The 576,716-nt window shown below is 45.8% G+C and overlaps 2 protein-coding genes across 2 annotated transcripts; one reads left to right on the forward strand and one right to left on the reverse strand.

Moving 5' to 3' along the window:
- Positions 1-218,733: 218,733 nt before the first annotated feature.
- COL5A2 (collagen type V alpha 2 chain) lies at positions 218,734-437,693 on the forward strand. Its single transcript, XM_054972743.1, has 54 exons — positions 218,734-219,123; positions 326,612-326,839; positions 336,805-336,818; positions 339,901-339,933; positions 341,598-341,630; positions 344,107-344,160; positions 348,816-348,923; positions 352,320-352,397; positions 354,447-354,491; positions 356,147-356,200; positions 356,460-356,513; positions 358,368-358,421; positions 360,632-360,685; positions 360,787-360,840; positions 363,328-363,372; positions 374,178-374,231; positions 374,586-374,630; positions 383,150-383,203; positions 391,863-391,961; positions 392,916-392,960; positions 393,185-393,283; positions 393,635-393,688; positions 396,851-396,958; positions 398,344-398,397; positions 399,296-399,394; positions 399,771-399,824; positions 403,008-403,106; positions 403,213-403,266; positions 403,372-403,425; positions 404,733-404,786; positions 406,127-406,180; positions 406,752-406,796; positions 410,598-410,696; positions 410,840-410,947; positions 411,043-411,096; positions 412,522-412,575; positions 412,665-412,718; positions 414,835-414,888; positions 415,585-415,692; positions 415,788-415,841; positions 416,718-416,771; positions 418,140-418,301; positions 419,431-419,538; positions 419,785-419,892; positions 420,253-420,306; positions 421,636-421,743; positions 422,748-422,801; positions 424,961-425,068; positions 426,083-426,136; positions 428,342-428,449; positions 429,796-430,087; positions 431,416-431,603; positions 432,724-432,963; positions 433,864-437,693. The coding sequence occupies exons 1-54, from the start codon at positions 219,021-219,023 to the stop codon at positions 434,008-434,010; spliced, it is 4,506 nt and encodes a 1,501-aa protein (XP_054828718.1). The 5' UTR covers positions 218,734-219,020; the 3' UTR covers positions 434,011-437,693.
- Positions 437,694-446,094: 8,401 nt separating this feature from the next.
- Positions 446,095-550,075, reverse strand: COL3A1 (collagen type III alpha 1 chain). Its single transcript, XM_054970369.1, has 51 exons — positions 549,873-550,075; positions 511,876-512,081; positions 510,023-510,079; positions 508,031-508,150; positions 503,707-503,772; positions 496,419-496,481; positions 493,965-494,018; positions 491,562-491,615; positions 490,878-490,931; positions 489,387-489,440; positions 488,372-488,425; positions 487,550-487,594; positions 486,270-486,323; positions 485,522-485,566; positions 483,763-483,816; positions 482,159-482,257; positions 481,960-482,004; positions 481,748-481,846; positions 480,977-481,030; positions 480,787-480,894; positions 479,729-479,782; positions 479,508-479,606; positions 478,343-478,396; positions 477,100-477,198; positions 476,739-476,792; positions 476,573-476,626; positions 475,930-475,983; positions 475,123-475,176; positions 471,719-471,763; positions 471,538-471,636; positions 471,321-471,428; positions 470,537-470,590; positions 467,986-468,039; positions 467,831-467,884; positions 467,442-467,495; positions 465,491-465,598; positions 464,977-465,030; positions 464,375-464,428; positions 463,120-463,281; positions 462,065-462,172; positions 458,397-458,504; positions 456,969-457,022; positions 456,692-456,799; positions 455,159-455,212; positions 454,959-455,066; positions 454,211-454,264; positions 452,913-453,020; positions 451,233-451,518; positions 449,748-449,935; positions 449,328-449,570; positions 446,095-447,248 (listed from the first exon to the last, which is right to left on the reverse strand). Exons 1-51 carry the CDS (start codon positions 549,949-549,951, stop codon positions 447,102-447,104), a joined length of 4,398 nt encoding a protein of 1,465 aa, XP_054826344.1. The 5' UTR covers positions 549,952-550,075; the 3' UTR covers positions 446,095-447,101.
- Between the last annotated feature and the right edge of the window lie 26,641 nt (positions 550,076-576,716).

The following is a 576,716-nucleotide window of genomic DNA, read 5'->3' on the forward strand; positions in this document are numbered from 1 at the left end:
CCTGTGGCTTTGGAGCTGTGAGAAAAAGACACCATCGCGAGATCTGCTGTGGGAAGACGGGAGACAGGAAGTGCGTAACAACAATAGAGCGGCTGGAGAGAAGCGGCCCTGGCTGGAGGGCAGGAAGAAGGGAATCGCCATCTTTGAGAGGGGAAGGGCCGCGGCCTCAGCGGAAAAGGAAGTAGGCCATATTGGATTATAAAATCATAGAGAGACCATAGAGAAAAGACGCCCGACATTTTGGACCCTTTAAAATTAATTTATGCAAGAAGACCGGGACATTTGAAATAAAAAAGGTACTAAATTTAACGCCACGGAGTTAAGGAAGAGAGCGGACTCGTGGGAGCGAGCTAAAGCAAGCCCCACGATGTCGAAGAAAGAGTGGCAATCGGCAATAGAAAACCTGGATAAAAAACTTTTGGAGGTGATTAAAGAATTTAAAGACATGAAATTGGAGCTGATTAAAGAGGTTAAACAGACAGTAAAATCGGAGCTGTTAGAAGTAAAATCGGAGCTGTCAGAAGTGAAGAAAGGTATGGAAACAATACAAAGTGAATTACAAGGGACGCAGCAGAGAGTTAAAACAGTAGAAGGAGCGATGGAGAACCTAGCAGATACGCAACAAACAGAGATGAGGCTGATGAGGGGAAGGATGGCGGTTGCGGAAAGTAGACATATGGAGAAGCAGCTGAGATTTCGCGGCCTGCCGGAAGTGGAAGGAAAGACAGCGCAAGAACAGATGACGGAGGTGTTAGCTGAATACCTGGGGAAGGAGGAGGAGGATGTTGTGGCTATCCTAGATGTGGCATACCGTGTGAATTCGAGAATTGCAACCCAGAGGAAACTACCAAGAGACGTGATTGTACAATTTACAACAAGAAACATGAAAGAGAAGATTGTGACTAAACAGTTTCAAGATCCATTGGAGATCGATGGCAAGACAATTATCATAATGAAGGAACTACCCAGATCAGTGTTACTAGATCGGAAAAAATATAAAGCGCTAATCCAGATGCTGAAGGACATGAAAATCAGGTACAGATGGGAGCTCCCAGAGGGTTTGTCCTTCGAATTTGGAGGCGCCAAAAAGCGTATCAGATCTGAGTGGGAGATGGAGCGATTTATAAGGGACAATGAAAAAGACTTACCAACAAGATTATGAATATGGAGTGTAAAGTATTATCTTGGAATGTAAATGGACTAAATTCACCGAATAAGAGAAAAAATATTTTTCACTGGCTACTAAAACAAAAATGTGATATTGTTTGTTTGCAAGAGACTCATATTCGAAAACAGGATGTAAAATATCTAAAACTGGGAAAATTGGGCAAAGACTTTGTAGCGGCCTCAAGTAAAAAAAAAAGAGGAGTGGTGTTGTATGTAAAAGAGGAGCTACAACCAAAATTCATAATGAAAGATGTGGAAGCCAGATTTGTAGCAGTGGAATGTACTTGGAATTTAAAGAGAGTGTTGGTAGTCGGAATCTATGCACCCAATGGTGCAAAAGAGAGCTTCTTTGAGGATTTGAGGAAGCATTTAGATGATCTTTCATATGACCAGATAATTCTTGCTGGAGACTTCAATGGAGTGACAGATTTGGAACTGGATAAAAAGACTACAATGGCGCAAAAGAAAAGAGGACTATTACCAAAGCTCTTTTTTGAGTTGATTCAACAAGAGACTCTTGAAGATGTATGGAGGAGAGAATATCCTAAAAGTAGGCAGTTTACTTTTTATTCTGTAAGGCACTCCACGTTATCAAGAATTGACATGATCTGGGCCTCAAAAGATTTGGCATTATGGACTAAAGATGTAGAAATAATGCCGATGGTAGGCTCAGATCACAACCCAATTATGTGGAAGCTGGGGAAAAGGAGGAAAAGGAAAGCATGGAGAATAAATGAGGATTTGTTACAGGAAAAAGAGAATATGGAAATATTGAGAAGAGAGACAAAGTTTTTCATTCAATACAACGTGAATAAAGAAGTACCAACTGATAAAGTTTGGGATGCTTATAAGGCGGTTATAAGGGGCATACTAATGGACTTAAATGGTAGAGCAAGAAAGAAGAAAGAAGAGAAGAGACAAGAGATTGAGGAGAAAATAAAAACTAAGGAAATACAGTTAAAAAAGAGACCAGGGAAAAAGAAATTATACCAGGAAATTAAAATACTGCAAGAACAGCTAACAGCAATGAGTAATAAAGAATTGGAGTGGAATCTCAAAAGGCTGAATCAGAAAGTGTTTGAGGGTGCAAATAAACCTGGGAAGTACCTGGCATGGCAACTGAAGAAGAGAAGGGAAAAGAAAACAATAAATAAAATTTGTGAAGATGACAAAACGTATTTGGAACAGAATACCATTAGTAGAGCCTTTTATAAATTCTACGCTAAACTGTATAATAAGAAAGAAGTAAATAAAGATTCAATAGCGTCATATTTGGAGAAAATGACACTTCCAGAAATCTCGGACGCTTGGAGAAATAAACTGAACAGTGAAGTAACGGATGAGGAAATAAGTAAGGCAATACAATCTGCAAATCTAGGAAAGGCGCCAGGGCCAGACGGACTTACAGCTAAATTTTATAAGACTATGGCCAATGAGCTGGCACCATTCCTAAAGGAGGTGATCAATGGAGTTTTAAGGGATCAAAGGATTCCAGACACTTAGTCTGAAGCGAACATATCATTGATCCCAAAAGAGGGCCAAGACTTGACTAGTGTGAAAAATTACAGACCTATATCGTTACTCAACAATGACTATAAAATTTTTGCGAAGATACTGGCGGAGAGACTGAAGGGGTGGCTTTCGGAAGTTATAGAGGAGGAGCAAGCAGGCTTTCTGCCAGACAGACAAATAAGAGACAATTTAAGGACAGTGATTGATGCTATTGAATATTATGATAAGCGTTGTGATAAAGAGGTTGGTTTCTTCTTTGTTGACGCTGAAAAGGCATTTGACAACTTAAACTGGGACTTTATGTTTGCCACTATGGAAAAGCTACAATTAGGAGAAAGATTCATCAGAGCAATTAAGGAAATTTATAGAGACCAGACTGCAGCAATTGTGGTGAATGATGAATTGACCAAGAAATTGACTATAAGCAAAGGAACAAGACAAGGTTGCCCGTTGTCTCCACTGTTGTTCATTTTAGTATTGGAGATTCTGATGATACAAATACGACAGGATGAGGAAATTCGAGGAATAAAAATAAAGGACTATTCATACAAGGTCAGAGCATTTGCGGATGACATAATGTTAATTGTAGAGGACCCACTGGAGAACATGCCAAAAGTGATAGATAAGATCAAGGAGTTTGGAGACTTGGCAGGTTTCTACATTAACAAAAAGAAGTCAAAGATACTATGCAAAAACATGACTAAGCAGAAACAACAATTGTTAATGGAAACAACGGATTGTGAAGTAACAAGTAAGGTGAAATATTTGGGAATTGAACTGACTGCAAAGAATATAGATTTGTTCAAGAATAACTATGAAAAATTGTGGATTCAGATTGAGAGAGACTTGATTAAATGGAATAGGCTCAATCTGTCATGGTTGGGTAGGATTGCAGCGGTTAAAATGAATGTGTTACCAAGAGTGATGTTTTTGCTACAGACAATACCAATCATCAGAGACTCTAAACAATTTGAAAAATGGCAGAGGAAAATATCAGATTTTGTATGGGCAGGCAAGAAGCCTCGAGTGAAAATGAAAGTTTTACAAGATGCAAAGGAAAGAGGCGGAATGCAACTGCCCAACCTGAGACTTTATCACGATGCAATCTGCCTAGTTTGGTTGAAAGAGTGGATGACATTAAAGAACAAGAAACTATTAGCCCTAGAGGGGTATAAAAAAATATTTGGATGGCATGCATACCTATGGCATGACAAAGTAAAGGTCAACTCGATGTTCCTGCACCATTTTGTACGGAGAAGTCTATACACAATCTGGAAGAAGTACAGAATTTACCTACAAGAAGGAACTCCTTGGTGGGTGGTTCCATATGAGGTGATAGACCCGAGAGCTGTTGATAACGAAAGACAATGTTTGACTTATAAAGAAATAACTAAAATAGAAGCATCTAAACTTAGAATAAAGACGCAAGAGGAACTATCACCGAACTACGATTGGTTCCAGTATAGACAGATCAGAGATTTGTATAACTCGGACTCTGTAAAGGGAGGTATACGAATAGAGAATTCGGAACTAGAGCAGACCCTTCTTAAAGAGGATAAGAAAAGAATATCCAAGGTATACCAAGTACTGTTGAAATGGTATACTGAGGATGAGACAGTTAAAACACAAATGGTGAAATGGGCTATAAATTTTAACAAAGAGATAACAATGGAGGCATGGGAATACTTGTGGAAGACTACAATGAAGACAACGACATGTACAAATATTAAAGAGAATATCTACAAAATGATCTATCGTTGGTACATGACACCAAAGAAGATTGCGCTAGGGAATTTGAATACTTCTAATAAATGCTGGAAATGTAGGAAGCATGAGGGCTCCCTCTATCATATGTGGTGGTCGTGTGAGGTAGCTAGGCAGTACTGGGGGGAAATAATAAGTGAAATGAGTGAAATTTTACAATTTCAAATAAATAAGAACCCAGAACTCCTGCTACTAAACTTGGGAATGGAGGGAATTCCAGCCCATCATAGGACGTTGATATTTTATATGACAGCAGCAGCTAGACTTTTGTATGCGCAAAAATGGAAAGTACAAGAAGTGCCAACTATTGAAGACTGGACCTACAAATTGCTGTACATGGCAGAAATGGACAAGATGACAAGAAAACTGAGAAATCTGGACTCAGGGCAGTTTGACACAGACTGGGAGAAGCTGAAACAATATCTGGAGAAGAAATGGGAGGTGGGAGGAAAACTGTGGCAGTTTGAGAACTACTGAAGTATAATAAAATGTAGAGGGGGGTGACTTTACCGGGGGGGGAAGAGATAAATGTGAATTTATAAGCAGTTAGATTAATAGATTGATATATATATAGATATATATTGGTTAATAAATAGAATATTGATAGAAAATAATTAAGGATAAGGATTAAATATACGGATTGAGTAACCAACAATATTTTCTTTCTTTGATAAGATTTGTATAATGCACCAAACTGAATGTATAGACGAGTCAAATTGATTGACTATGTGACAAGAGTTATATAGAATTACCATAAAAAGATAGAATGAGTAACACATAGAGAATAAGTCAAATTGTTTGATTTAAATGTGTAAGATTTTTATGGTTTGTGATATATAGATTGATGACATATAGAAATATTTAAAATCGGAAAATGGGATAAATTGTTTATCCAAGATGGAAACAAAGACTTACAGTTTGGGTATATAATAAGAAAAGTAGTTAAGATGTACTGCTTAGTATAATGGAGAATATGTATTTGTTTTAGACAGAGAAATTTAATAGAAGTAAGGGAAAAGGGACAAAGGGTTGGAAAACTGTTGGAAGTCAACAAAAGGGGGGGAAGGGAGGGGGTTAGAAATGAAAAATTTGGGGAAAATTGAATGTAAATGTAAAAATAACGGATTCTAACCCAATAAAAAATTTTTTCAAAAAAAAGAAATTTGGCAGGAAGGACATTTCATGAAGCTTCAGTGACATCGGGCGTGTCTCTTCACTGTTGTGCCCTAGAGGGAACATACATGCTTCTGCCCACTCAGAGCCAAGCTACAAGTGAGGCCTGACACAGGTTGGACACTTGTCAGCTTCCCTCAAGTTTGGATGGGAAACGTAGGCATCCTGGTCTTACAGCTTGGCTCTCCATTACAGCTGCAAGACCAGGACGCCTACATTTCCCATCCAAACTTGAGGGAAGCTAACAAGTGTCCACCCTGTGTCAGGCGTCACTTGTAGCTTGGCTCTCAGAGAGTCAGCTCATAGAAAAGCAGGGAGGAGACTTGAACCCTTAGGACTGGAAGCAGCCAAAAATACAACTGTCATATTCCAGGCACAAAAGGGATGGTGATTTTCAGAACCTGTAGCCAGGAAATAAGGATAATCCCTGGCCAAAGAAAAAAGAAAGAAGGGCTATGGAATGGTAGGGCTAATATTTTTCTCCTTCCTTCCAAAATGATCCACCATAGAAATGTCCTTCCACAGGTTCAGTCAATCCTGAAAAACCAGCCAGTAAGAGATGGCAGTGTGCCAACGAAAGCTGCCCAGAAGAACGTGGGGGTGGTCCCGGGACCGTCTGTTGTAAGTTCAAAGCAAAAACGGGGAGAACTGATGGCATTTTGGAGGGAGCAATCTCAGATGTCTCCTTTTTCTTAAAGAGGAGCCAAAAGAGCCACCAGAAATCACAAGCGCATGTCCCAGGAAGGCTTTAGCTTTTTAAAGGACAAGCTACACTAACCTAATTTCCCCCATAGCCAAAAGAAACACATCGGACCAAACATGTAGCTGACACTAAGATTTCTTCATTACAATCTAAATTGCCCAAAAGATCAAACGCTCCCCCCTATAATGCAGGATCCCGAAGAGGCTGCCCCCATCCGCTCTGCAAGGGTTTGGGCAACGGACCCTGGCTCCAAGCCCAACAACCCTGAATGCCACGGCTTGCTTTTCCTCGTCTGCACCACACTTGGGCAGAGACACCCCCTCCTCTGTCACACCATGCAGAGCGAAGGATTAAGCGTTGAGGAGCAGCCCCAAGCAAGTCCCACCCCCCACCCTCTGCGACCACACTGCCGTCGCACCACACACCCATTCTTGCTATCCCACCCACCCCACCCCACTTGGCTGTTCCATGGCTTTGTAACGCAACCACCATACTGGAAATAGAAAGAAAACTCAGAATATCTATGAGTTTGCAAGAACGCTCTAGTCGGTCATGTGCTTTGACTACAGAGCATCTACTTCCTGGCTCGTTCCATTTTAGACAGCCTCTGACATTTCAGCAGATGTTGCCGATATGCTCTCATGCATACATCCCGACCCTTGAAGTCCTGAAAGTTGCCCCCAGCATGAGAGTCTGTATTTTGCCCCTTCCTATCTGGAAATGGGGGGAAGCACAACGCTCTAATCTGCCTGCTCTTTCTTCTAGAGACCCAAGGAAACAACGACGAGTGGCGGAGAAAAGAAAGCAAAAAACCCAAACAGAGCACCCAGATCGCCTCAGCCACCGAGTCCCCCATTTCGACCCCCATCGTTACCTCGACCCCCATCTCCCGGACACCTTTTCCTGAAATCGTCCCCCATTAGCCCAAGACTCCAATCCCCAGTTCCCGCAGCTCCCCCAAGATCTGACGATATCCTCATTCCATCCCCCCGACGCTGCTCGGCACCGATAGATCATCGCAGTTCGTGCTCACTAACACCACCACCTACCAAGATCAGACGGACTTGCTGAAGGGGATGGCTTCGTTGAAATCCTTCTTGTTCCAGCGGAGTAAGTCCTACTCCTACTGCAGTGCTTGTTTATTGTGGTGGTGGTGGTTGGTATTGGTATTGTTATTATTTATTAATTTCCATTAGGGATAAGGGAAAACAAGTTTCAAAAATATCATCCCTTCTGCTTGAAACATCACTCTACTTACCTACATTTTCCAGGATTCATCATTTAACTGTGGTTACTAGTAATTACAATATTGCCATCATATAATTACAAAATTCGGGTCCTTATATTTATATCTCATCCAGTTGTAGAAGGGGGTCCATGGTGCAGCAAAGTCTTCTTCCTCTTGTCCTTTCATTAGTAAAGTCGATTTGTCTAGTTCCGCATTTTCCATAATTTTCATGGTCAGCTCTTCCTGCTGGGGTATTGCTGGTCTTCCCCAATAAAACGCTAGTAGAGTTCTTGCTGCTGTCACTGCCTGTATAATAAAATATTTCTGCTTGTTTAAGCCTCTTTCTCAGCAAATTTGCTCCACCTCTGCTAGCAGGACCTGTTTTTGATGGTTTGGCAGTGGACCACTTAGTCGAGAGGTTTCTCGAGGCTTTCCCCCCTGCTGCATGTGCCCTTGGTACGAGGCCTGCCTCACCCCAGCCTTGCCTACCCGTGCCAAGTCCCGCTTGGAAATTTCCTGGCAATTTGAGGGCAGCACCAGGAGAAGGCGGAGTTTGGGGAGGGGAGGGAGCTCAGCAGGGATGCTTCTTTCGTCAGAGAAAGAGAAGTCCTGGAGCACCCACTCTCTGTAGCCGTTCTAGGACTTGCATTTTTCATACCGTGCAATCCACCCTCCGAAGCACCTTCTCCTCCTGGCCCAGGTTCTCTGTCATCCGGAGATCAAAGACTGACGTGAGGATACAGCCAGTGCAACGTTCTTGCACCAGTTCCTCTTCCGGAGTTGCAAAGCAGTGCCTGCAACGGCACGATCGATCAGGCCAGGAAGAGTGAATGAATGGGAATTCCTCCTCGAAGCCCGGACCACGGATGATCGCTAAAGCGAGAGCTGTCCTCCTTTCGAGATTTGTAAGATCTGTTCTAGGGCCCTCTGAATGGATGAGCCTCATCTCATGCTGTCTCTCAATGTTCCCCGTCCACTTGCAGTATACTCCTCACTTGTTGTCTTTGTCAGACACCGAAAGGTCCCTGAGAGGAGGTCTTTTCTCTGAAGAAAAGGCAGATCTATCCACGGAGGGCTCCTCTAAATGTGACTTTGGCCCAGGCTGATTCACACATTGCAGAGTCCTTGTGGCCACCCCAAGGATGTGGGAATGCTCCGGGAATTCCAAAGAGCACGGGGGTTCGATTGGATCAGAACTGTGGTGAACCTGGAGAAGGGGCTGCAGCCTTCCACCCATTCGTGGTTTCCTGACATGAAAAAACCCAGAGGTGCCACTGTTTGCATCCTTGGGAAACTTGTCTGTCCCAGTGTCTTTGGGGACCAACAGAAGGGAAACCATTCTGGATGCGGGGTTGCGGGATCCCTGTACTAGCATGTTAAGGAGAGGAGCCCTGACATGATAAAAGCGGGACATTCTCCCCGAAACCAAGAAAGGATAATGGTGGAAGGAGTCTCCCATCCTGCAGTGGAGGAGAGAGATGCAGAAGGTAGAGACTTGTGGGCAGTGTTGGAAAATTGGCAGAGATTATGCAGAATTGTGCATTGGAAATAGTGAGACAGACTCCAGTGTAGCTCTGTAAAATTACTAAGCGGATAAAAATTAGGGTTACTTTGGAAGAAAATAATAAAATGCCAATAGACTACATCTTGCTAGATAAGACTGAATAGACATGGTACATGAGAGAGTGAAAGAGAAAGAGTGAAAAAAGAGCAGTAAAATTTCAGTATAGAGCATCACTTAATTGCCCCCGCCCGCCAATTAACAAGTTGCCCAATAGGAAATCCTAATTCTACCTCATTATTCATAGAGACTTCCCATTCTATGGCAGGAATCTTTACTTGAAGCCCTAATGGTTACACGCTAAGTAAGTTTCCTAATTAAGTAACACAAACAGTTTAACTCTTTCGTGACTGGAACGGAAACACTTGCTGCAATCCCAACAGGCAGAAGGGAAGCACTGAGATTGTCAAGAACGGGACGTGGTCACTCAGAGCCAAGCTACAAGTGATGAATGACACTTGCCTGGCAAGCGAACAGACTCACGGGTACTCCTCCCTGTTCGATTGCGCTCCGCTTGCCCTCCACTTGATCACGTACTGGAGGGCAAGTGGAGCGCAAGAGAACAGGCAAGAATACACGTGAGTCTGTTCGCTTGCCAGGCAAGTGCCATTCATCACTTGTAGCTTGACCCTCAAGATCAAGGCTGGCCATGGATAACTTCTCTCATCCAACTTTGGCCAAGGATGAGATTTTCCCTTCTGCCTGAAAGAACGTTTCCTTTCCCCGCTTTCGCCTCCCTGCTGCATAGGAAAATAACAAGCAGTGCAGAGTAGAGCCAGTGACTAGAACCAGGGATAGACAGCTTTAAAAGGGGATTGAAAGATTTAATAGTGGATCAGTCTATCAGTGGCTACTGGGCATGGCGGCCACATTCAGATGCCGCAAACCTCTAAATACCAGTGCCAAGAGGCAACTTTGGGTGAAAGTAGACAACCTCCAGATGGGGCCTGAAGAAATTATGTCCCAGAAGAGACATAATTTTTCCTGGACAAAATGGCTGCCTTGGAGGGTGGGTGCATGGCATTTATCCCACTGAGCTCCCTCCTTGCTACAAAATGTGACAACAGGGAAAGGTTTTCAAAAAGCAGTGGAACCTGCCGCCTAAGACAGCAAACTTATTACAGCAGCTGGGGCACTCCTGGCCCAGAATTACAGCCTTTTGCCAAAGAGAGAGACTGGGATGGGTAAGACCAACGGTATCACGTTACTAGACGAGTTCTCAAGATTCCATCACATGTCAACAAAAATTTTTGGAAAGACGGGTCCTTCTTGTTCAGGGTTGGTCCCCTTTCATTGACTATTGGATCAGGAAATTTCCTGAAGACATTGTCAAGGAAGGAGAGTGAACAGGGACATAGATTAAAAAGGAATCTCCTGAGCCATGGGGATCAGTTCTCAGGCCTTGAGGTAATGGCGGTTTTTTGTGTGTGCCTAAGAGGTACGGATGGTTTTCTTGCTGCTCTAGTACTATGGAGGCCTGCCTAAACAGCCCAAATGCATTATAAGGTTCACCCATCCCTTAGGATTTCCATGCCTTTTCCTTCCTAGGCCCTCAAGAGACTTCTTTGTACTTGTTGAACACGTGCACTTAATGGGGGATTTTTTCTTAGGAAAGGGAGGGACTACTTCTCTTCTCACGTAGAGCTCCAGGGACGTTCAAAGCTCAGACTCATTTCCATTTTGGAGGGGCAACAGGAACCAGTCTTGAGTAAGAGGGGATCTGGAGGGGAATCTCTGCTAGATCTGGTAGCACTAAGAAAGGAGGTTTCGGCAAGTCGGAAACAAAGTTTATTGCCTTAGAACACACGAACGTAACCCTGAAGTCTGCCCCTTTCGAGCGCTTCTCAACCACAGAAGCTCAAGAGCACCAAGCCAGCTTCCCTAAAGGCACAGCTCTCTCCAAAGCTCCGTGTGCATCTCCTTGGGATTAGTGAGCAGGGGGCTGCTGCCAGTAAGGGGGAGACTTCCGACTGGGATAGCATGGGACAGGCCGGCCTGCTCTGGAGAAGGACTAAGGAGGGGGCAGGCCAATTGTTTCCGGGAAGACGTTCAGTTCAGGTGCATAAGGGAACCTGGACTGGTTTCCCATAGGAGGGCGACCTTGACCTCGGTCAAAACGCTTACCGCTTTTTGCCCAGAACTTCCCATTTGGGATGCCTTTCTTTAATAAAGAAAGATACGAGCTGATCATCGCTCCTCCTTTTGCTTTGTCTATTTTTCAGGGCCATCGTTGAAATGAAACCTTGAAAAAGTTTGCTGGGGTTCTTTGTACTTTTCACACTCGGTGCCTGATCTGGCAGGTTAGATACTTTGGTGTAAACACTCTTCCCTTCTTATTCCTGCAGAGCACAAGAAATCCAAGAAGAAGAGCTCTTTTGTCGCTGCAGAAAATCAGCATTGTGGAGCCGTTCAGGAGACAAGAATGACTTCCTTGGACCAATGGAGAAGGCAGGCAGGAAAGAGAGAACACACATTTACTCCCTGGAAGACCAACGGGATGAGCAGCAGGACTGTGGAGGGTGGAGTCTCCACAGCTTCAGCAGTGACTGGGGGGGGGGTCAAGCAGGAGCGTTTCCATTTCCTCCCCATTTGGAGATCGAACTTTGGGACCTTGGATACTCTGGCCTGGCGCCTTTTCACTGTGCCACCATTTCCCCTGCAGTTTCCTCTTCAAAGCTCCGTAAGCCAGGTGAAGGAAACGGGTGGTGAGGGTGGCCTAATGTGACAATAGTTCTGGGTTCAGGAATCAGAGGGAAGCTGGGGGAGGAAGTACTTAGGGGGGAGACGAGGAGAAACAAAGGGTTTCCAGCATGAGTTGTGAACATCCAGGTGGCGGCTGGAGAATTCCAGGAATGAAAACTGACCTTCCACTGCCACAGATCACATCCAGACAGAAAATGGCTGCTCTGGAGGATGGACTTAACCGCAGATTAACCTGCTCACCTCTAGCCCTGAAACGCCACCCCTTCGGGCTTCACCCCAAATCCTCAGGCATTTCCTAACCTGAAACAGACCACCCTATTGCCAGCTCTCGGTTGGAACTACCTGGAGATTTGGGGGTGGGGCTGGGGCCTGAGGAGGTCAGGGTTTAAGGAGGTTCTTCATTGCAGCAGGTTATAATGCCATCTAGTCCACCCACAAAAAGAGCCATTTTCTTCAGGGGAGCTGACCTCTGTGGCCTGGAGGTCACATATAGAATTCCGGGGGATCTCCAGCTGCCACCTGGGGGTTCAGAACAGGAATAGAGCGAGATCTCTTCCACGGTTCAGATACCAGCTAATGGTGGCAGTGATTCGGAGGGTTACTTAAAGGTGTCAACAGATCCTAGTTCAGTGATCAAAGGGTAGCTGGGACAGGAAGTAGTTAGTGGGCAAACCAGGAGGAACCAAGGATTTCCAGCTTGAATTGTGAAGGTCGAAGGGGTGGCTGGAGAATTCCAGGAACTAAAATGGACCTTCCACGGCCACAGATCACATCCAGAGAGAAAATGGCTGCTCTGGAGGATGGACTTAACCGCAGATTAACCTGCTCATCTCTAGCCCTCAAACGCCACCCCTTCGGGCTTCACCCCAAATCCTCAGGCATTTCCTAACCTGAAACACACCACCCTATTGCCAGCTCTCGGTTGGATCTACCTGGAGATTTGGGGTGGGGCTGGGGCCTGAGGAGGTCAGGGTTTGAGGAGGTTCTTCATTGCAGCAGGTTATAATGCCATCTAGTCTACCCACGAAAAGAGCCATTTTCTTCAGGGGAGCTGACCTCTGTGGCCTGGAGATCACATATAGAGATTTGGGGCTTCATTGCAGCAGCCATTACAAATCTCCAGGGGCCCGCTGCCATACACCCTCTGCAACTCCAACCCCCCGCCCCCCCCCTCGGGCCGTGGTTTCCCGTCTCCAACAGCTGCTGCCTTCCCAGCACCTCAAGCCACCTGGGTCAGCCGCTGCTGTCTCCCCTCTGCAAAAGCTGCCACCTTTCATGTACCTCAAGCTGCCCCGGGGCGCCTGCTGCCATCTGCCATCTCCAACTCCCACTGTGCCTCCAGCCGTTTCCCCTCTCCCAACCCTTCCTCTTTCCCTGCAGCTCAAGTGGACCGGAAGGTCTCGCTGCCATCCCCCTCCCCAACCCCCTGCCTGCACTTCGAGCCGCTCCGCACAGACCACAGCCGTCACCACTCTCTACCCGCCACTGCCATCCCTGCACATCAAGCCACCCGGTGTGCTCCGCCGATCTTTACCAGAGATATAGATAAGTTAGAGATGTAATCTATAGTTGAGAAATGTGTTTTATTTTATTAGAGAAAGTACTTAAAGAAGATAATTAAGAGTATAAGAATTAAGTAAGTAAGTTAGTTAGAGCTATAGGAAGTAGAAGTAGACAGCGGGTTGGAAGATAATAAGGGGGGATGGGAAAGGGTGGGGGAATAAGAAAATGAGGGGATTAATTGAAAATTTGTAATATTATGCTTTATTACTCACCCAATAAAATTTTTTTCCAAAAAAAAAAGTTCCCTGGTTTCCAGTGTGGGTCAGTCCATGGTCATCCAGTTCGGTCTCGCCTCTGCCCCCAGAGTATTCATGAAATGTATGGCAATTAGCAGACACGTCAGAGAGAAAGGCTGCCCAATTTTCCCCTATTGCAATGACTGGCTTTACTAGCACAGTTTGGGGAGGAACATCTTCACCACATGTCTGTAGTACTCCACCTGCTGGTCTCCAAGTAAATCTAGAGAAATCACAGCCAAAATGGGCAGTTCTGGACTCCCCAGCACAGCAAAATCGGCAGTTCTAGACCCCGCAATTCACCACGTTTCTCCCACTCAAGACAGGGGCCGTTTCCACACGGCTTACCTCTGCCCGTAACAACCCTGTAGATTGTGAGAAAAACGCAGAAGATTGCGTTTTCTCGCGCGAGATTTGCACGACGTCTTGTCGAGACACCTTCTTTACCTTCACAAGGTCTTGGGCTGCAGATTCAAACAAGCAAGCTGCATACAAAGACTGTTCGGTTTTACGGCATTCCTGACTCTCATGCCCTTTATGGCAAACAAAGACCCCCCAATTTGAAACTGGTTTGTCAGGACCTTCCATCCTCAGATTCACAGCCCGTACAAGCGGCTATCCACCCCCAGATCCCTTCTCCAGCCTCTACACTGGTGGACCAAGCAGTAAAATCTCATGATGGACACCCGATTTGGCTCCACCCACCCACCGTACAAGTGTCGCTGAACGCAGATGATTCTCTGACAGGATGGAGGGCTGATATGGATGAAGTCCAAGTTTAAGAGAACTTGACCCCAGGGGAAGCTTTTCTCCACATCAGTGTATTTGAATGAAGGGCAATCAGGTATGCCTGGCAGGTGTATCCCCCCCTAGTCTGCGGCAAGCGTGTTCAAATCTGCTCTGCGAGTATAGTGTCCATGCACTGTTTCAACAGATAAGAAGCACAGTCTCTCTGTTTCTTTGCTCCTCCTTCTTTGAGAGTGGGCAATCCAGCAGTGGGTGACCCTAAAAGCTATTCACATAGCAGGTCAGGAGAATTTTCTAGCAGATAGCTTCAGCCACTCCAAGGGGTGCAATTATAAATAGGCCATCCAGTCCAAATTTCTCCATTTTAGAGAGAGTCCTCTCTCTCTCTAAGTGGATTAGGTTCTCCAACTGGGTTTCTGAATCAGGAATCAACCATGCGACATTCTCCTTACTTACTGTCTTCCACTACTTGTTTGCGTTGATACAAGATCGGCTTAAAAGAACCAAAAGGGCCCCATTCGGCCCACTTTGGGGCCCAAATTGGCCCACCACAGAAAGCAAGAGTGCACCCCAGGAGGTGCGCTCCCCTGCCTCGCCCCTCCCACTGGCCAGGCAAGCAGCAGCACGGGGAGGAGGGTGGGAGTGGGGGGATGCTGCGGGGGACTGGCAACCCTATTGGGAAGTCTGCTTCCTGAGAATCCCAGTTTGTAGTTTCTTTTGAACATGCTGAAAATGCTCGCTATTCTGGCTGGCAAAGTATAGGCGTGTTGAGGGTCGGCTAAATGCATTTGGTCACCCGAAGCTCCCTCCCCTTACTGTCTCCAGCTGACTCTAAGGTGGTGCACGAAAGAAGTTCTCTTTAGCCCATCTTGCACCCAGGTAGCAGAAACACGGGTGCGGGTTGGCTTGGGCAGGCCTTGTCTGATGTGGGCATGCCTCGTGAAAATTCATCAGAGAATGAAGTGGCAAGTGAACAAAGTCGCTGTGAGGTAGAGGCTGCAACTGCCAATTGAACTGAAAATGAAGGTGCAGCTCCAATGGTCAGGATTTTCAGCAGCTGCAGCCGGCGAGTGGGCCGGGCACGCACACACACATGCACACTGTCAGGGCTTGTCGCTGCCGCCGCTGGGCGGGGCCCCAGCTGGGCCGGCCCTGACGTCAGAGGAGCGCCAGGGATGCTGCAGGACCCTGCTCTGTGGAAGGAGGGGCGGTATACCTCACCCAGACTCCCTCTCAGTCCACTCGCTGGCCTGCTCAACCTGGCCTGCTCACCCCCTGCGTCCTCCATCATCTCCTTCTCCCAGAACTCTCTTCCAAGCCTCCACTCTCACACTGCTCTGCGCCGACTCCACACCATTTCTCCTCACTCACACCCACCACCTCAGAGCTCTTCCCAGCCACCTTATATAGGGTTTCCTTTCCCCGCCCCGCCCTCCTTCTAGGCTTGTTCCCTCTCCTGACTGGGCCCAGCTGTGCCTCCCCTCAGGTGTTTCCCTCCTACCACTCATCCCTTCTTGGCTTCCTTGCCTTACTGGCAGGGTGGGGTTGAGTGTGAGCCATCCCCAGCTGAGGGCTCCTTGGCCTTGCTCGCGAGGATTGCCCTGGCCAGCTTCTGGGCTGCCTGCTCATTGCTGCTGGGCGGGGCTGCCCATCTCCTCCCCCAGAATGCCTGTGGCAGCTCCACCTGGAGGGGCTTGGCTCCTAGCCACTCCTGAGCCAGGCTGCTGGCCTCTAGCCGGGGTGTGGCTCTGGGCTGTAGTGGCTGCTTCTCCTCCTTGGAAGGTAAGGGCTCTGTTTGGGCTGTTGCTGGGTCCCTATCCCCCCTGCCTTGGCCCTTTTCCTCTAGCCTGCTTAGCCCCCTCTCTTCCCCCTGGAGGGTGGGACTAGCTGGCCTCTCCCTGCTCCCCCCAGCCTTCTGAGGCTTTGGCCTTTTGCCCCTTCCCCCTGGAGTAGGCAGGTTCTGGACCTGGTTGCCAGTCAGAACAGTTGGACTGCTGTCTCCCGGCTGCCCCCCACCGCTGCCTACCAGCAAGTCTGGGGGCTGGGCTGCTGACCCTGGACGCGCACACACACACACACACACACACACCAGCCTGTGTGATGACGTCACATGTGACATCATCACAGGGCACACACCCCACTGGCCCGATTGCTGCGGTGGGCGGCTGGGATGGGGCGTGGGTGGCCTCCCAGCTCTCCCGCTCGGTTGCTCTGTGCTGCCCCAGACGCCTGCCCGCAGCTGCTGTGCCCGGCCGGGGGGGGGGGGTGTCCTGGCAGCGGCAGCAGCATGGGTTGGGAGGGCTGGGAGGCTGCAGCTCTGTGGTGCATGCTGCCGCCCCCAGCGCCTCCTCCGGCACCCCCTTCGGTGCCCTGCGCCCTGAGACGACTGCCTGCCTGGCCTCAATGGGCGCGCTAGCCCTGCCTATGGTGAGCAATCAAGCTAATTGAGAGATTCATCCACTTGGATCTCCCTGCTCCTCAGGGGATGGGAGGGGAGGGGAGGAAGAGGGAGCGCCCATGAGCCCTCTCATGCCCATCTTCTCCTGGTTATCCTTCTGTCTTTTCTGAAACCTCAGTGTTATGTATTGGTCAAGCTTCGATCACAAACAAGGCTCCTGGAGGCTGCATTGTCATTGGCTGTTTAGTGCCGGCAGCAGCCAATCATAATAATAAAGACCAATCACTATGCTGTAAATAAGTTACAATGTATATAGTTGATGCAAACAAGGGCTTCTAGTTAGGTGATTCTTATTGGGTGTTAACAAAGCTGGGGGCGTGGTTTGGGGGGGGTTGAAGTTGTGTGTAAATATTTGCGCCTCGCCCCCTGTGTTTCAGTGATGTTCCTGCTGAATAAAGAGCTTGTTGAACTCACGTTAGAGTCGGAACCCACTACTTAGCACTCAGGCATGTTGATTTCAAACACAAAACACTTCTACGCCAATGATGACGGGGCACACCCATTGTGGAAATGGCTTGTGATATTCTTAACACTCAGTGAAATGGAAGCCTGCCCCAGGCATGATTGGGCCCCACCCCTCTTCTTTGGTCTTCTTTGGTTTGTTTGCACCAAAGAGGGTGTGTGGTCCCTTTGGTCCATAAGCCTGGTGCCTCTGAGCATGTGCAGAGTCTCCCCTTTTATATACAGACACACAAACACACATACAGGAAGTTTCCCGAAAGAGTAATTTATGGTTCAAATTCCTTTATGCATTTGCAGAGGGCTTCTCCCAAACTCACACACAAGGTAAACTTTTTTTCCATTCTGTAAACTGCCCCAGGGCAGTTCACAATGTCTCTGAGAATATGCAGACTGACATTATCCTAACTATTCTTCCCCCTGGGAAAAACTGGATTCTTATTTATACTCACAAAAATCTTCTGGGATTTGGAGGCCTAAATTCCAATTCCTTCTTATCCCAGAAGCTTCCTTGGCCAGTCATTTAACACCTACTTCAGAGGGTTGTTGTACAGACAGACTGGGAACGGGTGCAAGGACGGCCTTCTAGGTTGCTTTGAGGTCTGGGAGAAAAGCATGGGCGGAGTGGATAGAGAGGTAAATGGCTTGAACCAAAATATCGACAAGAGCATTATCTCCATATCTCTTTAGAGTTCAGATTAAAGTCTAGCCAACCAAAAGATTGGGCGGGGGCATTTTTCTGCCCTGTATTTATTCAGTATCAGGTTCCAGGTTGTAGAGTGAAAGCGGCTGCTTTTTTCACTTCTGGTTGCTTTTGTCAATCTGAGCCTTGCATTCCCCTCGGAGTCTCCCTAAACAAGACATTTTACATGGGGACGCTCAAGGGTAGGGAGAGGCAATGTTAGCCAGGAAGAGTAGTTTAAAAAGACAGAGCTGGCAGAGATTGCTCCTCAATAGGTTTGTTAATTTCATGTTCCCCTCTCTGAAAGAGAGGTGAAATTGATAGAGCCTTCCCAGAGATGAAGATGAAATGTACAAGCCCTCTGAGGAGCTATCTCCGCTGGCTCTGTCTTTTTAAACTATACTTCCTGGCTAACACTGCTTTTCTCTAAACGTGAACATCTCTGTTACAATCTTAACTTTCTTTGGGGTAGATTTTGCCCTCTGGGTAGTTTGCTGCCACCAGGAATCTATTATTCCAAAATATTTTATTTAAGTTTTCCCTTTGGTAACGTGTTTAAGTGTCAGGCTCCTTCGTGGTTTTATGTGGCCCTAAGGATAGGAATGGGATGTAGCAAGGACAGCTACACTGGGATATAACAAAACAAAATAAACTTTTATTTAGTCAAGAAGCGTATCGGTTTGATAAAAGTAGTTCTTGGTTCTTAAAGTTACTTCATTTAAACTCATTCACACAGATCTCTTCTAAGACTTCACACACAGTTAGCCTCTTTCTTCAACTCAATATTTCTCTCACAGAAATGCTTAAAACTCCTCAGGCAGCACACAGCTGGCCTCTCTTTCCCTGACTGAGTGTCCTTTCACAAACATGCTCAGTTCAGGTTCCACACAGGTCATATTTCTCTCATAAACACTTCAACATGCTCAGGCAGCACACAGCTGGCCTCTCTTTCCCTGACTGAGTGTCCTTTCACAAACATGCTCAGTTCAGGTTCCACACAGGTCATATTTCTCTCATAAACACTTCCACGTGCTCAGGCAGCACACAGCTGGCCTCTCTTTCCCTGACTGAGTGTCCTTTCACAAACATGCTCAGTTCAGGTTCCACACAGGTCAAATTTCTCTCATAAACACTTCAACATGCTCAGGCAGCACACAGCTGGCCTCTCTTTCCCTGACTGAGTGTCCTTTCACAAACATGCTCAGTTCAGGTTCCACACAGGTCAAATTTCTCTCATAAACACTTCCACATGCTCAGGCAGCACACAGCTGGCCTCTCTTTCCCTGACTGAGTGTCCTTTCACAAACATGCTCAGTTCAGGTTCCACACAGGTCAAATTTCTCTCATAAACACTTCCACATGCTCAGGCAGCACACAGCTGGCCTCTCTTTCCCTGACTGAGTGTCCTTTCACAAACATGCTCAGTTCAGGTTCCACACAGGTCAAATTTCTCTCATAAACACTTCCACATGCTCAGGCAGCACACAGCTAGCCTCTCTTTCCCTGACTGAGTGTCCTTTCACAAACATGCTCAGTTCAGGTTCCACACAGGTCAAATTTCTCTCATAAACACTTCCACATGCTCAGGCAGCACACAGCTGGCCTCTCTTTCACTGACTGAGTGTCCTTTCACAAACACGCTCAGTTCAGGTTCCACACAGGTCATATTTCTCTCATAAACACTTCAGTATACTCAGGCAGCACACAGCTAGCCTCTCTTTCCCTGACTGAGTGTCCTTTCACAAACATGCTCAGTTCAGGTTCCACACAGGTCAAATTTCTCTCATAAACACTTCCACATGCTCAGGCAGGACAGCTGGCCTCTCTTTCCCTGACTGAGTGTCCTTTCACAAACATGCTCAGTTCAGGTTCCACACAGGTCAAATTTCTCTCATAAACACTTCCACATGCTCAGGCAGCACACAGCTAGCCTCTCTTTCCCTGACTGAGTGTCCTTTCACAAACATGCTCAGTTCACGTTCCACACAGGTCAAATTTCTCTCATAAACACTTCCACATGCTCAGGCAGCACACAGCTGGCCTCTCTTTCCCTGACTGAGTGTCCTTTCACAAACATGCTCAGTTCAGGTTCCACACAGGTCAAATTTTTCTCATAAACACTTCAGCATACTCAGGCAGCACACAGCTGGCCTCTCTTTCCCTGACTGAGTGTCCTTTCACAAACATGCTCAGTTCAGGTTCCACACAGGTCAAATTTATCTCATAAACACTTCCACATGCTCAGGCAGCACACAGCTGCCCTCCCTTTCCCTGACTGAGTGTCCTTTCACAAACATGCTCAGTTCAGGTTCCACACAGGTCAAATTTCTCTCATAAACACTTCCACATGCTCAGGCAGCACACAGCTGGCCTCTCTTTCCCTGACTGAGTGTCCTTTCACAAACATGCTCAGTTCAGGTTCCACAGAGGTCAAATTTCTCTCATAAACACTTCAACATGCTCAGGCAGCACACAGCTGGCCTCTCTTTCCCTGACTGAGTGTCCTTTCACAAACATGCTCAGTTCAGGTTCCACACAGGTCAAATTTCTCTCATAAACACTTCAACATGCTCAGGCAGCACACAGCTGGCCTCTCTTTCCCTGACTGAGTGTCCTTTCACAAACATGCTCAGTTCAGGTTCCACACAGGTCAAATTTCTCTCATAAACACTTCCACATGCTCAGGCAGCACACAGCTGGCCTCTCTTTCCCTGACTGAGTGTCCTTTCACAAACATGCTCAGTTCAGGTTCCACACAGGTCAAATTTCTCTCATAAACACTTCCACATGCTCAGGCAGCACACAGCTGGCCTCTCTTTCCCTGACTGAGTGTCCTTTCACAAACATGCTCAGTTCAGGTTCCACACAGGTCAAATTTCTCTCATAAACACTTCCACATGCTCAGGCAGCACACAGCTGCCCTCCCTTTCCCTGACTGAGTGTCCTTTCACAAACATGCTCAGTTCAGGTTCCACACAGGTCAAATTTCTCTCATAAACACTTCCACATGCTCAGGCAGCACACAGCTGGCCTCTCTTTCCCTGACTGAGTGTCCTTTCACAAACATGCTCAGTTCAGGTTCCACACAGGTCAAATTTCTCTCATAAACACTTCAACATGCTCAGGCAGCACACAGCTGGCCTCTCTTTCCCTGACTGAGTGTCCTTTCACAAACATGCTCAGTTCAGGTTCCACACAGGTCAAATTTCTCTCATAAACACTTCCACATGCTCAGGCAGCTCACAGCTGGCCTCTCTTTCCCTGACTGAGTGTCCTTTCACAAACATGCTCAGTTCAGGTTCCACACAGGTCAAATTTCTCTCATAAACACTTCCACATGCTCAGGCAGCACACAGCTGGCCTCTCTTTCCCTGACTGAGTGTCCTTTCACAAACATGCTCAGTTCAGGTTCCACACAGGTCATATTTCTCTCATCAACACTTCCACATGCTGAGGCAGCACACAGCTAGCCTCTCTTTCCCTGACTGAGTGTCCTTTCACAAACATGCTGAGTTCAGGTTCCACACAGGTCATGTTTCTCTCATAAACACTTCCACATGCTCAGGCAGCACACAGCTGGCCTCTCTTTCCCTGACTGAGGCCGATTCCAGACGGGCACAAGTAAAGCGAGTGCTTTCGCTTTTCCAGCGACCTCACTCGTAAAAACCCGTAATGTCCCGTCCCTGCTTACCTCCGGTTCATGGCGCTGTGTTGCGCTCCAGAAGTGGATGGTGTGAACGCCGTATTGCGGGTTTGCACACTTCTGGACACTTCGTCGCCGTGGAGAGGCCCTCCCCTTTTCCTCCTTCCTTTGTCGGCCGGCCGGCAACAATATTCCCTTAATTTTTTTTTTAAAACCGGGCGCCATTTGCACAGTCGCACGTTTGCACAAATGCACAAATGCACAAAAGTTGACGCTGCGTATTCGCATACCTGCGCATTTGCGCATTTGCGCAAAACACGTAATTTTTTTTTTAAAAAAACTGAAATGCGAACCAATGAAGGCCCCCGACGTCAACTGTGACGGGGAGGAAACAACCAATCCCGGGTACCTCAGTTGGCCGTGCGAACATCCGGAAGCGGGATGGCACGGCACGCTGCGAGACAAAGTGGATGGAGACGAAAGTGAACGTGTGGCCGGTAAGCGATTATTTCCGCAGAAAAACCGCAATTTCTGGCCATCTGGAATCGGCCTGAGTGTCCTTTCACAAACATGCTCAGTTCAGGTTCTACACAGGTCATATTTCTCTCATAAACACTTCAGTATACTCAGGCAGCACACAGCTGGCCTCCCTTTCCCTGACTGAGTGTCCTTTCACAAACATGCTCAGTTCAGGTTCCACACAGGTCATATTTCTCTCATAAACACTTCCACATGCTCAGGCAGCACACAGCTGGCCTCTCTTTCCCTGACTGAGTGTCCTTTCACAAACATGCTCAGTTCAGGTTCCACACATGTCAAATTTCTCTCATAAACACTTCCACATGCTCAGGTAGCACACAGCTGGCCTCTCTTTCACTGACTGAGTGTCCTTTCACAAACACGCTCAGTTCAGGTTCCACACAGGTCATATTTCTCTCATAAACACTTCAGTATACTCAGGCAGCACACAGCTAGCCTCTCTTTCCCTGACTGAGTGTCCTTTCACAAACATGCTCAGTTCAGGATCCACACAGGTCAAATTTCTCTCATAAACACTTCCACATGCTCAGGCAGCACACAGCTGGCCTCTCTTTCCCTGACTGAGTGTCCTTTCACAAACATGCTCAGTTCAGGTTCCACACAGGTCAAATTTCTCTCATAAACACTTCCACATGCTCAGGCAGCACACAGCTAGCCTCTCTTTCCCTGACTGAGTGTCCTTTCACAAACATGCTCAGTTCACGTTCCACACAGGTCAAATTTCTCTCATAAACACTTCCACATGCTCAGGCAGCACACAGCTGGCCTCTCTTTCCCTGACTGAGTGTCCTTTCACAAACATGCTCAGTTCAGGTTCCACACAGGTCAAATTTTTCTCATAAACACTTCAGCATACTCAGGCAGCACACAGCTGGCCTCTCTTTCCCTGACTGAGTGTCCTTTCACAAACATGCTCAGTTCAGGTTCCACACAGGTCAAATTTCTCTCATAAACACTTCCACATGCTCAGGCAGCACACAGCTAGCCTCTCTTTCCCTGACTGAGTGTCCTTTCACAAACATGCTCAGTTCACGTTCCACACAGGTCAAATTTCTCTCATAAACACTTCCACATGCTCAGGCAGCACACAGCTGGCCTCTCTTTCCCTGACTGAGTGTCCTTTCACAAACATGCTCAGTTCAGGTTCCACACAGGTCAAATTTTTCTCATAAACACTTCAGCATACTCAGGCAGCACACAGCTGGCCTCTCTTTCCCTGACTGAGTGTCCTTTCACAAACATGCTCAGTTCAGGTTCCACACAGGTCAAATTTATCTCATAAACACTTCCACATGCTCAGGCAGCACACAGCTGCCCTCCCTTTCCCTGACTGAGTGTCCTTTCACAAACATGCTCAGTTCAGGTTCCACACAGGTCAAATTTCTCTCATAAACACTTCCACATGCTCAGGCAGCACACAGCTGGCCTCTCTTTCCCTGACTGAGTGTCCTTTCACAAACATGCTCAGTTCAGGTTCCACACAGGTCAAATTTCTCTCATAAACACTTCAACATGCTCAGGCAGCACACAGCTGGCCTCTCTTTCCCTGACTGAGTGTCCTTTCACAAACATGCTCAGTTCAGGTTCCACACAGGTCAAATTTTTCTCATAAACACTTCAGCATACTCAGGCAGCACACAGCTGGCCTCTCTTTCCCTGACTGAGTGTCCTTTCACAAACATGCTCAGTTCAGGTTCCACACAGGTCAAATTTATCTCATAAACACTTCCACATGCTCAGGCAGCACACAGCTAGCCTCTCTTTCCCTGACTGAGTGTCCTTTCACAAACATGCTGAGTTCAGGTTCCACACAGGTCATGTTTCTCTCATAAACACTTCCACATGCTCAGGCAGCACACAGCTGGCCTCTCTTTCCCTGACTGAGGCCGATTCCAGACGGGCACAAGTAAAGCGAGTGCTTTCGCTTTTCCAGCGACCTCACTCGTAAAAACCCGTAATGTCCCGTCCCTGCTTACCTCCGGTTCATGGCGCTGTGTTGCGCTCCAGAAGTGGATGGTGTGAACGCCGTATTGCGGGTTTGCACACTTCTGGACACTTCGTCGCCGTGGAGAGGCCCTCCCCTTTTCCTCCTTCCTTTGTCGGCCGGCCGGCAACAATATTCCCTTAATTTTTTTTTTAAAACCGGGCGCCATTTGCACAGTCGCACGTTTGCACAAATGCACAAATGCACAAAAGTTGACGCTGCGTATTCGCATACCTGCGCATTTGCGCATTTGCGCATTTGCGCAAAACACGTAATTTTTTTTTTAAAAAAACTGAAATGCGAACCAATGAAGGCCCCCGACGTCAACTGTGACGGGGAGGAAACAACCAATCCCGGGTACCTCAGTTGGCCGTGCGAACATCCGGAAGCGGGATGGCACGGCACGCTGCGAGACAAAGTGGATGGAGACGAAAGTGAACGTGTGGCCGGTAAGCGATTATTTCCGCAGAAAAACCGCAATTTCTGGCCATCTGGAATCGGCCTGAGTGTCCTTTCACAAACATGCTCAGTTCAGGTTCTACACAGGTCATATTTCTCTCATAAACACTTCAGTATACTCAGGCAGCACACAGCTGGCCTCCCTTTCCCTGACTGAGTGTCCTTTCACAAACATGCTCAGTTCAGGTTCCACACAGGTCATATTTCTCTCATAAACACTTCCACATGCTCAGGCAGCACACAGCTGGCCTCTCTTTCCCTGACTGAGTGTCCTTTCACAAACATGCTCAGTTCAGGTTCCACACATGTCAAATTTCTCTCATAAACACTTCCACATGCTCAGGTAGCACACAGCTGGCCTCTCTTTCACTGACTGAGTGTCCTTTCACAAACACGCTCAGTTCAGGTTCCACACAGGTCATATTTCTCTCATAAACACTTCAGTATACTCAGGCAGCACACAGCTAGCCTCTCTTTCCCTGACTGAGTGTCCTTTCACAAACATGCTCAGTTCAGGATCCACACAGGTCAAATTTCTCTCATAAACACTTCCACATGCTCAGGCAGCACACAGCTGGCCTCTCTTTCCCTGACTGAGTGTCCTTTCACAAACATGCTCAGTTCAGGTTCCACACAGGTCAAATTTCTCTCATAAACACTTCCACATGCTCAGGCAGCACACAGCTAGCCTCTCTTTCCCTGACTGAGTGTCCTTTCACAAACATGCTCAGTTCACGTTCCACACAGGTCAAATTTCTCTCATAAACACTTCCACATGCTCAGGCAGCACACAGCTGGCCTCTCTTTCCCTGACTGAGTGTCCTTTCACAAACATGCTCAGTTCAGGTTCCACACAGGTCAAATTTTTCTCATAAACACTTCAGCATACTCAGGCAGCACACAGCTGGCCTCTCTTTCCCTGACTGAGTGTCCTTTCACAAACATGCTCAGTTCAGGTTCCACACAGGTCAAATTTCTCTCATAAACACTTCCACATGCTCAGGCAGCACACAGCTAGCCTCTCTTTCCCTGACTGAGTGTCCTTTCACAAACATGCTCAGTTCACGTTCCACACAGGTCAAATTTCTCTCATAAACACTTCCACATGCTCAGGCAGCACACAGCTGGCCTCTCTTTCCCTGACTGAGTGTCCTTTCACAAACATGCTCAGTTCAGGTTCCACACAGGTCAAATTTTTCTCATAAACACTTCAGCATACTCAGGCAGCACACAGCTGGCCTCTCTTTCCCTGACTGAGTGTCCTTTCACAAACATGCTCAGTTCAGGTTCCACACAGGTCAAATTTATCTCATAAACACTTCCACATGCTCAGGCAGCACACAGCTGCCCTCCCTTTCCCTGACTGAGTGTCCTTTCACAAACATGCTCAGTTCAGGTTCCACACAGGTCAAATTTCTCTCATAAACACTTCCACATGCTCAGGCAGCACACAGCTGGCCTCTCTTTCCCTGACTGAGTGTCCTTTCACAAACATGCTCAGTTCAGGTTCCACACAGGTCAAATTTCTCTCATAAACACTTCAACATGCTCAGGCAGCACACAGCTGGCCTCTCTTTCCCTGACTGAGTGTCCTTTCACAAACATGCTCAGTTCAGGTTCCACACAGGTCAAATTTTTCTCATAAACACTTCAGCATACTCAGGCAGCACACAGCTGGCCTCTCTTTCCCTGACTGAGTGTCCTTTCACAAACATGCTCAGTTCAGGTTCCACACAGGTCAAATTTATCTCATAAACACTTCCACATGCTCAGGCAGCACACAGCTGCCCTCCCTTTCCCTGACTGAGTGTCCTTTCACAAACATGCTCAGTTCAGGTTCCACACAGGTCAAATTTCTCTCATAAACACTTCCACATGCTCAGGCAGCACACAGCTGGCCTCTCTTTCCCTGACTGAGTGTCCTTTCACAAACATGCTCAGTTCAGGTTCCACACAGGTCAAATTTCTCTCATAAACACTTCAACATGCTCAGGCAGCACACAGCTGGCCTCTCTTTCCCTGACTGAGTGTCCTTTCACAAACATGCTCAGTTCAGGTTCCACACAGGTCAAATTTCTCTCATAAACACTTCAACATGCTCAGGCAGCACACAGCTGGCCTCTCTTTCCCTGACTGAGTGTCCTTTCACAAACATGCTCAGTTCAGGTTCCACACAGGTCAAATTTCTCTCATAAACACTTCCACATGCTCAGGCAGCACACAGCTGGCCTCTCTTTCCCTGACTGAGTGTCCTTTCACAAACATGCTCAGTTCAGGTTCCACACAGGTCAAATTTCTCTCATAAACACTTCCACATGCTCAGGCAGCACACAGCTGGCCTCTCTTTCCCTGACTGAGTGCCTTTCACAAACATGCTCAGTTCAGGTTACACAAAGGTCATATTTCTCTCATAAACACTTCCACATGCTCAGGCAGCACACAGCTGGCCTCTCTTTCCCTGACTGAGTGTCCTTTCACAAACATGCTCAGTTCAGGTTCCACACAGGTCAAATTTCTCTCATAAACACTTCCACATGCTCAGGCAGCACACAGCTGCCCTCCCTTTCCCTGACTGAGTGTCCTTTCACAAACATGCTCAGTTCAGGTTCCACACAGGTCAAATTTCTCTCATAAACACTTCCACATGCTCAGGCAGCACACAGCTGGCCTCTCTTTCCCTGACTGAGTGTCCTTTCACAAACATGCTCAGTTCAGGTTCCACACAGGTCAAATTTCTCTCATAAACACTTCAACATGCTCAGGCAGCACACAGCTGGCCTCTCTTTCCCTGACTGAGTGTCCTTTCACAAACATGCTCAGTTCAGGTTCCACACAGGTCAAATTTCTCTCATAAACACTTCAACATGCTCAGGCAGCACACAGCTGGCCTCTCTTTCCCTGACTGAGTGTCCTTTCACAAACATGCTCAGTTCAGGTTCCACACAGGTCAAATTTCTCTCATAAACACTTCCACATGCTCAGGCAGCACACAGCTGGCCTCTCTTTCCCTGACTGAGTGTCCTTTCACAAACATGCTCAGTTCAGGTTCCACACAGGTCAAATTTCTCTCATAAACACTTCCACATGCTCAGGCAGCACACAGCTGGCCTCTCTTTCCCTGACTGAGTGTCCTTTCACATGCTCAGTTCAGGTTCCACACAGGTCATATTTCTCTCATCAACACTTCCACATGCTGAGGCAGCACACAGCTAGCCTCTCTTTCCCTGACTGAGTGTCCTTTCACAAACATGCTGAGTTCAGGTTCCACACAGGTCATGTTTCTCTCATAAACACTTCCACATGCTCAGGCAGCACACAGCTGGCCTCTCTTTCCCTGACTGAGTGTCCTTTCACAAACATGCTCAGTTCAGGTTCTACACAGGTCATATTTCTCTCATAAACACTTCAGTATACTCAGGCAGCACACAGCTGGCCTCCCTTTCCCTGACTGAGTGTCCTTTCACAAACATGCTCAGTTCAGGTTCCACACAGGTCATATTTCTCTCATAAACACTTCCACATGCTCAGGCAGCACACAGCTGGCCTCTCTTTCCCTGACTGAGTGTCCTTTCACAAACATGCTCAGTTCAGGTTCCACACAGGTCAAATTTCTCTCATAAACACTTCCACATGCTCAGGCAGCACACAGCTGGCCTCTCTTTCACTGACTGAGTGTCCTTTCACAAACACGCTCAGTTCAGGTTCCACACAGGTCATATTTCTCTCATAAACACTTCAGTATACTCAGGCAGCACACAGCTAGCCTCTCTTTCCCTGACTGAGTGTCCTTTCACAAACATGCTCAGTTCAGGATCCACACAGGTCAAATTTCTCTCATAAACACTTCCACATGCTCAGGCAGCACACAGCTGGCCTCTCTTTCCCTGACTGAGTGTCCTTTCACAAACATGCTCAGTTCAGGTTCCACACAGGTCAAATTTCTCTCATAAACACTTCCACATGCTCAGGCAGCACACAGCTAGCCTCTCTTTCCCTGACTGAGTGTCCTTTCACAAACATGCTCAGTTCACGTTCCACACAGGTCAAATTTCTCTCATAAACACTTCCACATGCTCAGGCAGCACACAGCTGGCCTCTCTTTCCCTGACTGAGTGTCCTTTCACAAACATGCTCAGTTCAGGTTCCACACAGGTCAAATTTTTCTCATAAACACTTCAGCATACTCAGGCAGCACACAGCTGGCCTCTGTTTCCCTGACTGAGTGTCGTTTCACAAACATGCTCAGTTCAGGTTCCACACAGGTCAAATTTCTCTCATAAACACTTCCACATGCTCAGGCAGCACACAGCTGCCCTCCCTTTCCCTGACTGAGTGTCCTTTCACAAACATGCTCAGTTCAGGTTCCACACAGGTCAAATTTCTCTCATAAACACTTCCACATGCTCAGGCAGCACACAGCTGGCCTCTCTTTCCCTGACTGAGTGTCCTTTCACAAACATGCTCAGTTCAGGTTCCACACAGGTCAAATTTCTCTCATAAACACTTCAACATGCTCAGGCAGCACACAGCTGGCCTCTCTTTCCCTGACTGAGTGTCCTTTCACAAACATGCTCAGTTCAGGTTCCACACAGGTCAAATTTCTCTCATAAACACTTCAACATGTTCAGGCAGCACACAGCTGGCCTCTCTTTCCCTGACTGAGTGTCCTTTCACAAACATGCTCAGTTCAGGTTCCACACAGGTCAAATTTCTCTCATAAACACTTCCACATGCTCAGGCAGCACACAGCTGGCCTCTCTTTCCCTGACTGAGTGTCCTTTCACAAACATGCTCAGTTCAGGTTCCACACAGGTCAAATTTCTCTCATAAACACTTCCACATGCTCAGGCAGCACACAGGTGGCCTCTCTTTCCCTGACTGAGTGTCCTTTCACAAACATGCTCAGTTCAGGTTCCACACAGGTCATATTTCTCTCATCAACACTTCCACATGCTGAGGCAGCACACAGCTAGCCTCTCTTTCCCTGACTGAGTGTCCTTTCACAAACATGCTCAGTTCAGGTTCCACACAGGTCATGTTTCTCTCATAAACACTTCCACATGCTCAGGCAGCACACAGCTGGCCTCTCTTTCCCTGACTGAGTGTCCTTTCACAAACATGCTCAGTTCAGGTTCTACACAGGTCATATTTCTCTCATAAACACTTCAGTATACTCAGGCAGCACACAGCTGGCCTCCCTTTCCCTGACTGAGTGTCCTTTCACAAACATGCTCAGTTCAGGTTCCACACAGGTCAAATTTCTCTCATAAACACTTCCACATGCTCAGGCAGCACACAGCTGGCCTCTCTTTCCCTGACTGAGTGTCCTTTCACAAACATGCTGAGTTCAGGTTCCACACAGGTCAAATTTCTCTCATAAACACTTCCACATGCTCAGGCAGCACACAGCTGGCCTCTCTTTCCCTGACTGAGTGTCCTTTCACAAACATGCTGAGTTCAGGTTCCACACAGGTCAAATTTCTCTCATAAACACTTCCACATGCTCAGGCAGCACACAGCTGGCCCCTCTTTCCCTGACTGAGTGTCCTTTCACAAACATGCTCAGTTCAGGTTCCACACAGGTCAAATTTCTCTCATAAACACTTCCACATGCTCAGGCAGCACACAGCTGGCCTCTCTTTCCCTGACTGAGTGTCCTTTCACAAACATGCTGAGTTCAGGTTCCACACAGGTCAAATTTCTCTCATAAACACTTCCACATGCTCAGGCAGCACACAGCTGCCCTCCCTTTCCCTGACTGAGTGTCCTTTCACAAACATGCTCAGTTCAGGTTCCACACAGGTCAAATTTCTCTCATAAACACTTCCACATGCTCAGGCAGCACACAGCTGGCCTCTCTTTCCCTGACTGAGTGTCCTTTCACAAACATGCTCAGTTCAGGTCCCACACAGGTCATATTTCTCTCATATACACTTCCACATGCTCAGGCAGCACACAGCTGGCCTCTCTTTCCCTGACTGAGTGTCCTTTCACAAACATGCTCAGTTCAGGTTCCACACAGGTCAAATTTCTCTCATAAACACTTCCACATGCTCAGGCAGCACCCAGCTAGCCTGCCTTCTCCTGACTCCCCCTTTTCTCTCCTCACTCTCAGTCTCAAACTGCATTCACTCCGCCCACTCTCAGTCATCAACCAATCATATCCCTCTCTTTCACCCCCACTCTTCACCTATCACACACCAAGCATTTAAAGATACATGCACACATTTACTTGAAATCATTACAATCTCCCAGGGCCGGATCGACAGAGGGGGCAGGGGGGTAGTCTGCCCCCGGCACCGCCAAAGAGGAGCGCTAGGCGCAGCTGCCAGCCCCGGGAGCGCGCCTGGGGAAAGGCAAACAGCGTGGGTGGCCTCCCAACCACCCGCACTGCCTTTTGCCCGCCTCGGGAGGCTGGGAGGCCACCTGTGCCATTCATCTTCCCCCCCCCCCCCGCCCCCGCGGCAAGCCAGCTGTCCCGGCGCGCTGCAGAACTGGGGGCGGTGGCGGCAGCACGAGTGGCTGGGAGGCTGCCCGCGTCGTTCGCCTTTCCCCAGGACAAGGGGTGTGCAGCAAGCCGGCTGCCTCTTGTCCTGCGGGGCAGGTGAACGGTGCAGGCAGCCTTTGGCATTTTGTGATGCAGAAGACTCGTATTTTCGCCACTTCCTTATGTAAAGCATTGAGAAAGCTGAAGTTGGTTCCCAGTTCCTTATTCGCAGTTCCTTGTTCCTTATTCGCAAAGCCAAAGAAAAATATTGTGGGGAAACTGAAAAGCTCTGCACCCCAAAATGAAGTTTGCAGGGGCACATATTATACAACTCCATCTTCAGAAGACTCAGCACTCTAAGTGGACCTATACTGGGTCATCCTACAAAACCCAGATCTTGAGTAAACAGCTTCAAAATAGGATGCCCCCAGAACAATTCAAAAAGAAGAAAGGGGCGGCAGCTGCAGCAGAAAAAAAACTTTGGATCAGATCACACACCCCTGAACTGCAGAGACTGTCCCCTACAAGAGGACATGTGCTGGTGCTGATCCAGTCTCTGGTTCTGGAGTAAGGCCTCCTATGTGGCCTGCCTGCAAGAACCTTGTATTAGACATTGCTGCGCATAAGGAAGTGGGGAAAATATAAGCCCTCTGCACCCCGAAACAGCCCTGAACTTCTGAGACTGTCCCCTACAAGAGGACACGTGCTGGTTCTGATCCAGTCTCTAGTTCTGGACATAAGGCCTCGTATTAAACATTGCTATGAATATGGAACTGGGGAAAATATGAGCTCTCTGCACCCCAGAACAATCTTTGGATCACTCCAAATTACACATGTGGTCCAGAGACCATCCCCTACAAGAGAACACGTGCTGGTGCTGATCCAGTCTCTGGTTCTGGAGTAAGGCCTCCTACGTGGCCTGCCTGCAAAAACCTGGTATTAGACATTGCTGCGCATAAGGAAGTGGGGAAAATATAAGCCCTCTGCACCCCGAAACAATTGCTGTGAGTAAGGAAGTGGGGAAGTATAAGCCCTCTGAACCCCCAAACAGCCCTGAACTTCCAAGACTGTCCCATACAAGAGGACACGTGCTGGTTCTGATCCAGTCTCTAGTTCTGGACATAAGGCCTTGTATTAAACATTGCTATGAATATGGAACTGGGGAAAATATGAGCTCTCTGCACCCCAGAACAATCTTTGGATCACTCCAAATTACACATGTGGTCCAGAGACCATCCCCTACAAGAGAACATGTGCTGGTTCTGATCCAGTCTCTGGTACTGGAGCTAAGGCCTCCTATTTGGCTTGCATCCAAGAACCTTGTATTAGACATTGCTGTGAATACCGAAGTGGGGAAAATATAAGCCCTCTGCATCCCAAAACAATCTTTGGATCACCCTAACTCTCGCACCCCTAAACTCCAGAGACTGTCCCCTACAAAAGGACATGTGCTGGTTTTACAGTATATCTGACTGGGAATAATAGGAAAGTGCATAAAAATTAACACTCTAGTCCAGGCTTCAATTCTGAGCAGACCCAAGACCAGGGCTGCTTTGAGAGAGGAAGTGTTCCGAATACAAGCTTCTTGGAGGCAGCCGAAAAGGGAGGTCACAGCACCAGAACCACTTTGGGGGGCAGAGGGCTTATATTCCCCCCACTTTCTTATTCAAAGCAATGTCTAATAGAAGGTTCTTGCCGGCAGGCAACATAGTAGGCCTTCGCTCCAGAACTAGAGACTGGATCAGAACCAGCACATGTCCCTTTGTAGGAGACAGTCTTGGGAGCTCAGGTCTGTGTGATTTGCAGTGATCCGAAGATTGTTTTGTATTTCAGAGGGCTTATACTTCCCCACTTCCTTAATCACAGCAATGTCAAGTACAAGGTTCTGAGAGAAAGGTGAAATAGTAGGCCTCAACTCTGGAACCAGAGATTGGATCAGAACCAGCACATGTCCCTTTGTAGGGGACAGTCTCTGGAGTTCAGGGTTGTGTGATTTGGGGTGATCCAAAGATTGTTTTATGGTTCAGAGGCCTCTTATATTTCCCAGTTCCTTATTCACAGCAATGTCGAATACAAGGTTCTTGGAGGCAGGCCAAATTCGAGGCCTTAGGTCCAGAACCAGAGACTGGATCAGAACCAGCACATGTCCAGGGCTGATACTGGCCTTCCTTATAGGGTTGCTGTACAGACTACAATAGTCAAAGTGCTCTGGAACACGGGATGCTGCAGAACTCCCATGTTTTTAGTTAGGTGTTTTTTTTAAAAAGTTAGCTGTATTCATCTGTAGCAGCAAGATCGCAACAGGAGCCCGGTGACATCTGACAGACTAACAATGTGTTGCCGTTTAAAAAGCTTTGGTGATCACATTGCAGCAGGAGTCTCTGAATCCATGAGACCTATGCGTTTATTTATCCCCCAAATCGGAAGTCGTTTAGGCTGCGTGCAACACACCCCAGATTCCCACCAAAGGGATGTTCTGAGGGCAGCTGAAGAGAGAGGGTTGTAGGTTACGTGGTCCAGAGTAAAGGCCTTTCCCTCCTCCATCATGCAGAGCCCAAGAAATCAGAGAAGAGGAGCCTCTCCTCCAACTGCACCCTCTTCAGGCGTCACCCCAAATCCCCGGGAATTTCCCAACCTGAAACTGGCAACCGTATTGCCGGCTCTTGGTTAGGAAATACCCGGAAATTTGGGGATGGGGGTGGAGTCTGGGGAAGTCAAAGTTTAGAGAGGAGCTGAAACTCCGCATGTTCTAATGCCGTCACCCACCAAAGCACCCATTTTCTCCCCGGGAGCTGATCTCTGTGGCCTGGGGATCAGGTGTGATTCCAGGAGATCTCCAGCCATCACCTGGAGGTTCACAACTCAAGCTGGAAACCCCATTATGTTCCCTTTGGCAGGGACTCTCTGCACATTTGGCGACCCTCACCATCCCTGCCACTGCCCACCTGGTATCTGGAGCTGGGAGGGGGAGACCACCGGGGAAAGGATGGCACAGTGGAAAGGCACCAGCTCAGAGGATCCAAGGCCCCAGTGTTCAGTCTCCACACGGGAAGGAAAAAGAGAGGGCCCTGTGTCAGAGTGTCAGTTTCCTTGTCAGTACCACAGCCATATTACTTATGCTATAATCTGTAGTTGTTTAGCTTTCCTCCCTCCAGGCCCAGGTGTCGCCCAGGGCGGCCGCACATTTCCATGGGAGCGAAGAGTCCTTATCAGCCCGTTCCGGCCAACGACCTTGATGTCCGCGTCTTCTCATGCCTTCGCAGACAGGACTAAGGGGGGAGGCTGGGAATGGGTGTCTGAAGTGTTGCTACTTTCACTTTATGTGTCATTCTCAACAAAGCTTTCGTTCAGCCAAGGGTCTTTGGGCCTTTGGAATATGGACACCTGTATCCTGAGCATAGTCTTTCAATAAACCTTTTGGAACCAAGAATCTTTGTGCTTCTGGCAGAAGGGGGGAGACGAACTCTAGGTAACTGGGAATCCATAGTCTGACATCCTGCTTGACCTCCGGTCACACTTGAGATTTTTCCCTGTGTCATGTTTGTCTTTGCTTTTTGCTGCTTCTCTGTCTTTGGTACCTGAGGTGTGGGTTCTAGTCTACCCTCTGCCTCTTCATCTGCTACCCTTCGGCCTGTTGCTGCCTCGCAGAAGCGGAGTGTTGCCTTTTGGCCAACGTGCCCCCATTAGAAATTGAAATTGTGCCTCCCGTCTCCCAGATAGCTGTCTTTCCTTAGTGAGCTCTTGAGTAAAGGTACAGTTGGACGTTCTCTTGTGGCTGTCCCAGGCCCTGCACTCTCCTTGCCTTCCAACGATTCCGCTCTAGAGAGAGACATCTAGCGGAGCGCTCCGGTGCTCCTCCCTCCCCAGTCCTGCTTCCCAACCATCGTGGATGGCAATGGATGAAGTCCTCCTCCCTCAGCTCTGCCTGTAGTCTGCTGCTCCACATGTCAGCAGGAACTCCTTGGCATCAGGAGGCTGTCTCTGCATTGGCAGCTGCAATTGGCTGTGTTTGTCCCGTGATTTTTTGCAGATTGCTGTCCATGACTTATTCTGTAGTGATTTCCTCTCTGCAAAACAGCCATAAGCTGCAACTTGTGGGTCCAGCACTCATCAGAGAGAAGACAGGAAAGGATGCAGAATGCGGATGGAGAGTGGAGCTGAGCACCAGCCTTTCACAGCCATATTGCAACTCTACGGTCCAGAGATCATCATGGTGGCTTCCGCGTAGTCCCACATGGGTTCTGTGCATGCCCAGCTCAGCCCCAGATGTCCCCCAGCTCAAAAAGGCTCAAGACACTTGGCTCTTCCCCATCAGACATGGCTAGAAAAGCATACGTGAGCAGCACCCTGCCTCGGTTCTTCGATCATTGCTGAAGAAGGATGTCTCCAGAGCTCCTCCTTCTGCTTTAAGACATGGTGGGGTCTCCCTGTACCTCTGGCTTCCTCAGGCCCAGAGATCTCCAGTATCCCATTGGGTCATGACTCCTCAAAGGAAGGGTGCCAGTGTGCCCCTGGTTCCATGCCCCCAGGCCCCGATACCTCTGCTAATCTCTTGTTGGGCTTCTGGAGGATAAAATCCCACTCCTGCCACACGCCAATTTAGGGCATTGTCAGGCACATGATAGATTAACATGCCAACATTTTATTGAATGCTGAAAAATAACAGAAAAGTGCTTTATAAATTTGAAAAGACCGAGGGTGCAGTCCACAGGGTCTACAATGCTGAAGCTCCGAGGAGGGATGGAAAGGGAGGCAGAGGAGCCTCTGCTTTGATTCACATCCTTTCCCTGGGCAGCATTCCCCTGCCTGCCCAGATTCAAATGCACCAGCCCAGCCCACAAGCCTCCGGCCCCAGAGATCAGCCTCTTCTGCCCAGCTGGTGGAACTACGGAACCTCCAGGCACTGATGTCACCATCCCGGGGTTCCAGCATCCATGGCGATGGAGAACTGTGAAAGATGCTTCCAGCGGCCGTTAGGAACTGAACAGGAGTCAGCCACAGGCTCTTAACCGAGTCAGGGTTGATAAGACAGGCACGAAAATGCCTGTCTATAGGAGAGCAAAAACTCGACAGCAGAGTAAATGGCGGGTAAGAACAAATGTGGTTCTAAGAGTGGATGGAGGAGCGTAGCGGGAAGTCTGGCGTTTCGGCAAGAGGGGCAGATTTGGATTGGGTAGGGACAGCGACTTAGGGCAGGAACACGTGAAAGACGCCCTTTCACAGAGCTGCACTTTTTGGTCCAGTCTCCGCTTTCAGGAGTGGCCGCTGTTTTCCACAGGGGTGAAGACAATAATGGCAGTCTAACTGCCACGCAAGTCCAGATGTTTGGGAGTTGAATTAAATTGTTGGGTTGAATTAAATTGGGGGTTGAGTTAAATTGTCTTTAATTGTTCAACCAAGCAATTCATCAATTTCATGGCGATTACTCTTCATTTAACCAAAAGGTTGGTGTAAACACACTCAATTCTGAGCTGTCAGGAGAAGCAGGTGGCCTCTTACACGGAAAGAAGCAAAAGCTCCCAGTCCTCCTTAGATGGACAGCCCAAATCTCCTCTCCTTTGCTCATTTCTCCATTGTGCGAAAACATCACATTGTGCTAAATTCAACCAGTATGCCTCTGTGAGTGCTCTTCTTGCAAGAGGGAAAGGCATAGGAAAGAGGGTGGTCAAGTTTTTCTCCACTTCCCCTGGTAGCAGCCCCTTTACTGTGGAGTTTACTGATATATCCAAAAGATTTACCCTTTGCCTTTTAATCTAGGGGTCTCCAAGGCAACTTAGAAAGATACCAGCTGCAACTGTTCTAGCACAGCTGGCTCATGGGGCTGCCCCAAACCAATGCAGAGTGGGGGTGGGGGTGGCAGGCAAAAGCCACAGCAGTCATCTTGTCCATAGCCACCACTGGTTGCCAGCAAGAGGAGCCCCAGGACCACAGCAGGACCTCGTGGGCTTATGGCAAACTTGAGCCGCCTCATGTCATCAGCTCAGGGTTATCTCAAAGAGGGCACCTGCCTTCTTTCCTTAAGCTGAAAAGGCAATGGGGGGGGGGGAGAGTTGATATCAGAGAAAAGGCATTAAGGAGAAAGAGTAACCCCCAACCCTGTTACCCAGCACTGTGGTCTTAAGCCCCAGACTATGCCCTTAACATTTGAAATGTTTGTGGGTGTCCAAGATGAGATACAGTTTGACCCTAAAAAGGTGAATGAGCATACAGCTGAAGGCCCACCTGAAGGCAGAGGTTGGCCTCCCACCTGAGTTTCATGCCCCCAGCCCATGCAATACTTGCTACTCTCTAGTTTGCTTTCCAGAGGCCTCTCAACACAGCAAAGTGAAGAAATCTTCTTGCATGTGATTTCTTAATAGACATACAATTTATTAAATGGCAAAACAAAGCTGAGAGCTTTACCAAATTGAAAACACAAAAGGTTATCAACGTTAATGGTTTTTCTAAGCTCAACTTCTCGAAAGGTTTAAATCAGATAAAAAATTATAGGTCTTTGACAGAGTTTGAAAAAGAGATTTGTACAAATAAAGAACCTGTTATTTCCAAAAAGTATAAACTTTTGTTGAAATTTGAAATGGAAGAAGAATCTGTGAAAGATTGTATGTTAAAATGGGCTAAAAATTTTGGGTATAATATACCAATGGACCAGTGGGAAAATATGTGGGTAAAGGGGCTCAAATTTACTTTGAGTTACACATTTAAAGACCTTTTCTATAAAATGATGTATCGGTGGTATATGTCTCCTGATAGATTAGCAAAAATGAGTAAAGGGACGTCAAACAAATGTTGTTAAACGTGAGCAACATGAAGGAACATTTTATCATCCTTGGTGGACTTGCCCTAAAGCAAAAAAAATTGGTCACAAATTCATATGAGTATGCCAAAAATGTTGAAGATCAATATACAATTTAAACCAGAAGCCTTTTTGTTGGGAGTAATGAACAAACAGTTGGAAAATGTACATGGTGTCTTATTTCTATATATGACTATGGCAGCTAGGCTTTTATATTTTCAAAAATAGAAAAGTACAGTATTATCTTCAATCGAGGACTGGATTGTGAAGTGGAGATAGCTAAACTTACAGCTTTGATCAGAGATAGAACATTATCTACTTTTATGGTTAACTGGAAACCCATTATTGACTTTCTGTGTGAGACGAGGAAAAATGAATTGAAGATCTGTGGTTTTGATGTTTAAGAAGATAAATTTGGGGAAAATAAATAGAAGGGGGCGGTATTGAAAAGATAATTTTTTGAGAAATTAAAACTAAAATTAAAATGTTTGTTTAAAATATGATAGGTGTAGCATAGAAAAATGGAAAACGATACTTGTATTGTTTTTCTTTGCTATTTTCAATTTTCTTTGTATTCTTTTTTCTTTACTCTTTTCTTCTGTTTCTCTGCCCTTTTTACTGGGCTTTTAATCTTCTTAATAAAATAATTAAAAGGGGAAAAAAGAAAACACTAAAGGCCCTGTCCACTGGGTCTCTAAAGCTGAAATTCCCAGAATAAGAGCCAAGCCACAAGTGACGAATGACACTTGCCTGGCAAGTGAACAGACTCACGTGGATTCCTCCCTGTTCCCTTGCCCTCCACTTGCGCTCCACTTGATCACTGCGTGGAGCACTAAGTGGAGCTTTGACTCACATCCAGTCAGGACGCAGGATTCCCCTCCCTGCCCAGTTGAAAGCCCACTGGCTCCGTCCACAAGCTGCTGGTCCCGGAGATCAGCCTCCTCTGCCCAGCTGTCGAAGTGTGGAACCACTAGCCACTGATGTCACTATAGTGGGGTTCCAGCCTCCATGGCGACGGAGAATTGTCAATGATGCTTCGAACCGCAGTTGGACTTTGAGCAGGCAGAATCTTTTCTCCATCTGAGGCTATAAACCCACTCAAGGGGACAGACAAAAACATGTTTGTCTGTAACCAAGAAAGAACTTGCCAGGAGAGTAAATGGCGGGTAAGAAAGGCCGAGGTTCTGGAGGAGGAGGGTGGCGAGATGGAGGATTGGTGAAAAGAAGGGGATTTTAGCAAGAGGGTTGCGGGGGGGGGGGCACCAGCTGAGGGAAGGACAGTGGAGAACGTGGAAACTCAACTGCTCCTCTTGCTTAAGCACATAAGGTGCGCTGCTGGATGACATCAAGATCTGCCTTATTCAGCAAGTACTATGTATCTTCCACGAACTGGCCAGCCATCCCCCAGGAGTCCACGTTCTCTTCTTGTCCTCCAAACAGTTGGGTCTCCTGCTCAGGGGCTGGTAATATTAGCCTCAGCAGGGCATTTTCTGATCGACCCTCCAAACGTTCAGGGGCTTCTCTTCAGCTGTGTCCATGTGGATGAGTTGGGTGGCAAGTGAGACGCAGGAGAGTGAAGAGGAATGGAAGAGGTTAGCAATCTCCTTGAAGAAGAAAACTGCAGACAGACGCTCCCCAAAAAGTTTGCAGAAAGATGACTGGGTGGGTGATGGGATCCAGAGAGTTCGCGGAGAGTCTGGTGACATAAATTTGGTGTGCACCATAACCTTCTAAGTCCCACCTTCTTTGTGTTTGACATCAAAACAGGGTGTTTTGGGGACGGCTGTTCGCTGTGTGGCTGCTCCATCCCTTTTCGCCTTGAGATGGTTGGCCAGATGGGTGGAGTATGTGATTCCTCATGGTCGCACAGAAGAGAATGGTAAGGCACTGTTGTCTTATGGGAGGAAGGGTCATCTCTTTAGGAGAGGAGCCCTGGGGATATAGTGTGAGCAGTTCCAAGAAGCAGGGAATAATCTCTCACATGATATCGCTGGATCAGTCCACTGCCAGTTGAGACATCCATTTAATTCCACCCGTCAAGTCATCCCGATTCCCTTGGCTATCATCAGAGAGCTCTGCTCCTTGTAGGGCTGGTATGGAGGCTCTTCCTCTTGCCCATCAGAGAAGAGTCCTCTTGACTTGGGTGGGAGAAATAAAGGGACTGGGAAGGGGGAGCTCAGTGGGTCCCACCTTTCAGACCACTAAAAGCCCCCCTTTGCTTGCTACAGTCCTCTTAAAGTAGCAAGTTACTTGAAGTTCAGCATAATCAAAGTCTTGATCAAAATTTTCCACAGATCTGCGAAGAAGGCCCCCTCAGGCATACCACGTTCCAGAGCCAGTGAGTATGACTCATAGTAGAAGAAATTGTTCTAAGCAGGACTAGTGATCACAGGAGTCATGGTCCTTCAACTAGTAGCATTGCAGGTATAGTCTGATAACATGCCGTAAGAGCGCATAAGAGCTTTCCAGAGCAAAGTAAATGAAGCCAGTTGCTTGCCCCAAGAATCTCATTTAGGTAATAGAAGAAGAGAGGAAAAGAAAAGGGTAATTAATGGATGTGCCAAACCAAGATGGATTCAGAGCAGGGTCTCTTGTCAGTTTAAAACCTCAGTTCTGATTCTTTAACACTGGAAGTAAAGACTACAGAAGACAATTCCACTGGTTCCAATGACACTTGAGAAAACTCATACACCTTGTGGGCGGGGGGGGGGGCGGGGTGGTGGCGGCTAAGATTGCCTGGTCCCTCCGCATTGCAGGCAAGATCAGGATCAGGCCCCGAAGGCAGTCCTAAACGGCCACCTTCAGCTCGAAATGGGCCCTGGCTTCCACCGGTCTGACCCATGGATGCCATAATGTCTACTTTGTCTCTCAGCTATCAGACCTGAACGATTCCCAAGCCCACAATTCCACTGGCTAACTTGGAGGCCTGCTTACATAGATCCTGCATATCTGGGGTACATTTCTGAGCTCTCCCTGTCACAAAAGGGACTTGGATAACTTTAGAGAAATGATAGATAAGATCCCATTGCTAAATGGGTCTCCCATATGAAAGGAGCCCAAGATGGGAAGGCATGATTGAGAAAGGAGTTGGTGAAGGCATAATGGCAAACAGGCGTAGTGGGAACTACAGAATAGTCAGCCTGACGCTGCTACAGGGAAGGTGGTGCAACAGATTCTAAAGCCCTCAATCTGCAAGTATTGTAAAAAGAAAGCACTTAATAGAGGCCAGCATGGCTTTTTCAGCCATAACCCCTGGCGGACAAACCGTACTGCTTTAGGGCCAAGCTACAAGTGACAAATGACACTTGAATGGCAAGTGGATTGAGTGGAGGGCAAGTGAACAGAGAGAAATACACTTGCCGTTCAAGTGTCATTCATCACTTGTAGCTTGGCCCTCAGGGTTTGGGTGACTGTCCAAGATGGTGAGAACGTCACTGAGTGAACATATCTTTTTTAAAAAATGAATTTATTTTTCAAACATTTTAAGACACTTTTCAAACATTTATCTTGATTTCAACAAGACAGTTGACTTGGTCCCATGTATATTTGAGCAAGCAAATGGGTTTGGTGTGGGCTAGACAATAGCATCATTGGGTGGATTCACAGTTGCTTAGAAAGTTGGACTCAAGGAGCAATCATTAGTCTAGAGGGAGGGAGGTCTTTGATAAATAAGTCATATGTTGGCCACAGAAACCTAATTAAAGGATTCCGTGTTTGGGCCGTTAGCAGAGTTAGCAGTGGAAGCATGATGATAGGTGGTTGTGAGCTGGTTCTGCTGGCTGGTGTGGGTGCAGGAATGAAAATAACAAAGCATACACTTGCTTGTACTTAGAAAGGAAATAAGAGTTCTTTATTGTAGGAACTCCATACTCTGGTAGGAAAGGAGGAGAGATAAAGCCTATCTACCTGTCTAGTCTAAGGATGCACATGAATGATAGGGCAAGTCCTGCATCCATGGTTGCAAGATGGAGGGAGGAAGGAGAGAGATGGAGCCTGGAACAAAGCCAGGAAGAGAAGAGTGTGAGAAGGAGGATGTGGAGGAGGAAGTGCTGAGTAAAGCAATCCAAATATCAAAGGGATAGAGCAGAAAACAGGATGCCCTGGCCTCTTCGTCTTTCTAACTCTTCCCACAGTCTTGAGCAGGGTGCCACTGGGCTCTCTCCCAGTTTGCTGCATGCTTCTCAGATATTTGGATGAAGGGATGGAGATGACACAAGGCTGGGATAGGAAAAAACCCTCAGATCCTTTACAAGTCTGTATACCAATGACATTGGCCAATGGATGTACTCTCACTTACCTCCCTACAGGTGAAGAGGACAGAATTTCAAAATGACTCACCTCGGCCCAAGCAGTCCCAGTGGGACAGTATTTCATCCAAGGTATGAGGGAGATGGGATGTCACATGGGAATATTAGGGGATGTTTTTGGATCCCGGCATAGCCGATTAACCGAATCATCCGGGCTAAATGGTATAAATGGTCCTCACTTTCTTCTCATGACAACCCCAGGAGGCTGGTTAGGCAGAGAGAGAAAGACTGGACCAAAGTCTCAGAGGGAGCTTCACAGCGTGGGGATTTTAACCAAGGTCCCCTAGATCCTGAGCCAACACCCTCAACATCACACAAGTCAAGCTCAACACCCTACCCTGCCATTTCCCCACAGCGAAAGGCATTCAGAGCTTCACTGCTTCTAGACATGGAGGTTTCATTTATGCAGCATGAATAGCAGTCATTCCAACACTTTCCCTTCATCCAGTCCCCTGGAAAGCCCAGCCAAGTTAGCAGCCATCACTACATCCTAGGGCATTGAGGTAAGAAAGATGCCAAGCCACCTTTCTTGCCTCAAGATGTAAACATGGGAAAGTTAGAAAAGATGGCATTTCAGTGGGGACGCTCTGGAGAGAGAGATTACTCCAACCTTCTTAAGCTATGGGTTTCACAGGCAACAACTACCAGAGTTCCTGGGAAACACCTGGCTGGTTACATGAAATAATCTGCGGTTTCAGCATTGATAATTCCAGTTTTTCTCTCCAGTGGACCGCTTGTTTGGTTCCATAAAGAAGCTAGCCAGCCTCAACTGTTGCTCAAGGGAAACTTTTAGAGGACGGTGAAAGCAGGGCTCAGCTCCTGGAGAGACTAGAGAATGGCCTTCAGAAATCTGATTTGGGAAAGAATTTTCTCTGTCTGAGAGCCAAGCTACAAGTGACGCCTTTCACAGGTTGGACACTTGTCAGCTTCCCTCAAGTTTGGATGGGAAATGTAGGCGTGCTGGTTTTACAGCTTGGCTCTCCATTACAGCTGCAAGACCAGGATGCCTGCATTTCCCATCCAAACTTGAAGGAAGCTGACAAGTGTCCAACCTGTGTCACTTGTAGCTTGGCTCTGAGATGCCGGAGACCTGCTGCCAGGCAGGGTAGACAATGGTCGAAGCTGACTCCATTTGTTCCTAACTGGAGGTGGTGTTAGAAGTGTCATGTTTTGAACATGTTTTTTCATAAATAGGATCCACAGGAATGCCGATTTGGGACGAGGATGTCGTCGATGGACAGATTAAGGAATACGAGCGGACCGGTCATGGACAGAAAGGCCACTGAGTGCGAGCAGAAAGGGCGTCCTGTCCAGAAGGTACGAAACATCCCAGTGTGGTAGAGCCTGCTTCTTCCAGGAGACCGATGAATCTTTTCCTCGAAGACATGATACAGCAACCTAATTTTCATACAGTGGGTTATCAGCCATTCGAAACGAACCTCAGTCCAGCAGGATATGCACTGCTTGCGCCCCTTAGCCTTTGTGTGCCTGAGTTAACATTAGTTCGAGATACCTACATTTCCCATCCAAACTTGAAGGAAGCTGACAAGTGTCCAACCTGTGTCAGGCGTCACTTGTAGCTTGTCAAAGACATCTTTTTCAGTGGCATTTAGGAGCTGGAGAATTCCTGAATTGCCTAGAATTTCTCCTTTTGATTCTGGGCAAAGGGCAACAAATGAAGCATTTGGCACAAGAGTGGGGGGTGGGGGGGAGACAAAGGAGATTCGCTTTGAGCCTCCATGAGAAAAACAAACCACTAACAAAGTCAATACAATTACAAAGATTTATTTCGGTGGCACCTCTCCCCCCCCGCCTCCCCCCACCCCCTGCTTGGGTTCTCTAGTCTTTCTAGTTTGGAGTTATAATCATCTAATATCATTGAGCTGTGTTATTCTTTTAAAGAAGAGGCATGGCCAAAGAGATGTTGGTCTAGTGCTAAATAGGACTTGATTAAAGAAATAGACGTGAGTTGAAAAGGTCAACCGTTGAATGCAAGAGATTGTTTGGCCTGCTTAGGCCGTAGGGTCCCTCCGACTGCTTTGCTAGGATCCCAGATGAGGAGCAGACCAAAAAGTGGTGTCAGATAACCACAGGTTCTCAATTGCCTGGTCAGCCACTGTCGCTCAGACATGCTTTAAAAGAAACTTTTGTTGAAGTGGATTCCTTTGATAAAATAAGTACAAATAGCAAACAAACTGGGAACTTGGGCAGTAAAATCAAAGAACAAAAGACGGTACCAAGGAAGATGAGCACATGGTGACCTTGTGAGACAACCTTCTTCCTCATGCTATTTCCCCAACTCTTTGGTTCGGTGGTATTTGGGAGGAATTTTTGTGTAAAGGTGTAGGATAAAAACGGTTCACGTTAACTAAAGGGATCAAGAGATAAACCTTATAAAATACCCCTTTGGGGTTAAGGGTGTTTTAAAGAGACCTGACCGGTATACTCGTGTTCAGGACTTTCCCTTGAGGCTTATCTAGGCTTCAGGCTTCAGTGGGGTTAATAACAATTCCCCTCCCCAGGAAACCCCAGTGGTTCCCAACCTTATTTTAACCTGCGGGCACCTTGAGAATTCCAAGAGGGAGCAGCGAGCGAGACCCCAGATGGGCCGCAGAAGGAAGCAGAGCCAAATACAGTGTCTCCCTCCTCCCTTTGGAAAAGACATTCAGAAGGGGAGTGGAAAGAACCAGAAGAGAGCCTGGGATGAGGAAAGGAGAAAGAAGGGGGGAGGAATGAGAAGAAAGGGAAGTGCTGAGGGGCACCAGGGTGCCCATGGGCATCTCATTGGGCAGTTCTCCACTAAACACTCTGGAGTCTGCAAAGGAATTGTTTTCCAGATATCGAACAGTCAAGTTCTCAATCCTTTCCCCAAATTAGACCTCTTTGGTTGCTCTTGGACTTGTCTAAAGAGTTCAACTGGTATAAAACAGGAGATCTGAACACTCCAGTTACTGACCCAAGCTTCAATCTTTCACACACAGGAGCGTCAGAAATGGGAGATGCTGTCATCTCAGAAGAGAAAAATCCAGGACCAGCAAATATGGAAGCGACTCAAACTCTGCGATTCACTGGTAACACTGATAATATTCCTTTTTGACAAGGAGATAGAGGATGCAGAAAGAACAACGTACAAAAGCCGCAAAGGCTGACATTGTCTCTCCGTAGCTGCCCAAAAGGTGATGGTGCTTGCTTACGCACAGGGCTTTTTTTCCGGGAAAAGAGGTGGTGGAACTCAGTGGGTTGCCCTTGGAGAAAATGGTCACATGGCTGGTGGCCCCGCCCCCTGATCTCCAGACAGAGGGGAGTTGAGATTGTCCTCCGGGCCACTTGGCACGGAGAGCAATCTCAACTCCCCTCTGTCTGGAGATCAGGGGGCGGGGCCACCAGCCATGTGACCACTTGCAAGAGGTGCCGGAACTCCATTCCACCGCGTTCCCACTGAAAAAAAGCCCTGCTTAAGGATATCATAGAAATTCCTTTTCAGCTCTCCAAAAGGAACTTCAGGAGCTGCCACATATAAAGCGGTCAGTATTCATGCACAATGGAAACGAGGTGTTCTGCCACCCTCTCAAGGACTTAACCTTTCAAGAGACTGGGATCTCGCAGAGTGGTAATGCAAGTAGCACACTCTGACCTTATTTTACTCAGGATAAGATAGAGAGTGTGATTGTTCAGAGAAAAGGGACGCCAGTAAAAAGGGACAATCCTTGCTTGGTAGGGGCTGTTGGAGTGGATGAGGGCAACAGTGGAGAAAGAGGATAGACAGGTGATCAGAAAAAGATTTAGGGAGTGATCTGGAACAGTGGCGTAAGATTTAGAAGCATTTTAAGAACCAGCTTTTCTTTTCTTTGGATGTTGGTTTCTCTGTAGAGTGGGAAAAGATATGGCCCCATTTTCAATCATGTATTACCAAAGAGGGAGAGGGACCAGTGCTCAATGAATATGGCAAAAAGTAAAGGGTCAGTCGATCCTTACCAGGCTTCAATGGGTTTAACAGTCTTGGCCCCTGCCAGAGAAGTCTAGGTTTGAAGATAGAGTTTGCAGTACTCTCACCCTGGTGTCAAAGCCAGTATTGTGAAAGTGGGCAAAATAGGTCTGCACCCCTTGGCACACAGCATATGTGCAAAACTGTTGACTGTTCTGCTGCTGTCCCTGGAGTTGCAAAAGCGGGGCATGCAGAAGTGGGCATCATCCAAACATGGCAGTCCTTTGGGCGAAAGGGATACTACTACGAAGAGAGAGTTCTAAGTATCCTGTCCAGAGTTCCAGTCTCATAGAAGGGCCAAACGAACGTTCTCTCCTCGAAGAGGCGAGCTGGCCTTTTTCCAGCCCAAACTGATCTTCTCACAAACAGACTGGAAATTTGGCACGCTGCACCTGATTTGGCTTGGGAGCGCAGCAGGAGGAGAAGCTGGGCTTCAGCCTTCCCATGAAGCCCCACCGCGTTTTGAATATGCCCCCTCATGATCGTTCCAGTTGAGGAAAATGGCACGGGGGGGGGGGGCAAAGCTCCTCTCCCTTGCACCAAGCTTCCAATCTGAATTGGGGCCTGGCATGCTTGGGATTGTTAGTTCCTTGACACCTGTCTGTGAAAAGGACAATGCTGGGTTATGCACGGGACCTTCATTTCATACTATTGGACTTACACAAACTGGCCTCTATGTGTCGGCCTATATGCTTCTGTTCAGAGCATTCTCTTGGGTTCGCACATGCTATGGACATGAAGGAATTTAAAAATTATTCCCTTTTCCAGGAAACTGAATGAACTGCAGTTCAATATGAGAGATTAGGGATTTCTAATCAATTTTCAGAGGTTTCTTCACCAGCCTTTAGAAGCCATGGCTGTCCTCCTGTACTTCCAGGAGTATAGACAGTATGTCACCTTTGAGCTCTGGACAGGGCACTGACTTTACAGTGGCATTTTGCCCAAATGCTGAGCATTCCTGGCACGTGGCTGGAGTCCCAGCAGTTGGCTCTGAAATATTCAGATCCATGGGTCAAATGCCGTTTGTATCTTCTTCCCCCAAGTCGTGAGGAAACAGAGCTGCAAAGCTTCCAGTGACCATTCCACTCATGTAACTTTCTTCCCCAGGTCCAGCAGCACCAACGCACATGGCACCAGTACCGAAATTCAGGGGAAACCGTCCAGCGGAGGCCACCGGAAAGTCCAACACTCGAGAGGAGGGATTCAGGGCGACGTGAAGGAGAAACCCCACCACGGGCAGAAGAAGACTTGGAGGTAATTCTTCCCAAGGTGGTGTTGTTGGTCAAATCTTTCCCAACGACGACTGTTCTTCTCGTTCAAAAGACAAGAGAACATTGGTCTCTGCAGCTGCAGCCTGTGAAAATATACCTGCATACATTGACCAAGTGGGGCTTTGGGAGTAACCGTGTAGGGATTAATCCCTTTGTATCCCCTTTTCTTTTCCCTATTACATTCTGTCTGGTTTGTGTAAAGAATGCCCCTGCCTTCTCTTTGGTTCATAGTTATAAGAACATAACAATGCCATGATACTAGGACTATGATTCAGCTTCATTTTCTTTGTGTCTCGGTGTGTGTCTGTGTAAGAGACATAAAGAGTTAACTGGTGCAAATGGTGATGGTTAAAAGAGATTAAGTGGGACTAAGGGAATTTGGGTCTGTGTACACTGATGGGCATTGTACAGACAACCAAAGCCAGGAGCAAGGAGGATGTCAAGGAGACATGAGGGTAGTTGACACCAGACATCACTTGGTTGCTAATCTGGGCCCTTCTTCCTGTGACTCTGATCTCAAGTTGGCTGATGGGATTTTGTAATACCCAGTATACTCCAACTCGAGTTTCTCTGTGGACTCTTTACCTTGCAGACCCCACCAAAAGGGGAAGGGCCCCCCAAAAGGGGAGGGTCTTGATACCAGGCAAGTCTGGGATATATAATTCAGTGGGATTTCTCCAACAAAAAAATCTCAACAAACTTGATAGGATTCATTATTGAAAGCCAAGGGATTTAAACTGGTATGAAAACCAAATCAGTTAGTAGATTGCACAGGCCCTTGGACACTGTGGAGGGGTAGCAAGGGTCGGCTGTGACTAGAGCTTATCTGCCAACTACTGAGCTTTCTTGCAAAGTAGCTGCAGATCCAGAGGCAAGAACTGAGTTGGAACAAAGCAGATGGAAATGGCCGGACGCCTTCTAACATGCAGTCTCCCCCCAGCCAGCTTGATACTGCAGATATGTCCTTGGTCATTGTGCAAGTTGGAGGAGAGCAGGTGACTTCTACAGCTTTCTCTAAAAACGCTGAGTGTTCCTGGGATGTAGCCGTAGTTCCAGAGGCAGGCCCTCCTTGCAGAAGAAGAGAGATCCTGTTATCTATCCTCCATTTCTCCCCTTTGCGTCATGCTGAGTAAACACAAATTCAACTAGTTTTCCAACCTTCATCCACAGATTCAGCAGCTCTTTGAAAATCTGTCCCTGAGTGAACCGCCTATAGAAAGAGAGGTGAGCCAGCAGACCGGCACTGAAATCTCAGGGACACAGAATAGCCCTTCAGAACAAGCTGCCTACAAGACGGAGCTCTGTGATCTGGAGGTAATTCATCTTTATTTCCTTTCCAGAAACGGAGGAACCAGCAGAGATCACACCTGAGTTTATTTTTGAACAGCATCCAAAGACACGATTGGTCTTTGGATTACACATTTACTCCTGTGACTCTCATTCTCCTCCAGTAGCTTGTCAAGAATTCAAGAAAATTCTCAGCAACTGACATTTGGTGGGAAGTGCATTGCATGGGGCTTCAGTGATCTGGGAAATATAAATCAGTGTGATTTCTCCAACAAAGAAAGCTCAACAAACTTGGTAGGATTCATTAGGGAAAGCCAAGGGACCTAAACTGGTATGAAAACCAAATCAGTTAGTAGATTGCACAGGCCCTTGGACATTGTGGAGAGGTAGCAAGGGTCGGCTGTGACTAGAGCTTATCTGCCAACTACTGAGCATTCTTGCAAAGTAGCTGCAGTTCCAGAGGCAAGAACTGAGTTGGAACAAGGCAGATGGACATGGTTGGATGCCTTCTAACATACAGTCTCCCCCCAGCCAGCTTGATACTGCAGATATGTCCTTGATCATTGTGCAAGGTGGAGAGAGCAGGTGATAATTACAGCTTTCTCCAAAAATGCTGAGTGTTCCTGGGATGTAGCCCTAGTTCCAGAGGAAGGCCCTAGTTGTCGAAGAAGAGAGATCCTGTTATCTATCCTCCATTTCTCCCCTTTGCTACATGCTGAGTAGACACAGATTCAACCAGTTTTCCAACCTTCATCCACTGATTCTGCTGTTCCTTGAAAAACTCTTCCAGAACGAACCGGCTATGGAAGGAGAGGCAGGCCGGCTGACCAGTGCTGAAATCACACGGCTAGAGAAGATCCTTGAAGAACAAACTAACCATCTGTCAGACCTCTTGGATCCAGGGGTAATCCTTCTTTATTTCCTTTCCAGAAACAGAGGAACCAGAAGAGATCACAGCTGAGTTTATTTTTGAACAGCATCCAAAGACACTATTGGTCTTTGGATTACACCTTTACTCCTGTGACTCTAATCCGCCTCCAGTAGCTTGTCAAGAATTCAAGAAAATTCTCAGCAACTGACATTTGGTGGGAAGTGCATTGCATGGGGCTTCAGTGATCTGGGAAATATAAATCAGTGTGATTTCTCCAACAAAGAAAGCTCAACAAACTTGGTAGGATTCATTAGGGAAAGCCAAGGGACCTAAACTGGTATGAAAACCAAATCAGTTAGTAGATTGCACAGGCCCTTGGACATTGTGGAGGGGTAGCAAGGGTCGGCTGTGACTAGAGCTTTTTGCCAACTACTGAGCATTCTTGCAAAGTAGCTGCAGTTCCAGAGGCAGGAACTGAGTTGGAACAAAGCAGATGGAAATGGCCGGACACCTTCTAACATGCAGTCTCCCCACAGCCAGCTTTGATACTGCAGATATGTCCTTGGTCATTGTGCAAGGTGGAGAGAGCAGGTGACTTCTACAGCTTTCTCAAAAACGCTGAGTGTTTCTGGGATGTAGCCGTAGTTCCATAGGCAGGGCCTCCTTGCAGAAGCAGAGAGATCCTGTTCTCTATCCTCCATTTCTTCCCTTTGCTGCATGCTGAGAAATCACAGATTCATCCAGTTTCCCCAACTTTATCTACAGGTGCCACTGTACCTTCAAGACATGGTCTTGATCAAACTGCCGAAGAAAGGAAAGCAGGGCCAGGAGAAAACCCCTTTTAAAATCTCAGGGACAAAGAAAAGCCCTTCGGAACAAGCTCCTGACCAGATAGACTCCTGTGATCTGGAGGTAACTCATCATTATTTCCTTTCCATTGGCGGAGGAACCAGCAGAGATCATAGCTAAATTTATTTTTCAACAGCATCCAAAGACACTATTGGTCTTTGGATTACGCATTTCGTCCTGTGACTCTAATCTTCCTTCAGTAGCTTGTCAAGAGTTCAAGAAAATTCTCAGCAGCTGAAATTTGGCAGGAAGGACATTGCATGAGGCTTCAGTGACCTCGGGCGTGTCTCTTCACTGTTGTGCCCTAGAGGGAACATACATGCTTCTGCCCACACAGAGCCAAGCTACAAGTGACGCCTGACACAGGTTGGACACTTGTCAGCTTCCCTCAAGTTTGGATGGGAAATGTAGGCGTCCTGGTCTTACAGCTTGGCTCTCCATTACAGCTGCAAGACCAGGACGCCTACATTTCCCATCCAAACTTGAGGGAAGCTGACAAGTGTCCAACCTGTGTCACACACCCATTCTTGCTATCCCACCCACCCCACTTGGCTGTTCCATGGCTTTGTAACGCAACCACCATACTGAAAATAGAAAAAAAACCCTCAGAATATCTATGAGTTTGCAAGAACGCTCTAGTCAGTCATGTGCTTTGACTACAGAGCATCTACTTCCTGGCTGTTTCCATTTTAGACCGCCTCTGACATTTCAGCAGACGTTACCCACACGCTCCTGTAAGAGGGGTTCTTTGGTCTGAGTAGACTGATGGGCATTGTACAGACAATCAAAGCCAGGAGCAACGAGGATGTGACTGAGACATGAGGGTAGCTGACACCAGGCATCACTCACTTGTTGACCTGAGCCCTACTTCCTGTGACTTCACTCTCAGATTGGCTGACGGGATCTTGTAATACCCATATACTCCAGTTTCTCTGTGGACTCGTTCCCTTGCAGGCCCCATCAGAATGGGAAGGTCCCCCCCCCCCGAAAGGGGAGGGTCTCAATGCCAGGGAACTCTGGGAAATATAATTCAGTGGGATTGTTCCAACAAAGAAAGCTTGACAAATTTGATAGGATTCATGAGGGAAAGCCAAGGGACCTAAACTGGTATGAAAACCAAGTCAGTTATTAGTTCGCACAGGCCCTTGGAAATTGTGGAGGGCTGGCAATGGTCGGCTGTACTGAGCATCTACTGAGCACCAACTACTGAGCATCTTTGCGATGTAACTGCAGATCCAGAGGCAGGAACTTAGTTAGAACAAAGCAGACGGAAATGGCCGGATCCCTTCTAACAAACAAGGTGGAGAGAGCAGGTGACTACTACAGCTTTCTCCAAAAGCAGCTGTAGTTCCAGAGCCAGGCCCTCTGGAGGGAAAGCCAAGGGACCTAAACTAGTATGAAAACCAAATCAGTTATTAGTTCGCACAGGCCCTTGGAAATTGTGGAGGGCTGGCAATGGTCGGTGTTATGACCTGTACTTTCTCTGGGGTAGATTTTGCCTTTAATCTTCCCCTTACACCCTCTGGGTAGTTTGCTGCCACCAGGAATCTATTATTCCAAAATATTTTATTCAAATTTCCCCTTTGGTAACGTGTTTAAGCGTCGGGCTCCTTCGTGGTTCTCTGTGGCCCTGAGGATATGAATGGGATGTAGCAAGGACAGCTACACTGGGATATAACAAAACAAAATAAATGTTTATTTTTCAAGAAGCGTATTGGTTTCATAAAAGTAGTTCTTAGTTCTTAAAGTTACTTCCTATAGACTCATTCACACAGATCTCTTCTAAGGCTTCACAAACAGTTAGCCTGTTTCTTCAACTCAATATTTCTCTCACAGAAATGTTTAAAACTCCTCAGGCAGCACACAGCTGGCCTCTCTTTCCCTGACTGAGTGTCCTTTCACAAACAGGCTCAGTTCAGGTTCCACACAGGTCAAATTTCTCTCATAAACACTTCAACATACTCAGGCAGCACACAGCCGGCCTCTCTTTTCCTGACTGAGTGTCCTTTCACAAACATGCTCAGTTCAGGTTCCTCACAGGTCATATTTCTCTCATAAAACACTTCAATATGCTCAGGCAGCACACAGCTGGCCTCTCTTTCCCTGACTGAGTGTCCTTTCACAAACATGCTCAGTTCAGGTTCCACACAGGTCATATTTCTCTCATAAATACTTCAACGCACTCAGGCAGCACACAGCTGGCTTCTCTTTCCCTGACTGAGTGTCCTTTCACATACATGCTCAGTTCAGGTTCCACACAGGTCAAATTTCTCTCATAAACACTTCAACATACTCAGGCAGCACACAGCCGGCCTCTCTTTTCCTGACTGAGTGTCCTTTCACAAACATGCTCAGTTCAGGTTCCTCACAGGTCATATTTCTCTCATAAAACACTTCAATATGCTCAGGCAGCACACAGCTGGCCTCTCTTTCCCTGACTGAGTGTCCTTTCACAAACATGCTCAGTTCAGGTTCCACACAGGTCATATTTCTCTCATAAAACACTTCAGCGTACTCAGGCAGCACACAGCTGGCCTCTCTTTCCCTGACTGAGTGTCCTTTCACATACATGCTCAGTTCAGGTTCCACACAGGTCAAATTTCTCTCATAAACACTTCAACATACTCAGGCAGCACACAGCCGGCCTCTCTTTTCCTGACTGAGTGTCCTTTCACAAACATGCTCAGTTCAGGTTCCACACAGGTCAAATTTCTCTCATAAACACTTCAACATACTCAGGCAGCACACAGCCGGCCTCTCTTTTCCTGACTGAGTGTCCTTTCACAAACATGCTCAGTTCAGGTTCCTCACAGGTCATATTTCTCTCATAAAACACTTCAATATGCTCAGGCAGCACACAGCTGGCCTCTCTTTCCCTGACTGAGTGTCCTTTCACAAACATGCTCAGTTCAGGTTCCACACAGGTCATATTTCTCTCATAAACACTTCCACATGCTCAGGCAGCACACAGCTGGCCTCTCTTTCCCTGACTGAGTGTCCTTTCACAAACATGCTCAGTTCAGGTTCCACACAGGTCATATTTCTCTCATAAAACACTTCAACATGCTCAGGCAGCACACAGCTGGCCTCTCTTTCCCTGACTGAGTGTCCTTTCACAAACATGCTCAGTTCAGGTTCCTCACAGGTCATATTTCTCTCATAAAACACTTCAATATGCTCAGGCAGCACACAGCTGGCCTCTCTTTCCCTGACTGAGTGTCCTTTCACAAACATGCTCAGTTCAGGTTCCACACAGGTCATATTTCTCTCATAAAACACTTCAACATGCTCAGGCAGCACACAGCTGGCCTCTCTTTCCCTGACTGAGTGTCCTTTCACAAACATGCTCAGTTCAGGTTCCACACAGGTCATATTTCTCTCATAAAACACTTCAGCGTACTCAGGCAGCACACAGCTAGCCTGCTCTCTTCGGACTGAAAAACGTCTCTCCTCACTCTCAGTCTCAAACTGCATTTACTCCGCCCACTCTCAGTCATCAACCAATCACATCACTCACTCTTCCCTCTCTCTCACCCCCACTCTTCACCTAGCTCAGACCAAGCATTTAAAGACACAGGCACCCATTTACTTGGAATCATCACAAATCCCCCCCCCTTCTCCTTAAGCGGAACACGTCTCTTTTCCACAAGAGTTGTGTGCAGCTTCCTCCGGCTTAGGAAATGTTTCATTGTCTCTGCAATTCCAGTAAAGTCCACTTCTCACTCTTCTGTGGTTTTTGGTTTAAAGTCTTGGGTTTCTTTAAGTTGCGTCCCTCCTTTGCTGGGCTGAGGTCATCTCGCTCTCTGGGATGCTCCACTGCTGGGCTGAGGTCATCTCGGCTTTGGCCTTCTCTACTAGGTCGTTGTTTGCTTCATCTGGTTGTTTCTCTATCAATATTCTGTTCTTTCCTAAACAGTCTATTTCTTTCTTGCGAACAGGGTTTGAGCTCAGTTCTTTACATGCTCTCTTCATGTTTGATGCACTGGGTGACTCACTTAAAAGGCTAGCATCCTTCAAGAAGTTTCCTAACTCTTTATACTGTTTTTTGCACATGCTGAGCTTTTCTAGTACTTTCCATTTGTCTTCAATCAGTTCAGCAACTTTACTATCAAGTTTCTTCTCTCCTCCAACATAAAGTCTGTTTCTAATTGACTGATAGCTTCTGTACGTTAGTAGAGAGACAATTAAAAAGGCAACAACAGCAAAATAAATCACCATTTCTAAATGCTGGATCTTTTTGTTGCTGTTTTCTAGGGCTTTTTGCAGCCTTTGGTTTTCTGTATCCAGACCTTGGTAACTGACTTCTAAAAGTTCAAAAGATGTTTTCCTAAGCTTTAGACTTTCCTGAAGCTGTACATTCTCACTTTCCAGTTGTTTTCTAATTGTAACTGAGCCATCTTGATGTTTATACTCTTCAAAGATTGAACCGTTCTGAGTTCTAAATTCTCTTCATCAGTTGTGCATTCTATGTAGTGTTGAAGGCTTTCACAGCCGGAGAACGATGGTTGTTTGTGGGTTTTCCGGGCTGTATTGCCGTGGTCTTGGTATTGTGTTTCCTGACGTTTCGCCAGCAGCTGTGGCTGGCATCTTCAGAGGTGTAGCACCAAAAGACAGAGATCTCTCAGTGTCACCTAGTAGAGAAGGCCAAAGCCGAGATGACCTCAGCCCAGCAGTGTCACAGTTGTGTATTCTGTTTCTCTAAGGCCTCTAGCTGAAATCTGGGGTTTGTCTGGCTAGTTAGAGTCTTTTTTGGCGTTCTATTTTCCATATCCAGATAAGAGTTTTCTTGCTCTGACGTATCTATTTTTTCACAAATTAGCTTTAGGTTAGTAACCCTTTTCTGTAACAACTCATTTTCCCATGCAAAAATCTCTCTTTCTGCATTCATCTCATTCTGCCTGGCCTCCTATGTCCATTAACTCAGGATTCTTCATAATTTCTTTTTTAAACTCCTCAGAGTTTTTATTTATGCCTCCTGCTTTTTCTTGGGACATTTCAGCAGTAATACTATTGACAAGAGTTTGTCTCTTTCTCTTTCCCTCCTGCAATGTATCAATTGTGTCTGTTGCTAGGATACCTAGGGGCTTGTCTTCTGCTCCCCTGGCTTCAGCTTGTAGCAAATCATTGGAGTCAGTGCATATTTGAATTCTTGCTTTTGCTCCCATTACATCTCTTCCTAATACTACCGGTATTTTCTGTCCTTTAATAACTGCTACAAGAAAATATTCTTTTTTCCCTCTCCATTTAATTTTTAGCTGTGCTAGTGGCACTCTTTTAGAATTTCCCCACACACCTTGCAAGGATATTTGCTTATCTGGAATCAGGTTTTTCTTATCAACAAAATCCTCCCTGACCAGTGTTACTGAGGCTCCTGTGCCTAGAATGGCTAAAGTATCTGTCCCATTTATTTGTACCACCTCTCTCAGTTCAGTACCCTGAGCAACCTTATCTGTCTTTACCTCACACAAGTAGACTGTTTCTTCAGTGTTTACGGGTAAGGCAGTGTTCTTACTGGGTGATTCATTTGGGTTTGTTGAGCTTTTGGAATTTCTAGCATCTTCATCACTCTGATCATCTGAGTCAGTTCTACTGACCCTCCTTACATGCTCAAGTGTTGTTTGCTTGGGTTGGTTCTTTCGACATTTGTAAGCTAAATGCCCTTTCAGACCACATATAAAAGATTCCAGTTTCCATCTTGGTTTCTCTCTATATTTTTATCCTGACTTTTTATAATCTCAGCTCTCTCATATGTTCCTTTCCTTTCTCTCTCTCGTCCTTTACTGGATTTAAACTCTGGTTTATAAGAATAGTCTTTCTTTTCACGGCAATCCCATCCTCCTCTATTAAGTGTTAATCTATCTGCCCACTCTGATGCTTGATTGATATTCTCTGGAAGTTTATCTTTAACCAGAAGTCTGATCTCCGAAGGAAGTTGAAATAAAAACTGATCCAAAATCATTAGATCCCTTATTCCACTCACTCATCCCTCTCTCACCCCCACTCTTCACCTAGCTCAAATCAAGCATTTAAAGATACGAGCACCCATTTACTTGAAATCATTACAATCGGCTATGACTAGAGCTTATCTGCCAACTACTGAGCATTCTTGCAAAGTAGCTGCAGATCCAGAGGCAGGAACTTAGTTAGAACAAAGCAGACGGAAATGGCCGGACGCCTTCTAACATACAGTCTCCCCCCAGCCAGCTTGATACTGCAGATATGTCCTTGGTCATTGTGCAAGGTGGAGAGAGCAGGTGACTTCTACAGCTTTCTCAAAAACGCTGATTGTTCCTGGGATGTAGTTGTAGTTCCAGAGGCAGGCCCTCCTTGCAGAAGTAGAGAGATATTTTGGTCTATCCTCCATTTCTCCCCTTTGCTACATGCTGAATAGACACAGATTCAACCACTTTTCCAACCTTCATCCACTGATTCTGCTGTTCCTTGAAATACTCTTCCAGAACGAACCGGCTATGGAAGGAGAGGGGGGCCGGCTGACCAGTGCTGAAATCACACGGCTAGAGAAGATCCTTGAAGAACAAACTAACCATCTGTCAGACCTCTTGGATCCAGGGGTAATCCTTCTTTATTTCCTTTCCAGAAACAGAGGAACCAGAAGAGATCACAGCTGAGTTTATTTTTGAACAGCATCCAAAGACACGATTGGTCTTTGGATTACACCTTTACTCCTGTGACTCTAATCCTCCTCCAGTAGCTTGACAAGAATTCAAGAAAATTCTCAGCAACTGACATTTGGTGGGAAGTGCATTGTATGGGGCTTCAGTGATCTGGGAAATATAAATCAGTGTGATTTCTCCAACAAAGAAAGCTCAACAAACTTGGTAGGATTCATTAGGGAAAGCCAAGGGACCTAAACTGGTATGAAAACCAAATCAGTTAGTAGATTGCACAGGCCCTTGGACATTGTGGAGGGGTAGCAAGGGTCGGCTGTGACTAGAGCTTATCTGCCAACTACTGAGCATTCTTGCAAAGTAGCTGCAGTTCCAGAGGCAGGAACTGAGTTGGAACAACGCAGATGGAAATGGCCAGATGCCTTCTAACATACAGTCTCCCCCCAGCCAGCTTGATACTGCAGATATGTCCTTGGTCATTGTGCAAGGTGGAGAGAGCAGGTGACTTCTACAGCTTTCTCCAAAAACGCTGTTTGTTCCTGGGATGTAGCCGTAGCTCCAGAGGCAGGGCTTCCTTGCAGAAGCAGGGAGATCCTGTTCTCTAGCCTCCATTTCTTCCCTTTGCTGCATGCTGAGAAATCACAGATTCATCCAGTTTCCCCACCTTTATCTACAGGTGCCGCTGTACCTTCAAGACATGGTCTTGATCAAACTACCGAAGAAAGGAAAGCAGGGCCAGCAGAAAACCCCTTTTAAAATCTCAGGGACAAAGAAAAGCCCTTCAGAACAAGCTGCTGACCAGATAGACTCCTGTGATCTGGAGGTAACTCATCATTATTTCCTTTCCATTAGCAGAGGAACCAGCAGAAATTTATTTTTCAACAGCATCCAAAGACACTATTGGTCTTTGGATTACACATTTCGTCCTGTGACTCCAATCCTCCTTCAGTAGCTTGTCAAGAGTTCAAGAAAATTCTCAGTAACTAAAATTTGGCAGGAAGGACATTGCATGAGGCTTCAGTGACCTCGGGCGTGTCATTTCACTGTTGTGCCCTAGAGGGGACATACATGCTTCTGCCCACTCAGAGCCAAGCTACAAGTGACGCCTGACACAGGTTGGATACTTGTCAGCTTCCCTCAAGTTTGGATGGGAAATGTAGGCGTCCTGGTCTTACAGCTTGGCTCTCCATTACAGCTGCAAGACCAGGACGCCTACATTTCCCATCCAAGCTTGAGGGAAGCTGACAAGTGTCCAACCTGTGTCAGGCGTCACTTGTAGCTTGGCTCTCAGAGAATCAGCTTATAGAAAAGCAAGGAGGAGACTTGAACCCTTAGGACTGGAGGCAGCCAAAAATACAACTGTCATATTCCAGGCACAAAAGGGATGGTGATTTTTCAGAACCTGTAGCCAGGAAATAAGGATAATCCCTGGCCAAAGAAAAAAGAAAGAAGGGATATGGAATGGTAGGGCTAACATTTTTCTCCTTCCTTCCAAAATGATCCACCATGGAAATGTCCTTCCACAGGTTCAGTCAATCCTGAAAAACCAGCCAGTAAGAGATGGCAGTGTGCCAACGAAAGCTGCCCAGAAGAACATGGGGGCGGTCCCGGGACCGTCTGTTGTAAGTTCAAAGCAAAAAGGGGGAGAACTGATGGCGTTTTGGAGGGAACAATCTCAGATGTCTCCTTTTTCTTAAAGAGGAGCCAAAAGAGCCACCAGAAATCACAAGCGCATGTCCCAGGAAGGCTTTAGCTTTTTAAAAGATAAGCTACACTAACCTAATTTCCCCCATAGCCAAAAGAAACACATCAGACCAAACATGTAGCTGACACTAAGATTTCTTTATTACAATCCACATTGCCCAAAAGATCAAACGCTCCCCCCCCATAACGCAGGATCCCGAAGAGGCTGCCCCCATCCGCTCTGCAAGGGTTTGGGCAACAGACCCTGGCTCCAAGCCCAACAACCCTGAATGCCACGGCTTGCTTTTCCTCGTCTGCACCACACTTGGGCAGAGACACGCCCTCCTCTGTCACACCATGCAGAGCGAAGGATTAAGCGTTGAGGAGCAGCCCCAAGCAAGTCCCACCCCCCACCCTCTGCAACCACACTGCCATCGCATCACACACCCATTCTTGCTATCCCACCCACCCCACCCCACTTGGCTGTTCCATGGCTTTGTAACGCAACCACCATACTGGAAATAGAAAGAAAACTCAGAATATCTATGAGTTTGCAAAAACGCTCTAGTCGGTCATGTGCTTTGACTACAGAGCATCTGCTTCCTGGCTCTTTCCATTTTAGGCCTCCTCTGACATTTCAGCAGATGTTGCCGATATGCTCTCATGCATACATCCCGACCCTTGAAGTCCTGAAAGTTGCCCCCAGCATGAGAGTCTGTATTTTGCCCCTTCCTATCTGGAAATGGGGGGAAGCACAACGCTCTAATCTGCCTTCTCTTTCTTCTAGAGACGCAAGGAAACAAAGACGAGTGGCGGAGAAAGGAAAGCAAAAAACCCAAACAGAGCACCCAGATCGCCTCAGCCACCGAGTCCCCCATTTCGACCCCCATCGTTACCTCGACCCCCATCTCCCGGACACCTTTTCCTGAAATCGTCCCCCATTAGCCCAAGACTCCAATCCCCAGTTCCCGCAGCTCCCCCGAGATCTGACGATATCCTCATTCCATCCCCCCGACGCTACTCGGCACCGATACGTCATCGCAGTTCGTGCTCACTAACACCACCACCTACCAAGATCAGACGGACTTGCTGAAGGGGATGGCTTCGTTGAAATCCTTCTTGTTCCAGCGGAGTAAGTCCTGCTCCTACTGCAGTGCTTGTTTATTGTGGTTGTTGGTGGTGGTATTGTTATTGTTATTATTTATTAATTTCCATTAGGGATAAGGGAAAACAAGTTTCAAAAATATCATCCATTCTGCTTGAAACATCACTCTAGTTACCTACATTTTCCAGGATTCATCATTTAACTGTGGTTACTAGTAATTACAATATTGCCATCATATAATTACAAAATTCGGGTCCTTATATTTATTTCTCATCCAGTTGTAGAAGGGGGTCCATGGTGCAGCAGAGTCTTCTTCCTCTTGTCCTTTCATTAGTAAAGTCGATTTGTCTAGTTCCGCATTTTCCATAATTTTCATGGTCAGCTCTTCCTGCTGGGGTATTGCTGGTCTTCCCCAATAAAACGCTAGTAGAGTTCTTGCTGCTGTCACTGCCTGTGTAAGAAAATATTTCTGCTTGTTTAAGCCTCTTTCTCAGCAAATTTGCTCCACCTCTGCTAGCAGGACCTGTTTTTGATGGTTTGGCAGTGGACCACTTCGTCGAGGGGTTTCTTGAGGCTTTCCCCCCTGCTGCACGTGCCCTTGGTACGAGGCCTGCCTCACCCCAGCCTTGCCTACCCGTGCCAAGTCCAGCTTGGAAATTTCCTGGCAATTTGAGGGCAGCACCAGGAGAAGGCGGAGTTTGGGGAGGGAGCTCAGCAGGGATGCTTCTTTCGTCAGAGAAAGAGAAGTCCTGGAGCACCCACTCTCTGTAGCCGTTCTAGGACTTGCATTTTTCATACCGTGCACTGCACCCTCCGAAGCGCCTTCTCCTCCTGGCCCAGGTTCTCTGTCATCCGGAGATCAAAGACTGACGTGAGGATACAGCCAGTGCAACGTTCTTGCACCAATTCCTTTTCCAGAGTTGCAAAGCAGTGCCTGCAATGGCACAATCGATCAGGCCAGGAAGAGTGAATGAATGAGAATTCCTCCTCGAAGCCCGGACCACGGATGATAGCTAAAGCTACAGCTGTCCTCCTTTCGAGATTTGTAAGATCTGTTCTAGGGCCCTCTGAATGGATGAGCCTCATCTCATGCTGTCTCTCAATGTTCCCCGTCAGCTTGCAGTATACTCCTCACTTGTTGTCTTTGTCAGACACCGAAAGGTCCCTGAGAGGAGGTCTTTTCTCTGAAGAAAAGGCAGATCTATCCACGGAGGGCTCCTCTAAATGTGACTTTGGCCCAGGCTGATTCACACATTGCAGAGTCCTTGTGGCTACCCCAAGGATGTGGGAATGCTCCGGGAATTCCAAAGAGCACGGGGGTTCGATTGGATCAGAACTGTGGTGAACCTGGAGAAGGGGCTGCAGCCTTCCACCCATTCGTGGTTTCCTGACATGAAAAAACCCAGAGGTGCCACTGTTTGCGTCCTTGGGAAACTTGTCTGTCCCAGTGTCTTTGGGGACCAAAGGAAGGGAAACCATTCTGGATGCGGGGTTGCGGGATCCCTGTACTAGCATGTTAAGGAGAGGAGCCCTGACATGATAAAAGCGGGACATTCTCCCCGAAACCAAGAAAGGATAATGGTGGAAGGAGTCTCCCATCCTGCAGTGGAGGAGAGAGATGCAGAAGGTAGAGACTTGTGGGCAGTGTTGGAAAATTGGCAGAGATTATGCAGAATTGCGCATTGGAAGTAGTGAGACAGACTCCAGTGTAGCTCTGTAAAATTACTAAGCGGATAAAAATTAGGGTTACTTTGGAAGAAAATAATAAAATGCCAATAGACTACATCTTACTAGATAAGACTGAATAGACATGGTACATGAGAGAGTGAAAGAGAAAGAGTGAAAAAGAGCAGTAAAATTTCAGTATAGAGCATCACTTAATTGCCCCCGCCCGCCAATTAACAAGTTGCCCAATAGGAAATCCTAATTCTACCTCATTATTCATAGAGACTTCCCATTCTATGGCAGGAATCTTTACTTGAAGCCCTAATGGTTACACGCTAAGTAAGTTTCCTAATTAAGTAACACAAACAGTTTAACTCTTTCGTGACTGGAACGGAAACACTTGCTGCAATCCCAACAGGCAGAAGGGAAGCACTGAGATTGTCAAGAACGGGACGTGGTCACTCAGAGCCAAGCTACAAGTGATGAATGACACTTGCCTGGCAAGCGAACAGACTCACGGGTACTCCTCCCTGTTCGCTTGCGCTCCGCTTGCCCTCCACTTGATCACGTACTGGAGGGCAAGTGGAGCGCAAGAGAACAGGCAAGAATACACGTGAGTCTGTTCGCTTGCCAGGCAAGTGCCATTCATCACTTGTAGCTTGACCCTCAAGATCAAGGCTGGCCATGGATAACTTCTCTCATCCAACTTTGGCCAAGGATGAGATTTTCCCTTCTGCCTGAAAGAAGGTTTCCTTTCCCCGCTTTCGCCTCCCTGCTGCATAGGAAAACAACAAGCAGTGCAGAGTAGAGCCAGTGACTAGAACCAGGGATAGACAGCTTTAAAAGGGGATTGAAAGATTTAATAGTGGATCAGTCTATCAGTGGCTACTGGGCATGGCGGCCACATTCAGATGCCGCAAACCTCTAAATACCAGTGCCAAGAGGCAACTTTGGGTGAAAGGAGACAACCTCCAGATGGGGCCTGAAGATGTCCCAGAAGAGACATAATTTTTCCTGGACAAAATGGCTGCCTTGGAGGGTGGGTGCATGGCATTTATCCCACTGAGCTCCCTCCTTGCTACAAAATGTGACAACAGGGAACGGCTTTCAAAAAGCAGTGGAACCTGCCGCCTAAGACAGCAAACTTATTACAGCAGCTGGGGCGCTCCTGGCCCAGAATTACAGTCTTTTGCCAAAGAGAGAGACTGGGATGGGTAAGACCAACGGTATCACGTTACTAGATGAGTTCTCAAGATTCCATCACATGTCAACAAAAATTTTTGGAAAGACGGGTCCTTCTTGTTCAGGCTTGGTCCCCTTTCATTGACTATTGGATCAGGAAATTTCCTGAAGACATTGTCAAGGAAGGAGAGTGAACAGGGACATAGATTAAAAAGGAATCTCCTGAGCCATGGGGATCAGTTCTCAGGCCTTGAGGTAATGGCGGTTCTTTGTGTGTGCCTAAGAGGTACGGATGGTTTTCTTGCTGCTCTAGTACTATGGAGGCCTGCCTAAATAGCCCAAATGCATTATAATGTTCACCCATCCCTTAGCATTTCCATGCCTTTTCCTTCCTAGGCCCTCAAGAGACTTCTTTGTACTTGTTGAACACGTGCACTTAATGGGGGATTTTTCCTTAGGAAAGGGAGGGACTACTTCTCTTCTCACGTAGAGCTCCAGGGAAGTTCAAAGCTCAGACTCATTTCCATTTTGGAGGGGCAACAGGAACCAGTCTTGAGTAAGAGGGGATCTGGAGGGGAATCTCTGCTAGATCTGGTAGCACTAAGACAGGAGGTTTCGTCAAGTCTGGAACCAAGTTTATTGCCTTAGAACACACAAAGGTAACCCTGAAGCCTGCCCCTTTCGAGCGCTTCTCAACCACAGAAGCTCAAGAGCACCAAGCCAGCTTCCCTAAAGGCACAGCTCTCTCCAAAGCCCCGTGTGCATCTCCTTGGGATTAGTGAGCAGGGGGGCTGCTGCCAGTAAGGGGGAGACTTCCGACTGGGATAGCATGGGACAGGCCGGCCTGCTCTGGAGAAGGACTAAGGAGGGGGCAGGCCAATTGTTTCCAGGAAGACGTTCCGTTCAGGTGCATAAGGGAACCTGGACTGGTTTCCCATAGGAGGGCAACCTGGACCTCGGTCAAAGCGCTTACCGCTTTTTGCCCAGAACTTCCCATTTGGGATGCCTTTCTTTAATAAAGAAAGATATAAGCTGATCATCACTCCTCCTTTAGCTTTGTCTATTTTTCAGGGCCATCGTTGAAATGAAACCTTGAAAAAGTTTGCTGGGGCTCTTTGTACTTTTCACACTCGGTGCCTGATCTGGCAGGTTAGATACTCTGGTGTAAACACTCTTCCCTTCTTATTCCTGCAGAGCACAAGAAATCCAAGAAGAAGAGCTCTTTTGTCGCTGCAGAAAATCAGCATTGTGCAGCCATTCAGCAGACAAGAATGACTTCCTTGGACCAATGGAGAAGGCAGGCAGGAAAGAGAGAACACACATTTACTCCCTGGAAGACCAACGGGATGAGCAGCAGGACTGTGGAGGGTGGAGTCTCCACAGCTTCAGCAGTGACTGGGGGGGGGGGGGTCAAGCAGGAGCGTTTCCGTTTCCTCCCCATTTGGAGATCGAACTTTGGGACCTTGGATACTCTGACCTGGCGCCTTTTCACTGTGCCACCAATTCCCCTGCAGTTTCCTCTGCAAAGCTCCGTAAGCCAGGTGAAGGAAACGGGTGGTGAGGGTGGCCTAATGTGACAATAGTTCTGGGTTCAGGAATCAGAGGGAAGCTGGGGGAGGAAGTACTTAGGGGGGAGACGAGGAGAAACAAAGGGTTTCCAGCATGAGTTGTGAACGTCCAAGTGGCGGCTGGAGAATTCCAGGAATGAAAACTGACCTTCCACTGCCACAGATCACATCCAGACAGAAAATGGCTGCTCTGGAGGATGGACTTAACCACAGATTAACCTGCTCACCTCTAGCCCTGAAACGCCACCCCTTCGGGCTTCACCCCAAATCCTCAGGCATTTCCTAACATGAAACAGACCACCCTATTGCCAGCTCTCGGTTGGAACTACCTGGAGATTTGGGGGTGGGGGTGGGGCTGGGGCCTGAGGAGGTCAGGGTTTGAGGAGGTTCTTCATTGCAGCAGGTTATAATGCCATCTAGTCCACCCACAAAAAGAGCCATTTTCTTCAGGGGAGCTGACCTCTGTGGCCTGGAGGTCACATATAGAATTCCGGGGGATCTCCACCTGCCACCTGGGGGTTCAGAACTGAAGTGGAGCGAGATCTCCTCCACGGTTCAGATACCAGCTAATGGTGGCAGTGATTCGGAGGGTTACTTAAAGGTGTCAACAGATCCTAGTTCAGTGATCAAAGGGTAGCTGGGACAGGAAGTAGTTAGTGGGCAAACCAGGAGGAACCAAGGATTTCCGGCTTGAATTGTGAAGGTCGAGGGGGTGGCTGGAGAATTCCAGGGACAAAAATGGACCTTCCACGGCCACAGATCACATCCAGAGAGAAAATGGCTGCTCTGGAGGATGGACTTAACCGCAGATTAACCTGCTCATCTCTAGCCCTCAAACGCCACCCCTTCGGGCTTCACCCCAAATCCTCAGGCATTTCCTAACCTGAAACAGACCACCCTATTGCCAGCTCTCGGTTGGAACTACCTGGAGATTTGGGGTGGGGCTGGGGCCTGAGGAGGTCAGGGGCCGTTTCCAGACGGCCCCCCGCCTCGCGAAACGTCGCGCGTCGTTGCGCAGAAAACGCGAAATATCGCGTTTTCTCGCGCGAGTTTTGCGCGACATCGCGCAAAACTCGCGCGAGAAAACGCGATATTTCGCGTTTTCTGCGCGACGACGCGCGACGTTTCGCGAGGCGGGGGGCCGTCTGGAAACGGCCAGGGTTTGAGGAGGTTCTTCATTGCAGCAGGTTATAATGCCATCTAGTCTACCCACGAAAAGAGTCATTTTCTTCAGGGGAGCTGACCTCTGTGGCCTGGAGATCACATATAGAGATTTGGGGCTTCATTGCAGCAGCCATTACAAATCTCCAGGGGCCCGCTGCCATACACCCTCTGCAACTCCAACCACCCGCCCCCCCCTCAGGCCGTGGTTTCCCGTCTCCAACAGCTGCTGCCTTCCCAGCACCTCAAGCCACCTGGGTCAGCCGCTGCCGTCTCCCCTCTGCAAAAGCTGCCCCCTTTCATGTACCTCAAGCTGCCCCGGGCGCCTGCTGCCATCTGCCCTCTCCAACTCCCATTGTGCCTCCAGCCGTTTCCCCTCTCCCAACCTTTCCTCTTTCCCTGCAGCTCAAGTGGACCGGAAGGTCTCGCTGCCATCCCCCCTCCCCAACCCCCTGCCTGCACTTCGAGCCGCTCCGCACAGACCACAGCCGTCACCACTCTCTACCCGCCACTGCCATCCCTGCACATCAAGCCACCCGGTGTGCTCCGCCGATCTTTACCAGAGATATAGATAAGTTAGAGATGTAATCTATAGTTGAGAAATGTGTTTTATTTTATTAGAGAAAGTACTTAAAGAAGATAATTAAGAGTATAAGAATTAATTAAGTAAGTTAGTTAGAGCTATAGGAAGTAGAAGTAGACAGCGGGTTGGAAGATAATAAGGGGGGAGGGGAAAGGGTGGGGGAATAAGAAAATGAGGGGATTAATTGAAAATTTGTAATATTATGCTTTGTTACTCACCCAATAAAAATTTTTTCCAAAAAAAAAGTTCCCTGGTTTCCAGTGTGGGTCAGTCCATGGTCATCCAGTTCGGTCTCGCCTCTGCCCCCAGAGTATTCATGAAATGTATGGCAATTAGCAGACACGTCAGAGAGAAAGGCTGCCCAATTTTCCCCTATTGCAATGACTGGCTTTACTAGCACAGTTTGGGGAGGAACATCTTCACCCCATGTCTGTAGTACTCCACCTGCTGGTCTCCAAGTAAATCTAGAGAAATCACAGCCAAAATGGGCCGTTCTGGACTCCCCAGCACAGCAAAATCGGCAGTTCTGGACTCCCCAGTTCACCAAGTTTCTCCCACTCAAGACAGGGGCCATTTCCACACGGCTTACCTCTGCCTGTAACAACCCAATAGACTGTGCAAAAAACGCAGAAGATTGCGTTTTCTCGCGCGAGATTTGCACGGCGTCTTGTCGAGACACCTTCTTTACCTTCACAAGGTCTTGGGCTGCAGATTCAAACAAGCAAACTGCATACAAAGAGTGTTAGGTTTTACGGCATTCCTGACTCTCATGCCCTTTATGGCAAACAAAGACCCCCCAATTTGAAACTGGTTTGTCAGGACCTTCCATCCTCAGATTCACAGCCCGTACAAGCGGCTTTCCACCCCCAGATCCCTTCTCCAGTCTCTACACTGGTGGACCAAGCAGTAAAATCTCATGATGGACACCCGATTTGGCTCCACCCACCCACCCACCCACCTTACAAGTGTCGCTGAACGCAGATGATTCTCTGACAGGATGGAGGGCTAATATGGATGAAGTCCAAGTTTAAGAGAACTTGACCCCAGGGGAAGCTTTTCTCCACATCAGTGTATTTGAATGAAGGGCAATCAGGTATGCCTGGCAGGTGTATCCCCCCCTAGTCTGCGGCAAGCGTGTTCAAATCTGCTCTGCGAGTATAGTGTCCATGCACTGTTTCAACAGATAAGAAGCACAGTCTCTCTGTTTCTTTGCTCCTCCTTCTTTGAGAGTGGGCAATCCAGCAGTGGGTGACCCTAAAAGCTATTCACATAGCAGGTCAGGAGAATTTTCTAGCAGATAGCTTCAGCCACTCCAAGGGGTGCAATTATAAATAGGCCATCCAGTCCAAATGTCTCCATTTTAGAGAGAGTCCTCTCTCTCTCTAAGTGGATTAGGTTCTCCAACTGGGTTTCTGAATCAGGAACCAACCATGCGACATTCTCCTTACTTACTGTCTTCCACTACTTGTTTGCGTTGATACAAGATCGGCTTAAAAGAACCAAAAGGGCCCGATTCGGCCCACTTTGGGGCCCAAATTGGCCCACCACAGAATGCAAGAGTGCACCCCAGGAGGTGCGCTCCCCTGCCTCGCCCCTCCCACTGGCCAGGCAAGCGGGAGCAAGGGGAGGAGGGTGGGAGTGGGGGGATGCTGCGGGGGACTGGCAAACCTATTGGGAAGTCTGCTTCCTGAGAATCCCAGTTTGTAGTTTCTTTTGAACATGCTGAAAATGCTCGCTATTCTGGCTGGCAAAGTATAGGCGTGTTGAGGGTCGGCTAAATGCATTTGGTCACCCGAAGCTCCCTCCCTTTACTGTCTCCAGCTGACTCTAAGGTGGTGCACGAAAGAAGTTCTCTTTAGCCCATCTTGCACCCAGGTAGCAGAAGCACGGGCACGGGTTGGCTTGGGCAGGCCTCGTCTGATGTGGGCATGCCTTGTGAAAATTCATCAGAGAATGAAGTGGCAAGTGAACAAAGTCGCTGTGATGTAGAGGCTGCAACTGCCAATTGAACTGAAAATGAAGGTGCAGCTCCAATGGTCAGGAATTTCAGCAGCTGCAGCCGGCGAATGGGCCGGGCACGCACACACACATGCACACTGTCAGGGCTTGTCGCTGCCGCCGCTGGGCGGGGCCCCAGCTGGGCCGGCCCTGACGTCAGAGGAGCGCCAGGGATGCTGCAGGACCCTGCTCTGTGGAAGGACCCTGCTCTGTGGAAGGAGGGGCGGTATACATCACCCAGACTCCCACTCAGTCCACTCGCTGGCCTGCTCAGCCTGGCCTGCTCACCCCCTGCGTCCTCCATCATCTCCTCTTCCCAGAACTCTCCTCCAAGCCTCCACTCTCGCACTGCTCTGCTCTGACTCCACAGCATCGCTCCTTACTCACACCCACCACCTCAGAGCTCTTCCTAGCCACCCTTTGTAGGGTTTCCTTTCCCCGCCCCGCCCTCCTTCCAGGCTTGTTCCCTCTCCTGACTGGGCCCAGCTGTGCCTTCCCTCAGGTGTTTCCCTCCTACCACTCATCCCTTCTTGGCTTCCTTGCCTTACTGGCAGGGTGGGGTTGAATGCGAGCCATCCCCAGCTGAGGCCTCCTTGGACTTGATCCCGAGGAATTGCCCTGGCCAGCTTCTGGGCTGCCTGCTCATTGCTGCTGGGCGGGGGCTGCCCATCTCCTCCCCCAGAATGCCTGTGGCAGCTCCACCTGGAGGGGCTTGGCTCCTAGCCACTCCTGAGCCAGGCTGCTGTCCTCTAGCCGGGGTGTGAATCTGGGCTGTAGTGGCTGCTTCTCCTCCTTGGCTGGTAAGGGCTCTGTTTGGGCTGTTGCTGGGTCCCTATTCCCCCTGCCTGGGCCCTTTTCCTCTGGCCTGCTTAGCCCCCTCTCTTCCCCCTGGAGGGTGGGACTAGCTGGTCTCTGCCTGCTCCCCCCACCCTTCTGAGGCTTTGGCCTTTCGCCCCTTCCCCCTGGAGTAGGCAGGTTCTGGACCTGGTTGCCAGTCAGAACGGTGGGACTGCTGTCTCCCGGCTGCCCCCCACCGCTGCCTGCCAGCAAGTCTGGGGGCTGGGCTGCTGACCCTGGACGCGCGCACACACACACACACACACACCAGCCTGCGTGATGATGTCACATGTGACATCATCACAGGGCGCACCCTCCCACTGGCCCAATTGCTGCGGTGGGCGGCTGGGATGGGGCGCGGGTGGCCTCCCAGCTCTCCCACTCAGTTGCTCTGTGCTGCCCCAGATGCCTGCCCGCAGCTGCTGTGCCCGGCCCGGGGGGGGGGGTGTCCTGGCAGCGGCAGCAGCATGGGTTGGGAGGGCTGGGAGGCTGCAGCTCTGTGGTGCATGCTGCCGCCCCCAGCACCTCCTCTGGCTCCCCCTTCGGTGCCCTGCACCCTGAGACGACTGCCTGCCTGGCCTCAATGGGCGCGCTAGCCCTGCCTATGGTGAGCAATCAAGCTAATTGGGAGATTCATCCACTTGGATCTGCCTGCTCCTCAGGGGAGGGGAGGGGAGGGGAGGAAGAGAGAGCGCCCATGAGCCCTCTCATGCCCATCTTCTCCTGGTTATCCTTCTGTCTTTTCTGAAACCTCAGTGTTATGTATTGGTCAAGCTTCGATCACAAACAAGGCTCCTGGAGGCTGCATTGTCATTGGCTGTTTAGTGCCGGCAGCAGCCAATCATAATAATAAAGACCAATCACTATGCTGTAAATAAGTTACAATGTATATAGTTGATGCAAACAAGGGCTTCTAGTTAGGTGATTCTTATTGGATGTTAACAAAGCTGGGGGCGTGGTTGGGGGGGGGGTTGAAGTTGTGTGTAAATATTTGCGCCTCGCCCCCTGTGTTTCAGTGATGTTCCTGCTGAATAAAGAGCTTGTTGAACTCACTTTAGAGTCGGAACCCACTACTTAGCACTCAGGCATGTTGATTTCAAACATAAAACACTTCTATGCCAATGATGGCGGGGCACACCCATTGTGGAAATGGCTTGTGACATTCTTAACACTAAGTGAAATGGAAGCCTGTCCCAGGCATGATTGGGCCCCGCCCCTCTTCTTTGGTCTTCTTTGGTTTGTTTGCACCAAAGAGGGTGTGTGGTCCCTTTGGTCCATAAGCCTGGTGCCTCTGAGCATGTGCAGAGTCTCCCCTTTTATATACAGACACACAAACACACATACAGGAAGTTTCCCGAAAGAGTAATTTATGGTTCAAATTCCTCTATGCATTTGCAGAGGGCTTCTCCCAAACTCACACACAAGGTAAACTTTTTTTCCATTCTGTAAACTGCCCCAGGGCAGTTCACAATGTCTCTGAGAATATGCAGACTGACATTATCCTAACTATTCTTCCCCCTGGGAAAAACTGGATTCTTATTTATACTCACAAAAATCTTCTGGGATTTGGAGGCCTAAATTCCAATTCCTTCTTATCCCAGAAGCTTCCTTGGCCAGTCATTTAACACCTACTTCAGAGGGTTGTTGTACAGACAGACTGGGAACGGGTGCAAGGACGGCCTTCTAGGTTGCTTTGAGGTCTGGGAGAAAAGGGTGGGCGGAGTGGATAGAGAGGTAAATGGCTTGAACCAAAATATCGACAAGAGCATTATCTCCATATCTCTTTAGAGTTCAGATTAAAGTCTAGCCAACCAAAAGATTGGGCGGGGGCATTTTTCTGGCCCTGTATTTATTCAGTATCAGGTTCCAGGTTGTAGAGTGAAAGCGGCTGCTTTTTTCACTTCTGGTTGCTTTTGTCAATCTGAGCCTTGCATTCCCCTCGGAGTCTCCCTAAACAAGACATTTTACATGGGGACGCTCAAGGGTAGGGAAAGGCAATGTTAGCCAGGAAGAGTAGTTTAAAAAGACAGAGCTGGCAGAGATTGCTCCTCAATAGGTTTGTTAATTTCATGTTCCCCTCTCTGAAAGAGAGGTGAAATTGATAGAGCCTTTCCAGAGATGAAGATGAAATCTACAAGCCCTCTGAGGAGCTATCCCCGCTGGCTCTGTCTTTTTAAACTATACTTCCTGGCTAACACTGCTTTTCTCTAAACGTGAACATCTCTGTTACAATCTTAACTTTCTTTGTGGTAGATTTTGCCCTCTGGGTAGTTTGCTGCCACCAGGAATCTATTATTCCAAAATATTTTATTTAAGTTTTCCCTTTGGTAACGTGTTTGTTAGGCTCCTTCGTGGTTCTATGTGGCCCTGAGGATAGGAATGGGATATAGCAATGACAGCTACACTGGGATATAACAAAACAAAATAAACTTTTATTTAGTCAAGAAGCGTATCGGTTTCATAAAAGTAGTTCTTGGTTCTTAAAGTTACTTCATTTAAACTCATTCACACAGATCTCTTCTAAGGCTTCACACACAGTTAGCCTCTTTCTTCAACTCAATATTTCTCTCACAGAAATGCTTAAAACTCCTCAGGCAGCACACAGCCGGCCTCTCTTTTCCTGACTGAGTGTCCTTTCACAAACATGCTCAGTTCAGGTTCCACACAGGTCATATTTCTCTCATAAAACACTTCAACATATTCAGGCAGCACACAGCTGGCCTCTCTTTCCCTGACTGAGTGTCCTTTCACAAACATGCTCAGTTCAGGTTCCACACAGATCATATTTCTCTCATAAACACTTCCACATGCTCAGGCAGCACACAGCTGGCTCCTCTTTCCCTGACTGAGTGTCCTTTCACAAACATGCTCAGTTCAGGTTCCACACAGGCCATATTTCTCTCATAAAACACTTCCACATGCTCAGGCAGCACACAGCTGGCCTCTCTTTCCCTGACTGAGTGTCCTTTCACATACATGCTCAGTTCAGGTTCCACACAGGTCATATTTCTCTCATAAACACTTCCGCATGCTCAGGCAGCACACAGCTGGCTCCTCTTTCCCTGACTGAGTGTCCTTTCACAAACATGCTCAGTTCAGGTTCCACACAGGCCATATTTCTCTCATAAAACACTTCCACATGCTCAGGCAGCACACAGCTGGCCTCTCTTTCCCTGACCGAGTGTCCTTTCACATACATGCTCAGTTCAGGTTCCACACAGGTCATATTTCTCTCATAAACACTTCCGCATGCTCAGGCAGCACACAGCTGGCCTCTCTTTCCCTGACTGAGTGTCCTTTCACAAACATGCTCAGTTCAGGTTCCACACAGGTCATATTTATCTCATAAACACTTCCACATGCTCAGGCAGCACACAGCTGGCCCCTCTTTTCCTGACCGAGTGTCCTTTCACATACATGCTCAGTTCAGGTTCCACACAGGTCATATTTCTCTCATAAACACTTCCACATGCTCAGGCAGCACACAGCTGGCCTCTCCTTCCCTGACTAAGTGCCCTTTCACAAACATGCTCAGTTCAGGTTCCACACAGGTCATATTTCTCTCATAAACACTTCAACATGCTCAGGCAGCACACAGCTGGCCTCTCTTTCCCTGACTGAGTGTCCTTTCACAAACATGCTCAGCTCAGGCAGCTGGCCCCTCTTTTCCTGACTGAGTGTCCTTTCACAAACATGCTCAGTTCAGGTTCCACACAGGTCATATTTCTCTCATAAACACTTCCACATGCTCAGGCAGCACACAGCTAGCCTGCTTTCTCCTGACTGAGTGTCCTTTCACAAACATGCTCAGTTCAGGTTCCACACAGGTCAAATTTCTCTCATAAACACTTCCACATGCTCAGGCAGCACACAGCTGGCCTCTCTTTTCCTGACCGAGTGTCCTTTCACATACATGCTCAGTTCAAGTTCCACACAGTTCAAATTTCTCTCATAAACACTTCAACATGCTCAGGCAGCACACAGCTGGCCTCTCTTTTCCTGACCGAGTGTCCTTTCACATACATGCTCAGTTCAGGTTCCACACAGGTCATATTTCTCTCATAAACACTTCCACATGCTCAGGCAGCACACAGCTGGCCTCTCTTTTCCTGACCGAGTGTCCTTTCACAAACATGCTCAGTTCAGGTTCCACACAGGTCAAATTTCTCTCATAAACACTTCCACATGCTCAGGCAGCACACAGCTGGCTCCTCTAAACGTGAACATCTCTGTTACAATCTTAACTTTCTTTGGGGTAGATTTTGCCTTTAATCTTTCCCTTAACACCCTCTGGGTAGATTTCTACCACCAGGAATATTATATTCCAAGATATTTTATTTAAGTTTTCCCTTTGGTAACGTGTTTAAGTGTCAGGCTCCTTCGTGGTTCTAAGTGGCCCTGAGGATAGGAATGGGATATAGCAATGACAGCTACTCTGGGATATAACAAAACAAAATAAACTTTTATTTAGTCAAGAAGCGTATCGGTTTCATAAAAGTAGTTCTTGGTTCTTAAAGTTACTTCATTTAAACTCATTCACACAGATCTCTTCTAAGGCTTCACACTTCATGCTCAGGCAGCACCCAGCTAGCCTCTCTTTCCCTGACTGAGTGTCCTTTCACAAACATGCTGAGTTCAGGTTCCACACAGGTCATATTTCTCTCATAAACACTTCCACATGCTCAGGCCGCACACAGCTAGCCTCTCTTTCCCTGACTGAGTGTCCTTTCACAAACATGCTGAGTTCAGGTTCCACACAGGTCATATTTCTCTCATAAACACTTCAGCATACTCAGGCAGCACACAGCTAGCCTCTCTTTCCCTGACTGAGTGTCCTTTCACAAACATGCTGAGTTCAAGTTCCACACAGGTCATATTTCTCTCATAAACACTTCCACATGCTCAGGCAGCACACAGCTGGCCTCTCTTTCCCTGACTGAGTGTCCTTTCACAAACATGCTCAGTTCAGGTTCCACACAGGTCATGTTTCTCTCATAAACACTTCCACATGCTCAGGCAGCACACAGCTGGCCTCTCTTTCCCTGACTGAGTGTCCTTTCACAAACATGCTCAGTTCAGGTTCCACACAGGTCATATTTCTCTCATCAACACTTCCACATGCTCAGGCAGCACACAGCTGGCCTCTCCTTCCCTGACTGAGTGCCCTTTCACAAACATGCTCAGTTCAAGTTCCACACAGGTCATATTTCTCTCATAAACACTTCCACATGCTCACGCAGCGCACAGCTGGCCTCTCTTTCCCTGACTGAGTGTCCTTTCACATACATGCTCAGTTCAGATTCCACACAGGTCATATTTATCTCATAAACACTTCCACATGCTCAGGCAGCACACAGCTGGCCTCTCTTTCCCTGACTGAGTGTCCTTTCACAAACATGCTCAGTTCAGGTTCCTCACAAGTCATATTTCTCTCATAAACACTTCCACATGCTCAGGCAGCACACAGCTGGCCTCTCTTTTCCTGACTGAGTGCCCTTTCACAAACAGGCTCAGTTCAGGTTCCACACAGGTCATATTTCTCTCATGAACACTTCCACATGCTCACGCAGCGCACAGCTGGCCTCTCTTTCCCTGACTGAGTGTCCTTTCACAAACATGCTCAGTTCAGGTTCCACACAGGTCATATTTCTCTCATAAACACTTCCACATGCTCAGGCAGCACACAGCTAGCCTGCTTTCTCCTGACTGAGTGTCCTTTCACAAACATGCTCAGTTCAGGTTCCACACAGGTCAAATTTCTCTCATAAACACTTCCACATGCTCAGGCAGCACACAGCTGGCTCCTCTAAACGTGAACATCTCTGTTACAATCTTAACTTTCTTTGGGGTAGATTTTGCCTTTAATCTTTCCCTTAACACCCTCTGGGTAGATTTCTACCACCAGGAATATTATATTCCAAGATATTTTATTTAAGTTTTCCCTTTGGTAACGTGTTTAAGTGTCAGGCTCCTTCGTGGTTCTATGTGGCCCTGAGGATAGGAATGGGATATAGCAATGACAGCTACTCTGGGATATAACAAAACAAAATAAACTTTTATTTAGTCAAGAAGCGTATCGGTTTCATAAAAGTAGTTCTTGGTTCTTAAAGTTACTTCATTTAAACTCATTCACACAGATCTCTTCTAAGGCTTCACACTTCATGCTCAGGCAGCACCCAGCTAGCCTCTCTTTCCCTGACTGAGTGTCCTTTCACAAACATGCTGAGTTCAGGTTCCACACAGGTCATATTTCTCTCATAAACACTTCCACATGCTCAGGCCGCACACATCTAGCCTCTCTTTCCCTGACTGAGTGTCCTTTCACAAACATGCTGAGTTCAGGTTCCACACAGGTCATATTTCTCTCATAAACACTTCAGCATACTCAGGCAGCACACAGCTAGCCTCTCTTTCCCTGACTGAGTGTCCTTTCACAAACATGCTGAGTTCAAGTTCCACACAGGTCATATTTCTCTCATAAACACTTCCACATGCTCAGGCAGCACACAGCTGGCCTCTCTTTCCCTGACTGAGTGTCCTTTCACAAACATGCTCAGTTCAGGTTCCACACAGGTCATGTTTCTCTCATAAACACTTCCACATGCTCAGGCAGCACACAGCTGGCCTCTCTTTCCCTGACTGAGTGTCCTTTCACAAACATGCTCAGTTCAGGTTCCACACAGGTCATATTTCTCTCATCAACACTTCCACATGCTCAGGCAGCACACAGCTGGCCTCTCCTTCCCTGACTGAGTGCCCTTTCACAAACATGCTCAGTTCAAGTTCCACACAGGTCATATTTCTCTCATAAACACTTCAACATGCTCAGACAGCACACAGCTGGCCTCTCTTTCCGTGACTGAGTGTCCTTTCACAAACATGCTCAGTTCAGGTTCCACACAGGTCATATTTCTCTCATAAACACTTCCACATGCTCACGCAGCGCACAGCTGGCCTCTCTTTCCCTGACTGAGTGTCCTTTCACATACATGCTCAGTTCAGATTCCACACAGGTCATATTTATCTCATAAACACTTCCACATGCTCACGCAGCGCACAGCTGGCCTCTCTTTCCCTGACTGAGTGTCCTTTCACAAACATGCTCAGTTCAGGTTCCACACAGGTCATATTTCTCTCATAAACACTTCCACATGCTCAGGCAGCACACAGCTAGCCTGCTTTCTCCTGACTGAGTGTCCTTTCACAAACATGCTCAGTTCAGGTTCCACACAGGTCAAATTTCTCTCATAAACACTTCCACATGCTCAGGCAGCACACAGCTGGCCTCTCTTTTCCTGACCGAGTGTCCTTTCACATACATGCTCAGTTCAAGTTCCACACAGTTCAAATTTCTCTCATAAACACTTCAACATGCTCAGGCAGCACACAGCTGGCCTCTCTTTTCCTGACCGAGTGTCCTTTCACATACATGCTCAGTTCAGGTTCCACACAGGTCATATTTCTCTCATAAACACTTCCACATGCTCAGGCAGCACACAGCTGGCCTCTCTTTTCCTGACCGAGTGTCCTTTCACAAACATGCTCAGTTCAGGTTCCACACAGGTCAAATTTCTCTCATAAACACTTCCACATGCTCAGGCAGCACACAGCTGGCTCCTCTAAACGTGAACATCTCTGTTACAATCTTAACTTTCTTTGGGGTAGATTTTGCCTTTAATCTTTCCCTTAACACCCTCTGGGTAGATTTCTACCACCAGGAATATTATATTCCAAGATATTTTATTTAAGTTTTCCCTTTGGTAACGTGTTTAAGTGTCAGGCTCCTTCGTGGTTCTATGTGGCCCTGAGGATAGGAATGGGATATAGCAATGACAGCTACTCTGGGATATAACAAAACAAAATAAACTTTTATTTAGTCAAGAAGCGTATCGGTTTCATAAAAGTAGTTCTTGGTTCTTAAAGTTACTTCATTTAAACTCATTCACACAGATCTCTTCTAAGGCTTCACACTTCATGCTCAGGCAGCACCCAGCTAGCCTCTCTTTCCCTGACTGAGTGTCCTTTCACAAACATGCTGAGTTCAGGTTCCACACAGGTCATATTTCTCTCATAAACACTTCCACATGCTCAGGCCGCACACAGCTAGCCTCTCTTTCCCTGACTGAGTGTCCTTTCACAAACATGCTCAGTTCAGGTTCCACACAGGTCATATTTCTCTCATAAACACTTCCACATGCTCAGGCAGCACACAGCTAGCCTGCTTTCTCCTGACTGAGTGTCCTTTCACAAACATGCTCAGTTCAGGTTCCACACAGGTCAAATTTCTCTCATAAACACTTCCACATGCTCAGGCAGCACACAGCTGGCCTCTCTTTTCCTGACCGAGTGTCCTTTCACATACATGCTCAGTTCAAGTTCCACACAGTTCAAATTTCTCTCATAAACACTTCAACATGCTCAGGCAGCACACAGCTGGCCTCTCTTTTCCTGACCGAGTGTCCTTTCACATACATGCTCAGTTCAGGTTCCACACAGGTCATATTTCTCTCATAAACACTTCCACATGCTCAGGCAGCACACAGCTGGCCTCTCTTTTCCTGACCGAGTGTCCTTTCACAAACATGCTCAGTTCAGGTTCCACACAGGTCAAATTTCTCTCATAAACACTTCCACATGCTCAGGCAGCACACAGCTGGCTCCTCTAAACGTGAACATCTCTGTTACAATCTTAACTTTCTTTGGGGTAGATTTTGCCTTTAATCTTTCCCTTAACACCCTCTGGGTAGATTTCTACCACCAGGAATATTATATTCCAAGATATTTTATTTAAGTTTTCCCTTTGGTAACGTGTTTAAGTGTCAGGCTCCTTCGTGGTTCTATGTGGCCCTGAGGATAGGAATGGGATATAGCAATGACAGCTACTCTGGGATATAACAAAACAAAATAAACTTTTATTTAGTCAAGAAGCGTATCGGTTTCATAAAAGTAGTTCTTGGTTCTTAAAGTTACTTCATTTAAACTCATTCACACAGATCTCTTCTAAGGCTTCACACTTCATGCTCAGGCAGCACCCAGCTAGCCTCTCTTTCCCTGACTGAGTGTCCTTTCACAAACATGCTGAGTTCAGGTTCCACACAGGTCATATTTCTCTCATAAACACTTCCACATGCTCAGGCCGCACACAGCTAGCCTCTCTTTCCCTGACTGAGTGTCCTTTCACAAACATGCTGAGTTCAGGTTCCACACAGGTCATATTTCTCTCATAAACACTTCAGCATACTCAGGCAGCACACAGCTAGCCTCTCTTTCCCTGACTGAGTGTCCTTTCACAAACATGCTGAGTTCAAGTTCCACACAGGTCATATTTCTCTCATAAACACTTCCACATGCTCAGGCAGCACACAGCTGGCCTCTCTTTCCCTGACTGAGTGTCCTTTCACAAACATGCTCAGTTCAGGTTCCACACAGGTCATGTTTCTCTCATAAACACTTCCACATGCTCAGGCAGCACACAGCTGGCCTCTCTTTCCCTGACTGAGTGTCCTTTCACAAACATGCTCAGTTCAGGTTCCACACAGGTCATATTTCTCTCATCAACACTTCCACATGCTCAGGCAGCACACAGCTGGCCTCTCCTTCCCTGACTGAGTGCCCTTTCACAAACATGCTCAGTTCAAGTTCCACACAGGTCATATTTCTCTCATAAACACTTCCACATGCTCACGCAGCGCACAGCTGGCCTCTCTTTCCCTGACTGAGTGTCCTTTCACATACATGCTCAGTTCAGATTCCACACAGGTCATATTTATCTCATAAACACTTCCACATGCTCAGGCAGCACACAGCTGGCCTCTCTTTCCCTGACTGAGTGTCCTTTCACAAACATGCTCAGTTCAGCTTCCTCACAAGTCATATTTCTCTCATAAACACTTCCACATGCTCAGGCAGCACACAGCTGGCCTCTCTTTTCCTGACTGAGTGCCCTTTCACAAACAGGCTCAGTTCAGGTTCCACACAGGTCATATTTCTCTCATGAACACTTCCACATGCTCACGCAGCGCACAGCTGGCCTCTCTTTCCCTGACTGAGTGTCCTTTCACAAACATGCTCAGTTCAGGTTCCACACAGGTCATATTTCTCTCATAAACACTTCCACATGCTCAGGCAGCACACAGCTAGCCTGCTTTCTCCTGACTGAGTGTCCTTTCACAAACATGCTCAGTTCAGGTTCCACACAGGTCAAATTTCTCTCATAAACACTTCCACATGCTCAGGCAGCACACAGCTGGCTCCTCTAAACGTGAACATCTCTGTTACAATCTTAACTTTCTTTGGGGTAGATTTTGCCTTTAATCTTTCCCTTAACACCCTCTGGGTAGATTTCTACCACCAGGAATATTATATTCCAAGATATTTTATTTAAGTTTTCCCTTTGGTAACGTGTTTAAGTGTCAGGCTCCTTCGTGGTTCTATGTGGCCCTGAGGATAGGAATGGGATATAGCAATGACAGCTACTCTGGGATATAACAAAACAAAATAAACTTTTATTTAGTCAAGAAGCGTATCGGTTTCATAAAAGTAGTTCTTGGTTCTTAAAGTTACTTCATTTAAACTCATTCACACAGATCTCTTCTAAGGCTTCACACTTCATGCTCAGGCAGCACCCAGCTAGCCTCTCTTTCCCTGACTGAGTGTCCTTTCACAAACATGCTGAGTTCAGGTTCCACACAGGTCATATTTCTCTCATAAACACTTCCACATGCTCAGGCCGCACACAGCTAGCCTCTCTTTCCCTGACTGAGTGTCCTTTCACAAACATGCTGAGTTCAGGTTCCACACAGGTCATATTTCTCTCATAAACACTTCAGCATACTCAGGCAGCACACAGCTAGCCTCTCTTTCCCTGACTGAGTGTCCTTTCACAAACATGCTGAGTTCAAGTTCCACACAGGTCATATTTCTCTCATAAACACTTCCACATGCTCAGGCAGCACACAGCTGGCCTCTCTTTCCCTGACTGAGTGTCCTTTCACAAACATGCTCAGTTCAGGTTCCACACAGGTCATGTTTCTCTCATAAACACTTCCACATGCTCAGGCAGCACACAGCTGGCCTCTCTTTCCCTGACTGAGTGTCCTTTCACAAACATGCTCAGTTCAGGTTCCACACAGGTCATATTTCTCTCATCAACACTTCCACATGCTCAGGCAGCACACAGCTGGCCTCTCCTTCCCTGACTGAGTGCCCTTTCACAAACATGCTCAGTTCAAGTTCCACACAGGTCATATTTCTCTCATAAACACTTCAACATGCTCAGACAGCACACAGCTGGCCTCTCTTTCCGTGACTGAGTGTCCTTTCACAAACATGCTCAGTTCAGGTTCCACACAGGTCATATTTCTCTCATAAACACTTCCACATGCTCACGCAGCGCACAGCTGGCCTCTCTTTCCCTGACTGAGTGTCCTTTCACATACATGCTCAGTTCAGATTCCACACAGGTCATATTTATCTCATAAACACTTCCACATGCTCACGCAGCGCACAGCTGGCCTCTCTTTCCCTGACTGAGTGTCCTTTCACAAACATGCTCAGTTCAGGTTCCACACAGGTCATATTTCTCTCATAAACACTTCCACATGCTCAGGCAGCACACAGCTAGCCTGCTTTCTCCTGACTGAGTGTCCTTTCACAAACATGCTCAGTTCAGGTTCCACACAGGTCAAATTTCTCTCATAAACACTTCCACATGCTCAGGCAGCACACAGCTGGCCTCTCTTTTCCTGACCGAGTGTCCTTTCACATACATGCTCAGTTCAAGTTCCACACAGTTCAAATTTCTCTCATAAACACTTCAACATGCTCAGGCAGCACACAGCTGGCCTCTCTTTTCCTGACCGAGTGTCCTTTCACATACATGCTCAGTTCAGGTTCCACACAGGTCATATTTCTCTCATAAACACTTCCACATGCTCAGGCAGCACACAGCTGGCCTCTCTTTTCCTGACCGAGTGTCCTTTCACAAACATGCTCAGTTCAGGTTCCACACAGGTCAAATTTCTCTCATAAACACTTCCACATGCTCAGGCAGCACACAGCTGGCTCCTCTAAACGTGAACATCTCTGTTACAATCTTAACTTTCTTTGGGGTAGATTTTGCCTTTAATCTTTCCCTTAACACCCTCTGGGTAGATTTCTACCACCAGGAATATTATATTCCAAGATATTTTATTTAAGTTTTCCCTTTGGTAACGTGTTTAAGTGTCAGGCTCCTTCGTGGTTCTATGTGGCCCTGAGGATAGGAATGGGATATAGCAATGACAGCTACTCTGGGATATAACAAAACAAAATAAACTTTTATTTAGTCAAGAAGCGTATCGGTTTCATAAAAGTAGTTCTTGGTTCTTAAAGTTACTTCATTTAAACTCATTCACACAGATCTCTTCTAAGGCTTCACACTTCATGCTCAGGCAGCACCCAGCTAGCCTCTCTTTCCCTGACTGAGTGTCCTTTCACAAACATGCTGAGTTCAGGTTCCACACAGGTCATATTTCTCTCATAAACACTTCCACATGCTCAGGCCGCACACAGCTAGCCTCTCTTTCCCTGACTGAGTGTCCTTTCACAAACATGCTGAGTTCAGGTTCCACACAGGTCATATTTCTCTCATAAACACTTCAGCATACTCAGGCAGCACACAGCTAGCCTCTCTTTCCCTGACTGAGTGTCCTTTCACAAACATGCTGAGTTCAAGTTCCACACAGGTCATATTTCTCTCATAAACACTTCCACATGCTCAGGCAGCACACAGCTGGCCTCTCTTTCCCTGACTGAGTGTCCTTTCACAAACATGCTCAGTTCAGGTTCCACACAGGTCATGTTTCTCTCATAAACACTTCCACATGCTCAGGCAGCACACAGCTGGCCTCTCTTTCCCTGACTGAGTGTCCTTTCACAAACATGCTCAGTTCAGGTTCCACACAGGTCATATTTCTCTCATCAACACTTCCACATGCTCAGGCAGCACACAGCTGGCCTCTCCTTCCCTGACTGAGTGCCCTTTCACAAACATGCTCAGTTCAAGTTCCACACAGGTCATATTTCTCTCATAAACACTTCAACATGCTCAGACAGCACACAGCTGGCCTCTCTTTCCGTGACTGAGTGTCCTTTCACAAACATGCTCAGTTCAGGTTCCACACAGGTCATATTTCTCTCATAAACACTTCCACATGCTCAGGCAGCACACAGCTGGCCTCTCTTTCCCTGACTGAGTGTCCTTTCACAAACATGCTCAGTTCAGGTTCCACACAGGTCATATTTCTCTCATCAACACTTCCACATGCTCAGGCAGCACACAGCTGGCCTCTCCTTCCCTGACTGAGTGCCCTTTCACAAACATGCTCAGTTCAAGTTCCACACAGGTCATATTTCTCTCATAAACACTTCAACATGCTCAGACAGCACACAGCTGGCCTCTCTTTCCGTGACTGAGTGTCCTTTCACAAACATGCTCAGTTCAGGTTCCACACAGGTCATATTTCTCTCATCAACACTTCCACATGCTCAGGCAGCACACAGCTGGCCTCTCCTTCCCTGACTGAGTGCCCTTTCACAAACATGCTCAGTTCAAGTTCCACACAGGTCATATTTCTCTCATAAACACTTCAACATGCTCAGACAGCGCACAGCTGGCCTCTCTTTCCCTGACTGAGTGTCCTTTCACATACATGGTCAGTTCAGATTCCACACAGGTCATATTTCTCTCATAAACACTTCAGCATACTCAGGCAGCACACAGCTGGCCTCTCTTTCCCTGACTGAGTGTCCTTTCACAAACATGCTCAGTTCAGGTTCCACACAGGTCATATTTCTCTCATAAACACTTCCACATGCTCAAGCAGCGCACAGCTGGCCTCTCTTTCCCTGACTGAGTGTCCTTTCACAAACATGCTCAGTTCAGGTTCCACACAGGTCATATTTCTCTCATCAACACTTCCACATGCTCAGGCAGCACACAGCTGGCCTCTCTTTCCCTGACTGAGTGTCCTTTCACAAACATGCTCAGTTCAGGTTCCTCACAGGTCATATTTCTCTCATAAACACTTCCACATGCTCAGGCAGCACACAGCTGGCCTCTCTTTTCCTGACTGAGTGCCCTTTCACAAACAGGCTCAGTTCAGGTTCCACACAGGTCATATTTCTCTCATGAACACTTCCACATGCTCACGCAGCGCACAGCTGGCCTCTCTTTCCCTGACTGAGTGTCCTTTCACATACATGCTCAGTTCAGGTTCCACACAGGGCCGTTTCCAGACGGCCCCCCGCCTCGCGAAACGTCGCGCGTCGTCGCGCGTCGTTGCGCAGAAAACGCGAAATATCGCGTTTTCTCGCGCGAGTTTTGCGCGACGTCGCGCAAAACTCGCGCGACAAAACGTGATATTTCGCGTTTTCTGCGCAACGACGCGCGACGACGCGCGACGTTTCGCGAGGCGGGGGGCCGTCTGGAAACGGCCCAGGTCATATTTCTCTCATAAACACTTCCACATGCTCAGGCAGCACACAGCTAGCGTCTCTTTCCCTGAATGAGTGTCCTTTCACAAACATGCTCAGTTCACGTTCCACACAGGTCAAATTTCTCTCATCAACACTTCCACGTGCTCAGGCAGCACACAGCTGGCCTCTCTTTTCCTGACCGAGTGTCCTTTCACATACATGCTCAGTTCAAGTTCCACACAGTTCAAATTTCTCTCATAAACACTTCAACATGCTCAGGCAGCACACAGCTGGCCTCTCTTTTCCTGACCGAGTGTCCTTTCACATACATGCTCAGTTCAGGTTCCACACAGGTCATATTTCTCTCATAAACACTTCCACATGCTCAGGCAGCACACAGCTGGCCTCTCTTTTCCTGACCGAGTGTCCTTTCACAAACATGCTCAGTTCAGGTTCCACACAGGTCAAATTTCTCTCATAAACACTTCCACATGCTCAGGCAGCACACGGCTGGCTCCTCTAAACGTGAACATCTCTGTTACAATCTTAACTTTCTTTGGGGTAGATTTTGCCTTTAATCTTTCCCTTAACACCCTCTGGGTAGATTTCTACCACCAGGAATATTATATTCCAAGATATTTTATTTAAGTTTTCCCTTTGGTAACGTGTTTAAGTGTCAGGCTCCTTCGTGGTTCTATGTGGCCCTGAGGATAGGAATGGGATATAGCAATGACAGCTACTCTGGGATATAACAAAACAAAATAAACTTTTATTTAGTCAAGAAGCGTATCGGTTTCATAAAAGTAGTTCTTGGTTCTTAAAGTTACTTCATTTAAACTCATTCACACAGATCTCTTCTAAGGCTTCACACTTCATGCTCAGGCAGCACCCAGCTAGCCTCTCTTTCCCTGACTGAGTGTCCTTTCACAAACATGCTGAGTTCAGGTTCCACACAGGTCATATTTCTCTCATAAACACTTCCACATGCTCAGGCCGCACACAGCTAGCCTCTCTTTCCCTGACTGAGTGTCCTTTCACAAACATGCTGAGTTCAGGTTCCACACAGGTCATATTTCTCTCATAAACACTTCAGCATACTCAGGCAGCACACAGCTAGCCTCTCTTTCCCTGACTGAGTGTCCTTTCACAAACATGCTGAGTTCAAGTTCCACACAGGTCATATTTCTCTCATAAACACTTCCACATGCTCAGGCAGCACACAGCTGGCCTCTCTTTCCCTGACTGAGTGTCCTTTCACAAACATGCTCAGTTCAGGTTCCACACAGGTCATGTTTCTCTCATAAACACTTCCACATGCTCAGGCAGCACACAGCTGGCCTCTCTTTCCCTGACTGAGTGTCCTTTCACAAACATGCTCAGTTCAGGTTCCACACAGGTCATATTTCTCTCATCAACACTTCCACATGCTCAGGCAGCACACAGCTGGCCTCTCCTTCCCTGACTGAGTGCCCTTTCACAAACATGCTCAGTTCAAGTTCCACACAGGTCATATTTCTCTCATAAACACTTCAACATGCTCAGACAGCACACAGCTGGCCTCTCTTTCCGTGACTGAGTGTCCTTTCACAAACATGCTCAGTTCAGGTTCCACACAGGTCATATTTCTCTCATCAACACTTCCACATGCTCAGGCAGCACACAGCTGGCCTCTCCTTCCCTGACTGAGTGCCCTTTCACAAACATGCTCAGTTCAAGTTCCACACAGGTCATATTTCTCTCATAAACACTTCAACATGCTCAGACAGCGCACAGCTGGCCTCTCTTTCCCTGACTGAGTGTCCTTTCACATACATGCTCAGTTCAGATTCCACACAGGTCATATTTATCTCATAAACACTTCCACATGCTCAGGCAGCACACAGCTGGCCTCTCTTTCCCTGACTGAGTGTCCTTTCACAAACATGCTCAGTTCAGGTTCCACACAGGTCATATTTCTCTCATAAACACTTCCACATGCTCAGGCAGCACACAGCTAGCCTCTCTTTCCCTGACTGAGTGTCCTTTCACAAACATGCTCAGTTCACGTTCCACACAGGTCAAATTTCTCTCATCAACACTTCCACGTGCTCAGGCAGCACACAGCTGGCCTCTCTTTCCGTGACTGAGTGTCCTTTCACAAACATGCTCAGTTCAGGTTCCACACAGGTCAAATTTCTCTCATCAACACTTCCACGTGCTCAGGCAGCACACAGCTGGCCTCCCTTTCCCTGACTGAGTGTCCTTTCACAAACATGCTCAGTTCACGTTCCACACAGGTCAAATTTCTCTCATCAACACTTCCACATGCTCAGGCAGCACACAGCTAGCCTCTCTTTCCGTGACTGAGTGTCCTTTCACAAACATGCTCAGTTCACGTTCCACACAGGTCAAATTTCTCTCATCAACACTTCCACATGCTCAGGCAGCACACAGCTGGCCTCCCTTTCCCTGACTGAGTGTCCTTTCACAAACATGCTCAGTTCAAGTTCCACACAGGTCATATTTCTCTCATAAACACTTCCACATGCTCATGCAGCACACAGCTGGCCTCTCTTTCCGTGACTGAGTGTCCTTTCACAAACATGCTCAGTTCAGGTTCCACACAGGTCATATTTCTCTCATGAACACTTCCACATGCTCAGGCAGCACACAGCTGGCCTCTCCTTCCCTGACTGAGTGTCCTTTCACAAACAAGCTCAGTTCAGGTTCCACACAGGTCATATTTCTCTCATAAACACTTCCACATGCTCAGGCAGCACACAGCTGGCCCCTCTTTCCCTGACTGAGTGTCCTTTCACAAACATGCTCAGTTCAGGTTCCACACAGGTCATATTTCTCTCATAAACACTTCCACATGCTCAGGCAGCACACAGCTGGCCTCTCTTTCCCTGACTGAGTGTCCTTTCACAAACATGCTCAGTTCAGGTTCCACACAGGTCAAATTTCTCTCATAAACACTTCCACATGCTCAGGCAGCACACAGCTGGCCTCTCTTTCCCTGACTGAGTGTCCTTTCACAAACATGCTCAGTTCAGGTTACACAAAGGTCATATTTCTCTCATAAACACTTCCACATGCTCAGGCAGCACACAGCTGGCCTCTCTTTTCCTGACTGAGTGCCCTTTCACAAACAGGCTCAGTTCAGGTTCCACACAGGTCATATTTCTCTCATGAACACTTCCACATGCTCACGCAGCGCACAGCTGGCCTCTCTTTCCCTGACTGAGTGTCCTTTCACAAACATGCTCAGTTCAGGTTCCACACAGGTCAAATTTCTCTCATAAACACTTCCACATGCTCAGGCAGCACACAGCTGGCCTCTCTTTCCCTGACTGAGTGTCCTTTCACAAACATGCTCAGTTCAGGTTACACAAAGGTCATATTTCTCTCATCAACACTTCCACATGCTCAGGCAGCACACAGCTGGCCTCCCTTTCCCTGACTGAGTGTCCTTTCACAAACATGCTCAGTTCAAGTTCCACACAGGTCATATTTCTCTCATAAACACTTCCACATGCTCAGGCAGCACACAGCTGGCCTCTCTTTCCGTGACTGAGTGTCCTTTCACAAACATGCTCAGTTCAGGTTCCACACAGGTCATATTTCTCTCATGAACACTTCCACATGCTCAGGCAGCACACAGCTGGCCTCTCCTTCCCTGACTGAGTGTCCTTTCACAAACAAGCTCAGTTCAGGTTCCACACAGGTCATATTTCTCTCATAAACACTTCCACATGCTCAGGCAGCACACAGCTGGCCCCTCTTTCCCTGACTGAGTGTCCTTTCACAAACATGCTCAGTTCAGGTTCCACACAGGTCATATTTCTCTCATAAACACTTCCACATGCTCAGGCAGCACACAGCTGGCCTCTCTTTCCCTGACTGAGTGTCCTTTCACAAACATGCTCAGTTCAGGTTCCACACAGGTCAAATTTCTCTCATAAACACTTCCACATGCTCAGGCAGCACACAGCTGGCCTCTCTTTCCCTGACTGAGTGTCCTTTCACAAACAAGCTCAGTTCAGGTTCCACACAGGTCATATTTCTCTCATAAACACTTCCACATGCTCAGGCAGCACACAGCTGGCCCCTCTTTCCCTGACTGAGTGTCCTTTCACAAACAGGCTCAGTTCAGGTTCCACACAGGTCATATTTCTCTCATGAACACTTCCACATGCTCACGCAGCGCACAGCTGGCCTCTCTTTCCCTGACTGAGTGTCCTTTCACAAACATGCTCAGTTCAGGTTCCACACAGGTCAAATTTCTCTCATAAACACTTCCACATGCTCAGGCAGCACACAGCTGGCCTCTCTTTCCCTGACTGAGTGTCCTTTCACAAACATGCTCAGTTCAGGTTACACAAAGGTCATATTTCTCTCATAAACACTTCCACATGCTCAGGCAGCACCCAGCTAGCCTGCCTTCTCCTGACTCCCCCTTTTCTCTCCTCACTCTCAGTCTCAAACTGCATTTACTCCGCCCACTCTCAGTCATCAACCAATCATATCCCTCTCTTTCACCCCCACTCTTCACCTATCGCACACCAAGCATTTAAAGATACATGCACACATTTACTTGAAATCATTACAATCTCCCAGGGCCGGATCGACAGAGGGGGCAGGGGGATAGTCTGCCCCCGGCACCGCCAAAGAGGAGCGCTAGGCGCAGCTGCCAGCCCCGGGAGCGCGCCTGGGGAAAGGCAAACAGCGTGGGTGGCCTCCCAACCACCCGCACTGCCTTTTGCCTGCCTGGGGAGGCTGGGAGGCCACCTGTGCCATTCACCTTCCCCCCCCCCCGCCCCCACGGCAAGCCAGCTGTCCCAGCGCGCTGCAGAACTGGGGGCGGTGGCGGCAGCACGAGTGGCTGGGAGGCTGCCCGCGCCGTTCGCCTTTCCCCAGGACAAGGGGTGTGCAGCAAGCCGGCTGCCTCTTGTCCTGCGGGGCAGGTGAACGGTGCAGGCAGCCTTTGGCATTTTGTGGTGCAGAGGACTTGTATTTTCACCACTTCCTTATGTAAAGCATTGAGAAAGCTGAAGTTGGTTCCCAGTTCCTTATTCGCAGTTCCTTGTTCCTTATTCGCAAAGCCAAAGAAAAATATTGTGGGGAAACTGAAAAGCTCTGCACCCCAAAATGAAGTTTGCAGGGGCACATATTATACAATTCCATCTTCAGAAGACTCAGCACTCTAAGTGGACCTATACTGGGTCATCCTACAAAACTCAGATCTTGAGTAAACAGCTTCAAAATAGGATGCCCCCAGAACAATTAAAAAAGAAGAAAGGGGCGGCAGCTGCAGCAGAAAAAAAACTTTGGATCAAATCACACACCCCTGAACTCCAGAGACTGTCCCCTACAAGAGGACATGTGCTGGTGCTGATCCAGTCTCTGGTTCTGGAGTAAGGCCTCCTACGTGGCCTGCCTGCAAAAACCTGGTATTAGACATTGCTGCGCATAAGGAAGTGGGGAAAATATAAGCCCTCTGCACCCCGAAACAATTGCTGTGAGTAAGGAAGTGGGGAAGTATAAGCCCTCTGACCCCCCAAACAGCCCTGAACTTCCGAGACTGTCCCCTACAAGAGGACACGTGCTGGTTCTGATCCAGTCTCTAGTTCTGGACATAAGGCCTCGTATTAAACATTCCTATGAATATGGAACTGGGGAAAATATGAGCTCTCTGCACCCCAGAACAATCTTTGGATCACTCCAAATTACACATGTGGTCCAGAGACCATCCCCTACAAGAGAACATGTGCTGGTTCTGATCCAGTCTCTGGTACTGGAGCTAAGGCCTCCTATTTGGCTTGCATCCAAGAACCTTGTATTAGACATTGCTCTGAATACCGAAGTGGGGAAAATATAAGCCCTCTGCATCCGAAAACAATCTTTGGATCACCCTAACTCTCACACCCCTAAACTCCAGAGACTGTCGCCTACAAAAGGACATGTGCTGGTTTTACAGTATATCTGACTGGGAATTATAGGAAAGTGCATAAAAATTAACACTCTAGTCCAGGCTTCAATTCTGAGCAGACCCAAGACAAGGGCTGCTTTGAGAGAGGAAGTGTTCCGAATACACGCTTCTTGGAGGCAGCCGAAAAGGGAGGTCACGGCACCAGAACCGCTTTGGGGGGCAGAGGGCTTATATTCCCCCCACACACACACTTTCTTACTCAAAGCAATGTCTAATACAAGGTTCTTGCCGGCAGGCAACATAGTAGGCCTTCGCTCCAGAACTAGAGACTGGATCAGAACCAGCACCTGTCCTCTGGTAGGGGACAGTCTCGGGAGCTCAGGTCTGTGTGATTTGCAGTGATCCGAAGATTGTTTTGTATTTCAGAGGGCTTATACTTCCCCACTTCCTTAATCACAGCCATGTCAAGTACAAGGTTCTGAGAGAAAGGTGAAATAGTAGGCCTCAACTCTGGAACCAGAGATTGGATCAGAACCAGCACATGTCCCTTTGTAGGGGACAGTCTCTGGAGTTCAGGGTTGTGTGATTTGGGGTGATCCAAAGATTGTTTTATGGTTCAGAGGCCTCTTATATTTCCCAGTTCCTTATTCACAGCAATGTCGAATACAAGGTTCTTGGAGGCAGGCCAAATTCGAGGCCTTAGGTCCAGAACCAGAGACTGGATCAGAACCAGCACATGTCCAGGGCTGATACTGGCCTTCCATATAGGGTTGCTGTACAGATTACAATAGGCAAAGTGCTCTGGAACACGGGATGCTGCAGAACTCCCATGTTTTTAGTTAGGTGTTTTTTTTTAAAAGTTAGCTGTATTCATCTGTAGCAGCAAGATCGCAACAGGAGCCCGGTGACATCTGACAGACTAACGTGTTGCCGTTTAAAAAGCTTTGGTGATCTCATTGCAGCAGGAGTCTCTGAATCCATGAGACCTATGCGTTTATTTATCCCCCAAATCTGAAGTCGTTTAGGCTGCGTGCAACACACCCCAGATTCCCACCAAAGGGATGTTCTGAGGGCAGCTGAAGAGAGAGGGTTGTAGGTTACGTGGTCCAGAGTAAAGGCCTTTCCCTCCTCCATCATGCAGAGCCCGAGAAATCAGAGAAGAGGAGCCTCTCCTCCAACTGCACCCTCTTCAGGCGTCACTCCAAATCCCCGGGAATTTCCCAACCTGAAACTGGCAACCGTATTGCCGGCTCTTGGTTAGGAAATACCCGGAAATTTGGGGATGGGGATGGAGTCTGGGGAAGTCAGAGTTTAGGGAGGAGCTGAAACTCAGCATGTTCTAATGCCGTCACCCACCAAAGCACCCATTTTCCCCCGGGGAGCTGATCTCTGTGGCCTGGGGATCAGGTGTCATTCCAGGAGATCACCAGCCATCACCTGGAGGTTCACAACTCAAGCTGGAAACCCCATTATGTTCCCTTTTGCAGGGACTCTCTGCACCTTTGGCAACCCTCACCATCCCTGCCACTGCCCACCTGGTATCTGGAGCTGGGAGGGGGAGACCACCGGGGAAAGGATGGCACAGTGGAAAGGCACCAGCTCAGAGGATCCAAGGCCCCAGTGTTCAATCTCCACATGGGAAGGAAAAAGAGAGGGTCCTGTGTCAGAGTGTCAGTTTCCTTGTCAGTACCACAGCCATATTACTTATGCTATAATCTGTAGTTGTTTAGCTTTCCTCCCTCCAGGCCCAGGTGTTGCCCAGGGCGGCCGCACATTTCCATGGGAGCGAAGAGTCCTTATCAGCCCGTTCCGGCCAACGACCTTGATGTCCGCGTCTTCTCATGCCTTCGCAGACAGGACTAAGGGGGGAGGCTGGGGATGGGTGTCTGAAGTGTTGCTACTTTCACTTTGTGTGTCATTCTCAACAAAGCTTTCGGTCAGCCAAGGGTCTTTGGGCCTTTGGAATATGGACACCTGTATCCTGAGCACAGTCTTTCAATAAACCTTTTGGAACCAAGAATCTTTGTGCTTCTGGCAGAAGGGGGGAGACGAACTCTAGATAACTGGGAATCCATAGTCTGACATCCTGCTTGACCTTCGGTCACACTTGAGATTTTTCCCTGTGTCATGTTTGTCTTTGCTTTTTGCTGCTTCTCTGTCTTTGGTACCTGAGGTGTGGATTCTAGTCTACCCTCTGCCTCTTCATCTGCTACCCTTCGGCCTGTTGCTGCCTCGCAGAAGCGGAGTGTTGCCTTTTGGCCAACATGCCCCCATTAGAAATTGAAATTGTGCCTCCCGTCTCCCAGATAGCTGTCTTTCCTTAGTGAGCTCTTGAGTAAAGGTACAGTTGGACGTTCTCCTGTGGCTGTCCCAGGCCCTGCACTCTCCTTGCCTTCCAACAATTCCGCTCTAGAGAGAGACATCTAGCGGAGCGCTCTGGTGCTCCTCCCTCCCCAGTCCTGCTGCCCAACCATCGTGGATGGCAATGGATGAAGTCCTCCTCCCTCAGCCCTGCCTGTAGTCTGCTGCTCCACAGGTCAGCAGGAACTCCTTGGCATCAGGAGGCTGTCTCTGCATTGGCAGCTGCAATTGGCTGTGTTTGTCCCGTGATTTTTTGCAGATTGCTGTCCATGACTTATTCTGTAGTGATTTCCTCTCTGCAAAACAGCCATAAGCTGCAACTTGTGGGTCCAGCACTCATCAGAGAGAAGACAGGAAAGGATGCAGAATGCGGATGGAGAGTGGAGCTGAGCACCAGCCTTTCACAGCCATATTGCAACTCTAAGGTCTGGAGATCATCATGGTGGCTTCCGCGTAGTCCCACATGGGTTCTGTGCATGCCCAGCTCAGCCCCAGATGTTCCCCAGCTCAAAAAGGCTCAAGACACTTGGCTCCTTCCCATCAGACATGGCTATAAAAGCATGCGTGAGCAGCACCCTGCCTCGGTTCTTCGATCATTGCTGAAGAAGGATGTCTCCAGAGCTCCTCCTCCTGCTTTAAGACATGGTGGGGTCTCCCTGTACCTCTGGCTTCCTCAGGCCCAGAGATCTCCAGTATCCCATTGGGTCATGACTCCTCAAAGGAAGGGTGCCAGTGTGCCCCTGGTTCCAGGCCCCCAGGCCCCGATACCTCTGCTAATCTCTTGTTGGGCTTCTGGAGGATAAAATCCCACTCCTGCCACATGCCAATTTAGGGCATTGTCAGGCATATGATAGATTAACATGCCAACATTTTATTGAATGCTGAAAAATAACAGGAAAGTGCTTTATAAATTTGAAAAGACCAAGGGTGCAGTCCACAGGGTCTACAATGCTGAAGCTCCGAGGAGGGATGGAAAGGGAGGTAGAGGAGCCTCTGCTTTGATTCACATCCTTTCCCTGGGCAGCATTTCCCTGCCTGCCCAGATTCAAATGCACCAGCCCAGCCCACTAGCCTCCGGCCCCAGAGATCAGCCTCTTCTGCCCAGCTGGTGGAACTACGGAACCTCCAGGCACTGATGTCACCATCCCGGGGTTCCGGCATCCATGGCGATGGAGAACTGTGAAAGATGCTTCCAGCGGCCGTTTGGAACTGAACAGGAGTCAGCCACAGGCTCTTAACCGAGTCAGAGTTGATAAGACAGGCACGAAAATGCCTGTCTATAGGAGAGCAAAAACTCGACAGCAGAGTAAATGGCGGGTAAGAACAAATGTGGTTCTAAGAGTGGGTGGAGGAGCATGGTGGGAAGTCTGGCGTTTCGGCAAGAGGGGCAGATTGGGATTGGGTAGGGACAGCGTCTTAGGGCAGGAACACGTGAAAGACGCCCTTTCACAGAGCTGCACTTTTTGGTCCAGTCTCCGCTTTCAGGAGTGGCCGCTGTTTTCCACAGGGGTGAAGACAATAATGGCAGTCTAACTGCCACGCAAGTCCAGATGTTTGGGAGTTGAATTAAATTGGGGGTTGAGTTAAATTGTCTTTAATTGTTCAATCAAGCAATTCATCAATTTCATGGCGATTACTCTTCATTTAACCAAAAGGTTGGTGTAAACACACTCAATTCTGAGCTGTCAGGAGAAGCAGGTGGCCTCTTACACTGAAAGAAGCAAAAGCTCCCAGTCCTCCTTAGATGGACAGCCCAAATCTCCTCTCCTTTGCTCATTTCTCCATTGTGCGAAAACATCACATTGTGCTAAATTCAACCAGAATTTAGCACAAGAGGGAAAGGCATAGGAAAGAGGGTGGTCAAGTTTTTCTCCACTTCCCCTGGTAGCAGCCCCTTTACTGTGGAGTTTACTTCTATATCCAAAAGATTTACCCTTTGCCTTTTAATCTAGGGGTCTCCAAGGCAACTTAGAAAGATACCAGATGCAACTGTTCTAGCATAGCTGGCTCATGGGGCTGCCCCAAACCAATGCAGAGTAGGGAGTGGGTGGGGGGTGGCAGGCAAAAGCCACAGCAGTCGTCTTGTCCATAGCCACCACTGGTTGCCAGCAAGAGGAGCCCCAGGACCACAGCAGGACCTCGTGGGCTTATGACAAACTTGAGCTGCCTCATGTCATCAGCTCAGGGTTATCTCAAAGAGGGCACCTGCCTTCTTTCCTTAAGCTGAAAAGGCAATGGGGGGGGGGGGAGAGTTGATATCAGAGAAAAGGCATTAAGAAGAAAGAGTAACCCCCAACCCTGTTACCCAGCACTGTGGTCTTAATCCCCAGACTATGCCCTTAAAATTTGACATGTTTGTGGGTCTCCAAGATGAGATACAGTTTGACCCTAAAAAGGTGAATGAGCATACAGCTGAAGGCCCACCTGAAGGCAGAGGTTGGTCTCCCACCTGAGTTTCATGCCCCCAGCCCATGCAATACTTGCTACTCTCTAGTTTGCTTTCCAGAGGCCTCTCAACACAGCAAAGTGAAGACATCTTCTTGCATGTGATTTCTTAATAGACATACAATTTATTAAATGGCAAAACAAAGCTGAGAGCTTTACCAAATTGAAAACACAAAAGGTTATCAATGTTAATGGTTTTTCTAAGCTCAACTTCTCGAAAGGTTTAAATCAGATAAAAAATTGTAGGTCTTTGACAGAGTTTGAAAAAGAGATTTGTACAAATAAAGAACCTGTTATTTCCAAAAAGTATAAACTTTTGTTGAAATTTGAAATGGAAGAAAAATCTGTGAAAGATTATATGGTAAAATGGGCTAAAAATTTTGGGTATAATATACCAATGGACCAGTGGGGAAATATGTGGGTAAAGGGGCTCAAATTTACTTTGAGTTACACATTTAAAGACCTTTTCTATAAAATGATGTATCGGGGGTATATGTCTCCTGATAGATTACCAAAAATGAGTAAAGGGATGTCAAACAAATGTTGGAAACGTGAGCAACATGAAGGAACATTTTATCATCCTTGGTGGACTTGCCCTAAAGCAAAAAAAATTGGTCACAAATTCATATGAGTATGCCAAAAATGTTGAAGATCAATATACAATTTAAACCCGAAGCCTTTTTGTTGGGAGTAATGAACAAACAGTTGGAAAATGTACATAGTGTCTTATTTCTATATATGACTACGGCAGCTAGGCTTTTATATTTTCAAAAATAGAAAAGTACAGTGTTGTCTTCAATCGAGGACTGGATTGTGAAATGACAGAGTTAGCAGAGAAAGCTAAACTTACAGCTTTGATCAGAGATAGAACATTATCTACTTTTATGGTTAACTGGAAACCCATTATTGACTTTCTGTGTGAGACGAGGAAAAATGAATTGAAGATCTGTGGTTTTGATGTTTAAGAAGATAAATTTGGGGAAAATAAATAGAAGGGGGCGGTATTGAAAAGATAATTTTTTGAGAAATTAAAACTAAAATTATGTTTGTTTAAAATATGATAGGTGTAGCATAGAAAAATGGAAAATGATACTTGTATTGTTTTTCTTTGCCATTTTCAGTTTTCTTTGTATTCTTTTTTCTTTACTCTTTTCTTCTGTTTCTCTTCCCTTTTAACTGGGCTTTTAATCTTCTTAATAAAATAATTAAAAGGGGAAAAAAGAAAACACCAAAGGCCCTGTCCACTGGGTCTCTAAAGCTGAAATTCCCAGAATAAGAGGCAAGCCACAAGTGACGAATGACACTTGCCTGGCAAGTGAACAGACTCACGTGGATTCCTCCCTGTTCCCTTGCCCTCCGCTTGCGCTCCACTTGATCACTACGTGGAGCGCTAAGTGGAGCTTTGACTCACATCCAGTCAGGACGCAGGATTCCCCTCCCTGCCCAGTTGAAAGCCCACTGGCTCCGTCCAAAAGCTGCTGGTCCCAGAGATCAGCCTCCTCTGCCCAGCTGTCCAAGTATGGAACCACTAGCCACTGATGTCACTATAGTGGGGTTCCAGCCTCCATGGCGACGGAGACTTGTAAATGATGCTTTGAACCGCAGTTGGACTTTGAGCAGGCAGAATCTTTTCTCCATCTGAGGCTATAAACCCACTCAAGGGGACAGACAAAAACATGTTTGTCTGTAACCAAGAAAGAACTTGCCAGGAGAGTAAATGGCGGGTAAGAAAGGCAGTGGTTTTGGAGGAGGAGGGTGGGGAGACGGAGGATTGGTGAGAAGTAGGGGATTTTAGCAAGAGGGTTGCGGGGGTGGGGGGGCACCAGCTGAGGGAAGGACAGTGGAGAACGTGGAAACTCAACTGCTCCTCTTGCTTAAGCGCATAAGGTGCGCTGCTGGATGACATCAAGATCTGCCTTATTCAGCAAGTACTATGTATCTTCCACGAACTGGCCAGCCATCCCCCAGGAGTCCACGTTCTCTTCTTGTCCTCCAAGCAGTTGGGTCTTCTGCTCAGGGGCTGGTAATATTAGCCTCAGCAGGGCATTTTCTGATCGACCCTCCAAACGTTCAGGGGCTTCTCTTCAGCTGTGTCCGTGTGGATGAGTTGGGTGGCAAGTGAGACGCAGGAGAGTGACGAGGAATGGAAGAGGTTAGCAATCTCCTTCCTGACTTGAAGAAGAAAACTGCAGACAGACGCTCCCCAAAAAGTTTGCAGAAAGATGACGGGGTGGGTGATGGGATCCAGAGAGTTCGCGGAGAGTCTGGTGACATAAATTTGGTGTGCACCATAACCTTCTAAGTCCCACCTTCTTTGTGTTTGACATCAAAACAGGGAGTTTTGGGGACGGCTGTTCGCTGTGTGGCTGCTCCATCCCTTTTCGCCTTGAGATGGTTGGCCAGATGGGTGGAGTATGTGATTCCTCGTGGTCGCACAGAAGAGAATGGTAAGGCACTGTTGTCTTATGGGAGGAAGGCTCATCTCTTTAGGAGAGGAGCCCTGGGGATATAGTGTGAGCAGTTCCAAGAAGCAGGGAATAATCTCTCACATGATATCGCTGGATCAGTCCACTGCCAGTTGAGACATCCATTTAATTCCACCCGTCAAGTCATCCCGATTCCCTTGGCTATCATCAGAGAGCTCTGCTCCTTGTAGGGCTGGTATGGAGGCTCTTCCTCTTGCCCATCAGAGAAGAGTCCTCTTGACTTGGGTGGGAGAAATAAAGGGACTGGGAAGGGGGAGCTCAGTGGGTCCCACCTTTCAGACCACTAAAAGCCCCCCTTTGCTTGCTACAGTCCTCTTAAAGTAGCAAGTTACTTGAAGTTCAGCATAATCAAAGTCTTGATCAAAATTTTCCACAGATCTGCGAAGAAGGCCCCCTCAGGCATACCACGTTCCAGAGCCAGTGAGTATGACTCATAGTAGAAGAAATTGTTCTAAGCAGGACTAGTGATCACAGGAGTCATGGTCCTTCAACTAGTAGCATTGCAGGTATAGTCTGATAGCATGCCGTAAGAGCGCATAAGAGCTTTCCAGAGCAAAGTAAATGAAGCCAGTGGCTTGCCCCAAGAATCTCCTTTAGGTAATAGAAGAAGAGAGGAAAAGAAAAGGGTAATTAATGGATGTGCCAAACCAAGATGGATTCAGAGCAGGGTCTCTTGTCAGTTTAAAACCTCAGTTCTGATTCTTTAACACTGGAAGTAAAGACTACAGAAGACAATTCCACTGGTTCCAATGACACTTGAGAAAACTCATACACCTTGTGGGCGGGGTGGGGTGGGGTGGTGGTGGCTAAGATTGCCTGGTCCCTCCACATTGCAGGCAAGATCAGGATCAGGCCCCGAAGGCAGTCCTAAATGGCCACCTTCAGCTCGAAATGGGCCCTGGCTTCCACCGGTCTGACCCATGGATGCCATAATGTCTACTTTGTCTCTCAGCTGTCAGACCTGAACGATTCCGAAGCCCACAATTCCACTGGCTAACTTAGAGGCCTGCTTACATAGATCCTGCATCTCTGGGGTACATTTCTGAGCTCTCCCTGTCACAAAAGGGACTTGGATAACTTTAGAGAAATGATAGATAAGATCCCATTGCTAAATGGGTCTCCCATATGAAAGGAGCCCAAGATGGGAAGGCATGATTGAGAAAGGAGTTGGTGAAGGCATAATGGCAAACAGGCATAATGGGAAACTACAGAATAGTCAGCCTGACGCTGCTACAGGGAAGGTGGTGCAACAGATTCTAAAGCCCTCAATCTGCAAGTATTGTGAAAAGAAAGCACTTAATAGAGGCCAGCATGGCTTTTTCAACCATAACCCCTAGCGGACAAACCGTACTGCTTTAGGGCCAAGCTACAAGTGACAAATGACACTTGAATGGCAAGTGGATTGAGTGGAGGGCAAGTGAACAGGGAGAAATACACTTGCCGTTCAAGTGTCATTCATCACTTGTAGCTTGGCCCTCAGGGTTTGGGTGACTGTCCAAGATGGTGAGAACGTCACTGAGTGAACATATCTTTTTTAAAAAATGAATTTATTTTTCAAACATTTTAAGACACTTTTCAAACATTTATCTTGATTTCAACAAGACAGTTGACTTGGTCCCATGTATATTTGAGCAAGCAAATGGGTTTGGTGTGGGCTAGACAATAGCATCATTGGGTGGATTCACAGTTGCTTAGAAAGTTGGACTCAAGGAGCAATCATTGGTCTAGAGGGAGGGAGGTCTTTGATAAATAAATCATATGTTGGCCACAGAAACCTAATTAAAGGATTCCATGTTTGGGCCGTTAGCAGAGTTAGCAGTGGAAGCATGATGATAGGTGGTTGTGAGCTGGTTCTGCTGGCTGGTGTGGGTGCAGGAATGAAAATAACAAAGCATACACTTGCTTATGCTTAGAAAGGAAAAAAGAGTTCTTTATTGTAGGAACTCCATACTCTGGTAGGAAAGGAGGAGAGATAAAGCCTATCTACCTGTCTAGTCTAAGGATGCACATGAATGATAGGGCAAGTCCTGCATCCATGGTTGCAAGATGGAGGGAGGGAGGAGAGAGATGGAGCCTGGAACAAAGCCAGGAAGAGAAGAGTGTGAGAAGGAGGATGTGGAGGAGGAAGTGCTGAGTATAGCAATCCAGAAATCAAAGGGATAGAGCAGAAAACAGGATGCCCTGGCCTCTTCGTCTTTCTAACTCTTCCCACAGTCTTGAGCAGGGTGCCACTGGGCTCTCTCCCAGTTTGCTGCATGCTTCTCAGATATTTGGATGAAGGGATGGAAATGACGCAAGGCTGGGATAGGAAAAAACCCTCAGATCCTTTACAAGTCTGTATACCAATGACATTGGCCAATGGATGTACTCTCACTTACCTCCCTACAGGTGAAGAGGACAGAATTTCAAAATGACTCACCTCGGCCCAAGCAGTCCCAGTGGGACAGTATTTCATCCAAGGTATGAGGGAGATGGGATGTCACATGGGAATATTAGGGGATGTTTTTGGATCCCGGCATAGCCGATTAACCGAATCATCCGGGCTAAATGGTATAAATGGTCCTCACTTTCTTCTCATGACAACCCCAGGAAGCTGGTTAGGCAGAGAGAGAAAGACTGGACCAAAGTCTCAGAGGGAGCTTCACAGCGTGGGGATTTTAACCAAGGTCCCCTAGATCCTGAGCCAACACCCTCAACATCACACAAGTCAAGCTCAACACCCTACCCTGCCATTTCCCCACAGCGAAAGGCATTCAGAGCTTCACTGCTTCTAGACATGGAGGTTTCATTTATGCAGCATGAATAGCAGTCATTCCAACACTTTCCCTTCATCCAGTCCCCTGGAAAGCCCAGCGAAGTTAGCAGCCATCACTACATCCTAGGGCATTGAGGTAAGAAAGATGCCAAGCCACCTTTCTTGCCTCAAGATGTAAACATGGGAAAGTTAGAAAAGATGGCATTTCAGTGGGGACGCTCTGGAGAGAGAGATTACTCCAACCTTCTTAAGCTATGGGTTTCACTGGCAACAAGTACCAGAGTTCCTGGGAAACACCTGGCTGGTTACATGAAATAATCTGCGGTTTCAGCATTGATAATTCCAGTTTTTCTCTCCAGTGGACCGCTTGTTTGGTTCCATAAAGAAGCTAGCCAGCCTCAACTGTTGCTTCAAGGGAAACTTTTAGAGGACGGTGAAAGCAGGGCTCAGCTCCTGGAGAGACTAGAGAATGGCCTTCAGAAATCTGATTTGGGAAAGAATTTTCTCTGTCTGAGAGCCAAGCTACAAGTGACGCCTTTCACAGGTTGGACACTTGTCTGCTTCCCTCAAGTTTTGATGGGAAATGTAGGCGTGCTGGTTTTACAGCTTGGCTCTCCATTACAGCTGCAAGACCAGGATGCCTACATTTCCCATCCAAACTTGAAGGAAGCTGACAAGTGTCCAACCTGTGTCAGGCGTCACTTGTAGCTTGGCTCTGAGATGCCGGAGACCTGCTGCCAGGCAGGGTAGACAATGGTCGAAGCTGACTCCATTTGTTCCTAACTGGAGGTGGTGTTAGAAGTGTCATGTTTTGAATGGCCAACATGTTTTTTCATAAATAGGATCCACAGGAATGCCGATTTGGGACGAGGATGTCGTCGATGGACAGATTAAGGAATACGAGCGGACCGGTCATGGACAGAAAGGCCACTGAGTGCGAGCAGAAAGGGCGTCCTGTCCAGAAGGTACGAAACATCCCAGTGTGGTAGAGCCTGCTTCTTCCAGGAGACCGATGAATCTTTTCCTCGAAGACATGATACAGCAACCTAATTTTCATACAGTGGGTTATCAGCCATTCGAAACGAACCTCAGTCCAGCAGGATATGCACTGCTTGCGCCCCTTAGCCTTTGTGTGCCTGAGTTAACATTAGTTCGAGATACCTACATTTCCCATCCAAACTTGAAGGAAGCTGACAAGTGTCCAACCTGTGTCAGGCATCACTTGTAGCTTGTCAAAGACATCTTTTTCAGTGGCATTTAGGAGCTGGAGAATTCCTGAATTGCCTAGAATTTCTCCTTTTGATTCTGGGCAAAGGGCAACAAATGAAGCATTTGGCACAAGAGTGGGGGGTGGGGGGGAGACAAAGGAGATTCGCTTTGAGCCTCCATGAGAAAAACAAACCACTAACAAAGTCAATACAATTACAAAGATTTATTTCGGTGGCACCTCTCCCCCCCCCCGCCTCCCCCCACCCCCTGCTTGGGTTCTCTAGTCTTTCTAGTTTGGAGTTATAATCATCTAATATCATTGAGCTGTGTTATTCTTTTAAAGAAGAGGCATGGCCAAAGAGATGTTGGTCTAGTGCTAAATAGGACTTGATTAAAGAAATAGACGTGAGTTGAAAAGGTCAACCGTTGAATGCAAGAGATTGTTTGGCCTGCTTAGGCCGTTGGGTCCCTCCGACTGCTTTGCTAGGATCCCAGATGAGGAGCAGACCAAAAAGTGGTGTCAGATAACCACAGGTTCTCAATTGCCTGGTCAGCCACTGTCGCTCAGACATGCTTTAAAAGAAACTTTTGTTGAAGTGGATTCCTTTGATAAAATAAGTACAAATAGCAAACAAACTGGGAACTTGGGCAGTAAAATCAAAGAACAAAAGACGGTACCAAGGAAGATGAGCACATGGTGACCTTGTGAGACAACCTTCTTCCTCATGCTATTTCCCCAACTCTTTGGTTCGGTGGTATTTGGGAGGAATTTTTGTCTAAAGGTGTAGGATAGAAACGGTTCACGTTAACTAAAGGGATCAAGAGATAAACCTTATAAAATACCCCTTTGGGGTTAAGGGTGTTTTAAAGAGACCTGACCGGTATACTCGTGTTCAGGACTTTCCCTTGAGGCTTATCTAGGCTTCAGGCTTCAGTGGGGTTAATAACAATTCCCCTCCCCAGGAAACCCTAGCGGTTCCCGACCTTATTTTAACCTGCGGGCACCTTGAGAATTCCGAGAGGGAGCCGCAAGCGAGACCCCAGATGGGCCGCAGAAGGAAGCAGAGCCAAATACAGTGTCTCCCTCCTCTGTTTGAAAAGACATCCAGAAGGGGAGTGGAAAGAACCAGAAGAGAGCCTGGGATGAGGAAAGGAGAAAGAAGGGGGGAGGAATGAGAAGAAAGGGAAGTGCTGAGGGGCACCAGGGTGCCCATGGGCATCTCATTGGGCAGTTCTCCACTAAGCACTCTGGAGTCTGCAAAGGAATTGTTTTCCAGATATCGAACCGCCAAGTTCTCAATCCTTCCCCCAAATTAGACCTCTTTGGTTGCTCTTGGACTTGTCTAAAGAGTTCAACTGGTATAAAACAGGAGATCTGAGCACTCCAGTTACTGACCCAAGCTTGAATCTTTCACACACAGGAGCGTCAGAAATGGGAGATGCTGTCATCTCAGAAGAGAAAAATCCTGGACCAGCAAATATGGAAGCGACTCAAACTCTGCGATTCACTGGTAACACCGATAATATTCCTTTTTGACAAGGAGATAGAGGATGCAGAAAGAACAACGTACAAAAGCCGCAAAGGCTGACATTGTCTCTCCGTAGCTGCCCAAAAGGTGATGGTGCTTGCTTACGCACAGGGCTTTTTTTTCCGGGAAAAGAGGTGGTGGAACTCAGTGGGTTGCCCTCGGAGAAAAGGGTCACATGGCTGGTGGCCCCGCCCCCTGATCTCCAGACAGAGGGGAGTTGAGATTGTCCTCCGGGCCACTTGGCGCGGAGAGCAATCTCAACTCCCCTCTGTCTGGAGATCAAGGGGCGGGGCCACCAGCCATGTGACCATTTGCAAGAGGTTCCGGAACTCCGTTCCACCGCGTTCCCGCTGAAAAAAAGCCCTGCTTAAGGATATCATAGAAATTCCTTTTCAGCGCTCCAAAAGGAACTTCAGGAGCTGCCACATGTAAAGCGGTCAGTATTCATGCACAATGGAAACGAGGTGTTCTGCCACCCTCTCAAGGACTTAACCTTTCGAGAGACTGGGATCTCGCAGAGTGGTAATGCAAGTAGCGCACTCTGACCTTATTTTACTCAGGATAAGATAGAGAGTGTGATTGTTCAGAGAAAAGGGACGCCAGTAAAAAGGGACAATCCTTGCTTGGTAGGGGCTGTTGGAGTGGATGGGGGCAACAGTGGAGAAAGAGGATAGGCCGGTGATCAGAAAAAGATTTAGGGAGTGATCTGGAACAGTGGCGTAAGATTTAGAAGCATTTTAAGAACCAGCTTTTCTTTTCTTTGGATGTTTGTTTCTCTGTAGAGTGGGAAAAGATATGGCCCCATTTTCAATCATGTATTACCAAAGAGGGAGAGGGACCAGTGCTCAATGAATATGGCAAAAAGTAAAGGGTCAGTCGATCCTTACCAGGCTTCAATGGGTTTAACAGTCTTGGCCCCTGCCAGAGAAGTCTAGGTTTGAAGATAGAGTTTGCAGTACTCTCACCCTGGTGTCAAAGCCAGTATTGTGAAAGTGGGCAAAATAGGTCTGCACCCCTTGGCACTCAGCATATGTGCAAAACTGTTGACTGTTCTGCTGCTGTCCCTGGAGTTGCAAAAGCGGGGCATGCAGAAGTGGGCATCATCCAAACATGGCAGTCCTTTGGGCGAAAGGGATACTACTACGAAGAGAGAGTTCTAAGTATCCTGTCCAGAGTTCCAGTCTCATAGAAGGGCCAAACGAACGTTCTCTCCTCGAAGAGGCGAGCTGGCCTTTTTCCAGCCCAAACTGATCTTCTCACAAACAGACTGGAAATTTGGCACGCTGCACCTGATTTGGCTCGGGAGCGCAGCAGGAGGAGAAGCTGGGCTTCAGCCTTCCCATGAAGCCCCACCGCGTTTTGAATATGCCCCCTCATGATCGTTCCAGTTGAGGAAAATGGCACGGAGGGGGGGCAAAGCTCCTCTCCCTTGCACCAAGCTTCCAATCTGAATTGGGGCCTGGCATGCTTGGGATTGTTAGTTCCTTGACACCTGTCTGTGAAAAGGACAATGCTGGGTTATGCACGGGACCTTCATTTCATACTATTGGACTTACACAAACTGGCCTCTATGTGTCGGCCTCTATGCTTCTGTTCAGAGCATTCTCTTGGGTTCGCACATGCTATGGACATGAAGGAATTTAAAAATTATTCCCTTTTCCAGGAAACTGAATGAACTGCAGTTCAATATGAGAGATTAGGGATTTCTAATCAATTTTCAGAGGTTTCTTCACCAGCCTTTAGAAGCCATGGCTGTCCTCCTGTACTTCCAGGAGTATAGACAGTATGTCACCTTTGAGCTCTGGACAGGGCACTGACTTTACAGTGGCATTTTGCCCAAATGCTGAGCATTCCTGGCACGTGGCTGGAGTCCCAGCAGTTGGCTCTGAAATATTCAGATCCATGGGTCAAATGCCGTTTGTATCTTCTTCCCCCAAGTCGTGAGGAAACAGAGCTGCAAAGCTTCCAGCGACCATTCCACTCATGTAACTTTCTTCCCCAGGTCCAGCAGCACCAACGCACATGGCACCAGTACCGAAATTCAGGGGAAACCGTCCAGCGGAGGCCACCGGAAAGTCCAACACTCGAGAGGAGGGATTCAGGGCGACGTGAAGGAGAAACCCCACCACGGGCAGAAGAAGACTTGGAGGTAATTCTTCCCAAGGTGGTGTTGTTGGTCAAATCTTTCCCAACGACGACTGTTCTTCTCGTTCAAAAGACAAGAGAACATTGGTCTCTGCAGCTGCAGCCAGTGAAAATATACCTGCATACATTGACCAAGTGGGGCTTTGGGAGTAACCGTGTAGGGATTAATCCCTTTGTATCCCCTTTTCTTTTCCCTATTACATTCTGTCTGGTTTGTGTAAAGAATGCCCCTGCCTTCTCTTTGGTTCATAGTTATAAGAACATAACAATGCCATGATACTAGGACTATGATTCAGCTTCATTTTCTTTGTGTCTCGGTGTGTGTCTGTGTAAGAGACATAAAGAGTTAACTGGTGCAAATGGTGATGGTTAAAAGAGAGTAAGTGGGACTAAGGGAATTTGGGTCTGTGTACACTGATGGGCATTGTACAGACAACCAAAGCCAGGAGCAAGGAGGATGTCAAGGAGACATGAGGGTAGTTGACACCAGACATCACTTGGTTGCTAATCTGGGCCCTTCTTCCTGTGACTCTGATCTCAAGTTGGATGATGGGATTTTGTAATACCCAGTATACTCCAACTCGAGTTTCTCTGTGGACTCTTTACTTTGCAGACCCCATCAAAAGGGGAAGGGCCCCCCAAAAGGGGAGGGTCTTGATACCAGGCAAGTCTGGGATATATAATTCAGTGGGATTTCTCCAACAAAAAAAGCTCAACAAACTTGATAGGATTCATTTGGTATGAAAACCAAATCAGTTAGTAGATTGCACAGGCCCTTGGACATTGTGGAGGGGTAGCAAGGGTCGGCTGTGACTAGAGCTTATCTGCCAACTACTGAGCTTTCTTGCAAAGTAGCTGCAGATCCAGAGGCAAGAACTGAGTTGGAACAAAGCAGATGGAAATGGCCGGACACCTTCTAACATGCAGTCTCCCCCCAGCCAGCTTGATACTGCAGATATGTCCTTGGTCATTGTGCAAGTTGGAGGAGAGCAGGTGACTTCTACAGCTTTCTCTAAAAACGCTGAGTGTTCCTGGGATGTAGCCGTAGTTCCAGAGGCAGGGCCTTCTTGTAGAATAAGAGAGATCCTGTTATCTATCCTCCATTTCTCCCCTTTGCGTCATGCTGAGTAAACACAAATTAAACCAGTTTTCCAACCTTCATCCACAGATTCAGCAGCTCTTTGAAAAACTGTCCCTGAGTGAACCGCCTATAGAAAGAGAGGTGAGCCAGCAGACCGGCATTGAAATCTCAGGGACACAGAATAGCCCTTCAGAACAAGCTGCCTACAAGACGGAGCTCTGTGATCTGGAGGTAATTCATCTTTATTTCCTTTCCAGAAACGGAGGAACCAGCAGAGATCACACCTGAGTTTATTTTTGAACAGCATCCAAAGACACGATTGGTCTTTGGATTACACATTTACTCCTGTGACTCTCATCCTCCTCCAGTAGTTTGTCAAGAATTCAAGAAAATTCTCAGCAACTGACATTTGGTGGGAAGTGCATTGTATGGGGCTTCAGTGATCTGGGAAATATAATTCAGTGGGATTTCTCCCACAAAGAAAGCTCAACAAACTTGATAGGATTCATTAGGGAAAGCCAAGGGACCTAAACTGGTATGAAAACCAAATCAGTTAGTAGATTGCACAGGCCCTTGGACATTGTGGAGGGGTAGCAAGGCTCGGCTATGACTAGAGCTTATCTGCCAACTACTGAGCTTTCTTGCAAAGTAGCTGCAGATCAAGAGGCAAGAACTGAGTTGGAACAAAGCAGATGGAAATGGTCGGATGCCTTCTAACATACAGTCTCCCCCCAGCCAGCTTGATACTGCAGATATGTCCTTGGTCATTGTGCAAGGTGGAGAGAGCAGGTGATTATTACAGCTTTCTCCAAAAATGCTGAGTGTTCCTGGGATGTAGCCCTAGTTCCAGAGGAAGGCCCTAGTTGTCGAAGAAGAGAAATCCTGTTATCTATCCTCCATTTCTCCCCTTTGCTACATGCTGAGTAGACACAGATTCAACCAGTTTTCCAACCTTCATCCACTGATTCTGCTGTTCCTTGAAAAACTCTTCCAGAACGAACCGGCTATGGAAGGAGAGGTGGGCCGGCTGACCAGTGCTGAAATCGCACGGCTTGAGAAGATCCTTGAAGAACAAACTAACGATCTGTCAGACCTCTTGGATCCAGGGGTAATCCTTCTTTATTTCCTTTCCAGAAACAGAGGAACCAGAAGAGATCACAGCTGAGTTTATTTTTGAACAGCATCCAAAGACACTATTGGTCTTTGGATTACACCTTTACTCCTGTGACTCTAATCCTCCTCCAGTAGCTTGTCAAGAATTCAAGAAAATTCTCAGCAACTGACATTTGGTGGGAAGTGCATTGCATGGGGCTTCAGTGATCTGGGAAATATAAATCAGTGTGATTTCTCCAAACAAAGAAAGCTCAACAAACTTGATAGGATTCATTAGGGAAAGCCAAGGGACCTAAACTGGTATGAAAACCAAATCAGTTAGTAGATTGCACAGGCCCTTGGACATTGTGGAGGGGTAGCAAGGGTCGGCTGTGACTAGAGCTTTTTGCCAACTACTGAGCATTCTTGCAAAGTAGCTGCAGATCCAGAGGCTTTGATCCAACTGAGTTGGAAGAAAACAGATGGAAATGGCCGGACACCTTCTAACATGCAGTCTCCCCACAGCCAGCTTGATACTGCAGATATGTCCTTGGTCATTGTGCAAGGTGGAGAGAGCAGGTGACTTCTACAGCTTTCTCAAAAACGCTGAGTGTTTCTGGGATGTAGCCGTAGTTCCATAGGCAGGGCCTCCTTGCAGAAGCAGAGAGATCCTGTTCTCTATCCTCCATTTCTTCCCTTTGCTGCATGCTGAGAAATCACAGATTCATCCAGTTTCCCCAACTTTATCTACAGGTGCCGCTGTACCTTCAAGACATGGTCTTGATCAAACTGCCGAAGAAAGGAAAGCAGGGCCAGGAGAAAACCCCTTATAAAATCTCAGGGACAAAGAAAAGCCCTTCGGAACAAGCTCCTGACCAGATAGACTCCTGTAATCTGGAGGTAACTCATCATTATTTCCTTTCCATTAGCGGAGGAACCAGCAGAGATCATAGCTAAATTTATTTTTCAACAGCATCCAAAGACACTATTGGTCTTTGGATTACGCATTTCGTCCTGTGACTCTAATCCTCCTTCAGTAGCTTGTCAAGAGTTCAAGAAAATTCTCAGCAGCTGAAATTTGGCAGGAAGGACATTGCATGAGGCTTCAGTGACCTCGGGCGTGTCTCTTCACTGTTGTGCCCTAGAGGGGAGATACATGCTTCTGCCCACTCAGAGCCAAGCTACAAGTGAGGCCTGACACAGGTTGGACACTTGTCAGCTTCCCTCAAGTTTGGATGGGAAACATAGGCATCCTGGTCTTACAGCTTGGCTCTCCATTACAGCTGTAAGACCAGGACGCCTACATTTCCCATCCAAACTTGAGGGAAGCTGACAAGTGTCCAACCTGTGTCACACACCCATTCTTGCTATCCCACCCACCCCACTTGGCTGTTCCATGGCTTTGTAACGCAACCACCATACTGAAAATAGAAAAAAAACTCAGAATATCTATGAGTTTGCAAGAACGCTCTAGTCAGTCATGTGCTTTGACTACAGAGCACCTTCCTCCTGGCTCTTTCCATTTTAGACCGCCTCTGAAATTTCAGCAGACGTTACCCACACGCTCCTGTAAGAGGGGTTCTTCGGTCTGAGTAGACTGATGGGCATTGTACAGACAATCAAAGCCAGGAGCAACGAGGATGTGACTGAGACATGAGGGTAGCTGACACCAGGCGTCACTCACTTGTTGACCTGAGCCCTACTTCCTGTGACTTCACTCTCAGATTGGCTGACGGGATCTTGTAATACCCATATACTCCAGTTTCTCTGTGGACTCTTTCCCTTGCAGGCTCCATCAGAAGGGGAAGGTCCCCCCCCCCGAAAGGGGAGGGTCTCAATGCCAGGGAACTCTGGGAAATATAATTCAGTGGGATTGTTCCAACAAAGAAAGCTTAACAAATTTGATAGGATTCATGAGGGAAAGCCAAGGGACCTAAACTGGTATGAAAACCAAGTCAGTTATTAGTTCGCACAGGCCCTTGGAAATTGTGGAGGGCTGGCAATGGTCGGCTGTACTGAGCATCTACTGAGCACCAACTACTGAGCATCTTTGCGATGTAACTGCAGATCCAGAGGCAGGAACTTAGTTAGAACAAAGCAGACGGAAATGGCCGGATCCCTTCTAACAAACAAGGTGGAGAGAGCAGGTGACTACTACAGCTTTCTCCAAAAGCAGCTGTAGTTCCAGAGCCAGGCCCTCTGGAGGGAAAGCCAAGGGACCTAAACTAGTATGAAAACCAAATCAGTTATTAGTTCGCACAGGCCCTTGGAAATTGTGGAGGGCTGGCAATGGTCGGTGTTATGACCTGTACTTTCTCTAGGGTAGATTTTGCCTTTAATCTTCCCCTTACACCCTCTGGGTAGTTTGCTGCCACCAGGAATCTATTATTCCAAAATATTTTATTCAAATTTCCCCTTTGGTAACGTGTTTAAGCGTCGGGCTCCTTCGTGGTTCTCTGTGGCCCTGAGGATATGAATGGGATGTAGCAAGGACAGCTACACTGGGATATAACAAAACAAAATAAATGTTTATTTTTCAAGAAGCGTATTGGTTTCATAAAAGTAGTTCTTAGTTCTTAAAGTTACTTCCTATAGACTCATTCACACAGATCTCTTCTAAGGCTTCACAAACAGTTAGCCTCTTTCTTCAACTCAATATTTCTCTCACAGAAATGTTTAAAACTCCTCAGGCAGCACACAGCTGGCCTCTCCTTCCCTGACTGAGTGTCCTTTCACAAACATGCTCAGTTCAGGTTCCACACAGGTCAAATTTCTCTCATAAAACACTTCAACATACTCAGGCAGCACACAGCTGGCCCCTCTTTCCCTGACTGAGTGTCCTTTCACAAACATGCTCAGTTCAGGTTCCACACAGGTCATATTTCTCTCATAAACACTTCCACATGCTCAGGCAGCACACAGCTGGCCTCTCTTTCCCTGACTGAGTGTCCTTTCACAAACATGCTCAGTTCAGGTTCCACACAGGTCATATTTCTCTCATAAAACACTCCAACATACTCAGGCAGCACACAGCTGGCCTCTCTTTCCCTGACTGAGTGTCCTTTCACAAACATGCTCAGTTCAGGTTCCACACAGGTCATATTTCTCTCATAAACACTTCCACATGCTCAGGCAGCACACAGCTGGCCTCTCTTTTCCTGACTGAGTGTCCTTTCACAAACATGCTCACTTCATGTTCCACACAGGTCATATTTCTCTCATAAACACTTCCACATGCTCAGGCAGCACACAGCCGGCCTCTCTTTTCCTGACTGAGTGTCCTTTCACAAACATGCTCAGTTCAGGTTCCACACAGGTCATATTTCTCTCATAAACACTTCCACATGCTCAGGCAGCACACAGCTGGCCTCTCTTTCCCTGACTGAGTGTCCTTTCACATACATGCTCAGTTCAGGTTCCACACAGGTCATATATCTCTCATAAAACACTTCAACATGCTCAGGCAGCACACAGCTGGCCCCTCTTTCCCTGACTGAGTGTCCTTTCACAAACATGCTCAGTTCAGGTTCCTCACAGGTCATATTTCTCTCATAAAACACTTCCACATGCTCAGGCAGCACACAGCTGGCCCCTCTTTCCCTGACTGAGTGTCCTTTCACAAACATGCTCAGTTCAGGTTCCACACAGGTCATATTTCTCTCATAAAACACTTCAACATGCTCAGGCAGCACACAGCTGGCCTCTCCTTCCCTGACTGAGTGTCCTTTCACAAACATGCTCAGTTCAGGTTCCTCACAGGTCATATTTCTCTCATAAAACACTTCAACATGCTCAGGCAGCACACAGCTGGCCTCTCCTTCCCTGACTGAGTGTCCTTTCACAAACAGGCTCAGTTTAGGTTCCACACAGGTCATATTTCTCTCATAAAACACTTCAACATGCTCAGGCAGCACACAGCTGGCCCCTCTTTCCCTGACTGAGTGTCCTTTCACAAACATGCTCAGTTCAGGTTCCTCACAGGTCATATTTCTCTCATAAAACACTTCAACATGCTCAGGCAGCACACAGCTGGCCCCTCTTTCCCTGACTGAGTGTCCTTTCACAAACATGCTCAGTTCAGGTTCCACACAGGTCATATTTCTCTCATAAAACACTTCAACATACTCAGGCAGCACACAGCTGGCCTCTCCTTCCCTGACTGAGTGTCCTTTCACAAACATGCTCAGTTCAGGTTCCTCACAGGTCATATTTCTCTCATAAAACACTTCAACATGCTCAGGCAGCACACAGCTGGCCCCTATTTCCCTGACTGAGTGTCCTTTCACAAACATGCTCAGTTCAGGTTCCTCACAGGTCATATTTCTCTCATAAAACACTTCAACATGCTCAGGCAGCACACAGCTGGCCCCTCTTTCCCTGACTGAGTGTCCTTTCACAAACATGCTCAGTTCAGGTTCCTCACAGGTCATATTTCTCTCATAAAACACTTCAACATGCTCAGGCAGCACACAGCTGGCCCCTCTTTCCCTGACTGAGTGTCCTTTCACAAACATGCTCAGTTCAGGTTCCTCACAGGTCATATATCTCTCATAAAACACTTCAACATGCTCAGGCAGCACACAGCTGGCCCCTCTTTCACTGACTGAGTGTCCTTTCACAAACATGCTCAGTTCAGGTTCCTCACAGGTCATATTTCTCTCATAAAACACTTCAACATGCTCAGGCAGCACACAGCTGGCCCCTCTTTCCCTGACTGAGTGTCCTTTCACAAACATGCTCAGTTCAGGTTCCTCACAGGTCATATTTCTCTCATAAAACACTTCAACATGCTCAGGCAGCACACAGCTGGCCTCTCCTTCCCTGACTGAGTGTCCTTTCACAAACATGCTCAGTTCAGGTTCCTCACAGGTCATATTTCTCTCATAAAACACTTCAACATGCTCAGGCAGCACACAGCTGGCCTCTCCTTCCCTGACTGAGTGTCCTTTCACAAACAGGCTCAGTTCAGGTTCCACACAGGTCATATTTCTCTCATAAAACACTTCAACATGCTCAGGCAGCACACAGCTGGCCCCTCTTTCCCTGACTGAGTGTCCTTTCACAAACATGCTCAGTTCAGGTTCCTCACAGGTCATATTTCTCTCATAAAACACTTCAACATGCTCAGGCAGCACACAGCTGGCCCCTCTTTCCCTGACTGAGTGTCCTTTCACAAACATGCTCAGTTCAGGTTCCACACAGGTCATATTTCTCTCATAAAACACTTCAACATACTCAGGCAGCACACAGCTGGCCTCTCCTTCCCTGACTGAGTGTCCTTTCACAAACATGCTCAGTTCAGGTTCCTCACAGGTCATATTTCTCTCATAAAACACTTCAACATGCTCAGGCAGCACACAGCTGGCCCCTCTTTCCCTGACTGAGTGTCCTTTCACAAACATGCTCAGTTCAGGTTCCTCACAGGTCATATTTCTCTCATAAAACACTTCAACATGCTCAGGCAGCACACAGCTGGCCCCTCTTTCCCTGACTGAGTGTCCTTTCACAAACATGCTCAGTTCAGGTTCCTCACAGGTCATATTTCTCTCATAAAACACTTCAACATGCTCAGGCAGCACACAGCTGGCCCCTCTTTCCCTGACTGAGTGTCCTTTCACAAACATGCTCAGTTCAGGTTCCTCACAGGTCATATATCTCTCATAAAACACTTCAACATGCTCAGGCAGCACACAGCTGGCCCCTCTTTCACTGACTGAGTGTCCTTTCACAAACATGCTCAGTTCAGGTTCCTCACAGGTCATATTTCTCTCATAAAACACTTCAACATGCTCAGGCAGCACACAGCTGGCCCCTCTTTCCCTGACTGAGTGTCCTTTCACAAACATGCTCAGTTCAGGTTCCTCACAGGTCATATTTCTCTCATAAAACACTTCAACATGCTCAGGCAGCACACAGCTGGCCTCTCCTTCCCTGACTGAGTGTCCTTTCACAAACATGCTCAGTTCAGGTTCCTCACAGGTCATATTTCTCTCATAAAACACTTCAACATGCTCAGGCAGCACACAGCTGGCCTCTCCTTCCCTGACTGAGTGTCCTTTCACAAACAGGCTCAGTTCAGGTTCCACACAGGTCATATTTCTCTCATAAAACACTTCAACATGCTCAGGCAGCACACAGCTGGCCTCTCTTTCCCTGACTGAGTGTCCTTTCACAAACATGCTCAGTTCAGGTTCCTCACAGGTCATATTTCTCTCATAAAACACTTCCACATGCTCAGGCAGCACACAGCTGGCCCCTCTTTCCCTGACTGAGTGTCCTTTCACAAACATGCTCAGTTCAGGTTCCACACAGGTCATATTTCTCTCATAAAACACTTCAACATGCTCAGGCAGCACACAGCTGGCCTCTCCTTCCCTGACTGAGTGTCCTTTCACAAACATGCTCAGTTCAGGTTCCTCACAGGTCATATTTCTCTCATAAAACACTTCAACATGCTCAGGCAGCACACAGCTGGCCCCTCTTTCCCTGACTGAGTGTCCTTTCACAAACATGCTCAGTTCAGGTTCCTCACAGGTCATATTTCTCTCATAAAACACTTCAACATGCTCAGGCAGCACACAGCTGGCCCCTCTTTCCCTGACTGAGTGTCCTTTCACAAACATGCTCAGTTCAGGTTCCACACAGGTCATATTTCTCTCATAAAACACTTCAACATACTCAGGCAGCACACAGCTGGCCTCTCCTTCCCTGACTGAGTGTCCTTTCACAAACATGCTCAGTTCAGGTTCCTCACAGGTCATATTTCTCTCATAAAACACTTCAACATGCTCAGGCAGCACACAGCTGGCCCCTATTTCCCTGACTGAGTGTCCTTTCACAAACATGCTCAGTTCAGGTTCCTCACAGGTCATATTTCTCTCATAAAACACTTCAACATGCTCAGGCAGCACACAGCTGGCCCCTCTTTCCCTGACTGAGTGTCCTTTCACAAACATGCTCAGTTCAGGTTCCTCACAGGTCATATTTCTCTCATAAAACACTTCAACATGCTCAGGCAGCACACAGCTGGCCCCTCTTTCCCTGACTGAGTGTCCTTTCACAAACATGCTCAGTTCAGGTTCCTCACAGGTCATATATCTCTCATAAAACACTTCAACATGCTCAGGCAGCACACAGCTGGCCCCTCTTTCACTGACTGAGTGTCCTTTCACAAACATGCTCAGTTCAGGTTCCTCACAGGTCATATTTCTCTCATAAAACACTTCAACATGCTCAGGCAGCACACAGCTGGCCCCTCTTTCCCTGACTGAGTGTCCTTTCACAAACATGCTCAGTTCAGGTTCCTCACAGGTCATATTTCTCTCATAAAACACTTCAACATGCTCAGGCAGCACACAGCTGGCCTCTCCTTCCCTGACTGAGTGTCCTTTCACAAACATGCTCAGTTCAGGTTCCTCACAGGTCATATTTCTCTCATAAAACACTTCAACATGCTCAGGCAGCACACAGCTGGCCTCTCCTTCCCTGACTGAGTGTCCTTTCACAAACAGGCTCAGTTCAGGTTCCACACAGGTCATATTTCTCTCATAAAACACTTCAACATGCTCAGGCAGCACACAGCTGGCCCCTCTTTCCCTGACTGAGTGTCCTTTCACAAACATGCTCAGTTCAGGTTCCTCACAGGTCATATTTCTCTCATAAAACACTTCAACATGCTCAGGCAGCACACAGCTGGCCCCTCTTTCCCTGACTGAGTGTCCTTTCACAAACATGCTCAGTTCAGGTTCCACACAGGTCATATTTCTCTCATAAAACACTTCAACATACTCAGGCAGCACACAGCTGGCCTCTCCTTCCCTGACTGAGTGTCCTTTCACAAACATGCTCAGTTCAGGTTCCTCACAGGTCATATTTCTCTCATAAAACACTTCAACATGCTCAGGCAGCACACAGCTGGCCCCTCTTTCCCTGACTGAGTGTCCTTTCACAAACATGCTCAGTTCAGGTTCCTCACAGGTCATATTTCTCTCATAAAACACTTCAACATGCTCAGGCAGCACACAGCTGGCCCCTCTTTCCCTGACTGAGTGTCCTTTCACAAACATGCTCAGTTCAGGTTCCTCACAGGTCATATTTCTCTCATAAAACACTTCAACATGCTCAGGCAGCACACAGCTGGCCCCTCTTTCCCTGACTGAGTGTCCTTTCACAAACATGCTCAGTTCAGGTTCCTCACAGGTCATATATCTCTCATAAAACACTTCAACATGCTCAGGCAGCACACAGCTGGCCCCTCTTTCACTGACTGAGTGTCCTTTCACAAACATGCTCAGTTCAGGTTCCTCACAGGTCATATTTCTCTCATAAAACACTTCAACATGCTCAGGCAGCACACAGCTGGCCCCTCTTTCCCTGACTGAGTGTCCTTTCACAAACATGCTCAGTTCAGGTTCCTCACAGGTCATATTTCTCTCATAAAACACTTCAACATGCTCAGGCAGCACACAGCTGGCCTCTCCTTCCCTGACTGAGTGTCCTTTCACAAACATGCTCAGTTCAGGTTCCTCACAGGTCATATTTCTCTCATAAAACACTTCAACATGCTCAGGCAGCACACAGCTGGCCTCTCCTTCCCTGACTGAGTGTCCTTTCACAAACAGGCTCAGTTCAGGTTCCACACAGGTCATATTTCTCTCATAAAACACTTCAACATGCTCAGGCAGCACACAGCTGGCCCCTCTTTCCCTGACTGAGTGTCCTTTCACAAACATGCTCAGTTCAGGTTCCTCACAGGTCATATTTCTCTCATAAAACACTTCAACATGCTCAGGCAGCACACAGCTGGCCCCTCTTTCCCTGACTGAGTGTCCTTTCACAAACATGCTCAGTTCAGGTTCCACACAGGTCATATTTCTCTCATAAAACACTTCAACATACTCAGGCAGCACACAGCTGGCCTCTCCTTCCCTGACTGAGTGTCCTTTCACAAACATGCTCAGTTCAGGTTCCTCACAGGTCATATTTCTCTCATAAAACACTTCAACATGCTCAGGCAGCACACAGCTGGCCCCTCTTTCCCTGACTGAGTGTCCTTTCACAAACATGCTCAGTTCAGGTTCCTCACAGGTCATATTTCTCTCATAAAACACTTCAACATGCTCAGGCAGCACACAGCTGGCCCCTCTTTCCCTGACTGAGTGTCCTTTCACAAACATGCTCAGTTCAGGTTCCTCACAGGTCATATTTCTCTCATAAAACACTTCAACATGCTCAGGCAGCACACAGCTGGCCCCTCTTTCCCTGACTGAGGCCGATTCCAGACGACTAACCTTAAATCGCTCCATGCCGCCCTCTTCCGGATCGCGACGGGGAAAATGCGAAATATCGCGTTTCCTCGCGCGAGTTTTGTGCGTCGTCGCGCAAAACTCGCGCGAGGAAACGCGATATTTCGCATTTTCCCCGTCGCGATCCGGAAGAGGGCGGCATGGAGCGATTTAAGGTTAGTCGTCTGGAATCGGCCTGAGTGTCCTTTCACAAACATGCTCAGTTCAGGTTCCACACAGGTCATATTTCTCTCATAAAACACTTCAACATACTCAGGCAGCACACAGCTGGCCTCTCCTTCCCTGACTGAGTGTCCTTTCACAAACATGCTCAGTTCAGGTTCCTCACAGGTCATATTTCTCTCATAAAACACTTCAACATGCTCAGGCAGCACACAGCTGGCCCCTCTTTCCCTGACTGAGTGTCCTTTCACAAACATGCTCAGTTCAGGTTCCACACAGGTCATATTTCTCTCATAAAACACTTCAACATGCTCAGGCAGCACACAGCTGGCCTCTCCTTCCCTGACTGAGTGTCCTTTCACAAACATGCTCAGTTCAGGTTCCTCACAGGTCATATTTCTCTCATAAAACACTTCAACATGCTCAGGCAGCACACAGCTGGCCTCTCTTTCCCTGACTGAGTGTCCTTTCACAAACATGCTCAGTTCAGGTTCCACACAGGTCATATTTCTCTCATAAAACACTTCAACATGCTCAGGCAGCACACAGCTGGCCTCTCCTTCCCTGACTGAGTGTCCTTTCACAAACATGCTCAGTTCAGGTTCCTCACAGGTCATATTTCTCTCATAAAACACTTCAACATGCTCAGGCAGCACACAGCTGGCCTCTCTTTCCCTGACTGAGTGTCCTTTCACAAACATGCTCAGTTCAGGTTCCACACAGGTCATATTTCTCTCATAAAACACTTCAACATACTCAGGCAGCACACAGCTGGCCCCTCTTTCCCTGACTGAGTGTCCTTTCACAAACATGCTCAGTTCAGGTTCCTCACAGGTCATATTTCTCTCATAAAACACTTCAACATGCTCAGGCAGCACACAGCCAGCCTGCCTTCTTCGGACTGAAACCTTGGCCGATTCCAGACGGCCCCCTGCCTTGCGAAACGTCGCGCGTCGTTGCGCAGAAAACGCGAAATATCGCGTTTTCTCGCGCGAGTTTTGCGCGACGTCGCGCAAAACTCGCGCGAGAAAACACGATATTTCGCGTTTTCTGCGCAACGACGCGCGACGACGCGCGACGTTTCGCAAGGCAGGGGGCCGTCTGGAATCGGCCCTTTTCTCCCTGCACTGTCAGTCTAAACTGCATTTACTCCGCCCACTCTCAGTCATCAACCAATCACATCACTCACTCTTCCCTCTCTCTCACCCCCACTCTTCACCTAGTTCAGACCAAGCATTTAAAGACACAGGCACCCATTTACTTGGAATCATTACAAATCCCCCCCCCTTCTCCTTAAGCGGAACACGTCTCTTTTCCACAAGAGTTGTGTGCAGCTTCCTCTGGCTTAGGGAATGTTTCATTGTTTCTGCAATTCCAGTAAAGTCCATTTCTCACTCTTCTGTGGTTTTTTGTTTTAAAGTACTGGGTTTCTTTAAGTTGCATCCCTCCTTTGCTGGGCTGAGGTCATCTTCCTCTCTGGGATGTTCCACTGCTGGGCTGAGGTCATCTCGGTTTTGGCCTTCTCTACTAGGTCGTTGTTTGCTTCATCTGGTTGTTTCTCTATCAATATTCTGTTCTTTCCTAAACAGTCTATTTCTTTCTTGCAAAGAGGGTTTGATCTTCGTTCTTTAAATGCTCTCTTCATGTTTGATGCACTGGATGACTCACTTAAAAGGCTAGCATCCTTCAAGAAGTTTCCTAACTCTTTATACTGTTTTTTGCACATGCTGAGCTTTTCTAGTACTTTCCATTTGTCTTCAATCAGTTCAGCAACTTTACTATCAAGTTTCTTCTCTCCTCCAACATAAAGTCTGTTTCTAATTGACTGATAGCTTCTGTACGTTAGTAGAAAGACAATTAAAAAGGCAACAACAGCAAAATAAATCACCATTTCTAAATGCTGGATCTTTTTGTTGCTGTTTTCTAGGGCTTTTTGCAGCCTTTGGTTTTCTGTATCCAGACCTTGGTAACTGACTTCTAAAAGTTCAAAAGATGTTTTCCTAAGCTTTAGACTTTCCTGAAGCTGTACGTTCTCACTTTCCAGTTGTTTTCTAATTGTAACTGAGCCATGTTGAGGTTTATACTCTTCAAAGATTGAACCGTTCTGAGTTCTAAATTCTCTTCATCCGTTGTGTATTCTATGTATTGTTGAAGGCTTTCACAGCTGGAGAACGATGGTTGTTTGTGGGTTTTCCGGGCTGTATTGCCGTGGTCTTGGTATTGTAGTTCCTGACGTTTCGCCAGCAGCTGTGGCTGGCATCTTCAGAGGTGTAGCACCAAAAAACAGAGATCTCTCAGTGTCACCTAGTAGAGAAGGCCAAAGCCGAGATGACCTCAGCCCAGCAGTGTCACAGTTGTGTATTCTGTTTCTCTAAGGCCTCTAGCTGAAATCTGGGGTTTGTCTGGCTAGTTAGAGTCTTTTTTGGCGTTCTATTTTCCATATCCAGATAAGAGTTTTCTTGCTCTGACGTATCTATTTTTTCACAAATTAGCTTTAGGTTAGTAACCCTTTTCTGTAACAACTCATTTTCCCATGCAAAAATCTCTCTTTCTGCATTCATCTCATTCTGCCTGGCCTCCTGTCTTATGTCTATTAACTCAGGATTCTTCATAATTTCTTTTTTAAACTCCTCAGAGTTTTTATTTATGTCTCCTGCTTTTTCTTGGGACATTTCAGCAGTAATACTGTTGACAAGAGTTTGTCTCTTTCTCTTTCCCTCCCGCAATGTATCAATTGTGTCTGTTGCTAGGATACCTAGGGGCTTGTCTTCTGCTCCCCTGGCTTCAGCTTGTAGCCAATCATTGGAGTCAGTGCATATTTGAATTCTTGCTTTTGCTCCCATTACATCTCTTCCTAATACTACCGGTATTTTCTGTTCTTTAATAACTGCTACAGAAAAATATTCTTCTTTTCCTCTCCGTTTAATTTTTAGCTGTGCTAGTGGCACTCTTTTAGAATTTCCCCACACACCTTGCAAGGATATTTGCTTATCTGGAATCAGGTTTTTCTTATCAACAAAATCCTCCCTGACCAGTGTTACTGAGGCTCCTGTGTCTAGAATGGCTAAAGTATCTGTCCCATTTACTTGTACCACCTCTCTCAGTTCAGTACCCTGAGCAACCTTATCTGTCTTTACCCCACACAAGTAGACTGCTTCTTCAGTGTTTATGGGTAAGGCAGAGTTCTTACTGGGAGTTTCATTTGTGTTTGTTGAGCTTTTGGAGTTTCTAGCATCTTCATCACTCTGATCATCTGAGTCAGTTCTACTGACCCTCCTTACATGCTCAAGTGTTGTTTGCTTGGGTTGGTTCTTTCGACATTTGTAAGCTAAATGCCCTTTCAGACCACATACAAAACATCTTCTATCATTCCAATATCTAACTTGGTTTCTTTCTATATTTTTATCCCGACTTTTTATAATCTCAGCTCTCTCATATGTTCCTTTCCTTTCTCTCTCTCGTCCTTTACTGGATTTAAACTCTGGTTTATAAGAATAGTCTTTCTTTTCACGGCAATCCCATCCTCCTCTATTAAGTGTTAATCTATCTGCCCACTCTGATGCTTGGTTGATATTCTCTGGAAGTTTATCTTTAACCAGAAGTCTGATCTCTGAAGGAAGTTGAAATAAAAACTGATCCAAAATCATTAGATCCCTTATTCCACTCACTCATCCCTCTCTCACCCCCACTCTTCACCTAGCTCAAATCAAGCATTTAAAGATACGAGCACCCATTTACTTGAAATCATTACAGTCGGCTATGACTAGAGCTTATCTGCCAACTACTGAGCATTCTTGCAAAGTAGCTGCAGATCCAGAGGCAGGAACTTAGTTAGAACAAAGCAGACGGAAATGGCCGGACGCCTTCTAACATACAGTCTCCCCCCAGCCAGCTTGATACTGCAGATATGTCCTTGGTCATTGTGCAAGTTGGAGGAGAGCAGGTGATTTCTACAGCTTTCTCCAAAAACGCTGATTGTTCCTGGGATGTAGTTGTAGTTCCAGAGGCAGGCCCTCCTCGCAGAAGTAGAGAGATATTTTGGCCTATCCTCCATTTCTCCCCTTTGCTACATGCTGAATAGACACAGATTCAACCAGTTTTCCAACCTTCATCCAATGATTCTGTTGTTCCTTGAAAAACTCTTCCAGAACGAACCGGCTATGGAAGGAGAGGTGGGCCGGCTGACCAGTGCTGAAATCACACGGCTAGAGAAGATCCTTGAAGAACAAACTAACGACCTGTCAGACCTCTTGGATCCAGGGGTAATCCTTCTTTATTTCCTTTCCAGAAACAGAGGAACCAGAAGAGATCACAGCTGAGTTTATTTTTGAACAGCATCCAAAGACACTATTGGTTTTTGGATTACACCTTTACTCCTGTGACTCTAATCCTCCTCCAGTAGCTTCTCAAGAATTCAAGAAGCGCGGGCGCCCGACTTACCGGGAGCCTGGTTTGCTGCCGGGAGGCGCGGAGGCAGGGCAGGCGCGGCGGCCGGGATGCTGGCTGACTCGGTCTCAGCCGGGCAGCCAGCATCCAATCAGTTTGAATTCCGGCCGGCCAATCAGCCGGCCGGGGGGCGGGGCCGGGCCAGCCGGCGGACCTCGGGGAGGCAGTCTCCCCTCTGGTCCGCCTGCTGGGTATTTATTTAGGGCCCGGCCCGGCCCCAGTTCACTCGGCTCGGGCGGCGAAGGAGAGAGGAGCAGCGAGGAGAGACGAGCGGCAGCGAGACGGCGGAGAGAGGAAGCGAGCAGCGGGGGACCGGCAGCACGGAGGCTGAGGCTGGGGAGGTTTAGCTGAGCCTCCCCTTTCGACGCCCGGCTCAACTGCCGCCCGGCTCTCGGGCTCCTTGGCTCTCCGCTGCATCAGCATCTGGCCTGCAGCCTCGCAGGCCGGGCTCCCTGCCCCTCCTGTGAGCACAGGGCAGGTGGGAGCGCCGTGGTTGGGGCTCGGGGCAGAGCTGAGCCCAGGCCCCACCGCGGTGAAGACAGCCAACGAGGAAGGGAAGGCCGCGGGCTGCGACGCGCACAGCCATTCGACAGCCTCTTGTTGCTCCCTGCCCCTCTGTTAGCCAGGGCAAAGGAGCGGCGGAACCTCCCCCAACGGAAGGCACTGCAGGCCGGGGCATGGCTCCATCCAGACAGGCTGGAGGGCCGGGGAAGAAGGCCCGGGGAGGGGGGAAGTCCCCACCACAGCCCCCCAGGGCCAGCTCCAGGGGGGCCGCCGGTAGCAAGGGCAAGAAGGGCCCCGGGGGCGGGAAACCCAAGAAGACGGCCGGGGGCCAGGGGAGGAAGCCCGACACCGGGAGAGGCCGGCAGCAGGTACCTTCAAAGGGTTCCTCCCCCTCCACAGAGCTCCCCCACACCGCGGCATCCAGAGGGGGTAGGGGGCAGGCGAGGGAAGCCCGCCCCAGGCTTCCCCCCAAGAGGAAAGGCACAGAGCAAGGAGGGAGGGCAGCTGAGGATAGCACAGCCTCTTCCCTCCAGAGTATCAGCCGCACATTGGAGTTGCTCTCAGCCAGGGTGGAGAGCCTGGGGAACTCCGGGCCTGGGGGAGCCGCGCCTCCCCCAGGGCCTGTCGAGGTCCTCTCTAGCAGGCGCAGGAAGAAAAGGAGTAGTGGCTCTGCCAGAAGGCACCAAGGGGAGGGGTCATCAAGCTCCAGCTCCAGGAGCTCCAGCCGCAGGCGGCGCCCCTCCGCCAAGAGAAGGAAGGCCCCCAGAAAGTCGAGCCGACGCCACCGGCACCAGGAGGAGTCAGACAGCGATGGATCCACAGGTGAGTCCTCATCTGATTCTGAGTGCGGCGGGGCGGGCTACTGGGAGGCAGGGGCCGCCATCCCCGGGATCCCAGGCTGGGCCTCGCGGCGTAGGGTCTCATCTGGCGGTGGGGACTCCCGGGAGGTGTGGAGGGCAGATGACAACGAGACATCCCCCCTCCCCTCTAGGTCCTTCACGGACGATGAGGACCCCCCGGGGATCCACTTATCTCGTAAGGCCCGGGAGAGAATCCTGAACGGGTTCTACGTGGATGTTTTCTCCCTCCTCAGGCCGGAGGCGGAGGATGGGAGAAGTGCCCCGTCTAGCAAACGGGACAAAAAGACCCCAAAGAGGGAGGCGGCCGAGCGCACCTTTAATAATTGGATGGAGGGGTTCACTGTATACATGGGGGTGGTGCAGTTAGCGTACCCGCTACGAGGGTGGCACCTGTCCAATCACCTGGGCAATGTCCTGCGGGCCCGGGCCCTGGCCGGGGAGGCGGCTGCCATGGACTATGATGAGGCCTTTCGTAAGAGGGCTTCCCACAACCCCAGGGCAAGGTGGGACCTCATCAGCCAGAAGCTCTGGCTCTGGCTGGTGGGTCCCCAAATGAAGGGGCGGGCTGAGCCTGCCCGGGTGGGACGCTGGTTCGGCCGGCGGGACAGGCCTCGCGGCCTCTGCTGGGAATTCAACCAGGGCAAGTGCCAGCGGTCCAAGTGCCGTTACGAGCACTGCTGCGAGTCATGCGGGGCCCCGCACCCCCGCCAGGCATGCCCCCGAGGATCGCAGACCACGGCTCCCTTTCGGGGGGAGCCAATGGCGGTGCCCACAGGGACGGGGGATCGGGTTCCACCGCTGCTCACCAATCCAGCAACAGCACTAAATAGCCCGGCCTGCGGCGTGTTGGGGTTGGCCCCCACGCCTATCCGCTTGCATGCCCTCCGTCCCCTCCTAGCGCAATACCCCAACAGGCTAGCAGCAGCCTTTCTGCTGGAAGGCTTCTCCAAAGGCTTTCGGATCCCTTTCACAGGCCCCCGTGTGGCCACCTCCTCGGGCAACCTCAAGTCCGCAAGGGAGCTGCCAGAGGTGGTCGCTGCAAAAATCGCCAAGGAGGTGGGGGCTGGCCGGGTCTCCGGCCCTTTCTCCGCGCCCCCGCTTCCCAACCTCAGGGTTTCCCCACTGGGGGTGGTCCCCAAGAAGGCCCCAGGGGAGTTCAGACTTATACATCACCTGTCATACCCACGGGGTTCTTCAGTCAACGACTGCATCCCCCAGGAGCTTTGCTCAGTTAGATACGCCTCCTTTGATCAGGCGGTCCGCTTGGTCCAATCCTGCGGACGGGGGGCCCTCCTGGCCAAGTGTGATGTCCAATCCGCTTTCAGGCTACTTCCAGTTCACCCTCAGGACTTCTGCCTCCTGGGCTTCAAGTTCAGGGATCAATGGTACGTAGACAGGGCCATGCCCTTGGGATGCTCCGTCGCCTGTGCCGCCTTTGAGGCGTTCAGCACCTTCTTGGAGTGGGCCGCCAAGGATCGCATGGGCTCCCCCCACATTACTCATTACCTCGATGACTTCCTGATCATGGCGCCCCCTGGTGGTCACACTTGTGCCATCCGGCTCAGGATCTTCCAGGACTTGGCCGGCGAATTGGGGGTCCCACTCGCCCCGGAAAAAACGGAGGGCCCCGCCTCCCGTCTCACTTACCTGGGGATTGAACTAGACTCCGAGGCAGGCCTTTCTCGCCTCCCCCCGGACAAGTTAGCCCGGCTGCGGGCCATCATTGAGGCCACGCTCGCCCGGGAGAAGTGCACTTTAAGGGACCTCCAGTCCATCCTCGGCCATCTTAACTTTGCCTGCAGGGTGGTCTCCCCGGGTCGGGCCTTCTGCGCTCGCCTGGCCAGGGCGTGCAGGGGGGCATCGGCACCGCACCATCATATACGGCTCACAAAGGGGATAAAGGAGGATCTCAGGGTCTGGGGGGAGTTCCTCTCCTATTACAACGGGGTTTCGCTGTGGCAAGTTGCCCTCTCTCCAGGCTCCGACTTGCAGGTGCAGTCGGATGCAGCGGGCAGCCTGGGGTTTGGGGTTTTCTTCAAAGGAAGGTGGTGCGCCCAGCGATGGCCCTCATCCTGGGCCAGCTCCGGGATCCTCAGGGACCTCACCTTCCTAGAGCTGTTTCCCATATTGGTCGCTGTCACTATCTGGCGGGAGGAGTTCAGGGACAAGCGGGTCCTCTTCTGGTGCGACAACCAGGCGTCAGTACAGGTGATTAACAAGCAGTCCTCTCGCTCTGAGCGGGTCATGCGGCTCATCCGGCGTTTTGTCCTATGCTGTCTTTCTGCTAACATCTCATTTTCAGCCCGGCACGTTGCAGGTTTGGATAACAGCATGGCAGACGCGTTGTCTCGCTTCCAGATGGAGAGGTTCTTCTCGCTGGCACCGCAGGCGGCACGCACTCCCGACCCGTTCCCGGTGAACCTGTGGCAGATTGGCGAGACACCGTGACACAGGGAATCTTCAGCTCCGTGGCTCCCTCCACTCTGCGGGCCTATGCCAAGGCGGTGGCGCGCTTCCTCACCTTCGCTGAAGCGGCAGGGGAGCGGGGCCCCTGGCCGCCATCCAGGATCACGATCCTCCACTACTTGGCCCACCTGCGAGGATCTGGCTTCGCTCCAGGAACCATGCGGCGCGAGTTGTCAGCCATCTCTTTCGTCTGCCAGGCTGAGGGTTTCCCTGACCCATGTGGTGGTTTCCAGGCTCGCAGGGCCATTGAGGGGTGGGGGAGGATCTCCCCACGGGTACCTGACCAGCGCAGGCCCATCACCCTGCCCATCCTGCGGGCGATCCTGCGGGTGCTTCCAGACATTTGCTGGTCATCATATGAGGAGCGGCTCGTGCGCGTCGCCTTCACCCTGGCCTTCTTCGGGGCCTTCAGGGTCAGCGAGCTGGTGGCTGGGTCCCGCCGGGATGCTTCGGGCAGGGCCCTGGGCGTGGGGGATGTGGTTCTTTCCAGGCGCAGGGTCACCATTGTGGTCCGGCAATCCAAAACTGACCAGCGGGGCCGGGGGGCCTCCGTCACCTTGCGGGCCGCGCGTGAGCGGGCCATCTGTCCAGTTACGGCTGTCCAGTCCTTCCTGGCAGTCCGGCCTCCCCTCCCAGGCCCCTTCCTGGCGCACAGGGGGGGCTCCCCTCTCACACGCTACCAGTTCGCGGCCCTCCTGCGGTCCTGCCTTCAGGCGGCAGGGTTCCCGCCGGCGGATTTCGCATCCCACTCCTTCCGCATCGGCGCGGCCACGGTGGCGGCGGGCCTCGGGCTCCCCGCATCTGCCATCCAGCAGCTCGGCCGCTGGCGGTCCAGGGCCTTTCGCACCTACATTCGCCCTGCCCGGGCTCTCGCTCATTGAGTTTTTTGTTTATGCTTCATGTTTCAGGGCGGCGGAGGATTGTGTGGATTTGCGGCCACAGTATCGTGTATTGGGCTGGGAAGTACGCCACGTCTTCAGGATGGGGAAGACACCTTGGGCTGGACGACCGCATCGAAATTCGCTGGATCGGCTCCCGGGGCATGCTGTGGGAGGCGCTGGCTCCCACTTTGATTCGGAAGGCCCGCCAGGAGGGCCCACCCGACGCCTTGATTATCCAGCTGGGAGAAAACGACCTGGGCAGGCGGGAGGCTCCGGAGCTGAAACGGGCGATGTGCAGCGACCTGGGCTATCTAAGGGGGTTGTTCCCTCGGACTTTCTTCCTGTGGTCGGACTTGCTCCAGAGGCGCTGCTGGCGTTTTGCGCGCCACCCCGAGAAGGTTGACGGAATCCGGCAAAGGGTGGCCCGCGCCATGGGACATTACATCTCCGCTGCCGGGGGCCTGCTCATCCGGCACTCGGATATATCATTCCGCATGGAGGCATTGTTCCGACCAGATGGGGTGCACCTGTCCAGCTGGGGGCACGACATTTGGCTGCAGGACCTCAGGGATGGCCTGCTGGAGTGGTTGCGGCGGTAGGAGCTTTGGCGGGAGCCCCCCCCCCCGGGGGGGGCTCTGGTGGCGGTTGGTCATTGGATCGGATCTCTTTTGGGGGAATCAGGGCCTCCGCCCTGGTTCCTGTAAGGGGATTCCCATAAGGAATCTTGGGGGTGAGTCACGGAGGTGCATGCCCAGCTCGGGGGCTGCCAGGCGGACTCACCACCAGGCGACAGGGGAATCATGCAGGGGTGTACACCCAGATGATCTCCCCCTTAATGCCGCTCCTTGGGTGCCCCCCCTCAGCTGGGGTCTGAGGGGGGAGGGTTCATCGGCTGGCAGGCGGGCCAGCCGATGCTTGGGGATCCGATCCATATGACTGCCTTCGCTCCTTACCTGTTGTTCGCAATAAAGTTGTGGCCTATTTTCACCCAGCCATTGTGTGGTCTCAGTTTGTCGCCAGCGCCTGCCATCCTCCGCGCCATCAGCCTAGGCTGCAAGCGCGGGCGCCCGACTTACCGGGAGCCTGGTTTGCTGCCGGGAGGCGCGGAGGCAGGGCAGGCGCGGCGGCCGGGATGCTGGCTGACTCGGTCTCAGCCGGGCAGCCAGCATCCAATCAGTTTGAATTCCGGCCGGCCAATCAGCCGGCCGGGGGGCGGGGCCGGGCCAGCCGGCGGACCTCGGGGAGGCAGTCTCCCCTCTGGTCCGCCTGCTGGGTATTTATTTAGGGCCCGGCCCGGCCCCAGTTCACTCGGCTCGGGCGGCGAATCCCACCCACCGCTCCCTTTCTTTCATTGCTTGTATGGTTTCTTCTTTGTCACAACTTTTGGCGGTTGGTCATTGGATCGGATCTCTTTTGGGGGAATCAGGGCCTCCGCCCTGGTTCCTGTAAGGGGATTCCCATAAGGAATCTTGGGGGTGAGTCACGGAGGTGCATGCCCAGCTCGGGGGCTGCCAGGCGGACTCACCACCAGGCGACAGGGGAATCATGCAGGGGTGTACACCCAGATGATCTCCCCCTTAATGCCGCTCCTTGGGTGCCCCCCCTCAGCTGGGGTCTGAGGGGGGAGGGTTCATCGGCTGGCAGGCGGGCCAGCCGATGCTTGGGGATCCGATCCATATGACTGCCTTCGCTCCTTACCTGTTGTTCGCAATAAAGTTGTGGCCTATTTTCACCCAGCCATTGTGTGGTCTCAGTTTGTCGCCAGCGCCTGCCATCCTCCGCGCCATCAGCCTAGGCTGCAAAATTCTCAGCAACTGACATTTGGTGGGAAGTGCATTGCATGGGGCTTCAGTGATCTGGGAAATATAAATCAGTGTGATTTCTCCAAACAAAGAAAGCTCAACAAACTTGATAGGATTCATTAGGGAAAGCCAAGGGACCTAAACTGGTATGAAAACCAAATCAGTTAGTAGATTGCACAGGCCCTTGGACATTGTGGAGGGGTAGCAAGGGTCGGCTGTGACTAGAGCTTATCTGCCAACTACTGAGCATTCTTGCAAAGTAGCTGCAGTTCCAGAGGCAGGAACTGAGTTGGAACAACGCAGATGGAAATGGCCAGACGCCTTCTAACATACAGTCTCCCCCCAGCCAGCTTGATACTGCAGATATGTCCTTGGTCATTGTGCAAGGTGGAGAGAGCAGGTGACTTCTACAGCTTTCTCTAAAAACGCTGAGTGTTTCTGGGATGTAGCCGTAGTTCCATAGGCAGGGCCTCCTTGCAGAAGCAGGGAGATCCTGTTCTCTAGCCTCCATTTCTTCCCTTTGCTGCATGCTGAGAAATCACAGATTCATCCAGTTTCCCCACCTTTATCTACAGGTGCCGCTGTACCTTCAAGACATGATCTTGATTAAACTGCCGAAGAAAGGAAAGCAGGGCCAGGAGAAAACCCCTGTTAAACTCTCAGGGACAAAGAAAAGCCCTTCAGAACAAGCTCCTGACCAGATAGACTCCTGTGATCTGGAGGTAACTCATCATTATTTCCTTTCCATTAGCAGAGGAACCAGCAGAAATTTATTTTTCAACAGCATCCAAAGACACTGTTGGTCTTTGGATTACACATTTCGTCCTGTGACTCTAATCCTCCTTCAGTAGCTTGTCAAGAGTTCAAGAAAATTCTCAGTAACTAAAATTTGGCAGGAAGGACATTGCATGAGGCTTCAGTGACCTCGGGCGTGTCTCTTCACTGTTGTGCCCTAGAGGGGACATACATGCTTCTGCCCACTCAGAGTCAAGCTACAAGTGACGCCTGACACAGGTTGGATACTTGTCAGCTTCCCTCAAGTTTGGATGGGAAATGTAGGCGTCCTGGTCTTACAGCTTGGCTCTCCATTACAGCTGCAAGACCAGGACGCCTACATTTCCCATCCAAGCTTGAGGGAAGCTGACAAGTGTCCAACCTGTGTCAGGCGTCACTTGTAGCTTGGCTCTCAGAGAATCAGCTTATAGAAAAGCAAGGAGGAGACTTGAACCCTTAGGACTGGAGGCAGCCAAAAATACAACTGTCATATTCCAGGCACAAAAGGGATGGTGATTTTTCAGAACCTGTCGCCAGGAAATAAGGATAATCCCTGGCCAAAGAAAAAAGAAAGAAGGGATATGGAATGGTAGGGCTAACATTTTTCTCCTTCCTTCCAAAATGATCCACCATGGAAATGTCCTTCCACAGGTTCAGTCAATCCTGAAAAACCAGCCAGTAACGGATGGCAGTGTGCCAACGAAAGCTGCCCAGAAGAACGTGGGGGCGGTCCCTGGACCATCTGTTGTAAGTTCAAAGCAAAAAGGGGGAGAACTGATGGCGTTTTGGAGGGAACAATCTCAGATGTCTCCTTTTTCTTAAAGAGGAGCCAAAAGAGCCACCAGAAATCACAAGCGCATGTCCCAGGAAGGCTTTAGCTTTTTAAAAGATAAGCTACACTAACCTAATTTCCCCCATAGCCAAAAGAAACACATCGGACCAAACATGTAGCTGACACTAAGATTTCTTCGTTACAATCTAAATTGCCCAAAAGATCAAACGCTCCCCCCCATAACGCAGGATCCCGAAGAGGCTGCCCCCATCCGCTCTGCAAGGGTTTGGGCAACGGACCCTGGTTCCAAGCCCAACAACCCTGAATGCCACGGCTTGCTTTTCCTCGTCGGCACCACACATGGGCAGAGACACTCCCTCCTCTGTCACACCATGCAGAGCGAAGGATTAAGCGTTGAGGAGCAGCCCCAAGCAAGTCCCACCCCCCACCCTCTCCGACCACACTGCCGTCGCATCACACACCCATTCTTGCTATCCCACCCACCCCACCCCACTTGGCTGTTCCATGGCTTTGTAACGCAACCACCATACTGGAAATAAAAAGAAAACTCAGAATATCTATGAGTTTGCAAGAACGCTCTAGTCGGTCATGTGCTTTGACTACAGAGCATCTACTTCCTGGCTCGTTCCATTTTAGACAGCCTCTGACATTTCAGCAGATGTTGCCGACATGCTCTCATGCATCTATCCCGACCCTTGAAGTCCTGAAAGTTGCCCCCAGCATGAGAGTCTGTATTTTGCCCCTTCCTATCTGGAAATGGGGGGAAGCACAACGCTCTAATCTGCCTTCTCTTTCTTCTAGAGACCCAAGGAAACAAAGACGAGTGGCGGAGAAAAGAAAGCAAAAAACCCAAACAGAGCACCCAGATCGCCTCAGCCACCGAGTCCCCCATTTCGACCCCCATCGTTACCTCGACCCCCATCTCCCGGACACCTTTTCCTGAAATCGTCCCCCATTAGCCCAAGACTCCAATCCCCAGTTCCCGCAGCTCCCCCGAGATCTGACGATATCCTCATTCCATCCCCCTGACGCTACTCGGCACCGATACATCATCGCAGTTCGTGCTCACTAACACCACCACCTACCAAGATCAGACGGACTTGCTGAAGGGGATGGCTTCGTTGATATCCTTCTTGTTCCAGCGGAGTAAGTCCTACTCCTACTGCAGTGCTTGTTTATTGTTGTTGTTGGTGGTGGTATTGTTATTGTAATTATTTATTAATTTCCATTAGGGATAAGGGAAAACGAGTTTCAAAAATATCATCCATTCTGCTACCTACATTTTCCAGGATTCATCATTTAACTGTGCTTACTAGTAATTACAATATTGCCATCATATCATTACAAAATTCGGGTCCTTATATTTATTTCTCATCCAGTTGTAGAAGGGGGTCCATGGTGCAGCAGAGTCTTCTTCCTCTTGTCCTTTCATTAGTAAAGTCGATTTGTCTAGTTCCGCATTTTCCATAATTTTCATGGTCAGCTCTTCCTGCTGGGGTATTGCTGGTCTTCCCCAATAAAACGCTAGTAGAGTTCTTGCTGCTGTCACTGCCTGTGTAATAAAATATTTCTGCTTGTTGAAGCCTCTTTCTCAGCAAATTTGCTCCACCTCTGCCAGCAGGACCTGTTTTTGATTGTTTGGCAGTGGACCACTTCGTCGAGAGGTTTCTCGAGGCTTTTGCCCCTGCTGCACGTGCCCTTGGTACGAGGCCTGCCTCACCCCAGCCCTGCCTACTCGTGCCAAGTCCAGCTTGGAAATTTCCTGGCAATTTGAGGGCAGCACCAGGAGACGGCGGAGTTTGGGGAGGGGAGGGAGCTCAGCAGGGATGCTTTTTTCGTCAGAGAAAGAGAAGTCCTGGAGCACCCACTCTCTGTAGCCGTTCTAGGACTTGCATTTTTCATACCGTGCACTCCACCCTCCGAAGCGCCTTCTCCTCCTGGCCCAGGTTCTCTCTCATCTGGAGATCAAAGACAGACGTGAGGATACAGCCAGTGCAACGTTCTTGCACCAGTTCCTTTTCCAGAGTTGCAAAGCAGTGCCTGCAACGGCACAATCGATCAGGCCAGGAAGAGTGAATGGATGAGAATTCCTCCTCCAAGCCCAGACCACGGATGATCGCTAAAGCGAGAGCTGTCCTCCTTTCGAGATTTGTAAGATCTGTTCTAGGGCCCTCTGAATGGATGAGCCTCATCTCATGCTGTCTCTCAATGTTCCCCGTCAGCTTGCAGTATACTCCTCACTTGTTGTCTTTGTCAGACACCGAAAGGTCCCTGAGAGGAGGTCTTTTCTCTGAAGAAAAGGCAGATCTATCCACGGAGGGCTCCTCTAAATGTGACTTTGGCCCAGGCTGATTCACACATTGCAGAGTCCTTGCCACCCCAAGGATGTGGGAATGCTCCGGGAATTCCAAAGAGCACGGGGGTTCGATTGGATCAGAACTGTGGCGAACCTGGAGAAGGGGCTGCAGCCTTCCACCCATTAGTGGTTTCCTGACATGAAAAAACCCAGAGGTGCCACTGTCTGCGTCCTTGGGAAACTTGTCTGTCCCAGTGTCTTTGGGGACCAACAGAAGGGAAACCATTCTGGATGCGGAGTTGCGGAATCCCTGTACTAGCATGTTAAGGAGAGGAGCCCTGACATGATAAAAGCGGGACATTCTCCCCGAAACCAAGAAAGGATAATGGTGGAAGGAGTCTCCCATCCTGCAGTGGAGGAGAGAGATGCAGAAGGTAGAGACTTGTGGGCAGTGTTGGAAAATTGGCAGAGATTATGCAGAATTGCGCATTGGAAGTAGTGAGACAGACTCCAGTGTAGCTCTGTAAAATTACTAAGCGGATAAAAATTAGGGTTCATCTTCGTTCTTCTGTGCCTCCACACATGGGGATTGCGCAGGCGCAGGCCAGCCGCCGGAGAATTTTCTAGAGCTTCCAAGGCTCCGAAGGGGCCGTTTGTCGCGCGCCTCAGCGACCGTCTTCCCGCCCAAACGGTCACGTGATCCTACAGCGACCAACGGCCCCTTCCCTCAGTTCTCTTCTTGCCGCCGCTTGGAGAGAACGTGAGCTTCGTTGCTCTGTGCTTTTTTGTGCTTCGTGCTTTATTCTGACTGATTGCTTGGCTTTTGACTTCGGACTTCGTGACCTCGACTATTCTTCGGATCTCGTTTTGGACTTTGTTGTGGACTCGGTAATTTGACTCGGACTGTTTTTGACCTTCCTTTCGCGTGCCCCTGAAGATGGCCTCAAAGGCTCTCTTCAAGCATTGCCTCCAATGCCACACGAAAATGGCCAAGACCGATGGCCATGAACTGTGCCTGTTCTGTTTGGGGGAGACCCATAATGTGACGGCCTGTAAAATTTGCCAGGGTTTCACCAGCAAGGCCCGGCAGGAGCGCAAGGCCCGACTGAACTCCTCCCTGTGGCAGAAGGTCATGTCCGGAGGCGCTCCGTTGCCCTCCTCCAAGGCCGGCCCAAGCCCCTCTGCCGAACGGCATTCCAGAGCTGGCTCAGTGGCCTCCGCGAGGTCGGGGTCGAAACCGCGTCCCCCGAGTACCTCGGCGTCGAGAGCGGCCTCTCCAGCGCAGGGACCGGTGCGGCCGCCCCGTAGCGCGTCATCTACCAGGTCGGATCCGAGACCTACGTCGGAACCGAGGGTCCTGGTACCGAGTCCCCGGTCGGAACCGACGTCCAGATCGGTTCCGATGAAGCCTAAGAGGTCGAAGCCGAGGTCCCCTTCGAAGGCGAGGAGCGCGTCGGTTCCGAGGTCTTCTTCGGAACCACCGAAGAAGAAGAAAAAGACCAAGCACCATCGGTCGCCGCGTCCCGCTCCTCAGGAGGAGGTCATCGTGCTTCCTCACACGCCTTCCCCTCATCTGGGCTCCCCGGAGCCAGAAGACATCTCCGTTCCGGTGCCGGATCCGATGGCCTTCGAGACGGTGCCCGCAGAATTCTCGTCGGGGCCGGAGCCGAGCCCGCACCGTCGGAGCCGACCATCGCTTCCCCTTCGGTCGCCGAGGCTGGAACCGAGCCCGTCTCCTCGTCGGAGCCGTCCGTCGCCTGCCCGTCCGTCTCCACCTCCGGCCGGTCGTGAGCGGCATGGTTCCGGGGACAGTGTCCGATCAGTCCGGTCCACTGCGTCCCGGCATCGGCAGGCTTCCTACCTCCCCTCGCCATACCGTTGCCAATGGGAGGGGGCACCTGCGGGCTTCTCCGTGTCGGAACCGAGGCCTTCGACGTCGAGGTCGGCGTGGGCTCCCCCTCCGCTCCAGGTTCCGGAATCCCAGCTCGGTTCCGATGAGGAGGATGGGGAGAGCTTTGGCGGCTACCAGTCGGAGTCCTGGTCCGAACCATCGCCGGCTGAGGAGCTAGTGCCATCTGCGGACTCGCCATTCGAGGACCTCCGCATCTACGCCGACCAGATGGCAAGGATGGCCAAGGCTCTCGAGATGGACATCTCTTCGGCAGTCCCCCAGACCAAGGACAAGCTCCTCAAACGCATTTACGGGGACAACCCGGCGTACGTTGGCTTCCCCATGCTCGAGGGTATTGAGGAAATCGTGGAGAAGGTATGGCAGGTGCCCTGTGATCAGCCTCCAACATCCAAGAGGATTGAGCAGCTCTACAAAATCAAGCAGGGTACCTGGCCGGCGCTGGTGAAACACCCTCCACCTTCCTCCTTGGTCACAGAGGAGTTCAACCCCAGGCGATCGGGTCACTCCTCGGTGCCTGCCGATAAGGAGGGCAAGAAGCTGGATGCCATGGGCAGGCGCCAGTACATTGTTTCTTCCCTGGGTCTGAGGATTGCCAACTATCAGACCATCATGGCAGGGTACCAGCTGTACCTCTGGGAGAAGTTGGCATCCTATACACGAGACCTCCCTCCTGAGCAGAAGGCTGTGGTGTCCCTGCTGCAGACAGAGGCTGTGAGGCTGTCTAAGCAGCAGATGAACGCTGGGAGCCACGCTGCTGACACTGCTGCTAGAGGTATGGCGTCGGCGGTGGTCCTCAGGCGCCACTCCTGGTTGCGGTCTACGGCCCTGTCCCAAGAGGTACGTTCCAGGGTGGAGAGCATGCCATTTGAGGGGGACTCGCTGTTTTCCAAATCGACTGACGAGACCCTGAAGAAAAAGAAGGAGGACCGGCAGACGGCGCGGTCTTTGGGTCTGGCTCCAGCGGACAAGCCCTCCTCCAGGTCACGGTACGCTCCCAGGTCTGGCCCTTACCACTACCAGGGCAGATACCAACAGCAGCGGCCGGGCTACCATCAGTATCCTGCCTACCAACAGCGGCCTTACCCTCCCGCACAACAGCAGAGGAGGCGTCGGCCCTTCAAGCCTCGTCAGGCACAGCAACCGGCCCAGCAGAAAGACCAGCAGGGCGCCGGGAGGCAGTACTGACGGGTCGCGCCAGCCGTATCCCCGAACTTTTCGGACAGACTTAGTCCACTCCTCTCTGAGTGGGAGTCAATAACATCTGACTCATGGGTCTTAACTATTGTTGAACTGGGATACGGGCTGGAGTTCGTTGAGCTGCCTAGATGCAGTTCACCCCTGACAGCTGTCAATAACACTATGGCCGAGCTGGATGCGGAGATCGTGTCGCTCTTGGCCAAGGGTGCTGTGGAAGAATTGCCCTATGAGGACTGTGTAAAGGGTTTCTTCTCTAGGTTCTTCCTGGTCCCTAAGAGGGATGGGGGTTTACGTCCCATTTTAGATCTGAGGGGCCTTAATGCCTTCCTCAAGGTGACCAAGTTCAAAATGGTTACGTTGGCGGCGGTGATCGCCTTACTGAAGCAAGGGGATTGGTTTGCGGTTCTTGACTTAAAAGACGCATACTTTCACGTGGGCATACGGAAGGAGCACAGGAAGTACCTGAGTTTTGTTTACCGGCATAGGGTTTTCCGGTATAAGGTGCTCCCCTTTGGCCTGTCCACTGCCCCACGAGTGTTCACTAAATGTGTGGCCCCTGTGGTTTCCTTCCTACGGGAAGAAGGCTGTACCATCTTTCCGTACCTCGATGACTGGCTCATCGTGGCCGAATCGGAGTCTAGGCTGGTGCAGGACATTGGCTTGGTACTTAGCACTTGCCAACGCCTGGGGCTCCTGGTGAACTTGGAGAAATCCAAGCTGGTGCCCAGCTGCAAGGTGTCCTACATTGGTGCGCTTTTAGACTCTGTGGAGGGTAAGGCCCTGCTCCCCTTGGAGAGGGCTCGGTCCCTAAGGGGTCTAGTGTCCATGTTTAAAAGGAACCGGTTCCAGTCTGTGCGCACTATCCAGTGCTTACTAGGGCATATGGCAGCGGCCACCTCAGTGGTGCCTTTCGCTAGGCTGCGTATGCGCCCTCTCCAGAACTGGTTTGTGCGGAGGTATGATGCTCTACTGCACCCTCCGTCCCTCAAATTCTCTATCCCGAGGGTCATCCTCTCCTCCTTGGACTGGTGGCTGTCTGATGACAACTTGTTTAGAGGGACCCCTTTCGGGTATCAACACCATGACATCACGGTTACCACTGATGCCTCTCTGTTGGGATGGGGGGCTTACTGTGGTGATGTGTCGGTGCAAGATGTCTGGTCTGACAGAGAAAAGACCCTCCATATCAATGTGCTTGAACTAAGGGCCATTCGTTTCGCACTTGTGTCTCTTACAGCACTGCTGAGAAATCGTCATGTCTTGGTGCAGACGGACAACACGACTGCCATGTACTACGTGAATCAGCAGGGGGGCACAGTGTCCATGGCCCTGTGCCGGGAAGCCACACTCACTTGGCAGTGGGCTATCAAGAACGGCGTGTCGCTCCGTGCTATACACGTGGCTGGGTCGGACAATGCCCGGGCAGATGCCCTCAGCAGGGCCCCGTTACTAGACCACGAGTGGGAACTGAACGGAGAGTGCGTTGGGCCGATCTTCCGGATGTGGGGTCATCCAGTGATAGACGTGTTCGCCACTGCGGCGACCACCAAGGCCCACACGTTCTGTTCCAGGGCAGGGAGCGACCCCCTCTCTATTGGGGATGCCTTCCAGTTTACGTGGACGCAGGGCTTGCACTACATGTTTCCTCCGTTCCCCTTGATTCCCAGGGTCCTGTGCAAGATAGAGGAGGACAGGACGGACTGCATCCTGGTGGCCCCCTTCTGGCCACGGCAGGTTTGGTTCCCGAAGCTCCTGCGGATGTCCCAACGGACATATGTCAGTCTGCCCCCTCGGCAAGACCTTCTCCTAAGCGGGAGCCTGGTCCACCACGATCCCAGGAAGCTGCACCTAACGGCTTGGCGGATCGTTCCTCCCCGATAGGCTTTACTGACGAGGTACAGAGGGTCCTCCTGAATGCTCGTCGGCCATCCACTAGGCGCGCTTATGCGGCCAAGTGGCGCAGGTTTGAGCTCTGGGCGCTTGCCAGAGGAGTGGTGCCTGACAACAGTCCCTTGGGGGTTGTGTTCGAGTATTTGTGCCACTTGCGTGGCCTGGGCTTGAAGGTTTCCTCCCTCAAGGTCCACCTGGCAGCGATATCAGCTGCTCACACCCGAGTTGAGGGTGCTACGGTGTTTTCTCACCCACAATCCCGCCAGTTCCTTAAGGGCATGTACAATCTTTACCCACCTGTGTCAGCGCCAGTGCCTCAGTGGTCGCTGTCCTTGGTGCTCTCACGTCTCATGTTGCCTCCATTTGAACCTATGGCTACCTGCCCCTTGGATATGCTATCCTACAAGGTAGCATTCTTGGTGGCCGTCACATCGGCCAGAAGGGTCAGTGAGCTGTCTGCGCTGCGGTCTGACCCTCCCTTTCTTGTGTTTCATCCCAACAAGGTGGTCCTGCGTCCCTGCCTCGGGTTCCTGCCCAAGGTGGTGTCCGCCTTCCACCTCTCGCAGGATATCTCACTGCCTGCATTCTTTCCTCAACCTTCCTCTAAGGGGGAAAAGGCCCTCCATTCCCTAGACTTGAAGAGGGCCCTAGCCTTTTACCTTGATAGGACAAAGGAATTCCGCACCTGTCCTCACCTGTTTGTATGTTTTGGGGCCAAGGACAAGGGTAACAGGGCTTCCTCGCAGACCCTGTCTAGGTGGATTGTGACGGCCATTGGCAAGGCCTATTCCCTGGCAGGGGTGGCTTGCCCGCTCCATGTCAGAGCCCACTCCACGCGGTCCCAAGCATCCTCTTCGGCACTCCTCAGGGGGGTGCCCCTGGTTAACATTTGTAAAGCAGCCACATGGTCCTCTGCAGACACCTTTGTCAGGCATTACGCCGTTGATGTCAATGCGGAGCAGGATGTATCTGTGGCCAAGGCTGTCTTACACTCCCTTTTTTCCTGAGGGAGTTTTGGAATGACTTTCTTGGCGTACCTGCTGGGTACCCTTGAGTGACAGTGTGTATATATATGTACCTGGGGGTGTGTATATATGTAAATATTGAATATTTATGTGTCCTTACACAGTTTTTTACATAGATGTATATATGCATATCTATTTATTGTTGTTCTTGTTGGTTCAATAAAATTGTGTTGGACTTCACCCCCGCCTTCCTTATTGTGTGAAGCTTGGTACACTCCCATGTGTGGAGGCACAGAAGAACGAAGATGAAAACAGGGTTAACATACCTGTAACTTATGTTCATCGAGTTCTTCTGTGCTGACACACAACCCTCCCTCCTACCCCGCTGTGAACTCCAATGCACAATACTGTGATGGCTGTAACGGATATTGGTGTTTTTAAGGTGTTATGGCTGAAGTGTGTTGGTCAAGCGGCGGCAAAGGAGAACTGAGGGAAGGGGCCGTTGGTCGCTGTAGGATCACGTGACCGTTTGGGCGGGAAGACGGTCGCTGAGGCGCGCGACAAACGGCCCCTTCGGAGCCTTGGAAGCTCTAGAAAATTCTCCGGCGGCTGGCCTGCGCCTGCGCAGTCCCCATGTGTGTCAGCACAGAAGAACTCGATGAACATAAGTTACAGGTATATTAACCCTGTTTTACTTTAGAAGAAAATAATAAAATGCCAATAGACTACATCTTACTAGATAAGACTGAATAGACATGGTACATGAGAGAGTGAAAGAGAAAGAGTGAAAAAAGAGCAGTAAAATTTCAGTATAGAGCATCATTTAATTGCCCCCGCCCGCCAATTAACAAGTTGCCCAATAGGAAATCCTAATTCTACCTCATTATTCACAGAGACTTCCCATTCTATGGCAGGAATCTTTACTTGAAGCCCTAATGGTTACATGCTAAGTAAGTTTCCTAATTAAGTAACACAAACAGTTTAACTCTTTCGTGACTGGAACGGAAACACTTGCTGCAATCCCAACAGGCAGAAGGGAAGCACTGAGATTGTCAAGAACGGGACGTGGTCACTTAGAGCCAAGCTACAAGTGATGAATGACACTTGCCTGGCAAGCGAACAGACTCACGGGTACTCCTCCCTGTTCGCTTGCGCTCCGCTTGCCCTCCACTTGATCACATACTGGAGGGCAAGTGGAGCGCAAGAGAACAGGCAAGAATACACGTGAGTCTGTTCGCTTGCCAGGCAAGTGCCATTCATCACTTGTAGCTTGACCCTCAAGATCAAGGCTGGCCATGGATAACTTCTCTCATCCAACTTTGGCCAAGGATGAGATTTTCCCTTCTGCCTGAAAGAACGTTTCCTTTCCCCGCTTTCGCCTCCCTGCTGCATAGGAAAACAACAAGCAGTGCAGAGTAGAGCCAGTGACTAGAACCAGGGATAGACAGCTTTAAAAGGGGATTGAAAGATTTAATAGTGGATCAGTCTATCAGTGGCTACTGGGCATGGCGGCCGCATTCAGATGCCGCAAACCTCTAAATACCAGTGCCAAGAGGCAACTTTGGGTGAAAGGAGACAACCTCCAGATGGGGCCTGAAGATGTCCCAGAAGAGACATAATTTTTCCTGGACAAAATGGCTGCCTTGGAGGGTGGGTGCATGGCATTTATCCCACTGAGCTCCCTCCTTGCTACAAAATGTGACAACAGGGAAAGGTTTTCAAAAAGCAGTGGAACCTGCCGCCTAAGACAGCAAACTTATTACAGCAGCTGGGGCGCTCCTGGCCCAGAATTACAGTCTTTTGCCAAAGAGAGAGACTGGGATGGGTAAGACCAACGGTATCACGTTACTAGATGAGTTCTCAAGATTCCATCACATGTCAACAAAAATTTTTGGAAAGACGGGTCCTTCTTGTTCAGGCTTGGTCCCCTTTCATTGACTATTGGATCAGGAAATTTCCTGAAGACATTGTCAAGGAAGGAGAGTGAACAGGGACATAGATTAAAAAGGAATCTCCTGAGCCATGGAGATCAGTTCTAAGGCCTTGAGGTAATGGCGGTTCTTTGTGTGTGCCTAAGAGGTACGGATGGTTTTCTTGCTGCTCTAGTACTATGGAGGCCTGCCTAAATAGCCCAAATGCATTATAAGGTTCACCCATCCCTTAGGATTTCCATGCCTTTTCCTTCCTAGGCCCTCAAGAGACTTCTTTGTACTTGTTGAACACGTGCACTTAATGGGGGATTTTTCCTTAGGAAAGGGAGGGACTACTTCTCTTCTCACGTAGAGCTCCAGGGAAGTTCAAAGCTCAGACTCATTTCCATTTTGGAGGGGCAACAGGAACCAGTCTTGAGTAAGAGGGGATCTGGAGGGGAATCTCTGCTAGATCTGGTAGCACTAAGAAAGGAGGTTTTGGCAAGTCTGGAACCAAGTTTATTGCCTTAGAACACACGAACGTAACCCTGAAGCCTGCCCCTTTCGAGCGCTTCTCAGCCACGGAAGCTCAAGAGCACCAAGCCAGCTTCCCTAAAGGCGCAGCTCTCTCCAAAGCCCCGTGTGCATCTCCTTGGGATTAGTGAGCAGGGGGCTGCTGCCAGTAAGGGGGAGACTTCCGACTGGGATAGCATGGGACAGGCCGGCCTGCTCTGGAGAAGGACTAAGGAGGGGGCAGGCCAATTGTTTCCGGGAAGACGTTCCGTTCAGGTGCATAAGGGAAGCTGGACTGGTTTCCCATAGGAGGGCGACCTGGACCTCGGTCAAAGCGCTTACCGCTTTTTGCCCAAAACTTCCCATTTGGGATGCCTTTCTTTAATAAAGAAAGTTACGAGCTGATCATCGCTCCTCCTTTTGCTTTGTCTATTTTTCAGGGCCATCGTTGAAATGAAACCTTGAAAAAGTTTGCTGGGGCTCTTTGTACTTTTCACACTCGGTGCCTGATCTGGCAGGTTAGATACTCTGGTGTAAACACTCTTCCCTTCTTATTCCTGCAGAGCACAAGAAATCCAAGAAGAAGAGCTCTTTTGTCGCTGCAGAAAATCAGCATTGTGCAGCCATTCAGCAGACAAGAATGACTTCCTTGGACCAATGGAGAAGGCAGGCAGGAAAGAGAGAACACACATTTACTCCCTGGAAGACCAACGGGATGAGCAGCAGGACTGTGGAGGGTGGAGTCTCCACAGCTTCAGCAGTGACTGGGGGGGGGGGTCAAGCAGGAGCGTTTCCATTTCCTCCCCATTTGGAGATCGAACTTTGGGACCTTGGATACTCTGGCCTGGCGCCTTTTCACTGTGCCACCATTTCCCCTGCAGTTTCCTCTTCAAAGCTCCGTAAGCCAGGTGAAGGAAACGGGTGGTGAGGGTGGCCTAATGTGACAATAGTTCTGGGTTCAGGAATCAGAGGGAAGCTGGGGGAGGAAGTACTTAGGGGGGAGACGAGGAGAAACAAAGGGTTTCCAGCATGAGTTGTGAACGTCCAGGTGGCGGCTGGAGAATTCCAGGAATGAAAACTGACCTTCCACTGCCACAGATCACATCCAGACAGAAAATGGCTGCTCTGGAGGATGGACTTAACCGCAGATTAACCTGCTCACCTCTAGCCCTGAAACGCCACCCCTTCGGGCTTCACCCCAAATCCTCAGGCATTTCCTAACCTGAAACAGACCACCCTATTGCCAGCTCTCGGTTGGAACTACCTGGAGATTTGGGGGTGGGGCTGGGGCCTGAGGAGGTCAGGGTTTAAGGAGGTTCTTCATTGCAGCAGGTTATAATGCCATCTAGTCCACCCACAAAAAGAGCCATTTTCTTCAGGGGAGCTGACCTCTGTGGCCTGGAGGTCACATATAGAATTCCGGGGGATCTCCACCTACCACCTGGAGATTCAGAACTGAAGTGGAGCGAGATCTCTTCCACGGTTCAGATACCAGCTAATGGTGGCAGTGATTCGGAGGGTTACTTAAAGGTGTCAACAGATCCTAGTTCAGTGATCAAAGGGTAGCTGGGACAGGAAGTAGTTAGCGGGCAAACCAGGAGGAACCAAGGATTTCCAGCTTGAATTGTGAAGGTCGAAGGGGTGGCTGGAGAATTCCAGGAACTAAAATGGACCTTCCACGGCCACAGATCACATCCAGAGAGAAAATGGCTGCTCTGGAGGATGGACTTAACCGCAGATTAACCTGCTCATCTCTAGCCCTCAAACGCCACCCCTTCGGGCTTCACCCCAAATCCTCAGGCATTTCCTAACCTGAAACAGACCACCCTATTGCCAGCTCTCGGTTGGATCTACCTGGAGATTTGGGGTGGGGCTGGGGCCTGAGGAGGTCAGGGTTTGAGGAGGTTCTTCATTGCAGCAGGTTATAATGCCATCTAGTCTACCCACGAAAAGAGTCATTTTCTTCAGGGGAGCTGACCTCTGTGGCCTGGAGATCACATATAGAGATTTGGGGCTTCATTGCAGCAGCCATTACAAATCTCCAGGGGCCCGCTGCCATACACCCTCTGCAACTCCAACCACCCGCCCCCCCCCCTCGGGCCGTGGTTTCCCGTCTCCAACAGCTGCTGCCTTCCCAGCACCTCAAGCCACCTGGGTCAGCCGCTGCCGTCTCCCCTCTGCAAAAGCTGCCACCTTTCATGTACCTCAAGCTGCCCCGGGGCGCCTGCTGCCATCTGCCCTCTCCAACTCCCACTGCGCCTCCAGCCGTTTCCCCTCTCCCAACCCTTCCTCTTTCCCTGCAGCTCAAGTGGACCGGAAGGTCTCGCTGCCATCCCCCTCCCCAACCCCCTGCCTGCACTTCAAGCCGCTCCGCACAGACCACAGCAGTCTCCACTCTCTACCCGCCACTGCCATCCCTGCACATCAAGCCACCCGGTGTGCTCCGCCGATCTTTACCAGAGATATAGATAAGTTAGAGATGTAATCTATAGTTGAGAAATGTGTTTTATTTTATTAGAGAAAGTACTTAAAGAAGATAATTAAGAGTATAAGAATTAATTAAGTAAGTTAGTTAGAGCTATAGGAAGTAGAAGTAGACAGCGGGTTGGAAGATAATAAGGGGGGATGGGAAAGGGTGGGGGAATAAGAAAATGAGGGGATTAATTGAAAATTTGTAATATTATGCTTTATTACTCACCCAATAAAATTTTTTTCCAAAAAAAAAAGTTCCCTGGTTTCCAGTGTGGGTCAGTCCATGGTCATCCAGTTCGGTCTCGCCTCTGCCCCCAGAGTGTTCATGAAATGTATGGCAATTAGCAGACACGTCAGAGAGAAAGGCTGCCCAATTTTCCCCTATTGCAATGACTGGCTTTACTAGCACAGTTTGGGGAGGAACATCTTCACCCCATGTCTGTAGTACTCCACCTGCTGGTCTCCAAGTAAATCTAGAGAAATCACAGCCAAAATGGGCCGTTCTGGACTCCCCAGCACAGCAAAATCGGCAGTTCTGGACTCCCCAGTTCACCAAGTTTCTCCCACTCAAGACAGGGGCCATTTCCACACGGCTTACCTCTGCCTGTAACAACCCAATAGACTGTGCAAAAAACGCAGAAGATTGCGTTTTCTCGCGCGAGATTTGCACGGCGTCTTGTCGAGACACCTTCTTTACCTTCACAAGGTCTTGGGCTGCAGATTCAAACAAGCAAACTGCATACAAAGAGTGTTAGGTTTTACGGCATTCCTGACTCTCATGCCCTTTATGGCAAACAAAGACCCCCCAATTTGAAACTGGTTTGTCAGGACCTTCCATCCTCAGATTCACAGCCCGTACAAGCGGCTTTCCACCCCCAGATCCCTTCTCCAGTCTCTACACTGGTGGACCAAGCAGTAAAATCTCATGATGGACACCCGATTTGGCTCCACCCACCCACCCACCCACCTTACAAGTGTCGCTGAACGCAGATGATTCTCTGACAGGATGGAGGGCTAATATGGATGAAGTCCAAGTTTAAGAGAACTTGACCCCAGGGGAAGCTTTTCTCCACATCAGTGTATTTGAATGAAGGGCAATCAGGTATGCCTGGCAGGTGTATCCCCCCCTAGTCTGCGGCAAGCGTGTTCAAATCTGCTCTGCGAGTATAGTGTCCATGCACTGTTTCAACAGATAAGAAGCACAGTCTCTCTGTTTCTTTGCTCCTCCTTCTTTGAGAGTGGGCAATCCAACAGTGGGTGACCCTAAAAGCTATTCACATAGCAGGTCAGGAGAATTTTCTAGCAGATAGCTTCAGCCACTCCAAGGGGTGCAATTATAAATAGGCCATCCAGTCCAAATGTCTCCATTTTAGAGAGAGTCCTCTCTCTCTCTAAGTGGATTAGGTTCTCCAACTGGGTTTCTGAATCAGGAACCAACCATGCGACATTCTCCTTACTTACTGTCTTCCACTACTTGTTTGCGTTGATACAAGATCGGCTTAAAAGAACCAAAAGGGCCCGATTCGGCCCACTTTGGGGCCCAAATTGGCCCACCACAGAAAGCAAGAGTGCACCCCAGGAGGTGCGCTCCCCTGCCTCGCCCCTCCCACTGGCCAGGCAAGCAGCAGCACAGGGAGGAGGGTGGGAGTGGGGGGTTTCTCCCCCCCCCATGCTGCGGGGGACTGGCAAACCTATTGGGAAGTCTGCTTCCTGAGAATCCCAGTTTGTAGTTTCTTTTGAACATGCTGAAAATGCTCGCTATTCTGGCTGGCAAAGTATAGGCGTGTTGAAGGTCGGCTAAATGCATTTGGTCACCCGAAGCTCCCTCCCTTTACTGTCTCCAGCTGACTCTAAGGTGGTGCACGAAAGAAGTTCTCTTTAGCCCATCTTGCACCCAGGTAGCAGAAGCACGGGCACGGGTTGGCTTGGGCAGGCCTCGTCTGATGTGGGCATGCCTCGTGAAAATTCATCAGAGACCGAAGTGGCAAGTGAACAAAGTCGCTGTGACGTAGAGGCTGCAACTGCCAATTGAACCGAAAACGAAGGTGCAGCTCCAATGGTCAGGAGCGGCGCCAGGATTTTCAGCAGCTGCAGCCGGCCAGTGGGCTGGGCACATGCACACAAGCACACCGTCAGGGCTTGTCGCTTCCGCCGCTGGGCGGGGCCCCAGCTGGGCCGGCCCTGACGTCAAGAGCGCCAGGGATGCTGCAGGACCCTGCTCTGTGGAAGGAGGGGCGGTATACATCACCCAGACTCCCTCTCAGTCCACTCGCTGGCCTGCTCAACCTGGCCTGCTCACCCCCTGCGTCCTCCATCATCTCCTCTTCCCAGAACTCTCCTCCAAGCCTCCACTCTCACACTGCTCTGCTCTCACTCCACGCCATCACTCCTTACTCACACCCACCACCTCAGAGCTCTTCCTAGCCACCCTTTATAGGGTTTCCTTTCCCCGCCCCGCCCTCCTTCTAGGCTTGTTCCCTCTCCTGACTGGGCCCAGCTGTGCCTTCCCTCAGGTGTTTCCCTCCTACCACTCATCCCTTCTTGGCTTCCTTGCCTTACTGGCAGGGTGGGGTTGAGTGTGAGCCATCCCCAGCTGAGGCCTCCTTGGACTTGATCCCAAGGAATTGCCCTGGCCAGCTTCTGGGCTGCCTGCTCATTGCTGCTGGGCGGGGCTGCCCATCTCCTCCCCCAGAATGCCTGTGGCAGCTCCACCTGGAGGGGCTTGGCTCCTAGCAACTCCTGAGCCAGGCTGCTGGCCTCTAGCCGGGGTGTGAATCTGGGCTGTAGTGGCTGCTTCTCCTCCTTGGCTGGTAAGGGCTCTGTTTGGGCTGTTGCTGGGTCCCTATTCCCCCTGCCTGGGCCCTTTTCCTCTGGCCTGCTTAGCCCCCTCTCTTCCCCCTGGAGGGTGGGACTAGCTGGTCTCTGCCTGCTCCCCCCACCCTTCTGAGGCTTTGGCCTTTCGCCCCTTCCCCCTGGAGTAGGCAGGTTCTGGACCTGGTTGCCAGTCAGAACGGTGGGACTGCTGTCTCCCGGCTGCCCCCCACCGCTGCCTGCCAGCAAGTCTGGGGGCTGGGCTGCTGACCCTGACACACACACACACACACACCAGCCTGCGTGATGATGTCACATGTGACATCATCACAGGGCGCACCCTCCCACTGGCCCAATTGCTGCGGTGGGCGGCTGGGATGGGGCGCGGGTGGCCTCCCAGCTCTCCCACTCAGTTGCTCTGTGCTGCCCCAGATGCCTGCCCGCAGCTGCTGTGCCCGGCCGGGGGGAGGGGTGTTCTGGCAGCAGCAGCAGCATGGGTTGGGAGGGCTGGGAGGCTGCAGCTCTGTGGTGATTTACAGCAATCACTATGCTGTAAATAAGTTACAATGTATATAGTTGATGCAAACAAGGGCTTCTAGTTAGGTGATTCTTATTGGATGTTAACAAAGCTGGGGGCGTGGTTGGGGGGGGGTTGAAGTTGTGTGTAAATATTTGCGCCTCGCCCCCTGTGTTTCAGTGATGTTCCTGCTGAATAAAGAGCTTGTTGAACTCACGTTAGAGTTGGAACCCACTACTTAGCACTCAGGCATGTTGATTTCAAACACAAAACACTTCTACGCCAATGATGACGGGGCACACCCATTGTGGAAATGGCTTGTGGCACTCTTAACACTCAGTGAAATGGAAGCCTGTCCCAGGCATGATTGGGCCCCACCCCTCTTCTTTGGTCTTCTTTGGTTTGTTTGCACCAAAGAGGGTGTGTGGTCCCTTTGGTCCATAAGCCTGGTGCCTCTGAGCATGTGCAGAGTCTCCCCTTTTATATACAGACACACAAACACACATACAGGAAGTTTCCCGAAAGAGTAATTTATGGTTCAAATTCCTCTATGCATTTGCAGAGGGCTTCTCCCAAACTCACACACAAGGTAAACTTTTTTTCCATTCTGTAAACTGCCCCAGGGCAGTTCACAATGTCTCTGAGAATATGCAGACTGACATTGTCCTAACTATTCTTCCCCCTGGGAAAAACTGGATTCTTATTTATACTCACAAAAATCTTCTGGGATTTGGAGACCTAAATTCCAATTCCTTCCTATCCCAGAAGTTTCCTTGTCCAGTCAATTAACCCCTACTTCAGAGGGTTGTTGTACAGACAGATTGGGAACGGGTGCAAGGATGGTCTTCTAGGTTGCTTTGAGGTCTGGGAGAAAAGGGTGGGGGGAGTGGATAGAGAGGTAAATGGCTTGAACCAATATACCAAAGATGAAATGTACAAGCCCTCTGAGGAGCGATCTCCACTGGCTCTGTCTTTTTAAACTATCCTTCCTGGCTAACACTGCTTTTCTCTAAACGTGAACATCTCTGTTATGATCTTTATTTTCTTTGGAGTAGACTTTGCCTTTATTCTTCCCCTTACACCCTCTGGGTAGTTTGCTGCCAACAGGATTCTATTATTCCAAAATATTTTATTTAAATTTTCCCTTTGGTAATGTGTTTAAGTGTCAGGCCCCTTCATGGTTCTATGTGGCCCTGAGGATAGGAATGGGATATAGCAAGGACAGCTACACTGGGATATAACAAAACAAAATAAACAAAATAAAGTCTTTTGGTGCTACACCTCTGAAGATGCCAGCCACAGCTGCTGGCGAAACGTCAGGAACTACAATGCCAAGACCACGGCAATACAGCCCGGAAAACCCACAACAACCATCGTTCTCCGGCCGTGAAAGCCTTCGACAATACATCGCTTCACACACAGTTAGCCTCTTTCTTCAACTCCATATTTCTCTCACAGAAATGTTTAAAACCCCTCAGGCAGTGCACAGCTAGCCTCTCTTTCCCTGACTGAGTGTCCTTTCACAAACGTGCTCAGTTCAGGTTCCACACAGGTCATATTTCTCTCATAAACACTTCCACATGCTCAGGCAGCACACAGCTGGCCTCTCTTTCCCTGACTGAGTGTCCTTTCACAAACATGCCCAGTTCAGGTTCCACACAGGTCATATTTCTCTCATAAACACTTCCACATGCTCAGGCAGCACACAGCTGGCCTCTCTTTCCCTGACTGAGTGTCCTTTCACAAACATGCTCAGTTCAGGTTCCACACAGGTCATATTTCTCTCATAAACACTTCCACATGCTCAGGCAGCACACAGCTGGCCTCTCTTTCCCTGACTGAGTGTCGTTTCACAAACATGCCCAGGTCAGGTTCCACACAGGTCATATTTCTCTCATAAACACTTCCACATGCTCAGGCAGCACACAGCTGGCCTCTCTTTCCCTGACTGAGTGTCCTTTCACAAACATGCTCAGTTCAGGTTCCACACAGGTCATATTTCTCTCATAAACACTTCCACATGCTCAGGCAGCACACAGCTGGCCTCTCTTTCCCTGACTGAGTGCCCTTTCACAAACATGCTCAGTTCAGGTTCCACACAGGTCATATTTCTCTCATAAACACTTCCACATGCTCAGGCAGCACACAGCTGGCCTCTCTTTTCCTGACTGAGTGTCCTTTCACAAACATGCTCAGTTCAGGTTCCACACAGGTCATATTTCTCTCATCAACACTTCCACATGCTCAGGCAGCACACAGCTGGCTCCTCTTTCCCTGACTGAGTGTCCTTTCACAAACATGCTCAGTTCAGGTTCCACACAGGTCATATTTCTCTCATAAACACTTCCACATGCTCAGGCAGCACACAGCTGGCCTCTCTTTCCCTGACTGAGTGTCCTTTCACAAACATGCTCAGTTCAGGTTCCACACAGGTCATATTTCTCTCATAAACACTTCCACATGCTCAGGCAGCACACAGCTGGCCTCTCTTTCCCTGACTGAGTGTCGTTTCACAAACATGCCCAGGTCAGGTTCCACACAGGTCATATTTCTCTCATAAACACTTCCACATGCTCAGGCAGCACACAGCTGGCCTCTCTTTCCCTGACTGAGTGTCCTTTCACAAACATGCTCAGTTCAGGTTCCACACAGGTCATATTTCTCTCATAAACACTTCCACATGCTCAGGCAGCACACAGCTGGCCTCTCTTTCCCTGACTGAGTGCCCTTTCACAAACATGCTCAGTTCAGGTTCCACACAGGTCATATTTCTCTCATAAACACTTCCACATGCTCAGGCAGCACACAGCTGGCCTCTCTTTTCCTGACTGAGTGTCCTTTCACAAACATGCTCAGTTCAGGTTCCACACAGGTCATATTTCTCTCATAAACCCTTCAGTATACTCAGGCAGCGCACAGCTAGCCTGCTTCCTTCTGACTGAGAAACTTCTTTCCTCACTCTCAGAGCGGGACCACAAGTGACGCCTGACACAGGTTGGACACTTGCCAGCTTCCCTCATGTTTTGATGGGAAATATAGGAATCCTGGTCTCACAGGCCGAATGTTGGACAAGTGACAGTTGAAAAGCCCATTGGATAGCAGTCAGAGAGTCAAGCTGCAAGACCAGGACGTCTACATTTCCCATCAAAACTTGAGGGAAGCTGACAAGTGTCCAACCTGTGTCAGGCGTCACTTGTGGTCCCGCTCTCAGTCTCAAACTGCATTCGCTCCGCCCACTCTCAGTCATCAACCAATCATATCCCTCTCTTTCACCCCCACTCTTCACCTATCGCACACCAAGCATTTAAAGATACATGCACACATTTACTTGAAATCATTACAATCTCCCAGGGCCGGATCGACAGAGGGGGCAGGGGGATAGTCTGCCCCCGGCACCGCCAAAGAGGAGCGCTAGGCGCAGCTGCCAGCCCCGGGAGCGCGCCTGGGGAAAGGCAAACAGCGTGGGTGGCCTCCCAGCCACCCGCACTGCCTTTTGCCTGCCTCGGGAGGCTGGGAGGCCGCCTGCGCCATTCACCCATCTGCTTTCCCTATCACACTGTTCCCTACTCTGCCTTAAGGGGGTGGGGGTCTCAGGGACGGTCCCCCCTTCCTTTCCTTTCTGCTGCCTCCCAGGCCCTCCACATTTAGGGCCCAGGCAACCGGGTTCCACCCAGCAGTAGGAGCCTCTCCTTCTCCAACCAAGAAGGCGACTCACTTCCCCTCAGGATGGGCTGGGTATCTCTATTCAGGCTGCTTCACCCCTTATTTTTCCTGCACTTTCTTGGCCCGGGGCAGCTGGGAGTTGTAGTCCAGGAAGAAGGGCGTCCCAGACCAAGACTCCTTCAGGCCCCTCCTCCCTGGCCCCACAGCACATCAGACCTCATGGGGAACATTTTTCTCCCCCTCTAAGACAGATTAACTGCAAGCAGCATTCATTTCACCCTTGGAAACCATTTCATTACAGACCCAAACATGGAATGGAGGCTGCTCCTCCCATATAGCTCATGAGGCCACCATGCTTATGTGTGCAAATCTGCCTGAGCCTATATTGGAACAGTCATGTTTTGCAGCCAAGGTCATTACAGCCCAAGTGAATGACTAGTATGTGAGGTGGAGGACTGCTCCTCCCCTTGAGTGCACTGGGCCACCTTGCCTATGCATGCTGCTCCCTTTATGGCTGTCCCTTTAGGACCGAGTCAAGTAACAACCCAATGGCTAAACTGTGAAACGGGAAAGCAAGAACCAAGATGATACAACTCAGGAGTCTGAACATGGGAGTCAGGAGACTGCTGCCTGACTCCGCCCCCCCCTCGAGCCCCCACAGCCAAGCACTAGGGGCCACTGGACTTACCTACCTTGTCAATCATCCACTGTCACCTCAACCTGACTGGATTACAGCAGCCCAGGCCTGATCCACTACCGGTCATCAGTTGTGGTAATCTAGTAGAAAGATCAGATCACATCTTAGACTTCAGTGCCCTGCGTGACAGCATTGCAGATTTCAGCAGATGCAACAACACAGCATGTCATTGGGTGGCCTGAGTGACATAACCTAAAAAACAGCTCTTTAGGCCCACCAAGGCTGCGAAATTGAGCAGGGAAAAAGGAGGAGGGGTTTAACGAGTCACCACTTGTGGACTACGAAGCTGAAGTTGGTTCCCAGTTCCCTATTTGCAGTTCCTTGTTCCTTATTCGCAAAGCCAAAGAAAAATATTGTGGGGAAACTGAAAAGCTCTGCACCCCAAAATGAAGTTTGCAGGGGCACATATTATACACCTCCATCTTCAGAAGACTCAGCACTCTAAGTTGATCTATACTGGGTCATCCTACAAAACCCAGATCTTGAGTAAACAAAATAGGATGCTCCCAGAACAATTCAAAAAGAATAATGGGGCGGTAGCTGCAGCAGAAAAAAACTTTGGATCACCCCAAATCACACACCCCTGAACTCCAGAGACTACAAGAGGACATGTTCTGGTGCTGATCCAGTCTCTGGTTCTGGACCTAAGGCATCCTATGTGGCCTGCCTGGAAAAATCTTGCATTCGACATTGCTGTGAATAAGGAATTGGGGAAGTATAAGCCCTCTGAAACCCAAAACAATCTCTGGATCACCCCAAATCATACACCCCTGAACTCCTGAGACTGTCCCCTACAAGAGGACATGTGCGGGTTCTGATCCAGTCTCAACTTCTGGAGCTGAGGCCTCGAATGTGGCCTGCCTCGAAGAACCTTGTATTAGACATTGCTGTGAAAAAGGAACTGGGAAATATAAGAGGCCTCTGCACCCTAGAACAAACTCTGGATCAACCCAAATCACACACCCCTGAACTCCAGAAACTGTCCCCTACAAAGGGACATGTGCTGGTTCTGATCCAGTCTCTGGTTCCAGAGTTGAGGCCTACTATTTCACCTTTCTCTCAGAACCTTGTACTTTACATTGCTGTGAATAAGGAAGTGGGGAAAAGTTAAGCTCTCTGCACCCCAAAATCATCTTTGGATCACCCCAAATCACACAACCCTGAACTCCAGAGACTGTCCCCTACAAAAGGACATGTGCTGGTTCTGATCCAGTCTCTGGTTCTGGACCTAAGGCCTTGAATGTGGCCTGCCTGGAAAAACCTTGTATTCAACATTGCTGTGAATAAGGAAGAGAATAAGCCCTCTGAAACCCAAAACAATCTTTGGATCACTCCAAATCACACAGACCTGAACTCCAGAGACTGTCCCTTGCAAAAGGATATGTGCTGGTTCTGATTCAGTCTCTAGTTCTGGACCTAAGGCCTCGAATTTGGCCTGCCTCCAAGAACATATTAGACATTGCTGTGAATAAGGAACTGGGAAATATAAGAGGCCTCTGCGACCACAAATAATCTTTGGATCACCCCAAATCACACACCCCTGAACTCCAGAGACTGTCCCCTACAAGAGGACATGTGCTGGTGCTGAGAGTTGAGGCCTACTATTTCACCTTTCTCTCAGAACCTTGTACTTTATACTGCTGTGAATAAGGAAGAGGGAAGTATAAGCCCTCTGAAACCCAAAACAATCTTTGGATCACCCCAAATCACACAGATCTGAACTCCAGAGACTGTCCCCTACAAGAGGACATGTGCTGATCCAGTCTCTGGTTCTGGACCTAAGGCCTCGAACGTGGCCTGCCTCCAAGAACCTTGTATTAGACATGGCTTTGAATAAGGATGTGGTAAAAATATAAGCCCCCTGCACCGCCAAATAATCTTTGGATCACCCCAAAGCACATACCCCTGAACTCCAGAAACTGTCCCCTACAAAAGGACATATGCTGGTTCTGATCCAGTCTCTGGTACCAGTAGGGTTGCCAACCCCCCTTGATCTCCCAGTGGGAGAATGGGGCCTGGCTTTTACTTTGCAGGAGCTTGTGTGCATGTGCAAAGCCCGTGCGTGCTCCTGCAAGCGTGATGACGTCACTCTGGGAGTGACGTCATCACGTGGGCCCCGTTTGGGCGCAGATTGGGTCCGTTGTGGGCCCAATCTGCGCCCATTTTGGCACGGATCGGGTCTATTTTGATGCAGATTGGGCCCATTTTGAACCCCTGTGGAGTGTGGGAGTGTTCCTGCGCTCTGCAGGGGCCCACAACGGGCCCAATCCGCGCCAAAACGGACCCGATCTGTGTGCCCCTGCGGAGCGCAGAAACGCTCCTGCGCTCCACAGGGGCCCCAATCCAAGCCAAAACAGGCCTGATCCTGGGGCTGCTGTGCGCAGGGGCGCACAGCTCCGCACGGGGGAGCGCATGGAAGGTGTGCTCCCCCCCGCTGGCCAGGTAAGTGAGGGTGGGGGTGGGGTGGGAGATCCCCTGCCCCCACCGGGGGTCTGGCAGCCCTAGGTACCAGAGTTGAGGCCTACTATTTCACCTTTCTCTCAGAACCTCATACTTTACATTGCTGTGAATAAGGAAGTGGGGAAGTATAAGCCCTCTGAAACCCAAAACAATCTCTGGCTAAACAGCTCCTGTTTTGTAAAACCTCCCAGTGTTTTGTGATGAGACGCAGCCATTTTGTGGTTGGTCCCTTCACTGTGGCAGCCATCTTGTTATTGTGCCTACTACCTGTTCTCAGAATTGCCAAAGTGTCCACAGTACGGTTGCTTGGGCTGGCCTAGCAACCAGTGGGCGATGAGAGACCATAGCGGGGAGTCTGTTTTACCACAGAGTTTTGGCCAATTCCTACAGAGGTATGACATCAGTTCTGAGTTTTCCAAGAAGTGATATCACACTAGTAGCAGTTTTTATAACTTTTTATTTTATTAGGGTTGTCAATCCCAGTCCATGGGTTGGGGGGGGGGGCTTGTTCTAAAGAGAAAACAAGAGGTGGACAAATTGTAGTGCAGTCCTAAGCATTGGATACAGAAGGGTGTGATAATTCTGATTAAATTGCACTGTTTTGGACAGATATGTGTACGCACTTGTTCCCAGATCACATGACTTGAGTTTGGAACATCCGATGCTGTTTGGCATTGTGGTTAGAGTTTGAACTAGGCCTGGCGAGACAAATCTCACCAGATCATCCCTTCTGGAACAAATCTCCCTGGGCAGTAGGGCTGCCGCACGCCTACTCTGGGTGGCCATTCTCCTACTGAAGACCTCCCCTCCCTCGCTTCCACGCCTGGCAGGAGAACAGCGGGGAGCGGCAATGACATTGTGCTAACATCCCGTCCAGGCAAAGCCTCAGATGCAATGTCAGCGGATGCTCTAGAAACTGTGTGGGATTAGCACAGAGGTTCTCAAGTGTCTGCTGACATGCTGACGTAACGTCCAGGTTTTTGCCCTGATGGGATGTGGTCTGACATCCCTGTTAGGTAACTCTGGGGCCAGTCACTCTCTGTCTCCCTAACCTACCCTACAGGGTTGTTGCAAGATGAGGGGAGGAAGAATCGTGTTTCTCAGCTTCTTGGGAGAATTGTGAGATAAAAATGTGTGAGGGCGATCAAGTCACTGGTGGACTCACCTGGCCCATGTAAGGCCCATAGGACTCTGCGCTCAGAATGCCGCCGTGTCTCATGATCCACTCAGACGCATACCACTCCTCGCCGCCATCACAAGCACGGTTTCCAAGGCCCCAGGAGCAATCGAGAAGGTTGAGAAGGGCTCGAAAGGGGCAGACTTCAGGGTTACATTGGTATGTTCTAAGACAATACATTTTGTTCTGGATTCAAATTTGTCAAATCCTCGTTTCTTACTGCTACCAGATTTAGCAGAGGTCTCTCTCCAGATCCCTGCCTTCTTTTGCAGGATTGGCTACCATTTCCCTTCCAAAATGGGAAGGGCCACGCCTGAGCCTTGAACTTTCCTGTAGTTTAAGGCAGGAAGAGAAGTAATCCCTCCCCTTCACAGGGAGAAATCCTCCATTAAGCATGTAACGAAATGGTTACCAAGGGTGAGATGAGTGCTGGTTGCAGTTAATTTGTCTTAAAGAGAGAAAAAAATGTTCCCCATGAGGTTTAATGGGCTGTAGGGCCAGGGAGGGGCCTGCAGGAGTCTTGGTGTGGGACACCCTTCTTCCTGGACTACAACTCCCAGCTGCCCCGGGCCAAGAAAGGGCGGGAAAAATAAGGGGCAAAGCAGCCTGAATAGCGATACCCAGCCAATCCTGAGGGGAAGTGAGTCGCCTTCTTGGTTGGAGAAGGAGCGGCTCCTACTGCTGGGTAAAACCAGGGCCGTTTCCAGATGGCTTACCTTCACCCGGTACGCCGCACCTCGTTGTGGGGAAAATGCGAAATATCGCGCAAAACTCGCGAGAGGAAATGCAATATTTCGCATTTTCCCTGCAACAAGGCGCGACGTACCGGGTGAAGGTAAGCCATCTGGAAATGGCCCAGGTTGCCTGGGCCCTAAATGTGGAGGGCCTGGGAGGCAGCAGAAAGGAAAGGAAGGGGGGACCTTCCCTGAGACCCCCACCACCCCCTTAAGGCAGAGTAGGGAACAGTGGAAAGCAGACGGCGGTTCTCTTCAGTTTGATTTCCTGCCCTATGAGTTCTGAAAAGGGGGGGGTCTACCCCTATGTGTGGTGCCTTTACCTGCTTTGTATATAGTGCTCTGTATATAGTTATTAAATTACACTTTTTGAATATAAAGAACCTTGTGGTGCTCTGACTACATAACCTCCCCCACTTGGCACGCTACAAGTAGAGAGAGAGCCCAGGAGAAACGGATCAGGCCAGACCTTGGTGGGTTGCCAATTCTCCAGGGCCCACCCAAAGGTTGGGGAATTCACTTCCCAGTAGGGAAATTCAGCCAGAGGGGTCTCACTGCCCCTCAGTCAGGCGGTGTACAAATCAGTGAGTGGTGGCAGCGACGAAGAGGGTGAGCCATGCCCACCAGGGATGGTGGGAGGCGGATAGCGGGGCTAGCAGGCCATTGATGGCGGCTCAGTTGCCCGGACTGAGAACCAGCACCTGTTCCGCCATAGGGTCATTCACTTGGGTGGTATGACCTTGGCTCACAGGGCATGGCCCTTTCTTTACAGGCTCATACAGGCTTGCAGCGCCCAGGCAAGTAGTGGTCTGTTGGTTTGAGGGGAAGTGCAGACCGCCGCCTCATGTCCTGGTCGTTCGCCGTGTGGCGTTGACCTTCTCTCACAGGGCATGGCCCTTTCCTTGCAGCGCCCAGGCAAGTAGTGACTTGATGGTTTGAGGGGAGGTGCAGTCCTCTGCCTCACGTTAGTCATTCACCGTGTGGTAATGACCTCAGTTTGCTGGGCATGACCTTGGCTGCAGGGCATGGCCCTTTCGTTACAGGCTTACACAGACTTGCAATGCATAGGCAAGCAGTGGCCTGGTGTGTTGGTGATTGGTCCATAATGCTTCTGTGTCAGTGCAGCAGGAAGCTTGGGACTCGTTAGCCCTCGAGAAGGCTAGACGAAAGGCTAACGGAGCCACAGAGAAAGCTTATGGGGATGGTATGGGCCCTTATTTGCCACACCTCCACATACTAGGCTGAATTTGCCAACCTCTGCCGAGGTAATGGGGGTTCACCTGGCCACTAAGGGCAAAGACATCTTCCTCAGCATGCAATAAAAATGTTTATGGAGGATTTGCGGCAAGGGCTCCGGATAGCCTTAGGCTACCGGTGGGGTCGCTAGGGCCTAAGCAGAAGCTTGGCCCTGGCGTTGGCAGGTTTGAGTTTGAGATAGGATGTGGGCCAGTGAGCACCCTTGGCGCTTCCCCTTTTGATGGGAAGAGGGGCCTGCCTGAAGGGCTGGTACTGCTTTGACGGCTGCCAGCTGCAGGGGCAGGATGCCTTCAGGAACCCCCGCGTGCAAGTCCTTCCCTCACTGCTGTACGGCTGAGGTGTTCAGGAGCTTGAAAGGGAGGTGACCAAATTGCCTGGCCAGCCAGGTCCGCACCATCCATGGATGGGTCACACCCGGAGCTTTGGGGCTCGGCCAGACCGGTCAAGGCGGCGGTCCAGGGTGGACCCCGTGTCTTGACCTGTACCACTTTAGGCCCTTGCTGCTGTTCTGGCTTGTTCTAGTTGTATGAAGTTAATAAAGTGGCCCTTATATCCAAACTTGGTGTCTGGCTCTTCATTCCGACTAGGGTGGCAAAAGTGTCTATTCTGACCAAATCAGGCAAACTGTGTGGAGCCTGAGACCTGTATCTGTGTATTTCGTTGAGACAGTTAACCATCCAGGAAATTCTGGCCAAATCAGGCAATCATTGTGGAGCCTGAGATGTGTATCTCATAGAATTTATTTAGTTTAAGTCAGGCACGCTGTGTGGAAGCCTGAAAGAGTCTCATTCTATCTAGGTCAGGCAAACTATGTAACAAAGCCTGTGAATCTATATCTGTGTGAATGAGAGGCATGTTTATTCTGTTAGGGAGGATCTGTGTGGAAAATAAATCTTTGTTTTGAATCTGTGCATATATAACTGTTTTTGAAACCGCTAGACTTTTGAACTTGTTTTTTAAAAGTTTGTACCACTTTTTCTTCATTCCAGATTCTGCATAGGAGCCTTTGAATGAAAAAATGACACCTCTTAACAGTTGCTTTAAAAATGCCTGCTACTATAAAAAATAGAGTAAGTGGATAAAAAAGCATAGAAATTAAATAATTTGGAGAGATTAAAAGGGAAGCTTGATGGTATAAGGGGCGTTAACTGGTTATGTAGTGGCTTTCTGTATTTATGGATTGATGGATATATGCCTTGTGCACGAATCTGCTATTGAAATCTTTGTTCTTGTTGTAATCCCTTTCCCCATTATAAAAATCTAATAAAAAAATAATATACTAAAAATGCCTGCTGAGGAAGTTTACTGTCTAAATTTGGGAAATATGAGAGTAGGACTAGGAAGGACCCCTTTTAATAATTTTTAGTCATTTTTTGTATTAAACGGCCCTCATAATCTGAGGCCCTAAAGTATAGTTTACTTTAGCTTTTGCACAACTCCCAACTCCAAGCCCTTGACCTATGCTACAGAGAGGCCAGTGACACACCGGAGCACGGATAAGTGCATGCGTCCCTTGCTAGATGAGAAAACGCTCATGCCAATGAATGCCAGTTTTTCCAGAACTGGACTTTTAAATTCATGAAATGTGAAAAGGACATTAAAAATAGCTAATACCTGAGCAAGATTTGGAGATTTGTCAGTCCAGATTACAAAAATATCTCTTTATTGATGCATTAAAATTGGTATTCTGCAACTGATTTTTTTTTAAAAAAATCTTTACTCTGTACCTCAGCAGCTTCGTGAAGTTACTATTAATCAAAAATATATTTGGCTTATTTGTTAGTAAAATTAAAGTCAGCTATAGGCAATTTTTTTTAAGGGGAAGACTTTGTTCTAGAATCTGAAATAGTTCACGTGCCCAACACTGAACTGCTCTAGCTTTCATGCTTACAGTGCAAGGCATTGGGACATACATGTTATTTCTCCTTTTTGAAGCATATCCGCATTGACATATGCAGTAACTTATTTGCTTCTCAACTACTGACTGCATTCACCAAGGGATTCAGAAACTTGCACACAGGTGCTTCGAGAAATCCTTCTGCCGTCTGTCAAAACTGGCAGACTTAATTCATCCCACTGCCAGTTATGTTTCCCTTGTGTTGTTCTGATCCATAGTATGCCGATGAGCTCATAATACAGGCTTGGAACAGCCTCTGTCATAGGACTGTATACTTTCTCAGCAGAAACTATCCATCGTGTGGGAGTTAATAGAGCTTCTTTTCTTGACATCTTTTCAGCTCTGCTTGCCATTTCTCACACTTCGTATCCTAGAGTGTCCCGGGCAATCGGTATATAATTTTGGAAATGACCATTTATTGTATTGAGAAATCAACTGTTAGAGAGCTTGGATACTGCTATTCAAAAGTAATTGACATGGCAATCTTTGATCAGTCAGTTCCGGGACAATCTTTTCTGCCTGTGTAAGATGCACATACCAGTGTGGCTGGCCATAGCCTAGTCGGCGTAACATGCCATACAAAGATTGCCAGTAGAAAGGGGTATAACAAAGGGCTAGCCCCCACCCCTACCCCCACCCCCGCCCTATTGCTTGGGCCTTTATGGTGATTCAAGAGGCAGAGTCAAACAACAAATGTGAATGGTGAACATGATGGTATTTCCTGGCACTTTCTGTGACAATTTAGTATGTAGCCAGGAATGTCCAGATCATGACATTTTCTGTGCTGTGTGAAAGGTTGATGCTGCACATAGCAGTAGATGTGCAGAAAACAGGGATAGTGCAAGCCAGATTGTGGCGTGCCATACACCCAAGAATCAAGTGCGCTAGCTCATGCACCTACAAGCACCTCCCACAATCCATTTGTGAGCAAAAAAAGAACCCTGCTTCTGCTATTGCCTGCCAAAGACTCCATGAATTTACAGGACAAATGTCCAGTCTACAAACTGGCACTGCTGCAGTACAATCTGTACGATGCAATGATTATAGCGTCTGGCTAAAAGATCTGAGTTCAGAGCCCTACTCTGCTATGAAATTTATCGGGCAACCTTGGGCAAGGCACTCCCTCTCCATCTAGCCTACTTCACAGGGTTGTTGTGAGGAAAAAATGGAAAAAATAGAACCATGTACTCTGAGCTCATTGGATGGGATAAAAATGTGCAAAGTTTTTGTGTCTTGACTTGTTATTCCTTTGCTAAGTTGTGCTCCAGATTGGGTAGCTGGTGTGGTGGAGAGACTGTCAGACCGGGGAGACCAGAGTTCAGATTGTTGTAATAGGCAATTTAGCATGCCTGGATATTGGGGGGTAACAAATGTCTCTCCCCCCTCTCTGTTATTTTCTTGATTAGCACGATGCCTCTCTATATCCAAGGCGGGAGTACCTCCTTGACTCCTTCCATTCCTGTGTCCATTGTGGAAAATTAGTCTTTGTGACTGGGTCTGTGAACATATAACAATTTTTGAAAACACCAAGTTTAAGAAACTGTTCTGAAACTGTGACGTTCCCTCTTCCTCTTTCCCTCTTCTTTGTCTTTAAACAATTGAAATGGCACCAGAGGCAGTATTTTTAAAATTCAAGTGACTGATTTATTTTAGAGGAGGAAAGTCAGGTAAAACCAGGGGATGAAAATGCCTGAGCTAATTCAACATAGAAATATCTGAGGTAAAATCAGAACAGTTCTTACGTTGCTGTTTTGAGCCTTTGGTTCCCTTCTCCCCCCCACCCCCCAAGCACTTGAAATAATTTATTTTAAGTATTCTCTTTCTCTTCTTGGGTTAGGAAGGCTAGTACTCACTTTCTAGTACCCCAGTCTACTTCATTTCACACACCAGTACTTTCCTAACTGAATCTGAAGGTCTCCACACATTTCCAACAACACTCGACCAGAGATCTCTACACTCTCCAGAGCTACCTCCGTGTTTTACTGGGTAGGGAAAGTTTCCTCTCCTTACAGGATCTGTCTCCTTTCTTTGGCCTGAGTGGGAGCCTGCACCTACTTCCCAAACTTCCTTGCCAGCTTTTCCCCAGCTCTCCTCTTGGTGTTAAAGCACTTTCAGATAGGACTCTGTCTCCTTGCTGTTCACACTCTATTCCTCTCAGCTGGGGCTGAAAACAGACCCTCTTCTTTCCAGCTCCTGCTACCCAATCAAGTTATAGCCTATCATTCAAAGCTGTCTGTGTCTGTGAGGGCTTAACCCTTAACCGTCATTCAGCTGTTTGCAGAGCTTTTTTTCTTGGAAAAGAGGTGGTGGAACTCAGTGGGTTGCCAGCACAGGGGGCAACTCTTGGCAGGAGGTGGTGCCCCTGGTACCACATGTGTGTGCGCAAAGTGCGCACACACTCCCAGGGCCAATGATGTCACTTTGGGTCAGCTGGAACAAGGGGAGAGTTTTTAAACGTTTAAATCGTCCTTGACGAAAATGGTCACATGGCCGGTGGCCCCGCCCCCTGATCTCCAGACAGAGGGGAGTTTAGGTTGCCCTCTGTGCTGCTTGACAGCACAGAGGGCAATCTAAACTCCCCTGTGTCTGGAGATCAGGGGGCGGGGCCACTGGCCATGTGACCATTTTCAAGAGGTTCTGGAACTCCGTTCCACCGTGTTCCAGCTGAAAAAAAGCCCTGGCTGTTTGTACAGCATTTCCAGACTTTTAAAAAGTGCAGTCTGTCACAGAAACCAATATGCGTATCAGTAGTCTGCAACCATCATGCTTACGTACTTATAAATAAATTCTACTTTTGATTAAGCACAAAAAGGATTCCTTTTTTACTACTATCTATAAATAAGCCTTCCTATAAACCTAGTTTAACTTAAAAGATTTAAGGCAAAAGTCTTTGATGGCAGTGAAATCATTTTGGGAACACTGAGGGAATCAGGGAGGCATAAATATAGGTGGTGTTAGCAGTGGGACTTAAACCTGGAAGGGAAGGTGTTCTCAAGGTATAAGCCTAGGTAAAGTAGGGAATACCTGAATCTGTACTCGCGCATGGAAATAAAAGGAGTGTTGGAAAAGAGCCCTCCTGATAAGTTAAAAGTAACATAAGGTGAAGCTGTAATAGAAGTCTAAAGGCCAAGTTTAAAAACAGACAAAAATTGTTAAAAAGGTCTTGAGCAAAATCAATCAATCAATTAACAAAACAGTATACAACATCATTCAACAAGCGTATACAATTTTACAAAGAGTAAAATAGATTAAAACTCATCATAAGAATGTTTTAAGGAAAATCACTATTGTCAAAAATTTGGTAACAAAATGAGTTATGAATGGACCAACATCTACCAGCAAGGTTCAACAGAAAGCTGACATTTGTTCAGAACAGACGTGATCTGAAAATCTGGAAATAAAACCCATTGATCACAATGTACACTGAGATGATCTGTGATCTTAGTGGCACCTGAAAAACAACAGCAGGGTTGCAGGTCCACAACCACTCCTCATCAAATCCCTCATGGGAGAGCCCCTGTACCCCAAATGGCGCTTCAGTAGAGTCTCTTTGCTTTTCTCTCTGAGCCAAGCTACAAGTGACACCTTACACGGGTTGGACACTTGTCAGCTTCCCTCAAGTTTTGATGGGAAATGTAGGTGTCCTGGTTTTACAGCTTGGCTCTCCATTACAGCTGCAAGACCAGGATGCCTACATTTCCCATCAAAACTTGAGGGAAGCTGACCAGTGTCCAACCTGTGTCAGGCGTCACTTGTAGCTTGGCTCTCTGTTTCTTCTGGCATCTAAACCCTGCTTGCATCTTATGTAGATATTCACCTGCTCCTTCTCACCAGCCGGGGCAGGGAAGCTTACCTCTTCCAAACTGATGGCCACAGGAACAAAACCATTTCCTGACACTCAAGGCCCATTGAAGGGATATTATCTACAGTTAGATTAAGACACATTTCCCTTTCTTTTGACGTGTAGGATAGATTCCAGGCCAAGCCCACAACACTATACTTCTTTCTCCATGCTTTCTGACTGAAAGTCAGCCTATATTATTTTTGGAACCTCCTGACATTTGGTAAGCTGTGAAACCCTTTCTTTTTTAGTCTGTTCTCAGACTAAGCAAGTTTGTTTCAGTGAGCTGGAGTTAATGATATGTGCTAACTTTCAAAAGGTAGCCAAACTTTGTTCATATGGTTTCTGTCAGTGATTTTAGCTCATTACGATCATTTTCAGGCATTTCTTCAGATGAAGGATACCTAGCCAGTGAGTCAGAACCTCTCCATATTTAGCCTTTTCGGTTCCTTTCAACCATCAGGGCCTGACTGTATTTTATTCAGACCGCACAAATGTTAAAAATTTTAATCAAGGGAGCACAGACTGAAAAGTGACTCATCCTCGGTAGTCTGGGATTTGGTTTTGCTGATGTCATTTTAGTCTCTCCAGATCCGATATCCCAAACTGTTGTAATAAATCAAAGACGATAACTTTGGCTTTGTTAAGCTAAATTGATCTTTTAGAATGGAATGGGAGCATTTCAGTGAGTGAGCTGCTGAACTTTGCCTCGCAGCCCCTTCACCCTTTCCAGGATAAATTCCTCGCTCTTTTCTAGTTGCTTTCCTTCCTTCCCTACAAAGGAGAGTTTGCTGCACTTTGTTCTCCTACTTCTAAAGCAAATACTGAGGAGAAAATGCCATAATTCTGAATAGACTTGATCCTGGATTTATTGTGGATTCCACTTTGCTTATGATTTATTTTCATATGAGCCAGAGTTCGCCAGGGCTTAGGTCTGAAATGTCAGCACAGAACAACCTTGGAACAAATGAGAGACACTTTCCCTCACGGTTAAATCGTCACATCTGCCCACACATCTGGGACGAAGGAAGAAGAGCTTCCAGGGCATGGAATGTAATTTCCTGATGGGCTGGGATTCAATACCTCTCATGTTAGAAATGAAGCACTACTTTTTAGTTTGATATAAATCTCATTTTTCAACTAGCCGTTCAAAAAGTTATCTAAGCAGCCAGTATTCTCTGGGCTTTGTATCAGATACGGATTTTTTTTTAAAAAAAATCTTTGAATATTTCTTTTCTTTTTTTTTAGAATATTGGGTAACTGGAACAAAGTGGCTCGGCTGATGTGGAAAGGATGAGGCGCTGCAGAATGGAGGGGGGTCTCTCAGCATGGCCCCCCTCTTTCCTACTTCCATTTTACAGGCCAGCAGGAGAAAAATGGGGGTGGTTGCTGGCAGCGTGCCAACATGTGACATCACTAATAACACAAAACTGTAAGTGACCTTCACATTTGAGTGATGCTCTAAGACTCTTCCAAAATTCTGCAGTTTAAACCAGAAGTGACACCATTGAGTCAAGGGGACACCTGCCCCCCATTTTCCTCCACCTCCGAATTTCTCTATTGCAGAGGCAGAAGGAAAAATACATTTGCCAGTCTGTGGTAGATGTTGCTTTGCAGGAAACCTGGCCCCCACTAAAAGGCATAAAACCAAGGGGGTGTTTTTACAAAGGAAGTGCATAGTCTGGTAAATATTCTCTATGTTGGCCACAGTGGGTCGTATGGACAAGTGAGTGTACCAGATTCAGGGACTTTAAAGGTGTCATTTATTCACAGACCAAAGTAACTCCAGAGAGAGACTTCTGATCAGTGGTGACTGGTAGTGAGAGTGCTGTAGTTTACCCCTGCTGTGGCAAGCCACGCCTTCCAGAATAGCCAGCTCGTCCAAGAGGTGGATCTTAGCAGGTCATGGGTTAGGAAGAGAATGCAAGTTCTGTCACTCAGGAGGCAGAGTTTGGCATGCCAGGGTATGGAGTCTGTAGAAAGTGCTTTGCTTGTCTAGGCTATACATGTGCTTGCAAGCCCCTTGCAACCAAACAGTGCCACCCGCATGTGATTTGCATATATTAGCTTGTGCCAGAAGGCAGTAAATAACTTAGCCAAAGCCTAAGAAAATACCACACACACACACACATTCTCTGCTTTCTTTTCTGTGCAAACAGAAAGGGCTCATACAACAAAATATAGTGTATAACCCTCCCCCCCCCTCGATGAATATCTATTGTTTAGAGAAACAGCACTGGATCTATTGGTTCCAACACATCTTGTTTGTAATTAGGGCTGCCAACTCCAGGTCGGGAAATTTCTGGAAATTTAGGGGTAGAGCTTGGGGAGGGAACTCGGCAGGGATGTAATGCCATACAGTCTGCACTTCGAAACTGCCCTTTTCTCCAGGGCAACTGTTCTCTGTAGCCTAGAGATCAATTGCAATTCTAGGAGAACTCCATCCCCCACCTGGAAGTTGGCAAGCCCTACTTGCAAGCTTCCTAGAACCCTTTATCAGCCAAGTTCTGGTCCAGACGGAGACAAGCAACTTGTTGGAAACTGATCCTGAAAATACATTTGCTGCTGCAAAAGGACATGTCATCGAAGGCAGGCCAGAATTGCCCGCCTAGATCAGGATGATAATAATAACAACATAATAATATTCGATTTATTGGGTAATATGGGTGGTTGTCCTGACCTGAATAGCCCAGGTGAGCCGGATCTCGTCAGATCAACACCAAAGTCTATTCATTGGCACTCCCACTCCATTTCAGTACACACGTGGTCAGGGCTTTTTTTCAGCTGGAACGCGGTGGAACGGAGTTCCGGAACCTCTTGAAAATGGTTACATGGCTGGTGGCCCCGCCCCCTGATCTCCAGACAGAGGGGAGTTTAGATTGCCCTCTGCGACACCAAGCGGCACGGAGGGCAATCTAAACTCCCCTCTGTCTGGAGATCAGGGGGCGGGGCCACCGGCCATGTGACTGTTTTCTCCTAGGGCAACCCACTGGGTTCCACCACCTCTTTTCTGAGAAAAAAAGCCCTGTACATGGTAATGAATTGGGGTGGCGCTCCCACCCCATTTCACCCCAATTCAGTATCTACATGGACTTCGTTTCAGACTTATCAATTATTTACTTCCCCCCTCCCCCCTCACACACAATTCATTAACCACCCATATTGGTGGTGGTGCAGAGTACCCTCAAGTCATAGCTGACTTATGGTGACTCCAGCCGGGGTTTTCATGGCAAGAGACTAACAGAGGTGGGTTGCCATTGCCTGACTCTGCAACCCTGATCTTTGCTGGAAGTCTCCCATCCAGTTACTAACTCAGGCTCTGCTTAGCTTCTGAGATCTGAAAGATTAGGCTCACCTGGGCTGTCCAGGTCAGGGCAACCACCCATATTTCCCAAATCAATATCTCTTCAAAACACTCAGGTCAGGGCAACCACTCATATTATCCAAAACAATATCTCTTCAAGTAACCCTCAAAACACTCATGGTGCTTTAGTGGAGGGAGAAGTAATGCCTCATGAAATGTTCCCTTCAGTATAATCATAATTGCCTAGGAGGGATTCATGGGGACCAGACCTGGGCCGTTTCCACACTACTCACCTTCATCTGGAACGCTGCGGAATGTCGCAAAAAAAACTGCGGAAGATAGCGTCTTCTCACACGAGTTTTGCGCGACATACCGTTTCTTGGCTGACCAGGAGTAATCACAAAGACATCATTCAGTACCCAATAGCAAAGGTATGCATAGGAAATGTTTTGGGAAATGATGTATCTTTTTTTAACTTCAGAGATGTTGCAAGATAGGACTTTGTAGAATGATATATTTAAAGTGAAATTAAAAACATACAATTCACTGAAAGAAAGATACTATCATTCATCTACCTGTATTTGGTTTCTAGATTTTCTTACCCTCTGCCTTGCAATTTCAGGCCATCTTTTTGACTCCAGCTCAGCAATTTCACATCTTGTAGACAGCTCAGAGGGCAGCTGTGTTCCTGTTCATAGAGTCTGAACCTTCTGCCAAAGACAATATTCATCTGCTCCTCTGTAATTTACTACCCCTCCAAAAGGCTTCCTGTAGTTATACCATGGGTGTGTTAAGCTCTGCTCATTCTTTGGTGTTTCTCTTACAAGATATCCATGCGCTGAAAATTTCTTTGGTTTTTCTGATACATCCTTGTTTATTCATGCCACAACGGACAAATATTAATCTACCATACTCAAAAAGTAAGACATTCATTTCCTCTTCTAGTGCTTTGTGGAGTTCACACAGCTAGACTTTTCCCTAACACCTTTTTAAAAATGGTTTCACTACCAGTGGTTCTTGTATAAATTGTGTGCCTCACAACTCAATTTCATGCCTGATTTTCCTATTTGGAAGTATGATGCTTGCTTTTCACAATCTCATCTCTTCAAACACTTTTTTTTAAAAAATGGAGATACAAACAAAAAGTTTTAGTAGTATGTATCAGTTGTTATTCATGGAATATCAATTAGCTGAACTATATAATTAGCAAAATCATATGGTTAGATATTTCCTATAGGTGAGAGAGAAGGTTATTTCTTTTTTAAATTATCCTTGCCTAAAAAAATTGTTGATGTACAAAGTAGCATGTAAGCAGTTCTACCTTGGAGACACTCTAAGATCTTACACAAGAATGCTCAAGCGACTTACTTTCTGTCTGGTCTTATATTCAAGTGTACTCTGTCTCCCTAGCAGTGCATGTGTATCCACAATGGGAGAACAAGTGTAAGATCTTTCACTTGAGCAGGGCTTTTTTTCAGTGGGAACGCAGTGGAACAGAATTCCGGCACCTCTTGTGTCCAGTGGCCCCGCCCCCGATCTCCAGACAAAGATCAGTTCCCCTGGAGGAAATGGCCGTTTTGTAAGAGGGCCCACGTGTTTCCCCCTCATTTCCCTCTTGAGAGTTCCACCACCTCTTTTCTCAGAAAAAAAGCCCTGCACTTGAGCATCTCCATGTAAGAGTTTAAAACACATAGAGCTGGTGAAAATCACTCCTCAGAGAATTAATTTCATCTTCACCTCCCCAAAGGCCCTGTCAATTTCACCTCCCCTTCAAGGAGGCAAAGATGAAATTAACAAACCCTCTAGGGAGGGATCTCTGCTGGTTCTGGGTCTTTTAAAATTACCCTTCCCAGCTAACATTGCATCTCCCTATACTTGAGCATCCCCGTGTAAGATGTCTTGTGTAGAGAGACTCTTGGTTTCTCTTGGGAACCAGTGTTCAATTTCTGAATTCAGCCTACATGTTCTCTATGGCTCCGACTGCTCTTTCAAAGCCCCTTGTTATGACCTTTACTTTCTTTGGGGTAGATTTTGCCTTTAATCTTTCCCTTAACACCCTTTGGGTAGATTGCTGCCACCAGGAATATCTTATTCCAAAATATTTTATGCAAATTTCCCCTTTGGTAACGTGTTTAAGCGTCAGGCTCCTTCGTGGTTTTATGTGGCCCTGAGGATAAGAATCGGATATAGCAAGGACAGCTACACTGGGATATAACAAAACAAAATAAATGTTTATTTTTCAAGAAGCGTATTGGTTTCATAAAAGTAGTTCTTAGTTCTTAAAGTTACTTCCTATAGACTCATTCACACTGATCTCTTGTAAGGCTTCACACACAGTTAGCCTCCTTCACTAGACTCAATAGTTCTCTCACAAATACTTCAAATATAGGCAGCACACAGCTGGCCTCTCTTTCCATGACTGAGTGTCCTTTCACAAACAGGCTCAGTTCAGGTTCCACACAGGTCAAATTTCTCTCATAAAACACTTCCACATGCTCAGGCAGCACACAGCTGGCCTCTCTTTCCCTGACTGAGTGTCCTTTCACAAACATGCTCTGTTCAGGTTCCACACAGGTCAAATTTCTCTCATAAACACTTCCACATGCTCAGGCAGCACACAGCTGGCCTCTCTTTCCCTGACTGAGTGTCCTTTCACAAACATGCTCAGTTCAGGTTCCACACAGGTCATATTTCTCTCATAAACACTTCCACATGCTCAGGCAGCACACAGCTGGCCTCTCCTTCCCTGACTGAGTGTCCTTTCACAAACATGCTCAGTTCAGGTTCCACACAGGTCATATTTCTCTCATAAACACTTCCACATGCTCAGGCAGCGCACAGCTGGCCTGTCTTTCCCTGACTGAGTGTCCTTTCACAAACATGCTCAGTTCAGGTTCCTCACAGGTCATATTTCTCTCATAAACACTTCCACATGCTCAGGCAGTACACAGCTGGCCTCTCCTTCCCTGACTGAGTGTCCTTTCACAAACATGCTCAGTTCAGGTTCCACACAGGTCATATTTCTCTCATAAACACTTCCACATGCTCAGGCAGCACACAGCTGGCCTCTCTTTCCCTGACTGAGTGTCCTTTCACAAACATGCTCAGTTCAGGTTCCACACAGGTCATATTTCTCTCATAAACACTTCCACATGCTCAGGCAGCGCACAGCTGGCCTGTCTTTCCCTGACTGAGTGTCCTTTCACAAACATGCTCAGTTCAGGTTCCTCACAGGTCATATTTCTCTCATAAAACACTTCAGCGTACTCAGGCAGCACACAGCTAGCCTCTCTTTCCCTGACTGAGTGTCCTTTCACAAACATGCTCAGTTCAGGTTCCACACAGGTCATATTTCTCTCATAAACACTTCCACATGCTCAGGCAGCGCACAGCTGGCCTGTCTTTCCCTGACTGAGTGTCCTTTCACAAACAACCTCAGTTCAGGTTCCTCACAGGTCATATTTCTCTCATAAAACACTTCAACATGCTCAGGCAGCACACAGCTGGCCTCTCCTTCCCTGACTGAGTGTCCTTTCACAAACATGCTCAGTTCAGGTTCCACACAGGTCATATTTCTCTCATAAACACTTCCACATGCTCAGGCAGCGCACAGCTGGCCTGTCTTTCCCTGACTGAGTGTCCTTTCACAAACATGCTCAGTTCAGGTTCCTCACAGGTCATATTTCTCTCATAAAACACTTCAGCGTACTCAGGCAGCACACAGCTAGCCTCTCTTTCCCTGACTGAGTGTCCTTTCACAAACATGCTCAGTTCAGGTTCCACACAGGTCAAATTTCTCTCATAAAACACTTCAACATACTCAGGCAGCACACAGCTGGCCTCTCTTTCCCTGACTGAGTGTCCTTTCACAAACATGCTCAGTTCAGGTTCCACACAGGTCATATTTCTCTCATAAACACTTCCACATGCTCAGGCAGCACACAGCTGGCCTCTCCTTCCCTGACTGAGTGTCCTTTCACAAACATGCTCAGTTCAGGTTCCACACAGGTCATATTTCTCTCATAAACACTTCAGCGTACTCAGGCAGCACACAGCTAGCCTCTCTTTCCCTGACTGAGTGTCCTTTCACAAATATGCTCAGTTCAGGTTCCACACAGGTCATATTTCTCTCATAAAACACTTCAATATGCTCAGGCAGCACACAGCTGTCCTCTCCTTCCCTGACTGAGTGTCCTTTCACAAACATGCTCAGTTCACGTTCCACACAGGTCAAATTTCTCTCATAAACACTTCCACATGCTCAGGCAGCACACAGCTGGCCTCTCCTTCCCTGACTGAGTGTCCTTTCACAAACATGCTCAGTTCAGGTTCCACACAGGTCATATTTCTCTCATAAACACTTCTACATGCTCAGGCAGCACACAGCTGGCCTCTCTTTCCCTGACTGAGTGTCCTTTCACAAACATGCTGAGTTCAGGTTCCACACAGGTCATATTTCTCTCATAAACACTTCCACATGCTCAGGCAGCACACAGCTGGCCTCCCTTTCCCTGACTGAGTGTCCTTTCACAAACATGCTCAGTTCAGGTTCCACACAGGTCATATTTCTCTCATAAACACTTCCACATGCTCAGGCAGCACACAGCTGGCCTCTCCTTCCCTGACTGAGTGTCCTTTCACAAACATGCTCAGTTCAGGTTCCACACAGGTCATGTTTCTCTCATAAACACTTCTACATGCTCAGGCAGCACACAGCTGGCCTCCCTTTCCCTGACTGAGTGTCCTTTCACAAACATGCTGAGTTCAGGTTCCTCACAGGTCTCATAAACACTTCCACATGCTCAGGCAGCACACAGCTGGCCTCTCCTTCCCTGACTGAGTGTCCTTTCACAAACATGCTCAGTTCAGGTTCCACACAGGTCATGTTTCTCTCATAAACACTTCTACATGCTCAGGCAGCACACAGCTGGCCTCCCTTTCCCTGACTGAGTGTCCTTTCACAAACATGCTGAGTTCAGGTTCCACACAGGTCATATTTCTCTCATAAACACTTCTACATGCTCAGGCAGCACACAGCTGGCCTCCCTTTCCCTGACTGAGTGTCCTTTCACAAACATGCTCAGTTCAGGTTCCACACAGGTCATATTTCTCTCATAAACACTTCCACATGCTCAGGCAGCACACAGCTGGCCTCTCTTTCCCTGACTGAGTGTCCTTTCACAAACATGCTCAGTTCAGGTTCCTCACAGGTCATATTTCTCTCATAAACACTTCCACATGCTCAGGCAGCACACAGCTGGCCTCTCTTTCCCTGACTGAGTGTCCTTTCACAAACATGCTGAGTTCAGGTTCCACACAGGTCATATTTCTCTCATAAACACTTCCACATGCTCAGGCAGCGCACAGCTGGCCTGTCTTTCCCTGACTGAGTGTCCTTTCACAAACATGCTCAGTTCAGGTTCCTCACAGGTCATATTTCTCTCATAAAACACTTCAGCGTACTCAGGCAGCACACAGCTAGCCTCTCTTTCCCTGACTGAGTGTCCTTTCACAAATATGCTCAGTTCAGGTTCCACACAGGTCATATTTCTCTCATAAAACACTTCAATATGCTCAGGCAGCACACAGCTGTCCTCTCCTTCCCTGACTGAGTGTCCTTTCACAAACATGCTCAGTTCACGTTCCACACAGGTCAAATTTCTCTCATAAACACTTCCACATGCTCAGGCAGCACACAGCTGGCCTCTCCTTCCCTGACTGAGTGTCCTTTCACAAACATGCTCAGTTCAGGTTCCACACAGGTCATATTTCTCTCATAAACACTTCTACATGCTCAGGCAGCACACAGCTGGCCTCTCTTTCCCTGACTGAGTGTCCTTTCACAAACATGCTGAGTTCAGGTTCCACACAGGTCATATTTCTCTCATAAACACTTCCACATGCTCAGGCAGCACACAGCTGGCCTCCCTTTCCCTGACTGAGTGTCCTTTCACAAACATGCTCAGTTCAGGTTCCACACAGGTCATATTTCTCTCATAAACACTTCCACATGCTCAGGCAGCACACAGCTGGCCTCTCCTTCCCTGACTGAGTGTCCTTTCACAAACATGCTCAGTTCAGGTTCCACACAGGTCATGTTTCTCTCATAAACACTTCTACATGCTCAGGCAGCACACAGCTGGCCTCCCTTTCCCTGACTGAGTGTCCTTTCACAAACATGCTGAGTTCAGGTTCCTCACAGGTCATATTTCTCTCATAAACACTTCCACATGCTCAGGCAGCACACAGCTGGCCTCTCCTTCCCTGACTGAGTGTCCTTTCACAAACATGCTCAGTTCAGGTTCCACACAGGTCATGTTTCTCTCATAAACACTTCTACATGCTCAGGCAGCACACAGCTGGCCTCCCTTTCCCTGACTGAGTGTCCTTTCACAAACATGCTGAGTTCAGGTTCCACACAGGTCATATTTCTCTCATAAACACTTCTACATGCTCAGGCAGCACACAGCTGGCCTCCCTTTCCCTGACTGAGTGTCCTTTCACAAACATGCTCAGTTCAGGTTCCACACAGGTCATATTTCTCTCATAAACACTTCCACATGCTCAGGCAGCACACAGCTGGCCTCTCTTTCCCTGACTGAGTGTCCTTTCACAAACATGCTCAGTTCAGGTTCCTCACAGGTCATATTTCTCTCATAAACACTTCCACATGCTCAGGCAGCACACAGCTGGCCTCTCTTTCCCTGACTGAGTGTCCTTTCACATACATGCTCAGTTCAGGTTCCACACAGGTCAAATTTCTCTCATAAACACTTCAACATACTCAGGCAGCACACAGCTGGCCTCCCTTTCCCTGACTGAGTGTCCTTTCACAAACATGCTCAGTTCAGGTTCCACACAGGTCATATTTCTCTCATAAACACTTCCACATGCTCAGGCAGCACACAGCTGGCCTCTCTTTCCCTGACTGAGTGTCCTTTCACAAACATGCTCAGTTCAGGTTCCTCACAGGTCATATTTCTCTCATAAACACTTCCACATGCTCAGGCAGCACACAGCTGGCCTCTCTTTCCCTGACTGAGTGTCCTTTCACATACATGCTCAGTTCAGGTTCCACACAGGTCAAATTTCTCTCATAAACACTTCAACATACTCAGGCAGCACACAGCTGGCCTCCCTTTCCCTGACTGAGTGTCCTTTCACAAACATGCTCAGTTCAGGTTCCACACAGGTCATATTTCTCTCATAAAACACTTCAGCGTACTCAGGCAGCACACAGCCAGCCTGCTTTCTGCTGACTGAAAAACTTCTCTCCTCACTCTCAGTCTCAAACTGCATTTACTCCGCCCACTCTGTCATCAACCAATCACATCACTCACTCTTCCCTCTCTCACCCCCACTCTTCACCTATCGCACACCAAGCATTTAAAGATACATGCACACATTTACTTGAAATCATTACATCCCATAACCTATTTTCTCTGTGCATCATATACCTTCCTAAACATAGTTATTATGGTGCATCTGATATATCACGCATTTGATAAATTGGGTTGTAGTTCGCAAAAACTTATGCTAGAGTAATTTTTTGCTAGTTTTTAAGGAACCACAAGACTCCTAGTATTTGTTGCGACAGACAAGGTTCCCTTTTTGCCTTTCCCCCCATCAAATCCAACATGTCTCATTCGATCTGCAACTTTGACAATTTGTGTTCTGCCTCCCTGTTTTATTCCACCCGCTTTCTGCATGATCAAAATGATAGTGTCATAAGTGAGTAATGAAATGGTGCCATTAATGGCATCTCTGGCCATTTTTTTCTCCTCTCTTAAAGAGTTCTTGTTTAGAGTTTTGTGGCAGAAAGAAAATCCAACCTGTAAAACAGTCAAGAGATGCAGCAGCAAGAACGTTTCGGCTGTCAAAGTTATGCAGCTGTTGAAGACACGAAGCTTTTCCTGGGAGGGAAAATAACAGGCAAGCCACAATAGTGGCATCTGAGAAACAGTACTTTGGTTTAAAGACCTATGAGGCAGACACATTTCCATAATTCCACACTCTTCCTTCCCCCAGTAAAATGTGCATAAGAGACCAGGAAATGGGTTTATTTCACACTTCTCTTCCAATATCTGTAGTACACATTCTTAGCAACTGATGTGCCTAATTATCAAAACAGTTAGAAATGCAGTGTTTTCTCTTGATGGGCTGTAGGCAACTGTCGAGGTTCCAGTAATGTGGAGAAATAGAAATTAGTCTCTTAAATGGCTGAAGTCCCTTTGTAGGAAAAGACCTCTAAAATCAGTGCTTGTGTATATATTTATGTCCTCCTGACTGCTCAGCTGCTGTTGGATTTATTTTATATTTATGATTCCAAGAGAAGATGCAGAGCGCGAAATCCAAGATTTGGGAATGTATAAAACAGGTATTTGGTGCTAATAATGAGAGATATATCTTTGGAGTTTATTGGCAGTGGGAAGAATAAGACTTGATTTGCTACCTTCTGGGTTAATTTTCTTTTACTAAATCCTTTTCTAAAGCATTTTTGTAAAAGAAAATCATGTTGATTTATGTTATTTAGTGCAAGGGAACAGATTAGTCTCAGTAAGAGTAAGCAAGACTGTTTTGTACCTTTATTTATGTAGAATTATTTTAAATTTGGCTTCTCTCCCTCCCTCCTTTCTTCCCCAACCCGCCTCTGCTGCTGTTTCTTTCTCACACTTGCAGTTAGGCTGGGGCTGCCAACGGCAACGTGCCAGTGTATTTGTTGTGAAGTGTCTATGATCCTGGAAGATTTCACAAGATCTTGATTGACATTCTCTGGTTTTGGAGGGTTTTATCCCTCCCCCTCTAATATTTACATTTTGGGATTTTTCCCCTCTGCACACCTAGGTGTGCAGAAAAATTCCTTTTATCTATACATGGCCTTACTGTGTGGATTTTTAAATCTGCACTCTGGGATCATTGTTTGGAATTAGATATAAAGATAGATATCAAATCATTACCTGTGTGGTCCAGCCAAGTAGCTGAGGAGGAGCAAGCTGAAATGAATCCATCCTACACAGAAGTAATGGGCAAAGAAGAAAGATGGGGCTGTTGATGATGTTGCCTGCCATTTATGGAGTGAGCCTTTCTCTAGGTGGCCATGTGAAGAATCACTGCTAATGGGTAAGGAGCTTGGTATAGTTGTTAAAAGTGCTTCTTTCCACTGCCCTTCAAGTTGTCTCCCTAGATCCCTCCCCTTCTCTGAATGCCATTGTATATTGTAATAATAATAATAGTGCTTATATACTGCTCTACTAGACAGATTAGTGCCTCACTAAGTTAGTGTTATTATTATCCCCACAATACAGTTGGGGAGCTGATACTGAGAGGAGTGGCTTACCCAAGGCCCCCTGCAGAACTTAGGGCAGTAGCGGGATTCAAACCTGTAGAGTGCTGATTCACAGACGAACCACCAGCATGTTTTTCAGCCAAGGAAGATCAGAAACACTGGCTTAACATATAAAGCGGGACTCACAAGACTAGTGTGAGGACACTGCCTATCACTGCATATCAGTTGGAAGCTTATGATAATAGGGGGTATAAGATGACATGCCACCTCATTCATTTGTTCATTCAATCATTAAAAAAAAATCCCCACCTTTGTGGTTCAAGGCAGCTTACAATAACAGATCAAAAACATTTGCAGTTAAAATAAAAATAACTCCCAAATACTACATTCTCCTTCCCCTTATAAGATGCCTACCATTCAGACCCCTCAAAAGCCCTGGCAAACAGGCCCTGCAGTGGCTCCTGAAGACCTCCAAGGTATGGGTTCCCCCCACCTCCTCATTCTGCAGAGCAGGGCCACAGTGGAAAAGACCAAGCTGATAGAGGATCCCAAAGCCTTCAAGTTCCCTTTCATAAAATGAGATTTGTGTACTTTTAAAGTTACCTTCGCAGACGATGGACTAAACATTTTGCCACAGGTGTCTAACAGCTGGAGGTAACAACCATCATGCGTCATATCTGATCTGTTTTAAGATTTGACGTGTTTCTTTGCGGAAAAGAGTGACTCAGAAATGTAGGTGGATCCGAAATAAGATTTAACCTTGGCTGCACTTTTTTTTAAGCAAAGGGTACTTTGTTGGGATCCACAAAGTTCCAAAAATTCTCATCATTCCAATGAGTTTTTAATTGTGGATCATTATTTAGATGTGCTAGCTCCATTTCCATTTTTTCAGCTGGATCTTGAGATAGTTTCCCGAAATGCATTGCCCCTGCTGTGGACCGAATATCAAAAAATGTTACCCCTGGTTCAATTTCAATGAATTGCTTGAAATGGACATTGAATTGTTCTTCCAGGGTAGTGAGACAGTCTTCAAATACTCTGTAGTCAAATTTGCCAACTCCGAGTCATTCATTCATTCATTCATTTATTAGATTTTTAGACCACCTCTTCAAGTAGTTTACAACATTTAAAATACAATAAATACTATATATCAGGGCTTTTTTTCAGCGGGAACATGGTGGAATGGAGTTCTGGCACCGCTTGAAAATGGTCACATGGCCGGTGGCCCCACCCCCTGATCTCCAGACAGAGGGGAGTTTAGATTGCCCTCCGTGCGTGCACGGAGCATGATCTAAACTCCCCTCTGTCTGGAGATTAGGGGACAGGGCCACCAGCCATGTGACCATTTTCGCCGAGGGCGATTTAAACTTTTAAAAACTCCCCCCTTGTTCCAGCTGACCCAAAGTGACATCATTGTGCGGTACTGAGTTCCGCCACTGAGTTCCACCACCTTTTTCCTCAGAAGAAATCCCCTGCTATATATTGAAAACTCAAGAACATCTCGCCACAATTAAGGGTGTCCCACAAGAATACTACCAATAGGAAAACAAGCAGGTGGGAAAAATTCCATGATACATCACAACTGGTTAAAGTCCTGCTGAAAGAGTTCTGCTTGGCATGCCCTACAGAACCTAGAAAGTGAACAAGTGAATTCTTCTCCAACTGTGACATCCATATATTCAGTTTGCATTTGGTGTTCACAGAAGTGATCATCTCAAACATGAGTTTGTCCTTTCCCTGAGGCTGTTTAGGTTTTTTTAGGTTAACATAAAGAGAACAAGTCAACAGGTAAAGATCTCAACAAAACCATTCCACACATAAATGATGTGTAATATATAGAAAATTAGTTACAGTAAACTTTACAATAAGACATAAAACAACTTTCAAAATACTTTACAAAAAGTATAATAGATCACAGCGGGGTACTATATGTACAAAGTATCCCTATACGTATGTTTCTGCAATGTGGGGAGAGTAGTAATTAGTATCCAAAAACTCTATCAAAGGCAAATAATTTACAGGAGAATAAATATGAGCTCCTGTTTTGTTGTTTCCCCGAAGTGCAGGTGTTTAGGCTGTTTAGTTCTTGGGTTAAGTCTGCAGAAAAACCAAGCCCTGTAACCAAACCTGGGCCGTTTCCAGACAGCCCCCCGCCTCGCGAAACGTCGCGCGTCGTCGCGCGTCGTCGCGCAGAAAACGCGAAATATCGCGTTTTCTCGCGCGAGTTTTGCGCGACGTCACGCAAAACTCGCGCGAGAAAACGCGATATTTCGCGTTTTCTGCGCAACGACGCGCGACGATGCGCGACGTTTCGCGAGGCGGGGGGCCGTCTGGAAACGGCCCTGATCATACAGCTAATCAACATGTTGATCTTTGGATTCTAAAAACGGCTTGATTTCTTCAGCCAGGCTTGAAAATCTCTCAAGAACCATCCCGTGACTCAGTCTTCTCTCTTCTGTGTGCAATAGGAGGCACACTCTCCAGAAGTGACTTTAGAAGTCTGTGTTGCAAAGACGCAATCCAGACAGAGAGTGTGATTTTTGTAACCACATCCATGGTATGTTTAAAACAGAGTACTTTCGCACACAAAGTTTCCCGATGAATAATGCAATGGGAAGAAATGAATTTTGGGGAAGATTCGTCTTTTATTGCAGAGGGCAGTGCTGCTTTGCTGGTGCTCCATCAGTGGTGACGGATGATAGATTGTTAAGAGGCCATTTTATTTCTGTTGCATTGTTTTTGAAAGTTTGAAATATATCCTCACCTCTTGTATGTCTTTTCAGAGGTGGTATTTTGAGGAGCACTTCTTGGACAAAAAAATCACTGCGCACCCTCCTCACAATGACTGCCGGCTGAGAAGTGTCTGTTATGTCTGTGGATTCATCCAGTTGGAATGAAAGCCACAGACATTTCTGCAAATCAGTTAGGAACTGACATTCCAGGTCGCTAGAAACTCAGTTCTTGTGGTCGCTGTGTTCCCAGAGAGCTGCAACTTCTCGTTTGCAGACTTTATTCAATGGGAAAAATGTCAAGAAGTCATTAACCAACCGCCAAAAATACCTCTTTGCAGAGCTCTCCATCTTTGAAATTTTCTTCTCTTTCGGCAAGCAAGTTTACAGCTGTAAAAGATGCAGTGGTCATGTTGCCGTCTTGCACCCCAGGCCTCAAGAACAGCTACTGTTACAAGGCCAATTTGGATTTCAGTTTAGAGACTTTCTTTTTCCAAATCTCAGAACCAAATGGGTAGTTCTTTGAAATGGGTAGTGCTGTGTTGTGCTGTAAGTATTTTATGCTATCACACTTTCAACAGTGTTCTAACAAGACTAACTGATCCATCCCAGAGGCCCATAAAATTATTTCTCCAGAAAAGCAGGATTCAAGCCATGTACTCCGATAACAACAACAACAACATTCGATTTATATACTGCCCTTCAGGATGACTTAACACCCACTCAGAGCCGTTTACAAAGTATGTTGTTATTATCCCCACAACAATCACCCTGCGAGGTGGGAGGGGCTGAGAGAGCTCTGAGGGAGCTGTGACTGACCCAAGGTCACCCAGCTGGCTTCAAGCGGAGTAGGGAATCAAACTCGGCTCTCCAGATTAGAGTCCTGCACTCTTAACCACTATACCAAACTGGCTCTCCTGAAACAATTTATCTCTCATTTCTGTTTAAACAGCACCATGTCTGTGAAAAGCTTTTTATTCCCCTGTTCACCGTATCTGTAGTTGCTATGCCTCACAACTGTACAGTGCACTGCTATGAAAAGTTACTCCAGTGTAACCTCATTCAAGTCAATAAGCTTAGACACTAGTGTGTTTTTAGTTTTTGATTGGTGGACTTCTTTTAATTTTGCAAGTTGGTGTTTGTTATGACGTTATGTATCTACATCTAGATTTGTTACACTCTTGCTGTATTTTATATATGCTAAATTCTGTTTTTTATCTCATTCCTTTTTTTTTTAAAGAAATTTTTATTGGTGAGTACATAAATTTTACATCAATTTCCCATATTACCTGAATTATAGCAGCCCCCACCCTTTCCCCCCTCCTTATAGACTTCCAACAGCTTTCCAACCCTTAACCCATCTTATCGTTTAAATTATTTTTAACTATATTCTTCTAAATCTTGTATATATTATATCCCTTATTCTAAGCATGTTCAAATTCTTCTATATCTCAGATTCTCTAATATATCCATTCTATACCTAACTGTTTAACCTGTCTATTTTTAATACAATCTTCTTAATAATAATATTAGCTTAGATTAATTAATAACTAAATTTCCCCATTAATGGTAAAGTTACTTCTCTCTCCCCTTTATAAAATCACAAATTAATAGTTGTTTTTTATCTCATTCCTCGCTGGTAACTGACTAAAAAAGAATGATTGATTGAGCTTAGACAATGCTTTTTTTGGCTTTTTAAAAAAGGTACTGGTACTCATCTAATCGGTTGCACTGATTTCTACCAATTCCCCCCTCAGGACTTTGCAGAGCCACCCCAGGTGTCTACTCAGTACCGGTAATTATCATCACCAAAAAACCCCCTTGGGCTTAGAGTGGAGTAACAACACAGGATTGCACTATTAGCTAACCTGCAGATGGGTTACATGTCATATATAAAAGTTTTTAGCAATTCAGTCCTAAACAGTGCCTTTCTAAACTCATTGATTTCAGTGGACTCAGACGGGTACAAATCTGTTTAGTATTGCACTGTAGATGTTTTAAAGCTGCCGGATGTGTGGCCTGACTCCACTGAAAAGCTTTGTGTAGGAGGTAACATGAAAGTTTTGTGGAATGTGATCTCTAATGGCTCGCTCACATATGTGAATCTCTACTCTTCACTGGATACAGCAGCGTTAAGTCAATACGGACCATCTAAGAAAGTCTAAGAAATGCCTTTCTGATACTGTCAAACAGTGGCTTTCCAAACCCTGTTGGAGAACTTGGTGATATTTATTTAATTTTAATTTTCTTCATCCTGAGAACATGAAAAGAGCCCTGTGGGATGAGAGCAGTGGTCAGTACATTAATCATCTTGTTTGCCCTTTTCTGTACTTCTTCCACCTCTGCAATATCCTTTTAGAGATACAGTGACCAGAGCTGTACACAGTGTTCTAAATGAGGCTGCACCATAGCGCTATACAAGGGCATTACAATATGGGTTGTTTCATTTTTCAATCCCTTTCCTAATAGAGTTTGCCTTTTTCACCACTGCTGCACACTGAGGGCCAAGCTACAAGTGACGAATGACACTTGAACAGCAAGTGGATCGAGTGGAGCGCCACTGAACAGGGAGAAATACACTTGTTCAAGTGTCATTCGTCACTTGTAGCTTGGCCCTGAGCTAACATTCTCATTGCGCTGCCCATTACAATTCCAAAACCTCTTTCTGCCTGTCTCAGCCAGGCCAGACCCCATCAGCATATATTTAGTTAGGATTTTTTGTTCCAGTGAACATCACCAGCACTAGACTTCATTTGCCACGTTCTTGCCCACCACTCACCGAGTTTAGAGAGTCCTCCTGTGGTTTTTCAAAATCTACCTTAGCTTTCACCATGCTGAATATTTTGGTGTTATCTGCAAACTTAGTTACTACAATGCACCGTCCCGATTCCAAATAATTTATGAACGAATGAAATATCAATCTTAATACCAATCTTTGTGGGACCCCACTGCACATTTCTCTCATCGTGAGAACCGTCCATTTGTTCCTACTCTCTGCTTCTGTCATTAAACCATTTTTTAATCCATAAGAGGACCTGCCTTCTTATCTCATGACTGCTACGCTAGAAGTCTTCGGTGAGGTACCTTGTCAAATGTCTTTTGGAAGTCTAATAGTGCAATCCTAAGCAGAGTTACTCCAGTCTAAGCCCATTGATTTCAGAAGGCTTAGAACTGCACTGTAAACAGGGCTTTTTTTCAGCTGGAACGTGGTGGAACAGAGTTCCGGAACCACTTGAAAATGGTCACATGGCTGGTGGCCCCGGCCCCTGGAGATCAGGGGGCGGGGCCATCAGCCATGTGACCATTTTCTCTGAGGGCAACCCACTGAGTTCCACCACCTCTTTTCCCAGAAAAAAAGCCCTGACTGTAAGTATATGGTGTCTACTGAATCTCCCGTATGCTTGTTGACCTACTCAAAGAATTCTAAGAGGTTGGTGAGGCGGGACTTCCCATTGCAGAAGTGTTGGTGGATAAAGTTGCAGAGTTTAATATTAGTACAGTGGCAATAAGTAGACAGACTCCTGTGTTGTTTGGCTCGCTAGAAAAATACTTTTACTACATGTCGGGGGAAAGTGTACATTGGTTAGAAAATAAAGAATAGCTAACTAACTCCTACATCTCTGCATCTTGGTGATCAGACTAGAAGAGAAGAGAGACTGAACAAAGAACCATAAAACCTTAGTATGTGTTGCTAGTTAACTGCCCCCCAATTAACTGGTGACTCAATAGTGAATCCTAGATCTCTTCATTAAGACTAAAGACTCTTCTTTCTATGGGGGGGTGACTTTTACTGGAAGCCTAAGTGGTCCTATTTAACTAGCTATCTGACTAAACAAACAGGACAACAATTTAACTTTTCTTTAGCAGACTTTGTTTCTGGATGTGCTTAATAATTTTCTCTAATTTTGACTAATTTACCCAGAAGAACAGATGTTAGGCAACTGGCCTGTAATTCTCTGATTCCCCTCTGGAACCCTTATTAAAAATTGGTGTGACATGCGTTGCTTTCCACTCATCCAGCTCAGGTGCTGATTTTAACGATAGTTATACATGCTGGGTATATTTGAGTTCCTTAAGAACCCACGGGTGTATGTCGTCTAGACTTGGAGACTTTTTAGGTTTCAGTTTGCTTAGTAGCTCTAGAACTTCATCTCTTGGCAACTCATCATTTATACCAGGCAGATGACAATCAAAATTAATGCAATAATAAATTCTGCACCAAAAACAAAGCATTCAAAACTGGAACAAAATATCATAAAAGAGCTCTTATGTGCTGTTGGATTTTACTGGTTGTTTTACTGATTTCAGGTTATGATTTTATCTTTTCTTTTGTGAACAGGTCCCTGAAGAGACAGTATAAACAAACGAATGAATAAACAAGCTCCCAAAGATGATTTTAAAAATATGCTCAGTTCTTCTAAAGGCTTTTTCAGGGATTTGGGGCCACCAGAAAAAAGGGCCCAGATTCACCTTGCAAGTGAATGAACTCAGTGTAGAAACTTCTGCTCGACATAAGTAGGCAGGAAAGCAATAGGACATGCAAGTCTCAGCCAGTGGAAGTCTTTACGGCTAACCCCAAGTACCTTGCATTGGGCTCGGAAGCTAACTAGTGGCGCAGCCATGACACAAGTGGTTATAAATATTCATGTCTCCTAGTATTTTTCTAGGAACATCACATGTATCTTATCCGGATTCAGTTTCAACCACATCCACTTGATGACAGCCTCCAGATACTGATTCAGGGCGGAGATGATTTTTTTGCAACTGTTCGCACACAAAAATGTGGATTTAGGTGTCATCGCCATATTAATGACAGGACACTGCAAACAAAAGTAAGTTCTCACCCAGAGGTGATACAGATTCAGATACTAAACAAAATTGATGAGAACTCTGATCCCCGGTGAAAGGGTCAAGCCCCCAACACCTACTTGATGATCTAAGAGTGCAGTCCTATGCAAAATTACTCCATTTTAGAACCACTGAAATCAATTGCCTTAGACTGGAGTGACTTTGTAGAATTTCACTCTAAATGGCCTAACAGAATGCTATTGCCACACACTGTCAAAAGATGCTAAGATGTTTAAGGGCACTTCTAATTTCAAACAGATCTTTAAAACCATTTTGGCTTATTACGCTGAGTGGTTTTTTTCCATTTTCCTCCTATGACCATCAAAGGATAAGCCAGGTCCCATTTTTAATTAGGGGTTGATATATATGCTTCCTTCTAAGTTTGCCTGTCACCCAAAGACATCTTCTCATGGGACAGGATTGAAGAGGCTTGGCACGTCTTCATGCGTCCTGACTTTGGGGCTACATGCAGGGGCTCCCTCCTTCCTGCTTGGACTGAGAAGGTTTCATCCATCAGGAGGGGTCGATGCGGTTGAGATAGAGGGAGGCCGTGTGCATCAGAGAGGGGAGAGGGAGGGTGAGACAGACATGCTCTAAGCAGGTCTACTTAGAAGGAAGTCGGGATGATGTAATTTTACTTTCTTCCATCCCCATCGATTTGTATTCTCTCTTGGAAAAAGAGTTTAAAATCTTTTGAGAGCATTTCATACGGTTTAGAATAGACATCCCCCCCTACACACACAAGTTTCAAAAGCATGCACTTCAGAACATAGAAAGAGGTTTAACACAACATACTGGTTACATTACAGAATGGATTTGAAAATAACTGGCCATCATAAAGACTATTGAGCATTCACGGCAGGCTAATTTCCTTCCCATTCCTCCCAAATAAAGTTGCTCAGAAGACTTTTCAAATAAGTTATTTTTTTGCAGTTACTTTAGAGAATTGAAAAGAGTCCAGTAGCACCTTTAAGACTAACCAATTTTATTGTAGCATAAGCTTTTGAGAATCAAGTTCTCTTCATCTGATGAAGAGAACTTGATTCTCGAAAGCTTATGCTACAATAAAATTGTTTAGTCTTAAAGGTGCTACTGGACTCTTTTTGATTTTGCTACTACAGACTAACACGGCTAACTCCTCTGGATTTAGAGAATTGGTTACTATTCCTAATATATCCTACAGTTTTATTAACATCCATCAAGGTAACAACACAGCGTGCAAATTTTTGAGTTCTGCAGAACTCTTTATCAGGCTGAAGAAATGGGATGGGGAGAGAAAATATCTCTATAATCTTAAGTCCTCTTATGTCAGCATCCTTATAGAATGCTTTCCTTAACTTCATTGGACACAAGGTATTTCACTTGAAAACAACCACCAACGGTTGATCAACGCCTCCCTTTGGACTTCTTGGAACAGGGCCTCAATTAATGCAAATCCTTCGAAAAGGAATTTTTGTGCAGTATTCATAGAGAAATATGGTTGGCATCTGCTGGGGACCCATGCATCAGTGTGTGTGGTCTCCCACCCCCCTGCATAACTTCCGAAATCTGTAGAGATCGGACTATACCATGCCGTCTTCCCTCCCCATAGAGCCCTTATGAGCCACTTCTCATCCTTGCTTGAGAAACAGGTGGCCGGGGGGGGGGGGGAGAGAGAGAGAGAGAAAGGTGAAAACTTGGGGCCAGATACAAGAGACTTTGGTGGGTGGGTGAAAGCAGGGAAAGGAGACTGCGTGTGGACTGTCAGGAGGAGACAGGATGTTGAGGGATGAAGGCAAAAATAAAGTACCCTGCCCCCAATTCCTTTGTGATTTATTGCTTGTTTTATCCTAATTCATGTTTGTATGCCAGAGTGACCTTTAAAATGTCCTAAATATAAGTACTTCTTCTCCTCTAGAGGCCACCCTTAATGAGGTGGATAATGAATTCTCAACACAGGTTGGGATCTTTGCACCTTTGGGGGTGTGTACAAAATAAACTGTAATGGGAGAATGGATGTTCTCCACTGTCCTATTACAGTTTATTTTGCCCCCCAAAAAAGTTTTAATGGGGGAGCACGGGCCCGCATTATATTTTTGTGTGTATATCTAAACCACGGGAGGGAAGGCAGCACAGTATAGCCCAATCTCGCCAGATCTCAGAAGCTAAGCAGGGGCAGTATTTGGATGGGAGACCGCCATGGAAGATTCTGCAGAAGAAGGCACTAGCAAAGCACCTCTGCTTCTTACTTGCATTGAAAACACCTTGCTGGAGTCTTCATAAGTTGATTGTGACTTGCCGGCACATACACACGCATCCAACCTGCATGGCGATGTGTCCTATAACTTAAATCTCTCCTGTCCAGCCTCTTGTTTCCCAACTTCCCACCTCTTCTTTGAAGGGGACGTGCATTCCAGAATGCCGCAAATAGAAAATGAGGTTCAAACGAGATCCCCCTCCTGTCGTTAAACTCCCTTGACATAACCAAACAGCTATCTCGCCCCTAGTTTGAATCTCTTCTTTATTTGGAGGGGGGGCTCAAATGGGTTCTCGCCTCTCCTAGACAGACCTCCAGTTTCAATCTTTTTCCTTTTTCATGAAAGGTAATTTCATATTCCATTGCCAAGCCTCAAACTTGTTCTCTGCTCTCTACATAACCAATCCCTTCCCAAATCCACTTTTAACCGTCTTCTTTCTTTAGGGGAGGGCGTCGTCTTGCCCCCATTTTCTCCCACCCCCTTTATTTCAGCCTTCCTTCTTCTTGCCAACACACTGCTTCCCATACGCATCCCCTTCAAGTGCCTGCCCTCTCCTCGGCCAGCCGCCCTCACCACGAGGCAGAGGCGGCTTCTTTTGCTGCTGGTTGTGGCGGCATCGGCAGTGCTGTGGCCAGCCATGGCACCGTTGAGGGAGTGGGATCCTCTATGCTCCTCACCGTGTAGAAGGGGTCTTCGTCATCCAGAATGGTTGCTTAGTATCTTCAGTGGACTGGTAATGTCTTTATTTCATAAGGGTCCACTGAGAACAGCTGTAAATATGTGTCTGATGCTTTACCAGTTTATACTGAGTAATTTGTACTCTCTACACGAGACATCTTACACGAGAATGCTCAACTGTAGGGAGACAATGTTAGCTGGGAAGCTTAGTTTAAAAAGACAGAACCAAAGGCTCTGTCAATTTCACTTTTCTACACAAAGCAGGTGAAGATCACTCCTCAGGGGTTTGTTAATTGCATCTTTGCCTCCCCCAAGGTTGTGTGAATTTCACCTTCCTTTTGGGGAGGCAAAAATGAAATTAACAAACCCTCTGAGGAGTGATCTCTGCCGGCTCTGTGTAGAGAGGTGAAACTGACAGAGCTTTTGGCTCTGTTTTTTTAAACTATGCTTCCCAGCTAACATCGCATCTCCCTACGCTTAAGCATCCTCGTATAAAATGCCTTGTGCAGAGAGACTCTGAGTTTCACCATGTACGTAACTTCTGTCTTTGTGGAAGCTTACCTCTTTAAAGGCCTTTGAGAGTTGGAGAGCTCTGTACACTGAAAAGCAGATTTGGTACGCAGTGAAGCATTCATCTAACATCTTCACTTGTTCCCCAGAAGCTGGTATTCTGAGATATACTGCCTCTGATCAGGTAGGTTTCACTTTGTTATCATGGCTAATACCCTTCCATGGTCCTCTTTCTCCATGGATTTTTGAAATTTCCCTTTGAAGCCATCACAACATCTTCCACTAGAGAATTCCAGAAGTTACTTCTTCACACAATATATAATAACTTACTATTGAATATATTTGTTGGCCACTCTCTCTCCCTAAGGTGCCAGAGGCAGCTCACAATGCCATTAAAGTATTACATCATCAGATATCAATGCTAAAAAAATTCTTTTAAAAAATAAATATTGGTAAAGGCAACAGATGAAGTAGCAGGAAAGATCATTAAAATGGTAGTAAAAAATAAAGGCAGCTGGAGGCAAGTTGAAAAGGTCAGGAAAAACGTTCTGGCAAATTAAAAATAATCCCTACTCCTTAATGTTTCACAGGCTAGGTAACAGGAAGACTGCTACGTGGTCACCACCAGCCCCCTACCTTACTAGAAAGTGGAGAGATCAACACAGGAACAGCAGCGCTGATACTTACAAATGGACAGATTTGTGCGGGTTCCCACTTTATTTTGTCTGGTCTGAATTTACTGCTCGTTGATTTCATGGTGAAAACCTGAGTTATAGAGAAAGAGGGAGAACAATGTATATATATATATTCCTAATTTTATAAATGTCCACCAGCCTGTCTTTTATCATCTCCCCCCCCCAGCCCCACACTCTAAAATAAAAATCTCCACAAACTTGCAGTGCAATCCTAAACATAGAGTTTCTCTACACGAGACGACTCAGTGCATGTTCATCAAGTGTACGGAGATGCAATGTTAGCTGGGAAGTGTAGTTTTAAAAGACAGAGCGGATCCTCAGAGGGTTTGTCAATTTCATCTGCACCTCCCCAAAGGCTCTGTCAATTTCACATCTCCAGTCTAAAACTGTGTGGGATCACAACCAGAGGGCAGCGCTTAATGGAAATGGGCTGGAGCCACCTTCCAGAACCAGGTTTGGACCTGGAGAGGTTATACTTTCCTTCTGGCATTTCACAGCCCCTTCACCACAGCTCCAGTGTATAGCAAAGGCTTTGTTCTGCTGCCAGCTTTGCCTTTTAAAGCTACCTTTTCCAGCTACCATTGCATCTCCTGATACGTGTTCTTCAGATGTCTCATATAGAGAGACTCAGAGTTACAGCCTTCACTGAAGTCCCTTGATTTAAAAAAGTGTACAGGTAAGTCTTATTAGGATTGAACTGTCCTTTTCTTCCTTTCTTTGTCCTTTCTTTAAATTAGTTACTGAACCATAAGAGGCCTTTACCACATGCCTTCTAAGGAATCTTTTGTGAATGACTTTGTCAAAGCTTTTTCCTTGAAATCCAAGGAAGACAAAAAGCATTAGGAGATCTGCTGGGAACTTTGAGACGTCGTCATAAAAGATGTATGTGAAATTTGTGTAGTTTGATGCCTGCACTCATTTTCAAGGGAGGAAAGCTTTAAAGCAGAATGTATTTTTCTTCATTTATACCCCATCTTTCTCCCCAATAGCAGCGTACATCATTCTCCTCTCCCCCATTTTCTCTCACAACAACGCTGCGAGGTAGATTAGGCTGAGAGTAGGTGATTGGCCCAAGATCTCCCAGTAATAATAATAACATTAATAATAACATTCGATTTATATACCGCCCTTCAGGACAACTTAATGCCCACTCAGAGCGGTTTACAAAGTGTTATTATTACCCCACAACAATCACCCTGTGAGGTGGGTGGGGCTAAGAGAGCTCAAGAGAACTGTGACTCGCCCAAGGTCACCCAGCTGGCTTTGTGGAGGAGTGGGGAATCAAACCCAGCTCTCCAGATTAGAGTCCCGTCCTCTTAACCACTACACCAATCTATATATAGAGAAGTGGGGGGGGGGGGAGTGAAATAAAAGCTGAGGTAAATTTTGATTGTAGAACAGAAAACTTCAAAAGTATTAGGCACAATAATCTCCTTATACCTTAGTTTCAGATATTTACAGTTCCTAAAAGTAAGAGGTTTGTAGTTTCAGACTTATATTGCATTAACAAGGATTCCTCATAGATTTCACTTTACTGCTTAGGTGCTCTTACCGGTACAGCCCTCTTTTCCCTTTACACCAAACTCAGGGTCCTCCTAAGAATCAACCCCCCCTTTTTAGACACTGAGCAAAAACTATTCACTAAAAGATATAACCGTATTCACTTGGCTGAAGGAGAGTCTCCTTTCACTATCCATTTCTTTTGCCAACAACACGTTTCCAGTTCTATCTTGTCTGTGTATATTAGTGGTGGCATTCACACTGAAATACTTCAAGTAAAAGTATTCTTTCAATCTAAAGCTGTCCCGGTTAGGGCAAACTTTTCTTTTTTTCCTCACACAGAATTATTAGTGTAACCCTCTTGTCAGACTCTAAACTTCAACTCCTTCAACAATTCTGTCAGCACCAATTGTTACCTTCTCACCGGCCAATCACAGAGAGGAGGGAGCAACCTGTCACTCATTCTCCCTTCAGGCAGTTTTTTTTAACCTTCCACTTTCTGGGCGCTGCACTTAGTAAACCTTTCTTTTGAGAACCCATTCTGTCCCAGTTTCCTTTACACCAAGTTTGGTGGCTCATTTTGGTCTAAGGATTGGAACCAAAATTCTTACAGAACACAGCCCAGTAAGGGAAGAACAAAGGCTTTGCAGAAGTCAGACACAGAAAACCTGCAGATCCCACTCTGTCACAATTGCCATCACTCTGGCAAAAGAAAACAAATGGAACTCTGCAAGATACCAGAAGAATAGGAACTTTGTCAGTATAACCAGGCTCCTGGGGACTGTGAATTAACTTCATGTGAAAAATCAGCAGTTTCCCCAAAAATATTACTTTGTTTGACCTCATGGTCCTTGCCCGAGAAAGGAATGTTTGCAATACCTTCAAAAGGCACGCTTGAGAATTACAATTGAGAACTTTGCTGGGATACCACAAGAAGGAAGTTGGATTCACAGAACAGAGCGTCTGAAAAATCTGTTCTCCATTTGTGTCCCTATATTTGAGCACAAGAGCTCTGACTGCCCTCCCTGAACCACATGATAAAGTGAAATATTACTTGGGACATTGTTTGTTGTCTTGGATTTCGAGTCACTTCTCATTTGATCGTTGTTAGATATTTCCTCTTAAGTTGCATCTTTCTGAACTAGTGATCCCATAATTCAAGGCAGTGGCGGGGCAGTTCTCTATGCCCTATTTCCCTCCCACTGAAGTGAACGGGGAATCCTACAAGTTCAAACTTCTTTTGTGTGAGCATTGCAGAACTCACTATATCCTGGCCTGGATCTAAAACTGTTGTGTAGAAAGAGTCATACTCATACCTACTTAGGAAATAGATATGCAGCTCGTTCTGTAACTTTGTTATGTTGATGTGTTTGATAGAATCATTCACGGCTTTTCCACTCAGTAGATTTAGGCTGGAGTGACATAGCAGACCTGAAGGCACAGTTTTCTAGATTCTACATTACACACATGCCTTTTTTCATCTCTAGCAGGTTAGGCAGCTTGCCCCCTACCTTTCGACCCATGACCTAACAATAGTGATCAATGCAACGGTCACCTCCAGGTTGGACTACTGTAACTTGCTCTACACTGGGCTTCCCTTGGGTCTGACCCAGAAATTGCAGTGGGTCCAGAATGTTGCTGCACATGTCCTAACTGGGATTCCATATAGGGCATACATTACTCCCATCTTGCAACAGCTACACTGGATCCCTGTGGAATTCTGGATCAGATTCAAGGTGCTGGTTCTGACCTATGAAGCCCTTAGCGGACTGGGATCAGCATACCTGCGGGCCCGCCTCTCACCGTATATACCCCAGAGAGCACTTAGTTCTGTGGATAAACATCTGCTGGAGGTCCCCGGCCCCAGGGAGGCTCGACTGGCCTCGACCAGAGCCGGGGCCTTCTCAGTCCTGGCTCCCACCTGGTGGAGCCGTCTGTCTGCAGATATGCAAGCCTGCCGAGACCTTCTGTCTTTTTGGTGGGCCTGCCATGACGGAGATATTCCACCAGGCATATGGTTGAGGCCATTTTTTATGCTGAGCCTCCCCTCCAGGGCCGATTTCAGACGACTAACCGGAAGGCGCTTCATGCCGCCATGTTCCAGATCGCGACGGGAAAAACGCGATATTTCGCGTTTTCCCCGTCACAATCCGGAACATGGCGGCATGAAGCACCTTCCGGTTAGTCGTCTGGAATCGGCCCAGGTTCCTGTTGGAATGTTGTCCCTCCCCTTTCCCTTCTCTCCCCCCTGTGTAGGTGGGGGTGGGGAGGGGGACTGTTGTTTGGTGAAAACCATCATCTTGGGGATTGAAATCTGTATTTTATGATGGAATGTTCTTAGCTGGATTTTAACTTGCATTTCATTTTTGATAGAAAAAAATTGAATACAACAACAACAATAATAATAATATTTGATTTATATACCACCCTTCAGGACAACTTAATGCCCACTCAGAGTGGTTTACAAAGTATGTTATTATTCCCACAACAAAAAACTGTGTGGTGGGTGGGGCTGAGAGAGCTCCTAGAAGCTGTGACTAGCCCAAGGTCACCCAGCTGGCTTCAAGTGGAGGAGTGGGGAATCAAACTCGGCTCTTCAGATTAGAGTCCCATGCTCTTAACCTCTACACCAAGCAACAATAATATGTATCCTCCAGTCTTTCCCATCTTCCGTCTTTCCCTGCAGCTTTACGGTTAAATACTAAATATGAAACAGTAATTATGTGAAGCAAATTAGTATCATGTTCTGATGCTATTCTTTTATTGTACAGTAATCATTTCATTTACAGACCTGATTTTATTCAGTGTAAATGGACAGAGATTAATTGTAATGTATTGGTTGTGCTACTCTTGCATATAATTGAATTTAAGTTCTCATTATGGTCTTTCATGTACTGCATAGAAAAGAGAAAAACATTCAATCAGTTGTACATTTAATTGCTGACCCAGTGGTTTTTGAACAACCAGAGATTAATTCAGACATCGACTGAAACCATGCTATTTCCACCCATATTTTGATTAGTCCTATGGAGTGCAAAAGTAAGATTTAGTAAGCTCCTCTCGTGCCATTGATTTAACAAGGAAGATCCAGTCAAGGAATTGGACAACCTCGTCCCTTAATTGAAAGGAGATCTGTATGAGCAACAGAGTGTTGCTGGTGTAATTCTCTGGACTTAGTGCCGATATCTGATACTTGGCCTGCGTATGCCATTCCAATATTAGTTTAGGAATTACATGGAGCTACTAATAAATAGGAATCAGAAGGTGGACGAGACACACATGAGAATATCACCTGGTGATCCCATGCCTTTAAAAGTGCAGTGGGTGCAAAGCAACCATATGCACCCTTACCTGCTGTCTACTCTAGAACACCAGCAAATGATTATTAGCATGCATGCTGCTAAGTTTACATAACAAAAGTGCATCACAAACTATGTTGCTTTAGAAAACTCAGTGTTTCCTGAATAATTCCCCCCCCCCCATAGTATAGAATCACAGCATAAAGCTGTTTGGTTTATTTGGATTCCAGGTCAGAAATAATTTGGAATAGTGTCTAGAAAGTAACAAAGGATTTCAAGGTTCCCACCCACTTGCTCTAAGAGAAGCACTGGCTTTTTTGTTAACACGATCATTAGAACAGATTGAGAGATTATGCTTGTCACATCCCTGAGATAGTCCTATACAGGGCTTTTTTTCAGCTGGAATGCAGTGGAACAGATTTCCGGAACCTCTTGAAAATGGTCACATGGCCGGTGGCCCCGCCCCCTGATCTCCAGACAGAGGGGAGCTGAGATTGCCCTCCGCGCCGCTCCAGCGGCGCGGAGGGCAATCTCAGCTCCCCTCTGTCTGGAGATCAGGGGGCGGGGCCACCAGCCATGTGACCATTTTCTCCGAAGGCAACCCACTGACTTCCACCACCTCTTTTCCCAGAAAAAAAGTCCTGGTTCTATACATGTGGAAACATAAAGGAGTCATTACCTGTGTGTTCAGTACCTTATTAGAAGGAAAACATGGAGTTTTCTTTCCAACTCTATTGAGCTCATTAATGTGAAAACATCTATACAGTTTTTTTGAAAGGGGTAGACAGGGCAAATGTGCACTGAATTAGGACGGAACGATGTGCAACCTCGTTCACAAGCACCAGCATCTCTATCCTGCATCTATTTTTCTGTTGTCTCCTGCCCATCCATTCCCCATTGACTAATAATCAAAAATTCTTCTCTGCATAGAAGACGTCACTTGGTCAATGCTTGCGTTTCAGGAACAGGCAATGTATGAGCCAGTGTGATATAGTGGTCAGTGTGTCTGACTAGGATCTGGGAGATACAGGTTTCAATCCTCTGTTGGCCATGGAAGCTTGCTGGGAGATCCAGGACCACTCACACTTGCTCAACCTAACTTATTTCACAGAGTTCTTGTGAGGAGAAAACGGAGAACGGGAGAATATTGTAAACAACTTTGGTTCCCCATTGTGGATACAAGTGGGCTATAAGTGAAGTAAATAAAAAAAAAAATTCTTCCCCTTGACTGTGCACTCATAAATTTAGCCAGTGCACTCCTCTAATCTCTCTCCCCGCATCCCGGTTCCCTTACCCTCTTCAGATAATCGTGAGCCCGCCTGGCTCAACCTTGCCCTGTTGCCTAGCTCTTCCCCTTCTCTCCCATTCCACCCCTCCAGGTCAGCTCCCCTTTGTCACCCTATACTGTGCTTCTCGATCCCAATCCCAATCCTCCATTAGGGTTGACAACCTCCAGGTGCAGCCTGGAGATCTCCCAGAAGTGCATCTGATCTCCAGATGACAGAGCTCCAAATGGGTCCTTTGAAGTGTAGACTGTGTGGCATTGTACTCCACAGAGCTCCCTCCCATTCCCAAACTCCACCCTCCCCAGGCTCCACTCACAAATCTCCGGGAATTTTCCAGCCTGCAGTTGGCAAACCCACTCACTACCTTGTGCTTCTAACCATCCAATAGCTTTCTCTTCCCTTGCACACCTCGTTAACTTTACCCTTTCCCACCCCCTCTCTCTTCACCCTCGGGACACACACTTGTGAGTGGAATGTGTTCTGTTTAGACTAGCTTTGGGGGGACACATCTGGATACTGCAGCTGCTTACAATAGAATTTGTTATGACTGAATTCCAGTTTTTCAATTGGGCCTACATTTTCTATTGCTATCAAAGCTAATGCCCTGAGGCCTGAATAGCCCAGGAAAGCCTGAACTCATCAGATCTCAGAAGCTAAGCAGGGTCGGCCTTGGTTAGTAATTGGATGGGAGACCTCCAATGAAGATGAGGGTTGCAGAGGCAGGCAATGGCAAACCACCTCTCTTAGTCTCTTGCCATGAATACCTTACCAGGGGTACATCAGCTATGACTTGAGGGCACTTGCCACATCAAAGGCAATAAAATTGATCTTACTACTCACATGTCTCTCTCTCATTTTCCAGTTATCAAGACACACAAAGATCCCAAAAGTAAGGAGGGAAAAATCACTTCCAAGCAGCACATACATATGTAACCCGTTCCTTGGCTGATGTGAAAGACAGGCCTGTGTGAGGAAGAGGCACGAGAGACCATGTTGCAAATATGCGATGATTAATGGAGCACACCAGAGAATTTTAGAAGAAAATCATCCTGTATTTTATAGATTACAGGAAACCTTTCAACTGTGTGAATCATGAAAAGCTATGGCTTGTGTTGAAAGAAATTTGTGTATCACAAAATCTAATTGGGTTGATGCACAACCTGTACTGTGGACAAGGAGCTACTGTGAGAACAGAATATGGAGAAACAGAATGGTTTCCAATTCACAAAGGTGTCAGATAAGGATTTATATTATCTCCTTATATGTTCAGCCTGTATTCAGAACATATCATATGGAAAACTGGATTAGAGTTAGAAGAAGGTGGAGTGAAAACTGGTGGAACAGTTTGAGATATGCAGATGACACCATGTTAGTGGCAGAAGTAGGGAAGATTTGAAACTGCTTAAAGGAGAAAGTGCCAAAGCAGGATTACAGCTGAACATCAAGAAGACAAAAGTAATGACAATTGAACTATATAATTTTGAAGATAACAGTGAAAAAATTGAAATTGTTAAAAGATTTTATATTCCTTGGCTCCATCATCAACCAAAAGGGAGACTGCAACCAAGAAATCAGAAGAAGATTGAGACTTGGAACGGCAGCCGTGAAGGAACAAGAAAATATCCTTAAGAATAATGAAGTGCCACTGGGAAGCAAGATAATCGACACTATGGTATTCCTCATTATAATGTATGGATGTGAAAGTTGGACAATGAAGAAATCTGACAGGAAGAAAATTGATTCATTTGAAATGTGTTGCTGGAGGAGAGTTTTACAGAGACTACGGATGGCCAGAAAGACAAATAAGTGGGTTCTAGATCAAATCAAACTTGAATTCTCCCGAGAAGCTAAAATGAAAAACTGAGACTGTCATACTTTGGTTACCTCATGAGAAGACAAGTCTTGCTGGAAAGGACAATAACGCCAGGAAAGGTGGAAGGCAATAGGAAAACAAGAAGACCCCAAATGAGATGGCGTGACTCTATAAAGGAAGCCACAACCTTCAGTTTGAAAGATCTGAGCAAGTGTGTTAACAATAGGACGTTTTGGAGGTCATTAATTCATAGGGTCACCAGTGACTTGCTGGTATAAAACACACATACAAATATGAATAGCATGACAGCCGAAGAGCTTTTGGAGCAGGTACAAATCCCATAAGATTAAGCCACTTGGCCCTTACATACCACCTAATATGAAATAGCCTTAGATATGAGTCAGCCTGGAAAATAATCCAAAATTAGCCTTAAAAGATTTTCCCCTTCTAATTTCAGAATACCTCAGGCAAACAGTGAAAACCTAAGCAGAGTTACTCCAGTCTAAGCCCAATTAAATCAATGAGCTTAGACTGGAGTAACTCTGGAGTAACTCTGCTCAGGATTTCACTGAAAAAGTACTATACCTACCTTCTTGTGATCTGAGAAGAGGATGACTTTTTAAAAAAAAACGTTTCTTTGTGGGAACTGAACTGTGTGCCTCTTTTTGAATTGTGTATGTTTATGGAATTTCTTTTGGGGGGGGGGGAACCAGGCACGCTCAGAAGCTGAAAGTGGGGGTGTAACTTGGTTGTTTAAAGATTTCTTTCTGTGTTTCATTATAGCATACTCCTATCTATTGGCATCAGAATGCTGACTTGAAATTGTGCTTTATTTTTTAAAAAGCGATAGTTTTATGTAACTATGAAATAATAAATTAAATGTATGTGGAAACAGTAATGCTGGGAAGAATGCCAAAGAACGTATAAAGTCAATGCACTGTAGCCTAATTAAGAAGAGCTGGAATGAGAGTACGAAGAATGGGCTCAGCTATTTCAGCGCTCAGAAGTGGTGGAACGATCTCCTTTATCAGAGCCAAGATAAGTCAATGCATACCACAAGTCAACGGACAATTTGCCACCAACTTTAGCAGGGTGATGATTGTACCCATGCCCAAAGCCAGGGTTGGCTTGGATTTATTTGAGCCAACAAAACTGGTACCTTAATTTGCTTCTGCAGATGATATCTTTCAATAAAAACCATTAGTGTTTTTTCACACTTTGAATCTTCACGGTTATCTTTTCAAACCAACTTACTGACCAAAAATAGGATATACCCACTGAATTCCTTCCTGTCACAAAAGGATTCATGGATATGTTCTGGTGCACACGCTGGTACTTTTCACACTGGGACTTTAAATCATTTCAGAACCATTTCTGCCTCCCATGTTTATGTGACTTTCACACCTGAAAGGTAGTCGTGGGATCCAGAACTGAACATTGTCTGCGGTATCCTCAATTTTACCTCCTGCACACTTGCCATGAGGTTTTTTTGAAGCCACAGGCAAGTCGTTGCTGGTGTGAACTATGTCAGTGTGAATGCTTATTCTCCCATTCCACTTCTCTTCTCCCCCTTCTCCAGAAGCTGATTGGTCCATGTGGAACAACTCCATCTTACAGGCCTGCCGAAAGGACATAAGGTCTTGGCAGGCCTGGGTGTCCTCCGACAGAGAGTTCCACCAGGTTGGGGCCAGGACTGAAAAAGCCCTGGTTCTGGTTGAGGACAGCCAGAACTTGGGAACAGCAAGTTGCTTCCCGCATTACTGAACAGTAGACCAGAGTGACCACTGGTAAGTTTCCCCATTGTAAGAATTCCACCCCTCCTTCCTATAGAAAATAAGCGTCACTGTTTAAATATTGTCTGTTTATTATTGAAAATCACACACTGTTAGCAATTTTTTTAATACTAGATGTTTAAATTGAAATTTAGAAAAAAACCTTTTAAACTGTTGAGAAACTATTTACATATGTACGCAGCATATCCAGTCACATATCACTGTCCATCACGTCTGGACAGCACCGAATCAAGATCACTCCCTAATTGCTTGTTCTCCTCTTCCAGTTTGTGAACAGTCTTTATTGGCTTCTTTGCCATGGACTGCAAGCTGTCAATCCTGGCATTAGTCTTCTTCACTGTAGCGATTATAGAGGGTTGGTATAGAGGGTTGCCTGCCATGTTCAGCAATTCACTTATTTGCACTACAGCACTTAACACTTGCAGGTGCTCAGGGAAGTCCCCACCGCTCGATGTATGCTTGACAATAGGTCCACCGATTGTCCACGGCCAGATGACGTGGCTGGAGCATCAGCTGATGGTTGTTGCAACTGGATGGGGTCAGCACGAGATGGTCCAGCAACAGACACCAGTCCACCTAGTGGAAAATTTGTGTGGGACACAGAGGTGGTTAGACCGCAAAAAAGCGAGGCGATGCAACTTGTAAAACACTCATATTAAATTATTTTATCTTCTTATAACCATGTGCAGGGCTTTTTTTCTGGGAAAAGAGGTGGTGGAACTCAGTGGGTTGCCCTTGGAGAAAATGGTCACATGGCTGGTGGCCCCGCCCCCTGATCTCCAGACAGAGGGGACTTGAGATTGCCCTCCGCGCTGAGGGCAATCTCAACTCCCCTCTGTCTGGAGATCAGGGGGCGGGGCCACCAGCCTTGTGACCATTTTCAAGAGGTTCTGGAATTCCGTTCCACCGTGTTCCAGCTGAAAAAAAGCCCTGACCATGTGGAATATTTTTTCCTTAACTGTCAACTAAGGGATGTGATTTAAGCAGGGTGAACAGGTCTGTCTGAAGCAGCATAACCCTTTTGGGTGGGAAGTGTTGGAGATGCTGGACTGCAGCCCTTTACCACAGGTTAGACCTGCCTCCCTTGAGACGCCTCCTGAACCTGCACAGGATCCACATCTGCAGCATGGGCGGTGTGTCCCTCCCTCTCCCTGCCAGTGGCTTCCTCCTCCAATGGTTCCTGGACAGGGAGTGCAGAGACCTCCACGGGATCCAGAATCTCCACCTCTTCTTCTTCTTCTTCTTCTTCTTCTTCTTCTTCTTCTTCTTCTTCTTCTTCTTCTTCTTCTTCTTCTTCTTCTTCTTCTTCACTGTGCTCAAAGATGGCTTCTTCCCCCTCCTCTCTCCTATATGATGCGGCTGTATATGTAGGGAGAGATCATGCATTCCAGTAGTTGTCCTTCCTTCCGCGTTTATCATTTTATCACATCGACACACACTTCTGCACTGGGATGAGTGGGGGGGGGGAGCTTGGGTGTCCAGGCTGCACTTGGGACAGAGGGACGGGGAATGAACAAGGCGTACTTCAGGAGTGGACTGTAGAATTACCTTCGTGGTGGCGGTCCTCCCACCACAGTCTTCCAGTGGCCTCCCATAGCCACATCATTGAGTGGTGATGCAGCGTTTGGCCACTTCATCAAGGCATGCCTTGCCATGTTTCCAGGGAGTCCATGAAGTCGCATTTTAACCTTTTGAATTTGGTACGGCATTGGTTTGCTGTACGGGTGTATCCGACTTCAGAGAGCTCTCTGGCGATCACTCTGTAGGCACCCCTGTTAGAGATATGGGTGCTAGCCATCAGTTCCCTGGCAAATCCGCACTCAAGAAGTATCTGGAGCAGCAGACACACCTCCTCGTACTTCCAGAAGGTGCCTCCTGGGTGGCATTTTGTCCCAGGATCAATGTTGGCGCAACGCTTCAGTGTTGCTTTTTATACTGCAAATTAACCTTCAGTCAAGCTATTGATGCCCCATTGGCCTTGTTGAGTCCTGGTGTATGGGTTCACCTGGCAATTCCAGGACCCGCCCCAGAAGCAGTCTTTGAGCAGCTGTGTCTGGAAGGAACATAAATATTGTATCAATAACTTTCCCTCCCCTCACAAAATGCTGATCACCTAAGCCCAGAAATTCTGCTGCTTATTGTATTCCCCCCCACCCTGTTTTTTTGCACATTTTGGAAAGCAATGTTTTGCAATGAAAACACACACCAAGCAATCCATGTGGAAATTGTAAGCATGCCAATTGTTGTTGCAATGTTAAAGCGTTACTGTCCATAACCTCCCTCAGTCCAAATATGCGTGCAATTGAAAATAGCAAGCAATCTCTCAATTCAGATGCTGCATGCTTGACTTTTGAACGTTATAAAGAAGAGCATAACCTGCCATTTAATATCTCTCTTATTGCACAGTAACTAGTTGGCAGATGGTGATGTGGGTGCCATCCACTGCCTCAGTGCAGTGAGGGAATCCCAGTCTCTGGAAGCCATCCATGATCTGTATGGAGAATGAAAGACATGAGTTAGGCAGATCTGTTATCATAATCAAACTTTAATTAGCATCTAGATGATTAAAATTCGTTCACAGCATGGCAGTGCTGCAACGTTACTTCTTCATTTTCAGAATTAAAAAAGGAAAAGTGGATAGGATGGCACAGCAGTCATGGCGAGGTGGGGTGAGGTGTCATAGGGAAACGTAACACAGAGTCGGAAAGTGGGTTTTTTTACAAGTACCAAATCTCGATGTGCAGGAAAAAACCTCACCTTTACCTCTTCAGATCCCAAACACATGGTTTTACAGAGGAGCTCTACCTCGATGGTGAAGCACAATCCAGCACAGTTCCTGCCACTGTGGAGAGGCCCACTCCCAATTGGTTCATACAACCACAGTAGCTGGAGCAGTTAGCTAGGTACCACAGCACATTGCCACTCTTTTTTCGACGGTGATCGGGTGATGCAGTTTTGTGTCATTCTCGGTCAGCCAGTGGCCGATGGACAACACCAACTCCGTAAAGGTGCCCCTGGTCATTCAAATGTTCTCCATCCAGTGCTGATTGTCCCACCAGTTGCTGCTTCTTGGGTAGACCCAGTAGCGGCAGGGGACACCAGCAAGCGCCATCCACCATGAACTCAGATCAGAGAGACCTCTTCCTTCCCAAGGAAATGGGCTGAATGGCCCGCAGTGACAGGGAAGAGCAACGAAAACACCTTCTGCAGGACAAGTTATGCCTGAAGTTGTTACAGGCATCGATGGATGTCCTTATAAAGATAAGGATCACTTTAATTAATGCCAACATGAGTGATATGACACCTGCCATGATTTCAAAGAGGAAGCAGAATGCAGTCATGATCAGGCACCGAAAACTCCTAAGCAACTCCGAAAAAAAGCAAAGGAGACAGGAGAAGCTGTGCAGTGCCTATATATTTCATTGGCATCATTCCTGCCAAGTTTACAGTTTTGGTGGGATTATTTCAGTCCAATGAAGGAATGATTGGCATGGGGGGAGTGGAATCCTGTTGGGCATACAAGGTAGCAACGTTACAACGCATGCGCAAAGTTAAAAACAAAAGGGTGACATGCACCTTGAAGCCCCGAAAGCCCAAAACTGAACTGAGGCTTCAACTCGGGTCTTATGAAACCTAAGATCGCCCCTGCGATCGGGGCAAATCCTCATAAACAGTGGTTTATACCATAAATGAGAAAAGTACCTCTGTTCATGTTTGGTTACAATATCATAGTTGTGTTGGGTAAAAGCTGTGTTTGGTAAAAAATGAGACCCCACTGGCACTTCTAGAGATTTGTTGTTCAATTTACTACCATGTTCTATAATTCGAGTTCTGAAGGAATACCTCGCCTCGCCAACATACAAAAGATCGCATGACAAATCACATAAATAACACAGGTGGAGCTGCAGTTGGAGAAATGTCTTGGTTCAAATATTCTACCCATTACTAGATGCCTGTAGGTTTTAAGCTGTATAACGTGAGAGCAATTCATACAACTCCCACACTTAAAATGCTCATTAGGTTGTACAGTATGTTCCTAAACCCTAAGATCAGTACCAGGGGATCCGCAACTGACTGGGTTCTAAGAAAGCCAACTACTGTTACCTGGAATGGTCTCCTTGTGAGTAAATAGAGTGGGGGAATGAGCAAGCAAGGAAGATAGCTATCCGAGAGGCCAGTAAGTATGGGATCTTTCTCACCACTAATTTACGGAGTCCTTTCCCAAGGATACACACACACAAAGCCGGTGTTCTTAATTAAAGGGTAATTTTATTCATGAGACAAATGCATACACACACACACGATTGCACGCAAACACACAAGAGGCCTAGGAAAAGCAGTGGTGAAGGTGGAATAGATTTTAGGGATTGCAAGGTGATAATTACCTACCCGAGAGCAGGAAAGTCTGTGGAGGGAGAGCTTCAAACACCAGCATTCTCAGCCAGGAGAGCAAGAGGCTTGGAGCAACCTCAGGGGAGCAGCACTTCAGATCCAATAAGTGTGCACCAAGAGAGAGAGAGAGAGAGGTTTAGAGAAGAGACCCTAAGGGAGCAGCCTGGCAGTATGCACAATTTGATTAGGGCCAGGGCACTACCTTTATAGGGTAAAACGTGGCCTGAGGTGGGGTGGCCCACCTAGCTGTTAGAACAAAGACTCCTATGGTTCATTCCTGGGAATAACAAAAGGTTTGATTACCTTGATTGGTAGCTGCCGGGGTGTGTGAAAGAGAATGCAAAATTTGTTCTGGCATTGCACAAATTTGTTAATGAAGTTCACCAGAGCTAAGCTGATAAATTTATTGTCGAAGGCTTTCACGGCCGGAGAACGATGGTTGTTGGGGGTTTTCCGGGCTGTATTGCCGTGGTCTTGGCATTGTAGTTCCTGACGTTTCGCCAGCAGCTGTGTCTGGCATCTTCAGAGGTGTAGCACCAAAAGACAGAGATCTCTCAGTGTCACAGTGTGGAAAAGATGTAGGTCATTTGTATCTACTCAGGAGGGGTGGGGTTGAGCTGAGTCATTCTGTAAGAGTTTCCCAGGGTGTGGAATGCTAATGGCGGGAGGCTTCACTGTATCCTGAGGAGGTTCTTTTGCATATGGATTGGTGCTTGATGTGCTAATCTTCTCTGCAGGGCTATTGTCGGGTGTGGAGTGTTTTGTTGGCCTGGTGTTTTTCAGAACTGGAGCCCATGCTCTGTTCATTCTTAAGGTTTCTTCTTTCCTGTTGAAGTTTTGCTTATGCTTGTGAATTTCAATGGCTTCCCTGTGCAGTCTGACAAAGTAGTTGGAAGTGTTGTCCAGTATTTTGGTGTCCTGGAATAAGATACTGTGCCCTGTTTGAGTTAGGCTATGTTCAGCCACTGCTGATTTTTCAGGCTGTCCAAGTCTGCAGTGTCTTTCATGTTCTTTTATTCTTGTCTGGATGCTACGCTTTGTGGTCCCGATGTAAACTTGTCCACAGCTGCAGGGTATACGGTATACTCCTGCAGAGGTGAGGGGGTCTCTGCTGTCTTTTGCTGATCGTAGCATCTGTTGTATTTTTCGGGTGGGTCTGAATACTGCTTGAAGGTTATGCTTTTCCATAAGCTTTCCCATCTGATCAGTAATTCCTTTGATATATGGCAAAAACACTTTTCCTGTAGGTGACTGTTTTTCCTTGGTTGTTTGATTCATCCTGGGTTTGATTGCTCTTCGGATTTCATTTCTGGAGTAGCCATTTGCCTGAAGTGCGTGGTTTAGATGATTAATTTCCTCATTGAGAAAGCGCGGCTCACATATCCGTCTTGCACGATCCACTAATGTTTTCATTATGCCTCTTTTCTGTCGGGGGTGGTGATTGGAGTTTTTGTGTAAGTACCGATCAGTGTGAGTTGGTTTCCTGTAGACCTTGTGACCTAACTGAAAGTTTGCTTTGCGGATGACCAAGGTATCCAGGAATGAGAGTTTTCCCTCACTTTCTACGCTGCAGGGACACAAGAACCATTCCATCTTTTCTCACAACTAAAAGAATCTTCAAAACCACACAGGCGAACCGCATTTATGACCGTCTAGAACAGGCCCTCTTACGTGAGAGAATCCACACTACCCGCAGAGAACTTGCTGCCACAGACAAGGAGCTATTTTGCTTGCATATCAACACCAGCCATAAAATGAGAAGTCAGGATTGGGACAAGGTCGATAATCTCACCTACAGGAAGATGGAACAAGTGTTTACCAACCACACATCCAGACAGAAGCAGAAGTTTAACAAACTACAGGAAAAAAGACAGACAAGCCCAATGCTCGACAATGCATGCATTGTCATCAATCTGACAGACCGTCAACTCTCACCAGAAGAAACCTCCATCTTGGCAAAGGGAGGAAACTTTGCAGTCACCCCCACCAGAATTCCTGTGGAAGACATCATTGCAAATGTAGAAGCTGCCATCCGTCATCTACCTGAAGAGGAAGCTGAGGAAATAAGAGGAGAGACAGCCAGGATTCTACGAAAGGCAAAGCTTCCCACCAGCAATATAACACCCAAGGAGAGAAATGCCATCAAGACCCTCAATGCAGATCCAGACATCATCATTCTACCAGCTGATAAAGGCAATGCTACAGTGATCATGAAAACGGAGGAATACAAAAAGAAGATTAAGGAACTCCTGGACCCCTCCACCTACAAAAAACTAAAACGAGATCCCACTTGCAAAATCACCAGGCTAACAAATGCGCTGATCAAGAATTCCTCACTACATCCCGACACGCACAGAAAACTATGCAAGACTGAAGCACAGCCACCTAGACTATATGGACTCCCCAAAATACATAAAGATTCAGTCCCACTCCGACCCATTGTGAGTGCCATTGGTTCACCGACATATGAATTAGCTAGACATCTGGCAGATCTCCTGCAGGACCACATCGGGAAAACCTCGTCTTACATCAAAGATTCAGCAGATTTCATCAACAAAATCAGTTCTCTGAAACTCAATCCACAAGACATACTTGTCAGTTTTGATGTTGTATCCCTGTTTACCAAGGTTCCAGTAAAAGACACTATTGCACTGATTAATCAGATTTTCCCAGAGGATGTAACAGCCTTATTCCATCATTGTCTGACAACCAGTTACTTCCAATGGGACAACGAATTCTATGAACAGATGGATGGGGTGGCCATGGGAGCCCACTCAGCCCAGTTGTAGCAAACTTCTACATGGAACATTTTGAAAAAACAGCTCTAGAATCAGCACCCCACAAACCCAGTGTATGGTTCCGGTTTGTGGATGATACATTCATCATTTGGAGCCATGGGGAGGAAGAATTGAGGGAGTTTTTGAATCATCTCAACAACATCCACCTGAACATACAATTCACAATGGAGAAAGAAAGTGAGGGAAAACTCTCATTCCTGGATACCTTGGTCATCCGCAAAGCAAACTTTCAGTTAGGTCACAAGGTCTACAGGAAACCAACTCACACTGATCGGTACTTACACAAAAACTCCAATCACCACCCCCGACAGAAAAGAGGCATAATGAAAACATTAGTGGATCGTGCAAGACGGATATGTGAGCCGCGCTTTCTCAGTGAGGAAATTAATCATCTAAACCACGCACTTCAGGCAAATGGCTACTCCAGAAATGAAATCCGAAGAGCAATCAAACCCAGGATGAATCAAACAACCAAGGAAAAACAGTCACCTACAGGAAAAGTGTTTTTGCCATATATCAAAGGAATTACTGATCAGATGGGAAAGCTTATGGAAAAGCATAACCTTCAAGCAGTATTCAGACCCACCCGAAAAATACAACAGATGCTACGATCAGCAAAAGACAGCAGAGACCCCCTCACCTCTGCAGGAGTATACCGTATACCCTGCAGCTGTGGACAAGTTTACATCGGGACCACAAAGCGTAGCATCCAGACAAGAATAAAAGAACATGAAAGACACTGCAGACTTGGACAGCCTGAAAAATCAGCAGTGGCTGAACATAGCCTAACTCAAACAGGGCACAGTATCTTATTCCAGGACACCAAAATACTGGACAACACTTCCAACTACTTTGTCAGACTGCACAGGGAAGCCATTGAAATTCACAAGCACAAGCAAAACTTCAACAGGAAAGAAGAAACCTTAAGAATGAACAGAGCATGGGCTCCAGTTCTGAAAAACACCAGGCCAACAAAACACTCCACACCCGACAATAGCCCTGCAGAGAAGATTAGCACATCAAGCACCAATCCATATGCAAAAGAACCTCCTCAGGATACAGTGAAGCCTCCCTCCATTAGCATTCCACACCCTGGGAAACTCTTACAGAATGACTCAGCTCAACCCCACCCCTCCTGAGTAGATACAAATGACCTACATCTTTTCCACACTGTGACACTGAGAGATCTCTGTCTTTTGGTGCTACACCTCTGAAGATGCCAGACACAGCTGCTGGCGAAACGTCAGGAACTACAATGCCAAGACCACGGCAATACAGCCCGGAAAACCCCCAACAACCACTGATAAATTTAGTTGGGGAATTCATTCCCAGGAATGAATACTTATGAATTTGCCATTTGATTAGCTCCTCAATCAGGGACAGGAGATCTCATCATGGAAGGGGGGGGGAAGAATGTTACATGGGAAGACACAAGACCTTTGTTGCTCTGGAATCCTTTAGGGACTGTGGCAAAACTAATCACCGCAAATCTCTCTGCATTTACATGCCTGGATCTCCCAGGCAGATTCAGCAACTGTTAGCTGGACTCCCTCTGGATGCAATTCAAACTGCCATTTTAAATCCAGAGGCCTTGTGATTTTATATGTATCACAGGTAGTCATATTAAACAGCTATAAAAGATGGTAGGATATAGATTTTTTTTCTTTCAAAGGTCTATTATTTTTAATCGACAATCCTCATCTCTCTTTAGCATCTGCCCTAGTTTTAGCTACCATGGTTACATGTAAAGAATAACCACAAGATAAAAGCTGAGATATAAATGTATTACATTCAGCCTGATATGTATCTGAAGATGAGGTATTATGTTTAATATGTAAAAAAGAACTATAGTTCAAATTCTTACATAGCTGAGCAGAATGATTACTAGGATATTGTAATAAAGAATTCCTGTCTGTTAATTTTTTAATGAACCCTTAACTTCAAATGTCCCTCATCTACATATCCCACAGTATCCAGATATGTCAATTCTATCTCACTCATACAGTGAGAAAAAATTTTGGTAAAATAAAAGGTATCTCTTCCAGGACCTATGAAGAACCAGGACCTACACAGAGGGAAACATAAACCTACACCTACAATAAAAAATGAATGAAAAATTTATTTATAGAAAATATACACAATTATGCATCAGATATGCATCAAAATGTAACTGAATCTAATCACTATTCACAAGAAACCATAAATAGAAAAAACAAACAAGACTTGGGCCGAATCCACACTTCCTTTTTGTTTCCACACCTTTTTCGCAAGCGGTGCGCTGTTCACGCAGATACTCACATGCTTTCCCATTCCGCATGTTCCCCGCCATCACCACGCCACAATTGTGCCTTCCTTCCAAACCACATGATAGTGGCGGAAGTCCGTTTTCTCCCCGTTTTTTTTTTTTTGCACAGTGCAGAAAGTTCGGTATACCGGTAAACCAACTGTAGTGAGCAGTGGTTTGTGCAGGAAAAGAAATGGTCACCGGAGCATGCTTATGTCACACGGGGACCGTTTCCCTACTGTGTCCCGCCAGTTTTAAGAGTGCAAGGAGCCAAGCCGAACAATCCTGTATTTCCCACAACGATCGTCTCCAGTAGATGGCAGGTGTGGAAAACAAATATATTCCTGAAAGCTTAGGACGCAGGTGGGAGATTCTACCATGTGCGAAAGACAGAATGCATCATCTCGTGGTGTCGCATGGCTGTGCTGCGAAGCATGCCAACCACAATCTGAGCCATCATCACAAATATCACACTCTGAGCATCCATGTTGTTAACTACTAAAAGCAGAAAACCACTCTGAGCAGCAGAATTTCTGGACAATGCCTTTAATGTGACGATCTAATTTCAAATTTGCCCGCCATACCAACCAGCCAATTGTTAGAAAATGGTCTGTGATGAGCAAAAAATTAGCCAATCAAAGATGAGGGGGAGGGTACATTGCCATTTCTTAGAAGTCGGAATATCGGTATACTGGAAAATTGACCTTTTTTTTTTTATTAAAGGGAAGTGACGTGTGCTGTCAATTCTGACGGCGCGGGATGGAACCGCCCACCGTAACGCTTTACTCAGTGACGTGTGGAGAAATTATTGCGCCATGAAGACGCACTGGAAGGGTGAATGTGATGATGCACAGCATGGTAGCAGAATGAACCCGATTGCCACGAATGTGCAAGATAAGCGGATGGTGAGTGAGTGTGGATTCGGCGTTGATAAACAATAAAAAATTCCACATCACGAAGCATATGAGAAAATATTTGAGACCTGGTATACAGCATAGAGGACAATCACACATCCAAAACATATTATGGTTGCTAGCAAAGAATGTTTCAAGATTTCTTCAGATAATTATTATTGTTCTTGTCTCCAGATACATTAAATAAGCTTCTTTTTTTCTCCTACGTGAAGCCACCCATGAATTCAGAAAGCTAAAGATAACCACTTTTCTGTCTCAGATCCATGCCCTGCAAGGTAACAGCTGTCACAGCTGTTGTGTTGGGTTACGCTATCAACCAGCATCAATGCAGAATGCCGCCTCGAGCACTCACTGCTCCCTGTAGACACGGCTGCTGAGATGTATGTGCGAATTTGTAGGAGCCGGGGTCACCCTGTGGGCTTAAGAAATTGGGCAAGGCATGTTGGTTTGTTCATATGGTATTGAGTTTGTGTATTGGGGGGGGGAGCCTAGCGAGAATCTTGGGGGGGGCGCTGTGCTGGCTCTTGGCATACCTGACTTCAGGTTCTGAGGTTAATAATAAAAATTGGTCAATCATTGATGCAGCCTGTGGCTGACAGAGCCCTGAGCCCTGATCACTTTGTCTAAGCATTAAGCGCTGTATACGGTTTGAAGTTACCAATCATGCCAATTTGATTTATCAAATACAAAGACGATTTTATTATGCATTCGCTATCGCCTGTCTTTGAGCCTGCATGCTGATGAATGTCCTTGCCAACGTGCCAAGATAAACACGTCTTAGGTTTGTATTTTTGACTGCATACACATTAAAATTCCAGAATCTACCTTGGGGCTTCGATAAAATTCTGTATGACCAACATTCCAATTTTGACTATCGTCGCAAACAATGTCCCATTCAGTATGAAGGAGTGGTGAGATAGGCTTGTCCTGATGTGTTATACAACACTCTTTCTCTAATTGCGCAAGTGGACTTGAGTTGAGAATTAATTGCAGTCATGTCTTCTTCCTTTCCAAGGGGGCTTACATTTCATTTTTGAAATAGAAAAGGTCATTCAGTGCTGCAGTCCTCAGCAAAGTCAGGTCTTGCATAACTCTTTCCCCCTTTCATCCTACTCTTAGAAAGAACGGGAAACCATGAGATTTGGCAAACTTATGTCTCTTTGTCTCCTAGAAGTGTGGTGCTCAGCGTGTCCCAAGCCAATGTGTTTTTCTCTGCTAACAGATGGCCTTTGCCCCCTGCCGCCCATGAAATTCTTCTACAGCCCTGTTTTCTCATTGGCTCCTCTTCATTCTTCCCTCACACCATGTTCCTCTGCTTTTTCAGCCTGTCCTAGTCTGCTTCCTTCAGTCCCTGTGACTCTTGGCCAATGGGTTGCCAACTCCAACCTGGGAAATTCCTGTAGATTTGGGGGCGGAGCTTGGGGAAGGCCGGGTTTGAGGAGAGGAGACGCATCAGGGAGTTATAATGCCATGCAGCCCAATCTCTGAAGTAGCTATTTTCTCCAGAGGAACGGAAACAACCTCTAGTAGAACAGGGAAAAGGATAGTTAAGGGCAGAAGCTGGGCTTTTTTTTCAGCAGGAACGTGGTGGAATGGAGTTCCGGAACCTCTTGAAAATGGTCACATGGCTGGTGGCCCCTCCCCCTGATCTCCAGACAGAGGGGAGTTTAGATTGCCCTCCATGCCGCTCAGCCATATGACCATTTTCTCCAAGGGCAACCCACTGAGTTCCACCACCTCTTTTCCCAGAAAAAAAGCCCTGGGTAGAAGTATCATCAAGCAAGGGCGAGGGGAATATAGAAACACTATCACTGATCATGGACAACATTGACCACAGTCACAACACAGTGTTTTTTATTTATCACTTTATTAAGACAATTATATTCTACCCTTTTCGAAGGACTCAAGGCCGCTAACAATATGCCAGCTGGCAGAAAAGGGAGAGTTAAATTGCATATTATAAAATGGCACTTCAAAAACAAGTTTATAACCTGTTTCCAGTCTTATTGGTATCCTCAGCCAAAAAGCACAGAATAATCCCTTTAACTAAAAGCCCTCTGAAATCATGCTTTTACATGCCTACCTTAAAACAGGCAGAGTCCACAAGACCAGCTTTGGCACATCGCTTCGTAGGATTGTTCTAATGAGTGAACAGAGAGGATGGAGGAGGGTGTGTATGGCTCAGTAACAGATGCCCAGAGGAATACAACTGGCGCATAAAGGGAAATGTGGTCCTTCAGGTGAGCTGGAAGCTGGAGTACTCAATTGGGGAAGAGTCTTCTACTGTATTGTGTGGAAGAGAGTGCGGTGGCATTTAAAGCAGGAAAAGTATCATTTAATTTCAGTGTCAGGGCCCATGAAACAATGCAAAGGGAAATCCCCAAGTGATCCTGAAAGCATTTTAAAACATACTTGTGATTTTTGGCCGAAGTGGCTTGAAATTAGTCTCCCAAACTGCTCTGGGCAAGATTAAACTCACCTGCAGCTCATTCAACACGGTGCATCCTTTCCTCTTTGAGTACTAGACGACCAGCTTGGTCTAGGCATATAACACTCTTTTTGATTAGAATTGGTCTTCAAATATCTACATCTGAAGGAAAAGTACCTCGGAAGGAAACACTCAGAGTTTCTGCTTAATCTTCTTCCTATTTTATATTTTTCTGCCTGCTTTGTTTGAATAGTTAAACATTAGTCTGAGATACATTTCTTGCAGTTTCCTAGAAACTTAACAATCACTTATATATTTGCATCAGACGAAGAGAACTGTGGTTCTCGAAAGTTTATGCTACAGTAAAATTGGTTAGTCTTAAAGGTGCTTCTGGACTCTTTTACTATTTTGCTACTACAGACTAACACGGCTAGCTCCTGGATTTCAGATTTTGGTATGACTGTTCAGTAATTTCTTCTGTTGTTGTGGATCTTTCTCTGGACACCTTTAAAGAATGTAGGTAAAACTGGCCAGAGCTTTGCTGAGGTTTCGAGGCTTGTACAGCGTAGAAAGGAAGGTGATCATGCCTGCTGGCCACAGCCCTGTGTATCCGCCCTGAGCCTGCCAATGCAGGGAGGGCAGAATATAAATTTAAACAAATAATAAAATAAATAAATAAAATAATATTCAGCTAAACATCTGCACAAGACTCCACATGCATACCGGTATGCACACGTTGGCTCTGTATGCATGACTGGAACCCTATTTGAATGTGTGGATGCTATAAGCTGTTGGCCTATGTGGGAAGCAGAATTCTCCTGCTGCGATTTTTCCTTTAAACTGCTAACAGGTCAGTATAATCCTTTTACCATCCCTTTCGAAGCACACATTTTAACCTCCACCCTGGAGCATAAAGGATATTGGCCAAAGTGTTATAAATTGAGACCATTGAACATCTCCGGTGGGTAGATTGCCTCTAATAAGATAAAAAACACAGTGCCTCTCTAAGGAATAACCTTGATTTGACATAAGTTTTTGTGAGTTCAGCTTTTCCCTTTCGATATCTGTCTTTCATAGCCTATAACTATATTGTATGTAACCGGTCTGTTCCTTTAATTTGGAACTGGTCTGCCCTAGTCCATGCTAGGACTTTAAAAAGTAGTGGCTGTTACAGTGACTTCACACCATCTTCAGTCCAGATAGACAACACTCTATGGGGAGGAACAGACCTGCTGTGTCAAATCCTTTAAATTCATTTATCCAGGGCTTTTTTTCTGGGGAAAGAGGTGGTGGAACTCAGTGGGTTGCCCTCAGAGAAAATGGTCACATGGCTGGTGGCCCCGCCCCCTGATCTCCAGACAGAGGGGAGTTTAGATTGCCCTCCACGCCGCTCGGCGGCGTGGAGGGCAATCTAAGCTCCCCTCTGTCTGGAGATCAGGGGGCGGGGCCACCAGACATGTGACCATTTTCAAGAGGTTCCGGAACTCCGTTCCACCACGTTCCCCCTGAAAAAAAGCCCTGCATTTATCTATCCTCAGTGATGATTGACTGTACAAGAAAATAAAAATTCAGTGGTCTGCTGCCTTATCCACCAATCACAGTTTCCCTACAATTCTTGTTCACATCTGTGTTGCTTTATGGGCTCAAAAGACCCAAAGTCTTCCTCATGTCTCCTCTCAGGGGAGGTTGCCTGTCATCCCATTAACTGAACTATTCCGTCCAGTATTTCCCCTGAGATAAAAAGGGTGTTTTTTTTTGAGAGCTCCTTATTAAGGTAGACAGAAGAACCTATTTTAGGTGCAGGTCATCTAATTTCGTGTATTGTAGTGTTTACAGTTGTGCTTGGCTATCTTATTCATACGTAGAATGATAGAATCATAGAACCGTAGAGTTGGAAGGGACCTCTAGGGTCATCTAGTCCAAACCCCTACACAACGCAGAAATTTACAAATACCTCCCCACCCCACAGTGAACCTTGCTCCATGCCCAGAAGATAGCAAAACACTGTCAGGATCCCTTGCCATACTGAGAGAGAGCACAGGTCTAGCCATTGTCCAGGACGGGAGAGATATGAAGTGGTGATGGTTCCTTGGAGGGGGAGTGTGACACGCTCCTGAAGAAGGTGGCACGAAATCTGTGTTCGTAGCCGGCCCCAGATTGAGCGTGGCGGTCCTTCTTTCCCCTTTACATTGAGAACGGTATCACCTACCTGGAAGAACCTGGGATTGAAATAACAGCATGAGAAGAATGAACAAACTAACTAAAGGAAGTATTTGAAGGACTAGAGCTGGACTGAGTTTCTACCAAACCTAAGTCCATTTGTATACTGCGCCGTCTTTGGATTATTGTATGTTTAGGAATTGTAGTTATGAATGGATTTGTAACACTGTTTGAAGAAGTAAGAGGCACGTGCACTTTGTAAATCAAATATTTATTATTATAAGAGAGATTTTGCACATTGAGTGTTGTTGCTTCCTGCAGGGAATTTTCCCTTCTTCTTTCCAACAGGTTCACAGAATAAGCATATCCCTTCCTGCAAAAAGTCTCTCAGCTGTTGGGGGAGTGGACTGCTAGTGGCAGAATTCCAACACCTTGGCTGTTTATAAAATGCATGATAACTAGGCATCTGATAACTAGGCATGATAACTAGGCATATATTTTGTATATTTGTATATTTTGATCAGGCATCTGATGAAGAGAACTTGATTCTCAAAAGCTTATGCTACAATAAAATTGGTTAGTCTTAAAGGTGCTACTGGACTCTTTTTGATTTTGCTGCTACAGACTAACACGGCTAACTCCTCTGGATCTATGATAACTAGGGTATCCCACTTGAGACTGCAATACAGATTTTCCCCCCTCTGCCCTGTTGAGGGCTGGTTACTGACCCTTTTCAGGGCACCCCCCCCCACACCTTTTGTCCTCCTGTTGAAAAAGAGTTTCCTTTGCCTTTTCAGTCTTAGTTGATTCACAATTTACTAAGATTGTTCAATGTTTTCACTTTCACAATTGCAGTTCTGTGTTCTTATATGCCTGTATGTGTTACCTTGGCAGAATGTGGTCTTCAGTTTAAATTTCACACTTCATGGGATACCCAAATTTGTTTTCTTCTTTCTTAGACAGAGCATATGTGCACCATTCTCATGCGTTCAGTGCTCTGTTCTTCCTAGCGCATGTGATGCTGTAACTCTGAGAATAAGTGCCATCTCAGGGGCCGCCCCTGTGTTGTGTGGGCCTTGCTATGAGAGTGTGTCTCTAGGTGGCTCCTGGTATTCTGCAAAATGATTTTGTCATATTATCACTGCTTTCACCGAGAGTACTAGCAGCCCCAGCGCCAGGGTTACTAGCGCCTGAGGCCATACTTGTGTGCGCATGCAGTGCGCGTGTGTCCCCGGACTACGCAATGACATCATCACGTGATGACATCATCGTGCAGTGATGCTGGGGCCATTGGCCGGCGGGTGGCTGGGGTGGCGTGCAGAGGCCACCCACACTTCGCACGCCGCCCCGGCCGTCTGTCGTCCCTGGCCTGTAGTTGCTGCGCCCACCCAGGGGCGTGTGGCGGCGGCGGCGCAGCAGGGCTGGCCAGCGGCGGCGCAGCATGCACCTCCGCCCCCAGCACCCCCTCCAGCAGCCCCACAGCACCCACGGCCCCCGCCTCAACAGTGGCGCCGGCCCTGAGTACTAGATATACTTTACCTTGCTTTGTTTCATTGCAATGTATTGCGATTATGTTTTCCTCAACTAACTGGTACCAACTCCAAGCTACTCTGATTGGAGGCATGGGCTATTTGGCCTTCTGACACACTGTGATGGTCCATGGCCTGCCCTTATGTTTGCTCCTTTGCTGCCAGGGACCCCCATCATTGGGGAATGCCCTAGGGTTTTTTTAATTTATTTATTTAATCAGGGCAGATCACATTATTTAAAACCACAATAAATAACATATTTCCATAAAACTAATTAAAACATTTAAAATTCAGTCAACATTGTAGACAATTAACTAGAACAGATGGCAACAGACAGCAATTTTACCAATGTGGGAGCAGGATGGTGGACAACCTAACTGGGAGGGTTCAGATCGTTACTTCCCTACCAGGCTGGAGGAGGCCTGGCCTAGCCTCAACCATATGCCTGGCAGAACATCTCTCTCTTACAGGCCTGGCGAAAAGGTAACAAATCCGGCCAGGCCCTGGTCTCAATACACAGAGAGTTCCACCAGGTCGGAGCCAGGACTGAGAGCCAAGCTACAAGTGACGAATTACACTTGCCTGGCAAGTGAACAGACTCACGTGTCTTCCTCCCTGTTCACTTGCACTTGTGGAGAGCAAGTGACTGGCAAGTGAACAGGGAGGAATACACGTGAGTCTGTTCACTTGCCAGGCAAGTGTAATTCGTCACTCGTAGCTTGACTCTGAGAAGGCCCTGGCTCTGGTTGAGGCTAGGCAGGCCTCCCTGGGGCCAGGGAGCACCAACAGCTGTTTCTCTCCTGAGCAGAGCGTCCACCAGGGAATGTATAAGGAGAGGCGGTCCCACAGATACGCTGGCCTCAGTCCGCATATGGCTTTGTAGGTTAATACCAGAACCTTGAATCTGATCCGGTACTCCACTGGCAACCAATGCAGCTGGCGTAATACAGGTCCATTGATGGTGCATACTGTCTGTCCTCTCTTTGGCCCCATCACACCTGCTTTATTATTCTGGTATGGATATGCTTTGTTTTCACTCCCACTGATGACCTGGGCAGTTTTGGTCCTTTTCCCGCACTATAGCAGTAGTCTCAAGGCTTTTTTCTGAGTGACAACTGCTGCTCCTTGACTATCATATCTTGCTTCTCTAAGTAGGCAAGAGTCTCTACTGAGGGTACAGAAGGCCTTGGAGCCTGCTTCTTATGATAGTGATTATGTTTGGGATTCAGACACTCTAAACATTCCTCCTCCTTATTTGTGCTCCAAAGACATTCAAAGTAAGGTGTGTAACCCCTTGTTAACTTTTTGCACCTCCCTAGTGTTTCATTTTTAGTGTACAGCCACCTGTGAAATGAGGACATTGTAGGTTCTAACCCATGCCCCCTCCATTCGTACCATTTCACAATGTTGATGTGTCCAGTGCCCTGGCCAGGATCCCCTATCGGGTGTTGGAGCATCATGGCTCACAACATTATCGGTTCTATTAGTCATTCAGGCTCCAGGAGATAGTAGGCAGTCTCCTCACACAACTTTTCCTTTGTGTTGGTTGAGGCCAGGGCTCATTTCGTAAAAAAAGAGCGAGAGGAACTCATTAGCATAACTGATTTGCATATGCCACACCCCCTGACATCACCTATCCTGGCTGTTTTGGACTCAATCCTGGCCATTCAGGGCTGAAATTGGTCCCAAAATGGCAAAAAGGAGCCCAAAATGGCCCAAAAGGGGCCCAAAATGATCAGGATTGGGCCGCTGCTGAGCGGGAGAGTGATCCACCACCCGCCAGAGGCCCGATCTGAGCCGTTTTGGCCCCAATCCAGGCCAAAACGGGCCCAAAATGGCTGAGAGTCAGGTGGGCGGGGCCACCTGTCATGTGACCTCTTTGGGGGAACTGCGTTCCTGCGCGTTCCCCCTCAAAATGAGCCCTGGTTGTGGCTATCACACTCTCTCGGGTGCATGACTGTTCGACCTCCTTTACCTTGCACAGCTCTCCCCACTAGAGTGCTTTTTTCCCTTCATAGAATCATAGAGTTGGAAGGGGCCATACAGACCATCCAGTCCAACCCCCTGCCTAGTGCAGGATCAGCCTAAAGCATCTCTGACAAGTATTCATCCAGCTGCACCCATGCTTGTACTTTGGCAGGGATCCTTTCAGAGAGCTCCCTAAGCCTCTAGAAGCACCCCTCGGTGAATGCCAATAAGGTGCTAAGCTTCTGTTGGTAAGGTGGACCTCCATAGTCTCCTGCTCTGAGAGTTTCACACCCACCTCCTTCAGTAGGTGAGCTTGCTACTCTACCAGTGTGGGACAGCACAGGGGTCTTCTGTGCAGGCACACATCCCTCCCTTCTGCCCCTCTGTGAACTCTCTGGAATCTTAGTTTCTGGGGAGTCTCTGGCAGCAGCATGAAGAGAACGGAGGGAGCAGCTTACCTCCTCCTAGTCAGGTAATAGTTTTGGCAGGCAAGCACCAAAGGGAGGAGGGGCACTCCTGGTCTTCTGGAAAGCTCTGGAAATTTTCTCCATGGCTGGCTTGAGCGTGCGCAGTCCCAATGTGTGCCTGCACAGAAGACCACTCAATAGGGTTACCAGTCTCCCTGTGGGAATGGAGGATCCCCCACTCCCAGCCTCCGCCCCCCACTACCACTCAACCGGTCAGCAGGGGGGACAGCATGAGGAATGGGCCCAGGAGCTCCAGAGAGCACTCCCGAGCTCCAGAGCTGTTCCTTGTCTTGCCAGGAATAATGTCATTCCTGATGCAACTAGGAAGGGAAGGCCTGTGCACAGGGCTGATTTGATTAAAATTGACCCACCCACCCCCAAGGGGCTGATTTGATTAAAATTGACCCGCCCCCCCCAAGGGGCTGATTTGATTAAAATTGGCCCCAAACGGGATGATTTCATCAAATCAGCCCTGTGCGGGGGGCTTCCCTTCCTTATAACAGGAATTACATTATTCCTGGCGTGACAAGGAAGAGCTCCAGAATGTGCACATACTTTGCTCGCGTGTGAAGTAAGTCCCCGCTGCATGCCTTCCATGACCCCCCCATCCCCGTAGTTGGGCTCCAGGGGACCTGGCAACCTTACCACTCAATGAACAACAGTTATAGGTAAGTGCAATCCTGTTTAATTTCTTGGGAACCGGATTCCGACTACTAGCACAACAAAAGGTATTTGCTTGGGTAGAGTTTAAACGGGGGCACAAAATGGGCATCTAAAGCTTATTAGCTCGATGCCCGTGCTTCATGAGGGTATTAAACGACTTTAAATCCAGTTATAATATTTATTTAAATAAAGCAAAGCATGTTGATGCCTAAAATTGATGAAGTGAATTTTGAAGTGTAACATTTATTGAAGAGATTTTTAAAAGGAAAAGATTGTAGTGCAATAAATAAAGTGAAAAATATGTACAACCTTATTTTTCTACTGAAGGACCTCTTTGTAGACCTCATTGGTGGTTTCCCCCCACTTTGGAGTCCCCACTTTGAGGAGAAGCTTGTGTGCTGGGAAGCCAGGAGAGTTTAGCTTGTTGAGGAACTCCACAGGGTAGTGGACCGCATCATCCATTTGCATCACTGAGTCCCCAGATCTGTACTCCATTTCTGCCCCTTCGAGGGAGTTAAGTTGTGTTTCATTAATGATGGCAGCCTTATCTTTCTTGGGGGTCAGAGTGGCACACTTGGACAGCCCGTCCATGGACTTCTTCATGATAGTGACGATATCAGGGTATATCATGGCTGTTGGGTCTGCTAGGGTCGTCACTGCTGTGCCCAGGCCTGCAAGGATGGTCACCTTTCCCTTGGATTCAGGACTTGCTAGTACTTGCCCACCGCTGCTAGGTGCACCATAGGAGTACGATGTGCACAGGGCCTTTTTTCTGGGAAAAGAGGTGCTGGAACTCAGTGGGTTGCCCTTGGAGAAAATGGTCACACGGCTGGTGGCCCCGCCCCCTGATCTCCAGACAGAGCGGCGCAGAGGGCAATCTAAACTCCCCTCTGTCTGGAGATCAGGGGACGGGGCCACCAGCCATGTGACCATTTTCAAGAGGTTCCAGAACTCCATTCCACCGCGTTCCAGCTGAAAAAAAGCCCTGGATGTGCATATTTCTTTCCTGCACCTCTAAGTTGCTTCCTCCTTTTAGCATCGGTATATCTTGCACAACATCTGCCAGGAGGCTTCCCCTGTAGGCAGCTTGGCGGAATGTTGGACAAGTGACAGTTGAAAAGTCCATTGGACAGCAGTCGGAGAGCCAAGCTGCAAGACCAGGACGCCTACATTTCCCATCAAAACTTGAGGGAAGCTGACAAGTGTCCAACCTGTGTCAGCCGTCACTTGTAGCTTGGCCCTCAGTGAAGCACTTTCAGCCCCTAATGCAAACAAGTGGGGAAGAACCAAACTGGAGACCTGTTGTAATGCCTGAAAAGAGCTGGCATGGCTTTACACAACAGCTTATTTTCTTTTTTAGTTATTCATTATAATTAAGAAATAATATATTATAATTAATAATTAATTATAATTAATTAATGAGTCCACTTGTTTTGCTGAGTCTCAAGGACGATTAGAATGCAGTGAGCAGGGTGCAATATAGAGCTTTAACAGTGCAGACAATAAGCAGTGTGACAAGATTTTGGTGAAACCTACAACAAATAGTAATTAGATTGGACTATAAAATTAGAGGGCAATGTTCTTTTTTTAAAAGCATAATATACAGAATGAAAACTACCTTAAATTCCAAGCATATTAACTATATTAACAATAACCTTGCTCACTTTATACAAATACTCTCCTGAATAGGTCTGCCTTATATTCCCTGGAAGGATAGGAGTGTTGGAACCTTCGTGTCTTTATAAAAATGCCTTCCTGAACAGCTCCGGTATACACATTCTGCAGAATGATAGGATAATAATAATAACATGTGATTTATATACAGCACTTCAGGACAACTTACCCATTCAGAGCAGTTTACAATGTGTGTTATTATCCTCATGACAATCACCCTGTGAGGTGGGTGGGGCTGAGAGAGCTCCAAGAAGCTGTGACTGACTGCAGGTCACCCAGCTAACTTCAAGCAGAAGAGTGGAGAAACAACCCCACTTCTCCAGATTAGAGTCCTGCCGCTCTTAACCACTACACCAAACTGGGATCTGGGAGCCTTCCTGACGTTGTCAGGCATACCATTCCACCAAGAGAGAGGTATAATACAGAACACTTATCTGTTGATCTTACTCATTTCCCAGAGTGGCATGTTCCGAAGGTTTTGCTCTGGTGATTGGAGCTCCGTCAGAGGAGCATATCAGGAAAGGCAGTTCTGTCGATATGCAGTTCGTAGGCCATGAAAGGTTTTGTATGTGATAACCACTTCCTCGAATTGTACCTGGAAATTAATTGGTAGTTACTGTAGAGATTGAAGAATAAGTGTAATGTGCATTCTGTCCCTAGCTTCTGATAGTAATGGAGCCACAATGTTCTATACCAGCTGCCGTTTTCAAGTAGTCTTCAAGAGCAGACCCACATAGATCACATTTACAGTAGTCTAGCGATGATTTTATTGTGGTGTGGTTCCAGGTGGCCAGATCAGCTGAGTCAAGGTTGGGAGCTATTTTCTGGGCTAAGTGAAGATAGACCAAAGCATTTTTGGGAGCTGCGTTGACTTTCACTTACAGCAGTAATGCTGGGCCCAGTATAACCCCAGACTGTTAACTGAGACAGTGAGAACCAGTTGAACTCCATTCAATGTGAGCAGCGCAAGACCCTCCGAGACCTCAGCCTTCCCAGCCAGCATCATGTTCATCTTACCAGGAGTCCAGTAGCACTTATAAGCCGGGCTTTTTTTCAGCAGGAACGCGGTGGAACGGAGTTCCAGAACCTCTTGAAAATGGTCACATGGCTGGTGGCCCCGCCCCCTGATCTCCAGACAGAGGGGAGTTGAGATTGCCCTCCGCACCGCCAAGCAATCTCAACTCCCCTCTGTCTGGAGATCAGGGGGCAGGGCCACCAGCCATGTGACCATTTTCTCTGAGGGCAACCCACTGAGTTCCACCACCTCTTTTCCCAGAAAAAAAGCCCTGCTTATAAGACTAACAAAAGTTGTGGTAGGGTATGAGCTTTCGTCACTCACAGCTCAGTTCTTCAAATATCTGAAGAAGTGAGCTGTGACTCATGAAAGCTCCTACCCTACCACACATTTTGTTAGTCTTATAAGTGCTACTGGACTCCTGCTCTTTTCTGCTGCTACAGACAGACTAACACGGCTACCCATCTGTAGGCTCTGGTATGTCTTAGGAATAATCTTGAATCTGATTAAGGAGTGAATGAAGAGAGTTTATTTAGGAACTACAACTTTGACAGAAAGCTGAGGGAAACATAATAGATACTAACTGCTTCACTAAACAGGGAGGAGGGACTTCTGGGAGGAAACAGGAAGTAGCCTAAGAATACCAATCTGGAGACATGCAAGGATAGAAGAGATAAGAAAAGAAGGATTTTATCCTGCTATCTATCTAACTGTCAGACCTGCAGTCCCCTGCAGGTATTCTATGTCTTCTGCCTTCTCTGTACACAAGACATTGTATTTCCAACACCATCTTGATCCACCTTACCAGGATTCAGTTTCAGATTGTCTGTCTTTAGCCATTTAACCGCTGCAGCCAGGCACCGGCTCAGGACTTGTACAGCTGTGCCAGGCAACCTGGACAAAGAAATAGAGAGCGGAGATCAGCATATTGATGGTGCTCAACTCCAACATGAACTTTTTTGGGGGCAGTTCATTGTTCGTCCAGAGATCTTCTGCATTTGCAGAACATTGCACAGAAGGCAAAAGTCTACCGTTCGTTAATCTCTTATGCCCTTCATAAGAGAGCCAGTTTGGTGTAGTGGTTAAGAGCATGGGACTCTCCCCACTCCTCCACTTGAAGCCAGCGGGGTGACCTTGGGCTAGTCACAGCTCTCTGGAGCTCTCTCAGCCCCACCCACCTCACAGGGTGTTTTGTAATAACAACAATAATAATGACATGCTTTGTAAACCGCTCTGAATGGGCATTAAGTTGCCCTGAAAGGCGGTATATAAATTGAATGTTGTTGTTATTGTAATTATTCATGTAAAGACTGAACAACATGGCGGTTAGAACTGAGCCTTGTGTTATCACGCTGGACAACTCCCAACTGGTCTCCAACTACAACAATCTCCGTCTGATCTGCGAAGTGATGCTTGATGCCTACTTCTGTCTTCCAGTGTCTCAGCAGGATGGCCTGGTCCACCGTATCTGAGGACAGTCTGTCTAAGCAACAAGGGCCTGGAATTTCAGCCACGATACTCTTACCACCATGAACGGGGAATGTTGGCTGCAATAGTCATCTAGAAGGCACTCTTAGAGAATGCAGCAGCCCAAGGGGAAGAGGAATAGTTAAACAGCGTATAAGGACACATCCTCCCAGAATCCAAGAGGGGGGCAGGTTCCTTTTCCGTGGCCCGTTACTCTTAAAGAACGCTTTTAGCATCCCCTCCCCTCTGTGGCTTCTAAGAGGGAGTAGAAACATCTCCTCTCAGCCAACTGTGTTTTGCTCCCAGTCATTTTGTTTTTACATAGGAGACCTTTTCCTGAACAAGAGCCGCAAGAAAAAGGAGGGGCCCTTCCTCCCACCCCCCACCCACCCCTTCTGCAAAACTGTGCATATAAAAGTGAAGCATGTCTTGATTCGGTTGTTTACCATCAATCACGCTATTCCTTGCCAGGGACTGGACGATTATGAGCCTGAAGGAGTTGAAAAGGGGCAGGAAAAGAAGTGGAGGCAGCATTCTTCCTATTTAAAGCTGCATCACTTGGGGGAGGGAAAAAAAAGGCATTGCCGACTGTGCAGCAGGCCCAGCACTGTGGAAAAAGAGAACTTGCAGACTTTTTGTCCCAAGCCAGTGAGAGGCGAAAGGCAAAGAGCGGGAGGCTTCATGGTGTTCGAATAACTTTTTCACCCTTTGGGGGGGGCCACTTTTTCCTGGTCTAAGAGGAGGGTATGTGCGTCTAATATTTAGACATGATGGCAACCTGGACCCGAAGGAGAACGTTTGTCACTCTTCTGGCTTTCCTGGGACATTTGGGAACGATACGAGCCCAAGAAGAGGAAGAGTTTGAAGGAGGTGAGTTTTTCTTTATAGTGCCGGAGCTTCCTTTGCATGCTTGGACTAAAGGGGATAGGGGAGCCCTGGAGATGCGCAGGCTGTGGTTTGTTTGTTTTAATGTGGGAGGAGGGGAGAAGGCTGAAGGGGGCTTTGGAAATGGATCAGCGGACAAAAAGAGAGAGAGAGGTGGATTAACGGACGGGAGATTTTTGCCTTCTGGGTGCAAATGCAGAAGACCTGCGGAGGAACAATGAACTGCCAGAAAGAAAGAAAGAAAGAAAGAAAGAAAGAAAGAAAGAAAGAAAGAAAGAAAGAAAGAAAGAAAGAAAGAAAGAAAGAAACTCCTCTGTGGAGCCTTTAGGAATAAATCCTGTTGTTTGGCATTGTCTCCGGGTGTGAGAGAGTGGAAAGTTTGCAACAAAAGAAAGTGCTTGAGATGAAAAACTGAAATGCAATCTCGGGGGCTGGAGGCTAGCCTGAACTTTCTGAGCTGAGAAAGAGAGAGAGAGAAGTAAACACAAGAGTTTGGAAGGGTGGAGTCCTTATGCACTGCCTGGACGACATTTGTTTGATTCTCTTTTAGGGGGATTACATTAGAACTTCCTTTGCTTTTGCCCGCTTCTCTCTCTGTCCTCCCCTCTCCTTCCCCGTTACCAAGTGACTTGGCTTGATGGAATCCAGACTTCTCTGGCATTCCGTTTTCCCACCCTTCTGCCTGTTATCTGGGCGGTGTGGCATTTTATTCCTCGATGTTTGAGGACAGGAAGTCAGAAGTCTTGGTGCTGTCTTCGTGGCATGTCAGTGGCTCCCATTACCCCTCATGTCGACTGCCCATTAACATCCATTCAAATGTCATATGCATAACGGGCAAGGGGTGGGGAAGGGGCTTCGGCGAGTTGGCTGTAACACCCACCCAAAGCCAGATGTCTTAATTTGTTCTGGCAGGCTGGAAGGCAAATGGAGCAGTCAGAGCCTTCCTTATGCAGATTGGTGTTTAATTAAAACATTGTAGAGATTTACCACAAGTAAGGACTGGATCTTGCCTGCAAGTTACTGGATTGGGCTTTAAACATGGTTTGTGCACGTATTTTTTCCTACAACTTGCAAAAAATGTTAGATATACAGTCTGCTCAATGTGTTAAAGGAGAACAAGCATCCCCTCCCCCGATTCTGTACTTTATGCAAAAAGATCCATAGAGGGTGCACTTTTATGTAATCTTCTTGAATGTGCTTTTTGCACCAGGCATGTTTCAGATAGCACAGTTTGGAAATGGGAAGACGAAACCCAACAGTGGAAACACAATATCAGTTTATGGAAAGAAGGAAATGGGATTTGGAGCACAAGAGTTCACTGTAAAGTAAATAAAAAAGCATGCTGCCGGTGAGATGTCTGAAGGGTTAGGTTAGTACATGTCAATTGTCTGTTTGTTTCTATTATGGAAACCCCGGGGTGAGCCAGTAACGTTGCAACATTTCTTCTAGCGTAACTTACGTGCAGAGAGCTTTCTAACTGAACACATGAGGGTGATTCGACAGGCCAGAATGTGAATTCTTTTGTTGGCGTAGTTGTAGTTTGTGCGCACGGTTGTTCTCTCCTCTGTGAGCATTTTTTCTGAGGGTTTTTTAATACATTACCTTTCTACATCATGGGTTCTGCTCAACTATTTAAAATATCAGCAAAAGTTCTTCTGGCTGTGGCATCTGAAGCGAGCATGTGTGCGACTTGTGAGTCCTGGTAAAGCAAAGCTGTAGCCTCGCTTTCCGTAGGAACACCAGCTTGTTTCTTCGGATGATTATCTAAGGATGTGATCAGCTGCTCCAAAAGTATTTGTTTCATGGTTTGTCATAATGTCTTTATTTAATGTGGGATTCTGCCCAGGCCTGCCAAAAGCATGGGGGCGTTGGAGAGCCAGCTGCTGGGAGCTAAATGTTTCTTTCCTGGTCACTCCTAACAGGAACCTTTGCTGCGTGTGTGGCAGGCCCAGAGGCAGCCAGTGTGATAATCTGAGAGGATACTTGAGGAGGGCTGTCACAGGAAGTTAGAATCTTTTAAGCTTCTTTCCTGGCACACAGAAGGCCAGCCAGCTTCCTCAGTTTCCACAAGACTGCCTCCTTTACTTTGCACACCTTTACTTTGCACACCCATTTATTTAGAAATAAATGGGTATGCTCAGGGCTTTTTTTTAGCGGGAACGCGGTGGAACGGAGTTCCGGCACCTCTTCAAAATGGTCACATGGCCGGTGGCCCCGCCCCCTGATCTCCAGACAGAGGGGAGTTTAGATTGCCCTCTGCACCACTGGTGCAGAGGGCAATCTAAACTCCCCTCTGTCTGGAGATCAGGGGGCGGGGCCACCGGCCATGTGACCATTTTCACCGCAGGTGATTTAAGCTTTAAAAAACTCCCTTGTTCCAGCTGACGCAAAGTGACGTCATGTTGCAGTCCTGAGTTCCACCACTGAGTTCCATCACCTCTTTTCCCAGAAAAAACGCCCTGGGTATATTATGGTTGGTTTAAATGGGTCATGTGGTTCCTATATACCCCTCCTTCCTCCCCAATGGGGATCCAAAGCAAGTTATATTATTCTCCTCTTCACAACAACCTTGTAAGGTAGGTTAGGCTGAGTGTGTGTGATGGGCCTAAAGGCATCCAGCAAGCTGCCATGGTAGAGTCGGAATTTGAACTTCACTAACCACCACACTGCATAGGCTTTTAAGATTGCGGGATCCGATTCAGGCCCAACACTTTTGTGAAGGGGTCCCCAAAACAAGTCTCTGCAACCTTCGGAAAATACCTTTATTTTGTGACCATAGAAAACATGCCAACTTTGGAAACAAGAATTTATTTATTTATTTTGATATGTTACTTTTGTAGCCATCGTGGGTTCTTAACAGATTGCCATTATAAACTGTAAAACCGTTTAAAATATCATCAAAAACCAGAGAAAAATAATTCAGAAGGACATGTTTAAGGAGGCTGAAATATCAAGTTCCACAATGGAAACTACACAGCTACTTAATCGTACTCCTAGGGAGCACACAGAGCTTATAGGCCTTAACATGTTCCCCTCTTGTTTGTCTTTAGATTGCTTAAGTTTCACTGCAGGATTGCCGTTATGGACAAGGTGCTGTTCCTCGCAGTCATTGTTTCTGGACTCAGTATCCCAAGGCATTTTGACCAGGGGCCTCTCAGAGTTGATACAGAAATGACACAAATGGCGTAGCTTCCCTCTCCCATTTTGTAGCGTCTAGCCGAACCTTGCAATATCTCGATGATCAGCTCCTTTGCATCTTCTCCACATCATGGGCTGCCTTTGGCAGGAATTGGGAAAACATGGAACAATGCAGTGCAAAAATCTGGGTCTGTTGCAAGAAATATCATGGGGAGGGGAACCAGAGTTGCAGGTGTTTTTCACATATTGTGGTTACCAACATCCAGGCGAGAGCTGGAGATTTCTCAGAATTACAACTGATTTTCAGGTTGCAGAGATTGGTTCCCCTTGAGAAAACAGCTGCTTTGGAGGGTGGACTCTATGGCATTATGCCTTGCTGAGGTCCCTCCTCTCCCCAGACCCGGCCTGTCCCAGGCTCCACCCTCAAATCTCAGCCCAGAGCAGGCAACCCTCCCACAGTCCATCTAGGGACTAGTTTGGTATTGTAGTGGTTATATAACATACCTACCAGTAGGTGGTGCTGTTGGACATCTGAATGTTTGGGTTGGTTCTGTATTGATTCTAGTTGTTCTGAGGAAATTGATTGTTTAATTATAGTAACTTTTTAAAAAGATCTGTACTGGAGACCACTTGGAAATCTTTTATTTGTAACACAACTGCGTTCCACACTAGAAACTACACAGGGTGTTACAGGCTTGTAACACAAGGATGTAACAATATTATCCATATCAACATCATTTATAGTCCGCCTTTCTCACTGAGAGTCAAGAGGGATTACAAAATATGAAAGACAATTCAGTGACTGGCAGTGACTGCCAGTAAATAATGCAATAGGACTAGGATTACAGAACTGGAAAAGAACGCATCAGAAAGCTCTCTGACAACACAAACTGTTAGAGGCATGACATTGTATGGGGAAGTTTACACTTTACTAGATATTACCTTAAATATCCTTGTAGTGGGTTGTATTAGGCTTAACACCAGTACTTTAAATAATTAGCTAGAAAGCAATTACATTCATACTAAACATGTTTAAGTATAAATGTTGAATAATAAAAAAATATTGAATAACTGAATAATTATTGAATATTGAATTATCAGATGGTAATTATTAATAATGATTAATTAATTATTGAATAATAATATTCTTAAATGATTGGAAGTTGATCTAATGAGAACTGGTTTGGGATCTTTGTGGGCGCTGCTCTAGCCCTATGCTATTACTCCTGAAAGCATATTAACATTGCCCATACTATATGTGCCAACACTAGAAACGACTATGGTATAGTGAATATTACAGTTTTGTGATATATGATTGCCCAGGCTGTTTTCTTTGGCAAGTAAAACTGGCAGCTACTAAACACAGGCCTGGATGACTTACAGTGAAATCCTAAACAGAGTTAATGCAGTCTATGCCTGTTGATTTCAATGGGCTTAGAATGGAGTAACTCTGCTTAGGATTTCATTGTAAATCCACCATTCAGTTCTGGACATTGGACAGATGAATTATCATCCATCTTTTGTTGCAGAGCTGAATGCAGCTGGAACATTTCATGCCCCGAAGCTGAGTTAACTATTATGTGATATAATAGTCAAAAAGCCAGTGCGATGTAGCTCTTAAGCGTTTTGGACTAGGACCTGGGAACAGTCAGGTTCAAAATCCCTGCTTGCCATGAAAATTAAGTGGGTGACTGGGGGCCGGCCATTCTTTCTCAGCCTAATCTACCTCCACCCCAAGCTCCTTGGAGAAAAATTGGATTAAAAAAAATCTCTAAATTAAAAATAAAATGTACCCTGGAGCTTGGACCCCAGATAAATTGGAATTCTTCCTATGGCATAGCCAGGTACGGACTCCCTACTACAGAGAGAATACAGAAATGACACTGAAAAAATTGGCAGACTGTTGCACTAGATGATGACTTCCACTAATGACTTCCAGATTCGACAAAGAGAAGAGAGAGTTGGAAACAGATGCAGTTCCTGCTTTCTCAAACAATAACTCCTCTGTGGAATCTTTTTCCCATGGAAAAATCATGATATAACTAGGAATGTATTTTAAAATGTGTAAGAAACGAGTGTTGAATGACATGTTGGGTAAATGGCTGGTTAGTAGTAGTAGTAGTAGTAGTAGTAGTAGTAGTAGTAGTAGTAGTAGTAGTAGTAGTAGTTGAATCAAACCCACAATGAATTCTATTATAGGGCTGCATATCTGAGTCCTACTATACCCTGCTCAGAAGAAGAAGGCTTACAACATCTCTCTACACAAAACATCTTACATGGGGATGCTCAAGTGACTTACTTTCTGTAAGTCTCTCTACATGTTACTAAGTACCTAGGGACACTTAAGGGAATCTCATTTCATGTGTCCCCCATCCAACTTTCCATGCACTCACTTCAATTTGCTCTGCATGAACACATTCACGTCATTGATATCAGTTGCTGCTGATATCAACTGCTAAAAGTAACCCAGTTTCCCCCACATCCATTCATTAAAATGCAGCTTGACAAAATGCAAATTGGCAATTCAAAGGAGCCTACAGTACTTGTTCTCACAGCAAAAACAGAGAGGAATTGGCACTTTGCCCTCCAGAATCACTTGCAGATGCAGTCGCACAAAGGGAGCTCTCATAAAATCGGCATTCACATGCACTGAGCAAGAGCAGCCTGCACGCAAATTGAGGACTAGACATACAGTCCTGCACTTGAGTGTCCCTAGGTACTTAGTAACGTGTAGAGAGACTCTGTGTGGTCTTATATTCAAGTGTACTCTGTTTCTTTAGCAGTGCATGTGTATCCACAATGGGAGAACAAGTATAAGATCTTTCACTTGCGCATCCCTGTGTGTAAGTCTATCTACATGAGACATCTTACACAGGGATGCTCAAGTGTAGGGAGATGCCATGATAGCTGGGAAGCGTAGTTTAAAAAGATGGAAGGTTGTTCCTCAGAGGGTTTCTTAATTTCATCTTTGCCTCTCTGAAGGCTCTGTCAATTTCACCTCTCTACAGGAGGGTCGTTTAAAAAGACATAGCCAGCAGAGATCGCTCCTCAGAGGGTTTAATTTCATCTTCTCATCTCTCTTGTAGAGAGATGAAGTTGAGCCTTTGGCTCTGTCTTTTTAAACTACACTTCCTTGTTGACATTGCCTCTAGCTACACTTGACGGACAAGTGCTGAGGTGTCTCGTGTAGATAGACACACGGAGAGTGGGATGAGTGGTTCAGGCTTCCTTTCCTTCCTTGTCCTCCCAAGATAGAGGTTTCCTGTCTCTATTAATGGTAGCCGTGGTGGAGCCCAAATTGGATCTGGTCTAGAGAGCTGGAGAGGGGGGGGGGATTTACCTGTTCCCTGCTAATTTCTCGGTATATAGCACTTCTTTGCATGCATGCATGTGTGCACACACACACACACACCTACAGCTGTTCTGATAAGGGAAACATATATTGGTACCTGTGTTATGTGCCATCAAGTCACTGCCAACCTATGGCGACCTTATGAATGACAGAACTCATTCAATGAAAATGTCCCATCAGTAACAGACTTGCTCAGATCTTGCAAACTGGAGGCCGTGGCTTCCTTTACTGAGTCAAGCCATCTCATTTTGAGTCTTCCTCTTTTCCTACTGCTTTCCACTTTTCCTAATATTGGTACTTATATGTTTTTTTTTTAATCTGGGCAAATAGAAATTTTGTGAAAACAATCAGGCCATCCTGCTATTATTCTTACATATTAAAGTGATGGAAGATCTCAGCCCTCTATGTGATCTTAGAACTCCACCCATCTGAGTGAGTAAAAAGACAGGTGGGTAGATATTTAGACTGATGAAATGCAGAATTAGATTATTCTTTCATTGCCTGCGGCATCAGGAGGATTTTCACCATTGGGAGGCCTCCTAGGCACACCAGACCAAAGCTAGGGTATGGCATTAAGTTGTCCTAAAGGACAGTATATAAATCAAATATTATTGCTATTGAGAGCCCGTTTGGTGTAGCGGTTAAGAGTGGCAGGACTCTAATCTGGAGAACTCGGTTTGATTCCCCATTTCTCTGTTTGAAGCCAGCTGGGTGACCTTAGGTCAGTCACAGCTCTCTCAGAGCTTTCTTTATTATTTTCACCTCTGTAACTAGTCACTAATCTCTGTTTAACGTTCTCTAGTACTTTAATGCAACAGATTTCTTTAAAAAGCAACAGCATACTCCCTTTCTTAAAGAGAAATATACTCTCACATTACTAAATATTGTTGCCAGTGTATTTTTATTTATTTATTTGAGTGGGTGGGTGTAAACTGCAGTCAAGTCATAGCAGACTTATGGTGGTCCCACAGGGTTTTCAAGACGAGAGACTTCAAAATGGTTTGCTATTGCCTGCCTCTGCGTGGACTTCCTTGGTGGTCTCGCAACCAAGTACTAACAAGGGTTGACCCCACTTACTTCCAAGATCTGATAAGATCAGATTAGCCATTCTTGTTTACTTACTTTTCTCATAGTCCACTTACATTTCTCATAGCCCAAACCTCAAGGAGGATTACAAAATCTAAAACAATAACGTCAGAGAGCATAAGACATCCAAAAAAGAAAACAAATACAAACAAAAAAAAGACATGGCCTACCATAAACAAGGCAGAACACAGATTTACAAAAAAATCAAACTGGTCTTCTGATTCCGCACACAGTTTGAACAGCCATCCAGCATTCCACCATTAGGCATAAAAGCTTAGCATGAGTCAGGCCTGCCAGGTATTTATGAGAACAACAACCATGGAGATAAGCCATATGGATGTCCTAGCCTACATCTGGAGAACTTGGGTTATTTCCTCCTCACAGAACAACAATCTTCATTCAGGTTACTTTGGAGTCGTGGTTAAGAGCAGCAGGACTGTAATCTAGAGAACTGAGTTTGATTCCCCACTCCTCTGCTTGAAGCCAGCTGGGTGACCTTGACTCAGTCACAGTTCTTCCAGAGCTCTCTCCGCCCCACCCACCTCACAGGGTGATTGTTCTGAGGATAATAATAACATACTTTTTAAACTGCTCCCAGTGGGTGTTCAGTTGACCTGAAGGGTGGTATACAGCACTTTTTTTCAGCTGGAATGTGGTGGAAGCTCTTGAAAATGGTCACATGGCTGGTGGCCCCGCCCCCTGATCTCCAGACCGAGGGGAGTTTAGATTGCCCTCCGCACCACCGAGTGGCGCGGAGGGCAATCTCAACTCCCCTCGGTCTGGAGATCAGGAGGCAGGGCCACCAGCCATGTGACCATTTTCGCTGAGAACAACCCACTGAGTTCCACCACCTCTTTTCCCAGAAAAAAAGCCCTGGTGGTATATAAATCAAATGTTGTCATTTTTGTTGTTATTCAGGTTACTTCGTGAGCCATCTCTCAGAATGTGCCCTGTCCTAGAGCTCACTGGGCAACCAACAGAGAGTAAAAGATTCTGTGTATGTTAGAAAATGTTGTGAAATCTCCTTCCAAAACAACAAGAGCAACCACAACATTATGAGGATCCAAACAGATAAAACGGGGGACCATGTAAAGATCGCACGAAAGTTTCTGCATGCTGAATTAATGCATTTTACCACCAAAGGTTTGCTCATGGGAATGAAATCTGCTTAAAACAAACATAAGCCATTGCAATTAATGTCTTGCAATACTTTTCAAGAGGACTGAAGAAGTATAAATGTCAATTGTAGGTCAAGTAAAACTTTACTCAGTATCCTTAAAAGATAAGGGAGCATTATGGAAAAAATGCAAACTTGCTGTGTTCAGAGGACTGTAAGCTATAATCAGATGCCAGAAAGGATGAAGGAGGGACATGCCAGATGTGGCTGTAGGACAGACTGTAGAAAATAAGCCCAGTAAAAGAAATCCAGATGGTTAAATTAAGCAGAAGTTGCCCTGTGTCATTGAGGAAGGCAACGTTCCGGCATCCCTTCCTGACATTACTGGACTCTTTGAGGCTTGCCTGAACAGTTCAGCCTCTGGCAGCTTTCTGGGGAGTAGCCAACTTTCGCACTGCTTTTGACAAATCACTCGACAGAATAGGGGTGACTGCCCTAAATGCCCACGCTTTGGCACTGCACACTGTTCAACATGCCGGAACATGTGGAATCTGATAATGTGATCAGATTGTAATGGAGTTTCCCATTATCAGTCTAGCAATAAGGTTTGATAGAGGTTTATGAATCGTCAGCAGGCGTTCTTTTGTCTGGAAAGGCAACACGCAGAAAAGTATGAAGGGCTTCATATGTTCCGACTCCATGACTGTAGCATATATGCGATGTGTTATTGCACAACTACTAATGCACCATAGATGACAATGTATACTTTGATAATGGGGACTGAGAAGCGTTATGGTTCACCTGACTACTATGTGTCTATTGTCCACATTGATCTTTAGCCCCTGTGGTGTAATTTAAGGGTCTTTGGGCAGATTCCCACATTACTTGCAGCGTTCTTTGATTCCCTCGCCAGGTTCAGCTATGCCACGTGAATTCTGTGCACAAAGGAGGTGAAAGAGGACAGGTGAACTTGTACCAGTGGCAACTTTTGCATCTAAATGGGTCTCAGTACTGTCCAGAGAGGACTTTTTACGTTGGTTGCAGAGAGCTGCTCTCCTGGGCCGATTCCAGACGGCGCCCTGCCTCGCGAAACGTCGCGCGTCGTCGCACAGAAAACGCGAAATATCGCGTTTTCTCGCGCGAGTTTTGCGTGACGTCACGCAAAACTCGCGCAAGAAAACGCGCTATTTCGCGTTTTCTGCGCAACGACGTGCGACGTTTCGCGAGGCAGGGCGCCGTCTGGAATCGGCCCTGGTGCTGTTTCTCATGTACCAAAGTCCACCAAGAGAACTTTGAATGAGATATGCCCTGGATGTTCCATGCTTGGAACGTAAATCCCAGACACGTGCAAGCCCAATTCAGATCGGGAACACGGTGCAAATGGAGAAGAAGAGCAGGTGGTCTTTCCTGAACTGTATCCCCAACCCTGGGAAACTTCAGTTTTCCCCACTGAGGAAATGTATGTGTAGCCATCAGCACATGTAAGTTTCTCCGGTGACCAAATACTGGCTCCCTGGGGTTATTTCAGGTGGGAAAATGGCACAAGGGGAACAGGTTGAACCCGTTCTCCACGAGGACCTTTGCCCCACTCTTAATCGGTCCTTCACATGCCTGAGATTTAAGTTTCCAGCACAGAACTCCCAGAACCTCTCTACTGAAAGTCCGCATGGGCATCACACAGATTTGGTAATATGCCCATTTTCCCGCCTTGGCCCCAATTCTGAAGAAATGGACTGTGGCTCACGAAAACTCATACCCTACCAGTAGTTTTGTTAGTCTTATAGGTGCTACTGGATTCTTGCTCTTTTCCACTGCTACAGACAGACTAATATGGCCACCCATCTTCATGGGTCCCAATTGTTAATCTTTGTACATAATCCCTGTTCACGTTTTCCTTGCTTGATACACAATAGCTGATGGGAAACCAATGTGCTCCTTCAGATGCATGCCATTTCTTAGATAATGGAAATTCTTTGTATTCCTTTATGATTTAATGCTGCTGATTAATGTACCATTTTATTAGCATGAAATTATGCTGGTGCTTGCTATATATTTCAAGACGCACTGCTACGTTTTTACATTCTTTTCCATATAAAAACTGGAAAAACCAAATCTCTGCCAAAAGGCAGCTCTCTTGCTATGTATTTACCTAGGAAAACTCAGCTCAGAGGTAGCATCTGGTTTTAAGTGGGATCCACCCATATTTCCAGCTGAGCTCACTGAACTACAGGAGGTTAAACGGCTTAGCCATGATCGGGATTAGGAGCCCCAGAGCCACTTGTTTTCTCTCTCTTGGATGCCTGGACTATTAGACCACACAGAAGCTCTTGCTTTATGAGGCAGCATAAAGTCAGGGGATTGGCTGAAGAGGGGAACTTCTGGGTTCAGGCTTAATGGATGCTGCCCAAGCCCCTTCTTTTCTTTTACCTGGAGGCAGTGGTGATGAATCTTCATGGGACCTCCATTACATGTTCCATTATTTCCCTTAGTTCTAGGGCTACAAGATGTTATTGAAATATAGAGTCTCTCTATACAAGACATCTGTCACATGAAGAACATGTGTCGGGAGATGCAATGTAAGCTGGGAAGGGTAGTTTAAAAAGACAGAGCCAGTGGCAGGGCAAAGGCTTTGCTATACACTGGAGCTGTGTGAAAGGGCTGTGAAATGCCAGAAGGGAAACTTCAGCCCATTATAATCTCTCCAGGTCCAAGCCCAGCTCTGGAAAGCAGCTTCAGCCCATTTCCATTCCTTGCTGTGATCCCCCACAGTTTTAGACTGGAGAGGTGAAATTGACAGAGACTTGGGGAGGTGAAGATAAATTTAACAAACCCTCTGAGGAGTGATCTCCGACTGCTCTGTCTTTTAAAATTACGCTTCCTGGCTAACATCACGTCTCCCTACACTTGACAAACATGCACCAAGTCATCTCGTGTAGAAAGACTCATAGAGACCACCAGCTGTTACACACTCAGAAGTAGAGCCACCAGTTGAAACATAACCTCATGAAGTATCTTCCTTGTAAATAGTCGGTGATAGTGGAGACAATCAGATACTACAAATAGATTCTCACAGTTTGATAGACCAATGTTCATTGAGTGAACTATGTAGTAGACATGTGCATTTCTTTTATTATTAATTACAGTGATTATGAAAATGAGATGTTTTGTAATTGTAGTATAACATCAATAAAAACATGGGCCCTTTTCACACTGCTTACGCGCAAAACTCTCGCGAGAAGACGCTATCTTCCGTGTTTTTTGCACGATATTTTGCAACGTCCCGGGAGCAAGTAAGCAGTGTGAAAAGGGCCATGATTCTTTCATTTCGGTTGAGCAACTTTTCTGTCTGTCTGACCTGGCCTGTCTCCTTTGTCTGATGTGTTTTCCTAATAAGGGCATAAAGCTGTGTTCCTTAGGGGGAAGGGGAGAAAGCCTATGGGTCTTCTTGACTGATTGCAGATCGTAGCCACTAAGATTACATATATGGCCGTTTCTGCATGGCTTACTTCAACCCGGAAAGCTGTGCAACATGCCGGAAAAAAGCGGAAGGTTGCGTTTTCTCGCGCGAGAAAACACAACCTTCCGCTTTTTTCCGGCATGTTGCGCAGCGTTCCGGGTTGAGGTAAGCCGTGTGGAAACGGCCTATGTGTGAGGTAGTTAGGGTTGCCAGCTCCAAGTTGGGAAATTCTTGGAGACTTTGGGGGGGGGTGGAGCCTGGACAGGTGGGGTTTGGGGGGGAAGAGAGATCTCACCACGTTATAATGCCATAGAGTCCACCCTCCAAAGCAGCCATTTTCTCCAGGGAAACTGATCTCAATGGCCTGGAGATCAGTTATAATTCCAGGAGATCCCGAGCCACTATGCAAAGCCTGGTAACTCTAGAGGCAGTCCAATCCTGAACCATATGGGGTTTGGTTTTGAATCAGATAAGAGTTGTTTTCACATTCTGAAGAGGGCCAGTTCGTAGGAAATCAGTTCAGAGAGATAGATAGAGTTCATTTCTTATGTAGTATTTTACAGTGTATTATTCTTTTCTTACTATCTTAGCTTTCCTCTTGAATAGTTTGTCCTGTTTTGTGTGTGTTACCTTCTTTCGGAAGCATTTTGCTGTTATTACTTGAGGTTTATTCCCCTCCCCTCTTTCCTTCTCTTCTTTATAATTCACCTTGACTTCGGACTTGCTTTCTCCTGTGACTTCTGGCTGTTTGGAGGCCTTTTTTTAAATTTAACCCCCTACTTAGTCTTATTTGCTTCATTAGTACTTTATCAGTAGCTGTATTGCCTGAGCATGTACTGGACCTTTTTGATTTTTAATTGTGCCCTCCATCCCAAAGCTGCTGTGGTTCTTTGGGAATTACAAGTAATTTGGGATTTGTCTGTCTTGTGCAAGTCAGTCTGTATTGTATGTCTGGGTGCCCCAATTGTCACCCAACCACAACACTTACATTTTAATTACTTATTTATCACACACAGTCCAGTAATAACACTGCATACATTTCATACACACATTACAATATCTTGTCTAACATCTGCACACAAACGTAGCACATCATGACTGGGCAGGGGATCTTCTGGCATTGGTGGGAGAAACGTGCAGCATGTTGGGGGCACATCTGGGAGAGGAAGAAAAAGGCGCAATTTTGAAAAAACAGCCGCAACCAAGTAGCAAACTAGATGGTGCTGGAAGTCCTTCAATCTAAGCAGCCGCGCTGCCAGTTCGTCAAGCTGCTTTACGTGTTGCTGTTTCCTATTAATTCTCCCATAGGCTTTAATGCTAGGGTTGCCAGCCTCCAGGTGGTAGCTGGAGATCTCCTGGAATGACAACTGATCTCCAGGTGAAAGAGATCAGTTCCCCTGGAGGAAATGGCTGCTTTGGAGGGTGGACTCTAATGCATTATACCCTGCTGTGGCCCCTCCCCTTCCCAAAACCCACCCTCTCCAGGCTCCACCCCCAAAATCTCCAGGAATTTCCCAACCTGGACCTGGCAACCCTATTTAATGCTAAACATGAACATTGCCTTTCATTGCCTCAAAAAGGAGGACTTATTTATTCTATCTGTCTGATATTTGGCAGGGTAACTAGGGATCCCAGGTCCCCAGGTGGGGGATCCCCCACTCCCATCCCCTGTCACCACTCACCTGGCCAATGGGGAGGAAAGGTGTGGGAACAAGCCTTCTGCGCATGCTCCTGGGGCGGCGCAATAACTCCACTTCCTGGGAGTGACATCATTGCGCTGCCCCCAAGAATGTTCCCATGCTTTGCAGAGGGCTGATTTGGGCCCCAAATGAACCAAATTGTGCCTGGTTGGGGCCCAAATTGGCCCATTTTGAAGCGGACCTGCAGTCCTGCAGCTGTATGAAGACATCACTTCCCAGAAGTTATATCACTGTGCCGGCACGGGAGCACATGCACGAGTAGTGAAAAGAAGGTGAGTGCCAGCCCCCAGACACGCATTGTGAGAGTAAGGGGACCTGGAAACCCTCAGTGTAGATGTCTAAGTGGTGTACCGCAATTTTCCTGAGTTTTGTCCAGTTCAGACAGAAAACCAGGAAGATAAAGACCCTAGACTTCCATTGAAGCCAGTGGGAAATAATAGAAAAATAGAATTATAAAAAAGACACAACAATAATGAAAGAAACAATAATGAAACCACTTAATAATGAAACAGTTCCTTTGGGAAAATAAAAATGAAAAAATAAAACAACCTTTAGTTCACAAGTCTACTACGAAGTGCCCTCACTCAACAGAAAATTGGCTCAGCAGCATAATGAAATCTTAAGAGCGAGACATTAAGTAGGTGGGTGAAAAGAAGGTGCGTGCCAGCCCCCCCCCACACGCATCGTGGGAGTCAGGTGGGTGATCATGAAAAATACTAAGACTAAAAAAAAGGGAATCAAACTTCAACTAAAATCTTGGCAACCTGGTACCAAAATGTCAACAAGGAAAGCACCAGATGAATTTCAGAGGTGAGGTTATTCCAAACACAGACACCGAGAAAGCACATGGGCACAGCAGGGTTTGAGATGAGGGCCTTAACTGATGACCCTGAAGAGTACCAAAGGAAGCTGTTCTTCAGGTTCCCTTTTCTTAAGCTGTTTAGCTTTTTCTTTTTTTGCAGTAAATTTGTTGTATTGAAAACTTTTTAAAAAATGATACAAGTTAAAAAATAGGGGGAAGAACCATTAAAAAGGAGCAAATAAAAATAAAGAAACAAAAAGATACATAGGAAAAGCTTTGGATTTTCTCCATAACAAATATTGTCATAGTTACAGAATTCACACTGGTACTCTTGTTAACAGAATAAAACTTCTCATTTTTCTATAGTACCTTTTCCCCTCTTATGCTTCAAAACCACAAATCATCAGTTCATTTTTTTCAGTTTCATGCAGAAAGTCAATACAAGGTTTCCAATTTGTTATAAATGTAGATATCTTCTCTCTAATCAAAGCCATAAGTTTAGCCATCTCAGCTAACTCCATCATCTTCACAATCCACCCCTCTATTGGAAGTAATTTTGGACCCTTCCATTTGCCACCCCAGACGGAAAGAAGAGACAGACACAAGTGCTGGGAACTAATGGGCCATATTTATTTGGCAACAACATATCATTGAAAATATATATACACAGCAAGGGCCTAACTAGTGGTACAGGTCAGGCCCTGGGACAGCCTGAACCTCCGCCCTGACCTCTCTGGGCGAGCCCTGCTGCCCCGGGTGCAAGCCATCCACACACATGGCTGGGACCCGGCTGGCCAGGCAAATGGTTCCCCACTCCAAGCCTATAGCACCTCGCCGTATAGAAGGAGGGCCATACTTGTCTAGGGGATCCACACGGCAGTCTGCCCTCTCAGCTGGCAGCCGTCAAGCAGTACCAGCCGTCAAGCCCATCCCCTCTGTAGTGGTCAGCAAATTTGGCCCTTATTTGCAGGTGGGGCAGATAAATCCCTAGCCCACCCTCTAATGCTGGAAAGAGGGCTCTACTGGCCTCATGCCTAGCCCTTTGGATCAAGACACCAGGCCACCACTTGCCCATCACTGCAAGTCTAAGTGCACCTGCAAAGACTAGAACCAAGGTCACTACCACCCAGGTGAATGACCACACATGAGACGGAGGACTGGACCTCCCCTCAGCCATCAGGCCACCACTTGCCTGGGTGCTGCAAGCCTGTGTGAGCCTGTAAGGAAAGGGCCATGCCCTGCGAATCAAGATCATTACCACGTGGTGAATGACCAACGTGAGGCAAGGTCTGCACCTCCCCTCAAACCATCAGGCCACTAATTGCTTTGGCGCTGCAAGCCTGTGTGAGCCTGTAAAGAAAGGGCCATGCCCTGTGAGACGAGGTCCAACCCCCCCCCCTCCCCACAGCTGAATGACCTGAACTTGAGGTGGAGGCCGCTCCTCACCTCCAGCTCACAAGGCCACCTTGCCTATGCGTGCAAGTCTGCATGAGCCTGTATCAGAAGGGCTAAGCCCCGGATCCAAGGTCATTACAGCACAATTAAATGACCAGAATGTGAGGCAGCGGACTGCTCCTCCCCTCAAGCGCACCGAGCCACCTTGCCTGTGCATGCATGTCAATGAGAGGGCCCTGCCCTGGAGAAGCCCAGCCCATTACCCCCAGGTGAATTACCAGGAGGGAGACAAAGGACCCCACCTCCCACCACACAGTAGCAGCTGCCTGTCCATCACCAGCCCAGAGGCTAAGTGCAGAGTTGCCAGACCCTACCTTAAGGGCTTGGGCCATCACTGCGCTAACCCTCAGGAACTAACTCCCATGCCGACCATTAACATTGTGCGACCCCAGAAATTACCTGGGCTTACATCAAACTGAGAGGTTTACTGGCAAACCTAAAGGTGCCTAAGCCACCTGATGGCTGCCACTGGATATGAGGCCAGCCCCTTAACATTCCCCTCACCATAACTGCACCAGCTCAGCCATAACTCCTACAGCCCAAATTGCACCCTAGCCAGAAACTGCTGGCCAGTTGGTAATTGGTTTCCTACGTGCTGGGGGCAATGGCGCCCGGTTGCCAAGCAACCACAGCCCTCGCAAGCATAGCTCAGAGGAAATCCAAGGGACAAGCTGCACAATTCCATCTGCAGGCAAGACCAGGCCTTGCCTTGAAACATAAACATCAGGACCAGTCTCCAGTGCCTGTCTCAACATCCTATTCCACGTGGATGAAAGAGGGTTAGGTATGGGCACCACTGCCTATCCGTCCACGGGAAGAGGGCTGAGGGGTTATCTAGCTCCCTCCCCCGCAATCCAACTGCCACGAGGATTGGAAAATTCCAAATATATTACAGTCTATAGTAAGACCCGCATTCTGACTGGTCAATGGGCCACTGCTCAGCCCACCAGTGCCCCTGAACTAAACCCAGAAGCCACCGGGCCCCAAGGTAGTAAAAAACTCCAAGGAAACTCCACTTCTAGGTGCCAACAAGGCTCGGTGCCCCACCAGCGGCTGTAGCTCCCATAAAGGAGGTCAGATGGCAGCTGCCTGTCCCAGGTGAGGTAAACCTTCTTAAGTCTCATTTACTTGTCTCTCTCCTCAGGTCTGCCTCATCCTTCCCTTCCTGAAGAAGAGGGTTAACCCCTGCTCCCTTCCCTTTATGACTCTGTCCCTGGGGGACTGAGTTAAGTAATAGCCCAGGGGCCATACTGCAAAACCCAAAGGCAAGACCCAAGATGATATAACCCAGGAGTGGAATCATGGGAGCCCAGAAACAGTCATGTGACCCGTGGAGCCCCCACAGCCAGGCACGAGGGGCCAATGGACTTACCTATCTTGTCAATTGGGTGCCACTGTCACCTCAACATGACCGGATTACCACAGCCTAGGCCAGATCCGCTACCGGCCATCAATTGTGCTAATCTAGTAGAAAGATCAGATCACATCCTAGACTTCTGTGCCCCGAGTGACAGCTTTGCAGAGTTCAGCAGATGCCATAACACAGCGTGCCATTAGGTGGCCTGAGGGACAAAAACAGCTCTTTAGGCCCACAAAGCTGCAAAACTGAGCAGGGAAAAGGGGGAGGGGTTTAACCAGCCACCGCCCTGGGACTGTAGAGCCTTGCTAAGCCAGTAGAAACAATGTGTGCAGCAAACCTCCCTTCAGATGACTGCAAGCCCCCCCACCCCCCCCCCCCCAGCCAGGCCTTCGCTGCTGCTGCTGCTGTAAGTACCCTCTCCAAATAAAGGGAAACAATGAGGGAGGCCTAGATAGGCAGGAGGCCTGCAGGGGCTGGGCCTAACACTGCTTCAGCCCTCCTGCCTGATGGACACGGATAGCCCAGTATTTCCCTCCTCCCCTTGGCCAGTTCATCGTCCTCAAGGAAGAGTCTGCAGGGCCGCTTTGCAGGAAGCCTGTTTTCTGGCTGCTTGCCCTTAGCAGGTCTACTAGCCTTTTTGGGTGGCATGATGGAAACGTACAGTAAAGTAATGAAATATACTGTAAAATGACTGCTTTTTGAGCTTCAAAGCCCAATAGGAACACAACACCCCCCAAATGGCAGCCCAAACACTGTGTAGCCTGTAGAGGCCTCTATAAAATGGCCACCAGTGCAAGGAGGCTAAGCAGGCCACTGTGAGACACACTCAAAATGGTCACTGCCAGCACAGGATAAGCTGCAAAAGCCCCACTCACTAAAATGGCTGCTACTGCCAGTAAGCAAAAGGCAAATCGGGCCACACAAAGCCCACACTCAAAATGGCCACCCCTGGAGCTGTGCATATTGTAGATGCTTTCACAACATGGCTGCCATTACCAGGAAGCCAAGCAGACCACCGGGTGCCACTCTCAAAATGGCCACACTCAGCACAGGATAAACTGCAAACGCCCCACCAAAATGGCTGCTACTGCCAGTAAGCAAGCGGCCAATCAGGACACATAAATGCCACACTCAAAATGGCCACCACTGGATCTGTGCATATTGAAGATGCCTTCACAACATGGCCACCATTGCAAGGAAGCTAAGCAGACCACTGGGTGCCACTCTCAAAATGGCCACCCTAACACATGGTAAGCTGCAAAAGCCCCACCAAAATGGCTGCTACTGCCAGTAAGCAAGAGGCCAATCAGGACACATAAATGTCACACTCAAAATGGCCACCACTGGATCTGTGCATATTGTAGATGCCTTCACAACATGGCCACCATTGCAAGGAAGCTAAGCAGACCACTGGGTGCCACTCTCAAAATGGCCACACCCAACTGAATAAACTGCCCAGCCCTCCCACAAAATGGCCCCCGCTGCCTGAAGGTCTTAGGCTGAGCTGTTGCTGCTGTAAATACTTCCTCCCAAGCAAGTGTAAATGGAGGAGGGGGAGGGAAATGTCTAAACAGGGAAGGGGGAGCCTACCAGCATCCACCCTGCTCGGCCAGTAGCAATACTGTATGAAGCACTCCTCCCCTCAGATGGCTGCAATCCACCCCTGCTGCCTAGAGCAAAGCCCCTGCTGATGCTGCTGGAAGTAAAAAAGGGGGGGTCGCTAAATACAGGGGCTGGGCCTCACCCTGCTTAGCCCTCCTGACAGAGACAGCAAGCCCCAAATGCAAGCAAGAAAAAAAATTCCCTGCCAAACCCGTGAGCCTGGCGCTGGGCCCTGGCTCCAATCCTGGAGTCTGAAGGGAGCAAGCAGGGGGATAGCACAGCTTCCCCAAGGCAGCTCCTGCTGCCTAGCCCTGAGGGCCTTCAGTAAAACCAGCCTCAGAGGAGCTGGGCTTGCGGCGCGCTCTGCTCAGGCCGAGCTCAAGGCATCTGCAGGGGAGCAGCCACCTTATAAGGCTCTTGGCTCTCCCCCCTCCTTAATCCCTGACTGACTGAGAAGTTGTCTGTCAGCTCTTCTTCCTGCGGGGAGGCAAGAGGTGGCCCCCAGCCTTGAGCAGCTACACTGGGCTGAATTTTCAGCATAGGATAGCTTTGCTACCGTTGTCATATATAGAAATAAAACACCATGTCTATTTTCCAGCTGTCTATTCATTAATCCCAACAAAAAAAGTTTCTGGCATGAATTGTATATTAATCTTCAAAATTTTCTGAATTATTATACGGATCTGTATCCAAAATTTTTTGGCTTTGTCGCAAGTCCACCAGATGTGATAAAATATCCCTTCATGCGCTGTTTAGCATTTTAAAGCACTCTGAACTGTGCCTAGAAATAAACATCAGCCAGTACAACACGGGCAGCAACCCATCTGCTTGTTCTAGACTAATTAAAGCTTTTGAATAGTTTTTAAAATCAGACCCAAAGAATGTGCTCTGACAGTAATCTTAAAGATGCTGTTTCCTGTAGCTGGACCCTGATCATGAGATGTCACAAATCACGGTGTTATGTATTTTGGGTTAATGATATTTTGAGGCACATTAAGTGCTACTGTGAAAGAACAAGCATTTTCCAATGTGCTCCAATGTTCCTCAAAGACAGCACAGCATGTCTTTAATGTTACCTGCTATTTTAAAAAATGTGAGTTATCTTGCACTGTGATTTGCCAAAGTGAAATTCTAAAACCAGTTATTGAGCTTCTTCATCTGAAAGTTGTCTCTAACATTTTTGAACAAAAGAACTGGCATCAAACCTAACCCATATTTAGAACCCAAAGCATAGTTGGAGCTTCCAAGTACACCATAGTTCGGAACCACTTGTCTGTTTAACAGTGCAATCCTAAGCCAAGTTACAGCCTTCTAAGCCCATTAACTTCAATGGGCTTGGAAGGGAGCAACTCTGTTTAGGATGTTGTTATTATAAGCTTTCTGTCCTCTCTATGCTTGGCTTATAAATTTACCGAGAGCCAGTTTGGTATAGTGGTTAAGAGCAGCAGGACTGAAGAACCGGGTTTGATTCCGCAGTCCTCCACTTAAAGCCAGCTGGGTGAACTTGGCTCAGCCACAGCTCTCCAGAGCTCTCTCAGCCCCACCCACCTCACAGGGTGATTGTTGTGGAAATAAAATAACATTCTTTGTAACTACCCTGAGTGGGCGTTGAGTTGTCCTGAAGGGCAGTATATAAATCAAATGTGATTATTGTTATTATTACTTGTATCTAAGTGATGCAGTTGCCTCTGCCAGCAGAAGAGTAGCAACAACTGTAGTTTGTCAACCCCATCATCAAAGTAAACCATATTTACCATAGTTTGCACATCCCTTTCGAGCTCCCCCTTTAAGGTTTAAAAAGCAGCTGGGGTGGAGAGAGACACACACAGTATGGTCACACTGTTGGGATAGGAAAATTATGCCTGCTGTTAGCCCTGCTAGGTACTTGGTTTATCCCCTGCTAGGGTTAGTAACAGAAATTTCTGTTGAGGAAAGGATGTCCAGGAGAAAGGGTTTAATTCCTTACCTCAGAACCTTGACCCTGATCTAAATCAAAGCCCCAGTATGCATTCATTCATTCATTCATTCATTCATTCATTCATTCATTCATTCATTCATTCATTCATTCATTCATTCATTCATTCATTCATTGTCCGCTTTCCTCGCAAGTGGGCTCAGAGTGGATTAACAATGTATAATTACATATAATAAAAACGTATAATAAAACACTGGTAGCAATCGTATAAATACTGTATTAAAAACATCCTAAGGCATCCTACATTGCATCCCACGTCTCAATCATCATCAGGGTCCATAGGGCAGGGTGGCTAAGATTTAATAAATACATTGGGAGGGGTTGGTTGGTCGATCCGTCTGCCTCAACCACCATAAGCCTGGTGGAACTGCCGTTCTCGCACGAAATCGCACCAGGAAGACGCTGTCATTCTGGGAGCTTGGCGCGATGTTCTGTGGCTGGGAAGCAGTGTGAAAACGGCCCAGGCCTCCATGGACAGAGAGTTCGACCGGGTAGGTGCCAGAGCCAAAAAAGCCCTGGCCCTGATTAAGGCAAGACAATGTTCCTTGTGGCCAGGGATCACCAGTAGCTGTTTGTCTGCTAATCAGAGCAACCTCTGGGGAATATAGGGTGAGAGACGCTCCTGCAGGTATGTCAGTCCGAGGGGAAGTAAAAGTAAGAAGATCCAGCGATGTCCTTTCTGGCGGAGAGGGAGTCACGGGGGTGGTGAATTTGTAACTTATGCGGAGAAAAGGACCTTTCCCCAACCATTCTCCAAGGATGTCTGGAATTACTAACCTGATTCTGAATTGACCCTGGGGAATTTTTCCTGTCTATTGACAAGATGGTTGGCTGGCTTCTGCTACTTCATAAGCAGATGGCTTGGACCTGGTTTAAAGGTTATAATCGTCAAGCTGAAGCCACTGATGGCCCTTCTCCATTACGGCACCTCACACAGCTCGCAGAATAAGTAATCCCATGTGTGTTGCTTCATTTGCACACTTATGCTAAGGAACTTTAAAATATTATATGTGTTATGCTAGGGAAATGTTTTTAGGTTCCTTCCAAGTGGTGACTGTAACACTTAAAAACATGTTTCTGTCTACTTTTTGAAGGTTATTTGCTGTGTATCACCATTAGAAAGGAACAGACTAGGGAAGGGACAGAATTCTAATTTTGTGAAAAATGTGGATGGGAAGCAGAGAGTCAATGCACAATTAATGGTAAATTGAAAGGAGGAGTGTTCCAAAAAATTTCTGACACTTCGGGGATGCGTGGTTTAATTAATAGTGGCTATAATGGTAACTTTGCTATTCGTGATGGATGGTTCAGTATATTGGTAATTCAATGGTTAATACTGCATAACTAAGATCTCTGGAGATGTCTCTTCTAATTTCTAAAAAAGATGGTATCTGAATGGGAACAACATTTTTAAGATGCATGCAACATCTCACCGGTGAAAGTGATGGAGGATGATTTCCAGATGTTTAAATGCTTGTCTTGGCAATTCTAAAGGAATATTGAAATGTGTTGGCCGAAGAAGAGACTGGCGGAGAATATAGAACACGCAAAACTGAGGAACACATGCAGGGTATACGAGCCAACAAAGGAACATGTGTGCCCAGAAGACAATGAACCTCACAGCTGGGAAGGGCTGTGGCTCAGAGGCAGAATATCTGCTTGGCCTGCAGAAGGTCCCAAATTCAGTCCCCGGCATCTCCATTTGAAAGGATCAGGCAGTAGGTGATGTGAAAGGCTGAGATCCCAGAGAGCTGCTGCCAGTCAGAGTAGACAATACCAACCTTAATGGGTCTGATTCGGTATAAGGCAGCTTCATGTGACATCTAAAAGCCAGCGAGAAGGTGCCAGTCAAGGTATCTCTGGGAAGGGCATCCCTTCAGTAGGATGCTCCTACAGAATAGGCAGTATTTAATAACATTTGATTTATATACTGCCCTTCAGGACAACTGAGTGGTTAACAAAGTATGTTATTGTCATCCTCATGACAATCACCAGGGACGTTTCCACACTACTCACCTTCTTCCGGAACGCTGCGGAACATGGCGAAAAAACCACGGAAGATAGTGTCTTCTCATGAGAGTTTTGCATCGCGCAAAACTCGCACGAGAAGATGCTATCTTCTGCGGTTTTTTCGCCACGTTCCGAAAGAAGGTGAGTAGTGTGGAAATGGCCCATATGAGGAGGGTGGGGCTGAGAGAGCTCTGAGAGAGCTGTGACTGACCCAAGGTCACCCAGCTGGTTCCAAGTGGAGGAGTGGGGAATCAGACTCGACTCTCCAGATTAGAGTCCTGCCGCTCTTAACCACTACACCAAACTGGCTCTCTTCAGCTTCTTGTGTTCACATATAATTCATACTTCATGTTCTTCCAGAGCACTACATGATTGCTAGTCAGTTTTTATTTGTTACAGTTTTATCAGAATAATGTTGGAGTGGGGCTTCCAAGGTTCAAAAATGCCCTCAGTGTGCATGAATTATCACACAAAAAGGTATAGCCATGGTAGCTTTTGAGCAAACGGTGCCCTGCATTGGATTAATGCTTCGACAAGCGTTCCTGCATTTCAGGGTTTCTTACCTACTGATCAGGTTAAGGATTGGCCCCGAACCAAAACATAGAACAATGCTTTGAAGAGGCAGACTTAAGAAATGTTATTGGATCTTCTCTAAATGACAGTTGCATTACAGAATATTGCAAATCTAATTCATCAATTATTTTTGCAGCAACTCATTTCTTCTTTGTGTTTAAACTTCCAGCCCATCAAATGATTGATAAGCAGATTTTCATTTATTTGTTTGTGGACAATGACCATTAAGAATAATTGATACATAGTTACAACATTCTCAGAGAAATGGGAAACATTAAATTTCCGAAATATAAAATATAATAAATACATAAGGTTCAAAATACACATTAAAATGTTAACTTGTTAATATCATACTAAAAGGGAGGCAGAATAAATCTCTATGTACAACCTTAGTGCTTGCAGCGAAAGTTTATCACGTAAACACAAAACTTGGCTATAAGCCTAGTAATAGTTGAGTTTTCATCTATTAAAAGTTTGTCCAAGCAGGTCTTATCTGCAAGAATTGTTGGTCTGTCAAGGGAAGAAATAATCTTATCTCGTAGTTCCTTGTAAAAGGGGCAATGAAAGAAGACGTGTTCCAGTGATTCCACTTCACTCATACCGCAAAGGCAAAATCTCTCTGCATACGGGATCTTTTTATATCTCCCTTCTAGTACCATTGATGGCATAGCCACACTTCTAGCCAGGGTAAGCGCCCTCCTATGGGAAGAGACATCAAGCTGGGCAAGATAATGAGCTGTGGTCGTAACATACCTGGATTTCACGGGAACAATAAAATTTGAAGATCAGATTGCATTGCCTGTTCATAAAGATTGTAGAGTCCATTGGTGCCATAAAAATACTATTTATTGGTTTATAAAAATGTATGCGCTGCCTCTCCTGAGACCTGCTTAATGAATAAGTAAAGCAGTTCATAATAAAAGAGCACAAAACACCATCAGCAATAAAACAAGCAGTGAATGTAGCAGAAATAGCATAAAAGCAATCTCCTCCTCATGAAAGAACGAAGTCATAAAACAGCAGTCAGGTGGGATTTCAGGTTATAAAACAACAACTAAAAAGGATGATATAAAATTTCCATTAAAAGATAGGATAAAGAGATGAGTCTGGGAGTCACTACTTCTGTGGGCATGAAAATTAACTTGTGTTCTTAAAACTTACTCAGTAACAGAGCACATGTTCTGCATGCCAAAATTCTCAGGTCTCTAATTATATTATCTTGGGTAGCACGTGTTAGAGAAGTCCTTTCTCTGCCTGAGACCCTAGAGAGCTTCTCTGCCAACTGAAATAGACAATACTGAGTGAAATAGCCCAGCAATAATTCCCTTATTTTCAAAATTACATTTACCCTGACAACAGGAGCAACTGAAAAAGATTCATACTATGGGCTGCTTCCAATATTAGAACTTCCCATGTAGGAAATGTGTCATTTGCTCTTACGTTGACTTTACCCAGCTGAGGACTCTTAACAAAAAGATTGCCTTGTCACAAAAATTATACGTTGTCTTAGTGTGTTCTCTTTCTCCTACTCTGATGTTCACTGTATGGAAGAACTTGAAGAGGCATGCATCTTAAGCAGCCAGTATGTGGTGGCCAAACTTGCTTAATGTAAGAGCCACATAGAATAAACGTCAGATGTTTGAGAGCCTCAAGACATGATGCATTGAAGTGACTTCAGATGAAGAGGTGGGTTTGGGGGAGTGTCCTGAAAGTGACATCACAGGAAGGAGTGGGGTTTTGGTGCAGTATGCTGGAAGTGACATCATCGGAAGTGGTGGAGCTTGGGAAGACCAATCACCTGACCTTTGACTTGGAAGTGACGTCACAAAAGTGATGTCACAGCCTTGCTAGCCTTCACCGCCAAAGTCCCCAGCTATTTTCTGAGTCAGACCTGGCAACCCTGACATTTTTATTGAAAATATGAAAGACAGAGAAAGATAGAAGGAAGGAAGGGGAAAAAAGGAAAAGGGGGGGGGGAGAAGACTTGGAAAGAAAGAAGGAAAGGGAGGGGAGAGAGGGAAATAAAATAAACTAAAGTGTATGGCCACGGCAATACTCAGAGACCTCCAGGAACCACACAATATATCTAGAAGAGCCACATGTGGCTCCTGAGCCACAGTTTGGCCACCCCTGCGCTAGAGGAAGTTTAAGTTCTGTACCACCCACTGGAAGTGTGCTCTTATGGGACAGATGACCTGATGAACTGTGTGTGTGAGGAAAGGTAAACTAGGAATCTTCAGCAGCCAGGGGCGGGAGTGGAATCAAGAAGAATTGCCCTTCCTTCCTCCAGAGACTGAAAAGCTATTCTGTCTGAGAAACTCCTGCTTTCCTGATGGAACACCCCATAGGATCCAAGCCTGAAATTCCTTCCTGAACTGGGTGAGATGAATAGTCTCTTAAAACCTTTTTACACAAGGAAGCACAAGTTGCACTTTAAACCCCTTAGGATCACTCTAAAAAGTTCCTCCTGCACGAGTTTGCCACAGAGCCAACTCAGGCTCGTGCAGATACATAGCAGCTCTGTGGAACGGCTTGCATTAAAAAAGGAGAGCCCAAATGGGCTCAGAAAGCTGCTGCCGGGGGAGGGGAAGCTCCTGCCTTCCTCCCAAGTGTTTTTCCCCCATGCAAAAACAGTGTGTGGGGAGAATTTTCCCATTGCTGCTGCTGCACATGAAGGTCATTGTGTGCATGTGCACACAGGAAAACTGCCCCCTCACCCTGCATTGTTATGGAACATGTTACCCAAACTGCAGTCTTTAGCAACCTGGGTAGATTTCCCAGCTGATGATCTTATCCTGCAGTCTAGAGATTTCTTCTAAACGCATTGCCAATGGCTTGCATTTTTGTTCCAAACATCTGAACACAGCTATATTGTCATATGAAATTGATGACAAGTCTGTTTTGGATATACCACGGGAGATGTCGGTGCTTGTAAAATATGTTTTCCTTTCCCTTATGAACTGTCATGTCCTTTGATTAAATGTGAGGTAGTATGTGGTAAAAAAATCCAGCTTTGTCTTCCACTGCATTGAAGGCAGCTCACAATTCAAAATATAATGCAACTCTACAATATAATACGCACAACACAAACATAAAAGGGGACTGTTGAAGGAAGCAAGAAGATTTAAGTGTTCATTCTTGGACAACAGCAGTTCCAAACTGTACAAATGGAGTGGCGCTGCAGCAGAGACTTCGAGGCAGTTGGACACAGTAATGAGGAAGGGGGAGGTTCTTGCTGGCTCAGTTCTCCCTCTGATACAACAGTGTGCAAATAGGCCGCCCAAAACTGCACCTCACAGTGGACAAAGACGCACTTCAGCTTTTGCACAAGTCTTGGTGGTGAAGCTTCCCACTCGTTGTTGCAGGGATGTATATAAACACTAGCAAACTGGAAGGAGGATTGGCAGCAAAATATTTTTTTGAAAATTTGTTCTAGTGTATTTATTTATTTAAAATTTTATTCCGCCCTCCCCGCGAGCAGGCTCAGGGCGGATAACAACATACTAAAATACAATTAAAATATAATTAAAATTCATGTTCATTAAAAACAACACATTTAAAACAAGACGGTGGACAGCCTTCACAGGGAGGGTTTTATACACCCCTTTTTTCCAGGCTGGCGGAGGCCCAGCCTCAGCCATATGCCTGGCGGAACAACTCTGTCTTGCAGGCCCGGCGAAAAGATAGTAAGTCCTGCCGGGCCCTGATTTCAGCAGACAGAGGCTGCTTCCACACACGTTGGATAATCCACTTTCAATACTCTTTAGTGAACATTTGAAACTGATTTTTCATGTGTGGAACAAAAAATCCACTTCTAAAGGATTACGAAAGTGCATTGAAAGTGCATTATTCAACGTGTGTGGAAATGGCCAGAGTGTTCCACCAGGTGGGAGCCAGGACCAAAAAGGCCCTGGTTCTATTCGAGGCTAGGTGGGCCTCCTTGGGGCCAGGGACCAGAACTTATTCTTGGCATATGATGGTACCCAATAGTACAGTCTACAGTTGATATGAATGACATTTGATATGTATTAATAATAGTAACTAATTCAAGGGAAGACCTCCCCCTGCCCTCAACACAGCCAGTTTCCCACTTCTTAAGAGCTTGGTTGAAAGCTCTCTGACCAAATATCTTATCTGGGAGCTGAACCATGACATTGAAAAATGATTAACATATCACGATGAGCCAGTGGTTAAGAGCAGTGGGACTGTAATCTGGAGGGCTGGGTTTGATTCCCCACTCCTACACCTGAAGCTAACTGGGTGACCTTTGGTCAGTCACAGCTCTCTCAGAGCTCTCCCAGCCCTGCCCACCTCACAGGGTGATTGTCGTGAGAATTATAACAACATACTTTGTAAACCACTTTGAGTGGGAGTTAAATTGTCCTGAAGGGCGACTTATAAATCAAATGTTGTTGTTGTTATTAAAAATTTGTGAGGAGAACTTCAAACATTGAGTTAATAAGAAGTTAATGGCTGGAGATCTCAGTTGCATATGTAGCTGCAGAGTGCTTAGTCGTTCGGTAGGTCCACACCTTGCATTTTGTTGTATAAAATGACATCTTGGCACTGATTACGCAAAGAATTTGAGGTTGTGACAGGAGAAGAGCCATTTCTGGAGACAGCATGGTCTTTGTTTCATAACACATACACACAAACACACATGCACATATACACACACACACAGTGCTACAATTATGGAAGGGACTTTGCTCCCCTCATACCTTCCTTGTGGGATGGACAGCCTAGGTCAGGTTGTCTGGCCCCCTGTATGCAATGACAAGAATGTGGCAGTTTTCAAGAAGAGGCTGGATGAATACTTGTCAGAGATGCTTTAGGCTGATCCTGCACTGGGCAGGGGGTTGGACTAGATGGTCTGTATGGCCCCTTCCACCTCTATGATTCTATGATTCTATGTCTAATGTGAAAGGAAGAATGGTATATGAGTAAGCGTGGACTCAGGGGATTCAAAATCAGTTATAATCAGCTGGTCTACGTGATTGACTTGTGATGATATTTATAGTATATTATAATTTTACTAAAATATAACTCTTTGGCAAAACGAATTGACATTTTGGGACGGGAGTATTCTAGTTACACTCTGTGTTAAAGCTTCCCACAGCTTTTACAGTCAAGAGAAAACAAGAGAATTGGATGTTAAGATAATTGGGAAATATAGCGGCATTTTTGCTATGGAATGACGGTGAATATTTGCACCACCTCTCTTACGAAGCTGCCTGCCAGTCCGGAGGCCACATCCCCCTACTATCAGATATAAACTGGATGATGATTGGAGAGCGGCAACTGGCTAATGGGATATGAAGGTTTTAAAATGGAAGAAAGGGTGCTACAGGATCCTGTTATTAATAAAGCTGGTAGGAAGTTTTTGGAGTTATTGTCATTGTTTAATTTATACTTGCTGAATGGCTCAGGTCTCGATACTTCAGGAGGAGCTTTTATGTATGTTTCTGCCGATCGGGCTAGTCTGATCGACTATATGGCGGTCTCTATGGAACTTGTAAAAAAACCTTATTTTTGAGGTGTTAAGATGCAACTTATAGTGACAATAATCCGTTGAGAATCACTCTTCCCCCCTGACCCCCCCCCCCAGTTGAAATAAAAGGCAGACACAAAGCTTGGGTATAAAATTGGGCCACTTTATTAATTTCAACATAAACTGTCAATACGGCAAGGGATCTAACTAACTAGCGGTACAGGTCAAGCCCTGGGGTCACCCATGACCTCCGCCTTGACCTGTCTGGACGAGCCCCCACTGCCGCGGAAACTTTAAGGAAATAAGGAACTTTACTGCAGAAATGGTTCATTATAGTCCACTGTCCTGAATAGGAGATTCAGGATGGTACAAGAGCATTGTTACCAATGAAGGGCAAAGCATGAGGTACAAAGTAACAGTTCCCAGCTGAACCAGCCTCCCCCCACAGTTCTCAAAACAACATCTTTCAGACTTGGGAAGCGGGACTCTCTCAAGGCCAATCTTGGGTGGAACGTTGTTAGACAAAACAATCTCTTTTGATGAGAAGTCTGCTTGGGAACTGGTGCACCTGTGGAGAAAGCACTTAAACACTAGAAGCATTAGAAAATGGAGTCAGTACAGCTCATATACACACTGAACCTGACATTCTGCCCCCCTTAAAATAAATCCCCCCCAGGTTTATATGGATAGCGAGTATGAAAAGCTTTGGTTAGTTTAGGAGCATGAACATGTACAGAATTCACCCACTCATCGAACCCAGAGTCAAAGTCCTTCCATCTGATGAGGTAAAACAACTGATTGCGTTTGATTTTAGAGTCCAATATTTGTTGTACCTCGTAGTGTATTTGGTCATCTATCAAGGTTGGAATGGGTGGAGCTTTGACGTGCCATTTATCATCTGTTGGAGCCTTCTTCAACAGGCTGACATGGAAGGTGTCATAGACATGGCGTAGATTTTTGGGTAAATTTACAGCAACAGTCACTTTGTTGATTACTTTGCGCACCGTAAAAGGTCCGAGGAATTTTAATGCCAGTTTGCGGCTGACTTGTGCTAGTTTTAGATTCTTGGTGGATATATAAACATGGTCTCCAGGTTGCAAATCCCATTCGGCCGCACGATGGCGATCTGCGTATTTTTTCTAATCCTGTTTGGCTTTCTCTAGGTGTTTTTTAATGAGAGTCCATTGTTGGGCTGCCTCCCCCCACCATGAAGACACGTCTGGCGAAGTCGGGGAAAAGGAAGGGGGAGCGTCCAGCGGAAAAGGGTTGAAGTGGGCCCCATACACAACCTTGAAAGGGGCTTCTCCTGTAGAGGCATGTACACTGTTGTTGTATGAGAACTCTGCTAGAGGGAGGAGGTCTACCCAGTTATCTTGTTGGAAGTTGATGTAGCAACGAAGGAATTGTTCTAAGATTTGATTAGTTTTTTCCGACTGCCCGTCGGTTTGTGGGTGGTGGCTTGAACTGATTCCTTGCTCAATATTTAACATCTGTAAAAGCTCCCGCCAGAAGTTGGCAACGAACTGTCCGCCGCGATCCGAAATTACCTTGGACGGAAAAGAATGTAATTTTACAATGTGTTTTAAAAATAGATCTGCCAGTTTTCGAGCGGTGGGTATAGTGGTACATGGAATGAAATTGGCTTGCTTGGAAAACAGATCCACTACCACTAAAATGCAGTTATGTCCCTTGGATACTGGTAAATCAGTGATAAAGTCCATAGATATCGTTTCCCAAGGTTTGCTGGGAGTTTCCAAGGGTTGCAACAGACCCGGAGGTTTTCCCTTGCGGGCCTTGGCGCTGAGGCAAATGGGACAGGAGGCTACGTATTGGGAAATGTCTTTGCGCATGCCCGGCCACCAGAACTGCCGTTGTATTAAATGTAGCGTTTTCAAGTACCCATAGTGTCCTGCGGTGGGGGCATCATGACACCGCTGTAAAACCTCCTTCCGTAGACTGTCGGGTACATAAAATTTATTTCCCGATAACCAATCCCCCTGCGGAGATTGGTTCAGCTTGGATTTGGGCACTTTATCCCCCTCCTTTTCCACCTCAGCCTTAAGTTTCGATTTCCATTCTTGGCCGTGTGGAAGGGGCTGGATTGCGCGGCTGCGTGTGGTTACCACGCCTCCCAATTGCGTAGGTGAGAAGACTGTATCTATAGTCTCCTCCTGTTTGCTCTTATGTTGGGGCATGCGCGATAGGGCGTCTGCAAGAAAGTTAGTTTTGCCCGGGAGGTAGTTCAAAGTGAAATTGAATTTGGAGAAAAATTCTGCCCACCGTAATTGCTTGGCATTTAATCGGCGGGGACTTCGGAGGGCCTCCAAATTTTTATGATCTGTCCAAACTTCGAATGGGTGGCGTGCCCCCTCTAACCAATGCCGCCAGTTCGTAAGGGCTGCTTTTACTGCAAAGGCTTCCTTCTCCCATACATTCTAATTCCTTTCCGCCTCAGAAAACTTTCTCGATAGGAATGCACAAGGTCGAAGCTTCCCTTCCTCCCCCTTCTGCAATAACACTCCTCCAATCGCAGTATCGCTGGCGTCAACCTGCACTATGAAGGGGTAATTCTCATCAGGGTGGCGGAGAATGGGTTCTGTTACGAACTGCATTTTTAAGCGTTCAAAGGCTGTTTGGCAATCAGGTGTCCACAGTAATTTGGAGGAGGGCTTTTTTGCTTGGTCCCCTTTATCTTTGGTTTTTAACAGTTCCGTCAGGGGAAGTGTGATCTGTGCGAAATTTGCAATGAATTCCCGGTAAAAGTTGGCAAATCCCAAGAAAGATTGCAGTTCTTTACGGGTAGTGGGAGTTTGCCATTCTTGGATCGCCTGTATTTTGGCTGGATCCATTTTTAAGCCATCTTGGGATATACAATAACCCAGGTAAGTGAGTTCAGTTTTATGGAATTCGCATTTGGATAATTTAATAGGCAATTTGTTATTCATTAGAGTTGCCAGGACTTTTTTGACCAGTTGAACATGGTCCTCCTCTGCCTGAGTGTAAAGCACCAAAGGTGTAGGAACAGAGGCTGAACCCAGGGCCCCCACAGCCATGCATGTTCCTGCTGTGTTTTAGTGTGCTTACCATCACGCTATAGGGCAGGCCTCTTCAAGCCACATATGAGTCAGTATCATCTGCCACTGGGGCTATGCCCCCACCGCCCTCACTTCTGAAGCTCATCCAGCATACAGCCTCCTTCTGCTGGCTCCACAGCAAGCATCTGGGTCCATCGCTGCACTTTCCACCTCCGGCATGTCCCTTTCCTCATGCTCGCCTATGGCGGAAGGTCCTTCTAGAGCAGAAAATAATGTTAACACTTCCCACAGAGGACAGAGCAGCTGACTCCAGCCTCTTGGGCCTACCTGATCCTGCCCTCAAGACCCCCTTGGACTGTAAATGGGCTGCAATGCAATCTAGTATATCACATCTACTAGATAGGGTTGCCAGCTTCAAATTGTGAAATTCCTGGAGACTTGGAGGGGGGGGAGCCTGGAGAGGGTGTGGCCCTAGGTGGGGAGAGACCTCAGCAGGGTACAATACCACAGAGTTCACCCTCCAAAGCAGCCATTGTCCCCAGGGGAAGTGAGCCCAGCAGCCTGGAGGTCAATTGTAATTCCGGGAGATCTCCAGCCACCACCTGGAGTTGGCAACTCTACTATTAGAGGAGGACAGCACCAGCACAGCACTTTCAGGGGATTGCCTGTTTGCTAGCTGTTTGCCTTTGGGCTTTCTTTGGCCTTTCTAGGGCAGCATGGTTAAATCGGGTACAGAAGTGAAATGGCCACCTATGGGGTGACCCACAAAATGGCTGCCCACCACACAAAATGGCTACTGCCCAATAAGATGCCCTAAACAAAGATGGCTGCCCCAGCATCACATAATGGCCACTGATAATCACACCTCTGTAGTTGCCCTAATAAAAGATGGCCAGCAGCCCACACTACCAGTTCTAGCCTCGCTCAAGAAACAAGGCCTGCTAAGGCCAGAAGGCCTGCCACCCTATCTGCATGAGCCTACCCCAAGCCCCCAAAGTGTAAATGGGGGTGTGGGGGAGGGAAAAGGCCAGACCCCGGGGGGGGCAGCATCCACCCTCTTAAGCCCGTGGCAATAGTATATGAAGCAATTGGCCCCTCAGATGGCTGCAATTCACCCCTGTGGCCTATTGCCAGCTGCTACTGGAACAACTCTCTACCAACAGAGTGAAAAAAGTGGGGAGAGGAGCCTAGTAGGCCAGAGGCCTACAGGGGCTGGGCCTCAGCCTGCTTCAGCCCTCGTGACTGCTAGGCAGCAGGCCCCAAATGTAAGCAAGAAAAAAAATCCCTGCCAAACCCGTGAGCCTGGCGCTGGGCCCTGGGATGCCTAGGAAATGCCCAACTGCCTTTCCTTCTGGGGCTGCAAACGTGGCCCCTGTCCAAGCTGCGGTGCTGCCGTCCAGGTGGGCCGAACTGGCTGCAGGGAGGAATCGCCTATGCTACCTGGTAAATTCAACAGTGATGTATTAATCCACAAGAGACCTAATTGGACTGCCCGTACCCACAATTCAATTGCTGAAGTCCTGAACATAGGAGGATGTACTGGAAATTATGGATTCCAGGCATAAAGATTTTGATGTGATTATTATAAAAAACATTGTCCAACGCTTAAAATCTTTGTTAATGAGTAAGGAACCAGTTAAGTCCTCACATTTTTCCGGAAATGCTTGGTTTGAGTGTATACAGTTGTGTATACAAAGTGTATACAGTTGAAAAGATATTTACTGAAATGTGTGAGGGTTGCTGGAAGGAAATGGGATTTGAGATCCCTAAGGTCGCTAAGAAGGGCTAAAAGCCAATATAAAGAGTTATTAAAGGAAAAGAAACGGGAATTTGCCAGCCGCTATTGGTCAGAGCTTCAAGAAGCAGTGAACAATAAAAATGAAAGCAGATTTTGGGCCCTGGTTGCTGTTGTTTTTGAGACTGGATCTATGGGCTTAGACTCCCATATTCAGGCTAATGGGATAGTCTTGGGTCAATTTGTCAAAACTTGACATTGTTACCATTTTTGTGCCACAGTAAGGTTTTTTTGGCCCTCAAAGCTTTGAATGATTTACTTATATATGCTGCCTTAATTGATTTTCATCGTGGGGGCACACAAACAGTAGCATGGGCTATAATGGATTTTAATGGGAGCTAAAATGCTGTCTGTTCCTGTGATCTCATCTGGCTCCACTCCCTGATAACCATCTGGCTCCATTATGACCCACATAATAGTGTGAACTGAGAAGTTCTGCATCTCCGTATGCAGGGCTTTTTTCTGGGGAAAGAGGTGGTGGAACTCAGTGGGTTGCCCTTGGAGAAAATGGTCACATGGCTGGTGGCCCCGCCCCCTGATCTCCAGACAGAGGAGAGTTGAGATTGCCCTCTATGAGACCATGTGACCATTTTCAAGAGGTTCCGGAACTCCGTTCCACCGCGTTCCAGCTGAAAAAAAGCCCTGTCCGTATGTCAGAACACTGCCTCTCTGACCTCTCCTCTCCGGGGATGGGAAATTTCCTGACTGAATCCCAATGACCTGTGTGGCAGTTGATTTAAAGGGCACCGGTCTTCCCTGCTTCAGGAGCTGCGCACACAGAACTTCCCTTTCTCCCAATGCTGGCCAGCGCAGAGCGGGGTCTTGCTAGGGCCATTCATAGAGAACCAGAATTCTGATACTTCCCTCACAAACCCAAGAAGCCTCTCGCTGCATCCCAAGTAGAAAAAGTAGCCTATTATATTGTTTATGGGACTGGAATATGGAATAGCAGTGGGTTGGGTTCGGTGATCCGTCAGCAGGAGGTGCTGCCGACCATCACAGATCTTTCTCATTTTCTCTTACTGCCTGCTCCCCAAAACCAGTTGCAGTGAGCAGGGGGAAGCCCTTTCTGCTGCCCATGAACCTGTTATATATGCTTATTTATTTATTTAAAACATTGGCATGACACTTTTCCACCCAAATTAGGGTCCCCAAGGTGGCAAACAACAAATAATAAAAACATTAAAATAACATTTAAAATGGGTATATAAATACAATAAAAACACAGAGACATATTAACAAACAAACACAACCTGGGAGGAGAACCAATAATAATTTACTGGGAGTACCCCAAATGGGGGGAAAAAAGCCTTCCCCTTCAGGGAACAGATGGAAACAAGCAAATCTCCCTGGACAGGGAGTTCCACAATTCGCCACAGGTTGCCACCTGTCTCCGAGCCTCAGATGTGTGGGGCACCCAAAGGAAGGCCTCTGACGATGAGCAGAGTTGATGGATAGGCTCATATGGGAGAAGGCAGTCCTTAAGATATGCTGGTCCCAAGTCGTACAGAGCTTTAAACGTTCTGCAAACAATATGCCCTTGAAGTTGTCTTCTTTTTGGAATTAACTTTTTGAAATTGACGTACCTTTAAATTTTTGAAATTGAAGTACCTTAAATATTTTTAAAACCAACCAACCAACCCTGGGTTGGATTCGAAGAGCTTTCCTGAGGTAAAAAAGAGAGGAGGGGCCTTTTTCGACCATTGGACATGTTAAGACAAAAGCCGTAAAGGACAGAGTCTGCAGGGAGACAAGATTGACTATATAACTGGTTTAGTCCCTTGTAAATTGCTTTTCTCAGTATAAGCATAATAACATTTGTTTTTCTTTTAAATTTCTTTAAGGTAGAATTCTTGCCCCCATTTCCAGGAAATAGTCACAGTATTAGTGGTAAGGAAATTCACTCTGCAGTTGATGGAACGAATGCCTGCGAGGCTTATCTGTGTCTCCAATTCTGAAGTTCATCAGATGTTGAGGTAGCAAGAGTGTGTAATCTGGATTTTCTTTTTCAAGTGTAAAAAATGTCGGATGTGACATTTTGAGGGCTGAGAGTTATTTTTTTATTTTACTTTATTTACACCCTACCTTTTTTCCCCAGTAGGGGCTCAAGGTAGATTGCATCATTCCCCTCTCTTCTGTTCTATCCTTACAACAGCCCTGTGAGGTAGGTTAGGCTAAAAGTGTGTGACTGGCCCAAAGTCACCCAGCGAACCTCCATGGTGTAATGGGGATTCAAACCTGTTCTGCCAGATCCTGATCTGACACTCTAACCACTACACAACCCTGCGTCTGGAGTTAGAGGTTGGAAGTTGTATATGAGGGAGAAAGATTAGTTTAAAGGGAATGTGAATGAAAGAACTGAGGAGATATCCAGCTTTTGATGAAGTTACTCTGTCCGGGGAACTGAGCTTCCTCTAGCAGGGTTTGCAGGATCTGGTGTGTAACTGAGTTGCAGCAGAATAGTGTATATTTATATGTTAGAAACTTATCAAGGAGAGTTTTTCTTTGGGCATGTGCTATGTAAAGCCCAACATCCCAAACTCCTCGTTGATTGCTAGTATTTACCTCAGTTTGTGTTTTTCCAAACCAACAAACCAAATCAAATCCATAGCAATTTCATTCAGACCCAGTTGAATATTGCAATAATTGTAGGATTTTCTTACTTTATTGTTTTGGAGTATTATTGCATTCAGATGGAAAGAGGGAGTTTCTTTTACAAGTACCAGTTGCTGGAAATCTCCTAGAATTACCACTGATGTCCAGGCCAATGAGATCACTTCCCCTGGAGAAAATGGCTGCTTTGGAGGGCGGACTCTAGGGAATTATACTGTGCTGAGGTCTTTCCTCTCTCCAAACCCTGGCCTTTCCAGGCTCCCCTCCCAATAGCTCCAGGAATTTCCCAACCCTACAAGTGCAATAACTTTAGAGGGAAGCTAATCATGTTTTAACAGTGATAATCGTATCTCATACTGGTACCCTATAGAGTCATTTAGGTGTGAGTTATCAGAAAGTACTTTGGGGTCAACGTGTATTATTTTTGGATGATGCTTGAAAACCAGCCTGGTATGAAAGGAACACACATTGAACCCAGAGCTAAACTTCAGACTTAGGCCATTTCCACGTGTCCTTAAGGGGATGTCCCACTCACCAAATGCTGGTGGCTTTTCTCCTTCTCTCCACACATCTCTGATTTCAAACTGGTAACAGGATTTTTGGCTTCTGTTTTTCTGATACCTTTTTGGGGATCCAGGTGTCAGACTGTGGCTAGATAAGGTACTCTCTGCAAGATTCCCTTTAGAAGCAAGAATAAGTCCAATGTCTAGCAAAGGAAGTTTTATTGCAGAAAAGGTCCATTATAGTCCACTGTCCTGAATAGGAGACTCAGGATGGTACATGATCATTGTTACCAATGAAGAGCAAGCATAGGATACAGAGTAACAATACCCATCTGGAACAGCCTCCCCCCACAGTTCTCAAAACAACATCTTTCAGTCCTGGGAAGCTGCTCTCCTTCAAGGCCAATGCCTGGTGGAACGGTGTTAGACAAAACAGTCTCCTCTGGTGGGAATGCTGCCTGGGAACTGGTGCACCTGAGGAGAAAACACTTAGAGACTAAAAGCATTAGAAAATGGAGTCAGTATAGTTAAGATATATACTGGACCTGACATTTCTGCCCCCCTTAAAACAAATCCCCCCCTGGTTTATATGGGTAGCGAGTATGAAAAGCTTTGGTTAATCTAGGAGCATGAACATGTGCAGAGTTCACCCATTCATCGTAACCAGAATCAAAGTCCTTCCACCTAATGAGGTAAAAAAGCTGATTTCTCTTGATTTTAGAGTCTAAGATTTGTTGCACCTCATAGTGTATTTGGTCGTCTATTAAAGTTGGAATGGGTGGAGCTTTGATATGCCATTTGTTGTCGGTGGGAGCTTTCTTCAAAAGGCTGACATGGAACGTATCATGCACATGGCGAAGGTTCTTGGGCAATGTTACAGCAACAGTCACTTTATTTATTACCTTGCGCACAGGAAAAGGTCCTAAGAATTTCAGAGCGAGTTTGCGGCTTGTCTGAGCTAGCTTTAGGTTCTTTGTGGAAATGTACACATGGTCCCCTGGTTGTAATTCCCATTCGGCCACACGATGGCGGTCTGCGTACTTTTTGTAATCCAGTTTGGCTTTTTCAAGGTGTCTTTTAATGATAGTCCATTGCTGCACTGCCTCCCCCCACCATGAGGACACATCTGGCAATTTAGAGGAATGGAGAGGGGGTGCGTCCAACGGGAAGGGATTGAAGTGAGTTCCATATACAATCTTGAAGGGGGCTTCTCCCGTTGAAGCGTGTACACTGTTGTTATAGGAGAATTCTGCTAGAGGGAGAAGGTCCACCCAATTATCTTGTTGGAAATTGATGTAGCAACGAAGGAACTGTTCTAATATTTGGTTTGTTTTTTCGGATTGCCCGTCGGTTTGTGGGTGGTGGCTTGAACTGATACCTTGTTCAATATTCAACATTTTCATAAGCTCCCGCCAGAAGTTGGCAACGAACTGTCCGCCGCGATCCGAAATCACCTTGGACGGAAAAGAATGTAATTTTACGATGTGCTTTAGAAACAGGTCCGCTAGTTTTCGAGCGGAGGGTATAGCGGTACAGGGTATAAAATGGGCTTGTTTGGAGAACAGATCTACCACAACTAAAATACAATTATGTCCTTTCGAGGGAGGTAGATCAGTGATAAAGTCCATGGAGATTATTTCCCAGGGCCTGTTCGGTGTTTCTAATGGTTGCAGGAGACCCGGAGGTTTCCCCTTCCTGGTCTTTGCGCTGAGGCAAATAGGGCAGGAACCAACGTATTGGGAAATGTCTTTGCGCATGCCCGGCCACCAGAATTGTCTTTGAACTAGGTGTAAAGTTTTCAGGTACCCATAATGTCCAGCAGTGGGAGCATCATGACAGCGCTGCAAGACTTCCAGCTTAAAGCTGTCTGGGACATACAACTTGCTCCCAGCTAGCCAATCCCCCTGTGGGGATTGGGTTAGTTTGTTTCGTGGCGCCTTATCCCCCTCCTTCTCCACTTCAGCTTTAAGTTTCGATTTCCATTCTTGGTCGGCCGGGAGGGGCAGCTTAGCGCGGCTGCGAGTAGTCACCACGCCCCCAAGTTGCTTAGGCGAGAAGACCGTGTCGACAGTCTCCGCCCGTTTGCTCTTATGTTGGGGCATGCGCGACAGGGCGTCCGCCAAAAAGTTAGTTTTGCCCGGGAGATAATTGAGGGTGAAGTTGAACTTGGAAAAGAATTCCGCCCACCGCAATTGCTTGGCATTCAGTCTGCGTGGGCTTCGGAGGGCCTCCAAATTTTTATGATCTGTCCAGACCTCAAAAGGGTATCTCGCCCCCTCCAGCCAATGCCTCCAGTTTGTGAGAGCTGCTTTCACTGCAAAGGCCTCCTTCTCCCACACATTCCAATTCCTTTCTGCCTCTGAGAACTTTCTGGACAAGAATGCACAAGGCCGTAATTTCCCATCCTCCCCCTTCTGCAGCAAAACCCCCCCTATCGCCGTATCGCTGGCGTCGACCTGTACTATGAAGGGGGACTGTTCGTTAGGGTGGGAGAGGATGGGTTCCGTTACAAATTGCTGTTTTAGACATTCGAAGGCCATTTGGCAATCGGGGGTCCATTGTAGTTTAGCCGAGGGTTTTTTGGCTTGGTCCCCTTTATCTTTGGTTTTCAGCAATTCTGTTAAGGGGAGTGTGATTTGGGCAAAGTTCGCTATGAAGTCTCTATAGAAGTTGGCAAACCCCAGGAAGGATTGCAGTTCTTTACGGGTGGTGGGTGTTTGCCAATCCTGGATCGCCTGTACTTTGGCTGGATCCATTTTCAACCCCTCTTGTGAGATACAGTACCCAAGGTAAGTGAGTTCGGTTTTGTGGAATTCACATTTGGACAATTTAATGGGCAGTTTATTCTTCATTAAGGTGGCCAAGACCTTTTGTACCATTTGAACATGTTCTTCCTCTGTGTCAGAATAAATTAAAACATCATCAAGGTACACCACCACCCCTTTGTATAGAAATTCATGTAAAACTTCGTTTATCATGGACATGAATACAGACGGGGCTCCCGTCAATCCAAAAGGCATAACTAGGTATTCATATTGTCCGAGGGGCGTATTAAATGCGGTTTTCCACTCATCCCCTGCCTTGATACGAACGTGGAAGTAAGCATCTTTTAGATCTAATTTTGTAAAGATCTTACCTTGGGCCACGACGTTGAGAAGGTCTCGGATGAGCGGTATAGGATAGGCGTTGTTGGTGGACACTGCATTTAGTCCTCGGAAATCCGTGCACAGCCTGAGTCCCCCATCCTTCTTTTTCACGAAGAGAACTGGAGCGGCGTGGGAGCTAGAGGCTGGGCGGATGAACCCTCTTTGGAGGTTGGTGTCGATGAATTTCCGGAGCTCTTCACGTTCATGGAGACTCATGGGATAGAGTCGTCCTTTAGGCAATGAGGCTCCGGGTAGAATTTCCACCGCACAGTCCGTTCGTCGGTGCGGGGGTAGAGTGTCAGCTTCCTCCTCCGAGAAAGCATTTAGAAAAGGCCAGTACGGTTCGGGTATTTGGTTGACTTCTTCTTGGGTGAGGAGGGCCTTTTCTTTGTAAGTTGGGTCTTCGCCCCAGTTTTGATTCCAACGGTGACTTTTACAGTTGGCATGGTTGAAGGTAATACATCCTTGAGCCCAGTCTATGTAGGGATTGTGATCACATAGCCATTTGCTGCCCAGAATTAACGGGTACTTGGCAGTAGAGCTGATGACAAAGGACCTCTTCTCCCAATGTTGTCCCATGCCTGTGATCACCGGGATGGTTTCAGTTGTGACCGGATTCATGTTGGTACCATCCATTTGTTCAAAAATTACTGGATTCTGTAAATCCCGAGTTGGTAAGACCAGTCCATTGACTAGAGCTGGGGCTATGATGTCTCTTGAGCAACCCGAGTCAATAAGAGCTTGCACCCGAATGTGCATTTTTCTCTCTGGGTTGATTAGAGTCACTGGCATGAATAAAATGGACCCAGGTGGCCGGTTCCGTGCAGGGACGGGCTTGGGGCGGATCTGTCGTTTGGGCCCTTTTACGACAGATCCATCTCGTTTCCCGACTGGGGACTTTCTGGGTTGACTTCTGTAGATGGGGAAGCGGGATCGTATTCCATAACTTCTTCCGCTTCCAGCCCTCTTTCTGAGGCTGGCCTTTGGGAAGCGCCGCGGCCTCTGTTTGCTCGTGGAGCTGGAGTCGGGCGTTGGAGCGTAGGGAACGGAGCAAGGGTTGGACGCCGTAATTGAAGCGGAGGTCTTTGCACAGGTCGGTAGGGGCATTGTGCTGCAAAGTGACCAGCCTGTCCACATTGCAAACACAGCCCTTGTTGCCATCTAGCATCTCTCGCTCCACGAGTGGCGTAGCCCGCTCCCCGAGCTCCCTTCTGTAGGGTCAATGGTCTCCTTTGTCCCGTTTGTTGTTGTTGCTCAACCAAACGGACTTCTAAAATGCGATTCTCCACTTCGCAAACAAGTTGAACCCAACCTAACAGCGTAGGGGGATTGTCTTGCATGAGGGCTCTGTCCAAAAGTCTCGGATTAAGTCCTTGTTTGAACAGAATAATTTTTGTGGACTCCTCACACCTGGGGCACTTGGCAGCCAATTGTCGGAATTTCGTGATATAGTCTCTCGCTGACATGCTGCCCTGCTTAATGGCCTGCAATTCTGTTCGGGCCCTGGTTTCCTCTAAGGGGTCTTCATATTGTGCTCTAATAGCATCTACCAACCCCTGGAGAGTATCAAGTTCTGGGGCCCCAATATTATATAGTCCTACGTACCAGTCTGCTGCTTTCCCTTGTAAGCGGGAGCCGAGATGTTCAATTTGGCTGGCCTCGCTGCCGAAGAGGTGTCCCCACCGGTTGAAGAATTGTAAGACTTGCACTAGGAAAAAGCCCAGTTTGGAGGGATCCCCATCAAAAGTGGCGTCCAGTTTCACCCAACCCATTGGGAGGTCTTGCCTCGGAGCCGGTGCTGGGTAGAAGTCCGCCGGAAGCATCAATGGTACTTGAGGTATGGGGGGACCCGGTTGTGCTGGCGGTGCTGGTTGCGCTGGCGGCGGCATCACCGGTTGAGCCGGGGGTGGCGGCCTCGGCTGGGCTGGCGGTGGTGCTCTCGGCTGGGCGGGTGGCGGCAGTCTGGGTCTGGCGGGTGGCAATGCCGGAGGTGTTGGCCGTAGCGGTTGAGGTGCTGGCAGTTGAGGTTGGTGCGGCGGAGTAGTGATCGGCCGCTGAGGGGTGGGTTGGTGGGGTCGTAGTGGTGTAGGCCCCATCGGTTGGTTCGGAGGAGGTCTTAAAGGCTGTTCCAGTGGCAAACGTATCGGCTGCAGCGGCGGGGTTAGTTGTGGTCGAAGCGGAAGGGGCCGCAGCGGCGAAGGCCGAATGGGTGGAAGGCCGCGCGGGCTTGCCCCTCCCGGCGTTGCTGTTTTGGGAAGCGTCGGCTGGTCTTTAGGCGCTGGTAGACCATTTCCCGGAGGTTGTCCGACGGGAACGGTTTCGCGCGGTTGACCAGGGGCTCCCTCCCCGGATGGAGCCGCGGGTGCCCCCGCTTGGTCCGGCCGGACCGTTATAGGGGAAGTATGTGGGGGTATCACCGGTGTATCACTTGGCTTTTCCTCCCCTTCCGTAGGCCTCTCGACAGGGGTCTCGTCTGGCGGCGCCTCCGCTCCCGTGATCGGAGGTTCGATGGGAGCTTCATCAGATGGCACACTCGGGTGATCCCTTCTCGGTGGAATTTCCCGCTGAATGGGAAGTTCCTTGGGTTGTTCTCCCGATTCGCCAGGATAGGTGCCCCCCTCGCCGGTAGGTGACGACCGCTGCTGAACTTCCTCCATCGGATAGGAGATGACACTTTGAAGGGTAGCTATCTGGATTGCCATCTCTTCAGGAGACAGTCTTTCTCCTGCCCCCATTGAGGAAATTAAATGAATGGCGTGAGCCAAACTTTCTTCCATATCCATCAGCTTAGCTTCTAATTGTTGTATTCGACTTGGCCCTGGTTGTTCGCCCAGGGAACCTTCATTCACTGTACTCACCGGGGAGAAAGGGCCCCACGGAGGAGGGTCTCCTCGGACTACTCGCGACCTCGCGGCTAGAATCCCCTTGGCCATACCCGTCACGGCCGAGATGCTGGTATCTACCGCATAGGTGCGACCTTGTATCTGCTCCCAATTTTGTTCAGGGACTTCCGTTGGCTCTTTCCACGGAGCAAGTTCGGAATAATCCCAACTCAGGGCTCCACGGCGAGACGTGTCCCCCTCCATCTGCTCAAACGTCCGGTTCCAATATCGCCATGGTTGGCTGCTATCTAGTTCCGGAACGGTTTCCAGGCTTCGGCGCCCGTCCATCGAGACTCGTGGATGGAGTCCACCTGCCCGGCGCTCTCTGGTTTCTCGGGGTCTGGCTCCCCACTCCGACGGGGTGGGTACCGAAATCAAGGGGAGAGCGGTTGCTTTCGGCCTTGCCCCGAGGTTGCTTTCAGTCTCGTTCCGAGTACTGAAGTCGATGAGAGGCAGGGTGGAAGTGGATGCTCCGGTCCCGTTCCCGGTTGCTCCCAGCTCCTGGGAGTCTTGGGTTTGCACCGGTCGATTGTCGGGAGACGCATACGGATCAAACAAAGGATCCCTGTCCGGGACAACCTTGGATTCCGCTGGGCCCGACTCAGACATGATTGGTAACAAAATGTCAGACTGTGGCTAGATAAGGTACTCTCTGCAAGATTCCCTTTAGAAGCAAGAATAAGTCCAATGTCTAGCAAAGGAAGTTTTATTGCAGAAAAGGTCCATTATAGTCCACTGTCCTGAATAGGAGACTCAGGATGGTACATGATCATTGTTACCAATGAAGAGCAAGCATAGGATACAGAGTAACAATACCCATCTGGAACAGCCTCCCCCCACAGTTCTCAAAACAACATCTTTCAGTCCTGGGAAGCTGCTCTCCTTCAAGGCCAATGCCTGGTGGAACGGTGTTAGACAAAACAGTCTCCTCTGGTGGGAATGCTGCCTGGGAACTGGTGCACCTGAGGAGAAAACACTTAGAGACTAAAAGCATTAGAAAATGGAGTCAGTATAGTTAAGATATATACTGGACCTGACACCAGGAAAGTGCGGGAAATTGCATTCTCAGAAAAGGTGCTGAAAAAACAGAAGCCAAACAGCCTGCTACCAGTTTGAAATCGAAGATGTGTGGAGTGAAGGAGAAAAGCCCACCAGTGTTCAGAGAGTGGGCCATCCCTTACTGTTTTTTTTAGAACCGATTCATATGTTCAGGTGAAGCCAGGAATATGGAAGTAACTTCATTCTTTATTTCTGTAGTAATATCTAGAGCAAGGTTTCTAGGTACTGTTCTGAAATAACAACTCACATGGCACATTAAATTGGGAACAGGGGATTTGAAATGAGAGACTGTGTCACGTTCCTTTTGATCTACATTACCATTTTCCCTTGCACGGTTATTACACATCTTATCTGGCAATAGAATACTGTAGAGGTGTTTGAGCTGAGCATAGGTTGCATCGATTTCATTTTCCTTAGTGAATGAGCATTACCCTATTGGACTACATCCACCTGTATGCACGGCTCATACTCTGAGGTCAGTTGAGAAAGCTTTATTGTGGGAACCCCTTTGAAGAAATCCAACTGATGGGAACTTGCATGAGGCCTTTTTGGACCGTTTCTTCCTTAGAGACCTTCTGTTATCAACAGGAAGTATTTTTATTCCAAAAGGCCTTTTAAAGTTAAATCTTGTGCTTGTAAGTTTTTGACATCTGCTATGTTTTTGAACTGTTTTGTATAGATTTTAATATTGTAAGCCACCCTGAGTATTCATTTTTAAGGGAAAAGGTGGGATATAAATATTTGAATAAGTAAGTAAAGTCACAATCAGCACATGGAACTCTTGTCTATAAGGGCTTTTTTATGCTTCAGGAGAGGGTGAAGTTCCACATGTGCTGCTGTAGCATAGTGGATAAGTGGTTGGCCTGTGAATCGGTATTCTGCTGGTTCGACTCCCCCTACTGCCATGTGCTCAGCAGGTGGCCTTGGATAAGCCACTCCTCTCAGCCTCAGCTCCCCAGCTATCTTGTGAGGATAATAACAACGCCGACTTTGTTTGGTGCTCTGAGTGGACACAAATCTGTCCAGAAGGGTGGTATATTACTCCACTGTTATTGTTGTTGTTGCTCTTATTATTATGTGCAAAGGGATTCCTGTGTGTATCTGCTCCTACCATTAAAGGGAATAAGGAAGAGGAGTTTTATCAGATCTCACAAAGAACTCTGGGATCAGCAGCATATCATGTTTCCCTGCAGTGTTTTTTCATAATCGCCTACTACAGAAAAAAAAAATTGAAATAATGTATTTCCCATTCGTGGGGATTATGGTACACAAAATTAGATTAAAATGAGAAATTGGATTTTTTAGCTGTGTTAAATTAATGTAAATCATCTTGTACAAGGAACCAAAACTGTTAAGTACGGACGGACCATCAAGTTGCAACTGACATGGCGACCATCAGCAAGGGGCTTTCAAGGCAAGTGAGGATCAGAGATGGTTTGCCAGTTCCTTCCTCTGCAGAGTCTTCCTTGGTGGTCCCCCATCCACGCACTGATCTTAGCTTCCGAGATCTGATGAAATCAGGCTATATCATGCCGCCTTATTTTTATTTATTTACTTCATTTATACCTTGCCATTCTCCCCAAAGAGAACATCTCTTACATCCTTCTCCTGTCCTCTATTTAGGCTCACAAGAACCCTGTGAGGTAGGTTATACTGAGAGGGAGTGACTCGGCCAAGGTTACCCAGCATGTTTCCACGGTAGCGTAGGGATTTGAACCTGGATCTCCCAGAATCTAGTCCGACACTCTAACCATTACCCCACTCTGGCTGTCCCTCCCCCAAAACTCTTTAGTCACTGCCAGACTTAAGAATCTTTGATACTTCTTTTGTTTAAAATTGTGTATTTAGATCATAAGGTCTTGCTTTATTCTGTCAGGGAAAAGGCCTATCTTAGACCAACACTGTTTACTGACAGGAATTCTCCAGAGTCTCATGTAGAGGACATTTCAGTATGGTGTGATCTGTGAAAAGGAGATCCCAAGATTGAACCTGGGATCTTTGGCATGTACAATAATGCTCTATTACTGTCCTTTGCCCCTTCCCAACTAATGGCCGTAAGTTGATGGTTCTAGTATTAATAAAATTTTACCTCACAATGGATAACCTTCCAAGTAAAATCAGCAAATACTCAGTAAAAGCCATAAGGAAACAATGAAAACAAAATGTTGCTTCTTGACCCACAAAATCTCGACAGCTCAACTGGCCCTGCGATAGCCTTTTTAAAAAAAAAATGTCGAAGGGGCAAAGTTGGCCACAAGCAGGGGTTTTTTTCAGGGGGAACACAGGGGAACAGCGTTCCGGCACCTCTTGAAAATGGTCACATGGCTGGTGGCCCCGCCCCCTGATCTCCAGACAGAGGGGAGTTGAGATTGCCCTCCACGCTGCTGCAATCTCAACTCCCCTCTGTCTGGAGATCAGGGGGTGGGGTCACCAGCCATGTGACCATTTTCTCTGAGGGCAACCCACTGAGTTCCACCACCTCTTTCCCCAGAAAAAAAGCCCTGGCCACGACAATATGTTCCAGGAGATCATTACATTGCTTATCCTAAACGTTTGCCTCTGCCAGACTTCTCTTATATAGACTTCAATTTCCTTTCTGAGTGGAGAAGCATCTGGTCCTACTCAGCCCCAACTGCGGCATCCTTCCTCCACGTCAGCAGGGCAGGCTTCCAGCTTCAACTAGTCAATGTCAGCTGTGTACTTCTTGCAAGCTTTTTGTTTAAACATATCAGTAGGGCTGGATGCAAATGAACGCTTTAGAACTCCCTGCTCCTAAAGCAGAGTTCAACTTCAGATGCTGACCTAATCAGGCACCTGTGCTTCTGCTGCTGCTGTCAGAGCCGCTGGCTCCACGCGGGGACCCATTTGTGTGCATTTCACCAGGGAGACGCATGAGCGCCACTGCAGACATTGCAAAGGATAGGCTGCCCACAAACAACCTGTGTCTTTGCACTGAAGAACCAATCAAGACTGGATAACAAATTTCAATCCGTGCTCGGTTCAGAGATACCCATTTGAGCATTTCAAGTGCTGCTGAATTTAGAACTTGGAATCTCTTTCCCAACCACATGAAAAGGGAAAAGAAAGTCTCAAAGTTTGCCCCAACCCTTGGAGAATATGTCTCAAAGTCTTGTATGGTTACATTCTCAGACAAGATCTATTATGAATGCTGTTTGCATCTGTATGGCTGCCCACATTTATTCTTCACCCTTTCCAAAATATTAACCATTGCCTTTCTTGTCCCCTCTTGCTTTCTGCTGATTCCTCTCCTGCTCATAGGCGTGCCAGTCCCCGGTGGGGGTGGGAGATCCCCGGGCCCCAGCACCCCCCACCTCTCACTGTGTGAGAGGTGTGGGAGTGCAGTGGTGGGGATGACAATCTCCCATGTGCTCCAAGGAATGATGTCATTCCTGGTGTGGGGTGCTCTGGAGCATGCGCACGAGGTGCTCTGGAGCGTTCGCATGAGGCAAGTGCCCTCCCACATGACTCCCCACCATGCCTCTCTCATGCCCTGGTTTGCCCCCCCCCAAGGGCCATCCCCTTTTCTTTCCCTCTTTTTAGGAATTTAGAGTCAGTTTCTAATCAATTCCGTCTTAATCAAAGAGAGGTTTGAAGACAGGACGGGCAGGACGGGAGGTTCAGAATTTCACTCTGTAAATGCTCAGAGGCAGGCAGTGTCTTCCCAAGACTTCTTATCTTCCTGCCTAAGTACCATAAAACAATTGCAAGGTCTGAAGCTACAAAAGGGCCTTAATTTCTCTTTAAAGAGAAAGGAAAGAGAAATCCTGCTCTTAAAAGAGAAAAAAAAGAGAATAAGAGGAGTCAATGGCTATATCTAAAAAAGTGATTTTCAGAAAATGAAATTCCCCACCCCATAACAACCCTGTCTCCAGTCATTTAATTACCTGATGAACCTGCATAGAGTCCTCTCCCCTATCGCAGAGATGCAAAAACACCTGCTGGTAAAAGGAATGAAACTCTGCCACCACAAGAAAAGGAAACTCCCCCAGAGCTACTACTTGATAGAATCCAGTTCCAAGGGCATGATCCTGTGCTCTTCCATCAACCCCTGTATGTGGGAGTTCTTTTTCACTAACCCCTTTCTCTTTGGAGTCCTGATGGAACATCGGAGAATGTAAGGGACTAATACTGTTGTCAACTTCCAGGTGGGGTCTGGAGATCTCCTGGAATAACAACCGATTTCCAGATGATAAAGACCAGTTCCCCCGGAGAAAATGGCTGCTTTGGAAGGTGGACTCTAGGCTGAGGTCTCCCAAACCCCCAACCCCCCAGGCTCCACCTCTGAAATCTCCAGGAATTTCCCAACCCAGAGGAGGCGACTCTAGGGATTAGTTACGGAGACCACAAAGTATGCACTGTATAAAAAAGCAAAACAGGACATGGAATGGATACTTGTGTGGAACAGAAGTTTAAAAATGCATGCCTTTGGAAGGAACTTTTAGATAAAAAGGAAGTCCACTTCGAACAATTATGGTGCAGTGTTTATTGCATTTTGTGTGATTGTTTTCTGTTTGGAGTAATTCAAGGCACGTAGAATTCTCCTCTTGTGGCCAAGTTCCTAGACATATGTAACTAAGACAACACAGTGTGCCATCTGTTTCAAATACAGAACACTGGTATTTCTAGTAGTCTTTGTTATGTGGAGAAAACACACAAAGACTGTAACGTTTAACCCAACTGGAAGTGGCTGCTATGATGTAATAATAATAATGATGGTGGTGGTGAAGAAGAAGAAGACTTGAGTTGAATACATAAAAAGGATCTGAAAAATACTCCAGTTCAAATTAAAAAATGGAAATATAATTTTTGTGATATAAACTCGTGGGTCATCCCAGTGATTTCGATAATGCACTGGAATTGTAGATTGGACACACGCCAAAGTGGATGTGCAAGACTTCAAAACAAGGGAAATTGTGACTGCCAATCATGCCCTACATTCTCGAAGCAACATAGATGGACTTTATTTGCCATAAAGCAATGGTGGCCAAGGATCTTCCAGACCTCTCTCAGCCCCACCCACCTCACACGGTAATTGTCGTGAGGATAATAATAACACACTTTGTAAACCGCTCTGAGTGGCCGTTTACTTATCCTGAAGGGTGGTATGTAAATTGAATGTTATTATGTTATTATTGTTAAGTAAAAAAAACAATATTAGAAGAAAAAAGTCTCTGAATGATTACATCATGATCAAGAAAGAAGACGCTGGCTGATGTTTACAGAGAAGGAATAATTAAAGTTAAGGGTATAAAAGACGAGTATAGGAAAGAAATGTTGAAAATCCTCATGGTGGCATGGCAAAATAAGCCAAGCCATGGTGAATACATAAAGAAAACTGAGGGTAAAGCTGACAAGGGTAACAACTGGAAATGGCTAATGCAGGAGATACAAAAAAAAAAGACAAAAGGACATATTTTAACGGCACAAGAACAGGTATTAAGACTGAACTGTATGAATGCAAAAATTGAAAAGACCACAGATGACAGTAAGTGTAGATTATGTAATGAAGTGGATGAAACAGTTGACCGTCTCACTGGTGGGCGCAGTAAATTTGCACAAACTGCCTGAATAAACTGCCATAATATAGTAGCTGCAATGGAATTTTAAATTTGGAATTTATGCAAAAAGTACAAGCTGCTGTCTGTTAAACATTGGTGGGAACATAAGCCCGAGAAAGTTGTTGAAAATGAGAAGGTGAAGATCTTGTGGGATTTCAAAATCCAAACAGAGAAGTTAGAACAGAATACTCTGGATATTACTGTGGTTGAAAATGAGAATATCAAACCGATCAATGTGGCAATCCCAGGTTACAGTGAAATGGAAGAAAAAGAGATTGAAAAGATAACAAAATATCAAGATCTAAGATTCTAGTAGTGATAGGAGTGCAAGGTATGATTCCAAAAAGACTAACTAAGCATCTAGGGGATATCAGCATAAACAGGATTGCTGCACCCCATAGTCATTGGAGCCACAAGTCTACTGAATGTTTTCATCATACATAGTACTGGTAGATAATAATGTAACCTGTATGAACTGTTGTGTTTCACATTCTAACAAGTATAGGGTAAAGTTAAAAGGTAAAGGTAGTCCCCTGTGCAAGCACCAAGTAATTACTGACCCATGGGGGGACATCGCATCACGACAAAGTATAGGGTAGGAAACCCTAATTACTGATGAAATATGCAGTAAACAGTCGTTTTCCAGAAGTTCAGAGATCTAAATGCAGTCAAGGGATTTTTTGGGGAAGCTAGCCATTGGGAAAAGACAGCTTGCTAGTGCATTTTGTGTGATGTCATAGTCATTTGCTGATCGCTATGGAAATACATGTGCAAGCAATTAAAGTTTTGTTGCCAGCTAGAGAAAAGAACATTCCGAAATGGAAAGCTTGAACAAAACAGACACCAAAGGCAGTGTTCGATGTTGATGATAGCAAGTCGATTTGGATGATGTAACTGAATTGAATCGTTGTTGATGGTTTCTTGCTTGCTATTGGAAAAGAGTCCAGTTGATTTTATACAAATGGAGATGAGGATACCAAACACCCATTATGAAATTAGAAGCATAACTGTATGAAGTAGCAGCTAATGCCAAAGAATAGCTATTATTAAGACCACATTTTAATTTTTGGTGACATTTATTAAACTTTCAAGGAACAGTACATTGGATCCAGCCAATGTGGAGAAACATGCGCACACATCACACATATATTAATGAACCAGTGGCAACTCAGCATCCCTCAATATCAGCAACACTTTTCACATTTTTTAATGCAGATTTGAAGGGAAAGTTTCTTAAATGATTTCTTATTAATATATTTCTGTTAAGAGAAAACAAATCATACAACTAGAATGCAGAAATCGGGATTGTCAGCTCTGGGGTGGAAAATTCCTGGAGATTTGGGAATAGAGCCTCGGGGAGGACAAGGTTTGGGGAAGGGATGGACCTCAGCTGGGTATAACATCACAGAGTCCACCCTCCAAAGCAGGGGAACTGATCTCTGTCATCTGAGAGATCTCCAGATCCCACCTAGAGGTTGGCAACCCTAGCAGAAATACATGGTTTCTGTGGAGCAGGACTTTCTGGTTTTCCCATCATGCTTAAACCTATTGAACTCCTGAATTTTTTTCCAGTGGGTCCAGTGGAACCTCTTGAACAACACAAGGGCCGTTTCCAGATGGCTTACCTGAAGCCGCTCCATGCTGCAATGTTGTGGATCGTGCCGAAGAAAACGCGAAATATCGCATTTTCTCGTGCTAGTTTTGCGCGATGTCGTGCAAAACTCGCACGAGAAAACGCGATATTTCGCGTTTTCCCCGGCACGATCCACAACATTGCGGGATGGAGCGGCTTCAGGTAAGCCATCTAGAAACGGCCAAGGACAAAATGTGGTTTCAGGCTCTCCCATTGGCAGGTCACAGGAGAGCCAGCTTGCCCTCCAGCCTCCGTTGGGACAGGTTACTGGTAGGCCTCAGAATTCTGAGAAGAAAAGGGGTCCCTGCTTCACCCAAGAAGACCCTCTTTCTCAACCCATGCTCATCTCCTGTCTGCTCCCAGGAGACGTCTGGCTCTTCCTCCCTGACTTCTCCTTTAAGGCAGGACAGCCACAGACTCATCCAATCCCACAGAACCTGGGGGACGGGCAGGGTCTGGCCCCAAGCCCCCCTTGCTTCTCCCATTCCTCGTCCACCCTCTTGTAGGCCCCAAGAAGCAGTTCAGCCCATGTGAACCTCCCTCAGTTCCCACCCCTGTTCTTGCCTCCCTTCTGGCTGGGGTAGCCGATGCTGTTGGCTTGCCCTTCTCCCAGGGCTTCCAGGGAATCCAACCAGCCTCCTTGCTGCTGCCATTCTGGTCCTGCTTTGCACCGTCTCAGCATTTCCTGCAGCCCTGTTATCATCTGTGCCATTTCAGAGGCTCCTGGGGGTAGGGCAGAGGCTGTTGTTCCTGGTGTCAATGTTGGCTCCTCTTCTTGGCCCAGATAAGTGCAAGACTGGGGTTGGCAGCCCCAAACACTGGGGTATGAGTGGGAGGGAAGGATTGGTGGAATTGCCACCGCCTCTCCTTCTGAAGACTTAAATGACCTAAAGACTTTTGGGTTGTATATGTGGCAGTATTCTTTTCTAAGACATGATAGCGCAACTCAGGTCTTGCATTCTATAGACTTCCCAGAATCTCTACTTAACTTTTTAATTTATGCAATTAATTAAAACATCTTTGCCTTCCTTTTTTCTTGTGATGGACCCAAGGAAGCTAACTATAATAGTTAAAGCAACCACAGCAGTTTAAACATACCATTGAAATAACCCCGTGAGCCAAAAGCCATATCTCTGTGTCAGATAATTTCCTGAATATTTAAAGAGCAAGAGCCTTTTTTGCACGATGTTCCGGTAAGCAGTGTGAAAACGGCTTATGTTTTTTATTTATGGAGGATTTTTTTTCCTGAGAGGCAAACTATTGCCTCTTAATTGTTTTAGAAAATTCCCCGCAGTAAGGGAAGCACCCATTAGTGGCTCCCTCACCTGATTCCCGCAAGATTTTGTAAGCCAGGATGGGGAAGGATCTAAGCGGCATGCGTGGGTCTTCATGCATACCAGAACCCTGTCAACAAAGAGAAAACAAACAAAAACCACCCATTTTAAACGGAAAAGGACTAAATGCTCTAGGAATTTCACCTCGTCACTATGGTAAAGAAATTCTGAAACAGAGCATAAGCAATTCTAAGACTGACACATTAAACGATACAAGAACTACCCAGTAGGATCATATTTACAGCAATAGTAGTAAAGTCCATAGTCACTCCCTAACACTTTATTGGTGCATCTCTTTGAGATATACATTATAGCCCTCCTATCTGATTAAAAAGTCCTCTTGAATAATTCCGTTTTGCATAGTTTGTGGAAAGCCAGACTCAGCATTTCTTCAACTTTCTGTTGGTTTTAAGACTTTGCAGATTTGCATGCGTGTATGCTATTTCATTGAAATGTCTTTGAAATTGACTGTACTGACTCACACTGTAATCTGCCTTGAGAAATAATGTAAGCCAACAAACAAACAAAGATCATAGAGGCACAGGGAAATTCCTATAGTGTCACTATGCAGGCGACTTTCCAGCCATTTTTCCTTCAGTTTCACAATTTCTCAAGGGTGGGGGATTGGGGCTTACCTGTCATGGGTGAGCAAATGGCAAGCCTTGCTTTATAAGAATGGTTCAGTCAAGGACACGATGTATTTTTCTCTCTTCTGTTTACTTCCATTGAGCAAAAGTTGAAAACTTGAAATTTTCTTTGGTGAAAATTTACAGGGGTCATCTGTAAGGCATAAAGAGAGTCCTGGGGTGGAGTTTAGGAAGGGGAGGGATCTCAGTGGGGTATAATGCCATAAAGTCCAGCCTCCAAAGCAGACATTTTCTCCAGGGAAACTGATCTCTGTCATCTGGAGATCAGTTATAATTCTGTGAGCTCTCCAGGCCCCACTTGGAGGTTGGCAATCCGACATGGATGTAAAGTGCCATCACGTTACAGCCAACTTACGGCAACCCTGTAGGGTTTTCAAGGCAAGATACTTCAGAGGTGGTTTGCCATTGCCTGCTGCTACGAAGCAACCCTGAACTTCCTTGGTGGTTTCTCATTCAAATAGTAACCACAGTTGACCCTATTTAGCTTCCAAGATCTGATGAGATTGGTCTAGCCTCACCTGTCCAGTTCAGGGCCTTTCTCTCATATATATCACTATTTCAGATACTGTTTATTGATGTTAAACTCATTCCTTTTGTCCTTAGCTCTTTATTTTGAAAAAAAATGAATGTAGCATGTGCTTCTCCAAATACAATAATTTGAAGATTTATATATGCACATTAGAATATTGCAATTGGTAGAATGGGAAAAAACCTGAACACAACAGAGCTAGATTAATTTGTGGAACTCGCATAGATGATTTCATCATTTTGTGCATTAGTTCTCCCTTTTATTTTCTTGCCACATTAAGCTCCGGGAATGAGGCTTTTGTACAGCAACTTTTGTACAGCACTTACATTTCTGAGGCACTTAAAAATATTGTCATTGTTGTGATTATATGCATACCATGCATGATAAATTGCCATGTGTTTTTCAAGACCTTCAAGCCCTGAAAACTCATTGCAAAATAAATAATTTAGGCTGAGAAAAGTTATCATGTCTCATGATTGAACTTGCAAGGTCCTCTAGGAAACAATCCCTGGAGAAAAGCATTGGAGGATATTTGGAAGCTGGAGGGGGAAGTCCAGCTGACTTCAGGCATTAATCTGAGTTGGACCGCTCTGTTCCTTCTTAGGTTAAACAGTTTGGTTTGCTGACATTTCCGATGCCTTTTTGTATACAACAAGCAAGGGTGTTAGTATTACAGTGGGATATGGAATAGATTCTGAAATGTTTTGACCTTGCAGAAGATAACAGGAGTGCGCGCAAATCTTCTGCCGTGAATTTCCTGCGTCTGCTGCCATATTAGGCGATTGGAACCAAATGTTTGCTTGTGCTTCAGGAGTCTGAAATGGAAGCTACCCAGTATTCACTTCAGGTCTCAGGACAAAACCATTCGTAACATAGCATTTAGTTTATTCCTATCCAGTCACTGGTATAACGGTAACCCTACGTGTTTTAGAATAACAGTTTTTTTTAAAAAAAAATGAAACAGCCGCAACAATAACAATTTCAAATTTTTATTACTTATTTGATTTATTTACTTCTTTAGGTGAAATTCTGGAGGGCCTGCAAAGCAGAAATGTTTTGTCTGGAACTTGGAGGCTGAATCAGATATTTTTATTGACTTGAATCCATATGATTTATTTATTACAGGAAATGGGTTTGTGTAGGATTTATTGATGGTGCTGTTCTTTTAGAATCATGGGGTTGGAAGGGACCACCAGGGTCCCACTGCACAATGCAGGAAATTCACAACCACCTCCCCCCACACACACACCACACACACCCAGTGACCCCTGCTCCATGCCCAGAAGATGGCAAAACACAGTCAGGATCCCTAGCCAAACTGGCCTGGGGAAAATTGCTTCCGGACCCCAAAGTGGCGACCAGCATTACCTTGCAAGAAGGGACCACAAGAACTAAGCACTGATGTACCCTTCCTGCCCTTCCTCTCATGATCTGCCCAGGTTCACAGGATCAGCATCGCTGTCAGATGGCCATCTAGCCTCTGCTTAAAAACCTCCAAAGACAGAGAGCCCACCATCTCCCAAGGAAGCCTGTTTCACTGAGGGACTGCTCTGTCAGGCGGTTCTTTCTCATGTTTAGCCGAAAACTCTTTTGATTTAATTTCAACCCGTTGGTTCTGATTCGACCTTCTGGGGCAGCAGAAAACAACTCCGTACCATCCTCTATATGGCAGCCCTTCAAGCACTTGAAGATGGTTATCGTATGACCTGTTGCTGCTGCTGCTGTTGTTGATATTATTACATAGGTTAAGCTGAGAGTGTGTGACTAACCCAAAGTTACCCAGCAAGTTTCCATGGCATAGCTGGGATTCAAACCTGGCTCATCCAGATCCCAGGCCGTTTTCACACTGCTTAGCGGCCACAGAACATCGCACCAAGCTCCTGGAATGACAGCTTCTTCCGGGCGCGATTTCATGCAAAAACTGCAGTTCTCATGCAAAATCTCACCAGGAAGACGCTGTCGTTCCGGGAGCTTGGCGCAATGTTCTGTGGCCGCTAAGCAGTGTGAAAACGGCCCTAATCCAACACTCTAACTGCTACACCACTCTGGCTCTCTGATTTGTAGTATTAGGATCCATTTTTATGGGCCATGATCTACCTTGCCAAGACGGCAAAGGACAAAGATAGTTTATAATAATAACAACAACAACAACATTCGATTTATATACCACCCTTCCGGACAACTTAATGCCCACTCAGAGCGGTTTACAAAGTATGTTATTATTGTCCCCACAATATTCCTTATTGCCCCCACAATTTCCTTATTGGAAATATGCTGAAGATCCTGTGAAGATGACACATTATAAATCAAACAACTACTCTGAAAATATGAGCTACATACTATAAGAATAGCTAGTAAGTGTCCAGGAAAGACCTGGTCTTGTGGTAGCTTTTGTGCACACTTTGAATGGTTTACTTCATCTGAACACCTACAATATTTTATGATATTGTAACATTATTATATATAAGCAAGCCCATATGGGAATTCTTCCTTCAGCTGATAGGCTATATTCTGTTCCCTGGAATAGATGAGAAAGGTATGGGTAAAATCTGTGCAAACCGGCTTCCTTCCTTGGATTTCCTATTTAATTTATGGCCCACTCCATTTGTGCTGTCATTCTTTCAATATTGTCAGTTCCTCACGCTAAATAAATGTCCAGGATTTTTCACACATGTGGTTGAATACCGCAGTAGGATTTTCATTATTTTTCTCTTTCCATGGCAGATGCCTCCTCCCCATTTACCCCTTATGCTGTTTCTTGGGGCTCCCTTTTTGTCTAGTTCCTGCATTTCAGTGGGATGCGGGGAGGAAGAAAGTCTCATTCCATAGACAGAAATCCCCTCCATCAGCAGAAATCACCACTGGATCCAAACCATGTGTTCTCACTTGCAGATGTAGAGCATCATGAGATTATACTTCCAAAAATACTTACAAATATTGCCATTCTTGTATGCATATTTTATTCCAGATAAAGCACCCGATAAAGAGCTCATTTGGCAGGAAAGGTTAAATTTCTTTAAAAAAAGATTTTGCAAGAACGAAGTATGCTTGTCATTGCCGCATAAAATGCATCGGCATTTCCATACGCAGCACCAGTTTTGATAGGCTGCACTGTCCGTTTGCAATTTTGGAATGGCACTTGTTTTGACTGCTGTGATTTTCCATCCTCGCTCTTCTTTAAGTAGAATTCAAGACATCTGTAGTAAAAATTATTCTTCGATATTACGCTGAGAAGGAAAGGATTGTCTGTTGATAGGATCATAACCAGAATCAGGGCTCATTTTGAGGGGGAACGTGCTGGAATGCAGTTCCGGCAGTTCCCCAAAGAGGTCGCATGTCAGGTGGCCCCACCCACCTGACTCTCGGCCATTTGGAGCCCGTTTCGGCCTGGATTGTGGCCGAAATGGCCCAGATAGGGCCTCTGACGGGTGGTGGATCACTCTCCCGCTCAGCAGTGGCCCAATCTTGACCATTTTCAGCCCTTTTTTGCTATTTTGGGCCCAATTTGGGCCCTGAATGGCCAGGATTGGGCCCAAAATAGCCAGGATAAGTGATGTCAGGGGGTGTGGCATATGCAAATCAGTTATGCTAATTACATGCTTGTGGTGATGTCAAGGGGTGTGGCATATGCTAATGAGTTTTGCTAATGAGTTCCTCCAGCTCTTTTTCTACGAAATGACCCCTGACCAGAATGCTGGCTTCTGGGGCTGTTGTGAGGACAAATCCCATGATATCTACCCTGGGGTTCCTTGCAAGAAAGATGGGATGGTTTTTAAAAAAAATTAAATACCCCTCTGCACTTTGAGCTGGTAAGTGCCACCCCCCCCCCAATCAGGAGGTTAAAGGGACCTGACATCCCTATAAGAGGATTGCCCTTTACAAATGAAGAAGGGCAACACATACTGTTGACCTGGTTAGATCAGTCAGCCACATTTGACACAGTCAACTATGATATCTTGATGGAATGACCGAAGTCTAGTAGACGTGAAATGAACAGCCTTTGACTTGTGAGAGGCAGAAACTTTGGAGTTTGCTGCCATCCACATGCAGATGATACCGAACTCTCCGTTTCTTTATCGTAGTCTCCAAAAGCCACAATTTATTTATTTATTTACTTAGAGCCAAAACACACGTTAAGAAATACCTAGGTTCAGCACGTGTTCTCTTACCTCAAGGTTTGCCGGGATCTGTAGGCGTCCTGGAAGCTTAAAGTTTAGCATTTACAGAGCAGCAGAAAGGGGAAGGGAAATACAGGCGCCTGTATTTTAAGCTTTAAGCTTCCAGGACGCCTTTAAGCTTCCAGGATGCCTACAGATCATTTAAGCTTCCAGGACTTTAAGCTTCCAGGACCCCTACAGATCTTTAAGCTTCCAGGACGCCTACAGATCCCGGCAAACCTTGAGGTAAGAGAACACGTGCTGAACCTAGGTATTTCTTAACGTGTGTTTTGGCTCTTATTTACTTCATTTATAGCCTGCCTTTCTGGGCAAGACTCAAGGCAGATCACCCAATGTAATAAGACCAGTATAATACAAACAAGCGTTGCAGTAAAACGAGATTACACAATTGGAGAAGGGCAAGATTTGAGTCCAGTAGCACCTTAAAGACCAGCGAGATCTGACGAAGGGAGCTTCGTCTCCCAAACACTTACGCCCTGGAAATCTTCTTGGTCTCTCAGCTGCTACAGGACTTGAACCTTGCTCTTCTCCTGCAGATCAACACGGCTACCTCCCTGAAGTAATTGGAGAACAGTACAACAGAAACCGCATAATACATTTAGTAAACAGTGTAATAAAGCTGGATTACAAAATTAGGGAAAAAATACAAAAATAGCATGATAGCATTCAATAAATAATGGGATGAAAACTTGCTAACCCTTTTCCACAGATATTAAAGCTACAGTTTATTGTCCTAGGCTAGGGTCTTGAAGCTGTGTTTAGGTGGCGAAGGGTAAACAAGATGAAACTGAATTCAGGCCAGACAGTAGTGATGCTGGCTGGGAATTCAGGGATTGATTTGCCAGCTTTAGATGGGGTTGAACGCTCCCTTAAGACATCAAGCTTTGGGGTACGCCAGGAAGCGTAGTTTAAAAAGACAGAGCCAGTGGAGATCGCTTCTCAGAGGGTTTGTTAATTTCTATCACTTTCACTTCTCCAGTCTAAAACTGTGTGGGATCGCCATCAGAGGGCAATGAGAAATGGAAATGGCCTAGAACTGCCTTCCAGAGCTGGGCTTGGACCTGGAGAGGTTATAACAGGCTGACGTTTCCCCTCTGGCATTTCACAGCCCCTTCACATAGCTCCAGTGTATAGCAAATCCTTTGCCCTGCCACCGGCTCTGTCATTTTAAACTACCTTTCCTGGCTACCCCACACTTGTTCTTCATGTGTCAGATGACTCGTGTCGCAAGACTCTCACAAACTGCCTTCCTACCTTAACTCTGCTGACCTAGCCATGCTGATTCAGGCCACCTTCACATCCAGATTGAGTCGTCCTTGTAGAGCTGCCCTGGAATGCAACCTTCAGTTAGGCCGGAATGAGGCAGCCAGACTTTCATTCAGGGATAATTGTTTGGAACACACAGCGCTTGTCCTCCACCACTTACAATTCATAACTCTGTTTTTTCACCTTTAAAGTTCTTCATGGCCTGAGGGCTTGTATCTAGTGGACCGCAGCTCCTGACCTGCTCTCATGCATCAGCTGCAGTCCTTGAATGGTCTCTTGTGCTCTCTCTCAAGTCACTTTGTGTTTTGTCAACTGGGGAAAGAAGACTTATGCGTGTGTGTGTACGCGTGCGCACATGCGCTTGCGTTTGTGTGGTAGGACCAACACTTTGAAATGCCATGCTTGGAGCAATATGAAGGGCACCGCAGCTTCTCATCTTTTGTAGGGCTTCTCAAAGTGCTCATTTCATAGAGTCCTCTCTGAAGGAGAATGAAGTGATTGGGTTTTTCGATAAGCAGCTACAGAGGACGGAGGCGTCGGAGGCTGTTTTGGATTATTTATGCATGCTGTTGAATTTTGATGCTGTTTTTGCCTGTCTTTGTAACTGAATGTTGCGAGGTAAGCCATGTTGAAACACTGGAGAAAGACAATCTAATATAAATGCGGACAGAGAAAAAGAGAGAGAGAGAGAGAGAGAGAGAGAGAGAGATAACAAGGGGGAGAGGACAGACCATAGGGAAATAAATGCCACAGATCTAAGTCACAGTCCTCCAGGATCGGGGCTTTTTTTCTGGGGAAAGAGGTGGTGGAACTCAGTGGGTTGCCCTCGGAGAAAATGGTCACATGGCCGGTGGCCCCGCCCCCTGATCTCCAGACAGAGGGGAGCTTAGATTGCCCTCCGCACCGCTCAGCGGCGTGGAGGGCAATCTACGCTCCCCTCTGTCTGGAGATCAGGGGGCGGGGCCACCGGCCATGTGACCATTTTCAAGAGGTGACGGAACTCCATTCCACCGCGTTCCTGCTGAAAAAAAGCCCTGCCCAGGACCATCTTGTGAAATTTGGCTGTCCAGTAGGACAGGAGCCACAGGAATATGGTACTATCTACTCCCAACTCAGCCTGTTCAGAAGGACAGTACAGTAGATGAGCAAGACTGAAGTCCAAGAGCACCTTAAAGACCAACAATATTTGTTGCTTTTGGACTTCTCTCTCTAGTGAGCTTTATCCACTGAACTGCAGCTGTCTGGACCTTTGTTACTTTGACTGTCCAGATTCCCTGATCCGGCTGCAGACAGGCCAGTTGCACGTGCCTACAATTTCTGCCACCAAATGACTGGGGGTGGAGGGGTGGGGGGAGCTGGCATTACTTTTGTTTCGTTTAGTTGGTTTTGCTTTCGGGCTACTGCAAAAGCATGGAGGCAAGGCTGCCCCCTCTGGCCATTTCTTTTAAAAAGCTGTACACCTTTATGACTAGACATCTTTTTTCTCTTTGATGAGTCCGTCTCATAAACTAACTGAAAATTGCCCATTCTGAATATTGTCCATTCTGCTCCTGGACCCAGGGCTGTGCTCCCAAGTACCACCCAAATGTTTTAGTTCAAGCGACTACAGTCTACAAAATGTTGGTCGCGTGTGAATTCTCTAGGGTTGCCAACCTCCCGATGGGGCCTGGCAATCACCCAGAATGTTGAAAAACAGGGATTGTTTGGGGTATTTTCCTGCAACCCCGGGTGTGGCCCTAAATTCATAAAGAAATACCCTGCTGTCTGTACCCGGCCACATTCTCTGGGTTTTGGGATACATACAAGGGTAATGGTTCAGAAGTAGATATATGACAAATGGGGCCCTGTGAGACTCATGGGGGGGGAATACCATCCCCCCGTCACTTGCCAGTCAGCTCACTGCTCCCCCTCCCCTCATTCACCAAGAGACTCACTGCGGAGGGCGAGTTTTTCTTCTGTTTCCCTCCCCAGGTGCTCACTCACCTGCCCACCCCCAGAACTGCTGCCTCAGTGGCTGTTTCGGTGGTATTGTGGGAGTCCAGTGTTTATCCAGTCAGCCTACATGCTTCCTGTGAAGCCATCCCAGAGACATGCAGGAAGAAGACTCCCAGGAGACCGTTTGTCTGTGCTTGTGCTCCATTTTGAGTTTTTGGGGGAAATTTGCCCCCCTTAAAGTTTCAGATTTTTCCGCAAATGTTTGTGTGTGGGGGGCACCCCCGAGTTTGGAGAAAAATTTCCCTTCTGTTAACGTGGCCCCTCAGATTTAAATATCCGCAGATGGGACCATATTGACTATTAGATATACTGATACCAAAATTTTGGTGTTCAATCACTTCTGAGATCATTGTTACAAAAAATATATTCTATGCCAATGAACTTTATTTTGATCATTAATTCATAATTTACAATAAAACCTTTGGGGGGAGTCAAAGAGTTAATTAAAATTGCTGTGGGAAAACCAGATATCAATAGTAGGCAAGCTTGACACATTTTTTTTGTGATGTTGTCAAGTGAATACCATCAGTATGTAAGAGATAAGAATACAGTTCTCAAGTTTTAATTTTAAAAAATATACCTCAGCTCATTCCCTTCTCCTTAACCTAAGCAGGGCCATTTTATGCGTAAACTGATGGGTTGCAGGTGGATATTGGGTGGAAAAGTAAGGGCAGAACATAGTAGGGTTGCCAGCTCCAAGTTGGGAAATTCCTGGAGATCTAGGGGGTGAAACCTGGAGAAACCTGGAGAAAGGGGGGTTTGGGGAGGGAAAGGACCTCGGCATGGCATCATTCCATAGAGTCCACTCCCCAAAGTAGCCTTTTTCTCCAGGTGAACTGATCTCTGTGGCCAGTTGTAATTCTGGGATATCTCCAGCCACTACCTGGAGGCTGGCAACCCTAGAACATAGCCAAGTATGGGTAGGCCTTGGCAAAGTTTAGAATTTACAGGTTCTTCTGACCTCCTGGTAGGTAGAACATAGATTTACTTGTCAAAAATAACATCCTAAAATACTAAAATACTGGGTAACTGGCATTTAAAAACAACAAGTATGGGTAAAATAAAGTTCTTTTTTAGTTCAATAACTCTGTCTCTTTTTACTGGTCACGGGTTTTCTTGTGAAATTTTTTATGGCCTCTATAAAATCTCCTATTAAACCAACTTCTCAGACAAACAAAGCAGAAAAGAATGTTCATGGAATTTTCTCATCTTTTTAAATGGTAAATTCAGTAGTGCCAGGACCTTGGAATAGAGCACGATATAAATGTAAAATAGGGGTAACCTGCACAGATGAGGCAAACAGATCTGAAATGGAATTGTACCATCTGTTTGGACAAGCAAAATGGATTTGACCATTCAAACCTAGGTTGTCTGTATGATAAAGGAGGTCTGCACCAAGTGCCAAACCAGAAGAGACTCTGTCTAAAAAAAATTAAGGAAGGGGATGGTGGGGAGAAATACTTTGTGTTTTATATAGTCTGTTATAAATAACTGTTTATACAACTATGTTATGCAATTCCTTTCTTCTTTCTGTATTCCCTTTTATTAATATCTGTTTTTCAAAATAAAAATCTTAAAAAACCCAGAAAAGACTCCATGGAGAAAATGGATTCAAAGCTGTTCAGGTCTTTTACCTATTTTTATCTGGCTTCATTTTCAGGACTGAAACAGTTCTCTCTCCCACTCTGTCTCTGTCTCTGTCTCTCTGTATGTATGTATGTACTTGATACAATTCAGGGCTTTTTTCCAGCAAGAACGTGGTGGAATGGAGTTCTGGCACCTCTTGAAAATGGTCACATGGCCAGTGGCCCCGCTTGCATGGAGGGCAATCTAAATGCCCCTCTGGGGCGGGGCCACCGGCCATGTGACCATTTTCGCCAAGGGTGATTTAAACTTTAAAAAACTCCCCCTTGTTCCAGCTGACCCAAAGTGACATCATTGTGTGGTCCTGAGTTCCATCACTGAGTTCCACCACCTCTTTTTCCCAGGAAAAAAGCCCTGATACAATTGATCATGATATTTTGATAGATCAGCTACAATTGATGATGTTTGGGATGGAAGGGCCTTTGTCCTTTCCTTGTTGGAGGGAAGCAAAGAAATTACCATAGGTGAAGCAGAATCAGCTAGTTGGAATCTGGTTTGCGGGGTACACCCGAAGATCCGTTTTATTTGCAGTGCTCTTTAGCATCTGAATAAGACCCTTAACCAATATTATCAGGAGCTTGGGAGTGGGTTGTCACTGATATGAGAATGACACCCATTTCATTATTTAAGCCTCTGGAGGTGGATATGAAGATCCTGGACTAGTGCCTTGAGGTTGTGGTCAGGTGGCTGCAGGGAGAGTGGACTGTAAGTAAAACAAATACATATAAGTCAAAACAAATAAAAAAAGAACTGAAGCCTAATCCAGACAAGCCAGATGTGTTGCTCTTTGATAAGGCAGAGTGTTTGGCTGGTGGTGTTGATTTACCACGCGGGATGGAGTTCAGCCAATCAAGTTAATGTTTGGATGGAGTTTAGCCAATCAGGTCAACATATTTGAGACAAAGGACACTGCTAGGCATCCAGCTTTCCACAGACTTCATAAAGTGGGATTTTCCCACTTCCTTCTGCAGCTACATCAAATTGAACCCCTTGCAAGTTTGTTCCTGGGGGTCAGGGGATGCTCAGGAACAGCATCGGGGCAGACTGGTGGGGGTATCAGTGGAAATCACCCCCTCTTCTCAAATGAAAATGCCATTCTGTCAAAGGAATGGAGTCATTGGTAACATGCCTGCGGACAGTGCATTTCAAGTCAAATTTCCTCAGATAATTTTTAAAATTGTGAAGGAGTTATATTCAAAAGCAATATAAGAACATAAGTAGCGCCTGCTGGATCAGACCAGAGGTCCGTCTAGACCAGCATCCTGTCGCACACAGTGGCCAACCAGTTGCTCTGAAGGGCCAAATGAACAAAGGCTTCCCTGATGTTGCCGCCTAGCACCAGGATTAAAAGATTTGGTATCTCAGTATATGGAGGTTCCCTTTAGCCATATTCAGGGCTTTTTTTTCGGAAAAGAGGTGGTGGAACTCAGTGGGTTGCCCTTGGAGAAAATGGTCACATGGCTGGTGGCCCCGCCCCCTGATCTCCAGACAGAGGGGAGTTGAGATTGCCCTCTGAGCCACAAGTGGCGCAGAGGGCAATGTCAACTCCCCTCTGGCTGGAGATCAGGGGGCGGGGCCACCAGCCATGTGACCATTTTCAAGAGGTGCCAGAACTCCATTCCACCACGTTCCTGCTGAAAAAAAGCCCTGGCCATATTGTTTTTTAACAAATGTTATGATTTAATGGAAGTACTGGGCTCTTGTGATGCTACATTATGAGAACTGGGCTGCCATTTTTTGAAAGGAGAGGAGCTGCCGCCCACTGCCACAGGAGCGAAGTGGGCAGACAGGATAAGAGAAGCCGAAGCTGGAGCTGCTGTTGTGTGAACCAGCCAATCGGGTAGGTGACCGAGTGAAGAAAACCAGGAACCACCCCCTTCCCTGCTGCCACATCTATGTGAGCCAGGGCCCCCCAAAAGTCGCATGAGCCCACCAGTTGTCAGATTTTTTTCTCACTCGTATACCAAGGAACACAGGCCGTTTTCACACTGCTTACCGGCCATGGAACATCACACCAAGCTCCCAGAACGACAGCATCTTCTTGTTCCGGGAGCTTGGCACAATGTTCTATGGCTGGTAAGCAGTGTGAAAATGGCCACATTCTCACCCTAACCCACCTCACATTAATAAATAATAACAACTGCACTTATGTAGTGTTCTTTTTGACAGATTAGTGCCCCACTCAGAGCAATGAACAAAGTCAGTGTTATTATTATCCTCACTTTACAGCCGGGGAGCTGGGACTGAGAGGAGTGGCTGACCCAAGGCCACCTGCAGAGCTCATGGCAGTCGTGGGATTCAAACCAGCAGAGTGCTGACTCACAGTCCAACCACTTAACAATTATGCTACAGCAGCCAACAAGGCTGTTTAATAATCACAACAACACCGCCTAAATCAAATGTTGTTGTTATTATTATTATTAACAGCAATAACAGTGTGCTTATATATCACCCTTCTGGACAGATTAGTGTCCACTTAGAACAGTGAACAAAGTCAGTGTTATTATTATCCCCACAATTATCCCCACAGCTGGCACTGAGAGGAGTGGCTTACCCAAGGCCACCTGCTGAGGTCAGGGCAGTAGTGGGATTTGAACCAGCAGAGCGCTGATTCTCAGCCCAACCACTTAACCACTATTGGAGGAAAAAATAGAGGCAAGGAGAATGATGTAAGCTGCACTGGTACCCCATTGTAGCGAAAGGCTGAGTATAAATTAAGATAGGTAAGTAGGCAGGTAGGTAGGTATGGTTCAGCCTTCTGCATTTTACCATCATAACAGCTGAGGGAGCAAACCTAAGGAGGTCTACTCAGAAGTAACTCCCACTTAATTCAGAGGGGCTTATTCCCCGGAAAATGTTTTTAGGATTGCTGCCTGAGGATGGGTGCTGGATTGCCAAGTGAGCTGCATAGCTGTTCTTGGGCCCCAGTATCTCCAGTCTGGTCTCGCCACTACATCATACTGACTCCCACCCAGCCTGTGCTCTGCTCAGCTCTTGAGCCTAGGTTTATTTACATATGACATTTCTATCCCACAGTTTCAACCCCAAGTTTGGAAACTGAATTGCAAAATTTCAAGTAATAAAAAAAAATAATTCAAAGTACCCTGTGGAACAAGCATCAGCCTTTTAAGCGACCTTAATTGAATATTTCTATTTAGTAATAAAGCATGCTTTGCTGAAAAAAATTACTGCAGTCTAAATTACTTTAATAACTCCTACAGTTAGTACAGAGAAACCCATCTGATGCCATCTGGTTTGTATTTAATTGTGTTCATGCTGAACCAATGTGGACAGATCTACAATTTAAAGAGGTATGTGTATAATAATTAGAGTGTCCAACTGGAATCTAGGAAATTCAACATCAAATCCCTTCTCCCATGGAAGCTCATTAGGTGACCTTGAGCTAGTCACACAGCCTCACAGGGTTGTTGTAAGGATAAAGTGGTGGAGGAGAGAACTATGTTGTAAGCCACATCAGTTCCCCCATCAAGGAGAAAAGTGGGGTATAAACATCTAAATCAATAAAACCAGAATTGGAACTTCATGAATGACCTTATCAGGGAAAGGTGGAAGGCTCTAAAAACAGGAAATAAATATTCTTTGCTATCTAAATTTTGGTGTGTGGTCTTATATCCAAGTGCACTCTGTCTCCCTAGCAGTGCATGTGTCTCCGCAATGGGAGAACAAGTGTAAGATCTCTCACTTGAGCATCCCCGTGTAAGATGTCTTGTGTAGAGAGACTCTCAGTGACTTTTAATTTAAGAATGAATTATCATGTTTACATGGTAATTAGAAGGTAATTAGAAAAAGTGGTTAGAAAATGCTCCCTTAACAAGATTTTGTTCGGTAGAAATTGGAAATCATTATTAATCATGAGTATTGCTCTTCTGACTCTGAAGGTGCTTCACAGTCTTTATGTTGTCTTTGCAAAACACCGGCAGAAATGACCTTCCCCGATTTCAAAGCGGAGGATATAAACAGCTTGTCCAGAGCCACTGTAGAATCTGTGTGATTTGGATTGCCCATGTCTCAGTTCAGACCTGTCTACTGCATTTCACGTTTGTTTAGAGAATCAAAATAGGGCTGTGATTCTGAAGCCAGGTGAAAGGCGGGGGGGGGGGGGGGACTGAATAAGGAAAGGCTCTTGATTTGCTTTTGTCTACCGAGCAGTATCATTCTAAACAGTTACTCCCTTCTCAGCCCATTGACTTCTAAGCGCTGCTTAGGATGGAGCTGCCAGTGTATCTAGGCTGGACTTCCAGGGGGGAAAAGGGGTGTTTCCATGAGGGCTGAGTGTAGGGTTACCACCTTTGGGTTGGGAAGTTCCTGGAGATTTAGGTGGTGGAGCCGGGAGAGGGCAGGGTTTGGGAAGGAGAGGGGAAGGACCTCATTGGAGTATAATGCCATAGGCTCCACCCTCCAGAGGCAGAACTATTGCCTAGAGATCAGTTGTAATATTGAGAAATCTCCAGGCCCCACCTAGAGGTTGGCAATTCTAGCTGAGTGGGACCAACTGCTAACCCTGCCCTCCCCAGGGCTAAAAGCCCACCCACAGACTTCTGCCTGGAAAGGACAGAGGTCTGTTCTGTTTTTTGCTTTCATGTGCATTGGCTGTGACTTATTTTGAAGTGCCTTGAGTCTTCCTTGGCAAAAGAAATAAGGGATAGAAGCATTTTAAAATAAGTAAATAAATAGGTTGCTTGGCATAAGTTATAAAGTAAAATCCTGAATGTTCTCTCATGTCTAACTAGCAAAGATGTTGGATATCTTTGGATGGAGCTCCCATCTCTTTAAATGTCTAAAACAGTAGCCTGAAAGGATATATGTATGTGACTGGATGAAGGCCAGAGAATGGGGGTTAATCTTTCTCCCCTTTGCTGACTTCCCAATGCAAATCATTCTGTTATTTGTCCTCTCTTTTCCTGATGTAGGCAAACTACATCATCATGGGGAATTTACAGAGGTAAAGCAGTAAATGTGTGTGAGGGAAAAGATAATGCCCCCCCCCAGTCCCAATCCCATGGTTGCCAGCTAAGTATTAAGATGTTCCTGGAGATTTGGGGGGCAGAGCCTAGAGACAGCAAGGTTGGAGAGGAGAAGGACCTCAACAGAGTATAATACCATAGAGTCCACCCCCAAACAGCCCTTTTCTCTAGGGAACTGATCTCTGTGGTCTGGAAATCAATTGTAATTCAGCCACCCGGAGGCTGGCAACCCTAACCAATCCAGTTAGCCACCGCCGCCATCTCCTCCCCCCCTCCCCCCTAGCTTCTGCAGTTAATAGATATTTATAGAGATAAGTAATCCAATCATGACTTTCCAATGCCTTCTCTAATTTGGACCTCAGTTATTCAAAAGTGACTAGATTTCATAAATCAGGAAACAGGCAACAAGAGGAAGCAGAAGGATGTAATTAATCTCTCAGAAATTAATTAATTATCTCTCATTGTCAATGTGAAAAGATTTCGACCAACTACTTTAAACAAATACTACTACCAGAACAGTGAGATGTAGAACATTGGATCAAGGGGATTTATGAAACCTACTCTGTGCGTTTCAGCATATCACTTGTGAGTGCCGTCCTAAGCAGAGGTATACCCTTCTAAATCCACTGAAATCAATGTTCTTAGAAACTATGCTTAGGATGCCTCCATCACAGCAGAAACCATGGATTGATTAAACTATGGTTAGTGTGATTATCTGAACACCAGCCATCCCACTGTGGGAAGTAAAGGTCAATGTCTCCAACTGTGGCTTGAAGTGAGCTGAGTAACCACGGCTAATCATCATCATCATCATCATCATCATCATCATCATCATCATCATCATCATCATCAAAGTGTATTGCCTGTGGCCAAAGGCCATTTACAATCAGATGCATAAAATATTTTAACAGAATTATAGAACACAATTACAAAGGTCATTGTTTAAAATGAGCAACCCAAAAGGTACTGATCAGATAAAAACATTACTAGAAGTAGCTCTGGCCCAATTTTTTTGGGCTGCTACAGCAAAGAGTAATACTCTGTATGAAGCTTTGTCTGACCCAGGACAATCTGGATTTATTCTTGAGGTTTTTTTCTGCCACCACCCTCACTCGCTCCCTAGCTATTTAGTTGTTTATATATATATAACACTAACTTGTTCACTGCTCTGGATGAGGCATTAATCTGTCTAGAAGAGCGGTACATAAGTGTAGTTGCTATTATGATTCTTCAGAGACCTCTTTGAGGCAACTACAGAGGTGCCTGGCCAGAGCAAAGACCACGAAACCAGGGCCGATTCCAGACGACTAACCTTAAATCGCTCCATGCCGCCCTCTTCCGGATCGCGACGGGGAAAATGCGAAATATCGCGTTTCCTCGCGCGAGTTTTGCGCGTCGTCGCGCAAAACTCGCGCGAGGAAATGCGATATTTCGCATTTTCCCCGTCGCGATCCGGAAGAGGGCGGCATGGAGCGATTTAAGGTTAGTTGTCTGGAATCGGCCCAGCATTTGGTGGGGGGGAAAGCCTTGGAGTTTAAATTATGGTCTGCAGTCCAAATGTTGCTTGCACAAACTAACCATAGTTTTATTTATTTATTTAGAATATTTATATACCCACCTTTCTCCCAAGCATCTTGGGACCCAAGTAGGATTGCCAAGCACTGTCTGGCAACCAGTGGGAGACCAGGGGGGCAGGGACGTGGGGGAAGGGCGTCAGCAGTCGTGTGACATCACTTCTGGAAAAACCTGGAAGTGCTGGCACACTTCTCTAGACGTTGCTGGAAACTCTATGGTAAAACCTAGAGCGGACTGACATCACTTCGGGCTATTCCCTGGAAGTGATGTCATATTGTCAGCCCAATGATGATTATTTCTTCTGCTGCCATTACTCGGGGGCCTGGCAACCCTGGGCCTAAGGTAGGTACAGACAATATACAAACTGGATTAAAAACCAGATATGAAAGACCATACAAGACCATACAAATAATTAACTCATTGTTCTGTGTTATGTCTGAACTGAGTCCAGTCTACCTCACAGGGTGCTGAGAGCATAAAACAGGGAAGGTTTTCTGCTTCATTGGGGATATTTGGAGATGATCATATGCACGCACTCCAGAAGGGGAAAAAAACTCTACTTGTTCCAAAATTGTAGCGTGGCATAGAAACATTTCCAATCTTTTTCTTTTAACATAGTTACTCTAAATGATAATTTTACACCTTGTTCAGAAGGTGTTTATTAAACATAGCTTCCATCCCAAACAACTCTGGCCAAATGTGTTTGGTAGAGGCTGTTCGTTCATTACTTATTATTACTAGGTTATTTTTGCAAATAGCAGTTATTCTCAGTAATTCTTGTTAATGTTGGTGGAATTACACCTGGGGGGGAGCAACTATTTTTCTGGCAAGAGCGCCCCAAATAAGTTCCAAAGCATGAGAGACTGCCAGCCACGTAGGTGTGCTTTACTGCGCATGCGCAGCCTACACCTAGGGGCCACTGTCTGAACTTGATTTATTCAACTAAATCTGTGAACGGGCACTAGGAATGCATGCCACGTGAGTCCCCCTGGCTTCTTCCTCTCCACAAACCTTCCTGCCCGGGAAACCTATGCCTGTGATGCAGTACAAGAAAGTGGTCTGAAAATTTCAGACTGACAACTGCACGGACCTAAGGCCGAGACCTGTCTTGGAATGATACATTTAAAAATCCCTAAATGCATAATAAATCCACTAGAAACATTGCTGTATTGTGTGTGCGGTTGCATTTCTTAAACCGGAGAACATTCTGGATCCTATAATTTTGGGTTGGAAAATTCTGAGAAAAATGAGTGAAGCAGCTTTTCATAGGAACAGGGTTTCTATGATCTTTTTTAAAAAGTAAAACACTGCAAGAAAAACCGCAATTCCTTCTTTGCTTGTCAAACGGTTTACAAGAAGGAACACTAGCAACTGTGGGTGGATGTGGCAGGAAATTGCCACTTATATCCCGAAGAACAGCACTTTTATTCTTCAGAAATAGAAATGCGACGTGGCACAAAGACCTGTTTGTATCATACGGCTGGCATGCTTGCTGAAGGAGTTAGACGACTGACACTGCAACGGTTATTGTCAGTGGGCTTATTTGATAATGGGGCAAGCATTCTTTAAATGGGAACCTGGGGACTGAAATGAGGAGCGGTTTCTGGATTGCAAAGATAAAAGTAATTCAATATGTTACGTGAATGATTTCCCTCCCCACTATAAAATAGCCATCATGTGAAAGTTAAATGCTCTATCTTATTTTGATACATGTCATTGTTTCTCTCTGGTATAGCACATGCAACTGTTGCGTGGTAACTTGTTTATTTATTTATCCTCCATTTTATCCCCACAACAACCCTGTGAGGTAGGTTAGGCTGAGAGTGTGTGACTGTCCCAAGGTGACCCAGCAAGCTTCCATGACAGAGTGGGGATTTGAACCTTGTTCTCCTAGATCCTAGTCCAGCACTCTAACCACTACACCACAATGGCTTTCCAACACCCTGAGTGGATTAGTTGTAGTCATCAGCTCCTTCTTTGGAAAGAATACACACAACAGCGAAGTCTTGCATGCATACCTTGTGCTTTATTTCATGTGGATACTGGTTTTTATGCTGCAAGTATTGGATTAGATCCAGGGGTCTGCTTGTGCAGGCGGTACAGATCTTCACTACGTTCCCATCTCCCCAACCAATTTCTTTAGACCCTGGGAGGCGTTAGGGTTGCCAACCTCCAGGTGGGACCTAGCGATCTCTCAGAATTACAGACTACAGAGATCGATTCCTCAGGAGAAAATGGCTGCTTTGGAGAATGGCATTATACACCACTGAGGTCCCTCCCCTCTCCAAATCCTGCCCTCCCCGGGCTCTACTCGCAGTTCTCCTGGAATTTCCTAACCTAGAGTTGGCAACCCTAAAACCTTGATTTTTGGGAGTAACATCCATGTGGGCTGGGGGGCTGTTGTGAGGAGGGAGATGGGGATGAAGTCATTCCCTCTTCCGTCAGCGCTGCTTTGATTTGCCCCCTTCCTCCTCTTCACTGCAGCCCACTGACCCATAGGACCACCTACTCCATGTGGGTCCTGCAACCCTGGGAAGCGACTAAACTGGGGTCAGGCCCTTGACAGACAGCAATTGCTGGATCCAACCCACCACTTAGCAACCAGTGCAGCAGAAGGTCAAAGTAGGCATGAGTGGGAGATCCCTGTGAGGGCCTTTATTTTTTTAATTAAATGGCTAAAAGTAGCCATAGCACTCCAGTTCAGATGAGGCCATGGTGCTCAGCAAGAGAGGTTAACCTTCCTCTGCCATGCCATTTTCTCCATTCCTCAGCCTGTTGTGAATTAAAATAACCTGATGGTTTCCATATTCACCTCTATTGTAGCTCAGAGTACACACCGTTTTCTGCTGCACTCACAGTTCTCTGGATCGGGGCCTTTGTGTATAAGAAGCCCCAGCTTTTGGAACCTGACAACGTTTTGTAAGCAAGACTTAGGCTGTAGAACTGAGAAAGGCCTTGCCTGAGATTATGATAGTTATAACTTGGATTTCAAAAAAGAAACACAGAATAGCCGGAGATGATTCCTCCAATGGATCTGAGGGGGAAAGTCAGAAATTGAAGGACTCTAGTAGGGTTGCCAGCTCCAAGCTGGGAAATTCCTGGAGATCTGGGGGGTGAAACCCAGAAAAACCTGGAGAAAGAGGGGTTTGGGGAGGGAAAGGACCTTGGCATGGCATATTTCCATAGAGTCCACCCCCAAAAGTAGCCATTTTCTCCAGGTGAACTGATTGATCTCTGTGGCCTGGAGACCAGGGCCGATTCAGACGGCCCCCTACCTCGCGAAACGTTGCGCGTCGTCGCGCGTCGTTGCGCAGAAAACGCGAAATATCGCGTTTTCTCGCGCGAGTTTTGCGCGACGTCGCGCAAAACCCGCACGAGAAAACACGATATTTCACGTTTTCTGCGCGACGACGTGTGACGTTTCGCGAGGCAGGGGGCCATCTGGAATCGGCCCAGTTATAATTCCAGGAGATCTCCAGCCACTACCTGGAGGCTGGCAACCCTAGACTCTAGATTTGAATCGGGCTCTATTAATAAGGCATGAATCACACTCCTCACCTGCCATTCATGGGTGAGATGTGTCTGGCTGAAGTATAGGGTTGCCAGGAAGCCTGGAGAGAAATGCCAGAAAGCCCCTTGAACAGGGGCTTAATGTGTAGAAATGGGCGCTGGAAACTTATCATGACATGGAGGTCAATAAGATCCCATGAAGCCTCTTTTAAAGGAACAGGATATTTTTTCTCCAAGCAGTTGGCAGCCAAGCTGGTGGCCATGATAGTGGGATATGCATGACGGACCCTGGAGTGATAGAGAGGCCCTTGACCTAGCACCTCAGGTTGCCAGGTCCCTATACCCTCTCGTCGGGAGGGGGGACCTGCACTCACCTCATGCCAGCAATGAGGTCCTCTGGCGCCTGCGCGATGATGTCACCACCAGAAATGACATCATTACGCTGGCCACAGGAGCACTGTTGTGCTCCGTGTGGGGCTGATTCAGCCCGTTTGCTGCGCCTGTTGGGAGAGCTTGCACGGCACGCGTTCCTGAGGTGCCTGCTGGTGGCGGGCAACCTCTGGGAGCTTGCCACCTCCCACTAACCACTGGTGGGGTGGCGGGCAAGGTGGCAAACCCCAGGAGTTTGCTCGCCACCAGCAGGCACCTGGGAACCATACTAGCACCCACTACCCCTTTGCATAGCGGTCTTCTAATAAAACTAGTTCTGCCTAGGATCTTCTGGTATTTAATTAAAAACACGCATTTTAAAAAGAAAATTAAAGGATATTCAGAATGAAATTCATGAACAAATATGGCAATATTTCTTGTCTGAATAAAGACTATGAGTGAGTTTTGCTCCATGAATGAATGATTGTAATTTAGGTGTTTATTTATATTTTGTGGATTCGTTTTTTTCAATGTTCATGATTGGATACACCAGTAAATAGTTAGCAAGTGTATTTTTAAAAGGAGTTTTTGCTTGTCACACACACGAATATGTGACCTAACAGTTCCTGAGTCCACTTCATTAATTTGAGGTAGTATTTTGAATTTTTAAAAAATTTTCTGCAATTCAGGCTCCCCAAATGGTTGTCAGGCCAGTCATATGTGCATGGCTAAATGATGTCACTCTCTCCACAGCCACCTCATTTTATAAACAAACTTGTCAGAAGGCCCCTGAGCTAGTTTTTGTATGTTGCCATCCTATTAAATTAAAGGTACGGATTGTGCATGTTAGTTGACCTGCTCTGCAAAATATCAAAATAAATGAGTCCGTGGACAGGGCGACATTGCAGAAACGCTTTGGAATGTCTCAGTGGAAGAACTATGGAGGAATTTTTTAAAAAAGGCCACAAAGTGCATTAATTCCTGAATTAATGAATTCCTGAATTAGCTACCCCTGTAATTCTAATATGAAGGCTACCATTTTGCTTTGATTTTGTCGCCTTTTCTATTGATGTTATGTGGCCACTTGAAGACATGTCTGCAAAAATAGTCTAAACAGTCTAAAACACCATCAGTAGCACTGATTGTGCTGGCTTATATGCAGAACTACAGTTCCCAGCTGGCAGTGTAACAATGCCTAAATTCAGTGACTACAACTGAACACAACCCAGCTAACACTAGGAAAGCCAAACAAGACATGGGCCGTTTCCACACGGCTTACCTTCCCTCGGAACGACCCGGAACAAAAAATGCAGAAGACTGTGTTTTCTCGCACGAGATTTGCGCTACATCGCGCAAATCTCGCACAAGAAAACGCAATCTTCCGCGTTTTTTGCGCGGTGTTCCGGGTCGTTCCAAGGGAAGGTAAGCTGTGTGGAAACGGCCATTGTGGAACCCTGGAAAGACAAGCCACACAGCTTTCTTCGGGGCCAAACTACACAGTACATCTTTTAACAAGTTGTGTTTGGGTTTCCCCAACCCAACTTGCTTTCACCTCACTCACACAACAGCTTCAGGGAATGTCACTTTTAAGGAGTGACAGGAGTCGATTTGCTTCGAAGAGAGGTATGGGGGGGAAGGAAGGCACTTCAGGCTCCCCCATACTTTTTTTCTGAGCCTGAACAGCTTCAGTGGGGTATTATTTACTTCAGGTGGGAAGTTATTTGCCTCAGCGGGGAATTATTTGTACATGAAGGATTCCATACACACACAGCTCCGAAGTTATGCAAGTAACTCTCCAGTGGGGTCTTTTGGCTCAGGGAAAAGTTGGGGGGGGCAGGAGCCCCCACAAGCTGCTGTCCAGGTTCAGTTACCATTGCTGCAGTGACAAGGTATGAAGTGTGGAGTAGGGGCTGTCTTGGCAATCGGTAGGGCATTTGGAGTCTCCTTGAGCCTCGATCCCTTGCTTACGCCCCTGGACAGAAGCCACTGTAGTGACTCCAGCAATTGCCACCTGCACGGCTGCTGCAACTCAGGAGGTGGCATGCCCAGTGGTGGTGAGGGAAGGGTGGCTGGAACCTCCACTCATCTTCTATCCCTCGCTCTCCCTTCTTGCCCAGGAGGGCTGCCAGGGGTGTGTAGAGGCAAGCAAGGGCGTAGGGGCAACAGGGCAGGGCTTGTGTCAGCTGCCCCAATTGTCCCCTCCCTAAGACCACTCCTGTATGATATTTTAGTTTCTGTTATATGGTTGATAAAAATAAAATCCATCCACGGATTCTGGAAATGCATGCTAAATCTGGTATGATGAAATGGCTCGGGGAAAATAGCATTAAAATTTGTCACAGTTCTTTCTGAGCCATCTAATCTCTGTGGCTAGATAAAGATAGAGAATTTCTATAGATTTTATAACTACTGTTAAATTTACCATCAGGCAATGTCATCTTGAGGACCATTTTAACCACATATTTGAATTTCAAGGATGTTGATGGATCCTAATGCTGCCTTCTACCTGCTGTCGATAGATCCCCAGTGATCTGTTCTGGGTTTTGAACTAGTAATACGTTTGCCTTGGAATGGGTTCCTCATCTGTTTCAACAACAGGACCTGTCTATTCACATATTTCTTGGCAAATGTAGGTTGAATTCCTCAAGAGAAGCCTGGAGAAGCCCTAGTCACTAGAGTGGGAGAGACTTTCCAGTGATGGGCCTCTCCAGCACAGTGACATCACTTCCGGCACAACCTGGAAGTGAAGTAATCACATAGGGGATTTAAGCTAATGCTAGAGCATCGCCACTTCATGGTGATGTCACTTCTGGGCTGTGCCAGAAATGATGGTGCAAGTGATCCCCCCATTTGCCCCCGATAGCCCACCAAGTGGCAGCAGAGGAAGATGACTGCCGACAGGAGGTCTCCCACTAATCTTGGAGACCTGGCAGTCCTATTGGTCGCTCCTGGCTTTCTTGAAACGAGGTCTGGAGGTGCAGCTTTGCTTGGATCATGAACTTCTAACTGTGCATTCCTGTTATGAACCTATATAATTCTATATTTCATTTTCTATGTATTCAGGGATTCTTGCTGTCGTTGAAGGTATGACTGCCCCTTGTGCAACCACAGAATTTGAATGCATGGACGGCATGTTGCTCTACTGGAACGGTCTCTCACTTCTCTTTCCTTGTGTGCTGCTGAGCCCAGATCTTCTTTTTGCGTTGGCAGTCTTCAGCTGCTATATCAAAGATTCCTTTTTGGCTCAGGCTGGTTCAGAGAGCCACCCCCCCCATGAAAATCACCTTTCCTTCTTTCTCTTCCCTTGCCCAGTACAACCTAGTCTGGCCACCTCATGCCTCTACTGGTATGTCTTCCAGTGCTCTGCAAATATGCTTGCAAAATGCAGCCCTTTGTCTGCAAGAAAGCTGATACTGGGTTGCCTAGCAACTGGCAGGGGGAGCTTGGGAGACATGAACCTAGGGTGTGTACGGCAGCATGTGCACCATGACATCACTTCCAGGAAAACCCAGAAGTGATATCATCTCACTCTAGGAATTGCTAGGAATTCTATGGTAAAACGATAGAGTTTCCTGTGATACCTAGAATTAAATGATGTCATTTCTGGGTTTTCCCTGGAAATGACATCATGCTGAGCATGATGGCATCATTTAAACAGAAAATTCCATCCATCGTGAGAACCTTAATGGGGGAGGGGTTCTTCATGTACAAGTATAGGTGAAGAGCTCTGGATGACTCTGTACCTGAACCCAGGGCTTTTTTTCTGGGAAAAGAGGTGGTGGAACTCAGTGGGTTGCCTTCAGAGAAAAAGGTCACATGGCTGGTGGCCCCGCCCCCTGATCTCCAGACAGAGGAGATCACTGGCGCTTAGGGCAATCTCAACTCCCCTCTGTCTGGAGATCATGGGGCGGGGCCACCAGCCATGTGACCATTTGCAAGAGGTTCCAGAACTCCGTTCCACCACGTTCCAGCTGGAAAAAAGCCCTGCCTGAACCCATCTGTGTGCCTGAGCCCATCCGTGCTAGTTTACTCATGGTGGTTATCTCCTAATGCTTGTCTTGTAGGGTTACACTGGTAGGATTATATCAATGGCGTCACTTCCTGTCACACGTCATGGATGTTATATAGTTGTGATATCACATGAGTTTCTGACATGTCCTTGCAGTTAATTAAGTTCCATGCTGCCACATTATGGCTGTCAGCTCTGGGTTGGGAAATTCCTGGAGATTTAGGGGTAGAGTCTAGGGAGGACAGAGTTTGGAGACAGGAGAGACCTCAGCAGGGACACGATGCCACAGAGTTCCTTCAAGGCTGCCATTTTCTCCAGGGCAACTGATCTCTGCAGTCTGGAAATCAGTTGTCATTCTGGGAGATCTACAGTCCGTACCTGGAGGGGACTATGCCACATGACAGTTAAAGGTGAGACCAGAGCCTGAAAAGGTTAAAGACCACCACTCTTTAACGTTTGTTTTAGTCTTTTCTGATATTTATTTTTCTTTTATTGACTGGCTTTTTTAAAAAACTGTGTCAGCTGATCTTTTAAGATTTTTTTTAATGATAATAAGGCTACTAGTGGCATTGTCTGGTTTTGTCTGCCACCGCCCCCCACCCAGGAGCTCATACCCTTGTGATCTGCCATAGTGTTATATGATTCTTATATCATTTGAGAAATGCGGTTATACATGGTTGGATCCAACCAACTTTTCTTTGGGTGAAAAAAGGAAAAGGCTTGATTGACCTTTGATTGCCTGGAATCTATGCTGGGGGTCTGCATGGCCAAAAACCATAGAATCATAGAGTTGAAAGGGGCCATACAGACCATCTAGTCCAACCCCCTGCCCAGTGCAGGATCAGCCTGAAGCATCTCTGACAAATATTCATCCAGCCTCTTCTTGAAAACTGCCAGTGAAGGGAAGCTCACCACCTCCCTAGGCAGCTGATTCCATGTCGGACTAGGACTGTAATAAGGAGCGGAATTGGGTGAGATTGTGTAAAAGGGCTACTGGGGTCTAACCCATAGCTTCCTTTAGTGGCAATGACCAATGGTATTTGATGACACGTACTTGCATGGCAACAAACGTGCATTTTGAAACAGAAAATACCCTGCTTTCCCTCTTAAGCCATCATCGTCCAGTTCAAATTTTGTTCACTCACAAAAGAGACACTTCAGTGGCAGCTGCTAACAGTATAAAAAATGTTCAGGTTAAAACTTTTGGTGCCTGCCTGAAAATAAAATAAACACCAGATGTTGTCAATAAGAATGTACAAGACGCTACCGAAAGCCATTGTTAATAACTAAGTTAACTGCTAAAATGAAATGGATTGTTTTCTTAGAGAGAATGAGAGAGAATGTCATTGGAACATGCATTCTGGATGGGTGGGGAGACCCTGTATGGCAGGAGGGAAACCTGAAGAAGAGGCCATCACAGAGAAAGCCCTGCACATTTGGTAGAGTGTTTCAGGTGATTAAATTTGTTTTAATTGTTAATTGAAATATAAAATTTGGAGACAGAATTGTTTTGCAAACTCTGAAAATGGAAGCTGGCCAGGAGAGAAGAATATTGACAATATTTTTGCAGCATACAAAATTTATTTGCACACAATCTGTTTTCGGTTTCTTTGGTTTGTGCTTGCATACATACATGCAGGGCTTTTTTTCTGGGAAAAGAGGTGGTGGAACTCAGTGGGTTGCCCTCAGAGAAAATGGTCACATGGCCGCTGGCGCGGAGGGCAGTCTCAACTCCCCTCTGTCTGGAGATCAGGGGGCGGGGCCACCGGCCATGTGACCATTTTCAAGAGGTGCTGGAACTCCGTTCCCCCGCATTCCCCCTGAAAAAAAGCCCTGCATACATGTGCAGGGAAGCAAACTCACACAAGTTCCAATTCCACCCCACAGAATTCTGTTTATTCAGTGTTCTCTGAGTATATCATTCCTGAAGTGAGAACGTGTTGGTAAGATGTAGGAATTGTTGCTGCCAATTTTAGGAGCACTAAAAAGAGGATGCTTATTCCAGAAAAGCTGACACAGCTTTACCTATAATAGACCAACCCAACACATCTGTTTTCTATTAAGATTTTTGTTATCCTTACGTTGGAACTTAGATCATGGTGTTATTTTTCTCTGTCCTTTCACATAGGACAGTTGAAGCCAATTCCAGTGTTTGGAAAAAAAATAAGGAGACATGCCTTAAGTTTCTTGAGAATTTACTACTTCGGAATGAAGATGGAAGATCACTTGTTTAAATGCTCTTTCATGATAAAAACATGTAGAAAACCAGTGTTCTAGCCCACCCTAACAAGGTAGTTTTTCATGTGCAGATGTGTTCAGCATTAAGAATCATTAGAAATCTGTGATTTCTATTTCTAGCCCTATTTCTCCCTTAAAGTTTAATTGGGTGCTAAGGGAGCCTCGTTTTCTCTGGTTTTTTTAAATAAATTGTTTGCAAACATCTGGTGTTTAGTTTTAGCTTAAGAATTTATGTGTTGGAGACTGAAGGACTGAAACCTTTGAAGAACTGAACTTGAAATCGTGCATATATACTTTTTAAAAAAATTATTTTATTACAGCGAACAAGCAAAGGTTCACATAAAGAAACAAAAACATAAAAACAAACAAACAAGAACATAGAGGGAGACATACCATTTAAACATTTTACAGATTTTTTTTTCTCACTGCTTAATAACTCTTCCGTAATACCCATATCTTAACTAAACATATAACGTTGACTTTATTGCAAAGATATCTGCATTTTTCCCGCTTACTTCAGCCTATCATTTGTTGCCAACCTTATAACTATAATTTTCAAATCCACTGATCATTAGTTCTGGCTTCTCTTTTATATACAGAAAGTCCATGAAAGGTTTTCAGATCTTCACAAAATTTGTTGTCGTTTTGTCCCTCAGCAGTTCTGTTAATTTTGCCATTTCTGCAATCTCCAACATCTTTATTAGCCAATCATCTACTGTTGGCAATTTATTTGATTTCCAATATTGTGCATAAATTATTCTTGCAGCTGTTGTCATATATCTAATCAAAATTCCAAATTCATTTTCTATTGAAATATCCACTAAACTCAATAGACATATCTCTGGCTTTAGTTGTAGGTTGCTCTTTAATATTTTTTTGCATTGCTAGATGTATTCGTTTCCAAAGAAAAATGGTGCATATATACTGAAGCAAAAAAAATATTGAGTGGAAGGAGTCTCATTCATACAAGCAGAACTGTGCCAGCAACTGATTAACAATTGGTAAACATCATTGACAAACAGAGTTCTTTTTTTTTTTTTTAAATTTTTTATTGGGTTAGAGCATTATTATTTTTACATTACATTCAATTTTCCCCTAATTTTTCGTTTCTAACCCCCTCCCGTTCCCCCCCTTTTGTTGACTTCCAACAGCTTTCCCACCCTCTGTCCCTTTTCCCTTACTTCTATTAAATTCCTCTGTCTAAAACAAATATACATTCTCCATTATATTAAGCAGTACATCTTTAACTCCTTTACTTATTATACACCCAAACTGTACGTCTTTAGATAAACAATTTATCCCATTTTCCAGTTTTGAATATTTCTATATATCATAAACCTATATATCATAAACCATAAAAATTTCCCACATTTAAATCAAACAATTTGATTTGTTCTCTATATGTTCCTCATTTCATCTTTTTATGGTAATTCTATATAACTCATCACATAATCAATCAATTTAACTCTTCTATGCATTCAGTTTGGTGCATATAAATCTTATCAAAGAAAGAAAATATTGTTAATTACTCAATCCTCATGTTTAAACCTTATCATTAATTATTCTCTATCAATATTCTATCAATTAATCTTTACATATCTATATATATCTCAATCAATTAATCTAACTGCTTATAAATTCACATTTCTCTTCCTCCCCCGGTAAAGTCACCCCTCTCTTTTATACTTTTATTATACTTCAGTAGTTCTCAAACTGCCACAGTTTTCCTCCCACCTCCCATTTCTTCTCCAGATATTGTTTCAGCTTCTCCCAGTCTGTGTTAAACTGCCCTGAGTCCAGATCTCTCAGTTTTCTTGTCATCTTATCCATTTCAGCCATATACAGCAATTTGTAGATCCAATCTTCAATAGTTGGCACTTCTTGTACTTTCCATTTCTGCGCATACAAAAGTCTAGCTGCTGCAGTCATATAAAATATCAACGTCCTATAATGGGCTGGAATTCCCTCCATTCCCAAGTTTAGCAGCAGGAGTTCTGGGTTCTTATTTATTTGAAACTGTAAAATTTCACTCATTTCTCTTATTATTTCCCCCCAGAACTGCCTAGCTACCTCACACGACCACCACATGTGATAGAGGGAGCCCTCATGCTTCCTACATTTCCAGCATTTATTAGAAGTGTTCAAGTTCCCTAGCGCAATCTTCTTTGGTGTCATGTACCAACGATAAATCATTTTGTAGATGTTCTCTTTAATATTAGTACGTCGTTATCTTCATTGTAGTTTTCCACAAGTGTTCCCATGCCTCCATTGTTATTTCTTTATTGAAATTTATAGCCCATTTCACCATCTGTGTTTTAACTGTCTCATCTTCAGTATACCATTTCAACAGTACTTGGTATACCTTGGATATTCTTTTCTTATCTTCTTTAAAAAGGGTCTGCTCTAGTTCCGAGTTCTCTGTTCGTATGCCCCCTTTTGCAGAATCCGAGTTGTATAAGTCTTTAATCTGTCTATACTGGAACCAATCATAGTTAGGTGATAGTTCCTCTTGCGTCTTTATTCTAAGTTTAGATACTTCAATTTTAGTTATATCTTTGTATGTTAAACATTGTTGTTCATTATCAACAGCTCTCGGGTCTATCACCTCATACGGAACCACCCACAAGGGAGTTCCTTCTTGTAGGTAAGTTCTATACTTCTTCCAGATTGTATATAAACTTCTCCTTACAAAATGATGCAGGAACATCGAGTTGACCTTTACTTTGTCATGCCATAGGTATGCGTGCCATCCAAAAAAATTTTTATATCCCTCTAGGGCTAATAGTTTCTTATTCTTTAGTGTCATCCACTCTTTTAACCAAACTAGGCAGATTGCATCATGGTAAAGTCTCAGGTTGGGCAGTTGCATTCCGCCTCTTTCTTTTGCATCTTGTAAAACTTTCACTTTCACTCGAGGCTTCTTGCCTGCCCAAACAAAATCTGATATTTTCCTCTGCCATTTTTCAAATTGTTTAGAGTCTCTGATGATTGGTATTGTCTGTAGCAAAAACATTACTCTTGGTAGCACATTCATCTTAACTGCTGCAATCCTACCCAACCATGACAAGTTCAATCTATTCCATTTGATCAAGTCTCTCTCTATCTGAGTCCATAATTTTTCATAATTATTCTTGAACAAATCTATATTTTTTGCAGTCAGCTCAACTCCCAAGTATTTCACCTTACTAGTTACTTCACAATCCGTTGTTTCCATTAACAATTGCTGTTTCTGCTTAGTCATGTTTTTGCATAATATCTTTGACTTCTTTTTGTTAATAAAAAAACCTGCCAAGTCTCCAAACTCCTTGATCTTATCTATCACTTTTGGCATGTTCTCCAATGGATCTTCTACAATTAACATTATGTCATCTGCAAATGCTCTGACCTTATATGAATAGTCCTTTATTTTTATTCCTCGTATTTCCTCATCTTGTCGTATTTGTATCATCAGAATCTCCAATACTAAAATGAACAACAATGGAGATAACGGGCAACCTTGTCTTGTTCCTTTACTAATCGTCAATTTCTTGGTCAGTTCATCATTCACTACAATTGCTGCAGTCTGGTCTCTGTAAATTTCTTTAATTGCTCTGATGAATCTTTCTCCCAGTTGTAGCTTTTCCATAGTGGCAAACATAAAGTCCCAGTTTAAATTGTCAAACGCTTTTTCAGCGTCCACAAAGAAGAAACCAACCTCTTTATCACAACGCTTGTCATAGTATTCAATAGCATTGATCACTGTCCTTAAATTGTCTCTTATTTGTCTGTCTGGCAAAAAGCCTGCTTGTTCCTCCTCTATGGCTTCCGAGAGCCACCCCTTCAGTCTCTCCGCCAATATCTTCGCAAAAATTTTATAATCGTTGTTAAGTAATGATATAGGTCTGTAATTTTTCACGTTAGTCAGATCTTGGCCCTCTTTTGGGATCAATGATATATTCGCTTCACTCCAAGTGTCTAGAATCCTTTGATCCCTAAAAACTCCATTCATCACCTCTTTTAGGAATGGTGCCAGTTCATTGGCCATTGTCTTATAAAATTTAGCCGTAAGTCCATCTGGCCCTGGCGCCTTTCCTAGATTTGCGGATTGTATTGCCTTACTTATTTCCTCATCAGTTACTTCACTGTTCAACTTATTTCTCCAAGCTTCCGAGATTTCTGGAAGTTTGGTTTTCTCCAAATATGATGCTATTGATTCTTTGTTTACTTCTTTTTTATTATACAGCTTAGCATAGAATTTATAAAAGGCTCTACTAATGGTAGTCTGCTCCAGGTACGTTTTATTTTCTTCACAAATTTTATTTATTATTTTCTTTTCCCTTTTCTTCTTCAATTGCCATGCCAAATATTTCCCAGGTTTATTAGCGCCCTCAAACGCTTTTTGATTCAGTCTTTTAAGGTTCCACTCCAATTCTTTATTACTCATTGCTGTTAGCTGTTCTTGAAGAATTTTGATTTCCTGGTATATTTTCTTTTTTCCTGGTCTCTTTTTTAACTGTACTTCTTTGGCTTTTATTTTCTCCTCAATCTCTTGTCTTTTCTCCTCTTTCTTTTTCCTTGCTCTGCCATTTAAGTCCATTAGTATGCCCCTTACAACAGAGTTCTATTATGCTCAGCGAATTGGATTTTTTTTTTTGCAGGAATATAAGAGCTTTAGAACTTTCATTGCTTTTGTGGAATACATGCTCACTCTAGTAGTAACGTAGCCTTAATATTTAGGAAAGCTAGATTCTGTACAGTTTAATCTATAAACAGTCTACCTAAAGAGAATATGTAACAGGTAATATGACAGAGGCTCAGTTTCAGACATAACACTAACAGTGCAATCCGGTGTAGAGTTACTCCAGTCCAGGGCTTTTTTTCAGCCGGAACGCTGGGGAACGGAGTTCTGGAACCTCTTGAAAATGGTCACATGGCTGGTGGCCCCGCCCCCTGATCTCCAGACAGAGGGGAGTTGAGATTGCCCTCCGCGGCAGCGCAGAGGGCAATCTAAACTCCCCTCTGTCTGGAGATCAGGGAGCGGGGCCACCAGCCATGTGACCATTTTCTCCAAGGGCAACCCTCTGAGTTCCACCACCTCTTTTCCCAGAAAAAAAGCCCTGCTCCAGTCTGAGCCTATTGAGTTCATTGAACTTAGAACTGAGTAACTCTGAACAGGATTGTTCTAAACATAGGGTTGCCAGGTCCAGGTTGGGAAATTTCTGGAGATTTTGGGGGTGGAGCCTGGAGAGGGTGGGGTTTGGGGAGGGGCCTCAGAATGGTATAATGCCATACAGTCCACCCTCCAAAGCAGCCATTTTCTGCAGGGGAACTGATCTCTGTTGCCTGGAGATCAGTTATAATTCCAGGAGATCTCCAGCCACCACCTGGAGGCTGGCAATCCTGTCTAAACATCATGCTTTTTAAAAAAAAACAAAAACAGAAGATGGATCAAGGTATCTTCTACTGGACTCTTGCTCTTTCCTTCTTTTAAAAATATGGTTAGTTTGTAAATCAATTTAATTCACAGATGATCCCTCAAATCCTAGTTTGCCTCAGCCAGTGCTGATGCCATCATTTTTGTTTGTCCTCAGATGCCCTGAAGTGATTTCACTGTTATCCCAGCCTGTATCTCAGGAAGGATGGTTCAGGATATTCATGCATCATGCAAAACCATAGTTCACACTAGCTAACTGTGATTAAGGAATCAACTTCGAAACATGGTTTCGCGGTTTGGCAGACCCATTTACCACATTTAACAGAGTTGCCCACATTTGCATGATCACAATAACTTTAGTTAATAACACTGTAAACTACAGTTTTATGCAGTGCCTGAACAGAGCCAGTCAATGGGACAACAGACAAAGAGCTGTTGTGGTGGTTACTTTGGGCTGAGAGCTATAACAACAGAGGCCTGTAGAGGAGATCGTCAGACTGCAGAACGGACCCTTTCACCTCAGCTTGCGCGTGTGATGTCCTCTTTTGAATAGTTCCCTATGTAAAGGTATCCCTTCAAATAAAAAAAAAGCACAGCACAAAGTCCATCTTGTTTCTTGTTTTCCATTTGCAGAGAGTTTTACCTGTACTTTGAAATGGTACAGTCCATTCTACCACCTTAGGAATCTACCATCTCTGTCACCTCAGTCTGATGCATTTGTTGACCGTGCCTAAATCCAGTCATCCTGTGGGACAAGTGTAGCACTCCCATTCCCCTGGTGGAGGCAGAGGATCCCAGCTCCCATTGTCTGCCACTTTTTTCCCTCTCTCACTGGCAGTGAGAGAGGGAAAAAAGCATTGTTTGTGGCACTACATCATTTCCTGTAAAATCTGGAAGCCCCTGTCTAGCATAGAGCTTTTGGTGATTCCTAGAGGTACCCTTTTTACCAGAAGTCATGTAGTTGAAAGCTGGGACAGCACTGTTTTCCCTTTGGGATCTGGTAACACTGAGATGAGAATTTCTCACACGATTAGTCTATCCTATGTTGTGTACATTGCTGCTATTGTCATGGAAAGCACCAACCATCTGCAGATGTAACTGTTGAACAGTCTCCTTTGAAAGATAGAAGGAAATGAGAAGCACAACATGGTTTTCAGTTGTTTTAGGAATGATATGTACGTACAGGATGAAACTGGCTCCAGGCAAAGGTGATCCGTTCAATTGGAAAGTCTATGAATTCTCTAAAAGGACTGGAAAAATGACTTACGGAATTGCAATCGAGATAATTTACAGTGAAATCCTAAGCAGAGTTACTCCAGTCTGAGCCCTCTGATTTCAATGGGCTTAGACTGAAATAACTCTGCTTAGGATTTCATTGCCAGTCTGTCAGTGTTTGCCATAATGGTTGTTTTTGCTGTCCTGAGTAACAGAAAATGCCTCCATCAGACAAAATCCAACAGGTAGCATTTTCTTACATTTCACTGGTCATACATGCCAATGCTTGGCTCTTTGCTATCCATCCTCCTCTTGTGCAAACGACCAAAGATCACAATAATATTTCAAGTAGGAATGGACAATCTGCCTGAAGGAATCCAGATGTACTTTCTGAGCTATGCTCCGAGATGTACAATGTTGGTTTCAAATGTGTTTGCACTCTTACTTGCTCACAAAGAGCATTCTTATTTTGCTAGTATTTTAAGATACTTACTCAGGTTGAGAAAATTCAGGTGGGCTAGGCGCTAGTTTCTTAGTAGTGTTGATATGGAAGTAATCAACTTTTCTGTCAGTAAGAGTTCATCCAAGTCGCCAATACATGTGTGATGCTAACTTCTTTACCCATTCAGTCTGGCCAATCCTCTACTATATGCTTACCATGGTTGCCAGCTCTAGGTTGAGAAATTCCTGGAGATTTGGGGGTGGAGCTTGGAGAAGCCAGGCCTGGGGAGGAGAAGGACATCAGCAGGATATAATGCCAAAGAGCCCACTCTTCAAGGCAGCCATTTTGTCCAAGGGAACTGATGTCTGACATCAGGAGATCTGTTGTAATTTCGAGAGACCTCCAGGCTTCACCTGGAAGGATGGCAAACCTAGTTCTTATCCACAATTCTGTGGAGAACTTGCATGTTCTGGATCGCTTCTGTGTCATGCTGGAAACGAAGTAATTCTCAGTGCAATATGGAAATGATCCAGAGCACACAGAAATGTGCTCCGATGGGTTTTCAACCTAGTGCCTCCCTCTCCCCGCCAACCAGGTGAGAGGTGTGGGGCGGTGGAGGCTGGGAGTGGGGGATCTCCTGCCCGCAATGGGGATCCCTAGGCTGCCACAGGAGGAGGTCTGGCACCCTTGCTGGCTAGATGTGTTGGTGGATTGGGATCCCAGTCTCTGGCTCCTGGGTTTGCTATGGCTATAGGTTGCAAAGGGCTGGAATCCGGCAGCAGGTGTTTGAGACACCTCTTGGATATCGTTCCTTGAATTGGTGTCATCATCTTCCTCTAAGTTCCTTTGGCTGGAAAGCAAATCCCAAGATCTCCAAGGCCTTGATAGCTTTTAAAGTTTCTGTTATCCATTGGCCCTCAGACCTTAGATCATCAGATGGCCCTTGCTAGGCTTCTGGAGTGTGCTCTATGATCTTTTATGTATGGTGCCTCCTTTTACACTTCCATCTTATTTTTATCAATTGACCATCCCTAAATATCAGAGGGCTTCTCTTTTGGCTAAGTTAAATGCTTTCCCCTCTGCTGTTCTGTTGGGTAGATTCTGAGGAGTAACTTTTTCAGAGACTGTCCTTGTGGATCGGATGCAGTTGCAACGTTGGCTCATATCTTCTTTGATTGTGTGCTGCTGGCCTCTTTGAGAGATCTGTGGATTCAGCCAATGATTGCTCCTGTTGCTTCCTCTACTTCCCTGGCTTTTTTTGCTAGCTGGTACTGATATTACAGTCTGGACCCCCATATTTTCATGCCCACCTCTCCCATTATGAACTCGTCTGCCCAGCAGGACCTATTGATGTTTCAGAAATTCTGCAAGGAAGAAGTATTCCGATATGCATTTGGCATTTAGTATTCTATTGTGAGGCAGACCTGATTGTTGCATATTATATCCACCAGCAATTTTATGTTATCTGCAGAGTTTAATAGTCTGAGGTTGCGACTAGAGCAGTTTTATTTATTTATACTAGTGCTTGATGTTTCATTGTGATATTATTGTATGTATTAAGTTTTGTATAGCTTTTAACTGAGAGTCTCTCTACACAAGACTCCAGTGTAGTGAAACACAACGTTAGCTGGGAAGCATAGTTTAAAAAGACAGAGCCAGCAGAGATCATTCCGCAGAGGGTTTGTTAATTTCATCTTTGCTCCCAAAAGGCTCTGTCAATTTCACCTCCCCTTCAGGGAGGTGAAGATGAAATTAACAAAACCTTTGAGGAATGATCTCTGGCTCTGTCTTTTTAAACTAGGCTTCCTAGCTAACAATGCATCGCCCTACACTTGAGCATCCTCGTGTAAGATGTCTCGTGTAGAAAGACTCTGAGGAAATTGTTGTAAACTGCTTTGAGCTCTTAATCGAAGAGAAGTGGTATAAAAATCAAATAAAAATCAAATAAATTGTGATGTAATGCTGGCGGTGGCGACATTTTTGGCTGCAGTGGCTTCAGTATGAGGGTGGAATCAGAAAGCAGTATTAGTGATTTATTTTGTCTAAGACTATTGGGTCATCGGATTATTTGAAATAAAACTACAGCTTTGAAAGCTGCACAAGAAGCATGACAATAGAAGAATTCTATTAAATGATCAGAATCTCTGAAGGCCTCAAAATGGAAGAGTCCATTGTGGAACTAATCAAGAAGAGCTTTCTTTCACTGAAGCTATCTTAACTGCATAAACAGATAACATAACAGAAAATGTTCAGCTAGAATAAAGCGTATATTTCTTGCAGCTTTTAAGAAAAATAAACATCAACCAGAGTAGAAAGACCTCCAGTAGTTAACATGTAGGGAAGACTAGAGACACAATGGCTGACACTTCCCATAAGAAACCAGTCCCCTTGTTTTCAAAAGGATTAAAGTCCATATCAAGTGCTACTTGCAGGCGAAACGTTGCCTTTAATGGAGAGGATACAGTTGGCAGAAGAATCGCAAAACACATTGTAGCTGGAGGTGGCGACGGCTGATTTGTTTTCAAGTGGGCATCCTTTCCTGAATGGTAATTCAGATAAAGCTGTTTCATGTCAACTCTCTGCTTGAAGTAGTACAGAAATTCATAATATTTGATCCCAAAGCAAAGAGCCACATGTACATAATATGGGCCCTCTAGCCTTGAGTAAAATCTTTAATTTCCTGTGTCCTAGAAATGGTAATCCTAAAAGGAATGCATTGCTAACTGGTACGCACAAGTTCTAAGGTTATAAAATGATTTGGGGGCAAGGTGACACAAGTCTTTCATTTTAAAAAAAAGAAAAATAATGTTCTTGGTTTTATTGCTCCAGCTGAATTTCAAACTGGTTTTATTACTTCCTCATTTTTATTACAGCAAAGATTTTGTTGCCTTTCAGGGCAACGAAGCCTTTTTCCCTCCACAAATTACCCCCAAAATGGCATCCTGGGCCACAGATCCTACTGAAAGTCAAACGATTAGGAGCAGACTAGCTCTGTAACTTATTTATTTATTTACAATATGTGTACCCCACCTTTGTACAATACCCATGGTGGCTTACAAAAATATGAACATGCACAATAAAAAATATAATTGAAACGCATAAAATGGTATTCTTCAAGTTACAACTGGAACTCCCGCAACATACATCCCCACCAGCTGCCAATCAAAGATACTCATTAGTTACTTCTGCCTACAGTGCATCAAAATAATCCCACTTTTTACCTTTTATGGAAGAGAGAGTGAGTTGGAACTTTATGTTCCATATCCAGAGACTGTTCCAAAATTTTAAGGCAGCCACTGAAAATGAGCACTGAGAATTAGTGCACCTCCCAAACAAGGAGAACCTCCGCAAGTGACGCTCTTGATGACCTTGTTAGGGCACAGGATCAGATGGGGAAAACATACTAGGGAAGGGCCCGGTGGGCCACTGGCAGCCAGGAGCAGGCAGAGACCACCCACCCATGTGCCACCACCCATGTGGACATATTAAAGGCCTGGCTTCCTTTGAAAATTTCCCCCTGAATTTTAAAAAGTTCTACTGTTCCACTGAGAATTTAGTGGATAATACAAGTTAATTTTAAAATATGTATATGTAAATGACTCAAATATAGAACATAGTTAGGTGTTATTGACTTATCTCCTTAAGAGTGCATCCCTCCAGAAATATACACTTGTTAGGGTTGCCAGCTCCAGGTTAGGAAATTCCTCGAGAGTTTGGGGGTGCAACCTGGAGAGGGCAGAATTCAGGCTGGGAAGGGATGTCAGTAGTATATAATGCCATAGAGTCCACCCACCAAAGCTATTTTCTCCAGGGAAACTGATCTCTTTTTTTTTTTTGAATTTTTTAAAAAATTTTTATTACCTACATTAACTAACAATACAGAGGGAAAGAAGGGGGCAGGGGAAGGAGAGAAAAAACAACAACATATAACAATACTACACTACAAATAATGCTTTCCCTTCATACTGCCATTATTAAAAAATTAAAACTTTGTAAGATATTGATGGAGTGGTTGACCTTGCAAAATACAGATTACAATCCAAATTAATTCTTCCTCCCCCCCCCCCCCCGGGCCTCGGACGCAGTTCTCTCTGAGCAACTGCAACCGCAGTGCTAGTTCCCTCCCCCCCCTTCAGACTTCAAATCCTTTTCTTCTTGCTTGGTGTCTTGCTGAAATTCTTGATTTTTGTCCTCAAAATCCCTTAGTTGATCTTCTGATGTTATCTTGTAAGCTTGATCTTTGTAACTTAACCAGATACCTTCTGGAAATAGCCATTTATACTTTATTCCACATTCCCTCAGAAGAGCTGCAAACTTTTTATACTTAAATCTTCTTTTCCGAACTAAAAATGGAACGTCCTTCAGTATCTTAACTTTATTACCCAGAAAGTCCAGATCCGCATTGTATGAGTTGTATAGGATAGTGTCTCGGATCCTCTTAGATGAAAAATCGATGATGATCTCGCGAGGCAACTGACGCTTCGTTGCATATTTTGAAGAAGCCCGATGGACTTCCAAAATGGCGCTTTTTACCTCTTCTTGGCGGGCAGGCAGGTGGAACCGCTCTGTCCTCTGGTTCCTAGGAGAGATTCAGCAATGGTGAGGTGGGGATTTGCCAGACCTAATTATACTGCTATCCCTGCTCGACTTGGCTTTCAATGAAAAAGGGTTTTTGAAAAATACGAAAAGCAGAGGGCAGAACTATGGAAATTCGGTTTACAGGGAATGTGCTGTGTAGCACAGCTAGGGTTGCAAGGCCCCCTCAAGCTCCCAGCAGGGGATCGGGGCCTGGCTCTTACCTCTGTCCTGCCGGGGGGTGCGTGCACGCTTTGTTCTGCGTGCTTTGTGCTGCGCGCGCACACAATGCACCCACACTCCACAGGGGCTCGTGTTGGGGGCTGCTGTGGAGTGCAGGAACGCTCCTGCACTCCACAGCGGCCCAAAACGCGCCCGTGGATCGGGCCCGTTTTGAGGCGCTGCGGAGAACGAGCGCTCCTGTGCGCCACAACGTCCCAAAACAGGCCCAATCTGCACCAAAACGGGCCCAATCCGCGGGAGCGTGCAGCTCCGCAGGGGAGCGTGCACAGAGGGTGCCCCCACTGGCCAGGTAAGTGGGGGCGGGGTGTGGGGGTGAGGGCAGGGGATCCCCTGCCCCCACCGGGGGTCTGGCACCCCTAAGCACAGCCCTAAATTTGCATATGTTCCACCTGACCCTAGAGATCTCATTCCCCCAGTGGTGGCGTGGGATCCCCTGCTTTCACCCTCCACCCCGTGTCCACTTATCTAGCCAGTGGGGGAGGAAGGCGCATTCCCGGGGTAGCACGATGACGTCACTGATATATTGCGCTGCCCCTGGAGCCATCTTGCTCTTCACCATGGGCTGATTTGAGCCCCAAACATGCCGAATTGGGCCCGTTTGAGGCCCAAATAGGCCCGCTGTGAAGCAGGCGCACCCCCTGCACCTCTCCAGAAGTGACATCACTGTGCAGCCATGGGACCACGCGTGCACAATGTGCATGAATGAAGAATACAGATGACAAGAAGGTAAGAGCCAGGTCTTCCCCTCTCCTGCTGGGAGGGTAATGGGACCTGGCAACTGTAAGTGGAGACAGTAAATATTCTAACAATAGGGATATTATAAATAAATAATAATTCTCTATTTTAATCAGTGGAATATTTGCAGGCATGGACTTCATTACTTACATGCAAGTCCCACTAAGTTTACTGAGACTTGCTTCCTTGTAAATCTGCTGCAGCCTTGAAACCACAGAGTGGACACAATCCCACACAGAGTTGAGCATTTAAGGTGGCAGTCCCCGACGTGGCACCCTCCAATGTATTTCTTAGCATCCATTTGCTTCTTGAGTCTTGATAATAAAGCCTAAACGTTCTTGAATTGATGTGAAATAAACAAGGAGCTTTGGAGTGTTCCCTACTAGTGTTGCCAACCTAGGGTTACCAGCTCCAAGTTGGGAAATTCCTGGAGATCTGGGGGGTGAAATCTGGAGAAAGTGGGTTTTGGGGAGGGAAAGGACCTTGGCATGGCATAATTCCATAGAGTTCACCCCCCAAAGTAGCCATTTTCTCCAGGTGAATTGATCTCTGTGGCCTGGAGACCAGTTGTGATTCCGGGAGATCTCCAGCCACTACCTGGAGACTGGCAAACCTATGCCAACCTCCAGATGAGGCCTGGAATTCTCTTGGAATTACAACTGATATCCAGATTACAGAGATCAGTTCACCTGATCAAATAGCCGATCTGGAGGGTTGGCTGTATGGAATTATGCCATGCTGAGGTCCCTCCCTAAATCTCACCTTCCCAGGCTCCATCTCTAGGAATTTTCCAAGCTGGAGTTGGCAAGCATATTCTCTACAAGCTGTCTGACTAATAAAACATTGTCATCTCAGGCAGTTACAGCCAGGAACCCTTTTTGGGGTGTGTCATCATGATCTGGCTGTGCCAGCAAGGCCTAGCAAGGCCTCAGAAGCCTGTTAGCAGTGGGAGTAGGCCTGCCTACAATTCCCAGGAGCCCCTAGGCAGTTTTGGCACCCTTTTTGGCCAATCAGAACACAGGGGGCTGGTGCTATATAAGCATGGGAAGGAAAAAAGCCTTTGTTCTTCCTCCTCCCAGGGAGCAGGCCAGAGGAGGTTCCTGCTAGGGGGAGAGGCCCTCATCCAGGGAGGGTGAGGAGGCAGGCCTGGCAGACAGAGGGACAGGGAGTTCAGTTGCGCTCGGGCCTTTTGTTTGTTTTACTTTCACCCAGGGGTCATTTTGTAGAAAAAGAGCTGGAGGAACTCATCAGCATAACTCATTAGCATATGCCGTGCCCCTTGACATTGCCAGAAGTGTTATTAGCATCATTGATTTGCATATGCCACACCCCCTAACATCACCTATCCTGGCTGTTTTGGACCCAATCCCGGCCATTCAGGGCTGAAATTGGGCTCAAAATGGCAAAAAGGGGCCCTAAATGACTGGAAGTGGCCATTTGGGGCCTGGTTTGGGGCCGAAATGGCCCAGATCGGGTCAGTGCTGGGCAGATGAGGGTTGCTGCACCCAGCACTGATCTGATCCAATCCAGGCTGTTTGGGGCCCAATCCAGGCCGAATTGGCCCCAAATGGCTGAAAGTCAGGTGGGCTGGGGCACCTGACAAGTGATCTCTTTGGAGAACTGCTGGAACTGCATTCCTGCGCATTCCCCCTTGAAATGAGTCCTGCTTTCACCCATCTATTGTTGCTAATGCACCTTGCTTGCTTGCTTGCTTGTTTGATATTAACTGACCTCCTTGTAAATAAACCCTTTTGTTAGTTGTTACTCAGCTGGGTCCTCACGCCTGTTTATTGGCCAAGCTACGGAGGTCAGAAGGGTTGGGGGGGGGGTACTCTGGGCCATCCCAAGGGACCCTAAATCCCAGAGTGGTGGCAGCATACGGTGGCTCACCCCCCACCTGAGGCATGATAGGGTGCTAGACACAGATTCCCCAGTCTCTCTCGGCTTGGCAATCTCTCCTTATGGCCTTGCGTTGGAAACTGAATGGCTCTGCTCCCCATGGCAGCCATTTTGTGATTTGCCTCACAGCCATTTTGTGATTGGCCCCATTCCCCATAGCCCCCCATACAGCAGGCCTATGCTTTCTCAGCATTCCAGAATTGCCCATCAGCTCAACAAAGTTGGGGGGCTCTGTTTTAAGGCCTCTGGGTTTGTGAGAGGGGAGCCTTCAGAACTTTCTTTTCTCCTGTGATCAAAGCTATCTGCCGCTGTGAGGATTAAAACTTGCTCAGTTTGAGGATCAGGGCCGATTCCAGATGATTAACCTTAAGTCGCTTCATGCCGCCCTCTTCCGGATCGCGACGGGGAAAATGCGAAATATCGCGTTTCCTCGCGCGAGTTTTGCGCGTCGTCGCGCAAAACTCGCGCGAGGAAACGCAATATTTCGCATTTTCCCCGTCGCGATCCGGAAGAGGGCGGCATGAAGCGACTTAAGGTTAGTCATCTGGAATCGGCCCTGGAGGATTTTAACAGTGCTCACAGGCCACAAAAATGCTCTGTCGAGGACAGTGATAACATTTTCCAGTCAAGTGCTATTCATTATTGTTTCATGAGTAATTTCTGTACGATGCCAAGTAATAGATAAATACAACCACTAATGTGTAGTCTTAACGAAAGTCCAACTCCACAGCAATGAGTATGTACAGATATGTTAACCTGAAGCTACCATTTGAGTGAAGGGTTCCCAGGTTTTTCTTATTTGGAGGGATCACCTCCTTTAATAGAACATTGTGGCTGAATCCACACACCCGCGGAGCGTCCTAGCGTTGCGCTAAATGTTCGCTAAACACCCGGAAGTGTAGCGTCTTTCTAGCGCGATTCAGAATCCTGGTGTGGATTCAGCCTGTGATCTCAAAGAATGAGTATTTCTTCCCTGCCTGTTTTATGCTGCTGAAGAATCTAATGCATGCCTATTATGTCAGAGACTATAGTGCAACTTTAAAAACACTTTCATGGGAGTAAGCCCCACTGAGGGGAAAAAAATCCATCAGCATCAACAACAACAAAGGCAAGTGTGCTTATATACTGATTTTCTAGACAGATTAGTACCCACTGGGGAGATGAGAGGAGTGGTTTACCCCAGACCCCCTACTGAGCTCATACTCCACCTTTCTCTCCATTGGGGACCCAAAGCAGCTTACATTGTTCTCCTATATTTTATCCTTACAACCACCCTGTGAGGTAGATTGGGCTAAGAGTGGCTTAAGATCATTTAGTCTGCTTCCATAGCCAAATGGAGATTTGAACGTGGGTCTCTCAGGGATTCATCTATGAGTAGATCTGTTAGGGTTTCCATTCCCCCAGTGGAGGTGGGGGATCCCTGTCAGGCTATGGATGACAGGATACAGCAGACAGATCCCTGGACCATTGCAGCAAGACACAGGCTCTTGGTTAAATGGCTTTTATTCAGAAATCAGATCTTTTCCATATATATGTCCATAGGACTACTCAGAAGCAAGGTAAGCATCTAAGCAGCAAGAGTAAAAGTTGACAGGAATGACATCACGTGTGAGAGACTTCTCTTTTAGCATTCAAGTCTGCTCTTTTCCCCCCTCCCAATCATAAACAAGCTTTTGGCGCTCTTCTTGTGTGAGAACGTTTCACATATTTGTAATATCAAGTTGAGTCACTAGAAAACAAGACATAGCAAAGTCTGAGAGGGCGTAGCATACAAGGTCAGAAACACTGGAAGCTGTTGCAGTTCATTAGATAAACACCTGCAAAAGCCTGTGAAAGAAATAGTTATGGCATTGGTAAAATGACATCGAGTTACAGCAGGATACATTGGTTCAGAACAAAAGGATCATTAAAATTGGCAAGGATGGGGCTCAGACATGACAATCCCCTGCTGCTGGCTTCTGCCACCATCATCTCTCACCGGGGGGGGGGGGCCAGAAACAGGCCATGGGGACTCCACAGTGCACTGTGTGCTCCCACATTCTCTGGAGCACTTTCATGTTGTTCCAGGAAAGACGTCATTCCCGGTGTGATATGGAAGCGACAGGTCATGTGTGGGGCTGATTTAGCAATAATCAACCTCCAATTTAGTAAGATAAATCTCCAAATCGGGCCCTCACCCCTGTCTCCTGCTTTCATGCCTGGGGGACCTGACTGTGGTATATTTATTGTATATATGTATGTATGTATGTAATAGAACAGTCTGCTCCTCCCCTAATATCTGTTTCATTTAGTTTGGTTCTTTTGGGTGGAGCTCTTGTTTCCGTTTTCCAGTTCTGTATGTTAGCTGAAGTTGTTGGTTGTTGGAGTTGTCTTTTTGTAAATAAATGGCTGTTGTTTTGAGTCAGCTTGTCTGTGCTGGGTGGACCTCAGGACGAGGACCTGAGGGAGTACACTAATCTGAGAACCCAAAGCGAAAGGGGGACATTAAACAGACCTGCGTCTGATGACTCCGGCTGGTGAAAGCTTATGGGTAATACAGCAGTCTCTGTGTACACTTTCTGACCGTTTACACTCAAAAATACCCTTTCTAGTTTTTAAATTTTTATCTGCCAGCCTGGCCTGTACGAACGTTTAGTACCCAGTAACATTCTTCTTTTACAGCTCTCTTGAGTTTTTCGCCTTGATCCCATTTTCGAGATCAAAATCCAGCTCTGGGCCAGCATACAGTCTAAACATGCGTCCTCTGAATTGAGTGAATAGTAAAAAAGGAGGCTGAATTTGACTTGTTGGCCCTGTTGCTGGTTTTCGTGCAGGCCTTTCTTTTTTAATTTCCCACAGGCCCAGCATTGCATTAGACAAATACTTTTGCTGTGTGCGGCCAGAAATTTCTTCACGTGGCTTTCTAGCCAGAGCAAAAGCAGTGCTGCAATTGGCTCTTCAGCGGAGTCGGTCTGAGTGTGAATCGAAGCCTTCTTCTCTTAAAGGAGCAGAACTTTCCAATTAAGAGGCCTTATTTTTAGAAAATGCAGTGGGGGGGTAGGATAAAAATGATCTCGGTCAAAACTTTAACTTGTTACACGTCAATGCTTTCTTGAGAAAATAGGGTCCCATAGGATTCTGTTTTTAAACCTCCAGTTACCTCTGAAAGTGCATGATGGCGCATGATGGTAGTGGCCTCTCCTTCTCGGGAGGTGGTGGGCTTTCCTTCTTTGGAGGTTTTTAAGCAGAGGCTTAGATGGCCATATGACAGCAAGGCTGATTCTGTGAACCTGGGCAGGAAGGGTACATCAGTGCTTAATTCTCATGGCCCCTTCTTACATGCCCAGGGTAAGGCCGATCGCCACTTTGGGGTCAGGAAGCAATTTTCCCCAGGCCAGTTTGGCTAGGGATCCTGGCGGTGTTTTACCACCTTCTGGGCATGGAGCAAGGGTCACTGGGTGTGTGTGGGGGGGGCGGGGGAGTAGTAGTTGTTAATTTCCTTCAGCGGGTTGGACTAGATGACCTTGGAGATCCCTTCCAACCCTATGATTCTATAATTCCATATACAATTTTTAAAAAATGACTTTTAAAAAAATCAACCTTCACAACTACCTCCTGTATTACAAAAGTTTTGTACTGGTTACTATTTCAGTTATAGTTATATGTGTATGTTAGTACGTTGTAATAGTTTAATTGCAATAAAAAAAAAAATTCTATGAAAAAAAAAATCAACCTTCACACTGGTCACAAAAACATCGTACACTGTTCTTATTGTTGTTATTATACCAAAAGTGAGCGTAGGGTTATTGAATCCTAGAAGCTTTCCACTTGCCCAAGATGCAGCTAGGCCATTTCACCCAATGCCCCCTCCCCTCGCTGCCATGCATTTTATTTATGATAATAGAGGAGGATGTGTTGTAAGCGAAAAACTGTAATGAATCCAAAGTGGGAAATGATATAGTTCAGAACAATTCTGTAATAAAATAGAAAGCACGTATTAAAAATACACACATACGTAAGGAGGGAAGGGCAAGATACCAATCGCTCACCAACGTCTCTCCCAGATGTTTGAGTGATCTTTCAGCTCCCTCCTCATGAGAATGATGATTTGGATGTCCAGATGTTGGTTGTCTCTTGCTGGTGGTCTGGCAGTCTGGGCAGCCGTGAGTCTTGATAACCATGCCCTAACAAAGAAGATGTCATGGTGCAATGCTCCATTTTTGCCTAACACAGTTCACAATCAAGCCACAGGCAGGCCAAGAGCCAGTCTCATGCCTCTAGCAGTCTTTGGGCTTTTTGAAGGGGTGAGAGGGAGGAGCAAATGCTTAGCAGATTGTTCCCAACTGGACAATGACCAAAAACTCTTTTCACAGTTGATAGGAAAATAAGAATGCAAATAAGAATTTTAAATTGAATAGAGTAGCCAGGCTGTGTCTGGCAACTGGTAGAAGGGTTGGAGGAGGGGATATGGGACAGCTGTATTGTCATCTGAGCTACTATGTCACTTCTGGGGAAAACCTGGATGTGACATGGGGTAGTTCTAGGAATTTTCAGAAACTCTATGGTAAACCATAGAGTATTTGACAAGACTGAAAACGTTTATCTTTTGTTCTAATAGCTTCAGATGAACATTTTATGAATGTTTATTTTATGAACATTTGTTGAGAAACTGACACTAAGGAGGCTGAGAGAAATTTGAATGCTAGCAGTTGTGGAATATGTTTGAGTCTCTGCTCCTGAAATCAACAGAGTCTACAAGTGCCTAATTGGGAGGGAATTGTGCCTAATCTCCGTACATCCTTCTTTGTGAATTGTCAGTTCTCTTCACCCTTGCATTCTACACTGGGCGTGCCTTGGGGGAATAACTGTACTGCTGAGAGTGAGAAGGTAGTATGTGGGGTGTCTCTTTTGCATACCAGGGCCTATTTTCTCTTGCCTATTGAGGGCACAGCTGCACAGTATTTGCTCTCAAACAGCAGCTTTCACATTGATTTATTTCTGCCTTTCTGGTTTGATAATCAAAGATTACTTTGGTGCTCTTCACTTGAACCTCAGAGAGGGGGAAAGGTGGAATATATTAAAGGCAGAGAAGTGCTTATAGAAATGGAAGACATTCGTTTCTTTAAAATATGCTTGATTAGTAATAGACTCTAAAAAAACATTTCAAGCTTTTTCCTTGCCCTGTCCTAAGTACTCCAGCATCTCTTTACCTCATTTTATTCCTAACAGCAACTTTATGGGGGAGGCTGAACCCAGCTGCTCAGACTGGGACTCATTTTTGAACCAAAATTTGCTACACAAGAACTCCTTTTCATTTGTTCCTACTTCATATAATAATATAAACATTCAGTGTATATACTGCCTTTCAGAACAACTCAATGCCCACTAAGAGTAGTTTACAAAGTGTGTTGTTATTATCCTCACAACAATCCTCCTGTGAGGTGAGTGCGGCTGAGAGAGCTCTGAGAGAGCTGCAGCTGACCCAAGGTCACCCAGCTGGCTTCAAGCAGAGGAGTGGGGAATCAAACCCAGTTCTCCAGATTAGAGCCCCACTGCTCTTAACCACTACACCAAACTGGCTTGTTTTTAGGATCTCTTTGTCTCTCTCACTTACTTTTTCTTTATCTGGGCCCATTTTAGAGATCAGCCAGTGTCGTCCCATTTTTTAAAGATTCATTTCTGCTTTTGTCCGTTGTTTCGGTCTTTCACTTTTTGCAGCTGCTGTTGTAAAGCCATTTGCACTGTGTGCACATTGTGCAGTTTAATGTGCACTGTATTATAGCACTTATGATATAAGGAGGCTTGCAGAATTACTGGCAGGCTACATTGCAGCTGAGAGGCAAGGCTGGGGCAAAGGGCAAGCCACCCGGCAGTGGCGGAAGCAGAGACTGCCGGAGAACAGAAAGAGGAGTGCAGAAGGGTCTTGGCATCATGCCACCTGCCCCTCGTGGCACCATTTCTGGGCAGTATCAGATGTGGACATGTTTTTCCCTCTGCCCCTTCCTAGGCGCCAGCTGCTGCCAGGGATCCTGCTCACAATTTGGTGGGGAGGTTTTGGGCCACTGGGGTGAGTTGTGATGGCCGGGTGGCTCCCCCCTTTTTATCAGGGCCCCCTTAAGGGTCTAGGGGAAACCCAGGAGTCCATGCCTGGGGACTACCAGGGTCATGCCTGGATGGGTGCTACACCTCCTGCCATCGCATGGTACCCAATAGGCGGGCTGGGGAATGCATGCCGCTGAGCGGTGGAAGACTGTTCAATGCAGCGGCTCCATTGTCCTTATGCCATGCCAATGCTCTGATGACTGTGGTCAGTAAATTTGTGGCCTGTTTCCATCCAATGGTGGTGTGTTGTGTAGTCCTTGCCTGGGGGCACCAACCTCATATATATCCCATATGGATGCAATTATAGTTCTATAGAATGAACACCGTTTATCCATAAAGTATAGTGCATTGTGCAGAAATGGCATTTCCTGGGGGTGGGGTAATGTGGTGCCAGGCAACAGAAAACGGCATGAAAACAAAGCACGGATCCATTTTGCACAAAGTTGAGAAGGGGATTGTCAAGTAAAGTGATTCCCAGAGTCTGAGCTCACTTATTGCGAAATCAGAAATATTAGTATGTTGCTTCCAAATGTTTGCCAATTGTAACAGCCAGGAGGAGAAATTGAACATCGTTCCTCCTCAACATCTGTGCTTTCCCCTCTCTTTTCACGCCTTAAAAATTACTCAAACAGCGCGGTCCTAAGCAAAATTACACCCCCCTCAGTCCATTGAAGCCAGTGGACTTGGAAGCATGTAACTCTGCTTAGGATTGCTCTGAAAATGGTTGCGCTCAGCTTCGATCAGCCCCCTTCCCCTAATGAGTTCAAGGAGGCCTCTAAGTGGCTCGTCTTCTGCATCTTACTTGCTTTGTGGCCGGCCTGGGGCAATTTGGTAAACCATGGCACAGCAAGAGGGTGAAATTCTTGTCCTTTGATCAGCCCAGGGCTTTTTTTCTGGGAAAAGACGTGGTGGAACTCAGGACTGCACAATGACGTCACTTTGGGTCAGCTGGAACAAGGGGGGAGTTTTTTAACGTTTAGATCGCCCTCGGCGAAAATGGTCACATGGCCGGTGGCCCCGCCCCCTGATCTCCAGACAGAGGGGAGTTTAGATTGCCCTCCGCGCATGGCGCGGAGGGCAATCTCAACTCCCCTCTGTCTGGAGATCAGGGGGCGGGGCCACCGGCCATGTGACCATTTTCAAGCGGTGCCGGAACTCCGTTCCACCGCGTTCCAGCTGAAAAAAAGCCCTGGATCAGCCTGTTCCATTTTCCCTTTTTTTTTTTAAAATCCTTAAATCCTTCAAAGAGTGGTCTTCAAAGGAAAGGGATATTGTGAAATGCCCATTCCGCTGGGTATCTTGCCTGCGTCAAGGGAGTTCCCTTTTCCTCACGTTGCAAATCTGTTGAGCAACTGAGGTGAAAGGGAGACATTTCCCCTGCCTGTGATCTCATGCCTTCGGGAGTCACAGTTCAGTAATCTGAATTTTTTTTTTTTGGCATGAGAAGCTGTCAGGGGCCTTTAGTTCAAACAAGGGGGCTGATAAGTACAAGGGTGCGGTGTGTGTGTGTGTGTGTGTGTGTGTTTCCTAGCACTGCACTCAAAGATTCTCTCTGGCCACAAAGAAGAATTTTCTTGCGAAATTTCAGGGTGAGTCTGAGGAACTAGGGGTATGGGACAAGGGTCGCTTCATGTGGAGAAATTTCATATGCTGTAACTATCCAAATTTATTTAGGCCCTTATCAGAGGCATTTTCTGTCTGGGTCAAAGACTACACCATTGCAAGCCCATTGACTTCTGTTTTTAATAGTACTGTAAAAAAAAGATATCGGCTGCTTTACCAGCGCACTCCCCCCCCCCCAAACCCCACTGTATTGTGCGTTTGAAATTTCACACATACACAAAACTGAATTTTTGTTAGCGATCACGGTTCTAAACAAAAGAAACAGCACGGCCGCTGAGAAACTTCGAATGACATTATTATTGGAATACCTTCCTAACGGGGAACGTTCTCAAAAAGAAAATAAGGGCTGAGAATACTGTTCTCCTCTGTCCTCCATTCCTCATATGCACAGCAGTTTTCATAAGCTGTGATTTAGTCATTGTGGTAAAAAAGCAGTGGGTAGGTTCTGAGGGAGTGAATGTGAGTTTTCAAATGTCAACTTCATTCGCTGGAGCAAGCATAAGATGCTGCTGCAATGTCTGTTTTAAAACCACAGGCACAGTACTTATTTTCCTTTGCAGTGCTGAGATGAAATTTACTCAGAGAAATTCCTTTGGCAGGATATCGGAATCCAAGACAAACCCAATCCCAAATAAGTCCAAACAAATGAGATTCTGGGGGCTGCTTTGTTAGCTGGGTAAAGAGAATAGCCAGCTATGAGCTGGCTTTGTCTGCCACCTACTGGTCGCAAGTTGAATCATTAACTTGCCATGCCCTGTCACGGCATCCGCAAGTGATTCCCAGAGTCTGAGCTCACTTATTGTGAAATCAGAAATACTAGTATGTTGCTTTCAAATTTTTGCCAATCGTAACAGCCTCGTACAAGAGAAATAATGAGGTCACTCTTCCTGCTGTCTCCATTCAAATGTCTGATTTTTTAAAACATGTTTTTATTCCTTATATATGTCCCAGTTGCTAGAATAATGTAACTGTGAAAGATCAGGACATTTTGCTTGCCTATCTCTTGACCAGGGCTTTTTTTCAGCAGGAACACGGTGGAACGGAGTTCCAGCACCTCTTGAAAATGGTAACATGGCCGGTGGCCCCGCCCCCTGATCTCCAGACAGAGGGGAGTTGAGATTGACCTCCAGAGGGCAATCTCAACTCTCCTCTGTCTGGAGATCAGGGGGCGGGGCCACCGGCCATGTGACCATTTTCACCGAGGGCGATTTAAATGTTTAAAAACTCCCCCCTTGTTCCACCCAAAGTGACGTCATTGTGCGGTTCTGAGTTCCACTACTGAGTTCCACCACCTCTTTTCCCAGAAAAAAGTCCTGCTCTTGACTCTGTTGTTCCTACAATTTATAAAGCAAAAAAGGAAGATTACCAATAAAACGAACTGTACTCAAATTGTATAGTATGAGCTTCCAAGAGCCACAGCTCACTTCTTCAGATACAGCTAAAATGTGAGTCCCTCTGCCCTTATATCTTGGAGGGTGGAGTGATTATGGAAGCCAAATGATAACAGCTGGTGTATGACAGTAGCAAGTGTGAATCCATAGGCTGGGTGGGCAGTGGGGTAGTGGGTGTGGAGAAACTAGCACTGGTGATGAGACGGGAAGCCTTTGTCTCTATTCAGTCCAGGGATGTCAGAATCTAAGACAAGCCCAATTGCAAGTAAGTCCAAACAAATAAGATTCTGGGGAAACTGATGTTTCAGAAACTGCTAAAACCTTGTTTGTCATTTTCTGTCTTGCCAAAAATGACCACTAAGGCCCAGTACTTTGCTCAATACTTTCCAAACTATTTAGTATGGTATTCCCATGGTATTGGAATGTGAAATGGGGAAAAACATTTCCACAAAGCCAGGCCCTAATGACACACACTTCCCAATATTTTGTGCATGTGTGTACGGTATGCCTGACTTGAATAGCTAGGATCCCCAAGGCATGTGCTGCCGGGGCTGTCAATGTCACTTTTGAAAATTCCTGGGGATTGGGGGAGGCAGTACCTATGAAGGATGGAGTTTGGGACAACCCTAGTCCTGTGCCACAGATGCCGTCACTTTGTGGTTTAGTTCAAGACAGGCCTGAAAGCCTTGTCAATTCAGGAGCTTTCTACTTCTTTTCTGAGCAACTTGGGTCATTTCTGGAGATGAGGCATTAAGCTGGGCAGAATCCATATGCTGAACATCTGGGTAGGAAGGCTGCTGATCCATGTCAGGCGCATGAGGGAACTGTGAGAAGTTTTCACACTCTTGAGAGTGGACCGCATGCCACAGAGCAGACCCTGTCTTCATTTCACGCTGGCCACGTTTCCCCCAAAGACTTTGCATCAGGAGCCAAAGCCTTGTTTTATCAAGTAATTTTCGGCCCCAAACCCTAAACAATCAGGCTAGAATATCAACCCAGAAGCTGAAGAAGAGAGCGCCGGTAGGCAACAGTTAACAACACATCTGTTTTCTTTCTCCTTGCTTTGACATTGGCAGAATAACTTTACTCGAATTGGGATGAAAAGTTTAAATCTTCCAGCATGCTCATGCGCGACATCTGGTTTGCGTTATGAGCGGCAGGTCAGCTGACACAGTGTCATGTTTCATGATCTTTAAACTTCCTTGCCTTTCGATATAGGGCTCAATCCAGGGAATGGTAAAGCTGCCTAAGGGCTTGCTCAGGCCTTACTATCTCTCTGGGAAGAGAAGGGAGTGGACCTGAGGCCTTGCGTGTCTTTCCCTGCAACCCCCTCGCTGTGAGGAGAGATGAAAGCAGGAGCCAGAAGACCCTGCCACTATTTCCATCTTGGCTCTTTTCTGCTTTAACTTCCCAGAAAGAGGAGAGGTTCCTGTTCAAATAACACTGCAAACCCCCTCGTGTTTTCTTTCTGGTGAGGAGATTAGGGGATTAGTGGAGGCAGAGTTGCCAGCCTCCAGGTGGTGCAAACAACAGCAAAGAATCACCCGGAGGTGAAAAATGAAAAATTCTATGTCTATAATTTCTCTTATTATTGTTCTATTTTATTCTTATTATTTTAAAGTGCAAAGTGCTGCCAATGTGCAATAAATAATCTATAAATAAATAAATATAAATAGATAAATAACAATAAATTCATATGCCTAATCATCGTGACGAGCTATTGTATGGTCTGCAATCTTTAATTAAATATCAAAGCCTATGAAGAAGATTCGCTATGAAACGGGAAGTTAAAAAACATGCTGGCAAAATCTGTCGGCTTTGTGATACAAAATTCGGCTTCAGTGCCCTTCTATTTTGCAGCGAACTGTGGAAATCACTTTCATTTTACAACAAGACCTACAAATATTGGAGAAAAATAACGGATAATTACCAATTTGCTGACTTTTCACCAGGTGGACTTTGACTTCATATTTACTACTATTTATTATTGTGAAGTGTATAATGGACTGATTTGATGATTAGGCATATGAATTTGTTGTTATTTATCTATTTATATTTATCGTGCAAAACTCTCGGATAACAGTGTCCTCCTGGCACGATTTCGCACGAGACGACACTGTCTTTCAGGGCTATTTCCAGATGGCTTACCTGCCTCCGGAACGTCGCGTCATGTTGCAGGGAAAACACGAAATATCGTGTTTTCTCGCGCAAGTGACATCGCGCAAAACTCACGCGAGAAAACGCAGTATTTCGCGTTTTCCCCACAACATGGCGCGACTTTCCGGAGGCAGGTAAGCCATCTGGAAATGGCCCAGGTCTTTCGCGCGATGTTCTGCAGGCAGGTAAGATGTGTGGAAACGGCCCATGTCTTCCCAAGCCTTCCTGTCTACCTGCTAGAGCACCCCTCTCCCCAACTGGGGTGTATAACATAAAATAAGCAAAGTTACAAAAGGGCACCTTGATTTTTCTTTGACGAGAAATGAAAGAGAACTCCTGCTTTTAAAAGCAAAAGAAAAGAATAAGAGGAATCAGGGGCTATATTTTAAAAAGTGAATTTGGAGAAAAAAATTCCCCATCCCATAACAATGTGAGTCCCAGCACAAAATACTAAAAAAAAAAAAACCCAAAATAAAAGCATTGCATAGGTTTTGAAGAACAAAGCTTTAATGATGTGTGTGCCCAAATGGACCTAATAAAGCTGCTTATTGTGGTTTTGGGAGCATTGCGTTCCTACATTCCCCAAGGGTAAGAACTTGAAGGAAAATGACCGTACATCTCTGTGACTCATATTTAGCCTCATGGGATCTCTGGTTTGTCATGGAATCCATTGCACATTAAAGGATTCTACCAACGCAGTCAGGAAACTGTTTTCATGAGCTGTTAGGACAGATATGTATCCTGTTTAATAGACTGGATTCTCTCTCAGGCATTCTTTGTAGACTTATTTCATAGAATCATAGAGTTAGAAGATACCTCCAGGGTCATCTAGTCCAACCAACTGCACAGTGCAGGAAATTCACAACTACCTCCCCGCCCCGAAGCCCCCCAGTGGCCCCTGGTCCATGCCCAGAAGATAGCAAAACATCTCCAGGATCCCTAGCCAGACTGGCTCAGAGAAAATTGCTTGACCCCAAAAGTGGCAATTGGCATTACTCTTGGTTTTTAAGAAGGGGTCACAAGAACTAAGCACTGATGTAACCCTTTCTGCCCTCCTCATTTCATGCATTGCTAAAAGGGGTTGGTATTTCTGTGAAGTACGTGACGTTACAGTCAATGGTTCAGTGATGTGCTGGAGAAATGTACATTGGGGCACCCATGCAGAGAGGAGCATTACAGGTATTTTGGTGTCCTGTCAACCTTCCCAGTTGCTGCCCTGATTCCAATCCGCGGAGCTGAACAGAGTCTTTGAAATTGTGCCAAATCAGTTGTGAATCACTCTAGGGAAAAGGCCTTGCCGAATAGCACACCAGTGATATACTGTAACCCACACCAACCTTCTCAAGAACTTTAACTCCAAACAACAAGCCCCTGTCCCCGCTTCAGAGGTTAGGCTGCTTCCCACAAGTATCAGGATCTTTTCTATTACAATTCTAGACTGCCAGGCTGTGTTTCCTATTTCTTTTTTGGGTGATGTCCGTCATTATTCAGTTGTCCTTTTGTATTATATGCTGTCTCTACCATGTTGTCTTTCTGTTGTTATTACTCTTGTTTTAAACCAGCCTCCCAAAATAGCAACATCTTATTTGTTTGTTTATATTATTGAACTTTTAGTCCATTCTCCCCGCACAGCAGGCTCAGAGTGGAGTACAACACGGTAATGTATAGAAAGATAAAAACAATGGCACCAGTTAGAACATCATGATCAGCGCAATGTAGCGCACACAGTACATCTGTCTTTAAATAGATTTGAATAGATTATATTATGCTGCTAAATTATATTCTATATTTTATTGTATATTTTATAATGTTGTAATCCACTTTGAGCCCACTTGTGGGGAGAGTGGAATAAAAATTTAATTAATTAATAGATTTTTTTAGAACTTGCTGTAGATTTCTTGGGCACGCCACTTTGTGAAAAGGGATATGCAAGCACTGTGAATAAATAAATGGCTCCTAAAGGGAATTGTTACATAAGCTATGCACTGTGCTGTCATATGAAGGAATTCACATGGTTCTCACCTGTCCTTTTTTCCTTCTTCTTTTCCTTCTTCTAGAACTTGATGTTGAAGAGATTGCTTGTACTCAGAACGGTCAGGTGTATCTGAACCGAGACATATGGAAACCTTCACCGTGCCAGATTTGTGTTTGTGACAATGGAGCCACTCTGTGTGATGAAATCCAATGTTTGGAGATTTTGGAATGTGAAAGCCCCCAGGTGCCCGTCGGCGAGTGCTGCGCTGTGTGCCCAAATACAGCCCGAAATGGTTTCGAAGGCACCGTTGGTAAGAGTGCATAAAAATACTATTGAAGCAGGATTAAAATAAATCCCTAACAGCCTCTCTCAGGTTTACGCAACTGTCAGAATGTGATGACACCCCTCTCTGTCACACACACCATATATACTGATATTGAGGTAGACATAGAATGATAGAATCACAGAGCTGGAAGGGGCCATACGGACCATCTAGTCCAACCCCTGCCCAGTGCAGGACCAGCCTAAAGCATCTCTGACAAATATTCATCCAGCCTCTTCTTGAAAACTGTCAGTGAAGGGGAGCTCCACTTTTGAACTACTCTGACCGTGAAAAAGTTCTTCCTCAATTCAATTCAAATACCTTTAGTGGCATACAAAGATCTAATACAGCAAACAAGTCACTATAAAATCACATAAATTAAAGTTCTTCCTAATATCCAGCTGGTACCTTTGTGCATGCCCATTGCTTCGCCCATTGCTTCGCGTCCTACCCTCTGCTGCCAACTGGAACAGCTCCTTGCCCTCCTCCAAATGACAGCCTTTCAAATACTTAAAGAGAGCAATCCTGTCCCCCCTCAACCTCCTCTTCTCCAAACTAAACATTCCCAAGGCCCTCAGCCTTTCCTCGTAGGGCTCAGTCTCCAGACCCCTGATCATCCTCATCGCTCTCCTCTGCACCCTCTCGATTTTGTCCACATCCTTTGTGAAGTGAGGCCTCCAGAACTGCACACAATACTCCAGGTGCGGCCTGACCAAGGCAGTATAGAGAGGGGCTATGACCTCCTGCGATTTCGACGCTATGCCCCCTTTAATACAACCCAGGATTGAATTAGCCTTTTTTGTCACCGCTTCACACTGACTGCTCATATTTAGTTTACAGTCCACTCTTACCCCAAGATCCCTTTCACATATACTACTGCCCGTGTCTTACCATGCCACAACACAGATTTGGAAGCCTTCTTCCAACCCTCCAGAGAGAAGAACCTTCCAAACACAATCACTAAAGTTGGAAGAAGGCTCCTTGGATGATGGTTGGATCATCCGTTGCATGAGTCATATCATCTTTTCTCCAAAAGTGGGGAGAAAATGAGATGAAGCCCATGGCAGGCTTATGTGGTTATGTATCATGTGTGCATATGAAAAGGGTAAATATTTTACGTTCTCTCCAGTTAAACAATCTGAGCTAGGATTGCCAGCCTTGGCTCCAATAGTGGTGTGACACTACAGCTTTGCTTCCAGTTAGGAACTTGGAAGTGGCATTGCCACCTTGTGCGATGCTCTAGGATTTCCCTCAATCTCTATGGTAAAAAACACAGAAACTGGGAATATTCCTAGAGCGTTGTGGTGGGTTCTTAGCTAGAAATGGGTTCTTAGCTAGAAATGCTAAGCTTGTGAGTTCTTAGCTAGAAATGCTGTTGTTGTGTTTCATTATGCTTTGTCCCCACCATTTTTTTCTCCCGCTATTCCATTGCAAGAGATAACATACGGCAACCCCAAATTTCTAAGAAGGAACAACATACCTAGAAATATACCAGGGAATAAACTCTTCCCAAGATCTTGGAATACTTGCCTGTTGAAAAACATTTTCATATGTCCCTAGGCATGATGAGGATGCATACTATGTGCTTCATCACCATATGAACAGTTCATGTGATGTGGGTGCTCCGGCATCACATGAACAGTTACAGTAATACTGTGTCGTTTGAGCTGACATTCAGATCTTTTGCTGGATTTACTGAAAATAGATTTTATTAGATATTTTTTGGAAATCCTGCCCTTCCTCCAAGTACTTGTTCCCCTCCCATTTTATCCTCCACAACCTCCTGTGTGGAAGGTGAGATTGAAAAATAGCGTTTGACCCAAGATCACCCCAGTGAACTTCATGGCAAAGTGAGGATTTGAATCTAGGGCTCCCTAAACCCAGCCCCTCACTCTAACTATTGTATCTCATGTAGGGTTCTTCTGAGCCAGCCTTTTCAGGCTATTTATCCCCCCTTTACTGCACCAACCATCCGATATGGAGAGCCCTTGATTCCCAGCCTTTTGGAGTCATCAAATTGGGCCCTCACTTTTTCACCTGCAGAGAAGCTGGTTGGATACAACTCTTGTTTAGATTTAACACAAAGGTGGAATGAAGTCCTCAGAAACTTTGGTGTGTTTCAGATTGTATGTACTATGAGGTCAAAACTTCTTGTCTTCTTAATATTCTCAGCCCAGTTGATCCCAGTGATCAATCTGCCATTTTGGACTTCACTCTGACATGACCCGACCCTAGTTGATGCCCTGCAAGAATGACTTTGCAAATCTGAGGCTTATTTATTTATTTCATTTATAACCCACTTTCTTCCCCAGCGTGCCCCCAAAGTGGCTTACAATCTTGGCCAATTCCAGACGGCCCTCCCCATCCCGAAACGTTGCACGTCGTCGCGCGGAAAACGCGAAATACCGCGTTTTCTCGCGCGAGTTTTGCGCGACCTCGCGCAAAACTTGCACGAGAAAACGCGATATTTCACATTTTCCGCGCAACAACGTGGGACGACGTGCGACGTTTCGGGATGGGGAGGGCCGTCTGGAATCGGCCCTTATTTCCTTCTCCATTTCATCTTCACAACAACAACCCGGTGAGTTAGGTTAGTCTGAGAGAGGGTGACTGACCCAAGGTCACTTAGCAAGCTTTCAGGGCAGTGTGGGGATTCGAACCTGTTTCTCCCAGATCTTAGTCCAACACTCTAACCACTACACAAAACCCCTGGAAGCTGAAAAATGGTGGGTCCATTACTTAGTTTCCTGCAGGTGTTAAGAAAGTGGTAATATACTGTTAATCTAGCCTCATTTGCAGCTATAAAAGTGTACAGTGGTGAACTGCTACTTGCTCCTGTCTAGTATATGCAGGTGTGCCTTTGCTGTCCTACAGTGCAATCCCATGCCAAGTTTCTGCTCTGGATCTAGGAATCCATGGACTCCATGATTATAGATATTTCCCTTGTTCCTCTTCCCCAGCAGTTATTCAAGGTTATCACATACAAAGCTCTTCATGGCCTTGGTCCAGCATACCTGTGGGACCGCCTCTCTCCCTATGTCCCTTCACGGCAGCTTCGCTCATCTGAACAGGGTCTCCTGCAGGTGCTACCCTGCACATGGGCGAAATACACAGCAGCCCGTAGACGGGCTTTCTCTGTGGTGGCCCCTACCCTGTGGAACGGCCTGCCTGAGGAGGTCAGAAGAGCCCCCACTCTCCTGGCTTTCCACAAACGATGCAAAACCAAATTATTCAAAAAGGCTTTTGTATTGTAGGGAGGGACTCTCAGATGTTTTGCTAATGAGTTAGGGACCATAGACTTCAACACTATGTTGCCTTATGTACTATCTGTTGTTTTAAATATGTGCTACTATGAGGTACCTATGCTTCATGTTGTCTAACGTTAGCCTTAGAATTGCTTATGTTCTGTTTCAGCATTTCTTCAACTCTGTATTGGATTCTTGCTAATTCTATATCTTTGTAAACTTTTTTTACCCTATGGCATTGTTTATAGAAATATCCTTGATATTGACTGTACTAATCTCACACTGTGTAATCTGCCTTGAGTCTCAATGAGAAAGGCAGACTATAAATGACATAAATAATAATTCCTAACCCTAGGAAAGCTGATCCTAGTATTGCAGGGCTCATATTTACTAATAGAAGGCACAGTGGAAATAAAATGAAGGTGCTGGAATCGTCTCTCCTCCATCAACAAAAGTAGAGGTAGGAGAACAAGATCAAAGTCTGCATTTATCAGCGATTGATGGATTAGTGGATCCAGCCTCTTGCATTTAGACTGAATAACTGCGTAGGAGGAGTTCACTTACTGCCAAGCAGTGTGTGGCACATTGTATTGACCCATGTTGTGTCCCACTGGCAGAAGAGCCTCTGGTGTCAGCAGGATGCGCCTTGGGCCAAGGGAACTGGCCAACCTTAACGGAGCGGATTGGCAGCCCTTTATATGTTTTAAAACTTCTCCCTGCTGTGATGCATGAAAAAAGCTATGAACAGCAGAGTAGTCAGACGATCAGCACCTTCCTCCAGAATTCAAACTGGGCCATTTCAGCACTTTTGAAACAGAAGAGGTTTTTATTTGCTCTTTTTGTGACGTGGTGCTTGTTCCAGTGGCCGTATAAAGGAAATTAACAAAGAGAAAGAGCCGATCACTGACGGGAAATTTCTGACATTCCCTAATATCGCAATCAAGCCAGAGAATTCTTAAGCATGTTCAGCTGTACAGTGGAAAGCACCTGCTATGCATTGGGACTTCTTAAAACGACACATGAAAAAGAAATAGATTAGTGCCATAGTATGCAAAGTTAAACCTTTATGAGCCCATTGACTTAAATGGACTTAAGAGCATGTATCGGTTTAGGATGACCCGGTTTATTGCTCATATAGATGTTGGTGTCTTCAGGTACGTGTAAAGGGAATAAAGTTGGTTGCAGCAACAAGACACAGCGTGCTTAAGTAAGCAGATGGTGCGTGTCTGGAGAGCAGTTAGGGGATTTTAGCCAAAGGCTGGGTGTTTTAAACTCTCTCAAGAAAAGGGTGGGAAAACTGCAGTGATTTTAAATCCATTAGTCTGGCTTATTTTTATATTAGAGCTTTGCATTCACATCCGAGCATTTGCTAAAGAAATGAATCTGCAATGTTGGTGTTTAGAAGAAGCGCTACGAGAATGCGAAACGGTTATCCCGTCAGCTGCGGCGGCTATGATAACATCTTTTATGAGAGAGTCTTTAGGAAGTTATTTTCTGAATGGCACACTCTAGCTGCTGGCCACGCTTGTGTACAGATGAGCCAAATTGTTATGTTAAACAAGGAAGGTTGTCAAGATTAATGAATGGAGGATCGGTTTGGGGGCATGGTTTTCTTTATACTGAAAAATCAGATGGCTTCTCCCATGAAAGACGCAAAACCAATTTCTGCCGTTGGGAAAGAAGCAGTACTTTTGGCTTAGTCACAAATCAAGCCATTTCCCAGCTTCTTTCTCGAACTGCACATCTGCACAACTAACATTAGCAATGTGAATATCAATTAGTGTCGCCAACCTCCAGTTGGGGCCTGGAGATCTGGAATTTCAATAGTTCTTCAGACAACAGAGATCAGTTCCTTGCAGAAAATGGCAGCTTCAGTGGACAGACTGTATGGAATCACATCCTTTACTGAGCTCTCTCTCCTCCCCAAATGCTACTCTTCCCAAATCTCCTGGAATTTCCTAATTCGGAGTTGGCAACCATAATACCGGGATATCTTTTTCTAGTTCAGTATATGGAATTCACTTTTGCCTCGTTGATCCCTGGCCTAGAGACCCTGAATTTTGAAGAGCCAAGCCTGTTCTCTTGACACTGGCATGTAGGGTTGCCAATTCTGGGTTGGACAATACTTGAGTTAGAGTCGCCGCCTCCAGGTTAGGAAATTCCTCGAGATTTTGAGTGTGGAGCCCGGGGAGGGTGGGATTTGGAGGAGGGGAGGGACCTCAGCAGGGTATAACGCCGTAGAAACTACCTCCCAAAGCAGCCATTTTCTCCAGGGGAACTGACTTCTGTCAGCTGGAGATCAGTTGTAATTCTGGGAGATTTTCCAGCCCCCACCTGGAGGCTGGCAACCCTAGGTGCTGCATGAGTTTTTTCTTCAGATGTTTCTCCTGAACTCCCCCTTTCCTCAAGGCCACGCCTCCTTCACTGTTCCTTCCCTCAAGCTTTCATTCCTTCCATCTCTTCCCCAGTCAGGAAACTAGGAAATGTCTTCCACCCCTGCCTACCTTTCTCTGCTTCCTTCAGATCCTCCATCCTTGTAATCTTCTGCCAGTTTTAGGTCTTTTTAGCAGCCTTGTGCTTTTTTCCCCTGTCAGAATTTCACAGCCAAGCAGCCAGCTGGAGCACATCAGACGCTCTGTCCTCCATAGGGCCAACCTAGGTTTCTGTCTGGGTAAGCAAAGTATCACTTGATGAGCCTTCAGTGCGTGAAAACCAGAGCCTCACAAGGACCGAGGTCACTGAGAACAAGACTCATCTTGCAGAGATGTACACTGCAGCTCTGTGTACGTTACTGGTGGTGGTGTACATTGTTTCCATCCACACAAAGAGAGTTGGATCCCGTCAGCTTTTCCTCTGATGTAAGACAGAAGAGGTGTTGAGGATCCTGTATATGAGGGGCTGCACTGAGGAAGGTTATTGGGTGAGATTATCCTGTCTGCTAAGTTGATAGGATCCAACCTTAGTATATTTTATTGAAAGTTTAGAGCACTGATATTCAGTGGCTCAGGAGCCAAAAGTGGCTGTTTGACATCTCACCTGTGGCTCTTCTGAGCACCGTTCTCCAATGTGGCACTTGTCCCACTAGGCTTATCAGTTTACTTGCTAAGGTGGGCAAGCTGCACCCCCAACCCCCAGGTGCTTACTGCTGCTCAATGAAGCACTGGGGAACCAGTGTCCCACAATGCCAAAATGTTACTTCTGGGTTCTTATATGGAAGTGATGTCACAGTATCACACAATGCTCTAGGAATTTCCTGTGGTAAAAACCTTAAAGAATTGGGGAATTCTTAGAGCAGGTGCCTCCAACCTTTTTGAGCTGCAGATACCTTTTAAATTTTGAGAGGGGTTGGTGAGCACCAAGCCCAAAATGGCTGCCACAGGAGATGGAGGCAACCCCAAAATGGCTACCACAGCAAGCATATAATACCTCTCTCCTCACTTTGCAATACAATTGTAGAAGAAGAATAAAAACAATTAAGGAAAGCCAGGGGGAGGGAGAGCAAAGAAAGAGTAAAACAGAAAGGAACGAAAGATGGGGAAGGGGGAGAGATAAGAGGGAATGAAAAGAAGGAAAGCCTGAAGGGAAATGGAACTATTCACTGATTAAAGAAAGCCCAGGTGCTTCCCAGTTCTCCTGAACCTCCTTTGGCTGTGCTGCTGTTGCAGTTGAAAACCCTTTTGTTTGGTAATCCTAGCTGTAAAATGCCTCCCTCCCAGTATCTAAAAAACTTGATGGGTACCAGCAGAAATACTGGAGGGCATCATGGCACCATGGACACCACTAGAGATGGGTACGAATCGAATTACGACCCAAAAAAACCCGCACGAACCGGGCCGGTTTGTGGTTTGTCAACAACTGATTCGTGGTGCTGTGTGTTACCGAGCCCCCACAACTTTTTCAGGCCCAATTCGTCATGTCGTGAGTGCTTCGTGAGCGCAGACAGGCTGGCGCCGATCCATTGATTTCCCAGGCAACGGAGGCCTGCAACATCTGCAGACCTTCAGTTGCTGTGGAGACCCCAATCTTAGCCCAGCTTACCTCAATAGGCAGGTCTCCCTTCCAACCGTGGAGCTCGCAGTCTGTTTCCTGGTAGCCAAGAGCAGGGGGGAGACGGGCCTTGTGTAGCCATGGGAACTCCAATCTCATCCCTCAAAACCCTGTTAGGCAGCTCTGTCTGCCAACCAGAGAGCTCCTGCTTTGCTCTATGAGAGCGTTTGTTATAAAAGGCTACACCTTGCCGTCTCTTTCTTTCAGTTTCTGCAGGCAGTGAGAGAGGGCGGCCTGCTGCTGGAATTGGAGGGAGAGGGAGAGAGTGAGAGGAAGTGGGATTGTTGGAAGGGAGCTTGGCTGCTGCTGCTGGCTGGTTAAAGAGACTGTGAAAAGCCTCTTCTGTTTCAGCCCAGTCTGCATTGTTGGGAACTGGGAAGGGTGCCTTCATTCCTCCACCCCACCCCATTCCCACTCAGGGCCTGGGCCACTCGGCTCTGGCCTGGGGCCTTGCTTGACTGAGGCCTATTACCCCCTTTTGGGGGGGGGGGTTCTTTCTCTTTATTCCTTCTTTATTCAGTTATTAATTCTAAATTTTGTGCACCTCAGGTGTCTGTGTTTGGGGAGGTAGGGCTGAACTTCCCACTGGTCTCAGGGTCACTCTCTGCCAGGCTCTGGGGCTGCCTCTTTGAGTTTATTATGCAGCCACCTGTAGAGGTGTGCGGGTGGGCACATGGGGGTTTCACCAGGTGGCGGCCAACCCCTGCCCTCTAGAAGGGGGAAAGCCATCTGACTGACTGCCTCCCTGACATTGCCTACGTTTGGGGGTCCCAGTCAGTTGGCATGGATGGCTCTAATTGTATTGCATGAGACTTTCCTGGGGGCACTAGCTTTGGGGGTCTATAAGTTGGAGATCTGTATTGGAATCAAATCGAAACTTGGAGGGTGACTGAAGTAGAGCCTGCTGAAAACTCCCTGTGAATATGGGCTCTCGGCGCCTAAAGGGGGCATTTCGGGGAGCCACGAACCATGAATCACATCGTAAACTAGCGGAAGTTTGTCAAAGTTCGTTGTTTGTCAAAATGAATGAACCATGAACCTCATGGTTCGGGGCTTCTTTTGGTTCGTGCCCATGTCTAGACACCACATTGGGGAACTCTGTTCTAGATATCTGTGAATGCTGATTTCTGCAGTCCCCATCCAATGCTCTCATGGTGGCCAGCTGAGGACAAGCAACCCTGTGCCCCATGTTTCCAGAAAGTAGGCAAAGCAGTGGTTCCAGTCGGCAGTTGGTTCCCATCTTGAAACAGCTGCTGCTGGGGAAATAGATAAGCTCTGAGCCTCCTTGGAGTGCTGGCTACATGCTAGAGGTGGAAGTAAATGTGGCCCTTCAGGTTGATGGTAATTGCGAATTTGGCTCTCCATGTGCCGTTGAGTGGGTACCACTGCATTCTCTACAGAAAGTGGTCAACGTGGTTCCCAGAAACAATCTCCAAGTGGAGGAATTTATTACAGTGTACCGTAGAAGTTCTGGACCAAGCAGCTCCTTTTGTCATCAGTGAGGCCTGGAGCTTGCTAAAAATCCTGACTGAAGTAACAGCAGTTTTCATTATGTCAAAAAGAAATAGGATGTGGCTTAGTTCTGTGTATATTTCATATTACTGTCAATACAATAGCAGCAACCCTTTGAAAGGCTTTGAACCAAAAGCCTTCACTAACAGACCCGGTAGGGTGTAGTTGACTTGTACTGGGGATGGCCTCAAATCCTGTATTAAAGCATGACGCTCCTGAGCCAGTTTGTAGTAATGGTTAAGAACGGCAGGACTCTAATCTGGAGAGCCAGGTTTGATTCCACACTCCTCCGCTTGAAGCCAGCTGGGTGACCTTGGGTCAGTCACAGCTCTCTCGGAGTTCTCTCAGCCCCACCCCCCTCACAGGGTGATTGTCATGAGGATAATCAAAAAGAGTCCAGTAGCACCTTTAAGACTAACCAATTTTATTTTAGCATAAGCTTTCGAGAATCAAGTTCTCTTCGTCAGGCATCTGACGAAGAGAACTTGATTCTCGAAAGCTTATGCTAAAATAAAATTGGTTAGTCTTAAAGGTGCTACTGGACTCTTTTTGATTTTGCTACCACAGACTAACACGGCTAACTTCTCTGCATCTATGTCATGAGGATAATAACAACACACTTTTGTAAACCACGCTGAATGGGTGTTAAGTTGTCTTGAAAGGCAGAATATAAAGCAAATATGATTATCATCATTAGGTGGAACAATTGTTTTCTCTCAGGTTAAGCTAAATTTCAGGATTGTTGTTAAGGATTAAAAAAAGAAAACCATCAGAGCACCTTGAAGAATGGTGGGGATCAATCTAATCAGCAAATTGCTGCTAATCACCAAAAAGATTATCAGCATATGAATGTCACCATTTGTAAAGCCTGTTTTCATACTGTTGGTGGTGCTTTTGAACTCTGCCTCCCTGTGGTCCTTGTGGCATACTCTCCTCTGCCTGTGCTTAGTAAGACTTCAGAGACACAGAGCCACCCTCTGCCTGTATAGCTAATGGTCACATTGTATGTGGCTGCATTCTAATTAACTTGTTAAAATTGTGCTCTACATCACATGAGACAATTCTACGTGCATGTTGATGGCTGTGTGTACAAGTGCTTGGAAGCTTCTGTATTCACTCATTGTGTTACTTTTTTTCTTCTTTTAACAGGTAGAGGAAGGAAGGTAAGTTCTATCATTTTTATTTAGTGCCCTCTATCAGTCCTATTAATGATTTTCCATCTGTTATTAGATGTACTTTACAAAGCATGGCAAAGATACTCCAGGAAACCATTAAAGATGCCATAAATACCACTTCACTGACTTTATCTGACAAATTCACTGTCAAGCAGGAGCAAATGCCAGAAACCTCCTAAATCTTTTTTAGTAGCTACTAAACAGTAACAAAGGCTTCTTAGACAAAATCAGTAGGTAGGGTCCATGGTAATGTTACTAATAGGGCTGCTTGTAGCAATGGCAGGAGAAAAATTAAAACACAGTGACATCAGCTGCATCGAGACATCATTTCTGGGTAAAATCCAGAAGAAGCGTAAGGTAGCTCTAGGAATTGCCAGAAACTCTTTTGTTTTACCATAGAAATTTCACTGATTCCTAGAGCTGCCCTACATCATTTCCAGGTTTAATCTGGAAGTGATGTTGCAAAGTAGCTGACTCTTTCCATTTCTCCACCCCAGCCCTTCTGCCAGTTGCCAGATTTTGCCTCGCAACTCTAGTTGCCAACCTCCAGCTACAGTCTGGAGATCTCTTGGAATTACAACTCATCTCCAGTCTACAGAGATCACTTCCCCTGAAGGAAATGACAGCTTCATCACATCCTTGCTGAGTTCTGCAAACTTCCCCCTCCCCAGGTTTGCCGTCAAATTGCCAGGAATTTCCCAAGCTGGGTTCATGGAGATGACCTTCTCTCCAAATACTGTAATACCTACTTATTAAGACCAACCAAAATGCCACAAAATAGTGAATGCCAGCTTTTGAGTTTCCCAGAACCCTTTATGAGGCTGAAAGTTATGTAGAGAAAAGGAGTTGGGGGAAAGAGAGGAAAAGGTGTTTCAGGGATTGCTGGAAGAGTCTAAGTTCTGCCACAGATTAGGTTGGAAATCCCAACGATGTGATAGTGCTAGCAATGTGCCCCACCATCTCAATGATTTCGAAAAAAGTCTCCGTATCAGCATCGGTGTTTCGGGGGCTACCTGCCCCCATAGTTAGCAGTTTGGTTACATGGGAGGCCATGTTCCCCAGCAATTTAACCAGGGTTGGCTGTTGCTGAGGGCATATATCAGTCCTCAGTCCTAAACCAACAAGCTTATCTGACTGGTGTTCTACTCCGCATTCTCTTCTCTTGGTGCCTGCACCATTTGGAAGGCTGAAGAGCTTTTCCTTTTTCCTATCAAGTGGAGGATGAACAGTCATGATGTACTCATCCTATAAGAACATTTATTTACTGTTTTTAACCCTGGAAGGTACCCTCAACCCTTTGAGCATTAGGCCCCTTGACACGTCTTCACCACGAACAGGGCTGAGAAATAAAGCCTTTTTTTAAACTGATAACTTTGCCGCCATGATCGCTGCTGCTACATTTAATCCTTGCCAGGTTGGGCTTCGGCAAAGATCTCTCTTGGATGGTTTTACTTCAGATGCAGTGCCGTTCTAAGCAGTTACACACTTCAATGTATTTATAAGTGTGTAAGAATGCCTGGGATTGCACTGTAAATGTCAATTGCTGGTAAGCAACCTGGGAAAGCTTAGGTGTCTATTCTCCTGTTTGCGGGACCTCCAGTGCCTCTATTTGGCCTCTGTGTGGAACAGGATTGTGAGTTAGACACAGGGCTTTTTTTCAGCTGGAACGTGGTGGAACGGAGTTCCGGCACCTCTTGAAAATGGTCACATGGCTGGTGGCCCCGCCCCCTGATCTCCAGACAGAGGGGAGTTGAGATTGCTGGTGTGGAGGGCAATCTCAACTCCCCTCTGTCTGGAGATCAGGGGGCGGGGCCACCAGCCATGTGACCATTTTCTCCGAGGGCAACCCACTGAGTTCCACCACCTCTTTTCCCAGAAAAAAAGCCCTGGTTAGACAAAACATTGCCCTGATTCACCAGGACTCTTCTGTGGCTGTTTTACACACATACAAGCAGTACTTAATTCGTTGTAAGGGTTGTTGCTGGTGTGGTTTGGAAGTCAGACCACACAACAGAAGCCTTTACGTCTGCCCAAAGCAACATGAGAGCAATTGTGGCAACAACAACGATGACAGTAAACATTTCAGAGGAGTAGCCATGTTAATCCATTGCAGCAGAAATAAATAGAAGTTTTGTGGCACCTTAAAGATGAACAATTTATATACTAAGATAACTAGAATCTACTTTGTCCGTGAAACCCTGTTGAAATAAAAGCTTTGTAATTCTTTACGGTGTCACAAGCCTTCTGCTTATTTATGCTGGTAAGGGTTCCTCCCCCTCCCACCCCCGGCAGGCTGTGTGCTCCCTATAGAGAACAGATACATTGTATTATTTTGCAAGTGTTTTTTTTTTTTTTAAAGGAGCAAGACTAACGGTTAGGTGTCCCATTCCCCTGGTGGGTGCAGGATTTCCCACCCTTGTTCCTATTGCCTGCCATTGCTCTGAGAAAAATATTAAAAACCCACAACATCGCATGCGCTGTCACTTCACTTTTGATAAAAAATTGAGTGACATAGGGTATCTCTAGGAATCACTGGAAACTCTATGGTTTTACCATAGTTTTTAAAAAAATTCCTAGAGTTACCCATGTCACTTCTCTTTTTTTAACCGAAAATAACATAATGCTGTAGATGGTGTAAGCCCACCCCCGCCCCACACACACACCCCATCCCTCTTGCTGACTGCCAGGCACTGCCTGGCAACCCTTCTACCCATACCATTGTCTGTTATCAAACACAAGAAGTTGTACTGTTGGGCCAAGTCTGCCCTGGTGTAGTCTTTTGCTTTATGATATCTGGTGGTTTTCTAAGCACCTAGAAAGGCCCTTAGCTCTCATCCAATGGACTGTATCCTATTAGCTTTTCCACAGGCAAAAGAGAGGGAAGCCATGAAAAGGCTATACTGGGGATTATGTGGATTGAAACCTACAGCAAAGAGGAGAACTGGAAAGCTGATAGGATCCAACCTAGTAAGGTTACTTGCGTTACGTGGAATGCAAATTCCTGAAAAGCGTTTTCTCAGAAAATTTTCATTAATATTCTGCCGTCACAGATAAACTTTCTTCCATACAGGGTCAAAAAGGAGAACCCGGAGATGTGCCCGTGGTAAGTTCTTGTTTCTGCTTTGTTCTTCACTTACCAGTGTTTTTATAACATACAGTGGGATAGGACTAGCCACCTAACTCTGAACAGTAGCAGTGTTAGATTTTTACCCGTTGCAAAAAGCAAAGAGATTCATAATTGTCATAATGTCATTCATTTGCTAAGAAGAGATTCTGTAGAATGAAAAACTTTCTTTTGTGGACAATTTAGACAGAATAATGCATTTTATGTACTGCAACCTTTGCCTTCTTTAACTGTTTCTGGAGCTAAATTGCTTCACATTTTTCCTCCTTGATGCTCCTCTGAGGGAGGAGAGGAAGGTTGTTGTGAGGTAAAATGAAGGAAGGGAGAACAATGTGTGCTGCCTAGTCTTTGGAGGAAGGGCCGTATGTGAGTGCCACCGAGTCGCAACTGACTTATGGCAACCCCCACGAGGGGTTTTCAAGGCAAGTGAGGATCAGAGGCGGTTTGCCAGTGCCTTTCTCTACAAAGTCTTTGTTTTTCCTCTATCCAAATACTGACCCTACTTAGCTTCTGAGATCTGACGAGTATAGTATGCCATTCTACCACCCATGGAGTAAAAAGTACCAAATGAACAACTAAGAGGAGAACATAGGCTTGGCAAAGTTTTACAGCAGTCACTCACCGCATGTAAAAAAAGATTTTTTGTATACGTTTACATGTGTGTGTATGGGCTAGGCATTTACAATGAAATCCTAAGCAGAGTTACTCCAGTCTAAGTCAATGGGTTTAGACTGGATTTCAGTGGGCTTAGACTGGAGTAACTCTGCTTAGAATTTCACAGTTAATAATCCTCTCAAAGCACACTAAGCCACGTTACTCTGTTTTCTGTTCCTGTCACTGGAGTGTTTCTCACATTACATTCCAGAAAGCCTGGGGTGCCACTAAGAAGGCAGACAGCAAGCTCTGTCACAATTCTGTTTGCATGATTCATGTTCAAAGAATGCTCGTTTCTCACATTCATGGGTTACACTGAAAAAAGCAAAAGGACTGAGCATAAACCTAAACAAAGAATAAAAAGCGAAGATGCCCTGATTTTGTAGGCTCCTCAAGGCACTTCCCATAACACTCTGACATCCTCTTGTGGTTGGGTGGGAGTGTCCAAGGATGAAGAACGTGGGTTGCATTGGGAGAGGTATTAGTTGTGTGTGAGAGAAGGAGGTTAATGTGGTGTTGAGAAAGAAAAATAGCTTTTAGTTATTGTAGGTTTTTGTTTATGTCCAAACTAGACAGTACAACGTCCCTGAGTCTGCCATGGGAACACAAAACCATTTTAGATTTTTTTAACTTTTGAAAATGTCCCAGGGGCCTGATCCTGCTGGGATCGCTGATGTGGGGAGGTGGGGGGCTCCTGCCTCCTCCTGTGCCATTTTTTGGCTCTTGAAAACAGTGTGGGGGAGGAGAGTGGAGACTCTTATTGTCTCATGCCACAGTCCCCCACCAGGATTTCACATTTCCCAAAGTAAAAAAAGTAAGCTCTAAAACGGGTCCACGTCCCCATGGCAGACTTGGGGATATGGTACCATCCAGTTTGATCCTCGCTACCAGGGTGTTAGCTGTCAGGGAAATTGAGAACAGTCACAGTTGACACATTGTTGAGTCATCCTGGTGTGTTATTAAAGCTTTCTTTTTTCTCCTTTGTGTAGGTTACAGGTATAAGAGGACGGGCTGGACCAGCTGTAAGTAATCACTAACTCTTTGCAGAATGCTGAAGATGCTTCTAACGCTGACCTACATTTTTGTGATCCGTTTTCCAGGCCTATATTACGCAGCAGTCGGTTATTGCTTGCATTCTTCTGCTACCGCAGAGCTGTTGCCCCTGTGACGACTGTAATTGGCCGCTACGTGGAAGATCTTCCACGCAGCTTGCCCATTCTTTCCTCAGTTCTCATTGCTCTTCCTTAAACTTTGGTTTGGCAAGATGTAGTTTTCTGTGAGTTTCGGTTTCTTGTGGCTTTCCCCCTTGTAAAGATTCCAAGCGTATGTTTGGAAGGAAGAACACATATTGGGATGGGAACCCCACTGGATGCTCGAGGTGTTTATAGGAGCTAGTTGGAGAACAACAGTAGGAAGAGGGAAAATGTGAAGTCCTTTATCTCTCCTCCCCCAAAGCTTCTGCTCCAAATTGCCCTGAAAAAAGCAACCATCTGGATTTTGTTACACATGTGCACATGTAATGTTTAGCCCCACCCCAGCTGATGAATGTTGATTTGATAACAGCTGGTCTCAGACCCAGGGAAAGGAGAAGAACAGCTTTCTGTGTGGGCTTGTAAGCATATATAAAAGAGATCTGAAAGATGGCACAAAATGTTGACTCCTCTAGTCTTCTCAATAAATGAGCTCTACTCCATGAACTCGTAAATTAACCCCAAAGATACTTCTGCCCCCAAATAAATACTGAATATGTATGGATTTTTGACACGTGAACACTTATACGTATATATGTGTCCAGGGCTTTTTTTCTGGGAAAAGAGGTGGTGGAACACAGTGGGTTGCCCTTGGAGAAAATGGTCACATGGCCGGTGGCCCCGCCCCCTGATCTCCAGACAGAGGGGAGTTTAGATTGCCCTTGGCGGCGCGGTTCCGGAACTCTGTTCCACCGCATTCCAGCTGAAAAAAAGCCCTGTATGTGTCCCAAAATGTTGAATTGCCCCCTTCCCCCGTTTTTGAAATGCTAGCACCTTTTATCTTGAACTACTGCTGAGTCAACTTCTGGAGAATTCTACAACCAAAACCAACAGCAAACATTCTAAGTGAGGGCAAATTAAAACCTACACATTTATTTCCTCGAGGGAACCCCTTCCACATTAATTCATGTGTATGCGGTGAGGCAGGAGGGAACTGTACGTCTTGTAGAGAACTCCAGCACATTGTGGAGGATTCAGGAACAGATGCTGGAGCATACTATCAGTTCCATGCAGGGGAATTAATCATACCCCTCCGCTCTGGTCATTTTTGAAGGCACGTACCACCTAAGGTTAGGTACGTGGCCACCTGAGAAAAAGCCTTCTCAGTCATGATGCCATAACTTAGACATTCTTTCCTCAAGGATATTAATCTCACTCACTCTACTATTGTATTCTGCCTGCAGGTGAAGATTTTTCTGGCATACCCTCAATAACTGTTATTAGCCTCCTCCCGTTTTTTTCGGTGTTGTCTCTATATATGTTCTTATTGAAATATTGCATATAGCCTTTTAAATGTTTTTAATGATGAAATGTTTTAATGTGTGATGTTTGCCCATCTTGGGTACCCATTTGAGTGGAATGGCAGCACATAAATGCTTCGAATAAATAAATATTATTTAAATTATTTAAAACATTTATGAGCTGCCTTTCTACCTTAAGGAAATCAAGGTGGCTTATGATAAACATAAAGTACATAAAAACAGACCTTAATTTAAAATCACAATTTAAAACTACCCAGAAGTAGAAAAACCAATCAAATGCTGTTCTTAAAAAAAATAAAAAAGCTGCCTCCTAAAGATTGAAAGACAGGGGTCATAAAGAAACAAATAGGGCTTCACCTCTGCCCTGTATGAAACTGAGAGGAGGATCCAGATGTGGCTTCGTGTTCCATAGTCAGATCAGTAACCCAGGACAAACCTCTTCCAGAGCATCTTGACTGCTGTCGTCTGACCAGGGCTTTTTTTCTGGGAAAAGAGGTGGTGGGACTCAGGACCGCGCAATGATGTCACTTTGGGTCAGCTGGAACAAGGGGGGAGTTTTTAAAAGTTTAAATCGCCCTCAGCAAAAATGGTCACATGGCCAGTGGCCCCACCCCCTGATCTGCAGACAGAGGGGAGTTTAGATTGCCCTCCGCGATGCAGCGCGGAGGGCAATCTCAACTCCCCTCTGTCTGGAGATCAGGGGGCGGGGCCACCGGCCATGTGACCATTTTCAAGAGGTGCCGGAACTCCGTTCCACCGCATTCCAGCTGAAAAAAAGCCCTGCTTCTGACAAACTCTGATGATCTAAAGACTCCTCAGAATATTGTTTGAAAGCCACCATAGAAACGCAGTCCGTCACAGAATACCAGATGAATGTGAGGATTGCCATTACAAAGGACAACCAGACCATGTTTCTTGAAAGAAATTATTATTTCAATTTCAGGAGAATGTATGAATGGATATGTTTATTCTAATTATTAACTTAGGGGCCTCCAGGATCGCAGGGACCTAGAGGGATGCGAGGACCTAAAGGAAGACCAGTAAGTTGTCAAATATTGTCTGGAGAATGTTATTTGAAATCTAAATACTGACTTTTATCTAAAACTTTTCAGCTTTTCAGAGTGGCTGTAGTATTTTCCGTGTTGGGTTGCCAGCCAGCCACTTGCAACTGGCAGGATGTTGGGGGGTGGAGACTGAAAAAAAACCACGGTGTTGTGTGATGTCACTTCCAGGTAAGGATCAGAGGAGAGGAAACAGCACCGGTAGGTGAACAGGAATTACCTGATGGGGCTATTCCTAGAGTGTCATGTGACATGGTGATGTCATTTCCAGGTACTTGCCTGGAAATGACATCATAGCATGGCACAACTTTGTCTCCCCTGGTCTTTGCTAATTCAAGCAGTGGAGGGGGTCAGAGGCTGGCAGAGGGAGATGGCTCGCTGAAGCAGGCAAAATGGCTATCCTGTTTATGTTAGGCCTCTTCCGTTTGCCCATAACTATATCCTGAAACCTAATTTGTAACCGTATAGATCAATTCCATAGACTCATACATCCACACGTTGTCTTTGTGGTCAGCACGTTGTGCTTTTGAAATCCCGTTTTCGCCGTGGCCCTCTAGAAGCACCCTCTGCAGGGCGAAGCTGGCTTCCCTTGAGTCTCCCGGAAGTCTATTAAGTGGAAATGGGGAAGAAATGTGGTTTATGCAGGGTATTTCTAATTATGAAAATCATTTTGCTGCAGGTCCTAAACACAATCGAAATGGATTGACCACATATCATAGAAAATATGGGGAGGAAGTAAACGTAGTAAGAGTCGTTGCTTGTTAAACCCTTTGTAGTCTTATTATCCCTGGCAACTGAACATTTTTGTCTTGATAAACGAGGGCTTGGAACCCATGTAGCATTTCCACTGGTGGAAGGATATTCACGAGTGGAGAGGGACTTCCTAGCCTCTCCTAGGGTTCCCAACTGCCAGGAGGGGACTGGAGATCTTTTGGAATTACAGATCATCTCCAGACTATAGAGATAATTTCCCCTGCAGAGCATTTTGGGATGTGGTGGGAGAGGCTAGGCAAGGAATGTATGCTCCTTTGATGCAAGCCATCAGCGGAAACATCTGCGTGATCCAACCCAAGGTACATTTTAGAACTGTGAGAATATCCAGTTTAGTTTCTAATTGATTCTAGACCATGATGGTTGTAGAAAGAATGTTGAAACAGAATTGTACAACGTGCTTTAAAGCAGCGTGTCCAGATCCAGCCGCAGTACCAACCTACAGCCCCTAGGGAGCACCCTTGTAGCCAGAGTTGCCCTGAATTGTAATGCAGGTAATTCCCAGAATGTAAGGCAGGGATATCATTTGAAAGGCATTCATAATATACAACATTTATGTAGTAAGGCCTTCCCGTTTGCTCACTGTATTGCATCTATAAACCTGTAGAAAGGCCTCCTTTTGATTCTTCGAACTGATGATTCCTAAACTGCAACCTAGACATAATAGGCAGTTTGGATCATGGTTTCACAAACTAACTATGATTAAAATCCACCATGATTCCGTGTTATGTTTAAACAAAAATGGTCAGAGTTGCATATAAAGGGGATTTTCCAGTTGTTTTTGGAGTCACTGTGGCATTACGAACTGGTAATCCTGAGGGAGCAGCAAGGACCAAACGCCAATATGCAGAAGTGTGTTTTTGAATGGAATTTCATATACTGATCTGAGCAAATTAGCCAATTACTTGGTTCCAGACTAATGATAACTTTAATGTTTCCCGTCTCTATTTTAGGCTTTGAGTTAATAAGAAAGTAATGCAAGAATAGCAGTGTGCTCTGGTGCCATCTAGTGGCTCCCCTTAGCAACTACTTGTTTAAAACATGCATTGCTTTCTGGGAGAAGCGGACATAAGGTTTTAACATTTATGTGTGTGTGTTCTAAAGACCACCAATGTTTTTGCAACAAAGAGCTATTTTTCATCATTTTACATCTACCAGTGTTATTTTTTTGCAATGTTAAACTAGCTGTGTTAGCAAGTTATAACATGCCTTTATTATTATTGTTGCTGTTATTACTAATACATGATTGTAATGCATGTAAATGACCATAAATAAAGAAATAACAATAACAACAATAATAATAACAGTTACAAAGTGCCAGCTGTGCCCGGAGTTTGCCCGCTACCAGCAGGTACCTGGAAACCCTAGATGATAGACAGTTTGACAGTACTGCACAACACGTGTGACTGCAAACACAAAGGTGTTGCCCTGCAATCCCTCCAAAACCCACATATCCAAGTCATAAACACATTTGGGTCACAACTATCCTTCAACAAATGCAACATCCATTTTGAGAGTAAACATCTTGATGAGCAGAATTCTTTTAAACAGAGTAAATGGCTATGATCCGTTTTCAATGCAGCAGATGGAAAACAGCCTTTGGCAATGTGGACTGAACAGGCGCACCTCAGGGAGTGATCCTTGGTGAGAGAACAAGAGTGTAACAAATAAACAGGACTGTGTGAGTGCAGGACTGCAGTTTTTACCCAGTTCAGCAACCTTGAGTTCTTCAGTGATCACCCAAAGGGTGATGGCCGAGATGCGGAGGAGAGCAAGCCAGAGACAAATCTTAGGGGCTATTTACTGAAAGAATATTGGCCGAGTCTTTCCAAGTATTTTTGTTAGGCCATTAGAAAATTTTCTTTTGGGCAACTGAATTTTTTTTCCTGTGGACAAGAGAATAATAAGGGTTATTGAAAGCAAGAACAACTCCCATTGCAACAGGGACAGGGCTTTTGAGGCAGAGACACTGAACGAGGCAGAGGTTTCATGGAACACCTTGTTTTGTATTTATAGTGAAATGACAACTAGGCCGTTTCCAGATGCCTTACCTTCTGCCGCTCCATGCCGCAACGTCGCGGCTCGTCCTGGGGCAAACGCGAAATATCGCACGCGTTTTGTGCGATGTTGCGCAAAACTCGCGCGAGAAAACGCGATATTTTGCATTTTCCCCGGCACGAGCCGCAACGTTGCGGCACGGAGCGGCAGAAGGTAAGCCAATTGGAAACGGCCCTACTGAATGTTGCTTTGTTTTGTAGATTGTAGATCTTGTTCCCGCTGATAACTGTCAACCATGTGCATAGTGAAACCATCTGTCATATCATGGGTGACTCTGAAAGTCCTTTCCCTTTTGAATGGCTGGCTGTTAACCTGGCCCTTCTGATATAACTCCAGCACGGACTTCCTTATCCCATGCTGATCCAGTTGAAGAATTCTTTATTCTGCTCCTACTTCATCTACTGACTCATATACTCGAAGTAAAAATTGCAGAGCAGTGCCAAAAAAAGAACAAGGCTATAAAGGGCATTCGTGTACCCCATCATGTTGAATTTTACAGACAGATTCATGGAATATTCCTACTGTTCCACCCGCTATCCCAGTTGTCTTCCAAAGCCAATTTTGCTTTTTAATATATGACTCATGAGAAATTCTTATGCAAAGGAATGCTAGTATAAATCTGGGATGGAGTCCTGTGGAACTTGAGAAGTCCCTCTGAATTTGTGCCAGGATAAATGAAAACAGAAATTGATGTGTGTCTGTCCCCTGAGGATTTAGAAAAAACGGGCAAATTGGTTTATGGGAAATGATCAAAGATACATGAAATCCACGGTATGCGGTTCCTAATGTGATGAATCAGCGATTTCATCAATGACATCTTTTTACATATCCGTTCCATGTATTGCTAAACATTTCTTATTCCGTAATAAAAAGTTCCTGCTGTAACTCTGTTGTCTCCTAGGAGAATTTTACTGTAAATGTAAGGACACGTTTTTTTCCCTCGTGACATTTACTGTTGGAGAAGGACTATAGCAAAAGCTTTATCACCCATCTGAAGCTTTTAAAAAAACCATGGCACAATTCGCTGGAACTTCTATGTGTGGATATTTTTTAATGTAAGTTTAAGGGACAGAGACAGCGCAGTGTAGTGGTTAGAGTATCAGACTAGGAATTGAGAGACCCAGATCACAGTCCTGCCATGGAAGCTCACCAGGTGACATTGGGCCAGCCGCTATCTCTCAGCCTAATTTACCACACACGGCTGTTGTTTGAATGAAATGGGGAAGGGAGAGCCATGTATGCCCCAGTAACCTGAGCTTCTTGGAGTACGGGCAAGATAGAGCTGCACTCGGTACATATTTAGATGGACAGAAGGGGCTGCTCAAATGTTACAGTTTTTATGTGCAGTCTGCTGGAAATATCTCCATACGGTGACAGTCCACTGTGCAGAACTTCTAAAGGTATTGTCAAGGACCTATCATTGCATAGGCAGCCTCAGTAACAAACAGGGTGGGGGGTTTTTTTGCAGCAGTTGTACGCGTGCTGGCTGCAATGTTATAATAATAATATTAATAACATTCGATTTCTATACCATCCTTCAGGACAACGTAATGCCGACTGAGAGCGGTTTACAAAGTATGTTATATTACCCGCACAGCAGTAATCACCCTGTGAGGTGGGTGGGGCTGAGAGAACTCCGAGAGAGCTGTGACTGACCCAAGGTCACCCAGCTGGCTTCAAGCGGAGGAGTGGGGAATCAAACCTGGCTCTCCAGATTAGAGTCCTGCCGCTCTTACCCACTACACTAAACTGTTTGAATTGTTTGATAATCTCTCTGCTCTGATTTATGCAACTTCTTCCTTTAGGGTGCCCGTGGTCCTCCTGGAATCGATGGGGAACCTGGTATACCTGGACAACCTGGTGACCCCGGGCCTCCTGGACAACCATCCACTGGGCCTGATGGAGTGGGCAGAGTAAGTGACCTTCATTACGTGTGAGCTCAGCTGCCTTCCTTACAACTGCAGGATATATTTCTGCCTCCTCTTCCATTTCAAAAGAATGACTGCTGACTCGTAAGTGAAGTTTCCCAAGTTGAGTGGAGGTTGGAGCAGCCAATCTGACAGCAGTTTTGCAGATTTAACTATATTGATATATACCTCAGTCACTTGCGACTTGCATGAAGTTTAATCAGCGCTTGTTTAATTATCAATTGTTCCTTTTTAATTAAGGTTGAAATCACTCTTGCTCATTATTTGTGTTGCTGCCTTGAAAGGGGCCAGGTCTATTATTCCCGTGGGCTGGGTGGATAACAGGCAAAGAGTTTTGTTTTTGTTTTTAAAAAGAACCCGAGATAATTTAATTCATGCTCATCTTTCAAACTCTCAAACCCTCAGAGCTTAATGAGAGAATAAGACATTTTCCTTTTAATTAAACTTGGCGTCTCTTTGGAAATAAATGAAATGTGGGCAGTGGGCGCATGGATTTTTAGCTCAAATGATTAATGGACTTTGGAATCAATGACCTTTAAAAGTCTTAAAATAACTGAGTTTGTGATATTTAACAGTGACAAAGGCTTCTGTTCAAAGGTTGTTAAAATAAATGGAAATCTTTTGGCTGATTTCACTGTAACATTGGTGTAATACACAAGTGAGACAAATACTAAGCAGGTCTACTCATAAACCTACTCTACTCTGCTATGGGACTTACTCAAAGGAAAAGGTCTTTAGGATGATACTGGCAGGAATCTAAAATGTGAAACACAACTACGATCTTTTCCACAAGGTCAATTTTAGGGACGTTCAGATTCCATTTTGCTTCTCTCAATCTCCAGAATTCCACATGAGAAAAGGAGTCATGAGATGAAGAACTGAACTTTCCCTGGCTTTTCCTCAACTTTTTTCCCTGTGCAGATATGTTGACTTTTTTTTGAAGCGGCTGTTAAGTCGCCATTAATGCATTTTATACGTGTGCAGAAATCTTACTCTGTTAGTGCTTCTCTTCCCCGCCCTCTTTCCTTTCCCTGGGCTCTGACTGGTTGGCCACCCAGTGGAAACCACACCCTCCCTCTCCCTCTCTTTTTAAAACAAGGGAAGAGTTGTAACGCTGCAATATTATTTCTCATATAGCTGTATTGCCAAATCAAGACAGCCAATTCTTAACTCTGCCGGCAAATTACATTTTTCTCATCTGACCCAGGTAGGGTACCTTACCTACCATCTGACCAACTCTTTGGCATCAGGAGAAGCCTGACAGCAAACACCAAGCAACCAACCTCCCTCCTTTTTAATGGAGGGAGGGTCACAACACTGTGACATTCATGCAGTCTACCTGTTAAGCACAATGTCCCATTCCCTGAGGGTAATCCACATTCCCCACTGGTCATTTCTTGGCTTTATTTGTATTGCCTTTCTTTATAACCAGAGCTTATGATCATGGTGATTTGGAAACCGGGGGTAGGTGGGGGCTCTCATCACAAGAATCCACCTTCCCCATCCCAGAACATGGTCACGTGGTGTGAGGAGGCCAATGAGAATGCTGTTTGGAGTCTGGAGATAAGTTGTAATTCCAGATTTCCAGGCACTAGCTGGAAGTTGGCAAACCTGTGTCCTGGTCTGTCATTGGTGAGGGGAGCAGCATTGGAGAGGGCCTGTAGAAGCCACCCAGTCTTACTTCACGTGTGGTCCTGAACTGGCTAACTTGGATTAAATCACAAGAAGGCTCTTGGGAGGGATCGTGGGGAAGGGGAAATCCTATTTATCCCTCTGCCAGTTCCAGCTTGCTCCCCCCCCCCCCCGAGTCTGGCTCACTTCTTTCCCCCTCCAACCAGTTTCTTTCTCCTAATTTTCTCCTCCAGCTGTAGGTGTTTTCTGTTCTTCACCTCTTCCATTGCCACTGCCTGCCTCTGCCCCTCCCCCTTGCCTTCCTCCTGGTTGCTGTGCCTTCAGAGCCAATCTCCCAGTAGGGTTCCCAGTGGCAGGCAATTTGCCCACTTGCCTGCTGATTGCCCAGCAATTGGCAGGCCCCCCGGAGGTTGCCCACCACCAACAGGCGCCCGTGCCAGGCAGGCACTCCCTGGGGGTGCGGCAATGTCACTTCCAGAAGTGCGGTTGTCGCACCCACTGCGGGAGCGTCCCCATGCTTCATTTGGAGCCAATTTGGGCCCCAAATGGGCCAGATCAACCCCATGCCTGACATGAAGTAAGTGCCAGGTACCCTGTGCTCCTGGCGGGAAGGGTTTGGGGCCTGGCAACCCTACTTGCCAGGTGCCCGCCAATGGTGGGCAATCTCCTCAAAATTCATTTCTCTTTCCACCAATGGCTTTCTGATTGGAAGGAGGAGGGCGGTCAGGAAGCAGGCCGGCAAAAGGGTGTTTGTACACCTGCAACTCCTGCTGATGACATCACTTCCAGCGTGACCTGGAATCAGCCCTGGAGTGACCCAGTCACCTCTTGGTCACACCAGATGTGATATCACCAGCAGGGGCTGCAGATGTGCGTACACACTCACTTGCACACCCACAATAGTAGCCATCCTCACCTCCCACTGGGGGGGGGGGCTGGCAACCCTACAGATAAACCTACCCAGACTCGATTTCCTTGTGCCATTCCCCTCCTTTCAGAAGTGAAGTAGGTTCGGGTTGCCAGATCCCTTGATTCCCCTGGCGGGAGCCTGGGAGCCTGGCTATCTACCTTTCTGTGTCCTGCGTCCTTGTTTTGCACGTGCGGCCTCCCGGCTTGCACGATGACATCACTACCAGGAAGTGACGTCATCTCACGGGAACAAAGTGTGTCTGAGAGCCCTCCTGCGAGCTAGACTGGCCCTCTGCGGGGCACAATTCAGCCCGAATTGGGCCGCTGTGGGCACAGGGGCCAAGTAAATTGGTACAGGGGGGAAGGGTGGGAGCAGGGGATCGCCCACCCTGGGCAGGGGAATGGCACCCCTAAAGTAGGTAGTCATAACGGAGAGACCCTTTTCTGGCGCCCACCTCCAACTGAGGAATGTCCTTCCCCTTTTCCCTGGTGCTTTCACTCGAGGTTTTTGGGCACCGGGCTTTTCTTTTTTGTGTAGATTGTATTATCTGTTTCTAATTTTACTGCTATGAACGGTCTTGGGCCTAAGTTGGTTTTTAGCCATGGTTTGCTCTCCATTTTTATTGAGTGTTTGTTTGCTTCTATTGATTTTGATATTGGAATCACACGTATTACTCATTATTGAACTGCGAGGGTCTATATGCATCTTTTAAATATTTTCAAGAAATACTTAAAATAAACGTTCATCCTCTTGGTTCACGTATGCCTCTTAAAAGCTTGACAACAAAAAATGCCCGCGTAGCACTTCCTCAAAGACTAACAAAATTATAACGTTTGCAGCCCTTTACCTCTCAGATGGCAGGACTGGATGAGAAAGCTGGACTCGCTGGTCAAATGGGATTCATGCCTGGCGCTCAGGTAAGAATTGACTGATTGCTTCATTACACTGGGGACACAGTTTTATAGAGCAAGCCTAAGCAGGTCTACTCAGAATCTGCTCAGGTCTCTCCAGTGGGGCTTACTCCCAGGAAAACGTTCTTAAGATTGCATTGCTAGTTCCCAGGGTTGCTTCCTAAGAACCTAAAATGGGTTTGATCCAAGCTTTCTTCATGATCAATTTACGTGTGTGTGTGTGTGTGTGTGTGTGTGTGTGTGTGTGATGTGCCTTCAAGTCGCCTCCTACCTATGGCAATCCTGTGAATGAGAGACCTCCAAAATGTCCTATAATTAACAGACTTGCTCACATTCTGCAAACTGGAGGACGTGGCTTCTTTTATTGAGTCCAGCCATCTCATTTTGAGTCTTCTTCTTTTCCTACTGCCTTCCAGTTTTCCTAGCATTATTCAGTTTTCCAGACCATCTTGACTTCTCATGATGTGACTAAAGTACGATAGCCTGAGTTTTGTCATTTTAGCTTCCAGGAAGAATTCAGGCTTGATTTGATCTAGTACTCACTTGTTTGTCTTTTTGGCTATCCATGGTATCCGCAAAACTCTCCTCCAGCACCACGTTTCAAATGAATCAATTTTCTTCCTGTCAACTTTCTTCAGTGTTTAACTTTCACATCCATACATGGTAAAGGGGAATACCATGGTTTGGATTATCTTGATCTTGGTTCCCAGAAAGACATCTTTATCTTTCAGGATCTTTTCTAGTTCCTTCACAGCTGCCCTTCCAAATTTCAATCTTCTTCTGATTTCTTCATTGCGGTCTCCCTTTTGGTTGATGACTGAGCCAAGGAATAGAAAATCTTGAATAATTTCAATTTCCTCATTGTCAACTTTAAAATTGTGTAATTCCTCAGTGGTCATTATGTTTGTCTTCTTAATGTTCAGCTGTAATCCTGCTTTGGCGCTTTCCCCTTTAACCTTCATCAGTAGTCGTTTCAAGTCTTCACTATTTCTGCCAGTAATGTGGTGTCATCTACATATCTCATACTGTCAATGTTCATCTTATGTACAAGGACTGATATGGGTACGTTTGCTACTGGCAACACCTACAGTACAAATACAGGCTCAACAGGGCCATTTTAGGCTGCCAAATAGTATAGGGAGAAGGGCTTAGTCACCCTTCCTTTTGTGCCATAATCCTCATCAGAATTTGGGCTCCAGAGGCCTGATTTTCAAAGAAAAAAACCATTGTGTGCCCCATCCGCATAACTGCCTGCTTCTAGTATTGTCTCCTGTAGTTGAGCAGTTAACCCCTTTATAATCCATTCTTGAATGGATTCTTTCGGAGGAGCCCAATTACAAGCCTAGGAATTTAAAAGGAAATTAACCTAGGCTTTCTTAGCCATGCACAATAAAGAACCAAAAAGAAGAAGAAAAGGAAGCAGGGTTCCTGACTGTGAAAAGACCTTCCCTAGTGGAGAAGCAAACTGTTTTGTAAGGAGTCATTCCCACCTCCCCACTGCCTTTGGTGCAGAAAACGATATTGAAAAGGGGACACTTCTGAGCAGAATGTCATGCCCAGATTCCTCTTGAACCATTTGCCTGCCTTTCCTATTGATAAGCATTGGGGGCCAGGCAGTATACGGGATAGAGGGAAATGCCTCCTCTAAATTGCTCGGTGTAGATTGTGAATGTTTTAGAGACTTAATTAATGGACCAAACAGTGGGTGAAGTGGGAAGGTGGTGGGAATGGAGGGGGAATCAATATAAAAACCTCCTTGCTCAATTGGCATTTTTTGGCATAGTCAACAGCAAATCAAAGTAAATTGGCTGCAGTTTGTTCATCACTGGACTGTGCAGCTTGCAGCTTGGGTGCCGCTTGTGCACCAAATCACTGGGTGTTTGAGCATCTCCATCCTTTGTGCCTGTTAATGTGTTACATTGTGTGGACAGGGCTTCTGTATGAGAGCATCCATGTCTCCCCGCACAGAATATTTACCTACCGGCATATTGTAGTTTTCCATTTGATTTCCTTCTTCAGAACCAGCCTGTGTGACAAGGTTTGTTTCCTCCCCAGGGTCCCATGGGTCCCCGAGGGCCTCAAGGTTTGCAAGGATCACCAGTAAGTAGCTTGATTTGAAAGCTGTGAAAAAAATTTACAACCTGTAATAGATTTTAAAATGATAGATATAAAAAAAGCTTGGGGCGACGCTGCTTTTACACACGCTGTAATCGAAATGTTAGCTGGGAAGCTGAGTTTTAAAAGAGATCAGAAGGCTTTGTCAATTTCCTTTCTATGGAGCCATGAAAGATCTCTCCTCAGAGGGTTTGTTAATTTCCTCTTTGCCTCTGGAAGGATCTGTCAGTTTCACCTCCCCTTCTAAGAGGTGAATAGGAAATAAACCCTCTTAGAGTTGCTAATCTTTGCTGACTCTGTAGAGAGGGGAAATTGACAGAGCCTTCTGATCTCTTTTAAAACTCAGCTTTCCAGCTAACATTGCGACTTCCTTCATGTGAGCGTCCTCGTGTAATTCGTCTCTTGTAGTTTAGCTCTGAGGTGCCTTATAAAGATCTACACACCACCTATATGATCAGTGGCAGCTAGCCCTTTAAGAGTCAGTTGGCCATTTGACAACCAGCCATCTGATAATCAACTGTTGGGAAGTTCACCTGGGGGTAGGGAAGGGGAGTAACAAAGCAGAAATTGCTCAGGAGGCACTACTGGTTCCTAACAGGCTGGGCCACACCCACGTAAGGCTTCTGGGTACAGGGAGGCCTCTTGATGTGCCCCAGCCCTAGCTAGGGCGTTCAAAACACTGGAGGAAGGAAGCCGAGTAGGACAAACCAGCTTCAGCTCCCAACTCAGAAGGGAATAGAGCTAGGGGAGAAGAGGTGGATTTGGTTGGTGGCCAGCCCCCGCCCCTCTCTGTCTGAGGCCAAGAGAAAGCACCTCAGCCAAATTAGGCCTTGCTGCATGATGGCTGGGGCTGGGATTCCTTTGCCACATCCTCCTCTCCTGCCATAAAGCACACAATTTAACTTGATCGCACATTTAGTGTCATCATCTACGTTCATTTTCTTAAAAGACCATATCCGTTTGTTTCATATTCTTTTATTTGTTGTAACACTGATATACCCCTTTTTTTCTCAACGAAGTTCAGAGCAGCTTCCAGGTAGGGTCATGTCCAAATATTCAACACTCTAAAGCCGAATGCTGTTCTCAGCTGATGCAGTTATTCCAAAACAAGTGCACTGGTTCTAAAGAGCTTCCAAACATGCAGGGCTTTTTTTCAGCTGGAACGCAGTGGAACGGAGTTCTGGAACCTCTTGAAAATGGTCACATGGCTGTTGGCCCCGCCCCCTGATCTCCAGACAGAGGGGAGTTTAGATTGCCCTCCGCGCCGTGGCGCGGAGGGCAATCTCAACTCCCCTCTGCCTGGAGATCAGGGGGTGGGGCCAACAGCCATGTGACCCTTTTCTCCGAGGGCAAACTACTGAGTTCCACCACCCCTTTTTCCAGAAAAAAAGCCCTGCAAACATGTATGGAGAACTGAAAGCGAAGACTGAAGTTCACGCTTGGGCCTTTTCCCGAAGAAGGAATATTTGTACAGTTTCCTTAGAACAATATTAACACTTGTCACGGTGAAGCTCCAATCTCGATGCAGGCTGGCCCAAAGGTTTTGACTCTTTAGGTGTGATTTCTTGGATGGTGTCTATTAATTGCTGTTTTTTTCTAATTTTTTTCTTAAGTTCTAATCTATATGTACCCCATTTTAGGGTTCTCCTGGCCCATCAGGTCCTCCAGGTGAACACGGGGACCCAGGACCAATGGTAAGAGTGGCGACATAAAGATTTTGCTTCATGTTAATTTTTTGTATATAGAGAGTGCAAATGGAACCGTGTATTATTCGTTTAGATCATGCCCTATTTATGTAGAGTAAAGCTCTCAGATAATCTTCCTATCAAGCTGTATGCTGCTTATGGATTTTATCCAGTTGCCAGCCGTCGTAAATTTTTGCTGCAGCAGCCTATATTTTATTGAGATTTTGTTAATTTGCTGGCTTAAATGTGTATCTTTTTTTCTTTCCAGGGACCTGCTGGCGCCCGTGGCCCGGAAGGCCCTTCAGGAAAACCTGGAGAAGATGTAAGTTCTACCACTGTTGACCTTTTAGACTAGTCGATAATGTGCTCTCAGGGCAACTGATAATGTGAAAGGACATGATGCACCTCATGACAAAACATAAAAACAGAACTCATTCAATAAAGCCAAGTCCCCAGAACTTCCACTGACCAGTTGAGATCTTCTTCAGTAAGGTATCATAGTTTGTTCTCAAAGAGCACAAAACTTACACAGTGCAATTCTAAGCAGATTTTACATTCTTCAAGTTCATTCAAGTAGAAGTATTAGAAGACTGTAACTCTTTTAAGGATGCCACTGTAAATCCCGCACAGGGAGTCTGAATCAACACCTCTCTGGCTTCTTGGCACTTGGCGTCGTCCGTGTATTTTCAAGATTACCTCTGCATTCATAAGGGCGAGAATCTATATCTATATTTAGTTTTTAATGAAAGCCTGAATTTTGTGCTTGGTAGGCAACATTACTTTTGTGTGACAATACACAGAATACATGCGGTGTTCAGTTATACAAATACTAAGTCCATATTCAGTCTGTAGAGAATTTAATGTACCATTTCCCACTGCACCAAACTCTCACCAGGGCCGTTTCCAGATTGCTTACCTTCACGCGGGGCGTCGCGCCTCGTTGTGGGGAAAATGCGAAATTTCGCATTTGCTACGGCTCCTGTTAACAGAATCACCAATTCGAAGGATGATAGAAGGTCCTTTAATTCCTCTGGCCTTGGCTGCTGAAAAAATAGGCTACAGAGCTACTCTGTTACAAATGATGTGCTCTTATATTTATCAACAAAATATTATGCACGTATTTGTTACTCAAATAAGCAGTCCCCTAATTAGTTGGGGAAAATTAGCTTAAAAGATAGGGTAACTGGGATTCTCCACCAACGTTTATGGGAGAACTCTCGAAATAAACCAGCCAGCTGTTTAGCTGGAAAAGTTTTTATTAAGAGAAATAAAAAGATAAAAATCACACATAGAATACATAGGAGGCTAAGCAAATCAGGGAGGAGAGAGGAGAAAGCAATTTCGGGGAAGGCTATAATTACCAGTCTTGAAGACGGAGGTCCGTGGAGACAGCAGCGAAACAACCGGCATTTCACGGAGAGAAGAAGAGAAGGTGGTGTATGTATGGGTCCCAGAACATGCATTCTCACACACATACACTGGTGGCTAGGGAGTTTTCTAGAGGTGGCTAATAGGAGTAAATTGTGCCTGATGACCCTGTGAGTACTGGAAACACTACCAGGTCTGATGAATAAAATATTTTCTAAAATATTTTCCCTGGCTGGCATCCATTTTGCTTCATTTCAGGCCAGGCAGTGTCTTTGAGGAAGGGTGTTTATGGTTTTATATCTCTAAACTGCCCCTCAGTGGACAGAGGGATCTGACTGCTCACATATTGAGTAGCAAAGGAAAAAAATTCAAAGGTTTGTGTATCTTCAGCTTACAGTTACCAACCTCTAGGTGGTGGCTGGAGAGCTCCTGGAATTATAACCGATATCCAGCCTATAGAGATCAGTTTCCCCGGAGAAAATGGCTGCTTTGGAGGGTGGACTCTACGGCACTATACCCTGCTGAGGTCCCTCTCTTCCCCAAACCCCACCCCCTCTCCAATCACTACCCCCTCAAATCTTCAGGAATTTTCCAACCTGGAGCTGGCAACCAGTGCTCAGCTTGAATTGTTGCATCTGCAAAACATTTCAAAGAAAAAAAGATGAGCGATCCAGATGCAGATTTATTATATCACTTGCCATCATGTCATCTCCAATATAATTATTGATATTTGACTGGTTGTGTGTGTGCAGTGCAAGAATTTTAAAATAACACTGCAAGACTTACTGAATAGCTTTCCTCTTTATAGGGTGAATCTGGTCGACCAGGACAGCCGGGAGAAGTTGGATTTCCAGGATCTGCAGTATGTTCACTGTCAATTGTACTCTACAAACTCATTTGGCATTGGGAGTGTACTAGGCAGTTAGGGACTTGAAATCATTTTGAAAGGAAGTGATGGGGGCAGAGGCAAAAATCTTGTACCTGATCCACAATCAGTTAAAGACTCAACTGAATCAGGCATTTAAAAATGTAGCTGCTTGCTTGATTCATATGCTGAAAACTACACACCTATTTACTCTGCTTCTAAAGTGATGTTATAGAAGAAACTAGTTGCTCCAAACCCCTTTTCCTAAGTATCATGGTGCTTCAAAAACTTTATTAAAAACCTCACTTGTATAATTACTTGCAAAATCAACATAAACCAACGCCGACCAGATGACAGAATTGTTTTTAAAACGCTAAAATAAAATGAACAGGAATCGTATCAAAAGGTTCACTCGTTTGAAGATCTTAATGACTAATAACACATATCTAAGTTCACTCTGAAGATCTGTAAAAATAGACTAGTTTTGCACTGTGCTGTGGAAATCAGTGAACTTGGATTATTTTCTGCTGATGGGAGATGGGAATAGAAAAGCAAAAGGTCCCTCTTTGGAAACCACGGCATTTCAGTCTGAGTGAGTCTGCTGATTGCTTCTGGACAAAGGGAGACGGGTCACCTCTTATACAGACCCTCTGTTCCCTAGGCCATTTAGAGCTTTCAAAGGCAACACGTTCAACTCTGCATGAAACTAATAGCCAGTCACAAGGCATTGTGGCACCTCTGTGTTTCATCAGCAATCCAGCTTCCCTGCCTGTCCGAATTCTTCCTTTTTTCTTTTTTTATAGAGAACAACACCGACTTCCTCTCTGGAAGCCCAACTTAGAGCTTACTTTTTTAAAATAAGCAATGCAATGTTGCTTCTCTGTTGTATCCTATCCCAAAACTCCCATACTGTAGAATGCTCAAACATGACGAGAAGGAGAGAGCTGTTAAACATTTACACCATAGTGGAGAGGATATTACCCCTCTCTCCCTACTCTGCTAAGCAAGGTTTGCTGATTTATTTATTTCCTTTTGGCTATAAGGAGCCTGCTTCCAACTTTGACTCTCACAAGCTCATACCTGGAAATCTTGTTGGTCTTTAAGATGCCACTGGAATTTTGCTTTTCTACTACAGACCAAGATGGCTACCCACCTGAAACTGCTCCCAACTTGTGGCTCTTCCACTGGAAGTATTATTTCATGTCGAGTAGGTGCTCACTGAATTAAATAGCAACAAAGCCCTTCAGTAGTGTCAAAGGCACCCTCTCCTCTCTGGCCTTTTTCTGTCCTAAACGACCAGTTCAGGACAGAAGATTAACAGCTCTGCCATGTAAATCCCCTTCTAGTCATTCATTTTTCAAAAAGAGTGCCCAGCAGATGACTTTAATTAAAGAACAACAGCCTATCCTTTTAACAAAAAAGGTATTGTCTTGTCTTAGGTGACGTGACTTATTAGAATTAGTTGTTGCACATACAAGACCGTATTCAGGTATTGAAGTCAATGTTATGATTACCATACTTCGGTGTTTTGTTTTGTTTTTTGCATGCACCTAAGAAGTTCACAGGCATAAAATGTAGAAATCTATTTATTCTATAAAACACAAAATCTGCAGTTTTCAGGATTCTGTATCCAATGCATTATTTTGCATCCTGATAATGGATGTGTGGAATACTCACCAGGTACTGGAGTTTGGTAGGAATATGAGAAAGAGCTTATATAATATTTTAAGTGGCTCAGCGGTCTGTGTTTTTGTCTCTTGACTGGGTCTGTAATGCTGGATTTTATTTAATATCTTTTAATGTTTTGTTTTTATTATTTTTCTTTTGGTAAACTGTGGCCATTTCCACGTGTCTTTACTGTTGCGCAAAATCGTGCAATACTCACAGAATGACGGCGTCTTCATGGCATGATTTCCTGTCATTATTCTGTTTCGTGGCACAATGATGTCAGAAATTGCGCCATGAAGACTCCGTCTTCTGAGTTTTGTGCGATTTTCCACAACGGTAAAGACGTGTGGAAACGGCCTGTGTAGAGCAAGTTCCCTGGAAAGGCAGCATAAAATTTGCTTAATTAAGAGATCAAGAGAGGGAGAGAGATCTGGATTCTGGGACTTTGATACTTTATATAGGCATTATTTATGCATCTCAATAGCGAGTTCTATAAGAGCTGTATCACTTTACTGATGGGTTGTTTCTTCGTATTTCAGGGGGCTCGAGGTTTTCCCGGAGCTCCAGGTCAGCCAGGTTTAAAGGGCCACAGGGTAAGTGTGAATGTGGCTTCTTTGCTTCTGGGTGGGTTCTATTTTATGGTCGTAAAACTGCCATGAACTATTTGATCGGTATATCCTTGTTTATCTCACAGGGCCATAAAGGACTTGAAGGCCCTAAAGGTGAAATTGGAGCCACTGGATCTAAGGTAAGATAGGAATTGCATTTTTTTTTGACTGTGAGAAATTTGGAATTGCAAAATGTTGTGAATATATCTGAAACAAATTTTGACAGCACTGAGACAGATAGCTGTTCATGATGTATTTGACAGTTTCTCTGCTTTCTTGTTTAGTCTTATAAAATCACCAAAAAAACACAAAAGACTTCACCTGTTTTTGTTTCCTAAATGTTCTAAGAAAATGACAGGCAATTGCTTCCTCTCATCTATCTCCTCACTAGAGATGGGCACGAAACGAACCATGGAACAAAATACCGGATGGAACAGCTGGTTCATAGTCAAGGAAACACATGTTCCATAGGGCTGCGTTTTTACGAAACAAACAACTTTTTCCTACTGTTCCGTTGCCGGTTCAGGAAGCCAGACACTTTGGCACCATTCAATCCATCGCCCAGGCAACGGTGGCAGTCTTTTGGTTGCCCCCAATCTGAGGCCTCCATGCTTGATAGGCAGCTGTCCCTGCCAACTAGAGAGCTCCCATTCTGGCCCATCCAGCCAGAAAAAGGGGCAGCCCCTCAAAGTAGCTGCCAGCAGACACTCCAGTTTTAACTACTGTGAAGAGAAAAATGACAGGAAGGGGGTCCCATGGATCATGCATTTTCTGGGGTTCAATCTGAAACTTGGGGAGTCTTTAGAGGACAGTGAGGACTAGCTCCCCTGCAAATACTGGACATTGGGAAGGTCAGTTTGTAGCCCCTCAAAGTAGCTGCCAGCAGACACTCCAGTCTTTGCTACTGTGAAGAGAAAATGACAGGAAAGGGGAGGTCCCATGGATCATGCCTTTCCCAGGGTTCAATCCCTCTGAAACTTGGGGGACATTGCGAGACATTGGGAAGGTCTTGTTTAGTTTGGCTATGAGCATGAAGGGGCCCGTTCTGGGCTCCCTCGAACCATGAACCAATACGTGAACCAGCTCAAGTTCGGCAAAATTTGTGGTTTGTGTTCTGTGAAACTGAACGAACCATGAACCACACGGTTCGTTTTCCCCCCAGTTTGTGCCCATGTCTACTCCTCACCTTGCCCCCTCTTCTTTAATAAAACACCACAGAAGCAATTTCAGAAATGAACGTAGGAACTGCCAGGGCAAGAATAGTAAAAGAAGCCATCAAGGCTGAACTACATGTTACAATAGGCTTGTGGAGGCAGCTTGAAGCAGCCCCAGCATTGTGATAGCTCCACTTAGCACCTATAATGCCTCGAGCAAGAAGTCATGTGAATTACTTCATGAGGGAGAGAATTTCTGTGTCACCTCCAAATGTTGTTGGCAGCCATGTTGAAAAGTTTCGGACGACAGGGAGCCATTAACCTGATGAACTGCTGTATCCCTTACGGCCGCCATATGGCACATCTTTCAGGCGGCAGGTGTGAATTGTAAACTATCTTTAGGTGCCGGTCCACTATTTTTCCTTACATTTGCACTCTTAAAAGAGAGCAAAATATTGTGAAGCAGAACATTATAAAGCAATTATGTTATTTCATTATTGGAACCAAAAGGCATGACGCATCAGCGATGTTGTGCTTTGAAGGGTTGAGCCAGAGAGCATTCTTAAGCAAGTCTATTCAAAATCCTATTCAAGTCGATTCAGTGCAGCTTACACTCAAGAAAGTGACCTTAGAGTCTCTATAGACGAGGCATCTTACACGAGGATGCTCAAGTGAGGAGAGATGCAGTGTTATCCGGGAAATGTAAACGTCAGAGCAGAAGGCTTGGTCATTTTCACCTCTCTACAAAGAGATTGCTCCTGGATGGGTTTATTTATTCTTTGCCTCCTAGACGCAGAGGTGAAATTAACATAGCCTTCAGGGAGGGGAACTGGAGATTAATGAACTCTCCAAGAAGCAATCTCCTGACTCTTTGTACAGAGGTGAAAGTGTCGAAGTCTTCTGCTCTGTTGCCTACCTTTCCTGACTAACGTTGCGTCTCTCTTCACTCAAGCATCCTCATGTAAGATGTCTCGTCTATCGAGACTCTTAGGATGGCATTGTCAAGTGTCAACCACAGTTGTCTCCAAGCTGTCTTTCTTCACGGACAGCCTTGTTTGGACCACTTTTATATAAAATGGCCTTCGGATTCTGTTTGCCATAGAACCTCTAGCTTCTAATCAGAATTCAGCATTCTCTTGCTTCATCTCCCACTACTGTCATAGAGACACATGTATTGGGTGGCTGGCTTTTCTCTGCTGTTGAAATTTAAAGACTAGAGGAGTTCAAGCAAATGGGTTATGCCCTAAAAACAGAATTTCAGCAAGTTCAATAAAGATAATGGAGTTGCTAGTGATTTATAAACCAAGATTTTCTTGTGGGTAACAGTACTAGATATTTATATAATTTCTTAGACAGTGGTATTATTATTTTAAAATCAGAGATTACTTACATATTCACATACATATGCACAGTATTCATAAGTTTGAAAATATTTTTAGTTGACTTATTTGTGTATTTTCATTGCTTTTCTAGGGTGAACCAGGCGCATCAGGTCCGATGGGTCTAACGGGACCTTTGGTGAGTGCCATTTCATTAAGGAAAATTTTCTTTTCCATTAAGAAAATAGGAAAATATAGAAGTTGAAAATAGGAAGTATCAGCATTGGTGGTGGAGAGTGCCCTTAAGTCATATCTGACATGGTGACCCCCCTGGTGGCGTTTTTATGACAAGAGACTGACAGAGGTGGTTTGCCATTGCCTGCCTCTGCAACCCTGGTCTTTGTTGGAGGTTTCCCATCCTATTACTAACCAAGACTGACCCTGCTTAGCTTCCGAGATCTAACAATAATTTTTATTCTCTTGGATCTGAATTAGTGTATGTTCCACCATCATCATAAATTAAAGAAATGCAATATTCAGCACTGACTTTTTCATTTCTGTAAACAATTGCATAGCTATGATGATCGGTCCAGTAAAGATCTCACATTCTAAATCTCACCTACTGGATGCTGGTCTGGTTATGGGTACAGTTGAATTCTGTATTGAGTCAAGTCAAAATTAGTTAGGGTCGAGACTTACCAGCTTGTGGGGGGCGGGGGGCGGGGGGGCATCTCCTGAGAAATCCTGACATTGCTGGCATGCAGACGCCACTTCTGACGTGGCCAGAAGAGAGTCATTCCTAAGTGTCAATGTCATTCCTGGGTCATTCTGGAAGTGATGTTGTTGTTGCTTCCCCCCCACCCATTCTTTCCTGAGGGGGGAGGGGGGGCTGCCAGCAGGAAGTCTCCCACTAATTCACTACCAATTTACAAAAAATAGCTGCTAAATTTGTACATATATGAACATAAGCATCTGCCTTTTTGGTGCTGTCAAGTTGGAGCCAACTTATGGGGACCCCGTAGAGTTTTCAAGGCAAGAGACATGCAAAAGTGGTTTGCTATCCTAGTCAGAAGTAAGAGGCAGACACAGGCTTGGGTACTAAGGGCTACTTTATTAAAGCAATAACATAACATTCAACAGCAGAAACAAGGGGAGCTAACTAGCGGTACAGGTCCAGTCAGTGGTCTCCATGGGACCTCCTCCTTGAACCTGTCTGGGCGAGACCCAGTGCCCCGGGTGCGAGCCATCCAATAGAGATGGCTTGGGCCTGGCTGGCCAGGTGAATAGTTCCCCCCATAAAGCTCCAAATACCCCAAGCCATACAGCCTGAGGGAAGGACTTGTCCGGGAGGTCCCATCAGGCAGTCTGCCCTCGCAGCTGGGCCGTGGAGCCACAGCCGCTCCTGACAGACCCCAATTCCCCACCAATGGGGATGTGCCAACGGTACTCACCAGCCCGCTCTCAATTCCCAACTCTAACCTTCCACTGACGAGGCCAAGCCTCTGGTTAGGCCACGACGCCCCTCAGGTGGCGTAAAGCCTCCATCAACCCCAGCCGCAAATCAGTTAGAAAAATGTTGTTGCCTTTAAAGGAGAGATGAACTCCATCACCTTGGTAGAGGTCTGCAAATGCAGCCCTTATACCCGGGTGGGGTAAGTAAACCCCCAACCCGGTCCTCAAAACCTTATGTAAGGCCTTATTGGCCTTGTAACATGCACCCTCTATTGCCTTAGGATCCAAGGACTCCCACCAAAGCCTCCTGGGAAATATATCGGACCACATTATCAAGACACCAGGCCAGCGCTTGCCTATCAGCTGCAAGTCTGCCTGTGCCTGCAGTGACAGGGCCTTGCCCTTCACCAAGCCCAAGTCCTTACCTCCCATGTGAATAACGAGGATGTGAGGCGGAGGGCCGCTCCTCCCCTCAAACAATAGTGGAAGCAGGCCTGGCCACCGAAGGCCACGACGGCCCTGCCATTCCACCATAGCCCAATGGCTCAGGCCAAGCTGGGATCCGAACGCTGTCCTCTTGGCCTGATGGGCCGCCCAAAAGACAAAGCTGTGCCCGCAGATGAGGATACGGCACCTCCCTCAACGTGCCACAGCACCTAAGGAAAAAAACCAGTTCGAACACTATAAAGGTCCTGGCAGGGGGCACACGTAGGATTTGGAAGCCTAGGAACTCCATCAGCCTACCCTCTGGATAGCCTGCCCTTGATATTCCATAGCTGCAGCTGTAGAGGCCGGCCCAATCCTAAATGAATGGGTGCCAAACTTAACACCGGCCAAACCAAGTTTGGCCAGAGCCTGTTCAGTTACTGTCCAGAACTGATTAACGGGTGAGGGGTGCTCCATCGCAATGGAGGAACAACATCCCGGGCCCATTGCCACGTGCCTCCAAATACACATTTAACGCCAGCACGGGGCAGAGCTCCTTGTCAGAACAGGAGCCCAGCCACACCACTGAACCCCTCTGCAACTGATCCGTCTTGGATCACCTAATAGTGATCGCCACAGTATCACCCAACAGCTTAACATCCCAGGCCAACAAGACCTGGTTTGATTTGTCCCCCGTGGACTGTACCACCAGCTCGCTGACCCGCAGAGCACCAAAGAAGGCCGTGAGAGCCGCTGCATGGAAGAGCTTGGCCTCAAAACTGGAACAACACGTGCTGGTCCAGGTCGCGCCCAACCCTTTCAGAACAGCGGGGGGAAATGTGTTCCCTCTCAACAGCCCGTGTGCCCAGCTCCCGAGCCCAGCCCTCCAGCATTTTGCAGACTCTGAAATCCCCCGTCTTATCCTGCCAGCCATGAGCCTTGCTCACGAAGGCCAAGGCTGCCAGCTGCCCCCTAATTGTTTTGGGAGCACAGCCCTTACCTGCACGCTCGACACAAAAATGTAATATATGCTCCACCGGGATCGGCCACACCTGCTGCGGGCCAGCCTCATGCCTGAAAGCGCCAAATTGCTGAACCGCGTGGTCGTAGGACCTCCGGGTGCTGGGGGCAATGGCTAGCAAAATAGCCTGCTGAACCTTGACTTCCGAAGGTGCCACAGCTCCGTGGGCATCTTGGCGGCGGCTGATCAGCCTCGGGGGCAAGCTGGTGAAACCGTTCCATCTGTTGGCAAGACAAAGCGTCTGCCACCCCATTGTTAACCCCAGGAACGTGTTTAGCCAGGAACAGTTGGAGGCACCGGAGAGTGAACACCCTAACTAGATGCATTACCCTGGGTGATTTGGACATGAGGGACATGTGCACCACCACCGAATTATTGCACCGAAAGTGCACCGTGCGGTTGGCCAACTCATCCCCCCACAGCCAAACCACGACCAGGATTGTAAAAAATGCCAAAAAAGTTAGTTCCCTATCTAGAACTCCATCGTGCCAGTCAGCTGGCCACTGTTCAGTGCACCAGTGCCCCCGAAAATAGACCCCGAAGCCAGTAGCCCCAGATGCATCAGAAGTAATCTGGATTTCAGCCTCGATCAATAGGTCGTCCCTCCAAAAGGTGACACCATTAAACGAGGTGAGGAACGCCTCCCATACCTCCAAATCCTCCTTGATGCTGCTAGTAATGCGCAGCCTGTGATGTGGCAGCCTCAAGGAGGCCATGGCATCACACACCACCTAAGAAAGGCCCTCCCAGGAGCAGCTGCCTTATGGGCAAAGTTCAAATGCCCCACTAACGGTCGCAGTTCAGGAAGAGAAACCTTACGTTTCTCCTTAAAGGAAGCTAGACGCTTCCAAAGGTCATGGACCATCTCCTCTGGCAACCTGAAGGATTGTTGAACCATATCAAGTTCAATCCCCAAAAAGGTTAAGACTGTCACAGGGCCCTCAGTATTCTCCTGTGTCAAAGGAACACCTAACTCTCCCCAAAGGAACACCTAACTCTCCCCATATATTCCTCGGGGGACACTCTGATCAGGGGACAAACAGCTGTTGGTGGTCCCTGGCCCCAAAGAGGCCTGCCTAGCTTCAACTAGAGCCAGGGCCTTTTCGGTCCTGGCTCCCACCTGGTGGAATGCTCTGTCTGCTGAAATCAGGGCCCAGGAGGACCTATTATGCTTTCGCTGGGCCTGCAAGACAGAGTTGTTCCGCTAGGCATATGGATGAGGCTGGGCCTCCACTGGCCTGAAAAAAGGGGTGTATAAAATCTTAACCGTCCCTGTGAAGGCTGTCCACCATCCTGTTTTAAATGTGTATTAATACACTGTTGTTTTAATGTTTTAATGTAGATGAATTTTTATTGTATTTTAATATGTTGTTATCCACCCTGAGCCCGCTCGCGGGGAGGCCGGAATAGAAATTTGAAATAAATAAATAACTGTTGTGCCAGATCCATAAAGCCCCTCAATAACCGTGCACACTGCCCTGTGCTAGCCTGCCCCATAAAGATAAAGTCGTCAAGATAATGACGACAACCCATCCGCTGCTGCAAGGCCCATTCCAAGAATGTGCTAAAGCGTTTGAAGGCAGAGCATGAGACCGAACAGCCCATGGGCAGAGCCCAATCCATGTAAAACTGACCCTCGAAGGCAAATCCAAGCAGCTCAAAATCATCAGGATGCATGGGGAGAAGGTGAAATGCAGACTTGATGTTGCATTTTGCCATGTCAGCACCCACGCCACAACGTCTGACCACACGCATTGCTTGGTCAAAGGACATGTAGCAAACCGTGCACAGATGATCAGGAATGGCATCGTTAACTGATGCCCCTTTCAGATATGAGAGGTGGTGTATCAGGCGGTACTCACCAGCCGCTTTCTTGGGCACCACCCCTAAAAGGGAAAGTCGCAGGCACGGCACAGGTAGGGCAGGAAACGGGCCCAGCACCCTGCACATTCCTTCTCTATTTTATCCCTAACCACTCCTTCCATGCCGATGATGGATCTAAGGTTTGCCGACATGAAAGGGGACCTTGGGCCCTGAAAGGGGATGTGGAACCCAAACTTAAACCCATTTAACAGGTAACTTGCGTCATCCCTGCAAGGGTTCCCCTGCAACAAGTCACCGAGGATTCTCAGTTTTATTGGGCTGGGACCCTTTTCCAGCCTGATTCTGACTACCCCCCCCCCCCGGGGAGCTTGCCCCCCCCTTCCGCTTGGACTGGGGGCAAGCCGTGAATGCATGGGGTCCTGCGCACATGCTTGTAAGGGCAAGACTTTCTGGCACACACACCCTGTGAAGCAAACTCCCAGCAAAGCAGCTGTGTCTAAACCGACTGCCCCGCGGAGGCATGGGTGCCAGAAGAAGTCGATGCCCTATGGACAAGGTGTCCACTATCAGACCTATCCCCAGGGTTTGGCTTCACTGGTGACATCACCTGCAGCCATAACTGCTGGTGTATCTGGTCCCAGGGAAGATTGGGGTTCATGGCGGCCCACATACGGAACTCCTCGTCGTACTGCAACCAAGCAGCACCACTGAAGTCTGAATAGCCTTTGTAGATTATGTCCATATATTGAATGAGCGAGGCCGCCCTCCACAACTGAGCCTGCGCCAGCACGCCTGCGTGTATAAAGAACCCTGGAAGCCAATTGAACCACGTCCTATCCACCCGCCTGCACTTCAGCCTCTCCTTCTCCCTATCATCTAAGTCTTCCTTATCCTTCTTCTCCAGTTCTCTGAAGAGAAGGGTGAAGACATCAATATATTCCCCTTTCAAAATCAAGTGGTCTCCCAAAGGTAAGGCAGTATCGGCAAAGAGGAGAGGTCTAAATGGAACCGACCCATAAGGGGACTGAACATAAGGCTGACTATTCCAAGTAAAGCCAGTGCCAGTGAACCAGTTTTGCTGCACTGCTGAAGCCTGCTGAGCAGGGAGAATAACCAAGTTTGGCAAGGTTGACTCCATTGTGGCCATGCACAACCCGTGAATTGTGCCGAGGGCGGACCCAGACCTGGCCTGCCATAAGGATCTAGAATCACCTGCTGGCCAGGGGGTAACATAGGCCAATAGGTGGAACCAGTATAAGGGGCAGAAGCACCAGAACCTGAGACCAGGCCCTGCCCATACTGTCCACAAGGCCATGCAGTTGCAGACTTAGGCAAGGATGACTTACCATCGCCCACACGGCCACTGGCAAGGCTGCCTGGGATCCACGTTGGCCAGCCGCCACCTCCTCTCCGGGAATCACAGACTCGATCACCTTTGTGGCACTGCAGATATCCTCTCCAACCTGGTGGGCTGCACCTTCAAGAGCAGACAAACGTTTAAGAACCTCTGCCTGAAATGCTAAGTGAGACGATGCCCTGGGAGCAGAGGGAATGCCCTGATCCCTTTCCAGTGCCGCTAAATGGGCCAAAATCTCTTGCTGCCCTAAATTATCCCCTTCCTCATCTGAAGAGGACAATGCAGGCAGAGGCACCCGCTTGGCCAGGGGCTGCTTCGCCGGCTGACTACCTTTGGAGGTGCCCACACCTTTTTGGGGAGGCATTGTATCCTTGCAAGGTTTTATTTATTTATATATATATATATATATATATATATATATATATATATATAATTATTATTATTACCAGAGTTTCCGGTGCTGGAGGCCAGCAGCCTGCGTGCGCCCCGGACTGCGTGATGACATCATCACTTGATGATGTCATCACACACTGCCGCCGGCGGGTGGCTGGGGCGGAGCAAGGAGGCCACCCATGTGCTGCACGCCGCCCCGGTCGCCTGTCATTCCTGGCCCATGGTGCGGGCGGGCGGTGGTGGCACGGGGCTGGCCGGTGGCAGCACAGGGCTAGCCGGTGGCGTGGGACGTGCGCCTCCGCCCCGAGAACCCCCTGTGCTGGCCCCGCAGCGCCCGCGGCCCCCGCCTCAACAGTGACGCCAGCCCTATATATATATTCCTTTCCTCCTCTAATCTCCCCCTTTTGTCTTCTCTCTCTCTTTTTTATTTATTTAGTTATTTTTATAATGGCCCAATTGGTGCCAACTCAAAACGGAGCACAGGCCTGCCTCTATGTGTGACCCTGGCCTTCCTTGGTGACGTCTTATTCAAATGCTGCCCAGGGCTGACTCTGCTTAGCTTTTGAGATCTGATGAGCTTGGGCTGTCCTGGGCCATCCAGGTCAACTAAGTCAAACTATTGGCCCACGTTATTCATTACTGATTATCTCCACAGTTTCAGGCAAAGAAATATATTTTTTTTAAAAAATAAAAGCACCCTCTTCCCCCTCCATGCTGGATAACAAACTAAAGAAAACCAACAGCTGCTGTAAAGGTTCACTTATACCTCACCTCACAAGAAAAGTTGGTTCCAAAAGGCTAGGCCCTTCTCCCCACTTCCCATCAGGCTCCGTACCGCCACAAAAACAGGAAAACTTGAATTAAAAGAACGTAATAAGGGTTTTTTTTAAATATTCAAATTCAGACCATTTTCTGAAGACCAGAATACAGGCAGGCATGGTGTGACAGTCCAATTCTGGAATATTCCAAGGCAGGCAGGGCAGAGACCAGACGAGAGCAGCAGAGGCACTCTCCAGAAATCTCAGGCTGTGATAGTGGCCGTTTCCAGATGGCTTACCTGAAGCCGCTCCATGCCGCAATGTTGTGGATCGTGCCGGGGAAAACGCGAAATATCGCGTTTTCTCACACGAGTTTTGCGCGACGTTGCGCAAAGAGAAAACGCGATATGTCGCGTTTTCCCTGGCACGATCCACAACATTGCGGCATGGAGCGGCTTCAGGTAAGCCATCTGGAAATGGCCAGTGTCTTGTTGTATCCTAGGCCTGCTTTTATGCTCTTTGCCCATGGTACAGACAGCCCCCCCAACCTTAAACGACTTCTCACTAACAACCATGAATCGGCTAGCAGAGTCACCAAACACAGGTACCAGACCCTGCAACAGACCCAGATGCCAACTCTGCTCTCATATCTACCCAGGAAATACGATTACAGGACCCAATAGCGTCAACTACACTATCTCTGGCTCTTACAGCTGCTTATCTTCCGACATGATATATGCCCTCATGTGCCAACAATGTCCATCTACTCTGTACATTGGACAAGCCAGCCAACTTCTGTGCAAAAGAATAAATGGACACAAATCTGACATTAAAAATGGCAACATCCAGAAACCAGTGGGAGAACACTTCAATCTACCGGGACATTCCATCAAGGACTTAAAGGTCACCATAGTTCAACAGAAACCTTTCAAAAACAAAATCCAATGGGAAGCTGCTGAGTTGGAATTCATATGTAAATTTGACTCAGTCAGACTTGGATTGCATAGAGACTAAGGGCCAAGCTACACATGACGAATGACACTTGAACGGCAAGTGTATTTCTCCCTGTTCACTTGCCCTCCACTCAATCCACTTGCCATTCAAGTGTAATTCGTCATGTGTAGCTTGGCCCTAAGTTGGTTAGTCTTAAAGGTACTACTTGACTCTTTAGTGTTTTGCTACTACAGACTAACACGGCTAAGTCCTCTGGATCTATTGGGAGTCATTGACTGTGTTCTGAGGTAAAATGCACCTCACAGTCTTCCCCTCAAAGTTCACTGGGGTTGCCAATCTCCCTGTGGGACCTGGCTTTCCTGTGTGTCTGGCAGGCTCCTGTCTGCTTGCACCCCCCCCCCCTCTGATTGGTGAGCTGTGGAACTCTGTGTTCTGAGGTAAAAATCAGGTAACGGAAACTGCGGACAGTTGAAGAAAGATGGTACAAGACTCCTCCTGAATAGGGATTTTATATAAAAGTCAGTATGGGTACTGAGTTTTTAAATGTTCACGGGGAGATGGTGCGTGACCTTTCAGTCCAACTCCACTTCACACCTCTCGCAGCTATCACCTCTTACTGTCGCCAAGAAGCCTCCTGGCAGACGGTCCTTCAGTAGAAAAAAAATGGTTGTACATATTTTTCACTTTGTTTATTGCACTACAATCTTTTCCTTTTAAAATCTCTTAAATAAATGTTACATTTCGAAATTCACTTCATCAACATGCTTTGCTTTATTCAAACACCTTTGTGAAGCTCAACTAAAAAAAACCACACACATAAACCAAAAAATGTTACATACCCATAAGTTAACACTTATGGGTATGTAAGATTTTTTGGTTTGTGTGTGTGATTTTTGGATTTAAATTAGCGAAGCATGGGTATCACTCTAGTCTTTTTATAAAAAGCCATCTTTAGCTCTTTGTGGCGATATTCAAGGGCCACCAGATTTATCTCAGGCCAGTTTGCCAACATGGGGAGGAGCAGAGGATGGTGGCTGCCAGCTTTCCCCGGGCAGGTCTGAGGCCAGTAACATGCGAATCCTCAGCTGCCCTATCAGAAATGGCCAGGGAGGCCAGGAGGGCCATAGATTCAAATCCCCAGCCACCATATCAGAAGTTGTTTGGGAGGTGGGGCCTAGCTCTGGACCCTGAGGAAGCAGTTTTCACTCAAGTCTGGTAGCTGGGTATATATGTAGCTGCCCGCCCTGCTGCTCTTCACTTTGGCTCTCGGCAGCAAAAACCCAACCACCTCTCCCCTTTTGGCTTGATTGTACATGTTTTGTTTTATTCTGTCACAACTTTGTTGGTGGTTTTGCATTGGACCAGATCCCGTTTTAGGGGGAGCCAGGGCCTGCGTGCCAAGTCTCCCCTTTAAGGAATCATAACGAATCTTGGGAGTGAGTTATGGAGGTGCATGCCCAGCTCGGGGGCTGCCGGGGCATACTCATTCCCAGTGGCAGGGGAATCATGCAGGGGTGTACACCCATGTGATCTCCCCCTTAATGTCACTCCTTGTCCCCCCCCCCAGCTGTGGTTTGGGAGGGTGAGGGTCATTGGCTGGCAGGCGGGTCAGCTGATATGTGTTTGGGGATCCAATCCACATGCATCGCCAATGCTCTTTTTTCTGCGTGTTCAATAAAGTTGTGGCCAATTTCCATTCCAGCTGTGGTGTGGGTCTGAGTTTGTCGCCGTGCCTCCTTCCCTCTACTCGCACTCAGCCCTAGGTGGCAAAAGAGGTTTCCGTTCTATCTCTACAACAGAAATGGCAAGAGGTTTTTTTTAAAAAAAGGATAGTGGGGAATTAAGAGGAGCTAGCAGAGAGATGGTATTTTCTGTCTAGATCATTTTAATCTTTTAATATTTGTACATATGTTTATATGTTAGAGAGTTTTATGTGTATGGATTGTAATGGCCTTTGGCCACAAAAACCTACCTACCTACACTATGCCCTGTTTTTGGCCCTCAGAGTAACTGGTCAGCCACCGTGTGAGACAGGATGCTGGACTAGATGGCCCTCTGGTCTGGTCCAGCAGGGCTGTTAGATTCTTACATTGTGTAGACTCCCCAACCCCAGTTTTACCAAACTCCATGTGGAAACAATCTTAAGATATTTTCAAGCTGTTTCTCCTTTGAAGTAACACAGTTACATTAGTAACTCATACACATATATGCAATCTCATTAAAATCACCATGTCTAATCATGGTCCCTGCAGGTGTGTTAGTTTGCTTTTTTTCCCTCTGAAGCCAAGAGCAAGAGAAGCTACCTTTCTGGATATAGCCAGCTTAAGCTTGATTAAGATAGACAGAAGGAAAAACATGTACTTTGTTGCATATTGCATACAGGTGAAAGTTTAAAAAAAACCTCTCTTGTACTACCAGGTGCAGTGGAGAGTGCCCTCAAGTCATAGCTGACTTATGGTGACCCCCCGATGAGGTTTCCAAGGCAAGAAACTAACAGAGGTGGTTTGCCACTGCCTGCTTCTGCAACCTTGATCTTCATCGGAGGTCTCCCATCCAATTACTAGCCACGACTGACTCTGGTTAGCTTCTGAGATCTGTCAAGATAAGGCTCGCCTGCACTATCTGGGGCCGATTCCAGACGGCCCCCCGCCTTGCGAAACGTCACGCGTCGTCGCGCAGAAAACGCGAAATATCGCGTTTTCTCACGCGAGTTTTGCGGGGGGCCGTCTGGAATCGGCCCAGGTCAGGGCATTCTATCAGGTAGCCTGTATTATAACTTAAACCGATTACTACTTTCCATTTATCTTTGTTGACTGCAGGGTCCTCGTGGGATGCCGGGAGAAAGAGGACGAATTGGACCCCAAGGAGCACCAGTAAGTAGTTCTTTACAATGGGTTAACTGGTTCAAATCCAGCATGCCTAATCTGTATTGGTAGCTAAGCCTTGTTTTGTTTCCTAGTTTAAATGTATGCACTTTTCAATGGCTGCTTCTTGAAAGTTTTGCTCTTATGTCAAATGTCTCTACAAACTGGCAGAACATTAACTGCTTTCTAGGGTCACAATGTAAGCACAGCACAGTGACAGAGGATTCAGATAACTACTTGTTTGTACACTTTCTTTGCAGGTCAGGCAAAGCTCACCATTCAGAAAGGGCTGGATGCCTGTCGGAACGCCTTTAATCAACATGCAGTTCCCTAAAAATGTACCGTCTTTTTCTTTTTCTTTAGGGAGCTCGTGGTTCACATGGTATGCCAGGGAAGCCAGGGCCACCTGTAAGTAACTTCTCCCCTCACTGTCCCTCCACTCATATTTTCTTCCAGTTAATTTGCTTTCTATGAGCTTAAATTCCATTTGTGTCAGCCAGTGAAATGAACAGAAACATATGGAGTTTGTAGTATTGTCGCCGAGTCATCCATTGTGAATATTTGCTACTGTTTTCTGGACAATAAGCTTCCTAGGTCTGCTAAGTTTTGGCTGCAACCAGTGGCTTAGCGAACAGGAATTTGTGGCAAGGCCAGATGAGGGAAGGAAAGCTCTAGGCCTGGTTATGGCCTAGAGCCATGCTGGCCTACTCTCTAGCCTGCTTCTCCAGTGAAGGGCTGCTGCCTGTTCCTAACTTAGTAGATTAGGAGCCAAACTAAGCCAAGCCAAGGCGCTGGAGGGGCTCTATGTGTATTGATGTGTGCACTGGATGGGCTTGGTCATCATTCAATAATTTCTGAACTAAGGTTGCCAGCCCCACTTGGAGCTCTAAGCTCCCATTGCCCACCACCATTCCAAGCAACAGTGGGGGACAATTTTTTTAAAAAATGTGGTGTAACGATATCACTTCTGGGCAAAACCTGGAAGTGGTGGGGGTAGCTCTAGGAATCGCCGGAAACTCAATGGTTTCCATAAAGTTTCCAGCAATTCCTTGAGCTACCCAGCATCACTTTTGGGGTTTTCTCCAGAAGTGATGTCATCACTCCTGTGATTCCACCCCCTCACCATGTCCCTGTCACCAACCCTACTGCCAGTTGCCAGGCTCCTTGAACAAATTCTGGGAGCCCATATCCCCCAATGTAGGCAAACATTTATCATTCATTTTCGTGCAGCAATCTGCAGTCTTTTCTGGATCAGAGATGTATTAAGCATGGGACCCACTGAGACACAAGCATGTGACTGGAAGTCATGTGACAGAGCCATGTGATGGGAAGAACAGGATTGCAATGGGGGTGGCCATATTAATTTGTTGTAGCAAAACAAAACAAAACTCCAGGAGTACCTTAAAGTAGGGGTCCCCAACCTTTTTAAGCTGGTGGGCACCTTTGGAATTCTGACACAGTGCGGTGGGCGCAGCCACAAAATGGCTGCTGCAGGACTCAGAGCAAGTCTTAAAATGGCTGCTGTGGCGTACCTTCAGTCACACAGTGAAGATCCTTGTGCTGCAGTGGCAGCTGCTGCCAAGGCAACATTTTTAAATATCTGCACAGCCAATCAAATCTCCAGTGGCCAATCAGAAGACTTGCTGTGCAAAAGCCCCACCTGTCCCCTCCCACTTCTAAAAACACGTGGCAAGTGCCAGAAAAGGCATCTTTGGTTTCTACACAGCAGGACCTTCCAAAAGGCAGCCAAAAATGGTAGGTTTATTGGGCCTCTGTGTCCCACTTTGGGGACCTGACCTATGACTTGAAGATGACTGTGCTAATGTAATGTATATTATATTCTACCATAATGCTAAGGGATGAGTTTTTCACTACATCCTGGAGTTTAAAAATCATTTCATTTAAGGAGGGGGGAAAGGACTATTGGTTATAAACACCAATATCCAGAATGTCCCATCAGTTTTCATAATAATACCAGGAAAGCTTATAAGAGAAGACTGAAATATTTGTCAGATTTCATGTCAAGGAGCAGAATTAAGATGCTACGTCCTTGATCTTTATTCTTCAGATTTCTAATATTTAAACAGAGGCGTGCTTTTGCTTTAACTGTACATTAATGAAATGCACAGCACTGTTATAAATCTTTCTAGACAAAGACAGAACTGCATATATTATTACTTTAATATATTTTACCACCAAAAGAATAAAGTGAAGTTTTATCGCATTTCAGGAATCAGAGTTTGAGTCTTGAGATTGTAGGATTTATTCATCTCCCAAACCAGCTAAAACTAAAGGCCAGTTAAAACACTCTAATAAACTCTAAAGTGGATAAAACCAGGGTGCTACTTACAAACGTTCTATGAGCTGCCAATTGTGAGAACCTGTAAGGAAGCTGATCGGTACCTATTTGTATAATGAATTCCATCAGCCATGGTTTGGCCCTGACCCAACTCCAAGACTGTGTCTTATAGTCACATTGATTCAAAACAGCAAATTCGAGAGAATGCTTATCTAACCGCATGCAGTTCCCATTAAGGTCTCTATCTGTATTGGGGAGTTGCAGTTATTTGCACATAAAATTTCTCATCCAGGAAGTGCAAGGTTCAAGGCCAGAAGCACCCTAAACACCAACAAGATTTCCAGGATATAAGCGTTAAGGGATCTTTGACTCTTGAAAGGTTATACTCTCAAAATCTTGATTTGAGTCCAACAAGTTTTCAGGGTGTATGATTTTGAGTCAGATCTCCCTTCTTCAGATGTCTACAGCCCAACACAGATACCCACTTAAAACTCTTCTTGAAATCTTGACCTTGTGCTACTGGAAACAAATCTTGCTCTTCAACTGTAGACCAACATGGCTACCCATCCAGAACTCATCCAGGAAGTGCTATTGCCAGCCTAGTCGGAATGAAGAGACAGACATCAGGTTTGGATATAAGGGCCACTTTATTAACTTCATACTACTAGAACAAGCCAGAACAGCGGCAAGGGCCTAAAGCAGTACAGGTCAAGCCACGGGGACCACCCTCGACTGCCGCCTTGACCTGTCTGGGCGAGCCCCGGGTGTGACCCATCCATGGATGGCGCAGACCCAGCCAGCCAGGCAATTTGGTCACCCCCCTTTAAGCTCCTGAACACCTCAGCTGTACAGCAGTGAGGGAAGGACTTGCATGCGGGGGTTCCCGAAGGCAGCCTGCCCCTGCAGCTGGCAGCCGTCAAAGCAGTACCAGCCCTTCAGGCAGGCCCCTCTTCCCACCAATAGGGAAGCGCCAAGGGTGCTCACCGGCCCGCACCCTGTCTCAAACTCACACCTGCCAACGCCAGGGCCAAGCCTCTGCTGAGGCCCTAGCGACCCCACTGGTAGCCTAAGGCTAACTGGAGCCCTTGCTCCCTCAGCAGGCAATTTTTTATTGGCCTTAGTGGCCAGGTGAATCCCCATTACCTCGGCAGAGGTAGGCAAATTCAGCCTAGTATGTGGAGGTGTGGCAAATAAAGGCCTATACAATCCCCGAAAGCTTTCTCTATGGCTCCGTTAGCCTTTCGTCTAGCCCTCTCAAGGGCTAATGAGTCCCAAGCTTCCCGCTGCACTGACAGGAAGCATTATGGACCAACACACCAAGCCACTACTTGTCTATGCATTGCAAGTCTGTGTGAGCCTGTAACGAAAGGGCCATGCCCTGCAGCCAAGGTTATGCCCAGCAAACCAAGGTCATTACCACGCTGCTGCTGCAAGTACACTCTCCAAATAAAGAGAAAACAGTTAGGGAGGCCTAGATAGGCAGGAGGCCTGCAGGGGCTGGGCCTAACCCTGCTTCAGAACTCCTGACTGAGAGACACTGATAGCCCAGCATTTCCCTCCTCCCCTTGGCCACTTCATCATCCTCAAAGGAGGAGTCTGCAGGGCCGCTTTGCAGGAGGCCTATTTTCTGGCTGCTTGCCCTTAGGAGGTCTACTAGCCTTTTTGGGTGGCAGGATGGAAATATACAGTAATGTAATGTAATGTACTGTAAAATAACTGCTTTTAGAGCCTCAAAGCCCAGTAGGAACACAGCACCCCCCCCAATGGCAGACCAAACACTGTGTAGCCTGTAGAGGCCTCTATAAAATGGCCACCAGTGCAAGGAGGCTAAGCAGGCCGTCAAGAGAGACACTCAAAATGGGCACTGCCAGCACAGGATAAGCTGCAAAAGCCCTACTCACTAAAATGGCTCCTACTGCCAGTAAGCAAAAGGCAAATCAGGCCACACAAAGCCCACAAACAAAATGGCCACCCCTGGTGCTATGCATATCATAGATGCCTTCACAACATGACCACCATTGCCAGGAAGCTAAGCTGAGGTGCTACTCTCAAATGGTCACCCTACCACATGATAAGCTGCGAAAGCTTTACTAAAATGGCTGCTACTGCCAGTAAGCAGGAGGTAAATCAGGCCACACAAAGCCCACAAACAAAATGGCCACCCCTGGTGCTATGCATATTGTAGATGCCTTCACAACATGGCCGCCATTGCCCGGAAGCTAAGCAGAGGTGCCACTCTCAAAATGGCCACCCTACCACACGACAAGCTGCAAATCCCCACTAAAATGGCTGCTACTCCCAGTAAGCAGGAAGTAAATCAGGCCACACAAATGCCACACTCAAAATGGCCACCTCCCAGAGCTCTGCATATTGTAGATGCCTTCACGACATGGCCACCATTGCCAGGAGGCTAAGCAGAGGTGCCACTCTCAAAATGGACACCCTACCACATGATAAGCTGCAAAAGCCTAACTAAAATGGCTGCTACTGCCAGTAAGCAGGAGGTAAATCAGGCCACACAAATGCCACACTCAAAATGGCTACCTCCCAGAGCTCCGCATATTGTAAATGCCTTCTCAACATGGCCACCACTCTCAGGAGGCTAAGCAGGCCACTGGGTGCCACTCTCAAAATGGCTGCACCCAACTGAATAAACTACCAAGCCCTCCCACAAAATGGCCCCTGCTGCCTGAAGTCCTCAGGCTGAGCTGTTGCTGCTGGCAATGCTCCCTCCCAAGTAAGCGTAATGGCAGGGGAAGGAAAAAACCTAGACCAGGGGAGGGGGGCTACCAGCATCCACCCTGCTAGGCCAGTAGCAATAAAGTACGAATTAATGCACCCTTCAGATGGCTGCATCTCACCCCTGTGGCCTACAGCCAAGCCTATGGCTGCTGCTAGAAGTCCTCTCTCCCAACCAAGTAAAATGGGGGGAGGAGGAGAGAGGTGCCTAGGTAGGCCCGAGGCCTGCAAGGGCTGGGGGCAGTACTTTGCCACTACCACCCTGCTTCAGCCCTCCTGACTGAGAGACAAGAGGCCCCAAAGGTAAATAAGAAAAAGCCTCTGCCAAACCCCTGAGCCTGGCGCTGGGCCCTGGCTCTCCTCCTGGAGTCTGAAGGAAGCAAGCAGGGGAATAGCACAGCTTCTCCCAGGCAGCCAGCACTGCATAACCAGGAGGGCCTTTGGTAAAGCAGCCTCAGAGGAGCTCAGCTGAGAGAGCTTGAGATGGGCTCTGCTCAGGCCGAGTGCCTCTTCCCACCTGTGACTGGGCAGGGCGGAGCAGCCTCCGAAGGCCCTTGTCTCCGCCCTCCCAGCCAAACCCTGGATTGAAAGGAAGGGGGGGTGCTGCCTCCCTCCCTCCTTCCAGGGTGGCAACGAATGGCCCCCAGCTTTAGCAGTGTAGCTGCATCCTGGGAAGGGGCCATATTCCCGTTTCTGTCCATAAGTGGTCCTGACTATATCATAGCAACTGTTGGTTCTGCAATTTTTCTATCTGAATACACTTGAAGAATTCAGGAAGGGCAGAGATTTCTATTTTAAGATTGGCACTGGATAGTAAATGGATTTGCATTCCAATAGCGCTCAGATTTTGGTACTAAAATCATTCACTGAAAGGAATGCTATTTGCATACAGTGCTATTTGCATACATTGATTATATTATTAGTGTGGAAAATACATTTAAAAAAATCTTTACACAAGCATCCATTTACTCATATTGCACAGTTGCACATGTGCTTCCTCTGTCTGGCTCAAAGAACCCCTCGTCTTGCTTCACAGCAAATGTTTCAAGTATTGATGCATCAAACTCCAAAAAAGGAGGTAATAGTTGTGTTCAGGCATTGAATGCTTGAAGTCCCCCCTGCCCTCCGCCCGTGGATCTATTACCAATGGAGTATTAGATGAAACCATTCACTTCTAGTCTCCACTGCAACGTCTAATGGAGAACTTTCCAACTTTGGGGCATTTACCTAGAAGAGAAAATGCTCCAGTGAATGAATGCTGAAGTTTTCTACAGCATCCATAGATTGCTGGGAACTATCGAAACAACATCTCCCGTGGTTCCCAGGCCCTGGCCGCTGAAGAAAGCAGACTCAGTCACAGCCAGGGACTTTGCTATGGCATCGACTGAAGTGCCTCCTCACCTGGGAAAATTGTGCATAGCATGTATGTTTATATGGGAATGTGTCCCGGGAAGATGGTCCAGGGAACATACTGCCAAGAACCCAACCCTGTGGTCTTGGGAAACGCATCTGGGCCTAAACCAGAGTTCACATTCTTCATTGGATGTCCAACAAAGTAATATGCTTATCTGGATTATTTCCAGGAATGGATTTAAGCAAACCTACCCATCACTAATATTTGGTGTATAAACAGTGTGCTAATTGCTCACTGCAACTATAACTTTTACTATTCTTTCCAGTATAACACTGTCCTAAAAAACCCCAAACAAGTAAACTGGAACAGAAGAGGGGGAGGGGGAAAGTTCTCACCATTATTATAGAGTGACTTGGTCGTTCTAGATTAAGTGCAACTGTTTCCATCTGTTTCTAACATTCGTTGGAGTGGATTCGGCATGACTTCCATTTGGCAGAAATATTTGGGACATTCCCTAACAATGTCATGAGGGAGTTCGAACATCACAGTCAAACATGTACTGGCTGGGTTTGGAAGACGCGGCTGGGATATATCAACAGTGGAGCCAGTAGGAAGAGGTTTGCCCAATTACCCTTGACACAACAGAGAAAATTGGCAGGGTGATACTCACGCCCGTTACATAATTGAATGTGTAGAGCTTCATAAATATATTCAAAGAACTGTTACATTGATGCTTCAGTCAATTTCAGCACAAGGTCGCAGGCCAAATTCTGTTCTTCATAATTAATAGTTTCTGGAGCAGACTGTTCCTCTTACTGCCAGTACCTTGAGAACTACCTTGTATACAAGGCATTATTTCATTGCATGCATCTTTGTTCTGAAAAAGGGTGTCAAGACAGCAAAAAGCAAAGGCAAAGGAATCATTGGAGAGTGGTGAATATTTATGACTGCTTTGTGTGCACCCCCAGAACGGACTAGGAGATGTATTTAGCACACCCACAGAAATAAAAGGCACCCCACAAGCCTATGGACGTCTTTCCACTGTATTTTAATCAGATTGGACAAAGGGATATCCATGGTTCTCTAGTAGGGCAAAAATGGGCGTTTCTCTAATCTAATACAAGACAGACCTTCGTTTCCTGCATTTCTGGTTGGATTCTGTCACAGAATTTCTGGTAAAAAAAAATATATATAGCTGAGGTCTATTTTACACATGCGTGTACATCACTTGGCGAGAATGGACTCTGTTTCTTGCTTGCTTTTTTTCTGGGAAAAGAGGTGGTGGAACTCAGTGGGTTGCCCTCGGAGAAAATGGTCACATGGCTGGTGCCCCCCCCCTGATCTCCAGACAGAGGGGACTTGAGATTGCCCTCCACGAACGGTGTGGAGGGCAATCTCAACTCCCCTCTGTCTGGAGATCAGGGGGCGGGGCCACCAGCCATGTGACCATTTCCAAGAGGTTCCGGAACTCCGTTCCCCTGCGTTCCCCCTGAAAAAAAGCCCTGCTTGCTTTTATAAGAAGTGAAGTGATATGAAAGTTCCACCAGTCATCTTTTGATGAATGATAGTTTGTTCAGGTGGGCATGTGGCATGTGTGAACTGCCCCACTAATCCACGTGCATTGCAGATGCCGAACAGTAAACTCATTAAGAAGAGTGAAGGTTTAGGGTCTGAAAACATAGCTTATCGATCGACCTGCAAGAAGAAAAGCATTCATTTAATATTTGCAAACCTTTAGTTGTTGATTGCTGCAAACGGGAGTCTTCATCCCTTGTGTGCAGGGCTTTTTTTTCAGCAGGAACGTGGTGGAACGGAGTTCCGGCACCTCTTAAAAATGGTCACATGGCTGGTGGCCCCGCACCCTGATTGCCAGACAGAGGGGAGTTGAGATTGCCCTCCGTACTGCCTAGCAGCACGGAGGGCAATCTAAACTCTCCTCTGTCTGGAGATCAGGGGGCGGGGCCACCGGCCATATGACCATTTTCGCCAAGGGCAATTTAAACTTTAAAAAACTCCCCCTCCTTGTTCCAGCTGACCCAAAGTGACATCATTCTGTGGTCCTGAGTTCCACCACTGAGTTCCGCCACCTCTTTTCCCAGAAAAAAAGCCGTGCGTGTGCAAAACATTCCTTCACCTGGAAGAGAATGGAGGCAAACAAAGTCTTTGTATCGGGAGGATGCATGAAAATACGCACAGTCCATCACACAGTTAAAATAACCAAAGCGTCTTCTGATCATAGAGAATATAACGGGGGTCAGTGGGGGGTGGGGGTGAGAGGTAGTTGTGAATTCCCTGTCTTGTGCCAGAGGATGGACTAGATGACCCTTGGGGGTGCCCTTCCAGCTCTGTGTTTCTATGCCTTTTCCAGAAGAAAGAAAAGGTATGCATGGATTTGCATATTATTCACTTTTATGTATGGTACATCTTTAATCTGCCTTCTGAAACAGGAATCTATGACTCATCATCAACTTCATGTTGTTTTGTAAGAAGAGTATGGATAGTTGTTCACTTATATTCACCATCTCATTCTTGTAGGGTCCACTTGGTATTGCTGGTTCCCCAGGTTTTCCAGGGATTCCTGGCATGAAGGTAAGTAAATTTGTTTTGATTCTGTTAGGGGTCTGCATTACATGCTTCTGTTACTCATGTTCAGGTGTTACAAAAAGGAGAATCGGATCATCCCCGCTCATTTATTAAAATAAAAATTCTGAAGATTCAAAAACTGAAATATTTAGGATCGTGGCTTCTGTTAATCCATAAAACACTGACAGTTTATCCCTAGTAGAGCAATGGAATTAGGACTAGATGTGACTCTGCTACTGTTGGGTTTGTACTTGATGGTCACCTGGGGAAATAATGCCTCAGCAAGGCCACTAACTGTTCTCAGTATAGTTGGAGGCAGTCTTGGGGTGAACATGTTCCCCTGCGCCTCTCACCCCAGGCACGAGTCACCCATCAGAACAGGGAAGATTCCTTGAACTGATAGCAAATGTCATAATTATTATTGGGCAGTGACATGGGACTACTCACAGAAAAAAATAGAAGTTTCAACATACTGAGGAGACACCACAGGTTTGCAGGAAGACGGGGGAAGCCGAGGAACTTTTCTAATCTTGCTGCGGGAAGAATCCTGGCAGCCAAATAGTGATTGGAATAGCCTAGCTGTATGGGAAGCTGTGGGACACAGCCCATTTTTGGCAAAATTGTTTAATGATGATATGCTATATAATAGATACTTGTAATACGAAGAAGGGTGATAAGTATTATTATGGGGATGTCTCATATGCCTTTGGGTTCCTACTATAACTTCTTCCTTAGAGCAGAACTACAAGTGACAAAAGGCACAGGTTGGACACTTGTCAGCTTCCCTCAAGCTTTGATGGGAAATGTAGGCAGCTTGGTGGAATGTTGGACAAGTGACAGTTGAAAAGTCCATTGGACAGCAGTCAGAGAGCCAAGCTGCAAGACCAGGACGCCCACATTTCCCATCGAAACTTGAGGGAAGCTGACAAGTGTCCAACATGTGCCTTTTGTCACTTGTGGTTCTGCTCTCAGTTTTGCTTCCAAGTGTGTTTAGTCTATGCTTATTGATAGATTTGCAGTATTTTATTTATTTAGTTATTTATTTATAGCCCTTCTTTCTCACAGAGACTCAAAATGGATTGCACAGTGTAAATTTGTGCTGTATATTAGTCCCGGTTGTTGACTGCGTGTTTTAGCCCCTCCTCTTGGGACAAGAGGTGCTATTCTCCTTCTGATGAGAGAATGGTAGTTGTTTGGATGTTGGGCTGTCTAGTCTCTTCCTACGTCCCCCTTCTTCATCTATACTTATTCATTTGCTTCATTTACAAACTGCCTTTCTCCCCAATGGGGACTCAAAGCAGCTTACATCATTCTCCTTGCCTCCATATTATCCTCACAGTAACCCTGCGAGGTAGGTTAGGCTTGGAGTATACGACTGGATCAAAGTCACCTAGTGAACCTCCACAGGAGAATGGTGATTTCAACCTGAGTCTCCCACTTCGTGCTCTAAAACTCTAACCACTATACTACATTGGCTTTGGGGGGGGGTGTCTGTCGAACAGTATCAGACACTCAGGCCTGGGTGAGTCATGCACGTGTTGTGGTATCAGGTCATCTCGTGGTTGCTTCTGGGTCCCAATGAGTCTTTCTTCAAATGCCAAAACAACCCTTCTCACCCCTCCCCCACTGCCTTTTCCTGGCAAAAAAAACTAGATATAGACATAGATATTTATAGATATTTTTTTCTGCAAACTTGGAGTATTTTTCAAGTGTTTGACAATATCTGTTTTGTCCATTCATGGCTACAGTCTCTGTATTTAAGTATCCTCAGATCAAGGTCACTTGGCTATTAATATATAAGATAATAACTGCACTTAGACACTGATCTTCTAGACAGATTAGTGCCCCACTCAGAGTGGTGAATGAAGACCATGTTATTATTATCCGCATAATACAGCTGGGGAACTGGAGCTGAGGGGAGTGGCTTACCCAAGGGCACCCACTGAACTCACGGCAGTAGTCGGATTCAAACCAGCAGAGTGCTAATTTGTAGCCCAATCACTTAGCCACTATGCTACAGCAGCTCATGTCTTAACAACTTCATTTTCCCACTTTCAGTCATTAGACGGCTGTAATATACCCCCCTTTGCAAAGCGGGGGAAGTCAGCATGGTTTTGTTCCTAACAGATCCTGCCAGACCAACCTGGTTTCCTTCTTTGATCGAGTGACCAGCTTACTGGATCGGGGGAACTCTGTTGACGTGATTTATCTGGATTTCAGTAAAGCTTTTGATAAGGTCCCCCATGACATTCTGATGGGCAAACTGGAAGACTGTGGAGTGGACTATAGGACAGTTCGGTGGATAGGGAACTGGTTGGAGGACCACACTCAAAGAGTGGTGGTCAACGGCGTTTCATCAGATTGGAGGGAGGTGTCCAGAGGGGTGCCGCAGGGCTCGGTTTTGGGCCCGGTACTTTTCAATATTTTTATCAATGATCTGGATGGAGGAGTGGAAGGGCTGCTCATTAAATTTGCCGATGATACCAAATTGGGAGGGGTAGCAAACACCCAAGAAGATAGAATTAAAATTCAACAAGACCTGAATACTCTGGAGAAGTGGGCAGCTGTGAATAGGATGCAATTCAACAAAGACAAGTGCACAGTATTACATCTGGGCCACAAAAATGAGAAGCACAAATACTGGATGGGGGATACACTTCTGGGCAGTAGTATATGCGAAAGGGATCTTGGGGTAATAGTGGACTGTAAACTGAATATGAGCAGTCAGTGTGATGCAGTGGCAAAAAAGGCTAATTCAATCCTGGGTTGTATCAAAGGGGCCATAGCATCGAAATCGCAGGAGGTCATAGCCCCTCTCTATACTGCCTTGGTCAGGCCGCACCTGGAGTACTGTGTGCAGTTCTGGAGGCCTCACTTCAAAAAGGATGTGGACAAAATCGAGAGGGTGCAGAGGAGAGCGACGAGGATGATCAGGGGTCTGGAGACTGAGCCCTACGAGGAAAGGCCTTGGGAATGTTTAGTTCGGAGAAGAGGAGGTTGAGGGGGGACATGATTGCTCTCTTTAAATATTTGAAAGTCTGTCATTTGGAGGAGGGCAGGGAGCTGTTCCAGTTGGCAGCAGAGGGTAGGACGCGAAGCAATGGGCTAAAACTACATGCACAAAGGTACCGACTGGATATTAGGAAAAACTTTTTCACCATCAGAGTAGTTCAAAAGTGGACTCAGCTGCCTAGGGAGGTGGTGAGCTCCCCCTCACTGGCAGTTTTCAAGAAGAGGCTGGATGAATACTTGTCAGAGATGCTGTAGGCTGATCCTGCACTGGGCAGGGGGTTGGACTAGATGGTCTGTATGGCCCCTTCCAACTCTATGATTCTATGATTCTATGATGCTCAGCTTTTCCTTAGTGTTCTGAGAACCAAGCTCTGCCTCTGATGACGAAAAGGCAGCTGATCTTACTCCTACAGTGTGAAGCAGAAAACCTCACTGTACCACTTTATCCTGTTATATTTATGACTCTAATCTTAATCAGGGGGAATAGAAGCACAGCAGCAGCAAACTTAGGGTTGCCAGGTACCCTCCCAGTGGAGGGAGAAGACCAGGCCATCACATTTTTTCACTCCTCGCATGTGCCCACTCCTGAGCCTGCGCGATGATGTCACTTCTGGGAAGTGATGTCATTGCACAGGCCTGGGAGCACATGCACACTTCACAGCAGGCTGTTTAGGGTCCCAAATGGGCCCAATTCAGACCATTTGGGGCCCGAATCGGCCTGCTGCGAAGAGTGGGAGCGCTCTTGGGGCAGCGCAATGACATCATTTCCCGGAAATGGTGTTGTCACGCCACCCCAGGAGCATGCCAGGAAGGCCTGTTCCCCCACCTTTCCCTCCTGCCAGCGGTAGTGGTAGTGGAAGGCAAAGGGTGGGAGTGGGAGATCCCCTGCTCGCGCCTGGGGACTTGGGATCCCCAAGCAAACTCCATGCTGATATGAGCCGTAACCCCTGTGTGTGCATAATGAGATCCCCCAAGCAGTAAATACCCCACCGTTTCAGTGGCAGTAAAACCTTTGGCCACAAAATCAGTATTGGCAGCATGGAACGTTCCCAACATAAGAAGAGCCCTGTTGGATCAGAGTGGTGGTGGCCCATCTAATCCAGCATCCTGTTTCACACAGCGGCCAACCAGAAAGGGCCAACAACGGGGCACAGAGGCTGAGGCGTTCCTGTGATGTTGCCTCCAGACATTTGGTATTCAGAGGGTTTACTGCCTCTGAATGCAGAGGTTCCCTTTATAGACTTATCCACCATGTTCAAGCCCTTTTAAAACTGTTTATGCCCGAGACCATCACTACATCTTCTGGCAGCAAATTCCACATTTTAATCATTTCAGTTCCTCATTTTCATTTTTTTTATCACAGTATGTTGGCAAAGTATCCACAGTTAGAATTCTTGAAAAAAGAACATGTGAAGCAGCTAGTTTTCAAGTAACCAACGATAGCATGTTCTAAAAACTCAAAATGAGTAGCCAAATAAAACAGAGTTAATCCCCCAAGAGTGTCCTCTACAAGACTTCAGCAATAATCTCTAAGGTTGTGACATTCGCTATCTGGGTCGATCTGGTTTCAGCATCCCTTAGGAAACGGAAACAGCTGGATGCACAATTCATTTTAATGGGAATTGGCAAAGCACCTGGGTGACTGGGCTACAAAATAATGGACAGCGGAGAAATCTAAGCAGCTGGGATTTTTGCTCACTTCTGTGGTGTCCTAAGATGGTCTTGCTCTCATACAAAGTGGCTGCTCCCTCCCCTCCTTTCTGCAGCAATCAAGCAAGCAAGCAAACTACAGCAAGAGCGATGATTTGCCTTAAAGAATTAGAGCATAGAAAACACACCCCAGTCTTTAAAATGAGGAGAACGTTCATATTAACAATTTTGGATTTTAAAGATTTCTAATGTTACTCAGAAGTAAAGTCCTCTTCTTTGTTTGATGGCAAATAAATGTGCTTAACACCCCCCCCCCCAGTTACTTAGTTTCAGTCTTCTTACACACGTGTCAGCGTAGTGTAGTGGTCAGAGTGTCGGACTAGGATTGGGAGAAGACCCGGGTTTTAATCTCAGTTCGGCCATGGAAACTTGGTGGGTGACCTTGGGCCAGTCACAGCAGTTTAAGGCCACTGGGGCAGTGCCGCATTCTTGTATGCCTCAGTTTCCGGCCAGGAAAATGTAGATTGTGCTCTGGTCTGCAAGATTTGAAAATACTATCTCAGTAGGATTTTAAGTCTATTGTCTTTACTTCATGTGTTCCAACTGTGGCCCCAAGTCTGATAATATTTCTCTGACAGCAGGCCCTAAACAAAGACCTCCTTCCCTCCTTGCTGTGTATGAGTTGGGTGGGATGTGGAGTAGTTCAGGGGCCTTTGATCTGTTGTGTCAACCTTCTCCCTTGTACATGTGAGGAGAACATTAACCTGGGGGTGCCATGGTACCAACCAGTACTTCCCTTGGTGCTCACCTTGTGGCCTGTGGGTGCCATGGTACCAATCAGTACTTCCCTTGGTGCTCACCTTGTGGCCTGTGGGTACCATGGTACCAACCAGTACTTCCCTTGGTACTCACCAAGTTTTTTAGAAAGGGGGTGGGAACATTGTAGAATGTGGCTTAATATTGGCTGCCTCTATTCAGTGGTTTTCTACTGGAGGATGAAGAAGCATCTCAGTTTTCCTTAGTCAGTGTATGGTTCAATTCGCCTGTCAAGATTTTCTTTTCCCCAGGAGGTGAGGAGGAAGGTAGTCCATTTGCCTCTGCCTCCTGAGACAGCCATTTTGGTTCCACTTCCTATGGCAGCCATTTTGGGGTGGAACTCGCCCTTCTCTCTCAGTATTCCAAACAGTCGCACAGGCTCAAAAATGTTTGAGTGTTATTTTATGCTCACACACCTTGGAACTTCAAAACAAAAGTATTTGAAAGAGGCAAGATGAACAGAGCCAGACACTGAGATGTCCCCCAAGTTTACAACACGAAAACCCCATCTCAAAGTTTGATGGTGGAGGGGGGTCTCACTCACAATTTGGATAGGAATGGCGCTGGAGACCAGTGACCTTGGTAGAAGAATTACTCTTAATGAACGGCAGAAGATGAAGCTCATTGGCCCAGGAAATGGCAGAAGATGAAAAGGCTTAGGAAAAGAAGTGTTTTTGTGAGGAAGTGTGTGGAGTGGTTTTTTTGTTCACCAACGAATACTAGGGATGATGAAAAATATTGGAGAGCCCTAACTTTTACTATGAAGGATTTCAAGAAAACATGAAACTTTGGCAATACCTCTGCAGTGACATTTAAAGTTTCCCTGCCCAGGACAATGATGTAATCCACCTTGGATCCCCATTGGGAAATTATTAGTATATATGAAATTATTAGCATATTAATAATAATAATAATCTATTTACTTACTTCATTTGTACCCTGCTTTTCTCTCCAATGGTAGCCAAAGGTGACTAAAATTGTTCTCCCCTGTTCCTTTTTCCTCATAACAACTCTGTGAGGTAGGTGAGACCAGGGCTTATTTTGAGGGGGAACGCGCAGGAACGCAGTTCCGGCAGTTCCCCAAAGAGGTCACATGTCAGGTGGCCCCACCCACCTGACTCTCAGCCGTTTTAGGCCCATTTCAGCCTGGATTGGGGCCGAAATGGCCCAGATCGGCCCTCTGACGGGTGGTGGGTCACTCTCCCACCTCAGCAGCAGCCTGATCCTGACCATTTTGGGCCCCTTTTTGGCCATTTTCAGCCCCTTTTTGCCATTTTGGGCCCAATTTTGGCCCTGAATGGCCAGGATTGGGTCCAAAACAGCCAGGATAGGTGATGTCAGGGGGTGTGGCATATGCAAATCAGTTATGCTAATGGAACACTTCTCATAACGTCAAGGGGCATGACATATGCTGATGGGTTATGTTAATGAGTTATGCTAATGAGTTCCTCCAGCTCTTTTTCTACAAAATGACCCCTGGGTGAGACTGTGATTGGCCCAAGGTCACCCACCAAGTTTCCATGGCCGAATTGGGATTCAAACCTGAGTCTTCTCCCAATCATAGTCCAACACTCTAACCACTACACCACGCTGACACCTGTTCTCCCTTCTTTCCTTCCCTATATGCATTCCGAGCTCTATAGCACGTTGAGTGAGCAGTGCGCTGCGTGACTGTAGAGGTTGAACTGATGAACTTGTCTTTGCCATGACGCTACGAAAGCCTAGTCAGAGCAAACATCTGGTAACCATGTCCTTAGAGAAAAAGAGCAGAAGGACTAATCAGTCCAGCAGATGTTTGGTGTTCTATTTACAGTTGGCAATACTTAGTCAAACAATAAACTGACATTAGACAATGAAGTAATTTTAGAGGATTAAAAATAATCCCTTTAATGCATGGGAAATAAAACAGTGCTTGGGCTAAACAAACACTTTGAACTATGTGATCCTAGAAAGGAAAGCAAGACATTTCTGGAATTGTCTTTTTTTAAAAACATAAGGCAAACAGTGCAATGATCCTTGTTTACCCTAAGGGGCACATTCAATGCCTCTAATGTGCCTCTCGCTAATTTATGTATTAGTTGCATGTAATTAAGAGAGCTGAAATATTATTTTATAAATGTGATATGACGGGTCTGTTGCATGGATTCTGTACGGAGTGTCATGCTACACATGGAAGTGGCAGTTCTGTATCCGGAGCTCCCAAATGTTGTTCTTTTGAAATAGCAGGTGGGTGGGGCCCTGATCCATACATAGAGCACAGCTCAGGGGGAAGAGGGGGCTTATGCTGTTCTCCTGCACAGTTTCCCTATGCCTTGGAACCACATTGGAAACATAGAGAGGGGTAAATAGCAGGCTTAAACCCCTTTCCTTACAACATGGTTTGAATTCCGTATTCCATGGTTTGTAATGCCATATAGGCTTCACCCTTCAAAGTAGCCATTTTGTGGTCTGGAGTTCTATTGTAATTTTGGGAGAACTCCAGGCTCTTCTTGGAGGCTGGCCACTGTAGTGTTGAGTCTGGGTATAGGTTCATATCAGGGGTCCCTGTCTTTTTGAACCTGCAGGCACATTTGGAATTCTGACACGGTGTGGTGGGCGCAAACACAAAATGGCTGCTTCAGGAGGTTGAGTCAGACACAAAATGGCTGCTGTAGCATACCTTCAGTCACACAGTGAAGATCCTTATGCTGTGGAAGCAGCTTCTGCAAAGCAATGTTTTTAAAAATCTGTGTAGCTAATCAAATCTCCAGTAACCTATTAGAAACCATGCTTGGCAAAAGCCCCACTTGGCTCCACCCACTTTCTATAAAACAGTTGATGGGTACCAGGAAAGGTGTTAGTGGATGCAATGGTGCCCACGGGCACCGTTGGGAACCCCTACTATATATTATAGAGCTTTAACTTGTTATACAACAGAGGACAGCAGAAAATGAAGAAATCTCTCATCTGTTTACAGCACCTGCTGTATGGCAAGCTTAGCGGCTGGATGCAGGTGTGAATGGGTGTTACCTAGTAGGGCTGTTTGCAGTTTGATTCCAAAGTCACCAACATCAGAATCTCTTCAAGAAGATGTGTTTAATGAGAGTCCTGAGTTATTGTAAATGATGACTATACTCCCTTCCAAAATGTTAAGATTCTTCAGTACAAAAAGTCAACTACTTGTTTTCTTTCTGATCTGAAAACTCAGGGTGAAGCAGGTCCAACAGGCGCACGTGGTCCAGAAGGCCCTCAGGGACAAAGAGGAGAAACAGGTCTACAGGGTCCAGCAGGGGTACCTGGCCTTCCTGTAAGTCCATCAATCCTTCTTTATTAAAGCGATGGGCCACAAATTCCTTTATTCCTAATTTTTCTCTAGGCAACTAGAACTCTTCTCCCAGTCACCAACTTTCTATATTCAGCCTCTCCCTGCATTTTGAAGTGGTACAGCCCAGACACTGCGTTACCACTTCAATGGGAACTTCAACTAGGCCGTGTATATATACACACTACTAGAATTAGTTGCATTTTAAGTCCTCCATATGTTAACATAGACCTTTAACATACTTGTGTTCAATTGTCTTTTTGAAATTACTTAGAAATATCTATGAATTTGAATGTGTGTTTTAGAGTAATGACTATTGATTTTTGTGTGTGTGTGTGGACAGACAGACAACTCTAGATATATACATTCAGTGGCGTTTTTTCGGCGGGAACACGGTGGAACGGAGTTCCGGAACCTCTGGAAAATGGTCACATGGCTGGTGGCCCCACCCCCTGATCTCCAGACAGAGGGGAGTCGAGACTGCCCTCCGCGCCGCCAAGCGGCGCGGAGGGCAATCTCAACTCCCCTCTGTCTGGAGATCAGGGGGCGGGGCCACCAGCCATGTGACCATTTTCTCCGAGGGCAACCCACTGAGCTCCACCACCTCTTTCCCCAGAAAAAAAAGCCCTGTATACATTGCATACACAAACTGGTAGTTGCTTAGGGTATACAAACACCTTGTTTGTAGAACTGAATAGCCCACATCTCTCTGGCTTTCGTTTTGTTTGTACTCAGAGGGCTGGAGTTATCTGTTCACCCTAAGCAAAAAATCTCACCCCCCAGAGCTGGGAAATGTCAGCAGCAGATACAGAGAAACGGAACCTTCTGCACTTGTTGCTTGCCATTGAAAGAAAAGGAACAAGAAAGGCTGAAAACATTTCTCTATTTTTTAAAAAATCATGAACTGAACCTTGCTTATATTGATACGTATGTTTCTAGGGCACTCCTGGGACAGATGGTTCCACAGGCACAAAAGGGCCGTCGGTAAGCATTTTCTTCATTTATTACACTGATGTCCCCCCTTTCTTCCACGGCACTTGAATGTTCCTCCCTGGTCTCTCTTCTAGGCTTAACTTCAGCATGGTTTCTCCATTGTGTACATCCAGATCTTGACCTGGGACCACTAATCATATGAGACATGCAAATAGTCCTTTTATTATTCTGTCTTTTGCTCTGTCAATCTGGTCAACAATACATCTGTTTTGTAGGGATCTCCAGGTACTTCAGGGCCTCCTGGCTCACCAGGTCCGCTCGGTTCTCCAGGACCTCAAGGCAGCACGGGACCTCCTGGCATTCGAGGACAAATGGTAAAGCCTCTATCATAATGGAAAGGGCAAAGATTAGCAACAAATAAAGACTGATTAAATTAAGAGAATTGTGAAAGGATGTTTATTTCAGCCATTCTTAGGCATTTGTACTTTAGGGAATCTCACAGAATGCCAGAGACATGTTTAATTTACAGCTAAAAAAGTGTGCACACTATAAATATACTAAGGCAATAGTACCTTGGCTATAATAATTTTTGTTGCTAGTGAACTGCAAGATTAGATTAAGTCCAGTAGATATCGGACATAACTCATAGAAATCATTGCATTCAGAGAAATCATATTTGATCACCAATGCTGATAGCTGTTTTAATGGATAATATTTGCTCATAGGGAGACCCTGGATTTCCTGGTTTCAAAGGAGAAGCAGGCCCCAAAGGAGAACCTGTAAGTGTTAAAATATGTCACTGGTAATGTTTCTTTTCTTTTGTTAAAGAGGCATATTTCCTCTTACACACTTTCATTCCAATTTTTGTAGCTCATTCTTCCTTTTAATTCCCTTAGTGGTGATGGTAGAAAGAGCTGCCAAGTCATGTGGTGACCCCTGCTGGGGTTTTCAAGGCAGGAGGCTAACAGAGAGAGTTTTGCAATTGCCTGACTTTGCGCAGAGAGGCTGGTCTTCTATGGAGGTCCCCCATCCAATTTCTGACCAAGGCCGACCCTGCTTAGTTTCTGAGATCTGATGAGACTGGGCTTGCCTGGGCTATCCAGGCCAGGGTGGTTTCTTTAGTAAAAAAAAAAATACAAACAATGCTATTTGTAGTTTTAAACAAGCAACATTAAAGTTGCTATTGTAGTTTGTAACTGCTCGAAGCATATGGGACTACTGGGAAGGGGATGATTTCTAGACCGAAACAGACAACCTTTCAGTGATTACCGCAGAAAAATAGAAGCTAATGTGATGTCCACAGGATTGGCAGATAGGGTCTGGAATAATACCAGACCCATCTGACACGATGGCATTACTAACAGGAGTGATGTCGTCACGCCGACCCACTTCTGGGGCACCTCGTCTGGCTGGCCGTTCCTGGGTGGCCTCACACGGCCACAGGAGGCCATCTGGGCACTCTGACTGGCCACTTCTGCACAGCAACAGGAGATCGGCCACTTCCTCAGGCCAGCAGCAGCATTGCCTAGCCTCATGAGGCTGGGCAGCCAGGCTAGGTGACGGAGCAGGGGGGAGGGGAGGGGCTAGGTGTCTGGTATTTGGGGAACGTTTCCCCTGAACAGTCCCCCAAAATAATAATAATAATAACATAACATTCTATTTATATATTGCCCTTCAGGACTACTTAATGCCCACTCAGATTTGTGAACAAACTATTCTATTATAATCCCCACGACTAAACACCCTGTGAGGTGGGTGGGGCTGAGAGAGATCCTAGAAGCTGTAACTAGCCCAAGGTCACCCAGCTGGCTTCAACTGGAGGAACCGGAAATTGAACCCGATTCTCCAGATTAGAGTCCCGCACTCTTAACCACTACGCCAAAATACCAGACTGTCCGGGTAAAAAACAGACACCTGGCAACTCAAAATATTAATACCAAAATTTAAAGGCAGTGGAATGCTAACTTATACTTCCCCTGAAATGTTAAAAAATAATACTTCACAAGGTAACTCAGGGTCAAACTACAAGTGACAAATGACACAGGTTGGACACTTGTCAGCTTCCCTCAAGTTTTGATGGGAAATGTAGGCAGCTTGGTGGAATGTTGGACAAGTGACCGTTGAAAAGTCTATTGGACAGCAGTCGGAGAGCTAAGCTTCAAGACCAGGATGCCTACATTTCCCATCAAAACTTGAGGGAAGCTGACGAGTGTCCAACCTGTGTCATTCGTCACTTGTAGGTTGGCCCTCAGTCAAAACTTTACTTTCATTATTATAATTTGTAGTTTATCACATCATTGCTCTTGCATTTCACTTTCCTTTAAGTATTATAGAAGACCTTGAACATAAGAACTGATGTATGTGTAGAAATTTTTTAAAAAAATGAATTCAGGACTAAGAGTGGAAGGTCTTGTGGAGGTTACCTTTTAAACCAACATCTGTAGAATTGGGCTGCACCTTCTTACATATGGATATAGTTAATAAATATAGATAGCTGGTATGACGTAGCGGTTAGAGAGTTGGACTAGGACCTGGCAGGCCTAGGTTTGAATCCCCACTCTGCCATGGAAGCTTGTTGAGTGACTTTGGCCACTCCCTCAGCCCAACCTACCTCACAGGGTTATTGTGTGGATAAAATAAAGGCGAGGAGAACAATGGTAGCCTCGTTGGGTCTCTTCTGCAGAGAAAGGCAGGATATAAATAAAGTAAATAAATAAATAAATATATGGCAGCACTGTATCATTTGTATATATGATAGTGCTGACCATCAACAAATGTAACCATGTTCTCCCTTTAGTAATGATACTTATTTACTTACTTTATTTATCACCCGCCTTTCTCGTGGAGAGTCAAGGTGAATTACAAAGACTATTCAGTAGAGGCTGGTATAATACATGCAATAAACCATGCAATAAAACCAGAGTACATCATTAGAGAAAAGGGAAATAAAAATATATAATACACAGTAAACAATGAAGTAGAAAAAGGGAGCAGATGATAAAAAATGGTCCCCTCCACAATTTATACAGAATAATTAAGAACTGCAACCTTGTTCTCACTATAAAAACTGCCCTCTAGTTTTGTTTTACTACATTCTTATTCTCTTAGTAAAAAAAGCACGGCAAGGCCTTGAGGTGGGCATATTTTGCCTCAATATTCAATGCAGATAACATCCCCTGGGTCTGTTTGGGTTCAGGAAAAGAGCAGGGGGGGGACGCACGAGCCCCTCCTCTCCCGGAACTATGGTCTCGATCCAAATTTGGTCCTGTTGGGGAAGTAAATTTCAAAAGAGACTCAAGCCAGGGTTTCCCCCAACCTGACTTAGGGCCCAAAATATTGTGCACTAAAAGGGGCTCTGGCGTGCCCAAGGCCTCCCAATAAGCTTACCTGTCCAAGTCCAACATCTTATGCACATTGACTTTCTGCTGCACCTTGGTACTTTTTGTGTCGGTTCTAACTACTGATCTATAAACCAGTCGGAGATGCTTTGTAGGGAACTGATTATGTGGAAAAGTTGCAGAGCTGACTCCCGTTCTTACAGATGTCTTCTGTTAGTTCTATATACACTGCGCTGAGTTTCAAAAACACAGTGGAACTATTCGTTTAGTTTGTGTATACAGGGACATCTGATTTGTCAGAAGGAACACAACACAAGTGAATAATTACGGCGTAACCTCCCTCTGATACTCTTTAGCCCATGCTCCAGATGGAGGGACTCCATGCCAGCAAACAAACAAGGACAGAGACTGGTTGTGGAATGCTGTCCATGCAGACATCATGGCCTCATGAAACATTATCGGGTGATGAACCCAAAGAAAGGAGCAAATTTTAAACAGTTGTTACTCTTTCTGGCCTCTGTCTTTTGAATTGAGGTGTGATTGAATCATGGGCATTTGCATTGAAATGATATAAATGCATGTATTATTATGTTTTCCCTCTAGGGTCCGCATGGCCCCCAAGGTGCAATTGGACCTGTAGGTGAAGAAGGGAAAAGAGGTCCACGTGGAGATCCAGGAGCGGTTGGTCCTCTAGGAGCAGTGGGAGAAAGGGTAAGCGTCACAGGAGAAGCAAGAATCCTACCAGTGGGGCTTTCGCAGAGATACTTCAAGATATCTGGTTGCCTGAAGCAGAAAATCCAAATGTACCATTCCTGTTGGCAGAGTGTTCGCATAGTAGTCATGCAAACTGTTCAAAGAGTAAAGAAAGTTTATTCAGGAACTAACATACTTGATAGTAAAGTGGAGAGACAGAGACCATTTCCACACGGCCTTAAAGGCACGGCCCGCTCACTAAGTGCTGGCAGCTTTTCTCCTTCATTCCACACGTCTCTGATTTCAAACCAGTAGCAGGCTGTTTGGCTTCCGTATTTTCTAGCTTCGCCCTCACACGTATTCCTCCCTGTTCGCTTGCGCTCCACTTGCACTCCACTAGTGATCGAGTGGTGTGCAAGTGGAGCGCAAGTGAACAGGGAGGAATACATGTGAGTCTGTTCACTTGCCAGGCAAGTGTCATTCGTCACTTCTAGCTTGGCCCTAAGCTGCCACACTGACCTCTCTTAAAGGGACAGGACATTTTTCTCCAGGCCTGGTGGCAGCCCTCAACTGGAAGCAACATTCCAGTACTGCATCCTCAATAACATGCGTTTGTGGCTTGTTTACTGTTCAAGCCTACATTAAACATAATTGCTGGATTCAAGGATCCATAGTTCTGGATGGCTTTAAACAACATATGTCACAAAAGGTTTTATTTTCTGACCTGGCCTGAGGCTATGAAGGGCTTTCAAAGATTAAAAGCCAGTGTTGTGAGTTGTGCTTAGGAATTATCTGCAAGCCCCTACAGCTGTTTTAGTTCCAGTAAATAATTCTCCCTTCAGTTTGTTCCCACAGTTAAACAAGCAGCCTTTGGACTGGAGTTTCTGGGCAGTCTTAAAAGGCAAAGTAGAGTATCTATTGTACGAATGCAGTTTAGAGGTTATAAAGGATTGCAACACTGAGGCCAGGTCATTGTTTCCTTGGGGTGGGTGTAGAAACTGCATCAGCCAAGGCTGATAAAAGGCACTTCTGACCAGAGGTACCATCTCGGCCTCGTGAAGCAGTGCTGTGCTTAACAATACCAACAAATATCCTTCAGATCAAGTGTGACTCCATACAGCACAAAGGGTGTCGCAATAACTCCTAGATCATTTGGAGCCCCATGGCCCTGTCTGGATTCGTTCACCCTCACCAAATACATCATTCCTTGGAAGCATCCATTGAGAGCTTCTATGGCTTTATTAAAGAGTCTCCAACTTCCATGCCCTAGAAATGGAAAATTAGGAAAGGGTAACTAATTGCTATCATCATATTCCTCTGCAACTGCCAAATTGTACATGATTAGTGCTTTAAATCTGTGTGCAATTTTGTGCAGATAAAACATTTATGCTTTGATTCCACAGGGTCCTCCTGGGAATCGTGGTTTTCCAGGTTCTGATGGTTTGCCAGGACCGAAGGTAAGTTGACACAAAGCATCAAAACATGTGCACACACTTAAGAAAAGTCCTTAAGGACTTATATGGAAAGGGGAAATGGACATCGATGGTCCCAAAGTACTTAGTATCTGGAAACCAGATCTTCAGAAATGCTCCATTGATGGGAGGGAACACTGTGAAATGTGTAGTTATTTGTCAGTTTGTAGCCAGCCCCTATAAGCTCCTGGGAATGCTTTTGCACAGGAGGTAGGAAAAAAGGTATACTTGCACATTTTGTAGTGTGCATGTTAGATTTGCTGTGTTGTATCAAGAAGGGAGTGGCTCACTGGCAAAGCACTTGCTTGGCATGCAGAAGGTCCCGGGTTCAATCCTCTGGCTCTCCAGTTAGAAGAGTCAGGTGGTGGGTGATTTGAAAGACCCCTGCCTTGAGACCAAGAGAGCCACTTCCAGTCTGAGTAGACAATACTGACCAAGATACTTGTGTGTTCAAGATACTTTCTGATTTGTTGGCTGGTAGGATTTTATGCTCTGACCTGGATGGCCCTCATGAGCCCAATCTCATCAGATCTCGGGAACTCAGCAGGGTCGGGCCCAGTTAGTACTTGATGGGAGACCTCCAAGGAAGTCCAGGGTTGCTATGCAGAGGCAGGCAATGTCAAACCACCTCTGTTTGGCTCTCGCCTTGACAAACCCCAGCAGAGGTTGCTGTAAGTTTGCTGCCAGTTGATGATATTACACACACACACACACACACACACACACACAGAGGATTTTATATTTGTTAGGAAAGCAAGTCAATGTGAAGGAAATTAAGGATTTTTTACAAGACCTGTTTTGGACATAGGTACCAGAAATAAAAGCCCAATGACATCGGTAGTTTGAGAGGCCACTGACTAATATTGCACTGATTTCTTTGCAGGGAGCTCAAGGAGAACGTGGGCCTGCAGGGGCTTCGGGCCCAAAAGGGAGCCAAGGGGATCCTGGGCGCACTGGTGAACCCGGCCTCCCAGGTGCCAGGGTAAGGAAATGGCAACATTTTAAAAAGTGGTCCGTACTGATGGTTGCAAAGAATTGCCAAGTTCAGGCTCGCTCACAGCCCAAGTGGAGTTACACCCTTCCAAGGCCATTGGAATCAAGGGGGGTATTGCTCTGCTTAGGACTGCATTACGAGACGTAGAACAAAAGAGGGGGGGGGGAATCCCTAATACTCATATTGAGTTTAGTGTATGGAGCAATTCAGAGTTCAGTAGTTGTATTGTATTTTTGAAACCAGTATCAATGTAAAAGAGAACTCAGCAATAGCTTAAGGCTAAATGTTGATGAATATTTGTGACTTTTAGCTGCGTGTAGCTGTCGAGCACTAACAATACTCTTATTTTGTAAATACCTTACAGGGTCTCACGGGAAATCCAGGTGTTTCTGGGCCAGAAGGCAAACAGGGTCCGTTGGTAAGTATGTTTAGAAAGTGTGCGGGAATGAGGGTTTAACTTTTCAGATGACATTCTCCATCATGAAACTTCATCTTCTAAATGCTTACGTGATGTGTTTCAAAGAACATGGATATTTCTCCATTTATTTTTAGCATATTCAGAGACTTGCTTTTTTTATATATCTGCAGCATTTTCACCAAACTATTGTCTTATGGATCTGTTTCTAAATTTGTTGCAGTGATCAGGACCCAAAAAACCCCCTATGAGAACATTTCAGTATGCTATGTTGTTTTGGGGGTTAGGAGGATGCTCATTTTCCTCTATTAGCCAGTTTGGTGTAGAGCGGCAGGACTCTAATCTGGAGAGCCGGGTTTGATTCTCCACTCCTCCGCTTGAAACCAGCTGGGTGACCTTGGGTCACTCACAGCTCTTCCAGAGCTCTCTCAGCCCCACCCACCTCACAGGGTAATTGTTGTGAGGATAATAATAATACACTTTGTAAACTGCTCTAAGTGGGCGTTAAGTGGTCCTCCTGAAGGTTGGTATATAAATCAAATGTTGTTGTTGTAGGTGGAGTTGCATCACACTTCACACATTTGAGCGGTTCCAGCACTCCCCAAGGATGCTTTACCTAATTAAAGACAGTACAGACTTTTTCTTTATACTTTGAAAAGAAGCACTATACAATAAGTGTAATTAGAAGTGATGAATATTTTGTATACTATTGAAGCGTCAAAAAAACAAAACAAAAAACCCCAAAGCACCCTTTTCCTAACATTTAGGATCCCATCCAATTTTATTTTTAGCAAGAGGAGAACCATTGGAATGAAACTGCTTTCCAGGCTGTATGTTAATGTTGGGGGTCTGGTTCACATTACGGTTGCCAACCTCCAGCTGGGGTCCTGGCACTGTCATAGAATTACCGCTGATCTCCAGACTACAGAGACCCCTTCCCCTGGAGGAAATGGCTCCTCCATTATACCATCACATTCCCACTAAGTTCCTTTGCCTCTCCAAACTCTGCCCTCCTCGAGTGCTGCCCCCAAATCTCCCAGTCCACTGCTGGCAGCCTTAGGTCACATGGAAAGGGCCAAGGCCGCTGTCATATCACTTAAAAATAACATTGCAATTTGTTGAAGTGATACGTTTCAGGACTGGTTCAAGGTAATATAAAGGAAGCTCCTCCTTGTTTCTGGTATGTTAAATATGCCTGCTGTGTCTTTGGATGAGTCAGCCAATGACTCCAGGACTGGCCCCAAACGCACATGTTTTGTTTGTGAATGGTGTAATGCTTAGTGTGGCAGTTTGAGTATCAGAGGAAGAGTCTCTGTACATGAGACATCTTACACAGGGACACTCAAGTGTAGGGAGATGCAATGTTCGCCAGAAAGCGTAGTCTAAAATGACAGAGCCAAAAGCTCTATAAATTTCACCTCTCTATGCAGGGGTAGTTTTAAAAGATAGAGCCGGCGGAGATCGCTCCTCAGAGGGTTTGTAAATTTCATCTTCGCCTCCCCAGTATGCTTCCCAGCTAACATTGTGTCTCCCTACACTTGAGTGTCCCTGTGTAAGACGTCTCATGTAGAGAGACTCTAAGATCTGGGATATTCAGGTTTGAATCCCTGCTCTGCCTTGGAAGCTCACTGTGCAACCTTGGGCCAGTCACACCCTCTCAGCCTAACTTCACAGGATCATGGAGAGGATAAAATGGAGGACAGGAGAATGCTCTAAGCTGTATTGCATCACTATTGAGGAGAAAGGTTGCGGGGATAAATGAAGTAAATAAATATATAGTGGATTTTTTCCTGTTGTAAACAACTTTGGGTCTCTTTGGAAAGAAAAGTGGAATACAACTACGTAAATAAAGTAGAAGTGAAATGGGAGGTCTGTGATAGGATCTCCCTCTACACACTACACACCACTACATGACTCCAGACTACACCTACCACTGATTCTTCTTGGACCAAAATAGGAAGGTACACAATTTGAATTACCAAGTATCTGACTAGGGCAGAAGGGGATTTTAAATGAAGACTTTGAAGCATACCTTGAGTTATTAGTTGGAACACATATTTCAACTTGGTCTGATATTGCTTATATTTATTCATTATTATGGTCTGGAATTACTGTGTAATCATTATGCTTGACCACTGAAGGAAGGCCATATGGCTAAAACACGTTTGGTCAGGGTTGCATAAGGTTCCGATTTGAGTTTGTAGTAAGATTTTAATCTATATTGAGGCTGTATTTGGGCATGTAAGAGTTTTTAAATTATTCTGTAATAAGTACATATTTTATCTATGTTTTGCATTTAGTAATTTTAATATTTGGTGCTGTGATTTGGATTTCTTTAACCTTCTTGGTTCTTAATTGTTTTGTTTGGGTTAATTTTTTTCCCTCTCTTTTTGTGTGGGTTTAACTCTTCCTCTACCTGAATCCCACCCACCCTTGAATCTATCATTGGCCTTGTAGAGGAAACATACTGATTATATATTGTTCTGAAACAAATGACGTGGTTTATTGTAAAACTAGAAACAATGCTGTTGTGTGAAAAAATACAACTGGACTTTAGAAAACTGATTTGGTGGCCCCTCCCAGTGGCAAGCAGGTGCTTTGCAGTGGCCTGGAGGCCAGAGTGGGAGGGCGCTGGGGTGAGGCATGGGGAGGAGTGCTTAGGCCATTGATTTGGCGGACCCCCTCCTGGCAGCAAGTGGGGGCTTCACAGTGGCCTCGGGGCCAAAGTCGTAGACAATATGTCTGTGCGAGGATCAGGGCTTTTTTTCAGTGGGAATGTGGTGGAACGGAGTTCCGGCACCTCTTAAAAATGGTCACATGGCCGGTGGCCCCACCCCCTGATCTCCAGACAGAGGGGAGTTTAGCGCGGAGGGCAATCTACACTCCCCTCTGTCTGGCGATCAGAGGGCAGGGCCACCGGCCATGTGACCGTTTTCACCGAGGTTGATTTAAACTTTAAAAAACTCCCCCCTTGTTCCAGCTGACCCAAAGTGACGTCATTGTGCGGGCCTGAGTTCCACCACTGAGTTCCACCACCTCTTTTTCCAGAAAAAAAGCCCTGGCAAGGATAAAAATGACGTCACTTTGGCACCAGTATGGCTTGCTTTTTATATAGTAGGATGAGTTAAGACTAATGGAACTAAAATATTTGTAATGTTCAGTATTAAAAGTTTGATCTTTTTACAGGGTGCCCCGGGAGAAGATGGCCGACCAGGTCCAGCAGGTTCCATAGGGATTAGAGGCCAGCCAGGGAGTATGGGTCTTCCTGGGCCGAAGGGCAGTAGCGTACGTAACATAGCTAATACTTGCTATTTACTTATCAAATGGCTTGTACTTTTGCTTTATAAGAGCACTAATGAAAGATAAATTATATACTCTTTTCACAAATTAGGGGGACCCTGGAAAACCTGGAGAAGCCGGCAATGCAGGTGTCCCAGGCCAGAGAGTGAGTCTTTTCAAAATAAATGTCTTAAAGTAAAGCTCACAGAATGTTCCTCTTGAGTGTGTGTGTGTTTGCTAAATTAATCTACTTTTTATTGTGTTATTTTAGGGAGCTCCTGGAAAAGACGGTGAAGTTGGCCCTGCTGGTCCAGTTGGTCCACCCGTAAGTTCTGAGGCAAAAGTATTTTTCTAATCTACTTTACCATCCTAAATGAAAGTCTTCCCCCTCGACCAAAGGTGCCGTTGAAGACATGCATGTGCATAATGTGAGTTTTTTTGTGCAGATATCCTTATGGGTATATGCTCCTTTCCTTGATTCTGCCTCAGAAGGAGGTGGCAGAAGGATAATGGGAACTGAATAAGGATGAATGAGAGTGATTCCGCACACATTGGATAATGCACTTCCAATCCTCTTTATAGATCATTTGGAACAGATTTTTTTGTGTGCGGAACAAAAAATCCACCTCAAATGATTGATAAAGTGCATTGAAAGTGCATTATCCAACGTGTGCGGAATCAGTCTGAATGTAGATAATTAAAAGGGAGGGGTGAATAGAAGTGGGATTCTACACAGCTGCTGACACAAGAACGTGACAAAGAAAGCAAATGTGTATACCATTCTGTTTGTAAAGGTCTTTAGCTTTTAACTGGTGCATTCTCCCTAGGGTGGTGGTTATGTTATGTTGTATTATACAACAGAGACAATTCTCTGAAATTCTTTTGGCAAACATTTGATTTTCAATTCAGTATACAACAGACCTTTGCTACATTTTTTTTCTTTTTATTGACTCTTGGAAGTGAGTTAGTTGGAGCAAATGTAGGTATCTCATTCCCCTGGTGGGGGCAGGGGATCCCCCGCTTTCACCCTCTGCCACCACCTGTACTTACTTGGCCAGCAGGGGACGAAGGCACGGGATCAGGCCTCCCGGGCACGCTCTCAGGACAGTGCAATGACATCACTGACATCATTGCGCTGCCCCGAGGGCACTCCTGCACTTTGCTTCAGGTCAATTTGGGCCCCAAACGAGACGAATTGGGCCCGTTTGAGGCCCATATTGGCCTGTGGTGAAGTGTGTGCGCACTCCTGTGCCTACGCGGTGACATCACTAGAAGTGACATCACTGCAGCGGATGAAATACGGAAAGAGAAGCAGGAGGTACGAGCCAAGTCTCCCACTCTCCCCCTGGAAGAATAAGGGGACCTGGCAACCCTAAGCAAATGAGATTTTAAAGAAATTAATAACTGCCGTTTTACAAAAACTGATGCTTGAAGGATAATAGAGGAGATTAACTGTTCAAATCTGCTTTGGTTTAGATATTGTCAGCTTGCATTGTGGGCCAAATTGCTTACAAGCTATGGTGGAATTAAGCCATGAAGAACAATAAAAAACCTCTTGCATATTAGCACATATGAAAGATGAATAATCGCCATATCAAGGTATCGTATCATAAATGTGATTTTTTTTTTTAGGGACCAGCGGGAGAAAGAGGAGAACAAGGACCCCCTGGTCCTACAGGCTTTCAGGCAAGTTGTTTTCAAATATATTCTGAATTTAGTCCATCCTATCTTGAGGGCTTTTTGTTACTATTTGTAATGAAAACAAGAGACAGATTGAAGTATCCACTGGAATAGTTTGTGGAAAAAGTGTGAAAATAGTTTTATGAAAAGAACCTGAGCGTGGTAATCAGTGGGAACATGGGGGTGGGGCATGTGACATCAGTGACAACCCTGGAAGTGACAGTGGTAGCTCTAGGAACCACTGCAACTCTGTGGCAAAACTCTATCATTTACCATAGAGTTTCCAGTGATTCCTAGAGCTACTTATTAGCTCTTCCGAGTTATACTAGGAAATGATGTATTGGCAAAGAGGCCTACAGTATCACCAGTATCACCAGCCCACCATTAGTGAGCAAGTAAGCCTAAGTTAAACTATCCCATTCTTTGCTGAATTCAAGTCACTAGAAGAATAGACTTAATCTCATCTCCAGAAAATTTTAATAAAAAGTTTTGACTCACTTGGTCAAAAATGGAAAAGTATAGTAAGTTCTGTCAACTAATAATAACAGGGTAAAGTACTTTCTAGACTGTAGTTGTAGCATCTTTCTGCGTTAAGGGCCCCTGTAAATTTGCCCCTTTGTTGCAAGTACATAAGAAAGAACTTCTGCTGAGGCTGAAATACCACATCATGCTCAGTGTGAAGAAATAGCAGAGCTGTGACCTGGGGCCTCCATAGGGTAGCCAAGCCTGGCAACCATCAGGAGACAGGAGGAGTGGGGATATGGGGAGACATGAAGTCATCAGCACAGTGTCCATTCCAGGAAAACCTGGAAGTGATACCACATCTCTCTAGGAATCGCCAGTAACTCAATGGTAAAACCATAGTGTTTTCAGAGATTTCTAGAGACGTGTGATCTCAATTTTGGGTTTTCTCCAGAAGTAATGTTACACCATATGACCCAACAGCCATTTTCTAGGTCTCTCTACTGAAAGGATATCCTCTCCCACCATGAACCTTGTGCCACCGTGGGCTGTCCGCCAGTCTGTTAATGGTATTCTCCCCTAACAAGTAGAAACATATCCTGTGGGGCTTTTGTGTGGCTGCTCCTTCCTTCTGGATTAGTCTCCTGAGGGACATGCAGAAGGCTACTCCTCTGGTGTCTGGAGAACTTTTTTGTTCTACAACACTTTTCCAGATTAACCTGTTGTACCGTATTTGGCGAATTTGATTGGCTTTCTTATTATCTGATGTTTTTACTGTTTTGGGTTGTACTGATCGGTTTTAATTTTACGTTCTGTAAATATCGAACAGGGTACACATTTTCTAAATCAATCAATAAATGTTTGCCCACACTTCTGTTTTCCAGGGCTTACCCGGTCCTCCAGGCCCTCCAGGTGAAGGGGGAAAGCCAGGTGATCAGGTAACCACTTCTTGAATTGGGCTTCACAATTTGCGTTTGCTTCCATTGTCATTCCACTTGTGTGGGGGGGGTTTGTGCATGTTTGCAAGGAACTATAAGGCCACATACCAACAACCGCGTTTTCTCCAGAGAGTTTTGCAGCTCCAAGGCAAAGGTCCCTGACTCTGGCTTGGATACAGGCACCTGGAGAAACAGCCTCACATTTTCTATGGAAATTTCACCAACAGCCAAGCAAGAACTTAAACATTATAACAGCAGCATGGGAGTGATCTACGAGTTCATCCCCAAAGGTTATTAAAGGGCTACCATTATGTGAGTGGGACCAGTTACACTGGTTCTTGCCATCTGATCATCATGACCACCAATCTGGGTCAAATTATGGCTGGGAAACTTGAGTCTTGCCTTGCCTATGTGATGGCAGGCCTTTAACTTTACGGTAGTGCTATGAGATGAAAAAAACAAAATGGTGGCTGTCGCCTCAATAACGACAGATATGAGCAACAGTAAACAAACTGAATTTTCAGTAGGTAGGAAATGTTGTGAGTAACGATTTCCTGTTTCTCCCCCACAGGGTGTTCCTGGTGAGCCTGGAGCCCTAGGCGCCTTAGGTCCGAGGGTAAGTTTTGTCCTTTATTTCTAACATTTCACTGCAATCTTCCAGGCTATTTTTATCTAAATTTGGAACACTCATAATCATATATTTGAATGGAGAAACATAAACGCACACTCAACACACACACATGCCAAAATTACAACCTACAAACATCACAATTTGAATTTCAGTGCTTAGTTCAGTCTTAGGCACTGTTTTCCTTTTCCAGTGTTCCTCTGGAACGTCTGCAAAGTCTTTCAGAAACTGTGTGTACTCATCTCCCTCTTGGTCAGCCGCAGGTTCTGCAGACTGTAGCGTGTGTTCTTTTGGTTCCTGGAGCACATGCTCTGCTAAGTCTTCTCCCACAAACATGGCCACTGGGGTATAAGCGTGCACAGCAACTTTCCAAAGTCCATTCCAACCTTCATAGGTAATTGGTACGTGGGCGACGGGCAGCACAATACCTTCTGCTTCATGCAAGAGAGAAGCAAGAGAGATGCAAGAGAGAGACTCTGGGATTTCGGGTCCCTTGGGAAGGCCCAGAGTACCCCCCCAACCCTTCTGACCTCCGTAGCTTGGCCAATTAACAGGCGTGAGGACCCAGCAGAGTAACAACAAACAAAACAAAACAAACAAACAAAAGGGTTTATTTACAAGGAGGTCAGTTAATATCAAACAAGCAAGCAAGCAAGGTGCCTTAGCAACACTAGATGGGTGAAAGCAAAACAAACCAAAGGCCCGAACGTGACTGAACTCCCCGTCCCTCTGTCTGCCAGACCTGCCTCCTCACCCTCCCTGGATGAGGGCCTCTCCCCCTAGCAGGAACCCCACTCTGGCCTGCTCCCTGGGAGGAAGAACACAGACACGAGCCCCTTGTGTTCTGATTGGTCGAAAAGGGCACCAAGATGACCCAGGGGCTCCTGGGAATTGTAGGCAGGCCTACTCCCACTGCTAACAGGCTTCTGAGGCCTTGCTAGGCCTTCCTGGCACAGCCAGATCATGACACAGACCCTGCCCAATATAGTACCTTGAAAACTGGGTTTTGTAGAATGCAAAATCACTCATATGGAATATTTTGAATATCCCCCACTCCTGTCATTCACTTAAAATTCGCTAAGCAGCAACTTCACAGCCATCCACCATGACCTTCTTCCGGTGGTGCTGGGGAATATACACTGGATCAAATGCAGGCAAAGTAGTCTGAGGCCTCTCTGGGATCATGTGGTGCATCTCAGTCCTGGCCTTGGGGCACTTACTCCGAAAGTGGCCCAACTGGTTGCACATAAAGCACCGTGGCACCTTCTTCTCCACCATGGGCGACTTCCCACCAGCACTTGGGAAAAAAGGTTGCTGCTGCTGGAATGGCTGTCTTTTTTCTTCTGGCTGCTTTCTGGACCAGGGTGGGGACTTAGGAGACTCCCTCTTATGCCAGTCCCGATGAATGCCGTACCTCTGCCCTCTGTAGGCTTCAGCCAGTCGCTCCACCCACTGGCCTGTTTCTTGAAGGGTAGAAGGGCTCTTGTCCACAAGCGGGCACCAGATGTGCTCGGGAAGAAGATTCAGGAACCGGTCAATGCACCTCAGGGCCTTGACCTCAGCCAGGGTCTTGGCTTCTGCAACTTCCACCCACAAGTCAAAGGCTTTTCCCAGTCTGTGTATTAATTGTGGGTAGGACTCTTTACCTTCAAGCCTGATCTCTCTGAAGTGCTTTTGGGTCCCTTCCTTGGTGAATCCCTCTCTCTCTCTCTCACTCTTTGCTTGAACAGCTTCTCTCTTCACCTTCCATGTGGCCGGACACTGAAGCCAGGACACCACTCAAGTGCAGTCTCAGCTCTTCCATGTACTGCTCTGGGGGGACCTTGTAGTCAATGCAGACTTGTTCAAAATTCTGCAGGAAAGCCTCGATGTCCTCTCCTTCCTTGTACAAGGGGCACTTCCGACGGTCCTCTTTCACCGTGGCATCTGAAGGGGACGGAACCTCTGCGAGCTTAGCCATCCCAAGCTCATGCCTCATTCTCTCTTTTTCCAGCTCTAAGCGAGCTTGGTTCTATTTCTCGTCTTTCTCAAGCTTCATTTTCTCTAGCTCAAGGTCTGCCTGCTTAAGTTGCAGCTGGAGACACAGCTTCTTCAGTCGGGGACTCCATTGTTCTGGCTGTCTCTTCCTTCTGAGACATGGGGCCAGCAGCCCTTGCTTGGGTCTTGCTTCTAGGAACAGGCGCGTCCTCTGATTTTGTCTTCCCAGTTCGGAGGAGCATGCACTACCTATTCTAGCCTCACTATCCGGATGACCCGACAGCTAAAACATAAACAAAATCCCCTTTCACCACACCTTTACCAGACCTTTACTTGGTCTTGCAAGCACCTTCAGCAAATGTGGCTTCCTTAAGCCCCCCCCCAAAAGTTTTTGTTTTGTTTTTTGTCAAAGCCAAATGTCACTCTGCCTTACCAGGGTCCAAAATTAGTCCATCCCACCGCTACAGCCACCATGTCACGCCTCAGGTGGGGTGAGCCACCTTACGGTGCCCCCACTCTGGGATTTCGGGTCCCTTGGGAAGGCCCAGAGTACCCCCCCAACCCTTCTGACCTCCGTAGCTTGGCCAATTAACAGGCGTGAGGACCCAGCAGAGTAACAACAAACAAAACAAAACAAACAAACAAAAGGGTTTATTTACAAGGAGGTCAGTTAATATCAAACAAGCAAGCAAGCAAGGTGCCTTAGCAACACTAGATGGGTGAAAGCAAAACAAACCAAAGGCCCGAACGTGACTGAACTCCCCGTCCCTCTGTCTGCCAGACCTGCCTCCTCACCCTCCCTGGATGAGGGCCTCTCCCCCTAGCAGGAACCCCACTCTGGCCTGCTCCCTGGGAGGAAGAACACAGACACGAGCCCCTTGTGTTCTGATTGGTCGAAAAGGGCACCAAGATGACCCAGGGGCTCCTGGGAATTGTAGGCAGGCCTACTCCCACTGCTAACAGGCTTCTGAGGCCTTGCTAGGCCTTCCTGGCACAGCCAGATCATGACACAGACCCTGCCCAATATAGTACCTTGAAAACTGGGTTTTGTAGAATGCAAAATCACTCATATGGAATATTTTGAATATCCCCCCCACACACACACACACACACCGTCATTCACTTAAAATTCTGTTCATTTTGTGATCTGGGAACACATCATGTTTCTGTTTCTCTCTACTTATCTGTATCCTTTCCTGTGGAGTTTAGAGTGAGGTACATACAGGTTCCAGGTGGCTCTATATTCATTTTACTTTCTGCATGGCCTTAGCAATGGAAGTACATTAGGTGACTGAAACACTTACGCTATGCCAATGTGGATGTTGCAGCTTTAATTGGTAATGACACCTCAATAATTCATGGAATTAGTGAATGATAATTTGTGTGGAATAACAGATCTTTGCAACTTGGGAGAGGCCATGGGTCAGCAGCAGTCACTGATCCAGTTGAAAATGAGGTGGCAAGTGATATGAAAGACCTCTCCCTACCTGAGGCCCTGGAGAGCTGCTGAACATCTGAGTAGACCAGGGGTCCCCAGCCTTTTTGAGACTTCAGGTCCTTTGGAATTCTGGCACAGAGTGGTAAGCGCAGCCACAAAATGGCTGTCACAACTTACCTTCAGTCACACAGTGAAGAGCCTTGTGCTGTGGTGTGAGCTGCTGTCTAAGCAATGTTTTTTTTAAAATTTTCATACACCCAGCTCATTTTTAATGCACACAACACCCATGTTTTGCTTATCCCACTGTAATAAGCTTGAGTGTTTCTGCCAGCTTCTCAGAAAACTCCAAATGACTTCTAATCCATCTGCTGCAGGGTGAACGTGGCCATCCAGGAGAAAGAGGAACCCCAGGCGCATCTGGTCTTCCGGGAGAAAAGGGGATGGCTGGTGGTCAGGGTCCGGATGGTCCAAAGGTAAGAGTCAGGCACTCACAAATCAAGTCTGAAATTTTAGTTTCAAGGAATATTCGCCCAGTCAAAACAACTCGTTCAAAAGCGCTATACATTTCTGATTCAAACTGGAGAAGCAACCACTTTCTTCTTCTTCTTCATATCAGGGCAACCCAGGTCCCACTGGAACCCCTGGGGATCAGGGGCCGCCAGGTCTTCAAGGTATGCCTGGAGAAAGGGGCATCGCTGGAACTCCTGGTCCGAAAGGAGACAGGGTTAGTCTCTTCAGAGATTTCTGAAAAGTTGTCTTTCTCTCAATGGCCCTCTCTCTGTTTACAAGCAACTTAAGTTTTTATTGTGCTTTCTCTAGGGCAGTATAGGAGAAAAGGGATCTGAAGGTACAGCTGGTAATGATGGTGCAAGAGTAAGTCAAATTATTGTTTCCCTTATTAAAACTTTCTCTCCTTAGAATCCTTTTTCTGGTTACTGAAACCGTCAAGAAAGAATAGTAATTAGAAGAGCATATGGCAACACGGCAGTTAACATTTATGAAACTGATTTGTGGGACCAATTTGAGAAGGAGGTTTCTGGCTTCCTCACGCTGCAAGAGTTTTATTTTAAAAGTTACATTATCTATACCAGGAGTCCCCAACTTTGTTGAGCCTGTGGTCACTTTCGGAAGTTTGAGAGAAGGAAGTGGGCACCACCACAATACGGTTACTATAAAAGGGCCACAAAGTGGCTGCTCTAGGGACTAGTACCAATCTCAATATGTTGGGAGCAGGGCTTTTTTTCAGCTGGAATGCAGGGGAACGGAGTTCCGGAACCTCTTGAAAATGGTCACATGGCCGGTGGCCCTGCCCCCTGATCTCCAGACAAGAGGGGAGTTTAGATTGCCCTCCGCACCACTGAGCGGTGTGGAGGGCACTCTCAACTCCCCTCTGTCTGGAGATCAGGGGGAGGGGCCACCGGCCATGTGACCATTTTCTCCGAGGGCAACTCACTGAGTTCCACCACCTCTTTTCCCAGAAAAAACCCCTGGCTGGGAGGTCTTAAGTCCTGTTCCCTTCTATGGTGCAGGTAGTTCCTCCACAAATGTGGAGGAAAACTAGAACTAGCTCTTTAGTTTAAGGTATAGACACTTTGGAAGAGGAAGAAGTGGGCACCACAAAGACACATCTCCAGATGCCATAATGCACCGCATTGAGGATTACTGAAGGCAACTGAAGGCAAGCATCATTTTAGCTCTGTGACCATTTATTTATTTACTCATTCAGTCATTCAATATATTTTTATCCTGTTTTTCTACCTGACGGGGACCCAAAGCGGCTTACAAAAATATAACGCAAACGAATGCACAGACACAGTATGAAAAACAAACAAAAATGGAAACAGATTGCAATTTGATGCCAGAGAGCTAATCCTACTTGATGGTTCCGGTTGGACCCATATTGGCCCAGTATTGCTCCCAGTTGGCCAATGAAACATTTTAGGCTGCACAAATGTCTAATGTGTTTTGAGCATTTTAGGAATTAAGCATTCTTTCTCCTATTGTGACGCTGTGTGTGTGGCACACAGAGCTGCCGTTTGTACAAGAACGGGGAAGACAGTTGATATGGCAATTGAAAGGATCTAACAGAGTTACAGCCGTTGAAGTCAATGATCTTCAAACACTATTCACTCTGCTTACGATCGCTCTGTTAGAGTCTAGCAGATGATTATTAGGTTTGCTTAAACCCTTTAAAATCACTTCTGCAATATGTCCCACGGGAAAAAAAGAATAAAGTACAAATCTTTGTACAAGGTACTTTGAAGGTTCATTTTTCTTACTGATACTTTTTATTGATAGGGTCTCCCAGGTCCATTAGGTCCAGTTGGCCCTGCAGGCCCTGCTGGTGAGAAGGTAAAAAGATTTTGATAACATTTCCATTAAATTAACTTTTGTATATTCTGGACTGGATGCAACAACATTCTGTAAACTTTGTTTTGAAGGGTGAACCAGGCCCTCGAGGTTTAGTTGGTCCTCCAGGTTCTCGTGGAAATCCTGTAAGTATTCCATCCTATTAATTTTCTAAATAAAACATTGATTATTTTCTAACATGTGAAGTGTTTATTTTCCACCGTGCCCACCTTCCTTTCATCCATCCATCTATCCTAAGCTCCAAGTGGCAGTAGAGGGGGGAAACCCAGCTGTGTCATGGGTATGATGACCACTTCTGGGGAAAATCCAGAAGTGACGGTGGGTAACTCTTGCTCAATGGTAAAACCATAGAGTTTATGATGATTCCTAGAGCTACCCAGTACCCACCATCTAGGTTTTTACTTCCTCTCCTCCAACCCTCCTGCTAGTTGCCACGCTTAGACTGGCAACCCTACCTACTTTGTTCCTACCTACCTATGAACAGGAGGAATGAGAGTTGGTACCCAGAAGGTGGAATTTAGATGACATTGGAATGCTGCCAAAAAGCTGTTGACCTTTTCCATTTACTATTTGTTTTCTTTCATGCCACTGTGAGGGCTATCTCTTATGGGATTACTCCCACAACTGAAATATCACATGTCAAAATTTAACAGCAGCTAAAAACGATGCATATACTGCCAAAGTTCCTCTTGGATCCTTGGTGTGTATCTATATATCTATATATATATTTAATAAAAACAGTAACATATGATGATAATGCTTCCCACATGATGGCCATGTGATGCTTGTAAACACAGGAACGAATTACACTCCCATGTTGTAAAAATGTAACATGGAGGGAGCATGTCAAGCTTTGGAGGGGGGGGAAGGCTTTTTAATGGATTTTGTGATAGCTATATCATGACAATTAAGATAGAATTCCAGCTCTATGTATAAATATGTCTTTTTCACAAAACTATGCTTGCATTGCGCTCGCTGTCTCTTATAAAAATTATCAGATAATTTGCAGCCTAATTGTAAAGCTTTAATTAACCATTAAAATATGTATCCTAGTGACTAAAGGTCTGCATACACACACACGCGCGCGCGCGCGCGCGCGCACACAGAGTGCTTGGGAATACCCAGCTTCTGGTTTATAGCTTTTTTACAAGGCTTTTTTTTGAAGTTTAAATTTAAGTCCAGTAGCACCTTAAAGACCGACAAGATTTCCAGGGTATAAACGTATGAGAATCAAAATTCCCTTATACCCTGGGAATCTTGTTGGTCTTTAAGATGCTACTGGCCTTGAATCTGGTTACCACTTGCAACTATTCTGAAAGTTTAGTGACATTTTCTCATAATTAACCTTTATTATTGCTTTAATGGGTTGTATTATCCGTACCTTCTAACGGCACCTGAAGTGACATGCAACAACACTGAAATCTAAGTGTCTGTTGTCATCCAAAGACGTTTATCATGAAATGAACCTGTTGCTTTGTATGGAGAAAAGACATTCCTACTTGCTAATGTATGTTACGGTAAATGTGGTGGTCAGTGTCCATGGTGAAGTCTTTTAATTCAGAGAATGCAGGAGGCTCAGTTGTGTTTCCTGGTTTTCATTTCTTAAACCGACCCTAACTGAAATTTTAGGACGTATACTCTTAGCAGATGCTATAATGAGGATGTGAGGATGTAAAGTGCCACCAGGTCACAACTGACTTATGGCATACCCCTGCAAGGGGCTTTCAAGGCAGGTGGGGAGCAGAAGTGGTTTGCCTGTGCCTTCCTCTGCAGAGTCTTCCTTGGTGGTCCCCCACCCAAGAACTGACCCTGCTTAGCTTCCAAGATCTGATGAGGCCAGGCTATACCCTGCTGCCTTCCCTCCCAATAATGAGGATAAAATTAGGATAAAAATAGCATATCAGTTTGGCAGAGGGGCCGTGGCTCAGTGATGGAGCACCCGCTTTGCAGGCCAAAGGTTCTGAGTTGGATCCTTGGACTCTCCAGTTGAAGGATCTCTCAGAAACCACTTTTTTTGTGTTAGAGAGCCTGGAAAACCAATGTCAGGACAGACAGTTCGGAGCTCTAAGTCTGTATAAAGCAGCTTCGTTTGTTCTTAACGTGATTTCTAATAGAAAGTTCCTTGATTCATTTCTGTTCTGCTCATGTTAATAAAATACGGAGATGTGTCTTTGAAAGCAAGCTTTGAGTACTTTAAAAAATAAAAAAACACACTTTTCCTTCTCTAAATTTCTTCTTCAGGGTTCCCGTGGTGAAAATGGCCCTACTGGCCCAGTTGGTTTCGCTGGTCCTCCGGTACGTGGACCTCCTGCTCCATCCCATGCATTTGCTTTAACCAATAACTCTTATTATACGTCGTTTTTCTTAGGGTTGCCAAGGGATTGGAAAATTCCTGGGGATTTGGGAGTGGAGCCTGGGGAAAGAGAGGTTTGGGAAGGAGAGGGTATAACGCCATAGAGCCCACCCTGCTAAGCAGCCTTTTCCTCCAGGCGAACTGATCTCTGCAGTGGGGGGGGATCAGTTCTAATTCCAGGCATCTTCAGGCCCCACCTGGAGGTTGGCAGCCGTATTTTCATCTTGTAACAACTTGCTAAATTCCTTTAAAGGATTTCTAAAGCATGAGTTTTAGCATCTCCGACAGTAGTAAGGGCAGTTCAAAGGAGGGGAAATGTGCTAACGAGTAGGTTTTCAAAACTATTTACGTGGCTTCATTTTTGTCCTGCAAATAATTTGACTGGAAGGAAGGCATGTGAGGCCTTCCCTTGGTAACATAACCAAAATGTGTACCAGAGTGGGTAAGTTTGCAAGAACACAGTCCAAAAGGTGAATAAAAAAATGGAAATAGCTAATTCAAGGCACGTATTGGCTCCGTAACTTTAGGATGTTGCTATGCAATATATCGGAGAGCTTGTTAGCTGTCCTTAGAACGGAGAGCTTGGAATCTTCATTGGCCTCCACCTTGATACATCTTGCGACAACTCTTGTTTGTAGGGCCCTGATGGTCAGCCAGGCGTGAAAGGTGAACCCGGGGAGCCGGGCCAGAAAGGAGACGCTGGATCTCCCGGACCTCAAGGGCTTGCCGGATCTCCTGGACCCCCAGTAAGTAAAATGAATGGACAGTAGACACGGATTGGTATAACTGTCATTAACAGAATATTTCTCCTTATTCAATTATCTTTCTCATTTCTGTTTAGGGCCCTTCTGGGGTACCTGGACTAAAAGGTGGCCGAGGTACAAAAGGGCCCCCAGTAAGTAGAATAACTCTCTTTAATTTAAATATTACCTGGAACTCCACTTGAAGCTTTATTCTGCTTTGTTTATTCCATGATTATTATAAATCTGCACTCACTCCACTGGCTACCTATCAGTTACTGTGCTCAGTTCAAGGTATTGGTTATCACATACAAAGCCCTTCATGGCCTTGGTCTAGCATACCTACAGGACTGCCTCCCTCCCTATGTTCCTCCGTGGCACCTTCGCTCATCTGAACAGGGTCTCCTGCAGGTGCCACTCTGCACATGGGCGAAATCAACAGCTGCCCATAAACGGCTTTCTCTGTGGTGGCCCCTACCCTGTGGAACGGCCTGCCTGAGGAGGTCAGGAGAGCCCCCACTCTCCTGGCTTTCCACAAACGATGCAAAACCAAATTATTCAAAAAGGCTTTTTACTCAGATAAGAGGGAGGAGGTCTCAGATGCTTCACTAACGAGTTAGGGACCATAGACCTCGCCTCTATATTGCCTTACATATTATCTGTTGCTTTAAATATGCACTGCTATATACTACCTGTGCTTCATGTTGTCTCATGTCAGTCCTAGAACTGATTATGTTCTGTTTCAGCATTTCTTCAATTCTGTATTGGATCCTTGCTAATGCTCTGTCTTTGTAAACTTGTGTTTATTTACCCTATGGCATTGTTTATGGAAATGTCCTTGATACTGTATGGAAATGTCCTTGATACTGATTGTACTAATCTCACACTATGTAATCCACCTTGAGTCTCAGTGAGAAAGGCAGACTATAAATGACCTAAATAAATATCATACACGATGATTAAATTGATTGTGTTATATTGATCCAGTAGGGAAAAGTTGCCAAACCCTGTGTACATGCCTGATTTTTCAGGGTGCTACAGGATTCCCTGGATCTGCCGGAAGAGTCGGGCCCCCAGGACCTACTGTAAGTTGAAAGCTTATTCTGGTGTATTAAAGGAAAAGCTTATTAATTAATACACATTGAAATGAAAACCAAATTTTGTACATTAAATTATTTTATTATCAATAGCCTGAGCCTATCCTTTATTGAAAATATTTATATCCCACCATTCTCCCCCCAAAAGTGTTCAAGGTAGCTAGCAGTGGTAGTATAAAACAATGTTGCTGAAATAACACTGTGGGGTAGTAAACAATTTGCATTTAGATCCAGGTTCAAATCCCTGCTTAGCTGTGATGGTGACAGAGTGACTCTGGGTCAGTCGCTATTTCTCAGACTCGCCTGCCTCAAATAAGGTTGCCAATGTTGCTGAGAGATTTTGAGGGCAGTGCCTGGGGATAGGAGAGTTTGGGGAGGATGTGACATCACTTATAGGTGACACTGTTGGAATTTCGCCTAATCTCTGAGGTAAATACCAGTGTTTTTTTCCTTTTTAAAAAGGTACCAGCGCTCATATATTGAGTTTCATTGATTTCCACCACTTACCCCCTCAGACTTTGGGAGAATGCACCCCCCCCCCCCGGCAAAGTGCTGGTACTCAGTACCACTGAGTACCAGCATAAAAAAATAAGCCCTGACATGAGGAAATTCCTAGAGCATCACTACAGAAGCCGTTCTCTAGCCATTTTTTAAATTGCTCCTCAGTTTCTCAAGGGTGGGGGATTGGAGTTGATCCTTCATGGGCAGGAAAATGGGCAAGTCTAACTTCACAGGGGAAGGGAAAAAGTAGTATATGAAGGATGGGGGAAGCATGAATGCCACCCTGAGCTCCTTAGAGGAAGGGGGTGATAAAAACTGTGCTTTTTACTAGAAACAGCCCCAAAAGGCTGCATCTCCGAAGTGGGATGGATTTTTTTAAAAAAAAGATACAACCAGGGTTTTGAGTTACAGTTCTCCTCTCTGATAAGCAGTAGTGTAATAATTAAAATTTGGCCTACTGCAAAATCATTTTGCACTTACTCAGAGACTGATTTTCCACTGATGGACTCTTGCTTAATTGATGAGGACAGGAAGTTGAAGGCAACCAACTGTTACAATGTATAAAAGAATTCTGATTTACAAATGGGAAATAAATATACGTGCATTGGAGAATATATGTTATTCTTCTTTACTCACTTAATGAAGAATAACAGCAAATGATTTGCGTCTATATCCAAAAGTTTTTAAATGGCCATATATTTCCCCAAGAAACAGGTTGTTTATCATATTTTAATAGTAGCGGGGTTATAGCTTATGGTTTCTCCTTTGTGCTGAGTTCTTTTTAAGGGCACAACCCTCAGTGCTATCCTGCCTTCGCTAACTCAGGGGTAGATCTAATCTGGACTTGAATTTTAGGGCGCTCCTGGCCCAGCCGGGCCTATTGGTGAGCCAGGCAAAGAAGGTCCACCAGGCGTTCGGGGGGATCCCGGTGCCCATGGTCGTGTAGGAGACCGAGGACCAGCAGGGCCTGCTGGCAGTCCCGGAGACAAAGGAGATCCTGGAGAAGACGGACAGTCGGTAAAGAGGAGGCGGGAGGAAGGGTTATCTTTGCACTATGTTTGTCCATGGCACGACGCCTTCTCTTCCCTAATGTATTTGTTTATGTGGTGAAGGCAACTGTTTGTCTTCCATGAACAGGGCAAGGGTCTACAACCAGTATGGGAGGTCACATCCCTCATAATACTTAGCCAGTATTGCATTGAATAGATTCTTAAGAACCCCTAAAGAGAGAGAGTTGCATGACTCTACCCCCAACAGCCCCTCTTCCCTTCTCAACATGGGAGCTATTTTTCTTCCCTGACGTCACTCACAGTCTTTTTCTTCACCACTCACTGCTTTCCCTTCGGTTCAGATGTTTCTCCCTCTTCCTTGCTCCACTCTACGTCAGATTCTAACTTCCCTTCCACAGCCCGGTTTACAATGATCAGGAACTAGGCCCCAAAGAGAGAGCATCACACTTTATCACCATAACGGCTCCTTTGTTTCTAGAATGGATCATAGCAAGTCTTGATTCTTTCTTGCTGTCTGCCAGCTGAGGTCATACGTCATGCATCTAATGAAGTGGGTTAGTTCACAAAAGCCTGTGCTAGAATCAGTCGGTTTTCAAGATGGTTTTTTTTGGCATATCTTATTCAAACTGGACATCAATGAAATCAAAGTTCTTCACTTGTCCATCTAAGTCTTCCATTTTTCCAAGTCATAAGTATTTAAGGTCCAGTGTAGGGTTGCCGATCTGTGCCTGGCAACCAGCAGGTATCTTAGTGACAGGGAAAATGTGTGTGTGTGTGTGTGTGTGTGTGTGGTGGGGGTGGGGGGGCACAATGTCCTGTGAGTCTCTATGCCACTTGCAGGATAAATCCACAGAGTTTCCACCAATTCCTAGAGCTACCCTGTGCCACTTCTGGGTCTTCCCTTTAAGTGATATAGTGATGCAGATTTCGAGCTGAGTGGTGGTGGGCAGTGGGAACTGAGGGCTGGGGATCTCTTGCCTCCACCAGGGGAATGGCACATCGAGTTCAATACCAAATTGTGGCACTATTGTTTTATGTAAAATATAACCTATACATGCCAGATGAAGTTAGAACTTAGAGAGCCTGTGTTACTATTACTAGGAATGCAAATCTATTTTGTTTCTTATATATTCCAGGGTCCAGATGGCCCCCCAGGTCCAGCTGGAACTACTGGTCAGAGAGGCATAGTGGGAATGCCAGGTCAACGAGGAGAGAGGGGCATGCCTGGACTGCCAGGTCCTGCTGTGAGTATCTGTGGAGTTGGTATTTCAGATAGGTGTGCAGTTGCCTCTCTATTGCCTGTCAGATTTTAGCTCCAGTAACTTTGGTGTAACCTGAAAACTGTGCATCCGCACAGTCAATTATTTACTGCAACATGCAATTGTATGCTGTATGCTACCTATGATAAGTATTTTCAACCTTCCACCGATTAGGATTGACTCTTAGGAGAAGGGCTTTCAATATTGGTAAGATCTCTCTCGTCATTCCAGGGTACACCAGGAAAGCAGGGGCCAACAGGCCCACCAGGAGACAAAGGTCCTTCTGGGCCCGTAGGCCCTCCAGGAGCTCATGGTCCTGTGGGTGAAGGAGGCCCAGAAGTAAGTGTCTTTTTTTTTTTACCACAAGTCTGTTCTTATTAGGGTTGCTAGTCCTCATGCGGGGCCTGGAATTATAACTTATCTCCAGACAACAGTTCCCACGGAGATACACCTGCTTTGGAGTGTGTGGACTCTATGGCAGTACGCCCAGCTGAGGCCCCTTCCCTATACACCACCCCCCTCCCCCAGGTTCCACCCCCAAATCACCAGGAATTTCCCAACCTGGAGCTGGCAACCCTAGTTATTATGATGTAGAAATATATTAGCAATGTTATAAACATGTATATAATATGCCCTTTAAGTCATGCGCCTTTGCAAATCCAATTCTACAATCAATATATGCTTTCATTCAAAATTCAGGGACCTGCTGGTAATGATGGTACTCCAGGACGAGATGGAGCTGTTGGAGAACGGGTAAGAATATATAATATTGTGAGTGTTATGTGCTATCAAGTCACTTCCAGTGTATAGTGACCCTATGGATTAACAACCTCCAAAATGTTCTATCACTGGTGGCCTTGCTCAGGTCTTGCAAACTGAAGGCTTCCTTTATTGAGTCAATCCATCTCATGTTGGGTCTTTCTCTTTTCCTACTACCTTCACCTTTTCCGAGCATTATTGTGAGACTTGTCTTCTCGTGATGTGACCAAAATATGATAGCCTCAATTTGGTCATTTTAGCTTCGAGGGAGAATTGACACTTGATTTGATCTGGAACCCACTTAGTTGTCTTTCTAGTGGTAGCCACAAAACTCTCCTCCAAATGCCTCATTTTGAATGAATCGATATACAGTATTACCATCAATAATAATAATTTAATAAGCTATTTTCTTGTTGTTCAATGGACTTCTTCGATGCCCTTAAAACTTGAGCCAGTTTGGTGTCATGGTTAAGAGTGGCAGGACTCTAATCTGGAGAGCCAGGTTTGATTCCCTACTCCTCTGCTAGGTGACCTTGGGTCAATCTCAACTCCCTTGGAGCTCTCTCAGCCCCATCCACCTCACAGGGTGATTTGTCATGAGGATAATAATAACACACTTTGTCAATCGCTCTGAGTGAGGCATAATGTTGTCCTGAATGGTGGCATATAAATCAAATTGAATCCCTTTATTGGCATAACAGGACATACATATGCACAGTCAGCAAGGAGACAACAACAACAAAAAACCCTTGCCCCATCACTTAAACCATTCTTCTCCTCTTCATTGCACAACAAAGGAATTTAGCCACAGACTCAATGTGGTATATAAATCTAATGTTGTTATTATTATTTGTTGTGGGGTAAAAGTCACAATTAAAAAATGGCAATTTGAACCAATTGGTGGGGGGTGGGAGATGAGGGCAGGCTAGCTTGTTAAAAGATTACAATGGCATAATAGGATGGGAAGTGAGGGGGTTGCAAGTTTCCTCCATCCTGCCCAGCTTCAGTTGTTGTGAAAAACAGCCATAAGCTGTCAATATTGTCTGGAGAAAATAGTTGTTTTTCTTTGTTGTGTGAAATGAAGATTCAGTGATATCTCTGATTTAAGCATTTGATTAATTTGCATTAAAATATCCTCTATTCGTACATTTCAACATTCAAATAATTTCAGTGCCTATTTTTGTTCATGGTTACCTTAGTCTGTAGATCTGTAACTATTTCTCTTGTAGTCATGATGAGCCTTAATAAATTCATAGATATATTGTTCTAATTAATCTTAGAACTTAAATTAGTTTTTAAGATTTGGTATCAAACTTGTCACAGGGTGATCGTGGAGAACCAGGGCCAGCTGGCCTTCCCGGTTCACTGGGTGCTCCGGGGACTCCAGGACCAGTTGGGTCTACGGGAGATCCAGGACAAAGGGGTGAACCAGTAAGTGTGGCCGTTTCCTTGTTCTTTCTGGCTTTTGCATTATATGGCTTTGATTTCCTAGTTATTGTGATCAGGACGATACAGTTAACAAAGAGTTAATGTTGGAAGAGAGGCTGTCTGCCTCCTGGTAGAGTCCAGGAAGAAATATTGTTGTTATTGATAAGATGGATGCTAGTAGAAGATCTTCTGAAATTACACCTGGGCCGATTCCAGGTGGCTAACGTTCACCGCGGAACGTCGCACCTCGTTGTGGGGAAAATGTTGTGAGGAAACGTGTTTCCTCGCGCGATATTTCGCATTTTCCCCGCCACGAGGCGCGACATTCCGCGTGAACATTAGCCATCTGGAATCGGCCCTGATCTCCGGGCCATGGGCTGCTTTGGAGGGTGGACTCTGTGGCATTATATCCTGCTGAGGTCCCTCCCCAGGTTCCACCCCCCAGTTCTCCAGGAATTTTCCAAGCTGGAGCTGGCAATCCTAGATGCTAGCGTTGTTGCAGTTAGGGCTTTTAGTCCCAACTTGTATAGTATGTAAATAAACCTGCTGAGTTCCTTCACAAGTGGCTGGGCTTAGTTCTTTGGGGAACCCAGAGGATCTTCCTAAATTCCCTTTGTAACAGTTATCCACTAGATCATTCTATGGAACAATCTAGAAGTGAGTACTTGCCAGTCAATCATACTGTATGCCAGAACAGAGCCAGCTATAAGATTAACAGTGCAATCCTAAACAGTTACACCCTTCTAATCCCATTGGCTTCAATGGGTGTACAGGGGTTACCTCTGCTTAGGATCACATTGTAAGGGGATGGCTCTTTACAGTGGGATGTGGTAGGTGTATCTGGTGGCCCTTTTAGTGGCTAGTTATGCCTGTTGATGGTGTTTTTCAGGTTGAGGATGAGACATGATTTGCTAGTCTTTACTATAGTTTGGTTTCAGAGGTATTAATTAAAACAACCTAATGATGTTCTGAGAAGATTCATGGAACCGCTTTTCGTTCCTTTCCAGGGCTCTCGGGGTCCGATGGGTCCTTCGGGCCGTGCCGGAAAACGTGGTTTGCCAGTACGTTCTTTATGGGTTCTTTTAAGTGGTCACTGTAATTTCTTTTATAATTGTATTTTGTCTGAATTTCCACTTAATAGAGCAAGTATTACAAAATGTAAAGTAACAACATCAGTTAAATTGTGAGAACCACAATTATCGAAATACAATTACAATTGTTTAAATTAATCTGAAACGTGTATCAGCCCCATCTGCCTTTTTCTCTCACTTTGCAACTACACTTGAATCAATGCTGATGAGACACAAGTTTTAATTGCAGGCTTAAAATGCAGGTTAATAAGTAAATACAAAGGTTAAGTGCTGGCCAATTTTATTTGCATTTTAAGGAAAATGCAGTTTTAAGGAGAAAGCATTTGCATTTTAAAGAGAATATTACTAGAGTAAAAGAGAATGGATTGGATCCAAAAGTTTCAGCAGTTTAATGGTGGAGCCTTCTAAGGAGCCTTGCCGTGGTGGAAGATGTCTCCAGTGATGGAAGGACCCGTGCAGTAGTGGAAGACTGCTCCCTTTGGAGGAAGATTCCATTGTTCACAGAACAGAACCTTTTGAACAAACCCACGGCTTTTTTTCAGGGGGAACGTGGGAGAACGGAGTTCCAGCACCTCTTGAAAATGGTCACATGGCCGGTGGCCCCGCCCCCTGATCTCCAGACAGAGGGGAGTTGAGATTGCCCTCCCCTGTCTGGAGATCAGGGGGCGGGGCCACTGGCCATGTGACCATTTTCAAGAGGTTCCGGAACTCCGTTCCCCCGCTTTCCCCCTGAAAAAAAGCCCAGAACAAACCTATTATTTTCTTATGTATACTCTTCCACCATTTGAATAGTGCAACTAGTGGGCAAATATTCTTGAATGAGCTCCTATGCAAACCATAAGCAAATAGTAGAAAATAGAAATTATCTCATAAAAGAGGGAGTAAAGGTGAAGATGGCCCAGACAAGGATAATTTGTTATAAACCTTAACATTAGTAGAAGGTTCTGATTTTACTCATATCTTTGTGAGGTAGAGGAGGTAAACTGTGTCACTATGGGATGTTCAGGAATTTTCTTTAGGTATGATTATATATTTTGGGTAATTTAGCTTTTAAATGTTGTCAGTATCATAACTAGAGGTGGGCACAAACTGAAATACGAACCGAAGCTCGTCACAAACTGGTGGTTCATGGGAGCTCATTTCTCATGAACCGTGACGAATTTTTGCCCAGTTTGTTTGGTTCGTATTTTGGTTCATCACTGCAGTCAGCCTGGTGCCTATGAATCAGTTTCCTAGACAATGGGAGGGATGGGCTCTTTGCAGACCCAGAAATGACGTTTTCATGAAAAAAATGAACCGGTTCGTGAACTGGAACAAGTTCATGGAAGTTTGTGGTTCGTGAAACACGACGAACCACAAACCGCTGGATTTGGAATTTTCCCAGTTCATGCCCATCTCTAATCATGACTACTGATTCCAGAGACGTATATACTCTAACCTCCGCAAGGATGGTATTTGCACATTAATGGAAATAACCAACATTGCCTGGTTCTTAAAGATGTGGGAATTGGAATCGATAGTCAAACTAACAGCAATCCAAAATTCTAAGAATGTTGTAGGTGACAAAAATTGGTAACAATAGGATGCATTTTTTAAAAAAAAATCCTTTGAATGGATAAGAAAGGAATGTCTATTAATTGGCCGTTTCCACACAGCTTACCTTTGCTCAGAACGACCCGGAACATTGCACAAAAAACGCGGAAGATCGCGTTTTCTCGTGCGAGATTTGCAAGATATCGCGTGATGTCACGCAAATTTTGCACAAGAAGATGTGATCTGCGTTTTTTGTGCGATGTTCCGGGTCATTCCAAGCAAAGGTGAGCTGTGTGGAAATGGCCATCGTGTACATTCTCTTCCTTCACTTGTTTATAATCTGTGAATCTGGTGTGTTATTTGCTCTGAATACTGCTTCTGATTATGTCTTGTTGCATTTTAATATATATTTTTAAAAGCTTATACATTTCAGATGTGATGCAAAAGCAAAGTTTTAAAATCTGACTAGTTTAGTGGGAGTGATAAAAGTGCAACAGGGTTTAGGATTGCGCAGTTACGCACACTGAAATCAATGAGATGGTAATGGGCTTGACATTGGCTGTGCTGTTGGCTTCATTTTCCCCCCCTACTTACAGGGTCCCCAAGGTCCTCAGGGCGATAAAGGTGACAATGGAGATCGAGGTGACAGGGGGCAGAAAGGTCACAGAGGTTTCACTGGTCTTCAGGGTCTGCCCGGACCTCCTGTAAGCTGTTCCTTCTAATTTTATTGTTGTCTATATTTAGAGATCCCATTGTCTATTTCCCATTGTTTGGAGACTATTAAGTACAAGAAACAATTCTGCTCATACACTTCCCCATTCATTCCCATGGAAGATTTCCTCCATTGACATTAAAAGAAAAGCCCTTGAGGGTGGTGTCTTCTCTTGCACTTCAGAATCCCCATATCCAAAAGAAATGGCTAGATTATGACAATGGCATCTTGAAAATAAGTTGATAGAAGTTACTAGTGTGTAAATTATTTCTTAGCCAATTTGCTGTCCAACACAAATGTTAAGTCCTTTCTATCATAACAATAGCCTGAAAGAGCAAAAATGTTGTAACTTAATTTAATCCTGTGCTTGGTTGCTTTAAGCTACAGGCAAATAGGCGGGTGGTTTTTTTGCACGCTTGGAAATTCTAAGCTGATGTGCAGTCTAATACAGTAAACACACTTTTCAGATAATTTCTGTTTGCATCTGCAATGAGAAACTGCACAGTATATAATCTCTGCTAGGTTCTTGAATATAGAATACAGTACGAAGTACTGAAAATCATTTTGTCCTTTTTGGTTTAGTTCCAAATGAAAGTGATTCCTTTATACTGGGCATCATTTCTACTATCTCAGTCATGAGACGGTGTAGTCTTAAAAAAATACACGTTAACTAACTAAATAATTTGTATTGCTACTGCAAGATTTGAGTCCAGTAGCACTTTGCAGACCAACAAGGTTTTCAGTGTATAAACTTCTGAAAGTTAGCGCTCTCTGGGAAAATCTTGTTGATCTTCAAGGTCCTACTGGCCTTGAATTTTGCTGTTCTACTGCAGACCACGAAAGAAATGGACCTCATTCTGAGACTTAAAAAGTAATGTATAATTGGGGCACCAGTTGGAACATTTCATATACTTCCACAGATAATGCATGCTTTGTAATAAATGTATTTTCTTCTGCGGATTAAATAGAACAGTAATTTGAAATAACATCATTTTTTCCCCGGTAGGGTCCTATTGGTGAACAAGGTAGCCCTGGAATCCCAGGTCCATTTGGCCCAAGAGTGAGTATCGTGGACATGGAAAACAATATGGAAACAATTATATTTTCTGCTGAATATTGTCGATGTACAGATGGCATTTGTTGATTTCAAAGTAACATTGCATAGGATTTCCACGCACTTTCATTAAGAAAGGCTATGCTTGGGGCTGTTCATCTTCTCTAATTCCCTTGCACTGGAATTCCAAACGAAGTCTAGGATTTGGCTTAGGCGCTGACTTGCCAAAATGCTCAGGTTCATTCTCAAATAACCCCCTCAAGCTTGTTGAGATGTGCCTGAAAATATTCAAGCACAGCTTGAATGCGGAGAGAGGCAATTGCTTGGAAGTTAATTTGTACTTCTCCTTTAGTTGTGTTTCCGTGTTTGTTAACAGTGAAATCCTAAGCAGAGTTACTCCAGTCTAAGCAAATTGACTTCAGTGGGCTTAGACTGGAGTAACTCTGCTTAGGATTTCATTGGAAATGTTCTCCACTGCACATTCATATACCTTCTCCTTCCTCAGTGTTCCTTGAAAACAGAATTCCAACTTCTGCACCTAAAGCTGAAGCAGTTATTTTATAAATTAAGGGAACTTGTGCATTATTCAGACTTGCAAAAATTACAGATTTATTTTAAGCACATAATTTGATTTCACCCCTCCCTTAAAAAAAAAATGTCAGGCTTATATGAATAGCGTATACCACATACTGTGTGTTCCTATACAGAGTTATTCTGGTGTAAGCCCAATGGTATGTTGAAATCAATGAAATCAATGGACTTAGAGTGGAGTCACTCTGCATTGGATTGCATACATTGGACGCTGTCCTAAACAGTTCCTCTTTGGAAGTGGAAGAATGTGCCCTAGAGTCACAACTGACACACGGCAACCCCAAACAATGAGGCGTTCAAGGCAAGAGAGAAACTTCCTCTGCTATAAACCCAAGTCTTCCCATCCAAATACTAACCATGACTGACTGCTCAGCCCCAAGCACAGGTGAGCTCAGACTAATCTGAGCTATAGAGGCTGTTCTTGGGAACTAAGTCCCGTGTTATTTTATGGTACTTACTCGTAGGAGCAGTCCTAAGCAGATGTATTCAGAATTCTGGTCAAGTACATTTAATGGGTCTTACTCCCAGGATTTTAGGATTGCACTGTCCATCTCTGATATGAAGAATGTGGTCTGTTTTAGAAGGGCAGATTTTAAAAACGGAGTCTCACCATCACAGCACATTGTCACCTTTGTCTGGTGACTTTGGTTTGATGCAACCTTGGCTGAATGGACAATCCTACCTGCTTTCTTGGGACCTGAACTAAAGTAAATGCATTTAGAAATGTGTCCTATTACTTTGTAATAGAGAGATTAATAGAGAGATTAACAGAATGAAGAATGACTGGAAGCCCAGCGCTGATGGTGGAGGAGGGGAAGGGGGCACAGTGACAAAAACTCATGCCCACATTTGACTGGAGTGAAAAACGGCCACAACTTTATTAAATTACAGCTAATAGGAGCATTGGCGATGCATAGGGGTTGGATCCCAAGCATCGGCTGACCCATCTGCCAGTGGATGTCCCCCAACCCCTCAGACCGCTGCTGAAGGGGGGAAACCAAGGAGTGATGGCAAGGGGGAGATCACGTGGGTGCTATTGCTACAACTATTTGTAAGCAGGGCTTTTTTTCAGGGGGAACGCGGGGGAACGGAGTTCCGGAACCTCTTAAAAATGGTCACGTGGCTGGTGGCCCCGCCCCCTGATCTCCAGACAGAGGGGAGTTGAGATTGCCCTCCGTGCCACTTGCGGCGCAGAGGGCAATCTCAACTCCCCACTGTCTGGAGATCAGGGGGCGGGGCCACCAGCCACGTGACCATTTTCTCCAAGGGCAACCCACTGAGTTCCACCACCTCTTTGCCCAGAAAAAAAGCCCTGTTTGTAAGGAATGCTTACTTTAAACCAGCAAGGGAGATCCACACATGGGTGGAGATTTATGCTGCTTACCCAACGCACATCTGTATATATGCATCTGTACATGGCAATGCTTATCCACTCTTCTTTGAATTAATTGGATTCATCTTTTAATGCAGATGATGTCCATCCTCGGTTGGAGCTATCATGCATTTCTAATCTAGAGCTCAATCAGAGCCGTTACACAGAAAGTTGAGGATAGAAAAATTGTTGTTAAATTGAATAGGTACTATTTACATTATTGATATGGACCTTCTCTTATGACACAGGGGCCTCCGGGTCCAGTCGGACCTTCGGGTAAAGAAGGAAATTTTGGACCACTTGGGCCAGTTGGACCTCCCGGTGTAAGAGGAACTTTAGGAGAAGCAGGACCTGAGGTAAATAATGGGAATTTTCTGTGGGGCTGGGAGGGGTTTCAGTTCAATGTTCTATACAGGGAATTTAGATATTGGCCATCACCGTACGTGTTCCCTTGCACTGAAATGATAAGGGACTAGCAGCTCCCTTTGCAAGAACTTCTGAGGATAAAAAGATTCTGTGCTTCAGCTTGAAGGAAATAAAAAGTAGTAATGGAAGTGTTTTGTCAATGTGGTTTTAAACTTTTCAGCTGCAGCTTCCATTTTAATTAATTTATTATGAATCATGTTGAGTGCCTGTAGGGAAAAAGTAAGTTGTATATTTTCTACGTGTAATATAAATAAATACAGCTGTTGTCCTGTTGTCCTTGAAGAAGAATTGAGGTGACTAATAGGTCAACTCTGTGTATGTTTACTCAAAAATAAGTCTTACTGCGTCCTCTGAGGCTTAAGATTATAGTCAAAAAGTTTATCTGGAAAACGGTTCATTTTCACAATATTTGCGCAGTTCTTACTCCGCAAAGTTCATCACGAACTGGGCCAGTTCATGGTTCGCAAACTGGCGGTTCATCGGAGGGTATTTCTGATGAACTGCGAGGATTTTTAGGGTGGTTCATTTGGTTCAACAACAACAACAAAGTTTATTAGCCAGAGGCCATCACATTCTTGAAATTAATTCAAAATTACATGATTGCACATCAGCGAGACACACGTCATTTTAAAATAAATATTTAAAAGGTACATATTTCAACAATTACCACTTTTAAAATTTACTCATAAAATTGATCAGTCCTAAAAGCATAATTATTTGGCAACTATATACACTTAAAATATCCAGGCAATCATTAAAATTGTAGGATTTGGTTCATTTTTCGGTTCATCACTGCAGACAGCCTGGCGCTGATCAGTCAGTTTCCTAGGCACTGGCGGGAGGGATGGGCTTTCTGTAGACCTTCTGCTGACCCAGAAGTGACGTATTCATGAACCAAACAAACCAGTTCATGAACCGGGCAATTTCATGCCTGTTCATGGTTTGTGGTTCATGAAATGTGACGAACCACGAACTGCAATGAACCACTGTTTTCCTAGTTCAGGCCCTTCTCTACTCAGCAACTATTTTCACAGAATTGAAACTGAAAATGCAGTTTCCCTGCATCCAACAAACACATTTGTTGTGTTGTGGAGTGCCAAAACCACAATCTCCTCTGTCCCTTCCACTAGTAGTAATGTAGTTAAGTATCAATAGAATAGTAGAAGAGCAAGATTCAGGTCTAGTAGCACCTTAAAGACCAGTAATTGTTTTAGGTATTTTGTTCTTTGTACCTTTTTCCCCAGATATGTCTCTCTCTTACTGCTTTCATTTTTAGGGCCCACCAGGGGAACCTGGTCCTCCGGGGCCCCCAGGCCCTCCTGGCCACCTCACAGCAGCCATTGGTGACATTATGGGTCATTACGACGATGGTCTTACTGACCCCCTGCCAGAATTCTCAGAAGACGAAGCTGCCCTAGATGATAACAATAGAACGGATCCAGGAGTCCATGCCACACTGAAGTCACTTAGTAGCCAGATTGAAACAATGCGTAGTCCTGATGGGACCAAGAAACACCCAGCGCGGACTTGTGATGACCTGAGGCTGTGCCATCCATCCAAAAAGAGTGGTGGGTATTAAAAGAAGGATCAGTCATAGCTTAGTCTGAATAGGCCTTTTAGAAACTCTATGCGCTGGCATGATGAGGTAGTGGGAGTGGAAGACTGAGGCCAGCAGCAGTGGTTTGGGTTGCAGGTTAGGAAATTCCTGGAGAGTTGGGGGGGTGGAGCCTGGAGAGGGTGGGGTTTGGGGAAGGGAGGGACTTCAGGAGGGTATAATGCCATGGAGTCCACCCTCCAAAGCAGCCATTTTCTCCAGGTGAACTGATTTCTGTGGCCTGGAGATCAGTTGTAATTGTCGGAGATCTCCAACTACCACCTGGAGATTGGCAATCCTAACAGCGAAGTTGGACTCCACGTTCTGCCATGGAAGTTTGCCCAGGTGACCTTGGGCCTGTCACAGTCTCTCAGCCTAACCTACTTCACAGGGTGATGGTGGTTGTGGAGAAGGGGAGAACAATGCAATGAAACACTTGCTATGCCCCCATGACAGGAGGGGGAGCAGATTATAAATAAATAAATGTCAAAGCTTAATGCCCAGATGTGGCAGCCCCAATACCCCAGACTAGCCCAATATCATCTGAACTTAGAAGCTAAGCAGGGTGGACCACAGTTGGTACTTGGCTGGGAGTCCCCCAAGAAAGACTGGGGCTGCTATGCAGAGGCAGCCGTGGCAAACCACCTCTGCTCATCTCTTGCCTTGAAAGTCCTATGAGCTGGCTATGACTTGACAGCACAACTTACCTTTTTAATGCGCAGGCATTATCTATGATGGCATTGTACACAGCATGGGTAATGTTTAAAAGCTCATTGGTAAGTTTGTTCCTTCCTGCCCAGAATTCACGTACATGCCAGAGCAACAGTTGCTGAAGGTTCATACATCTTTCTTTTTGGCCTTCCAGAGCAACTGAATGAGTCGAAAGAGAAGTGCAAAGCCTACCTCTGACTTAGTAGGACGTCCTCCCCCTCCGCACCCAACCGAGATGTTCAGTGTAGCTGTTTCTAACTGCAGAAGAAGCTCAGAGTCCTTTTGGAAACTTTTATGTAGCCAGCTCTATGGTGGCCATAACATAAATGGCCTGCTTACAATGGCAGTCTACAAAAAAGAAGAAAACCAGAAGAGTGGCCCATAACATAAGAATGTTTAAGATTTGATCATTAATATCCCACATAGTGTGTAGTTTGGCTCTCAATTTACTCAGTTTTTTTAATAACTTGAATGGTAACAAGATTCCCTAATAATTACATCCTACCTGCTGAATCTAACCTAAAACCTAACCTAGAGCAATATACATTGGATTGTCTCCCTTGTCTCAGCCTTCCTATTTTGTCTTTGCAGGAGAATACTGGGTTGACCCCAACCAAGGTTGTGTGGAAGACGCCATCAAAGTATTCTGCAACATGGAAACGGGAGAAACGTGTATTTCTGCAAACCCAGCTAGTATCCCTCGGAAAACGTGGTGGACCAGTAGGTCACCCGAACTAAAGCCTATATGGTACGGGTTGGACATGAACAGGGGTTCGCAGGTAACTACATTTCATGTCAAGGTCTTCTTCAGCTATTTCCTTCATTTCATAATAGATTCCATTCGTGAAAGGAACATTATAAATACGTCAGCTCAGACACGAGTATCCATTTAGTTACTGATGTGTATGATTTTAATATAGAATACTATGGGAGTAATTGATTCCTAAAGCAGAAATTGTCCAGTTGTAAATGAGTACATAAACTGTAAAACTTCACTGTTATGCAGCAGTTAGGTATAATGTTTTTAAAATATTTATTTATTTATTTAGGGGATTTATATATTGCCTCTCCAGCGGTCTGTTCGAATAGAAGTAAAACAATAAAACAATATGTATTGTCGAAGGCTTTCACGGCCGGAGAACGATGGTTGTTGGGGGTTTTCCGGGCTGTATTGCCGTGGTCTTGGCATTGTAGTTCCTGACGTTTCGCCAGCAGCTGTGGCTGGCATCTTCAGAGGTGTAGCACCAAAAGACAGAGATCTCTCAGTGTCACAGTGTGGAAAAGATGTAGGTCATTTGTATCTACTCAGGAGGGGTGGGGTTGAGCTGAGTCATTCTGTAAGAGTTTCCCAGGGTGACCCTGGGAAACTCTTACAGAATGACTCAGCTCAACCCCACCCCTCCTGAGTAGATACAAATGACCTACATCTTTTCCACACTGTGACACTGAGAGATCTCTGTCTTTTGGTGCTACACCTCTGAAGATGCCAGCCACAGCTGCTGGCGAAACGTCAGGAACTACAATGCCAAGACCACGGCAATACAGCCCGGAAAACCCCCAACAACCATCAATAAAACAATACTTACCAATATTAGAACAAAAAAGCTGTTAAAACCAAGCAGTGGAAAACTAAGCTGTTAAAAACAGCCACAGAGAACACTAAACATATAAAACAGAAAACAGACCCTTAACTAAAAGCCTGAGGAACTAGAAATGTTTTGACTTGGTACCTCAAGGACTGTGTGGTAAGCGCTAGGCATACCTCAAGCAGGAGGCCATTCCAAAAATGAAGTGCCACCACTGAAACTATCCTGTCTGTAGTTGTCATTGAACTCACCTCTGGAGGCAGGGACGTAGAGAGCAGGGCTTGTAAATTTACACTTCTTTGTATTCTTGTAGTTTGTCTATGGTGACAGTCAGTCACCCAACACCGCCGTCACACAAATGACGTTCCTACGGCTCTTGTCCAAAGAAGCCTCTCAGAATATCACCTATCATTGCAAGAACAGCGTAGGCTACATGGACGACCAAGCCAAGAATCTGAAGAAGGCTGTGGTTCTTAAGGGGGCGAATGACCTTGATTTTAAAGCAGAAGGAAACAGCCGCTTTCGATACACAGTCCTTCACGACAGTTGCAATGTAAGGGTTTTTGGTTGTTTTCTTTGCAGCGCTGAATTTATCATGGAGTGTAGAGAGGGGGGCGGGGCATGCATAGGACTGATGGATCCTTGAGGATGCATATTAACGGGGTCTGAAGTTGGCAGAACCGCCCCCCTCCCCCGCCCGACCTGAATGTCTTCTTGCAGAGGAGAAGTCAGGATCCAACCCCATGTCTAGCGCCTTCCCACAAGTGCTAGTGAGTGGTGGAGAGGAACCTATCCATCTCCACTTCCTGTGATGTCCGAGCTCCTGGGTATGCGGTACAAATGCAGCAACATCCAAGCTAGGCTTTGTGCCATTCTGGAATTAATGCGGTCCTTACTGCTGCACTGGTAATTAGTGGAGGTGTCAAGGTTAAGAAAGCTCTTTTATCCTCGGAATAGCACTTGGTTTATGGGAAGTCTGTAGCTCCTGTTTGGGGGACCTGATCAGGAATGCTACAAATAGATCTGCAGTGGGCCCTCTTTAAAAATTTTATGTAACTGATGGATATCCTCCAAATTAAAGGATGTCTAGACCTTTTCAAACATAGGGAATTCCCCGTACACTTTTGTGCAAATAAATTGCTCTTGCTCATACCATTTCCTTCCTTGTCTATAGCTCTGGTTGGATACCCTAGCAGTTCGAAAACGGGAGTAAGAGGCTGCCCTTCAGTCTCTTCCTCTCTCTTCCCAAACAGCTGGTGGGTAGTGCTGAGAGTATCTAACCAAGATTATGCATGTGCGTTCCCAACTGCTGCATGCAATAGGTTTGTATCAAGGCCATGAGGAGTGATACCCTGTGGAGGTTGTTAGCTAGCCCTGGTATCTTCCTTGGTGCGTGATTTGGCAGGTAACCTTGAACTCTTGTCTCTTTCCTGTTTCTTTCCCCCTCACCCAGAAACGCAATGGAAATGTTGGCCAAACAGTCTTCGAGTACAAAACGCAGAACGTGGCACGCTTACCAATCATTGATATTGCCCCCGTGGACATTGGAAGTGCTGACCAAGAATTTGGAATAGAGATCGGGCCTGTTTGTTTTGTGTAAAAGGAAGAAAAAGAAAAGGGAGTAAAATAAAAAAGGAAATACCTTACCCGTTCCGAAACATCAGGAATCAGCAGTAACATCAACAAAACACAAGAGCTGAGACGGAGTGAAGTTAATCCTGAGACTCTTGAAGTATTGGCTGATGATGGGTCAGCATTGTACATAACAGTTCTTTCTCATCCCCCGGCCCTCTTTAGAATATTTATTTTACTATTTGCAAGCCTTCAGTTTAATTGTCCCAAGTCAACATTTTAACGAGATAGTATAATTTTACAAGGACAAATGACCACCCTTTGATGCGAAACCCACTAATACATCGTTCATGCTTATAAAGAATAATGGATTTTTAAACAAAAAAAAAATTCTGGGTTTTATTTTTCTCAACTTATATGAGTGTAATTCAAGTAAACAGATGGATATATGTAAGAGTTTTAAGTGTCCAGTCCTAGAACATGCTACACTGACCCACTGCGCCAGGCGAGTGTCCTCCAAGACGGCATCTATTGGTACGAAGAGCCTGCAGCCCAGTGGACTGGCTGCATAATTCAGATCGAGCCCTTGTTGATTCTTAGGCTTGCCAAGTCGTCGTGCTGTGCTGAAGGGAGAAGCCAAGCCTGTCACAAAACCGTATTCTCTTAAAGGTACAGGAATCCTCTCAGAGTCTAGTCTTGGGAGCTTTATCATACATCTGCCTTCAGCCCCTATCAGCGCCATGCTAAGCACCTTTCTAAGCCCCCTGACTTCAGGGGGCTTAGAAGGGCATGATTTGGCCGAGTTTGCACTGCCAGTTTCTCTAGAGACGTTGACTTTTTCCGTCTTGCATATAGAATATAGTTTCCTTTCTGATGTTTTCCCCACACCCCACCTTCTTCATGAACCCTTTCAATTCACCTTCTCTGCGATTCCACATTTCTTCATATTTCTGCTTTTCAGCCTGTTTTGCAAGCTTTAAGTTGCCTGCACCTGAAGGTCAATCTTCCTTTCTCCCCTTACCTTTAGGGTTGTCAGCTCCAAGCCGGGAAATCCCAGGAGATGTGAGGGTGGAGATCGGGGTGGGGAGGGCCATCAAACTATAATGCCGTAGCATCCACTTTCCAAAGCTGGCATTTTATCCAGGGTAACTGATATCTGTCATCTGGAAATAAGTTGTAATTCTTGGAGAACTCTAGACTTTATTTGGGGCTTGTCAACCCTACTTGTCTTTCTTGCTAGTTCCTGTTCTCAAGCCTTGTGTTTTTCTTCCTGTGGTCCTGTTCTCTCTCCTCCATTATGAGGCTGAAAGCTCCCTGGACCAGGAACATTTCTTCTAGAGCACTCAAAAGCACTTTGTTAGGAATGGGAATTTGGAGGAATGACAGATTAGCATTCACAGTGTAATTCTATACAGTTACACTCTTCTAATCTCATTAAAGTCAATTATCAGATGTAACTCTGTTTAGGATTTCGCTGTGAATCTACTACTACTGTTCTTCAGCCTGCGCTTAAGTTTTGCTACGTCTTTGGACCTTTTCCCACTTCCTATTCTGTAGTCTATCTCCCTTTCCTTGCTGCATAGCTCCTTCTTTCCTTAGGGTTCCTATGGGGGTTATTTTCCCAGCCAAAGTGACACTGCACTGGAATGTTAGTGAATGTTCCGTGTGGCAGATATTTCATTCACTGGAATGCCCATGAACATAAATCACAGTAGCTCAACCCATCACTACCAGTGCCAGCTGTTTCAGCACATAGGCTTTGCAGGCAGAAAGTAATGCCACAATTGCGCCCTCATTTTAAAATAAAAAGATACACTTTTAAAAACAAAATGCTCTTTGTAGCCCCTTGAAATAAAGTGGTGGTTTCAGTGTTGCTCCGAAATTTAACAGCCAGTCATGGTACATATTTAATATCCATTTTAAAAGTATTTTCAAACAGAGGGGACATAATTGCTTTTCATCTACCCAAAGATCTTAATCATCTTCTGATTCTCATATTATTTTCCTTTACTGTCTTATTTATGTCTTTCTGAAGAGCATAGGAAATGGTCAAAAGTATAAGAACCTGCAATTTCTAAATGGCTATGTGCACAAAAAAAAAAGACTCTGGTGTAAAAAAAGTAGCAAAGTTCCTTGAAAATGGGTGAACCCTTGGTGTGTGCCAAACTCTCGTAGGCCATGATATTGCCAAGGCTCCTTTGTTTACTTTTTTGCTCTCTACATAAGGTGAGTACAGAAAAATAATGTCAGAATCAATCCTAAGTGTGTATGTGCTGCTTCCTTATTACGAGTTTCTGTAAATCGCTAAACACAGATAACAACCTACCTTTTCTGCGTGTCTGGCCCTTGGACCAGTATGCAAAGGAGGAATATATGTACAAGGGATATAGGACTGCAGCTGTAGTTTTGCTCCCTGATTTCACTGTGCTAATTCCCACTGCCAGAAAACAAAATGCTTTTTAAACCTCATCCATTGCCTCTATAGGATTTGCTGCAGTGGTGTATGTGGTTTCCAACTAGACAGACACCCTTTCTTTCACCCTTCGCCATAATATGCCAACCTGTCATTTACTCTGCTTACATCAGGCTGTCTTCTGCTTTGTGTAACTAATTCAAAAAAGGTGTTCATATGTGGAAAGCCCAGTCACAACGTAGAAGGCTGAAGTATATGGTGTTCAAGTGCTTTCTGGTCATCATTATGTAATTTTAATTTAATTATCTCCATAATTCAAAGGATGCTCTGTTAGTTTGTTGCAGAACTTCTGCTGCTATCAGTAGTCATGGACTTGATCATGAATTACTGTAAGTTTCATTACCTTTAAGTTTCATTCAGTAGGAGCAAGGTTTTGCTGGGGTGGGGGAAGAGAGCTGCCCTTCAAATGAGTATCTTCTAGTGAGCAATTCCTCTTAAACATGGTAGAAATTGAGAAGAATTTACTGGACTGTGGTCAGACTCAAAATTCCTGATGGACTTTAAGAACACCAGGATTTCCCTACTGCCTCAAGGGTATGTTCCCAGTTTTGTTTGTCGCCATTTATTCCCATATATTATTTCCAAACAAGTATTAGTATAAAGATCAGAGGCTCCCTGTTGCTGAGATCAACTTCCACTCAAGAACCGGTCATGCATCGCCAGAAATTCTGATTTACTGGCCTTGATTTATCAGGGTGAACAATGGGTTCATGATTCCTTAGCGTGAGCTACCTCATCTCTAGAAGCTGGGATGCATTTAAGAATCTAGTGTTTGTTCTAGATACAAAAAAAAAGGTGCTATGCTTCTGTTATAATTCCAAGAATGGAGATAGGCAGGGCAATATAATATTAAAAAATGTAAAATAAATAAATAAAAACAATGGTGCTATATTGGTTTCTGTAAAATCATGAGAAAATGAAGACGGTTGCCATCAACTTCTTTGTGATAGAGTTTAGATATTAGATTACTGGTTGGAAAAAATGTTATACAGTACATTTTTTTCTTATTAAGATTATGCCATATACAGAATGCTGTGTACATCAGCATATCTTCTTTTTTTCCATAGAGCATGTGGATACAAACCTATTTCTAGGGTCTGTTTCTCTGTCAAAGAACTGTGCTCTCCTGTTTTTTTGTTTCTTTAAAAAATAAACACAAAAAAGAAAGAAAAGCCATACGTATAGCTTTATTCATGTATCTTTGCAAAGCATTTAATTAAATACAAGTTTCTTGTTGATTAGTGGCTTCCTTTTGTGTGGAGTCCTTCCAACGATATCTGCCCATTTCTTGGGGAAACAAAATAAGATTGTATTGTGTGCATGGATGTGTGAGTGAGAGGTAGGGAAATGTGATCAAAAAGGAGCAAGCAGTTGATACACATTTAATTATATAGGGGAATTGGAATGATTTGTTTTAATGACAATACTTAACAAAAATCAAAAGCACACGAACCAAATATTTGGCGTCAAATGCAAAGCATTTGGCAACTCTGGGTTTGGAATGCTGGGAATTCAAGATATGTCATTGTTGCTGAATAAAATGTTCTGATAAAATCAGTGTGTTAGTTTAAATTACTTGGAGTATTCTAAGGCAGATGGTGAGCATGGTGCATTCCTCGTTTTGTTAGCAATGCCCCTTCTACTACCTGTAAAGCAACCTCCAGTATGAAGTGATCTAAGAGTCTCTCTACATGCCTGAGTAACTAGGGAGTGGACCCTTAAGTGCAGGATTGTATGTGTAGTCCTCCATTCACATGCAGGCTGTTCTTGCTCGGCGCACGTGAATGTCACTTTCACTGGAGCTCCCTTTGTGTGACTGCATCTGCAAGTGATGCCAGAGGGGAAAGCACCACTTCAGCCCCTGTGTCCGGTGCAAGAATAAGTACCATTGGCTCCTTTGACCTACATTTCTTTAAGGTATGAGAAAGTGTCAAGATCTGCCTTTCAATGAACGGATGTGGGGAAAATTAGGATACTTTTAGCAGTTGAGGAGGAACTGATGTCAAACATGTATTCACATGGAGCAAATTGAAGTGTGACTGTGTGCAAGTGAGTTCATGGAAAGTTCGAGGGAGGACACATGGAAGGAGGTTCACTTGAGCGTCCCTAGGTACTTAGTAACATGTAGAGTGACTCTTAGAAAGAATGAGGAAACCACGGTACTAGTCTGCAGCACAACGAAAGTTGAGAATGGTTGGGACAGTATTCATGTTTTCTGTGTTGAGCCACTGTCAAGTCAAAGGTAAGTCCTTAGGATCCCTCTCGAGTCTTATTTCCCCCCATCAAACTATCAAGAGGCTTCAAAAGAATGGTGAATTCAAGGAAAGCCGGACTGCATAGCCCAGTTGAACTTCTGAGTGAGAACAATGAATTCTTGCTACAATTATCTCTAGGATCCATCAATTGTGCTTTTCTGGGCTTACCAACATTTGCCTCCAGTCTTGCTTTGGAGGAATTTTATTTATTTATTTTTACTTACATTATTTATATTCCATCTTTCTTACTGAGATTCAAGTGTAAGTCAACATGATTGACAGCAGGGGGCATTCAATAAACAATGAAATCCAAAGCAGAAACCCCAGTGCAGAGGTGCAACAATCCATAAGTCTTTAAACATGGCACATTACACAACACAGAAACTACTCACCGGGAACTGACAGCAACAGACAGTACATATAGTTCCTATCTCTTTACCAAAGCATCTCTTCGAACTATTTCCTTACAGTACAGCCTTCCTACTGCCAGTCTTTGGCAAGTAACTCTCCAAGTTCTCCTCCACAATCACACAGGTGATTTGGTTGAAGTAACTTTTATTAGAGATCTATCAGGTTCAAGGTGCTCAGACAGTGGAATTGGCAGAAGTGACGTATCGAGGGAAATCATGGTTAGTTATAGGTTAATGTCCCGCCCCCGGATTAGTAGCCCATTGAAATTCTGGTGCGAACACAAGAGACAAAACATATCAGAGTTTAGACCACGATAGACAACAATAGCAAGTTGGGTATGAAATCATCCCCGTTCTCAGGGAAGATACAATTCAGACTAGCTGCATCTGGCCTCAAGGCCGTTGGCTACAGAAGTGAAAGTGTTTAGCTTCAAAGCAGAGATAACACACTGAACTTCCACATAACAGGCATTGATTGGTGCTCAGAACTCTGCATAGTGTCAGAGGATTAATAGGTTGCCCATTACATGCACATGGCATGTACTGCAGGTAGGCATCCATGACACCTACCTGGGTACAAAATCCCTCTTGAATAATTCAGTTTTGCAGAGTTTGTGGAAAGCTCAGAGAGTGGGAGCTCTCCTAACCTTATCAGTTAGGCTGTGCCATAATGGGGGGGGGCACAACAGTATACATGTGTTGATTTTGCCTTTTTATAAGGTGGCACCTGCAGAAATCCCTGTTCAGATGATTGAAGGTGCATTGGTGGAGCATAGGGAGAGAGGCAGTCTCACAGATATGAACGGCCAAAGCCATGAAGGGCTTTATATGAAGTGGTCAATACCTTGAACTGAGCTGCGTAACTGATGGGAAGCCAATGGAGTGACTGAAGAATGGGAGTGATATGCATGCTCTGCCTAGCTCCCAATAATAACCAAGCTATGGTGTTCTGCACCAACTGGAGTCTTTGAGTTGACTCTGAAGGGAGACTTATTTAGAGTGCGTTACAGTAGTCAAATCAAGTCTTGATGCTACCATGCCATGGAGCCAGGTGGCCAGAACAGCCCTGTCAAGGCAGGGCCGGATCGACGGGGGGGGGGCAGGGGGGTAGTCTGCCCCCAGCACTGCCAAAGAGAGGGCGGCGGGCACAGTTGCCAGCCCCGGGAGCGCGCTGCCAGCCCCTGGAGCGCGCCTGGGGAAAGGTGAACGGTGCGGGCAGCCTCCTAGCCACCCGCGCTGCTGTTCGCCCTTCCCAAGGACAAGAGGCGCACGGCAAGCCGGCCGCCCCTTGTCCTGGGGAAAGGCAAAAGGCAGCGTGGGTGGCTGGGAGGCCGCCCGTGCCGTTCGTCTTTCCCCAGGACAGGGGGCGAGCAGGCAAGCTGGCTGCCCCTTGTCCTGGGGAAAGGCAAAAGGCACTAACCTAGGAAAAAAGGAAGTGTGCCGCAACCGACCACAATATATTGTATTGTGAAGATTCAATGATGATACATAACATACAAGGGAAACCATTTGCAACAATAAATTACAATTTCCAGTGTTGTGTGTTGTGACAAATTCACCTTTGAATTTGTTACAACACACAACGCTGGAAATTGGATGCTTCGCGTCCTCCGCTGTTCAAAATCGTTGGAATTATGATTAATTGGTGGCCTGATGAAGGAATTTTCTGAAACGAGTGAAGTGTGATAAGGCCGGCATTGCTCGTTGCCACCCTGCCTATCCATTGCCTCGTGTCAATTTCAATATTGGCTTCGCCCTTCCTTCTTGGCATCGTGACTGCACGGATTCGGGGTCAAGAAGAGACGACTCCCTAGCTGCCTTACCAGCAGCTTGGAACAATACTATATACATATGATGGGACACTATATCTCTCCTTGTATATAGACCCTCGCATTGCTGCACTTCCATTGCTTTAAATATCGCGAATGGTTGTCCAAGCGTTAAATTGTATATAATTGTAATTTATTGTTGCAAATGGTTTCCCTTGTATGTTATGTATCATCATTGAATCTTCACAATACAATTGTATATTGTGGTCGGTTACAGCACACTTCCTTTTTTCCTAGGTTAGTGGTAATTCCTTGAGGAAGTTCTTCTCCCCCCCCCTTGTTTTCACGAAAGGCGAAAGGCAGCGCAGGTGGCTGGGAGGCTGCCCATGCTGTTCATCTTTCCCCAGGACAAGGGGCCCTGGGGAAAGGCAAAAGGCAGCGCGGGTGGCTGGGAGGCTGCCCACACCGTTCGTCTTTCCCCAGGACAAGGGGCCCTGGGGAAAAGCAAAAGGCAGCGTGGGTGGCTGGCAGGCTGCCCGCGCCGTTCGTCTTTCCCCAGGACAAGGGGCCCTGGGGAAAAGCAAAAGGCAGCGTGGGTGGCTGGCAGGCTGCCCGCGCCATTCGTCTTTCCCCAGGAGAAGGGGCCCTGGGGAAAGGCAAAAGGCAGCGCGGGTGGCTGGGAGGCTGCCCATGCTGTTTGTCTTTCCCCAGGACAAGGGGCGCGCGGGCAAGCCGCCCGCCCCTTGTCCTGGGGAAAGGCAAAAGGCCGCGTGGGTGGCTGGGAGGCCACCCGCACCATTCGTCTTTTGCCAGGGCAAGGGGCGCGCAGCAAGACGGCCGCCCCTTGTCCTGCGGGGCAGGTGAACGGCGCGGGCAGCCTCCAAGCCACTCACACTGCCGCCAGCTCCGCGGCGTGCCGGGACAGCCAGCTTGCCGTGGGAGCGGGGGGGTGCCCCAGAGAGATGTCGTCATTGGAGTGACTTCATTAGGCAGCACCAGGAGCGCACGCGTGCTGTGCGCACGCGTAGCGCCTAACTATGGTTGCCCTGGGCACTAGCAACCATAGATCCAGCCCTGTGTCAAGGTAAGGGTACATCTTCCAAGACAGACTGAGTTGGAAGAAGGCAGTTCCATTAACTTGCTTCTCTAGCAGCAGTGCTGGATCCAGTATAACCCCTAGTCTCTTTTCCGAATCTGCAAGGGTCAACTGAACCTTGTTGAAAGTGGAGAGCGCCACAAGCTTCAAGATCTCTGCCTTCCCAACCAGCATCACTTCTGTCTTGTCTGTGTTCAGTTTCAGTTTGTTCACTTCCAGGCATTTAACCCCAGCTGTTAGACTGTGATTCTGAGCCTTTAGCGCAACCCCAAGGGTTTTGGATAGAGAGATATAGAGCTGGGTGTCATCTACGTATTGATGCCATCCAGTTCCATAGATATGAATTATTTCTCCAGAAGGATTTGCATAGAGTTTGAATAACATCAGGGATACGATTGCATCCTGTGGAACCCCACAAGATAATTCTCACACTGAAGATGACTGGTCTCCAAAAGCAACCCTTGGAGTCTGTTCCATGAGGAACCACTTAATTGTCCCCTCAGGCACGCGCTTGTGTTGCCCCTTAATGGAAAATGGTGAGAAGACTAATAGGCATGTTGACCCGCTTCTGCTACTCAGCTCTCCCTTCTCTTCACTTTTGGAGGGGGTGCTGAGATCTTCTCAAGACAGGAAAGCAGAGCTGGTTGAGGAAGGAAGTTGTCAAGTGCAACATGCCAGCCTCAACCATTTGGCAACCACAGCAAGTGTGAGTGGCCAAAGGAATGTTGTTATCATTCTTTGCTTCACAAGAATAACCTCTCAAATGCAGGAGAAATGAATCATTGTTGGATTAAGCATGGTGCATGCTTGGGCAAGTTAAACAGCTTTCTTCATGTATTTAGACTGGGGCAACTCCTGCAATGAATGAAATTAGTGGTAAAATGGATAGTAGCAGAATTTCTGACCATGATATCTCCAGGGGTATAACATATATGCTGTAGATACTACCCAAAGCTATGCAAAGAATTCCATATCTATCTAGGGAAGGAAAAGTAGGGAGAACATTGGCTAAGGAAGAAGAGGGTTCAAAGGCATGTATTCAACCACAAAGTTCCATTTGTGGAAGACAGGGGTGATTTCCACTCCTCACTTTGTCCCCTGTGCTATTTGTGAGGGGCCTACTGACCACCCAGGAACAAAACTTGGGAGAAAGCCTGCACAGTGGATTGTGGCAGGTCAGGGGAATGAGAAATATTATTCCCAGAGTCTGCAACTGGCAAGATATCTGCCAGCAATAGGTTGCCAATATTGGCTTGGGAAATATGTGGAGAGTTCAGGGCAGCTTCTGGAGAGCGTGGCGTGTGGGAGCTCAGAGACAGGGCCGGTGCCACCATTGAGGCGGTGAGGTAGGCGCTGTGGGTGCTGGGCGCTGGAGGGGGCACCGGAGGGGGAGGTGCGAGCCATGGAACTGCCGTGCCTGGCCCGCACCGCTGCCACAGCCACATGCCCCCGGCTGGGCGCAGCAGCCGCGGGCCATGGAACGGCAGGTGTCCGGGGCAGGGTGCAGAGCGCGGGCAGCCTCTGCGCACCATCCCAGCCTCCCGCCAGCTAATGGCCCCCACTTTGCTGCATGATTACATCATCACACAGTCTGGGGCGTGTGCGCGCACTGCGTGTGCGCACATGGTGGCAGCCGGGGGCACTAGAAACCCTGGCGCCGCCCCTGCTCAGAGAGAATGTGATGCCGTAGAGTTTATCCTCTGAACCTACCATTTTCTCCAAGGGAACTGTTCGCTATAGTCTGGAGATCAGTTGTACATCTCCAGGCCTCATTAGGAGGTTTGCCAGTAAATTAGGTAGTTGTAATAGATAAAAAGGCGTTCTGCAAGATGCAACCAATAGACTACCTAACCAACAGCACCTTGATAACCTATCGGCACTTGATTGGCCTAGATTGGGGGTAGGGGGTAAGTTTAAGGTGGGACTTTGAACACTGCAACAGTGAAGGCTGCCACAATATTCCCAGTGTAGGTTCAGTCTGCTGTGGCATGACCTATGTGGTGTATTTAGGGCTTCCAGCCTGGGCTGCCACTGGCAACTGGTGAGAGTTTTGAGCGCAGACACGTACCTATCTGTTATCTTCTGATGTCACAATGTCTCTTCCAGCCAGAGCTCCTTTGCAGGCGGAACGCACAGAAACGGCATTCCGGTAGATCTGAACAGAGGTCACATGGGTTTTGACCCCACCCACGTGATTCCTTTTCCTCCAAGTGCAAGCCGAGTGGGGCTGGACTCCAAAGGAACATAAGCTGCTTGGAATTCATGCTGCTTTATTTTCATTTGTGACTTGTGAGAGTGAGTGAGTGCGTGGGTGCAAGCAGGGCTGGCTCTCCAGAGGAGGGCAAGCTGCTTTGAGTTCATTCTGCTTTAAGGAAATACCTGGAGATTTTTGCGGAAAGGGGCCTGAAGGGTGGATGTTGCCTTCTGACACACTTCCGGTGATGTCAGGGGGTGTGGCATATGCTAATGAGATATGCTATGAGATATGCTAATGAGTTCCTGCAGTTCTTTTTCTAGGCAATGACCCCCGCTTCCAGCACATACCAGAAGTCAATGTGTCACATCGATGATCTTGCATGTGCCTCAAACCCTGTACTTTTGTTTACTTCGTTTACATCCCCAAAATGTCTCCCTAATGGGGAGAGGACCCAAAGCACCCTAGACTGTTCTCCTCTCCTCCATTTGATCTTCGCAACAACTCGGTGAGGTAGGTTAGGCTGAAAGAGTGTGTGACTTGATTGTATTTTTATCCTTCCTTCAAAAAATCAGGGGTCTTCTCCATTTTATCTTTTCAACAACTTTGAAAAAATGGCTAAGCCGGGATGGAGTGGTTGGCTCAAGCTGGTCACCCAGGGAGCTTCATGACAAAATGGGGGCTTAGAACGTGGTTCTCCCCTATCACAGTCTCACTTTCTAACCACGGCACAACACTGGCTTTCAAATAATCTGTCCTCTCTTTCTCTAGCTGCATTTGTTTTCTCTTCAATTCCACTTTCCTGTTTCTTCTTGCTTCCCCCCTGCCACCAACATTTAAATAAAAAGCTTTGTAGAGGAGGGGGGGTCTGCCTCTATGGCTATGTTGCTTTATAAAATGTTGTGTACTTCAGCACTGTAAACATTAATAAATAATAATTACGAACATCGTATGAAGCCGGTTTTTGTATATTCAGTTCATTGACTCATCCAGCTCAGCACTGCCCCCTCTGCCTGGCAGCAGCTGTACGAGATCTTAGGCTGGGGTCTCCAACGCGATGCCCATGGGCGCCATGGTGCCACCTGATACCTTTCTTGGCATGTCATGTGTTTTTAGAAAGTGGATGGGACCAGGTAGGCCTCTTGCCTAGCAAGGCTTCTGATTGGACACTGGAGATCTGATTGGCTGTGCAGATTAAAATATCATTGTTTTCAGAGGCATCTGCCACTACAGTCTTGGTTGTATACTCTCACTCCTGTTTACAGATTGTTTTTTTAAAAAATCTCCTCTTGCCCCCTGCACGTGGAATTCCTCTGAGCATATTTGGCTTCATCTCTCATGGTGGCTATTTTGTGGTTGTGCCCCCCCCCCACAACCTTTGGCAGAATTCCGAAGGCATCCACAGGTTCAAAAAAGCTGAGGACCTCCGTCTCACGTGGAAGTCCTTCTCAGCATTTACACCCTAATATCCTTTTCACTAAAGGTGGCAGAGATTGAACATGGGACACTCGGGAGTGTAAAACTGTCCTCTGTTACAAACAGGGCTTTTTTTTCAGGGGGAACGCAGGGGAACAGAGTTCCGGCACCTCTTGAAAATGGTCACATGGCTGGTGGCCCCGCCCCCTGATCTCCAGACAGAGGGGAGCTGAGATTGCCCTCTGTGCTGCTGGAGTGGCGCGGAGGGCAATCTCAACTCCCCTCTGTCTGGAGATCAGGGGGCGGGGCCACCAGCCACGTGACCATTTCCTCCGAGGGCAACCCACTGAGTTCTACCACCTCTTTCCCCAGAAAAAAAGCCCTCGTTACAAAGCCCTGGTGCCTCTCTCTAACTATCCAGGGCAATAACTATTGGGGACTGTTGTCTTTGTTTGCGATGTCTGTATGATTTGTAAGGCACATTCATGACTATTAGGAGTTTTATTACAATATTTTATTATGTGACTCTGTAAGGAAAAGACCGACAACCATATAAAAGCTTACAAAGATGGTTAACCTCCAACACTATAAATGTGTTAACGTGACAAAAGCAGCTCATGATTTTGCATCTTTATTGACTTTTACAGAGTGAAGGAAGAAAAGTCTTCGGAAATGGCCTACCAATGATAAGACTTTTGATGAGAGACATTTACAATTGTTGTCAATCCTCGATGTTTTAAAATGCAAGTCAATAAACCTGGCTTGCAGATTTAGAAGTGAAAAAAAAAATCACGCAACTAGCACCATCACATTAATCTTTTACACTTCCCTAAATTTTAGTGGTCTTGACCAGCAATGACAGGAAAGTTTAGGAGCACCCTTAAAAATTCAATGCAGTCCAGCAATAAAATTATATTAGTCTGTTGACACCAGGGCTTTCGCTTCTTCTGAGGCACTGTACTCTCTTAACCACTAGCCAGTATAGAAACAGCCAGATGTATTCATTGGTTCCAACTTGCTTTGCTTGGGTTTTCTTGATGTGAATCATCAAACTCCATCCCAGTTTCTGTCCATGCTGAGGTAGTTGAAACAGGGAATTCTTTCTAGCTTTATGAACTGCATCTGATAACAAAAGGTAAACGTGGATGCTGGAATCCGTCAGTGCTTCATTGGTGGGTAAGCATTCATTTAACATGACACAGTTTTGCTGTACTGAGTGTTGAAGTTGTATTGTAGCACCATGGAGTTCTTTCTTTCTTTTTTTGGGGAGGTGGAATTTGGGTGAAAGAAAATAGAGCAAATGGCATTTTTGTTGAATTTTGTGTAAGAGCAAAGTAAGAAAATGGTAACCCTTTATGTCAATTTATCTTTTTTTCCCTCCAGAATTTTGGTAAATAAATAACTGGGATACAGTTGAATTGATTCTACTAGTTGACAAGGTTAAAACAAGAAGAGCAAAAACGGAGTGTGAGTTTGTTGGGTTTCAGAATGAGCATTACTCTTGGTTTATAAGAAGCAAACTGGGCCAACGTCCACACCGAATTCCTGATTGGGAGCGCCGATATCAAAGGGTGCAATATCAATCACGGGCAACCTCATCGTCTTGCGTGTTCTGTACTCGAAGACTGTTCTGCCCCATTCACCGGTGTGTTTCTGTGAAATTTCAGAAGAGGAAAGCGTTTAAAAAATACTCACTTAGAGATTTTTTAAAAATTACACTCACTTCAAAAGCAATGTGAGAGAAAGCAAGTGGGACTCTTTCCCCCACAATTCTTCAGAAGCATTTCCTGTGGGGAAATTTTGATTCTTCAAATGTAGGAACAGAGGCCCTGAAAGCTTGGGGGAATAGTGACACGTGCCCCTTGCGCTTCATCCCTCGTCATGTCTGAAGCTACTTTGTATTACAACTGCTGAAACTAAAATGTAGGCAGGAAAAGTCTGAGAACCAGTGTGTTCTGGGTATAGTAGGAATATATTAACTTTTCATGGGTCCTTTCTTGGTGTCCAAATTAAGCCAGGTTTTTTGCATATTTTGGCCGTTTTCACACACGCGCCTGTAACGATTCCAGAAAATTGCGCAAAACTTGTTGCACGATGGCATCTTCATAGCGCGATTTCCTGTTTAATGGCGCGATGACGGCAGAGTTTTGCACAATTTTCCGTAGGTTTTAGGCGCATGAAAACAGCCTTTATCAAAAAGGACCACCATTTAAAGCACAACTGAGCTATGTATGGCTCAGTGATGATGGTGGGTGATAAATGTTTACTTTTAATTCTGGTTATTGTATTCAGGAGAAGCTTTGAAATCTCTTTGAGGCCATGTGCAAATCCTTTTGTTGTATACAACTATAACAACAACAACATTCGATTTATATACCACCATTCAGGACAACTTAATGCCCACTCAAAGCAGTTTACAAAGCATGCTGTTATTGATGGTTGTTGTGGGTTTTCCAGGCTGTATTGCCGTGGTCTTGGCATTGTAGTTCCTGACGTTTCGCCAGCAGCTGTGGCTGGCATCTTCAGAGGTGTAGCACCAAAAGACAGAGATCTCTCAGTGTCACATGCTGTTATTCTCCTCAAAACAATCACCCTGTGAGGTGGGGGGGGGCTGAGAGAGCTCTGAGAGAGCTGTGAGTGACCCAAGATCACCCAGTTGGCTTCAAGTGGAAGAGTGGAGAATCAAACCCGGTTCTCCAGATTAGAGTCCCACGCTCTTAACCACTACACCAAACTGGCTCTCAGTGGTTGTAACCACTACACTGCTTGACCGATGTGGCTAAGCAGAATTTTAAAAACCCACAATTCTGAATATCAGACATTCTAAGCAATGGAATTGCTATCAAGACTCTTATTTCTCTTTCATCTAAGGGAGAAAATGCACTGGAAAAGACAATAATGCTAAGAAAAGTTGAAGGCGGCAGGAAAAGGGGAAGACCTAACATGAGATGAATCGACTCAATAAAGGAAGCCACACCCTCCAGTTTGCGAGAACTGAGCAAGGCTGTCAATGAGAGGATGTTTTGGAGGTCTTTCATTTGTAGGGGTGCCATAAGTCGGAAGCGACTTGATTAAACATAACCCACACAAGGGAGAAAAGCCTTTTGGAAATGCCTGTTATCAGGAAACTTCTGTGTGTGCAAAATTGGAGGGAAGCTGAACGCCCACCTCCTCCCTACCTTGTGGAAACTCCCCTCTGTGAGCTGCGGATACACACTGCTATGGATGAACACCAGAGAGGAAGCAAAGGGGTTTGTATTGGGCCCCATTTCTTAACCCTAACCCTAGGCATGAGCTGTGTTGTGCACTTAGCATGAACTCTCTTGTGGGAGTAGAAAAGAGCAAAGAGTCCAGTAGCACCTATAAGACTCACAAAATTGGTGGTAGGGTATGAGTCACAGTATCTGAAGAAGTGAGCTGTGACTCAGGAAAGCTCACACCCTAACACAAATTTTGTTCGTCTTCTAGGTGCTACTGGACTCTTGCTCTTTTCTACTGCTACAGACCGACTAACTGGCTACCTATTTCGATCTCTCTCTTGTGGGAAGCATGGCTCCTAGAGATAAGAGCAGAGGAACCCCACTCCCTTGGGTAAGTTTGCCCACTCCTGACAAGCACTGCTTTCCCCAACAGTCCAGAGGACTAAACTGGGTGTTGGGATTTTAGAGTTGCAAAATGTACTGAGCCGCTCTTTAAAGCGAACAGGGCTGTGCTTAATTTCTGTGTACTTACAGTGCAGCTGTCTTCCAGCACACTGTATGTGAACTTGCTGTTTCCTTCTGCCTTGATTTCACTCTCAGTAGAGCTCATGAGCTTCAGTGATCTTTTCACATTCCCACTGGCCTCATCCATGTAAGCGATGCTGTTCTTGCAGTGATAGGTGATATTCTGTGAGGCTCGACTCGAAAGGATTCTCAGGAAGGCCAGCTGGACATCTGCAACTTCTTCGGGGAGGTCAGGATCACCATAACTGAACTGCAGCACGGAAACAAAAGGCATGCTTGTTGTTTATCAACTGCATGGCGTGAACCAGCCTTGAGAGCTGGTTGTCTAAACACACTAAGAAATATAAAAGAATTAGCTTTGTTGAGAAACGGTCGAAATGCACTCTCGAGTCAAGGTGACAGGTACAAAGGATGTCATTGTCCTCACCTGGAATCCACCATTCATGGACTCGCCAAACCAAACGTGCTTCTTTTCTGGTCCTGAGCTTGTCCACCAGTTCTTTCGTGGAATACTTCTGGGATTGGCATTGATGCAGGTCTCACCAGTTTCCATATTACAGAATACTTTAATAGCATCCAATTTACAACCTTGGTTAGGATCGATCCAATACTCTCCTGAAATGACACAGTAACAAGAAAGTGTAGCAACCTGATTATTTATTCTTTGGGGTGGGGGGCGTGTTGCAAAGAAACAGTACAATGTTTATGAGTCAGCACTGTGGGAAGATTGTATACCGATGCGAGTAACTCTATACTGGGAGTAAGCGACCTTTTGGCACAGGTACCCAAAATACACAATATCTACTGGGGAGATGTTAGAATGTTGGCAAACGAAAGTGAGATTGTGATGAAGGTTATACCTTATCAGCTGAACCATATGCTCTTCCAGACCCTTGGGGGGCTTGCCTCAGACCCACCTGGTGGCCATGGGGGTCCTGGCAGTGGTGACAAACATCAGTCATCCCCATGGCATTGGCCCCAGTAGCCCTGCCATCAAATCACCCCTGGTTGTTTGGCCTTTGTGTTAAGCCGAGTGTTCTGGTGCGCTTCCGTTCAGCACATCGCTGCTCTATTTTTAAAAATATTTAGCCATCTCTAAATCCTTCTCTTGCCCCTCCCCTTGCCCTTGTTCACATAGTCAGCCTAGAGAGCACTTTGGTTACACACTTATAGCTGGAGTTTCTGGTGCCAGTGTAAACTAGCAGTGAGATCAAGTGAATTTTAAGTGAGTAGTTAGGGCAAAAGGAAACCAGCGTAGATCCACTTGAACACTAGAGAAACTGCTCAGGGGAGAACATAAAGGCCTCACTGCTATCTGTACCCAAAGAACATTCTGGAAGTCCTCTTCCTGCCACATCAGTATTTATGCCAAGGTCATAGAATGTGTGCAATGATCTATCGTGCTGAAACGAAGTATTAGGCACAACCCAAGACATTACGCTATGCATTCCCCACTTTCCTTATTTCCCAACTCTCCATTGGCTGTCAGTGGTGAAATCATGTGACACATAACAACATTTGACTTATATACCGCCCTTCAGGACAACTTAACACCCACTCAGAGCAGTTTACAAAGTGTGTTATAATTATCCTCATGATAGTCCCCCTGTGAGGTAAGTGCGGCTGAGAGAGCTCTGAGAGAGGTGTAACTAACCCAAGGTCACCCAGCTGGCTTCAAGCGGAGGAGTGGGGAAATCAAATCCTGTTCTCCAGATTAGAGTCCTGTCGCTCTTAACCACTACACCAAACTGGCTCTCTCAATGAAGTGAAGTCATGTGACACACTATCATACTAGATGCCGCCAGAAAGAGGGGATAAAACTTTGTGTCACTTGTAACATCTCATTTTGTTCAATGCTTCCTGAAGGCATCTTCTTTCCCTATGATCTACCTCAGAATATAAGAGAACATACCACTGGTCAGTTCAGGGTGGCAGAACTTCAGGTCTCTGCAGTTACGGGCTGGATTCTTCCGAGAGCCGTCAGGGCTGACAATGTTTTCAATCTGATTATTGATGGACTTCAACGAGGCTAAAACATCATTTATACTGGCTTTGTCCTCAGATGGCTGGTCTCTATAGTAGGTCGGTCCTTTCTCCCACTGCCCCGCTGGACCATCAACACCAGCACCACCACAGCATGGACCGGGAGCTCCCGGAGGACCAGGAGGGCCGGGTGCCCCAGAATGACCAGGTGACCCCTGTAAAACAAATCAACAATACTCCAGATAAATCCACATTCTGCCCACAAGTATGCTTTATTTCTTTTTCTATCTGGCTTCATAGCACAGTTCTCGAAGGTCAGGAATATTCTATTATCACCTGCGCCTTTAGCCTTGTTCTGGTTATGCAAACAGAAAAGGCTTCAGGCCGGGCCTTCTTCTTACTCGTGTTAAGCACGGGCAGAGCTGTAATCTGTTCCGTGTCATCCACTGGGAACAGTAGATAGAGGAACAATGTGACCTTCTTTACAAAGAGGGTGAAATTGAGGAGAACACATGGCTGCCTGATAATCAATAATAATCAGGGCTTTTTGTCAGCTGGGACGCGGTGGAATGGAGTTCTGGAACCTCTTGAAAATGGTCACATGGCTGGTGGCCCCGCCCCCTGATCTCCAGACAGAGGGGAGTTTAGACTGCCCTCACTCCCCTCTGTCTGGAGATCAGGGGGCGGGGCCACCGGCCATGTGACCATTTTCTCCGAGGGCAACCCACTGAGTTCCACCAGTTGGTCCTGTGAAGGTATGTGTGTGTGTGTACTGTTATCCAAACTATAGTTTTACCCCCAAATTTCTATTTTAAACAAGGCTGTTAGTGCCATCTTAAGCATCTTACACAAGATCAGACCCTTGCTCCCCCACTGGGGATACGTGTGCACTGCTAAGGAGAGGGAGTACGCTTGAATATCAAGTCAAGCAAGCCTTTATTGGCATATATAAAATATAAAATTTTAAATACAGAGACTCCATACAAAATGAGATTAAAATACCGATAGGAACAGTGCAGCAGTGCAGCTAAACCAGTACAGAATATTACTTGTCAGGGTGTATAGCCGTGGCACTGTAGAGAAACTTTGCTACTATTTCAGTTATTTCCCCATCTGGGTTGTCAAGCAGGAACTGAACCTTAAAATCATCAGAAAACTCTGAAAGTTGGGCTAATATAGGATGTAGAAGATCCCAGCGTGGCGCCAGATAAAAAGAGCACTGGAGAAGAACATGGGAGACACTTGAATATAAGACCACACAGCGTCCCCATGTAAGATGTCTTGTGTAGAGATACTCAAGAGTGACACCCTTCTAAGTCGACTGACATAAATAAGCATAGAAAGGTGTAACTCTGAGGATGATAGCATGTTTTATTTGTACTTATTCGTACCTTACTCTGTGACTGGATGAGGGCTTGTTTTTTGCTGCTGTTAATTGACTGGCAACTGTTCTTCCAGTTTTCTTTTAGCATCTCTCACTTATCTGAATTTAACATCTTTTGCTTGCTGTGTCTTGCGTTAAGTTCCTTAAATGCTCTAACTTTCAGAACCACATTTCTCAAGAGTGGAACATAAAAGTGTAATCTTGTCACTGTCCTGGCTCCCTTACCGCTGTTCCAGTTTCACCTCGAGCTCCACGGGGACCAGGAGGACCAATAGGGCCAGGGTAGCCACTCGTACCGTCTTTTCCGGGAGGTCCATTTGGTCCGGGGGGGCCCTAAACAGCACAAGATAGGATATGTTATCCACATTGTCCATACATTGTGAAGCCTTGCTACGGACTTATCAATGAAACGGTTTTGTTTGTTTAGAACGGTTTAATGATGCTCTCCCACCTAGCTTAAGGTCCCCAAAGAAGCAAACAAAAACATTAAAATCAAGCTTTTCAAATATAGTACAGAAACAATAAAAACAACAATTCCACAGAACACGTATAAAGGAAAGAAAACAGATACAATTAAAACACAGGCACAGGTAAAACACTCAAGAAGGAGGGTCACTGAGGAAATGCTAAATGAGATATATCTGGATGGTGGAAGACAATGGTGGTGGGGGACAGACTTGGAAGAGGGAATTCTATTATTTTGTTCTTTCTGCCTTCTATCTTATAGATGCATTTTTGTACATTTATAACCATTTTCTTGCCTACTTTAGGTCCCTGATTCTAGGGAGGAATGTTGTGGGGAAAAATACAATGGGCTCTAGAAAGGGGAGGGCAGGCATGGGGGCATTGCCTCCTCCTCTGTGACTGATCCCGGCCAGGTGAAGGTGGGAAGCAGATATTGCCACCTGCTCAGCTCCTGATTCTGGCCAGGTGAAGGGGAGGGACGGGTATTGGCACCTGTGCCGTTACTGATCCCAGCCAGGTGAAGGGAAGTGAGTATTGCCTCTTGCTCCTTGCCTGATTCCGGGCACATGAGGGGGGGCAAAATTGCCACCTGCTCCACTACTGATCCCAGCCAGGTGAAGGGGGGGGGGTATTGCCTCCTGCTCCATGCCTGATTCCGGGCAGGTGAAGGGGGGGGGGGCGAAATTGTTACCTGCTCCACTACTGTTCCCAGCTGGGTGCGGGGAGGGAGCATCACCCCCTGCTCCGCCTCTGATCCCAGCTGGGTGAAGGTGGCAGGTGGGCATTGTCACCTGCTCCGCTTCTCAACCCAGCTGGGTGATGCCTTGGGGTGGGCATTGCCACCTCCTCCACTCTCAGAGGGACGGGCTGCCTCTTTTGGGCTTCTCTCCAGAGCAGCGCCCTCCAGAGGTGCACCAGGGTAGGAAGTGAGTTGTCTAGAACATGGTTAGCCTTTTATATATTAGGATGAGCTTATATATAAATAAGCAAACATAGGATTGGAGTTCTCTAGCTCTCCCTGAACTCTGTAACCATAAACGATAGTGAAGGTTTCTTACTCTAGCTCCGGCAGGTCCTGGGCTTCCATTTGGACCTTGGGGACCCATTGCACCCTGTAAAGACAAGAACAGCATAAAATAAGTCCAGACACAACATTTGTCTTCCTTGACTGCTGTTATGTTGCATACGCTGCTATGACCTCTAAATCAGAAGGCTTCTTAAAACATTCATGGATAGTATCTATACCTATATACTTACACACACACACACACACACACACACACACACACACAAATGAAAAGGAAGAGTTTTGCTTCTGGACTTCAGTCTCATTGATGAAAATAGAATGCTGGACTTTTGGTCTCATGCAGCAGCTCTTCTTAACATTTATTTGTTTCTTTGTTTGTTCCTGTCAAACCCCAGCTTTCTCTCCAATGGGCATATAAAGTGCCTTAGGACATTCTCTCCTCCTATACTTTATCCTCATTCAAGGCTCCTAGCCTTGAAGAAAGGTATAGAAAGGTATAGGTATAGCTGTCGGTGAAGTGAAGTCGTAGGCTACAGCCCCCTTGTCCTGTGAACATAACCCACCACCAAGAAATGGGAAAGTCAATTCCATCAGATCTATAACTTCACTCCTAATTTTCTCCAAATAAACATACAATTGTGTATGAACTGCTAGTTGAAATCTGAAAAAAATGTGTTATTGTACAAATCTGATGGAATAATTTCTAGTCCATTGGGATCCTGTGGAAAATCCGACATAGTAAAAATGTTATACCAACTAATCCAGTCATGAAAACTTACAACTCCACCAGGAGGTCCTGGGTTACCAGGGAATCCTCGATGACCCTTTATCCCATTGAGGCCACGTTCTCCAGCTTCACCTTTATCACCACGTGCACCAGCGGGGCCCTTTTGAAACATTGATGAAGAGTTACAATGCGTGATAAGTTAAGGAGACTCGTAACGTATGAAAAGGTCGTAACTCAGAAGCAGAGACTTACAGGAGCACCACGAATACCAGCAGGGCCAGAGGGGCCAGCCGGACCAGCAGGACCCTGTGGGAAAACAGGAATGGACATTTCTAAGAAGGTACAATTATACTCATGCTTAGACACGCTAGTTAGAGAAGCCAACGTGCAGTCAGAGAAGCCTGAATTCTCCCTAGAAGCTAAAACGACTATACTGAGGCTATCATACTTTGGTCACATCATGAGAAGACAAGACCCACTGCAAAAGATAATGCTAGGAAAAGTGGAAGGCTATAGGGGAAATGAAGACCCAATATGAGATGGCTTGACTCCGTAAAGGAAGCCGCAACCTCCCATTTGATCCGTGCGAGGCTGTTAATGATAGGACATGTTGGGGACCAGGGCTTTTTTTCTGGGAAAATTGGTGGTGGAACTCAGTGGGTTGCCCTCGGAGAAAATGGTCACATGGCCGGCGGCCCCGCCCCCTGATCTCCAGACAGAGGGGAGTTTAGAGTGCCCTCCGCGCCGCTCAGTGGCGCGGAGGGCAATCTCAACTCCCCTCTGTCTGGAGATCAGGGGGCGGGGCCACCAGCCATGTGACCATTTTCAAGAGGTTCCGGAACTCTGTTCCCCCGCGTTCCCGCTGAAAAAAAGCCCTGTTGGTGACGTAAGTCGGAAACAGCAGGAAAGCACATAACACAGGCAGAGTCAGAGAAGAAGGAACACATTCATATCCCAGGTTCTGTCCCCATATGTAGCACTGCATATGATTTATGACGGCTGCCTCTATGCACTAGGATTTCACAAGCATCTACATTCCATTGCTGTTCACAAGCAGCCACACTTAGATTGGTTTGATGTTCCTGCTGGGTTGATCTTCAAACGGTTATTGGTAAAAGTGACTTCAGGTAAGTTAAGAAACAAGACCCAATTCAGCTGTGGAATTTTCATTTTACACAGCTTGTTCCTCTCAGCATTTCAAAGGAAACAGGGTCTCGGGCAACTAACTCATTTGGAATGATATGAAAAGCCCTGATTAAAGTTACGTCCAGGTTTTATTTTTCTAGTATATGTTGCTAGATGGTCAGAATCAAGTACCAGTAGTTTGTTTAAACGAGTCCATCTTATGTTGAGCTACACTGAAGATCCCTTCAGAGAATGTGCAGTGTTACCACGAGCAAGAGGCAAAAATGTGACTTCTTCCTAATACTTTGCCTGTCTTTTCCTTGTAACTTAACAGCCTACAAGCCATACATCCAAGTATTTTGTATTTTATAACTGCATAGATAAATATGGCTAGATCACATGTGGACTTTTTTATCTTGCCTGATAGTAAAATCTTTAGTTTCTGTTGTTCAGAAATGTTCTATAGATGGTCAGTCCAGGGAGTAATATGTTGGTTGCGAAGTGAATTATAACAGGGGCTACTAAGAAGGATAGGGGCAATCAAATCAACTTGATCCTTACAATAAGTACAATATTGTTTCTCGGGGGATTCTAGTAAAACGGGCCTTCAGCTGAATGGAAGTTAATCTGCGTAAGGTCCAACATTGTTTTCACACTTACTGGGCTTCCTCTATCCCCTGGTTTTCCAGATGGACCAACATTCCCTGGGGGACCAACATGGCCTGGAAGCCCTGGTGTCCCTGGAGAGCCGTTTTCACCTCGATCACCCTGAGGAGAAAACAACCGGAGAAAATGTGAGGAATGCATTTATTTACCAAATGCCAAATCAATCCATCCTCTGGCAAACTCCGGTATTGATCAGGGCAGAGGAGTGGTGACGAAAATTATTGGAGGTTTGCAGAGCGCACATGCTTGTATCAATTGAGTAGCTTCTCACCTTTGGTCCTGGAGACCCGTCACGACCTGGCACACCATCTTGTCCAGAATTGCCCTTGCAAAGATAGGAATACATGTGTTTAAGCACAGAATGAAAACAACAGAAGAAACAGAAAATGTGTAAAAGACAGGGCTTTTTTTCTGGGAAAAGAGGTGGTGGAACTCAGTGGGTTGCCCTCGGATAAAATGGTCACATGGCTGGTGGCCCCACCCCTGATCTCCAGACAGAGGGGAGTTTAGAGTGCCCTCCGACGGCAATCTAAACTCCCCTCTGTCTGGAGATCAGGGGGCGGGGCCACCAGCCATGTGACCATTTTCAAGAAGTTCCGGAACTCCGTTCCCCCATGTTCCCCCTGAAAAAAAGCCCTGGTGAAAGATAAATATTAAGCACGATTGTAACTTGAACGGAGTCTCCCTACCAAGAGTTTTAACGCTGTTGAAGCTATCCTTTTGGAAAAATTGATCAAAGTTGTTTCCCCTACAACTCAATGATTGTTCAAATATTAAGAGCCACTTCACATGTGCATTCCTCAATGGCTATAGTATCAAGTGATAGTTTTCATGCCTGAATGGGTCTCTGTGCATGTAGCTCTGTGATTCTTTTTTTCAAACTTTAAAAAATATATAACATAGCTGCCAAGGCTGCTATGTGGAAGAAAAGCATGAGGAGGAAGAAGAGCTTCACAACACTTTTCCCTCCTGCCATTTTCTGCGAAAATGAGTTCCCTTTCATGCGGCTTTAACCTTCACTGAGTACTTTTATATTTTCCTAAATTGGCAAAAACACCATGGATGTTGTGATTTTCAGCAATATAAGAGACCAAGGGAAAGCCCCCACGCAGGCCCTCACAAAAGAAGTCGAACACTTAATAGCTAGTTCTGCCCATAAACCGACAGCAATATGTATGAAAAGATTTCACTGACGAGCAGGAGTACGGATACTGAGAAACCATGGCCCCCAGACTTACCTGGGCGGCCTGGGTTGCAGCATGCGGGTGGCGGGGGGGGGCATGAAGCATGGTGGCCACCAGGTTTGCAAACTCGCCCAGCTTCCCTGGGTGGGCTTGCAACCAAAGGGTTTAAACATCCCAGCCACCCAATAAGGACAGCCGGGGCGGTGGCTGGCAGATGGGGCCTGGCTCCCCACCAGAGGGGTGCAGTTTTCCCTCCCAACCAGAGGGGTCAGGTAGCTGAGAATATAAGGAACTGCTGGCCCCACCTCTCCTCATTGTACAAGTGCGCGTAGGATCGCACCAGTCTTCGGTGTTTACAAAAAGGAAGTTTAAGGCCTTACTTGTACTAGCTTATAAAGCTGAGAAGGATGTAGGAATATCTATTTATCTGATGTGTACATAGCATGATATAGCCATGTGTCATTAGACTGTAGATCTCCAAGGCAGAACTAACAGAATATGAAAGCATTTCTTACATCTCTGCCAGATTCTCCGGGTGATCCACTCAGTCCAGGAGGACCTTGGGGACCTGCAGGGCCTCGTTCTCCGGGGCTACCATTGGATCCCGGTTTCCCATCTTCACCCTGTGTAGAAAAGGAAATAGATCGAAGACACATGGCTTTTTTTTTAAAAAAAAGATCCCTCTAAACTATGCATTCATAAGCAGTTCTTCACAAAATAGGAGCCATTAGAAAAGGTCCGTGCATAGTTAGTTGGCAGTAGATGCCCCACAGGCACACAGTTGTTTGCAATTCTATTGGTGCACTAAGCAGAATGGGGTGTTATATAAGAGCACACCCCATTTTGTGGGTTATTCTCACGCTAAGAGTAAGGCATAAGCAGGAAGAGCTGAGCTTACGCCACAACTTTATACCAAACTCCCGCTGAATTCAGACCCCTGACGTGATGCCCTTCTATGGCCAACTGTCAAGTTAAAGCTTCCTTCCTTCTCTGATGCGAACTGAACATGCTCTGGGAGGCACACAATGTGGAGAGTGAATTAAATGTCAGAAAAGAGGGAAAGACAAGTTAGCTTGCTTAAACTAATGAGAACTTGTGGAAACCTGGAGGGAAGTGTGTGTGTTGTCTGTGTGTGTGTGTGTGTGTGTGTGTAAATTTTCAGATTTTCTCCTTCTCCATGCAAGAGCAGAAAGGGATGTTTCCTCTTGATTCTCCCTTCCTGCCGTAGCCAGAGGTGGGCACGAACAGCAATACAAACAAACAAAAAAGCCACGAACAGCCTGATCAGCTATTTGCAAGCAAGCTGTTCGTGAGGCTCCGTTCCTGACAAACATGTGTTCGTTCCAAGCCCTGTTCGTGGTGTTCATCAGCCATTCGTCAAGCCAGACAGTCTGGCGCCTTTCAATCAATTCCCTTGGCAGCAGTAGCCACGGACTTTCTGAACTCTGTCTGAACTCCTGTTGCCCTGGAAACCCCAATCTAAGCCCAGGGGCACTTCACCGCCAACTCAGTGGCTTGTCAGGGAAAACCCTGACAAGGGCTTATTGTAGCCTGCCGGGCTTTAAATTTCCCTCTCCCTGCTGTTGCGCAGTGCAAGAAGAGGGACATTTAAATCGCCCACTCAGCTGTTTGTCAGGGAAACCCCTGACAAGCGGCTGAGTGCAGCTTGCCGGGGTGAAATGCTCTTCTCCCTGCTGCTGCACAGCAACAGGGAGAGGGGCATTTCACCCCCAACTCAGCCAATTGTCAGGGGTCTCCTGACAAAGTCTCCCCCCCTCCCTCCAACCGGCTGGAAGGAGGGAGACTTTGAAGGGAAGGAGGTTCCCCACGCCATTTGCAAACAACATGGGGAACCTTCTTCCCTTCAGAGTCTCCCCCCACCCCACTCCCTCTAGCTAGCTGGAGGGAGGGCGACTTGGAAGGGAAGGAGGTTCCCCACGCCATTTGCAAACAACATGGGGAACCTTCTTCCCTTCAGAGTCTCCCCCCACCCCACTCCCTCTAGCTAGCTGGAGGGAGGGAGACTTGGAAGGGAAGGAGGTTCCCCACGCCGTTTGCAAATGGCACAGGGAACTTTCTTCCCTTCCAAGTCTCTCCCCTCCCTCCCACGAACAACCAACCACAAACATGTTCGTGAACAGGGTCATGTTCGTGGTTGTTCGTGATTCCCTGTTCGTGGATGGCAATGAACAACAAACATCATGTTCAGGTTTTTTCCCTGTTCGTGCCCACCTATAGTCATAGCTCTCCCTACAGTCCCATTCTTGAGGGTCCTCCATCTTTCCAAGGTTGCTTGTGATGGGAATAAGGGCTACCGGAAAGGGAAGACAACAAAGCTCACTTCTGCATGGAGTTTTGTTTCATCTTTCCTCTCTTCCACCACTCCACAGAGAAAGAAGATACAGTGCCATTTTCGCTTTATATGAAAGAGACTAAACTTTTGGACTTTGATGTTCATCCTGGATTTGTTCCTTTCTATTATGTTTATGAATGTACAGCCCCTATGTTTGGGCATTTGAAATATTCTTGAAACTGTGTATGAGTTGGGTATGGATTGATTGAAGCACATGAGCATTTTGAATAATATTTATTTGGTATATGTGTAAATTGTGGATTGATTTCTCCCATGAGAGAAATCTAATTAGCCACTTCTGCAAACTAGCTGTGCTTGTAACTGCATACAACACATGGTGTTTTAAGGACTCCATGAAAAATGTGCATGGCTTAGAGCACAACCAATGGAAATTGTTGATGAGTGTCATAAAGTATCATGAAAATGTACGACGACTCTATGATTTGGGTAAATTGCTCAGTTTATGAAATCCTGGGTTTTCATTTATGAAGCTGCCTTATACTGAATGAGAACATTGGTCCAGTAAGGTCAGTATCGTCTGCTCCGATTGGCAGTGGCTCTCTGGACCCATCATTGGAATGAGGAATGTCATTAAATAATCTTATATATGCTACAAGCTGCTAGACTTAAATATTCAGTGAACATTGGAAACGGTGAATACAGCCTTCAAGAAAGGAATCACTAATAACAGAGGGGGAACCAATGAAGATAATGGTATGTATTATTCCTACAAGTTCTTTTTACAAGTTACTATTTGGTAACCCGCAGCTCTATTTGTATAACATGGAAATTTGAGTTTGAGGACATCTGATGAGATCACACCGTCTATTAATACGTTTTATGTTCAATGGGTAGGATCCTAACAGTGAAATCCTAAGCAGAGTTACTCCAGTCTAAGCCCATTGATTTCAATGGGTTTAAACTGGAGTAACTCTGTTTAGGATTTCACTGTAGGTGTCCTTCCCCTCATGGAAAGAATACTTCTGCTCACACGAGGTGTCTACCAATTCCCTGTCCCACCATAGACCACCACATTGTACCACATGCGCTTCCCATGGATCAATCAAGTCTATAAACTGCACTTCAAGCAGCACAGCTGGTCGCAGCAGGAAATGGGAAATTTCCTTTCCATATATGCTGTTCCACACACAGTGCTTAGGATACAACCATAACAACAACAACAACAACATTCGATTTATATACCGCTCTTCAGGACCACTTAATGCCCACTCAGAGTGGTTTACAAAGTATGTTATTATTATCCTCACAACAATCACCCTGTGAGGTGAGAGCCAGTTTGGTGTAGTGGTTAAGATCGCGGGACTCTAATCTGGAGAGCCGAGTTTGATTCTCCTCTCCTCCACTTGAAGCCAGCTGGGTGACCTTGGGCTAGTCACGGCTCTCTGGAGCTCTCTCAGCCCCACCCACCTCACAGGGTGTTTTGTTGTGGGGATAATATGACGTACTTTGTAATCCGCTCTGAGTGGGCATTAAGTTGTCCTGAAGGGTGGTATATAAATCGAATGTTGTTATTGTTGTTGTTGTTGTTGAGGTGGGTGGGGCTGAGAAAGCTCTGAGAAGCTGTGACTGACCCAAGCTCATTCAGCTGGCTTCAAGCGGAGGAGTGGGGAATCAAACCTGTGCCATGTTAAATTTTTAAAAATAAAATAATTTTTGCATCTTGCATTGCATGTCCCAGATTTGGGCAGAAGCATTCCATATTTTAGTCAAAGTATTAAGAAGAGTAGAATAATTTGCCACTGAAAACTAGTTGTTTGATAGTTGGGATGATTTCAATAATGTATCCATTTCAAAGAATGTTTGCCTTACCTTGACACCAGGTAGACCAACAGGCCCTGGTGAACCCCTTGAGCCTGGCAATCCCGCAATACCACGTTGTCCAGGTATGCCTATAATTCCTGAAGGACCCGAGGTACCCTAGGAAAGAAACCAGTTCAGCTTAGACTAAGGCGGTTGACATGGTAATTTAAAACAGAGAGAACTGGCGTCAGTGACCAGAGAAGAGTCTATTTTATTGTTTGAAAGAAAAGATACAGCTGTGGAATCTGCAGTCTAACCTGCCAGTTAGAAATGAAAACCCTGAATATAGTCACAACACACATTATATACCCTTACAGAGGACAAAAACAGATGTAAGAGACCGAGAATTAAGCAACATCCGATGGGCACACAGCATGAGAGATGAGCGATGTCACTCTGACACGAAACACACACGGTTATTCTTATCTTTTATAACAGTTCCTAGTTTATTTAGGTCTGACACAGGCCCAGCTATGAATTTTTAGGACATCTTGTTTTTCAGTGTCTTTTTATCTCAGTAGATTTCCTTCTTCCTTGTTACAGATTTGGGTACATAACTTTCTGCTTACGTGTAATGGAAGAGGAACAGAAAAGACGGCTTCCAGGCAGTGGAGTCTAAGACAAAGGGATTATCTATACTCAATAGGAGGCATCTTTTTAAAAAAAGTATTTTGTATATGGCAGAACATTTGCAGTGAGTGGAGGGTTGGTAGAGATGAAAATGTACTTTATTCAATACAAAGCATTTAATGCATTAAGAAATTATTTCAGGATGCAGGATTAGTATAAATGAAGGTCTAATGAACATCAGTAGAACAACAACCAATTATTAGGCTATAGTCTGTCCTTTTTAGAGCCTTTATTTGGCCCAAATTTTAAAATCGGGATATGGTGAGACATTTTCTTACATGCAAATTAAAAAATTAATTCTGTTGAGAGAATTTCTATATTAATTATATTAAATATAATTTAAGGGCAAGCATTCCATATCCAGTATGAAAATATATATTCTGTTGTATTGTGTTTGTGGTAGTTAATGCTCTAATGCCGAAAGGTATACTTACGGGTTCTCCTCTTGCACCTGCTGGGCCTCTTTCACCGGGCTGGCCAGGTTCTCCTTTTGGACCAGCACCTCCTGGGGAACCAGCAGGGCCAGTGGACCCAGCGGGGCCGGGAGGCCCATCTTTACCAGCGGGACCTGCGACGCCAGGTGGGCCCGAATTGCCCTGAAAAATTGATATTCGAGAAGGAAGATCGACATACAACGAAATACACAATGGAGGAAAAAGACTACTGAAATATGATTAAAATAACTGAATTTGTCTGGCCGAGGTTAAAAAAAAGAAGTTAGATACAGATGTGAGTATACATTTATACTGTACATATATATTAGAGAGAATGGCAGAAACTACATACAACAGAAAAAAACTGTAAAGGTATATGCTGCTTTTATATGGATTGACCAATGTGGAGAAAAGTAGAAATTGATCCTCCTATCCATCTTTTTGTTGGGAAAATATGGTCTCCATGTTGTTACGAGCCCTCCACATGGTCTCCATGTTGTTATGATCACTCAGGCTCATAAGCCTGAGGGATCTAGTGTGTGCAATGAGAAACCCTAAAGAGAAGCCCTAGATAAGCCCTAAAACAGAATATTAAAACCAATCAGCTGATTAATGATTCATGGCATCCCATGGCTGCAATCCTATGCCTAGGAGTATGCGCCATTGAATAAAGTGGGTCTTACTTCTGAGTAAACAAGCATAGGACAGATCAAGATGGATAACCGTGCTACAGTGCAATTCTAAGCAGAGTTACTCTAGTCTAAGCCCATTACTTTCAGTGGTTTTAGACTGGAATAACCTTGCTTAGGATGGTTCTGCTAGTCTGTCTGTAGCAGGAGAAAAAATCAAGACTCCAGTAGCACCTGTAAGACTAACAAAATTCATGGTAGGGTATGAGCTTTCATGAGTCACAGGTCACTTCTTCAGTCACATTCTAGTTGTATCTGAAGAAGTGAGCTGTGACTCATGAAAACTCATACCCTACCACAAATTTGGTTAGTCTTAGAGGTGCAAGCATAGGATAGCATTGTGTATGAGCTATAATGCACACAGCTTGCCAATGAGTTTTCCCATTCACTTCAATGGAGGAGGCATCTCTCTGTGTGCACTGCTCTGTATACAGAAGTATCTGCTACATCCTCTCAAGCAAACAGAGGAAGCCACTGTAGATGGATGAGAGGAACAATGCTGGATCAGGGCAAAGGATTGTAAACATAAAATGGAATGGACAAGGTGAGGGGATTATGATTCTTACGTTGTTGCCAGGGGGACCAGGTAAGCCACGAGCACCAGGAAAGCCTGCCTGACCCTGAAACATAAGAACAGTATTAATATTGTGTCATTTAACAATGGTAAAAGAAATAGAGAAAAGTACAAGACAAGAAACTGTACTATCCCTAGCCACGTAAGGGAACTGCCTTTATCTAACAATTCAGTGAGAAAAATAATTACATAGTTTGCATAGCAATTATCTTAAACATACGACATTATGCCACCATAATAGTAAACAAATAACCAGTGACAGAATTTAGAGATCTCTGGATAATATGTATTAGCTTTGCAAAAAAAATATTAATATATTTTCATAATATCTGGACATATTTGCATATTTGCAACTGAAAGGTCAAACGATAGTCTGTGGACATGGTGAAAGAGAGTTTTCTGAACTAAAATGGTAGGTGACCTGGAGAACACCATTCAAAATACTTCGTTGACATATTTATTTCCATGTTGGAAAAACTTGGTGGTGCCATTTTTAGATCACAGCAGAGTATAGAACCCGGAAGGGTTTCTGCCGCACTGAAGTTGGAACACTTCAGGGCATCAGTTTAGGGCAGGGTGACAAGTAGTACTCACGGGAAGACCCTGAGGGCCACGCTCCCCTTTCGTCCCTGCTGGACCAGATGGACCCTAGAAAGGATGTGAGCGAGAATGTTAGACACGAGTACCAGAAGAACAACAAAAAACAAGCTAGAAAGCACTAGAAATGCAGCTGTAGGTGTACTGGCAAAGTTTCTTGTTGGATCTAAAAGAAAAGCTATAGCTTTGTAAGAAAGAGTTAATTTGTGGTCATTGTACAAGTGAAATTGAATGAAGACCAACTTCAGGGGGATAGCTGTGCGGGTCTGTAGTAGACAAGTGAGATTCGGTTCCAGCAAAGACCAGAACCTGGATCAATGTGAGGTTTCAATCACATGTTCAACTGTATATATGTTGAATATAAAATGAAAATTATTCAATGCCCGTATAAAGAAACATCAAGGGGATACTAGATGCTGCTTGTACGGGCGATCACTGGAACTTGTGAACAGGACTTCTGACAGGGAGGAATGAGTGTGCTGGCCTGAAACGCCCGTAGTTGAATACTTACTGGTGCTCCAGGACCTCCGAGTGGACCTGCGGCCCCTTGGGGTCCAGGTTCGCCTCGTTCACCAGCGGGACCTTTTTCTCCTTTTCCACCAGGCTCTCCATTTTGTCCCTACATGAAGATCAATTGTTATATATTTTAAACTCCTATACATAATGAGATTGGATAAGCTTTGTTTTTAAATTGTCAGTAGTGTCGAGGCAAATGGCAATGATCTCACACAAATCTCAAAGAATCGGGGATCAAAATCGAATGCTATGCCAAGTTTAGTACACTTAGTTTTGTACAGGCATGATGAAAGTTGCTGATTGCTAAACTAGTGAGCACAGCACTAATGCTGTCTTACAGTTCATCAATTTTTTATCACTGTTAAAATCACTGCATTTTTAAAGGCAGTACCCTGTTCTTCTTGGTCAAGAAGCAGAACAAAACATTGTGAATTACTGACAGCTTCATTATCAGCTTTTTGCCACTGATAGATGGCAGGAGTGGTTGGGAAAAAAGAAGAGATCTGAGAGGCTCGGTTTAGATGGTTTCACAAAACCAGGGTTTAATTAAACTAACAGTTGTTAGTGTCAGCATCTGTATGTGGGTCATTCTACTCACTATGATTACTTAGGCCCTGGCAATTCAGGATCTGAAACTAAGGTTTGACATTGATTTATTAATGTTACTCTCAGGGCTTTTTTTCAGCTGGAACATGGGGGAACGGAGTTCCGGAACCTCTTGAAAATGTTCACATGGCTGGTGGCCCCGCCCCCTGATCTCCAGACAGAGGGGAGTTGAGATTGACAATCTAAACTCCCCTCTGTCTGGAGATCAGGTGGCGGGGCCACCAGCCATGTGACCATTGGTTTTTTTTTTTTTTTGCACTAGCATTCTCTTGGACCAATAGTTGAAGCAAGCCATGATTTGGACGATCATCTGCAGGACAAAGCTTAGTTGCACAAGCTAAGAATCCATATTTTGCATTATGTCTTAGCTGTGCCAGTAAGCAAGGAGCTGAGTTTTGCTTTCCTCTTGAAGTCACTTATTTAGGAACGGTCCCTTCGCATTAATAGTAAGATTATTTTAGAAAATGGTGTTCTGAGGTGAGGCCTAAGGTGAACATAACATAAGAATTATTTCCTCAATGTGTCTTTAAATGACAGCTCCTGTGGTAAATCTCCACTAAAGGAAGGCATTTCCATTAGCAAGATGAGTTTTCCTCACCTTACCCTACCTACTGCAGTCTTAGGGTTAGGGTTACGTGCCGTTCAAGTGTCATTCGTCACTTGTAGCTTGGCCCTTAAACTCTCCCCCCGATTGCTGTTCCTGGAGGGCAGGGCCCCTCCGGAAAAGTATTAAGGGCAAATGGGAGGTTTGAATTAAAAGTTGCGCTTTTTTGCTACCAGAAGTTTACTGCAAGACCCCAGCCAGAGTTTGTAACCCCTTAATTTAATTAATTACATTAATTAAATTTCTAACCTGCCCTCCCCACGAACAGGCTCAGGGCAGATAACAATATTGTTAAACTACAATAACAATAATTACATGTCCTATAGAGTTTCACTATTTGCCCTTGCTGCACAGAACAGATGCTCCAATGTGGCAATGCAAAGGGAGCCTACCTAGATAATTGTTCTTTTTATTATCTCCATCGTACTGAGCCTGTAGTCATATTTTAAAATTGGTTTCCAGTTTTTATATCTTATTTTTTGCATGCTTGCTGATTTAGCACTTGTATATAATTCATACCCCTCACTGTTGAGGGTTTTGTAATCTTGTAACAGCCAACAGCTATATACAATAAATTGACTACTACTACAATAACAATAAATACAGTATAAAATTAATAATACAATACAAAGTAAAAAACACAATTTAAAACCATAAAACTATATCCTTGACGAAGAAATGAAAAAAAATGAAATAGTTGTGAGCAAAAAGAGTTTTAAATAATCTCCATACTTACAGGAGCTCCGGGGAAACCAGCCGGACCAGGGGGCCCATGTTCCCCTCTCTCCCCCTGCAAATTGCAAACACGGCAAAGAGGAAAGAGTCAGCATAAACAGCCCGTCTCTTGAACACAACACCCAAGAACGCTGTTCCTCAACTCATTCAGCTCTCTGGATTGGTTTGGGATGTTCTGCATTTGCTTAAAGCAGTTTATAAGGTGGGATGGAAGAAGAGTGATTCTGCCCCTCCCCACCCTAAACAGGTGATGATTAGTACATGTGGGTCTTGTGACCCTAGGAGACCAGGTCAATGGGCCTGCGGGAGGGGGGAGACACAGGGACCATCTGGGGCTCTCTGCATGTTCTACTGACAGACACTGGATCCAATCCTTAAAGCATCACTTACAGGCCCACCACGGGGACCGGTCGGGCCAGGAGGTCCAGCAGAACCATGCTCTCCCTGAAAAAAAAGATACATTTATTTCAGAATACAGCTGTTTATAAAATGTGCATCAGTAACACTTACACATAGAGATTTCTTATATCAGAAGAAGCCAATACCTTATCACCAGGTTGGCCAGCTGGACCGGGGGGCCCGATGGAACCGACAGGACCCTGAAAAATCAGAAACAAAGAAACAATTATTATCGATAGAAGGTGTGGGCATTTGTTAAGAAAAAAAATCTGGAATATAAAAAAATGAGGCAAATTATCTTTGTTTTGTTGGTCATTTGATTGATTGCTCTTGAGTGCTAAACATTCGGAGAACATCATAAAGACATGGATCTAGGTGGACTTTGCTAACAAAGAAGGAAGGGGAAAGAGAACTCAATCCAACTGAACAAGGCAGGGGACCAAAAGGCTGAGAGAAATAGCTAACCCAATGAAGGAGGATATAACTTTAATAAATCACACTAGAAAATACCGTTGAAATATATACAAAATATTACGTATTATTAAAATCTCCCTAACCAATTAAGATAGCAGCATGCTTTATACAACTGAGTACCAAACATGTTTCAGCAAAAAGTTGCCTTCATCAGTGGAAAACCAGGGCTTTTTTTCTGGGGAAAGAGGTGGTGGAACTCAGTGGGTTGCCCTCAGAGAAAATGGTCTCATGGCTGGTGCCCCCGCCCCCTGATCTCCAGACAGAGGGGAGTTTAGATTGCCCTCCGCACCGCTGAGCGGCGTGGAGGGCAATCTAAACTCCCCTCTGTCTGGAGCTCAGGGGGTGGGGCCACCAGCCATGTGACCATTTTCAAGAGGTTCCGGAACTCCGTTCCCCCGCGTTCCCCGTGAAAAAAAGCCCTGTATGGTTGTATGTGGAATTTTATATGCAAGTATATGGCACAGTGTTTGAAGACCGCCCTTCTTTCCGGAGAAGGGCCGTTTTCACCTGTCTGGGCATAGCACTAAACTCGCGGCACGAGGGCGTCTTCACGGCACGATTTCTGACATCCTCACACCAGGCAAACAGAATCATGGTGTGATGATAGCAGAAATCGCGCCATGAAGACGCCCTCGTGCCGTGAGTTTAGTGCTATGCCCAGACAACATCGGAAAGGGCCTTGTGACTGAATAGAAAATGAAAATAGAGATAGAATTTTGCTATGGCATCTCCTCAACGAAACAGAACCTGAAATGTATTCTGCAATAAACAAAAATTTCTCATTCAGTAAGATTTAGGGATGTCACCAAATTCAGAACTGGGCAAGTTTGGAAACAACTAATTCAGAAAACACTGAGCAGTTCGGAGCTGCGCCCAATCTCTCTGAAGTTCAGATCAGTTCATAACAGGCTTACAAAATTAGCTCATAATGGGTTTAGAGCCTCCTGGTGGTTGGTCCCCTCACTCCCAAAATTTAGTCTTGAAAATTGGGGTGGGTGTGGGGAATGGTGGCTTGGAAAGTGGGCCATTAATTCTGAGGAACACAGAGGAGGTAGTTGACAGTAATTGAAGAGGAATTGGAAGCTGCATCCACACATCATTGGATATCGAACTATGCTTCTACAGCAGCAAACATTTACAGCAGGATTCTCTTGTCCGTCCTGGAAAACCTACTTGTGAACAACTGCTATAGCATAATGATAATATAGTGTCCAATGATGCGTGGGTGTAACCTGAAACTACAATTGCCCATGGTCCCCAGTAGCCATGACATACATATGAACATGCTTGAGAGTATCCACCACTGCAGGTAATCATGGGAAATGAAGTGTACACTCTTAATGACCATGGGAAGTCCTAATGATCATGGAGTCTCCTGGACATGGTCAGGAGTGTTAATTGCCTTAGCCATGGAGGATGCAAACTTGGACAAGCCCTGCCTGTGAGACTCCACAGCTGATGTTGCAAGGTCTTTGGAGCTCTGCGTTCTTTTCCCTCCTGTCCATTTTCACAAGGGTAAGTTTGGGGAAATGGGAGAAACTGGTGGTGAGTGCTGCCTTATCGTGCAAAGTAAATAGTGAGCAGTGAGACCTCGATTATGACTACGGGGAATTTTCCTCTGGCTGTCCATTTTGCACATGCTCCATTAATAGTGAAAAGTATCTACGATGTAGGACAGTATCTCTAACACCATGTCTTCAGGTAGACCATCAGTCCCATTATCAAACCTTGGAGCAGCAGGGTTTGAGCCCAGTGGTACCTTGGAGACCAACAAGACTTTCGAAGCATAACGGTAATATAATGTCCAACGAAGCATGGATGTAACCTGAAACTAAAATTTCCCACGCTCCCCAGTACCCAAGATACTCTTGAACATGCTTGGGAATATCCACCACTGTAGGTAAATCATGGGAAATGAAGTATACTCTTGTTGGAGACCAACAAGATCTTCACAGCATAAGCTTTTGAGAGTCAAAGCTTCCTTCTTCAGGTATCTGAGGAAGGGAGCTTTGACTCTCCAAAGCTTACCCTTGACTCAAATCCTGCTGTTCTACTGCAGACCAACATGGGTACCTACCTGAAATTACTTTGGAGCATTTCAGCAACTCACCGTGTGCTTTTTTGAAGTCAATTTAACTATAGCAGTTATGGTTGTTAAAAATGAATGGCAGTCAGGTTATCAAAAAATGAACACGTTCAATGGACATGAGAGGGTCTACTCACCCTTGCACCGTCTTTACCAGGTAGGCCGTCACCACCCCTGCCACCAGGCTCTCCCTGTTGAACAGACAGTGTGTTAGCATAGCACAAAAGTCAGAAGGACATTGCTGTAATTTCTTAATATTAATAAAGTGGTTAGTAAACCACGTTAGCCGCAGTTAGCCGGTCCCCAAGGGTTGTTGTTTCATTTATATAGGGAAATAAAGGATGGCATATAGTACTACACCAGTTTAGTGTAGTGGTGAAGAGTGGCAGGACTCTAATCTGGAGAGCCAGGTTTGATTCCTCACTCCTCCACTTGAAACTGCTTGACCTTGGGTCAGTCACAGCTCTTTCAGCCCCACCCACCTCAAAGGGTGATTGTCGTGAGGATAATAACAACATACTTTGTAAACTGCTCTGAGTGTGGCATTAAGTTGTCCTGAAGGGCAGTACAGAAATTGAATGTTGTTGTTGCTGTTGTTATTAGGTAAACTGAGCCCAGGCTACCTAGCACCAGGGAAAGGGATAAGTTATCCCCCTCCAAGTACAGTGCTTTAATTTCTCCCATGAGAGGAAATGTCAGCCATGGTTAAAAAAAAGTGATGTCCACATGAACACAACAGAGGTTAGACTGGGATTAGGGTTGTCAACCTTCAGGTGGGACCTGGAGACCTCCTGGAATTATAGCTGCTCTCCAGACCACTTAGAAGACGGGCAAATCACCTCTGCTCGTCTCTTGCCCGGAAAACCCCTTGAGGTGGGACATCATAGGGTTGCCCTCAGTAGGTTTTAAATGGGCAGGTACCTTTTCTCCCTTGGGTCCGGGGTTTCCAGAACCTCCTCTCTCACCAGGCATTCCTTGCAAGCCCGGTGGTCCTGTTGCCCCAGGAGATCCTGGGGGACCACCAGGTCCCTAGAAGAATATTTTGAACATGAACAATTATTATTTCAAAAAGAGATAGGGGGCAATGGCTGGAATGTATTTTAAGGACTGCACTGAACAGGCGAATGCCTCTTAGTACCTTTGTGCCTTCTGGTCCTGGAGGGCCAGCCCCACCTCTAGCGCCTGGAGGACCCTGCGGGCCTTGTGCTCCTCGTTCACCTGGGACGCCGTTTTCACCCTGATATGAAGCAAACCTTTTAGTTTTGTGGTCTCCATCATGCGTTCCTCTCCCCCAGTGCAGTGGTTAATGTGAACTTTACCTTGCCGCCTGGGATTCCCGGAGCTCCATTTTCTCCTCTCGGACCCTGTTATGAACACAAAGCAAGTGCATTGCTGGTGTGTTTCATGGTTACATTGACACCTACATTCAGGGCTTTTTTTCAGGGGGAACACAGGGGAACGGAGTTCCGGAACCTCTTGCAAATGGTCACATGGCTGGTGGCCCCGCCCCCTGATCTCCAGACAGAGGGGAGTTTCAATTGCCCTCCGCGCTGCCATGCGGCGTGGAGGGCAATCTCAACTCCCCTCTGTCTGGAGATCAGGGGGCGGGGCCACCAGCCATGTGACCATTTTCTCCAAGGGCAACCCACTGAGTTCCACCACCTCTTTTCCCAGAAAAAAAGCCCTGCCTACATTCAATATGCATCCAAACTTTCTATCTTCCGTCATTTATTCACTATAAAATTTAATGTGTATATATCTAGCTTAGTGATATAAGCTGGACCTCCTTTCCTTTTTTGTCTTGAATCACTAGTAGTGAAATTCTAAGCAGAGTTACTCCAGTCTAAGCCCATTGATTTCAATGGGCTTAGACTGAAGTGACGCTGCTTAGGATTTGGTAGGGTTTACTCTTTTTTCCCCCTTTCTATTACTGTTCCTTTGACCCAGTGGATAGTAGCGTTTATTTTTTACCAATCCCTGAACATGTTTTGTGGTTGTTATGCAAATATAAAATAAAAGATTACAATATGAAATTAGTTTGTGGGATTACTATACTTGATTAAAAGGAACAATGTTTAGGTTTTCCCATTGTTTCCTCTCCCAAACTATAGGTATTTTTTAAATTTAAATTTTTTTTATATCTTCTCTTAACTCTTACTCCTTGCTATCTGTCCAAACTGTATTCTTTTCTTATGAAGCGGCTGGTCTGATCCTTGGTCTATCAAGCTCAGTGCCACCTATTCCAGCTCTCAAAGGTCTCAGGTAGTGATCCTTCACACCCCTTCCTACCTGATTTTTTTAACTGGAGATACTGGGAATTGAACCTGGGACCTTTTGTGAGCAGGACAGATACTTTACCACTGAGCCACGGCTCCTTCAAAGCTCTACCCACACACATATACACATACATGTAATCTGCCTTGAGACCCATCAAGGTCAGTATTGTTTGCTCTGTCTGCAGGATGTGCTGGGGATTGAACCTGGGGCCGTCTGCATGCCAAGCAGATGCTCTACCACTGAGCCACTGCCCCCTCTCTCTGCCAAGGTCTTGAATGATCTTAATATTATAACTACAACTGTCTGTCGTCAGCTCTCTTGTTGGCTATTTATTTGATAAGCAGAGCCCTCAGATAATGAACCGATTTTATTTCAGTTGATAAAGGTTTCTGTGAAGATTATGAATAGGAAGCAGATATTCTTGTCTAGTGCCCTTTGAAATCTTAAATTGGGTCTGATAACTGTGGTTTGTGTAAGCATTCTGGCTATGTAAAAAAAAATACATTGTCTAAATCTAGAACCTAAAGAATGGTCCAGTACTGAATTCCTTTAAGATTTAATTTTGTTCTAATTTATCAAAATGCCTAAACATCTAGAAATTCCTAAAACTAATTGTCATTTCTATCCATACAGTCTTCAGACATATTTATCAACTTGATGATGTTTTGTAAGAAATCTTGTCATTTATACCATTACAGGCGATTTTATTCAGTCAAGAAACAACCATTGATGCAAATCAAGAAATGCAGAAGCCTATTAAATGCCATTATAGATCGATTGTTATTTGGTTTATGAGTTTAATCAATTTTGACCTCTATTAATGATTCCAAGAATGCCTTAGAGTGTTGTGTCCCATTGATTACATCAGTTAAGGCCCTGTGCTCAGTTTAGGCTAAGCTACAAGATTGTCCCTGATACGTAAGTTATGTATAAGTGTGGCAGAGCATTCAGCTATCAGATCTCCCTTATGTGTGGCCTGCACTTGCCAGGATATTGTCCACTAACAGTTACATCCAGCAGGAATCCAGATGGTGTACAATGTTGGCCTTCTTCTGGCAAGTCACAGCAATTCAGAATTGCATCATGCGGCTTACCTAATGTGGGTCACAGCTGTGGTGCCATGAACAGCTTTTGGACAGAGAAAAGGAAGGGTAAACATTCAGAAGGAGAGAGAGAAGAAATATTGATAGAAAGTTGAGATGGGGGAAAAAAACCCAGAAAGACAGATAAAGCAGTAAGACGGGCCGGTTAAATTAATAAGGCAAGATGATACACAGGACAAAAAATTAAACGCACGTTTCATGCAGTGGGCTGGGATTAAAGAAGGTTCCCAGTTTGGGGAAACCTGAAGAATTTCAGCATGCAGCAATTCACTCCATAAAAGGACACTGGAACAAAAGCCATAGGCTTCCCTAAGCCTTTATCTAGTTCATGCTGATATATATTACCATGACAGTGAAATTCTAAGATTTGGATTGTTTTTAGTATTGTTAATTTACAATAACTGTTTTATATATTTTAACCTTTATGTATCTGTAATCCGCCCTGAGCCTGCTGGAAATGCGGGGAGGGCAGAATAAAAGTCGAAAATAAATAAATAAATAAATAAATAAATAAATAAATAAATAAATAAGAGTACTTTCTGGAGTATAAGTCCCATTGAACAGACCTGAGTGGGCTTCTGAATAGAGCTATTTAGTATTGTACTCTGAGACTACCTATATGTGAAAATTAGCAATAAGTGCTATTAAGTTTTTATGAGTTTTTTTTCAGGGAACTGTTCTAAGCCTAGCCCTTGGAAATTAGGTATAAATCAACATGTAATGAGGGTGTCTCCTAGACCTATGTCGGTTCTAACTTTTTGGATTTAACATATTCCACTAATTCAGGATGCCAGTTAGACTTTTCAAAACAACCATTCCAACTGAAGAATCCTAATTAGAGATGGGCACGAACTGAAATACGAACCAAAGTTTGTGACAAACCAGGCTGGTTCGTGGTTCACAAACCGGCGGTTCGCCAGAGCCCATTTCTGACAAACCACCACGAACTTTAGGCTAGTTCAGTTGGTTCGTTTTTTGGTTTGTCACTGCAGACAGCCTGGCACTGATCAATCATTTTCCTAGGCAACAGGAGATGGACTTATAGCAGACCTTCTGCTGACCCGGAAGTGGTCTTCTGCTGGCCCGGAAGCGATGATTTGCTGACCTGGATGTGATGTTTTCATGAACCAAACCAACTGGTTTGCAAACCGGGGCAGGTTTGTGAAAGTTCGTGGTCCGTGAAATGCGACGAACCACGAACTGCAAGGTTCTTTTTTCCCCCGGTTTGTGCCCATCTCTAATCCCAATCAAAGACAATGTTTGAAGTTTGCTGATTTTTCATACTTAGCATCAGGCATACCCATGCATCCACCTTGTTTACAGGAGTAAAACAGATAACTTACAGCTTCTCCGGGTTTTCCATTCTCTCCAGGTGATCCTACATTGCCAGGCAGTCCCTAGAGGAAGTAAAATGATTGCTTATTTAATACATGTTCCTTCCTATTTCAAAAGAAAGAAGAGATTCCTGTGTTATACATAGTCTTATTAGTCCAGTCAGTCCACTACTATTTAGTGTGGCTAGCAGTGAGTCTCCATTCCATTCCATTCATTAACAGGTTTGTCTACAGAGATTATGGGTTTTTAGACAAGGCTAGTGGTGGGTTTCAATGGAGGCATTTTCTTCCTGAGATCTTACATAAGGATATGCCAGGGACAAAACTGGGGTCATTAGGCAAAATTCATTATGCAAAACAGGATGTTGTGAGCCCGTCCTTGTTAAGAGGTGAATATTTAGTCTCATGGATAATTCTTTGACAAAGGGTTCATTACAGTTATTCCCCAGAGATTTTAAGGATTTATTTTTGTTGGAAAAAAAGTCACATTGTAGCTAATTTGAGAAGCCCTGTTGAAGAAAAACATCCCTAAGAATTTTGAAGGAAAACAATTTTATATGTTTGGAAAAATGGAGGCGGGGGGCTCACACGTGTCACACGTGTCACATATCTTTTATAATTCACCAATGTGATAAATGCTTGAAAATGAGAATGTGTTTCTGGGTACTTGGTTACCCGCAATGAATTAGAGTTGAATTTGAATAGTTATTCTGCTTTTCCTGTAATAAAGTTGTCATCCTTTATTCTTTCAATGCCTGTGTTGGCATCCTTTACTCCAGGCGTATTGCAAAAGGTAAAAGAGGAATGACAATATACCTGGAATCCAGGTGGGCCTGCTCCTCCGGGTTCTCCTCTCTCACCTGGAGGACCCTGGAAAAAGAAAAAGAATTATAAATATTTTGCCATGACAACATATTGCTATATGTCATTGTGGTTTGTTTGCCCCGTTAAAAGCATTTTAAAAAGGAGCAGAACCAATCAATATAAACATGGAAGGTAAAAGTTAACTTGATATAATAATGATTTAGAACATGCGTCTAATGTAAATTATTTTCTTTAAGAATGAGAAACAATTCACATTCATTCTGAGCTCTTTCCAAAGTTTAGGCCCTGTCGTGCTCTTGAAGGTATGGTCGTTAGTTATTCAGAGAATTTAAAATACACTTCTGTTATTGAAGGCATTCCGATGATAACTTGTCTGGGTCATTGCTTTTCATCGGCTGTTTGTTTAGGACCTATAGGGTTGGTTCTTACAACTCTCGTCTGCTAAGTGAGAAGGCTTACTCCGGATGAAAATGTCTTGCTTCGGTAGAGGAAGTTTCCTCCATCATAGCAAGACTCCTCTAATTGTAGAAGGCTGGTGCTGTGGCTCAACCTAACTTATAAACGTACACGTGTTTTTGAGCCAGAAATTCAATGTGCATTGTTGAATTGCAGCTTCTTGGTATAGTTGACTTACTCCAGGTCCAGGGGGACCCTGAGGTCCTGCTTCACCATCCTTTCCAGGTGGTCCCTGTGAAATGATAAGAATAGCAGCTAGTTATGGGTCACTATAATGTCTATAGAGATTTTTAAAAACAGAGAAGTGGTGTGGAGTTACTAAAACTTCGATTATTCCTACTGACCTGTCCACCAGGACTTCCGCCTGGACCCCTTTCTCCATTTTTACCTGGTGAACCCTGAAGAGAAAAAGACGGGGCAGAATTCAAAACAAATTCAAAATAGAGGGATCCCAAACTCCAATTACATAAACTGCGCCGTATTGAAGACTGAGTTAAATTGCCTATTGTTAGCCCCGTTCATGTGGATCGTATCTTCACAGGCAATGTTTGCTTCCGTTAATGGAAGGACATGTTAGAACATATTGAAAGAGTTGGTATACACAGCTCTGAAAAGTTTCAGCGCAATGTGATTCCCCCCAAACGAGTCAAAGACGCCAAAAAGCATGTCTTGTAAAGTATATGTAAGGTACATTATACTACAAACCTCGCTACCCTTTGGACCGGGAAAACCCATCACACCTGGTTGTCCTCTCGGTCCTGCTGGGCCCGGTGGACCACTTCGCCCAGATTCCCCTGGAGAACCCTGATGCAAACAAATGCAAATTAAAGATATAGAAACATATGTGGGGGGAGAAAGTCCACACAAAACTACACGAAAAGGCATAGGAAGAGTACTAATATTCTGGATTAAATAAAGGACAAGGACATTATGACTCTATTGTGTCCAGGGGTCATTTCGTAGAAAAAGAGCTGGAGGAACTCATTAGCATAACTCATTAGCATATGCCACACCCCTTGACATCACCGGAAATGTGTCATTAGCATAACTGATTTGCATACCCCCGACATCACCTATCCTGGTTGTTTTGGGCCCAAACCTGGCTGTTCAGGGCTGAAATTGGGCCCAAAATGGCAAAAAGGGGCTGAAAATGGCCTTAAAGGGGCCAAAATGGTCAGGATCAGGCCGCTGCTGAGTGGGAGAGTGATCCACCACCTGTCAGAGGCCCGATCCAGGCTGTTTTGGCCCCAATCCAGGCCCAAATGGGCCCAAATGGCCAAGAGTCAGGTGGGCAGGGCCACCTGACATGTGATCTCTTTGGGGAACTGCTGGAACTGCGTTCCTGCATGTTCCCCCCTTGAAATGAGCCCTGATTGTGTCATAGAATCATAGGTTGGAATGAACTACAGGATCATCTAGTCCACCAGCCCCCCACACAATGCAGGAAATTCACAACTACTCCCCTCCCCACACCCCCAGTGACCCCTGCTCCATGCCCAAATAATGGCAAAAAAAACTCCAGGGTCCCTAGCTAAATTGGACTGGGGGAAATTGCTTCCTGACCCCAAGGTGGCAATTGGCCTTACCCTGGGCATGTAAGAAGAGGCCACGCGAGCTAAGCACCGATGTAACCCTTCCTGCCCTCCCTCTCGTGATCTGCCTAGCTTCACAGAATCAGCATTGCTGTCATTTAAAATATGCGTGGATGATATTTTTAAATCACAACACTGTAGATAAACTTCCATCTAATAATATTTGGTGTTTACGTGGATATTATATAAATAGGTTTAGCAGAGGTATTAAGTAAACCAAACACAGAAGAATTTGTTGGTGTCACTTTAAAGTAAACCAAAGTATCCACTGAATTGGCTACCACATTTATATTCGTGCAACGGATGTTGAGGTCAAGTCTGTGGACAAAGCTGGCACTGTTAAGCTATTTACGTACGGAAGGGCCTGGTTTTCCATCCGATCCTGGGCTTCCTGGGCTTCCAGTTAAGCCCTGCATGAGAAAAGAAAAAATAATAATTACAAAATCTAGTTATAAAGTGTTTTCGGGGTTCGTTCTTTTTTCATTTCCAGCATCAGTTTAGCAAGCAAGCCTCTGTCTTTTAAAACGGCAGTGGAGTTCAGGATTAAATTTAGCGATATGGAACAGGCCTTGACAGACCAATAGTTCATAGAACGCTTTCAGGACAACAATGTTTGAACAATTCTGCTTGAATCAATATGTTTTTAAGGGAGTTGATCAAACATCCGTCATTTAGCTGAGTCATGATATTATTTATATCGATTCCTGTCTGCTTCCCATCAATTGTCTGACTCTTCATCTAACCTTTGTTCTTTCAAAATTAGATGAGACCTTTTGTATCATGACCTTTCTGGTATTCTACTTATAAGACTAAAAATTTGCTATCCCTTAATCAATGAAGGACAAAACTATAAATATCGGCCATTGAGGCTTCTTTCGTGCAACAAAGTAGATAAAACAGAAAATATTACAGCAGTATCTCTAATAGCAAGGTTTTTATATATATAAAAAAAGCTTAAAGATTTTTAAACATTTTAAAGAATAAGTTAAAATGTAAGCAATTATTTAAAAGTAGCAGTTTACAGATCTTAAATTATATGGCAGATTACAGAAAAACTAGGGGAAAGGTATGAAAAACATCCCAGGAATATATAATCTGTGAACATCTTACAGGAATAGCATTGATGTTGCTGGATTTTCACAGACTGGTAGAAAAGCCTGTAAAAAAGAGCTTACAACATGCCAAGTGTATCTGAAGACACAATTTGTAGCTGCTATAATCACATATCGGGATTGGTATACCCCAATCTCGTCAGATCTCGGTGGCTAAGTAGAGTCAGTAATTGGGGACCACCAAGCAGAGTTCTGCAGAAGAAGGCAGAGGCAAGCCACCTCTGATTCTCATTTGTCTTTGAGTTTCCATGAGTTGGTTGAGACTTGATGACGCATACATACAAACAATCAAATATTACATACTTAGTAATACTCTTTTTGGTAAGCTTATAGTTCGTACATTAGATCAGGCGTTCCTAACGAAGACCAGAGAACGTTCATTCTCTGCCTAGAAGAAATGGTCTCTTACTCTCATTCCTGGAAGTCCTGGGGAGCCATCACGTCCCGGTTCGCCAGGAGATCCTCTCGATCCCGCACTGCCTGGGCTACCTCGTTCACCAGGAGCCCCCTTAAATGACATTGAAACAGGGTTATTAAGGAAACATGGCTAAATAATTCATTTTACAATCGGAACAAACAGTACTAAGCATGATAGAAAATGAACATTCCATCAAGAGGGGAGGGCTGTACCTTTTCACCCGGCGCCCCATTTCTACCGGCAGGACCACTAAAACCTGGAGCACCCTGAAAAACACAAAAGCAGAACTGTTAATTTTGTGGACTGAAAATAGAAAAGAACAGGACTGTAATTATTTCCAAAATATCTGCAGATTTATTGAGAAATATGCCACATCCCAACTAATTAGAAAGGTCAAATTGTATTTTGAGTCTTTGAACTGGGATTTTCTTGTACTAGCAATGGATACGGCTGTGGTCCCCATTGTACAGAAAAGTGTACACATAGAAGCGACTAATACTGAATAAGGTCCTCGGTCCATCAAGGTCAGTATTGTTTATTCTGTTTGGCAGTGGCTCTTCAGGACCTCGCACAGAGTTCTTTCACATCACCTATCCCTCCATCCACTTTCCCTGGAGATGCCGAGGATTGAACCTGGGACCTTCCGCATGCCGAGCGGATGCTCTACCACTGAGCCAACGATGACATGGCAAGACAATAGAATTAAGGGATCATTTCAGTTTCCAGCTCTGCTTCTTGTAGGAGCATTCCCCCATGAGGAAAAGTGGTTAGAAAGTAGGACTAGGATCTGGGAGACCCGGGTTTGAATTCCGGCTCTGCTCTGTAAGCATGCTGGGTGACACTCTCTCAACCTAACCTACCTTACAAGATAAAATGGAGGAGAAGAGAATGATGTAAGCAACTTTGGGTCCCCATTGAGGAGATCGGCCGGGTATAAATGAAGTTAAGTCAGTCAGTCAGTCAGTCAGTCAGTCAGTCAGTCAGTCAGTAAGCAAGCTATTTAATTCTCCTGAATTCACAGCCTTTCTGAATAGCCCTATTGGTTCCGATGGGACTAATGTTTAATTAAAACCAACATTAACAGCAACTAACAGTACGTCGATTGCTTTCAAAGGTATTTCCACCACAATCCTAAGCAGAGCTACTTCCCTCAAAGCCTAGTGAGGCCAGTGGACTTAGACTGGGGCAATTCTGCATAGGACTGCACCGCAGTGTAGTTCGGTCTGAGCACCAGCAATGACTACAGTCTCAAGGACTGAGGACTACTTGCCCTGTCTCCTGGATTTCCAGGCAAACCGTTTGTGCCAGGTGCACCCGGGGATCCCGCCTTGCCTTCTTCCCCTGGAGGACCAGCAGCACCTGGAGAACCATTTTCACCCTGTTAACAAAATGCAATAAAATATTATTAATGTACGCATTGCAGATTGAAAGCTACTTGGTGTGTGAAGGTAAATACTTACGCGATCACCTTTTGGCCCTGGGTCTCCTTTGCCACCATTCTTACCAGGTTCACCCTGAAGATAAAGAGAGCACCATTAAAATTGCCCTGGCAGGCTCATCTGATAGGAGTGACTTGGCAAGATGAATTCACATCATGCTTTGATTTGATTTAAATCAAATGGGACAACATCAGGATTAACGGCTGGCTCACATATGCACGTAGACTGCAGCAGAAAGCAGGGCTTTGCAAGTGCGCATGAGCCATAGGAGATAAACCCCTACAGGCGCAATGTTCTTGTCATCTCACAGTAATCTCAAACAAAACATTTCTCAGTGATTAGTTCAGTACAGTTCAAAGTTCTTAAGGCAAACGTTATGTTTTGGATGACCGAGAAAAGAGAAATCAAGTGATGGTCCATGTAAACAGTAACCAAACAGATCCAAGCAATTGGATTTCTGTACTAAGAAAAAAAATCTGTTTCCTGAAACATGTCCACGTTATGCACATTATGCGCACTTGCATAAATTCCCACTGTGCATAGTTCAGTGTCATGTTGCTAGTCCTGTCATCACCTTTTCCCTACCATTCATATTTTGGGTTTGTGGTGTCTTCCCAGGGGTTAATAACCTCTCAGAGGAAAGAAAGACGATTGAATTTCAGGGGGAAAGGGGATGTTTGAAGGCCATACGTTGATTTTTCTTTTCAAAGCACACGCTGCTGCCGTCGCCCCCCCATAGCCTTTTATGAACTTGCATCAGTGCAGAAGATTTTCTTTTTTATGTTAACTTACGGCAGGACCTCTCTGTCCAGGGTTTCCATTAGTACCGGAGGGACCAGGAGGGCCCCGAGCTCCCATCAGTCCAGGAGAACCAGGAATACCAGCAGGACCCTGTGTGGAAATAAAAAGGCATGGTAATGGCGAGCATTTAAAACGTCTGAGCATGACGGCATCAGGGCGTAGATAGCGCCATGGTGAAGGAGGCACTGCACTGGGACACTTACTGGTAAACCTTTTCCACCTGGGCTTCCATCTCGTCCTCCAGGACCCTACAGGGAATAAGTAATATTATTTACATTTCTAGTAACAGATTTACAGCACAGTCCTCTGTACAGTTACCCCAGTTTAAGCTTATGGGCAGTGCCTCCCAGTTCAATTAAACACATTTTAGTCGTTTAAATGTATTTCCAGTTTTGTACTCACTGGAGGACCGGCACCACCAGGCTGGCCTGCAGGCCCCGGTTCTCCTCTTGGGCCTGGTGAACCAGCGGATCCGGGGGGACCTCCAGGGCCAACTTCACCCTGTAAAGCACAGAGTAGGAGGTCATTCCAAGCTCATTGGTCTGCCATTTTATTTTGGAGGAAACTACAGAGCGAAAGGAACATGGCGGCCTGACCAGGGGTGTGCCACTAGAGCACAAGGGCTGTCCAGGATTCCTGGTGATCCATGATCTCTCTCAAGTGTTGTTGTTTAGCGTTTGAAGGAAAAGATTCACAAAATATTGTCAAGAGAGGGAACAGAGAAGTAATTCTACATATCTTAGGGTTGTCATTTGCCCACTTCCAGTATTCTGTTTCTCAATGCCACTGATGTTCGCAGCAAGAGAAAAAAAGGGGGCGTGGCATCAGACCCAGAAGTGATGTAATTTTCACTCTAGGAATCCCCCCAATCTCGTACTTTTTTACCACAGAGATGTGAAGGGATTCCTAGAACATCATTCAGACAAAATGATAGTTCTGGGTCAGACATAACCTTCCCTGGGCCCAGCTCCAGAAATCCCTTGGGGGGGGTGTGCAGAGATTTGAGAACCATAGTATATTTATAGGAAAGTTTAAAAAAAGTTTTACCTGCCATGAGTCCCCCACCAAGGGTTCTTTGGAGCCTGATCCTAAGAGCCTTTAAGGTCATGGACTATGTAACCCTAAGCACAGTCTGTGGAAGTCAGTGGTCTTATAATTGTTTTTGTTGAGGCTAAAATCAGACCAAGACGGGGTAATAGATAATACAGACTGAGCTATAAATCTTATCACAGTTGGTTAGACACTGTCCTTCCCTAGCTCTCTGACACAGAAGCACAACAGCTGATGACAAAATTACAAAATAATCTCAGTGGATGAGGGGAAAACCCTTTGTGAAAATTGTGCTTTAAACAGACAACAGGTATGAGACAGCCATGAAAGATACTTTTGAGAAGAACTCCACACACAAGTACTTATATTGGCATGTATCCTGCCAATCATCTGAGCAAATCGTGAAAGCCCTCTTCTCGCCTAAGGAATCTTCATGGAACATACGTGGTTCTTCCTCTAACAGACGAGCCACTTAAGTTGGAAGAAAGGTCCTTAGACTGGCAGAAGTTCCTCTAACCTAATGGCTTTTTTTCTGAGAAAAGAGGTGGAGGAACTCTCAATAGGGAAGTGAGGAAGAAACACACGGGCCCCCTTACAAAAAGGCCATTTCCTCCAGGGGAACTGATCTCTGTCTGGAGATCAGGGGGCAGGGCCACTAGACACGAGAGTTGCTGGAACTCCATTCCACTACATTCCCACTGAAAAAAAAGCCCTGCCTAAGGTAGAGTACATGGCTACAAACATTTCCTTCTACTAAATTTCTGTGAAATCTCTTTCCAACTTAATGCGTTAGGATAACAGATTAACATATGGAAACATTCACATATGGAAACATTAATTTACAAAGAAGCATCTAAATTATATATATATATATATATATATATATATATATATATATATATATATATATATATATATATATATAAATATATATATATATAGGATTAGGTAGGTACCTTAAAACCTGGAGTCCCTGGAAATCCTGAAGGTCCGGGTGGGCCAGGTGGTCCCTTAAGAAAACAGCAACCAAAACGTTATTGGAAGAAAGCGCAGGATAATTTGGAGTTAGACATTTTAAAAGGATTGTGTAACATCATGCCCTTATGCAGGACTTTTTTTCTGAGAAAAGAGGTGGTGGAACTCAGTGGGTTGCCCTCGGTGAAAATGGTCACATGGCCGGTGGCCCCGCCCCCTGATCTCCAGACAGAGGGGAGTTTAGATTGCCCTCCACGCTGCTGCAGCGGCGTGGAGGGCAATCTCAACTCCCCTCTGTCTGGAGAACAGGGGGCGGGGCCACTGGCCATGTGACCATTTTCAAGAGGTTCGGGAACTCCGTTCCCCCGCGTTCCTGCTGAAAAAAAGCCCTGCCCTTAGGCAAATACACAGCTTTGATAATCAAAAGAAATAAAAGCGATGCTGTAAAACAGGACTCCGAAAATCTGATTCCCCAGTAAGTGAATCTGCAACCACTAATAGAATCTACTACCCACTGAGTACAAGACAGCTTTAGGAAATGGACCACAAAGCACCACATTTTTATGTGGTCTGTTAAAGACGGTGGCTCAAGGCCCCGGAATGACCACCAGATGACCCATAAAAAACAAAAGGACTACTCTAGTATCGCTGGCCTTTGATTACCATAAATACAGGTTCTGGGAAGATTGGGAGCAAGAGAAAATTTGGTTTGCTTTAACCATTAATAAAAATGCTGGACATTACGCTATTGAACATGGACATAATTCAGCGAACGAACAGACCAAGACTCATTGCGAGTAATGCAATGAGATCATCACCCCAGTTCACAAGTTACCATGAACCTCCACGCAGATTGCACAAAAAAGCCTTTTGAATCCAAAGGCGCCATTGCTCCTGCACTAGAACATCAGAAGAGCCTTGCTGGATCAGACCAGTGGTCCATCCATCCCAGCATCCCGCCTCACACGGCAGCTAACAGCTGCCGCCAGGGCATACGGGCCCTGAGATCACCTCCTAGCACTGATAACCTCAAAGTTCAGAGGCTGACTTTAGCTGCAGCACTTGGCAGCGCAATGGCACGTCTCTTGCAGGGGCAGAAGGCAGGCACGTTTCTTTCCGATTCCCTTTCCCCAGTGCAAGCCCCCATTTTGCCCTCCCACACTGCTTCTGAGGTCACCTGACTCCCAGCAGCAGAACTGGGGGAGGGGGCTCAGTGGGCTCTATCAAGGCTGAGAAATTAGCCCTCCGTTCACTTTCTTCTGCTGGTTGTGATTTGCATTCAGCCCATGCCGAATCTACTAAATCTACTTCTTCCTACATCTAGGAAGAAGTTACACCACAGTTTCATTCATTTACATCTGTATATTACTGCTCTGGGAAATTCTGATCAGGTTTCTAGATGGTCTCTATGTCCCAGTATACTGGAGGGCTGCACTCTTGTGTTGGAGATGAAACTCCATCTTTTCAGACCCTTCTGGGTATGTTCCTGTTTCATTCAAACCCATAAGTATAAAGTAATTGAAAATGTATTTATTTATCTATTTATTTATTTGCAGTCTGCTTTTCTCACTGAGACTCAAGGCATAGTGCGAGACAATGACAACGAGGTAGCGTACCGTGGCAGTGACTAATTGCTGGTTCGTGAATGGACAGGATATAGCAACAGTCTAAATCCACTGGTTTCTGGATATATATGCAATCGGTGGAAGGAAAGGAATGACGCAACATCATGCTACTTACAATTGGGCCGGCAGCTCCTGGAGAACCATCATTACCACGACCACCCTTGTAAAAGAAAATGAACAATATTACTATTTTTAAAAGAATATCAGCTGTGATCCAAAGCCTCATTTGCTGGGACGTGAATCTTTTCAACTTGCACCAAGTTTTCTCCCTCCTTAAAGTCAATGGGGAAGGCCAGCTGGCCGTGTGCATGTATCAGAATGCTGTCCCCATATCTAGTGCTTACAATGAATGGTTGCATTGAACCAGTTAAATGTCTCAAAGCAGTGACTGAACAAGCACAATCCACTATGTAAGATAATGTTCTTAGAAATGTTTGATTAAAAACTCTTATCAAGTAAACAACAAATAACGTGGGACGCAGTTGAGAAAGAATGCGGAAACTGAACTTTATCCTAAATGCCAGGACTGTGACAGGGAAAATAATGTAAAGGACCTGGCGATGGAACAATCTTATAATGGGAGGGGGTCCACCCATTATTCTTCACAGGGATCGTATAAAATAAACTGATTACAGAGGACGGCAAGGTCAGGGGTTTGCGGGGGCCCCAAGTGTAGTAAACTGTCCACTCCTTTCCCAATGACAATGTGATCGGCACAGAGCATCCAAGAAGATCAGAGGGAAAGAGGTATTTGCAAACCCTGGCTCTTCCAGGAGTCTAGGGCAGTACTGAAGGGGTTCCCAGAACACTAGAGATGTCACGGAAAACAATAACTAGTATGATGGTTTGGTCTAGTAACTCACAGCTGGTCCAGGGCCTCCTGGCCTTCCTCTTTCACCTGTTTGACCTCTTGGACCCTATTGGATAATAATAAATATTAAATACATAGCATTATAATTATTAACATTAAAGTATTAAAAATGAACGGTTGGTATAATAAATTTTAGGAATCAAAATCAAACACCGCTTATTTTAGAAGCTCCCACAGCACTGCAGAGGAATCCTGAGGTTCTTTGGGGCCATCGGTACTGAAAACTAGCAAGGTTGTGTGTTGGTGCACACACAAGCATATACAAGCACAGAAACACCCCCAACAAAAAACATACAGCAACATAAGGACAGAGTTTTGGAGGAAATGCTATATTGCACTTTCACATCATTTTTGTGGACAGCGATTTTGGGATTTGGAATATATTCTCCCTTATATCTAGATCTATTGCTATGGCGAGAGTTTGGAAGATTTAGGCAAGAAGCAAATTCTGATACAGATATAGGGATGGAACATCTTATAGGGAAACGAGATGGGTCAAGAAGGATCGGGGGAGTCTTAGCCGAGGGGCCTCTGTGGCAGCAGACCCAGGCCCCAGGCTGGGAGGGACCTCTACCACCCACAGCCCTACTCTCTCCAAAGGAAGCAGAGAGGAGGGGCAGGCTTCCACTGCTGCTTGTACCTGCCCCTCTGTGCACACCTGGGGTGGCCTTGGCAGGAGATGGGCCCAAGCGGGGTGTGGCAGGGATTGTGGGACCCTCTTCTGGACTTTTGCCCCCAAATCACTACAACCACCACCTGAGAAGACTGCTGCTGGGACTACTGCCTGGGAAAAATAACTCCATTTTACATTATAAGAGATCAACCCAGGACACATGCCATTGTGTGGGAAATCTGGTCAGCCACCTGTGAGTCCGTCGCCTCTCTTTCCATACTACTACAAGCATCCATAATTCTTGTTAACTGCATGCCCTCCAAGCTGAGAGGAAATGCAAGATTTTTCTCTCTCTTACAAGTATAAGAGGAAGTATAAGTTCCTCGGTAAGTATAAGGGCAAGAGTCGAATCCTGGAGCACCTTAAAATCAGCAAGATTTGACTCTCAAAAGCATATACACCAGAAATCGCCTGGATCTTTAAGGTGATACTGGACTCAGGTCTTGCTCTTCTACTGTCGACCAACATGGCTGCCCATCAGTATGTATCACGGACCTGTTTTGATGTCCTTAAGTACAAGAATGGCTCACGGATCTGAATGCTCTCTAATTTTATACTGTATAAACTTGCTGTTAAATTGCAGTGAAAATAATAATTACCATTGGTCCAGGAGACCCGTTTTCTCCAGGAAGTCCATTCTCACCCTATTGATAAAGGGAACACATGATGAATATACAGTATGCCCTCTTGCGCAATTACCTCAGGCAAGCTAAAAGCCACCTTCCTGAATCCTGTGAGATAGCGGATGTTTTTGCCTGATCTTGCAAGAAAAGCACATGGAAGCAGGCTTTGGGGATCTGACAGCGTATGTGCACAAAATGCTCCATGGGGTAAACTCCATACAACATTTGGGCCAACTCAAGCAGAGCCAGGCTGATTCCAGACGGCCCTCCTTGTCCCGAAACATCGTATGGAAAACACGAAATATCGCCTTTTCCGCGCGACGACGCGCAACGTTTCGGGATGGGGAGGGCCGTCTGGAATCGGCCCCAGTGTTGTGTGGTGGTTAGAGCATCAGATTAGGACTCGGAGTCCCAGGTTAAATCCCTACGTTGCCATGGAAGTTTTCAAGGGGACCTCGGGCCATCCATATACTCTTGGCCTTTCTCAAAAGGTTTTTTTTATTACAAGTTCAACTTAGTATGGCGTACATCTAAAACAACGGGAAAAATGAATCTTATAGAAGCAGCAAAAGTGCTTAGCTACACTTGAGAGTTGGATCCACAGGAAAATTTCCACCAAAGGAATGGGGCGGGGAGAAATTTTTGCAGATCCCCCCCTCATACAGACCTCTGATTCCCTCCTTGTGCTGTTTATGGAAGTTCCCTATCCACCATGGGGCAGAATTTGAATGGGCATTTTAAGAATCCCTTTGACCAGGGGAGATTTTTCGTGGGATCCACACTATAGATAAATTTTACCTTCAGACCGGGAGCACCAGCATCTCCTTTGGCACCGTCTCTTCCATCAAATCCCTTTAAGGATAAAAGAAGTAAAAAGGGGAAAAAAGACATTTAAAAGTATGGAACAACTGAATTGCTGTATATCAACATTTCTGAAAGTTCAAAGAGTTGTTAATTTTTCTCCTTCAGCTGTATCTGTAGCTGACATCTTGTTCTTCATTCCAAAGAAAGGTAACTTTTTTTAAATCTAGGAAATAGGCTTGCAAACATTAATCTGATGAAAAAAATCTGTATACTGAACTGAAATAGCATGCAAATAAATACAAATAGAAAATGAAATAGATCTTGGCCGTGTTCACGCTGCTTACCGGACACGGAACATCGTGCCAAGTTCCCGGAACGACAGCGTTGTGATTTCGCACGAGAACTGTTCTCGTGCAAAATCGCAGCAGGAAGATGCTGTTGTTTCGGGAGCTTGGGGTGATGTTCCGTGGTTGGTAAGCAGTGTGAAAACGCCCCTTCTGTTTTAGAAAATCTCCCAGTATCTCCCAAACTCTCTGATCTGAAACTGACTTATGTGCAACCAATGTGTCTCACCAATACTTCACTGTGATTAATTTTAATTGGAGCACGGCCTAAAATCCTTTGGGTTTCAGGAGTTAGAGACATGACTTCAGTCAGAAAGCATCTGAGATTTAAAAAAAAAATGGCTAAAGTAAGATTCTGTTTCATATTAGTAATTGGAAACAGGGAGAAAGCACCATTTCTCCGGGACTGATACACAAGTGTAACACAGTCCTCCTCCACACCATGGATAATCCTCTCTCATTTGTACTGTCTCATGAGTCATGAAAGAAAAATTACTATATTTTTAAATGACATAAATATATCATAGGATAAAGAGCATGGACCCCAATAAAGTACCTCTTCCACATGCTTGAGCCCTGCTCGTAGATCCACTGCCTGTGGATACATCCACTAAGCCCTTGAATTAAAACTGACCTTTTAAAAATTCAGTTTGTATTCTACTCACTCTATGGCCTTTCATTCCGGGGACTCCGGGCATACCAGAGGGACCTTTGTGGCCCTAAACAAAACAAGATGAAGAAAGAGAAAAATGGAATTAAGAATATCTCTGTTAAACTTGGAATCTGACATACATATGCACTAATTTGTGTTGTATCTTCCATTCTGTACTAAGGAAGGGAAGTTTTACATTTCAGAGTGACATTCTAAAAAATCTACTGAGGAAAACTAAAAAATCTACTGAAATCTACTTTTTAAAAAATCTACTGAAATCCACTAACCCCCCCCCCCATGCCTAGGCCTTATGCTAAAGTGTGTGAACAGAAGCTAGAAACAAGGAACGTGAGGGAAAACTTGCACATGAATACAGTGTCTTGGGCGCTATTAATGAAATACCAAATTAACAAATGGCACTTAATCAAAGTCATTAGACTTTGGTAAACTTATTGAATAATTCAAAGGATTGTGGAACAACCATTCAAACATTCCTTCTCTGTCTTCTAAGCAGATGAGGACTGCTTATCACAGAGTAGTATGACAGAAAATATCAATTCTGGCAGTGACAGTAAGCTCTGTGAGTAGCCTGGATGGACCCGTTTGGCACTCTTCAGAGGAAAAGGAAGAGCTATTTATGTGGAATAAATAACTCCATAACTAAAGCAATAATTGGTCAGGAAGGAGGAGAGAGCCCTTGCATACTGCAATAAGTCTCCAACTTCTTGTGGAAGAAACTGTCCGATGTCGTATGAACTGGTGCCATCCTGAATCTTACCATTTTCAAATGAGAGTAGCTATTGCAAGACTTTTAGAACACATTCTGATTCAACTGTGTTTCTGGCTTCATTCATTACATACTCAAAAATCAAGATTTTTTTTTTGCAGGTAACTTAAAGCCGAAGGGGCTTGGTCAGAGGCAACAGCAGGAAGAAAACTGGGGACATCAGAGCCAGGTAGGGTCACCAGCTCCAGGTAGGGAAATACCTGGAGATTTGGGAGGTGGAGCTTGGGGAGGGTGAGGTTTGGGGAGGGGCTGGAGCTCAGCAGGTTATAATCCCAAAGAATCCACTGTCCATAGCAGCTATTTTCTGCAGGGGAACTGATTGATGTCACCCGGAGGTCAGTTGTAATTCTGGGAGATTTCCAGCCCCCACCTGGAGGATGGCAACCCTAGAGCCAGCCAAATAAGACTTGGACTAACTAGACCTGCCCCTCCTTTTTTTGAAGATTACAAAGCCAGGGCTTGGCTACAGACCCTGTCTTTGGCTTTCCACCTGTGGTATGTAGTCTGTGGCCCTCTGTGAGCCACACCCACAGATCCCAGCATCAGCTCAGGACGTTTTTGTGGCTCATCACCCAAAGTTTGGGGTTCAGACTTCGGGTGGATGTATCTTTTCATTTAAATTTGTACATATGTATATTTTATTTTGTAAGCGGCTTTGAGTCCCAGTGTGGGGGGGAAAGCAGGATAAAACATTTAGATAAAGAGATATTTCCTCACAGGAGCTCCAGGCAATCCACGTTCACCAGGTCTGCCAGGTCTGCCAGATTCTCCCTAGAAGCAGGTAGAAGAAAAAGAAAAGCATCTTAAAATGGTTTTGCTCATTAGCCCCGAAAAGGGGCTAAACGGGGTCAGATCCATTACAGATGAACCGCTGTGGCTCACCGGTCTTGTGTGAACGAAAGTTCTTCGTGGTGAAAAATATTATCTTTTTCTCAGGGCAAGTGATCCATTCTCACAGAACAATTTAAGATGGATATTTGATGCATGTACTGGGGAGGAGAGAAGGCTTTGTACCAGAAGGGGTCTTTTTGACTCCAATTAGATGCCCCAAACTGCACGATCTGAGTTCGATCCTGGCGGAAGCCAGGTTCATATAGCCGGCTCAAGGTTGACTCAGCCTTCCATCCTTCCGAGGTCGGTAAAATGAGTACCCAGCTTCCTGGGGGTAAAGTGTAGATGACTGGGGAAGGCAATGGCAAACCACCCCTTAACAGAAGTCTGCCAAGAAAACATCGCCATGCGATGTCCCCCCATGGGTCAGTAATGACTCAGTGCCTGCACAGGGGACTACCTTTACCTTTTTTATGAGCATTAAAAAAAGATCAACAAGCACTAAAATGTTACAAGTAAACTAGCAAATTTCATGCAGTCAGATTTGCCTACTGCTAAATAGAAACTTACATCTTTTCCAGCAGGGCCAGGTGGTCCGATTAATCCTGGAGGACCAGGAGAGCCCTGGGGAAAAAAATCAAAGAAGAAGATCCTTCCATCACTGTTCAATACAAAGGCTTTGGAACAAAATCTTAGAATAGTTGAACGAAGCGTTTCTGAAAGATCCATCCAGTGATACCGAAATTATACTGCTAGTCACACCGGTGCTTTTCGACAACGCCCTCAAACATCACCTCCCTGCTATTTTTAAAAATGTAACATGTTCTACTGTAATGCGCCTTCTTCTTGGCTTTAACAAATCTCATAACATCTGAACACCCCAGGTAGATGCAATGTTCTAGATAAAGGGGAAAAAATATTATTTATTAACTATTGACATTTATAGTACGCCTTTCTCACTGAGACTCAAGGCGGATTACACAGTGTGAGGTTTCCCTAAATGTTCTCAAGCATGACCTATAATTTAGCCACCATTTCCCCCCTCATGGTAATGGGTTAGGGTTAGGCCAGCTAGGCTTCATGGATCTCTAAACCCTGGTGAAGTGTACCCTTTCACCAATTCCTATGGCCCTGGGTAGGACCAAGCCTTCCTTCCTGCCCCACCCTCCTCTGGCTGGTCTCTTGAGATGGCTGGAAAACTGTCAGGTCGATCTTTGAGAGCTAGAGGGCCAAGCTACAGGTGACGCCTGACAGGTTGGACACTTGTCAGCTTCCCTCAAGTTTTGATGGGAAATGTAGGCATCCTGGTCTTGCAGCTTGGCTCTCCGACAGCTGTCTAATGGACTTTTCAACTGTCACTTGTCCAACATTCTGCCAAGCTGCCTACATTTCCCATCAAAACTTGAGGGAAGCTGACAAGTGTCCAACCTGTGTCATTCATCACTTGTAGTTTGGTCCTGTCACTGGTGGAGGGGGCCTTTGGTAAGATCCAAGCCCAGGAAGGGGGAAATGGGGACACTTGACTAGGGGCACAGGGAACCCAGAGAGCTGGGAATTGGGCCTTTGTGAGTCAATTACCAGGACAGGAAATCTAGTTGTAAAAGATCAGGTAAATTTCTCTTTCTCAACAGAGTGCCCAGATCTTGTGGAAGTTAACTGGAGTCAAACAGAAGCAGAGCTAGAGCACACAGGAAAGCCTAGGGACGCCATCTATATGCTGGCTACCCCCAGGATTGTTTGGGTGTGGGCTCTGGGGAGGGGGAGCACTGTTGATGCCATGGCTCTCTCTAGGAACCAACCCCCCTTCTCTATAGTAAAGACAATAGATATTAGAGGCAATTTCTAGAGTGTCACTGATGCTGCCTGTGTTGATACTTCCAGGTGCTCACCTGGCAGTGACATCACAGAATCTGCCATTTTCTCTTCCACTGCTCCGTTGAATGAGCATGAGGGATGGAGCACGAAGGCAGAAGGTTGCCCGCTTTGGGCAGGAAATCAGTAATATCAAACAAGCCACGTTCTGCAGCCGTCCCAGGCATTCCTCCATCACAGAGGACCTGGGCCTGAGAGCTGGCCTATCACCCTGGAAACCTACTCTGATTCTGCTGCTAGGAATGGCCTCAAAGGTCTGTTTCTAGAGGGTGCTAAAATTCTCTACCTTCCATATACAAGAAATAATATTTCTATCCATTCAAAGTTTCTGGGCAGAAGGAGGATGTAATTCTTGTCATTCTCGTCGTCACCCATTATGGCTGCCAGGCCTTCGGCTATGGTGGGAAACCTCTAGCCAGCAGTCAGCCTTGCCTGCCACCACACCAAGCGACGACAGGAGGGGGAGAAAAGGTTGGTGTCTTGTGCACCATTACCTTACTTCCAGGGAAAACTGGTTTTACCATAGAGTTTCCAGTGATTTCTAAAACTATCCTATGTCGCTTCCAGGTAAAACCTGGAAGTGAAGTAGTGGCAGACAGGAGGTTGCAGCCCCCCATGTCCTCATTCCCTATCCTCCCACAGGTTGCCCAGCAACCCTATCACCCATGCACTTGGGCCTATGGAGCATGCCTAGGATAAACTTACATTTCCCATCATGCTCCAGAAATCCTATATGGCAGCAGCCAATTTCTACACCGAAGTACAAAAGTTCATAACATTTTTATTTCTTATACCATTTCCTCTGCTTCCAAGTGTTTTCCTTTCCCCAACTTCGTTTCTCTTCCTTCCCAAACAGAAAATTTCCTTTCCTCATAGAACTGTTTTCCTCTCTGCACAAAAATTATTGTGAGCAGTTGCTCTTCAAACTTCACCTCAGTCTGCACCCCTGTGACTCACTGAAAGCACAACTGGATTCCAACTACATCCCAGTGAACTCAGGCTACCCGTTAATTCTAGAAGGATTTAGCTTGCAATTTCTGACGAGGTGAAAACTTGCCGAAAGATAAACCCCATTAGATAGGGACGGACGCTGGAACTTACTGGACTGCCAGCTTGCCCAGGTTCCCCTGGAGGCCCTTGATATCCATGAGATCCCTAGAAGGCAACATAAATAACAAGTTTTAGAAAACCTATATTGTTTTATTAAATCATTAAATAATCATGGATCAGAACAAATTCTCTGATGGTGAATAATCAGTTTTAGATGAGAGAATCAAAAGGCATGAATGCAGCCTGTGCTGTTATGGGAAGTCCTCCTTGGAAAAGAATGTTCCTGTGCCATAATATGTAACATTTCAGAAGTTTATAAACAAGATATGAATGATATGGTGAGAGTTAACTGGAAGTTATTGCCAACGTTTTTGTGGATCCTTCATTCAGGGGCTTTCAGGGAATTTAAATTTCTGATCCAGGGCTTTTTTTCAGGGGGAACGGAGTTCCGGAACCTCTTGAAAATGGTCACATGGCCGGTGGCCCCGCCCCCTGATCTCCAGGCAGAGGGGAGTTTAGATTGCTTTATGCACCGCCGAGCGGCGTGGAGGGCAATCTAAACTCCCCTCTGTCTGGAGATCAGGGGGCGGGGCCACTGGCCATGTGACCATTTTCTCTGAGGGCAACCCACTGAGTTCCCCCAACTCTTTTCCCAGAAAAAAAGACCTGTTTCTGATCACCACTCACCTCACCTGTGTTGAACAGTCTGGATTTGCAATGCATTTATTGATATACTTACTTATTTATACCCCCGAAGAGCCCCATGGCACAGAGTGGTAAGCTACAATACTGCAGCCCAAGCTCTGCTCATGACCTGTGTTCGATCCTGGGGGAAGCCAGGTTCAAGTAGCCGGCACAAGGTTGACTCAGCCTTCCATCCTTCCGAGGTCGGTAAAATGAGTACCCTGTTTCCTGGGGGTAAAGTGTAGATGACTGGGGAAGGCAATGGCAAACCACCCCGTAACAGAAGTTTGCCAAGAAAACATCATGATGCGGCGTCCCCCCGTGGGTCAGTAATGACTCGGTGCTTGCACCTTTACCTTTGTTTACCTTTTACACCACTTTTGTCCTCAATGGAAACTCATACTAGAGTACAACACTCTCTCTTCCACTTTATCCTCACTACAACCTGGGGGCCCAAGGTCACCCAGCAAGCTTCCATGGAAGAGTGGGGATTTGAACCTGGGTCTCCCAGATCCTAGCCTGACACTCTAACCACTACGCTATGCTTGCTTTACTTCACATACTTAAGTTTATCACGTGTGTTGGACTGCAGCCTGTTGTTTTCTTCCCACAAAAAAAAATTGGAAGAATTAAGTGAGGCGCCATGCCAATTACGTCCCATGTGATCAGTGACTGGATCTGAAGTAGTGAGGGAAGACAGCCCTTCTATTTGTGTCTACTTCCTTTCTTCTATATTAGGTATGCCCTGAGTATATATATGGATATTTTATAAGGTTTGCAGGCAAAAATATTAGCACCTCAGTCCTGCCATCAGTCTAGAGGCAGGTGGCCTTGCCTATACAGATTAGCTGTTCTACATACTGTAGAACAGTATGAACATTAGCTGTACTCATACTGTAGCATAGTGGTGAAGTGGTTAGGATGCGAATCAGCACCCTGCTGGTTCAAATCCCACTCCTGCCACGAGCTCAGTTGGTGACCTCGGGTAAATCTCTCCTCTCTCTGCAGCTGTATTGTGGGGATAACAACATTGGCTTTGTTTACCTCCATGAGTGGGGCACTAATCTGTCGAGATGAACAATATATAAGTGCAGTTATCATTAGTTATTATACCAGCTCCTACTGTAAGTGCAATAGGGAACATATAAGATGTTCCTCTTCACTCATGTTGTGAACATTCAAGCCAATGACCCCCATGGGTAGGGAACTGGGTTTATCAGAACATCAGTATGCCTGCCAAAGTGCAACTTAAGCACCCAGACAAAGAGGAGCCAATATCTCTTCCTTTCTTCTCTCCATTGGAGTATGAATTCATATTACAATCACATGTCTCTGCTACTCTGCATGGTGCCTTGTTCCCAGAGAACACCAATGGATCAGAGAAAAACTTTATAAGTATACTGATTTGGGATGACAATCACACTGTAAACAATTACAGAATTAGAGACAAATTTCACGTTACATGAGAGATGCAGATAATAGCATTCTAACATTTAAAAAATGAAAAGCAGTCACCAGAGGCTGCAGTTGGGAATGGCGGAATGAAATGAGCAGCTTAAATCTTTCCTCTCCAGCAATTTTTTTCTTTTTAAAATAGCCAACAAAGATATTTTCCCACTGGTGAAAGAAAAGACACTACTTGCGATTTTCTCACTTCCAACCTCAGTCCCTCATCTGCTTTTTATTCTTAAAAAAGTCAGCGGACAGGTACATTCATTTCCTCGGCGACATCTAGTTTGGCTACCATGTCAAGGTTTCATTCATGCCCTGTGATCTCAGCAAGTATCGCCAAAACATGTTATAAAAATTATGTATACGTACAGGTGATCCGGGTTGACCCACGGGACCAGGAGGGCCAGGAGGGCCAGGGGCTCCGGCTCCAGTCTGCAAGGACATTTTCAAGATATTAGAGTGACAACAGAACTAAATTGATTTACAACACCCTACTACGGCATAGTGCAGGTGAGTCAACATCCATCTCTCAAATTCTTATCCAGCTATAATCTTGTATTTGTCAGCTATAATCTTGTATTTGTCAGGTTGTCAACAGCCTTAGAATGCAGAAACTCTGTTTAGTATTGTAGTGTCAGATTTCTAATTGCTGATGTGAAGAAAACAAAACTGGTATCTATCAGTTAACAGACCAATAATCTGTTCTTTGAATGAAGGGGACATGCTCTGTGACTTTCAACCTAGATGCAGGGCTTTTTTTCAGCTGGAACGTGGGGGAACGGAGTTCCGGCACCTCTTGAAAATGGTCACATGGCCGGTGGCCCCGCCCCCTGATCTCCAGACAGAGGGGAGTTTAGATTGCCCTCCGCGCTGCTGGGCTGCGCGGAGGGCAATCTAAACTCCCCTCTGTCTGGAGATCAGGGGACGGGGCCACTGGCCATGTGACCATTTTCTCCGAGGGCAACCCACTGAGTTCCACCACCTCTTTTCCCAGAAAAAAAGCCCTGCCTAGATGAAATACATTTCACAAGGCAGGAAACCACCAACCAAAGCACACACAGCACTACAACAAACATATTGCAAGCATTTCAGCACAGATTAAATATTCCCAAGCACAAGAAATATACATATGAGGGGCAAAGCAGCTTAAGTTCTGTCTTCCATGACGTGGATGATGTAGGTAATGATTTGCAACAGTTAGCATAGCGTCCAGCTGTTCCACATTAAAGCTTCTTTTCCTAAATGATATAAATTCATCTAGTGCAGCTATTATTTGTCAGATTGGTCCATTAGAAAAAACAGAGCAATACGTTTTAAAACTAGCGACAGTCTGTTCCACAAATCACGAAGCCAGGGCCGTTTCCAGACGGCTTACCTGGCTCCGGAACGTTGCGCCATCTTGCGGGGAAAACACAAAATATCGCGTTTTCTCGTGCGAGTTTTGCGCAACGTCATGCGACGTCGCGCAAAACTCGCGCGAGAAAACGCGATATTTCGCGTTTTCCCCGCAAGATGGCGCAACGTTCCGGAGCCAGGTAAGCCATCTGGAAACGGCCCAGGTTGCTTTATTCCCATTGCCTTCACAGCTCCTGAAACAGCTTGCAGGTGAGCTGGAAAGGGTAGCTGAGATAACGTAGGATTGTCAGCTGGGAGGCTTTTGAAATCCTCTTACTCTGATTTCTTCTTGGATTTGAAGTTCCAAATGGCCAATGTAGGTTTGTAAGGGGGAACTCTCTACTGTTTGGCTTTTAGATTTGATTTCTGAATTTTCTACAGAGCACTGGCTGAGCAGTTTGTCACAGAGTCTGCCATTAATTTTATACTTTGGGGGGTTTTTTTGTCGTGGTTATATGTGCACGCGCACATTCAGAAAACAAAGCAACAGAGCGAGTCTAGACAGGAAAGTATACATAGTTGCATCACACGGTTGTGTCAAATGAAGAAGCACATATACCATATCTGTAAAACACATCAGAGAAACAATCCTGATGAAATCATATACATCATCCTATTCAGTTTGCTTTTAGGAAAGGCAGTGTTTTCTCAATGCAAATGTCGCATTAGTAACGTGGGGCTAAACTAGCAAATCATGTTGGGAGTCTGTTACCCAAATCGTAACAGATAAAACTCCTAGAATAATTTGTAACACACTTATAACAAATTATGGTAGGAGTTTTGTCATTACTCAACAAAAGAAGGGTAACCAAAAAGGTTGAGACCAAAAAACAAAACTGTGTATTGCTCCAAACATAGTACAAATCTATAAGTTTAACTGAATAATACATAATAGAGAAATTCAGTCAAAAACATTAACAGTGTGGTTCAACATATTAGTACCATACCATTGTATATTAAAGTGAACAGTTTCCAAATATACAGGTATTATTGCACAATTTTCACCATATTTATAAAATCAAATGCGCTTCCACCAGAGGCCTTTCCCAGTGGTATAAACTCATGTAATGCACCCCATAAATGTAACTCTTAAATACAAAAAGCCTGACCATGCACAAAGTGAACATGAAGATGTTATATACAATCAATCCTCTAACCCGACATAGGTTCATTTTCTGCTGTGGCTACGCAACTCATGTTTGGTCTGAATGTTCTTGACCAGGGCCGATTCCAGACGGCCCTCCCCATGCCGAAACGCCACGCGACGTCGCGCAAAACTTGCGCGAGAAAACGCCATATTTCACGTTTTCTGCACGATGACGCGCGACGTTTCGGCATGGGGAGGGCCGTCTGGAATCGGCCCAGGCCTAAGGAGATTCATGGGCAAATGAAAATATTACCATCTCTACGGGTTGCCTACATGGGTCTCAGCGTTTTCTTGCGGATTGGAATGTATTCATTAAACTTTTATACCGGTTTCTGATTGATTTGTACTATGTCTGGAGCAATACTCAATTTTGTTTTTCGATCTCAACCTTTCTGTTATCCTTCTTTTGTTGGGTTGGGTTTTTCCTTCCTTCCTTCCTTCCTTCCTTCCTTCCTTCCTTCCTTCCTTTTTTTTTCTGTAAGGTCGCCAAATTGAGAAGTTCCTGGAGATTTGAGGTGGAGTCTGAAGAAGCACCTGCATAATGCCAGAGTCCACTCTCCAAACCAAACATTTTCTCTAGGGGAACTGATCATTGTAATTCGGAGATCAGTTGTAAATAATTCCAGGAGATTTCCAGATCCCATATGGTAGTGGGTGAGTCTATTGTGATGAGATCTCCCAATATGTAGATTAACTGAAAAATCAGCTGCAGAGGGGCGGAAGAATAAAACCGGGTTGTAGTATTGAGGATAACTCTTTTCTTGATCACCCCCCCCACACCATTTTCAATTAGAGCCAAGCTACAAGTGACGCCTTACACAGGTTGGACACTTGTCAGCTTCCCTCAAGTTTTGATGGGAAATGTAGGCGTCCTGGTTTTACAGCTTGGCTCTCCATTACAGCTGCAAGACCAGGATGCCTACATTTCCCATCAAAACTTGAGGGAAGCTGACAAGTGTCCAACCTGTGTCAGGCATCACTTGTAGCTTGGCTCTCAGAGAAACGATGCAAGGGTAAACATTTTTTAAAAATCCTTTCCCAGTGTCATCACCCTGAAACATGCTTGGATCTCACCGCTCCATAGGTTTTTGAAATGATAAATTACATTTTGGGAGATTTGATCCTGCTACAGGTAATTTGGCTCACATAAAGGAAATGAGGGAGGGAAACCCTATGCATGTTCCAATTCTGCAAATAATTTTTGAAAATTCTTCTAGTTCAGTTGCAATTGAGGACTGATTGATTAGCATGCATATGGATGTTCATATGTATACTTCTCTGCTGATATAGTTTATTTTTTTTTTGTGCCATCGAGTCACAGCCAACATATGTTGCTCCTGTGTGGTCTTCAAGGCAAGAGACATTCAGAGGTGGTTTGCCACTGCCTGCCTCTGTACAGGAACCCTGGCAAAAATGCCCCACCCACTTTCTCTGACATATCCCATGATGATAACGTGCATACACAAAAGAGAAGATGTTAATCTGCCCTTTAGGGTAACTGAGCAGGTTCTGTATGGAGGTGATGTGCACAACATAATGCACCACGGAGTTTCTGAAAGTCCATGCTGAAGAGCTGGCCCGGGTGTTTGCTGTACTTCTAATCCAGGCTTTGGAAAAAATGGAAGTTCTTTTTTGAATAAGCACAGGGGCAGCCCACTCATGGAAAGCTGGCAGCTTTCCCCCAGGAATCCAGATGTCTCTGTCTCCATTTGCAAAACAGCTGCAGGCGGTTTTGTTTCAGGTTTTAGGCTCTTTTTCTGGGATCGCACTGTGCCGATAAAGGAATGCCTGACCACCAAGATGGAGGAAAAGTTGCTGTCTGAGATCAAGTTAATTTCATTTGGGGAGCACTTCAAATTATTGGGGTTAACCATTATCCTTATTTTGCAGAAAGCAAAGTACAAAAGGTTCATAACCAAACGAAAGGCAAAGATTTAGAGTACATTTCAGAATTCTAAATTCATCTATGCAGGGAGAGCCATCTGTGTTGTGATTTCATGGGAGCCCAGACACAGCCTCTTAGTTGTGAGCTCTCCATGCACAGCGATACACCTTCAGACGCCACCTGAGAGCCAAGCTACAAGTGACGCCTTACACAGGTTGGACACTGGTCAGCTTCCCTCAAGTTTTGGTGGGAAATGTAGACGTGCTGGTTTTACAGCTTGGCTCTCCATTACAGCTGCAAGACCAGGATGCCTACATTTCCCATCAAAACTTGAGGGAAGCTGACAAGTGTCCAACCTGTGTCAGGCATCACTTGTAGCTTGGCTCTCAGAGAAACGATGCAAGGGTAAACATTTTTTAAAAATCCTTTCCCAGTGTCATCACCCTGAAACATGCTTGGATCTCACCGCTCCATAGGTTTTTGAAATGATAAATTACATTTTGGGAGATTTGATCCTGCTACAGGTAATTTGGCTCACATAAAGGAAATGAGGGAGGGAAACCCTATGCATGTTCCAATTCTGCAAATAATTTTTGAAAATTCTTCTAGTTCAGTTGCAATTGAGGACTGATTGATTAGCATGCATATGGATGTTCATATGTATACTTCTCTGCTGATATAGTTGGTTTTTTTTGTGCCATCGAGTCACAGCCAACATATGTTGCTCCTGTGTGGTCTTCAAGGCAAGAGACATTCAGAGGTGGTTTGCCACTGCCTGCCTCTGTACAGGAACCCTGGCAAAAATGCCCCACCCACTTTCTCTGACATATCCCATGATGATAACGTGCATACACAAAAGAGAAGATGTTAATCTGCCCTTTAGGGTAACTGAGCAGGTTCTGTATGGAGGTGATGTGCACAACATAATGCACCACGGAGTTTCTGAAAGTCCATGCTGAAGAGCTGGCCCGGGTGTTTGCTGTACTTCTAATCCAGGCTTTGGAAAAAATGGAAGTTCTTTTTTGAATAAGCACAGGGGCAGCCCACTCATGGAAAGCTGGCAGCTTTCCCCCAGGAATCCAGATGTCTCTGTCTCCATTTGCAAAACAGCTGCAGGCTGTTTTGTTTCAGGCTTTAGGCTCTTTTTCTGGGATCGCACTGTGCCGATAAAGGAATGCCTGACCACCAAGATGGAGGAAAAGTTGCTGTCTGAGATCAAGTTAATTTCATTTGGGGAGCATTTCAAATTATTGGGGTTAACCATTATCCTTATTTTGCAGAAAGCACAGTACAAAAGGTTCATAACCAAATGAAAGGCAAAGATTTAGAGTACATTTCAGAATTCTAAATTCATCTATGCAGGGAGAGCCATCTGTGTTGTGATTTCATGGGAGCCCAGACACAGCCTCTTAGTTGTGAGCTCTCCATGCACAGCGATACACCTTCAGACGCCACCTGAGAGCCAAGCTACAAGTGACGCCTGACACAGGTTGGATACTTGTCAGCTTCCCTCAAGTTTGGATGGGAAATGTAGGCGTCCTGGTCTTACAGCTTGGCTCTCCATTACAGCTGCAAGACCAGGACGCCTACATTTCCCATCCAAACTTGAGGGAAGCTGACAAGTGTCCAACCTGTGTCAGGCGTCACTTGTAGCTTGGCTCTCATTCATCCCGGCAGCCGAAGCAGTCAGTGCATGCCAATGACATACTGGCTTCCTTCAACGAAATGGATTTTGAAGGAGATGGGCCCCAGGTTAGCTAAGCAGAACTGGCCTTGGTTAGTTCTTGGATGGGAGACCAGCAATGAGGACCAGGGTTCCAGAGGCAGCCAATGACAAACCAGCCCAGAAAATCTACAACAACCAACAAACCACCCCTGTTTGTCTCTTGCCTTGAAAACCCCAGCAGGGGTCTCCATAAATTGGTTGCATCTTGATGGCCCTTTACATACACACATAGACTCACACTCTCACAGGAGTTCAGGGGGCACATTGATGTTCCTAGATCCATAAAAAAGTGAATTCCAAAAGCAGAGTTTTAGAAGCTGAACCTAGTTTTACAATACAGTGGCATCTAATGATTGTTGCCTAAGGAAGTGCGATATAATACACACCAAACAACCGAATGACAAGACACCCTCCCAAGTCCCACAATTAATGAAGCAAGAAAGCACATCAAGTGGAAAGCCATTTCTTCACTTTCCCTGGTTCTGCGTATCTCAGTTGAGGAAGCCAAGCAGAAAAATGCAAAGGACAAACTGTGAAGGGAGGAAAATGGTAAGGAACTAGAAATGGATGAATGAATTGAAGAATGAATGATGAACTGATGATGAAGGATTGATGAACGGATTAATACACAAATGAACTGAAATAGGGAAACCTGTAAGGAGCAGAAAATGGATGAATATGATGATTAATGAACATATTAATAAATGGGAAAGGCAGGAAAGAAGTAGCAAATGGTGATAATGCAGATAATTATTCTTAGAACATTATACGTAGATACAACGTTATGTCTTTGCAGACAGTCCTTTCAATGAGTTGGTGAACAGTCAAGATCTGGTCACCTTGTCCCAGAACAGGCAGAATACTACCTTGATCTGCTAATAAACTGGAAGGTTCTCATTCTATATGGCATCCAAAAGTGGGATTACACCAATTCCTTTACTGTGACAAGATTGCTTATTGAGGAAATTTCAGAGTAACACAAGAATCCAAAATGCTTGTACCATATCCAGTGAGTAATACCAGCAACCTCAATGGTCCCATCTGGGCAGCTGCAGATAAGTTGCTGCAAAGGAGGGGAGAAAAGGACGTTGACAAAGACTCATCATATGTATGGCTGGTTGAGAGAAATGAATGAAGTGATGACAAAAAAAAGAGAGTGGGGAAAATGGGAGTAAAATGAAGGAAAGCATGAGGAAGCAGAGTGTGTCAACATGAAGCAGAGCAGAAAAAAATTGAAGAAGGGCAAGGGAAATGGAAGGAAGGAAGGAAGGAAGGATGGAGAGATATATCAAGAAAAAGACCAAAACGTTTCACAGAATCCCTAAATCAGGGAGCCCAACTAATGTTTCCTTGACAAACGTTGCTTAAAAACCTGTTCTGTTCCTAGGAAGTAATTGAACAGTATTTGTCCCAACAGAGACTCTGTACAAGACAAAACAAAATCAATAATTTCAAAAGGCAATAAATAAGAAGGGAAAAGGGAAAGTGTGTGCCAAGATCTTACACTTGGGAACGGATATGCTTGTCCACCAGACTTGGTGTCATAGGCATCATACTGAGGAGAATAGTTCTGTAACAGAAAAATGATGGGGGAAAATAAAGTAGACGTTATAAATATACAGGCAAGCAACATGCACACTGGGAATGCAAGAAATAATACAGACACACCAAAATCTGTATGTTTGAATGGTGCTGAAGCCTACATGACATATCTTTGTGCTGAATGAGTAATTTTCTTCATGGTTAACTTCACTGTCAATATGCTATTGATGTTCAGATTGTTCTGACAGGATTAGCTCAGGAACAATACAGGCCCTACGCTTTTACAATTTAACTCCTAGGAAACTGAAGAGTAAAACCCACCTGTTCATTTCCTATCCGTTCTTCCAGTTTCCTCGCTGTCATTTCATTTTAAAGGAAGCAGCTAATATTGTAACTCAAATTGGGAGCAAGGCAGTTTGGGAGAGGAAGACAGGACTAGCAAAAGAACATTCTAAGAACTTAGATTCCCCGAGGACTGTATGTTGCCTTGGAGGATAGAGGAAATAAACCCAAGCGTTGGTGGGAGACGTTGGTGGTTAGGATCACACTGACCAAAAGGGTAGTGTTTATATACTGCTACTGGAAGGGGAAGGTTTTCATGAACTTTGGCCAAAGATATCAATGTATGGTGATGGGAGATCAAGATCTGCTTTGGGATACTCTCAAAATTAAAGCGTCAAAAAAACTATTGTATTTCCACAGCAGTTATTGTGGTTGATTTTAAACATTTAACTGTTGCAACGTTAGAGGCCCAGTTTGATCGTACATATGAACCTAACTTAGACCACATTCAGACCACTGATAGATCTAGGTCAGCACTCTCTGCTTTGACTAGGAGTACAAACATTACCTCAGCAAACGTCAGGAGATTTGGGGGGCGGTGCCTGAGGAGGATGGAGTTTGTGGAGGATGTGATGTCGTTTCCTGTTGACGCTGTAGGAATTTCTCCTAACGGAAGAATTCCTACAGTGTCATTTCAGAAACCATTTTCTGGCCATTTTCTCCCTTCCACTCCACAATTTCTTAAAAGTTGAGAAATCGCAGCCAAGAGAGGGGGGAGGGGTAACCATGGGTAAGCAAGTGGCAAGCCCAGCTGTGACCAGTAGTGGCACTTTAGGATCTTAGGTAGAGGAAGGTGTTCCTCCAAACATGTTATATGACTTTCATTAAATGGAATAATAATTTGGGACCTTCCATAGACAAAAATAATGTTCAACCACTGGTCCAAGGTAACTTTCCATATTCAAATTATGAGTAGACATCGGCTGATTCCGCACACGTTGGATAATGCACTTCCAATCCTCTTTCGAGATCATTTGGAACTGAATTTTTCGAGTGCGAAACAAAAAGTCCACTTCCAAACGATAGCTAAAGTACATTGAAAGTGCATTATCCAACGTGTGCAGAATCAGCCGTCGTGTAGAATCAGTGAGCTGAAATGAAAGGGTAGAGATGGAATGACTGAACTTCCCAGATGTCCCCAGATGGTATCCTTTTTTTTCACGTAGGTCCTAAAGCCAGGAGTTTCAGCTAGCTCAGCATTATGATATGATTCCAGCCCTTCTCCTTTTAGATATCAGAAATTCTTTTTCTATTCACCATCCATAGTTAGTGGGATATACAGTATATAAATCCAGTACTGCTATAGAAGGTATGCAGTGCAAGCAGTTACACCCTTCTAAGCTCATTGACTTTAGTGACTTCTGTTTAGGAGTGTATTGTGAATTTACCACTGGTGGAAATGATCATGGAGAGTAATATGTAACATTACTCCCTGACTTTGTGAAAGCAGACGCTAATGTCAACACATATTTTATAATGTATAAGTTTAAGTTGTATGAATTGGCAGATGTAATTTTAAATTTGTGTGTAAATTGTAATCTGCCCTGAGCCTGCTGGTGTGGGGAGGGCAGAATGTAAATCTAATTAATTTATAGAGTGCTAACAGTAAAATGCTACATATAATTTCACCCAAAGACTTTAAAAGTTCACATAACTTTGGGATACATTTCTCTCAGTTTTGGTAAAAGGAGAAATGGTTTTTGCAATGCAAATGACTTCAGAGATTAATGCAATACTCATAGAAATGTGCAGAAGATAATACATAGATATCAAGATTCCCTTCTAACCAATATCTGTCCACCCACGAAAGAACTGCTTATAAAGATATGATCTTAGTCTGTAAATCTGGTGTTCTCCTATGTACCAATGGTACATATGCGTGTCAAACAACAGGCAAAAGAAAACATTTGCATACTGGCTGGCTTTATTATAGTGAATGGGAGGGAAAGTCCTTTGTGTAATTTGAGTTCATGTTCTTAGAACAGATCACTGATTAAACAAAGGGGGTGAGACAACCATCCTTCAGATTCTTTGACAGCTTCATCATGCGGGCAGAACACTGGATCTTTCAGGCGAGACGATATTATTTTATACAGAAAGTGATGCATAGAAGTCTGAATGTGGAAATGTTGATTTCCTCCTTGTTTAGAAGCAATTCTGAGTTACGGGGAAGTATACCTTTTCCTTATCTTTTTTTGTGACTTTGCATGTGAGAATTTAGGGAGTAAACTCACCAGACTCAAATGCCAAACATTCCACTGTTTATTTTCTCTTCACCTTTCATTTCATTCTAATGAATTCTTTAGCTGGGAGAGCTTCTCAAACCCTTTCACAGAGCCACCTTGGCCGTTTCCAGATGGCTTACCTTCACCTGGGACGTCGCGCCTCGTTGTGGGGAAAATGCAAAATATCGCGTTTCCTCGCGCGAGTTTTGCACAACGTCGCGCAACGTCACGCAAAACTCACGCGAGGAAACGCGATATTTCGCATTTTCCCCACAACGAGGCGCGACGTCCCGGGTAAAGGTAAGCCATCTGGAAATGGCCCTTGTTGGCCAGTTTTTCTAGAAGTGCCGTAATTTTTTCACTCAGTTTTAACCTAGGCTGCAGAAGACATCGTTGACAGTTTTATCCTCCTACAATGGCATTAATGAATCAGTTAGGAGGTTGGGCATTGCTGGGTTTTCATGGGGAATACAGGCCTAAATTCTGGGCAGAACCCAAGCTGCACTTTGACTTGTAACTGGGAGTGGAAATACATGTTGCAAATTAGCTGGGGATGCTCAAGTGCAGGATTTTATGTGCGATCCTCAATGTGAGGGCTTTATTTTGCTCGGCTCATGTACATGCCACTTTCATGGAAGCTTCCTTTGTGTGACTGTATTTGCAAGTGAGTACAAACGCCACCACTGAGTAGGGAGGGCAGAGCTCCAATTCAGCTCTGTTTTTGCAGGGAGAACTCTCAGGGACGGACGCTGAAGAGCAAGTCCTGTAGCCCTCCCCCCCCACAACTGCTGACTTGCCAATTTGCATTTCTTTAAGGTGGGGAAAAAGTGTCAAGATCTGCATTTCGATGAATGGATGTGGGAGGTGGAGGAAACTGGGAATTGGGCAGTTGTAAACATCCTGGGATACTTTTAGCAGTCAAGGAGCAACTGATATTGAAGTGTGATTGTGCGAGCAAGTGCAGGAAAAGTTGAAGGGGGGACGCGTGAAATGAGGTTCACTTGAGCATCCCTAGGTACTTTGTAATGTGTATTTCCACCCTGAGTCTGAAAAAGGACCAGCGGAGTATCATGAAAGCATCCTTGTGCGGGAGCAGCTCAGGTGGAAAATCTTTGAATCTTCTTGGGACTGCTTCCTCCTGTGGCTTCACATAACCATATAAGAAAGTAATCAATGTTTTTTCATCATGCTTCAATACAATGATCTTGATATGCACAGGAATGGGTTATTAATCATCATTGCACACAAACAGTGAGGAAATGCATTATAAAGGTAAATAATGTGCCTTTTGCAGGATCAGCACGAAGGATCGTTTGTAGGAAGGATGCAATGGATACTCTCGGACTGAGAAGGACAGGAGGGTGTTCGAATGGGATGGTGGATGGCTGAAAGATGGAAAAGGAGGATTCCCGAAGGAGAACATTTAGGAGTATAAACATTTTGGAGTCCATTTTCATTGCTGAGTATGATGGAGTGAATTTAGGAGCATTGGTTAAAAAAAAAGATATCCTTAGTAGTGTCTTCTGATTCTACTCTTCCATGGTATGACCTACTGGTCACATGAATACCAGTCTTCAACCTATACATTGGATTTTCACAACAAAACTTTAGTATGTGGGAAACAGGGCAAAATATGTCTTTTAATGATAAGGCATGCAGGCGCTAAACGCAAACTCACAAGAAATGAATCCAGAGCAAAGAAGAAAAAGAATTACTTACTATTCCATTACCGATGCTGGGGCAATTCTGACAGATTCCGGGGTTTCCAGGGTTACCGGGGGGTCCTGGGGGTCCGGCTTGACCAGGTGAACCATTCCTTCCAGGAGTACCAGGAGGACCCTATAGATTTCCCCCCAAAAGGGTTATAAAAATATAGGATTATAAAAAATAATAATTAGGTACTGCCTAGTCCCATTCTTACTGGATTGTTATAAAAACGTAAACATATGTTTATCTACATTAGGGCACGTTTCACACGCCCACATCCAGGCACTGTCATTTTGGCTACTCGTCTAAACATCCACTTTTGGATAGTGGACACGTGTTCCAAGAAACGTTTAATCAGAGGGTGCTGAGATTCTCCCGCTCCTAACATCTTTTCATGCCCATCCGCTAGTGGTATAAGGAATGAGATTGGCCACATGTTTCCAAGCAAGGTATTGTTACTCATGCAGCCATTTCCAAGGTGTGTTCTTAAGAATAATGTAGGGAAATGGTAGGAAAGTGAACATTGTTGTGTTTTTTGTGAGGTATAATGTCTACAGGGGACTCCCATGCACCTTCATATGCAGGGACAATTCATATATCAATGGGGGGATTGAAAATTGACCCCTATAGACATGATATAAGAAACTGGACAAGCACATAAGCAAGTCACTCGCTTAGCTATTTCTTCTGGCTGGCCATGGTGCCTGAAGCTGTTCCAGCCTTCGCTAACCCTAAATGCTAACTTTACTAGCAAACGAGAACATCCCCCAAGCCAAGCTGAGCAGAAATTCAGTCTGTTGGGAAATTTGATCGCTAACAATGAAAATGATAGCTTTTACATAGAGCACAGGAGCTAAACAGCAGCGGCGAAAGGTCAATGCCTCCACATGATCTATTTGCACAACATCCCAAGCCAAGGGGGAGGCAGGACATTGGGGCAGGCATCACTTGCCTGTTCCTTTGCCATTGATAAACTTTCTTCCCCATTATAGGGCTGCTAAGGTGGGAAGTCTCCCACTGGTAGGCTTGCTTTCTTGCTTGGAGCAGCAGGAGGAGGAAAAAAATACAACTGTCAGCTACGTCATAATACTGCTTCTGGGTAAAACCCGGAAGTAACATAGGGGAACTCTAGGAATCACCCGAAATTCTATGGTAAAATCTTTATCACTTCTAGGTTTTATTTGGAAGTGACATAGCAATGCAGCTGACCTTGCTTCCCCCCCACCCCCCGACATTTCCTTGGCCTCCAACCCTCCCACCGGCTGCCAGGCTCAGATTTCCTGCCATCCTCACAGGACCCTCCGTCCCCCCACTTTCATGCCTTGGGGACCTAGTAACCCTACTGAAGTCTTTTTTAAGTTAAGTTTTTATTAAGAATTTTTCAGAGCAAAAGATAAAAATTAACAAAAAAATTGAAAAGAAAAAAAGAAAAAATCAAAATACAAGCTAAAAAGTAAGACAGAAAAAGAACAAAAAAATCTTTAAAATATATATTTAAAGTGACTTCCGATTTTTGCTATGACAAACACAAGCAAAATCACAAAGTTAACACTTACTCTATAATACAACCTTACTGAAGACTTCAGCCCATTGAGGTAGGAAAGCTGTGTCTAGATTGTACCACTTTACACCACAAATGGAGCCCATGACTGAATTCTCTTCTGAACAAAACATCTCCTTCCTATAAAAAGCTCAGTGTAACCAGTTTGTTTTCTGTGTGCAGGGATTATTTTGAATCTGAAGGAACATTGAAACGTGGGATTCCACGTGTACTCTAAAAAGGTATATCCAGACATGGGTTTACCACCTCAGAGCGAGAGCTAAGAGTCTGAAGCCGCAAGGAGGTCGAACCCCACTGCAAAGCAAGAACCGTTGCAGAAATAAGCAGCCTGAGGGCCTCATCCTTGCCTTAGTTTAATATTACATGATTATTGCAGTTCTCTGGGAAGTTTTTTGTTTTAAATGAAATTTAAGAATGTGCCTTCACACATATATTGAACTTACAGGATCTCCCCTTGGGCCTTGGGGACCAGGTCTTGAAACTGTCGGTCCAGTAACAGGCTAGAAGGAAACATATGCAGAAAGAAGCCATGGTCAGCAATTACACAATTATGCAAGCATAAAAACCGAAATCCATAGCGAAGAATTGACCAGCCACGGCAGGAAATCCACACCTGCTTTCAACACATTCGTTCCCCCAACTGCCCAAACGGAAGCAGTGAAATTCTGCTGATGTTTCACTTGAAGGCATTTTGCCAATACCAATTGAAAATAAAGGGCACTCTCAACATGACCTTTTCTTCCTCAGAACCCTGCGTGAATTAAGGCCTAGTATAGCCACAAAAGCACATGGTTGTGCAGAATAAAGGGAATTGCTGGAGACATAATCATATCCTCTTTCCTGATCTTCCTCTAGCTCTTTTCTCATGTTTTTCATTCTTCTCTGTCACTGTCTGGATATCTAGACAGTTCCTGATTTGGGGGGAAAGGCGACTGTTTACCTTTCCCAGTGCCATTCAAATAAAATCTCTGGAAATAAGGGGGGGGGCCTCAGTTTCAATAAAGGTCCTTGGATGAAATAAATTCTGGTACACCTTACAAATCATATTGCTCTTTCTAAACAGCCTATTCAAGCAAGCAAGTCATCACCTCCCGGGCCCATGTTGCTGACACTGCGTCTAAGCCAATGTGAGTCCTGAGGTGATGTCAGAAATCTCCTATTGGTCTTATAGCTGGAAGCCATCCAGGTAGCTGAAATCCACTGTGCCTCGATTTGGCCGGACAACCAGCCCTGCTTGCCACCGTTACGTGAACATCCTGTGAATCCTCCCTCCCTCCCCTTCTGACAGTTGCCTCGCCAGCTATAATTTTTGTTATGATTAATGTTCCATGCAAATCTATAGAACAAATTAAGCGCAAGTTCATGTGAGGCAGATCAGAAGAACGGTGAAACGGTTGTGAAAGAAGCCAAGCGGTTTTGCCCACACTTGAAGTCAGAGACTGATTAAAAGGTGAGGGTGCGTTTTACAGAAAGGTTACCGTTTTAATGTGTGGGGGAGAGTAGTCTTTGGCTCTAATAAAAAGAGGTGGCTACACTCCACATGTTGCTGGATATTGCATTATCTTCAGGGCTTTTTTTCAGGGGGAACGCGGGGGAACGGAGTTCCGGAAGCTCTTGAAAATGGTCACATGGCTGGTGGCCCCGCCCCCTGATCTCCAGACAGGGGGGAGTTGAGATTGCCCTCTGTGCTGCTGGAGCAGCGCGGAGGGCAATCTAAACTCCCCTCTGTCTCGAGATCAGGGGGCGGGGCCACCAGCCATGTGACCATTTTCACCAAGGGCGACTTAAACTTTTAAAAACTCCCCCCTTGTTCCAGCTGACCCAAAGTGATGTCATTGGTCCTGGGAGCGTGCATGCACTTTGCGCGCGTGAATGTGGTACCAGGGGCACCACCTTCCACCAAGAGTTGCCCCCTGTGCTGAGTTCCACCACCTGTTTTCACAGAAAAAAAGCCCTGTGCATGACATCATTCCCTGATACTTTGGGGCAGGCTTTGCTTCCTCAGGCCGCCATTTTGTAGTTGTGCTCACCACTCTGTCAGATCTCCCAAGGTGCTTGCAAGCTCAAAAGATTGGGGTTGGAGGTTGCTGCTTTGGTTAGAATGTTATGTTGCTTTATATTTTTAATTGCCTTATTGTAAACTACCTTGGGCTTACCAAGTCAGGAAAGGCCATCTAGAAATGTTTTCATAAATAAAGTTTCAATAAAATAAAAATACCACTTCGAACCGAACAGAATTAATCAAGCTTAATCAAGCCTGGAGGTTTAACTTCAAGTCAAAATATAGAGCTCTTACAGGGGCTGATGTTGAAGGTGGACAAACTGCGCAACATTCTCCAAATGGAATCTCTGGGTTGACACAATCTAATTCCTGATCCTCACAGACGATGTCATCACAAAGAACAGCTCCCGAGTCACACACGCAGATCAGGCACGGTTCAGGTTTCCAAACATCTCTGTCCGCATACAATTGGCCAAGATGGGTGCATGCTCCTAGGATAACTGGGAAAGAAAAGTAAATGTTAAGTTTTGGTGAGCATGAGTCAAATAAAAAGTAAGAAATTTCTTGAACAATTGTATTGCATACATTGGCCGTTTTCACAAGGCCACGCACCTGGAAGATTGCGCGAAACTCACGGCATAAAAACGTCTTCTTAGTGCGATTTCCCAGCACGACCCTGTTTAATGGCGCTTTTTCTGATGTCATTGGGTCATTAAAGGGGATCCTGCCGGGAGATCATGCCGTGAGTTTGTGTGAAAACAGCCATTGTACGGATAATACTTTTTAAATTGGTAGATTAAACTTTATGATCTGCTAGGTGAAGTACAAAGGGTTTCACTAGAGACATTGCTTAGGAACAACAGAGAAACCATATGGGGTGGCACATGGTTAATTCCTACATACTGCCAGCAGAATGAAGCCTGTGGAGTGGGGCTTCCCCACCTTTTGTTGCAGCCAGTTGAGACTTCACTCCCCCAATTCTGCTCTGGGAGGGCAAAGAGACCCTCAGGAATAGAGTGGACCAGGAGCTACGAGAGGTGGGAATCTTGATCCTATCAGCTCATCCAATCCCACAGTCCTCTAGCCCTATGAAACGGGAAGAGCCAGCCAGAGAAAAATGGAACTCGACTTGGCAATAAAGGCAGGTTAGAACCAACCCATTCTTCATAGGTTATACGTGCAACAACACAGATCTCAGGGAATGAACTATCCACATACTTCTAAGGTGTCTCTGTTTATGAGAGAAGGGGTACAAAATCTCTGTTGTGATGGAGTAACCAGAATGATGTCCCACACCTAAGAGATGCCTTAGTGGAGGAATACAGAGCCTGTTGAGGAAAAGTAAGTTAGGAACATTAACAACAAAAACTCCGGTATATCAGAACAGGGATTTGTATACACTGACATGCTGTTTTCAACCAAAGCATGAAACTGAAGTTGTGTGATACTGGGGTGGATCTAATCATCCTCCAAGAAGACTTTCTCCAACTTATGTAGCTTTTCCATTGGAGGAAGGGCTACTTAAGTTGGAAGACGTCTCCTTAGGCAGAAAGAAGGCTTCTTGGAAGGTTCCTCCATTGGAAGAAGAGCTGCTTAAGTTGGAGGATGTCTCCTTAGGTGGAAAGAAGTCTTCTTGGAAGGTTCCTTGGAAGGTTCCTTGGAAGAGCCGCTTAAGTTGGAGGACGTCTCCTTAGGCAGAAAGAAGGCTCCTTGGAAGGTTCCTCCATTGGAGGAAGAGCTACTTAAGTTGGAGGGCGTCTCCTTAGGCGGAAAGAAGCCTTCTTGGAAGGTTCTTCCATTGGAGGAAGAGCTACTTAAGTTGGAGGACATCTCCTTAGGCGGAAGGAAGCCTTCTTGGAAGGTTCCTCCATTGGAGGAAGAGCTACTTAAGTTGGAGGATGTCTCCTTAGGCGGAAAGAAGCCTTCTTGGAAGGTTCCTTGGAAGAGCCACTTAAGTTGGAGGACGTCTCCTTAGGCAGAAAGAAGGCTTCTTGGAAGGTTCCTCCATTGGAGGAAGAGCTACTTAAGTTGGAGGACATCTCCTTAGGTGGAAAGAAGGTTTCTTGGAAGGTTCCTCCATTGGAGGAAGAGCCGCTTAAGTTGGAGGAGGTCTCCTCAGGCGGAAAGAAGGCTCCTTGGAAGGTTCCTCCATTGGAGGAAGAGCTACTTAAGTTGGAGGACGTCTCCTTAGGCGGAAAGAAGCCTTCTTGGAAGGTTCTTCCATTGGAGGAAGAGCTACTTAAGTTGGAGGACATCTCCTTAGGCGGAAGGAAGCCTTCTTGGAAGGTTCCTCCATTGGAGGAAGAGCTACTTAAGTTGGAGGATGTCTCCTTAGGCGGAAAGAAGCCTTCTTGGAAGGTTCCTTGGAAGAGCCGCTTAAGTTGGAGGACGTTTCCTTAGGCGGAAAGAAGGTTTCTTGGAAGGTTCCTCCATTGGAGGAAGAGCTACTTAAGTTGGAGGACATCTCCTTAGGTGGAAAGAAGGTTTCTTGGAAGGTTCCTCCATTGGAGGAAGAGCCACTTAAGTTGGAGGATGTCTCCTTAGGTGGAAAGAAGCCTTCTTGGAAGGTTCCTTGGAAAAGCCGCTTAAGTTGGAGGATGTCTCCTTAGGCGGAAAGAAGGTTTCTTGGAAGGTTCCTCCATTGGAGGAAGAGCCACTTAAGTTGGAGACAGGCACTTTAGGCTGGAGGAGGGTGTCAAGCTTTGCACAGTGGAGTGGTAGGAGAGGGGGAGATCCTTAGGATCAACCTTAATCTAAGCATTCTAGGATATTTACAAGCAGAACACCACCCCTTTATTGTTTAACCCTGACATTCAGAGCTACCCTGCCTCTGCAGTCTATTTCGCTAATAGCCATTGCATAGAATAGATTGTATAGCTGAAAAATGCACACAACACAAAATATTTTTATATTCTTTGCAGTTTTGGCTCACAGCCCTTTAAAACCGTAGATCACACCTCATGTGGTTAAAAGAAAGGACAATCACAGCAAGACAGTGGCTTGATTCCAGAGCAGCGTTTTTGCGGGCGCAAGCATTTTCGCCAGCAGGGAGAAACTTTCTGGCCTCCTCCCTCCCGCAGCAACCCCAAATGACCCTTGCAAAAATTGCATTTCAGGTTGCCACAGGCGGGAGCAGGTGGGGAAATGATGCTTCATGGGCAGAAAAATTCTTGCAATTGCAGAAACACTGCTGTAGATGTAAGCCAGTGTCTGTACAGAGAAGTATATTTTTAAATAGCTTTTTAAAAATAGTTTGAAATTCTGGAACCTTTTTCCAGCCTCCCTGTCTTAATTAGCAGCCTCTCTTGTTAATAGCATGGGTCAAGAATAATGATAGAAAAAAACCTGCACTTCTAAACAGGAAAATTATATAATGCAATCTTGCTTATTTTTATGGGTATATTTTTTTTAAATGTAGCCGTACAGTTTGATAACCTAAAGCTAAAATGCTGGTATTGTTAAATGCCAAAGAAACAGATTTTCAGATGAGTTGTAATTTGGGCTAGTGGAAAATTACCCTTTTAATTAATACAGTTGAGAGGAGACAACATCTATTGTGATAATGACAGATTGGGTGAAGAACAGATATAATGTCATAAAGACCTTCTGACAAGAGTTTTGTGTGTATTTATAACAAATGTACTCTCTCATCATCGTTCTCCAGTATTAAACATTACTAAGATCACTATCCATTGTATGCATTTATTCACTTTCCAATAACCTTTCTTATAATGACCCTGGAAACAGGTACATGTTAGTAAAATGACCATAAGCTTCCTTTAAAAAAAAAATCACAGAATATGATTGTAGAAAAAATGTAATAGCTGCAAATATGTTCAAGCACATTTACTATCTAGATAAGTAGTTATGGGACACGGAGAGCCAGTGTTGTGTAAAGGTTGGACTAGGATCTGGAAGACCCAGGTTCGAATCCCCACTCACCAATGGAAGCTTGTCAGGTGACTTTGGGCTAGTCACACACTTTCAGCTTAACCAGGGCTTTTTTCCAGCTGGAACACGGTGGAACGGAGTTCCGGCACCTCTTGAAAATGGTCACATGGCCGGTGGCCCCATGCCCAAATCTCCAGATAGAGGGGAGTTGAGATTGCCCTCCGCGCCACTGGTGCGGAGGGCAATCTAAACTCCCCTGTCTGGAGATTGGGGCGTGGGGCCACCGGCCATGTGACCATTTTTGACGAGGGCGATTTAAACTTTAAAAAACTCCCCCCTTGTTCCAGCTGGCCCAAAGTGATGTCATTGTGCAATCCTGAGTTCCACCACCTCTTTTCCCAGAAAAAAAGCCCGGAGCTTAACCTACCTCACAGAGATGTTGTGAAGATAAAACGGAGACAGGGAATACAATATAAGCTGGGCTCCACTGAGAGAAAGGTCAAGTATAAATGAAGTAAATGAATAAATAAATGATAAAGCTAGATGGCAAAAGAAACTAAAGCACGGCAAGGCAAATGTGCATAGAGTAGCAATTTAAAAAAAAATATATGTATCAAGGGTATTAAAAGGAACAGGCTTTGGTGGAAGGATAAAAACTAGAAAGATAACAGAGGGCTGGTCTCTGGTCAAAAGGGGAGATACAATTGCAGGGTTATATGGTCAAACAGTATAACCTTATATGGTACAAAGAAAGACAGTATCCTTCTCTCTACATCTGACTTGGACTGAAGTGCTTGGTTACTGCTGTTAATGTTCAAACATCCGTGTGTATATTTGCATCTATGACATTCATGCTTTCAAACGCTGAAAGAAGTAAATGTGCTAACAGTGCAGTAATAAGCAGGTAAAGACTTCAGAGGGTTTGTAAGTGTGAACTTTTCTTGGGATGTCACAGTGAATTGCTTTAATACCAACTCAGATTGTTATTCTGGAATAGAGTTCTTAAGAGAAATTCTCTTAATTCCTCTATACCCAATTTCTCCTTTGAATCCAACAAAAGACAGAGATCTCTCAGTGTCACCTGATCTCTGTCTTTTGGTGCTACACCTCTGAAGATGCCAGCCACAGCTGCTGGCGAAACGTCAGGAACTACAATGCCAAGACCACGGCAATACAGCCCGGAAAACCCACAACAACCATCGTTCTCCAGCCGTGAAAGCCTTCGACAATACAATCCTTATCTTTTCCTCCTTTTAGGAATTTGTATTCAATATTGAGCTTGGAGCTCATAATAATTTCAGCCCAGTGATTTCAGTTTGGAACAACATGCTTTACGGCAAGTCAGGACAGACAGACCCAGAAGCTCAACGTGAGCCAATATATACACACATACCCCACCCCAATAATAACCCACAACCAATAGCAACATGCACCCTAGAATTCCATTATTTGCATTAACTACATACAATGTATCAGATTGGCAGGCCAGCGATTGGTCTTTATTACTCAGGACTGATTGACTGCTGCCTATGGATGGTAACCAATGAATGTGCAGACATTAGGAACCTTGGCACGACCTGAAGCTCAACACAGTGCATAACACTCAATGAACCCAGACACATGAGAGGCCTTGCTAAGCCCTATTTCACCCTGTCATGCCTCAGGTGGGGGGTGAGCCACCTTACGCTGCCACCACTCTGGGATTTGGGGTCCCTTGGGAAGGCCCAGAGTACCCTCCCAACCCTTCTGACCTCTGTAGCTTGGCCAATAAACAGGCGTGAGGACCCAGCAGAGTACAACAAACAAAAGGGTTTATGTACAAGGAGGTCAGTTAATATCAAACAAGCAAGGTGCCTTAGCAACAATAGATGGGTGAAAGCAAAATACACCGTGACTGAACTCCCCGTCCCTCTGTCTGCCAGGCCTGCCTCCTCACCCTCCCTGGATGAGGGCCTCTCCCCCTAGCAGGAACCCCACTCTGGCCTGCTCCCTGGGAGGAGGAAGAACACAGGCTTTTTCCTTCCCATGCTTATATAGCACTAGCTCCCTGTGTTCTGATTGGCCAAAAAGGGGGCCAAAACAGCCCAGGGGCTCCTGGGAACTGTAGGCAGGCCTACTCCCACTGCTAACAGGCTTCTGAGGCCTTGCTAGGCCCTGCTGGCACAGCCAGATCATGACACACCCCAATACATAACAATTTGTACTCTGTTTCTAATCAGTTCTGTGTTTATCCAAAGAGATATTCGAAGAGCGGAGAAGCAGGAAACAGGGGTCTGGAAAAAATTTCAGCATTTCATACTGCAGATGTTCAGAGCGCTCTTACTTAAACAAACAGTTCCATATTTCTTGAAACCTACGTTTCTGTTCCTCTTTTTGAAGTATTACTACCATAACCAGGATTCACATCTGACCTATTTCAGTGCATTTTCTGACCTTTAAAATCAAAATTGGTTTATTGTATTCTCTTTAGAAAAGCTGGTTTGGGCTGCTGGAATTTCCAACAAAACGAGGGCTTCAGACAATTAACTTCTTCCAAGTATTATTAAATATGATATATTAAAAATAAGATTGCTATCTGATAAAAAGAAACCCTCAAAGTGGCTTTTAAAATAATTTTGGAGCATTGTTGTTCTTTTGAGATACAGTAGGTGGCAGTATTGACCAGACAGAAGGCAGCAACTTTTCCTATGCATCTGGTTATGACGATGTCTTCAAGTCTTGTTTCTAACATTCTGGATATTGTTAAATCAGTTAAGAACTAAACTGGAAGTTCTGCACCACAAATCTCTGTAGCTTTTGGCACAATGGAAGTAATATATATATTTTTTTTCCAGGAGAAAGCTTACATCTGCATATATTTGCCAACAGAAGAAACTCTTACCATGTTAAGATATCAACTTGCTCTGACATAATTTGCTGTTCAATGCATATAAAGACTTTTTTAAAAAAAGAAAGGCAAAATAATACTTTGCAAGGCTGATTTGCAAGAGAGAGAGAGAGAGAGAGAGAGAGAGAGAGAGAGAGAGAACCAACTTTCTACATGGGTCTTACCCGAAACTGTAAGACTGGAGGCTTCTATATGAATCATAGAATCATAAGAGTTGGAAGGGGCCCTACAGACCATCTAGTCCAACCCCCTGCCCAGTGCAGGATCAGCCTAAAGCATCTCTGACAAGTATTCATCCAGCCTCTTCTTGAAAACTGCCAGTGAGGGGGAGCTCACCACCTCCCTAGGCAGCTGATTCCACTTTTGAACTACTCTGACAGTGAAAAAGTTTTTCCTAATATCCAGCCAGTACCTTTGTGCATGTAATTTAAGCCCATTGCTTCGGGTCCTACCCTCTGCTGCCAACTGGAACAGCGCCCAAATGACAGCCTTTCAAATATTTAAAGAGAGCAATCATGTCCCCCCTCAACCTCCTCTTCTCCAAACTAAACATTCCCAAGGCCCTCAGCCTTTCCTCGTAGGGCTCAGTCTCCAGACCCCTGATCATCCTCGTCGCTCTCCTCTGCACCCTCTCGATTTTGGCCACATCCTTTTTGAAGTGAGGCCTCCAGAACTGCACACAATACTCCAGGTGTGGCCTGACCAAGGCAGTATAGAGAGGGGCTATGACCTCCTGCGATTTCGACGCTATGGCCCCTTTGATACAACCCAAGATTGAATTAGCCTTTTTTTGGTTTCCCTGTTCCCCATAGTTACTATACCAAAGAACAACATCTGGATTTGCAGCTGTTTCTGCATACCAACTGATATTAATCAACAGAGGGAAGTGAGATTTAGTCAGGTAAGAGTAGTCTACCATCAAGTACAAATGTGAGCCCCAGAAAATTTCATGGACCAATTTCTAGGCTGCACCTGTGGTTCAGGAATAGATCATGTCCTTTGCATACAGGGGTCCCAGATTCTGTCCTTGGCCTCTCCATCTTTTAAAAGAAGACCTCAGATGGCAGGAATCGTGAAGGATCTTTCTCTAACTAAGACCCTGGGACCGCTCCTTCCTAGTCCAAGCTGGCAATGCAGAGTGGAAGTCACCTGTAGCCTAGCTTGTTATGCAAGATGGTCATATGGGACGGGTTGTGACTCTGGCTGGCCTGCAGAAGGTCCCAGGTTCAAACCTCAGCACCTCCAGTTAAAATGAGCAGGCAGTCAGTGACGGGAAAAACCTCTGCCTGAGACCCTGGAGAGTTGTGACCAGCCTGAGTAGACAATGCTGACCTTGACGGTCTGATTCAGGATGAGGTGGCTTCATGTGTGTTCATCTGAAAGTCTAAAAACACATGCGGTGGTGGTAGGGTTGCCAGTTCCCCAAAGGAAAAAGAAAATCCTGTCTCTTTAATAGAGGCTAAATGGGATGTCATTTATGATGTTATCTACCTCCATGCTAAGAAAGGCTTCAGCTGCCCATTCCCACCTGTTTCCCAGGCCAGTTGGCAACTCTAAGTCAGAGCAGAACCACAAGTGACAAAAGGCACAGATTGGACACTTGTCAGCTTCCCTCAAGTTTTGATGGGAAATGTAGGCAGCTTGGCGGAATGTTGGACAAGTGACAGTTGAAAAGTCCATTGGACAGCAGTCAGAGAGCCAAGCTGCAAGACCAGGACGCCCACATTTCCCATCGAAACTTGAGGGAAGCAGACAAGTGTCCAATCTGTGCCTTTTGTCACTTGTGGTTCTGCTCTCAGTCACATAACTACAGAGGAATATCCCTTTATGGTTGATTCAGGAACTCACAAAGCATCACCCGAGAGTCCAGCCAGCCAGCTGCCCATCCCGGATAGATCTGCTTGGCTGCAACTAGATCTCCAGGTGGTGGCTGGAGATCTGGAATTATAACTTATCTCCAGGTGACAGAGATGGCTGCTTTGGAGGGTGGATTCTATGGCACAGAAATGGCTGCTTTGGAGGGCATTATAACATGCTGAGGCCCCTCTCCAAACCCCGCCCTCTCCAGGCTCCTCCCCCAAATCTCCAGAAATTTCCCACCTTGGACCTCGCTGCAACAGCTAATACCCCAGAACCAAACCAGCATTGGGAGGGGAGGATAAATGATAAACGTACTGGTCCTAATCCAAAGCAGAGTTTAGTGTATCAGCTCTTTTGGAATTCCGTGCATTTTACAGGTCCTTGAATTTATTTATTTACTTCATTTATACCCTGCCTTTTTGCCCACTGGGGGCCCAAAGCGGCTTAAACCATCCCCCCTGCATTTTATCCTCACAACAACCCAGTGAGGTAGGAAGGTTAGGCTGAGAATCTGTAACTGACCCAAGGTCACCCAGAGAGATTCCATGGCAGAGCGGGTCCTAGTTCAACTTACTAAGCACTCTCTCTCTCCCCCAGGTCCTACTTCAACTCTCTAAGCGGTACACCATGTGTTCTTTTTGTATACGAGTTTCTCACACACACAAAACGCCAAGGATGAATAGTCTTGTTATGTCCCGACCAACCTATTTCCAATATGCAATATGCACATGTCAGAGATGCTGTTTCCAATTTGACTTCTTGAATAGCTGGTTGGGATGCTTTGCCAGCAGTTGTGGAAACAAATAAAACATTCTCAAACATCTGCAATATATGTCACAAAACATCAACGGGTTTTCCCCTTAGTGTAGGAAAATGTGTATATATATATAACATTAAAACTGCATTTGCAGATCTTAATAACGGCTGCCCGGAGCAATGGATTTGTGTTCTTTGAGGTGAACCAACTGAGATCAGAAACATGAAATCCTGTCCAGTGGAGGTTTTGACGTAGTGCCTACAATGTCCACACACACACACACACACACCAGTAAACAGAGTAAGAACTGAATACTTCTCTCCTTCTCCAGCAGTTCTCTACTCAAGGTGGCAGCCTGTACCAGCTGCTTTTAATTTTTTTTACAAAGTTATTAATTTAAATATACATTCTTTTACTGGGTAGTTTGGGGGCGGCAATATGTATTTATTTGCACACATGGGAGAAAATAACAGCTAAACCTACAGCCAAGAAATGCAGCTTTCCTCCATCTTAGATCAGCTGAAAAATGATCCTGAGGCTGATTTGGTAACAATATTTACTGTCAACTTGCCATTCATGGGTGAGAACAACAACAATATCTGCTTCCAATTCAGCAGAGAGCAGTGACTGACAGATGCAATTGGCTGATACCTGAGATTTGTGTGCCAGAAGTATGACAACATCTTTGTTTGGGATCTTTGCACATTAGGCCTATTCAAATCCATGAGAATGTTTTGTTTCATCCCAAGCACTGCCAATTTTTTTGGCCTAACCTACAGGAATAGCTTCATGCGGTTGCTAGATTAAGAACCAATTGAGAACATGGGGACGCAGAACCTAGAGCGGCAGCCATCTCTGACTGTATGACGTCACTTCTGGGAAAACCAGAAATGATGTCATACCTCTCTAGGAATCACAAGAAACTCTATGATAAAACTTACAGGTTTTCCAGGATTTCTAGAGAGGACTGCCATCACTTCTTGATTCTTCCTGGAAGTGACAGCCTGAGAGCCATTTAATTTTTACCCTGCTGCTCCATTCTGCAACTGCAGGAAACAAGAGGCAGGGAGCGATGATTCCCCACCCTCATCAGGGGGCTGGCAAACCTAGTTCATGCATATCATAAGAGGAAGTGAGCTTTGTGAAGGGCTGAATGTGGGTTCATACATACCTAGGGTTTCCAATCCCCACCAGTGGGGCAGATGATCCCCTGCCACTGCCTCTCATTTTCTGCTGCCTCTTGGAGAGGAAGCGGGGTGGGGGGTGGGGAATTAAAAATGGCCATCAAGACAATGGTGTGATGGAAAAGCAGGAAGTAACATCAGTCCTCTCTAGGAATCACTGGAAACACTGTGATTTTTACCACAAAGTTTCCAGCAAATCCTAGAGAAGCATGATGTCACTTCTGGATTTTTCCAGAAGTCATATCACGCTGGTGCTGATGTCTTCCCCCTGGTCTTCTGCTGGTTGCCAGACCATGGCTAGCATCCTTATATATCATGAGGGGATGTTAGCTTTGTGAGGGGCTGACTGTGAGTGTATATGGGCATAAGTGCATGGGAAAGAGCAACGAAGGACTCAGGAAGCATTTTATAAAAACATAACCCTGTCCTTGAATTTCTGTAGCTATTCACCCTTTGGAAGCCATTGATGGGAACTTTCTAAAGTGTGTCTCTTTCAGAAACAAAGCAACAAAGACATATTATTTCCCCCTTGGAGAGAGAGGTGACAGCCTGTTAGTATGGCAATGTTTATAAGACAAGTGAACGCACTGGTTTTATTTGAAGATTTGTAAGAAGCCGGCATAGTATCAACATGAACTCATTACATTGCTGAGCCAAAAGGCAGTGTTTTCAGTTCTGGGCAATTAGATAAGTGCTGAGGACAGGGAAATGGAAAAACTTTGCTCATAAGACTCATAACTAGACATGAAGAAATAAGTATAACACAAGAGCACAGGGTGCCTTCGCTCCCTTCTGTGAGGATTTGTTCCAGTATTATGCCAATTTAAAGAGTTTCTCTCATGCTCAATTGCAAAGAAAGAGAAGAACATTTAAATGAGTTTAATTCTCTCTCATATGTACAGATCATCCAAGGCCATATGGAGCTTTCTGAATGGCAGTAGCTCATTCTTTGTTCCTCTTAATGTAGGCAAATGAGGGTTGCCAACTCTGGTGTGGGAAATTCCTGGAGATTTGAGGGTGGAATGTGGAGATGGTGAGGGTTGGAGAGGGGAGAGAAGGGAAAGGAATATGGTGGGGTATGATGCCCTAAAGTCCACCCTCCATAGGACTAATTTCCTCAAGGAGAACTGATCTTTGGAGGCTGGCAGCCATAAGAGGAATGGAAACAACTTATGCATGCACAAAGGGGTCATGTGGACCAGCACAGCATGGGTAGAAGAGGAGTTCCTGGTTCCCCTTGCATTGTTTTTCTTCTCTGAAAAGGCAACAGGGAGCATACAGGCAAATAACCCCCACTACTGTTTCAGGTCAGAAAAATGCCACAGGGGGAAGGCAGGAGACCCCCCCCCCCCTCACAATGCTATGGAATCCTGACCAGAATTAGGGCTCTGAAAGTCAGACCAGATCCATCATCGCTCGCATTCTTTGGTTTTAACTCTGTATTGCCACAGGTCAAACAGATATAGCAGGTTTTTCTATAATGTTTAAGGAACCTGTTTGACCAGCAACAGACTACTGGAAATAAAAAGACACTAGATTTGAGTACAGTACCTTAAAGACCAACAAGATTTCCAGGGTATAAGCTTTCAAGAGTCAACACTCGACGCTTTGGCTCTCAAAAGTTCATATCCTGGAAATCTTGTTGATCTTCAAGGTGCTACTGGATTCGAATCTTGGTCTTCTACTGCAGACCAACACGACTTCCCATCTGAAACCAGAAGAAACGAGTGCATCTACATGGACAACAACTGAGCTCTTTTAGAAGCCTTCTACAGCATGCATGTAAACAGGCATAAATACATTTGCCCTTTCTGGAGTGCAGCTGGAATTCCCAGCCAGATGTGATAAACAGATCTCTTTATATCCAACATTTGCTTTCTGATTCTGCTGGAACAGCTGAAGTGATTTGCAAATCATCTTGCAGTGATCATCTTTAAGTCACTTCCCTCAGGGGGGATTAACTCTGAAATCTGTCGGCGTCCTGGATGCCTTTCTACCTTCCTCCTCTTCTCTTTTAATGGAGGAGGCATCACCAGGAAACACCCGTTGAACGGTGTAATGTCCACGTCTCACATTTGTTCTAAATACATGTTGTAATGGGACTGTCTCAGAATCATCAGTTACTTTCCTTTGGAAATTTAGACAAGCTTTGTGTAAGAAGTTTCCTGTGTACGGACTGATACACACTAATGGCACCGGCAGCATTGCGTCCTGGGAACTGTCCCATTGGCTGCGAAGACTATGATCTCCTATATCGAGTGGGGGGGGGGGGGGAGAACTGGCTCTCCGAGAAACGTTTGAAAACCCACACAAGAACTGGACTAACGCCCAAGAGTCTTCTTGCTGTTCCCTTGAGCGCCTTAATGGGATTCCGTATGCCAAACCAAGTTCAAAATCCAATGTTCTCTTTTTTTGGCACCAATGCTCATAATCATGTTTGACTCCTCTGATACCGCTTGGGGGGAACATGGAGAACTTTAAATGTGCCCAGATGTTTTATACTCCCTCTCTCTCGACAAGACATACCATTCCTTTTAGGCCGTCATAAATATAATGAGTGATATAATTAGCTGGGCAAAATCTCCTGTGATTACTTTATAATGATTATTACCAGATTATGCCTTTAATACAGTGTGTATTGGACTTTAAATCTTGTACTCGACATTTTCAACAGTCTGATTCAAGAGCTGCACTGACAGCAGGTTAAGAGTTTTGCTCAAATACAGAAGCAAATGAGAATGGCAGGGGAAAGCCCAGTCCTGCTTGCTCTGCGGTCTCTTGCTGTCACATATACAACTCCTTTCACATCCCTCCTCCAAGCTGGCAACTGCAGAAGAACACCGAATGCTTCTCCCTGGGGGCTTCCAGTTCTAACCTCAAGCGAGGACGCAGTAAGTTCTGTGTCATCAGGAACCACAATCTCATGCCACATTCACAATGGCAAATCAGTCTTCACAAGGCAGGATTGTTTCCTCCATTTGGTGCTAAATAGATTTAATACTTCAGCTTCCATTGTCTGGTTTTGGATAAACCCAGGGCTTTTTTCCTGGGAAAAGAGGTGGTGGAACTCAGTGGGTTGCCCTTGGAGAAAATGGGCACATGGCCGGTGGCCCCGCCCCCTGATCTCCAGACAGAGGGGAGTTTAGATTGCAATCTCAACTCCCCTCTGTCTGGAGATCAGGGGGCGGGGCCACCGGCCATGTGACCATTTTCAAGAGGTTCCGGAACTCCGTTCCACCGCGTTCCTGCTGAAAAAAAGCCCCGGATAAACCCATTCTAACAGGACTAGAATCTTTATCTGCCAGCTTAGAGGATTAGACCTATTCAGAGAAGCTTGGTCCATCAATTATGGTTGCCAACCTCCAGGTGCAACCTGAAGATTGTATAGAATTACAACTGATCTCCAGGCCCCTGGCAAAAATGGTCGCTTTGGAGGGTGGACTCTATGGCATTATACCCTGCTGAGGTTACTCCCCTCCCTAAACTACACCATCCCAAGGCTCCATCCTCCAAAACTCAGGAAGTTCCTAACCTGGAGTTGGCAACCCTACCCTTCAATGGCTATTAGCTTGGTTGGCTAATTGGAGGGCTCCACGTTTTGAGACAGTGAACCTCTGAATAGTAGCACTAATAGGTTGAGGTTTTTGCCTTTCTGCCTCTCCTTGCAGGCCTTCTAGTGGTACCTGGATACTATTGTGAGAAATAAGACGCTGGGGCAGATGGACCATTGGTCTGGTCCAATATGGCTCTTCTTAGATTCTAAGAACCAAATTTAATTAGCAAGGTCCCATTCAAATGGATGGGGATGTATGTTCTTGATACTCTTATTTATCTCTAAGGCTGTTTTGCACATGTTGTGTTCTCATGAGAGGGAATGAAAGGAAAGTGCTAAAGAGGACCTTCACAGAATGAATGATGTATTTTGTTTTATTAAATTGAGAGGGTCGCTGTCGTGTAGTGGTTAGAGCATTGGACTAAGATCTGGAATACCTAGGTTCCTCTGCCAGGGAAGCTTAGTGGTAATCTTGGGCCAGTCACGCACTCTCAGCAACTCACTAGGTTGGTGTGAAGTTAAAATGAAGGAGGGGAGAATGATGTAAGCCTCTTCGGGTTCCCCATCAGAGAGAAAGGTGAAATATATAATAAGTAAATAAAAATAAATTGTAAACTATTGTAATTTCAGCTAATAACCTTTAAGAGACACGTATATTGGCGGTACACAGGGCTGGCGCCACCGTTGAGGCGTTGAGGTGGGGGCCACAGGCGCCGCGGGGCTGGAGGGGGCGCTGGAGGGGTTGCCGGGGGCGGAGGCACGCGCCCTGCGCCGCTGGCAGCCAGCCCCACGTCGCCGCCGGCCAGCCCTGCGCCGCTACATGCCCCCAGGCAGGCACAGCAGCGACGATGGGACAGGGGCGTGTGGCGTGCAGGCAGCCTCCTCGCGCCACCTCAGCCACCCTGCGGTGGCGCGGCATGATGTCATCGTGTGATGACATCATCATGCATTCCGGGGAAGCGTGCGCGCAGGGTGTGCACACGAGGCTGCCTCCAGCACCAGAAACCCTGGTGCCGGGGCGGGCGGTACACTGATACTGAAATAACTAGTTAATCCATAACTAGTTAATCCATAATAAAGCAGATGATTTTTAATGGGTTGACCATTCTGTTTCTTAGGGTTTTATACTGAGAAAGAATAATTATGTGCCAAGAATGAAAGCTGCTAATAAAACTCCTCCATCCTGAGTCACCAAGTTTTTACACATAAGACAATCTCCTCATCCATATAACGGGCTGTTTTGTAACTGTCATTTGCTGCATGGTGGCAGCTGCCATGTGGATCAATTCAAAATGGCCTCCACAGGACCGCTCTAATGTGTGCCCTAGGCCCAGAGAGAAAAGGAATATGTGGAATAGAATGAGAGACAGTTGGCAAGAGAACAGAGGTTTGATTCTTGCACCACTGGATGTAGGACGCTGCTAAAATGACACTCCACTGCAATGAGTGTTTTTTTCCTGGCTGTTTTTTTTGTTGTTGTAGCTGTGCCTCACTCTTTCCATGGCTGGACTCACCATATTATCATACCACCCCATAAACAAAGCTTAGTTCTTGAGTTTCCGCTTGGTGCTTGGATAAACACATTTATTTGGAAAATCCTATTTATTTCAATGAAGCTTACATCAAGTAAACACTTTTTGGGTCGGAGTAGTTTTTGGCACTGCTAGAGCAAACCTTCTGATCCACACATGGTGGTGCGTATCTATGAAAACTGTCCACAAACCTCATGCAGTTCAGAATATGGAGTGTAAACTGGGGACTGGCTGAGTGGGTGAATACTTGCAGTATCAAATGACCTTCCCATGCCTTCCAGTTTGTTTCCAGCACCAATTCTGATCCATTAAGCTCTAATACCTTTGAAACCATCAGCTCCTACTTAGACCTGTGTACTCCCTGAGACCCTCTTCAGATGCCTCCGTCCAAGTGCCGCCACCCGTGTGAAGTGAAGCAAGCAGTGACTGGAATTAAGGTCTTCTTTGTGGTGGCACCCTAATTGTAGATTTCCCTCCCGCAGATATCCAAACAGCAGCAAGTATCAGCTTTTTGACACCAGCTCAAAATATTGTTATTCTTCTCACATACTTAATGGGTGATTTCAATGCCTATTTGTTATTTATTTCACTGTTGATGATTTTTTAAAATAAAGCAAGGTAGACATTTTTAAACAAATAAAAATTCAAAGAGATTCTCTTCTGTGAGAGTTTCCCTTCAATAGCTTATTCCCTCAGGATGAGTCTCGCACTGGAAAAGAGTCTTCACAGCCAACTAAAATAAAATACATATCCGTCAAATACAAAAAGGGCAGAGGATGCGTACATACAACCCTGGATATCATCCTATTGTTGTGCTATCACAATATAATTGGCAACTGGATTTTCCTGTGGTGGATGAGACAAACTAATTCAGAATGAATAACTCAGTGGTAACACAATATCCAACAAAGCACTGATGCCTCCAGAGGATTTTTGGAAGAAAAAAGTAACATTTCTCAATATAATATTTATATAATATTTATAATATTTATCCTAAATAAAGGTAGAGAGAGAAAGGACTTTTTATATTTCTCCTCAGGAGGGGCTTTAGCTCAATGGCTGAATGCTTAGCATGTGGGAAAGGCAGTACGGTGTAGTTAGCATGTTGGACTACAGCAGGGGTCCTCAACCTTTTTGAACCTGTAGGCACCTTTGTAAATTGTTGAGGAGGTGATGAGTGCCTCCCCAAAATGACCGCCCCAAGAGGCTGAGGCAAATCTAAAATGGCTGCCACAGGAGCCACAGCAAAATGCAATACCGCCTTCCTCACTTGCAAGAGAAGCACGGAAGGAGAATGAAAAGAAAGGAAGAAAAGCCTCAGTGGAAGAGGGAGGAAGAGAAAGGGCAACGAAAAGGAATAAAGGAAAGCCCAAGGGGGGATGGAGAGAGGGAGAAAGACATTGGGAATTAAAAGAAACAAAAAGATATTGGAAGAAAAGCATCAGGAATAAAAAGAAACAAAGGAAAGCCCAAGGCAGGGATCATCTAACCACGCAATGACTAGGCTAGCTCCTTCAGTGGCTGTGGCTGCTATAGCAGCTATGGAAAACCCTTTCCTTCAAATGAGGGCAGCCAATAACAAACCCTGCCTTTAAATGGTCGCACCTACTAGTGGGCACCCTGGGACTTGAGAGGCCCAAGTTCAAATCCCTGGGTGACTCTGGGCCAATCACTGCTTCCCAGTCTAACCTACCCCTCAGGATGGCTGTGAGAATAAAATGAAGGGGAGAACAACACATACACACTGAGCTCCTCGAAGAAAGGGAGGGATAAACATAAACAGGACCTAGATGGACTCTTGAGATACTTTTCTACTCTGTGCAAGGCATTAATTGCTCTCATTCTCCTGTGGCTGCTTTCTTGTCAGGGAAATCTATCTAAGCAAAATAAAACACTGGCAGGGACAAATGAGGGTTATGTCTGAAGATCAACCTTGTTCTTGACATCTACTGAGGTGGGTAAAGCTCGAAATCTATCATAAGCACAAATGTCTCAAGAACAAGGAAATAGGGATAAAAACCCTCACGAAACAACTATCGACATCTTCATACAAATTTTGACCATCGTTCCCAAGGTGCAGAAGATGACACACCTGCCTGCATGTACCATTCCTGAATTCAGAAACCTCTGCTATATGTGACTCACAGGCTGTATTTTCAGACCCATGTGTTTAACAACACTTCTCTGTTACGCATCTCTGCATTTGATTTATGATGTAGATTGAACATGAGCGACACCAATTTTCTACTAGGCTGCTCATAGAACCACTTTCTCTCATCCCCCCTCCCTCCAGTTCCAAGTGGTTGAAAGTCATTTAAGCAATTAGCAGTTACAAAAGTTGGGTAGATTAGGATGTGGCACAGTAAGTGACACAATAAAGAATTGAGCAAGGGAAGCACAAGGGATTCTATGCAGAGACTAACCTGGCCCTTGCAAAGTATGTCAGCAGAATAGAGGGATCGTCTCTTCCCTCTAGGGTGTGCAAGACTGCTTAGGCAAATGCTGGGAGGTTTGAGGGTTGGGGTCTGGGGAGGATGGAGTTTGGGGATGATGTGATGTCACTTCCAGGTAATGATCTAGGAATTTCCCCAGTCTCTATCCTGAAGACCACAAAAAGCTGGGGGGGGGGGCGGGATTTCTAGAGCACTGTGAAGAAATTTTTTTCCCTCTCATTTCTCAATTTATCAAACATGGGATAAATGGAGCTGGGGGCAATTGGGAAGCTTACTTCCATTCCAAACTGAAAAGTTTTCATAGAGTTTTAGGACACAGAGTAGCATAATTGTGGGTGGAAGATACCTGGTGTTAGAGCGAGGCAAGAAAGAGCCAGTCACATGTCCAATAAGCAGCCTGTTGGGAGACTACTATTGAAGAATACCATCACAAGACCCATGTTTACCCATAAATCCTGTACTGTAGCCTACGGAACTACAACATATGCTGGATGCTACACATGACAACAGCTCAATAGAAAGAAATCCAGTTAATAAGATGCAGAAGAACCACAGCTTTTAAACATAAAGCCATATTCCTTGCAATTGAGAAACCTTCTTTGTCCAGCACTGCTTTATTACTGCAGATAAAAACATTTATTCATGGATGGTTAGGGATTATATGCTATCCCCATTTGCATCCCAGGGCATCTTTCTGCTAAAGAAAAAGAGCTTTAGTCAGACCCTTTAATGAGGTTAAATGACCAAAGGAAGAGAAAACTAGTCACATTTAAGCCCCATTGAAATCCTCAGCTGATTTTGTGGGGACTGAGGAGGGATTACCTTTCTCTGGACTGAGGCCGACGGCGTAGAGGAAGTCACTGCAAAGTGCAAGGACTGCAAGAACTAAGCAAGCTGTCCTCAACATCTGAAACTTGATTCTGGAACATTTAAAAAAATATATATTTGAATGCTACTTTCTAGACTAAGTTGGTTGTAGCCCAAAGGCACAAATCCCAGCATGGATTGCTTATAAGCAAGCCCTGGTAGAATCAAGTAAACATCCTCACAAGTGTTTGAGTTTAGAGATTGCTACGCAACTGTCATGTTTAGTTTCCTACACCAACAAGATAGCAGCATGTGCTTTCCATTGGCCCCATCGCTCTGAGTTAATTTGTATGAGAATCTCTCCGTTGGCCTATTCCCAGATTAATGTGATTCTGACACATCCTCCTTCGTGCCATTTGGCCCAGCTGCTTCTCAGGAAAAGGAACACACTGAAACCAGTCACTGGACGTCTGGGATCCCAGAAACAGACGACATTACTGTGTGCTGGTTTGGATTAAGTAAAGAAAACAGCTCAAGCAGAAAAAAAATCAATGTACATGCGTCTGCTCAATTTTATGGATAGTTTCATGTCTGATAGACCTGGGAGGAGCTGAATTTGTATAGCCAGTGGTACTGCTACAGCACAGCATAAGACAGAGAAATAGAACCTGTATAAATGTGTTACATAGCATTCATATAGGCACTTGAAGTTTCCATTTAGCCAGGGCTTTTTTTCAGCTGGAACGTGGGGGAATGGAGTTCCGGAACCTCTTGAAAATGGTCACATGGCTGGTGGCCCCGCCCCCTGATCTCCAGACAGAGGGGAGTTGAGATTTGCGGAGGGCAACCCACTGAGTTCCACCACCTCTTTTCCCAGAAAAAAAGCCCTGCATTTAGCTATCATACCTAAAATCTGTTGATAGAGCAATCACCCTGAATGTATCTAATCTTTTAAAAAGCCACCTACTGGCCAGCAATACATTTTATGACAGTGACTTCTATCATAGCTATATGAAACAAGTGTAAAGTGTGTCCCATGGTTTGGGGTGTGCATAAGTCTCCTGGATACGCCTTTGGGGCCTCTACCTGTAGGAAAAGGTGGCCATCCTTTGCTGCGAGTTGGATTGTGGTTATCTTCTGCTACATTCTCATTTAACTCAAGAGAAATTTTCACTAAGACATCTATTAGAAGTAATTTTGTAGCTACTTCAGGATCAAAGTCATTTGCCACTTGGTACAACAATCTGGTTGTAAAATAATTGCATGCAGTAGTCGGTCCAAAAATGCAAAAAGAAAAAGAAAAAAAAGGAGGGGGGGTCTATTACCAACCTACTACAGAGAATCTGAGACGGCTTTCACACATGTTGGATAATGCACTTACAATGCACTTGAGCAATCGTTTGCAAGTGGATTTTCCAGTTGCAAATTATTGTTCAAGTGCACTGAAAATGCATGTAAAACACATTATCCAATATGTGTGAATGCAGCCTGAGTAAAGAAGTAAAACCAGAAATATAATCTTTCTTTCTTTCAGTGAAAAATTCCCTCAAGCTCACCGAGCTTTTCAGAAAGTGGGAGGGCCACTGTAAAGCAGGGTTTGTTAATTTCCCTCATTCAAAGGAAAGGGTTTTCCATCAGGAGAACTGGTGGTAAGTACCTGGGCTTTCCTTAGTCAGTATGTTGTTCCGATTCCCTTTCAAGCTTTCCTTGTTCCTAGGAGCTATGAAGAGGGAGATGTTCTGTTTGGCTCTGCCTCCCATGTCAGCCATTTTGGGGTGGAGTAGTTTACCACCACCACCCCAACAATTCAAAAGGTGCCTGCAGGCCCTAAAAGGTTGGAGACCCCTGAAATAAAGTCTGGCTTTTCCAATTATGCTTCCTTTTGGGAAGATGGAACTATAGGGAAAATCTTGATGATGGAGAGAAGATGTTTCTCTAGCCCAAAGTACCTTTTTAAAAGCAGCGTCCTTATAAAGAAGTAGAAAGGAGGTGAGTTATTTCACTTGAGACTTTTCTCTGAAATTGCAAAGATTAATATGTCTTGAAATAAGAAATTCATTACCCATACATCTCAGACTTCAGCACTATTTCATCAGAGAGACAAGACTAATTCTATGCTAATTTACAAATAGCCAGGATGATTCCAGGTCTTATGAGTCAGCAAAGCGTTTGGCTCAGGTAATGAAACAGCTTACTATCTACAATAAATGACTATGAAATAGAATGCAAATATGTGTTATATAGGATATGTCAGGCAAAATATAAATCTTTCTTGGCATACTACATTATAGATCAAATAGTCACACGAAGCTGCCTTAGGGAACCCAGGGAAGGGGATGGTGGATATCCCACTCCCACCCTCCACCCCCCGCCATCAGTCACCTGGCCAGCGGGGGACAGAGGGGGGAACAGGCCTCCCAGGCACGCTCCTGGGGCAGTATGACAATGTCACTCCTGGGAATGACATCATTGCACCACCCTGGGAGCGCACCTGGGCTCCCGGGCCCTGCATGATGATGTCACTTCCTGTGATATCATTGTGCCACCCTGGAAGCTCTCCTGTGCTCCACAGCAGGCTGATTTGGGCCTCAAATGGGCCCCATTTGGGACTCAAATCAGTCCACTGCAGAGTGCGGGAGCACTTCCGGCCCCTGCATGATGATGTCATTTCCCAGAAGTGACATCATTGCACTGCCCCAGCACAGCAAGAAAGGTGCTGGGATACCCCCACTCCTGCCAGGAGGGAAAGGAGACCTGGCAACCCTAAGCAGCCTGATAGTGAATCAGACCCTTGGTCCATTAAAGGCAGTATAGTCTACTCAGACTGGTAGCAGCTCTCCAGTCTCTCAGGCTGAGATCCTTCTACTTGATCCTTTTACCTGGAGATGATGGCTTGAACCTGGGACCTACCAGATGCTTTACCACAGTGTCTCCCCAAGGATGATCAACTTTCCTCTAAAATTTGTTTCCTTCTATGTTCAGAACGCTCTGGCCGAATTGTGTATGGCATTTGGGGGAGTACTTGCTTAAGCTTGACTGATGCTCCTTGAATAAACAGCACAGCAAACTTTTTTAGTATACTTGTACTGTTGAAAACTTGAGCTTGTCTAAATATTTTTGTATCTTTCTCTTTTGCAGACCACCATGTTTTTTTCTGCCCTAGCCACCCGACTGGAGGTCAATGGAAAGGCTTCCAAATAAGGACAACTGCATCAGAGGACAGACGGTTTAATCAATTCCTTCCTCCCTCCAGTGTGGCCATGCTGCACTCATGAAATGTGAAGGATGAATCTCTGTGTGGTCTGGAGCATGCACAGACAGCGCAAGGCTTCCCTTCTGCTCATCCTGCTAGATTTTTGCCCGCTCGAAAAAGATGGAGAGATTTTTCATTCACCGTTTGTTCACAGACTTATTAAGTGATACTTCCTTAATTCCATGAATTCAGTAAGGACTGCTGCATTGGAGTCCAGAGGGAATCGGTCTTTTAATTTGTAATTCATAGTTCTGCTAAGCTCTGCCCATGCTCAGAAGCACTCCTGTTCATGCTGCCTTCCTCATTCATTGGCTACTTCAGTGGCTGACCTCCATATACACAGAAGCTCATAGAAATGGAATCTAAATATCTGGATTGGAGGAAGGCTATGTTGGGAATAGGACTATCCTGCAAAGAAAGGCTAAGCGAACTCTGTGATTTCCATATGATCATAAAGTAGCCGAAATACTTGAAACTATTTTGTCAAACTAAAGAGAGAACAAGTAGACATTACTAAAGGGCTGAGTATATTCTCATGCTTGTATTAATTTGTTTTTAAAAAATTACAGTACATAAAACCCTGGAAAATGGAAGTGGCTTATTAGCTAATATGAAAGGAATCTCCTTCTTTGCCGTGTTTCCTGAAAGGCAGCCAACACCAGCCAGTGGTTGAACGGATCCCAAAGTAAATCTAGCAAATGACTGTTGTTAAGAAAGGTTATATCATGTTTTCCATTGTCATCTTGACGTGAAACAGCCGTGTTTCCAAATCTAGGAAATCAGAGCCTGCTAGATTGATGCTGGGAATATAAAAAAAAGAACAGAATTCTCTCCATGTGACAGGAGAGAATAACGCCATGCAAGTAATTGTTCCTACAAAATCTGCTTTTGGATAGAGAAGGCATAAAGATAAAGGGTGTAGGCATTCTTTTCTAGGAGGCTCTGTACTTTTTGTAAGACAATCATTCTTTACATTTATTTATTATTTATTTATTTGATTTGATTTGATTTGATTTATACCCCGCCCTCCCCACAAATGGGCTCAGGGCAGCTAACAACCTTCATAAAACACAGTGAATCAATCAAAACTGTAAAATCAATAATAATCTTTAAAAGTCATTAAAATAGTCCAGATGCAGGCTATTTAAATAAATATTTGGGAGTCCGTATATGGGCATAGCAGATGGCCGAGGGTAGCCCCAGAAAAAGTGGTAGTCTTTGATGGAAGAAGGGGGACACACACTGGCACTCAGCCGAAGGCCCAACGGAACACCTTAAAAACAAGCATTCAATATGTTAAACTTTCTTGACCACTGTGACTAGGGCAGTCAAGAAGAAGAGAATGGTGATGCTAGACCTGTCGTACCAGAGGTCAATAATATCATCCCTGATGACACATTTGAAAGAATAACTGCAAAAATCAGAAAATACTCAAGTACTTGAGACTGATTTTACTTCTTTTTGATTTTCGTGCATCTTTATTCTTTGAGAGATCCAGCCCAGCCCAGCACATGCCAGAGGGCTAAGAAAGCCAAACAAGTCATAGCCTGATTGAGATGTAGTGAAAGAGATCACCAGAGATTAAGATCATGCTAAGTATCTTGACTCAGAACCCTACGCAGGTATACTCAATGGGGCTTTCGCTCAGGAAAGTGTTTTTAGAATTACACAGAGAGCTGCCTTCCGAATCCTGAGAGACGGCTGTTCACCGGGGCAAAGAACTGGCTTTTAATCAAAACCGTAACTTCAGACGGAACCTTTCACAGCTTAATCCTACCTTTCCTGCCACACCTTCAATGGTAACCTCATTAGAGGTGAAAGGAAACAATGCAATACACACAATGAGAAAGAAGGGGGGAGGGAGAGGGGCGGGGAGAGAGGAGGAGCTCTGCCACTTCATTTCACAGACTCATCAGTCATTCCAGATTCCTGTTGCCAGGGATTTTTTTCTGGGAAAAGAGGTGGTGGAACTCAGTGGGTTGCCCTCGGAGAAAATGGTCACATGGCCGGTGGCCCCGCCCCCTGATCTCCAGGCAGAGGGGAGTTGAGATTGCCCTCCGCGCCGCTGGAGCGGCGCAGAGGGCAATCTCAACTCCCCTCTGCCTGGAGATCAGGGGGCGGGGCCACCGGCCATGTGACCATTTTCAAGAGGTTCCGGAACTCCGTTCCCCCGCGTTCCAGCTGAAAAAAAGCCCTGCCTGTTGCTTATGCGACTGAAAAGTGACATAGATGGAGGTGGCCACTACAAAAGAGTCCCCGTCCTCCCTCACCTGCCATCTTTCCACGTCTCTTTCTTCCCTTTCCCTTGTTTGATGAAGCACAATGAAGAATCTGATGTCATCAATCTCTGCATTTCCCCATCTTGCCTACCCATCACTGGCTGTTAGTAACAAGGGGACAGAGACAAAGTTTCTGCTGGTGTCACACAGTTCGTTGTCACCCAGTCGACATTACCAGAAACAAAACAAGAAGGAGACCCGCTGTCTCTTTTGCAACATCTCGTTTCGTCCATAAAACATAATTGTAAAAACCTTTATTGTATCTCTTCGTCATCCATCATTTATGCAAAATGCATTTATTTATCCAAGATGTAAATTAAAAGTCAAAGAGGGTGCAGTCATTAACTAAGATTTGTTGATCATGAGAAATTATTTATTGCTCTGGCATAGGGATTGTAATTTAAAAGGGCCTGCGGAAAACAAGCCAAATTAATCACAACATACTTAGAACTCAACAGGGCAGGAAATAATAGAATGCAATCCAGTATACTTCCTTTTGTTTAGAATGGCTGCAAAACCACAAAAATGCAAGTAATATGTCTGGGATTTCTTCTTTTAAAATTATATATAATGTATATTGGAGCACAAATCTTCAGTTATTGAATGCGGCTCAGCATAATGGTGTACCTAAGACTTTTTTATGACGGCACCAGATCCTTGGAGGACAATGTCAGTGGCAGGCAGAGGGATATCATTATAGTCAGGGCTTTTTTTTCTGGTGGTGGAACTCAGTGGGTTGCCCTTTGAAAAATGGTCACATGGCTGGTGGCCCCGCCCCCTGATCTTCAGACAGAGGGGAGTTGAGATTGCCCTCCGCACCCTCAGTGGTGCGGAGGGCAATCTCAACTCCCCTCTGTCTGGAGATCAGGGGGCGGGGCCACCAGCCATGTGACCATTTTCAAGAGGTTCCGGAACTCCGTTCCCCCGCGTTCCCCCAGAAAAAAAGCCCTGATTATAGTTTTTTCAGTGGACTTGGACCAAGGAGGCTTGAACTGAAATCCCTAAACCATGAATGCCATCTAGCAGCCTTGGGCCAATCACTCTCTCTGATGGGATGGAATGCAAAAGAACAGAGAATCTGATTTTAATGGAGAAGGCCCTGGGAGGAAGAATGGAATGTGCTACATAAATCTGAAAAATAAGGCAGAGCGATCTGGCATATGAACATACTAAGTCAGACTCTTGGGCCAGCAAGGACAGTATTGTCTAATCAGACTAGCAGCAGCTCTCCACAGTCTCAGGCTGAGGTCTTTCGCGTCACCTACTGACTGGCCCTTTTCACTCAGATGCCAGGGAATGGACCTTCTGCAAGCCAAGCAGATGCCCTGCCCCTGAGCCACAGCCCCTCCTCATATGGGGTGTGAGAACTCTGGGCACAGCGTGACACAGAAATTTGGAGAATTTCCCAGCATTTAAAAAATTCTGTCTGTACGCTCTAGGTAGGGTGGCCAGCTCCAAGTTGGGAAATTCCTGGAGATCTGGGGGGGAGAAACCTGGAGAAAGAGGGGTTTGGGGAGGGAAAGGACTTTGGCATGGCATAATTCCATAGAGTCCACCCCCAAAGTAGCAATTTTCTCCAGATGAATTGATCTCTGTGGCATGGACACCAGTTGTAATTCCAGGAGATCTCCAGCCACTACCTGGAGTCTGGCAGCCCTGTCTCTAGGCCTGTTATATTCCATCTATCTCATGCAGCCTTATTACAAACCAGTATTATTACTGGACATATATCCTGTGGCATTCATTTAGCACAAACTCTTCAGAAGGCTTCCACATGTCCATCACATTTCACCCTCCAGCTCCCTTCCAGCTTTGATGAACCGAGCCTGTACCAATGGCCACAAACCAGCACAGATGAGAAACAATAGGTTTAAACCCACCTAACTCTGTGCTGGAATACAGCCAATAGGATTTAGGTAAATGCAGGGCTTTTTTTCAGCAGGAACGCGGGGGAACGGAGTTCCGGAACCTCTTGAAAATGGTCACATGGCTGGTGGCCCCGCCCCCTGATCTCCAGACAGAGGGGAGTTTAGATTGCCCTCCGTGCCGCTGAGCGGCGCTGAGGGCAATCTCGACTCCCCTCTGACTGGACATCAGGGGGCGGGGCCACCAGCCATGTGACCATTTTCTCCGAGGGAAACCCACTGAGTTCCACCACCTCTTTTCCCAGAAAAAAAGCCCTGGGTAAACGTACCCAGCAGCAGCCTCATTTCCCTTCCCATGAACTTTGCTCCTACAAGGTTGCCACGTTGCTTCGAGCCCCATGAGTGCAGCATGCACTACACTGAGAAATAATATGACTTGCTATACAACTGGACTTCATATTCAAGATGACCTCATATACCAGCCCCAAATATCATGCAAGGAGAAACTGGCTTCACAGGTCACATGGTATGTTACATGGCTCAACTACTCAGGGCCTCACAAGAGAAACACGATCAGAGGTATTTTTAAATGGCTGTCTACATTTGATCTCCCTTTTTAAAAAAGAGTTAGAAGAGAATGAGTTAATGATAATTTATAGAGACAGGGGCCATGATGACTCTGTGGTAAAGCACCTCTTTAGCATAGAGAAGGCCCCAGGTTCCAGTCCTGGAATCTCCAGCTAAAAAAGGAACAGGTAGGAGGGGGGTAGCAGGATTTTGATTCCAGTGGCATCTTGCAGACCAACAAGATTTTCAGGGAGAAGCTTTGACTGTCAAAAGCTTACCCTTTGAAAAACTTATTGGCCTCTCAGGTACCTCCGGACCAGGGCTTTTTTTCAGCAGGAACGCGGTGGAACGGAGTTCCGGAACCTCTTGAAAATGGTCACATGGCTGGTGGCCCCGCCCCCTGATCTCCAGACAGAGGGGAGCTGAGATTGCCCTCCGTGCCACTGAGGGTATGGAGGGCAATCTCAACTCCCCTCTGTCTGTAGATCAGGGGGCGGGGCCACGAGCCATGTGATGATTTTCTCCAAGGACAACCCACTGAGTTCCACCACCTCTTTTCCCAGAAAAAAAGCTCTGCTCCGGACTCAAATCTTTATTCTGCTGCAGACCAACATGGCTATCCACCTAGAACTAACTTAATAGGAGGGGATGTGAAAGATTTCTAGCTGAGCTGCTGCTGGCGGAGTAGACAATACTGACCAAGGGTCTGAACTCAGCACAAGGCAGCTTTATATATCCATGAGCGCAATTCATATTGCTACAGGCCTTTCCCTCTGAGAGCCTCTGGAAGGATTCTCACCTCACTTTGTGGGTTAGCTTAATCTGCTGCCTCAGAAGAAGTCAACCGCAACGCTGCAGCTGGAGCACGGCCCCCAGCCCACAGAGGAGCCCCACTTGGTTAACATCTTCTCCTCTGCTTCTTGGTATGGCTGATCCTGTTCCTTTGGAGTGGAGCAAAGCTCTTTGTTCAGCATAGCAATGCCCTGGCACAGCAAGGGTACAACTCTGGTAAAGCACTAGCACAGGCTCCAACCCGACACAAGAGTTGTTTTGCACCAGGCCTACAATCCTTTCTCCAGACCCTTGACTCACTGCTTCAGTCAGGGGCAGTCTTATCCACGGAGCACCCAAGGCAGCTGACCCTCCACCCGGCAGCCAGCTGCTGCCCTGAAGCCCCCTGCACAAAGGTCCACCGTGAGTACGGTTGCCAGCTTCTGGGTGGGGTCCGGAGAACTTCCAGAATGCCGACAGAGATCCCTTCCCCTGAAGAAGAGGTCCACTTTGGAAAGTGGACCCTGTGCCAGTTGAACACAGTGGAGGTCTCTCCCTTCCCCATACCCCACCCTCCTGCCCCACCCCAATCTCCAGCGAATTTCCCAACCCAGAGTTGGCAACCCTACATGTTGGGGACAATCAGCTGTATAGTCCTGGGGACTCTCCAGCCACCCACAGCTGATCCACTTTGCTACTTGAATCTCACACCAGGTGGGGAGAGGGAGATCAGTTTTTCCGGGGGGCTCCAGAATCACCAAGACTGCCCCAGCTTCAGTACCTGCAGGCAGCCCTTCAGGCAAGATCCTGCGTATATTTATTAAAAAGCAGCTGCTGTGGCAACTATTGGGTCTTCCTGGGGGCCACGACTGTGACTCCGAACCATTTGTATTACTAGCCGAAGCCTTGACTCCCCTGGGCTGCTTTGTGCTGAGGGCAGCAGAGCCTTACACGGCTTGGAAACCTTCTCTTTTGCAGCTGACCTCCCTCCCCCGGCTCTGTGTCATTCCGTGACCGTTTGGCCACAGCACATACCCATTGTTCATGTTGCTTTATAGCTGGAGGAAACATGCCAAAAGTGGCAGCCCGAGAAATAAACTGCCATTAAATTGAATTTCACAGGGACTGAGAAGTCTTAAAACATACGGCAGGTGCCTAAGCAGCAACGCAGATCTGGGCCTGGGGAGTGTTTTCTGTTGCTTTCTGTGCTGTGGCATGAAGAGCCCATTTGGTGTAGTGGTTAAGAGTGGCAGGACTGTAATCTGGAGAGCCGGGTTTGAGTCCCCACTCCTCCGCTTGAAGCCAGCTGGGGGACCTTGGGTCAGTCACAGCTCTCTCAGAGCCCTCTCGGCCGCACCTACCTCACAGGGTGTTTTGTTGTGGGGATAATAATAACGCACTTTGTAAACTGCTCTGAGTGGGTGTTAAGTTGTCCTGAAGGGCATTATATAAATTGAATGTTGTAATTATTATTAAGAGGCCTTCGAACTTTTCAGACCCAAGACCCACTCTTAATTGTCACTCCCTTTCCTCTCGACTCTGTCTATCGAGACCTGGACCTCCTTAACCCATTTTATTCTTTCCCTTTCCCAAAATGTCATTGTGGGGCCGCTGACATGCCTTTCTTAAATCAGATTATGCCCCAGTTGTGGGCCACAACCTAGCAGTTGGATACAAGTAATCTGAAACAAGAGCCCAATTGTCAGACAATCCATGAATTTGGAACATTGAAAAAAAAGTATTGGAATCAACAATAATTCTGGAATAGATGTTAGCATAAATCGTCAGCTGTGTTACACAAATTAGAGAAACTCGTGAAGGTCTCATTGCTTTTAAGGCCCTGCCATTTTGGGACAGGAAACTCAGAGGGCCAAGCTACAAGTGACGAATGACACTTGAATGGCAAGTGGATTGAGTGGAGGGCAAGTGAACAGGGAGAAATACATTTGCTGTTCAAGTGTCATTTGTCACTTATAGCTTGGCCCAGAGTCTCTCTTCTTGTTACTAAGTACCTAGGGATGTTCAAGTGCAGTATCATATGCAGGGCTTTTTTTCAGTGGAAACGAGGTAGAACAGTGTTCCGGAACCTCTTGAAAATGGTCACATGGCTGGTGGCCCCGCCCCCTGATCTCCAGACAGAGGGGAGTTTCGATTGCCCTGAAGGCAATCGAAACTCCCCTCTGTCTGGAGATCAGGGGGCGGGGCCACCAGCCATGTGACCATTTTCTCCAAGGGCAACCCATTGAATTCCACCACCTCTTTTCCCAGAAAAAAAGCCCTGATCATATGTCTAATCCTCAATTCACATGCAAGCTGATTTCACGGGAGCTCCCTTTGTGTGGCTGCATCTGCAAGTGATATTGGAGGACACAGCGCCAATTCCGCTCTGTTTTCACTGTGAGAACAAGTACTGCAGGCTCCTCTGAACTGCTAATTTGCATTTCTTTTAAGGTGTGAGAAAGTGTCAAGATCTGCATGTCAATGACTGGATGTGGGGGAAACGGGGATACTTTTAGCAGTTGAGAAGGAACAGATATCGATGGCATGAATGTATTCATGTAGAGCAGTGTGACTGTGCGAGTGAGTGCATGGAAATTTGGAGGGAGGGCATGTGGGATGAGGTTCACTTGAGCATCCCTAGGTACTTAGTAATGTGCAGAGAGACTCTCGGTTCCTACAAGATACGGGAGAAAAAGAATCATGGAAAGATTCCCCAGAACCTAAACTGAAGTATGTCTCCGGTGCTACGTAATGTCCTATGCCCATGTCGGAAATGATCCTCAACAACAAAAATCTATTAGAAAGAACAAGAATGAGTCACCCCCCCCCCCTGCCAATTCTCATTCTTAACCTGAGTAAATTCTGTGAAGTCAAAGATTAAGGGGTGGTGCCTTATGCTTTATTAAGCTGTAGAAAGGGATAGAAGTTCTGCTAGTAACAAAGAAATGTATTAAGGATATGGTGGCGTCGAGCCAACATTGTTAAAGTCAGAGCAACGACAGCATTGCCAGTAAAAGAAACTTCACCTTCATCTCTCCCTCACTGCAATAAAGTAATGACACACACACACACACACACACACACACACACACACACACACACACCGCATTCTTCAGGCAAACGCTTGATGGGTCTTGGTCTCTGGTCAAAAACCACATATGGAAATCTTGCATGGCAAAGGCAACGCTCTCATTTCCATCAGGCCTCCACAAAGCACATAAGTTATGAAACGAGCCTAATTTTCAGAAACACCGAGAGAGAGGATGTGGATTCCCTGGACCTTAATTTAGACGAAGACTTTTCAAAATCACAGGAAACCGTGGATAATCCTCCTTCCCCCAACATCTTCTGTCCTGAGGGCTACATTTTGCAACACCCACTTTCAAGAATGCTCTCATTTTCAGTGTGGTAATCAGAATTTCACAAACCAGCCAGGCACAGCTGTGTGCTCTTATTCTTTACAGCAGGGATTCTCAAACATTTTTTTGTTCAGTTCCATTTCAGACATTCACAGCCAAGTCTCCCCTTCCCAAATGCAAAGAATTAACACATCACGTTTTAGGGCTGAGAGGAGAGAAACTGTCTAAGGGAAGACACAAAGAAGTTGTGCAGTAGAAGGCATGACCTGGGACATCAACTACTACAGAGGCTGAAGGAGGAACACAGTCACAATATTTTGCACTTTGCTCACAAAGACACCAAGAGGCCGTCTCCTCTCTGCACAGCTACATACCTCCTTCTAAAATAGTGATAGGCCCCTGTGCTCTGCTTTGGAAAATGTGGTTCTACAGGAAACCAAGACTCCCAAAATGAAGTGTGTGCAAAATTCAGTCAGCAACTTTTGATTTCCCATCCCTGGATTGAGCTCAAGTTATGTTTGTCAACTCTAGGTTGAGAAATTCCTGAAGAGTTGGAGGTGAACCCTGGGTAGGGCAGAGTTTGAGGGCGGGGATCTCAGTAGGGCATAGGGCTGCCAATCCTGTGCCTCCACCTCACGTTTACCACTGCCATACTGAGGACAAAATACAAAAAATAGTCCTTAGGCTGATGGCATGATGTCACTTCTGTAAAAATCCAGAAGTGATGTCACACCTCCCTAGGAATCACTGGAAACTCAATGGTAAAACCATAGAGTTTTTCCTCAGAAGAGACATCATGTCATGTCCCTGTTCTCCAGTCTCCCATTGGTTGCCTGGCCATGACAGAGCCCACCCTCCAAAACTGCCATTTTTCACCAGGATAACTAAGTGCTGTTGTCCGGAGATGACTTGTAGTTCTGGGATCTCTCGTCAATCCTCACCTGGAGATCGGCAACACTACTCCAAGAAACCCTTCTTATCCCTTACCAACATGTCCATCCAATGAATGGGAGGATATTCTTCATGATAGGATTCCCTGTATTCAATGGATATTCCTAGCAGAATTAAAAGTTTGATCTGTAATTATGTAACTAGAGGAGGTATTGATATTATGAACTGATGAAGAGGAAGTGTGCGTATTGGTGGAGATGGGTTAGAAGGTTTTGGATTAGTGACATGGTCGGTAGATACCAGTGTACTTATTTGTATCCTATTTTTTATCCATGTGTATGTTTTCTCTTTTGTATATGTTATTGTTTGTTAATAAATTACCTAATTTTTTAAAAAAGTTTGGTCTGGCTTTCAGGGACTAGTGTTAGACTGGCGCAAAAGTGGGAGCTTCTGATGCTATTAGAGTTAATTCATTCTAATGGGCTTAAGGGGCAGTGTTTCATGCTTTGCTAGGCAATATACTTTTGGGATAATTTACAGTGCCATCCTAAGGAAAGTAATACCCTTCTAAGTCTATTGAAGTCAGTGGGCTTAAGGGGTAGTAACTCTACTGAAGGCGGCACTGTACATAACAGAATCTGGACTGGCAGAGTCCAGATGTCACATTATGTTCTTGGAAGAAGACTCCCATGTGCAAAATACACAGACAAAGCATCGTCTGTGAATTGCACACTTATATATATAAGTTATCGTTTTTGTCTGCAACATGCACACGAGAGACCATTAGAAAAAAATAGGTTCCTGTGCATGTTGCCGGCTAGTGCCATGATTTCATAAAATGCAAGACTTTCATCAATGACACCATTTCCATGCAATGTGAACAAAAGGAGTTGATTCTTAAGTGTGGTGGAAAGTGTTCTCAAATAATAGCTGACTAACGGTGTCCGCTGGCGGGGTTTCCATGGGAAGAGTCTAACAGAGGTGGTTTGCTATTGCCTGCCTCTGCAACCCTGGTTTTTGGGGAGGCCTCCCATTCAATTACTAACCAAGGCTGACCCTGCTTAGCTTCTGAGATCTGACAAGATCAGGCTCACCTGGGCTATCCAGGTTCAGGTTGATTCTTAAGTAGCAACTGGAAAACAAATTGGAATGGAAACAAAGAATGTGGTACAGCCTGTATATGAACAGCCCTCGTCTGGCTCCCAGTTTTGCACGTGGCTTGCTTCCTTCACCAAAATGCATGACATTAATTACTACCCTGTGAACAAGCATCATCCATGTCAGAAGATTAGGCTGGAAAACAAGCATTTATATTGAAAAATTTCTTCGATCCCATGGCCAAAGACACACTGACCCCAGTCTGTGCACAGAGTCTGTTCAAGAGTGATAATGGAGGGTATCGGTTATCACGGCTGCGTTTGTCGATCCATCCCCAGTGCATCCTGGCGGTCACATGTAAACCTCATAACCAGAGATGAGTGGCAGATGTTGTTGTGAAATGTTACTCCTTTAGCACCACAGAGTTGTGGGACTTGGCCGGTCACCATCTGCCAATCTGACCTGATTAGGAATGCTACACTGTGACATGAAAAGCAGCCAAAAGGCAGCGGCAACCAGAGCACAGAGGTAATGTAGAGGAGGAAGAGTGGGGGAAAGATCGTCTCTACAATAATTCAAATTTACTTCTAAACAACTTTGATAATGTAATCCAGTGGGCATTCTGTAATGCAGTGGGCATTCTTGTTGGATTGTGCATGTTTTGCCAAGTTCAGGTCTTTCCTTTCAGTGAAACACAGATAAACACTAATCATAACTTTGTTTGTCTGTTAGCTGGAAGGGAAAAAGTACCACCTTGATGACAGAGTTACTACACACATTACAATTCTCAGCCTCATTCATTCCAAAAACAGATAGCAAACTTGAAAAAGCAAGAGGACAATGCATCCCAGCACATGAAACATGGAACTGCCCTTTAAACTCAGAATTTGTCTACTATGACTGCAGGGAAGGCAGTCGGGGGCAGGGAATCTCCCACTTTTAGTCCTGTTGCAAGAAAAATTTTAAAAACCATAGCATCTTATGTGGTATCACATCCCTTCTGGATAAAACCCCAAAGTGCCATAAGGTAGCTCTAGGACTCTCCAGAAAGTCTATGGCAAAACCATAGAGTTTCCTGCCAATTCCTAGAACTACCTGTGTCGCTTCCGGTTTTTTTTCCACTGGAAGTGATGTGATGCTGTAGCCGGTGTCGTGCCACCCCATATCCTCGCCCACAGCCCTCTCTCCAGTTGCTAGGCAGCAACTTTCTGGCAGCAGCTTTCCGGCGTTTCAGACCTTCCATGTCAACTACTGCCTGGTCCTTTCAAGTGAAACCTATTTATCAAGCCCCTACAGTTGCATCCTTTCGTTTTGTACTTGACTTAAAGCTGTGTTGTCATTGATAGCCTCAAATTATCTGAAAGAGGGTGTGGTGGTGGTAACCCTGGAAATTTTTTATTTATTAGCTTAATATGAACTGGACTTTGGATGAATTGGATGAAAAACTTTCAGTCATGTTAACTTTTTCTAGGAATGTAGATAGGAACGGGGGTCAAGAAGTACAATGACCAGACTATACAAATAGTAATTGGACCGTGCAGATATGGTTTTTAATGTTTTTTTTTTAAAAATCACTGCTGTTGTTAAGGGGAATAATCATCCACTAGGTGGCTCCTGATTGTAGCTAATGGCTAGTTATAAAGAGAGAGAAGATGAGAGAGACTGAGATTTAAGTTAAAGAAAAGCAAGATTTGAGTCTAATTGCACCTTAAAGACCAACTAGATTTTCAGGGTACGAGCTTTCAAGAGTCAAAGAGAGCTAGGTGGTCTACCTAAGAACTCTAGTTGATCTTTAAGATGCTACTAGACCCAAACCTTGCTCTTCTACAACAGATTGACACAGCTACCCAGCCTGAAACTAAGTTGAAGAAAGTTTGCTGCATGCAAGAAGCTGAGTTCTCCTCACATCAACTAAGTCCTGAATAGGGTTGACCATTCCATGTTGGGAAATTCCTGGAGATTTGGGGGTGGAGCCTGGAGAGGGTGGAATTTGGGAGGGAAGATAGCTCAGCAGGCATGTAATGCCATAAAGTCCACCCTCTGAACTGACCATTTTCTCTGACAGAATTGATCTGTGTGGTGTGGAGAACAGTCATGATTCCAGGAGGCCCCACATCCTAGTCTTGAAAGGAAGACAGAAGCCTGACAGTGTGGTGTAGTGATCAGAAGGTCTGATTTGGGCCTGGTAGACGTAGGCCCAAATCACTCAGCCGTGAAGCTCATCAGGTAACCTTGGGCCAGTCACAGTCTCTCAGTCAATCCTATCTCAAAGGGTTTTCACGAGGATAAGGTAGGAATGCAAAAGCCATGTAGCGGAGTCCCCAGGTTCCTTGGAGAAAAAGCAAGATTAAAACAACGTACTTGATAGACTACAACCACGATCAACTACTATTGTGTTTTTCTCTAATCCATACCCAGAGACTTGGAAAAGAGATGTCCCCACAGCCTGTCTAAATGATCAGCTGCAACATACAGAAGAGTATCAGAGGAATATCAGAGGAATACCAGATCTCAGCAGCCCTATCAGCATATTATGTGACACAGGCATGTTTCAGTTATGTGACATCAGAGTTGCCCGAGGCAAGTGCAGCACGCCATTATTATTATTATTGAGGTGCAAGCCCTTCTTTTAAATTATTGTGGCCAAAATGAAATTCATAGCCAAAGGCTTCAGCTGAGGATCAAAAGCACTGTGCATGTTCAACAGTTTCCTTCAGTCTTGCCAAAGCTTGTCTGTTGGCAAAGTGTGCCAAGGAAAAACTTCACACTGACATTCATTTGAGACTAACCATCTAAATTTTCTCAACACCTGCAGAACAATTCCACATGCCTAGAAACTCCCATCTCGCCCATACAAACCTAGGCACGCCGGCATGCCGCTTCAACACTGTCTATGCTGTACTTCAACACTGTCACTACTGTACTTAAAAAAAATACAAATCCAGTCCATTGTGGAAAGAAAAATAAAGCGAGGCAGATTCCAGAAACCACGCATGGGTACTAATGGAAAGAGACATTCCTAAGAGAGTACTTCATATTCTTCAAGGAAAATATATCCTTTGTATATTTAAAAAACACACTGATACTATGGTAAGTAGATTTCTCTGCTTTTTAAAGAAAAAAACCTTGCGCTAAAGTGACTGTGGGAAATGTAAGAATATCAGTCAAAAGGGTATGATTTTGATTTCTTTGTTACTTCAGCCTGACACAACCTGAACCAAACATCGTGGGAGAAACCAATGGAGCAGATCTATGAGAAAGAATCTCTCCAGACTTGCTCTTTTTGTCCCAGGATCTGGTTACTCTTCCCCAGGGCTTTTTTTCAGGGGGAACGTGGTGGAACGGAGTTCCGGAACCTCTTAAAAATGATCACATGGCTGGTGGCCCCGCCCCCTGATCTCCAGGCAGAGGGGAGTTGAGATTGCCCTCCGTGCCGCTCAGCGGCACGGAGGGCAATCTCAACTCTCCTCTGTCTGGAGATCAGGGGGCGGGGCCACCAGCCATGTGACCATTTTCTCCGAGGGCAACCCACTGAGCTCCACAACCTCTTCTCCCAGAAAAAAATCCCAAAAGAGCTCTCCTGAGGGCTAAGGCACCCCTAGGGGTGAGATGTATGGGATACATCTCAAGATCAGGAACAGAAAGGCAAACCATGTGGGAAAAGCACAGCCGTTGTTTCCAGAAGGTGACGCTAATTGATCTGGCCCTATTACCTGCACACAATGTGAAAAAAATTGCAATAAATATTTCAGCAGTGAAAAGCAAAGAGAATGTAGCAGAAGGTCCTGAGATGTGACTGTAGGTTTTGGGGGGGGGGGGGGCGGTTGCTGGAAAGTCCCCCCCCACCCATTCATTTTGAACAATGGATGAGTGATTGCTGATGTGGGATTACAAGATTAATCTCTAGTGAGAAAAGGAAAAAAGGAAATACTTAATCTTATTCATTATTACATGAGAGAGAGAGAGGAAACAGCCAGCAACCCAGCAAACGTCTATAGTCCGTATCTTGGAGGGAATAGCATCCTGGTATTTGGGCAAATGGAGTTCATCTTTGCTGCCTTAGATTCAGAGTTGCAGCGTGCACATTAAGCTGCCAGGCTGGAAGGAATGTATTTCAGTCATACAGTTTGGCGGCTCATTTTGCTTCCCCTTCATTACGATTTGCTCTTTACACGACTACATCATACCTGCTTTCCTTAAGAAGGAAAGTTTGCACCAGCAGAGATTATGCAGAAATTGCCTTCTTCAGGCATGCATTTCAGAGGGTTTTGTCATACATTTAGTAAAAAAAAAAAAATCTTTCCTATAATTATACATATGAATGAGATGAATGTCTGGGTGTTGGATGGTTGTGTCATCTAACGAAATGCTGCAGATTAGTCAATCCCCTGATGTATACTTCTTGGATTTACAAGAAAATCAGATGGTTGCCTCCTCAATGCTAAAAAATCTCTACTAATGAAAGCAGCTAAAAGCAAACTTGACTGCCCAAGTTTCTACATTACCAAACGTCAAAGACAAACGAAGACAAATTCATTTTTAAACAATCTGCCTTCCATTTCCTATACGTGTACAGCCCAACTCTAGGCATGTTTTCTCAGACATAGGGCTCATTGTCTTTAATTGGGCATGAGGTAACCCTTCTTTGGATTGCAGCCTAAAGCGCTTGGCTGTTCAGGTGCGAACTGGGGCAGAATGAATTCACCCACTCGGCTGTTGCATCTCGGAAGAGGGAAAGCACACAAGGAGCCGGAGAGCTCTTTTCTCCGTGCTGTGTTACAAAAACTGAATCAAAGCAGCCTGTTTCACAGAAATGCCTTCTTTTTCACATGAGAAGCTTCTTCATTAAAAAAGGAGAGAGACAAGGAGATGCCTAAACACGAAAGCAATGTCTTCTAGCCAACAAAGAATTGTCCTGTAGCAAAGAGGGGAAGACATCATCTTAATGAATACGACAAATGAGTTCCAGTTTTCTCTGAACTAGCACTTGCAAAAATCTTATTTCCAAAAGCTCGAGGAAAGAAACATTACAAAGTTTCCTGTTCTTGTCAAGCAACATCAGTTAAACTGCAAGGAGAGGAAGCCGAGAAGGGAGCGGCAAGACGATCATGCACATGGAAAGACTGCTGGCTTTTATTATAGCTGCATTTCTCAGCCACCCCTTCAGTTCCCTCGCACTGGCAAAAGGCAAGTTGCTTCGACAGCGCAGGTTTCTCGCAAACTAAGCTGATGAACAAAAAAGCTTGTTAAATTCCAGGAGAAGTATGAAGTGGGAATTACTCACCATCTTGTTGTGCCAAAATTAAGGAGGGTTGTAACACAGCAAGGCAAAGCAAAATTACTCCCTGCACACAGCTCATCATGTCTAAATAGTATTAGACATGAGACTCTATGTGCAAAAGAGAAAACGAAAAAGGGGAAAAGAAAAATCAAAAGAGCACCATCAATGGGTTCCTGCCCCGTCAGCCACCAGGCCCTGCGCAGAACTCAGCCGCAGACATTCCTTTACTGTGGCCTTAAATAGGAAAATCTTTGGCTTCCTTTCCTTCCCAGCCCCTTTCAGAAACATGAGAAGAGGTCCCATCCCCTTAACATGAAATGAAATGATGAATATTGCTTTTGGCCTTACAGAACGAACAGCCAGCTGAAGCAGATACAGAACACATCTGGAACATCTGTGGCCGAGAGGCTCTGCATGTGAACGGAACATAAGCCTACACATTTGTCAGAACATGCGATGCATAAGCATCTGCTATGCATGGGTGCAGAAAGGAGAGCATGCAGGACGTTAGTTTATCTGTAGTGGGGGCTTTTGTGACCTTTTATTTGGAGGGTGTCCTTTTAATCAAGAAACTGATAAAGACTGAGCTTGGACTACAAAGTTAGAAATCTGAAATCGATAGGAGACCACACAAATAAATAGCATTCTGTTACTTGGAGAATGAGTTGGCATGAGAGACCAGCTGGAATCTCCAGCTTTTATAGTGTGAAACGGGACTTTCCTAAGGAAGTGCAAGCAGCAACTATGGAGGAGAGGGTATGAGGTCACGCCTGACCCCTCCCTGACCAAGTGAGCAAGCGCCTTGATTAGTACAGCAGTGTACAACGATTAGTACAGCAATAGTTCAAATGCTTGCTCATGACCCATCAATGAAATACCGAACATGCTGTGGTCTTTTCTCCACTGAGCGTTGTCTGAATCCTGCTGATAGTTTGTGTATGCTGGATAACCAGGGAGGCTTTTCCTCCTTTGGGTCTGTCAAGATTGGCATTAAAAGCTGTCTGTGCCCAGACTGATCATGCAGCAGGGAGATAGGAACAAGGAGGCAGAGACCTGCAGGGGGAGAACAGACTGTGCCATTGCAGACCGCTGGTGAAGGAAGAGCATTTTTCATTGGTTCCACTGAACAAGGCCCTGCAAGCTGAAAAACAGTTCAGCAGGGGGAAAGCTCTGCTAGAACCCACCCAGCCCTGCCAGACGATTTTTATGTGGAAGAGCATGCAAAAAATAGCATAACCTTTCTGCGTACTGCAGTGTACTCTTATCAAGTTTTCATATCTGCCACCTTGTTCTGCTTCATGTGGAGGCCAGATCTATGACCTTTACATAAAAGGAAGGGTTGGTTTCCTTGAAGAAGTTCAATAGCCTTTCCCTCATCATGGCCTCCTGGCATACTTGATTACAATCCTCTAATTCTTTGCTTGTTTAAACTGTTACCTTGCCCTTTCTCCAGTGAGCTCGAGGCAATGCACACAAGACCATCTCTTTCTTGTTCTTCATATCAATCCTGTGCCGTGGAGGTCATGCTGAGACAGCGTTACTGGCCCAGTGAGTTTTATAGAGGACCAGGGCTTTTTTCCGGGAAAAGAGGTGGTGGAACTCAGTGGGTTGCCCTCGGAGAAAATGGTCACATGGCTGGTGGCCCTGCCCCCTGGTCTCCAGACAGAGGGGAGTTTAGATTGCTCGGCGGCGCAGAGGGCAGTCTCAACTTGGCGGCGCAGAAGGCAGTGTCAACTCCCCTCTGTCTGGAGATCAGGGGGCAGGGCCACCAGCCATGTGACCATTTTCAAGAGGTGCCAGAACTCCGTTCCCCCATGTTCCCCCTGAAAAAAAGCCCTGTAGAGGACCACAGATCTCTCCAGTCCAAAACATATACCATTACACCTTACTAGCAGTTGATGGTATTTGTGTATTTTTAATGGAACCAAGGATTGTCCATTTCTCCTTAAGACCAAGGAGGAATTGTCAGATGACGCTTGTCTCACAGGCCTTGGCAATCCTTATACAACTTCAACCTCTTTTAACCATTTGTCAGTATGCAAGGTTTTAGACACTCTCCCCTAAATATATTTATTTGAAAGGCCTAATATGAGAGTTCAGCGCAACTTATGTTCAAGCAAATGCACATAGGATTGTGTCCTAGGCAGGAGACATTTGGATAGCTATGCACTAAGAACTGACTGCCTGAACTTTCAGTTCCAAAGAGTTCATTGGAATTGAGCCTCTCACTTTGGCTACAATTACTCTCTGTGTGGCTCCCTTAGGTAGAAAGTGCCATCAAGACATAGCTGACTTATGGTGACTCCTGGTGAGGTTTTCATGGCAAGAGACTAACAGAAGTGGTTTGCCATTGCCTGCCTCTGCAACCCTGGTTTTCATTGGAGGTCTACCATCCAGTTACTAACCAAGGCCGACTATGCTTACTTTCTGAGATCTGACAAGATCGAGCTTGCATGGACTAACCAGGTCAGGGTGTGAGGCTCCCTTAACTATCTCAAACTGTGCCATGCATGTGTGTGTAAAGCCCCATCAAGTCCCAGCTGATGTATGGCTACTGCTTGGGTTTTCAAGGCAAGAGACAGAAGAGGTGGTTTACATTACCTGCCTCTGCATAAGGACCGTGGACTTCCTTGGTGATCTCCCATCCAAGTACCATCCAGGGCCAACTCTGCTCAGCTTCTGAGAACCGATGAGCTTGGGCTAGCCTGGGCCAGGTCAGGGCTACCATACACATAGCAAATACTTTACCTAAATTGTTCTCCTCAAGGGGGGAAAAATCATAATTTGGTATGCTATTCCTGGCCTTCCTAGTTCTAGTGCAAGACTGCAGCTTATGCTTCTAAGGAGCAACTCATTCTCCAAGACACACTTCAGGCAATCCAAGCTGGAAAAGCTATCAGGTATGTACCAGACAGTCTGGTCCAGACTCAATGGTCCAGAGAGGCTGCTCCAGACTCTATGGAATCACATCCTTGCTGACCTCCCTCCCCTTCCCAAACTCTACTCTTCCCAGGCCCCAATCTCCAATCTCCAGGAATTTGCCAATCCAAAGCTAGTAATCATAGAACCTGGAAAGTCCCAGTTCAAGCCAAACATTCCAGCTGAGGAGATTTCCAGTCTCCAGACCCATACTCATGATGCATGTGCATTTGAAATGAGTAATGTGAGCTGGCCAAGAGTGGGCTCACATCCCTTGGTCCTTCCCTCAACCAAAGGCTGAACCATAGGAAGTAAAACGAGCACACTTTACTGGATCCTGGTGATCCAAAGCGACTAAGAGTTGCCAGACCCGTGTCAGGGGTGGAGGATCCGCCTCCTCAGCTCCCAGCTCCCAAAAGATTTTTTTAAAATGGCCATTGGGCTGACAGCATGACATCGCTTCTCGGAAAATCTCGGAAGTGACCTCAATCCATTCGAGGTATTACTGGAAAATCTATGCTTTTACCATAGAGTTACTGGTGATTCCTAGAGAGGTGTGCTGTCAGTTCTGCATTTTTCCAGAGGTGATGTCATACTGTTGCTGATGGTTACCCCATGTCCCCATCCCCCGGTCTCCCTCTGGCAATCCTAAGAGAGACCCACTTTGGGTCAATCTAATATTTGTTTTTCTAACTCATGAGATCGCATGGCTACTACTGGGTTGTGACTACTTAATTCCACATGATTAAGAGAAATGCCTTTTCACTCAAAGCAGGAGCTCTTGACCTGCCGAGGTTATGCAGGTGAAAGAAATAAATGAAATTCCAAAAATGTTTGGCTAGAGCTGAGATGGGACTGTTTTTGCTACATACTGTTGATGAGGTACGGGAAAGATATATTTTTTCCCTAGCAGTATCATCATGAAACACTTAAAAGGTAAGAGTGGAGGGGGTTATTTGGGGTTTTATTTTGTTGGTTTTAAATGGTGATGTTTTAAATGATGATTTGTAAGCTGCTTTGAAACACAAGGAAATGAGGGATATAATTATTTTAATTAACAAATAAATGTAATGCTACATTAAGTTTGGGAAGACTTCCATTCTTCATTTTTTGATCATGTACTTTTAAAAATTGAAACCAGCTTTGTCATTTATCATCCCTTTTGTTAATAGCCCTTGTAGAATTAAACTCATCCTGGTTGAATTCGTACAGTTGCTATAATCAGGGGCTTAGGAATATGCCTTGATGTGAGAATGCCACGAAACATCAAATCCCAAGAATGTATTTTATATATAAAAAGTAACTTGCTAGTCTTCAAGATTATGCTGAAAAACCAGAAAACAAGGCAGTGTAATCTCAAGCAGTTTTACTCTTGAATTCAAGGGCCTTAGAAAGGTGTCACTCTGTTTAGGACTGCATGGTAAATCATACATTAGACTGCAGCTGAATTTATTTTTTAAAAACTCTGATGCAAGTGTTTTAACTGATTTTATGCAGGCTAGTATACATTATCATGAGAAATGAATTTTCAGTTTAAGCAGGAACACCTGACCTGATAGAACTTATCTATGTATTATATTTTTAATTCCTGCCTCATCTGATAACGGACCTCCATTTGTGCATGAGGTAAGAGGGAACAATTTGGTGTTCCCTAATTACTGCAGCCTCCTAACCTGCATGGCTTTTACTCCAGGCTGCTGGGGGTGGGGGTGAGAAATGCTGGGAAGATCCAGGCTCCTTGCAGGACCTTGTGAGGTTTTTGTGCTGGATCCAACCCTCCATTATATCCCCCCCAATCATCCTGGAGGTTAGGAGAGACAGAGCAAGTACCTAAATTAAGCTTCTTGGTTGGTTGGGATTTCAGCCTCGAGCTGTCCAGTCCTCTACTCTAGGGTTGCCAACTCCAGTCTTGGAAGTTCCTGGAGATTTGGGGAGGTAGTACCATGGAGGGGGGAAATTTGGTATGCTATACCCTAGAGTCTATGGTATACCACAGAGTTTGCATCTGAAGCTGCCACTTTCTCTTGGGGAACTGATGTCTGTAATCTAGAGATCAGTGGTAATTCCAGGAGAGCTTCAGGTCCCACCTGGAGATTGGTACCCCTACTCCAATCACTGCCTCAAGATGCTCCTGGGAGATGGCAAGCTGCAGCAGAGAAGTAGGCTAGGTTGCTTAACCTCCCCTTGCCAACATCCAGGTTGGGCCTGGAGATCTCCAGGAATTACAACCAATCTCCAGAATACGGGGATCTGTTCCTCTGGAGAAAATTGGAGGGTAGACTCTACGGCATCACAAGCCTGCTGAGTTCTCCTCCCCAAACCTCGCCTTCCCCAGCCTCCACCTCCCAAATCTCCAGGAATTTCTCAGTCTGGAGTTGGCGTCCCTGCTGCTAACTGTTCCCTATACCAGAGTCCCAGATCCATGTTTGTGAAATGACCATCAGAACAGAATGTTGACAGAGGCGGAAGTAGCTGCGGAAACGTTCATGCCAGGGAAAAACAGGGCCCTGTGAATTCTTTGCTTCAAAGGTGCCTGAGGTGCCTGTGGAACCCTCCATTTCAAAATGTGGAGAAAGAAGCTGTGCGATTGCACAGCTCCCTTAGGGAGGGCTTTGCAGGAAGACAAAAGGCAATGCTTGGAGCTGAGCCCTGTGTAATATGCCTGAGCTCCAAGACGTGTCACAAAGCTACCATTACAACATAAGGAAAAGCTGCCAGCAATAATTTCTGATCCATCTGTCCTCTCACAGAGGGTAGATGTAGCAGATTAATGATGGGGGGGGGGGGAGGTGGTGCCAGTAGGTGCATAGCCCTGCTCCTCTCTTGACACACCCCATTTTAAAATAGTTCTTAACAAAGAAGATTTCACTCCCTGGGCATTATCCTCCCTGCCTTCACTCAGCCGAGGCACTGCAGCTTGTAGCTCCTTGGTCCAGGCGGAGGATCTGGACTGGATGGAGATATGGGAGGCATGCACACACCTCCCATGTTCTTTGACAGTCTTGTGCAGTACCCTGCACTGTGCACTGGTGGGATGGGGAAAAACAGGTTCCCTATGCGGAGCCTTCAGCTTATGGGCACTGTACCCACACAGGAAGATTTTTGCACGGCCACTCAGTGTGCCCAAATGTTAAAACATTACGGGTGTGTGTGTGTGGGGTGTGTGTGTGGAATCTAATGAAGATAATAGAAAATGCAATATTTCATGTCGAGAACTTAACACAGTGTCCAGCACAGCTGTTACGGCTCCTAAAACATTGCCAAATAAGAGAATGAAGAGGACCAACAATCAGTTGTCTGGAAAAAAAAGTTTTAGTTGGAAGCTCATTTGGTAACTATACATATCTTGATCCTTGGGAATTGGAGATGTAAGCAGGGTGGAGATCTGTTTGTTTGCAGCTAAACTATTAGCCAGTGATGAATCAGATAATTTGGAACGTTCCTCCACACTGCTGTTGTAAAGAATGCGTATCTTTCATGTGTGACTTTCTAAGGGTGGACTTTTCTCTCGAAAGTCCAAATAGGAGAAATTTATTTATTTAAATATTTGTACCCCACTTTTCCATTGCAGCCCAAGGTGTCTTACAATTCCAAATTTAAAAACATACATATGACAATAAAACTCCAAGGAATCCCCCTTCCTCAATGCCTGCAGCCTAAACTTAGAGATTCCAACTGGTGCATAGCCCCGCAGCTTGGTTATTAGTAGGAGCTATATTACTCCCATTCTGTAGTCACCCCATTGGCTGCCCATCAGTTACCAGGCTCAATTCAAGATATTAAACAAAAAAAAAAGAGGCTCCTCCAGAAAAAGCAAAAGAAAGGAGAGGTTAAACCACAACTAGAGGCACAAGAACAAGAAAATTCCTACAAGAATAAAGGGGAAAATTATTCATATTCATACATTTATTCATACATTTATTCATATTCATAAATTTATTTAAAATTTATTCAAAAGTCTATTCATATTGTTATATAAGCAAGAAAGATGTTCTAATATACAAAGTGATGTTGTGCATCCACAAATATACAAATATATAGCTATACTTGGTACATCTAAAATTCATTCAAGATCTGATATACAGCCAATAATTACAATAAATACAATTATTTAAAGGTACAAAGTACATATAATACACAAGATCAGCTGGGTATTAAACATAAACAAATTTGCTTCTTTAAGAGTATGAATTCTCTATTTCCTTTTAGGTGCCATTAGGAAAAACAAAGTCCTCTAACCAGGACCGTTTCCACACTACTCACCTTCGTCTAGAAAGCTGTGGAACGTCACAAAAAAAAAACGCAGAAGATAGCGTCTTCTCACGCAATCTCAACTCCCCTCTGTCTGGAGATCAGGGGCGGGGCCACCAGCCATGTGACCATTTTCAAGAGGTGCCGGAACTCCGTTCCACCGCGTTCCAGCTGAAAAAAATCCCTGATTATTCCATAATATTTTCCAATAACTTAAAAAATCCCTCTTTAACTGGTTTAGATATGGCCCAATTGTTAGGAGTATTTTTTTTCCTCAATAGTGTGTCTACATATGTGGCATCAGTTTTTTAATATGTAGCATTTAGGATGACTTGGATTGCTAGGTGTGACCCTCACAGATCCATTTTGACAAATCCTAAGATATGCTAAAAGGTGTGAAAGACGTAACCTAAAGAGAAAGCTCAAAGTACGCCCACAGTCCCGTGAGCCTTGTTTTATGAGTCTGTATATTATCAACAAACTGAACTAGGGTTGCCAGCAGTAGGACAGAACAGAGAGACTCACATCACCAGGGTGTGATGATGTCAGCCGCAATGTGGTGATGCATTCTGGTGCAAGCAGAAGTGATTGCATCAGGATGCTGACAATTGCACCGTGCACCCCGCACACACACACACACCCATTTTCTCCCATCACCCCGCTGAGTAGTGCAGGAAAACCTGGCAGGGGGTGGTGAGGTCTCCCACCCAAAGCAGAAACCTAGCAACCCTAAATTGAGCACAGGGCTAATCTTGCTCCAGCCCAGCTGCCAGCCCCTCCTGTTGGAGTTTTGGTTCCACTGCCTGTTGCCAGGGTTGGTGGAGGCTGTGTCCTTTCCCAAATTTCCTCCCATCCTAGGCAAAAATTTAAGAGGTACTTCAGTCCCCAGCAGGAGGAGGTACCCAGGACTAAGCTGGCTTAGCTAGAACCAGGGCTTTTTTTCTGGGAAAAGAGGTGGCGGAACTCAGTGGGTTGCCCTCAGAGAAAATGGTCACATGGCTGGTGGCCCCGCCCCCTGATCTCCAGACAGAGGGGAGTTGAGATTGCCCTCAGAGGGCAATCTCAACTCCCGTCTGGAGATCAAGGGGCGGGGCCACCAACCATGTGACCATTTTCAAGAGGTTCCGGAACTCCATTCCCCCACGTTCCCCCTGAAAAAAAGCCCTGGCTAGAACTAAGGTTGAGCTTAGTACAGGGACAGGTCAATATTACATTCTGCAGCAGTATTAACATGCTTTCAGCCCTCTTCTTGATATTTTGCCTCTGGGTACCATATAAGCCAGTGGTGTTTTACTCCCTTTATAAGAACTGCATTATGCTGCCTCCCTGACTTCCTTAGTGTTTTCAAAAGATTTTCGCTGCCATGAAAGGGGCTCGCCTTAGTTCTTTCTCAGTTTGACTGATGACGTAGGAAGGCTTAGTTATATTTGGTAGACTGGCGCAACTGTTGGCGTGTGGGGGCAGCTTTGCAGTAAAAAGGGATCCTCTATGCTTGATAAAACAGACGTTTTACGTAAACAGAAAAAGAGTAATGGTTTCTGGGTGGTTCCAAAGGGTAATACTCTCCTTAACAGTGCATTCCTAAACAGTTACTCCAGTCTAAGCCTACTGATTTCAATGGGCTTAGATTCGAGTAACTCTGTTTAGCACTGTAAGACTACTACAGTTCTGATTGCAAGACAAATCTTGATTTTCTTTGTACAGCCTGGAAGATGGTCCCCTACTTCAACACAGCTGATATGGCCACCTGGATCCATGTCATTAAGACTTGACTATTGTAATTCACTGTACATAAGTCTCCACTCTAAGTTAGCTCAGAAACTCCAGTTGCGGCAGAATGCTGCAGCTTGGTTATTATCAGGAGCCAGTGAGAGCATGAGTATTATTACCCCTATTCTTCTGTCACTCCATTGATTACCTATCAGTTACTGGGCAGAATTCAAGGTTTTAGCTATCATATCATATACAACACTCTTCATGGCTTGGATCCACCTTATCTATGGGATCGCCTCTCTCCCTATGTTCCACCACAGCAGCATTGCTTATCTGAACAGGGCCTCCTCCCTAGCACATGGGCAAAATCAGTAGCTGCCCACCCATGTCATGCTCTGTGGTGGCCCTCACCTTGGCCGTTTCCAGACGGCTTACCTGCCTCCAGAACGTTGCGCCATCTTGTGGGGAAAACGCGAAATATCGCGTTTTCTTGCGCGAGTTTTGCGCAACGTCACACGACATCGCGCAAAACTTGCGTGAGAAAATGCGATATTTCGTGTTTTCCCTGCAAGATGGCGCAATGTTCCGGAGGCAGGTAAGCCGTCTGGAAACGGCCCTTATGGAACGTCCTACCTGAAGAGGTCAGGAAAGCTCCCACTCTCCTGGCTTTCCACAAACTATGCAAAACTGAACGATTCAAGAGGGATTTTTACTCAGGAATGCTGCACTCTAAGGAAGTGGTCTTAAAGAAACGCATACATAAAGGGGATACTTTATACTCGACTACAGCTACAGCTAAATATGATCCTACTGGGTAGTTTCTGTGTTATTTAATATGTCAGTCTTAGAACGGCTCATGCCCTGATCCAGCTTTTCTTCAGTTCTGTATTGGATTTCTGCTGGTTTTAACTCTTTGCAAATTTGCATTTATAGACCTTACTACGTTGTTAATTGAAATGTCTCTGAAACTGACTGTACCAACTCATACTGTGTAATCCACCTTGAGTCTCAGTGAGAAAGGTGGACTAGAAATAACATAAATAAAATAAAATACATTTTCAAAACGGACCTTGTCATAAAGACTTACTCAGTTGCAAATACTATCCTCAGAAAAGAATATAGAGATTTACCTCAGATTACAGCACTGCAGTCCTTCTGCCTGTTTCCCCACAATGCACTGAACTCTCTTCCTCAGAACAGCTCCCCTTAGAGTACAGCTACCACACAATCATAATGCACTTCAGCCACCCATTCCACTCCCTCCCTTTCTTCCTTTACAGTGCAATACTAAGCAGAGTTACTCCAGTCTACTGGGGTAAATAGGGTTGCACTGTCAGAGACCTGCATTTTCAACCATAACAAACATACAATCAAAACACCACATTAATGAGCAAAAATAAAACATGCGAAAATACATACCTGGCAAAATATTACAAATCCCATTACAAAAATCTATGCGCTGTACAAGAGAGTCAACTAATCCCTATGTCAGGAAAGAATTAAAGCATAAAACTTTAGCTATAATGAGAATCAGATGAATGACACTCCTGCTTCAGTATATAAACTGGCTTAGACCAAGCTATGCAAACAAAGTCTCTTTTAAAATTAAACCTGATGGAGGCTGAAGGCTGTTTGTAGGGCTCAGCTTATGACCATAATATAGCTAACGTTCATCGTTTGCAAATATATCTAGGGTTGCCAGGTCTCATTCCCCTCCCGACGAGGGGCCCCAGCGCTTACCTTCCTTGTGCTCCTGGGATTGTCCTCACACACGTGCAACGCATGCATGCAGCCCTGCGTCTGGGGCTCAAACTGGCCCGCTGCAAAGCACAGGAGTGTTCTTGGGGCGGCATGATAACATCAGTCACCTTGTTGCACAGGCCCCAGGAGTGCGCCCAGAAGGCCCATTCCCTGCCTCCCCTCCCCCCTACCAGACAGGTGAACAGAGGAGGGGGGGCGAATGGTGGGAGCAGGGGATCCCTCACTCCCACCAGAGGCATGAGATGCCTAAATATAGCTAAAGCAAGGTATGAGGAATTTATGGTACAATCCTAAACAGAGTTACACTCTTCTAAAGACATTTACTTCAATGGACTTAGAAGGGTATACATCTGCTTAGAACTGCACTGTTAGTAAATGTACAGCTCAGGAGATGGGAATCCCCCACCCTCAGACCAAGGGGGAGGGGAGTGTCCAGAGGCTAGATGAAGCTCCCGGGGCACACGAAAAAATGGCTCACTCATAGGCTTGCCATTCCCCCGCCGGGGGCAGGGGATCCCCTGCTCCCACCTCCTCCTCCCTGCCCCCACTTACCTGGCCAGTGGGGGGCATGCCCCCCCGGGGCACCCCCCAGCAGCGTGGCATGCCCCCACACCCTGCAACTGGCCCGTTTTGGGCCGAATCTGGCCCATCAGCGGGAATTCAGCCCTTTGGGGGGAGTGCTCTCTCTCTCGGGGCCACCCTTTGACCCGCATGATGACGTTACGCACGTGTGAAGGTAAACTACGAAGGTAAACAATGAAGACTGTGCAGGGTAAGTGCCAGCATTCCAGTCTCCCCCATGGGGGAACTTAAGGGACCTGGCAACCCATGCTCTGGAGGCTTCTTCTGATTTGATTTCCAGTTTAAGATGGAAGCAATGGGGGGCTCAACTGGGCCCAAACATAGTAAAATTGCAGTCCCACCTCACCTCACAGGGCAATTGTCATGAGGATAATAACAACACACTTTGTAAACTGTTCTGAATGGGCATTAATTTGTCCTGAAGGGCAGTATATAAATCAAATGTTGTTGTTATTTATTATTATATGTGCAAGGAGTATTTTAACACGGGGGACCATTCAAACATTTGAGTTCCTACATGTATCTGACGTGGTACAGTACAGCAACAGATACACTTCAAGGAGCTCCTGTTTATCTGTTTCTGTTCTCAGTTGCTAGTGAGGAAAAAAGCCAGGAATTCCAAAACAGCGATCACAAGATGGCTTCTTTGCACAAACACCTTATATTCTACAGCTCAGCTGGCTCTGGAACGGCATCTCGCTGTTTGTCTCCGTTACTCTCTCGCAGCTAGTTAAGCCAAAATATTTGGCTCAGAATGCTTAGGGCCTCGGCTACACGTCCTTTATATCCTGTCAAAACTGCTTCACCTTCACAGGATACTCCAGCCTTGCTGCTGCCATAATGGCCAACAACACTCTTTGCCTCAGGATTGCTCCAACGTGATGGGTTCCCTTACCAGAACGGGCCAATATCCGAAAAAGGCTCCAGCCGGGTGGTGTTTTAAGCTACTTGCTTTAGGCCAGGCTGTTGGAAGCAGAAACAGGCAGGAGAATTGGGGGCGGGGGGCATGGAGGGGACACTTGACACGTGACATGTCTTTCCCTCTACTGGGCCATTTCCAGACGGCTTACCTGCCTCCGGAACGTTGCGCCATCTTGCGGGGAAAATGCGAAATATCGCGTTTTCTCGCATGAGTTTTGCGCGATGTCGCGCGACGTCACGCAAAACTCAAGCGAGAAAACACGATATTTCGCGTTTTCCCCGCAAGATGGCACAACGTTCCGGAGGCAGGTAAGCCGTCTGGAAACGGCCCTGTTCTATTGGGTGATTTCAAAGAGTAGCTTGTTCAGAAAGTCTGAGTCCTTGTGGATCTGGTGCAACTGGAATGTTGGCTGGCTCATATCTTCACTGACTGCGTGCCGGGGGCCCCTTTGAGAGGTCTCTGGACTTAGCCAGCGATTGCTTCTGGCGCTGCTTCCGCTTCTCTGGTTTTTTTGCTAGCTGATAAAGATATTGTTAATATGCTGGCTGTGGCTGCGTTTGTTTCTAGGCGAGGGTGGGTTTAGAGGGTAATTTATGTTGTCCAAGACCGTTGGGTCATCAGATTACAAAATAAAAATAATTAAGCACACAGGTATCTTGGTTTTATCTTGCCACCGCATCTGCTTGCAACACTGAAGAGGCAAGCTTGCCTCTTCAGTAGCAGGGAATGCATGCAGAGAAAACTTCAAATTAGCTTATACAGAGAAGGTGGAAGACACAATACCTGCAAGGGGCAGAGAGTCTGACAGTTAGATAGTTGGCAGAGCGGGATCCTTCTTTCTTCCTCTCTTCTGTCCTTCTTGCATGTCTCCAGATTGGTATTCTTAGGCTACTTCCTGCTTCCTGTTTCTTCCCGGAAGTCCCTCCTCTCTTTTTACTGAGGTAGTTAGTATCTATTCTAGAGGAGTTAGCCGTGTTAGTCTGTAGTAGCAAAATAGTAAAGAGTCCAGTAGCACCTTTAAGACTAACCACCTTTACTGTAGCACAAGCTTTCGAGAACCATAGTTCTCATGCATCTGATGAAGAGAACTGGTTCTGGAAAGCTTATGCTACAATAAAGTTGGTTAGTCTTAAAGGTGCTACTGGACTCTACTATTTTAGTATCTATTCTGTTTCTCTCCTTTCTGTCAAAGTTGTAGTTCCTCAATAAACTCTCTTCATTCACTCCTTAATCAGACTCAAGATCATTCCTAAGATAGGTAGGTAACGGTCCTTAGATCAGCGATACATAATAAATCAAAGCGTAACAAGATTAACATTGTTTAAAATTCATATACTTCAAATAAAATATCAAAACACATATCCTAATACAGCAATATAGTGGTAAGCTTAACCAAATCCTGAGTGAATTTTGTTTAGCTGTATTCCTGTTATAAAAGCGGTATTAGGCAGAAGTCTTTAAAAAATCAGGATGAGGGGACTCCCTCGTGGCCATTCCAGTATTTGATGGTCTGTTTTGTTGTACAATCGCCTAAGATATACCAGAACCTACAGAAAAGAGGTGGTTTGCTATTGCTTGCCTCTGTGTAAAGACCCTAGGGTTCCTTGAAGGTCTCCCATCCAAATACCAACCTGGACTGGCCCTACATAGCTTCTGACATCTGATGAGACTGGGAGTGGAACTACAAGTGACAAAAGGCACAGTTTGGACACTTGTCAGCTTCCCTCAAGTTTTGATGGGAAATGTAGGCAGCTTGGTGGAACGTTGGACAAGTGACAGTTGAAAAGTCCATTGGACAGCAGTCAGAGAGCCAAGCTGCAAGACTAGGATGCCTACATTTCCCATCAAAACTCGAGGGAAGCTGACAAGTGTCCAATCTGTGCCTTTTGTCACTTGTAGTTCCGCTCTGGGCTAGCCTGGGCCATCCAGGTCAGGGAACTGTTTAGAAAGCGGTTGTACATTTTCTGCTATAAACGAGTGGCTTTGAACATGATAAAGATGCACCAGTCACTGGAACGTTCTCTTCACATTTCTGGAGCACTTTATGCAGGATAAACTCTTTCCATGGTAAAATGCACATGTGGAATTTGTTCCTCTCATATGTTACATTAAAATCGAGCAAACTGCTTTACTCTCCTGCCATTTCTTTGGAAAGGCAAAGGCTACAGTGATTAGGGTTGTCAACTGTCTTGAAAAAAAATGTCTCGTCCCTTGAATAGGGATGGGCTTTTTTGGCAATCCTAGTAGTGATTTATTTATTTACACCCTTCCAGGGCTTTTTTTCTGGGAAAAGAGGTGGTGGAACTCAGTGGGTTGCCCTCGGAGAAAATGGTCACATGGCTGGTGGCCCCGCCCCCTGATCTCCAGACAGAGGGGAGTTTAGATTGCCCTCTGTGCCACTTGGCGGCGCAGAGGGCAATCTAAGCTCCCCTCTGTCTGGAGATCAGGGGGTGGGGCCACCAGCCATGTGACCATTTTCAAGAGATTCCGGAACTCCGTTCCCCCGTGTTCCTACTGAAAAAAAGCCCTGCACCCTTCTACTCTAAAGCCCAAGTGCCTTCCAACAAACCCCAAACTGCAACACAGCAAATGACAGATATGAATCAATCAATTCAACAGGACCATTACAGCATGATATAAGGGCGGCACTGTTATCTCAACAAAATTTGGTTTTCTGAAAGAGGTAATTCCATCCTTTCCAGAAAGCCACAAGTCCCAAAAGTGCCAAACCTCATCAAAGAGACCATTCCACAGCCCCAGAACAACCGTGATAAATTCCTCCATGCCAGATGCCCTTTTTTTGTATGGTGTATGCCCTCGGGAAAACTGCATACAATTTAGGAAAGTGTTTTTTTAAAAAAAGGTTTCACACAAATAGGGTTGCCAGATGGGGTTTGGAATAATACTGGACACTGGGGAAATAGAGTTGCAGCGGCAGTTACCTCGGTGTGCTACCCAGAGGCAGTGCAGAGTGCCTTCTGCCTAGCACTTTTATAGACCGATTCTCCAAAACTCATACGTAGTTTGACACCTCATCAATTGCGTAGGCTTTGTTCCTCAAAGGTGTTTCTGATATGGGGCTGTAACAAAAACATGATTTAGGACATTCTCTTATTTTAAGATGGACAGTTTTCTTGATATGCATACTAGCTAAAGCTGTAAATAACAAAGGAATTTTCACACTCAACCAGTCTTTAACAAGATCGTACTGTTCCGGCCACAGATGAGATGCTGCTTCAGCCCCCATTCTGTGTCCTGTTGTAATTTATATGTAAGGCCAATAGGCCTCTCGCCAATTAGCACTATTTTCTGACTCTGGTACTTTTCGCACTTGGTTTTTAGAGCACGTTTGTACCTGTTCCACATCCCATGTTTGCAAGGTTTTCACACTTTCAAAGCAGTCATGGGATGCAGTCCCGCTTTTTGTCCACTGTATCCCTGATTTTTCCCCCTGTGGACATACCTCGATGTTTTTTTAAGTTCACTGCTGACTGGCAGCTGGCCCGCATTTTGCTAATGTGAACACTTTTGCCCCCTTTTTGCTTCTCTCCCCCACTCTCCTTTTCCCTGGGAGCTGATTGGTTTGTGCAGAATTAACCACTCCCACCCTCCTCAGCTCTCTGAACTCCTTGTCCACCATTTTTTTTAGTAAAGCGACGTGAGGGTCATAAGGCTGCTTCTCCGTTGGTTTCCTTCCTCCCGGTATGCATGCTCTTTAATTTTTTTTCAAAAGCTAGGAATGATTCCTAAGCTTGCTGCTAATTCCCTGCTAGCTTTAAAAGCAAGGAAAGGGTTAAATAGCTGCTTTCTCCTTCCTCCCTTAGTGTACGCACACACATTCTTTTTTTTAAAAAAAAAGACAAGAATGGGTTGCAACGTTGTAATGTTACTGCACTTTCTTCCTGGCTTTAAAAGCCAGGAAAGGATTAAATGGCTGCTTTTCCCTCCCTCCCAGGCATGTTTCAGACTTTGCCAAAGAGGGGGAAAAAACCCAAGCATTTTGCACAGCCCTTTGGAAACAAGCCTCTGCTTCCTGGGAGGGGATGAATTGGCAGCATTTTAGCCCTTTCCTGGCTTGTTTTAAAAAAATGAGAGTGGTACATGTTTTCCCCCAGAACTCTGCCACCAATTGCCTCTCCAGTGGGCAGGGGACAGCCCAATCAGCAAAAAGGGGGGAAGGGTTCCAACATTGCAATGTTACTACGCATGCTCAAATTTTTTTAAAAAAGTGTGACGTGAATTGCAAAGCCCCGAAAGCCCAAAACTGCACCAAGGCTTCAAAGTGGGTTTGAAATGAAGCACAGACGCCAAATGAAAACTGCAGTGGACAGTGTGAAATGAATGGGTGCAATGCCGAAGCCACTGCGATCAGGGCGAATGCTCATAAATGGCGGTTTAAACCGTAAGTGCCACAGGAGGGGGTTAAGACAGTGTCACAGGAGGGGGTTAAGACCTTCAGCCAGCTCTCAAGAGATGAGACTTATATGCAGAGAGCTTTAGGAAGGTGCTTGTCAGGCCAAAGCTGGTTCCATGTTACAGTTTGGGCCTAGCCTCAATCCAAACTCCAGAATTCTCACGACTGCATGTTATCCCTATTCAGGGGTCTTGTACTGTCTCTCTTCAACTGTCTGCAGTTTCCTTTACCTGATTTTTACCTCAGAACACAGAGTTCCACAGCTGACTAATCAGAGGCAGGGGGGTGTAAGCCAGCAGGAGTGGGCCAGCCACACAAGAAAGCCAGGCCTCAAAGGGAGATTGGCAACCCTAGTATGGTAATCTTGTCAATCAGGTCCACTGTGACCTCAGCATGACTGGATTACAGCAGCATAGGCCAGATCCACTACTGGCTGTCAATTGTGCGAATTTGGTAGAAAGAGATCACATCTTAGACTTCTGTGCTCTGCGTGACAGCATTGCAGATTTCAGCAGATGCAACAACACAGCATGCCTTTAGGAGGCATGAGTGACATGAGTGACAAAACCTAAAAACAACCCTTAAGGCCTACAAAGGCTGCAGGGGAAGGGGAGGGCAGGTGGTTTAACCAGCTACGACCCTGGGACTATAGATCCCTGCTAAGCCAGTAGCAATAATATGTGAAGCAATCCACTATTCAGATGACTGCAAGCCTCCTCCCCTCCTGGCCTCAGACAAGCCTTCTCTGCTGTTGCTGTAAGTATTCTCTCCAGACAAAGTAGAACAATGGGGTAGGGGAAGTCTAGATAGGCTGGAGGCCTGCAGGGGCTGGGCTGAACCCTGCTTCAGCCCTCCTGACTGATAGACAGTGATAATCCAGTATTTGCTTCATCCCTTTGGTCTCTTCATCATCCTCAAGGGATGAGTCCGCAGGCAGCTGCACAAGCCTCAACAAAATGACTGCTAATGCCAGTAAGCAGGAAGCAAATCAGGCCACACAAATGCCACACTCAAAATGGACGCTCTTGGAGCTGTGCATATTGCGGATGCCTTCACAACATGGCTGCACTGCCAGGAGGCTAAGGTCACTGGGTGCCACCCTCAAAATGGCTGCACCCAACTGAATAAACTGCCAAGCCCTCCTGCAAAATGGCCCCGGCTGCCTGAAGGCTGAGGCCAAGCTATTGCTGCTGGCAATACTCCCTCCCAAGAAAGTGTAAATGGTGAGGGAGGGAAAAACCTAGACGGGGGAAGGGGGGCTACCAGCATCCACCCTGCTAGGCCAGTAGCAATAAAGTATGAATTAATGCACCCTTCAGATGGCTGCATCTCACCCCTGTGGCCTACAGCCAAGTCTATGGCTGATGCTAGAAGTCCTCTCTCCTAACCAAGTATAATGGGGGGTGGGGTGTAACACAAAAGTGCTTCCCCTTTTGCCCCTCCAATTCGCTGGACAGAAGAGGTGAGACAGATAAGGGCTGTTGTGAAAAAAAGTATATTTGCAAATATAGGTACAGGCTACAAGATGAGCTCAGAATGTACCCCCGAACAAAGGAGCACATGTTACTTTTAAGGGCTTGTGACATCATTTTGGAGAAACGAAAGTCACATTCAAAATAAGACACCTGATCTCTTTTACACCTTTAGATTGGACTATTGTCCACCTTTCAGTCTCGCGACAACATCATTTGCCATCCTTTCTTGGTCTCCATAGCAGCACCTTCCTTCATCCCACAACTGGTTACTTTTCTACACAAACTCTCTTCTCCAAAAGGGGGAAGGGGGTGGAACTCATAATTCTCCCTTTGTTTCTAGCTTTGCCCTGTTCATATACCCTCAGGAATGCCCAGTTATCTATCTTCAAGGATAGACATTCTCTCTTTCCATGTACAGCCAGGGAGAAGAAGGGGGGGGTGGTTGGCTAAAGACAGAGACCAGTTACTTTAAAACATAAAGAATCCATCTTAGGCTTCTTGCTAGCTTAATATTATGGCTATATGATCAATCCATAGTCTTTACTAATATAAATTTGCTAATCCCACGGGGGGGGGGGGCTAGGTAGGCCCGAGGCCTGCAAGGGCTGGGTATCACCCTGCTTCAGCCCTCCTGACTGATAGACAACAGGCCTCAAATGTAAATAAGAAAAAGCCTCTGCCAAACCCCTGAGCCTGGCGCTGGGCCCTGACTCTCCTCCTGGAGACTGAAGGGAGCAAGCAGGGGAATAGCACAGCTTCTCCCAGGCAGCGAGCACTGCACAACCAGGAGGGCCTTTGGTAAACCAGCCTCAGAGGAGCTCGGCTGAGAGAGCTTGAGATGTGCTCTGCTCAGGCCGAGCACGCAGAGCAACTGTCAGCAGGGAGGGCAGAGCCGCCTTGTGAAGGCTCTGCCTGCACCCCCCAGCCATATCCCCGTATGCCTGGGAGATGCCTCTGCCTGCTTCTCCTTCCAAGGTGGCAAAGTATGGTCCCTGGCTCAAGCCACTGTGCAGCAGCCGGGAGTACTGCAATATACAGAGATGATCTAAGATAGTCTGAAGACCTTTTGTCTATGTGCTGAGAACTCAGTTCTGGAGTACAAAATGCTGTTGGATTCCAGCTTGGCAAACATAAGGACAGAATGACTTTTTGCCACAATTGTCCAACAATGGGATCCAACAACATGGGAAACATCAACACTGTTATGAGTGTGGCAGTAGTGGTAATTAAAAATGGATGTTCAGATACTGAATGCAGTTCATGCACATTACACAGACCATCAACATGTTCCACCCCAGTATCTTACATTCATTCTGAAAAAGATGAATTCACTCATTTGGCATTTCTCTCCTTCAGTCTTAAGCCTGTGTGCCTGGAGACTACAGATTCTCAGGGGGAGATGAAGCACAGGGAAATGAATCAACAAAGGAAAAATGCGGGAACTTGAATTTCTCCAGTGTTCATGTGATTTGGTTCAGTACTGGTGTCTATTTCCAGAATATTTTCACTGACCTACTTATTTTTCTCTTTAATGGAATTTTGCCAGTGTTAATCTAATTTATTTCTGTTCTATTAATGAGTTTTATCTGCTGTAACCTGGATTTATATCTATTTCAGAAATAATATGAAACAATACTTTTAAAAAATAGTCTTGAATTCCAAGCTGTTTTTTTAAAAAAGATGTAATAGCTCTTCTACTCCATCCCTATTTCCTGTGCTTTGTAATAAGATCAGAACTTTGACAAAGTATTTTAATAGTCCTAATACATGCTTCATGAGGTGAGGAAGGAAGTATTGAAAATGTGGGTTTAAAAAGCAATTTCCCGCACATTGGACACTATGCCTCTTTCACATGTGCATGAGGCACCAGACTCTAGAGGGACTTTTCTTACACCTGCAAGGGAATGCATTCACAGTGACGGAGATTTACGATGATAGAATGGCTTGGACTGTTTCTGATTGCGGGTGGAGAATTCCATTTTGGAATGCTTTCCCTAAGTGAAAAATGTCCTTGTAAATAGAATATGGCCCCTTTCCGGCATGCAGCTATGCTGCTAAAGCTGGGGGCCATTAGTTGCCGCCCTGGAAGGGGTGAGGGAAGCAACACCCCCCCTTCCTTTCAATGCAGGTTTTGGCTGGGAGGGCAGAGACAAGGGCCTTCGGAGGCTGCTCCGCCCTGCCCAGTCGCAGGTGGGAAGAGGCGCTCGGCCTGAGCAGAGCCCATCTCAAGCTCCCTCAGCCGAGCTCCTCTGAGGCTGGTTTACCAAAGGCCCTCCTGGTTATGCAGTGCTGGCTGCCTTGGAGAAGCTGTGCTATTCCCCTGCTTGCTCCCTTCAGACTCCAGGAGGAGAGCCAGGGCCCAGTGCCAGGCTCAGGGGTTTGGCAGAGGCTTTTTCTTATTTACCTTTGGGGCCTCTTGTCTCTCAGTCAGGAGGGCTGAAGCAGGGTGGTAGTGGCAAAGTACTGCCCCCAGCCCTTGCAGGCCTCGGGCCTACCTAGGCACCTCCCCCCCCCCATTTTACTTTATTGGGAGGACTTCTTAGCATTAGCCATAGGCTTGGCTGTAGGCCACAGGGGTGAGATGCAGCCATCTGAAGGGTGCATTAATTCATACTTAATTGCTACTGGCCTAGCAGGGTGGATGCTGGTAGCCCCCCTCCCCCATCTAGGTTTTTTCCTTCCCCTGCCGTTACACTTACTTGGGAGGGAGTATTGCCAGCGGCAATAGCTTGGCCTAAGGACGTCAGGCAGCAGGGGCCATTTTGTGAGCGGGCTTAGTAGTTTATTCAGTGGGGTGCAGCCATTTTGAGAGTGGCACCCGGTGGCCTGCTTAGCCTCTTGGCAGTGGCGGCCATGTTGTGAAGGCATCTACAATATGCAGAGCTCTGGGAGGTGGCCATTTTGAGTGTGGCATTTGGGTGGCCTGGTTTGCCTCCTGCTTACTGGCAGCAGCAGCCATTTTAGTGGGACGTTTGCAGCTTATCATGTGGTAGGGTGGCCATTTTGAGAGTGGCACCTCTGCCTAGCTTCCTGGCAATGGTGGCCATGTTGTGAAGGCATCTATAATATGCATAGCACCAGGGGTGGCCATTTTGTTTGTGGTCTTTGTGTGGCCTGATTTGCCTTTTGCTTACTGGCAGTAGCAGCCATTTTAGTGAGTGGGGCTTTTGCAGCTTATCCTGTGCTGGCAGCGACCATTTTGAGTGTGTCTCACAGTGGCCTGCTTAGCCTCCTTGCACTGGTGGCCATTTTATAGAGGCCTCTACAGGCTACACAGTGTTTGGGCTGCCATTTGGGGGGTGCTGTGTTCCTATTGGGCTTTGAATAGGGTTGCCAGCTCCAAGTTGGGAAATTCCTGGAGACCTGGGGGGTGAAACCTGGAGAAACCTGGAGAAAGGGGGGTTTGGGGAGGGAAAGGACCTTGGCATGGCATAATTCCATAGAGTCCACCCCCCAATGTAGCCATTTTCTCCAGGTGAACTGATCTCTGTGGCCTGGAGGCCAGTTGTAATTCCGGGGGATCTCTAGCACCTGGAATTACCAAGTTCAGTGCTGCCTGTTCTGACTGGCAGCAGCTCTCCAGGGTCTCAGATGGAGGCCCTTCCATATCACCTATAACCTGCGATCCTTTTCAGTAGAGATTCTGGGGGTTGAATCTAGGACCTCCCACATGCAAATCAGAAGCTCTACCACTGAGCTACAAACCTCTCCCCAGGTGCAGAGTGGGCTGTACCGCTTTGGGCTACAAATAGGAGATGATTTCATTTTATAATGCTTCCCTACTTTTAAAAAAAACCTCCCTACAACACATACACACAGCAAGCAGAAAGAACAATCCTGTTTACTACCAGCTGGGTTAAACCTATTCTTGGCTCGGCATAACTGGTTAGCCAGTATGCTCTGGACTGTAGGAAGACATTCCAAAAGCAGCCTAGTGCAAGGGGCAAGAATGGCCCATGTTCCCCATCGAGGTTCTTCTTCATCAATTTTAACATAAGGGGCTCTTTGTTTCTTTGTTCCATTAGCATCACAGCCGATACAGCCAAAACTCTTGGGATCCTTCAGACAAATTGAAAAAAGTGGGTATTTGGATCTTTAATTTTTCAAATTCCTTCAGACTGAAAGGAAAATAAATAAATTCAAAAGAAAGAATTATTCTTTAAAAATATGTAGTGATTTCCATTATGTACTGAAAGTTACGGATTTGAAGGTTCATCTGATCATTAGAATGCGAGAGGCCAGTTTTCCATGGTCTTTTCTCAAATTGTTGTTCCAGGCTTTGATTTCCAAATATATGAATACACACCTGCAGCATAATTGCTTTTCATCTTCCAGTTCATGAAAACAGATGAGATGATTGATCTATCACCTGCAGTAGAGGGAGGGCTGGTGAAGATGCTGGAGCTTGCAGAGATTGCCAAACTTACTCCTCTGATTAGGTAGAAGGCATCATCTAATTTATTGCTACCTGGAAACCCGTTATAGACTTTTTGTGGGAAATGGAAAGAAATGAACTAATGATTTGTGCTTTTGAAGGTTAAGAGGCCAAAAAAAAAATTAGAGGGAAAGGAGAAGTATTTGTTTATGGTAATTTTGGAGTGAGTGTATAATATGTAATACCTAAGTATGTTTCACAGAGAACGTTGGAGATTATTCCTATGTTTTTCTTTATATTAGTGTTCTTTTTTTCCTGTCCTTTCTCTTTAATTTTTTTTAAATGAAAATCTTTTTTTGTATTCTGTTTAAAAATCCTTAATAAAAATTCATATAAAAAAGAAAGAAAACAGATGTTTGATCTATCTTTTGATTTTGGAGGGCACCAGAAATAAAACAAAAAAACAGCACTATGTTTTCCAGGTTTCAAAAAATAACCCACCCATTGTGCATGGAAAGGCATAGAAGCACCTGGCCAGTGTCTTTGTCATCATCGAGTGGTCTAGAAATTTTATTTGGAGCCTTCTCTAGGTGGAATTTGATGTTTTTGTGCAAATGAACGGAAGTGTTGCCTTAATGTTCTTAATGGGCATTTGGGGGCATGATGGAGATTCAAGTTGAATTATACTGTGCATGTCTTCATAATGAACAGCAGGGACATCCATTTAAAAATGCAATATGGTGTGGATTGTATAAATCTGAAAATATGCAGAAATCTGAAACAGAGCTGAAACAAAACATAAGCAAATAAAACATGAAGCAATTACTGAGTAGGAGCATACTTACAGCAGTAGACAGTATATAATAATATAAACTACAGCCATATTTGGATTTTTCTAGGACGTTTGTGGGCATTTGGAGTACTTCTAGTGTGTTTGGGGCTCTTTAAAGGCAGTTTTGGTGCTATGAGGCATTTTTAGCACTTTGGGGGAGTCTGGGGTCCTTTAGAGGTGTTGTAGGGCATTTTCTGGCACTTTTAGAGCCTTGGAGGCACTTGGTTGTTCGTGATGAACCATTCGCAATTGTAAAAAAGAGAGAAAGAAAGGAATTTTCTCCAAAGGCAAATGGGCTACAGCAGTCCCGAGAACCCTACAACAGCCTTGTTGATTTTGTTCACATGATTGGTCTTGCAAATCGCCTCATGATCTCCTTGTAATAGTTTGTATATTGAGATAGTGAAATCTTTTCTTACTAGTTTTCTCAAGACCCAAGAAGGAATTCACAATAAATGAGGTGTTAGAGAGACCCTGTGAGCAGGAGACTGACTGCCGAATTTTCCTGATTCCCCTTGATATTTTTAGCCCTCCCATAACCTTAAAAGCTGTTCCCGAGGCCTGGGGGGCCTCAGGAACAGTGAAGGATACCGAATAGGTTGGGGTGGGCGGGCTGCATCTTGAGTAGGCAGCCTGTGAAAATTATGGTCCCTCCTTTGCACAAGCAGAGGTGTTCCCTGCTCATAAAATCATACCTTTTCATCAAGCCTGAAGTCCTGTAACTTCCTCGTTATGGTGACAATCCTGTTCATAGGGCAAAAAGTATGGAGAATTTTTTTTTTAAAGTCCTTCAGTTCTTACTGCTTCCTCTGCCTGCAGCCCATAAACAAGCTTTTCATCCAGCCCGTACAAATCCCAGCTGCACAGCCATCCCTGAGCCTATGGAAGAGTTCATTGGCCAAACTCCTGATACTAAGAATTTTGAATTAGAATGACATTATTGCAGTTGGGTTAAAAGAGACCCCTTGCTTTCCTGGACTGAGCTAACTCTGAGGTAAAATCAGTACATTCACAGACTTAAGGTCTATTGCTTTAGACTAATGGGATATTCTTAAGCTCTTCACAGTTATTTAAATCTTTGTGTTGAGTGGCTTGGTGTAGTGGTTAAGAGCACGGGACTCTAATCTGGAGATTCCCCACTCCACCACTTGAAGCCAGCTGGGTGACCTTCGGTCAGTCACAGCTCTCTGGAGCTCTCTCAGCCCCACTGACCTCACAGGGTGATTGTTATTGTCAGGATAATAATAACATACTTTGTAAACCACTCTGAGTGGATGTTAAGTTGTCCTGAAGGGTGGTATATAAATTGAATGTTGTTGTTGTTGTTGTTGTTGTTGTTTTCCAGTGTTTTCCCAAACACTCTAGTACACTTTCTTTGAGTATTCTCTTACCCTTTTTGGTTTCCCAAAGGGATCTCCTCTTTCCCCCCCTCATTCCTTCACAATCTCAATCCTTTCACTTAACACACAAAACAAACTGCAAAAGTCAATTCTGTCTTTCCTTCTGATCTTTAGCCATGGTGATCAAAGGGAGCCTCCATATTGAGAAGCAGTCAACCTCAAAATACCAGTGCTAGGGAGGGAGACCGGGGGGGGGGGGGGCTTGGCTTCTATGGCCTGATCATCGGCCTTTCAGGCCAACTGATTGGCCACTCTCTGAAACAGGAGGCAGGACGAGATGGACCTTGGTTCTGATGCTGCAGGACTTTTCTTAAATTCATTGGTGTTCTCAGGTTCTCGGTTTAAGGAGGACTAGAGGTTACCACTGGTAAATATACCTCATCCTCCTTAGCTTTATTGATGAGGGCGAAGTAGGGTTGCCAGTCCTCCACTGGGGGCAGGGAATCCCCTGCTCCCACTCTGCACCCCTGCCCCACTTACCTGGCCAGTGGGGGGGAAGTTGGGGGAATGCACCTTCTGGAGCGCGCTTCCAGGCAGTGTGGTGCGCTCCCGTGCTCTGCAGTGGGCGGATTTGGGCCCCAAATGGGCCTAATAGGGCCTGTTTGGGGTCTAAATTGGCCCGCTGTCAAGCACAGTAGCTCGTCAGGGCCCTCCCTGCACTACTCCCATGCTCCACAGTGGGCCGAATTGGGCTTGTTTGGGGCCAAAGCAGAGTGTAGGCTGGAGTAGGCATGCCACACAGCCTCCATTAATTGCTCTTTACATTTCTACATTCCTGATCTCCTGGTCAGTTGGCATGCCACACGGGAAGACTCAGGGAGTAGTTTAAATGTGTAACAATAAGTCTCTCACCATTCACAGAGCACAATACTCCCATACACTCTAAGTAACATTCTCCTATGCTCAGAGGCTCATGATGTACCTTTCTTTCCGTCATGCTTCCTAGATAAGACAAAAGTCTGAACACAGCATATTTTGCTTAGTTGGCTGAGAATGGGATGTGTAACTTGTAACTGTTGTAATAGCCATATTTGGGCATCCGGGAGTTCCTGAATACAAGTTAATAAAACTCTCGCCTCCATGTTTGGAGGGACATACTTTGCATCCAGACCCTGTCTCGTGTCGTTACTACATTTGGCGCCCGAGCAGCCAGGGACCCTCCCCCATCTACCAGCGCCTGGAATAGGCCCCATATCGAGTGCACTCCCCTTCTTCAACTGGTAAGCATGGGTACATCCTTGACGCATCCTCAGCGAAGGCATGCGGATGAATTGTGTTTTTTAGTCAAGAAGTCTGGCAGGCCCAGCACTTCAGCTCAGATAACAAGTCTCATTCAACATCTTCACCTCCATTGCCCGGCATATCCGGAAGGAGGTTCCCTGAACCTATGGGACTGGGAGAAAGTAGGGAGAATTTTGCACATGGAGCCACGAGCTCCGGTGGAATTGCTACAAACTTGGCACCAATGTCGCCATGCTGTGGAGTGCTTTAACTCACCTTCAAAACCTCCAGCAGCTTCCCTTCTGAACGTCCCCCCTTCATCTTCCCCCTGCTATCTCTTGCCTCCTTTGGCATCTGCTGCTATTTCAGCTCAATTATCTAAGGAATGTCCACCAAAGTATGCCGAGGTGCAGTTGCTTCCTCCAGCACCGCTCAGCTTTCCCTCCTCTCCACAACCTTCTGCACCCCCCAGTAAAGATTTCAATCCTCCACCTTCTGCTGGAACAATCTTAGCAAGTCTTGTGAGGGAGGTACAGGAACAAGATAGCCTCCAGGCTGCTCTAGCAGAGGCTCCCACTGAAAGCATTCCAGAATCAACGGAAATGCTGTCAGTGAGCTCAGTGCATTTCACGGGGAATGTGGATGCTGCAGAATTAACTGAAATGGCTAAATCTGAGGATGTGGCAGAATTAACTGAGATGCTTGCTAACTGCCCAGTTCATTCAACAGATCAAGCTAATGATCAAAGCTACCAGATTGTGGAATATCAGCCTCTCTCTTGTACTGTTCTTACTGAGTTGAGAAAAACCACAGAGCCCTATCCAGATTTTATCGAGCTTCAAGTTAATAACACTGGCTCTCAAGAAAAGTTGCTCCTTAACTTGGCTAAAGAGAATGCTACTTCTGAGTACCGAAGGGTTACTGCAGGTCTGGGAAAAACCCCAGACTTGGCAGACATGGTTAGAGCTTGCCAAGAGATAGA

Source organism: Eublepharis macularius, chromosome 2 (assembly GCF_028583425.1).
Source record: "Eublepharis macularius isolate TG4126 chromosome 2, MPM_Emac_v1.0, whole genome shotgun sequence".
In the NCBI taxonomy this organism is placed as follows: Eukaryota; Metazoa; Chordata; class Lepidosauria; order Squamata; family Eublepharidae; genus Eublepharis; species Eublepharis macularius.

Coding starts and splice junctions, on each gene's coding strand:
- COL5A2 (XM_054972743.1), top strand. CDS start 219,021: ATGATGGCAACCTGGACCCGAAGGAGAACGTTTGTCACTCTTCTGGCT. Junction 344,161..348,815: donor GAGGACCTAAAGGAAGACCA/GTAAGTTGTCAA, acceptor TTCTTCCTTTAG/GGTGCCCGTGGTCCTCCTGG. Junction 432,964..433,863: donor TCCTTCACGACAGTTGCAAT/GTAAGGGTTTTT, acceptor CCCCTCACCCAG/AAACGCAATGGAAATGTTGG.
- COL3A1 (XM_054970369.1), bottom strand. CDS start 549,951: ATGATGAGCTGTGTGCAGGGAGTAATTTTGCTTTGCCTTGCTGTGTTA. Junction 485,567..486,269: donor CAGGAGGCCCTGGACCAGCT/GTGAGTTACTAG, acceptor TTCTTTTACAAG/GGTGGTCGTGGTAATGATGG. Junction 475,177..475,929: donor CAGGCCCACCTGGATTCCAG/GTATATTGTCAT, acceptor TACTTCCTCTAG/GGACTGCCTGGCAATGTAGG.